We start from the raw sequence: 576716 nt of genomic DNA on the forward strand, positions 1-576716 counted from the left end.
ACTACCACAACAACTATTCTATGGAATCGGCCTTGTAACAGTCATGTTTTGTGTTGGGGTCTATTCAAACATGCAGCACCATAAACCTCTCAAAATAAATACTTTAGATAATACTTTCTCTTTTGTTGCCCCACATTATTTTTGTACAGTGAAGATACATTTATTAGTTTAAAATTAAGGTAATTTAAAAGTTTTTTATTATGTAAAGTACACACAGCCTAAAATGTACAACTTTAACAATTTTTAAGTGTTTGCTTCAGTAGTAATTAGGAACACTCACATTGTTATGTAAGCCAATCTCCAGAATTCTTTCTTTTTTTTTAACTTTTATTTTATGTTCAGGCATACACATGTAGGTCTGTTATTTAGTTGATATGGCTTGAATCTGTGTCCCAACCCAAATCTCATCTCCAACTGTAATCACCAGTTGTGCAGGGAGAGACATGGTGGGAGGTGGTTGGATCTTGAGGGTAGTTTCCCCCATGCTGTTCTTGTGATAGTGAGGAAGTTCTCCCAAGATCTGATGGTTCAAATGTGACAGTTCCCCTGCTCTCCCTCTCCTTCCTGCCACCTTGTAAAGAAAGCTCCTACTTCCCCTTCACGTTTCATCATGATTGTAAGTTTCCTGAGGCTTTCTCAGCCATGTGGAATTGAGAGTCAATTAAACCTCTTTCCTTTATAAACTACCCAGTCTCAGGGTGTTCCTTACAGCATGCTAAAAACAAGCTGATAAAACAGAGAAACATAATTCCAAAATTTACTACAGTGGAGGCCCCAATAGACTTAATCCAAGTCATGGGATTTAGTCCAGAAAGACTTTCTGCCACCTGATCTAATGCCTCAACTCCAGGCACAATGAATAAATGAGCCTGAGAGGCTTCAAAAATTTGTTTCTTTAATTTAGTTATGTCCAAGGATAAATTATCTTCCCTACCCAGAAGGTGTCCTTTGTCCATTTCCCATGAATGATCAGTCTCATTGTAGGAATGTGGTGTGATACAGAAATCAGAAGTATTCCAATCGCACTGCATTTGCACGCGATGTTTGAGACTTACTACCCGATCTCCAAGCCAAATAACAGATTGTCTTAGATCATTAATTTGATTAGCTAATTTTTGATCGAAGCCTTGTTGAGACTCCACATTTGGTTGGAATTGGCTTGCCAATCATTAACAAAATGAGCCGTTTGAATAGATCGGTGTAATGCCAACCCAGCAGTGGTGGCCAGTGCAGTGACTGTAATTAGGTCCATGATCACAGCGATTAAAGTGAAAACAAATCTCTTAGATCTTTTAAAAATTCGTTGTAACACTTCATTAATTAAATGTACTGAGGGGGAAGATTCCCAAGGTCTGGGTAAAGTTACTGGTATCTAGATTTCTTTTTGAGCTTGAACCAATATTACACTTTTCCAGGAGTCAAAACAGAAGTTAACACAGGTGTGTAAATGACAATTAATGCATGGGACAGTTTGATTGTTCATTCAAATTTTGATATTTCCCACTAACAGCATGTAAGGAGGCTTAACACAACTCTGTATAGGAATATACAGGTTGGAGGTAAACAAAGCAGAATGTCTGAATCTACATTGATACTGAGGGAGAAGAGTGGCAGTGGCCATGCCCGATGTCCTCTGCTGTAAAGAAGCAATCTGAAGTGCCTGGGGATGCCAAAGAAGCAGAAGGGCATACCTAGGTTGAGAAGAATTATCATAAGGCCAATTGGAGTCCCATAAAGGAGGATTGGCATCACAAAGAGGAAGAGGATTCAAAGGGGATTTATCATGGTGTTCAGAATCACAGATGTGAGGGGCGGTAGTGGGGACAACACACAGAAAAGTTTCCCCTTTCTATACTCGCAGTCCAGACATGGCAATCACCATTTTCCAAAATTCTTGGTGTTCTGGGCTCAGAATGGGGAATATCATATGAGGCCTTGTGGGGGGTAATGCCCTTATGTTTCCATTTTAAGTGAAAGAATGAGCTGAACCTCCTATGCAAAGTAGGATGATGATCCTCATCCTCCCAATAAGAAATAAAATAAGTAGTCTCCAGGCATTCCCTTCCATCAGAGAGGCAATTGTTTTTTAAATAGCCCTTTGGTACCGAGTCTATTACTAAACCATATGAGTCATTTTTTAATACTATTGCATCTGAGTTAACACAGTCTTCCCAAATTAAAGTTTTAGATGGGCCCTCAAAATTTTTAGGACATGTTTTTCCTACAGGTTTATATTGAAAGTATGGGGTATCTCCTATTACTCCCCCTTTCATTTGTCTTAAGGGAGACAGGGAGAGGCCAGTGACCAAATGTCTGAATTATCTTGTAGCTCATATCTTTGGAAGATAAGCAGCCTCCACTTGAGTTTCTGGATAGACACAACCAGGTGCATGTCTGAGGCAAAGAGGAGGGTATTTATAACCCATAGTAACATTAAATGCAGTGTCTTATTCTCCTGGTTGAGTGAGGCAATGGTCATCTGTGGCTCCAGGCATCCACACACTATAGTTAGTATGGATTTCTGCAGGAGCATCCATCCAGGTGAGAGGTCGAATGAGTGGAGGAAAAGGCACATAAGCCCAGTAAGAACAATTTTATGCAGCAGGTAAATCAGTTTTAGGGGACACTAGTGAGACATAAATTACAAGGAGGAAAATTATTAAATAAAACCTATTGTAAGTGAGACCCAGTGCTGAAGGAGGAAGAGAAGAATGGAGGGATGTTATTTTCAAGCTAATAGAAATGGTGAGATTTTTAAGTTTGTAAGGAGAAAAAGAAAGGTAATTAGGAGAAGTGGGATGAGTTAGAGGGGTCTCTGTTGCTATTACGGAGGATTGAATCAGACCCATTTTGATTTGGCTTGTCAGTTTCTGAGGAGTTGGCCCAGATCTCACTAGGTATGAGGGCAGTCTCTGATGAGGATGTCTTTTTCCTGGGGTTTTCATTGTCAGTATTCACATGAAGTTTAAGTCTTCTAGTGGCACCCAGACAGGGCATTGATGATCTCCTGGTGAAACACAAGCATACCTTCTTCCCCACTTTATAATTGTTCCAGCTTCCCAGATATTGGTTTGGGAGTTTTTCCATAACACTGGCTTGCCTTCATTTAGGGAGAATTTTTTGCCTATATAATGGCATTCAGCTGCAGTCAGAGTATTGTCTTTAGCAACATTTAGAAAATTTAAAGTAAATAATGCTGAATGTAATTGGGAGTGGGGAGTGGTTAAATTATGTTTTCATTTTTCAGACATTTTGGAAATTGAGTTTTTAAAGTGTGATTGGCTCATTCCACCACAGCCTGTCCCTGAGGATTGTAAGGGATTCCAGTATTATGGGAAATTACACATTATTGCATAAATAAATCAAAAGCCTTACTAATATATCCAGGGGTGTTGCCTGTTTTTATTTGATATGGAAGACCCATAACTGCAAAGCAAGAATACTTATGTCTTTTAACATGGGCCATGATATAAGGCTGAATTGTACCCTTTTGACCATCAGGGCCAGTGTAAGGCAAGATAAATGTGCTCTGGTGAACTTCATTAGCTTTTCCAGCACCTACTAGTCTCATGTTGGAGGGATGTTTAAGCCAGGAGAAAGGCCATAAATTAGAAGAAATAATAGAAACATTATCCCTGGTATATACTAGGCCCTCAAACTTTTTTCCTCAAATGTGTATGGTGCAGGTAGGATGTTGCTCAGAAATTACATTAATCCAATAAGTGGCTTTTTCACCACTGGAGCCCATCCCAGGGCCCCATATATTATCTCCTTTGTTTAAAATGATATTAGGTAATAAAAGTAATTGAGCAATTGACTCACTGGCCAGAATGGAAACAGGAACCTTGGCAGACACTGTAAGTTTAATCTCATCAGAGGAATCAGTATTAATGAGACCAGTATGAACTGTGATACCTTTAGCAGAGGTGGATGCCCTAGCTAACACCACCCTCACCAAAACTTGAGGTAAAGGGCCAGTGACCACCATGGGGACAATTAAAGGCAAAGAATTAGGTAGTAAATTTAGAGGAATGGTACTACAGGGATCGACCGCCCCACCCCCTACTGTGGAGGTAGACGAGCATTGTACTGAGACAGAAGAAGAGGCCGGGACCCATCTGGGTTGGCCGTAGGTCAATTTGTTTGTGCTGGGGAATGAACTGGGGCCTCTTGAAGTGGAAATGCAACATTGGTCTGAGTCTGAGGTGTCCCATTTGATACTGGGGCCTGGGACTGGCCCCACTTCCTGTTTCCCTGGTTCTGTGGCAGGGGGTTTCCATCTATATCAGACTTAGAGTGACAACTACTTGCCCTGTGTTTACCTTTATGACAACGTGGGCAAACAGTAGCAGGAGCATTTGGCCATGTTTTTTGAGCTGGCTTGGCTGCTTTTAAGTTTTTAACAGTGCACTTTTTTTGAGTATAACCAAGTTGAGCACAATTATAGCAGGCTCCAAGAAACGAATCAGTTGAGCCAGTTTGATTGCTATCCTTCATGGCCCATGCCCACAGAATAGCTTTGTGGGTCTCCAATCCAATGCCTTCACAAGCTTTAATATATGCAGGCAACACCTCATGATCAGGTAAACTTCATCGTTTTGACGGAACGCATGGCCATTTTACACTCATGGTTCACATTCTCAAAAGTTGACATACGAACGACAATATCTTGAGTGCGCTCATCAGAGACAGAATTTGGAACTGCATTGTGTAATTTGGCCAAAAAATCAGGATAGAATTTATTGTGTCCCTGTTTAACAGTAGTAAAAGAAACAGGAGCTTGGCCTGGGGCGTGTAATTTATCCCAAACTCTCATACACAGCTTTGTTACTTGTTCCGTGGTGAGAGCATCAAAGCCTAATTGGGCAGTAGTGTCAGAGTAATTATTGGAGTCTGTGAACTGAGATGGAGCAATTAGAATGCCACCAGCCCAATTTAGCTGAGTCTGCAGATGAGCCTCTTCTGACCACCAGGTATGGAACTGTAAATGCTGAGATGGAGTTAGAACAGCTTTTGCCAAAAGGCCCCAGTCTAAAGGAAGCAAAATGATCTCAGTAGAAATAGTCTGTAATACCATTTTAACACATGGAGAAGTAGAATCAAACTGAGTACAAACATCCTTGAATTCTCTTAAAAAGGTAAGATTAAGCAGTGTATATGGATGCACTTGTATACCTTGAGCATTGGGAGGTTCCAGGGTGACCAGATAAGCCCACGCCTCTAATGCAGTTGTTTCTTTGTTGTGTCATAATAAGCATTGCATGGAAGTTTCAAGAACAGGCACATGAGACGGAGTCAGCATAGAAGTGACATGAAAAGTATATGTAGATAAGGGAAACTGAGGTTAAGGAGGTCAGACTGGTATGAGAGTGTGAGAAAGGGGCATTGGGGGAGCAGAAGAGGCAGGTGCATACTGGTGATTATTGTCCCAATTCTGTGCAACCAGAGTGGCAGGGGTATCCTTGTGCAAAGAAGGATACAGAGAAGCAGGTTGAGTGGATGGCAAAGTGACCAGTTGAGGCATCAAAATGACAGGAGGGTGAGGGGCTGTGGTGGACAGAAGAGGGCCTGTAGAATTGCAGGTAAATTGCAGTTTGGTCCCAGAGTCATTAGGTGGCTCTGGAGACAAATCCTGCAAAGGTTTGAAGAGGGAAGAGTTAGCATAGATATGGTCCCAGACTGTTCAAGTCAGGGCTGCAGGAGCTACAAGTATCAGCTCTTTGTGCAAAGAAATAAGATCATCAGAGTGTGATGTTAAGCCAAAGTCACCGGAGTTAGATATTGAATTCTCAATATCATCAGGTGGGGGAGGAGTAGGTAAAGGGAGAGGCTGAGCAGATAACGAAGGCCAAGTGGGAGAGAAAAGCTGAGGAAGAGGTAGAGGGTCACCAGATTCAGGAAACTGTGGTAACTGCAGGGTGTCACAGGATTAATATGTCACTAGGATGTCACGTACCAAGTCCCAATCACCCCAAACAGTGATGGGAACATAGTTTCCTGTCGGGACCAGTTCCCCAGAATTTTGCACCAACATGATCCCATAGTTCCACATCTAACATTGCCTTTTCAGGAAACAAGGACAGTGTTCTTCCACTGCCCTGAATAGAGTGACCATATTTTTCATGGGAACCTGAACTCCACCTGATTTTAACAGAAGTTTAATATACCAGAGATAAGCATAATGTTTAGATTCTGCATGACCCATAGTTACCCCAGACAATACACAGACAACTCACCAATTTTCAGGGAGCAAACAAGCATTTCTGTGGACCAGACTGATGAACGTTTCACCACACCTACCAAAGGGAATCAGGTTCCCACATGCACTTAGGAAAAAGAAAACCACATTGGTGTGCCAAATATCAGGGAATCCCACCTCCAATATTTCAATGTAGGTTCTTTCTATTTTCCATAATCAGACTGTGATGTCCACCTGAGCCACAAATCCATCAAGCTTTTATTAAGGATCTCAAAAGGGGAAGGAGTGTACAAACAGGGAGTAGGTCACATGTTTCAGGGGGCAAAAACCACAGCAAAGATCACATGCTTCTGAGGAAACAGGACAAAGGGAAAAAGGCAGAAACTCCTGATAAGGGTCTATGTTCAGCAGTGCATGTATTGTCTTGATAGACATCTTAACAGAAAGTAGAGTTTGACAGCAGAGAACTGGTGTGACCAAAAATTTACCAGGATGGAGTTTCCCAATCCTAGTAAGCCTGAGGGTACTGCAGGAGACCAAGGTGTATCTCAGTCCTTATCTCAACCACATAGGACACACATTCCCAGAGCAGCTGTTTATAGAACTTGCCCCAGGAATGCATTTCTTTCCCAGGGTCTTAATATTAATATTATTTGCTAGGAAAGGAATTTAGTGATATCTTCCCTACTTGCATGTAGGGATTGCATTTATAGGCTCTCTGCAAGAAGAAAAATATGGCTCTGTTTTGCCCAATCCCACAGGCAGTCAGGCCTTATGGTTGTCTTCCCTTGTTCTCTGAAAATCACTGTTATTCTGTTCTTTTTCAAGGTGCACTGATTTCATATTGTTCAAACACACATGTTTTACAATCAATTTGTACAGTTAACACAATTATCATAGTGGCCGTGAGGTGACATACATCCTCAGCTTACGAAGATAACAGGAGTAAGAGAATAAAATAAGACAGGTGTAAGAAATTATGAAAAAATTATTTGGGAACTGGTAAATGTCCATGAAATCTTTACAATTTACGTTTCTCTGCTACAGCTCCAGCAGGTCCCTCTGTTAGGGGTCCCTGACTTCCTGCAACAACATGGATCAAGATTTTTAGTTTATATGATCCCCATGTTTCTTGAAGCTACAACATGCAAGTAAAAAATGAACTGATCCTGAGGGAGTGTCAAAACTAGAGCTCATGGAAAAAACACATTTAAAAACCTCCTACAAAGGAATACCCTCATTACAAACTGCACACAATTCCCACTGATAAAACCCTCCTGAAGATAAGTTCACAATCAAAAATCACAATATATGTGAAGTCACAACCCAATGCTCATGAAGGCCAAAATGAAGATCAAAAGGCACAACAAAATTCCCACTGATAAAACCCTCCTGAAGATGAGTTCACAAAAATCACAATACATGTGAAGTTCCAAACCAATGCTCAGGATTGTCAAAAGGCACAAACAGCAATATAATCACAATAACATAATACATAATTAGGTTTGGATTATGAAAAGCATTTAGAATAGAAGGAGCACAAGAGATAAGAGGAAGATACTGTAAATAAACAACAGATGGATTTGAAATAAATATGAGAACTTATAGAAGTAAAAACCAAGCCATAGAACCTAAACCTCAATAGGTAAATTAAAGACCAGATTACACGTGACTAAACTGAGAAAGAAATGAATGGGGAGATGTGAAAAATCACTTAGAATGCAGCACATAAATATCAACAGATAGATTGTATCAAAGTGTGTTTGAGAGAGAAGGAGGGTACATGGAAGAGATTCAGGATACAATGACTAAAATGTGTTGGAGAATAACAGCATTCTGAGGATAAGGAATAAACAATATTCCAAAAGATAATGATGGCAATATTCCAGAATCATATGAAACAGGAATATATGAGTCATGAAAAAAGTGAACTCCAAGTAGGAGAAATAAAGGCAAGTCCACACCCCAGCATATCAAACTGAAATTCAAGAAAGGGCAAGTGAAAACCTACCAAAGCAACTAGAATAAACAAAATATGGTATACAACCAGATAATAATAGGAGCAGTACAGCTTAGAGTAGGAATATATATATATATATATATATGTATGTATATTCTCTCTCTATATATATATATGTAGATATAGATATATATATATATATAGAGAGAGAGAGAGAGAGAGATAGCAAATGTATATAGTTCTATTTATGAATACACACACATACTTCAACAAAACAATCAGTAAAAGGAAAAAATCTCCATAGAACACATTAAATGAAAAGAATAGTATTTCAATAAAGAAAAACACCTGAATGACCAATTACACATGAAAAGGCATCTTTTTTTCCTGGTCAGGGAAATTCAATTTAAAACAGCTATGAGACTCCACTAAAATTGACAAAAAGAAAAGTTACAATATCAAGAAGAGAGGAAGACAAGAAGCCAAAGGTGATCCCTTGCTCTGTTGGAGGGAGTGTGAATTGGTGAAACAACTTTGAGACACTGTCTTGAAACCTCAGGATAATTGAACATGTGTTCAGACTACCAGTCAGCTTTCTACTTGAGGGAAGCTCGAGTTATGTGTGCAGTGTCATTGACAAGAATGCCTAGAGTAACTTGCGTGGAATAATGAAAAGTTAGAAACTGCCAACATTGTAATAATCAATAAGATGAATAAACTACAGTTGTAGTTATCAGTTCACTTAATCTCAAAGTTAACTATAAATGAAGAATGACCTTCAGAATGAAACATTTACTTAAATTTGACAAATGAACCTCTATCTTTATATCTATTATCTGTCTTTATGTCTATCTATATATCTATTATCTATCTATTTATATATCTACCTGTCTACTTGTATACCTACCTATTATCTATGTATCCAATATTCCATCTATTCTATCATCTATTATTTATGTCATTTGTTGACCTATCATCTATCTACTCTATCATCTATCATGTTGCCCAAATACAGAATGAAATATTTACTTAAATTTGACAAATGAACCTCTATCTTTATATCTATTATCTATCTTTATATCTATCTATATATCCATCTATTATCTATTTATCTATCTACCTGTCTACTTGTATACCTACCTATTATCTATGTATCCAATATTCCATCTATTCTATCATCTATTATTTATGTCATTTATTGACCTATCATCTATCTACTCTATCATCTATTCTATGATCTATCATCTACCTATCTTTTCATCTATCATCTACCTGTTTATCTGTCTGTCTTCTATTTTGTATCTACCATCTATCTATATCTACTTATAAATATAGGTAAACACATAGGCATTGTAATGATAAGACAATCCAGAGCAATTACAAAACTAAATTAACTAGAGTCCACTGGGAAGGAAGGGGTGGAAAATAAAAGGGGTGTACATAGGGGATTTGAAAATATTTCTTTAGCATATAATTGTATTCTGAAAACCAACATAAAGAAGACATGAGGGGAATATGGTAATGCTATTCACATTACTCCTCCCTCCATCTCCTCCTCACACCCGCAAAGTCCCTACGCCTTATCCCAGTTGCATGGCTGCATTCCACAACATCCAAATCCTGACACTGTCTCCCTCAAAAAAATACTATTGGGACATGGAAACAACTACAGATATAATTTTCCTACTGTGAAAAGTTCTTCCTAAGTTTCAAGAATAAAAAGAAATATCCAATTCACAATTGGTTTGTTTTCCTTTCATTCATTTCACTTTTTTTTTCCTAAATGGGATATGTTTAAATACACATAAAAAAAACAAATAGGAGAGGCCATCCTATTTGAAACTATTATTTATTCATTTACTGTATTTTAGAAATAAGGCCCCCAGGAATCTTGGGCATATGTGAAAACACATATGCTTACAAACTTAGATAATGAGATTCAGTCATGGCAATTAGGTTGCATTTAAAATTCCTAGCGTCAAGTGTAAGAGTCTAAGTACTCACTTTTTGAAAGTAACACACTTTTATCTCTGTGCATTGTCTCTAGTATTCCTAAGTCAGTCTCTTTCTTTGCCATGGTTTAACTTTGTAGTCTGGTCTTTCCATTCTTTCCCCAGAGTAGGGTAATCTTAAGAGTTGGGGTGATTAACATCTCTAATAATTTGTATAGCATAATGTAGTTAAACATTTTTCTTAGGATAGTGAATGTGCAAAGAAAATGGAAGATCAACAGAGGAGAGAAACGTTGCTAGCTGTCATGGTTTCCCTTTCAGGCATTAATCATTATTGCTTGAGAAGAAAGTTAGACTTTTATTGCCAAAATATTTAACTAAATGTCACATATGTGTGTGTGCATGCGTGTGTGTGTGTAGTGTATGTGTATGTATACACACAAAACACCCACATACCCATAAGTATATATAGATATGCATACACACCTATATATATGCACACATAAATATGTATACACCTATATATGCATATAGTTCTCTCTCAGAGATATAGATAGACAGACAGATACATAGATGGATAGATAGATAGATAGACAGACAGATATAGATGTGGATAGAATAGATGGTAGATAAATAGGATAGATGGAATAGAAGATTGAGATAGATATGGATGGAATAGATACCTCGATAACATGAGATAGATAGAATAGATAGATACATATAGATCAGATAGAGAGATTAAATAGAGATAGATGTGACACACATACATGCATATATACAGATCTTTAGAGTTCATGTCAGGCAGCTTTCTGAAGATAATCTATGTATTAACTTCACAATTAAATCTTCACAACAGCCATGAGTTAGAAGATACCATTATAACAACATTGCACAAAGGACTGTTGCCCAAAGAGGCAAGTTACCCGACTTCCCCCAGCTAGCAAAAAGTGCAGGAGTGATGTGAACCCAGCCTGTGTGGTCTGTAGCTCCTTCTTCTGAACCACTATGTGCTATTGGAAGTTGCCATTTCTTTAGTTTTCCTGAAGTGCAAGGTGGCACTACAAGTGGATACCAATGTGCATAGAAATATTCACAGCAATCCTTCCTACTGAATTTATTATTCCACTCCCAAAGCCAATCATCAATATAGAAATTTAACATTCATCCCTGCCATTCTATGTATTTAACCAAATCTCTTCCATATGACAGTTGCATTTTTACTTCCAAGCCGCTGGAGGAGATGAAGGATCCTCTGTAGTTTCTCTTGCTGGCAATAAGAGTTGCAAAAGCAAACTTTTGAATGCATCTAAGTTAATCACCAAAGAGTGGCATTAGTAGTCCTGGTTCCATTTAAGTAGGTCCTGTATAGGATGTTCTTTATGTAATGAATATTTTAAGTCCTATCATTACTATTCTCATGTACATTCATCATTATCCACAAGTAATGGAAAAGCTTTTTCTGGCTCCCCAAGTACTGTGTGCTCATTTCAGAATATCTAATGCTCCTAATGCATTCCTTAATGATGACTCCAGTGTGTGATGAGGAACAGGGGTTTTGGAACTCAGAAAGCCAGCATGTCATTGCACACTCATCTTTAGTGGAGGCCCCTTGCCTAGTTTGAAATGCAATCCTGATACATACAGCTCAAAATACCTAGCCTTTCTGCTTCAGGTTATTCAAACCCAATGAAATTCTGATATCGTTTTAAAGATAACTGTTGCACATAAAAAGTCACTTCTGATTTTTGTATGAGGAAGATAATGATTGCACATAATAAACCACCTATGACTTTTTTTATTATTATACTTTAAGTTTTAGGGTACATGTGCACAATGTGCAGGTCAGTTACATATGTATACATGTTCCATGCTGGTGTGCTGCACCCATTAACACGTCATTTAGCATTAGGTATATCTACTGAGAATGATGATTTCAAATTTCATCCATGTCCCTACAAAGGACATGAACTCATCATTTTTTATGGCTGCATAGTATTCCATGGTGTATATGTGCCACATTTTCTTAATCCAGTCTATCATTGTTGGACATTTGGGTTGGTACCAAGTCTTTGCTATTGTGAGTAGTGCCGCAATAAACATACGTGTGCATGTGTCTTTATAGCAGCATGATTTATAGTCCTTTGGGTATATACCCAGTAATGAGATGCTGGGTCAAATGGTGTTTCTAGTTCTAGATCCCTGAGTAATCGCCACACTGACTTCCACAATGGTTGAACTAGTTTACAGTCCCACCAACAGTGTAAAAGTGTTCCTATTTCTCCAAATCCTCTCCAGCACCTGTTCTTTCCTGACTTTTTAATGATTTTTATTCTAACTGGTGTGAGATGGTATCTCATTGTGGTTTTGATTTGCATTTCTCTGATGGCCAGTGATGGTGTGCATTTTTTCATGTGTCTTTTGGCTGCATAAATGTCTTATTTTGAGAAGTGTCTGTTCATATCCTTTGCCTGTTTTTCGATGGGGTTGTTTGTTTTTTTCTTGTCAATTTGTTTGAGTTCATTGTAGATTCTGGATATTAGCCCTTTGTCAGATGAGTAGGTTGCAAAAATTTTCTCCCATTTTGTAGGTTGCCTGTTCACTCTGACGGTAGTTTCTTTTGCTGTGCAGAAGCTCTTTAGTTTAATTAGATCCCATTTGTCAATTTTGGCTTTTGTTGCCATTGCTTTTGGTGTTTTAGACATGAAGTCCTTGCCCATACCTATGTCCTGAATGGTAATGCCTAGGTTTTCTTCTATGGTTTTTATAGTTTTAGGTCTAACGTTTAAGTATTTGATCCATCTTGAATTAATTTTTGTATAAGGTGTAAGGAAGGGATCCAGTTTCAACTTTCTACATATGGCTAGCCAGTTTTCCCAGCACCATTTATTAAATAGGGAATCCTTTCCCCATTGCTTGTTTTTCTCAGGTTTGTCAAAGATCAGATAGTTGTAGATATGCGGCATTATTTCTGAGGGCTCTGTTGTGTTCCATTGATCTATAACTCTGTTTTGGTATCAGTACCATGCTGTTTTGGTTACTGTAGCCTTGTAGTATAATTTGAAGTCAAGTAGAGTGACGCCTCCAGCTTTGTTCTTTTGGCTTAGGATTGACTTGGTGATGCCAGCCCTTTTTTGGTTCCATATGAACTTTAAAGTATTTTTTTCCAATTCTGTGAAGAAAGTCATTGGTAGCTTGATGGGGATGGCATTGAATCTGTAAATTACCTTTGGCAGTATGATCATTTTCATGATATTGATTCTTCCTACCCATGAGCATGGAATGTTCTTCCATTTCTTTGTATCCTCTTTTATTTCATTGAGCAGTGGTGTGTAGTTCTCCTTGAAGAGGTCCTTCATGTCACTTGTGAGTTGGATTCCTAAGTATTTTATTGTCTTTGAAGCAATTGTGAATGGGAGTTCACTCATGATTTCGCTCTCTGTTTGTCTGTTATTGGTATATAAGAATGTTTGTGATTCTTGTACATTGATTTTGTATCCTGAGACTTTGCTGAAGTTGCTTATCAGCTTAAGGATATTTTGGGCTGAGACGATGGGGTTCTCTAGATATGCAATCATGTCATCTGAAAACAGGGACAATCTGACTTCCCCTTTTCCTAATTGAATACGTTTGATTTCCTTCTCCTGCCTAACTGCCCTGGCCAGAACTTCCAACACTATGTCAAACAGGAGTGGTGAGAGAGGGCATCCCTCTATTGTGCCAGTTTTCAAAGGAACTGCTTCCAGTTTTTGCCCATTCAGTATGCTATTGGCTGTGTGTTTGTCATAGATAGCTCTTAATATTTTGAGATATGTCCCATCAATACCTAATTTATTGAGAGTTTTTAGCATGAAGTGTTGTTGAATTTTGTCAAAGGCCTTTTCTGCATCTATTGAGATAATCACGTGGTTTTTGTCTTTGGTTCTGTTTATATGCTGGATTACATTTATTGATTTGTGTATATTGAACCAGCCTTGCATCCCAGGGATGGAGCCCACTTGATCATGGTGGATAAGCTTTTTGATGTGCTGCTGGATTCAGTTTGCCAGTATTTTGTTGAGGACTTTTGCATCAAGTTCATCAAGGATATTGGTCTAAAATTCCCTTTTTTTGTGGTGTCTCTGCCAGGCTTTGGTATCAGGATGATGCTGGCCTCATAAAATGAGTTAAGGAGGATTCCCTCTTTTTCTATTGATTGCAATAGTTTCAGATGGAATGGTACCAGTTGGTAGAATTGTACCTCTGGTAGAATTCGGCTGTGAATCCATCTTGTCCTGGACTCTTTTTTGTTGGTAAGCTATTGATTATTGCCACAATTTCAGAGCCTGTTATTGGTCTATTCAGAGATTCAACTTCTTCCTGGTTTAGTCTTGGGAGGGTGTATGTGTCAAGGAATTTATCCATTTCTTCTAGATTTTCTAGTTTACTTGCATAGAGGTGTTTGTAGTGTTCTCTGATGGTAGTTTGTATTTCTGTGGGATTGGTGGTGATATCCCCTTTATCATTCTTTATTGCATCTATTTGATTCTTCTCTTTTCTTCTTTATTAGTCTTGCTAGCAGTCTATCAATTTTGTTGATCGTTTCAAAAAACCAGCTCCCGGATTCATTAATTTTTTGAAGGGTTTTTTGTGTCTCTATTTCCTTCAGTTCTGCTCTGATTTTAGTTATTTCTTGCCTTCTGCTAACTTTTGAATATGTTTGCTCTTGCTTTTCTAGTTCTTTTACTTGTGATGTTAGGGTGTCAATTTTGGATCTTTCCTGCTTTCTCTTGTAGGCATTTAGTGCTATAAATTTCCCTCTATGCACTGCTTTGAATATGACCCAGAGATTCTGATATGTTGTGTCTTTGTTCTCATTGGTTTCAAAGAACATCTTTATTTCTGCCTTCATTTCATTATGTACCCAGTAGTCATTCAGGAGCAGGTTGTTCAGTTTCCATGTAGTTGAGCGGTTTTGAGTGAGTTTCTTAATCCTGAGTTGTAGTTTGATTGTACTGCAGTCTGAGAGACAGTTTGTTGTAATTTCTGTTCTTTTATTTGTGAGGAGAGCTTTACTTCCAACTACGTGGTCAATTTTGGAATAGGTGTGGTGTGGTGCTGAAAAAAATGTATATTCTGTTGATTTGGGGTGGAGAGTTCTGTAGATGTCTATTAGGTCTGCTTGGTGCAGAGGTGAGTTCAATTCCTGTGTATCTTTGTTAACTTTCTGCCTCGTTGTCTAGTGTTGACCGTGGGGTGTTAAAGTCTCCCAATATTATTGTGTGGGAGTCTAAGTCTCTTTGTAGGTCACTCAGGACTTGTTTTATGAATCTGGGTGCTCCTGTATTGGGTGCATATATATTTAGGATAGTTAGCTCTTCTTGTTGAATTGATCCCTTTACATTATGTAAAGGCCTTCTTTGTCTCTTTTGATCTTTGTTGGTTTAAAGTCTGTTTTATCAGAGACTAGGATTGCCACCCCTGCCTTTTTTTGTTTTCCATTGGCTTGGCAGATCTTCCTCCATCCCTTTATTTTGAGCCAATGTGTGTCTCTGCAAGTGAGATGGGTCTCCTGAATACAGCACACTGATGGGTCTTGAGTCTTTATCCAATTTGCCAGTCTGTGTCGTTTAATTGGAGCATGTAGTCCATTTACATTTAAAGTTAATATTTTTATGTGTGAATTTGATCCTGTCATTATGATGCTAGCTGGTTATTTTTCTCATTAGTTGATGCAGTTTCTTCCTAGTCTCAATGGTCTTTACATTTTGGCATGATTTTGCAGCTGCTGGTACCATTTGTTCCTTTCCATGTTTAGTGCTTCTTTCAGGAGCTCTTTTAGGGCAGGCCTGGTGGTGACAAAATCACTCAGCATTTGCTTGTCTGTAAAGTATTTTATTTCTCCTTCACTTATGAAGCTTAGTTTGGCTGGATATGAAATTCTGGGTTGAAAATTCTTTTCTTTAAGAATGTTGAATGTTGGCCCCCACTCTCTTCTGGCTTGTAGAGTTTCTGCCGAGAGATCCGCTGTTAGTCTGATGGGCTTCCCTTTGTGGGTAAACCAACCTTTCTCTCTGGCTGCCCTTAACATTTTTTCCTTCATTTCAACTTTGGTGAGTCTGACAATTATGTGTCTTGGAGTTGCTCTTCTCAAAGAGTATCTTTGTGGTGTTGTCTGTATTTCCCGAATCTGAATGTTAGCCTGCCTTGCTAGATTGGGGAAGTTCTCCTGGATAATATCCTTCAGAGTGTTTTCCAACTTGGTTCCATTCTCCCCATCACTTTCAGGTACACCAATAAGATGTAGATTTGGTATCTTCACATGGTCCCATATTTCTTGGAGGCTTTGTTCGTTTCTTTTTATTCTTTTTTCTCTAAACTTCCCTTCTCACTTCATTTCATTCAGTTCATCTTCCAGCACTGATACCCTTTCTTCCAGTTGACTGCATTGGCTCCTGAGGCTTCTGCATTCTTCACGTAGTTCTTGAGCCTTGGCTTTCAGCTCCATCAGCTCCTTTAAGCACTTCTCTGTATTGGTTATTCTAGTTTTACAATTGTCTAAATTTTTTTCAAAGTTTTTAACTTCTTTGCCTTTGGTTTGAATTTCCTCCTGTAGCTTGGAGTAGTTTGATAGTCTGAAGTCTTCCTGTCTCAACTCGTTAAAGTCATTCTCCATCCAGCTTTGTTCCATTGCTGGTGAGGAACTGCGTTCCTTTGGAGGAGGAGAGGCGCTCTGCTTTTTAGAGTTTCCAGTTTTTCTGCTCTGTTTTTTCCCCATCTTTGTGGTTTTATCTACTTTTGGTCATTAATGATGCAGATGTACAGATGGTTTTTGGTGTGGATGTCCTTTCTGTTTGTTAGTTTTCCTTCTAACAGACAGGACCCTCAGGTGCAGGTCTGTTGGAGTTTGCTAGAGGTCCACTCTAGACCCTGTTTGCCTGGGTATCAGCAGTGGTGGCTGCAGAACAGTGGATTTTCATGAACCGTGAATGCTGCTGTCTGATCGTTCCTCTGCGTGTTTTGTCTCAGAAGAGTACCTGGCTGTGTGAGGTGTCAGTCTGCCCCTACTGGGTGGTGCCTTCCAGTTAGGATGCTCAGGGGTCAGGAGACAGGGACCCACTTGAGGAGGCAGTCTGCCCATTCTCAGATCTCCAGCTGCATGCTGGGAGAACCACTGCTCTCTTCAAAGCTGTCAGCCATGGACATTTAAGTCTGCAGAGGTTACTGCTGTCTTTTTATTTGTCTGTGCCCTGCCCCCAGAGGTGGATCCTACAGAGGCAGGTAGGCCTCCTTGAGCTGTGGTGGTCTCCATGCTGTTCCAGCTTCCTGGCTGTTTTGTTTACCTAAGCAAGACTGGGCAATGGTGGGCACCCCTCCCCCAGCCTTGCTGCCACCTTGCAGTTTGATCTCAGACTGCTGTGCTAGCAATTAGTGAGACTCTGTGGGGATAGGACCCTCTGTGCCAGCTGCAGGATATAATCTCCTGGTGCACCATTTTTTAAGCCCATCAGAAAAGCACAGTATTAGGGTGGGAGTGACCCGATTTTCCAGGTGCCATCTGTCACCCCTTTCTTTGACTAGGAAAGGGAACTCCCTGACCCCTTGCACTTCCTGAGTGGGGTAATGCCTCACTCTGCTTCGGCTCATGCACAGTGCACTGCACCCACTGTCCCGCACCCACTGTCTGCCACTCCCTAGTGAGATGAACCCGGTACCTCAGATGAAAATGCGGAAATCACCCGTCTTCTGCGTCACTCGTGCTGGGAGCTGTAACTGGAGCTCTTCCTATTCGGCCATCTTGGCTGACCCACCTCTGATTTTTGTATGAGCAAACACAAGATCGAAAAATGAGAAGCCACTTTCAAATCATTCAGACCTTGACATATCTGAGGAGATTTAATATAAAAATAATTAGTTGCAAGTTGAAGTGAGGTCCTGCTTGTCTAAATGGGGAGTGGTAATGCAAATGAGTCTGATTTTTTTCCCAACGTGTGTGTAAAGCATTGTTAGACACAGTAAAAGCCTTGGGTTTTTACTGGGTTGGATTTCTTAGAAGTAAACCTTTACACAAGGATTTGGGTGCAAGTAATTCACTGATTAAAAAACCAGTTGCTCCCATGTCAGGTGGTCTCTGGCTTTGGGATCCTTTTGGTAGAGAGATAAGAGATAAATTTTTAGAAGAAGCAACTCATTGTCAACCAAGGATCAATTTCCAGAGCAATGGAGTGGCTGTGAACTGTTCTCCAGAGCAATGAAGCAGCTGTTAACTGTGAGTAGTCCCACTTCCAACAGTCAATGCGAATTGACCCTTTAAAGAGTATTCTCAGGGAACAGAAACAGCATCTCCATCCCTACTAATTCTTGAAAATAGACATCTCTTTAACCATCTATTTAAAATAATATCCCTCTTTATTCTGTGATGCCTAATAAAACCCACTTGGAAACTTTAGTATGTTAAAATCAGATTAGGTAATGGTTTACTATGCAAACTGTAACTGTACTTACTAAAGGTCATAGTTGCTAAATCTTTCACCTATATCCTAAGTATCAGGTAAGGGTTTGTAAATACAGTGATTTTTTTCCCTTAAGATTTATTGGTATGATTTCCAAATCTGTGGTAGAATTTGCACATGTGTTTCCTTTGCTTACAAATCCTCACACTTAGCAGGAGCTGATGCTTAGAAAAATGATTTCTCAATAAGCAGTTGAGCTGGATTTATTAGCAGGTTTTATAAATCAAGTGCATAATATATAGTTTAAACTTCAGAAACCACAGATTTATGTATCCTTGCAGTAAATCATGAGAATAAGTATCCACTAAGTCCTTATTTTAAGCTAATCTGGTCAATTGCTGGGTAAATACTTCACATCTTTTAATCCTTTTCATATCAATAACTAGAACTCATTATTTCAGTAAATATTTGTTGATTTATTTTTACCCTAAATACCCTAAAAACATTGCACAAAGGACTTTTGCCCAAATGTCTGCATTTGGAGAAGTTTGGAAACTTGGCTGTATATTAACAGTTACAAAAGATAGCTAATGCTATCAACATAAGAATGAATGAAAAATGTACAATAATAATATTGAATCCCATACTTAACGGATAAGACAGAGTTTAAATGAACTCAGCTTCCATTCTCAAAAAGGCATTATTTAATAATAATTATATGGTAATAAGTCATCATTTATAATTGTGTGGTGTTTATAATTGACTTAGCACCTTATGTGTGCTTCTTAATTTTGTTCTGATGGTAGGAAGTAGGTTGCATATACGTTAAAAAAATATTAATGAGACCAAGCCTCAGACATTCAATGAGGCTTGAATTCAACATTCAATGAGGTTGTCATTCAAAGCCAACATCACTGAGATAGCCTGTCGGTAGTCTCTTTTCTCCAGGTTTTGGCATCCAGCCCTCCTGTGACAACGATCTTAACATGTGTTAGCATGGATGTGAATGTTAATTGCATGAGGCAAATGTTCTCTATGGCCACTTTGATTTCTCTGTTCAAAGTCTGTGTGTACACAAATAATCATACTAAAGATTCAAACTGAAATTCTATTTGTTTATACCTTCCTCCATAATCATGGAAGGGGACAACGTTAAAACAAGCCCCACCTCTAGTTGACACAAACCACTTTTACAGGTTTTAATGCCACTTTTCTTTTAGTATTATGTAAATTCCCAATTGTCAGAGAATGTTGGCCAAGTTTCATTTATTCTAGAAGACACAGGCTAATGCCTATTTGCTTTACAATGGTGGAGCTTGTTCAATTGCTGTCATACAGTCATTAAAAAAAAAAAAGACATGTCAACACATCGACTTCATATTCTTTTCTTTTCTTTCTTCTTCTTTCTTTTTCTTTTTTTTTTTTTTTTTTTTTTTTTTTTTTTGAGGCAGGGTCTAACTCTGTCACCTAGGCTGTAGTGCAGTTGTGCGATCTTGGCTCACTGCAACTTTCACCTCCCAGGTTCAAGTGATTCTCCTGCCTTACCCTCCTGAATAGCTGGGATTACAGGTGTGCACCACCATGCTCAGCTAATTTTTGTATTTTTAATAGAGATAGGGTTACACGTTCTTGGCCAGACTGGTCTCAAACTCCTCACCTCTGGTGACTGACCTGCCTTGGCCTCCCAAAGTGTTGGGATTATAGGCGTGAGCCAGGGTGCCCATCTTTGATTTCATTTTCTATAATGGATTAAACACTTTGTTAATATTATTGAACACAAAAGTAACATTTTATAATTTTGATCATTGATTAATAACAATATGGAAAAGCCCCATGCAAGAGAATCATCAAAGAAAAGGTTTCTATTAGATCCTATAAATAACAAACTAGCCATTTAAAAAGAAGAAACTGGCCAGACATGGTGTATTATACCTGTAATCCCAGCACTCTGGGAAGCTGAGGTGATGGGATCATAAGATCAGGAGATCAAGAACATCCTGGCTAACATGGTGAAACCCTGTCTTTACTAAAAATACAAAAAATTAGCTGGGCGTGCTGGTAGGCACCTGTAGTCCCAGCTACTCTGGAGGCTGAGGCAGGAGAATCGCTTGAACTCAGGAGGCGGAGGCTGCAGTGAGCTGAGATCGCACCACTGTACTACAGCCTGGGTGACAGAGCAAGACTCCCTCTCAAAAAAAAAAAAAAAAAAATTCTACATACACGTACATCACTTTAAAAAATACTTCTTGGATTCCAGCTTGTGATAAAATGCTGTATTCATTGGCTTGAGCTGCCATTAAAAAAAAATCACAGACTGGACAGCTTAAACAACATAAATTTATTTTCTCATATTTCTGGGAGCTGGAAGTTAAACATCAAGGTGTAGGCAGGGCTGATTCCTCCTGAGGCCTCCCTCCGTTGCTTGTAGATGCCATCTTTTCCTTGTGTCCTCAAAGGGTCCTTCCTCTGTGTAGGTCTGTGTCCTCATGTTCTCTTCTTATAAGGGCACCATTCCTGTTGGATTAGGGCCCACTCTAGTGACCTCATGTTACCTTAATCACGTACTTAAAAACCCTATTGCCAAACACAGTCACATTCTAAAGTCCTAGGGGTTAGGGATTCAATATATAAATTGTTCAAGAAAACAATTCAGCTCACAGCTGCGCATGTACAAGTTTTCCTGATCCACCCACTGAATGAAGCTATGGAATCAGGACAGGAGTTATGGGATGGCTATTTGAGGACTCTAAAAATGAAATGGCTACTACCTACTTATGAGAATGGCCCAAATTTACAACCCTGATCAAACCAAATGTTGCTGAGGACACAGAGCAACAAGAACTCTCATTCATTGCTGGTGGGAATGCCAAACATTACAGCCACTTTGGAAGACAATTTGCACATGTCTTACAAAGCCAATCATAGTCTTATGATAATATCTAGGAATTGTGCTCCTAGGTATTTACCAAAATGAATTAAAGACTTATGTTCAAACAAAACTGCACATTAATATTTATAGCAGCTTTATACATAATTGCCAGATCTTGGAAACAACCAAGATGCCCTTCAGTAGATGAACAGAGAAGTAAACTGTGTTAAGTGCAGACAATGCAATATCACTCCTCCCTAAAAAGAAATGAGCTATCAAACCAGTAGAGATGTGGAGGAATCTTGAGTATGACTCAGTGGAACAAGACAATGTGGAAAGTCTACAGACTGACAGTCTAACTATAGGACACTCTGGAAAAGGCAGGAATTATGGGATCAGTAAACAGATCAGTGCTTGACAGGATTTTGAGGGATGGAGGGAATAGGCAGAACACAGAGGATTTTTAAGGCAGTGAAAATGCATGAGACTGTAATGGTGGATCCATGTCATTATACATTTGTCAAAACCCACACGCTGCACAACACTAATGAACCCTAATGTAAACTAATGTGAATCCTAATGTAAACTGTGAACTTTGGATGACAGTGATGTGTCCATGTAGGTTGATAAATTGTAATGTACCATCTGTTGCATGATGTTAATTGAAGGGGAAGCTATTCATACATGGGGCAGTGGGAAGATTTCCCACTTAACTTTGCAATGAAACTAAAATAACTATAAAACAGAATGCCTAGGCAGGGCACAGTGACACATGCCTGTAATCCTAGACTGTGCAAGCCCAAGGCGGACAGATCACAAGGTCAAGAGATCGAGACCATCCTAGCCAACATGGTGAAACTGCGTATCTGCTAAAACTACAAAAATTAGCTAGCTGTGGTGGTACACACCTGTAGTTCCAGCTATTCAGAGCCTGAAGCAGGAGAATTGCTTGCACTCAGGAGGTGGAGGTTGCAGTGGGCCAAGATTGTCCCACCTGCACTCCAGCCTGGCGACACAGGAAGGTTCCATCTCAAATAGTAATAATAATAATAATAATAATAATGCCTATTTGCTGAACACAGTGCCTCATGCTCATAATCCTAGCACTTTGGGATGCAGAATCATATGGATCACTTGAGGCCGGGAATCCAAGACCATGCTGGCCAACATGGTGAAACCCCGTCTCTACTAAAAACACAAAAATTAACTAGGCATGGTGGAACATGCCTGTAATCCCAGCTACTGGGGAGGCTGAGGCATAGGAATCACTTGAATCTGGGAGGCAGAGGCTGCAGTGAGCCAAGATCACATCACTGCACTCCAGACTGGGCAACAGAGGACATTCCACCTAAAAAAAAATACAATAAATTTTAAAAACCCTATTAATTATAAAACAACAACAGCAACAAAAATTAAATGCATCCCATTCAGAAATTGTAATGTGTTAAAATCAGATTAGGTAATAGCTTTTTGTAGCTAATTGTAATTGAACTTACTTAAGATTACAGTTGCTATGACACAGGAGACAGATTGAAGAAGATGACCAGAGTTCCAATTCACACCAAGTCAGCAATGAGCTCGTTATTGTTTTTCTTTTGTGATCTGAAACAGTTTGGCTCTATGTCCCCACCAAATATCATATCAAATTGAAAGCCCGGTGTTGGAGGTGGGGCCCAGTGGTAGGTGACTGGATCTCATAGGGGTGATTTCTCAAGAATGGTTTAGTATCATCCTCTCTGTGCCATTCTTATGGTACTATCTCAGTTTTCATGAGATCTGCTTGCTTAAAAGTGTGCAGCACTTTTCCGATTGCCTTGGTCCTGCTCCTGCTGTGTTAAGTCACCTGCTTCTACTTTGCCTTCTGCCATGAGTAAAAGCTCCCTGAAGCCTCCCAAGAAGCAGATGCTGCCATGCTTCCCATACAGCCTGTAGAACCATGAGCCAATTAAACCTCTTTTCTTTATAAATTACCCAGTCTCAGGTATTTATTTATAGCAGCATGAGGAAGGACTAATGCAGGGTCCCTCATCCTGAATTCAATGCACCAACAAACCAGGAACTGAGCCCATTGGCACAGGCAGAGAGGATGACAGAAGCACTTGTACTGGCTTGGGGATCAGGAAAGAGGTGTTGTACCATTCAGACAGGGTGCAGAAACTCTGATTCTTCTCTTTTACTTTTGATCTTTTCCTCTGTTTTCATCTTTGCTTTCTTTTGTACCAGCCTTTGCTTGATCCTGTAACAGGAAAGGAGTGAGAAAGAGCCCACAGGTACCTCAGTAGTTGACTACAAGCAAGGTTAGTTCCTTTCTGTTCAAAAGAGGTGTACTATTTCAACAGACAATGTAGTCATTTCTTAAAGGTTATCTGCAATGTGGAATCTAAAATCACAGCCACAAACTTTTTGTGTGTTCTTAAGGAAAATGCATTGCTCTATGTGACACTCACAATGTTTAGTTTTGTTTACTTACTTGACTTTTTTAGCATCATGCATTTGGAAAACATCAGTTGATTAATTTATGCAGATTTTTGATATGTGGAAATATTTCATTATACAGGGCCCAAAAGTCATATTTGTTAATGACATCAGCAATTTGATTTGAAAATATTTTGCTACAGGGAGTTCTCAGTAGTCAATGAAAGTTTTCCAAAAATCTGATTTTTCCTTGAAGTGAAGGGCTCACTTTATTCAATTCTGAATTACCATGGTGAGTCCATCGACATTCCTTCAAATGTTTTCACTCTTCCATGAAAACAGCAGCCACTTCAGCATGCAACTGAAGCAACGTCACACTTGCTTTTCTGAAAAACAGCCATCACACTTCAGTATGCAGCAGAAGTGCTCACAAGCAGTTTCCATTTCACCGTAGAGATTATTAACAAGACATACATAGAAGAGCTGTGTAAAATTTTACTGTTTCCTCCAAACCACTCTTAAGCGAATCATCCATTTCTCTTCGTTTCTGAGACAGCAAGATGGCTGCTCATACCTTTTGGTGTCACTGTTTTGATTTGTTTTAAGGCACCAGTAGCTTTACTCATCACTGTTTTGTCACTGAAGTGGATATGTCAGCATTCAGGAAAAGGCACATGACATGAATATGTTATGAAAATTGTTTTGACCTCTGGGTTTTGAATCCCCTCATAGGATCTTGGGGACTCCAAGGTTCTGAAAACCACACTTTGATAATTACTACTCTAGCCTACTATAAATGTTTATAATTGTGGACAATTACAGATTTGATTTTGATATGTTCTGTTAGTGCAGCTTATCCTGTTGCAACTATGAATGATTTGTGAACCACAACTACTCCCAAGTATGTTTGACCCATTGATTTCTTACTTTACTAAGAACTTTGTTTCCACCAAGGTGTGTGTTTTATAAGACAGCAAAGCAAATAATTCCATTTTCACATTAGATCAGCATTCACAACAAGCATAGAGTTGCAAGTATAATTTAAAAACTTGCAAAGCTCTAATTTTATTCCATAAACTAGCTATTTAAAAAACTTCACCATTATTAGAAGTACCTCCATTGAAATTCTATATCTGTCCTTTGATGTTATAAACAGAAAACTGATGACATTCATGTGCTTGTGAAGGTGAAGCTCTTTTGCTAGCGGAGCCAACATGCTAACAGCCATCACTTCACTTTCCGTATATGAACAAGAACATTTGGAAATAAAAAGCAGGGAAATTAGGCAGGCTATGGTGGCTCATGTCTCTAATCCCAGCACTTTGGGAGGCTGAGGCAGTCAGATCACTTGAGGTCAGGAGTTGGAGGCCAGCCTGGCTAATATGGTGTAACTCCGTCTCTAATAAAAATACAAAAATTATCCAAGCATGGTTGTACATGCCTGTAGTCCTACCTACTCAGGAGGCTGAGGCAGGAGAATGGCTTGAACCTGAGAGATGGAGATTGCAGTGAGTGGAGATCATACTACTGCACTCCAGTCTGTGTGACACAGCAAGACTGTTTTAGGAAAAAAAAATTTAAAAGAGGGAAATTAATATCTGATAGTCATTCTATCTAAATTAAAAGGAAATAACAACATGAATTACAAAGCAGCTAGGATAAGAGCATTTAGATATGTGCATTAACTGGAACATTGTTTTTCAGCATATATTTCCTGTATACCTAACCTATAATGTCCTACTGCCATGCTGAAGTTTAACCTGATGGCTTTAAATACATTTCTTGGGCAGTGGTACCAGCCATGGGTCAACTAACAAATATACCAGATGGCCAGAAGTACTGAACCTCATTGTGAACAAACAGAAGCCAACAGCACCTAGGTTTTTCTGTCCTTGCACAATTGGCTGTATCAATGAGGCCCCTACACACTGTCTTTATATAGCAGCGTTAATCACTTTGCACCAGGAAAAGTTTAGGACAAGAGGTTATTTGCTAGTATTTCAGAGGTAACCAGGGGAAGTGAGAACTCGGAAAACCATGTCTGCATTCTATATACTACTAGAGAACACCAAGCAAGCCGACTCTGCAACTTCACAGAAGAGCTCTACCTGACCTCTCTCAGCTTTCCAAAGTGCAACTATGAATAATAACATCGTTAACTATAATGCAATCCATAACCAAGGCTAAACTGAAGAGGCTTCTGAGACAACCAGCAAACACATGCACATTTTGAATGTGCAAGAAACATGTCCCTAAAACCAAGAAGTATGACTACCAAATGAAGTAAAAGGATTGCAAGAAGTCTACAATGTCATGGAATTCTCTAAATTAATGGTTAATAACATTTGGGGGAAAGGATGATAATCAGCATTTGAGTGTCTTCTTTTCTTTTCTTTCCTTTTTTTGAGACAGAATCTAGCTCTGTCACCCAGGCTGGGGTGAAGTAGTGCAATCTCATCTCACTGCAACCTCTGCCTCCTAGGTTCAAACAATTATTGTGCCTCAGCCTCCACAGTATCTGGGATTACAGGCACCCACTACCACACCCAGCTAATTTTCTTTGTATTTTTTTTAGAGATGGAGTTTTGACATGTTGGCCAGATTGGTCCCGAACTCCCGACCTCAAGTGATCTGCCTGCCTTGGCCTCCCAAAGTGCTGGGATAACAGGCATAAGCACCCAGGAGAATTTGAGAACTTGAGAATTTGCTACCATTTGAGAATTTTCTGAGTGTTATGAACAGCCTCCCTGGAAGAATGCAGCTCTCTATAAATACTATCCACCAAAATTCAGAGTCCAAAGAGATCCTGAAGTCTATAATCTCCCAATCTCTACTGTTTGGATCTCCCAAAAAAGTAATTCTTCAATGGTGGTTCTATTTCTTCTTGGGATCACTGTGGAATTTTGTGAGTTATTTTTGTGTGTGTTGTTATTATTGTTATACTAATTTATTTTTGCTATTTACATTTAGTGGACAAATGCCTGGAATGAGAAAATGTTTAAGAACATACATACATGAAACAAAACAACAAAAGAATTGTATCATTTCCCATACAATTTTGAAATATCCTTCTGGGTATTTATGTATATATAAAACCTGTCAATGATGACCTGAATCTAAATCTAGCATCTAACTCCATTTTATATGTAAACCCAAGCACTTTTTTGCACATTTGAACTTTCCAAGAAACAGCTGCCAAGTAATTAAAGGAAAAATTATAGTTTATTTATTTGGAAACTTACCAAGAGTTGTTAATAGTTTCAGAAAATTTCAACACTGCTTGTGGTATTTGAGTCCCTGGCACAAAGAATTCACCATCCCCACCCCATACTCCTAAGATTTGTCCAGGGTGCTTACAACTATCAAAAACAGCTGATTTGATGTGTACATATAAATATCTGAGCAGTTTCTTGTGTCATGCAGTGAAAATACATACATTATATTATTGCAAATTACTTTCCACTTATTTCTTCTTTGAATTGCAATTAGGAAACTTCATAGAGCTTTGGAGAATAATTATATATTATGCATGTAAACTATTTGTGCCTGATACTTAGTAAACACTACGCTCTATAAAATTAGCTGTCATTAACATCATTATTATTATGAATATAAATGTGTGAGAACAAGTGGTGTATTTTAAGTATTTGTTATATAAGTGGGAAATTTGTGTCTCTGAAAGTTTGGAAGAATTGTTCTAGGAAAAATCCAGTTTGAGAAGTTTAAGGAAAATTGTCTTTAACTGAGATGCATGGTGTTAAGATCTACCTTTAAAAGATAGGCTTGTTTTACTTCTATTGCCTTAAATGTGCCATGTTTTTGACATCATTGAAATGCTTCCTCAACCTAGAAAAGTAGTCCTAACTGTGCTTGTAATTTTAGATGATTTTAAACTTTTTCCCTTGTTCCATTCAGTACATACAGTCCATCTCCTCCATATTTACTGAGTGTTGACAGAATGGACAACCGTTTACAGAGAAGTCTTTTGCCTCCAACATTAAATGACATGTTTGCTCAAACAAAAGCAAATTCACAGAGCCTCACTGCAAACAGGCCATGGCCATGTCCCTCATGTGGTTGCTCATGAAGTCTTTGTTTACCATGTCTGCCTGTCTCACATCCCTCTGTGATTACAGACACACCTATCACCGTCTGTATTTCTGTATTTATGATCAATCATTTTTCTCTCTGTGATCTCCTAGGGACTCCAATGCAATCAACCCCACCAAAAGGGTGACATTCCAGCATTTTAGTTTTGCTGAGACTGCCTTGCTGAGAAGCAAATAAGATTTTTGATTTCTGCTGGTAAAATAAAATTGGCAACCATGAGACCTAAGAGATTCTGAGAAATGGCATGGACTTTATAATTTCTTGCAATAAAAGTCAAATCATGCATTACTTTCTTGGCTATGTTTCAGGGAGTAAGACCAGGGAATCTTGCTAAATGTGTGTGTGTGTGTGTGTGTGTGTGTGTGTGTGTGTAGCTATCTATCTATATTTATACACACGGACACACATATCTTTGAGATATTTATGTATCTTCAGGAAATAGTGACTTTCCTGAAGATATGTAAATTGCTTATATATATTTTTTACCCTTTGATAAATGCCTATTGCTCCTTCTTTCACTCTTCAAATAAATCTCCTTTAAATTTCATAATTTGCAATGTAAGATGTGCATAATACTATCTGTTTTGTAATCCTTAAAGTGCATAAATCCACTTTCTGTCAATATCAGTAATGAGTCAGCAATAAGTGCTTATCAGAAAAAGCAATTCCACACTACATCCTACCTAAGTTCTCATCTATCCCAGTCAGAAGTATTATCTTAATGAAGAGTAATTGAAGGAGAATTAGCTTACCTACCTTCTAGATTTCTAAAATATCAGGAAATTGCATAGTCTGTGTATTTGCACAATGGTTTCTATTTGTTTGATTTTGCTAGCTCCACATGAAACTCAAATTTTTCATGGTCACTAAAAGTAAAAATTAAAAGTAATGGCAAAAACCACAATTACTTTTTCACCAGCCTAATATATCATCATCACAAGTTGAAGAGTACAGCACACACGTCCTTAAAACTAGCCCTTTCATAGATTGTAAGGATATGTTATCATATGTACTATAACAAGTATATGACATTTCCCTGTTCCCTAACATTATGGCCCCAGCCTGCTTTCCCTTCAATCTTCTCTGTCACATTTTTTTCTCAAACTTGGTGTGCATCCCCTGAACTTGGGAATATCTGACTCTCTCCTGAGAATAGGAAACTGCTTTGTGGTGCAGAGAACAGGGCTGTGCCTGAAAATATACTTCCTCCTATCATCAGGGCGATGGCATGTGGATTGTAATAAGAGGAGCAGGGTGAACCCCATACATCTGCGTTGTCTTGAGAACATCTTAAAGTGATGAGTTCCCACCTGTGCAGCCTGCAAATGCAGCTTCCCCTCTCTGCTCTTGCCCTCCAAGAGCAGAAGTGGAGGTTTCAGAGTTCCCGTCCTGAAGAGCAACACATACTGCCTTTGTCCATGAGTGACAGGAAATAGCAAAGAGCCCACAAATGGGTCCAATAGAAAATGTTTCAGTCTTGACCATAAGTTAATTCCAGAAAGCAAAGAAAGAGTCATCAATTACAGTGGCATGATATCTGCTGAGGAAGACCCTACTGAGGCTCTTACCTCTCCTTCCTCATTGTAGATCCTGATATTAAAAAATAAATAAATAAGCCACCAAGCAGAGAAGAAGGAGAGAGAAAAAAAAAGAGACATCATTCCCTTCCCATATACTTAAACTGACCATTCTTCATCAAGCTATGTGCACTTGGGGAAAAGGAGAAGCTGTAAATTTATTTTGTGTTTTATTGTTGTGGTTTTGGGTTTTTTGTTGTGGTGGTTGAGATAGGGTCTTGCTGGGTCACTCAAGCCAGAGTGCAGTGGCATGATCACAGCTCAATTTCTTGGGCTCAAGCAATCCTCCCACCTCAGCCTCCCTATTAGCTGGGACTTCAGGCATGTGCCACCATGCCTGGCTATTTTTTTTTTATTTTCATTATTTATCTATTTATTTATTTATTTATTTATTTATTTATTTATTTATTTATTTTGTAGACATGTGCTATAGCTAGGTTTTCCAGGCTGATCTGTCAACTCCTGGGCTCAAGCAATCCTCTCATCTTGGTGTCTCTTACAATTTCAGCTGTGAATTTAAATCAAGATGATTTTTCTTGGCTGGGTGCATTGATTGACACCTGTAATCCCACTGCTTTGGGAGGCTGTCTCAGGGAGGATTTCTTGAGCCCAGGAGTTTGAGACCAACCTGAGAAACATAGAGAGATCCCAGCTCTGGAAAAAAAAAAAATAGCTGGGCATGGTGGTGGTGCACTTAAAGTCTCATCTACCTCGGGGGCTGACTTGAGCCCAGGAAGTCAAGGCTGCAGTGAGCTATGATCATGCCACTGCAATACAACCTGGGTGACAGAGCGAGAACCTAACTCTGAAAAAAATATATAGAAATTACATCGTGCTGTGCCTGTACTCCCAGCTATTCAGAAGGCTAATGTAGAAGGATTGCTTGAGTCAGGAAGTCGAGGCTGTAGTAAGCTATAATTGTGCCACTGCACCCCAGCCTGGGTGACAGAGTAAGACCTTATCTCTAAAAATATAAGCTAAAATAGGATGCTTTTTCTTTAACTTTTTTTTTGTCTGTAACTGGACATCTCTTATAAGTGAATGATGAACTGTATGATCAAAGCCTACAGAAAAAGCAAGATTCCTCTCATGGGGGGAGTTTCCATTAACAGTAAAAGGCAACATGAGAATGTGCTCTGATTGTATTTCAGGAAGGAAAGAACTAGCCATATGCTTGATGAATATTTATCAGGTTCTGACTAAAACCCCAGACTGTGCTAAGTACAAGGGGAAATGAGAGAAATGAGACATGGTGTATCTGCTGGATGAGCTCATTGTCTTAGAGAAAGTACAGACAGAAATCCAGGGACAGAGAGAATGTTTTGCCCCCACCTCATGCTGCATGGTAAATGATGAATCTAGTGTGAACTGAATGGTTCCTAACCCTAGCAGGCAATATCCTAATTAATTAAAGGAACAATGCTTTATTTTTCATTCTAAGAAAAAAAATTAAAGGAAAATTAGTTTACCTTTACTTGCAATAGACCATTCTAAAAGCATGTCTTGTGCAGCTATTCTAGAAAGTAGAATGAGCATTATACTAGGTACTTTGGAATGAATGGATCGTTTTTAAAAAAAATCTTGGTTATAATTAAAAGTGATTGGGAAGACAAAGTGAATGTCCCTAAAACAATAGGTAATATTGTTGCCTATTTGAATGTATTTACCTGTGACTTCCAAGCAATTACAATAAATGCTTCACAGTTTTATGAGGGTTGGAGCCAACTTGATTGGTAAAATCTTCAAAAACAAAGTAGGATTTGCAGAATAATTAGGATTTATCTCAAAATAAGGAAGAAGATAAGTTCTATAGCAGAAGACGATAAAATGAGTCAAGGCATTAAGAGTTAGAAGGGAATATTTTTAGAGACCTTGCTTAAAGCAGACTGACAAAAAGTTGAGTTTGTACAATACAGGGAGTCAACACTCATTTGTCAAAGTAGAAAAGTGAAAATTATAAGAAATCCAGAAATCCAGAAGAAATTTATATTTATAATTGAACAATGGAAAAGTATAGTAGGGTTTGGAGCAGAAAATGTCAATAAGCATTTCAGTAAGATGAAATTTATAGAAGAAATTGCCAGTTAACAGAAATAAGAGAATGTTCAGTCAATTAGGTTCATTGAGAAGCTACTGGCTTCATTTACAGAAGAGGGTGAGTGTGAGAAGTAAAGGTGGAATTAATGGAAAGGAAGACCTGTACGATTTGCACTTCCACCAACATAGCAGACTGATTATGCCCAACCAACATTCTTGCTAAAGAGGTCATCGAAGTTCTAGAAAAAGTGGAATGTTCTTTAGAAGACATATCTGATTCTAAGAAAGCAGAAGTCATTAATTGCTAGGAGGTAGAAACACAATAGGTCAGGAAACCTGGGTGTTTAGAAGATTTTAAATGTCTTTGAGGGCCTCAGTCATTATCAGGATAGAGAATAAAGAAGATACTGATCTTGTACTGAGGATGGGGTTGGAATTGAAAGCATTTTGTTCAGAAACTCAAAAGAGTATTCTGCCAGTCTGGTATTGGACTAGAAAAGATATCTGACAGCTAATACAAGAAAAAAATAGAAAAACGTACCCTTTAGACCAAAATCCAGGCTGGAAAAATGTCTCCTCTAATGAATTTGTACTTTCAGAATTGTCCCTACAAAGATTTGGGCGTTAGACCTTGCCTTAGCTGCACAATTTAAGAAGATCCAAGACAATAACTGGACTTCCGATGGTGCCACGTTGTTAACGCTCAGGACGCTTACATCTGGGAAGGTGGTTCCCCCCCTGGAAAACTGGCCATAAGGATTCTTATAGATGCACAGGTTAACAATCATGCAAACTCAAATTAAAAACCACACAAGGAAACAAGCCACCAAGAACAAGAGTTAGCTGTAGAAGCAAACAACATGTTAGACCTTCAAGGAATTTGAACTTTTGGATGCTCAATCATAGAATGTAACACCTCACATATGTAGAATTTTGGATGTAACTCAAATACATTTAGGATGTTTACAGCAACAAGCAGGAAACAGACTGAATGAACAGGACATCAAGGTAAAAAAAAAAAAAAGACAAGCAATCGTCCCTAAGACAGCGTCCCAAAGCAGTGGGATTACAGGTATCAATTGCTGCACCCAGCCAAGAAAAATCATCTTGATTTAAGTTCACAGCTGAAATTGTTGTAAAGAGACCCAAGATGGGAGGATTGCTTGAGCCCAGGAGTTGGGATACCAGCCTGGAAAACCTAGCTAGATACCATGTCTACAAATGAACAAAAAAATGCTACAAACAAAGAACAAATGAACAAATAAATGACACAAACAACTGAGCAAACAAATGAACAAACATAAGACACAACACATAGGCATTTGTGACTATGTATTAAAATTAAAACAGTGCAGATTAAATAGAAGGTAAGATGGAGCTGAAGAAAATTATTAGTGTATTATAAATTATATCTTAAATATAATACAAAAATGCAACAGAAAGAGACAAAGAATGGAACATAAGGGTGAGAAGACAATGAGAACGAAAACATGAGTTTTAGGCCAGGTGTGGTGCCTCATGGATGAAATGCTAGCACTTTGGGAGGTCAAGGAATGCTGATCGCTTGAGCCCAAGAGTTCAAGACAAGCCTGGTCAACATGGTGAGACCCTGTCTGTACAAAAAATACAAAAATTAGTTTGTCATGATGACATGTAGCTGTGGTCTCAGCTACTGGTGAGCTGAGATCATGCCACTATACTCCAGCCTGGGTGACAAAGCAGGACTCCATTTCAAAAAAAAAAAAAAAGGAAAAATATATCTGATATACATCAGATACAAATCTTAAAACCCAGAAAAGCAAGAGTGAGCTGGGAAGCATAGCTGGAAAGAGCTAATAGTTATGAAAGCTGTGACTCTCCAGATTCAGAAAGCTCATAAAATACATTCACAAAGTACATAAATTAAGAAGAAATTTATATTTAGCTGGAATGTAGGGAGCTGGCAAATTATGCAAGTCATAGAGGTGATATTCAAAACAGCCAGGGGTGGGAAAGGAGCCATTCCTTACAAAAGTCAACCATTAAGCAGGCTTCTCAACAGCAATGATTGGAAGCCAGGAAGCAGTGAATAAAGTGTCTTCAATACCCTGCAAAGGAATTATCATCAACCTAGAGTATTTACCTACAGCAAAAACAGTACATAAAGTTGTCAAGAAAAACATCCAAGACAAAGTCAATTATACACAAAGAAAAGCATTTACCTCAGAAACAAGGAAAACAACTCAGAGTGAGACTAGTGAGTGAGGAAATTGATAAATGCTATTTAATTTCCACAAATATTAAGTATAGTAAGCAAAAATAATAATGTCTAATTTGGAGAATAATCAAAAAATATAGGAGAGAAGGGGTAGGAAGAACTTAGAAGATGCAAAGGAGGTGTTTGGAATTTAATTATTCTCAATTTTATGTGATATTTCATAGGATGGCAGAAATACAGATTGCATTTAAACTCTCTGAGTATTCAAAAACTTAAGGGTAACTGATAATAGGATAAAAACAAAGTATAAGCTTTCAAACAAAGAGAGAGGCAGATGAAGTTACATAGAGCAAATTGTTTGACAATAAAAATAAATCTACAGGACAAATAGCACCGATTACAATGGGAGAAATTAAACTTTAGAATAAATGTAAATGGACTCAATACAACTGTTAAAGGTGAGAACTTGACATTTGATTTTTAAACATCTCATTATGTTTAGCTGTAAAAAGCCATCTGTTAAACATTCAGGACACATAAAATTTTGAAAGTAACAAGTGAGAAAGAGAAATGCCAGGAAAATAGTAACCAAAACCCTGTTATTCTACCAGTATTAATATTATAAGATCTCCAGGTAAAAATCTTTAGTAAAGAGGTAGCATATCAGAACATCAAAATAAAAGTTAAACTCACCAGGAAATACTTAAAAACAATCCTAGTTTATATATGGCAAATACACACCAAGGAGCAGAAATGTTCCCCAGTGAACTTTGAAAAAGAAATACAAAAGTAAGACTGTTGTACAAAGGAAAAAGGAGAAAGATCAAAAAGAGGGATATATCATTGAAGATATTGGGAACAGAGGATGTATGTCATTACAAAAGAAAAAATGGGTGTCATCACCTCAAATTGGACTATTTAAGAAAGAGGTGGCCGGGCACAGTGGCTCACGCCTGTAATCCTAGCACTTTGGGAGGCTAAGACGGGCAGATCACGAAGTCAGGAGATCAAGACCATCCTGGCCAACATGATGAAACCCTGTCTTTACTAAAAACACAAAAAATTAGCCAGGCATGTTGGCAGGTGCCTGTAGTCCCAACTACTCGGGAGGCTGAGGCCAGAGAATGGCATGAATCTGGGAGGCGGAGCTTGCAGTGAGTGGAGATAGCACCACTACACTCCAGTCTGGGTGACAGAGTGAGACTCCATCTCAAAAAAAAAAAAAAAATGCAGATTACATGATTCATTTGTGATTTTTAGTATATTCAAGATATAATTATGATCAACAAGAAAGTATTAATTAAGGCTAATATTTTGGGGGTGGCCATGATTCAAACTATCTTTGAGGAGTTCCTCATAGGCATAGAAGGTGGAATTTTGAATGTGCCCACTTGAGATATATAAATATAGGTAGGTATAGATACATTGCATTGCTTCAGATTCTCCATGAAAAAATTACTTAAGCACAGTAGGCATTTTCAAAAAAGAAATTTTGTAAGAAAAATCACAACAAGTCTAAGGATCAGGGAGCTCTCTTATTCAATAATTTTCAAATAATATATCCAGATTATCTAAAAAGTCCTAAAGCGAAACTACATAAGAGAGGCCCAGAATATAACGGTTGGGTCAAGAAAGTACCGATCCTTAATAAGCTGCCACATAAAAATGCTAAAATTACAACAGAAAAATATTTATAATTTTACATTTGCTACAGAAGACACCACCTGTTGCTTGCTGTAGAAGGTACACTTTTCACTGTCGACAAAGAGACAAAGTTCAGTTTCTCCTCTGCTTTACCTTGGTGCTAGGCTGGACAGAATAGAACGAGCATGGTTAGGAAGGAGTGGGAGTTTTTGGCACTTTGCAAGTTACCTGCCTAATGTTCATTGTGCTTTCCTTCAGCCTGAGTAGTCCTCTTGCTTTGCTATGCATTGCAATATAACTGGTTAGAATAGGACTTCATGGTCTGTCCTGCCATAAAGCTGGTTGATACTCTTTGCAACATCAGTCTAGCCAATGGGCTTTAAATGGAAACCATTGCCTTGGCTTAGACAAGTGTGTCTTGCTATGATATGAACTTGTCTGGCTTATTCCTTGTATACTCCCATTTTTCCTCCTCCCATTGTGGAATGGAGACAAAATCATTGGAGCAACAGCTGACATGTTATGACCATCATGGAGGGAGAGACAAAAGAGAGTGTCACCAAATGTGTCCCTCTTATTTCTGAATTCCTAAGCAAAAAATAGGCTCATGTCTCCTTTCAGAACTTTTATTAAATGAGAACAGGAACAGAAATTGTTTGATAATCATACTAACAATAGATAACATTTCATCAGCATAAACTGTGTCAGCTCTTTCTGGCAACATCTTCTCTTATAGCAAATTTTATGCTCACCACTTTCGGGGGAACTGCCCCCATAATCACGTAGGTTCTTTTCTATTTTCCTAAGCATCAGCTGGCTTGAGAAATAAAGGGACAGAGTACAAAAGAGTACAAAAGAGAGAAATTTTAAAGCTGGGCATCCGGGGGGAGACATCTCACGTTGGTAGGATCTGTGATGCCCCACAAGCCACAAAAACCAGCAAGTTTTTATTAGGGATTTTCAAAAGGGGAGGGAGTGTACAAATAGGTGTGGGTGACAGACATCAAGTACTTAACAGGGTAATAGGATATCACAAGGCAAGTGGAGGCTGGGCGAGATCACAGGGCCTCAGGACTGAGGCGAAATTAAAATTGCTAATGAAGATTCAGGCACCATTGCCACTGATAACATCTTATAAGGCGACAGGGTTTTGAGATTAACCGGTCTGACCAAAATTTATTAGGCGGGAATTTCCTCTTCCTAATAAGCCTGGGAGCACTATGTGAGACTGGAGTCTATCTCACCTCTGCAATCTGGACCAGAAGAGACAGGTACACCCCAGGGGGCCAGTTCAGAGACCTACCCCTTGGTGCACATTCTCTTTCTCAGGGGTTCCATGCTGAGAAAAAGAATTCAGCGATATTTCTCCCATTTGCTTTTGAAAGAGAAATATGCCTTTGTTCTGCCCGGCTCACCGGAGGTCAGAGTTTAAGGTTATCTCTCTTATTCCCTGAACAATTGCTGTTATCCTGTTCTTTTTTCAAGGTGCCCACATTTCATATTGCTCAAACACACATGCTGTACAATTTGTGCAGTTAATGCAATTATCACATAGTCCTGAGGCAACATACATCCTCTTCAGCTGACAGGATTAAGAGATTAAGGTAAAGACAAGCACAGGAAATCACAAAGGTATTGATTGGGGAAGTGATAAGTGTCCATGAAATCGTTAAAATTTATGTTTAGAGATTGCAATAAAGACAGGCATAAGAAATTACAAAAGTATTAATTTGGAGAACTAATAAATGTCTATAAAATCTTCATAATCCACCTTCTTGCTTCTGCCATGGCTTCAGCCAGTCCCTCCATTTGGGGTCCCTGACTTTCTGTAACACACCACACCCCTATGAAGTATATGTTACAATTTTTCCCATCTTACAGAGAAGGAAAAGCAGCAGCTCCTACATTAACACAGGTTGTAAGAGGCAGAGTGAGAATCTGAAGGCAAGTCTGTCTTTAAAGGCTATAGACTTATGCACTAGGCTATACTGGGCTTCAAAGCCCAGCTTCCTCTAAAGCACCTGCCCATGCTGGTGCTCTGAGAGTCACAGCAGGATGCAATTCTAAAAATTTTAATCATCTACTAGGAGTACAATCCTGGTAAAAGAACACTTAAAGCATTTTGAATCTGCTTAAAACACTGGCCTCAACAATTACCACCTGAGACATTGAGAGAATGTGTTGATGACATCAAAGAATATTGCCATCTTTGAAGAACCTTTATCAATGGGAAGGTTGAGAATATATAAGAATGGGAATACCATAAAAACTTCTTTTATGGCTTTGACCTAAAAAAAATTAAACGTAATTATCGACTCGTGAATAATCTCATGATTAGTCCTATTTATTTGTTACTGTGTTCATAATAATATAATAGACACCCACACAAAAATACACTTTTAAAAATAACTGATTTTTGATATTTGGTTCCTCTATTCTATCTCCCTGTATTCCTCTCTCCAGAGAAGCTGTTTTCCTAAATCCCGTATTTATCACTTTCTTGCTTTGTTTTGTACTAAGTCTTAACTGAAGAACTATGTATTTCTAATACATACACATTCATATAATATTTATGTTTACTGCTTAATTTCTATTTAGTTTTTTTAAACTTTATTATACCATGTTGAGTGCTTAAGCTTTTGAAGAATATGAGCATTTTTCAATAATTTCTCTCATGACCATTTATTAGATCCCACTGGACTCTACGAAACCAAGTTAGGAAACTAAAGCCAGTCCTCCACTTGTTTTTCTAAAGATAGCTATTGTAAACCCATTTGCTTACATATTGACAAGGGCTGGGTTTTTGAAAACAGCACAGCTGGGTAGCTGTAGCAAAAATCTTATGGCCTACAAAGCCAAAAATGTTTATCGTCTGCTGGTACAGAAGAAAGGCACTGACCCCTGCTCCACCATATTTTTACAAAGATAAACAATGGAGAGTCTCTGACAACAAGGAGCCCTCAACCCAGAATGATACAGATCTAAGAGTAGCATGAAATGGAAATGGAATGCAGTGGACACCATTTGCATAGCAAGGACAGAGCATGTGGACAAAAAGGAGGATGTGTCTTGCCATTCCCAGAGGAAGTTAAGAAAGTTTCAATCAAAAGATGACGCTGACTGCGGCAGGAGATAGAGAGGCCATTGGAAAGAGGTGGGAAAGTAGGGAAAGAAACAACAAAGAAGGTAAGAAGGATGTGGATATAGGAAAGGAATTGCTTTATCTTGAAAACCAGAATATCATTTGTCCTATAGGAAATACAGAAACAAATACAGAAGGACTACCATTCTTCTCTCTGCTTCTAAGAGTTTGATATTTTTAGATTCCACAGGTAAGTGAGATCAGGCACTGAGGAGTTGTTGGTGAGAGAATACAAAATTTCAGTTAGACAGAAGTAATAAATTCAAGAAACACACAGTTAATGTATGCTTGAAAACTGCCAAGAATGTAGATTCTTAAATGTTCACCCTGTTAAAGCAAACTAAATATGGCCTGAGAAGGACTCCGTACTTCTATATTTGAGACCTTGTGGATGAACTGTAACCTAGCTTAATAGCCAGAAAAAATTGAAAACCTAACTTAATAGTAAGCACCTGTAACAACAGCTGAGTGTAGCCAATCCCAGTGGCCATACTTCAACCACTTGTAAACAGCTGAATATTCAAACTGCATTCAAATCAGGCAAATGCTGAGTTGTAACTAATTTTGCAGTTTCTGTACCTCACTTCTGATTCTTCTATGTCATTTTACCTATTTGTCTGTATATTTGTTCTGACCATGAGGCACTGCTGGAGTCTCTGTGACTCTACTGTGATTCTCGGGGCTGTCTGATTGGCAAATTGTTCATTGCTCAATTAAAGTTCTTTAAATTTAATTTGGCTGAAGTTTTTCTTTTGTTAGCCCTGCCAAATAAATAAGTAGATAAATTCATTGATATGTTACTTTGATTTAACTGCTTCTCAATGTACACATATATCAAAACATCACAATGTATACTGTAAATACATATTATATATAATTTTATTTTTCAATTAGTCGTTGAATAGAAGGACCCTCTATTTACTGGCAACACCCCTTATACTGATGACATCAGTTTCCTCTACAAGGGAGTTCTAGTGGCCCACAACCTCCCATCCTGAGCAAAGAGAATCACTGAATTAAATTGTCTAGTTTACTAGATTATTATGCTGGGTACTTTGGAAATATTACTATTTGCAGAGAAGTAAATTCCTCCCTATGTTTTGAACAATAGGCTTTGCATTACTTCAAATCATTGATTCACATGGCAATTCCATTTTTCTCCCAAAAATATTTATTGATATCTCCCCCCTACCAAAACAACAACAACTGTGGTTCTATAGCATAACTTGGCATGGCCAATTAATCCAAGGAGGGTTGAGAAGTATAAAGTGATCTCAAGTTTAACAAACCTTAGTTTGCTTATACTAAGAAAATATCTGATGTGTCATACAGGAATTATTTTGGTAAAATAGATGTACTTGAAGGAGGTTGGTATGGAAGAATAAATTCTCCAGCCTCTGTCCGGGAGAGATATCTCAGAAAAGAATAATTTCTAAAAACACTGAAAAGTTACAAGGAGCTTTTATATAAACTGCCTCTTGCAAAACAGGGTAGTTGCAGCTACAAGTAAATGGTGGTGGTTTCTGTACCATCTGCATCTGTCGTATTTATTTCCCTAAAAACCCTGAGTACTTTTTTGAGGAAGCTGATGGATACATCCATGGGTACACAACTGTGAATCTGACTATCTTACACAAAGCAGGAATTCCCACACAAAATTGAACCTGAGAGATTGGTTAGGGATTTGTCCATTCAACTGTGTTTTGTAGTTGATGATTTCTACATAAAATTAAGAAAGAGATGTATTAATAAACAGGTCTTTTTTTCTTGAATACTAAATACTTGTTATTTGTCAAGGTAACAGAATCGCTGTGGTGTGTATGATATTTATTATGAATGTGCACGTATTTAAGGGTTATTGATTTTATTATAGAATACACAGGTTAGAGGCCAGGCATGGTGGGGCACACCTATAATCCCAGCACTTTGAGAGGCCATGCTGGCAGATCACTTGAGACCAGGAGTTTGAGACCAGGCTGGCCAACACGGTAAAAACTGAATCTCTAATAAAAACACAAAAATTAGCTGGGAATGGTGTTGTGCACCTGTAGTCCAACCTACTTGGTTGTCTGAGGCAGGAGAATCACTTAAACCCAGGAAGCAGTGTTGCATCGAACCAAGATTGTACCACTGCACTCCAGCAGGGGTCAAGATTTTGCCTCATAAATAAATAAATAAATAAATAAATAAATAAATAAATAAATAAATAAGAATCCCCAGGGTACAGACTATGAATATGCCTCAGAATTCAGATGTATCTAAATCCTGGTTGAGGGAGGAAAGAAGATGAGAGTAGAAAGCATCGTGAAGCTTTAGAAGTGGCAGGACCACACATTTGTGTATTTATTCATGTGCTGAGCCAGGGCCATACAGGCAGAGAACTGCATTGGCTAAAGCAGATGTTGTGAAGACAAGTACGCTCTGCAGCAGAGCTGTGCTTTTCTTATCTCATGTTATATATAGCAAACTATAAGGCTGATGAACACTTGGCAGTCTGTTCAGAAAACACCAAAACTTACTTCTAATTTGTGAAAAAATAAATATAAAATTTCAGCGATGTATTATGACAACTCTTATTCTAGTTTTACAGACAGCGGCCATTCTTGGTAGTTGTCAAAATATTGGAATGTCAAAATATTTTTAGAGTATTTCACTTGAAAAATATATATTCTGCACTTCTCATACTATGAAGTTTATGATATAATTCACTGTCATCACTATGGAGTTAGTTCTTTCTTTGATGCCACTTCAACTTCACTTACTTTTAAGTGATTCTTTCTTTCACACTTTTTCTAAAGAGTGGGTGATTATAAATCGTTCTGATTTTATTCCTTAATATATTGCTCCACATTCCTAGCTAAATCATGCGACTGTGTGCTAAGAACTTCATGCTCATCCAATTCATTCATTCTTTTACTTGAGTTTTGAATCAAAAATAGAATTTTATTAATCCAAACATTGTAATCTACCAGGTTCAGTTTTTACTAAAATGAAAGACTTTTATTGTTGATTTTTAAAGGAAAATTTTATTTATTATTTATAATTTGTTATATTTTTATATCAAAGTTTTACAACTTTGATTTCAAAGAGAGAAATCTCTTTCTTTCCTGTCTCTCTTCCCTCCTTCCCTTCTTCCCTCCCTTCCTCTCTCTCTCTTTTTTTCTCTCTCTCTCTCCCTCCCTCCCACCCTCGCTCCTTCCCTCACTCCATTCCAGATTTAGAGAGGCTTGCTCGTTTGGGGTTGCCCACTGATACTCCAAACCATCTGCCATGCCACTACAGGTCTAACAAGCTTTGAGGTTGCTGAGTATCTGGGTAATGAGGACTAACTACATAATATTTTATTAAGTGAGGATGGTTATCAAGATGAAGACTCATGAGGGAAACCTCATCACACTGGATATTAAAATATGAAACAAATTTGCTATCAAAACTGGCGTGTTGGTTCACACTTGTAATGCCAGCACTTTGGGAGACCAAGGCAGGTGGATCACTTGAGTTCAGGAGGTTGAGAGCAGCCAGGTCAACATGATGAAATCCCATCTCTACTAAATATACACAAATTAGCCAGGCATGGTGGTGCAAGCCTATAGTCCCAGCTACTAGGGAGGCTGAGGCAGGAGAACTGCTTGAACCCAGGAGCGGAGATTGTAGTGAGCCAAGATAGCCTCACTGCACTCCAGCCTGGATGACAGGGGGAGACTCTGTCTCAAAAAAGAAAAAAAAAGATAAAAAGACTATCAAATTGGCATAAGAATAAAGAAAGTAGTGAAACAATAGAAAGTAGAGAAATAGAGCCAAGGATATATAGAAATGTAGTAAAGGATGAAGTCAGACTTAATATCATTTAGGCAATAGTGGACTTAAAAAAAAATGGTATTATGACAAATATGTCCAGCCATTTAAGAAAAGATACATTTAGACCCAACCATCTTACCATACTCAAGACAGAATCCCCAATGGAACATAGATCTAAATTTTTTTAAAATAAATGAACTGCAAAAGAACTAGCAGGAAAGCTGAAATTTTTTTTCTATGACCTGATAGTAGGGAAATGGCTTTTTGTAACACAAAACTCATATCAATAAAAAAGACTGATAAATTTAAGTACATTTTAAAAAATTCTACATTGCATAAAATCCCATAAGTTAAGAAAAAAGCCAGTGACAACATGAAAATATTTGCAGGATTTATAAGTGGCTAATAGTCCCAATATATAGAAACTTGTAAAAAAGGGGGAAAGAGATTTTTTAAGAATAGGTGAAAAGCACAAACAAATAACTAGCAAAAAAAGATATTCTAATAAAACAAACACGCAACAGAAAACCAAATATGGCATGTTTTCACTTATAAGTGGGAGCTGAATGATAAGAACACATGGACACATAGAGGGGAACAACACACACTGGGGCCTTTCAGAAGGTGAGGATGGGAGGAGGGAGAGGATCAGGAAAAATAGCTAATGGGACTAGGCTAAATACTTGGGTGATCAAATAATCTGTACCAAAAACCTCCAGGACACAAGTTTACCCAACAACAATTCTGCCCTTGTACCGCTGAATATAAAACAAAAGTTAAAAGCCATCAAATTAGAAAAAAAATTGACGTTAAGCATATGAAAAAATGTTGAACTTTACTCGCAGTGTAAGGAATGCAGATGTGTACAGGGGAGGCTTCTCACGAATTTTCATTACAAAAGGTTGCTTTTTTGATAAAAAGAATCAGAAATGGTGGGAGCAGTCAGGGTCAATACTGCAGTTGACTTGTGGGTATTCCTTTGTCTTTTGGAGATTTCAGCTAATCCAAGCAGTCTTGAAACCACTGATATTCTCTTGAATTTAACTTTTATACACTTGGAAATACACAGGCCAACACACTCAATATTTGCATTGCAAAAATGCAAAAAGCTACCTTGATTTTTCATTACTGATAACATGAGTTGTTAAATTATCTCCTCTATAACTGAACATTATGAGTATTAGGTTTTTAGAGTGAAATGCTTTATCATTGTTTTTATAAACAAATGAAAACCTGATGGAGAATTCTTTGGCTTGCTGATAATATATTTCACTTTCAAGTAAAGGTAATTTAATTTTCAGTTAATCTCAGGAAAGGGACCGGCTGTCTCACATAAGTCCCTGTTGCCAATTTATATGTACTGTTGTTTCAAGTAATAATCTGACCCGAACTGCCATTAAAAAAGCACGTCTTTTACCAAATATTCTGTCTCCAAGTAACCCTTATGTCTAGCCTGATAGTTAACAAGAATTTTTGAATGCGTAAGAGCTGTCTGAAGTCTGTTTCCGTAAGAGTTAAAGAAAGAGGGAACATATATGAAAAGCAGCTCAACAGTGAAACACAGGTTTATTTTGGAGAACAAATATGAGAAGGGCTTCTGGCCGATTTCAGCCAGGAGCACTCTCTCTTACAGACTAAGAGTATTTAAAGGTTCAGGGCTAGACAGTTTATGAGAGGCTTGGAATGCTTTTGTGTATGGAGCAGAAGTTTATGGCAGAGTTGGAATATATCTGGGCAGTGGGGAGGTTATCTTGGGGCTGACATCTCTCCAGCCAGAGGGGAGGTTATCTTGGGGCTGGCATGTCTCTTGCTGGGGAGGGGTTTATCTTAGGGTTGGAACATTTCTGGTTGAAGATGTCATTTGTAGTTTACGGTCATGCTGACATTAGCCATTAGGCTGATGCCCTTTGAGTTGGATTTAGATGGTTTTGGATCAAGGGGAACTTTAAAATGGTGGTGCTTATGCAAAATGGCAATGCTCCTGCTCTGTCAGTTTCTTGCTGTAAAATATACTGTTAAAACCAACTATGAGTGTATTATCATGGGTATAATTGATAATGGATTGTTAGTAAATCATTTTTTAAATTTCCTTGCAATGAAAGTGCTTTCTTACTTTTAATTGTTCCAATCAATGCAACATAAAAAGCTTTCTGATAAATTTTCTGTTGACAATGGTTAGAGATGGATAAGTACAGTAAAATCTTCACTGGGCAAAACCTCCATGTTTTTATTTATCAAGATTCATGAGGAGGGGGCAAATATTTAGGATTTTAAACCATCAGACCCTAAAAAAGTTACAATGTAACCCTGCCTTATTTTATTATGAAAGTATTATAAATTTATATAAATTGTTAATTAATTATGAGTCCATATAGGAGTGTCCTAACATAACTTTACTGTATAAATATATCTTAATTTCTTTTAAAAATGAGTTTAAGGCTGGGCACAGTGATTTATGCCTATAATCCCAGCACTTTGGGAGGTTGAGTTGGGAGGATCACTTGAGGTCAGGAGTTCAAGACCAGCCTGGCCAACATAGTGAAACTCTGTCCCTACTAAAAATAGAGAAATCAGCCATGCATGGTGGTGTGTGTCTGTAGTCCCGGCTACTCAGAAGGTTGAGGCATGATAATTGCTTGAACCCGGGAGGCAGAGGTTGCAGTGAGCCAAGATCATGCCACTGCACTTCAGCCTGGGCAACAAAGCAAGACTCTACCTCAAAAAAAAAAAAAAAAAAAAAAAAGTAAGCATATTTACCAAGATTCATCATTTTAAAATATTCTCTGCTAAAATACAATTTCTTGCTTAACTCTTGTTCAATATATTAGATCATAACTATCAAACTATCATAAGTTAAAAAAATCTTGAAAGTGGATCGAATCAAAGTATTCTATGGTACAAGTCTAATTTTAGGCAATTTAGCTTTTTATTTTTACCTGCATCATGCTCTGCACCCATCCGCCATACACTTATATACCCATTGAGTCTATCTTGTGGCCTGTCATGTAGAGGACTCTGGATTGAAAGTAAGCTATTGGTTTCTTGTCCTGAATATTTTTCTAAGTACTCTCAACTACCTGTACCTCAACTTTAACACCTGTAAGATGAGATATGAGTTAGTCAACATCAGAGATGCCAAGTTGGATTCATCCAGTGTCAATCTACGATCAGCTACAATTGTCTACATTATATGCTTTGTTGAGAAGAAATACAGGCTTTGCTGGAAACAATACTGATTGTTTCATCTGCACAGAAGCCCCCAAAATAGGCTTGTAGTATATATTCCAAATACCTGCTCCCTGGGTCCTTCAAATGTCTAGTTAACTTTCTGTGTGTGGTATGTGTGTTTAAGTGTAGAAGCGAAGTTTTTGTGTATTTTTAGGTCTATTTCACAAGTCTCTATTATGTTTCCTTGACCTGTTTGTCTATCTTCATGGCAATATTGTGATGTCTTTAATACTATAGCTTATATATATCTTAAAATTAAGTAGTATTACACCTTCAAATTTGTTCTTCTTTTTTATTTTTTTGTAGCTATTCCAGGCTATTACAATTTACGTACAAATTATAGAATAAATTTGTCAATTTTGAGAAATAAAATTAACTGGGATTTTGACTGGGATTGTGTTGAATCTACCAATTCATGTGGGCAGAACAAATATCTTGAACACACTGGGTCTTCCTAACTGCGAGCAAAGTATATCTCCCCATTGATTAAGGTTTTCTTTAACTTCTCTCAGTAACGTTTTGTAGTTTTCAGTGTACAAGGCTTTCTTGCATGTCTTCTGTAGGAATTATCCTAAGAATTTCATATTGTTGATATGTTTGTTGTTAACATTGTTTTCTTAATTTCTATTTTCAAATGTTCATTGCTAGCATATTTATTTTTTGTCTGTTGATCTTTATCTTGAAATCTTCCTAAAGCATTTAATAATTCTAGTAGCTCTTTGATATATTCCATCAGATCTTCTGCGTGGATGAGCACGTCATCTGCAAATAAGACAGTTTTGACTCTTCCTTTCCAATATGGAGAATTTTTATTTTCCTTATTTTACCAGCTGCAATCTCTAGTAGAATGGTGAACAAGTTGTGAGAGCAGATGGACTTGTCTTGTTTCCAAATAGCAGTAGAGGGAAAGAATAATTCACCATTATGTTATTAGTTGCAGGTTTTATGTAGATGCCCTTTATCAAGTTGAGAACATTTATTCATTTTCCAATTCAGATAACAATATTAAAAATCAGGAATGTACACTGAATTTCAGCAATTATTTTTATTCAAATGTTAAGGTGATCTTGTTTAATGTTAGTATGGCATTGATTGGTTTTAATGTTAAAACCACCTTATATTTTTAGAATGATCCTTTCTGATCATGATTTAATTAACTTTTTATGTAGTTTTGCTACAATTTGCTAAAAATACACTGAGAAATGATTTCTCTATGATTATAAGGAAGATTGACCTGTTGTTTTATTTCTTTATGCTGTCTTTTGTGCAATTTTATATGACAGCACACATTCACTTTTCTTTCCCAGAATGTGCTATCATTGTAATTAATTTTAGTTTTAAATATCTTATAAACCTCATAATACATTCTTATTATTTTGTTTAGTCAATCATCTGTATAAAACACTTAAAGATAAAAATCTTATAATTTTATCAATTATCTAGCATTTATGGTGCTCTTCCTGCTTTTGCATACAATCCAGATTTCCACCTAATATCAGTCCCTCTTCCTAAAGGAATTCTTTCAACATGCATTGTACTGCATGTCTGCTGATCATGAATTCTTTCTGGTTTTAAACATTGGGAAATGTCTTTTCATCACCTTTGTTTGATTAAAGATATTTTTGCTGGGTTGTATATTATGTATACATATATGTATATTATGTATACATATATGTATATTATGTATACATATATGTATATTATGTATACATATATGTATATTATGTATACATATATGTATATTATGTATACATATATGTATATTATGTATACATATATGTATATTATGTATACATATATATTATGTATAATATATGTATATTATCAATACATATATATGTATATTATGTATACATATATATGTATATTATGTATACATATATATGTATATTATGTATACATATATATGTATATTATGTATACATATATATGTATATTATGTATACATATATATGTATATTATGTATACATATATATGTATATTATGTATACATATATATGTATATTATGTATACATATATATGTATATTATGTATACATATATATGTATATTATGTATACATATATATGTATATTATGTATACATATATATGTATATTATGTATACATATATATGTATATTATGTATACATATATATGTATATTATGTATACATATATATGTATATTATGTATACATATATATGTATATTATGTATACATATATATGTATATTATGTATACATATATATGTATATTATGTATACATATATGTATAGACTTCTATACCCAGCAAAAATATAGATAATTATTATAAGTACCTTAAGTATGTTTCTTCTCTGTCTTTTTGCTTACGTTGTTGGTGACAAGAAACCAAAGTTATTCTTATCTTTGTTCTCCTATATATAATGTGTTTTTCCCTCTGGCTGATATTTAGAGTTCGTCATTATCACTAGTTTTGAGCAATTTGATTATGATGTGTCTTGGCAAAGGTTTTGTCAGCTTTCTTGTGCTTAGAGTTGGATGAGATTCCTTAATCCATAGGCTGATAGATTTGTAAAGTTTTTCAAAAATTTCTGGCCACTATGTCAAGTATTTCTCTGCATGTGTGTCCTCTCCCCTTTCCTTTCCTTTGAGTATCCCAGTTACTCACATATTAGGATACTTGAAGTTGTCCCACAATTCACTGATGCTCTTTTCATTTTTTTTTCTTCTGTGTGTCTCATTTTAGATAGTTTCCCTTGCTACTCATTCAAATGCTATAAACTTTTGTGTGGGCATCTCTGTTTGTGAGATGGAGTCTACCTCTGTCACCCAGTGTGGAGTGCAGTAGCATAATCTCAGCTCACTGCAACTTCTTCCTCCTGGGTTCAATTGATTCTCCTCCCTCAGCCTCCCGAGTAGTTGGGACTACCTGCCTCCACACCCGGCTAAATTTTGTATTTTTAGTAGAGATGGGGTTTGACCATGTTGGCCAGGCTGGTCTCAAACTCCTGACATCAAGTAGTCTGCTTGCCTAACCTCCCAAAGTACTGAGATTACAGGCAGCTGCCACAGTGACCATCCCAAATGCTATAAGCTTTGAATTGCCAGATGTGAATTTTACTACTTTGGGGGTTGGGTTTTTTATTTCTATAAAAGTTCTTAAGTTTTATTTTGGGCTTCAGTTATGTAATTTTGAATGAGATTGATCTTGAGTCTTGCTTTTCAGGTTTGTTAGGCAGCACTTGATTAGAGTTCAGGCTGTTGCTAATCATTTTTTCCTTATTAAAGTAAGACCAACCTCAAAAGTTTATGCAATGTTTCATGTATTTAGGGATTTTTTTTTCCTTCTGGCTGGTGAAAAAGGGCATCATTTACATCCTTCTGTGAACCTTAAGCAGTGTTCTGGTTCTTTTGGATATTTACATCTTCATCCTTGCATACGTTTTTCATATCCATCCTGCTGTTGGTGAAATACTCAGCAGGCACACTCTGTAGGCCTTTTTTTTTTTTTTTTTTTTTTTTTTTTTTTTTTTGAGGGTGAGGTTCTCTGTATATCTGTCTTCTCTCCTGTAACCCTGACCTTTAAATTCTAGCTGCCTTGCTCTCTCTAAACTCTTAGGTTGATTGCTTCAAGTCATTACTTCTGTGTAAGTTCCCCTCCTCGTACCATTGCCTGGAATCTCTCTCAATGTGGAAGCTATGCAATCACCTAATCAGCTAATAAACTCACCTCATTTATTAGCTCTCTTCTGGAATCACTTATCTATTGATTGATATCAATCAACAATGGTCTTAAAAACCATTGTTTCACATATTGTCTTTGTTTCTTTCTGATGGGAAGATAATTACCTGTTTACCCCCTCTTAACCAAAAATGCTAGTTTTATATTAACTTTCTACATCTAAACTTATATAAATCCCAATGAAGAAGACATTTTTACAGTGTTTGATTTGAATATGAGAAATATGAATTTTGTATATTTGAGTTTTTTTATACCAATAATCTTGCCACCCAGCTACTTTCTCAAATGCAAAAGCACATTAACTACTGCCATCAATCCAAGTTCTCACTGGTTTATCTATAATGCAGAAACAATACGGAGCCATGGTCACGCAGCCAGACTCTTGTTTGTATCATGGTTCCAAAACTCATCTGTTGTCTTCAATTGCGCAAGTTACCAATGCTTGTCATGCTGCCATTTTCTTATGCATAATGTAGGGCTGACAATAGTACTGCATTATTGAGTCATTTTGAGGAATAAATGAGTTGGTATTTGTAAGAACCTTAAAACACTTCCTGGCATATAATAAGTATCACATGTGTTTGAAAAAAAATGACAAATCTAAAAACGAATTATAAATGATGGAGTGGAAAATGTGCAAGTATTATCTGTGATTTCAGGAACCATTATGTAGACAAATAGCTCTCTCATTCCAGTTGTAATGGTTTTATCAATAAGTTTTGCTTAAATCTTTAATAGCATTATATCACATCAGTATTTTTAAATGCATCATCCTGACAAGATTGAAATTAAATCATTACTCTCATTTTTAATTCAGAATTCTAATGATACTTGCTACTAAATACATACAGAGTATTTATCATCCCTCCAGCTACTTACTAACAAAAGAAAAGAGCTTTTTTTTCCCAGAGGAAAAACATAAACATGTACTTAAAGGGAAAATGTTAAATGGTCTGATAGAGGAATAAGGTCAGTGTCCAGAAATGAATACATCTAGTGAATTTAGGGGAAGGCATTTCTTAACATCCCCTCTTTGAAACTGGATGTGTATCAGATATTTCCCTGGAGGGTAGGACAAAGATGTGAGAATTTTCGAATGCACCAAATGAAGAACTAGGAGTAGAATTCTGATTATACAATCACTTTCTGCCTTGAAACCTTTTGCATATAAATGTTCATGTTGCCACTTTCACCATACTATAATTCCAATTTAAAAGTTACAACCTAAAATCATCCAGATGTAGCTATCTTACGGATTTAAAAGAGACATGAGTTTTAGTAAACTCTCTCTGAGGATCAGAAGTGGACACATGAGTTGGAAAAACATGGTCCTATCACAGGACATTTATTTGGTCATTTTTGTATTGTTCAGGTTCTGAAAGGTCACCTGACTCAGAGCAAGAAAATATGGGTTCAATTCAGTTTCAATTCACCCATATCAAATGGTGAGATCCTGGTCATGACAGGGGTCAAATCATAGCTCACTGATGCCTCCAAGTCCTGGGCTCAGGAGATCTTCCCACCTTAGCTTCCCAGATAGCTGGGACTATAGGTGCACAACCATGCCCAGCTAACTTCTAAAAAGTTTTGTAGAGTTGCAGTCACCCTGTGCTGCCCAGGCTGGTCTCAAACTCTTGGCCTTCAGTAACCCTCCTGCCTCAGCTAAAAATGTGCCTTTTTAACAAATACCTGGGACATCATTATCTATCTATTTGGGGACTAGAGGGCTTAGAAACTACTCTTTTCTGTTATTGTGTCCAGTTGGTTACTCACAGTCTTCTTTTTTTCTTTTTCTTTTTCTATTGTGCAAAAATTAATTAACAATTAGATATTCTCAGATCTTCCTCTTGATACAAATTACCAGTATGTACTTATGTACATTGTAGGAGGAAAAAAAGGCAAAGAGAAAAGAAATTACTTCAGTCTACAGATAAACCTTCCTTTGCTTTAGAAATACATAACTTTGTAGCTGAGCTTATGTGTGAAAGAACATCTAAGAAAATTTTAACAGAATTTGTAGCCATTTAACAAAAAACATGCTCCAGATTTGATTACATATTAATGCTAATCAATGTCATCAGCTTCAACATACTATTTTAGTGTTAAAATGTCTCATCTTTAATTAAGAAATTTAGTGTGACATAAGGTACCATGAAGGACAGTAAATTCCTGTACCTGCTGACTCCAGGGAATTCTGAACAGGGCATGGGGCCAGGATATTGCCCTGGTGATCTGTCCTGGCCAGGGCCTACCCGAATCCATTCAGCTGGATAAGTACAAACAGCCAGTCCTCATCGAAACTGATTGTCTAGAGTTTTGTTCCTTTACAGAAACAGGAGTTTTCACATAAGGGGACAGAAACCACTCATCAGATATCTAAACTCTATTAGTTTTTTACTGCCTCTGTAAAAAAGCACCATCCATTTATTTGCCAGCTTAAAACAACACAAATTTATTATCTTACAGCCTTCAGGTCAAAATTCTGACATGGTATCACTGAGTTAAAATGAAGATGTTTGTGGGATATCTTTCATTTTGAAGTCTCTGGGGAAAATTTATTCTTTGGTTTGTCCCAATATCTAGAGGGTACCCTCATTCCTTGGCTCATAGCCTCCTATCTACATTTCCATACAATGCTTCATTCTCTCTTCCTCTCCTTCCCCTTCCTTTCTCCTTTTTTTCTTCTTTTCTCTCTTCTGTTCCTTCAAGGTAACTTCAACTCCAAACACAGATAATATGCTCAACCCATTTTTATTGGATGAATAAATCAGTCAGGACTACCCAGCAAAATCCAATATGTTTCACATTTTTGGATCCAGTCATGTCTCCCAAAAGCATGCCCTTACATGGCAAATAATAAGCACATAATTCAAATCCTATGATAATGCCATGATGCATTCTTTGGGGTTTATGATTATTTAACTCCCTCTTTGGTCACGCAGAACCAACTCTGGCATCATTGTGAATTTTGTGATAGAATCATAGGCATAAAATTTCAGAACCAGAGGCAACTTTGGAGTCAGCCGGTAGAGATTTCAATCTTTGTAAAAAGAAAACACAAGGCCTCACAGTAACTGGCCTGAATGAAGATACCGCCATGGTGCAGAGAGCCCAAGGACTAAAGTTCATTCACCTGAAATGTACTCCAATATTTTTTCCATTACCTGACAGCTATTTGCCCTCTCCCCAAACTTCTACTTCTCCTATATATTCCTAAGTGCAATTTAAGAAAAAATGCTCTTACCTCTAGTGTTGATTGGAGTGGAAACTGTCACAACTTCTTGGGAAAGCATTTAGGCCTGTGCTTCAGCAACTGTGAAAATCTTCATAGCCAAAATTCTACATGCATTAAGGGGTCCATTTTCATAATTTCAAACATCACAGATTGATATGGTTTGGCTGTGTTCCCACCCAAATCTCATCCTACATTGTAGCTCCCATAATTCCTACGTGTTGTGGGAGGGACTTGGTGGGACATAACTGAATCATGGGGGAAGTTTCTCCCATATAGTTCTGTGGTAGTGGATAAGTCTCACAATATCTGATTATTTGATAAGAGAAACCCCTTCCACTTGGCTCTCATTCTCTCTTCTTGCCTGCCAATATGTAAGACATCCCTTGCTCGTCTACCATGATTGTGAGGCCTCCCCAACCATGCGGAACTGTGAGTCAATTAAACCTTTCCTTTATAAATTACCCAGTCTTGGCTATGTCTTTATTAACAGTGTAAGAACAGACTAATACAGTTCATCTGCTAATACAGTTCATTTAGGAGATGAACTGTCTGTTCATCTCCTAAACACACCTGATATCATAGACATGCATAACCAGGGCACTGTGACATCATCGTGGCCTGGGGCTTGTACCAGTTGGGAGGTCAGAGATGCATCCAAGCCTTGGCCCATCCCCAGCCCAGAGGAAAGTTAAGGAAGGACAGATGCCAGCTCACCTTACCTGTGATATGTTAGAGGAAATTATAATTAAGATACAAGAAGTATCTCCCACCCCATTCCTACAACTGCTAGTTGATGTTGGAGCTCAAATGGGGGCACAGGAATGGAGAGATATTACTACAGACAGCTATTTATGGGTGAGGATGGGAAACAGAACTTGAAACAGACAGTTTGACTCAACTCCTGGGTCAATTTTGATCTCAAATGAGGCCACCCCCTTGTGCATCTTTGTGGGCAGTGGGGAAAGAGCAGGGAGATGGAATGAAGGGGCTGAAACTGGAAAGCTCTTTAACTCTAGAAAACAGACTCATTATGGTGACGTTCCTTCTCCTCACAAAGTTCATCTCTGCATAAGTGTTTCATACATTTGTCATAATTAATTAACACAAACTGTTACACTATCATTAACCAATGTCTGTATATTATTTAGAGTTCCTTCCTTTATGCATAACATTCTTTTTCTGTTCCAGGGTCTCTTTCAGGGTACCCTACATCTTTAATCATCTTGTCATCTTAGGTTACTTTCAACTGTGGCAGTGAGAGGTGACAGCGTGCTGGCAGTCCTCAGAGCCCTCGCTTGCTCTCGGCACCTCCCCTGCCTGGGCTCCCACTTTGGTGGCATTTGAGGAGCCCTTCAGTCCCCCACTGCACTGTGGGAGCCCCTTTCTGGGCTGGCCAAGGCCGGAGCCCACTCCCTCAGCTTGCAGGGAGGTGTGGAGGGAGAGACAGGAGCGGGAACCGGGGCTGCGTGCGGCGCTTGTGAGCCAGCTGGAGTTCCGGGTGGGCGTGGGCTTGGTGGGCCCTGCACTCGGAGCAGCCAGCCAGCCCTGCTGGCCCCGGGCAATGGGGGACTTAGCACCGAGGCCAGTGGCTGCGGAGGGTGTACTGGGTCCCCCAGAAGTGCCGGCCCACCTGCGCTGAGCTAGATTTCTCGCCGGGCCTTGGCTGCCTTCCCACTGGGCAGGTCTCGGGACCTGCAGCCCGCCATGCCTGAGCCTCCCACCCCCTCCGTGGACTCCTGTGCGGCCGGAGCATCCCCGACGAGCGCCACCCCCTGCTCCACGGTGCCCACTCCCATCGACCACCCAAGGGCTGAGCAATGCGAGCGCACGGCGCAGGACTGGCAGGCAGCTCCACCTGCAGCCCCGGTGCGGGATCCACTAGGTGAAGCTAGCTGGGCTCCTGAGTCTGATGGGGATGTGGAGAGCCTTTATATCTAGCTCAGGGATTGTAAATACACCAATCAGCACCCTGTGTTTAGCTCAAGGTTTGTGAGTGCACCAATCGACACTCTGTATCTAGCTGCTCTGGTGAGGACGTGGAGAACCTTTATGTCTAGCTCAAGGGTTGTAAATACACCAATCGGCACTCTGTATCTAGCTCAAGGTTTGTAAACACACCAATCAGCACCCTGTGTTTAGCTCAAGGTTTGTGAGTGCACCAATTGACACTCTGTATCTAGCTGCTCTGGTGGGGCCTTGGAGAACCTGTGTGTGGAAACTCTGTATCTAACTAATCTGATGGGGACGTGGAGAACCTTTGTATCTCGCTCAGGGATTGTAAACACGCCAATCAGCACCCTGACAAAACAGGCCACTGGGCTCTACCAATCAGCAGGATGTGGATGGGGCCAGATAAGAGAATAAAAGCAGGCTGCCCGAGCCAGCATTGGCAACTCGCTCCGGTCCTCTTCCACACTGTGGAAGCTTAGTTTTTTCGCTCTTTGCAATAAATCTTGCTACTGCTCACTCTTTGGGTCCACGCTGCTTTTGTGAGCTGTAACACTCACCGTGAAGAAGATCTGCAGCTTCACTCCTGAGCCCAGCGAGACCACGAGCCCACCGGGAGAAACGAACAACTCCAGACGCACTGCCTTAAGAGCTGTAACACTCACCGCCAAGGTCTGCAGCTTCACTCCTGAGCCAGCGAGACCACGAAGCGCCACTAGAAGGAAGAAACTCCAAACACATCTGAACATCAAAAGGGACAGACTCCAGACGCGCCACCTTAAGAGCTGTAACATTCACCGCGAGGGTCCACGGCTTCATTCTTGAAGTCAGTGAGACCAAGAACCCACCAATTCCGGACACAGCAGTTTCTCAGACTTTCCTTGTTTTAGACGATGTTTATGGCTTTGAAGAGTAAAGCCTAAGGTGTTTTTTTTTTTTGTAGAATGACAGTTAATTGCAATTTTTCTGATGGATTTCTCATGTTTAGTCTAGGGTTATAGGTTTTTGAAAGAAAGACTGAGGTAAAGTACCGTATTAATCACATCCTAGCAAGGGAGCATCCCACCAACATCACATGTTTCTGTTGATCTTGACGGTGATCACCCAGTGGAGGGAGTATTTGTCAGGTTTCTCCACTACAGTTACCACTTGTTGTCATGTAAAAATATATTTAATACATACAGACATGTGCAAAGAAAGAATTAAATTGCCTGTAATTGCACCACTGTAATCTATTGGGCATACATCTTTATAGATATATTTGTACCTGTATCTATATCCGTATCTGTGTATCTAGAGACAGGTTTACATATACAAAGTCATTTTGACTTGTTGTATTAATTCATGTATTACACCAGTGGCCTCGTCTGTCATTAGTTATCCTGGAACAATATCATGAAATAGCTGCATTGAGTTTCAACTCCTTTTAGTTTTACCCCAATTCTCCATTTGGGGCATTCATTTTCTGTCCATCTCTTCACTGTGAATAAACAAACTTGGAAAAACATACAATTATATCATTCCACACATAGGTTAGTGACTGTATAACTTATATTTCTGGGAATGGAATTGCCAAGTCAAAGGGTATTCATTGACCATTATTACAAGGTGAAAAAATAACGTGTTGGTAACACTATGGAGAAGAAGGAACGCCTATACACGTTGTTGGGAATGTAAATTAGTTTAGCTACTGTGGAAAGCAGTTTAGAGATTTCTCCAATAACTTAAATAGAATGACCATTCATCGCAGCAATCCCATTACTGGGTATATACCCAAAGGAAAGCAAATAATTCTGTCAAAAAGACACATAAACTGTTATGTTCATCATATCAGAATTCACAATAGCAATGACATGAAATCAACCTAAAAACCCATCAGTGGTGGACTGGATAAAGAAAAGGTGGTACATATGCACCTTATGTATACTACACAGACACAAAAATAATAAAATCATGTTACTTGCAGCAACACGGATTCAGCCTACGTGAATCACATGGATTCAATCCTGAGTGAGTTAATGCAGAAACAGACAACCAAATACCCAAATACTTCATGTTCTCACTTATAAGTGGCAGCTAAACATCAGTACTCATGGACTTAAAAATGGAAACAGTAGACACTGGAGACTAGTAGAATGGGGAGAAAGAGAGGGTGGCAAAGTTTAGAAAAGTACCTGTTGGGTGCTATGCTCACTACTTGGTTGACGGGATCACCTGTGCCACAAACCCCAGTGTCGCACAATATACTCAGGTAAAAACCTGCACACCTACTCCCTGAATCTAAATTTTAAAAAACTAAAATTAAAATTAAAAACCAAAGTCTATTTGTATGTGTAAAGCCTTTCCTGTATGTTGCTGTATTTTTTTCAGAAACTTATAGCATTTTATCTCCCACCAGAAAACATGGATTGTCATTTACTTCCCTCGAATATCACTAATATTTAACATTTTCCATTGGAGTTGGAAAACATTTTCACTTTTATTAAGAGCACAATGACGAGGCCAACAGGGTTACTGATGTCCAGTTCCTAAGTTTACTCTCTGCTCTGCATCTCTCCTGTACCTTTCTTTAATAGCTTCTCTATCAATACCATGAGCTCCAGTCCCTGCAGAATGCAGTGGTCTCTTGAATGAATGCTTCATGACCTTTTGTTCTTCCCAGCATTTGCAAGTACTGTGCCCTTGGTCTGGCATGTTCTTATCCAACCTTTGCTACTTACCCTTTTCTTACTCCAGTTTCTTGATGCAGTTTGGATTTTGCTTTCTTGTCTTGGCTGTTTCATCTTATGCATCAACATTCCTAGGATTACGGTGCCTTCCTGTTTTGTCAAAGACCAGTTTTGCGATGATGCTGTGAAGGTATTATGTAGGTATGATTAACATGTACAATTAATATGTTTTGAAAAAGCAGAATGCCCTCTGTGATGTATGAGTGTCTTAGTCCACTTGAACTGCTATTACACAAAATACCATAGACTAGGAGATTTATACCATAGACTAGGAAATTTTACTCATAGTTCTAGAGGCTGGGAGCCCAAGATCAAGGTGTGGCAGATTCCGTGTCTGGCGAGGGCTCTCCTTGGTTCATGGATGGGAACTTCTTGCTGTGTCCATACATGGTGAAAGGAGTGAGGAAGCTCTTTGTGGTTTCTTTCATAAAAGCACTAATCCCATTCCTGTGGGCTCTACCCTCATCACTTCATCACCTCCAAAGACCTCAACTCCTAACATCATCACCTGGGGAATTAAAATTTAGAAGTATGGATTTTGTAGGGAACATGCATGTTAATTCTTAAACAGAGGACTTAATGCAACATTAAGGGCTTTAAAAGTAAAAACTGAGGATACACCAAGAAGGACTTCTGCCTCCAGCCTGCAACATAGAAGTCCTACCTACATTTCAAGCTTTCAGACTTAAGACTGCAATACCATCACTTACCTGAAACTCCAATCTGTAATCCTACAGATGTCCAAAGTGCTAATCCCCATAATGACATCAGCCTATTCCTAAAACCAATCTCTCTCCTTCAGTGAATGTGAATGTGTGTGTGTATATATATATGTTCTGTTTCTCTGATTAGCCCTGATTAACATGACTAATATACCTTATAAACTGTAAACTTTCTGTAATATCACCCTAGCATTTGATTTAGGCACAGCAAAAAAGCAAAGAATAAAAAGAATTGCCAACTTCACCATTTTTCTTGACCGGCTCAACCTGCAGATCAGAATGACAGAGGGCAATTCTGGGGTCACTCATCATGTATTTTAATGATTTTTTCAAAGAAAATTTGTTCTTAGGGCAGGTTTAGTGGCTCATACCTGTAATCCGAGTACTTTAGGAGGCCAAGATGGGAGAATAACTTGAGGCCAGGGGTTTGAGACTAGCCTGAGCAGCACAGTGAAACCCCATCTCTTCAAAACATGCAAAAAGTGAGCAGGGCATGGTGGTACATGCCTGTAGTCTCAGCTACTCAATAGGCTGTGGTGGGAGGATCACTTGAACATGGGAAGTTGAAGCTGCAGTGATTTGAGATTGTGTCACTTCACTCCAGCCTAAGCAACAAAGTGAGATTCTGTCGCAGGAAGGGAGGAAGGAAGGAAAGGAGGGAGGGAGGGAGGGAAGGAGGGAGGGGAAGGGAGGGAGGGGAAGGAAGGAAGGAGGGAAGGAAGGAAAGAAGGAAGGAAGGGAGGGAGGGAGGAAGGAAAGAAGGAAGGAAGGAAGGAGGAAATCACCCCCTGTAAGCAAGTGGGATTTGCACTGGGAGATTATAAAATATGTAATAACAAATATTTAGAGTGCACAATGTGCCTACGATTTCACTGGAAACAATCAGCTTATTAGCTGTCTTGAGTGCTTCTTTAAATTGTACTACTGGCTCCCCAAGTGCTGCCTAAATTATCCAGTTATTTCAATTGTGCCTGAAAAGAATTTGCCCTGTGTTCATGGACAAGGAGCAGAAGCTCTTCTATTGGTATCACAGGAGATACATGGGCCAATGTGTTTGACAGCTTGCTGCAAATCATACTTATAGAATTGTCAGTATGCTTGCAGAGCAATTACCTATCTTCCCATAAAACAAACCTATGTCATTATATTCATGATACACGTACTGGTGCCACAAAAAAATATTTCCTAGGCCTAACTGTGAAAAATCCCAGCTGGCTTCAGTGTTTCACCCTGTCATTTCAGAAGTTTGTGAAGCCAAGGCAGGAAAATCACTGTAGTCTGGGAATTTAAGGCCAGCCTGTGCAACATAGTGTGACCCTCATCTCTGCAAAAAATGTAAAAAAAAAAAATAGCTGGGCATGGTCTCCTTGCCTATTGTTCTAGCTACAGGCTGAGTCAGGAGGATTGCTTGAAGCTGTGAGGTCAAGGCTGCAGTGAGCCCTGACTACATTACAGCCTGGGCAAAAGAGCAAGACCCCGTCACCAAAAAAAAAAAAAAAAAAAAAAAAGGAAGAAGAAGAAAAAGGAAAAGAAAAAGAAGAAGGAGAAGGAGAGGAGAAAAGAAAGAGAAATATCCCTTAACATAGATGAATAGCAACTGGTCTTTTAAACTCTTTTCCTTGACTAGACCATTTTTACTTTGCAGGTCCTGTTAACTCATAAAATCTCATCTTTACAAGGAAAAGTCTCCCTTGGGTATTTTTTTTTTTTTTTATGTTTTAGAATTCTTTCATATGGTGTTGACATCTTAAAACTCAATGCACAAGACGATGTGTTGAATTGTCACCAATGTAGAAATAATGGTTAGCTCTTTAAATATTTTGAAATTAATTGAATTATGGAATGTTAGAGATTGCATTGACCGTTGACAAGACAGCATCCCATCCTGAAGACTGACATATCTTTGCCTTAAATATATATTTAGAAAAGTTTTGAATTGTTGTCTACACATCAATTAACTCACCGCTACTTAAGCACCCACTGGAAAAAATAAATGAACATGAGTTAGTGCCAACAGCCCATAATCATGTTTTAAATATAGCTTTTATTTTGCATCCTAATTTCTTGTGATAGTTGAATGTTCTTTTAATTACCTGTGATTTAATTTTTTTAATGATTTAACCTTGCCCATTTGTACTCCCTGTGCTGAAAAGTATACGTGGCATGAGATTGACAGACCATTCTGCAAACATTACATCAAGTAGAGAGAGTTTTGAGTGAACAGCAGGAATCTGAGAACCGAATGAGGCAGGTCAATTTTTAGCACAAGCTTTGCAAGCAAACAGCTATGTTCCTATCCATACATTATGTCTCTGAAACTCAGTCTCCTCATTCCCCAATGCATAGGCATTTTACCTGTCTCAAAATTGATTTAAATGAGTCAATGATTATTAGAGTGTCTCAAAAATGGAAAAGTGCTTTGCAGTTGTAAGGTAGCATGACTCTTTTTAAAAGGAAACTGATAAGTTAAGCTATTCAAGGTAATTTTTAATTACTATTTTCTTAATATATTTTCAATAAATTCTAATATTAGCATTCATTTGGTTCATAGCACTGTAACTAAAATTTGTATTTTAATATCATAGAGTAAACCTAATGTCCGTTTCTAATTTTTTGGTTGTTGTTTGTTTTGGGAAAAGCATTAACATTGAATTTGAATTTTGGTAAATGTTAAATTCTATGAATGTTATTTAGAAATACATAATAATCAACATAAGTTTAAGATTATTTATTGAATAGTAGCACACTACAGTTGAATGGAAATATACTTGTCAAATTTTGAGCACACACCATGAAATAGATTTTATTTCTCTTTCCACATGTACAAGAAACCAACAAAATTCTCTGCAGGACAAATATAGAGAAAACAAGAGCTAGCATTATACATAATGGTGAAAGGCTGGATGCTTTTCCCCTAATATCAGAAAAGGTGAGAAGATTTCTGCTCTCACCACTTCTATTAAACATTATACTGGAGGTTCTAGCCAAGGTAATTATGTCAGACAAAAAAAGGAATAAAATAAAAGGCATGTATACTGGCAAGGAAGAAATAAGACAATATCTATTTGCAGACGTCATGATCTCATAAAAATAAAACTCTAAAGATACAAGATCAATATTTAGAAAGTCAATTGAATTTCTATATGCTTCCAATGGAGAATCCAAACAAAAAATTACGAAAAATAATTCAATGTACAAAGCAGCAAAAAATAAAATACTTAGGAGTAAATTACAGAAAGTAGTATAGTGTAATACTTAGACACTGAAAACTACAAAACTTTGCTCGAAGTAGTTAAAGAAAACCTACATAAGTGGAAAGGCATCTTGTGTTCTAGGTTTGGAAGACCTGATATTGCTAAGAAGATGGGACCTGACAAGGTGGTCTCTTGAGTCACCACAATCCCCAGAAAAATCCCAATGGACTATTTCAGAGGTAGAAAAGTTGATCTGAAAATTCGCAATGGAATCGCAATGCATTCTGAATAGCCAAATCATTCTTGAAAAAGAAGACCAAAGTTGAAGAACTGACATGTTCATTAATTGCCAGGTGGATAAACAAAATGTGATACAGCCAGGCAATGGAATAGCTAACCATAGAAAGGAATGAAGTACTCGTACATGCTGCAACATCGATGTGCCTTGAAAACATTATGCTAAGTGAAATAAGCCAGAAACAATACCAGTCTTGTTTGATTCTATTTATGTAAATGTCCAGAACAGGCAAATCTATAGAGATCATAAATATATTAGTGTTTGCCTGAGGCTGGGGTTGTAGTGGGATAGGGCGTTAGAATGCAGAATAACAGCCGACAAATACAGCATTTATTTTGGGGATGATGGAAATATTCTAAAATAGTTTGTGATTATGGTTATTATTTTACAATGCCAAAACCCATTGAATTTTACACCTTATATGGGTAAATCATATCTGAATAAAACTGTTAGCAAAAGAAAAATACAAACCAAAAAAAAAAATCTGTAAGTGAGAGAGTTCTGTAGCTTGAACTACTTTTTATAATTGAGTCAGCTCTTTTCACAATGTTGATTTTTCTCCCTTGATATCCCACAGTTTATTTTCTATTAAAGGAAGGATGAGTTCTGGGACTTTTGGTGAGTCTTACTTCGCTAGGATACAGGCATCAATTCCTCTGTCCTGCATGTGGGGAAAAAATCTGGGTTTGAAAGTATGGAATTCTGATTAACATAATCGATTGACAACCTGATGTTTCTGCTATTGGAAAGGAGTCCCGATCCAGACCCCAAGAGCGGGTTTGTGGCTCTTATGAAAAAGAGAGCTCAGGGCGAGTCCACAGTGCAAAGCAAAAGCAAGTTTCTTAAGAAAATAAAGTGGTAAAAGGATAGCTACTCCTCAGACAGTCTGGTGTTCCCGGAATGCACCCATCCTAGGTACAACTCTTGTTTATATATAGGTTAAAAAAAAAAAAAAATCATAGGAAGATGTGCTCCACTACAAAGATTTGTGATAAAGGATGAATTTTCCTTATTATATTTTGTAAGAATTGATATTATTATCTTTAAAGCAAAATTAGGAATACTTTTCTTCTCAAGATAATGGGATATCCAGGATATTCCTGAATCTGGGTCCATTTAGAAAACGTTGTTAATCTATTTTTCACTTAACCTTAAACATCTAGAGGCTAGGAATACCTAACCTTCTTGGAATGCAGTGCAGCAAGTTCCAGCTTCATTTTTACTAGCCATCTCTCAACATGGAGCTGCTCTGGTATGTGTGTCTCTAATATTTCTAGAGTAATTACCTAGAACAGAACATACAATGTCCAGGACTTTTGTTGATACTATGTATATGTAACTAAATTTGATAATATATGTAGTAACTATAGTATTTCCTAACAGATTATTACTTAGATGTGGGGAATATATTGAATGTGTGTGTTAAATTCATAACCAACAATGTTACTTTACTGACTTAACATCTCCATTCTTCCTTTCTGGTTGATTCTTTTAAGCTTTATTTACAAAATTATCCCTTCCTCCAATATAATAACTCTACTTTCTCCTTTATATTGGCACAGTATATTCCATTCCTTTCTCCCTCATATTGAATTTGATAGTAATTCTAAACTAACACTAGTGATTAATGTTGTAGGTCCTCATGAAAGCAACTAAAGAAAATGTGGTCTCTTAAAGTCTCTAAGAAGAAAAGAAAACAAAGAGATTTAACTGAAACTGCCATTGCCAAATAATAGCTGAGACAGTGAATGAGGTCTGACCTAACAAACTCCATGTTACTTCTAACCTCCAAGCTGTCCTTATCCACTTCTGGGCAGAGGCTGAACTAACTTTGGTAGGAACTTATTTTATTGGTTATAGTTTGAAGCAAAGACAGTAACAGCCCTTTCCCAAAACAAACCCCCTTCTTGCCTAAGCACTAGACTGCCTCTGTGGGACTAACAAATTAGTCAAAATATTAAAAATCATGGTTTAGGAGTCACATGCAGGTAGAGGCTGCAAGATTCACAACCTCCCCAAATTCCTTCTAGGGTTAACATGACTTATAAAACCTAAGATTGGAGCTTGAGAGAGCTTGAGATATTTCACAGTCCCTGCACCCAGTGGATCAGCTGGCACCACCTAGATCCATAAACTGGCTCATTCAATCTTGTGGCCCCCACCCAGGAACTGACTCAGCAGAAAAGAACAGTTTTTACTTCCTATTGAGAGAGGAGAAAGGAAAGAACCTGGTCAGGTAGGCAGTTAGGGTGGGTCCTCAGTTGAATTCTTTTAAACAAAAGAACAGCCTGCAGCCACAGATAAGGGAACTTGCAAGATGGTAGTGGGGCATGCCTAAGACATGCCTATAGCTTCACAGATAAGAAGGCCTACCCAGGTAATTTGCCAACACATGCCTGCAATGGAAAATTCCATCCACTAACAGATGCACAGTATGGGGAACAAAGCAATAAGGGCCCACGTGCAAATTAGGAGGATGGGCGGAGCTACCAGAAGTTTGCACATTTAAGCCCCACATTTTGAGGGAGTCTGATTTAAGTAATATATAATAATAAAACTCTGGTCTACTGCACAGCCAGCTCTCCATGAGTTACTCATTCTCTGTTGCAATTCCCGTGTTTTGATAAATCCCCTCTGCCTAGGCAGCAGGCAAGAACCCATTGAATGATTACAAAACAACAAGCAAACTGGTAAAAACTACTGAAAGAAATGAAAGAATGGAGACTGGTAGTTCTGTCCAAGAAAGAATTTTGACACTGCAGTGCTCTTCAAGGATGTTACAAGTGGACCACCAGTGTGAGATGAGCAAACTCAAGCTTTTCACGTCCCTGATTGCCGTTCAGGGAATTCCACCTGCAGCTGGTGAACAGCAGTAGGGCAGCATTTTCTAGGTTCACCCAGCACCTAGATAGCCTATGTGGTGGTGTTTTCTGAACCCAGAACAAAAGTGCACAACAATGATGTTCACCTTGATTACTCAGTGAAGGTGGTGTTTGTCATACCTATCCAAAGCAAAATTACGCATTTGCCTTTAGTCAGGGTTCTCCAGAGGAACAGAACTAACAAGATAAATGTGTATATAAGGGGGAGTTTATTAAGGAGTATTGACTCACATGACAGAAGGTGAGGTCACACAATAGACTGTCTGTAAGCTAATGCACAAGGAAGCCAGCCTGAATCCCAAAATCTCAAAAGTAGAGAAGCTGAGAGTGTAGTCTTCAGTCTGTGGTTGAAGGTCTGAGTCCAAAAGCTGAAGAACGTGGAATCTGATGTTTGAGGGCAGGAAGCATACAGCACAGGATAAAGATGTAGACTGGAAGTCTAAGCCAGGCTAGTCCTTCCATGTTTTTATTAGGGTTCTCTAGAGGGACAGAACAAATGGAATATATGTATATATAAGGGGGAGTTTATTAAGTATTTATATTAATATATAATTAATATAGTTATATATTAATAGCATATATTAATTAATAATATATATAAATGGGAATTTATGAAGTATTAACTCACAGGATCACAAGGTCCCACAACAGCCCATCTGCAGGTTGACAGCCTGCAGGCAAGGAGAACCAGTCTGAGTTCCAAAACTGAAGAACGTGGAATTCGATGTTCAAGGATAGGAAGCATCCAGCACTGGAGGAAGATGTAGGCTGGGAGGCTAGGCCAGTATCCGTTTTTCACATTTGTCTGTCTGTTTATATTCTAGCCATGCTGGTAGCTGATTAGATTGTGCCCACCCAGATTAAGTGTTCATCTGCCTTTCCCAGCCCACTGACTCAAATATTAATCTCCTTTGTCAACACTCTTACAGACACTCACGAACAATACTTTGTATCCCTCTATCCAATCAAGTTGCCACTTCAATATGAGCTTGTTGTTTCTCATTTCACTTAATGATTTATAATCCATTAGTATCATTGGTCATTTTGATACTCAAGCTGTCTCCAAAATGGCCAGTGGTAGCTTCTCCAAATTGGCTTCTGTGTCTTTTTCTATAATTTCATGACTCTTTGAATATTTTTTATACGTTATATTCCTGATTAGTATCTTACACTGCTCCTGACTCAGCCTGGGATTCTGCAATTTTTCCAAGGAGCCCTGGAATCTATAAATGAAGAATGATGTATAGAAGCCAAACTCTGGATCCACAACATGCTCATTAACATTGGAGTGTCCTCATGCCCAGAGCCTCTCAGTGAACAAAATAGGCACACATATACATGGTGGGGGCTATGGCTTTTCATCCCCAAAATATTTGCTGAAAATCACTGACATGAGGCAGATTGATTAAGAGGAGAAAAGGCATACCAATTTATTTAATGCATATACACTGGAGCCTTCAGATTAAAGACCCAAATTCTCAATCAGATCGAAAAGCTTATATGCCACCCTGGGTTAGAGAAAGGATCAGGACTTGGATCCTGGTAAAGCAGGTGATGGGATGGGGAGAAGAATAATTCTATTGAGGGAGAATAATTTCTATTCTAGGGAGAAAATAATTTCTAGGGAGAATGACAGAAGGGGATCAGAGATTAACTTCTGAAGAGTTCTCTTTGGAGTTAAAATGATCCTAGGAAGACACTCATTATAGTCGTAAAAAGGTCTGCTCAGTTGTGGGGTCACATTTTGGTCTTTTCTGAAGCAGACAATGAGATAGCAGAGGGAGGAAGAAAAAACAGTGGTTCTCCTTTAGGGGCCTGGATATTTGGCAGATAAGGAAACTTTGGCTTCTCTGGGTGAGAAGTTCAGGGGAGGATATCAGAGATACCTTGAGGCTTCTTTAGTTAGCACATCAAAATGCAGTATTTGGGAGTATTGGGTTCTGAACCCCAGCAACATGTACCTATATTTGTTTTCTTTATCTCTCAAAAAGTCTGTTTTAAAGACTATTACTTGGTGCTGATACCTCCAATTCTATATCCATACCCACTGTGTTTGTTTCACCTTTCTATGTTCTTAATTGTAATTTGCCTATCTAGCAGAAATTTGACTCCCATTATTCTTAACATTTGTGCTTATTTTTATTTGCCCTTCCCCTCTATATGTATCCAATCCTCCAAATCAGCTGTCATGTCTTTCTCCCGAGACAGATGTTCACTCCTGTATGTATGTATTTATTTTTATTTTTGAGAAAGAGTCTTGGTTTGTCACCCAGGCTGGAGTGCAGTGGCATGACGTCAACTCACTGCAACCTCTGTCTCCTAGGTTCAAGGAATATTCATTCCTCAGCATCAACAGTAGCTGGAATTACAGGCAGGCACCACCACACCTGGCTAATTTTTTCCTACTTTTAGTAGAGATCAGGTTTTGCCATGTTGGCCAGGCTGGTCTTGAACTTTTAACCTCAAGTGGTCCTTCCACCTTGGCCTCTCAAAGTGCTGGAATTACAGGCATCAGTCACCATGCCCTGCCCGCTTCCCCATATTTAAACATCACCACCTCACACCACACAGTCTTCCTGTGTGGTCACCGTCCTCACACTGACTCTGACCTCTTTCTCTGGACTACTGGGGCTCTTTCCCCTCTCCAGTGTTGACACCTGTCTTTCTCAACCCCATGCTGTAGATTCAGGACTAAATTTGTCAGAGGCATTTGAACAAGCTTGACCCCATCTTGACCACAGGCTCCTACCTCCATGCCCTGGGCATTTTTTTTCTTAAGAGATGGGATTTCACTATGTTCCCAAAGTTCATCTGCAACTCCTGGCTTTGAGTGATCCTTCTGCCTCAACCTCCCAAAACACTGGGGTTACAGGTGTAAGCCATCGCACCTGGTTCCAATTTTCTATTATGGCCATGGTTTGAAAGTGTTCCTAAAATCCATGTATTGGAAACCTATTCTCCAATGCAATCATGTTGAGAGGTGGGGCTTAGGAGAATTGCCTAAGGGTCCTGAGGCCTCCAACCTCATGAATGGATCAATGCTACTTATAAAAGGGCTTGCAGACAGGAGTTCAATCTCTTCTCTCTGACATTCTTTCCTTCCATCACAAGATGATGCATCATGAAGACCCTCAATAGATGAGGGTCTCTCAATCTTTGACTTCCCAGCCTCCAAGACTGTAAGAAAGAAATCTCTATTCTTGATAAATTACCTCATCTGTGGTACACTGTTACAGCGCCACATAACAAATTAAGGCAATGAATGAGAATGGAAATGTTTTTCATCCCCAGCCACAGTTTTCAATATTTCACTTGTTTATGGTTTAATTAAAGAAAGGAATGCAGAATAAGCAAGTCTTTATTCAAACTTCATTGGTCAGAAATGACAAATAAATGCTATTTGGATAATGTAAAAATAAGTGGTACATATACACCATGGAATACTATCCAGCCATTAAAAGAAGTGAGATGACGTCCTTTGCAGGGACATGAATGGAACTGGAAGCTATTATCCTCAGCACGCTAACACAGGAAGAGATAACCAAACACAGCCATGTTCTCACTCGTAAGTAGGAGCTGAACAATGAGAACACAAGGACACAGGGAGAAGAACATCACACACTGGGGCCTGTTGGTTGGACCTGGGGAGGAAGACCATAAGGATAAATAGCTTATGCATGTGGGGCTGCATACCCAGGTGATTGGATAATAGATGCAGCAAACCAAAATGGCATGCATTTAACCTATGTAACTAACCTGAACATTCTGCACATGTATCGTGGAACTTAAAATAAAAGTAAATTAAATTTTTTAAATGTACAAAAAAATTTATTTTGAATACAACCAAGCACCCACTAAAAATGGCACCAAAAGAAGGACAGGTTCTCAGCACAAGCCATGATGCTAGTTGCTAACACCCACTCCTCTACTGGGAAAAAAAAAACACAGATTTCAGTGATAAGAAAGATAACTCAAATGACCTTGTCCATTTCATTGCCAATGCAGTTTCCAATGAATGTTCCTTGAAATCAGCATCATCTAGATAGTGTCAAATATGTACACATACAAAATAAAAAGAATGTAAATCATGACAGTGATCATATTTACTGGATACTCCAAAACATGCTGGGAGCTACTCTCTACAAGTGGAAAAGATGAATGGACATTGTGCTCCAACATTGATTTACATAGATCCTTTGGTATCTTTCAATAAATATTTCCTTTTCCACACAATAAAGGGATCACATGTAACCAGTCAATTTTATCTGTAAATCTTTCTAGGGATCAGAGAAAACCATAAAGTACTAAAATTTTCAGTGCTTTCTAAAGTAAATTTGAGATTCTGAGATAACAGACATTGCCAGTAAGTAAGTCAATACTGCTTAAAACATAGCAGGGAAACTGCCTTTGCAAAATTATGACTGAGACACTAAAACAGATGTAATTTAACTGACTCCATCTTGCTTCTAACTCCCATGCTGTTCTTGTTCATTCCTGGGTATAGGCTGAACTAACTTTGGGAGAAATTATTTTATAGTTTCTTATTTAAGACAAAGACAATAACAGCCTTTTCCCAGAGCAGACCTTCTTCTTGCCTGGGAACTAGATTGCCTTTGTAGGACTAACATTAGCCACAAGATTAGAAATTATGGTTTAGGACTCATACAGTTAGAGGCTACAATATTCTGACCCTCTCAAACTGCTCTTAAGAACAGTGCTTGAAATATTTTGCAGAACCTGGATTTGATGGATAAGCTGGCACTACACAGATCAATAACTGGCCCAACTGACCTTGTGGACCCTGAACAGGAACTGACTCAGCACAAGAAGACAGCTTCAACTCCCTATGATTTAATTCCTGACCAATCCCTTCCCCACTCACTGGCGTCCCCCCACTCACCAACTTGTCCTTAAAAACTCTGCTGCCTGAATTATTGGGGAGACTGATTGAGTAATGATAAAACTCCAGCCTCCCACATAGCTGGCTCTGTGTGAATTACTCTTTCTCTATTTCAATTCCCCTGTCTTGATAAATTGGCTCTGTCTATGCAGAGGGCAAGGTGAACCCATTGGGTGGTTACAAGACCTGGTAAAAAGTCAAGAATAAAATGAAGAAAGATGACGTCAAGTACTAAAAGTTTGTGTCTTCCGTACTGCCCCAAATTTATATGGTGAAGCCTTAATTGCTATTACAATGGTATCAGAGAAGGAGCCTTTGAGGGGTAAGTAAGCCATGAGTACAGAGTTTTCATCATGGGATTAGTGGCCTTATAAGAAGCAAGAAGAGAGAGATGATGAATCTCAGTCCACCATGTAAGGATACAGCAAGAAGACACCTGTCTGCAGGCTAGGAAGAGAGCCTTCACCACCCAGTGGATTTGCTGGTGCCCTGACCTTAGACTTCCCAGCCTCCAAGCAGTGTGAGAAATGAATTTCTGCTGTTTAAGCCACCCAGTACTCTGCTGTATCAGGCCGATCTAAGTCAAATGAAAAACAGGGGAGAAAAAGACACAGACCACACAGACCAGACCTGGGCTGACACCACAGGGACAGCATTTCTACCGTGAGACATTAGGAATCCTCAGATTCACTTCCATGGCTGTTGACAGTTTTGTCTCCCGTCTAGTTGACCATGGGTGCAATGCTGTGGGTTTCTATTCTAGTTGTTTGTGGCATAAAAGTCATTTACTAGAAAGTTTATCATCTACTTCATGGGAATTTAGCTAAAAGTTTCATGGCAGAGTAGAATACTAGAATGTGTCTCACTTTGCACAGCATAGTTCTCAGACATGGTGCAACTGTTGGAAGGAACGTGGGCAGTGTGGCACACAGAACAGCAAGCTGTTGGAAGGAATATTATCCTCTCTAATTAAAGAAGTAAGGGAGAGGAGAATTTCATCTACCTTACAAGAGCCTTGCCTTCCATTTGCATGATATGTTGTCGAAATTGAGTATAAGCCCTCAGACCAGTAGCAATTTGCAGGTACATAGAGCTTGGAAAAGGAAAAGAAAGAAGCCCATTTCTCAAAATCAAGGGAGATTCTTAAGGGCTCTCAAAAGAGGGCAGCTCCATCTCTCAATATAGGGGGAAATTCTGAGGTTCCAAACTTAGTAAACACATTTTAGGCATATTTCAAAGAAATCAGAATCCAGGTACAACTTCCCAGGAGCTGGGTGACTTCTCTGTTGTTTTTTTATTTGCAATGTAGGTGTACTTATATCTATTTTACAAGGTACTTGTGAGGATTGCAATAGAGCGTACATGAAAAACTTCTGATACATTTTAGTGGCTCAGAAAGTAGTCATGCTTCTTCCTCTGGCATGCTGAAACTTGGTTCAGAAACGTTGATTTGTTTCAACACTATTCTTAGAAGTGGCATAACATAATTTTGAAATACTAAGTGGATTTTGAAACAAAACATTCCAGTGACACGGCCATAACTTTGTAGATATTCGGCAAACATCAGGCTTTATAGATCTTACCTCATTCCACATTTTACCTCACTCAAAGAGGTTCTTATTCAATAGTTAATGGATTGAAGAGATATGTTGAATCATTATTCTTTAAAATGCACTGAGATAATGTTCTGGGCACTGAAAGAAGGCTGGTGAACAAGATGTAGTTTTCTACCTTAACATAGCTTAAAATAGACTAGAGAATTACGTTATGTGAAGAGTAATCAGAAATACTTAGGGGAACACCTAACATGGTGGTCTGGGAACAACCCTTAGAACAATAGGGATGGTCTTCTGAGAGATACGTATACATAGAAAAGGAATAGATGAGGATGGACATGGGGGATCTGGGGAGAGGGAAGCATAACCCAGGAAGCCAATATCCCATTGCCACAGGCTGAGAAAAAAAGGATCCTAATGTACTTTTAGAACTAGGTGGTTAATCCCTGCTAAAAACCCAAGTAAAAAGCAAATAGCCACAAGAGGTGAAGCTAGAGAGATAAGTAGTAGAATGAGTTAGGGTTGGGGTAGTAGAACAGCAAAGATTTAGACACAAATCCAAAACATTAGACAAAGGTTGCAATTCCTACAGACCCACAGGGAAGCATTCTTCATGGATTCATTTCAGTGACACAAAGAAAAACCCTTTGAAAATTATTGCTTTCTTATTAAATATAGAATTTATTGGCCTCTGTTGGAAAAAAATAGGCATGGAAGGAATTGGCTGAGATGAGTAAGTAACAGGCTCGAGTAGAGAAAGCATTTGGATTTTCGAACTGTTATCACAAGAAAAAAGAAGACCTGATTTGAACTCTTCGTAAGGAAAAGTAAAACCTGGAGAGATCAATGCAGCAATATGCAAGACGATTGAAGACTGCAGATACCAAGGCGAAGAAAATGCATGGAGCTGTTTTTTAAAGATAAGATAATGTATTACATTTCTTGATGCTACAGTTCCCCTGGAGAATATCACTGTAAGCTACAAAGTGTAGCTGTGGACCAAGGAAATGAAGACCAGTGAAGGAGGGAAGTAAATATTGAGGACATCAGAGAAAAAATTTTCCTAAGCTGAGAAAATAATTGAGTTTGGTGACTAAGAGTGCTTGCCAAGAATGTCGTAGAAACAGGAAACAATCATATACATGCATTAAAGCAGGAAATATAAGTGACCTAAAAAATGGAAGGAAAAAAATAGCTTATCCTTGGGGGTTTTCCACTAAAAAAATGCCATAAGATGATTTAAAAATTATACAGAGCTTTTAAGGAAAATGGTTGTGGGGCATCATTTGTAGGCATAGTTCATTTCGTCTCTGAAGGAAATGCAAAGTCAATCATAGAGGGAAAGGGTCAATAATTTAAATGTGTATTGTGGGTACATGTTTGAATATGTCACATTACATCAACTGAATGGATTCTTTATATATATATATATATATATAAATTGTGCAAACATGTAGAAATTTAGGAAATACAATGTACCATATTAAGTATTAACCAGTAAAATATAATTTGATATGAATATGATAGCAATGCACAAAATATACCTGAAAAAATTAGGTTGAAATATAGCCACATGTTACTAGTAACTGTCTCTGGGGAAACTTACTATGATGCTTTTATTTTTTCCCCTCTTCAGTATGTGAAATGTAAACTTTTGGCCAGTTGTGGTGGCTGTCCCATATAATCACAACAGTTTGAGGCCAGGGTGGGTAGAAGGCTTGAGCTCAGGAGTTTGAGACTAGGTAGGGTAACAGTTGGAGATTTCTTTCTGGAAAAAAAAAAAAAATTAGCCAGGTGTGGTAGTGTGCACCTGTAGTCCCAGCTACTTGGGAGGCTGAGGTAGGAGGATCACTTGGCCCCAGGAGGCAGAGGTTGCAGTAAGCTGAGATTGAGCCACTGTACTCCAACCTGGAGAACAGAGCCAGACCCAGTCTCAAAGAAAAAGTGACGTTTTCTAGAGTTAACCTGCATTAATTTTGTAAAGAAAAACAAAACTTTAAAAAATAAAATCATGTATTTTCAAGGTATTCATGAGCTAGCATGAAATCTGGACGTGATCACCAGGCTGGCACCGTCACAACCCCACAGGAGCTGATCCCTTTGTTTGCGTTTCTACTTTCCAGCCTCTACATGTGTCTTAACCTTTCTGCGTGGCATCACAGTCTTCCATTTTTCCCCCTATCTCTTCCCTTTCTATTTACCTCATAGCTTCTGCTGCTACCTCTGAAATTTGGGCTTCCTTAGTGTGTTGAATAGCATGACCTCTAAGGTTTCTGATTTTTCTTCCTCATTCTGTTTCCACATTTGAACTCAGTTCTCATTTTTCAACACCTCACTTTCTCAGTGTGTTTTCTAGTTGATATTTCTAGAAGGAGCCTACCCCTAGTCTGTGTCATCTCTTCATACTAGACCACACCTTATGTGTCTGGCCTCATTCTTCCTCTTAGGTCAGATTTCCCTCCCCTTGGTCCCATACACAGCATTCAGGGAATAAAAACAAGAACTATCCATAGTAGATCCTTCAACATGGGGTGTGGCCAGGGCAAGGAGTATGGCATGGCAGTCCTCCTCATGATTGAAAATCCATACATAAAACCATTGGCCCTGCTAATAACAGACATTTAGCTAATTGCTGTTACTCAACGCAAATCGTGGTTTCACTGTTTAAGCCATTGATCTGTAGAGGATGAAAATGAATCTTTGCCTCTATTGACATCTAATTCTCATCTCCCTTCTTGTTTTCCCTTGAAATAATGGGATGGCTTTAAGAAACCTATGTTCATTAGATACATAGGTTACTGGAAATGTTTATAATGGTACTCTTGATTGAGTAATGTACCATGTACCTGACACCCATTTAGTTATAGGAACAACCTTAGGAGGCTAGTATTATTATTACTGTGTTATATATAATGGAAGCTGAGCTTAGAAAAGTGACATGACTTACCCAGGGCCATATGGCTTACAAGTGGCTGTGTCATGGCTGGAACTCAGGCTTGGTGGCTTGTAAAGCATGACCTGCCCCTGCCTGCACCATCAGAATACACTATGGGACTGGAACAGTGTCTCATCCCTGTAATCCCAGAGCTTTGAAAGGCCAAGGTGGGAAAATTGCATAAGGCCAGGAGTTACAGAACAGCTTGGGAAATGTAGTGAGATCTCCATCTCTATAAAACATAAAAATAAAAAATTAGCTAGTCATGGTGGCAGGTACCTGTCTGTAGTTCTAGCTACTATGAAGGATGAGGTGGGAGGATCATTTGAGCCCAGGAGTTGGAGGTTGTGGTGAGCTATGATCACAGCACTGCACTCCAACCTGGGGAAAGGATAAGACTCTGTCTCAAAAAATAAATAATAACACAAAAGAATGCATTGTAGAGCATATATGCATATAGATGAACATATATGCATTGATGTGAGAGATAAACACAAATTAGACACTTCTAATTTTTCTGGGGAGTTCTGATCACAAAAAATGAATTTGCTAATGCCTTTCCTAGAGAAAAAAGATGTATAATTTGAATCTAGCACACAGATAAAGAGACAATAGAGCCTTATCATGAGTTTCAAGTATGGGATGAGTGGTAGTTGTCAACTGGCATTTGTATAGGTACAGATTCCTTTCCATCTCTTTGCACACTTTGTCTGTGCTCATAAAAGTGGAGTTCGTATTATAAGTACATGTCTCTGGCTTTTCATCTTCATTTCATCTTCACTCCTCCAAATGCCCTACATATCTACACATGCCTTATTATGCCAATGATGAAACAAAACCAAGATGTAACTGGAAGCCATGATCACTTGAAAAACAAGTACTTCAGCTTCAGTCATTGAAGACAATGTTCATCAACAACTTGACAGGGCACATATGGGTGGGTATAGCTATACTGAAAGCAATTGAGTTTCCCAAGTTTAAGAGGTACACCTAGGAATTTGAGATTATGCCTTATGTGCACATAAACTGCTAAGGAAAGAAATCAAAGACAATTATGCAAATAATTTGAAAGAAACATAAAAGTTTCTCCCAGAAATTGTAACTTCACTTTTTGACAGTGGCATGTTTTATCTCTAATTAAAGACAAGAAACACGGTGGCATTTTATTCTACAAGTGGCCTGGATTCATTTTAAAATGTGTTCTTTAATAGGAAGTGAAAAGTTATGTAATCTCAAAGAGCAGGAGGATGCAAAAAATTTATCTTGAGTTCTAATAACTTGTCTACCACTCACAAAGGTGCAACCCTGAAGAGGCTTAATAAGCATTAGGAGTCCTATTTTCTCTGTAATTGTAGCAGAAGAATAACATTGCTTTTGGTATTGCTAACATGCCTGCTTGCCAAAAAAAATGGATTGAAGATTGTTTATATAAATAAACCCAATATAAACGTAGCTATACTTCATAAATCGAAAGACAACTATTTCACTGTAGAAGAAGGCAGGCTGTGCTGCACATTGAAACTTTTCTAACGTTGTTTTGTTTTCTCCCACAACTAAGATATTCTTGCTGGTGCAAATCCCTGGAAAACTGTCAAGTATCTTGCAAATGTAGGCATTATTACCATTCCACTTCACTTAGATTATTTCTATTTGTTTTTTGTATTTCTTAGAGTACAACTAATTTTATATATATAAAAATATATAAATTATTTTTGTTCCTGAAAGTGTACAGTGAGAATATTCCAGTGCAATTAATGTCTGCCCCGAAGCATTAGCAATTATTAAAAAAAAATTCTGTGTCAAGAGGTTACTGCCTATTCCACTGCCTGCAGCTGTGTCCCTGTGGGATTTTTCATACTGCTCCATTCTCTCTGCACTACTTCAGTCCTTATATGATCACAGCTCACCCTCCTTTATTCCCGAAAACACCTCCACAACAAAGCTGCTATTTGGAACCAGCCTTAGCATCAAAATATGCAATAACCTCTTTCCTCCCACATCGCTTTGGGGTGTAGTAAAGTGAAGGGAATGTTACTCTCACCTTTACAGAGAGAGAGATATAGAGAGCCTACAAACTTGTGACTTGCCTTAAACCCTCTGAAAAGGACAAGGCCTTCCAAGGAGAAATGCGATATGTGACTGAGGGGAGAAGGCCAGCCTTTACAACAGCAAATTCAACAATATCAGCTAAATTATGTTAAACAATTTTTATAGGTCCAATGTTCATGACCATATCAACCTGAAATAGCTGCAAGTCCCTCTAGGGAAAATTTTTGAAAGACTTTGAAATGGAATTGATGTCCTAACCATCTCATCCATCTGGCTTATTTCTGCCTCCATTGACCTTGATCAGGCTATTTACAACACTCTAAGTTATAGAACCTTGATAGCAAAGCAAATAATTTCTGTCCAAAGTGACACAAACGACATATGATGGGATGCCACTGTTTTTCACCATGTAAATTTTGCCAGTGTGACATTTTTTGGATGTGTCAACTTGGCCACATTATGCAACAGGAAACAAATACTAGCAGCTGGTCATTTATGCAATCATTTATAGATTCATTTTAGCTTTCTTTATTGGGCCAAAAATATACAAACTAATTGCCTATTTTATCAATTCCCTCATTAACTAATAAGTGAAATAAGATATTTAGCACATACTTACTTTACACCTTCACAGGAGTCTGGAATTTGTCTTTTTAAAAATTTTAATATCCCTAGGATCCCAGACACAAAGGAAGTTTTCACCTACTCCTGGTCTCTCAACATACCTCTTTATGTTCTCATGAGAAAGCTTGGAATCAGGTCAGGAGATACTAGAGAGCTCAGCTCAATGATGCAGGCATGCCATGCATGTTTACTCACCCCTAGAATCACAAGCCCTCTGGGAGGCAGAAGTGGAAGGATCACTTCAGCCGGGAGTTCAAAACCAGCTTGAGCAGCGCAAGACCCTGTATTTCCAGCTACTTGGGAGGCTGAGGTTGGAAGATTGCTTGAACCTAGGAGTTCGAGGCTACAGTGAACTCTGATTATGCTGGTGCCCACTGCACTCCAGGCAGGCAACAGAGTGAGACTCTGTCTCTTAAAAAAAAAAAAAAAAAAGGCCAGGTACAGTGGTCTTCGGGAGGCTGTACTTCAGGAGGCTGAGGGGGGCAGATCACGAAGTCAAGAGAATGAGACCACCGTGGCCAACTGGGTGAAAACTTGTCTCTATGAAAAATACAAAAATTAGCCAGGTGTGGCAGCATGCACCTGTAGTCCCAACTCCTCAGGATGCTGAGATAGGAGAATCTTTTGAATCCAGGAGATGGAGGTTGCAGTGAGCCGAGATCATGCCACTGCACTCCAGCCTGGGTGACAGAGCTAGACAACATCAAAAAAAGAAAAAAAGAAAAGGTGCAAGCCCGAAAGTGACCCCCATTTCACTGTCAATAAAAAGTGCAGTCATTTCACTAATTAAAAAAAAACACAAAGTCCCACCAGGATAATTAATATTGAGGGTCAACTTCATTGGATTGAAGGATGTAAAGTATTGATACTGGGTGTGTCTGCGAAGGTGTCATCAAAGGAGATGAGCATTTGAGTCAGTGGACTGGGAGAGGCAGACTCAACCTCAATCTGAGTGGACACAATCTAATCAGCTGCCAGCATGACCAGAATAAAAAGCAGACAGGAGAATGGGAAAGAGTCGACTGTCTGAGTCTTCCTGCCTGTAATCTTACTCCCATGGTAGATGCTTCCTGCCCTTGAGCATCAGACTCCAAGTTTTTCAGCTTTTGGACTCTTGGACTTACTCTAGTGGTTTTCCAGGGGCTCTCCGGCCTTCAGCCACAGACTGAAGGCTGCACTGTTGGTTTCCACACTTTTGAGGTTTAGGGACTTGGCTCCTCAGCTTGCAGATGACCTATTGTCAGACCTCATCTTGTGATCGTTTGAGTCAGTTATCCTAATAAACTCCCCTTCATAAATTCATCTATCCTATTAGTTCTGTTTCTCTAGGGACCCCTGACTAATATACCCACAAATACCTGACTTCTTCAATCATTGGAAGCAAAGACTTAAATCACTGAAAAGAGATGCAGCAAATGATATCAACCCCATAGTCCAGGCAAAGACCCTTCCTTCATAGCCAGAGCAAGGATAGAAGAAAAATCCTCTAATTTTAGAAAAGGAACAGAGAACTCATCTGGCCCCAGGATCTTATCCTAATATCAAGCAGTGCTCTGCTACCACTAGGGAAAAGAGCATGAATTGCCTCCCACCATAGCCAACCATAGATTCCTCCCTGAGTTTGGCTGTTGTGGAAGGGAGAAAGTCTCATTTCCCATCCTTGAGAACAGAGGACTAGCCTCAATCAAAGGCTGGATTAGGAAAAGAGAACCTACTCTTTCATGCCATCTCCATCACCAGCGGAGCAGAAACTATGAAGCAACAGGAATGAGCTGCTAGGGAAGGTGGGAGAGCACAAAGGGATGCCTACCCTGTAAGATGCAGTGGGCAGAGAAACCAAAAGCTGAGGGGAGAACAGAAACAATGAGAAAACCATGCCTGGTTTTTAATGCTTGCCTGATGCCATCTGAAAATTAACTAATTAATTAGATATATAAAAATTTTATATAAATATATATTAGAGATAGATTAGATAGAGAGATGATAGATAGATAGATAGATAGATAGATAGATAGATAGATAGATAGACAGACAGACAGACAGAGTCTGATTCTGTTGCCTAAGCTGGAGTGCAGTTGTTGGGATCATAGATCACTATAGCCTCGAACTCCTGGGCTCAAGGAATCCTCCTACCTCAGCCTTGTGAGTAGTTAAGCTACAAGCCCAAGCCACCATGCCCAGCTAACTTTTTATTTTTACTTTTGCAGTAAAGTAAATGTGGTCTTGCTCTGTTGACCAGGCTAATACTATTTTTGAAAGAGAGGCTCAGCATTCTCATTATGTACTGAGCCAGGGGCAAGACGGAGTTGATGCTCGTTTTCTGCTACTTTGCATGTGAATGCCAACATTCAACCCATTTGAACAGAAATTCCCATAATGTGTTTTCAGAAACCCTTAGTAACCAAAAGACCCTTTCAAGGAGTCGTTAGGGTCCAAACCATTTTCTTAATACCCCCAGACAGTGTTGTTTTTTTCCAACCCCCTTCCTCATTCCCTCCTGAGTTAATAGTAAAGTTTTCCAGAGGCTACATGACATGCAGTATTACAGCAGATTGAATGCAGAAGCAGAAAAGAAAATCTGTCTGTCTTTGATTAAGCCCACTAAAAAGATTAGTGCAAAACCATATGGTCTTACTCCCTGGTTTTTAAAAATTGTTATTTTTAATAAAAATGTTTCCGTATTAACCATGCAAAGAGATTATTATATATAAATCTAATAAAATCATAATACCTCACATTTTTACATTTTTGTTTCTACTTTAATAAATATAACCTACATTACAAATGTTATTTGAGATCCTCAGTAATTTGTAAGAGGGTAACATGGCCTTAAAACCAAATATTTGGAAGAGTGCTGAGTCAAAGCAGATAGCCTGCTAAACTGCTCCTACAACATACATTTGACAAAGGTTAAAACACTTTTTCCCGGAGCTGATATGTGTTGACTTGAGAATCTATGCATGAACCTTGACTTGACCTTGAGGGAGACCTCTGCCCTTCTTTGCTGAGGATACTCCATCATTTTAAAATTTTAAAGACCTAAATGACATGTTACAGAGATTTCAGAATATTTAACTGCTTCTCTTCCATGGTGACTGAAGATGACAATAACATATTAAGAGAAGGTGGGGAAAGATGACAATAATATAAGAGAAGGTATGATTGAAAGGAAATGATATATACTAGGAAAAATGGAACACAATTTTATATGTGCATAAATGTACATGTTTTGTGGTCTAGTAAAATAATTACAGGTGTGGAATTGATAAGCTATAGGAAAATTCTGTTTTCACTGAGTTTTAGTGAGTAGGATGCATGCTAGTTTTTGTACCAAATAACTCTGCATCTCACTACAACAAATGTTTCCTTCTCTATACAGAGATGTCCCTGGTCAAATGGTCCTGGGTGGCTTTTCTCTACAGCAGGTATTTTAATGTGTACACGATTCATCAGGTGGTACAGAATCATCAGATTCTGATTCAGCAGCTCTAGGATGAGATTGGGACTCTGCATTTTAATGTTTTATTTTTTTATTTGTGCATATTTATGGGGTACCTAAGAAATTTTATTACAGGTATATAACACATAGGCATCACGTCAGATATTCAGGGTGTTCATCATTCTGCTGCACTACATTTTTGCTGAGTACAGTTACCCTACTCTGTTGCCAAGCTTCAAATTTATTCCTTCTATCTTACTGTCTATATGTTCTATTTAACCCATGTCTCTTCATCCCCTCTCCTCTCATGCATCCATCTCAGTCTCTGTATCTGCTTTTCCACTCTCTTCTACCATGGGTTCAAATTTTTTAGCTCCTGCATGTAAGTGAAAACATTCATTATTTGTCTTTTTTCGCCTGGCTTATTTCACCTAATAATGACTTCCAGGTAAACCTATGTTGCTGCCAAGAGACACAATTTCATTCTGTTTTATGGCTCAATAGTATTCCATTGTGTCTATTTTCTTTATCTATTAATCTGTTTGTGAACACTTAGGTTGATTCCATATGTTTGAGCCTCTGCTTCCCAGGCTCAAATGATTCTCCTTCTCCAGCCTCACAAATAGCTGAGACTACAGGTGCAGGCCACCTTGCCTGGATAATTTTTTGTATTTGTGATAGAGACAGTGTTTTACGAGTTGGCCAGGATGACCTTGAACTCCTGACCTCAGTGATCTGCCCACCTTGGCTTCCCAAAGTGCTGGTATCACACATATGAGCCACTGCTCCTGGTCTTTTATTTTTCATTTTTAAATGAAAGCCATTTTGACTTAGGTAAGTTTAGATGAAAAAAATGCTTAGTATCACTAATCATCATAGAGACTGCATTTTTATGAGCCCTGAGATGATGCTTCATGCTACTGGCTCCTGGACCAGGCTTTGGTGAGACTATGAGCCCAAAGGCATGGGGCTCTGGTCAAAGTGTCCTTTCCCCCTGTGTCCACAGGAAGAAGAACTGAGGTTGGTAAATACCTATCCAGTTTCTGCCATACATAAATATTTAGCTATTACTATGCATATATTTAGGATATTTTGTTTCAGTTTAGATGTGTTAGTGCATTTAGCTTTTAAATGACCTTTTTCCTAATTTGTAAATGTTTTATATTTCCCATGTTGGTAGTTCAAGGAAAATAGAGTAAAATGTTACTATGCTTATGTTACATCAGCCTGGCAGGAAGTCCCTCCAAGTCCATAAAATTTTCTAATTTTCAACTATGTAGGAAAAAATATATATGGTAGTCCATTTCTAAGAGAAAGTGCCTTGAATAGGCTTGGGCCCGCAAACTATGGAAGAACAGGATACACTACGCCCCTGCTTTAATAGCGGGCGCCTTTTGGTTGGGGATCCCCTTAGTAACCCTCACCCAAACCAAGGATTTTAGTCTAGAATGAAAGTTTACTGGCCTGCAAAATAGCTCACTTTATCTATACTTATCAGCTTGCCTGACTATCTGGGTCATAATTCAACTACGTGAGGAGCCCAGAACTGACCATGACTGCAATGCATTATGGGCTGCACCAAAATGCAGCCAAACAATGCTAAAGAAAACACACCTAAAAGCCCCAAGCCAACAACCAATAGGCAATGTCTGGGAAGTTTGTGACCCCATGGTACTCAGCCTATGAGGAACCGGAGGAGGGACTTGAGTACTAAGGGATAAATTGCTTGTTGTAAATGTACGGACTGTGGCTGCCTACCAGATACCTGATCCTGCAAGGGGGTCATTAAAAGTCTCACTTCCACTGTTCTTGTCTCTGAGTCCATTTCCTGGGTTTGGATGGGTGAGTGTATTTCTCACAACCATGGCCAGAAAAATTTTTCTAGAAAGTCCATGTTTCATCCCAGTGTGAAGAACTAGGTACTTAGGTGCATAGGATGCAAAAGAAATAAGCCCAGTGAATTTGAATGGCCACATGAAAAAAGTGTCTTAATCCATTTTGTATGACTGCCTAAACATGATTATATTTTCTAAAATGTAAAAATTAAATATGGATGGTCTCAAAAGAAAGTAGCTTACATCTAAATTTATTTAAATAAATTTTAAGGAATTTACATTGTATTTTCCTATGAAGGCAACAAAGCATTTGATTAAAATTTTGTCTATCTTGCTATCTGCTATTTTATGCAATTACTATCCCCTTGGATAGTTCCCTTTTATTATTCCTTAAAGGAAAACTGCAAAGATAATACATGGATAAAGCTGAATAACTAGGCAGTTTTACAACTCTTGCACTTTGACAAAATTTTGAGTCAGAAACAAAAGTTGAGTTTTGAGAGAAAAATGTTAAATTGTACACCCAGTGCTGATCACTACTTGGGAGGATATATAGAAAAACACATTCTTTTGGTAAATGGAAGGTTTCTGAATTGTTGACCCCATCACAGATTCCTATACTTCTTTGATACATTTATCATAATATAGAAACCACACGGTCCTCAATGGCTGACCAGAGTATACTATTTCTGCATCTACATGAGGTTATTATGGAATGTGGTCTAAATCAAATGGGAAGAGAAGTCATACCACACAGGAGAATTCAATAGCCACTAACCTTGGCATCAATCTCCATATCGCATGAAGACACTGTTTCTGGAGCAAAGACTGAATTTCTGTAGAAACTCAGCCTTGTGGGAGAAAGTGCATAGGCACTGAAAAGGCAAAATATACTTCTTATATTCTGAGATATATAGATAAATAGACACAGGAATATCATTTAAAAGTCCATAGAACTGTCCAGGCACAGTGTCTCATGCCTGTAATCCTAACACTTTGGGAGGACAAGGTGGGTGCATCACAAGGTCAGGAGTTCAAGACAAGCCTGGCCAAAATAGTGAAACCCCATCTCTACTAAACATACAGAAAATGAGCCGGGTGTGGTGGTGAGCACCTGTAATCCTAGTTATTCAGTAGCCCCAGGCAGGAGAATCACTTGAACCCAGGAGGCGGAGGTTGCAGTGTGTCGAGATCACATCATTGCACTCCAGCCTTGGCAATAGGGTGAGACTTTAACCTAAAAAAAAAAAAAAAATTCTATAGAACTATAGCAGACCCATTTTCCCTTCTTGTAGAAGTGTTCTCTTAAGGAACCTAACGATGCAATTGTGAAGGGGGCGGGTGTTTTACGGAACGTTTATGAAAAGGCAAATGTCAAACTAATTTAACAAAAAATAAACTTAAAAACCAGGCACAGTGCATACACTGGTCGTCCCAGCACTTTGGGAAGCCAAGAGAGGTAGATTGCTTGAGCCCAAGAGTTTGAGACCAGACTGGGCAACATAGCAAAACTCTTGCTCTCAAAAAAAATTTTTTTTTTAAATAAGCCAGGTATTTTGGCATGTTCCTGTGGTCCCTGTTACTCTACAAGCTGAGGCAAGAGAATCGCTTCAGCTCGGGAGGTCAAGGCTGCAATAAGCTATGATCACAGCACTGTACTCTAGCCTGGGCAACAGAGAAATACTCTGCCTCTAAAAAAGAAGAATAAATTTAAGGAGAGAGTGGACAGATTGAACTTACCTGAAGTAAGCATCTTTGACTATTCAGAAATAAAATGTTTCCAAACAAAATTGAGTTTCAAAATGTGGCTATCATGATAAAGAAAAAATAAAAATTATTTCCCTGCTACTATATATATCTTAAAGAGGAGGATTTTTATTTCTTGGTAGTACTTTTTACTGAAAAGGTGAAAATGAAGCAAATGTTGCTGGTACAAAGAATTAAAGATAGCTCATGTCATTCCATCTCCCATGAAGAAAATAAACAGGAATAATGCTAAAAATGAGAGGGAAATGCTGCTGTTTTTTAATCCACAGGAAAGTGTCTGATATGGGTTGGGTGTGTCCCCACCCAAATCTCATCTTGAACTGTAGCTCCTATAATCCCCATGTGTTGTGGGAGGGACCCAGTGACAAGTAATTGAATAATGGGGCGGGTTTTTCCTGTGCTGTTCTTGTGATAGCGAATAAGCCTCATGAGATCTGATGGTTTTATAAACGGCAGTTCCCCTGCACATGCAAACTTGCCTGCCACCATGTAAGACATATATTTTCTCCTCCTTCACCTTCCATAATGATTGTGAGGCCTCCTCAGCCACATGCAACTATGAGTCCATTAAACCTCCTTTTCTTAGTAAATTACCCAGCCTTGGGTATTTCTTCATAGCAGTATGGAAATGGATGAATACAGTGTCACATCACAGAAAATCACTTAAATTCCATTCTTTACTTGGATTTATTTCACTTTATCTTTGTACAAATAGACACAGTAAATTTTACTCTCTTCAAGCCCCAGTAATTTACAAGTAGGAGAGTACAGTATGAATAGTATGAGTGTGCTTTTAAATAAGATGGGCAGCCATTTCTCTTTTACACAATACATTCCTAAAAATCAACAATAAAGTTGAATATGAGAAAATCAAATAATAACTTACCCACTAACAAGAGTACTTTAAGTCCATAAAACAAAAATTCATACTAAACTATCCCTTTCAGAAAAAGAAATCATTGATGACACTATGGCAGCATTTCATACTTGCTGTTTAGTTTTGTTATTTTTCTTTAGAACAGCAGTGGTGGGCTTAAGCCCAATAAGGTAGAGATTCTACCTTATTTTATTATCAATAATAAATTTTATTGATAATAATATAAGGTAAATATTCTACATTTTTCATCTCACTGAAGGATTTTTCACTTTTTTTTCAATCTCATTGACTTTTTGACACATATTACATATTTCAGTTGTAGCATGCTGGGTGTTCCATTTCCTAACCCTTAAGAAATAAAATTATAGAAGAAAAATCAGTAAGATATTCAAAGAACCTTCTTAGCATCACTGTACAAAGAAGAAGAGTCAATCTAAAAGTTACCATTCACTAGCAGAGAATAGTATTCAACAGAAGCCTATGGTTCTCCATGATCAGATGTCACAGGAAAGCAGAATTTTGCACATTCACAAATAAGTATAGATATAAATATATACAACCACAATGATAGATACATGTGTGGATATCTAAATCCTTATATGTACAATACATACATGTGTGGATATCTACATAGTTATATAACCATGCTGAGAGCTTGGAAATTCAGTTGAAGGCCAGATGGTGGACGAATTGAAACTCAAGCTTGGGAGATTGTCTGTGAGAGCATTGTCTTGAGCATAGCCAGAGATTCTGGAAGATAGTGAGCCAAAGTCATGATGATATCCTGGAATCCTGCAGACTGTGGCTTGGCCACCTTTCACCTGTGTGGACTGGGAATCTTTCGATCCTCACTGGCCCTCAGTCTTATAATCTGTAAAGTGAAAATGATAGGACTGTTGTAAAAATTAAATGTGAGTTCTATGTGAGGTCTCTTTAACATGGCAGGCATCCATTAGTGTAGGCTTATCATGATTATTGCTGAGACACATTCCTTGAGAGCATCCCTCACTGGGAGATGTGTAGAACAATGAAGTAGGTAAACGTGTGGAGAATGGTAGCGGTGAGGGTATGTAGGAGTTAGATGTGCCAAGAAATCTAGAAATTAACCAGGATTGGAGATTCTGTAACACGAGTCCAAGGAAAGAGACTCAAGCCAAAACAAACCTGACAAAAAAATTTTGGTAAAGTCTCAATTACTTAATATCAATTTTTAGAAAAATATTTATATTTTAGGAGAACCACTGGACATAGTAATGGCATAATCAAAGGAATTAAATAAAATGTTTAAGGTAATAGACATTTCAGTCATTTGTATAGCTAAAACAATAACTTTATCATTACATCATCATTATTATCATCATCACATGAGGTAGGATGTATCTATCATTATGGAAAGCCTAGGAATGTTTATCTATTGATTTGGGGGGATAATTATTAATATCGTTGATGTGCTTTGGCTGTTTCCTCACCCAAATCTCATCTTGAATTGTAGCTGCCTTAATTCTCATGTGTTGTGGGAGGGACTGGTGGTAGATAATTCAATCGTGGGGGCAGTTTCCCCCATACTGTTCTTGTGGTAGTGAATAAGTTTCACCAGATCTGATGGTTTTATAAGGGGTTTCCCCTTTCACTTGGTTCTTATTCTCTGTTGCCCGCTGCCATTGAAGACATGCTTTTCACCTTCTACCATGATTGTGATGCCTCCCCAGCCATGTGGAACAGTGAGTCCATTTAATATCTTTTTCTTTATAAATTATTCAGTTTCATGCTGCTGGTCAGAAGCGTGAAAATGAACTAATACAATCTTCAATACAATTCTTAACATGGAAGAAGGAACTGCATCTTTATCAGTATCATAAAAATGAACTAATGCAATATTTAACATGGCAAAAGGAACTGGTCATCTGTTCTGTCTGTAAACAATCCTGTACCTTCATCACAGAAACTTGCAATATTTAACCACCTCTTCATTCTTCAAGAATGATATTAAATGTTCCTTCTACTGTGCAAATTTCCTATTCCTCCAATATTTTCTATTATTGTTAATTTTCTGCTGTGTATACATGTCAGATACTGATCATGGTTTGTAATGTCCTATTGTCTGATAAATTGCTGGCCAACTCTTGGGCTGGACAGACTTTAAAATTACTCCCAGTGATCTGCACTTTCTAGCGTGTACTTTCTTTTATAGGCCTCTTCCACTGAATGTACCCAGGACCATGGGATATAAACGCTACATTTACTTTATGCTGCATAAAACTCCATCTTGCTAGTCTACTCTCATTAGAGACTTTCTCTCCCAGGGACATTGAAGAAGCCAGTGTTCATGTGAGCTGAGGACAGTCCATAAGAGTGGAGGGTGTCCCTCCTAAGACTAAACCAGGAAAAAGCTGAATCCCTGAATAGACCAATAACGAGTTCTGAAATGGAGGCAGTAGTTAATAGCCTACCAACCAGAAACACAAACAAACCAACAAACAAAAAAACCCACAGGACCAGACAGACTCAGAGCTAAATTCTACCAGAGGTACAAAGAGGAGCTGGTACCATTCCTTCTGAAATGATTCCAAACAATAGAAAAACAGGGACTCCTCCATAACTCATTTTATGAGATCAGCATCATCCTGATAACAAAACCTTGCAGAAACACACACACACACACACACACACACAAATTCAGGCCAATATCCCTGATGAATATCAATGTGAAATGCTCAATAAAATACTAACAAGCCAAATCCAGCAGCACATCAAAAAGTTTATCCACCAAGATGAAGCTGGATTCATCCCTGAGATGCAAGGCTGGTTCAATATACACAGATGAATAAACATAATCCATCACATTACAGAACCAATGACAAAAGCCACATGAGTATCTCAATAGATGCAGAAAAGGCCTTCGATAGAATTCAACACACATTCATGCTAAAAATATGCAATAAACTAGGTATTGATGGAACATATCTCAAAATAATAAGAGCTATTTATGACAAACCCACAGCCAGTATCATACTAAATGGGTAAATGCTAGTAGCATTCCCTTTGAAAACTGGCACAAGACAAGGATCTCCTCTCTCAACACTCCTATTCAACATAGCATTGGAAGTTCTAGCCAGGGCAATCAGGCAAGAGCAAGAAATAAAGGGTATTCAAATAGGAAGAGAGGAAGTCAAATTGTCTCTGTTTCCAGATGACATAATTGTATGTTTAGAAAACGCCATCATCTCAGCCCTAAATTTCCTTGAGCTGATAAGCAACTTCAGCAAAGTCTCAGGGTACAAAATCAATGTGCAAAAATCACAAGCATTCCTATACACAAATAATAGACAAACAGAGGGCCAAATCATGAGCAAACTCCCATTCACAATTGCTACAAAAAAAAAATACCTAGGAATACAACTTACAAGGGATGTGAAGGACCTCTTCAAGGAGAAATACAAACCACTGCTTAAGGAAATGAAAGAGTTCACAAACAAATGGAAAAACATTCCATGCTCATGGACAGGAAGAATGAATGTCATGAAAAGGGACACACTGCCCAAATCAATTTATAGAATCAATTGTATCCCCATCAAACTACCGTTAACTTTCTTTACAGAATCAGAAAAAACTACCTTAAATTTCTTATAGAACCAAAAAAGAGACTGTATAGCAGACAATCCTAAGCAAAAAGAACAAAGCTGGAGGCATCACGATACCTGACTTCAAACTATACTACAAGCCTACAGTAACCAAATCAGCAAGGTACTGGTACCAAAACAGGTATATAGACCACTGGAACAGAACAGAGGACTAAGAAATGACGTTACATATCTACACCCACTTGATCTTTGACAAAAGTGACAAAAACCATCAATAGGGGAATGATTCCCTATTTAATAAATGGTGTTGGGAAAACTGGCTAGTCATATGCAGAAAATATAAACTGGACCCCTTCCATACACCTTATACTAAAATTAACTCAAGATGGATTAAAGACTTAAATGTAAAACCTAAAACCATAAAAACCCTAGAAGAAAACCTAGGCAATACCATCCAGGACATAGCAATGGGCAAAGTCTTCACGACTAAAACATCAAAAGCATTGGCAACAAAAGCCAAAATTGGCACATGGGATCTAATTACACTAAGGAGCTTCTGCACAGCAAAAGAAACTATCATTGGACAGAACAGGCAACCTACAGAATGGGAGAAAACTTTTGCAATCTATCCATCTGACAAATGGCTAACATCGAGAATCTACAAAGAACTTAAATGTACAAGAAAAAACAAACAATCCCATCAAGAAGTGCACAAAGGATACAAACAGAGACTTCATAAAAGAAGACACTTATGCTGCCAACAAACATATGAAGAAAAAGCTCATCATCACTGGTCATTAGAGCAATGCAAATCAAAACCATAATGAGATACCATCTCACACCAGTTAGAATAGTGATCATTAAAAAGTCAGGAAACACCAGATGCTGGAGAGGATGTGGAGAAATAGGAACACTTTTACACAGTTGGTAGAAGTGTAAATTAGTTCAACCATTGTGGAAGACAGTGTGGTGATTCCTCAACAATCTAGAACCAGAAATATCATTTGACTCAGCAATCCCATTACTTGGTATATACCCAAAGGATTATAAATCATTCTACTATAAAGACACATGAACACATATGTTTATTGCAGCACTGTTCACAATAGCAAAGACTTGGAACTAACCCAAATGCCCATCAATGATAGATTGGAGAAAGAAAATGTAGCACATATACACGATGGAATACTATGCAGCCATAAAATGAGATTCTTTGCAGGGACATGGATGAAGCTGCAAACTATCATTCTCAGCAAACTAACACAGGAACAGAAAACCAGACACCACATGTTCTTGCTCATAAGTGGGAATTGAACAATGAAAACACATGGACACAGGGAGGGGAACATCACACACTGGGGCCTGTCAGGGGGTGCTGGGCCACAGGAGGGATAGCATTAGGAGAAATACCTAATGTATATGACAGGTTGATGGGTGCAGCAAACCACCATGGTACATGTATATCTGTGTAACAAAACTGCACGTTCTACACATGTATCTCAGAACTTAAAGTATAATTTAAAAAAAAGAAAAAAAAAAGAGTGGAAGGTGTCCCCTAGCCCATAACCAGCAAGAAGCTGGGCTCTGAGTTCTGCATCCACAAGGAAACTAAATCTGACAACAGCATGCCTGAGGTTGGGAGTGAATTCTTCCCAAGTCCAACCTCCAGATGAGAACTCAGCTTAACACTTTGAAGAAAGTCTTTATAGACTCTAAGAAGAAGACTTGGCTAGGGTTTTCCTGAATTCATGACCCACAGAACCTGTGAGATCATAGATACATATTGTCCTAAGTTTGGGGTACATCACCATTTCTATCTAGGCAGAAAGAGGATGCACATTACTGACCACTTTATGTCCAGTTCAGTGTAGGACACTAAACACTAGAGATCTTAATAAAGATATCTTGGAGATAGATGACTGGATAAATGATCTTAATAAAGAAAGAAAGGAGAAAGTAATGAATTGGAAATGAATGGCATTGAGTTCTTGCAAAGATTTACTCAGTCTCATTGCTGAGTTTTTGTGATGCTGGTAGAAACTCTGCAGCTAAGACAATTGTCTGCAGCTAAGACAACTCATATTGAGTCAATAGACATAACTATATGAGTAAAACCTTCAGAGATGGATGCAAAAGGGAAAGTCCTGCTGTTTACCAACTACTGATACTGCCAAAACTTTAAACTTCCTTTTATTTTATTCTTTTTAATTTGAATGGGGAGGATAGTAAAGCCTCACATAGAATAAATTAACAAACAACTTCAATGGAAAGATAGGTCTGTAAGCTTTTAAGAATGTTCTCCATATTCCAAGCCATGATCAATATGATTTGACTTCTACTGTTTCTTTCCAGAAATATCAAGGGACATTATTACTCAGCTGCAGCAAACTCTCAATTATGACTCTCCCTAATACCACATTAATCTTGTCTATTTAATTCCATATATGTTGTTTCCCTGATTATCATTTTTATTACACTTATGGAGAGAGGCAACAAATATTAAGCTCCTTAACGCAACAGGGGTTTTGGTAAAAGGTGAGATTTCTCTGTTTCTCTATTTCTATGGCTAGCAGTCCTTCAGATTGCTAGGTACAGTGTTTTGCCCATAGGATAGATACATTCATTCAATCATTCATTCAATAAACATACAGTGAGGACAACATTTGTGCCAAGCATGTGTAATAAACTTTTTAAAAATAGAAAAAAAAAAAGAATATGACTTCAGAGACCTTTTCGTTCTTCTGAAATCCAAGATTAGGCTTTGAGATCTTTTAGTTGTATTAGTAACACAATGCTACAGCAGAACTGAAGAAGATCACAACAGGAGTGGCCAGGGTGCTGTTTTAATTGAAACACTATTTGCATTTGTAAAATGAACAATACTTCAATAGACAAAACTTTATCTTCCTATACCTGCAAGAATATTCACACAAGGATATTTTGCATATTCTCACAGATTTAGCCCTGAATCACTATGGCCAAGTTTTTCATTGATATTCAATGACTTTTCATATTAACATCACTTTGGAATATATGCTCTTAAAAATGATACCTCTAAGAGATTTTGTGTTTTCATGATTAGTACATGGCCATGATTAGTTTTTCATGATTAGTGAAAAACTAATTTCATGACTAGTTTTTTATGATTAGTGTTTTAATGATTAGTACATGGCTAATTTCATCTAACCCCTTATACTAAAATTTTGATGAATGCTGTGAAAATGGATCAATTAATTCAATTGATGTCATGCTTTGCTTAAGAAAGAGAATGAAAGTAATTCATATTTTATGAATGAAAGGGAGCAGAGTCTTGCAATCTATGAATTTACATAAGAAAACACTCTTAATACAGATGATAGTTGTTCTAAACTTGAAAACCTATGGAAAAGCCTTTGTAACTCTAAGTCATTAGAAAGACAGATTTCCAGCCTTGAACATGTTCGTATTTCTTTCCATTTTTGGTTTCTATCAACTAAATCAATTGCATTCGGTTATTTAACTTCAATAATAAGTAAATCTGAACAAATATTGCCATAATAAATCAGTCATCCAGTGTCAGGCCTCTGAGCCCAAGCTAAGCCATCACATTCCCTGTGACCTGCATCTATGCATCCAGAAGGCCTTAAGTAACTGAAGAAACACAAGATAAATGAAAATGGCCTGTTCCTGCCTTAACTGCTGACACTACTTTGTGAAATTCCTTTTCCTGGCTCATCCTGTCTCAAAAGTTCCCCTACTGAGCCCCTTGTGACCCCCGCCTCTGCCCGCCAGAGAACAACCGCCTTTGACAGTAATTTTCCACTACCCATCCAAATCTTATAAAATGACCCCACCCCTGTCTCTCTTTGCTGACTCTCTTTTCAGACTCAGCCTGCCTGCCCCCAGGTGAAATAAACAGCCTTGTTGCTCACATAAAGCCTGTTTGGTGGTCTCTTCACATGGACATGAGTGAAATCCAGTAACTGGAATCACATGTTCACTAGAGCATGTCATGTAGGGTTTAAGAGAAATTCACAATTTAATCACATTCTCTGGCATTGAAAAAAACAGAAAAGTTAAATTACCTTGTTTGGCAATTTCAAGGCACCCCTGGAAATGTCCAGTTATTGTTTTACCAGCACATTTTGCTTCTGTTGATGACATAAGTCCACAATCCAATGTACTTTTAAATATATTGGAATCACAAATCGAGATTTCAGCGTTGTAACAAAATGCCTTTGAAGACTTTTCTTTTTATGAAAAGAAAGAAAACCTTCCTGAAACAAAATGATTTAATAATGATGAGAGGAGGCTGACGTGAAATTCTGACTTCCAAGCTGCACAGTGCCCCAACATTCCTGCTGGATTTTGTAGCAATTGAAATCAGAGACTAGCATTAAAGGATGTCTGTTTACCCAAAGTTGTCCAGGACATTTTACCTCCAGGACTTTTATGCAGCTCTTTTTCTCTTATTCTTTGATGCTAGCTTCATCTATAACTACCTCAGAAAATATGATCTCACTCTCTTTTCCTCTCTCCCTCTTGTGATGTTTTACTTTCTTGGAGAATCTGGGCTGTATAAATGCCACAAAAACTTGCATCAAACTGTTAGGGCACTGGATGTTAAAACACTCATTTTACAACTTAACCCACCGCTTAAATTGCACTGCCAAGATGACAGAGATTAAATCATAACTCCCAGAAACACAGTCTAGAACTTAATGAAAAAAGTTCTACCAAGATATGTATATTTTATATTGCTTCCAGCCAACGCTGCTCATGGTGAACCCATCCAGAAGTTCATTTAGAAAGTCAAAAAAGAGAAAGAAAGCAAGAAACAGCATCCCAGCAAAGGAAGTTATATAATTCTCTGGGTTATTTTTAGAATTTTTTCCATGGTGAGACAAATAACAGATGTAAGAATTAAATTAATAAGGTGCATTTAGCTTCTTCGTAGCACAGTGAGCTTTCTGACTAGTGGGGTATGCTATCTCTGCATCTATAAGGAAAAGCCTTCCAGAAGATAAGCATTGCTTTCACATTTCATGTTGACAATGCAAAGCAAATGTCACACTGTTTTCAACTCTTTATTTTTAAGCTTAGGAAGTGCATCAGAAAGAGGGGGAACTGATTCACTTTCTCAATAATTTGCCAGAAGGCTTTCTCCCTACTGCTTGGGAGTCCTCAAAATATTTCTTTACTTCCATACTGTTGAGCAAATATTGTTCTGTTTTCAATAGTTTCCCAACTCGTGCTTCTTAAGATGATGTAAAACCTGCAAATATCAGTACAGTTACACATTTCACTCTGTTCTCAAGTGTTGCTATTTATTATTGTTTTTCCTTCAAAACCTACTTTCTGTTGAATGCAGTTTGATTTCTTTCCAAGCCAGGAGGCATGTACTCAGCATAGCTATTCCATATCCACCATTTTTTTAAGGATATCGTGGAAAAAGAAACAATGCTCTGTGTTTCATAACAATTCTACGAATATTAACTCCACAGCTGGTGATGAAAATGTGCATATTACCAAAAAAAAAGTGGGGATCTCAGTAAGGATACTAAACAGAAACAGTGAGAAGCTCCTCATTACAATTGAACAAGGCACAGTCAGGATCTTAAAAGTATTTTTTCATAGTGAGTATTTCCTTTCTCTGACTCAGCAGATGAAAGCAAAGGAGCTCAGTAGTTTTGCTGCTGGGGATGCTAGCCAAACCTTTCATTTATCTAATGCCTCTAGCTTTCGTGCAGACTTTCAGGTCTCAGGTCTCAGAAGAAGCCAGCAGTATTTGCAGAGGGGCTGAATTAATGCTGAATGGATTTGAACTCATTCTGATGCAATTCTGCAAAAAAAGTTTCATACACTCACCATGACTGCAAGTCAGAGAACTTTTGCAAGACGAGAATTTTGAGGAGCAACTTAATAGAACCTGTCTTCCATGCAGGCAGCCTAAATTTTGTCAAAAGGTACAGCATATGCCAGAAAAATTTCAGAAAGCTTCCCCAACTCCCTGAAGTGGCCAAGATGAGGAAGATTTGGTGTTTCAAACACAGTCCTCTGCCCTGTGTGCTGGTCTGCTATTTTTCCCTTTTCTAAGTGGGGCATTGATTACTGAGTTGTGAGTGGAGGTTCCTCTTCCAAAACTATGCCTTCCTAAACTACGTCTCTAAGTCTTGGATGGAAATATCTCACATCTCAAGGCCCACTCATAATTCTTCTCCTGTTTCTTCATATCACTATAATGGCTATTTTTTTGCTGTTTTTGGAGGCTCCTTTGGAATTTTTCATTTCCTCACAGGTTATTTAAATAGTGTAATCATTTCAGAGCATCAGTAACAGTTAAGAACCAGATGAACAATATGTCTGTCTGAGTCATGGCTGCATTTTTTAGGCTTTAGACTTTCACGCCCCACACTTAATGCTGTCTTTACTTTGCAAGGCCTTCCTCCTATGGGCTGTGACTGTCTTATAAGTTGTAAATTCTCAGAACCAGCATTTTGCTGCAACTGAACTTCCTCTGACAAGAGTCAGCAGGGTTCAGTGTCAAAATTCATCTAATTTGGTGGCTCATGAAGACCTGCTTGTGGTTGGTGGAATGAGAACTCACTCTGTGTGAAGGAGCTTGCAGTCTCTGGCTTGCCTTTTTCACTGAGGACAGAAAACATAGGCTGAATGTTACCCACCATGTGAGGAGCTGAGCTGCCCCCCACTGTCAGGTTGATACCTTGAAGTTCTGAGAACCTCTGAATGTGACTTAATTTGGAGATACTCTTTAAAGATGGGGTAATCAAGTTAAGATGAGGCCATTTAGGTAGGTTATAAACCAGTATGACCAGTGTCCTTATAAAAAGGGGGAGTTTGGACACGGAGACAAAACACAGGGAGAAGATGGCATCTGCAAGCCAAGGAGAGAGGGATCAGGAGAAACCCACCCTGTTGACATCTTGGTCTTATACTTCCCACCTCTAGGACCATGAGAGAATAAATGTCTGTTATATTAACCATGCAGGTTGTAGTACTTTGTTACAGCAATCTGGGAAGACTAAGACTCTCCCACCTATCCATAGCCATAGGTCACCAGAAGGCTAATACTTTAAACCTGGGCTTTCTGACATTCTGCAAGTTATCAAATGTAGTGACAGGATGACATTTGATAAACAGGGAGACACTCTTTGATCAACCATGAAACTTTCAGGAAGAGCTTTCATGTGCTGATAGCTGAGTATGGCTTCCAGGACAAATCTTGCTACACAGCAAGAAAAAGTTTGACAAAATCAGCTGCATGAAACTCAAAATTTCTAAATAACAACGATGTCCTCAACAGCATAAAGAAGACAAGGCATGATGAGGGAAAATACATGCAATAAATCTGTACCAGTCATAATTCTCCAAACAAACAGAACCAATAGGTGGGATGGGCATCTGTATCAATATATATATCTTAGTCAGGCATGGTGACATGCACCTGAAGTCCCAGTTACTTGGCAGCCTGAGGCAGGAGGATTGCTGGAGACCAGGAGGTCATGGCTGAAGTGAGCCATGATTGCACCACTGCACTCCAGCCTGGGCAACAACACAAGACCCTGTCTTAAAAAAAAAAAAAAATTATATTGCCTGGTGTATATTTACAGATTATTGTATATATTATAAACATATATAAATATTATATATTTAAATATATTATATACCATGTAGAGATACATAAATATATATAATCAATCTTATATATGTTATATGGTATATACACAATTCAGCAGGGTTCAATGTCAAAATTGTTCCAATTTGGTGACTCATGAAGACTTGCTTGTGGTTGGTAGGACCAGAGCTTACTCTTTGTGATACATATATTGTATATGTATGTACCATATATAATAACATATGGCATATATATTATTACAATGTACATATTGTAATAATATATGGTATATAAATACATATGCTATATATATTATTACCATATATTATTCTTACAATAATATATATGGTATGTATTATTATAGTATACATATTATATGTGGTATATGTATATTACATATTATATACCACATATCATATATAGCATGATGTACATTATGTTTATCAATAAGCATTTTATATATAATATATGAAGATGTATTTATTTCAAGGAATTGGCTTACTGAGTTATAGGGGCTGACATGTTGAAAATCCGTATAGCAGCAGTCTGGTGGCCTGGAAACTCACATAGGGACTGGTGTTGCAGTCAGTAGACAGAATTCCTTCTCTTCCAGAATATCTCAATTTTGGTTTTAAGATCTTACAACTGATTGCTTAAGACCCATCCCATAATGAAGGATCACCTCCTTCACTTAAAGTCTACTGTTTGTGGATGTTAACTACTCTACAAAACACCTCACAGTAACAGCTAGTATTTGATCAAACTGCTGGATCTGATTGCTTAGCCAAGTTAACACATTATGGGCTAAGTTGTGCACTCCCAAATTCATGTCTTGAAATCCCAACCCTCAGTATCCTAGAACATGACAGTATTAGGAGATATATTCAACCCATGGAATCGTTGGGGGATAGGTTCCAGAACCGCCCCCCCACCTCCGGATAACAAAATCTACGAATGCTCAAATAACCTTACGCAAAATGGTGTAGTATTCGCAATTAACCTACAGACATCTTCCTGTATACTTTAAATCTGAGGTCCTCAACTCTCAAACCATGGACTGATATCAGTCCTGTGGCCTGTTAGGAACTGAGCCACATTAGCAGGAGGTCGCGGCAGACGAGTGAGCGTTATTACCTGAGCTGCACCGCCTGTCAGATCTATTGCAGTGTTAGATTCTCACAGAAGCATGAACCCAATTATGAATTGTGCATGCAAGGGAGCTACATTGTATGCTCCTTATGAGGATGAAATGATAAATGTAATGCGCTTGAATCATCTCAAAACCATCCCCTCATCCCCCAGCCCTACATCTGTGGAAAAACTGTCTTCCACAAAACCTATCCCTGGTGCCAACAATGTTGGGGATCACTGCTTTAAATCATTCCTATATAGCTGATTTCCTCTGTTGTTTGAGAATAACAGGGAAAAAAAAGTATGTATGTGTTGAGTGCAGACACAACCATCCACTTTTTTCCTGTATATTTTCAAATAGCAGTTGGTTAAATCCATAGATGCAAAACCAACAGATATGGAGAACTGACTAGTGTGTTTAAAGAGATATTTAAGGTAAAATAAAGTCATTCGGGTGGTCCTTGATCCAACAAGGCTGATGTTCTTATAAGAAGAAAAAATTGGCAGGGCGTGGTGGCTCACGCCTGTAATCCCAGCACTATGGGAGGCCGAGGCGGAAGGATCACGAGGTCAGGAGATAGAGACCACCGTGAAACCCCGTCTCTACTAAAAACACAAAAAGTTAGCCGGGCGTAGTGGCGGGCGCCTGTAGTCCCAGCTACTCGGGAGGCTGAGGCAGGAGAATGGCGTGAACCCGGGAGGCGGAGCTTGCAGTGAGCAGAGATCGCGCCACTGCACTCCAGCCTGGGCGACAGAGCGAGACTCCATCTCAAAAAAAGAAAAAAAAAAGAAGAAAAAATTAGGACACAGGCACACACAGAGGGATGACTATGTGAGGACACAGGGAAAAGGTGCTGTTTACAAGTCAAGGAGAGAGGCCGCAGCAGGAACCAGCTCCTTCCATACCTTGTTCTAGGACTTCTAGCCTCCATGACAATGACAACATTAATTCTGTTGTTTAGGCTAGCCAGCCTAGGTACTTTGTTAAGTCGGCTCTAGCAAACTAATGGAACAAAATAAAATAGAAAAATATGAACAAAATACAACAGAAAAATATGCTCAAAATACAAAAGAATGTGGGCTGGGAAACTTAAAATATATCCAGAACATTTACCACAAAGGAATAAAGACTGCCCTGTTGAGGGTGACAGAAAAATATATACATTTAAATAAATAAAAATGCTTTTTTCCCCATAAATACCAAAATGCAAAACAAAATAACGGTGGGGCTTCCATATTTTTAAACTTCCAATTTGTAGCAATCCAAAAGATGGATAAGGAATAGGAAGCACTTTTCTTATTTATTTATTTATTTATTTATTTATTTATTTATTTATTATTATACTTCAAGTTCTGGGGTACATGTGCAGAACATGCAGGTCTGTTGCATAGGTATACACGTGCCATGATGGTTTGCTGCACCCATCAACCCGTCGTCTACATTAGGTATTTCTTCTAATGCTATCCATTCGTTACCCAGCTAGCCCCCGACAGGCCCCAGTGTGTTTTGTTCCCCTTCCTGTGTCCATGTATTCTCATTCTTTTAAATAGTGACTGAGAATCAGGCAGCCCCTTGGGAGGGAAATCTGGGAGAACAGACCCAAGGTTAAGAGACACACAGCCCCTGACCCAGCACGTACTTCCACTTCAAGGAATACATCCGGAGAGATGCATTTCCACATCACAGAGAGATATATGCTGAAAGGTGTTTTCACTGCATAATTGCTTTGAAATATCACAAAAACTAGGAAAAAAAAAAAAACCTAAAATGGCTGTTGACAGAAGTTAGCTAAATCACAGTAGTTCAGACACTGAATGGTAGGCAGCCATGAGAAAGATCGCTCACGCATATGCAAGTACGTGCATGTTTGTTGTTGGGGGAAGGTTAGTGGGTGAGTAAATGTATGTGTGAATGAGTCTATTTCCAGATGGTTACTGGAGAAAGCTGTAACAGCAACAATCTCAGACAGCAGTGCTCAGAATCTGTTCTTCAAGGACAATTGACTCTTGTTTGTACATCTTTTCATATACTTGCAATTTTTTCTCCATATGTGCTCCAATTTTTGGTTAAAATCATTGATTAAATATTCATGAATGCCTCATTTCTGTTAACATAGTGCTACATTGGGCCCTATTCTTAAAAATAATCATGTTGATACTATACACAAGTGGCTTGTAAAACATTGTAAGATAAAGATTAATAATGAATTAATTTCTAGAAAAAAACAAATATGCCAGCCTTTTCTTGAAGCTATAAAATATCTTTGAAACAGTCCCAACTCAAGATTATCAGATATAATTTCCATCTTTTACATGCATTCTGAAGGCTGGTTACGATTCACCATATCCAAGCAGACTGTTATATAAAAGTTGACTTAGTTACTGAGCACATCACATCTTACATCTGTGTTTTGTGCTTATAAATACAGAAGGAATCCTTTGCAGTAATAAAACTATGGACCATAAACTGTGCATTCAATAGCTACAAAGAAGAAAAACCTCTGACCTTAGAGTCATAGTTTTCTATCCAGGTTCTAAAAGTTTTGGAAAAGATGATGACATGCTTAAAGTATTCTCCAAATGCCAACAATGTTCATTGCTGCCTCTAAGCAGACAGACTGTCATCGTTAAGAACACTTCTGAGAAGCTCACAGAAAAGACAGTACCTGATATTTATTTAATCGTTCTACAATCAAATTAGCTGCAGTTTCTTCTGCAGAACTCAGGTCATCTGACAGCTTGATGATGCAGAAGCAGAATGCTTCTTTCAAATACTGAGCCAGCTTTTATTGTGGGATTGAGTCACTGTTTGGTCATGTTTTGAGCATCCCTAATATCCCCAATATGCCACCCCAAAAGGCACTAAACTTAGAGCTGTGAACTCTAGTGCCTATTCTATGATGAACTATGTTTCTGGGTGGAATTGTGGCCACAAAAAAAATTCATATGCTGAAGATCTGCTACTTCCTACCTTCTCAGAATGCGACTTTATTTGGAAATAGAATCGTTGTGGATGTATTTAGTTAGGTTGAGATGTGGTCATTAGGGTGGGCCTTAATCTAACATCATGGGCATCTTCATAGAAAAAACAAATTTGGAGAGAGGCATACCAATAGGGAGAATGCCACATGAAGATAAAGACAGACATTGAGGCACAGATAGTGCTTGTATAAGTCAAGGCATGCCACGGATTGACAGAAAGCTACCAGCAGTTAAAAGAGAGGGGTGAAACAGATGATTGCTCATTGAAAGGAAACAGTGCTGGCCCTACCTGGATTTCAGACTTCTACCCCCAAGAATGATAAGACAATACATTTCAGCCAAGGCTTCTATCTAACTCCTGAACTTGTACTAACTTTTTATATGGACAACAATAAGGAAGGGGACATTAGTTTACCCAGTATGGACAGAACATCTGAACTGCAGAAAGAGGTTAAAGAGGTTAAACACAAAAGATTTCAAGAGAGATATGCTAACCCTATTTCGAGGAATGAGGTTTGGTCAGAACATAAACTTGGAAGTGAAAATTGAGGTTTAAAAGTACCCTATGAACAAGACTTCTGAAGTTGGGAAATTACCGTTAACAATCTCCAGAAGAAAATTATGCTCCTCAGATAGGAATTAAAATGTGCCCTCTCAGTGGGGTTTCTTTTTTATAAACCCAATGTATCATTTGTTTAAATATTTTCTTATTGATTTATTTTTTAGTAATTTTCTTTTTTAAATAATTTCAAATTTTATTTTAGAATCAGGGGAGTATATGTGCAAGTTTGTTACCTGGTATATTGTGTGATGCTAAGGTTTGGTGTAGAAATGATCTCCTAACCCAGGTACTAAACATAGTATCCAACAGTTTTTCAGACCTTGCCCTACTCCCACCTTCCTCCCTCTAGTAGTCCCCAGTGCCGATTTTTCCCATCTTTATATCCATATCTGCAGTGCTTAGCTCCTAAAAGACACATGCAATTTGTGTGTTCATAGCAGAGCTATTCACAATAGCAAAGACATGGAGTCAACCTAGGTGCCCATCCACAGTGGCCTGCATAAAGAAAACATGGCCTATCTATGCCATGGAATAATACACAGACATAGAAAAGAAGGAAATCAAGTTTTTGCAGCAACCTGGATGCAGGGAGAGTTGATTATCCTAAGCAAGTTAACACAGGAACAGAAAACCAAGTACTGCATGTTCTTAATGAGATTTTCTTATTTCCCATAAACACAATTTTAGAATATGCATGAGGCAACATTTGTAATTCAGGTATGCTAATTTCTCCCCTTGGGAAAAAGTAGGGTATAAAACAAGATATAATCAGGAGGTCTCAGACATAAAGGTCTCCATTCCCATGCTATGTGTCATCAAATGGTCAACCATGAGCTCTAACACAGGAATCTTAGGCTATCCTGTCAGGCCAGGCATCTATTGGGCTGCTCCTGATCTAATCCTTCCTGTACCCCACCAAAGCACATTCTAATCTAAAATACTATATAACATGACTATAAACAGTTGAGAGTGACAATATGTAAAAATGTTATGCGGGTCCGTGTGAAGAGACCACCAAACAGGCTTTGTGTGAGCAATAAAGCTTTTTACTCACCTTGGTGCAGGTGGACTGAGTCTGAAAAAGGAGTCAGCAAAGGGGGATGGGGTGGGGCAGTTTTCTAGGATTTGGGTAGGTAGTGGAAAATGACAGTCAAAGCGGGTTGTCTCTTGCAGGCAGGGGTGGGGGTCACAGGTGCTCTGTGGGGAGTTCCTCAGACTCATTGTCTGGGAGAAGGAATACCACAAGTTCAATTGATCAGTTAGGGTGGGGCAGGAACAAATCACAATGGTGAAATGTCACAGTTAAGGCAGGAACTGACTATTTTCCCTTCTTTTGTGGTTCTTCAGTTGCTTCAGGCCATCTGGATGTATACATGCAGGTCACAGGGGTTATGATGGCTTAGCTTGGGCTCAGAGGCCTGACAAAAAGAGATGACTTTAAACAGGTTTCTAGGTAAGTGTGTCCTGAAATTCCATGCTCTGGGGACCTGGAGAAATTCCCTCTCTGGGACAAATTGGCCCTTTCTGTGGCTGTGAAAAATGTGCTTCTCATTTCCTTGACTCCAGGGAATGATATTTACTGAGAGCCCAAGATGCTGGGCTTTGAAATCCATCACCTAGTTAGCAACTTGCCTATTCTACCTAGAGACTTAATCCCTCCAGTGACTGAGGATGGCTGGGACACCTAGGTGAGTCCTTTACTGGAGACTCAGGACTCATGATGGCCAGTATTGGCTGGAGTTCTACCAGATCAGCATTCACAAACTTCCTGCTCCCATCCTCTTTCCTTTATGGGAATTCAGAGTAGCATTGAGCTCTCTGTTGTCATCTCCCAGGCTCTTTGGGCTGGCAGGAAATCTCATCCAGAACATGATTTCATTCTTTTTTATGGCTGTGTAGTATTCCATGATGTAGATGTAACACAATTTCTTTATGCAGGTCACTGTGGATGGGCACCTAGATTGATTTTGTATCCTGAGACTTTGCTGAAGTTGCTTATCTGCTTAAGGAGACTTTGGGCTGAGATGATTGGGTTTTCTAAATATATAGTTACGTCATCTGCAAACAGAGACAATTTGACTTCCTCTATTCCCATTTGAATAACCTTTATTTCTTTCTCTTGCTTGATTGCCCTAACCAGAATTTCCAATTCTATGTTGAACAGGAGTGGTGAGAGAGGGCATCTTTGCCTTGTGCCAGTTTTCAAAGAGAATGCTTCCAGCTCTTGCCCATTCAGTATGATATTGGTTCTGGGTTTGTCATAAATAGCTCTTACTATTTTGAGATATGTTCCATCAATACTTAGTTTATTCAGAGTATTTAGCATGAAGTGGAGTTGAATTTTGTCAAAGGATTTTTCTGTATCTATTTAGATAATTGTGGTTTTGTGATTGGTTCTGTTAATGTGATGGATTATGTTTATTGATTTTTAAAAATCCAAAAATTGAGTTTTTAAAAAAATGTTTGCAGCATTTGAATGTCCCCTTTTCTCCTTTCTAGTCATGAATCTTTAAAAAAAAAATGAGGTTTCTGTTTTGGTGAAGGTATAAGCTTCCCAAGGAATTGGTATATCTTTCTATTTGCAAAGAATGTCTGCCTGTGTCTAATGAATGTACTTGACTCTTTTAGGATATTTTTCAGGATAAAAGAAACATGAATATGTCAGAATAGCTGAATATAAATTTTTTTCAAAAAAATTATTTGAGTTGTAGAATAAATGATAGAGCTGAAGAGAAAGTAAGAGCTCAGGAGAAAACCCAGTCTGGTTTACATATTTTCCTTTTCTTTTCTTTCCCTTTTTTCAAGTTCACTCCTAAGCTGTCCCACATACATATTTTTAGGTAAAAAGCTAGAATTGGCTGGCTGCGGTGGCTCACACCTGTAATCTCAGTGCTTTGGGAAGCCAAGGCATGTGGATCACGAGGTCAGGAGTTTGAGACCAGACTGGCCAATATGGTGAAGCCCCGTCTCTACTAAAAAAAGAAAAAGAAAAAAAAATGAAAATAAAAATAGCTGGGCATCATGGCACTTCCCTGTAGTCCCAGATACTTGGGAGGCTGAGGCAGGAGAATCACTTGAACCTGAGAGCTGGAGGTTGCAGTGAGCCATGATGCTGCCACTGCACTCCAGCCTGGTCAACAGAGTAAGACTCTAATACAATACAACAGAACACAACACGACACAACACAACACAATACAATGCAATATAATATGAATATGTCACAGATATCAAAGAATCATAGTAGGTTACAGAAGAATGGCAGTATGTGACTTTCTCTGGCCTAAGGACTCAGTTTAGAAATAATACTAAGACTCAGAGGGGTCAACTGGCTTGCCAAAGATTACAAAATTAATGGGAAAACTAGGATGAAGACTCAAATCTCAGTACCAGGTTGATGACTTTTGTGTGTGTGTTTGTGTGTGTGTGTAAATTTATCAGCTATTTTATCCTTACTACTAATCTCCTACTATTATAGAGTTTCTCTTGTTTATTATTCACAGGGTCTGTGGTGGACCCAGGCTAGGGAAGTCCCCATGATTCAGTGGTTCATATACACGTCCTTCCCCTTCAACATAGGCAGGAATAGTGACTTTCATCTAGCCAAAACATGGCAAAGCTGAAGAGAGTTTTATTAGATGTAATTTATATCCTGAATCAGTTGATTTTGAGTTGTCTGCTGTGAAGATTATGATGGGTGAGTCTGATTTAATCAGGAGAAAGGCCTAAAAAAGACTGATCTCTCACTGAGGTGAGAGATGCTCTTTGAAGGCCTGATGAAATAAGAGGCCATATTGGAGAAATTCAAGTAGCAAGGAAGAGTGAGTGTCCTCTGTGGAGTATGGGTAGCTTCTATTACCCAATTGTTGCCTCTAATCAAGAGGTAGTACAACTGGGAGTCTCCAGACACATAGCTGAAAGGAAATAAATTCTATCAAATGAGTTTGAAAATAGCCCCCTCCACATATAAGCCTCCAGATGAGAACACAGCCTAGCTACCCCCTTGATGGCAGCCTATTGAGAACTTGAGCAGAGGACCCAGCTAAGCCATACCTACACGACTGACTTACAGAAACTATGAGATAATAAACATATGTTGTTTTAGTCCTCTGTGTTATTACAAAACAGTAGTAAACTAACACAATATCTGTTCCCAAATGTTCAGCAAATGTAGCAGGTTGATAATTGATCACTTATAACAGTGGAAGCATTTATTAATTTTTTAAAGACTCTCAGTCAAGCAAAGTGGTTTGGGAGAATTAATAAATCAAGCAGCATTGAGTGAAAATTTAAATAATGCTGTTATTATGCATTAGTCGTCTAACATTTGTTTGTATTTGTTAATTTTCTTGTTTGATCTATTTAGTTTGAACAAATGATTTCCTTTTAAAGAATTAACTAACATGGGCACCAATAAAAAATGTGAATGAGGCCGGGCGCGGTGGCTCACGCCTGTAATCCCAGCACTTTGGGAGGCCGAGGCGGGTGGATCATGAGGTCAGGAGATCGAGACCATCCTGGCTAACAAGGTGAAACCCCGTCTCTACTAAAAATACAAAAAATTAGCCAGGCGCGGTGGCGGGCGCCTGTAGTCCCAGCTACGCGGGAGGCTGAGGCAGGAGAATGGCGTGAACCCGGGAAGCGGGGCTTGCAGTGAGCCGAGATTGCGCCACTGCAGTCCGCAGTCCGACCTGGGCGACAGAGCGAGACTCCGCCTCAAAAAAAAAAAAAAAAATGTGAATGAATAATAAAGTGTTAATAATGTTTATAAGAACTATGAGGCATATTGGAATAGTTCTTTTTTTTTTTGAAATTGCAATGTTGAATGTTAGATAAGTGAAGGAGAGCAATCTATTTTTCTACATTTGGATTAGAAGTCAGAGCAAGAGCATACATGAGCATTTGATGACCAGCAGTTCCAAAGCTAAGGTCTTATAAAAAGTCTTCTATGCCTGGATGATATCTTAGTATCCATTCCAGCAGGGTGGATTCTGTTAGTTCATATAAAGGCCACAACATGTTTATAAAAAGCCTTTTGGCATTGTTAAATAAAAGACAGAGAGACAAAAAATCTGTGTTAACTTCAAAAATCAATAAATTGCTGAGGTTTGCAGGTGAGCGTAAACAGCACATAATTAGAAAGATCTTGGGAGATGAAGGATCTAATATTCAAACCTGTTGTGCAATCAACAGAAGGTCAAATGTTCTGAAAGCATGTATCCTTAAGGTAAATATCCTAAGTTGTGCTCCACATTTTGTCTTGGGATAGAAAAAAATAATAACTAAGAAACATGAATCTCTGAGCATGATCAGTTCTTTGAAGAAGAACAACAACAATAATTTTAGGTATTTTTTTGACATATATATTCCAATTTACTCACTCTGATTAGTCATCACATGAATAAAATGTTAATTTATTAAATCTCTTAACCCTTAATATAGAGGGCTGTTAATTGCTTTAATTAATACATGAGCATATTGAGTCAGAGATAAAGTTTATTTGGATTCAGAACCAGACCCTTTAACTCTACACCACACTGACATTATAATAGAATTAGATGTGTATTAGTAATTCTTGCTGTGTAACAAATTACCCCCAAAACATAGCACCTTATGACAACCACTACTGATTATCACAGTTTCGGCAGATCAGGGACCTCAGCATGGCTTAAGTGGGTGTAGAGCTCAGGGTCTCACAAGCATGCAGTCAAGATGTTGGCTGGTTATGTTCTTATCTGGAGATTCAAAGAAGGAAGAATCTGGTTCAGGTATAGCCAGGTTGTTGGCAGAATTAAGTTACTTGCAGCTCCAGGACTGAGAGTTCTGTCCATTTCTTGCTGCCAAAGACCAGTTCCCCATCTTAGGTCATTCTCAGCAGCTTGAGAGTTGGGCCTCTCACCCTGATGACTGACTGCTTCAAAGTCAGCAAGAGAAGGAATCTAGCAAGAGTCTGCTGGCAAGATTGAGTTTTATGTAGCAGAAGGTAAACAATACACAGAAGTCACATCCCACGATCTTGGACACAACCAAAGAGTGTATCATCATACACAAGGGTGTGAACACCAGAAGGTGAGAGGCATTGAGGGTCACTTTAAAGTCTACCCACTACAGCCAAGAGGACATGTGGGCTTCTCCAATATGGCTGCTTATGTCATTGAGCCCACAAGGAGAACCTTTCCCTCTGCTGAAGTTAGACCTGCCCAAGATAATCACCCACTGGATTTACTTAAAATCAACTAATTTGGGATCATTAATTGCATCACAATTTTTTTCACCTTCTCTATATTCTGCATAACTAGAAGTAAGGCACAAGTCCTACCAAACTCTATGGGAGGGAATGGCACACAGGTCTGGACACCTCTATGGGGACCATTGGCATCACCTTAGAAATATATTGTCTATCACAATATATTTGAAATGCTTATGCACAAGTTCTAAAAATATAGAATTCTAAACAAAATTATCATTGGCAACTATTTATAAAAGAAAGAAAGATGTTTTTCAGGCATAAGTGACCCCAAAACTGTTTCATTTAGAACTTTATACAAACAATATGAAAGGATATACTTTATCATAAATATAAATAAAATGAAATAAATAGGAAGTTCTATGTGTCAATGTGCAAGATAAATAAGGGCCACTATGAGCCATGTTGTTAAATCTATTAATTAATGTTAATTGTAACTATAATGTTAACATAATATTAAAATGTTATTCCAAAAAGTAAGCTGCAATAGAAATATTAAAATCAATAAGGGATGAGATGTAAGGAAGGGCCTTCACCAGGTTGGGTACATTAATACAATTATCTCATGCAGAAAGAGGATAAAAGCTATGAAGTTTACTAGAAAGTTAGAAAATCTGAATATTTTAAAGAGCAAGTGGAAAAAGTAAGGAAGCTAAGCCAACAATGAATAGCATCCCCAGAGGCCAGAAAATAAGAAGAAAAAAAAGAAGTCAGCTAAAGGTCAGGGTTAAAAAATGGAAAATACAATTGAGATAGTAGAAATATGCCCATTTATCTGTTATCACACTAGACATGAAAAGCTAAACTTCCCTATTAAAATGGCACAGACACTCAGGTTGAATTAAAACTAAATAAAATGATAATCCAGCTTTAAACTATTTAATAGTGATACATCTACGAAAACTTTTTGAAAATAATGGAAATGAAACTTGCATACCATAATAGCAATAACCAAAATTAAGTTGATTGCAATAGAATTGAAGACAAAAGTAAGTAACAAAAGTTTAGGAATTTAATATCATAAGAAAAACATGCCATCAGATATCCATAATAATCAAAAACTCATTACATTGTGACTAAGAAGAGAGTGGTTTTTTTTGTTTGTTTGTTTTTTGTTTTGAGACAGAGTCTGGCTCTGTCACCCAGGCTGAAGCGCAGTGGCACAATCTCAGCTCATGCAACCTCTGCTCCTTCGGTTCAAGTGATTCTCCTGCCTCAGTTTCCCAAGTAGTTGGGACTACAGGTGTGCCCATCATGTCTGGCTAATTTTTGTATTTTTAGTAGAAATGGCATTTCACCATGTTGGCCAGACTGGTCTCGAACTCCTGACATAGTGATCCACCTGCCTAGGCTTCTCAAAGTTCTGGGATTACAGCTGTGGGCAGAAGAGAATCTTTATAAATAAGTAAATAAACATATGTGTGTGCATGTGTGCATCTAAGTATTATATATAGTATGTATAGTATAGTAGTATAGTATACTATAATATGCTATAGCATAGTATAGTACAGTGTAGTATGTATAATAGTATATATGTGTGTACATATATATATATATATATATATGCACATAAAATGACAGAATCACTAAAAGATATTTTAAAACCATATCTGTAGTGGAAGACTTGAATGAACCTTTGTCAAGTGTTGATAGAGAAAGCAGAACTCTCTTCCACCAAAAAAAAGAGAGTGAAAAGGATACAACGTATAATGTAGTAATTAACAAACTTCATCTGATTGATATATCAATATGTATCACAAAAAGACATTATGTGTTATTTTTCAGGCATCTAAATTATTTTGAAATATTAACCTGTGATGCAGACAAAATCTCAAAAATTCCATAGCCAAATTCATAGAGACAACATTCTCTGGCTATTGTGCAATTATACACCAACAATAAAGGAATATAAAACTATTTGGGTGACAGCTTCAGCTGAGGCCCAAACCTCAGCATCATGCAATATAATCATGTAACAAACCTGCACGTGTACCTCCAAATCTAAAATTTACAAATATAAATAAATAAAAATTAAAACATGCAGAATGCATTGGCTAGAAGAGAAAATTGGAAGCACACCGATAAAAAAACAATAAAAATGTTTTAAAATCATTATTTGAAAACACAAGAAGATGACTTTACATCCTTGATTTAAGAAGAAGCCTGTTGCAAATTGTTAAATCCACTGATTTCTTAGCCTAATTTTGGCTACTACCAATTATTACTGTTCTTGCAGAAAAATCAGAAAAATTCTGATTTTCCAGGGTCAGATAATAATTTTTGAAATGTGACTATGTTGTATGTGGTTAGCCTCAATTCTGTTTCCCTGGCACCTGGCCATTGAAATCATACATGGATGTAGAAATACACATTTGTTATTATTTGCAATATGTATTCATTTTCTTCTGTGATGGAAGCACTTATCATTCATGGCTGTATTGCTAAAATGTTCACATTTAGAACTTTCCATTTGCAAGAGTATATTCATCTTAGAAATATCTTGGGTGCTACTCAAGCATTGCCAAATAGTATACAGCAACTATATGGTACCTGGAAATATATGGATTTATGATTTCCCTAAAGCACCCAGGAAGGAGATGAAGGATTGAAAGATGCCATACAGCAAAGTAAAAATAGGGTGCAATCACTAATTACTATTTTTATGTTGACACTGAAATTTCAGGTGCAGGTTTTTAAGAAATATTCTACGTTGAAAATGGATTTTGTAATGACTTTCCCAGAACAATGCATCTAATTAAATCTCTTGAAAGAAAAGTGCTTTTCTTTGCTTTAGTAGAACTATAGTAGATAAAATCAATATAAAGATGTGACTTATGCATAGATCTATTGTTAATGCCGTTTTAAAAAATACTTCCCAAGTGATTTGATTGATGGTTATTTAAAATAAAGTCAATTTTAGACTTTACTTTCTTATAATTATAGCTACTATAGAGCTTTTAGACAGTTATTTACAATTTACAAAGATGAATTGACTACTCACCTGTGTGAGCACAGCAACTAACACTGAAGTTATTGCTATACCTGGTGGAATTCAATAATAAGAGGGTAAAAGTCTATGAAAGTAGCCTAGATAAACATTATTGCTGCAATTCATTGATATAATTTTGTCTAACAATGTAACAATTGCATTAAAGTCAACTGCTTTACTTGTAACCTGCTCTCATAATAAGAGGAACTAGGCAAATTCAATTAGATGTAGTAAAGTACTAACTTTGGCATGTTTGGTTCTAAGTGTGGAGCAATTAAAAAGGAAACAACATTCATTTCATTATTGTATGTGAAATAGGATTATCTTCACAATCCATTTGGCACTTTTCATCAACATATTTATTTTCCATGCATCCTCCTGTATCCTAAAATAGCTTTAAATAGTGATTTAAAGAAAGATGTTCTGAATATTTAGTAGCAAAGAGAATAGATCAATTAAAATTAATCATTGGAAGGTTGCTGGTTGATAATTAGAATCATGTAATTCATGTGCCTAAATCACTCTGTCTTTTTTTTTTTTTTTTTAAGACGGAGTTTTCCTCTGTTGTCAGGCTGGAGTGCAGTGGTGCAATCTTGGCTCACTGCAACCTCTACCTCCCAGGTTCTAGTGATTCTCCTGCCTCAGCCTCCTCAGTAGTTGGGACTACAGGCACTCACCACCACATCTGGTAAAGTTTCTGTATTTTCAAAAGAGATGGTGTTTCACCGTGTTTGCCACGATGGTATCGAGCTCTTGATCTCAAGATCCACCCATCTCAGTCTCCCAAAATGCTGGGATTACAAGCCTGAGCCACTGTGCCTGGTCAGCACTCTGTCTTTATAACTATGGAAAGTAGCCCAGGTATCAGCCACAATGTGTTCCTAGATCTTCTTGTATTTTGAAGTCTCCTTTTAATAGTCACACATTGAAGGATGAAGGGCCCACCTCATATCCTGATTTGGTTTCTTATCACTATCCCTGGGGACTCCAGAGGAATCCAAGGGACATCCACCCTCTGTCCAGTCCTCATTCAGGTCTAAGGATGAACCTGCCCCATGGCTTCATCCTACTATGAATGCCAAGCACCTGTCAGGATTCCATCTGCAAACCCTACCCCAGTGATTTCAGACCTCCTACAGGGCACTCTGACAAAACAATGGAAGGTGTGGGCCATGGTGACTTCAAATTAAATATTAGAAATTCCAGTCTTAAGAATTTTATTTTCTTCTGAGAGCACAGGCTTTATCTGAGCTCTCTCTTTTCAGATCAGACCCAAAAATTTCACTCTTCACACTCAAGGGGGAAATTCAAGGCATTTCTCTCAATCAGGAGTTGGCAAGCATTTTCCATAAAGGTCTGGATAAAGAACAATTTAGACTTTGTAGGACTGACAACCATCTCTGTCTCAGCTATTCACTTCTGCCACTATAGCATGACAACAGTCACAGACACTACGTAAGAGATTTGGTGTGACTATGTTTTAATGGATATACACTGGAATGTGAAATTTTTATGACACTCATACGCCAAGAAAGACTCTTATTTGTTTTCAACATGCAAAATGAAAACTCTATTTGTGTAGTTTGCAGTCCATGTGAATACAGGTTTTGCATGGATTTGGCCCTGAGATCATAGTTTTCCATGTCCTACCATAAAAGATAAGTATCACTTTGGCTATGCTTCTTAAACACTAACCCAGTACATGGAAACTGCAACAGACAGATTTCTTTAAGTAACATAATTAAAGAGTTTTACTACACCCAAAAAGACTTATCTTGAACAGAAATTGGACTTAGTGGGGGGCAGGACTCAGGCTTATAATCCCAGCATTTTGAAAGTTTGAAGTGGGAGGATCACTTGAACTCAGGAGTTTGAGACCACCCTGGGCAACATAGAGAGACTCCATCTCTACAGAAAAATACATTTACAAAGAAAATTAGTCAGTTGTGTTTGTCCCAACACAACTACTGGGAGACTGAGGTGGGAGGATGGCTTGAGTTTAGAAAGTCAAGGCTGCAGTAAGCTATGATTGCATCACTGCACTCCAGGCTAAGTGACAGAGCAAGACCCTGTCAGAAAGAAAGAGAAAGAGAGAAAAGAGAGGAGAGAGAGACAGGAAGAAAGGAAGCAAGGCAGGAAGGGAGGAAGAAAGGAAGGAAGGGAGGAAGGAAGGAAACAAGGAAGGAATGAAGGAAACGGCAGAAAAGATCGCAAGAAAGAGAAAGAATGAATGAAAAGAAGAAAGAAAAAGAAATTAGTCCTAGAATCAGAAAACCTTGATTTCAGGCCTAACTCAGGTGCACCTGTTTTGGAACTTCTGAAAACAAGACCTGACTACTAAATTCCTAATGTAATAAAACAATAATAATTCCTATCTTGTCCAATCCTGTGGATTTCTGAGCAGTTGATATGAAGGAATGTAGAGAAAGGCTGCACTCCACATTCTTTCCTACCAATGAGGGTCATAGCAAAGAGGTTTTATGTGGCTAGGATTTGATTCTTTGGGCCTCAAAGGAGGAAACCTATTACCTGCATGCATTGCAACATACACCTCCAGAAAAGGCAGTGAAGTTTGACCAGACTTGTTCTCTCTTATTCTGCCTTTGTATAAAAAAATCAGCAGATATGACTCTGTGGCCACAGCTTAGTCATGATCATGGGATTCTCCCCAATGTGAAAATCATGCTGTAGTGCTTGGTTCAGTAGCAACTCTTCACTTCAAAGGTTGGTGATCAGTGAAGCTCTGTTCATTTGAATCAACCAGGTTTGCCTTACAAGGTTCTCCTGCAGTCTCTATCCTTAGCCTCTGAAATAATTTGTCTGCATCGTCCTGCTACAGATCACCAGGCAGAGAGTTGAGGTAAGATTCCAGTGCAACTGAAATATTTATATTCCATTTTTAAAGTTTTATGACTCCAAATCTCTTCAACAGGCAGAGAGATTAGGTGAGATTCCAGGCAATTGCTCACTTAAAAATGTTATGATTCCAGGCCAAGCATGGTGGCTCACGCTTGTAATTCCAGCACTTAGGGAGGCTTACGTGGGTGGATCACTTGAGGCCAGGAATTTGAGATGAGCCTGGGCAACATGGTGAAACTCCATCCCTATAAACAACACAAAAAAATAACTGGGCGTGGTGGCATGTATCTACGGTCGCAGCAATTTGGGAGGCTGAGGTGGGAGGATAGCTTGAGCTCAGGGAACAGAGGTTGCAGTGAGATGAGACCATCCCGTGGCACTCCAGGCTCAGTAACAGAGTGAGACCCTGCTAAAAATAAAAAATAGGAAAAAAAAAAAAAAAAAAAGACTTGACTCCGTGGCTCAAGCCTGTAATTCCAGCACTTTGGGAGGCCGAGGCGGGTGGATCACAAGGTCAGGAGTTCAAGATCAGCCTTAGAAAGACGGTGAAACCTTGACTCTACTAAAAGTACAAAAAAAATTATTAGCAGGGCATGGTGGTAGGTGCCTGTAATCCCAGCTACTCAGGAGGCTGAGGCAGAGAATTGCTTAAACCCAGGAGGCGGAGCATTCAGTGAGCCAAAATCGCTCCACTGCACTCCAGTCTGGTTGACAGAGCAAAACTCTGTCTCAACAAAAAAAAAAAAAAAAAAAAAAAAAGGATTCCAAATTTTTCTATGTTGTTTTTGTTTTAGTGCTTTAAATTTTTTAAATATTTTATGTTCACTTTTATTTATTTTTTTCCACTTAACTTTTATATTTTGTTGAAAAAAAATTTCCAACTCCCCAGTCAACTTTTAAAAATATTTTTGACACGCAATCTCTAACTCTACTACCTTGAAAAACTGTGGTGACATAGACCCTCTACTTGGAATTTATGGCACTAAGCAAACCCACCTATAAATACCACGTATGTTAATTGTGTAAAATACAATGCCTGAGGGATAATGAAGAATTTTCAGGGTGTTCAATTTCTCAGGTTGTCTATAATTTTAGTCTCAGTGCTTAATAAGCAATAAACACATAGAGGACTCCTGGCACACTTAACAAAAATAATTAGTTGAAATAAATGATCTTATTTTTTAAGGCACAGAGAACCTACAGAAAAAGTTTTGTGTACTCTCAACTTAAAATTTATTTAAGAAGGAATGCCTTCTCAGGTTGGAAGATCCCATTAGGTCCAAGTGGAGACCAGGCCCGCCTCGGCCTCCCAAAGTGTTGGGATTATAGGCATGAGCCACCGCGCCTGGCCCCCAGAATTTTTAAATTGATTCTTCATGGAATTTTTCTTGTTTCAATTTCCTAGAAAAAGTTGTGGTGTGCTTTCTTTCTTCTCTGATAGCCATGAAATCAAATTTCTAAATGATGCCAAACAGGGAGTTGGAAAATTAAAAAAAAAAGTCATTTATACTGGTTGAAGTCCAGCCCAAATTGAGACTGACTTAATGGCTAGACCAAATTGGTTGTTCAATGTCAAGGTCTATCAAAGCAAACTGAGTGTACTTCCCTTTCAGATGACTGCAGACTTATTAAGAGAGCTGATCCATTTCTAAAAAACAACAAAAACAACCCCAACTCCCCAACAACTTCGAATTTGTGTTTTGTCTGACATACCAATCTCCTGTCTTGGTTTTAGATTATGTTGGATAAATCCGCAGTATCTTTCACGATTATGTTTCTTTTGGCTCTATATAAGTTTGTTTGGAGGATTGTTGTTGAGTATTTCAACACATGGTTTAGTAAGAAAATCTTCTGGGTGTGAGAATAGAATATGACTGGTGATTTGTCCTTTTATCCCATTTTTCAGTTTATCTCAAGGGAAAGCACTCTTCCAAATAAGAATATTGCTATATATTTGCTTATCTTGGAAGAAGCCCCTCTGGAAATTAAAAGGGCAACATGGTGAACACTCATCAGTTTTGCAACCATTAAAGTGAAGTGGATTCGCTTTGGGCTATTTGTTTTTCTTGACACTTATTTTTCTTGAATTCTCTCTGAGGCCTTGATTGACACTCCCTTAAAATATGTAACACTCAGAAAGATTCAGGGCAGATAAAACCAATTCCAGCCAAATGGTAAAAACCAAAGCAGAATGGGAAAATCTGGTTAACAACTAAAACTTCCTCACATACTCAATTTCAGTCCCAATGTCAATGACAAATGCAACCTGCAAAGAAGTCAATCTTAGGACATCCACAAAGAGCTCAGTATTTCAATGTGCTTCTGGGTCTAAATGTTTTGAAAGTAGGGGAAATGTAGTTCTCCTCATGAAGTGCAATTAAATAAACTTTGTTCACACGCTGAGAAAACACAAACACTGCATGTTAACTGCCTGTTTTTATTTTTAAGAAACAGGGTCACTCTTTGTTGTCCAGGCTAGAGTACACTGGTGAGATCATGACTCACTGCAGCCTCAAAGTCTTGGGCTCAAGTGATCCTCCTGCCTCAGCCTTGAGAATAGCTAACAGTACAGGCACACAGCTGCATGCCCAGCCAATTTTTTTTCTTTATTTTGTAGAGATGAAGGCTTGCTGTATTGCCTAAGATGGTCTCAAACTCCTGGCCTGAAGTGATCCTCCGGCCTTGGCCTTCCAAAGTGCTGGGATTAGAGATGTGAGTTACCATGCCCAGCCAGCTACCCACTCTTAATGCAAGCAATTTTCCACAAAAAGTTCATTGACTTTATTATAATAAACTGATGTGGTGTTGTGGAAACCTAGCCAAAGTATTTTCCATAACATTTTTTTTCTCATCGCCTCTTCACCATAGTTCCCTGGTTTTCATCCTCAGTAAAAATTGATAGTTATGCCCCATGAATCATATTTAAATGAGAATAAATTTAAAGAAATAATAATAATCACTTTATAACCATCAAAAGGTCTTTCATATCAGTTACTTCCCTATCCAGAAATATCCCCAGCTGAAATAACAAAAGCTTTGCTCAGCCTTTTAAAAAATATAACACAATTTGGCCGGGCGCGGTGGCTCACGCCTGTAATCCCAGCACTTTGGGAGGCCGAGGCGGGCGGATCACGAGGTCAGGAGATCGAGACCATCCCGGCTAAAACGGTGAAACCCCGTCTCTACTAAAAATACAAAAAATTAGCCGGGCGTAGTGGCGGGCGCCTGTAGTCCCAGCTACTTGGGAGGCTGAGGCAGGAGAATGGCGTGAACCCGGGAGGCGGAGCTTGCAGTGAGCCGAGATCCCGCCACTGCACTCCAGCCTGGGCGACAGAGCGAGACTCCGTCTCAAAAAAAAAAAAAAAAAAAAAAAAAAAAAAATATATATATATATATATATATATATATATATATAACACAATTTTCATAAATGTTTTTAAACATCAAACTTGATCAACAGAACATTTCAACTGCCACTGTGTGAAAGTAAATATGAATGACCATGTAGGAGTAGAGCTTTTCAATTTGTTTAATAGCCTTACTATTCTTCGTGAAAGCTGCCTATGTTTTCATCTCCCGAGAAAACTGAGTACGAGAAATCAAACTTAGCACATTCCTGCAGTTAACTTCTCAAATTGTTTCCTGTCTGTCATTTTTCTCTCATAAAGTAAAATATTCATCCACTGCAAATGTTCAAATTCAATCACTATATTACTTTTGCTGAAATGTCTACTTCAGTAAGAGAAAGCAGGAGATATTTTAATAATGAAATAGTATAAAAGGTTTCACTAAAAACAACTAAAATTTTGTGTTACCACTATTAATCCCTTTAAAGTATGTGGTACATGTTTAAATTCCTCTGTCTCAACAAAACAAACTTCCATCATGTTCACAGAACAAAAAAAGTGCTTCAAATTATATCATTTAATTATAGTTTCATATGTTTGTGAACTATATGACATTGGCTTGTGAAAAAAAAAAAATTTTCCCAGTCCTTGACTTCGAATGACAGATATGGAATACTGTCTTGATGACTCAGGTTGAGTGAGAATGTCTACTGTAATTGTGTCTGATTCATTCCCAACTGTCCAGTAAGATCAATTCTAAGTCTTCCATTGGAGAGTTAGGGGAAAGGGCTGTTGCTGTCATATTTAATAACAAGAAAGTTATCACAATTACTCTGTCTAATTTGTTTATTGTGCATTTTGTTGAAATATAAAATTTCTTAGTCATGTTGTTATAAAATATTTAAATATTATTGGTAATACAAATAAGTAAAAGCCATATATTATGGGAAGATATCACCAAATTCATTGAAACTAACTTTAATACATGCCTCCTAAACATATTAGTAAAGCCCCACACCTAACAGCTCAGTTTTTCTTTTCTTTTTTTTTTTTTTTAAGACAGAGTCTCCGTGTGGGCTGGAGTGACAATGGTGTGATCTTGGCTCACCGTAAACTCTGCCTCCTGGGTTGCAGCAGTTTTCCTGCCTCAGCCTCCTGAGCAGCTGAGGTTACAGGCGCTTGCCACCATGCCCAGCTAATTTTTGTATTTTTAGTAGAGACACAGTTTCACCATGTTGGCCAGGCTGATCTTGAACTCCTGACCTCAGGCGATCCACCTACTTCGGTACCCCAAAGTGCTGGGATTACAGGCATGAGCCAAGGTGCCTGGCCACAGCTCAGTTTCTTCTAGGCCCATGTCCCCGTCACTCCCAACCCCAGATCATAAGAACTTCACTCCACCTCCTTTGGAGAAAAAGGCCTCAGCCAAGGAAAGGAATCAATCTCCAACAGCATTGTAACCAAATATGCCTATTATTTTAAATACAAAAAGCTAAATTTTAAATAATAGCCACTCTAACTTATGTGAAGTGGTATCTCATTGTGGCTTTAATTTGCGCTTCTCTGATGACTCGAGATGTGGAGTATTTTTTCGTGTTTATTGACTGCATGTATGTCTTCTTTTGAGAAATGTCTATTCATGTCCTTGGCCCACTGTTTAATGGGGTCATTTGTTTTTTCCTTGTTAAATTGCTTATGTTTCTTATGTCCTTATAGATTCCAGATATTAGAACTTTACTGTATGCATAGTTTGCAAATATTTTCTCTCTCGATAGTTTTCTTTGTTGTGCAGAAACTCTTTAGTTAAACTAAGTCTCATTTCTCAATTATTGTTCCTGTTGTGATTGTTTGTGAGGTCTTAGTCTAAATTTGTATTTTCTCATGGTAGGTTTTATGGGGTTAGGTTTTTGATAGTTATTAAGCTTACAAATATTAAAACTCAAGACTGGTTTATAACAACAGGCCATTGCCAAAAAGCATGGGTCCTTTTAAAATGTCTGGCTCCATGCTCAAAGGACAAAGTGATCAGTTAAAAAGGGTTTCACTAGACTTGTAACAATCATTTAATTATTTTACATAAAATTACAATAAAACCAATTGGGACAAGCTGCATTTGTGAAAAGCCATCAAACCCCAACATAGATGGAAATGGAAAAGCTAAACTACAGTTAACCAGCAAGTAGATATATAGATATAGACTATAATTATACACTATGTTTCACTGTTTTATTAATTGGGCATCAATTAATCAATTTTTTAACTCTTGAAAGGTATTCCATATAATGCAAGAATTATTCACATTGCATCTTCCAGTTCTCCCTAATAGCTGCGGTGGTCTCCTAGACCAATTTGCACTTGATCATGACAGTTAATCTCTCGTATTTCAGAATTTAAAAAAATGTCATTGTTAAACGCAGTGTCCATTAAAAATTTAATTTTACAATCTTAAAAATACATACATTATTTTAAAAGGTAATACATGGTCAAAAGTCATTACTAATTATTATGCTTCATTTTACTATTATCTCTACTCTTGCGGTTATTTAAACCTGTTTCATCTTCATTGTGGAAACCCTCTAAAATCCTATACTAATGCACCTCTCTTTGCATGTCCATGCTCTGGGATTTCACTTTGATATATGAAGTTGGACAGAATCCAAGTAAATACACTTTGGAATTCAGTAAATCCTACTAATCAAAATTTCCGCCTCTGACACTTGTTAATATTTACCACCATGCTTCATGTAGAATTCTTCCCCATAATATAAACAAACATTTTCTGAGGACAATGCCTAATACCTTTCGTTTTGTTTTTTGTTTTGTTTTGGAGACAATGTCTTGTTCCAGTGCCCAGGCTGGAATGCAGTGGTGCCATCACAGCTCACTGGAGACTTGAACTCCTGGGCCCAAGTGATTCTCATGCCACAGCCTCCACAGTAGCTGGTACTATAGTTGTGCACCTCCACACCCAGATAATTTTTTGTATTTTTGGTAGATACAGAGTCTCACTACCTTGCTCAGGCTTGTCTGTAATTCCTGCATTCAAGTGATACTCCTGCCTTGGCCTCCCAGATTGTTGGGTTTACAGGCATGAGCCAATGTTCCTGGTCCCATCGCCTTTCTGAACAAATTAACACACTGAGTAACGTACTGAGTATATCCACCTCAGTAAACTTTTTTTTACATACTTTTGGTGAATGTTTATTGATGCTATTTGAAGACATGGTAACATTTTATAATTTGTCCCTTAAGTCATAGATTCAGTGCCTTATAGAAATATTTATCAGCTTATTGTTCATTATCCCCACCACCACCTCCAGGAAGACAATTTAGATGTATTTTTAAAATTTGGCCCCGCCATGTGATTTTCACACTGCCAACAGATCTGTTTTTGCTTGTCTACACTATGTAAATCTTTATACATAAAAGACTAGCTTTTTGGCGCCTCAAGGACCATTTTTTACTCCCCAGAGGTTGACATTATCCTGTCAAGAAGGGAAGTCTAATAGTTTAACAACACTATTTGCTGATGTTGTTACTCATTCCTTGTTAGCTAAGCCATATCCTGTGAAACTCTTCTTCAGTATTTTGCTCATGTCTTTTGCTGTGTCTGCTTCTGGATAGAAACAAGAATTCTTGGCCAGGCACAGTGGTTCATGCCTGTAATCCCAGCAATTTGGAAGGCCAAGGTGGGAGGATCACCTGAGGCCAGGAGTTTGAGACCAGCCTGGCCAACATGGTGAAACCTCGTCTCTACCAAAAATACAAAAAATTAGCCAGGCGTGGTGGTGCACACCTGTAGTCCCAGCTACTTGGGAGGCTGAGGCAGGGGAATCACTAGAACTTGGGAGGGAGAGATTGCAGTGAGCTGAGATCGCACCATTGCACTCCAGCCTGGATGACAGGGTGAGACTTCATCTCAAAAAACAAAAAATTCTTTAAAGTCCTACCTATAGCATTGTGTCCAGAATTTATTCCTTCTGGTGGGTTCTTGGTCTTGTGACTTCAAGAATGAAGCCATGGACCGCCGCAGTGAGTGTTACAGTTCTTAAAGATGGTGTGTCCAGAGTTTGTTCCTTCACATGTTCAGATGTGTCGGGAGTTTCTTCCTTCCTGTGGGTTTGTGATCTCGCTGACTTCAGGAATGAAGGTGCAGAGCCTAGCAGTGAGTGTCACAGCTCATAAAGGCAGTGTGGACCCATAAAGTAAGCAGCAGCAAGACTTATTGTGAAGAACCGAAGAAGAAAGCCACCACACCAAGAAAGCAGATGCTAGCAAGTTGCTGCTGCAAGCTCTGGTGGCCAGCTTTTGTTCCTTTATTTGGCCCCAACCACATCCTGCTGATTGGTCCATTTTACAGAGTGCTGATTGGTCCATTTTACAGAGTGCTGATTGCTGATTGGTGCTTTTTTTACAGAGTGCTGATTGGTGTGTTTACAATCCCTTAGCAAGGCACAGAGTGCTGATTGGTGCATTTACAATCCTTTGGTCTCCACACGACCGGGAAGCTCAGCTGGCTTCACCTCTCAGCATTATTATCTACATAAGTCAAGACATGCTTAAGAGACTCTCTAAGCCTCAATTTTCTTAACTGTGTTATGGAGTGATCAAAGACCATCTTCCCCCACTTATTGAAAATATTCAGGAAGAGGTTGCATGTGGAAAACTCAACCCCATTCTCTGATTACAAGTGAATCACTCTTCCCCTTAAATATTTTTCCACATTCCAGTTTGGTCAGTTTCATTTCAGTAGATGAGAGCATCTTAAATACTATTTATAAACACAATCTTATGTAGACCAGATGAAAATATTTATCTTTGTATCAATAGTTTGCTGTCTCTCGGTGCATGTGTGTTTGTCTGTGTGTGTGTGTGTGCATATCTCTCTCTGTTTATCTGTCTCTCTCTTTTTACTCTGGCTTTTTTCTGCTTCCTCTCTCTCCTTACTTTCTTCCCTTTAGCAAAATAGTAAGTGGGCTTAAAACACCTGGACTACGGGACGGGTACGGTGGTTCACACCTGTTATCGCAACACATTCGGACGCCAAGCAGATAGATTGCTTGAGCCCGGGAGTTTGAGACCATCCTGGCCAACACCGTGTAACCCTGTCTACTAAAAATAACTAAATAATTAGCTGGCGTTGGTGGCATATGCCTAGATTCTCAGCTACTGGTGAGGTTGAGGCAGGAGAATCGCTTGAGCCCTAAGTAGGAGGAGGTTGCAGTGAGTCGAAATCAGGCTACTGCACACCAGCCTTACAGAGAGGGATACTCTATCTAAAACAAAACATCAACAAAAATACGTAGAGTACCGGGTGGGAAAAAGGCCAAAAATTGGAAGCAGAGTGAAAGGAAAGCCCTGTGGATAGCAGGCTGCTTCAAGACACGCAGAAGGAAACATTTGTTTCTCTAGGAGTCCTCTACCAGGGTAATTCAGCTTCTAAACCAATGCAGGGTGTTTGACCTCCACAATAAATGAAAAGTGCATGTCCTTAATTAAGCAAATGATGGCTTGATGGGAAGCCAGACTGTGGAGGAGTGAGCCATTGGAGGGAAGATATCTTTGCTTCTCTGACAAGGCAGGGGTGGTGCAAACTGATTGATACCCAGAAAGACCCAGTGTCTGCAGCCCAGGGAACATTGCGGTGAAGTATGTCCCCATCTAATTTGGTAATTTAAAGTGCCAACAAAGGGGAGAACAAAAGTCTTGTGAGTTGCTAGTGACTGCCTAGTTTTTGTGCTGGTTTTCTGTTCATACAGAGCAGACAAATTAACGGGGAAAATTCCTCTAGGGGGAGGCTCTCTGAAGTGTCAGAATCACTCTCCCCAAGCTCTGGGGAACTAGCCAGGTGGGGATGGCCAGAGGAAATTCAAACTCAGGACGTGTGTGTCTGTGTGTGTGTGTGTTTCAGAGGCTTCACCTATGTATAAAAATAAATGTGCCAGGTGTGGTGGCTCATGATTGTAATCTCATCACTTTGGGAGGCTGAGGTGAGAGGATCACTTGAGGTTAGGTGTTTGAGACCAGCCTGACCAACAAAGTGAAACCCTAGAAATACAAGCATAGTGGTGGTGCATGCTTGCAATACCAACTACTTGGGAGGCTGAGACAGAAGAATCGCCTGAACCCTGGAGGCGAAGGTTGCAGTGAGCCAAGATCACCCACTGCTCCTCAGCCTGGGCAACAGAGCAAGACTCTTATATCAAAAACAAACAAACAAACAAACAAATAAATAAGTGAAGATAGTTTAAAAGAGAGTTATAAAAATCATGAAATCTTTGTTTGTTTGTTCGTTTGTTTGAGAGGGAGTTTCACTCTTGTTTCCCAGGCTGTAGTGCAATGAATGGCACAATCTCAGCTCACTGCAACCTCCGCTTCCTGGGTTCAGGCGATTCCCCTGCCTCAGCCTCCTGAGTAGTCAGAATTACAGGAGCCTGCCAGCACACCAGGCTATTTTTTTTTCTCTATTTTTGGTGGAGATGGGGATTCACTGTGTTGGCCAGGCTGGTGTCGAATTGCTAACCTCATGATCCACCCACCTTGGCCTCCCAAAGTGCTGAGATTACAGGTGTGAGTCACCGTGGCCATCCAAAATCATGATATCTTTTAAATACACACAATGAAATAGTTGATACTTTCAGCACATAAAAGAAAATACAGTGATTGTCTATATCCTAAAGAATCTCATGTTGGGGCCCTGCTGTTATTGATGATGAAGCAGTTGATGTGTGAATTTCTTACCCCTGGGTCTCCTTCCTCATCCTGCCTCCTCTTCTTGAGGCTGGAAGTGTGGCCACAGGTTGATGCCTGGAAGTCGGTCAGGAGGGTGCTGTCCTGGGACAGGCAGCCTCTTGTGCAACTCTGAACACAAGGATGGTTCTCAAAGAGGCTGAGGTCTCAGGTCAAGGAAGGGCTTCTCAAAGGAAAAGTGTGAGAGAGCCTGAAGTTTATGAAGGGCAGCCTACAGGTCCCTCACAGGAAGCAGAATTCACTACATTTTACAATCCTTGCTTGTCACTGCCCAGTTCCGTCCAAGGGGGAAAAATGTGGTTGGAGGGGTGGTGGCTGTGGGATGGGTGTGTGTGTGTGTGTGTGTGTGTGTGTGTGTGACAGAGAGAGAGAGAGACAGAAGAGAGGAAGGGAGACAGAAATTACTTTTCTGAGTGTCATGAAACACATTTCCAATTTGAATAAAAATATAATGTATAAATGATTTTTATTTTCTTTAAATTGGCCAACTTGAAACAAAGATTTCTTTGTAGTCTTGTATATCCTATGTGCTAGAGACTGCGATATAGATATTTATCCCCATTCACTATTAAAGGCTGCTTTACCATCTGGGGTCTAAGAACAGAATGGCTTAATATTGCTAGTTGTTAGTGCCCGTAACTTAAGAATTATAATGATGTGCATAGAAATTGTGTTTACCTGGGACTTCCATCTGTTCCTTTTGTTAATAAAAAGCATGTTACTTCCTTTAATACCAGAAGGCCAATGACATTAAGGTTTTATTAGATCTCATGTGCAAGTGACTACACCATGGTCTACATAAGACAAGAATCTCAACACTCAAGAAAGATGCAATGTAAATGGGAAGATGTGGTAACATCCACTGCTCCAAGGAAGTTTCCATTGATTTTTGTGAGTAATAAGATCAGTGTACAAAATGAAAGTGAAGTGAAGAAACTGAAGGCAAATTTGATTGTTATGCAAAATACGTGAAGAGAAAACAAGATTATCGATGTATTACCAGTGAACTGCACACTTAACAATGGCAAAGACAGTAAATCATATATCTATATTTCACCTCAATTTAAAAAATGAATTAGCTGAGTGCAGTGATTCATGCCTGTAATTATGGCATTTTGGGAGGCCGAGGCAGGTGGATCACTTGAGTTCAGGAGTTTGAGACCAGCCGCAGCAACATGGTGAAACCTCGCCTCTACTGAAAATACAAAAATTAGCGGGGCGTGGTGGTATGTACTTGTAATCTCAGCTACTCAGAAGGCTGAGGAAGCAGAATCACTTGAGCCTGGGAGATGGCACAGGTTGCAGCGAGCAGAAATTGCACCACTCCACTGCAGCCTGGGCAACAGTGCAAGTCCCTGTCTCAAAAAATAAAACAAACAAATATTTTTAAAGAAAGGCCTTAGGGACAGACATGGAAATGGAACCCACAGTGTGATGGATGGACCCCCCCAGCAACCCACACACACATGCACACTGTGCATGTCATTACAAATAGGGCAATTAGGTGCTGTTAGAAAGTTAAGGTGTTTTTAGAGTAGGAAGGTGGGACGATGAATTTTTCGGAGGAAGGGATTTTTGGGGAAATGGGTGAGTCAAAGGAAATTGCACTGATCCCATCTTGAGGAAGATTTGGGGGACTATGCATCAGTCCATGAAGAGGAAGTCATCTCCTGTGGAAGGAACATGAAACACAGCAGTCAGCAACTAGCAGTATGTGATCAGCCAACACCTACTGGTTTAACAGTGGTTCTTGGCCAGGAAACTTAACACTCCCTTCCTCTCCTCCCCCAGGAGTATTTGCAAATATACAAAGGTTGTTTGTTTGTCAAAATGACTCAGGAGCCTAGTGCAATTATGAGAGAGGTGCCAGAAATGGTAAACATTCTGAAAGGCACTGGAGACATACATAACACAGAGATTCAAAATGACAACGGGAAGGTGGTGAGAAGAATTGCCTAGCGTGGCTTTCAACTTTGTGCAAATTGAAGAAGTGTTTCCTTGTTTTTTGTTTTGTTTTTTTTTTGGTTTTGTTTTTTTTGATGGTTTGTTTCTTTGTTGTTTTAGAACAATGATTCTCAATGATGGTGATTTTGTCCCCCAAGACACACTGAGCAATGTCTGGAGACATTTTTTATTTAAACAACTGGGTAGGGCTGGGGAAATGATACTAACATCTAGTGGGTGGATGCCAGGGATGCTGTCCAACACCCTGAAATGCACAGGATATCCCTCTGTGAAAAAGAATTTTGGAGCCACAAATATCAATTGTGCTAAGTGTGAGAAACCTTGCTACAGGCCTTTCCATATGTATGTAGTTCAGGAAATTTGAAGTCCCTGGAATGGCATATTTCTGGACTCTCACACCATGCTCAGCACAGTGCCTTCCAGATATTAGGAGGATGTGCTCATCATGTGTTGATGTGGTGAACTGTAGAAAGATCAAGACTATTGAAGACAGCAAAACAATTCTCAGACAAAGTTAAGAAAATCTATTTTGCTTGATGCAGAAACTACAGACTTGATTGTTAAATTTCTCCTCTTCCTAATTTGACACCTTTTGGCAGGTTTATGAGCAGATTATGAATGTTTTACTCTGGTTCAGTCATCTATGCTGTGTCTGAAAGAGATGTTGCAGCAATCCTGCAAACTGTGAAATAGCCAGCATATTTGTTCAACTTGCTCAATTTCTTTTTACTCTTCCTATCTGCTAAAGTTGTTTATTGTCATCTATGTCTATATCTATCCCTACATATGTGTTTGCATGCATACATAAATAATTTATTACAGCATATTGGCTCAAAAAATACAAATTTCATATGTCTTGGCTTCTGTGCATCAGTATTTGGAAAACAGTTGAATCCTCTGCATCATGTTTTTTTTAAATTTTTCATTTATTTATTTTTTTGCAAAATGCCAGCCAGGGCTCAGGTCTCATCTGAAGACTCCAGTGGGGAAGAACTCACTTTGAAGCTCACATCATTGTGGGTAGAATTTGGCTTCTCATGGGCTGCTAAACTGAGGGCTTTAGTTTCTCATTGACTGCTGGCCAAGGCCCAATATTAGTCCCTAAATATGTAGACTTTCTCAACATGAAAGTTTACCAGCACCTATTATTATCACAGGGGCACCCCAGCATGTGTGGGGCAGGCCTTAGCCATCTCATGCAGTATTTGATACTCTTGTTTAAAGCCCTATGCATTCCACATTGATTCTTTTTATGACAAAAATATTAAAATGAACAAAGACATCCTACAGTCATCATAATCACAAAATAGGTGTTTTTTTTTTCAAACATAAATCAACAAGGAAGAAGAATGGCTGGCAAGATGGAAGTCACAATCTTTATAAGCTAACCACAAAAGTGACATCCTTCAAATATTGAAGTATTGTATTGGTTAAAGGCAAGTTAATCCAGTAGAGGATAGATAAATATACAAACGTACAAAATATATGGTACACAAGCCTGGTGCGGTGGCTTATGCCTGTAATCTCAGCACGCTTTGGGAGGTTGAGATGGACAGATCCCTTGAGATTGGGAGTTCAAGACTAGCCTGGACAACGTGGTGCAACGCTATCTCTATTAAAAACACAAAAATTAGCTTGGTGTGATGGGATGCACCTGTAATCCCAGCTACTTGGGAATCTGAAGCATGAGAATCATTTGAACTCAGGAGGTAGAGGTTGCAGTAAGCTGATACCATGCCACTGCACTCCAGCTTGGGGGACAGAGTGAGACCACATTTAAAACAAAAAAAAGTATGTAATGTGTGGTACATAGTCTCTCTCTCTCTCTCTTTCACTCTTGCTCTCTCTTTTTCTCTACATGCATGTGAAAGTGTGTGTGCATTGTGTGTATTTTTAGAATACGTCTTTCTCTGTTTCCAAAGGTGGAGTGCAGTGGTAGCACAATGACAGCTGGCTACAGCCTTGAACTCCTGGACTCAGGCAATCCTCTTGCCTCAGCCTGCTGAGTATCTAGGTCTATTGGTTTGCACCGTTGCACCCATCTAATGTTTTAATATTTTTAGAGATGGGGTCTCTCAGTATTGTCCAGGCTCTTCTCAAACTCCTGGCCTCAAGTGATCCTCCTGCCTCAGCTTCCCAAAAGTGTTGGGATTACAGGCATGAGCAACTGTGCCAGGACTGTAGTCTATATTCTTTATATATATATAAAATGATCTTTTATGAATTACATGTATTATCTACATATATAATATACACTATATATGTTCGATACACACACACACACACACACAATATAATGCTTTTTTTCTTTTTTTTCTGTTTTCTTTTTTTTTTTTTTTAAGAGAAGCTCTGGTTCTGTTGCCCAGGCTAGAGGGTAGTGGTGCAATCTCAGCTCACTGCACTGCAACCTTCACCTCCTGGGTTCAAATGACTCTCCTACCTCAGCCTCTCGAGTAGCTGGGATTACACATACCTGCCACCAAGCTCAGCTAATTTTTTTTTTTTTTTTGGATTTTTTGAGTCTCCCAGGGTGCTTGGTTTACAGGCATGAGCCTCTGCACCTGAGAATGCATATTTTCAAATAGGGTTTCCTGCAGCCACCTCAAAGACCGCGAGGATAGAATGGTCCGTCATCCCCCTCTATCAGTACACACACTTCATTTACAGCATCCATGCATGGTCTGTACCATAATTCCCAGATTTGTGTTGTTGTGGAAAAATAAAGATGAATTGCATTAAAAAAAATTGTATACCCTTGCCGTCTCCAGTATTATGTCTGCAAAGTTCACTTCATCAATTATTCTACTTTTATATATTAAAAATTTAATATTTTATTATCTTAAGGGCAGCACTGGATTAACAGAAGAATTCTGAAGACAGTAAGACAGTCACATACATATTATTGAGGGTACATACTATCAACATAACATCACTATTGATGATGACCTTGCCCACGTGTTTGACGTAGTGTTTGCCAGGTGGCTCCACTGTGAAGTTACTCTATTGTCACTCTTTTCCAAACTGCAGGTAGAAAGTCACTATGTCAGCCCACACTTAAGGAATGCAGATTAATGCACCCCTCCATGAGGGTGGACAATGCTATTAGTGCATTCTTGCCTTGGTATAAAGAAATGCTTGAGACTGGATAATTTATAAAGGAAAGAGGTTTAATTGGCTCTTAGTCCTGCAGGCTGTATGGGAAGCATGGCAGCATCTGCTTGGCTTTTTAGGAGGCCTCAGAAAACTTACAATCATGGTGGCAGGCGACTGGGAAGCTAGGTGTCTCACATGGCCAGCACGGGAGGAAGAGAGAGAGAGAGAGGAGGTGCCACATGCTTTTAAAAAACCAGAGCTAGTGAGAACTCACCCACTATACAGTACTAAGAGGGGAAGGTGCTAAACTCTACATGAGAACCCTGTATCCATGATCCAATCACCTCAGGCCTCACCTCAAACCCTGAGGATTACAATTCAGCATGATATTTGGGAAGGCACACAGATCCATGCCATATCACAATATCTGAATAAATTATTTGGAATGATTTATCTATTACCCCTCATAAATTATTTATATTATCAATCATTTGTGTATATCAATATTGAACTCATAAAGCATTTTTTATTCTTTGGGTTATAATAAAATAATGCTTTATTTACTCAACTGCTCAAAGGGCTACAACTGTGGGCGTTGGGAGTTCTTTTGGTTGGCTTTTCTGTTCCTCTGTCCTTTGATATATTCTTATCGTTACATTTTGTTTGTCTTTGCTTTTTGTCTGTTTTAGCACATTTTTACTTTCTGTAAGTACATGATGCTCCAGGCTCATCTTGGATATTTCCTGCACAAGTCCTAGAATCATTGATTTCTGTATTAAATCCCTGGGTTCTTTTATTGGAGAATAGTATTAGAAATCAAAGTCAGAGCATTAGGTGTGCTTATTGGTACTTAGACTTTGTGGCTTTTAGATTCCACCAATTGTTTATAATTATCATTATCATTCCATTATCATCAAGTGCCAGGAAAAATACAGCATAATAATAGCATGACTCTGTGGTTTTGTGCATTTCATGTAGGTTTTATTCCTATAATATTATTGGCAAGCACTAACCAATAGTTAAATTTTAATCACCTATTAGCCAGTCTTTAATAATGTATGACAGGGTGTTAGATAGATTGTTTGATATGATTTGGCTGTGTCCCCACCCAAAAGTCATCTTGAATTGTAGCTCCCATAATTCCCACACATCATGGGGGGACACTGTGGGAGGTAATTGAATCATGGTAGGTCTTTCCCATGTTGTTCTTGTGACAGTGAATAAGTCTCATGAGATCTGATGATTTTATAAAGGGGAGTACCCTTGAACAAGCCCTCTTGTAAGAAGTCCCCTTTGTTCTTCCTTCATCTTCTGCCATGACTGTGAGGCCTCCCGAGCCATGTGGAACTGTGAGTCCATCAAACCTCTTTCCTTTACAAATTACTCAGTCTTGAATATGTCTTTATTAGCAGCATGAGAACAGACTAATAGACTGATTTTATAGGTACTGTATCTCCCCCAAATTATTGCAAATGATTCTGTGTCTTTTTTCCCAACAAAATGAACTAGATCTGGTTGAAGTGGATACTTGGCATTTTAGATTGATTATTTTAAAAATCCACTGTAATTAGTCTGATTAAGGATAAAGTTCTAGCACTGTTCTGCCAATGTGTATTTATGTAGTTTCACTAAAGCCCAGTGGTGCAAGCAACGGAGAGAGTGATGAGTGGGCATTCTAATTGGCTCTCATGGCAATGAGCGCAAACTCATGTCAGGGGATGACAAAATGTATGGCTAAACCTAAGGATGAGCTCCGAAATTTGAAGTTAATTCTCAGTGAGTCACTGGAATCAGCCCAGAGACAAGGTGTCTCAAAGCAAGAAAAAGTATTGCAGTGCAGAAGGTGAGAAAAGCTGCCTTGGGGAAATTTAGACTTATCCAAGAAGCTGGGCATAATGGCTGTGCTCAGAATGCCTCTCCACACAAAGTTTGTACACTGAAATAGAATTCCCCATATGATATTAAGAGGTAGGCCCTTTAGAAGGTGATAATTTATCTTATGAATGGTATTGGTGCCTGCACCAAAGAGGCTTTCAGTATCCCTTTGTCTCTTCTGCCATGTGAGTACACACAGCAGCCATCATCTTTGAAGGAGAGAACCCTCCCCATGTGCTCAATATGCTTGTGCCTTGATCTTGGACAACTAGGCTTCAATAAATTGCCGTGGTTTATAAATTACTCAGCCTAAGGCAAGCTGTAATAGGAGCCCAAATGGACTAAGAGAGTGGCTTATTGGACATATGGAAATATTTTCTCATTAACCAAGAATGGAAAGTCCACAGCAAGTTAAATACGTAAGGAAGCAGGTCGTCATTGACCTCAGCCAGATATATTTTTACTTTTATCTACAGTCAGTGAGTCAATAAATGTAGGTGACCACAGATCTATCTGCTCAAATTTGATCCTGAAGATGGATGTATGGAGTTACATTAGGTGTGGGGAAAGAAGGGTCATACTGAAAACCAGCTCCTGATACAAGGTCAATTGGAAGCAGAGTTGGTGTGAAAGATTCTGGGGTATGTGGCATAAATGGGTTTGCCAGATAAAAGTCTACAATGCCAAGTTACATTTTTTTTTTTCCTTTTAGACTGAGTCTCACTCTTCACCCAGGCTGTCATGCAATGGTGTAATCTGAGATCACTGAAACTTCCACTTCCCAAGTTCAAGTGATCCTCCCACCCCAGCCTCAGCACAAGTAGCTGAGACTACAGGAGCACATTACAACACCTAGCTAATTTTTGTATTTTTGGTAGAGACAGGGTTTTGCCATGTTGGCTTGGCTGCTCTCAACCTCCTGACTTCAAGTGATCCACCTGCCTTGGCCTCCCAAAATGCTAGGATTACAGGGGTGAGCCATTGCGTCCAACCCCTAGTTGCATTTGAATTTGAGGTAAACAAAGAAAAAATATGGCATAATTGTATCTCAAATATTGCACGAAATATAATTTCACTAAAGTTTTGTTATTATGAGTCCTGTATTTTTAGCTGTTAAATCTGGCAAACTTCGGCCCAGATGTCTGTGCTAACATCTGGTCCATCTATCACTTAGATAGATAATTGTGTGGTTATATGCTGTCTACTCATGTGGTTATAAGCTGACCACTCCACTACTCCCAGAGAGCTTCCTTACATAGGTTTCCTATGACAAAGCCCCTGTCTTAATACCGCTCATCTTCTCGAAGATGCATTTTAAAAAATACATTAAATGTGGATTAATATTAATATATTAATTTAATTATATATTATATATTAATTTAATTACATATTTTTAAATTAATTTAATTATATATTATATATTAATTTAATTATATTGATAATATCAATATATTAATATATTAATATTAATATTAATCCACCTTACATATTACTTCCTGTGCAAGTAACATAAACCCAGTTAAATAAGCTTAATCAAAAGAAAACAGAAAAGGAAATTTGTTGGAGGACACAGAATATCTCAGAGGTTCCAAGGGCAGTTTATCAAAATGAATACTGTCCACTAAAAATTCATGTCTACATAGAACCTGGGAATGTGACCTTATTTGGAAACAGGGGCTTTGCAGATGTGATTAAGGTAAGGATGAAGATGAGATCATACCAGATTAAGGTGGGTCTTCAACCTAATGAGAGTATCCTTACAAAAGACAGAAAAAGACACATGAAGACACATACAGAGGAGAAGGCAATGCGGAGATGGAGGCAGAGACTGGAATGATGCCGTCACAAGCCCAGAGGTGCCTGGGGCCACCAGGAGCTGGGACAGAGAAGAAGGATCGTCCTCTAGAGCCTCCAGAGGGAGAAGAGCCAGGCAGACACCTTGATTTCAGATATCTCGCTTGAGAACATCTTTGGTTTAAGCTGCCTAGTTTAAGGTAAAGTGTTACAGCAGGTCTAGGAAATGCATACAGGTAAGAATGTGATGGGGCTGGGTGTGGTAGTGCACTTCTGTTACTTTAGCACTTTAGGGGGGTTGAAAAGCTGGAGGTTCCTGTTAGAGGTGACGGTGTGCTGGCAGTCCTCACAGCCCTCGGTCGCTCTTGGCACCTCCTCTGCCTGGCTCCCACTTTGTTGGCACTTGAGGAGCCTTTCTGGGCTGGCCAAGGCCACAGCCCTCTCCCTTAGCTTGCAGGGATGTGTGGAGGGAGAGGTGGGAGCTGGAACAGGGGCTGTGCACCAGCTGAAGTTTCCGGTGGGCGTGGGCTTGGTGGGCCCAGCACTGGCAGTGGCCGGCTGGCCCTACCGGCCCGGGCAGTGAGGGACTTAGCACTCGGGCAAGCGGCTGTGGAGAGTGTACTGGGTTCCCCAGCAGTGCCAGCCCACCAGTGCTGTGCTCAATTTCTCACTGGGCCTTAGCTGCCTTCCCACGGGGCAGGGCTCAGGACCTGCAGCCCACCATGCCTGAGCCTCCCATCCCCTCCATGGGCTCCTGTGCAGCCCGAGCCTCCCCGACTAGTGCCACCCCCTGCTCCAGGGCACCCAGTCCCACTGACCACCCAACAGCTGCGAAGTGCAGGCGCATGGCGCGGTACTGGCAGGCAGCTCCACCTGCAGCCCTGGTGCTGGATCAACTGGGTGAAGCCAGCTGGGCTCCTGAGTCTGGTGGGGCCTTGGAGAACCTTTATGTCTAGCTCAGGGATTGTAAGTACACCAATCGGCACTCTATATCTAGCTCAAGGTTTGTAAACACACCAATCAGCACCCTGTGTCTAGCTCAGGGTTTGTGAGTGCACCAATCAACACTCTGTGTCTAACTACTCTGGTGGGGCCTTGGAGAACCTTTATGTCGACACTCTGTATCTAGCTAATCTGGTGGGGAAGTGGAGAACCTTTGTGTCTAGCTCAGGGACTGCAAACGCACCAATCAGCACCCTGTCAAAGCAGACCACTGGGCTCTACCAATCGGCAGGATGTGGGTGGGGCCAGGTAAGAGGATAAAAGCAGGCTGCCTGAGCCAGCAGTGGCAACGCAGTTGGGTCCCCTTCCACACTGTGGAAGCTTTGTTCCTTTGCTCCTTGCAATAAATCTTGCTACTGCTCACTCTTTGGGTCCACACTGCTTTTATGAGCTGTAACCCTCACTGCGAAGGTCTTTAGCTTCACTCCTGAAGCCAGCAAGAACACGAGCCCACCAGGAGGAATGAACAACTCTGGACACGCCACCTTTAAGAACTGTGACACTCACTGTGAGGGTCCACGGCTTCATTCTTGAAGTCAGTGAGACCAAGAACCCACCAATTCCGGACACATTTTGGTGACCCAGATGGGACTTTCGCCTATCGCCAAGCAGTGAGACAATCACCTATCGCCAAGCAGTGAGTACCATTGGACCCCTTTCGCTTGCTATTCTGTCCTATTTTTCCTTAGAATTTGGGGGCTAAATACCGGGCACCTGTCGGCCAGTTAAAAGCGACTAGCACGGCCGCCAGACTAAAGACACGGGTGTCAGGCTTTCTGGGAAAGGGCTCTCTAACAACCCCTGACTCTTCAGAGTTGGGACCGTTGGTTTGCCTAGAACCAGATTCCACTTTTCCTGTACTTCTGAGCTGAGCCAAGGGTCAAAAGAGAGGGAAGCCATGCAGCTCCAGGGTCCTGACAAGTTGGTTGACCCTTGGGTCATGAGAGGAACTCTCAAAGGCATGTGGCCTAAGTGAGACTTGCCCATCTATCCTATCTATCCTGACCCTTGCCCCCCGGGTCCTAATGCCTGCCAGATAAACTTACTCTCATCTCTCTTCTCTGAGGTTAGACCCACTTCTAAAAATTCCTACCTGTCTCTGGTGTTTTCTAGTTTCTCCTATAAGAATGATTTCTAGTATAAACTCCAGGACTCTGTCCCTTCTTTAGGCACCCGGGCTAACCAATCAGAAAGACAGAATTTTTGCCCAAAGCCCCATCATAGTGGGGACTACTTGGAATTTTAGGATCCCTCCTCAGACTAACAGACCTAACAAAATCTGTTCCTGAAGCTAGGATATGAGGAGCCTCAGAAATTGTATCCTTCCTATTCATATGCGTGAGGACAAAAGGAAGCACTCCTCCGACTCTGGAGATCCCTTCCCTCCCTCAGGGTATGGCCCTCCACTTCATTTTGGGGGCATAACTTCTTTATACCACAGGGGTAAAGTCCCAATACTAACAGGAGAATGTTTAGGACTCTAACAGGTTTTTGAGAATGTGTTGGTAAGGGCCACTAAATCTGATTTTTCTCGGTTGGTCCTCCTTGTGGTCTTGGAGGACAGGCAAGGGTGCACATTTTCAAGAATGCGTCAGTAAGGACCACTAAATCAGACCTTCCTCAGTCCTCCCTGTGGTCTGGGAGGAAAACTAGTGTTTCTGCTGCTGCGTCGGTGAGCACAACTATTCTGATCAGCAGGGTCCAGGGACCGTTGAGGGTTCTTGGGCAGGGGTTGTTTCTGCTGCTGCGTCAGTGAGTGCAACTGTTCTGATCAGCAGGGTCCAGGGACTGTTGCGTGTTCTTGGGCAGGGAGAGAAACAAAACAAACCAAAACCATGGGCGGTTTTGTCTTTCAGATGGGAAACACTCAGGCATCAACAGGCTCACCTTGAAATGCATCCTAAGCCATTGGGACCAATTTGACCCACAAACCCTGAAAAAGAGGTGGCTCATTTATTTCTGCACTATGGCTTGGCCCCAATATTCTCTTTCTGATGGGGAAATATGGCCACCTGAGGGAAGTACAAATTACAATATTATCCTGCAGCTTGACCTTTTCTGTAAAAGGGAAGGCAAATGGAGTGAAATACCTTATGTCCAAGCTTTCTTTTCATTGAGAGAGAATACACAACTATGCAAACCTTGCAATTTACATCCCACAGGAGGACCTCTCAGCTTACCCCCATATCATAGCCTCCCTATAGCTCCCCTTCCTATTAATGATACTCCTCCTCTAATCTCCCCTGCCCAGAAGGAAATAAGCAAAGAAATCTCTAAAGGTCCACAAACCCCCCTGGATAATTTGTTATGTCCCCTTCAAGCTGTAGGGGGAAGGGAATTTGGCCCAACCTGGGTACCTGTCCCCTTCTCCCTCTCTGACTTAAAACAGATCAAGGCAGACCTCGGGAAGTTTTCAGATGATCGTGATAGGTACATAGATGTCCTACAGGGTCTAGGGCAATCCTTTGACCTTGCTTAGAGAGTTGCGATACTACTGTTAGATCAAATCCTGGCCTTTAATGAAAAGAATGCGGCTTTAGCTGCAGCGCGAGAGTTGGGAGGTACCTGGTATCTTAGTCAAGTAAATGATAGAATGACAGCAGAAGAAAGGGACAGATTCCCTCCTGGTCAGCAAGCCATCCCCAGTATGGATCCCCACTGGGACCTTGACTCAGATCATGGGGACTGGAGTCATAAACATCTGTTGACCTGTTTTAGAAGGACTAAGAAGAATTAGAAAAAAGCCCATGAATTATTCAATGATATCCACCATAACTCAGGGAAAGGAAGAAAATCCTTCTGCCTTCCTTGAGCGGCTACGAGAGGCCTTAAGAAAATATACTCCCCTGTCACCCAAATCACTGGAGGGTCAATTGATTCTAAAAGATAAGTTTATTACCCAATCAACTGCAGATATCAGGAGAAAGCTCCAAAAGCAAGCCCTGGGCCCTGAACAAAATCTAGAGACATTATTAAACCTGGCAACCTTCGTGTTCTATAATAGGGACCAAGAGGAACAGGCCCAAAAGGAAAAGCAAGATCAGAGAAAGGCTGCAGCCTTAGTTATGGCCCTCAGACAAACAAATATTGATGGTTCAGAGAGGACAGAAACAGAGCAGGCCAATCACCTGGAAGGGCTTCTTATCAGTGTGGTTTACTAGGACACTTAAAAAAAGATTGTCCAATGAGAAACAAGCTGCCCCCTTGTCCATGTCCACTATGAAGAGGCAATCACTGGAAGGTGCACTGCCCCAGAGGACGAAGGTTCCCTGGGTCAGAAGCCCCCAACCAGATGATCCAACAACAGGACTGAGGGTGCCTGGGGCAAGTGCCAGCTCATGTCATCACCGTCACTGAGCCCCGGGTATGTTTAACTAGTGAGGGCCAGGAAATTGACTTCCTCTTGGACACTGGCGCGGCCTTCTCAGTGTTAATCTCCTGTCCTGGATGACTGTCCTCAAGGTCCATTACCATCTGAGCAATCCTGAGACAGCCTGTAACCAGGAATTTTTCCCACCTTCTCAGTTGTAATTGGGAGACTTTGCTCTTTTCGTATGCATTTCTTGTAGTGTCTGAAAGTCCCACACCCTTATTAGGGAGGGATATATTAGCCAAGGCTGAAGCTATTATCTACATGAATATGGGGAACAAGTTACCCATTTGTTGTCCTCTACTTGAGGAGGGAATCAACCCTCAAGTATGGACATTGGAAGGACAATTTGGAAGGACAAAAAATGCCCACCCAGTCCAAATCAGGTTAAAAGAGCCCACCACTTTTCCTTATCAAAGGCAAGATCCCTTAAGGCCTGAAGCTCATAACAGATTACAGAATATTGTTAAACATTTGAAAGCTCAAGGCTTAGTGAGGAAATGCAGCAGTCCCTGCAACACCCCAATTCTAGGAGTACAAAAACCGAATGGTCAGTGAAGACTAGTGCAAGTTCTTAGACTTGCCATTGAGGCAGTAATTCCACTATATCCAGTTGTACCCAACCCCTATACCCTGCTCTCTCAAATACCAGCAGAAGCAGAATGGTTCACAGTTCTGGACCTCAAGGATGCTTTCTTCTGTATTCCCCTGCACTGTGACTCCCAGTTTCTCTTTGCTTTCAAGGATCCCACAGACCACACTTCCCAACTTACATGGACGGTCTTGCCTCAGGGGTTTAGGGATAGCCCTCATCTGTTTGGTCAGGCTCTGGCCCAAGATCTAGGCCACTTCTCAAGTCCAGGCACTCTGATCCTTCAATATGTGGATGATTTACTTTTAGCTACCAGTTTGGAAGCCTTGTGCCAGAAAGCTACTCTAGATCTCTTGAACTTTCTAGCTAATCAAGGGTACAAGGTGTCTAGGTTGAAGGCCCAGCTTTGCCTACAGCAGGTCAAATATCTAGGCCTAATCTTAGCCAGAGGGACCAGAGCCCTAAGCAAGGAATGAATACAACCTATACTGGCTTATCCTTGCCCTAAGACATTAAAACAGTTGAGGGGGTTCCTTGGAATTACCGGCTTTTGCTGACTATGGATCCCTGGATATAGCGAGATAGCCAGGCCCCTCTATACTCTAATCAAGGAAACCCAGAGGGCAAATACTCATCTAGTTGTATCGGAACCAGAGGCAGTAATCCCTTCGAAACCTTAAAGCAGGCCCTAGTACACGCTCCAGCTTTAAGCCTTCCCATAGGACAGAACTTCTCTTTATACATCACAGAGAGAGCCGGGATAGCTCTTGGAGACCTTACTCAGACTTGTGGGACAACCCCACAACCAGTGGCATACTTAAGTAAGGAAATTGATGTAGTAGCAAAAGGCTGGCCTCACTGTTTAAGAGTAGTTGCAGCAGTGGCCATCTTAGTGTCAGAGGCTATCAAAATAATGCAAGGAAAGGATCTCACTGTCTGGACTACTCATGATGTAAATGGCATACTAGGTGCCAAAGGAAGTTTATGGCTATCAGACAACCACCTACTAAGATACCAGGCACTACTCCTTGAGGGACTGGTGCTTCAAATATGCACTTGCGTGGCCCTCAACACTGCCACTTTTCTCCCAGAGGATGGGGAACCAATTGAGCATGACTGCCAACAAATTATAGTCCAGACTTACGCCACCCGAGATGATCTCTTGGAAGTCCCCTTAACTAATCCTGACCTTAATCTATATACCGATGGAAGTTCAGTTGTGGAGAATGGGATACGAAGGGCAGGTTATGCAATAGTTAGTGATGTAACTATACTTGAAAGTAAGCCTCTTGTCCCAGGGACAAGTGCCCAGTTAGCAGAACTAGTGGCACTTACCCGAGCCTTAGAACTGGGAAAGGGAAAAATAATAAATGTGTATACAGATAGCAAGTATGCTTATCTAATCCTACATGCCCATGCTGCAATATGGAAAGAATGGGAGTTCTTAACCTCTGGGAACCCCCACGGATGCCACAGGGAAGTTATGGAGTTATTGCACATGGTGCAGGAAACAAAAGAGGTGGGAGTCTTACACTACCAAAGCCATCAGAATGGGAAGGAGAGGGGAGAACAGCAGCGTAAGCAGCTGGCAGAGGTAGGGAAAGACCAGCAAGAAGGAAAGAGAGAAAGAGAAAGTCAGAGAAAGAGATAGAGAGAGGAAGAGACAAAGAAGAAGTCAGAGAGAAAGAGGGACAGACACAGAAAGTTAGAGAGTTAAAAAGAGAGGAAGAGACAAAGAAGAAGTCAAAGAGAGAGACGGTATTAAAGAAAAAACAGTGTACCCTATTCCTTTAAAAGCCAGGGTAAATGTCTACCCACTCCGCCTAGGCATATTCTACTTATGTGGATCTTCAACCCATATCTGTCTCTCAGACAGTTTGCAAGAAATAATGAAATCTATTCTTACTTTACAATCCCAAATAGACTCTTTGGCAGTAGTGACTCTCCAAAACTGCCGAGGCCTAGACCTCACTGCTGAGAAAAGAGGACTCCTCACCTTTTCAGGGGAAGAGTGTTATTTTTACACTAACTAGTTGGGGATAGTATGAGATGCCACCTGGTGTTTACAGGAAAAGGCTTCTGAAATCAGACAATGCCTTTCAAATTCTTATATCAACCTCTGGAGTTGGGCAACATGGCTTCTCCCCTTTCTAGGTCCTGTGGCAGCCATCTTGCTGTTACTTGCCTTTGGGCCCTGTATTTTTAACCTTCTTGTCAAATTTGTTTCGTCTAGAATCAAGGCCGTCAAGCTACAGATGGCCTTACACATGGAACCCAAAATGAGTTCAACCAACAAGTTCTACTGAGAACCCCTGGACCGACCTGCTGGCACTTCCCCTGGCCTAGAGAGTTCCCCTGTGAGGGACACTACAACTTCAGGGCCCCTTCTTCACCCCTATCCAGCAGGAAGTAGCTAGAGCAGTCATTGGCCAAATTCCCAACAGCAGTTGGGGTGTCCTGTTTAGAGGGGGGATTGAGAGGTGTTAGCCTGCTGGCAGTCCTCACAGCCCTCACTCACTCTCGGCACCTCCTCTGCTTGGGATCCCACTTTGGTGGCACTTGAGGAGCCCTTCAGCCCACGCTGCACTGTGGGAACCCCTTTCTGGGCTGGCCAAGGCTGGAGCCCACTCCCTCAGCTTGCAGGGAGGTGTGGAGGGGGAGGCGTGAGTGGGAACTGGGGCTGCATGTGGCACTTGCAGGCCAGCTGGAATTCCAGGTGAGCGTGGGCTTGGTGGGCCCTGCACTCAGAGCAGCCGGCTGGCCCTGCCGGCCCCGGGCAATGAGGGACATAGCATCTGGGCTAGCGGCTGCGGAGGGTGTACTGGGTCCCCCAGCAGTGCCAGCCCACCGGTGCTGTGCTCGATTTCTCACCAGGCCTCAGCTGCCTTCCTCTGGGGCAGGGCTCTGGACTTGCAGCCCACCATGCCTGAGCCTCCTATCCCCTCCATGGGCTCCTGTGCGGCCCGAGCCTCCCCAACGAGTGCCAGCCCTGCTCCACGGCGCCCAGTCCCATCGACCACCCAAAGGCTGAGGAGTGCAGGTGCATGGCACGGGACTGGCAGGCAGCTCCACCTGCAGCCCCGGTGCTGGATCAACTGGGTGAAGCCATCTGGGCTCCTGAGTCTGGTGGGGCCTCGGAGAACCTTTATGTCTAGCTCAGGGATTGTAAATACACCAGTTGGCACTCTATCTGTAGCTCAAGGTTTGTAAACACACCAATCAGCGCCCTGTGTCTAGCTCAGGGTTTGTGAGTGCACCAATCGACGCTCTCTATCTAGCTACTCTGGTGGGGCCTTGGGGAACCTTTATCTCGACACTCTGTATCTGTATCTAGCTAATCTGGTGGGGACATGGAGAACCTTTGTGTCTAGCTCAGGGATTGAAAACGCACCAATCAGCGCCCTCTCAGACCACTGGGCTCTACCAATCAGCAGGATGTGGGTGGGGCCAGATAACAGAATAAAAGCAGGCTGCACGAGCCAGCAGTGGCAACCCGCTCGGGTCCCCTTCTACACTGTGGAAGCTTTGTTCTTTTGCTCCTTGCAAAAAATCTTGCTATTGCTCACTCTTTGGGTCCACACTGCTTTTATGAGCTGTAAACCTCACCGCGAAGGTCTGCAGCTTCACTCCTGAAGCCAGCGAGACCACCGGGAGGAATGAACAACTCCGGACACACCGCCTTTAAGAACTGTAACACTCACCGCGAGGGTCCACGGCTTCATTCTTGAAGTCAGGGAGACCAAGAACCCACCAATTCTGGACACACCTGTGAGGTCAGGAGTTTGGGACCAGCCTGGGCAATCTAGTGGGACCCTGTCTTAATATTACATTGTTCCTAAATAATTGTGGTTTTTGCCATTAAAAGTAATTGTGAAAACCAAAACTACTTTTGCACGAACTTAATAAAAATTATGAAATAGCTGGGCGTGGTGGCACATGCCTGTAGTCCCCAGCTACCGAGGAAGCTGAGGCAGAAGGATCACTTGAACCCAGGAATTTGAGGTTGCAGTGAGCTATAATAATGCCTCAACAGAGCAGACTGTCTCTAAAAAAAAAAAAAGAAAAGAAATGAAAACAAAACAAAACAAAACAAAATATGATGAAGATCCAGAAGGATGTGCAGCCCATCTCTTTGCCATTCATTACACTTCTGTCTTCATATCTACTTCCTCCATTTTCCACCGGACAAGGTGAAAAAGCATGACCAGTTAGGCCTCTAAATTTACCTGTTGCCCATCTACTCCTCTAGAGCCACTGTTTGCTGTGTACATGGCTGTGTCCATGGATTGCGGTGTCACAGTTGTGAGACAGATTTCCAGGGAATGCATATCCATAGTCCAGCTTAGCTTACATGCTCAATCTTGTACCAAGCAACGTGGCCAGAAGATGCAAATCTCTTTGGATAGACCCGGAAACTCCTATTTTAACTCTGAGCCTGTATGACCAGATGCCTTGAAGGCCATGCAAATCTGTCCTGCAGGCAAGAGCTTCTCCAATTTCAGCATTTGGTTCAGCATTTGGTGCAAATCACCAGAGAACATGTTTGACACAGTTGACCTGGGGTGGAGACCCAAAGTTATGCATTTTTAACAGGCTTCCAGGTATTAATAACACCCATGATATTAGATCCAGGACTATAATCTGTTTAGCAAAGTACCAAAACTTTAGATCTTTTTGTATATTTGGAGGAAAAGAACAAGTATTGCATGGGTGTTCTTTACATAATTTTAGTCATGACAATTCCAGGAGAATATTACCAGGCTCCTAATATGCCAGTGCTTTATAACAGATCGATCCTCACTCAAAACAATCCCATTTGTATTTATACATATGTTCCATCTGCTCTGTTTCCACTTGTATACATACACAGGTGTGTGTACTTGTAACATGCAATACAGTTTTTGCAATACATTCCCTCTCTTCTCAATGAATCATACCTGAAAGAAAAACAAAAGGGGTGTTTTTAAAATGATTCCAATACAGGCTTTGAGTTTGAAAGAATAAAAGAGAGCCATTGTCTTAGAAATTTTTTGTCAACCTCATTTTATTTCAACTAAAATTTGTAAACCATACTGCATTCACCAGAGAAGGTGTATATGGCTATATGCCTATGTCTGACACTGGTAATTAAAAAGAGAGAAGCCTGTTTGCTTGAGCTTTGATAAATAAAACATATTGATGCTACCTCTTATTATGTCTTCCCCCTATGTTAAATGTTTCTTTTTGAAAATATAGATTATTTGAAGTACAAAGCAAGAAAGCAGGAAGAGAGTGTATGTGCACACACAGAAGAGAGATACAATCAGGCATAAATCCACCATCCTGGGAATATAAACCCCTCTGTATCATATACATATATATATATACATATAAAAATATAGATATAGATAAATCTCTACATATCAATATATAGATATAACTATACATATAGACAGATACATCCATATCTCTATAGATATCTATAGAAGCTACAGATATACATATATATTTCTACAGATATCTACAGATACAGATATCTATAGAGATAGAGGTACAGATATGTATTGAAATACACATAGCAATCTTTATAAACACCTATTATAGAGAGGTAGATGTATGGATCTATATAGATCTATCTATCTATATACCTATTTCTAAATCTCTCTCTCTCTCTGTGTATGTATATATATATATATATATATATATGTGTATATATATATATATATATATGTATATATATGTACATCAACAATTCCAAGGTCCCAATTAACTTGGAGAAAGATTTATGTATATTTGCATACTTTTAAAGGGTAGGGCATGTGCCATTCATCAAAGAGACATATACATTGTAAAAGATTTTCATTTAAAAGTCTTAGGCAAGAACATTGGTGCAGTCACTGTATAATGTCATTTAAAAATGAACTCTATTTAGGGCCTCTTATTTGAAATTCAATATCCTTTGTTTTCTTACAAAAGCAATAGTTAATGGATTTCTCACCATCAATGAATGTTACACAATAAATGATGTGTTATGGGTTTGAAATAACAGGTTTCAGAAGACTAAATCCTTCAAGAAAACTGAAATATCTTGCCCACAAAGAAATCTTTATTCCCATTTATCAGATGCAAAACTTGAATTAAGGGCCTGTACAACCTTCTTACTGGAAAACGTGAACTTAAAGTATTTCCGTCAAGGTTTATTAATCTTATAAAATACTTTCCCTACAAAACCAAGGGGAATAAACAAGATCATCTCTTTATCTCTTCCAACTGTATTTCTGTAACTATGTTTATGTGTAAAAAAAAGTACCTCCATCAACTATTTCAAGAAAATCTCATTTAAGTGACTGAAATTAATTTTAAATTTATGATAACCCAACTTAAACTGGTCTGGAGTTTACTTGATATCATTGAAAGAAAAAGGTTTATTTAGCAACAGAATGAAATTTGCTAAACCTTAAGGGTGCAAACATTTCTAAGGTATATGTCATATTACTCTTATTGAATCCATGTTGTTAATTATCTTACTCTGTAATCTAGACTTTAAATCCTGTTTGGGAATAACACTCCTTAAATGTTTTCTAAAAAATTGAGTATGTTGTTTACCCTAGTTTATGATTTATATATAGATAATATATAACTTAACATTATATATTTTAAATATATAATATCTATATTCATATGTGGATATAGATAGATATAGGTATCAAAACAGATATTATACAAATGTTACTTTTTGTCCTATGATTTCTGATGTATATTAAAACTTATGCTCTGAACTGGCCTCATATAATTGTGAAACCTGTGGCATTTATCATCAATATGTTGCAGAGACTTTTTTCTAAACCATGCCTAAAATAGCAAATAAAAGTAAGAAACACCATAAATAAACTAACAGATACATAAAAATAAAATGAGGAAATTGTTTGGATTAGAAGGGGCATGGGGTAAAGAATTAGGTATGTGAGAGCAAAAACTATGTCTTATTTATCCATCTTTTGTATTTTGCAGAGTTTGTGGAAAAGCAACAGTTCTCACATTCATGCTTAGTGAATAAGTGAATAAAAACAACAATTAGCAAACCACTTAAAAATGACCCACTGTGAATCACAAGGTCAGGAGATCGAGACCATCCTGGCCAACATGGTGAAATCTCCCCTCTACTAAAAATTAGCTGTGTGTGGTGGCGTGCACCTGTAGTTCCAGCTACTCGGGAGGCTGACTCAGGAGAATTGCTTGAATCTGGGAGGTGGAGGTTGCAGTGACCTGAGATCCCACCACTGCACTCCAGCTTGGCAAAACTATAAGACTCCATCTCAAAAAAAAAAAAAAAAAAAGATCCACCACAAGCCTGCTATTTCTGAATTTACCTTATCTTTTTTTTTCTTTCACATTAAGACTATAATTATGATTTCAACTTCCTCATCTGATTCCCAGTCATGAATCTATCTAACATATTCAGCTGAAGGCTGTCAATGTTGTACTGATTCCAAAATGCAATGATACTCTCCCATTTTCCTTCACTCCTAAAATCTCTGAAGACTGTGACACAATTGACTCCTGCCTACTCCTTGAGAAGGTTACAATCCTTCCTTGAATTCCATGCCATGTTTTCTCTTGCCAGAGATCTTTGCAGATGGGACAATGACCCTATTTCAGGTTGCTATCAAGACCCTACCCAGTGTCACTTCCTCCAAAGATTTGCCTTTCCTTTTAAGTGAACGCTTTCTCTATTTTACACCAAAATGTTAAGTATCATATCCACAGGGTTTGTGCTCAGATCTACAGATCCTACTTTAAGATCCCTATTCAGATCAAATCTCCTCTCCCAAAGATCTCAGGTCTGTGGGTCATTGGTATTTCTATGATCCACAAGCATCTCATTTTTCTTTCCATACAAGTGACTTTGGGTGAATGCACTATCACTCATCATATCCTTCCCATAGCACCACATCAAAGCTATCTTTAGTCTTTTCTCATTTTAGGGCTCCATCCCGTTTTTACTCAACTTTTGCAACTATGCATATAGTCAAATGCCATCCATAGTGAAAAAAATTTACTACTACTCTGAAATTTCCCTATTACTGGGTATTTTCACTACTAATATCCTAATTTATGAATGCTGCAGTATCACTGTCCTCTTTTGTTCTAGAATGTCCCGGATCTTAAATTCCCTCAGAGTAAATTCTCTGAAAGGTAATCTCTGCCACCATCCCCCACTAACACCAATAAGGATTCCAGTCAATGAATATTCATAATCCTCTGTAGTCCAGCCTTCTTATTCTCCTCTTTGAATCACAAGAACCTACAAGTAGCTCACCACCATTCCTGTTCTCAGAGTTTAACTTGAGTATTATCTAATAAAACAACCTCATGTAGCAGGGTGGCCCCACATATTCAGGTTCCCAGAACTCACTCGAGACCTGTGAAGTTTGAATCCTGGTGTTTAGCTCTAGAGGCATGGATTTTGTAACCATCTTCCTGGGTCATCCTTGTTGACCTTGAAGTTCCAAAGCCTCTGCTCACTCCATATCTATTTCTCTTCTCTAGATATTATTAACTTGGAATAATTTCCCATATCTACTCTCCAATTCCCCAGAAAAAACTTGTTCTGTGAACCTTTTTCTCATCATCCCAATAGGATGCTTGTTATGCCTTCTGTATGCTTTGGAGATGGCATATATCACACATTGAGTTGCATTTTAATAATTGAAGAGTTTAATTTATTCCCTTATTAGATTTTAAGCATCTTTTATGCTATACATATTTATCTTTCCAATAATGATTAATAACATAGTATATATTATTATTGCACTAACAATTATCCTACTGAAAATATTTGTTTCAATTTGACCATTGTATTAGGAGAGTCAATAGGAATCAGTAGTGCCCTATAGTGTATCTGGCTTCACCAGTATTGTATTTCGAGTTCCACATATTGATCCCATAGGAGCATTAACATAATAGTATGTATGAATGTATGTATGTTCATAATAGTATGAACATAACAGTATGTAGAATGTAGTTGATGAAGACACTGAGATGGAAAATCAGAGAGAACAAGTAATGTGGTATAGATTATGTCTCATGTTTCATCCAGTTCTTTGTACCAAACCCAGCTTATATATCCTTCTAGGAACCCTACTGTTTTATTTCATTTTATGAATCCTCCTAGCTCCCACATCTCACCATACTCCACAATTAGATTTCAAGTGGAAACATGAAGAATGATATCCTTATCTCTTCCAGGAATTCAGAATTTAAACCTCCGAAGCTCTTCTGTCTGTATCGTAATCCTGTGGCTCAGTTGTTAAGAACTGGTGTTTTAGGTTCTATCCTGGTCACTTATGAGGGATTTTGGATTAGGGAAAATTATAAACTCATAATATCTTATATTCACTTTTTCTTATAAGCATGATTCCATTTGTCTAAGATGCTTTCTTAATTTTTTTTTTTTTTGAGGGAGGGTTTCATTCTGCAACACAGGCTGGGGTACAGTGGCATGATCATGGCTCACTGCAGCCTCAACCTCTCTGGCTCAAGTGGCCCAACCTTCAGCCTCTTGAATAGCTGGTACCACAAGCATGCACTACCACTCTTATTTTAATTTTTTGGTAGAAACAGGATCTCACTACATTGCCCAGGGTGATATCGAACTCCTGGGCTCTAGTGTTCCCCCTGCCTCAGCCTCCCAAAGTGCAGAGATTCCAGGCATGATCCACTGCTCCTGGCCTTTTTTTTTTTTTTAAGAAATTAATTAATTAATTTTAAAAAGTCTTAGTGAAGTAATTCAGACAGAAGTGACTTGTCTGCTCTCTCCCAGGTCACATGTCTCAGGGAAGAGATCTGCTACCCAACCAATGCACCCACAAACTAAGCCAAGCATTCAGATTTTGCCCAAAATCTCCCTCCCAATCTCACTTTATCATGCTGCCTTAAAGTATTTAGAGTTGATGTCTCCCCACAGCAATCTCCACTCCCTTCCCTTCCCCTCTCCCCTCCCCTCATCTCCCCTGCCCTCCACTCCCCTCCACTTCTTTTCTGTCCCTTCTTTTTCTCCTTTTCTCTTTCTCTCTCTGTCTCTCTCATTCAGGACTTGATTTGTCACAGCCATTCTTGCAACAACCTTACAAACATTTTCTTTGCTTTCCACATTGGCCCTCTTCAACTAGTTCTCCATGTTGCCATCACAGTGATTGTCCTAAAACATAAATCTGATTATTTCTTCTTCCCTCACTGCAGAAAATGTGTTATTGGCTTTCCCACTGCCTACTGGATAAATTCCACCTTTTCAGCATGACATTTAAAACTCTTCACAATTAGGTCTCTAATCCTTTCCTCACTACCTTCTTTTCAAATTCAATGTCCTGCCATGCCAAACCCTCCCTATTTCTAGATCTCCACACATACAGTATTGCTGCGATGTCTTTAGCCATGGCTTCTTTTTCAACTTCTTCAACCAATCAGTGTCGATGTACCATTCCTTCCCTACTCTGAATGTTCTTCCTTTGCAAACCCTTGGTTAATTATTTTAACCTCTATGGGTCCCTATTAATTTATATGTATTCCTTGTACACACCTTCCTGTAATCACATTTTTTTCTCATGCTTTTCATTATCTTGTCTACTATAATGTATGCTTTCTCAAAAATAAATGGATAAGTCTCACTCACAGTTACATGTCTGTGCTTAGGACTGTGTCAGTGCTAAAAAAAAAAAAACCTGAACTTATGAATAAGTCAATGAATTAATACATTCTTGGCAAAGTCCATGACTTTGTGGCCTATTATAAATTAGTGTGTTCAAGTTGAGGTTCTGGTTTAGTTTAGGACATAGATATCTATATATAGTCCATATATCTACATATATATGTCTACATCCATGTATATCACTGATTTGGGGGATAAGCTGTATTTATAAACAATACTATCATGTTAATGGGTCTTCAATATCTACACAATAATGGAAAAAAGTATATGTATATTTCTAAATATCTAATGGGAACACACACACATATATGTATGTATGTATATACATTTTTCTATTATTGGCTATAGATATCTTTTAATAGATAAGTGTATATCTATGTACCAATCTTGTTGGCAAAGGATGCTTTCATGCATATTATCTCATTTAGTCCCCACAAGGAAAAGCAACCCACAGGAAAGGTAATAATAATGTCAGCTCAACAGAGTCACAGAACATAACTGACTTTATGACAAGGCAAAATTTGTGAGGATAGAGTCTTAACATGAAACCAGGTCCCCAGATTCATGTCCATCATCTTCCCCATTATTGCTCATGTTGTCCAAAATCCTTCGCATCATCATGGAAGGCTTCATGCTTAGGTTTACTTCCTAAAGCAGAAGCAATTAGGAGAATGTCCTATGTGTTGTGGACATTATCTTTTTTCCTTCCATAAATGAATTAATGGGCAATGAAATAATTTTAAGAAAAGCTAACTTTTATAGCCAGGTAGAATAAAAGTAATCACCATGAAATATTGTGAAGATAAGCAGGCCCCACACACTAGCTCAGCTAATCAATATGACAATATTACATGGAGATTATCTGTTCCATTTTACAGATGCAGAAATGGAGGCGAATATTAAAATTCATTCCTAAGGTCACATGCAACTTAAACCCAAGCAATCTCATTTTAGAATCTGTGTTCATTGCCACAACATTCTATGATGTACTCTGATCTTTGCATTGCCAATTTAAATCCAACTTTCTTGAAGCCAACTTTAAATACTGGGAACTTTAAGCATTGTCAATTTCAAGCCAACTTTCTCCAACCCAATTTTAAATACAGGGGTCACACCCTCCTCCTCGCCCCCTGCAACTTGAAACTCCCTGGGAAAGATAACCTCCTGGACCTGGGAAATGAGGAGTATTTAGAAACAACTGCCTCTTGGTAAGCACACCTCCTATATTTTATCCAAATCATGAAATTATAACAATAGAAGTAAACAAAAAGCCTTCATTCATCCTCTTTCAACCATAACCTCGGCATAAAAAGCTCCTGTACTTTACAGAGCTGTATTCCAATTTTCGCTGCTCTTAAAATTTTTTTTAATATCATTGCTTCCCAATTGACTCACAATAACGCAGACATAGGGACTGCTGGAGACTGTGACCTTAAACAGTTAAAGATGTCTGCATATACGACATCATGTTTGGTGTGGAGAGTACCTAGAGATTCCTAAAAAAGCAAAGAGGAAGAAGGTTTGCTGTGCGCATCTGGGTACCCTGCTCTATCTCCAGGGTTCCCAGGATCTCTCTGTTACAGCTGGTTTGCACTGGGATTAGTTGCTCTTTGCATGAGGTTGTAGCTGTGGACGTGGGTTTTGTAGCGATTGGGACGACTCTGGAGATCTATTGGCTGCTGGGTTTGTAAATTTCATTCATTTTGGTCCAATGGCAGAAGGAGAGCGCCGGAAGCAGAAGGACCTCTCTCCCCTAGCTCTCTTTTTCTTGCAGAGACATCTTTCTCCCATCTCTGTCTGTTAGTACAGAGCTCTTATTCAGCCACTAGCTCGGCCTTTCCTGCTTCAATTGTAATGCTTGTTCTGCCCGGGGACACACTATTGACAGCAGAAACAATGAATTTCCTCCAAACCCGGCAATGTTGGTGGCTCTTGCATTCCTCTGGATGAGCGAATCTAGTTGGGGGGTTCCCGAAGGGGAAGGCGCCTGGGCTTTCAATACATCCTCCTGAATCATACTGCGTTTCAGGTTCCTTAGAAAAATTTGGATGTGTAAAAAGAACTCTTAACGGCGATGCAGGTCTTCCACAGCTAAGGTAGGTGCAGTTTTAAGACGTGTCTTTCGCATATTATTATCCTTATTTTAAAAAGCCGTTTAAACAATTTGACTTGCAGTGGCTCTCCAGCAAAGGAGGGAAAGCCTCACTGGCGATATTTGAGCTTCATTTCATCTAATATTTATTTATTTTTTCCTTTTATTATTATTATTATTGGACAATTTGGGCTGGACTCTCTCCCATCTGTCTCGCTCCATTTCTTTGGTGTGGATGGGAATGTGGACATCGATGTATGGCTTTTACATGCAATCTCTCCACAGGAACATTTGGTTTTATTTTCACTTAAAAATAAAAATGCAGACCACCAATGTTGTTTGGAAGCATTTTGCTGCAATCAGCTGTTTGAACAGCTCTGGGGCCATGTGCGGTGTGTTTAAAAAGTAGCGCTGCCTTCCATACAAATTAAAGGAAGACTGTGGCGGGGAAAGGAGGGGAAAAATATATATATATATACACACAGACATATATATGCGTATGTGTGAGTTTGTGAGTGTACACATACACACACACATATATATATGTACACACACACACATACATGCAGTACAGGGGAAAAGGAGGGAAAAGGCCAGGGCTGGAGATGGCGAAAGCAGGAGGACTTCTGCAAACTGTGAGCATGGAAGGCTTTTCTTCTCTTTTCTCCCCACTCCAAAGCCCTCGTCTTCTTTAAGAAAACCACCACTGCCTGGGGTGCTTCTTTTGGGAGGCTGGGGTTGGGGGTTGGTGCCATTAACCAGAGAGAAAAGGGGAAATAAAGCTTGGTTGGGGTTGCATTATGAGATTTTTTTTTCCCTTCCTTCATCTCCTGGCCTCGGATAAGATAAGGCTTGGGGGATGCACGAAATAATCCAAGTGATTGATTAGACCTGGCATGGCTTGGTTGGGCTGGAGAAAGATCGGGGCGCGCTGGAAACCCCGCGTGAAGATGAAATGACTGTAGCTCCGTGCTGCTCCTCCAAACTCGGGAGCGGTATCCATGCACCCCTTTCCCGTGTGTGTGGGTTACGACGTGGGTGGGAGTGGTGAGGCAAGCCGCAAAAGTGGGGTAGAGCTGGTGGTTTTGCTTCTTCGGAAGCCTTTGAGTGTGGCCTGGACCTTAGATGGGGGTGCAGGGCGGTTTGCCGCTGCCACCCTCGGCACCATCTCTGAACTGCCCGCTTTTCCGGAGGAGCGGAAAAGTTGGAAGCCGAAAAGACAGGCGCCCGGAGCCCTGGTCTAGGTATCAGGTGATCCGGAGCCCTAGTCGGTGCCCACTAAGAACACCCCTTCTCCCATCGGGGGTTCGGAGGAGTGTTAAGCCTGCGGGTCTGCCAGTCCCTAAGGTAGGGATGGGGGAGGGGTCTGAGGAATCCGTTCCAATAGGCACACCATCCCCACAGCCCTAGAAAAGGCAACCACCACCCGCTCCTTCCTCCCGCACCATCCCATCTCAAGGCTCTCTGCTGACCCGGGCCGATTTCATCTGGTCTCTTCTCCCCCGCTTCCCACCTCCCAATTCCCGCGCAGCTCGGCTCCGTTCCCTCCCACTCCCCTAGGCGGAACTGAAAGCGAAGATCAGCCAAGAGCACAGTCGGAGGCGGCAGAGACGGTGGCGGGTGAGCTAGGGGCTGTGAGACGAAGCAGGGAGAGAGTGAACTTCAGCCCCGTCCCCTCCCCACTGCCACGGCTGGGGCAACCCAACCCGCGCCTGAAGCGGCTTGGCTTGACCTGCGGAAGCGCGGGCCGGGATGGCGTGGGGAGAGGGAGGTAGGTGCCACTGGGCTGCAGATGACGAGTGGGTTGGGGGCTTGCTGTGGGACAAGAGGTTCAGGTTCCGGCCTGCGCCTTCCACTCCGCGGTGGCGCTCTCTGCCTGCGGTTTTCCAGGAGGCCGATCTACCCCAGGGACACTCTCATCCTTCAGGCGGTCTCCTGGACGCCCTTTCCTCCCCTTGCCTCCCAGCCTGACCTGGCTCTTTCGCCCCTCGGAGAACCGGTAGGTTGGGGTCCCTCGGCGGGGGTCTAGTGAGCCGAGTCGCGAGCTTTGCGCCCCCGGTATCTAGGCCCCGTGCCGCGCGCAAATCCGGGCCCAGGCGTACAGTTCTGGAGCCTAGTCGCCGCCAGACACAGGGCCCTTTGTACCCGGAGGAGCGGGAGCGGGAGCGGGGGCGTCAGGGCAACCCTTGCACCCCAGAGGCCTGCCTAGGACCACCCTGGGAACAAATGTCTCGCTCGGAAAACGAGGTGAACCCGGAGGATGTCCTACGCATCATACCCCTCCCCTTCTTGAGAAGGCTTTTTCTTTTTTTCTTTTTTTTTCCCGGTTTCCTTTTCTCTGGCTTCTTCCACACCTTACCGCAGGTGTGGGCCTCTTTTCATGTATGTGCGGCTGCTATCTCGGGGATGCAGGGGAAGGCGGTGTAGGAGGCAGCGTGGAAGGGTACTAGGAGGTGGCGGCGGGATTTTGGGCCTGGTGATGTGCCCGAGCTTGCAGCTAGCTGGGGCACTGGGCCCCCAAGTCACGAATTCAGCCCAGGGCTTGGGCGAGACTGCCCGGAGCAAGGACGGAGGATCCAGATTTACCATTTGGACCCAAATTAAGAAATTTGGGGTGGGGGTTGGGTAGGGGTTTTGAAACTAAGCAGGTGACGTCCTTGCGAGCTGAATCCACAAGGTGGTAGTATGGCTTATATTATTTTTATTTTATTATTTTATTTTATTTTTCTATTGTTCATTTTTTTTGTGTGTGGGGAGTGGGGGATGTTTTTTTCTCTGTGTACTCCAATCTTATGCTTTTTGAAGGCATCCATTGCCCGTAGGGTTTACATAAGACCGCGTTGCATTATATTTTCTTAAAAGTGGGGTGGTGTGCATAAGCTTCCATTTCAGAATCAGTCGCTCCTGTGATGTGAGGGAGGCAAAAGCAAAGAAAAGGAAAAATAAACAAAATAAGAAGTTTAGGGAGACTTCATTATCCCCACGAAGCCGGAATTGCCAGTTTGTGTGGTCGTTCTGCGGGCAACATAGAAGTGCGTGTTTCAGAAATCCTTGGATAGCTTCTTTCTTCTCCAACTAGAAATTAAATGGCCAGGGTGCAAACACCTGACTTTGATGAAAACAAAGTGGCAGAAACTACAAGAGACCTGATTGCTTTCAATGAACGCACTGAGCCTTTTCCTAGAGGATGGCAGAGCTGGGAGAAATCAGATCTCAAAGAAATCTACAGTTTTGTGAGGGCAGATTTGGAGAGTGGAGAATTATTTCATACCTTTAGTTGGCCCTGGTGAAGATGTTAGCAGTAATCCATCAAATCCTTAGCATAGATTTTCCTGTGGAAATGAGCAAAATGTTAAGGGGTTGGGGGATGGCTATATAGGAATTTCATGGAGACCTCTGCAAGGATGTATTTTCTCAGATTAGAAATCCGGTATTTTATTACACAATGCAATGAATGCATTCTACACACACATGCATTCCATATTTCTGTATGTGTGTCTGTGTGTGTGTGTGTGTGTGTGTGTATGTAGTCTTTTTAAAGAGTATCTTTGACATGTAAAAACATAATCAGGGCCATTGTAGGAAGTGGAAAATTACTTCATCAGTTTTAAATCAGTGGATTAAAATCGGAGGCTTGATTTTGTGTGTGTGTGTGTGTGTAACACTAGAATGATAATTGCATATTCATAATAATGTTTGTGCTTGGATACCATTTTAAAGTTGCTTTGATGTTTTCTGCTCTGGTGAAAGAATTTTTCTTTTCTTTGTGTTTTATTTAAATAAACTAATGCTTCATATACAGTAGGCCCTAAAACCAGTAACCTAGCTGATTTTTACCCAAACCTAAGAATATAACAGATACTTGGTAAGGGACTAGTGGCTGCATAAGGTAGATAATTATGTTATCTTGATGCTGTAAAATTTACAAGCAGACTTGAAGGAATTTGAAAGTTCACAGTTTTGGGCCTGGAATGTAGACTAATGGTAAGCATACAGATTTGTTTTTAATTTGTGAATTTGGCTTTTTCATTTTTGTGTGTGTAGTAATTTGTGGAAAGCTTATAGTCTCTCCACAAAGACAGGAGCTTTTGACTGACTCGCCATCAGAGAATTGCTTTCACAAGTGCAGGGGTCTCTTTAAAATCTCTTTGGAATACTGTGCTTTTATTTCTACACCACAAAAAAGGATCTCACAAAAGTAAACATTCAAGTGCATGACCGAATGACCTTTTTTAAACATTCTTTCATTTTAATTGGTACTCCACACTTCAAACCTTTCCTAAAACTTTGAATATTGTCAATAATGCAAGTTGCTGAGCGAATATTGTGAATATTGCATTCAAATGAAGTAGCAATATAAAAATATTTTAAGTCATTTAATGTCCTCCTTCTGAAGACAGGCGTATGTGGTTAAAATATACTTAAATTCCAAATATGGTGAGAGCCGGTCTTAGGATGTGAATGTCAAGTTTAAGCAACACAATTTTAGTTTGTAAACCAGAATGTATTCTTTCTATACTACTTTCTGATTTTTAACAATATGTATTCTATTCCTAAATGGGAAAAATATGTTCAGTTGAGTTCAAATCCATTGCTGTTTTTTGTTTTTGTCTGAGTACTACACTTTTTCAGAGGAGAGTCTTCATCTCCTACTTAATTATGTGAATGGATTTTCAGACAGACTGTGCCTTCTGTATAGCCACCTTTTATTTCTTAAACCCCTGAGCTACAAGTTTTAAATCAAAGATACAGCTTTTGCCCAGTCATTTAGAGAAAGTGAGAATGGAAATTGAAGCCCAGGCCATTGAGGCAATTAGGTCATCTGCTGTGCCCTCTGCTACCATTCAGTCAATGAATATTTTACAGTTTCATCATTTTAATCTAAACAACCTACATTTGGACTTTGAAAGGCTCCACTGTTTTTTGTTAAGTGAATGGCAGTGTAGGAAACCCTTCCTCATTTTTCTTGGGGCAGAGTGGCACACATGAATGAGAAAAAAAGAAGGCGATACCTCCTAGCAGTTTGTCATTGTGACATTCATAGGCTTTGAATAAATGTGTAGATGAAAAGGCCTTCTCTCTGCAGGTGATTACATGAAATAAAAAATAAGTAAATAAAAGGCTCATAAAAACACTACAGGAGTGGAAGGTTGATGGTGGAAAACAGCCTATCTACCTTGGGTTGAGATTTCAAACTTTAGACATTTTGTGTTGAGTTCACATGTCCCTGATGTATGGGGAACACCTCCATATACCACATCTTCCCAAGGCATGCTCATCTTCCCAGAAATGGTACCTGAAGGAGAGCAGGCCTAACCCCAACAATATTTTTAAAAACTCTCTCTATATATGTAACTATATATATAGAGTAAAATCTGTATCTTACTGTATATTATATATATATAGTAATATATATTTTAATAAGGTTTGTATTTATAAAGGAAAGAAGTTTAAATGACTCGCAGTTCAGCATGGCTGGAGAGGCCTCAAGAAACTTACAATTATGGGAAACGGGAAGCAAACACATCCTTCACAGGATGGCAGGAAGGAGATGAATGAGAACCAAGTGATTCATGGAAAGCCCCTTATAAAACGATCAGATCTTGTGAGAACTTACTATCATGAGAATGGCATGGAGGAAACTGCCCCTGTGATTCAATTATCTCCCACCACGTCCCTCCCATGACACATGGGGATTGTGGAGCCGCAATTCAAGATGAGGTTTGGGTGGGGACACAGTCAAATCATATCATGAGGTTTTATTATTTAAGACAGGAAAAGAGTAATCGTCCATACTTTAGACGGGAGATGAAGTACAGTGAACATTCATAGTCCCATTGGTTGAAGAATACATTTCGAAGAGAGAAATGTTAATTTCATTATATTGCTAATGAAATGATCTAGGCTTTCACTGCTCTCTGGAAATGTGGAGAAGTGGCCCAGGATCTTGTTTGGGTTGTTCTATTTAAAATGTACATTACATAAAGAAATCATGATTTGTCAAAGTAACAGAGTGGTATTTTTGGCTTACAATGGGACTTTCTTAGCTCCACCTGTTAATATCGATGATCATTTTGGTTTTAAGAGGCCAGTATCTGATTGGATGATGAAAACCTGGATCTCAAAGCCATCACCCCAGACATGTGATTTTATTAACATCTGTGGGCATGTCTCCTGGCTCCCACATCAACCCTTCATCCAGGCTCATTTTCTCTGTTTTTGTTTGGTTGTTTGTATGCTTTGGGTGGGGAAAGGGGACACATATTTTGCTAAGGGCACCTTTTTCAGTCATGAAACGTAGCCTGTCAATAAGCTGAAAAGGAACTTGAGTTGTTTCAAGTTGCATTAGGTAGTAAGTTTTTGGATCCTTTAAAAAAAAAAAGGACTGAGGTTACTAAAAGTGTTATTGGCACTGATAAAAGAGCCATGGTGACTTGTGGTTTGTTTTCACAAGGTGTGGAAAAGGCCTCCTTGGTTCTTTGATGATGGCTGTAGTGAAGTTGCATGCGGTGCCATTTTCCATGTTTAGTATTTCAACAACACCAATATGTGGCTCTGGAGTATGGGACGGGCAATTCCAAGAACTCAGTGAGGCATGCCATGTGACTCCAATGGTCAGTCAGAGCTGTTCAGCATGGAACTATGGTCCCAAAAGCATGGGGGATGGGGGCAGAAGAAACTCATTGCAACTGAGTGTCTTTAACTTGTTCCAGTCCTCACTACTCTCTGTGAATATAACTCTGTGAGTGGGTTAGGTGAGGAAACTCACAAAAGTAAATGCGTGTTTTCACAAACAAATTTTATCATTGTTAACTGTTTTCCTAAGTGAGACAATATGCCCTCATGCCCTGAAGCTACACTGTAAGAATGGCAGTATGTATGAGCAGGTGTATACACATACATGTGCACATATGCCAACACACTAACTAGGAACTAGTCCTTGCAGAAAATGTTTTTCTCAGCCATTCTAACACACTAGATAAAAGCAAGTATGTGTGTGTGTGTATATATATACACACACATATGTACATACATGTATAAACACATATATGTACATATATATATATATATATATATATCTGAAGGAAAAATATCATTTTTCATTAGTTACTTTCCTTTTTTTATTCCCATCATTCACCAAACCTATGTTATATTAAACAATCCATAACACCTGGCCTGGACAATAGAGTGAGACCCTAACTCCACAAAGAAACAAAAATTAAAAACAAAGTAGCTGGCACTAGGCAAGTACCTGTGGTTCCAACTGAGGTGGGAGGATCACTTGAACATAGGAGTTCATGGCTGCAGTGAGCTATAATTACACCACTGTACTCCAGCCTGAGAGACAGAGCAAGACCCTATCTCTAAAAAATATATATAAATAAAACATAAAAAATAAAAATAGAAAATTTACAATGAAAGGTGTAAAGTTACCTATGATGGGCCTGGGTGTAATCTTCATTTAGGAGTGAATATATTCATTAAAGTGAGACCTAAGTAGTATAAAGTATGTGTTTAGGGACAGGTGCCCATTTTCTCTAGGTCTCCTGGAATATTTTTTTTCTAAATTGAGTTCTGATTCCAAAAAAGGTGTTATTGCCTATGCTTATGGTGAAACTATATGTGTGACAAAATGCTACTCTGTCTTGTCCATCAATATTGTGCAATGTGGTATTCTTTCATGGAGCAATTGACAACTTTTACAGTGATCAAACTGGGCACTCTTTACTAAGGCTAAATTCATAACCCTTTTATCTGACTTTGTAGAAGATTCTCACCTTTATTTCTCTCGGTGCCCAAAGGCTGGCCTGAGAGACTGTTCCCATTGAAGCCTTACAGAAAGCTTGTAGAGCATTGTAACAGCCCAGCTTCAGAAACCCAGCATTGACTTTCAATAAATATGAAGGAGTTTGAAGTCACAAATGTTGAGAACCTCATTATAGTCTCTTTATGAACTTGAGTCCCTCTCTTCCTGCAGACTTCCTTTGAACTCAAATTTAATGTGCACTACTTATTCACCCTTGTACTTATGGAAAAGCATTGACAATCCCAGGTAATAACTAGAGAAGAAGTGAGTGAATGCTAGAGGGTTTCTCATTTAGGTTGTTCACTCACCACTGTGCACAGGCTCTTTAGAAATCTACTTACACATGATGAGACTGTAAGCAGACTTATGTTTCTGAAGCATCAGTATACAGGTGTGCAGAAAGAAATGGGCTAGGTCACTTAACAGCTACGAGTATAACTAAGATGGACAAAATAGTTTTATTTGCAGATTATATCTATAGAGCCTTCATCATCTATATCTATATCTATATATAAAATAGGGTGCATATAAACATACACAGATCATAGATTATTCATTTCAGTTTCTACATACAATATGTAATTTATATACAATTGCATTTATGTGCATTTATATAATAGTATTTGTATACAACTTCTATACTTGAATAAAACTGTCATCTTCAATAGCTGTTTAATATATATTTATTTCTAGATAGTTGTATTTATGTACATTTACATAATTGTATTTATATACAGTTTATATTACTGATGAAAGCCTTTATCACTTGCAAACTTACTTATACAAAATACAATTTATCTAAACATAAAATGTATTATATAAATATAAGTTATATATTAATATATAGCATATACAATAAGTCATAAATATATAATAAAAATGTGTTTTGTATACTTATTTATTATATATTGAGTATAACTCATTTAAATACAATTTTTATATTATATAATGTATTATATATTGTGTAATAAATATAATTTATATATTGCTATTATATATACCTATTGTATATAAGATATAATAAAATCCATCTAAATCTATAATAAAATATGTATATATTTATGTTCTGTATATGTATTTTTCTTGCTTTTTATGTATTAAAAATACATACAAACTATATATGTAGTATACTGCAAACTATATATATAGACATGCATTTTCCAAAAGAAACTGTGTTATAGGTGGTGAGTGAACTTCTAGGCTGATTCACAGGAGCTATGGTTACTATGCGTAGTGGTCCATGGAAACTACAACTTTACTTTCAAGTGGAGCATAAGAGCTATAAATGACTGTAATATGATAGCAAGCACATCATGGCACTCTGTGAATCCTGAGAAATCGACCTTTCGTGTGTTTTGTGAACCAGTCAGGAAAGCTCATTTGAGTGGGAGGATGTGTCAAGCCATGTGTCTCTCCCACCGAGATGGATAGACAACATCTGCTTATAGACTGAGAAACTACCTGAGGTTGTGTGGAAGTCATGACAAATTGGCAATGTCCTCAGTGTGTTCGGGGTGGGAGGTGGTGATGTCCCTGGACCTATGCTTAGCTTTTATCCCTCTGTGGGACCAATTCTGTTGGCAAAATCACTTCTGTGGTCTTGCTCCAGATGAAAAATCAACATGGAAGGCTTAGGGGTTTAGTGCTCTAGTTAATGGCAAGAAAGAAAATCAGTGACTAAGATCAATTTATCCTTTTGTGCAAAACAGCTTTTTTATTGGAGGAGCTAGGTCTTATATAGAGCTAGCTCTTATATAGAGCAGGAGCTAGCTCTTATATAGAGCCACCTAGTATGTTCTTTCATTTGTCATTTTTATTGATCATCTACTATATGCCAGATACAGGCCAGAAAGCAAATTCTGAGCTGGTAATGGAGAGGCAAAATAGGCCATCCCTGTACTCTAAAAAATCCTGCCTATGTGTGGATGTTCACAAGAACGTTGTTAAGATTTTTAGTTCAGGTATGGATTACTTTCTTTCATTTTTGTTGTATACATTACATTTTTTTTCTTTCATCCTCATACCTCTCTCCTTCCCTTCCTTCCTTCTTCCCTTACTTCCCTCCCTCCTTCCTTCTTTTTCTCTATTTTCCTTCCTTTTTTTCTCTCCCTCCTTCCCTCCCTCCATCCTTCTTTCCTTCCTTCCTTCCTTCTTTCCTTCCTTTCTTCTTCCCTCTTTCCTTTATGCTATTTGGATGAGTGATAAAATCTCAAGGGTCCTTAAAATATTAAAGGGAAAATGAAGATAATTCTATTGAAGAACAGATCAAATAGGAAAGAGTAATGAAAAGAAAGCTTCCTGGAATGAGAAATTAGCATGTTCTTTACAATTTAATAGAATTTTTCATATACTATATTTGTATAGCTGGTTAGATTTTAAAACTTTGTCAAACCCTACATTTATAAAACCTTAGTTTTCATTTTAGTAAGTTATATGGATGAATGCACACATAAAGCAGATTACCTTGATTCAACAAAAACATTCAAATATTAGTGATCCTTTTTTTTTAACATATGGTAGTGGAAACAGCTTGATTAATTTATGGCTATTTCCTACATACTTTTTAAAATCAATAAGCAACAGTCAGATATTTCAGCATTTTTAAGGCATGAACAGTACCTTGAATTGTAATATATTTTAGTCTAAAACATCTGGTAACATCACAGGTAATTGCTTCAAACTCTACTGCCGCTCATATAATTTACTTTTTTCATCAATTTAAGGTCTTTTAGAGTCATGAGAGGACCTTTAAAATAGATAACATCACTCATACTATTGAGCTAGGATTGCTTAAAGATGGAGCATAGATTACATTGTCTCAGAGGAAAATATTTTATGAAGATTCTTTTTTTTGTGTGTGTGTTCTTGGATACATGTGCAGAATGTGCAGGTTTGTGATAGAGTTATACATGTGCCATGGTGGTTTGCTGGACCTATCAACCAGCCATCTAGGTTTTAAGCCCCACATGCATTATGTATTTGTCCTAGAGCTTTGCCTCCCCCTTTCTCCCACCCTGCACCAGGCCCCAGTGTGTGAAATTCACCTCCCTGTGTCCCTGTATTCCCATTGTTCAGATTGGACTTATATGAGAACATGTGGTGCTGGTTTTCGGTTCCTCTGTTAGTTTGCTGAGAATGATGGTTTCCAGCTTCATCACGTTCATGGAAAGGACATGAACTCATTCTTTTTCATGGCTGCTTAGTATTCCATGGTGTATTTGTGCCACATTTTTTTCTATCCAGTCTATCACTGATGGTCATTTAGTTTGGTTCCAAGTCTTTGCTATTGTAAACAGTGCTGCAGTAACCATACATGTGTATGCGTCTTTATAGTAGAATGATTTATAATCCTTTAGGTATATACGCAGTAATGGGATGGCTGAGTCATATGGTATTTATGGTTCTAGATCCCTGAGGAATCTCCACACACTCTTCTGCAATGGTTGAACTGATTCATAGCCAACAAACATGTGAAAAAAAGCTCATCATCACTGGTCATTAGAGAAATGCAAATGATTCTTTAAAAAGTATAAGAACTCCCGAATCAGGTATTCTATCTTGAAGAGGCTCCCTGGTCCAATATTTCTGGAAAACCTCATGTATCATTTGCCTCTCTTGAATTTTACCCTGAAGACAGACACATTATGGCCTTAAAGCCTCCTATACTAATGGATTTAGCAGGCATACCAAATAACTTAAGGTTGGTTCTTTGTAATGAATTTTAATCAAATTAACTACCTAACAGTATTCAGAATACTTCCATTGACACAGAGCAGAAAGAAGTGCCAACAGGATATGAAGTATCTTTAAATTACCAAAATAATTTGGAGAAATGAACTTGTTGATTTTTTCTTTATTTTATTTACTTATTCAAAACTTGTTGAGTGCCAAGAAGTGGGATAAAAATACAATGAAATTGTTTATTTTTCCTATATTAACGATAGGCTAATATTATTTTGCACCTCTGGTCTTACTGGTCTTATGTTTGAGAACAAATAAGTTTTATCTGAATATTTTATCTCTCGTGTGTGTGTGTGTGTGTGTGTGTGTGTGTGTGTGTGTTTAATCTCTCATGTCCTGTCAAAAATTAAGAAAAAGAACAGTTTGATTCAGTCTTCACACATCTTTCTTAAACAGTTAAAGGCAAAATCATCAGAGCTACATGGCCCAAATATTAGCAGGTAGGTTCATGTTTGAATTCTCAGAGGGTGATTATGTAGTTCAATTTTAACTCCTTCAACAGACAGACTACTATCGTTGATGAGCAAGGAGACAAAAGTATTTGATAAACATTATGTAGTTAATATTATCCTTGAGGGAGGGGAGAAGGCTGCCTGTCTTAGGTAATGCTTTCGATGGCAGGTTTGTCCTAGGCTTGAGGTAGCAGGCTTGCTCTTTTGGCTGAAGAAGCCCTAACATGCATACCAGTATTGCAAATTTACCCACATGCCAATTGTATGCTGTGGAAAGAAATGAATAATGTAGATCCCATTACAGAGAATGATGTGGAACAGATAGACTTAATGCATCAGAACCAGTGAGCAGTAGACAAGACATTTAGAAAATAACAACAGCAGTGAAAACAAATATAAACAAACCACAAACAAAACCATTACATTTGGGTTTCTGGTTGCCTGTTACCTCAGAGGGTTCTGGTTACAAGCTAAAATGTCTTGACCATTAGGAAGGTCAAGACAAGGCCCTTAATGCTGTGTAAAACAGTAACAAACAGTAAGGGTGACCCAGGGAGAAAGGGTAACAAGTTACATTGAAGTTAAATACCAGGGAGAAAGTGTAGCAGTTACATGGAAATTAAATACCAGTTACCTGTGCAGAGACTGAAAATACAAAGCAGACACAGGAACGGTAGTAGTAGAAGGCCTAGGGCAAGGGATTGGCGGGGCGGGGGTTGGGGGGATGGGGCGGGAATCTGAATTTGATCTGAATTTGTTGCAGCTTGAAATTGCAGCTTGAAACTAGCCAGCCAACTCTAATGAGGGCATTGATATGGGAAAAACACTACCTCAGAAAAAAAATCTGACAACCTAGGTAGAGATCAAATGGTACCATATTCTGAGGATGGAATAATAATTCACACATGGCTTCACATAAAATTTGTGTGACAATGGTTATTTACTATGATTCAGTCTGCCATGACAATTTTACCAGTAAAATAACTTTCTAGGATTTATTTGATATCAGTTAATAAGCCTACCTTAAATGAATAACCAGAATATGACAATTGAAAATTAATGTAAAATTACACAAATAGTTATGTGTCTAGATATTTCACAATCAAATGTATGTGGGCATTTAATCTAGTCAGATCCAAATAATAAAAAATTCTTTCTTTCTAGACCAACATTTATCTTGATATTATACATACATATGTAAATTACAACCACATATTTGCATATGTAAATTACACAGCAATTTACACATAGATACATACATAGCTCACTTTTTGTTGGTGAACACATTTTCCTGAAGGTTTTTTTTTTTTTTTTTTTTTTTTTTTTTGAGATGGAGTCTCGCTCTTTCACCGAGGCTGGAGTGCAGTGGTGCTATCTCGGCTCACTGCAAGCTCCGCCTCCCGGGTTCATGCCATTCTCCTGCCTCAGCCTCCTGAGTAGCTGGGACTACAGGCGCCCACCACCGCGCCCGGCTAATTTTTTTGTATTTTTAGCAGAGACGGGGTTTCACCACGTTAGCCAGGATGGTCTCGATCTCCTGACCTCGTGATCCGCCTGCCTCGGCCTCCCAAAGTGCTGGGATTACAGGCGTGAGCCACCGCACCCAGCCGAAGGTTTTTAAAATAATAATTATTCTACCTGTAATGCCATAGCAGTATTGGTAAAAAGTTCAAATGTGGCTGGGTGGAGTGCCTCATTCCTGTAATTCTAGCATTTTGGAAGGCCAACACAGGAGCATTACTTGAGTCCAGCACTTTGAGAGCAGCCTGGAAAACCCTATATGTACAGAAAATAAAAAAAAAATAAAAAATAGAGTAAGCCAGGTGTGGGTGGTGCATGTCTGTATCCCTGCTACTCAGGAGGCTGAGGTATAAGGATCACTTGAGGAGTTTATCAGTAGTTTGAGGCTGCAGTAGGCTATGACCTCACCACTGCATTGCAACCTGGGCAACAGACTGACACCCTGTCTTTTAAAAAGAATTCAATTGCATCATTTATGTGGACAGATTTGACTGGTGTCATTCTGTTGCTGAATCATTCCAAGGTATGCACTTACCTTTTCTCTCTTGAAACAGCTTATGCAAAAACAAACAACTAAATAGAGAAGCAGTTTGCAAAACTATATTTAAAGGTAAACCATACTCCCTCACCCCCAACTCCACAAAAATAGTTTTATGTAGAGAAACCACAGATGGTGCAGCCCCCAAATCTGGAGCATCCTCAGGTACCTTGGGGTATTCTGGAGTGAAAGACTAAATCTCAGAGGCTTTTGGTCACACTTGGGTAGGCATCCTGATTGGCTAGTGAAGAAACAGCTGTCCCTGCTGTGGTCAGTTTCAGCCTTTCCTGGAAGGGAATTTTCCAGCATTGGGTGTTCCTGTAGATGCTTATAGCAAGTTATGTTCAATGAAGCCAACTGCATCCTGATTTATCTGTTATTCAATCTGTGCTGCATAATAAAAAAGGTCTGCTTTGAAAATGAAATCATGCACTTTGCTTTATTTTGCCCATTTGATATTTCTTCTAATGTTGTAAGCTTCTCATGAATTGGCATAAGCAGATATGTTACAAATTGATCCATCCAGGACATCCTTGCTAGTCTTAGCTCACCATAGCAAGTCAGAATGGAAGACAGTTGCTTCTCCTCCCTTCCTCTCCCCATCCCACCTCACATCTGACATCCTTCTCCTCTGAGGAAAAATAATCCTCTGTTCAAATTTAAAAGCATGGCCTGGTATGATGGCTCATGTCTGTAATCTCAGCACTTTGAGAAGCCAAGGCGAGCAGATCACTGGAGGTCAGGTATTCAGTCAGTGATACACTCTCTATACTAAAAATATGCAAATTAGCCAGGTGTGGTGTCATGCACCTGTAGTCCCATCTACTTGGGAGGCTGAGGCAGGAGACTTGCTTGCACCTGGGAGGTAGAGGTTACAGTGGGCTAATATCATGCCACTGGACTCCAGCCTAGGCAACAGAGTGAGTCTCTGAAAAAAAGAAAAAAATATAGAAAAATGTTCAAGTATTTACTGTCCACATCTTTCAGCTATTTAACACTTCACTGGGATTGTGAAGTGAAATGGAGTGCCATTATTACCTTGTTAGCCACTTTCAATTTGGAAAGGTAAAAATGTCCTTCAATGGCTATTGAACTGCCTGCACTGAATTTAAAGTACAGTTTGTTGGAATATTCGTGATGAAGTTGAAAAATAGAATTACAGATTATTAGGACTTGAATGTACTTGAGGAATCATTTGTATTCCCTCATGTACACAAGGAAATGGAGTCACAGAAAGTTTCAGGGATTTATCCCCATACTTTTAAACACTGAAATGTTCCCAAAATGAAATGAAATACTTCCAATTGTTAACATATCCGCTTATGTCAATTCATGACAAGCTTACAAAATTAGAAGAAACATCAAATGGGCAAAATAATGTGAAGTGCATGATTTCATTTTCAAAACAGACTTTTTTATTATGCAGCAGAGATCGAATAAGAGATAAATCATTTTGATGAAAGGAACAATGAGAGAAAGCAAAGAAAGACATGTCCTGCATTAAAAGCTGCATTTGATGGTAACTCATTTTGTTTTATGAGTTATGATGAATGCATCTTAGCTGTTTCTAACCTCCCTCCCATTCCCTATTTTTATTTGTCAGTTAAAGCACAGCATTTTTCCCTTTTTTTTTGAAGTGTTAATTAATTGCATTTGTTTAATGCATCTTGCTGTGTCTCAAGCATGGTTAACAAGGGATAATGCCTTTTTTCAGGGATGATTCCTTCCTTTCCTTACGGGGCTTTGTCTGTGATGGGAACTTTGTGTTTTATTTATTTATTTTCTTTTTAAGAGACAGGGTCTAATCAGGTTGCACAGGCTGGTCTCAAACTCCTGGGCTCAAGGGATCCTTCTGACTGACCTCTTGAAACATTGGGATTACAGGCGTGAGCCACCGCACTTGGCTCTATCTTTCTGCAAAAACCTAGCAATTCTAATTCTCTCTCCATCTATGTCTAGACCAGGGAGATATAATCAAGAGAAAAGAAACAACTACCTTCATTAGATTAAGAGTCAAAAGGGCCTACAGGCAAAAAGACTCCAGGACCCTCTTGAGTGAGCCTGTGCATTGAAATCTTCAGCTTCATAGAGACACAGAAGTCCAAATAGGAAGTTGGATTTGCCCTATTTTCTTAGCCTCTTCTAGTCTGTGACCGTTTCTTAGTCTTTCCTTGTTTTTCATGACCTTAATAGTTTTTTGGTATTAATATTATGGAGAATGTCCACCACCTGGGGTCTGTCTGATGTTTTAGACAGGGATATGTGTTTTGGGGAGGAAATCTGCAGAGATGAATCAATCATTTATATCACTATGGGCACATGGATGTTTTGGATATGCTTTAGGTTTTAATTCAACACTACACTACTGTGACTTGCTCTACTTTATATTCTTTGTGGCCATGATGAGACACTAAAACATCTATTCACTTGAATAGCAAGTAAATGAGAGGACTCAATGGCAAATGACTGTTATGCTTTAACATATCCAGTTCTTTGTATATTTTTTGACATTTAGGTTATTTTAATGCCTTTGCTCCTCTAAGGTATTTCCTTCTTCTTTTTTTTTTTTTTTTGCTCCACACCCCTCCCTCCTCTAACTTGTTTCCAAATTCTTCCTTGTAAATTGTGCATTCCTCATTCTAGGGGCATTACTTATTTTCTTTTGCTTGCTTCAAAAAACACTCTGCATTGGTCTGTACACATTTTCCCTCTTATATCCTTTCTGTAAGCATTTGTATTCAGTTGAAATCTTATGGAATACTTTACCACAGAAAATTTCTGGTGTATACCAAAAAAGGGAATGAAAATAGAATAATGGATCCCATTTGCCCATCATTTGCTTCAGCAATTATAAATGCATAGCATAATCTTTAGTATTTAACCTCATTTATGTTTCCATTCTTATTATGGCATGATGCAATTTATTTAAAGATAGTTTGGTGAGAACCATTCACTCCCCTGGAAAGGAGGCTGAAGCCCAAAAGTCAAAGTGGTGTGGCTCGGTGGGTCCCATCCCCACTGAGTCCGGCAAGCCAAGATCCACTGGCTTGAAATCTCGCTGCCAGCACAGCAGTCTTAGGTCAACCTGGGACACTCCAGCTTGGTGTGTGTGTGTGTGTGTGTGTGTGGTGGGGGGGCGGGGGGGGCACATCCACCATTGCCAAGGCTTGAGTTGGCAGTTTTACCCCCACAGTTGTAAAGAAAGCCGCCTGGCAGTTCAAACTGGTCAGAGCTCTCCACAGCTCATCAAGGCCACTGTGGCAAGACTGCCCCTCTAGATTCTTCTTCTCTGGTCAGGGCATCTCTAAAAAAAAGGCAGCAGCTCAGTCAGGCACATATAGTTAAAACCCCTATCTCCCTGGGACAGAGCAACTGGGGGAAAGGGCAGCTGTGGGTGCAGCTTCAGCAGACTTAAACGTCCCTCCCTGATGGCTCTGAAGAGAGCAAAGGATCTCCCAGCACAGTGTTCAAGCTCTGCTAAGGGTCAGACTGCCTCCTCAAATGGGTCTCTGAAACTTGTGTATCCTGACTGGGACACACCACCCAGCGGGGGCCAACGGACACCTCATACAGGAGAGCTCTTGCTGGCATCTGGCTGGTGCCCCTCTGGGACAAAACTTTTAGAGGAAGGAGCAGGCAGCAATCTTTGCTGCTCTGCAGCCTCCACTGGTGATACCAAGGCAAACAGGGTGTGGGATGAACCTGGAGCAATCTCCAGCAGAACTGCAGCAGAGGGGCCTGTTAGAATGAGAACTAACAAACAGAAAGGAATAGCACATCCACTCAGAGGCCCCATCTGAAGGTCACCAACATCAAAAAACAAAGGTAGATGAATCCATGAAGATGGAGAGAAACCAGTGTAAAAGGCTGAAAATTCCAAAAACCAGAATGCCTCTCCTCCTCCAAAGGATCACAACTCCTCACAAGCAAGGGAACAAAACTGGATGGAGAATGAGTTTGATGAATTGACAGAAGTGGGCTTCAGAACGTGGGTAATAGCAAATTCCTCTGAGCTAAAGAAGCATGTTCTAACCCAATGCCAGGAAGCTAAGAACCTTGAAGAAAGGTTAGATGAATTTCTAACTAGAATAACCAGATTAGAGAAGAACATAAATGACCTGATGGAGCTGAAAAACACAGCATGAGAACTTCATGAAGCTTACACAAATATCAATAGCTGAATTGATCAAGTGGAAGAAAGGATATCAGAGACTGAAGATCAACTCAATGAAATAAAGCAAGAAGATAAGATTAGAGAAAAAAGAATGAAAAGCAACGAACAAAGCCTCCAAGAAATGTGGGACTTTGTGAAAAGACCAAATTTAAGTTGAAGTGGTGTACCTGAAAGTGACGGGGAGAATGGAACCAAGTTGAAAAACACTCTTCAGGATGTTATCAAGGAGAACTTCCCCAACCTAGCAAGGCAAGCCAACATTAAAATTCAGGATATACAGACAACACCACAAAGATACTTCTCCAGAAGAGCAACACCAAGATACATAATCATCAGATTCACAAAGGTTGAAATGAAGGAAAAAATGTTATGGGCAGCCAGAGAGAAAGGTCATGTTACCCACAAAGGGAAGCCTGTAAGGCTAATAGCACATCTCTCTTCAGAAACACTGCAAGCCAGAAGAGAGTGGGGGCCAGTATTCAACATTCTTAAAGAAAAGAATTTTCAACCCAGAATTTCATATCTAGCCAAACTAAGCTTCATAAGGGAAGGAGAAATACAATCCTTTACAGACAAGCAAATGCTGAGAGATTTTGTCACTATCAGGCCTGCGTTACTGGTGCTCCTGAAGGAATCAGTAAATATGGAAAGAACAACTGGTACCAGTCACTGCAAAAACATATCAAATTGTAAAGACCATTGACACTATGAAGAAACTGCATCAAATAATGTGCAAAATAACCAGCTAGCATCATAATAACAGGATCAAATTCATACATAACAATATTAACCTTAAATGTAAATGGGCTAAAAGCTCCAATCAAAAGGCACAGACTGGCAAATAGGCTAAAGCGTTAACACTCATTGGTGAGCTCTATTCAGGAGACTCATCTCATGCAAAGACATACATAGGCCCAAAGTAAAGGGATGGAGGAATATTTACCAAGCAAATGGAAAGCAAAATAAAAAAGCAGGGGTTGCAATCCTAGTCTCTGATAAAACTCACTTTAAATCAACAAAGATCTAGAGACTAGGACATTACATAATGGTAAAGGGATCAATGCAAGAAGAAGAGCTAACTATCCTAAATACATATGCCCCTAGTACAGGAGCACACAGATTCATAAAACAAGTTCTTAGAGACCTACAATGAGACTTAGAATGCCACACAGTAATAGTGGGAGACTTTAACACCCCACTGTCAATATTAGACTGAACAATGAGACAGAAAATTAGCAAGGATATTCAGGACTTGAACTCCGCTCTGGATCAAGTTAGATCAAGTGGACCTAACAGACATCTATAGAAGTCTACATCTCAAATCAACAGAATATACATTCCTCTCAGCACTTCATCTCAATTCTTCTAAAATTGACCACATAATTGGAAGCAAAGCACTCCTCAGCAAATGCAAATGAATGGAAGTCATAACAAACAGTCTCTCAGACTGCAGTGCAATCAAATTAGAACTCAGGATTATAAATCATTCTACTATAAAGACACATGCACACATATATGTATTGCGGCACTATTCACAATAGCACAGGCTTGGAACCAACCCAAATGCCCATCAGTGATAGACTAGATAAAGAAAATGTGGCACATGTACACCATAGAATACTACACAGCCATAAAAAGGATGAGTTCATGTCCTTTGCAGGGACTTGGGTGAAGCCGGAAGCCATCATTCTTAGCAAACTAACAAAGGGACAGAAAACCAAACACCACATGTTCCCACTCATAAGTGCAAGTTGAACAATGAGAACACATGGACACAGGGAGGGGAACATCACATACCAGGGCCTGTGGTGGGGGTGGGGGGCAAGGATACTATTAAGAGAAATACCTCATCTAGATGACTAGATGACGAGCTAATGGATGCAGCAAACCACTATGTCATGTATATACCTATGTAACAAACCTGCACGTTCTGCATATGTACCCCAGAATGTAGAGTATACATAAAAAAGATCTTTCAGTACATTGCTGTAAAATATAGGAACCATTTTATTTTATTTAGCTGCAGAATCTTTTCCATGCCTAAAATTATCAACAATAATTCCTCTATGTCACCAACTATCAAATTATAAATGTCAAAATAATATTTTCATAGTTTGCTAACTCACACAAGGTCTATGCACTACAATCAGTTGATTTGTCTTTTACATTTCTTTTAACTGATATAGATTTCTTATCCTTTTATGCACATTCTTGTTGGAAAAAACTGCTCTTTTTACTCTACATGAAAATGGGTTTTAGAGTCGGAAAATTTAGCTGTCAAGTTATTTTAGAAGGAACGTGAGTATTTTCCATAATGCTCAGTCTTAGGTTACCAACTCCTTAGGAGCAAATGCTGTGTGACTTGGTAGTGATCTACCCAGAAGGAATGCTGCTGGGTAAATTTGGCCAGCTTGTGTGACAGCTCTTTGGACTCACTATGTCTCAGTTTCATCTACTTTTAACAGTGTTTTATTTTGAAGATAGTTTCTGACTCTGTCACCCATGCTGGAGTGCAGTGATGCAATCATAGCTCGATGCAGCCTTGAACTTCTGGGCTCTAGAAGTCTTCCCACATCAGCCTCATATTATCTAGTACCTGGCAGAGATACAGATCTGATGAGAAACAAAGATAAAGGGGTGTCAGAAGGTAGCTTTTGCTGCATCATCAGACACGCACACATGCGCACACACACGTGCATGCATACACACATGTGTACGCACACACAATCAACTGCAATTTTTTCCTCTTTACCAACCCACAGTTAGCTGAAATTATCATTAGGGTATTTCTAGGTTATATGTGCACACACAACCTACTTAAGTTCTGAGCTCAATATTCTGTTTTATTCTTTCCTGTTCAGAAGCCAGCATCCATAGCTCTGGGTCTCATTATTTGCTTTTTGTCGTCCAGTTGTGCTCTACTGATTTAAAAGTTATCTTTACATTTTCAGTTTCCCAGTCAATTCAAGCCAAAGCATATTTATTGGGCATCTACCATGTGCTATGGACTGTGAGAGACTTAAAGATTAATAACAACAACCATAAAAACTCATTGATATGCTGGGCATTATTTCTCTCCCCATGGCCTCCAAATGCTTGGCCCATAATTCAAAACACTACAGCAACTTGAAGGCAGCAGATTGTTTCTCATTTCAGGGATCCACAGGTTTATGCCTTCTCAAACAAAGGTCTGGTAATTCCAGGCTGCATGCAGCTATTCTTCCTTTAAAGACTGAGAAACCATGCATACAACATCTTTTCTTCCTTCTTCGTTTATACAATTGATAATTACATATTGACATCTTACTTTGAGAAAGTCGTCATACTGGATACCGTCAGTCATAGAAACAGAGATAAGATTCAACCTCTGATCCCAAGGAAGGCAGACTCTTAGTAAGGAAGTCAAAACAATAAATGAAAATGCCCATACTGCAAGGCATGCACATCATACATTCCATAAGTGGGTAAAAACATGCCTTGGCAGCACAGAATCTTGCTTTCCATTTGTGTCATTGAGGACAGTGCATTAGTTATCTATTGCTGCATAAAAAATTCCTCTAAACTTTAGGTTAAAACCGCAAACATTTTTTTTTCCTCGTGCAATTTTCTTTTTTTTTTTTTTATTATACTTTAAGTTTTAGGGTACATTTGCACATTGTGCAGGTTAGTTACATATGTATACATGTGCCATGCTGGTGCACTGCACCCACTAACTCCTCATCTAGCATTAGGTATATCTCCCGATGCTATCCCTCCCCCTTCCCCCCACCCCACAACAGTCCCCAGAGTGTGATATTCCCCTTCCTGTGTACATGTGATCTCACTGTTCAATTCCCACCTATGAGTGAGAATATGCGGTGTTTGGTTTTTTGTTCTTGCGATAGTTTACTGAGAATGATGATTTCCAATTTCATCCATGTCGCTACAAAGGACATGAACTCATCGTTTTTTATGGCTGCATAGTATTCCATGGTGTATATGTGCCACAGTTTCTTAATCCAGTCTATCATTGTTGGACATTTGGGTTGGTTCCAAGTCTTTGCTATTGTGAATAATGCCACAATAAACATACCTGTGCATGTGTCTTTATAGCAGCATGATTTATAGTCCTTTGGGTATATACCCAGTAATGAGATGGCTGGGTCGAATGGTATTTCCAGTTCTAGATCCCTGAGGAATCACCACACTGACTTCCACAATGGTTGAACTAGTTTACAGTCCCACCAACAGTGTAAAAGTGTTCCTATTTCTCCACATCCTCTCCAGCACCTGTTGTTTCCTGACTTTTTAATGATTGCCATTCTATCTGGTGTGAGATGTTATCTCATTGTGGTTTTGATTTGCATTTCTCTGATGGCCAGTGATGATGAGCATTTTTTCATGTGTTTTTTGGCTGCATAAATGTCTTCTTTTGAGAAGTGTCTGTTCGTGTCCTTCGCCCACTTTTTGATGGGGTTGTTTGTTTTTTTCTTGTCAATTTGTTTGAGTTCATTGTAGATTCGGATATTAGCCCTTTGTCAGATGAGTAGGTTGCAAAAATTTTCTCCCATTTTGTAGGTTGCCTGTTCACTCTGATGGTAGTTTCTTTGGCTGTGCAGAAGTTCTTTCGTTTAATTAGATCCCATTTGTCAATTTTGGCTTTTGTTCCCATTGTTTTCAGTGTTTTAGACATGAAGTCCTTGAGCCTATGTACTGAATGGTATGGCCTAGGATTTCTTCTAGGGTTTTTATGGTTTTAGGTCTAACATTTAGGTCTTTAATCCATCTTGAATTAATTTTTGTATAAGGTATAAGGAAGGGATCTAATTTCAGCTTTCTACATATGGCTAGCCAGTTTTCCCAGCACCATTTATTAAATAGGGAATCCTTTCCCCTTTTCTTGTGTTTGTCAGGTTTGTCAAAGATCAGATAGTTGTATATATGCGGCATTATTTCTGACGGCTCTGTTCTGTTCCATTGGTTTATATCTCTGTTTTGGTACCAGTACCATGCTGTTTTGGTTACTGTAGCCTTGTAGTATAGTTTGAAGTCAGGTAGCATGATGTCTGCAGCTTTGTTCTTTTGGCTTAGGATTGACTAGGCAATGCAGGGTCTTTTTTGGTTCCATATGAACTTTAAAGTAGTTTTTTCCAACTCTGTGAAGAAAGTCATTGGTAGCTTGATGGGGATGGCATTGAATCTATAAATTACCTTGGACAGTATGGCCATTTTCACGATATTGATTCTTCCTACCCATGAGCATGGAATGTTCTTCCATTTGTTTATATCCTCTTTTATTTCATTGAGCAGTGGTTTGTAGTTCTCCTTGAAGAGGTCATTCACATCCCTTGTAAGTTGGATTCCTAGGTATTTTATTCTCTTTGAAGCTATTGTGAATGGGAGTTCATTCATGATTTGGCTCTCTGTTTGTCTGTTATTGGTATAAGAATGCTTTTGATTTTTGCACAGTGATTTTGTATCCTGAGACATTGCTGAAGTTGCCTATGAGTTTAAGGAGATTTTGGGCTGAGGATGATGGCGTTTTCTAGATATACAATCATGTCATCTGCAAACAGGAACAATTTGACTTCCTCTTTTCCTAATCGGATACCTTTTATTTCCTTCTCCTGCCTAATTGCCCTGGCCAGGACTTCCAACACTATGTTCAGTAGGAGTGATGAGAGAGGGCATCCCAGTCTTGTGCCAGTTTCCAAAGGGAATGCTTCCAGTTTTTGCCCATTCAGTATGATATTGGCTGTGGGTTTGTCATAGATATCTCTTATTATTTTGAGATAGGTCCCATCAACACCTAATTTATTGAGAGTTTTTAGCGTGAAGAGTTGTTGAATTTTGTCAAAGGCTTTTTCTGCATCTATTGAGATAATCGTGTGGTTTTTGTCTTTGGCTTTAAAACTGCAAACATTTATTATCTCATACATTTCTGTTCTTCAGGGATTCAGGAGCAATGTAGCTGGCCAGTTCTAGCTCAGGATCTCTCATCATTTTGTAATGAAATTGTAGACAGGGCTTGCAGTTTTATGATGGTGTGAGAGAATCTCACTTATGTGTGCTGGGCAGGAGGCTTCAGTTCTTGGCCACATTGGCTTCTCCCTAGGGCTATACATGAGACCTTAACAGCTGGCTTTTCTGAAAGTGAGGAGAGAAAGAAGGAGGCTAAAAGGGAGTCTAATATGAAAGCCACACACTCTTAGAACTTGATCTTGGAGGTGACACCTTGTCGCTTTTGCACTAGATTTGGAGGTGAAACCTTGTAACCCCAGAAGGTGTTAATTGTAGGTGTCAATTGGCCATCTTGGAAGCTAGACTATCACAGAAGCTCTTCCAAAGGAGGTAGCTTAGGAGCTGCATAGAATTTTGTCATAAGGACAAAGGAGAAACTGTGAACAAACACATAGGTACAGCAAGTGTTGAGGATGGGCTGTGTTGTGTTCAGTGTTATCTTAAGGGTTGAGCTTCTGTGATGAAATTGAAATCAGATCATTTCAGGTGGTGCAACTTGCTGGTAAGCCATGGATGTTATTCTGTAGGCAATGGATGAATCATAGCAGGACTTTGCAGAATTATTAAAGAATATCAGTTTCATGATAGTAGAGGTTGGGATAGAATACAGAAGATTAGTGGTGCGAGTTGAGATCTACTTATAGATTCAACTGGGTTAGAGATTGAGGAAATGGGGAAGGAATGAGGCTCTGCAGAGGCATTGGAAGGATGATACTGATAGAAATTTGCAAACCGTTAGAGGCCAAGACAAGAAATAACCATCCAAAGTTGCAGTTATAGGTAAAACTGTCCAATTAAGAAAAGAGAAAGAGTTCAGAGGTGGGTGAAGGTCAAGATTATTAGATGCTTTGGAGATCCTTGGGACTGACGGATATGTTATTTATTATTTTCTTGGTGATTATAAGGTAATTAATAGAAATTTAGAGATTATTGTTTTTCCATATTTTCTTGTTTGGAGGCATTTTTTTTAACCTGAAATTGGCATTTCCTTTTTTACCTGAAACATATCCATTATCCAGACAGTTTCAGTGAGGCACGGTGGCCAAAGTAGGAGGATGACTTGAGTTCAGGAGTTGGAGACCAGCCTGGGCAACATGGCAAAATGCATCTCTACAAAAAATATAAAAATTACCCAGGCATGACAGTGTACACCTGTAGTTCCAGCTGTGTGGTAGGCTGAGATTGGAGGATCAGTTGAGCCTGGAATGCAGAGGCTGCAGTGATCCCAGATCATGCTATTACACTCCAGCTTGGGTGACAGAGCAAGACCCTGTGTCAAAACAGAACAAAACAAACAACACACAAAACAAAACACAAAACACAAAAACAAAAACAATAAAACTTTCTTAACCATTCTAACCTAATTATAATTCTAAGACCTATCTGTGTCCTGACCTCAAGAGCAGGTACAATTATTGAAAAACATTTCTTTAATTATTCCCAGTTCTCTTACACCTTTTTTTTTCTCACAATAGGCAGCATCCCCTCAGTTGTCCAGCTGACCACTGGAAGGGCTGATACCTCAGGAAACACATACCCTGCTAGGAGATTCTCCATAGGCCCTGACTTGTTTATTGCCCTGCTTTAGGTAGCTTTCTCCTTCCTCACATTCTGTTCTCCTAATTTTCTTCCACTGCCTAATAATTGAACTGACTTTTCTGACTGTCTGTTCCTCCTGCCTTTGCAGTTATTGTAACTCCATAAATGCCACCCTTGAGTCACTTCTCTTCCTTCCTTCCTACTGTCTCTCTTACTGGCCTATGTAGCCTTGCATCTACTCATGGTTTGATGATAATTTCCTTTGGAGAGACCCCAGGGGCCTATACGTTCTGCCCTCACTTCCCCTCCAAGTTTCTTCCTGCCCTTATAGCTCCCCTTTGAACAACATTGCCTATATGTTCTGCCCAAAACTCAATTCAGTGTTCCCAAAATTGTCTCGTCATCTTCCCAAGCTTACCCGGCTCCCTGCTCATAGCATCTCCTCTCAGTCCCTTATCTTGGGTTTGAATCCCCTCTCTTTCCCATCCCCAATGTAAATCACTTTCAGAAATAACAGTTACTTCCATTTCTTCTTCTGTGATACATCTCTAATTTCCTTGGTCATATGCTCCCTTTTTCTGTTACTATTTTAATCATATCCTGTCTATGACTTGTACACTCTCTAATCTATTTTTAAAGCTATTCTTCATCTTCCTATATAATTGATTGTGTAAGACTATCTCATTCAAAATTCATCAACAAGTGTCCACTGTGCTACACGACCTGCCCCATCTCCATCGTCACAACGACAGTCATCATTTCTTTCCTCTGGATGGTATACTTCATCTTCCATCCAACCTGAGTTTACCTAGGAATCACTGCATTTCACCCTTGGTTTCTTGCTTTTTCTCATTCTTTTCAGGCTCTCTTCAACTTGGAATACTGCTACTATTCCATCTCCACACAATTTATTCATTACTGAGGGCTAAAATGCTGTTTCTTGCACTTCTCTCCCAGTTTCCTCGTTCTGCAGAACTAATTTACTGATTCCTCTCTCATCAGGGACAGTTCCTTTCCAAAATCCTACAACGTGGGTCCATGAAATCAGCTAGAGAAAAAGAGGGACAGGATGGAGGCTAGGATTATCATGGGCACTGACATACTGGCCTCTGGGGGTAGGAAGACTAATACTCCCTAGGAAGGAAGGAAAAGAACCTTGGAGAGGACTGTTTTATCTCAGTATTTCCCAGAAGCTCCAACAGTGGAGACTTCCCTGGGACCTTCACCCCATCTGCTCCTAATGAGCTTCCTGCCTGTGGGGCTCCACTCAGAACGTTACATCCGGTGATGCATAGGACACCATTTGCAGAAATGTGTGCATGCGTCCTGGCGTGTGCGTGCTTCCTGGCGTGTGCGTGCTTCCTGGCGTGTGCGTGCTTCCTGGCATGTAAGTGCATGTGCACATGTGGCATTTACTGAGCATGCATGCATTGATGTGAGAATGTATTTTCTTCCTTTCCACGATGAACTGCCACAGAATGGTTAAAGTTTTTCAGGGCTGAAAAGGTTGTTTTAGCTTGAATATGCACAAATATGTTTTTATTGCAGCAACTATTTAAAATAGCTCTGAAAGCCATTATTTTCCCCATTCCTTCTTCCCCCCAAAATTTGACTCTTTATCCAATTTTCCATTCTGTGTCTTTTAATTGGGGCATTTAGCCTGTTTACATTTAAGGTTATTATTGTTATGTGTGATTTGATCCTGTCATTATTATGTTAGCTGGTTATTTTGCACATTAGTTGATACAGTTTCTTCATAGCAACCTTGGTCTTTACCATTTGGTATGTTTTGGCAGTGGCTGGTGCCGGTTGTTCCTTCCGTATTTAGTCCTTCCTTCAGGAGCTCCTGTAAGGCAGGCCTATGTTGACAAAATCCCTCAGCCTTTGCTTGTCCATAAAGGATTTTATTTCTCCTTTGCATATGAAGCTTAGCTTTGCTGGATATGAAATTCTGGGTTGAAAATCCTTTTCTCTAAAAATGTTGAATATTGGCCTCCACTCTCTTTTTGATTGTAGGGTTTCTGCAGAAAGATCCACTGTTAGTCTGATGGGCTTCTCTTTATGGGTAACCCGAGCTTTCTCTCTGGCTGCCCTTAACATCTTTCCTTCATTTCAACCTTTGTGAATGACTATTATGTATCTTGGGGTTGCTTTTCTCGAGGAGTATCTTTGTGGTGTTCCTTATATTTCCTGAATGTGAATGTTGACCTGTTTTGCTAGGTTGGGGGAGTTCTCCTGGATAATATCCTGAAGAGTGTTTTCCAGCTTGGTTCCATTCTTCCTATAACTTTCAGATATACCAGTCAAACATAGGTTTGCTCTTTTTACATAGTCCTGTCTCACGTGCAGAAATACACATACACTCAAAATAAAGGGATGGAGGACTATTTAGCAAGCAAATGGAAAGAAAAGAAAGGAGGGCTTTCAATCCTAGTCTCTGATAAAACAGACTTTAACCAACAAAGATCAAAGAAGACAAAGAAGGGCATTACATAATGGTAAAGGGATCAATGCAACAAGAATAGCTAACTGTCTTAAATATATATGCGCCCAACATAGGAGCATCTAGATTCATAAAGCAAGTTCTTACACCTACAAAGAGACCTAGACTCCCACACAATAATAGTGGGAGATTTTAACATCCCACTGTCAATATTAGACAGATCAATGAGACAGAAAACAAGGATATCAGGACTTGAACTCAACTCTGGATGAAGTGGACATAATAGACCTCTACAGAACTTTCCACCCTAAATCAACAAAATATACATTCTTCTCAGCACCACATCACACTTATTCTAAAATGGACCATATAATTGGAAGTAAAAAACTCCTCAGAAAATACAAAAGAATGTAAATCATAACAAACAGCCTGTCAGACACACGTGTGATCAAATTAGACTCAAGATTAAGAAACTTACTCAAAACTGCACAACTACGTGGAAACTGAACAACCTGCTCCTGATTGACTACTGGGTAAATAATGAAATGAAGTCAGAAATAAAGAAGTTCTTTGAAATCACTGAGAACAAACACACAACATATTAGATCTCTGGGACCCAGCCAAAGCAGTGTTTAGGTGGAAATTTATAACACTAAATGCCCACAGGAGAAAATGGGAGAAGATCTAAAACCGACACACTAACATCACAGTTGAAAGAACTGGAAAAACAAGAGCAAACAAATTGCAAAGCTAGCAGTAAACAAGAAACAACTAAGATTGTAGCAGAGCAGAAGGAAAGAGATACAGAAAAACCCTTCAAAAAATCAGTGAATCCAGGAGCTGGTTTTCTGAAGATTAATAAAATAGGTGGACCACTAGCAAGACTACTAAAGAAGAAATTCAGAAGAATAAAATAGACACAACAAAAAATTATACATGGCGTATCACCACTGATCCCACAGAAACACAGGTACCATCAGAGAATACTATAAACATCTCTATGGAAATAAACAAGGAAATCTAGAAGAAATGGATAAATTCCTGGACACATACATCTTCCCAGGACTAAACCAGGAAGAAGTCAAATCTCTGAATAGACCAATAACAAGTTCTGAATTTGATGCTGTAATTAATAGCCTATCAACTAAAAAAAGCACAGGACCAGAAGGATTCACAGCTGAATTCCACCAGAGGTACAAAGAATAGCTGGTACCATTCCTTTTGAAACTATTCACAACAACAGAAAAAGAGGGAACCCTCCCTAACTCATTTTATGAGGCTGGCATCATCCTGATACCACAACCTGGCAGAGACACAACAGAAAAATAAAATTTCAGACAAATATCCCTGATGAACATTGGTGTGAAATTTTTCAATAAAATACTGGCAAAGAGAATCCAGCAGCACATCAAAAAGTTTATATACCACGATTGAGTCGACTTCATCAATGGGATGGAAGTCTGAATCAATATATGAAAATCAATAAATGCTGTCCATCACATAAACAGAACCAATGACAAAACCACACATGATTATCTCAATGCAGAAAAGGCCTTTGAAAAAATTCAATACTCCTTCAAGCTAAAAATCCTCAATAAACTAGGTATTAATGGAACGTATCTCTAATAAGAGCTATTTATGACAAAGCCATAGTCAATATCATACTCAGTGGGCAAAAGCTGGAAGCATTCCCTTTGAAAACTGGCACAAGACAAGGATGCCCTCTGTCACCACTCCTATTCAACATAGTATTGGAAGTTCTGGCCAGGGCAATCAGGCAAGAGAAAGAAATAGAGTATATTGAAGTAGGAAGAGAGGAAGTCAAATTGTCTCTGTTTGCAGATGACATGAATGTATATTTAGTAAGCTCCATTGTCTCAGCCCCAAAATTCCCTTAAGCTGATAAGCAACTTTAGCAAAGTCTCAGGATTCAAAATCAAGCTAGAAAAATCACATGCATTCCTATACCCCAGTAATAGACAAACAGAGAGCCATATCATGAGTGAACTTCCATTCACAATTGCTACAAAGAGAATAAAATGCCTAGGAATACAACTTAAAAGGGATGTGAAGGACCTCTCCAAGGAGAGCTACAAACCACTGTTCAAGGAAATAAGAGAGGACACAAACAAATGGAAGAACATTCCATACTCATGGATTTGAAGAATCAATATTGTGAAAATGGCAATAATGCCCCAAGTAATTTATAGAATCAATGCTATCCCCATCAAGCTACCATGACTTTCTTCACAGAATTAGAAAAAACTACCTTAAATTTCATATGGAACCAAAAAAGAGCTTGTGTAGCCAAGACCATCCTAAGCAAAAATAACAAAGTTGGAGGCATCAAGCTACCTGACTTCAAACTATGCTACAAGGCCCCAGTAACCAAAGCATGGTACTGGTACCAAAACTGTGTGTGTGTGTGTGTGTGTGTGTGTGTGTGTGTAAAAAATATATAAATTTTCAATATGTAAATATATAAATACATAAATATATTATATTATATTAATGTGTAAATATATATTCATATATAAAAATATATAAATATATAAATTTGTAGATATATAAATTCTGACATTTAGGTTTCCTTCTTCTTAGGAATTCCACCAAAATTACACGAGTAACACTATACTAAATTTTTACCTACTATCATTAAAAAATAATGACTTACTCAAAGCTCTGACACTCATTAGAGCAGGTTGATATGGTAGAAAATTCTAGCCCTATGCAACTGGAGTGATCTTGATGCTAAGACAATATGACCCAAAACCTTGTCCTTTCCTTTTGGCTATATGAATATTTTCTAACTTTTGTGAACAAAATATGTCTCATTTTCCTCATGATGGTGTTTCAAAATGAATTGATGGGTGTTTTTCAGTTATTAGTGGATAGGAGCTCTCTTAGCTCAGCCCTTCAAAAACTTGTGTTTGATGTTGTAATTTTGTAAATTATCTCAATGTATGCCTATATGCTTACACACATAATCCCCTACCTAAAAGATCAACCTTAGCTTAGAATTTCTTCCTTTTTATTTTTTTCCTCTATTTTTTTTTTTTTTTTTTTTTTTTTGAGACAGGGTCTTGTTCTGTTGCTCAGGTTGGGGTGTAGGAGTACAATCATAGCTCACTGCAGCTTTTGAGCTCCTGGGCTCAGGCGATCTTCCCACCTCACACTTCAGCCTCCCCTGAGAGCACAGGCATGTACCACCACACCCAGTTGATTTAAAATCTATTTTTTTGTACAGATGCAGTTCCTATGTTATTCAGGCTGGTCTCGAACTTCTGGCCTCTAGTAGTCCTCCTGCTTCAACCTCCTCAGAGTACAGGCATGAACCATCATTCCTGGCCCCTTACTATTTCTATATTTTACTTTTAGTATAAGTCTGTGAAAGAAGTATATTTCTCATAGTTTGTTGAACTGCGCAGATGATGATGTTGAAGGATCTGCACGATGGTTATGATGGTTGCTGTCATTGCACTACAGTGCTTTTTAAAAAACTGAAAATATTCATTTCTCACTAGAATAGTCATACAGGCATTTATTTGTTGCTTTAGAATTTGGAAACTTCTTTTTATATTCATAGTTGTATTTCATTCTGCCAGCAGATTAGGCAGATTCATCCTCTCCCACTTTCCAGTGGTAGAAACAGGTGTCCTGAGGCAGTGAAGTAGTTGTTGGAAAATCACTGTGGTTTGCTTTCCAGGGATTTTCTTGTCCTCTGAGTGCGAAAGTATCATAATACATGGCACATTCCCACAGGAAGTTTAGGGTGTGAAAAGTCAATGTATTAATATACATATGGGATCCACTTCCACTCAAAGCAAAACACATTGAGTCAAGTATCAGAGCTCAGTGGGTGTACATGATGGCATTTAATTTTCCTAAATTACTTCATATAATTAATATACACTAAGCCTTTGTTATGATGCTACACATCATTTTTGGAGTCACAAGCTTTCAACCTTCATCTAACTAAAAGATGGATATCTTCATTTTATATTAGGTGGTCTGGAAGCCATAGTAGTGTTAAAGAGCACATAGGGAATGTTTTAGTCCATTCGGATTGCTGTAAGGAAATACAATAGACTGTGTGGCTTATAAATAACAGACATTTATTGCTGAGTTCTGGAGGCTGGGAATTCAAGATCAAGGTGTGGCAGATTCAGTGTCTGGTGAGGACACACATCTTTGTTTGTTGATAGTGCCTTTTCCTTGTATCCTCATGTGGTGGAAGGGATAAGGGAGTTCTCTGAGTTCCCTTTTGTAAGGGCACCAGTCCCATTCATAAGGCTCCAACCTCATGACTTCATCACCTCCCAAGGGCCTCACCTCCTGATACTATCATCTTGGGGGTCATGATTTCAACATAGGAATTTGGAGTGACACAACCATTCAGATCATAGCAGAGAGAGTGAGATGAGACTTGCCGAACTCCATAAAGCCATATGAATATTTTCAGTTCCAGTCCTATTTCCATTTTCAAATGTTGAGTTATGAACTTGATTGATGCCTCCTGGTATTTTTCAAAATGTTCTAGAGCTCTCATGATCAATATTAAACCTTTCCCATTCAAAGGACATGATTATTTTATGTGAGTAATGTGTTGCTATTTGACAAAGGAGTACAACTATAAATAAATCTTGACTATCTTGATGTAGGAAATAAATACACCTGTCAAGATATACTATAATGCTTTTGTAGTCAAAACAATGATGGGGCTAGCATTGTGACTCATGCTTGTAATCCCAGCACTTTGGGAGGCCGAGGGAGGTGGATGACTTGAGGTCAGGAGTTCGAGACTAGCCTGTCCTACATGGTTAAACCGCATCTCTACTAAAAATACAAAAATCAGCCAGGCATGATGGTGCATGCCTGTAATCCCTGATACTCTGGAGGCTGAGGAAAGAGAATCACTTCACTCCAGGATGCAGGGGTTACAGTGAGCCAAGACGGTGTCACTGCACTCTAGCTAGGCACCAGAGTGAGACTCGATCTCAAAAACAAACAAAGAAAAAATGGTGGATAGAATAGGATATTATTTAAATGAAAACTGTAAGGGGAGTTGTATGCTCTCAAATGTCATTATGCACAGTCTAATATGTCCCTTTCACTCTGCCACTCTACCTGCTAATTTGCTTCCTTAATTCAGACTTACCTATTAGGTTATTAGTTATAATATAGGTTGACAATTATGCAGCTTTTCTTCTTTACCAAGACCTGTTCCAAGTGCTTTTTATATTAACTCATTGGTGTCAACCACTCTACCCCATAGTAACCATTAGTATTAGTTTCCTATCTGTGCTGTGGTAACAAGTTACTACAGACCTAGTGGCTTCATACAGTTCTACCACTCAGAAGTCCAAAATGAGACTTAGGAGGCTAAAATCAAGGTATCATCAGGACTTCATTATTTTTGGAAGCTCTGCGAGAGGATACATCTCCCTACCTTTTCAAGATTCTAGAAACTTCCTACTTTCGTTGGCTCATAGGCTCCTTTCTCCACCTTCAATGCCAGTAGACTGAGTCCTTGTTCTGTCATCTTTTTGTTTGTCCCTCTTTTTCCCTTTTCTATGGGCACAGTGGATAACCTGGAATGATCTCCCAATTTCAAGGTCTGCTGACTGGGAATCTTAATTCCACCTGCCTCTTTCATTCAAATCCCTTTTCCATGTAAGACCACACAACCGCGCATATTAACACATGGGCATCTCAGGGGGACCATTATTATGCAGACCACACAGTTGTTATCTTCATTTTATAGCCAAGAAAGACAAACAGAGTTAAATCACTTACTCAGATTGTTGGTCTGCTAAATGGTAGAGCTAGTTAAAATTAGGAGCATACGCAGGGAAGCTAGGCAGTGTTGTGATCAAGGCCCTTGGCCCCCTAAAGTTTCAATGAAAAATCATGGAGATAATCAGTGACTATTACTGTCCACTCAACCGGGTTGCACAGAGGGAGAGAGAGACCAGGAGCCTGGCTGGCTGATGATAATGTCTTACCCTATTGCTAGCAGTGTTGGTTCCTGGGTTCTCTGCACTGTGGCTTTCAAAAGAACAGAGCAGCTTTGGTGACCCCACTTGTTGTGCCATAACTGTAGAGGCCAAGGCTTTTTATCCCCTAAAGTTTTACTGAAAAATTACTGACTAGGCAGACCAATTTACAGGTGAAATGACATACAAACATGCTTAATGCAGATACAAAGGAGCCTTCAGAATGAAGACGCAACCTCCCTGTGAGATCCTGAAGCTTATATACCAACCTGAGTTTACAGAAAGAGTGGGGGCTTGGATCCCAGTAATACAGATGATGGGAGGGGGAGAAGAGGAATTCTGTCGAGGAGATTACTAGAACGGAGATTAACTTGTAAATAACTCTTTTTGAAAATTAAATAATCCTTGAGGACAACCTTGGAAAACTGTCTGTTGAGGTGTGGTGTCATCTTGGTTTTTTTCTGCAGTCGATAAGGATATAACAGGAAGGGGTTAAAAACAATTATTATCCTTGTGGGAGTCTGTGTCTTAGGCAAATAAAGAAACTTCAGCTACTTTGGGAGAGGTAGTGGGAGAGGGGGAGGTTGGACTTCTTCAACTCAGCCTGTCAAAATGCCATATTTTGGGGTATTGTTTTCTGAGCCTCAGCAGGACTCATACAGTATTGTGGGATTTGGGGCTGAGCCATGGTGGGACAGATTTTCCCCTGAGATCCTTATGCATCCAAATCAGTAGGTGCCTGTTCACGTTCAACATGAAAAAACTGACACAAAGCAATGAGTAGGAAATTGGGGGGTAAATGTAATGAAACAAACGTGTGTTAAACAACATTTCTCCATAATATTAAACTAATGTGAAGAATTTAGAGTCAGGAATTTTTCTGGAAAGTGTAGGCTCCAACTTCCTCAGAGTATGATTTGTAGGATGCTCTTCCCCATTCACTACTCCACCCAACATTTCTGACAGTTATCAGAAGAAAGAGACCTGGTATAATTAATCAAACTCAAGACATTTAGGTCATTGTTTGCTTGAGATTCATCAGGAGGTCTTCTAACCATGCTGCAAACACTTTAACTCATCAGGGCTTCACAGATGAATTTACTGATTCCACAAACTTGTAAATTGTATTTCCAGAGCCAATGTGAACTCTCTCAGTTATGGTTTTTGTCTTGAAGACTGTGACTTTCATTTAAAATGTTGTTTCAATGATGCATTTTCTGAACTCAATGAAATTATGAAGGGACAGATTTTAAAGTCCATAACGATTTTGTTTTATTAAAGCTGCCAAATATTTTTAATATGGTGTGAAGAGGCACAAGAAAATGTAAACCCTAGTTACCACTGAGACGTCCCATTGTTTAGTCATTTCAGCACCACTGCATAGACTTCCGTAATATGAGAAAGAGACTTAATATCCTAGTCATGAGGAGCACAGGGTTTAGGGAAAAATACATACACAGATATATCTATATGTTGATATACACACACACATATACATGCACACACACTCACACATACACAATCAGTGACTTCTTATGATGGTTCAACTAATGATTTTCAACCTTATGATGGTGTGAAGGCAATACACATTGTAGATGTCCACAAAATATTTAAAAAGCTTTATTCTGAGCCAAATACCAGTGACCTAGGCCTGTGACACAGCCCCAAGAGATCCGGAGAACATGTGCCTAAGGGGGTTGAGCATGATTTTATACATTTTGTAGGGGAGAGAAGTTACAGGCAGATATTCATCAATTCAAGGTATACATTTGTTTCTTCCAGGAAGGTGGCACAACTTGAAGCAGAGGATTCCCGGTTATAGACAGATTCAGAGGTTTTCAAATTGGCTATTGGTTGAAGGAGTTAAGTTACCTAAAGACCTGGAATCAATAGAAAGGAGTGTCTGGGTTAAGAAAAGGTGTTGTGGAGACCAAGGTCTTATGCAGATAAAGTCTCATAGTTGGCCATCCTTAGAAGCAATAGATGACAAAAGTTTCCCATTCAGACCCTTGAAAGATGCTAGATGCTCATCTAATCACATCAAGATGAGCAAAAGACCAGTCAAGGGAAGTAAACCTGAAAAACTTGTTCACACCACTTTATCCCTCCTTGGATTAGATAGTGTTTGCCTCATGGTTAGAAGATCTCCTGATGAATCTTGAGCAAACAATGCCCTAAATGTCTTGAGTTTGATTAATTATCCCAGGTCTCTTTCTTCTGACAATTCAGGTAAAGAGTAGAATGCAGCTCTTCCTTATAAAAGGCAGCTTTGTGAGGCCATTTCAAAATATATGAAAGAAGTATATTTTGGGGTAAAATGCTTTGATTTCTTTTAGGGCCTGGTATCTATCATGTGATGTTACACCAGAGAGGTTGAAATTTGGTATCTTTTTGTTATCAAGTGTCTGTTTGGTTGGTCTTATGATTTCTGTTTTAATGTTAATTCTGGTCAGTTGTGCCCGAGTTCCAAAGAGAGAAGTGTATAGTGAGGCATGTCCAATCCCCATATCCCCTCATCGCCAGAAGAAGTTTTTCAGGATTAGTTTGGAATGCCCTTGGCAGAGAGGGTTTATATTCAGTTAACTGGGGACTTAGAATTTTAATTTTGGTTTACAGAATTCACTAGAGACTCTACATCCAGTACCCATATAATCATTCTAATTTGCACTTTTGGTACAGGATTCAATAAATTACATGAGATGCTCAACACTTTATTATAAAATAGACTTTCTGTTAGATGCTTTTACCCAACTGTAGGCTAAAGTAAGTGTACTGCACATATTTGAAATAGACTAGGCTATGTTGCATGATATATTTGGTCTATGTGATAAATTTTTGTCTTATGATATTTTGAACATATCATGGGTTTTTCAGATGTAATCGCCATTGCAGTTCCAGGAACATCTGTATGTATTTTATGTGTGTGTGTGTATGTCTGTGTGTGTTTGTGTGTGTGTATGTGTGTTCTTCAACTCCTTGGACAGATCTCAACCTTTCAGAGGCTTCGTTTTCTTCTTTGTAAAATGGGAACAGTGGTATTTCTCTTATGGAATGTCATTGTGGAGTAATTTAGAAAAGCGTAGCATTCAACCGGAAACCTTCATAGCATTTATTGCCTGGAAAATGATGTTGATTTCTAGGGGAGATAAGTACTTTCTTATTTATCACATTTCATAAAAGGAAGGAACCTACTTTTCTTGAATTCTAAAACACATATGTGCATTGGGAATGGGAATGAGAATACACTTAGCAAAATGATCCCTCTGAAGACAATGGCAATGTGTTTGCCAAGGGGATTAATTAGACGTATTTTGCAATACTGTTTATAGAATGGAAAACAAGAAATTGAGAGGAGGTAGTTGGAAGTGTGCACTTCTCTGCAGATCAGCCAACTGGCCTCAGTACTTTAGGTAAGGGATTTTAATTTGTCCTTTGGTTTACAGGACAACGCAGACTTACTGCTGTTTATATTCATCAAACACACATACCTGAGTAGCAGATCTCTACTCTCCCTTTAAATAAGGTAATTCTATGGAACATTTTTGAAAGCCTAGAAAAATGTAATACAGAGGTGATGTGAAAGAAAATTACATCTATTGTCCTGTTATCCCTTGACTTTCTCTGGATATAAATGTTTTCCACATTTTTGCAACCTTTCTCTGCCTAAGCTTTCATTTTGGGGAAAACATAACAGTGTATGATTTTCTGTGTGTTTAATTCTAAAATTGCAAAGTTAATCCCACACCATTGTGGAGATAAACTTTTGAGTTTCTGTTTGAAAATTTGGGGATATGGAAATTGTCAAATACTGCTGATATATATGTTTAAGAGACCCAGGGGCATGAAAACATCTGGATTTTTAAATATATTGTCTGGTAATCATATAATACATCGTCCTACATTGAGAGGTAACTGTTTATTAATCATAGTTTCTCTTCTATATTTTATTATTATACTTTAGGTTCTGGGTTACATGTGCAGAACGTGCACTTTGTAATAAGTATACATGTGCCCTGGTGGTTTGCTGCACCCATCAGTCCATTACCTACATTAAGTATTTCTCCTAATGTTATCCCTCCCTTAGGCCCTACCCATTGACAGGCCCCAGTATGTGATGTTCCCCTCCCTGTCTCCATGTATTCTCATTGTTCAGCTCCCACTAATGAGTAAGAACATGTGTTGTTTGGTTTTCTGTTCTTGTGATAGTTTGCTGAGAATGATGGTTTCCAGCTTCATCCATGTCCTTGCAAAGGACATAAACTCATCCTTTTTTATGTATTCCATGGTGTATATGTGCCATATTTTCTTAATTCAGTCTATCATTGATGGACATTTGGGTTGTTTCCAAGTATTTGCTATTGTGAATAGTGCCTCAATAAACATACGTATGCATGTGTCTTTATTGTAGAATGATTTATAATCTTTGGATATATGCCCAGTAATGGGATTTCTGGGTCAAATGGTATTTCCAGTTCTAGATACTTGAGGAATCACCACACCCTCTTCCGCAATGGTTGAACTAATTTATACTTCCACCAACAGTGTAAAAGTGTTCTTATTTTTCCGTAATGTCTCCGGCATCTATTGTTTCCTGACTTTTTAATGACTGCCATTCTAACTGGCGTGAGATGGTATCTTATTTTGGTTTTGATTTGCATTTCTCTAATGACCAGTGATGATGACTATTATTTCATATGTCTGTTGGCTACATAAATGTCATCCTTTGATAACTCTCTGTTCATATACTTTGACCATTTTTTTGATGGGGTTTCTTTTATTCTTATCAATTTGTTTAAGTGCTTTGTAGATTCTGGATATTAGCCCTTTGTCAGATGGATAGATTTCAAAAATTCTCTCCCATTCTCTAGGTTGGCTGTTCACTTTGATGATAGTTTCTTTTGCTGTGCAGAAGCTCTTTAGTTTATTTACATCCCATTTGTCAATTTGACTTTTGTTGCCATTGCTTGTGGGGTTTTGGACATGAAGTCTTTGCCCATGCCTATGTCCTGAATGGTATTGCCCAGGTTTTCTTTCAGGAATTTTATGGTCCTAGGTCTTACATTTAAATCTTTGATCCATTTTGATTTGATTTTTGTAAAAGATGTAAGAAAGGGGTCCAGTTTCAGTTTTCTGCATAGCTGGCCAGTTTTCCCAACACCATTTATTAAATAGGGAGTCTTTTCCCCACCACTTGTGTGTGACAGCTTTGTCAAAGATCAGATGGTTGTACCTGAGGCCTCCATTCTTTTCCATTGGTCTATATATCTGTTTTGGTACCCATACCATGCTGATTTGTTTACTGTAGCCTTGTAGTATAGTTTGAAGTCAGTTAGCATGATGCCTCTATCTTTGTTCTTCTTGCTCAGGATTGTCTGGACAATCTGGCCCCTTTTTTGGTTCCATATGAAGTTTAAAGTACCTTTTTCCAAGTCTGTGAAAAAGACAGTGGTAGCTTGATGGGGATAGCATTTAAGAAATTACTTTGGGCAGTTTGACCATTTTCAATATATTGATTCTTCCTATCCTTTAGCATGGAATGCTTTTCCATTTGTTTCTGTCCTCTCTTATTTCCTTGAACAGTGGTTTATAGTTATCTTTGAAGAGGTCCTTCACATCCCTTGGAAGTTGTATTCCTAGGTATTTTATTCTCTTTTTCACAATTGTGAATGGGAGTTCACTCATGATTTGGCTCTCTGTTTTTCTGTTATCGGTGTATAGGAATAGTTGTGATTTTTGCACAGGATTTTGTATCCTGAGACTTTGCTGAAGTTGCTTATTAGCTTAGGGAGGTTTTGAGCTGAGACGATGTGGTTTTCTAAATAAACAATCATGTCTGTGCAAACAGAGACAATCTGACTCCCTCTTTTCAAAGTTGAATACTCTTTATTTCTTTCTCTTGCCTGATTGCCCTGGCCAGAATTTCCAATACTATGTTGAACAGAAGTGGTGAGAGAGGGCATCCTTCTCTTGTGACGGTTTTCAAAGGGAATGCTTCCAGCTTTTGCCCTTCAGTATGATATTGGCTGCAGGTTTTTCATAAGTAGCTTTAATTATTTAGAGATATGTTTCATCTTTACTTAGTTTATTGAGAGTTTTTAGCATGAAGTATGTTGACTTTTTTGAAGCCTTTTTCTGCATCTATTGAGATAATCTCATGGTTTTTGTCATTGGCTCTGTTTATGTGATGGATTATGTTATTGATTTCCATATGTTGAATTAGCCTTGCATCCCAGGGATGAAACCATCTCAATCGTATTGGATAAGCTTTTTGATGTGCTGCTGGATTCTGTTTACCAGTATTTTATTGAGGAGTTTCACATTGATGTTCATCAGGGATATTGGTCTGAAAGTTTATTTGTCTGAAGTGTCTGTGCCAGGTTTTGGTATCAAGATGATGCTGGCCTCATAAAATGAGTTAGGGAGGATTCCTTCTTTTTCTGCTGTTTGGAATAGTTTCCAAAGGAATGGCACCAGCTTCTCTTTGTACCTCTGGTAGAACTGGGCTGTGAATATGCCTGGTCCTTTTTTATTTGTTGGTAGGCTATTTATTACTGCCTCAGTTTCAGAACTTGTTATTGGTCTATTCAGGGATTCAACTTCTTCCTGGCTTAGACTTTGGAGGGTATATGTGTCCAGGAATTTATTCATTTCTTATAGAATTACTAGTTTATTTGCATAGAGGTGCTTATAATATTCTCTGATGGTAGTTTGTATTTCTGTGGGATTACTGGTGATATCCCCTATGTCATATTTTATTGAGTCTGTTTGATTCTTCTCTCTTTTCTTCTTTATTAATCTGGCTATTGGTCTATCTATTTTGTTGATCTTTTCAAAAAAACCAGCTACTGGATTCATTAATCTTTTGAAGGATTTTTCATGTCTCGATCTCCTTCAGTTCTGCTCTCATAGCAGTTATTTCATGTCTTCTGCTAGCTTTGGAATTTGTTTGCTCTTGCTTCTCTAGTTGTTTTAATTTTGATGATAGGGTGTCAGTTTTATATCTTTTCTGCTTTCTCTTCTGGACATTAAGTGCTATAAATTTCCCTGTGAACACTGCTTTAAATGTACCCCAAACATTCTGGTACGTTATGTCTTGTTTCTCATTGGTTTCCAAGAACATCTTTATTTCTGCCTTCATTTCTCGAGAGGGGGGCCGAAGCCAGGGAGCTAAGTGGTCTGGATCGGTGGGTCCCAACCTGATAGAGCCCAGGAAACTAAGATTCACTAGCTTGAAATTCTTGCTGCCAGAACAGCAGCAATCTGAGATCCACCTGGGACAGTGGAGCTTAGTTGGGGAGAGGAGTCCACCATTGCTTGAGTAGGTGGTTTTATGGCCACAGTATAAACAAAGCTGCCAGGAAGTTCAAACTTGGTGGAACCCACTGCAACTCAGCAAGTTGGCTGTGCCCAGACTTCCAGATTTCTCTGCTCTGGACAGGGCATCTCTGTAAAAAGGCAGTAGCCCCAGTCAGGGGCTTATAGCCAACTTAAATGTCCCTGTCTGAAGGCTCTGAAGACAGCAGCCAACCTCCCAGCATGGTGTTCAAGCTGTGCTAGGGTCAGTCTGCTTCCTCAAGTGGGTATACTGACTGAAAGACACCTCCCAGTTGGGGCCAAGAGACACCTCATACAGGAGAGCTCTGCAGCGCATCTGGCAGGTTCCCTGCTGGGTCAAAGCTTCCAGAGGAAAGAACAAGCAGCAATCTTTGCTGCTTTGCAGGCTCTGCTGATGACACCCAGGCAATCAGGGTCAGGAGTGGACCTCCAGCAAACTCTAGCATACTGACAGCAGAGCAGCCTGACTGTTAGAAGGAAAAGAAACAAGCAGAAAGGATTAGCATATCCACTCAAAGACCCCATCCAAAGGTCACCAACGTCAAAGACCAATGGTAGATAAATCCACAAAGATGGGGAAAAACCAGCACAAAAAGGCTGAAAATTCCAAAAACCAGGATGCCTCTCCTCCTCCAGAGGATCACAACTCCTCACCAGCAAGGGAACAAAACTGGATGGATAATGAGTTTGATGAACTGACAGAAGTAGGGTTCAGAAGGCGGGTAATAACAAACAACTCTAAGCTAAAGGAGCATATTCTAGTCCAATGCCAGGAAGCTAAGAACCTTGAAAAAAGGTGAGTCTAATTGTTAACTAGAATAACCAGCTTGAGAAGAACATAAACGACATGATGGAGCTGAAAAACACAGCACGAGAATTTCGTGAAGCATACACAAATATCAATTGCTGAATTGATCAAGCAGAAGAAAGAATATCAGTGATTGAAGATCATCTTAATGAAATAAAGAGAGAAGACAAGATTAGAGAAAAAAGGATAAAAAGGAATGACCAAAGCCTTCCAGAAATATGGGACTTTGTGAAAAGACCAAATCTATGCTTGATTGGTGTACCTGATAATGACAGGGAGAATAGAACCAAGCTGGAAAACACCCTTCAAATATTATCCAGTAGAACTTCCCCAATCTAGCAAGATAGTCCAAGATTCCTATTCAGGAAATACAGAGAACACCACAAAGATACTCCTTGAGAAGAGCAACCCCAAGACACATTGTCATCAGATTCACCAAGGTTGAAATGAAGGAAAAAATGTTAAGGGCAGCCAGAGAGAAAGGTCGGGTTACTTATAAAGGGAAGCCCATCAGACTAACAGCAGATCTCTCTGCAGAAACCCTACAAGCCAGAAGAGAGTGGGGGGGTAAATATTCAACATTCTTAAAGGAAAGAATTTTCAACCCAGAATTTCATATCCAGCCAAATTAATCTTCTTAAGCAAAGGAGAAATAAAATCCTTTACAGACAAGCATAGGCTGAGGGATTTTGTGACTACCAGACCTGCCTTACAAGAGTGCCTGAAGGAAGGACAAATAAGGAAAGCAGCAACCAGTACCAGCCACTGCAAAAACATGCCAAATTCTAAAGACCATTGACACTATAAAGAAACTGCATCAATTAATGGGCATAATAACCAGCTAAAATCATAATGATAGGATCAAATTCACACATAACAATATTAACCTTAAATGTAAATGGGCTAAATGTCCTAATTAAAAGACACAGACTGGCAAATTGGATAAAGAGTCAGGACCCATCAGTGTGCTATATTCAGGAAACCCATCTCACGTGCAAAGACACACATAGGCTCAAAATAAAGGGATGGAGGAAGATCTACCAAGCAAATGGAAAACAAAAAAAGGCAGGGGTTGCTATCCTAGTCTCTGATAAAACAGACTTTAAACCAACAAAGATCAAAAGAGACAAAGAAGGGCATTACATAATGGTAAAGGGATCTATGCAGCAAGAAGCACTGACTATCCTACATAGATATGCATCCAATACAGGAGCATCCAGATTCATAAAGTAAGTTCTTAGAGACCGACAAAGAGACTTGCACTCCCACACAATAATAGTGGGAGACTTTAACAGCCCAGTGTCAATATTAGACAGATCAATGAGACAGAAAATTAACAAGGATATTCAGGACTTAACTCAGCTCTGGACCAAGTGGATCTAATAGACATCTACAGAGCTCTCCACCCCAAATCAACAGAATATACATTCTTCTCAGCACCACATCACACTTATTCTATAATGGACCACAGAACTGCAAGTAAAACACTCCTTAGCAAATGCTCTCCATCCCAAATCAACAGAATATACATTCTTCTCAGCACCACATCACACTTATTCTATAATGGACTACAGAACTGCAAGTAAAACACTCCTCAGCAAATGCAGAAGAACAGAAATTAGAGCAAACAGTCTACCAGACCACTGTGCAATCAAATTAGAACTCAGGATTAAGAAACTCACTCAAAACCACACAAATACCTGGAAACTGAACAACCCGCTCCTGAATGTCTTCTATAATTTTGAAAGCCAGCTTCATATTTCCTGCCCTAGGGGGATGAAGTAAAGTAAGCAGTAGATCTAGTTAGATATATGTGTTATTTTGTTTAGCAAGGGTTAATTTGAATTTTGCCATTTTATAACAACTGATTGTGGCTGGGAACATGCTAATGGTTATGGTGACTGTATTCACTCTTTCTTTGCTTTGAATTTTTTTTTTTTTTTTTTTTTTTTTGGGAGATGGAGTTTTGCTCTTGCTGCCCAGGCTGGAGTGCAATGGCACAATCTTGGCTTACTGCAACCACTGCCTCCGGGTTCAAGCAATTCTTCTGCCTCAGCCTCCCCAGTAGCTGGGATTATAGGCATGTACCACCACGCCTGGCAAATTTTTTGTATTTTTAGTAGAGAGAGGTTTCTCCATGTTGAGGCTGGTCTCGAACTCCTGACCTCAGGTGATCCACCCACCTTGGCCTCCCAAAGTGCTCGGATTACAAGTGTGAGCCACCACGCCCAGATTTTTTTTTTTTTTTTTTATTGTAACAGGGTCTCATTCTGTCACCCAGACTGAAGTGCAGTTGTGCCATCTCAGCTCACTGCAGCTTTGACCTTCTGTGCTCAAGCAATCCTCCCACCTCAGCCTCCTGAGTAGCTGGAACTACAGGTATACAAGTGTGTGCCACCATGCTTGGCTAATTTTTTTATTTTTTTGTAGAGATGGGGTTTTGCCATGTTACTCAGCCTAGTCTGGAAATCCTGGGCTTGAGCAATCTGCCCACCTTAGCCTTCCCAAGTGCTGGAAATACAAGTGTGAGCCACTGTGCTCAGCCTTGATTTGAATTTGAGGGATAGTATAGTTCTGTGTTACTACACCTAGTAGAATATTAGCATATTCAGTGACTTTAATTAGACCTTAGTGTAATCCCCAGTAACAATCTGTTGCCTTGGATGTTCTGTTTTCTTTCTTTTTTTTTTTAAATTATACTTTAAGTTTTAGGGTACATGTGCACTACGTGCAGGTTTGTTACATACGTATACATGTGCCATGCTGGTGTGCTACACCCGTTAACTCGTCACTTAACATTAGCTATATCTCCTAATGCTATCCCTCCCCACTCCCTCCACCCCACAACAGGTCCCAGTGAGTGATGTTCCCCTTCATGTGTCCATGTGTTCTCATTGTTCAATTCCCACCTATGAGTGAGAGGATGTTCTGTTTTCTAAAGGTATATACGAGATTCTTGTATTCTTTTCATATTAGAGACCCCTGGCCAGAGTAGGAGCTGTAGAGGCCACAGTGAGCCCTTCAGGAGAATGAGATACAGCAGAGTCACTGCTTGTGTTCTTGAGATGATTGGATGACAAAGAGGGAAATGATAATGTTAACTGAGGAAAGTCTAGAACTGCAGGTTACCATATGTATCCCATATTTTAACCCTCACCTGTTGTTCCATTGTATTTTTCTATGTAAGTTTTTACTTGCAGTCCTATTTCTTTCTTATTTAAAAATCATGTTAATCATTGGTATTAGTAGCATCTTTGCCAGATAAAAAGGAAAAACTAAAGTGAATGCTTTATGACGATATGTGGGAGGAAAGAATGTAATAGCACTTGAGGAATATTGGAACTGATTATATATTACATGGCAGTGGGTAGTGTTTAATAAAATGATTATATTTCATAGAAAGCATTACATCTTCTTTGAGTGAGAAACATAGAGATAATTTCATGCTACCCTCACCCTTTCTTTTAAACATATATATATTTTTTTTAAATTTAAGTTAGAATTTGAGTAATTGTATTACCATATATATATTTTTTAAATTTAAGTTAGAATTTGAGTAATTGTATTACATGTGGTGCTGTTTTTCTCAGAGGAAAAATCAGCAAATTATTTCAAAGATATGGAGGATATGGTGTTTCTCTATATCCAGGTGGGACTGAACAATGTATTAGCCAAGGAAAACCTTCCCTTTCACCCACTGGAGGCTCACTGAAAATCATGTCACAAAAAGCAGATTAATAGTAGAAAAGCGATACATATTTATTAAGTCATAGATCTGTGTAACACAAGAGCCTTCAGAACGAAGACGCAAAGATAAGATGGAGACCATTTTTTTTTCTTAATTTCAACTTTTATTTTAAATTCAGAGGATACAGCCTTGCTACATGAGAATATTTCATGGTGCTGATGTATAAGGTACTGTTGATCCCAATCAATAGTGGTAAGCATAGTGGCCACTAGCTAGCTTTTCAACCCATACCCTGCTTTCTCCCCAGTCTAGTAGTCCCTGTGCCTATTGTTCCCATCTTTCTTTCCAGATTTACTCAAGCTCCCACTTGTAACTGAGAACATACAGTATTTAATTTCCTGTATCCTGTGTTAATTCATTTAGTATGGTGGCCTCCAGCAGTATTCATGTTTCTGCAAAGGACCTGATTTTGTTCGTTTTCATGGTTGCATAGTATTCCACAGTGCATGTATACCACATTTTCTTTATTCCACCACTGATAAGCATCCAGGTTGACTCATGCCTGTTTTTGCTATTGTGAATATTACTGCAGTGAACATACAACTGCATGTGTCTTTTTTGTAGAAAAATTTATTTTCCTCTAGGTATACACCCAGTAATGGGATTGCTGGGCCAAATGGTAGTTTTGTTCTAAGTCCTTTGAGAAATCTCCAAACTACTCTCCATAGTAGCGTAAATATTTTACGTTCTCACCAGGAGTATATAAGCATTCCTTTTTCTCTGCAACCTCACTAGCTTTTGTTGGGTTTTTTTTGTTTTTGTTTTTGACTTTTTAATAGTAGCCATTCTGACTGGTGTGAGATGGTATCTCATTGTGGTTTTGATTTACATTTCCCTAATGAACAGTAATGTGGAGCATTTTTCATATGTTTATTGATACTTATATGTTGAGAAGTATATGTCCATGTTCTTGGCACACCTTTTAATGTGGTTATTCGGAAACTCAATTTTTATGCCAAGATTCAGGAAACTGCACAGCCAGTAGAAATAAGATTGGACAAAAAGGCCCTGATCTAAAGCTAATGGGCTGAGTGGGGAAACCCAGCCAGGCCTGTCTGCCTAGATTCTTCTTGGCCTTTCTGAACAGCACTTTCTTCCTTCTGGATGTGGGATAGGACCCTCTCTGGAATAGGGGTCTTAGGACCTACAATTCACACTGTTAGGACAGAAGATTTCTTTATGGCCAGTGTTTAAGAAAGTCAGGGGGAAAGTTAAGGTCATCTTTTATGGCTGCTTTGATAGAGAAGCGGTCTGGTTTGTATGACCTGCCTTTAGGAGGAGAGGTTCTAGTTTCTTTGGCCAGCCTCTAGGGAGAATGGAATTGAGAGACAGCAGGTCAGGAAAGGGTCAGAGATAAACCTTCTGCCTCTGAGGCTGTTGAAGTCTTCATTTTGTGGTATCATTCTCTGAACCCCAACAACACACATTGTTTTAACTTCATACAAAACACTTAGATCAGTTGGGTCCAAACATGGGTTTATACACTGTGTGGCAAAAGTATGGTCCTTCCCTCTACTCCAAAGGGAACAAATGAAATTTATTATTTATTTATTTATTTATTTATTTTTATTATACTTTAAGTTTTAGGGTACATGTGCACAACGTGCAGGTTTGGTACATATGCATACATGTGCTATGTTAGTGTACTGCACCCATTTACTCTTCATTTAACATTAGGTATATCTCCTAGTGCTATTCCTATCCCCTCCCCCCACCCCACAACAGGCCCCAGTGTGTGATGTTCCCCTTCCTGTGTCCATGTGTTCTCATTGTTCAGTTCCCACCTGTGAGTGAGAACATGTGGTGTTTGGTTTTTTGTCCTTGAGATAGTTTGCTGAGAATCTAACGGTTTCCAGCTTCATCCATGTCTCTACAAAGGACATGAACTCATCATTTTTTATGGCTGCATAGTATTCAGGGGTGTATATGCGCCACATTTTCTTAATCCAGTCTATCATTGTTGGACATTTGGGTTGGTTCCAAGTCTTTGCTATTGTGAATAGTGCAGCAATAAACACACGTGTTCATGTGTCTTTATAGCAGCATGTTTTATAATCCTCTGGGTTTATACCCAGTAATGGGATGGCTGGGTCAAATGTTATTTCTAGTTCTAGATCCCTGAGGAATCACCACACTGACTTCCACAATGGTTGAACTAGTTTATAGTACCACCAACAGTGCAAAAGTGTTCCTATTTCTGCACATCCTCTCCAGCATCTGTTGTTTCTGACTTTTTAATATTCGCCATTCTAATTGTTGTGAGATGGTATCTCATTGTGGTTTTGATTTGCATTTCTCTGATGGCCAGTGATGATGAGCATTTTTTCACGTTTCTGTTGGTGGCATAAATATCTTCTTTTGAGAAGTGTCTGTTCATATTCTTTGCCTACTTTCTGATGGGGTTGTTTGTTTTCTTCTTGTAAATTTGTTTGAGTTCATTGTAGTATCTGGATATTAGCCCTTTGTTAGATGAGTAGATTGCAAAAATTTTCTCCCATTTTGTAGGTTGCCTGTTCACTCTGATGGTAATTTCTTTGGCTGTGCAGAAGTTCTTTAGTTTAATTAGATCCCATTTGTCAATTTTGGCTATTGTTCCCATTGTTTTCAGTGTTTTAGACATGAAGTCCTTGCTCTTGCCTATGTACTGAATGGTATGGCCTAGGATTTCTTCTAGGGTTTTTATGGTTTTAGGTCTAACATTTAGGTCTTTAATCCATCTTGAATTAATTTTTGTATAAGGTATAAGGAAGGGATCTAATTTCAGCTTTCTACATATGGCTAGCCAGTTTTCCCAGCACCATTTATTAAATAGGGAATCCTTTCCCCTTTTCTTGTGTTTGTCAGGTTTGTCAAAGATCAGATAGTTGTATATATGCGACATTATTTCTGACGGCTCTGTTCTGTTCCATTGGTTTATATCTCTGTTTTGGTACCAGTACCATGCTGTTTTGGTTACTGTAGCCTTGTAGTATAGTTTGAAGTCAGGTAGCATGATGTCTGCAGCTTTGTTCTTTTGGCTTAGGATTGACTAGGCAATGCAGGGTCTTTTTTGGTTCCACATGAACTTTAAAGTAGTTTTTTCCAACTCTGTGAAGAAAGTCATTGATAGCTTGATGGGGATGGCATTGAATCTATAAATTACCCTGGACAGTATGGCCATTTTCACGATATTGATTCTTCCTGCCCATGAGCATGGAATGTTCTTCCATTTGTTTATATCCTCTTTTATTTCATTGAGCAGTGGTTTGTAGTTCTCCTTGAAGAGGTCATTCACATCCCTTGTAAGTTGGATTCCTAGGTATTTTATTCTCTTTGAAGCTATTGTGAATGGGAGTTCATTCATGATTTGGCTCTCTGTTTGTCTGTTATTGGTATAAGAATGCTTTTGATTTTTGCACAGTGATTTTGTATCCTGAGACATTGCTGAAGTTGCCTATGAGTTTAAGGAGATTTTGGGCTGAGGATGATGGCGTTTTCTAGATATACAATCATGTCATCTGCAAACAGGAACAATTTAACTTCCTCTTTTCCTAATCGAATACCCTTTATTTCCTTCTCCTGCCTGATTGCCCTGGCCAGAACTTCCAACACTATGTTGAATAGGAGTGGTGAGAGAGGGCATCTTTGTCTTGTGCCAGTTTTCAAAGGGAATGCTTCCAGTTTTTGCCCATTCAGTATGATATTGGCTGTGGGTTTGTCATAGATAGCTCTTATCATTTTGAGATATGTCCCACCAATACCGAATTTATTGAGAGTTTTTAGCATGAAAGTTGTTGAGTTTTGTCAAAGGCCTTTTCTGCATCTATTGAGATAATCATATGATTTTTGTCATTGGTTCTCTTTATATGCTGTATTAGGTTTTTTGATTTGTGCATGTTGAATCAGCCTTGCATCCCAGGGATGAAGCCCACTTGATCATGGTGGATAAATTTTTGATGTGCTGCTAGATTCAGTTTGCCAGTATTTTATTGAGGATTTTTGCCTAGGTGTTCATCAAGGATGTTGGTCTAAAATTCTCTTTTTTTGTTGTGACTCTGCCAGGCTTTGTTGTCAGGATGATGCTGGCCTCATAAAATGAGTTAGGGAGGATTTCCTCTTTTTCTATTGATTGCATTAGTTTCAGAAGCAATGGTAACAGGTCCTCCTTGTACCTGTGGTAGAATTCGGCTGTGAATCCATCTGGTCCTGGACTTTTTTTGCTTGGTAAGCTATTAATAATTGCCGCAATTGCAGAGCCTGTTATTGGTCTATTCAGAGATTCAACTTCTTTCTGGTTTAGTCTTGGGAGGTTGTATGTGTCTAGGAATTTATCCATTTCTTCTAGATTTTCTAATTTATTTGCGTAGAGTTGTTTATGGTATTCTCTGATGGTAGTTTGTATTTCTGTGGGATCGGTGGTGATATCCCCTTTATCATTTTTCATTGCAACTATTTGATTCTTCTCTCTTTTCTTCTTTATTAGTCTTGCTAACGGTCTGTCAGTTTTGTTGATCTTTTCAAAAAACGAGCTCCTGGATTCATTGATTTTTTGAAGGGTTTTTTGTGTCTCTATTTCCTTCAGTTCTGCTCTGATCTTAGTTATTTCTTGCCTTCTGCCAGCTTTTGAATGTGTTTGCTCTTGCTTTTGTAGTTCTTTTAATTGTGATGTTAGGGTGTCAATTTTAGATTTTTCCTGCTTTCTCTTGTGGGCATTTAGTGCTATAAATTTCCCTCTACACACTGCTTTGAATGTGTCCCAGAGATTCTGGTAGGTAGTGTCTTTGTTCTCATTGGTTTCAAAGAACATCTTTATTTCTGCCTTCATTTCCTTATGTACCCAGTAGCCATTCAGGGGCAGGTTGTTCAGTTTCCATGGAGTTGAGCAGCTTTGAGTGAGTTTCTTAATCCTGAGTTATATTTTGATTGCACTGTGGTCTGAGAGACAGTTTGTTATGATTTCTATTCTTTCACATTTTTTGAGGAGTGCTTTACTTCCAACTATGTGGTCAATTTTGGAATAGGTGTGGTGTGGTGCTGAAAATAATGTATATTCTGTTGATTTGGGTTGGAGAGTTCTGTAGATATCTATTAGGTCCACTTGGTACAGAGGTGTGTTCAGTTCCTGGATATCCTGTTTAGTTTCTGTGTGGCTGATCTGTGTAATGTTGACAGTGGGGTGTTAAACTCTCTCATTATTATTGTGTGGGAGTGTAAGTCTCTGTAGGTCTCTAAGGACTTGCTTTATGAATCTGGGTGCCCCTGTATTGGGTGCATATGTATTTAGGATAGTTAGCTCTTCTTGTTGAATTGACCCCTTTACCATTATGTAATGGCCTTCTTCGTCTCTTTTGATTGTGTTGGTTTAAAGTCTGTTTTATCAGAGACTAGGATTGCAACCCCTGGCTTTTTTTGTTTTCCATTTGCTTGGTAGATCTTCCTCCTTCCCTTTGTTTTGAGCCTATCTGTGTCTGTGCACATGAGCTGGGTTTCCTGAATACAGCACACTGATAGGTCTTGACTGTTTATCTAATTTGCCAGTCTGTGTCTTTTAATTGGAGCATTTGGCCCATTTACATTTAAGATTAGCCTTGTTATGTATGAATTTGATCCTGTCATTATGTTAGCTGGTTATTTTGCTCATTAGTTGATGCAGTTTCTTCGTATCCTTGACGGTCTTTACAATTTGGCATGTTTTTGCAGTGGCTGGTACCAGTTGTTCCTTTCCATGTTTAGTGCTTCCTTCAAAAGCTCTTGTAGGGCAGGCCTGGTGGTGACAAAATCTCTCAGCATTTGCTTGTCTATAAAGGTTTTATTTCCCCTTCACTTGTGAAGCTTAGTTTGGCTGGATATGAAATTCTGAGTTGAAAATTCTTTTCTTTAAGGATGTTGAATATTGGCCCCCACTCTCTTCTGGCTTGTAGGGTTTCTGTCAAGAGATCAGCTGTTAGTCTGATGGGCTTCCCTTTGTGGGTAACCCAACCTTTCTCTCTGGCTGCCCTTAACATTTTTCTTTCATTTCAACCTTGGTGAATCTGAAAATTATGTGTCTTGGAGTTGCTCTTCTTGGGGAGTATCTTTGTGGCGTTCTCTGTATTTCCTGAATTTGAATATTGGCCTGCCTTGCTAGATTGGGGAACTTCTCCTGGATAATATCCTGCAGAGTGTTTTCCCACTTGGTTCCATTCTCCCCGTCACTTTCAAGTACATCAATCAGATGTAGATTTGGTCTTTTCACATAGTTCCATATTTCTTGGAGGCTTTTCTCTTTTCTTTTTATTCTTTTTTCTCTAAACTTCTCTTCTGACTTCATTGCATTCATTTGATCTTCCATCACTGATACCCCTTCTTCCAGTTGATCACATCGGCTACTGAGGCTTATGCATTTGTCATGTAGTTCTTGTACTGTGGTTTTCAGCTCCATCAGCTCCTTTAAGGACTTCTCTGCATTGGTTATTCTTGTATCCATTCGTCTATTTTTTTTTCAAGGTTTTTAACTTCTTTGCCATGGGTTCAAACTTTCTCCTTTAGCTCAGAGTAGTTTGATTGTCTGTAGCCTTCTTCTCTCAATTTGTCAAAGTCATTCTCCATCCAGCTTTGTTCCATTGCTGGTGATGTGCTGCATTCCTTCAGAGGAGGAGAGGCACTCTGATTTTTAGAGTTTCCTGTTTTTCTGTTCGGTTTTTTTCCCCATCTTTGTGGTTTTATCTACCTTCGGTCTTTGATGATGGTGACATACAGATGGGGTTTTGGTGTGGATGTCCTTTCTGTTTGTTAGTTTTCCTTCTAACAATCAGGACCCTCAGTAGCAGGCCTGTTGGAATTTGCTGGAGGTCCACTCCAGACCCTGTTTGCCTGAGTATCAGCAGTGGAGGCTGCACAACAGTGGATATTGGTGAACAGCAAATGTTGCTGCCTGATTGTTCCCCTGGAAGTTTTGTCTCAGAAGAGTACCCAGCTATGTGAGGTGTCAGTCTGCCCCTACTAGGGGTTGCCTCCCAGATAGGCTACTCGGGGGTCAGGGACCTACTTAAGAAGGCAGTCTATCCATTCTCAGATCTCCAGCTGGGTGCTGGGAGAACCACTACTCTCTTCCAAGCTGTCAGACAGGGATATTTAAGTCTGCAGAGTTTTGTGCTGCCTTTTGTTTGGCTATGCCCTTCCCCCAGGGGTGGAGTCTGCAGAGACAGGCAGGCCTTCTTGAAGTGTGGTGGGCCCCACCCAGTTCGAGCTTTTTGGCTGCTTTGTTTACCTACTCAAGCCTGAGAAAGCGTGGGTACCCCTCCCCCAGCCTCACTGCCACCTTGTAGTTTGATCTCAGACTGCTGTGCTAGCAATGAGTGAGGACTTTGTGGGTGTAGGACCCTCCGAGCCAGGCGCAGGATATAATCTTCTGGTGTGCTGTTTGCTAAGACCATTGGAAATGCACAGTATTAGGGTGGGAGTGACCTGATTTTCCAGGTGCGGTCTGTCATCCCTTTCTTTGACTAGGAAAGGGAGTTCCCTGACCCCTTGCACTTCCCAGGTGAGGCGATGCCTCACCCTGCTTTGGCTCATGCTCGGTGTGCTGCACCCACTTTCTGACACTCCCCAGTGAGATGAACCCCGTACCTCAGTTGGAAATGCAGTAATCACCCATGTTCTGCATCGCTTATGCTGGAAGCTGTGGACTGGAGCTGTTCCTATTCGGCCATCTTGGCTCCACCCCCCATGAAGTTTATTTTGGAGAAAGTTAACTCAGAACAGAAGGACCTAGGGATATCAGAGAGTTGAGATGGGGCAAGGGCCTGGGCTCCCTGTCTGTCCTGACAAAGTTAGAACAGAAGGACCCAGAGACATCAGAGAGTGGAGTGAGGGTGAGGGCCTAGGCTCCTTGTTTGTAAGGGAATTGTCTACACTGTGCATACTAATGATCATCAGCTTTCTTGTCCTTCCTTCAAAGTTGAAAGTCACCGTACTCCTTCAAGTCCATCCTGGAGGATCCCTTTCTTCATAAACTGAACTGGCCAAGAAAAGTATTCCATAATTGGTATTTAAAGGCCATTTGGGCCTATTACTTATGTACTGTACAATATGTTCACCTGCTGAGGAGGGAACCCTGGCTATCCACACAGACCTGATTCTTAAGTGAGAAAAGACAGTCTTAAATCCTAGATATTCTTGAGAAGGCTTCAATAAGAAACTCATTTTAAAAATTGAAAAAATAATCATCTGGAGGTAGCACACACACCAACCAAGGAAACAGGGACAAAATTAATCTGTAACCTGTAGGAAATACACTGAAGTAGTGACTCATAAAAAAATGGGAATTCTATTAAAATGTAACATATTACACAAATTAAAGTATCCTATTGGAGAGAGAATGTGAGGAGATCTCCAATGGATAAAACTTCAGTTAGAGAGAGTGATAGCAAAGGGAAAGGAACAAATATGGAGACTCTAGGAATCTGACATTCAAAGAGTATTTTCAGGAAGGATGACAGAGAATACAAATAAGCAAAAGTGACTTACATTCAAATAGTGTTTAAAAAGTAATCCCAGCGTTATTGTGTAACAGTGCTGAAATAAATGTATCTGTACATGTGTCTTCATAGTTGAATGATTTATAATCCTTTTTGTATATACCCAGTAATGGGATTGCTGGATCAAATGGTATGTCTCATTCTAGGTCCTTGAGGAATCACCACGTTGTGTTCCACAACAGTTGAACTAATTTATACTCCCACCAGCAGTGTAAAAGCATTCCCATTTCTCCACATCCTCTCTAGCATCTGTTGTTTCCTGACATTTTAATGATCGCCATTCTAACTGGCATGAGATTGTATCTCATTGTGGTTTTGATTTGCATTTATCTAATACACCATGAAATATATGCAGCCATGAAAAAGGATGAGTTCGTGTCCTTTGCAGGGACATAGATGAAGCTGGAAACCATCATTCTCAGCAAACTAATACAAGAACAGAAAACCAAACACCACATGTTCTTACTCATGAGTAGGAGTTGAACAATGAGAACACATGGACACAGGGAGGGGAACATCACACACCAGGGCCTGTCATGTGGTGGGGAGTAGGGGGAGAGATAGTATTAGGAGAAATACCTAGTGTTGATGACGCGTTGATGGGTGCAGCAAGCCACCATACCATATGTATACATATGTAACAATCCTGCACATTCTGCCCATGTACCCCAGAACTTAAAATGATAATAATAATAATTGCCATCATCATCATCATCATCATCATCCCAGCATTGAGGGATCTACACTTCCAGGCTTAGGAAACAACATCAGGGTTCATCACAGTGAAAGAATTGAAACTCCAAACTCCAAAAGCACATTGTGAGATTTCAGAAGAGCAAATATGTGGGAAAGACCATAAGAGCTTGAAGGCTGTATTAGTCCATTCTTGTACTGACACAAATACCCGAGATTGGATAATTTATAAAGAAAAGAGGTTTAATTGGCTCATGGTTTTTTAAACTGCACAGGAAGCATGATAGCGTCTGTGGTGGCCTCAGGAATGTTTCAATCATGGCAGAAAGTGAAAGCAAAGCAGGTTCATCTTATGTGGCTAGAGCAAGAAGAGGAGAGAGACAGAACATGCTACAAAATTTTATACAACCAGATCTCCTGAGAATTCACTTACTATACAGTACCAAGGGGGATATACAGTATCATTCTAGAGAACTCTGCCCTCCATGATGCCATCACCTCCCGCCAGGCACCATCTCCAACACTGGGGATTAGAATTCAATATGAGATTTGGGTGAGGATACAGATGCAAACCGTCTCAAGAATTTGTAATTTCATAGAATGCTTCATGTTTTCACCAAATGTTAAAAATATAGAAACTTTCATTATTCTAAGAAAAAATAATTTTACCACATAGAACTCTTATCTTGGAGCAGCTCTTTGTGGGCAGGCAGAGTCAAAGCATTTACGCTGATGTATCATTTCAAAAAATTTACCTTTCATGCTTCCCTTCTTGGAAAGATGTGTGATCGTGTGTTCCTTCAAACAGTGGAATAAATGATGAATACAAAGATGGAGAATCTAAGAAACAGTGGCCTTCACAGAAGACAGCTGAAGTAATTAAGACATCAGATTATTGCCTGGAGCAGGCTGGGACATCTGACATCCTAGAGTTAAACTTTGAGGAGAATGAACATAAAAGAAAAGGAAGTAAGCCATTTGACCAGGTAGAAATAGTACTCGAGATGGGCTTTAGTCCAGAAAAATTGAACAATATACACACAGACAAGCATGAAATGAAAACCTGAAGCAGTTATTGTCTCCAGATAAAACAGGAGGTGATTCAATGAAGGAGATTTAATTGGGGTAGAAGGCTTAGTTCAGGAGTGATTAGTTCAGGAGTAATTGCACAGTTACAGTAAAGTTGAAGAGAGAAGGCTGGGTACAGTGGATCATACCTGTAGTCCCAGCACTTTGGGCGGCCAAGACAGGCAGATCTCTTTAGCCCAAGACTTGGAGACCAGCCCGGGCAATATGGCAAAACCCCATCTCTACAGAAAAAAAAATGAAAAAATTAGCCAGTATGGTGGCACTTGCCTGTAGTCCTAGTTATGGCAGAGTCTGAGGTGGGAGGATGTTTTGAACCTGGGAAGTCGGGGTTGCAGTGAGTTGTGATTGTACCATTGCACTGCAGCCTGGGCAACAGAGCAAGACCCTGTCTCTAAAAACAACAACAAACAAACAAACAAACACGGGGCAAATAGAGTGGGGGTTGCCCATAGGTAATTAATAGGTAATATCTAAAAACAATATATCAAGAAAAAATAGCATGAACTATTTCTTAGTAATATCAAGAAGATATTTGAAGGAGAGAAGCTAAGAAATCTGAAAGCATTTGCCTTCTAGCAAGTGTGGTCCTGGGATGTCGTATGCTGTGCAAGAAAGTGCTGTTGTGCAAATAACACCTGTAGTAGTTCGACTTTTAAAAATTCATGCATGCGGGACCATCCTGGCTAACACGGTGAAACCCATCTCTACTAAAAATACAAAAAATTAGCTGGGCATGGTGGCAGGAGTCTGTAGTCCCTGCTACTCAGGAGGCTGAGGCAGGAGAATGGCGTGAACCTGGGAGGTGGAGCTTACAGTAAGCAGAGATCGCGCCACTGCCCTCCAGCCTGGGTGACAGAGGGAGACTCCATCACAAAAAAAAACAAAAAACAAAAAACAAAAAAACAAAGAAAAAAAACCAAAAAAAAAAAAAAAAAAAAAAAAAAAACACCTCACGCATGCCTTTCTTTGTTTCCAAAGAAACAAGTAGTTTTATACTACTTACATATTATGGTAGAATGATTTATAATCTTTTGGCTATATACTCAGTAATGGGATTACTTGGTCAAATGGTATTTCTACTATTCTTTGTTTCCAAAGAAAGGCATGGTATGGAAATGGTTTCCAACAGTTGGAGAAACAAATTTTTTTTCCAAAAGAAAAATGATAAGGCCAAGATTGAATGGTATGTGAATGTGAATATGATAGTTAAAAGCATTATTTCTCAAATGTACCTTCCCATTGGAATCAGCTGGAGAATGTAATAAGTATTAATGCCTGTGCTATGGTCCTCCAGAGATACTGACTTGCTTGGTCTGCAATGCAGACCGGGCAGTGAGATTTTTTTCAGTTCTTCTTAGGGATTGTGAGATACAGCAGAGTTTAGGAAGCATGGATCTAGGTTTGCTCAGATTCTTACTTTCATTTAAAAATCTGTATCTGGGCACAATGGGTCATACCTGCAATCCCAGAACATTGTACTGGGTGGAGGTGGCAGGATCATTTGTATCCAAGAGCTCCAGACAAGCCTGGGCAACATAGTGAAACCCCATCTGTATGGAAAAAAAAAAAAAAAAAAAAAAAAAAAGAAAAAGAAAAAAATTAGCCAAGTGTAATAGTTCATGCCTATGTTCTCAGCTATTCAGGAGGCTAAGGTAGGAGGATCACTTGAGCCTTGGAGGTCATGGCTGCAGTCAGCTGAGATCACACCACCACACTCTAGCCTGTACAACAGAGTGAGACCCTGTCTCAAACAAACAAACAAAAATTACGCAGTGTACTCTTCAACAAGATAAAGTGGTTTCAGTAATAAACTACTAATAATATGATGATTTAGATTGAGCAAACTTCACTTAGTCATTTCTTTTTTATTATCTGATATGTTCTTTATAAAAAGTTTTAATTGCTTAAAAATGACCTAATGCTTCTCCCAAGCTTCCTTTTTTTTTTCTCTCTCTCTTAACTGAAGTCACAGAATGTTCTCCTTTGTGGAGTGCTAAACAACATTAAGAAATTATTAGCTTTAAGGACATTCTAAGAGTAAGGTTATAAACCTAAAACCCCTAAAAGGTAAAAGAAAATTGAAGAGGCAGTACAAAGACTGTCCTCTCTCAAAGGGTCCCTTCTCATGGAAATAGGCTGCTATTCCAGGTCAGTGGGAGGTGATCCTATGGGAAGCCCATTGTGTATGGCCCATGGCACCATTCCAGCTTAATTGTTCCAATTCCTCCTGTTTCTCTGACTGCACATGAGGTTAAATTAAATATAATTTTCTCAGTTTGCATTTCCCAGGCAGTCATCCTAAGTGGCTTCTTGAAGGCGGTCTGTGCATTCCGCTATCTAATTCTGTGATGTCCTTTAACTCGAGGGCCAGTGACATGATTATCAGCTCTAGAAGTTCATTCTGTGGTCAGAGATGCTTGTGCAGTGGCCATTTTCTTTCATTATGATCTGGCCTTTCCCAAGCTTCAGAAGTGAAGAGAATTGACTTTCCTACTAATGAGCATTGGCACTTAGGAAGTGAATACTTTATCTTTTGCAGCTAGTGTGTTCTACATTTCTTCAGTGTACCTCCTGCCTGGTAAATATCAGATTATTTGTTGACCATCTCTCAGGGTATAGTTCTTTGTGTTATTAAATGAGAACCTAGTGGCTTACAAAGCATTGGCTTTTGAGGAGCCACTTTTATCCTAGATGATAACTCAAATCCATACAGTGCTGATATTTACAGCTGGGAGATGACATTGTCTTATCTTTGGGTCTATTGCTCAAATTTCTGATTTCAGCAGGACTTACTCACTGGCTGCCTTCTGTCTTGGGGATGCCTTTGATCTGTCTTGCCTTGGGGGACCCTCCCTCTGACCTGGATTAGCAGCCTATTTCCACAAGAATGGACCCTCTGAGAGAGGACAGTCTTCGTACTGGCTCTTCCGATTTTCCTTTATCTGTTATGGGTTTTGGGTTTATAAATTTACTCTTAGAATGTCCTTAAAGCTAATAATTTTTTAACGTTCTTTAGCATATTACTAAAAGCTATTCATCTGCTTGAGAGACTGAGGAAGGAGTGTTGCTTGAGCCTGAAAGATTGAGGCTGCAGTGAGCTGTGATCCTGCCACTGCACTCCAGTCTGGGTGACAGAGAAAGACCTTGTCTCAAAAAAATAAAAAGGACAGGTACAATAGCTCATGCATGTAATCCCAGTACTTTGAGGGGCTGAGGCAGGAGGATTGCTTTAGGCCAGAGTTCTAGACCAGCCTGCAACATAGGGAGATCCATCTCTTCAAAACATAAAAAATTAATTAGACATGATGGCACATGCCTGTAGTCCCAGCTTCTTGAGGGGTTGAGACCAGCAGGAGGATTTCTAGGGCCTAGGAGTTCCAGGATGCAATGAGCAATACTTATGTGGTTAATACATATTGAAACCAGTTGTTGGAGAATTAGTATGTGTTCTCCCACAAATTCAGTATGTTTTTGTAATGGTCCAACTAATTCAAATGGTATAAACATAATATAAGCAAATTATTTTATGTTGTTTGTTTAAAAACCTTTTTGACTGAATCAGTCTATGACGCTTTAGTATTTGAAGTTGTGGGCAGAACTTAGTCTTAAGATAGCACTCACCTTGGTGATAGATTTCCATGGAGGGAATTTTTGCCAGATGTTAATTTAGCCTGAAGATGTTATAGATGTGGACAGTCACGCCCTCTAAGTCTGGGGTGGGCTAATTGAAAAGAACATGCAGGAACCAGGCTTGTTAAGGGATAAACATAGGGGAAATGGAACAATTATGGCAGAGATTGAATTGGGTTTAATTGGGTTAGGAAGAGTGAAAGAATAGATTTTAATAAGAGGTCTGGAAATAGCCAAGAAACCCACTTATTGTAGAAAATGTGTGACATCTGATTACCGTAGTGAAAGAAAGATCCCCCTTCAAAAATCCTATCTATACAGAAAGAAGTGGTAGGTAAAAGGAAATCTTCCCATGGATGTATTTAAGAAAAACAGTGGGGAGGTCTGAGATTTCAAAGGGCCATGGTTCAGATTATAATTCAAAAGAGAGGCAAGTGATAGTTCCCCTCTTCTTGGGTTTCAGGAAGGGGGAAGATTTGGCCACTTGTGAAATAATTTTGGAGCTTCTATAACCTTGAGCCTTTCTTCTTATTTTTTCCTGGACTTGAGACATAAGGGGATTGATAAGATGGGACCAGAGAAAAAGCAGGTTTTGAAATGCCTTTTTTGATTCTGTTCATTTCTGGAATTCTTCATCATGGTCCTTAAAGAGTACATATTTGTTCCTGATACACAACATGCAGTGGTCTATTAATGAAGCTTTATTTCCTCAGCTAGGTTGCCTCCTCCATTAATTTGTGGGATTTTAGATGAAAACTTACTTGAACTGTGGTTTTCTCTGTGTTTGTGAATGGAAGGACATGTTTGTCTTTGACCTTCCTTTAGTTTCACATCTTAGTCTTAATATTTAAGTAGCTTTGTTTCAGACAGAGAAGGACCATGCGTTCAGTTGCTGGGACTGCTCTCTAGGTTAGAGGCTTTCTGGTCTTGGGGAAGATTCCCCACAAACTAAGCAAGTGGCATAGATGCTTAATATTCTAAGTGAGAGAAGCACTAGAGTTTTTTATTCATTACTTGTGAGCGCAGATGTGGCCTCTGGGGAAGCTCAGCTGAGGTGGTCTCATGTTCCACCAAAGGTCACCAGAGAGAGATGGCCAGGAAGACAGGAAGACTTGTCTCACCTGGGAGGGTATGGCAACAGCTATGCAAGACCTCTTGTTGGAGATATGTGACATTCATTCATTTATTTATTTTTTGAAACATAGTTTCATTCTTTCACCCAGGCTGAAGTACAGTGGCACGATCAGGGCTCACTGCAACTTCCCTGTCTCGAGCTCAAGCCATTCTCCCACCTCAGCCTCCTGAGTAGCTAGGACAGCAGGCAGGTACCACTCTGTCCAGGTAATTTTTAAAATCTTTTTAGAAACAAGGTATTGCCATGTTGCCCAGGCTGGTCTGGAACTCCTAGGCTCCACTCCCGCATTGGCCTCCAAAAGTGCTGGTATTGCAGGGATGAGCCTTGGTGCCTGGCCCATTTATTCTTAAGTACTTATGCTCAGGGCAGGTCTTCCAAGGGAAGAAAAGAACAGCCAGATAAGACTCGTATGAGATAGCTGAGGAGGCGGCATTTCATCCTTCTATGCATATCCTCCTTATCCACAAGCAGAATGCTGTCCTACAACCATTGCTGTCCCCATTAGGTCATGATAGGTAGACATGCAGGTGATGACCACAGACTGGCAGTTAGCCAAGGATTCTCAGTGTTGCACGTTGCATGGGTGAGTGTGTGTGACGGATGCCTCTGGCAGTTTGGTGGAAAATTGGTACGTTTTGTAAAAATGATATGTTTAAGTCTTCTAATAAGGTAAATACTCATAAGAGGAAGTCAGTTTTATTGAAATAGTTAGCACATATATTAATATTAATATTTAAGGCCAGGTGCATTGACTCATTCTTGTAAATCCCAGCATTTGGGGATGCTGAGGTGAGAAGATCTCTTGAGGCCAGGAGTTCAAGTTGCCAGCCTGGACAACAAAGGGAGACTATTTCTACAAACAATAAAATAAAAAAAAATAAAAGATATATTTAAACTGGGCTGTAGTAATACATGTGTATCTTTATTGTATATTAAGTAGCTGGATCTACTTATGAGGTTCATACTAGTCACAATTTCTTAGTACAATTGAGTTTAAACAATATTTTGGGGTATTTGTCCTACCAACATTGATAATGGAAGAAAATACTAAATTTCAGTGCACGGTAATGAAACTAAACATGTAATTCCTTTTTCCCATTGCAGTTAGTAGAACCCATAGAATGTATCTAAAGACACCTAGGTGGCAAAAGGTAAATGCTTGAGGGTATGATACCCCATTCTCCATGATGTGATTGCATACCTGTATCAAAATATCTCATGTACCTCATAAATATATATACATGCTGTGTACCCACAAAAATAAATAAAGAGGAAACTTGGATGGGATTGGGATTTTTGATGTTAGGGTGGAGAACGTCTGCATTGAGGATTGTGTAGAGGGAAGAGTTTTGATTTATTATACCCGTTTCTTTAAAAAAACAAAACAAAACCAAAAAAAACCTGCATGTGATGTGAGGAATTTTGCCAGAGGTGGGGAACGTGAAACTCACTAGTTGAAAACATTCTATACTGAGGTAATTTTTTTATGTCAAAAAGAAAGTGAAGAGTGTGGCAGATTAAAATCTTCATGTTATTTGCATTTTACAAGCTTGGAAGTCTCAATATCAATTATTATTGACTGCTATTTACTGCAATTTTTGACACAAAACATACTTCATTTTAATGAACTTTGCCTTGTTTGAATGTTCGTAAGACTTTGGAGGGAGTTTTAGAAAGAGATAGTTGCCTTTGATCCCTGAAGTATATTATTTGGTCTATCCTGATTCTGTCTCTTGACTTTGCACTTGTCTTTCCTGAACTCTGTTTAAAAGAAGCTTTTTTTTATGCCTCTTTTCTTCCTTCCTATTCTAATATGAGATACAGAGGTTTTTATGGGTAACATCTTGTCTATATGCCAGATTGTGGAAGCCTTGGTTGTTACCCAGGGATGGAAGGTCTGATCTCAGTTAAGTTCTGACCCTAGGATAAGAAGCCCCTCTGGAGTAACTGACTCAGTGGGGTAGAGCCTATTTTCACAAATTAATATTCCTGTCTGGGGATGGCAGTGAAAACATTTTGGGCAGTGGGTGGAAATGATAATGTTCAAGCCTGAAGATGAAGTTTGCCTTTTCTCGGAGCTTGTACAGTGTCATACTCCGGAAATAAACTGTGTGGGAAAGGTGGTGTTTAGTAACCTAGAGCTGTACACCTTGCAAGGCCCTCATCTTGTCATTCTGCACTGTAAGAAGCACATGAAGAAAGAGTGTAGGCTGTCAGAGAGAGCGTCACACTGAAGTAGGCACTTCTTACATACAGCTGTCTGCCTAAAATAGAGTAACTTTAGCAAATAGGATCTGTGATATAGAAATTGGAAACTCTAGCCAGGGTTGTGAAAAATGGAGCTGGGGTCACAGGTGGTGGACTGGAAAACGTTCTGAAGAAACTCAGCTTTTTGGATATTGTACAGTTCATTAGGGGAGCTATGAGAAGCAGTTATGAAGCTCCTTATGAACGAAACGTAGAGGCCGGGTGCATTGGCTCACACCTGTAATCCCAGCGCTTTCGGAGGCTGAGGCGGGCAGATCATGAGGTCAGGTGATTGAGACCATCCTGGCCAACATGGTGAAGCCCCGGCTCTACTAAAAACACAAAAATTAGCTGGGAGTGGTGTTGCATGCCTGTAATCACAGCTACACAGAAGGCTGAGGCAGGAGAATCGCTTGAACCAGGGAGTTAGTAGTTGCAGTGAACCGAGATCACACCACTGCATTCCAGCCTAGCAACAGAGGAAATCTCTGTCTTAAAAAAAGAAACAAAGAAACAAAAACAAAGAAAGAGACATAGAAACATACCCATCAGTGTTACTCAGGAGGGTTCTGGTTCCTGTTTTGCACTTGGCAGTACACACTTGTTCTTGTCCACATTATCCTCCATCTGTCCACATGATCAACCATCTGCAGTCCCACCACCAGCCAAGGGTCGTGCCAGGTCAGAAGTACTACTCCAGGTCAAACTGTGTTATTTTGAAATGGAGTTATTTGTTATTGTTGTTCTTACTCAAACTAGCAGTTTTCCTTTGTAGAAGAACTCGGTTTCCACTCTGGGTTAAATATTTCGTTTATGTGATCAAGATTATCTCTGTCCATCAGATACAGCAGTGAGAAACCCTTTTATAGGAAATGGGGTTAAAAGTGACAGGATATCTATAATTGTTTATTTTGTTTGCTAAATTGCAGGTAAATATATTCGCAGAACTAGTTTTGATAACCTTTTTAAAAATAGGCTTATTTGACGTTGGCTGAAACTAAGACTCTAGAACTTTACTGCTACATCAATGAATGACAAGTCTCTCTATTCAGCATGAAATCCCTGCAGACAAAAACCACAGGGACTACATCATGAAGGCTATGAGAATTTTATGGTGGAAACCTGAGTGAAGCAGGTGGTAGAAGAATCTAATGTAGTACCATGCCCACAGGAGATGATCTAAGAATGCCCTCACACCTAACCTTGCAAGTTTTCTACCTTCTGTGTCTTGGTTTCCTCTAATTTCTTTGTCTCTTTTCTCCCTTTTAATTTAATAGGGTTTGCTGAAGACTTTCTCTCTTCCAAGGTCAAGTGTTAGTCATCTCTGGGCTTTGCCGTTAGATACTCATCATAGTCTAACAATGAATGTAAGCACTGAGGAAGTAAGTAATGGTGACAATGTGGATGTTCCTTTTGGTATCATTTTTCTCATGCTCTGTAAATCTTGGTGGTCTCATATTCATATTATTGAATACCAATGCTTAACCCCTCTCTGCCGTCTTTACAGAAGTCCCCTGGTCTACCTCTCTCTACGTGTCTAAAATTGTAGAATTGTCTTCTAGACACTCTATTGCAAATTCCCTTCTGCACAAGCCCAACATTTCACAGAAGGAGCAGGTGGGGGGCAATGAAAGAGAGCATGGCTCAATTGTAGCAATTGAAAGGCAAGCTTTGTCTCATCAGCTGCAGTGTTTACTACTTGAGGATGGGAATTTGATTGGTGTATCTTTACATTTTATCAAAGTGGGTTTCACCATGGAAGCATTCAGTGGTACCTCAGTGAATAATTATAATTAGCTAGGATTTCTTTGGAGGATATTTATTGTTCTAAATTTGTATATATTTATATGTACATACTGTATTAGTTCATTTTCATGCTGCTGATAAAGACATAACTGAGACTGGGTAATTTATAAAGTAAAAGAGGTTTAATAAACTCATAGTTCTTTGTGGTTGGGAGGCCTCACAGTCCTGGCAAAAGGCAAGGGAAGAACAAAGGCACATCTTACATGGCAACAGGCAAAAAGAGAGAGCTTGTGCAGGGGAACTCCTCTTTAAAAAACCATCAGATCTTGTGACCTCATAGTTCACATGAGAACATGACAATGAATAAGTCATGGGTGGAAACTGCCCCCATGTTTCAATTATCTCCCACTGGGTCCCTCCCCTTACATGTGGGAATTATGAGAGCTACAATTCTAGATGAGATTTGTGTGGAGACACAGCCAAACCATGTCACATACATATGCATATCTTTATGTAGGGGATCTTTATGTAAGGTATGTGAATACAGGTGTGTATATTCATATACTCTTGTACTTTCTCAAACACATACCATAGAATGTGTAATAATGTGTCTGGAATTGGTGGGTTCTTGGTCTCACTGACTTCAAGAATGAAGCTGCGGACCCTCGCGGTGAGTGTTATAGCTCTTAAGGTGGCGCGTCTGGAGTCTGTCCCTTCTGATGTTCAGATGTGTTCAGAGTTTCTTCCTTCTGGTGGGTTCGTGGTCTCGCTGGCTCAGGAGTGAAGCTGCAGACCTTCGCGGTGAGTGTTACAGCTCTTAAGATAGTGCATCTGGAGTTGTTCATTACTCCTGGTGGGCTCGTGGTCTTGCTGGGCTCAGGAGTGAAGCTGCAGATCTTCACAGTGAGTGTTACAGCTCATAAAAGCAGCGTGGACCCAAAGAGTGAGCAGTAGCAAGATTTATTGCAAAGAGCAAAAGAGCAAAGCTTCCACAGTGTGGAAGGGGACCCGAGTGGGTTGCCAATGCTGGCTCAGGCAGCCTGCTTTTATTCTCTTATCTGGCCCCACCCACATCCTGCTAATTGTAGAGCCGAGTGGCCTGTTTTGTCAGGGCGCTGATTGGTGCATTTACAGTGCCTGAGCTAGATACAAAGGTTCTCCATGTCCCCATCAGATTAGTTAGATACAGAGTTTCGACACACAGGTTCTCCAAGGCCCCACCAGAGCAGCTAGATACAGAGTGTCGATTGGTTCATTCACAAACCTTGAGCTAAACACAGGGTGCTGATTGGTGTATTTACAATCCTCGAGCTAGATACAGAGTGCCGATTGGTGTATTTACAATCCCTGAGCTAGACATAAAGGTTCTCCACGTCCTCACCAGAGCAGCTAGATACAGAGTGTCGACTGGTGCACTCACAAACCTTGAGCTAAACACAGGGTGCTGATTGGTGTATTTACAATCCCTGAGCTAGATATAAAGACTCTCCACGTCCTCACAAGAGCAGCTAGATACAGTGTCGATTGGTGCACTCACAAACCTTGAGCTAAACACAGGGTGCTGACTGATGTATTTACAATCCCTGAGCTACATATAAAGATTCTCCACGTCCCCACCAGACTCAGGAACCCAGCTGGCTTCACCTAGTGGATCCCACACCGAGGCTGCAGGTGGAGCTCCCTGCCAGTCCTGCACCATGCGCTCACATTCCTCAGCCCTTGGGTGGTCGATGGGACTAGGCGCTGTGGAGCATGGGGTGGTGCTCCTTGGGGAGGCTCGGGCCGCACAGGAGCCCATGGAGTGGGTGGGAGGCTCAGACATGGTGGGCTGCAGGTCCTGAGCCCTGCCGCATGGGAAGGCAGCTGAGGCCCAGCTAGAAATTGAGTGCAGCGCCAGTGGGCCAGCACTGCTGGGGGACTCAGTACACCCTCTGCTGCCACTGGCCCGAGTGCTAAGTCCCCCATTGCCCGGGGCCAGCAGCGCTGGCCGGCTGCTCCGAGTGCGGGGCCCGCCAAGCCCACGCCCACCCGGAACTCCAGCTGGCCCACAAGTGCTGCACGCAGCCCCAGTTCCTGCTCACTCCTCTCCCTCCACACCTCCCTGCAAGCTGAAGGAGTGGGCTCCAGCCTTGGCCAGCCCAGAAAAGGGCTCCCACAGTGCAGTGGAGGGGCTGAAGGGCCCCTCAAATGCCACCAAAGTGGGAGCCCAGGCAGGGGAGGTGACGAGAGCCAGCGAGGGCTCTGAGGACTGCCAGCATGCTGTCACCTCTCAATCCCCCCTCTAAACAGGACACCCCAACTGCTGTTGGGAATTTGGCCAATGACCGCTTTGGCTACTTCCTGCTGCATAGGGGTGAAGAAGGGGCCCTGAAGTTGTGGTATCCTTCAGAGGGGAACTCTCTAGGCCAGGGGAAGTGCCAGCAAGTCGGTCCAGGGGTCCTCGGTAGAAGTTGTTAGTTGAACTCATTTGGGGTTCCATTTGTAAGACCATCTGTAGCTTGATGGCCTCAATTCTAGAGGAAACAAACTTGACAAGAAGGTTAAAAATACAGGGCCCAAAGGCGAGTAACAGCAAGATGGCTGCCACAGGACCTAGAAAGGGGAGAAGCCATGTTGCCCAACTCCAGAGGTTGGTATAAGAATTTGAAAGGCGTTGTCTGATTTCAGAAGCCTTTTCCAGTAAACGCCGGGCAGCATCTCGTACTATCCCTGATTAGTTAGTGTAAAAACAACACTCTTCCCCTAAGAAGGTGCAGAGTCCTCCTTTCTCAGCAGTGAGGCAGTCTAGACCTCGGCGGTTTTGGAGAGTCACTGCTGCCAAAGAGTCTATTTGGGATTGTAAAGTAAGAAGATTTTGTTATTTCTTGCAAACTATCTGACAAATCGTTTGAGAGTGTGTGGTAGTAGGATAATGAAGTTGATAGACCAGCTATTCTGGTTCCTGTAGCAGTAGCCATTCCTAACACTATAAGTAGGGGTATTAGTTGTACGGCTCTGCGCTGACGGACTTGAGCTTTGAGGGGTACTGATAAGGTCTGATTTCCTGGGACAATGTTAATGTTAGGACTTAGAAAGACTAAGGTGCATGTGCCTGTCCAGTTAGTGGGGAGGCAGATATAGGTTGACATTCCACATAAGAAGAATATGCCTTGGCTGGGTAGACAGAACTGGTTATGTATGTTAAAAAAGGTGTGTGAGTTTGTTGTTTTCATTTTCCCATACTCCTAGAGTACTTGCCAAGGTACCTCCAGTGAGCAGCTGGAAAGGGGTGTTGGGAGAAAACTGAGTGGCTCCCTGTGTTCTATTTTCCCATCGGAGAAAAAAATGTTTTGTATCCACTAGGAACCATCTGATAGAGTGATTGAAAGAGGGGATGAGAAGGCATTCACTAGTGGTAGGGGCGCTGTTGCAGGGAGTCCAGGGGTGATTGGTCATGCAGGGAGTATGTTTGCCATTGCAAAACCTGGACTGTTTGTTCACCAGGGAGGAGGTGATGATTTTGGGGGGCACTGAGAAGCAGAGAAGGCATCAGAATGGAGCTGTTTGGGTGACTCAAAAGTTACTATGATCATTTGGAGCTTGAAGTTGTAAGGTGTAATTACACTGATGCGTTGGTAGGTGCCGCAGAGGCAGGCCTGATAACAGGTTGCATTGGATGCATAAAGGGGCTTGGAAAGTTAAGATAGTGTTCGTGGTTACAAGGCTTTTCATTGCTTGTGTAATAGGTGAGGTTGGAAATGTAAGAACATAAAATTTGGGTTGCACGTCCTGTTAGGGTACTTTTGGTCCCATCAGATATTGGGAAGTCAGCCAATGATTGCATATTTAGAAGTTGGAAAGGGTCTTTTCCTTCGTAACGAGGGTGGAAGGTCAAGTTGGTAAAGACCCAGTTTTTTGCAGGAATGGGAGTGGCAACGTAGGCAGAGGTTGATAGAGAGATACACAGCCAACAGTCATTTGCCAGGGAAGTATTGGACTGGTTTAACAGAGTGTGAGTTAAGTTGAGAGTCTTGTAGAGGTAATTAGGAGCTAGTGAAAGGGGAGGGGTGATTGTATGAGGTTTCCAAGGAAGCAGGAGGGATACACAGGCAAAGAGCAAATAGGAAGGTAAAGAGGGTGCTCCAGAAAATGAGATCATTTTATCTAGTCTGAGTTAGAGGTAGGAGTAAATTACTGTCAAAAGGAAGGAAGATAGAAAGGAGGTTGATGTGATTAGGATTTTCATTCTGGCAGGAGCTAGAGTATATTGTCCTATCACAAAGAGTATGGTTAGTGTGCTGTTTTCACTTATCTTTTTTAAGGAGGAAGAGGTCTTTCCTCAGGATCAGTGGTAGGAGCCTTTTTAGTCTGGGATGTTTCCTTCTGAAATAAGAGGTGCAAGTCCTCCAACGGTTCGCAGGTGTATCGAAGCTGGTCTGGCTGATCTTGGGACTCCTGAGCTGATGATCCAGCAGGTTCCTCAGGAGATGTCCAAAGTTTAACTCGGGTGTGGTGAATCCAAGTTTCCACTCCTGCCATGTTAACTGCAATGGGAGTAGAGAGGATTATAGAGTATGGTCCTTCCCACAAAGAGTCCATAGATGGGGAGGTAGAGGGAAGAGATTTGACCAACACTAGATCTCCTGGTTGAAACAACTCTGTTCCCTGTTCTCTGTGACATCCTTCAGGTAGATTTTTAAGGTTTTGTTGATATTTTGCCAAAGTTATATCTTTGACAAAGTTGGCCATTTCCTGATTGAGTAGGAGGTCATTTGTGAGAAAAGGTCGCCCATACAGCATTTCATATGGACTGAGCCCTATTTTGTGGGGAGAATTTCGAATTCTCAACAAGGCCATGGGCAAAAGAGTAGGCCATGGGAGGTGAGTTTCTTGTGTTAGTTTCCTTAAGTGCCTCTTGAGTGTTTGATTTGCCTTCTCAACCTTCCCAGAGGATTGTGGCCTCCAGGAGCAATGAAGGCGATATTGTATCCCTAGTGCCTTGGAGATTCCCTGAGTTATCGTGGCTTTAAAAGCTGGAACATTCTCACTCTGTAAGCTTTGGGGAAGCCTGAATCTAGGAATTATTAGGACTTTAATCACTTCCTGAGCCTTCTCTGTCTTGTAAGAGAAAGCTTCTATCCAATTTGTAAAGGTATCAACACAGACCAACAAGTATTGAAATCCCTTTGACTTAGGCATATGGGAGAAGTCTAACTGCCAGTCCTCTCCGGGATAGTGACCTATTCTTTGTTCCCCCACAGGGGCCTTATGATATACCAAGGGATAATTCTTTTGGCACACCTCACAGGCTTTGACTACCTGTCAGATGGTCTGGAGGAGATTTGGCCCTGTAAATAGGGATTTGGCCATTTGATTAGTGTTTTCAATACCCATATGAAAAGTTTGGTGGAGGGTCTTAAGTATTTTCCACTGGCTGCCTTCCGGTATAAGTACCTTTCCTTCTTCTGTCACCAACCACCCTGAAGGGAGAAAACTATGCCCCCATGAAAGTCCCCATTCTGTTTCAGTCCGGGAATACTGGGGCTTCATCTCCTGGAGGGGGTTGTTCCATACCAAGGGTCCTTCCATAGGCATTTCTAATGGGACATTCCTCCTGGCAGCAGCTTTGACCTCAGCATCTGCCTGATGGTTTCCTTCTGCCTTTTCTCCTTCACCTTTCTGATGGCTTTGTCAGTGTAAGATTCCCACCTCTTTGTGTTTTTTCACTGTGTGACTGGGCGGGCATTTTTTTGCCCTTTCAGATTGTCCTTCCAATGCCCAGACTTCAGGGTTGATTCCCTCCTCAAGTAGGGGACAACAAATGGGTAAATTGTTCCCCATATTCATGTAGATAATAGCTCCAGCCTTGGCTAATATATCCCTCCCTAATAAGGGTGTGGGACTTTCAGGCATAACAAGAAAGGCATGTGAAAAGAGCAGAGTCTCCCAATTACAACTGAGGAGATGGGAGAAATACCTGATTACAGGCTGCCCCAGGATTCCTCAGATGGTAACTGACCTTGAGGACAGTCGTCCAGGACAGGAGATTAACACTGAGAAGGCTGTGCCAGTATCCAGGAGGAAGTCAATTTCCTGGTCATCAATAGTTAAACATACCTGGGGCTCAGTGAGGGTGATGACATGAGCTGGTGCTAGCCCCTGGCACCCTCATTCCTTCTGTTGGATCATCTGGTTGGGGGCTTCTGACCCAGGGAAACTTCATCCTCTGGGGCAGTGCACCTTCCAGTGATTGCCTCGGCATAGTGGACACGGACGAGGGGGCAGCTTGTTTCTTATTGGACAATCTTTTTTAAAATGTCGTAGTAAACCGCACTGATAACAAGCCCTACCAGGTGATTGGCCTGCTCCATTTTCTGACCTCTCTGAACCACCAAAGTTTGTTTGTCTGAGGGCCATGACTAAGGCTGTGGCCTTTCTCTGATCTCGCTTTTCCTTTTGGGCCTGTTCTTCTTGGTCCCTATTATAGAACACTGAGGTTGCCAGGTTTAATAATGTCTCTAGATTTTGTTCAGGGCCCAGGGCTTGCTTTTGGAGCTTTCTCCTGATATCTGCAGCTGATGGATTGGGTAATAAACATATCTTTTAGAATCAATTGACCCTCAAGTGATTCAGGTGACAGGGGAGTATATTTTCTTAAGGCCTCTCGTAGCCGCTCGAGGAAGGCAGAAGGTTTTTCTTCCTTTCCCTGGGTTATGGTAGATATCATTGAATAATTCATGGGCTTTTTTCTAATTCTCCTTAGTCCTTCCAGAACACAGGTCAATAGATGTTTACAACTCCAGTCCCCATGATCTGAGTCAAGGTCCCAGTGGGGATCCGTACTGGGGATGGCTTGCTGACCAGTAGGGAATTTGTCCCTTTCTTCAGCTGTCATTCTATCATTTACTTGACTAAGACACCAGGTATCTCCAAACTCCTAGGCTGCAGCTAAAGCCGCATTCTTTTCATTAAAGGCCAGGGTTTGAACTATCAGTAGCATGACATCTCTCCAAGTGAGGTCAAAGGTTTGCCCTAGATGCTGTAGGACATCTATGTACCTATCAGGATCATCTGAAAACTTCCCCAGGTCTGCCTTGATCTGCTTTAAATCAGAGAGGGAGAAGGGGACATATACCCGGGTTGGGCCAAATTCCCCTCCTGCTACAGATTGAAGGGGACATAACCGACAGCCCGGGGGTTTTTGTGGTCCTTTGGAGATTTCTTTGCTTGTTTCCTTCCGGGCAGGGGAGATTAGAGGAGGAGTATCAATAATAGGAAGGGGAGCTATAGGGAGGCTAGGATATAGGGGTAAGCTGAGGGGTCCTCCTCTGGGATGTAAATTGCAAGCTTTGCATAGTTGTGTATTCTCCCTCAATGAAAAGAAAGCTCGGACATAAGGCATTTCACTCCATTTGCCTTCCCTCTTACAGAAAAGATCAAGCTGCAGGATAGTATTGTAATTTGTACTTCCCTCAGGTGGCCATTTTTCCCCATCAGAAAGAGAATATTGGGGCCAGGCCGCAGTGCAGAAAAAAAATGAGCTGCCTCTTTTTCAGGGTTTGTGGGTCAAATTGGTCCCAATGGCTTAGGATGCATTTCAAGGGTGAGCCTGTTGATGCCTGAGTGTTTCCCATCTGAAAGACAAAATTACCCGCAGTTTTGGTTTGTTTTGTTTCTCTCCCTGTCCAAGAACCCGCAACGGTCCCTGGACCCTGCTGATCGGAATAGTTGCACTCACTGACGCAGCAACAGAAACACTAGTTTTCCTCCCAGACCACATGGAGGACCGAGGAAGGTCGGATTTAGTGGTCCTTACTGACGCAATGTTGAAAACCTGCACCCTTGCTTGTCCTCCTAGACCACAAGGAGGACCGACTGAGAAAAATCGGATTTAGTGGCCCTTACCAACGCATCCTCAAAAACCTGTTAGAGTCCTAAGCGTTCTCCTGTTAGTATTAGGACTTTACCCCTGTCCTATAAAGATGTTATGCCCCAAAAATGAAATGGAGGGCCATACCCTGAGGGAGGGAAGGGATCTTCATGGTTGGAAGAGTGACACCTTTTGTCCTCACTTATAGGAAGGATACAATTTCTGAGGCTCCCCATATCCTAGCTTCAGGAATAACTTTTGTTAGGCCTGTTAGTCTGAGGAGGGATCCTAAAATTCCAGGTAGTCCCCACTATGATGGGGCCTTGGGCAAAAACTGTATCTTTCTGATTGGTGAGCCCGGGTGCCTAAAGAAGATAACAGAGTCCTGGAGTTTATACTAGAAGTCATTCTTATAGGAGAAACAAGAAAAGCACCAGAGGCAGGTAGCAATTTTTAGAAGCGGGTCTAGACTCAGAAGAGAGGCGAGAGGAAGTTTGTCTGGCAGGCATTGGGACCCAGAGGGCAAGGGTCAGTATAGATAGGATAGATAGGCGAGTCTCGCTTGGGCGACATGCTTGAGAGTTCCGCTCATGGCTGCAGGGTCAACCAACATGTTGTTGGGACCCCGGAGATGCATGGCTTTCCTCTCTGTCGACCCTCGGCTCAGCCCAGAAGTACAGAAAAAGCAGAAGCTGGTTCTAGGTAAAACAACGGTCCCAACTCCAAAGAGTTGGGGGTTGTTAGAGAGCCCTTTCCCAGAAAGCCTGACACCCGCGTCTTTAGTCTGGCAGCCACACTAGTTGCCTTTAACTGGCTGACAGGTGCCTGGTATTTAGCCCCCGAATTCTAAGGAAAGATAGGACAATATAGCAAGCGAAAGGGGTCCAATGGTACTCACTGCTTGGCGATAGGTGATGGTCTCACCGCTTGGCGATTGTCTCACCGCTTGGCAATAGGCGATGGTCTCACTGCTTGGCGATAGGCAAAAGTCCCTTCGTGGTCACCAAAATGTGTCTGGAATTGCTGGGTTCTTGGTCTCACTGACTTCAAGAATGAAGCTGCGGACCCTCATGGTGAGTGTTACAGCTCTTAAGGTGGCACGTCTGGAGTCTGTCCCTTCTGATGTTCAGATGTGTTCAGAGTTTCTTCCTTCTGGTGGGTTCGTGGTCTCGCTGGCTCAGGAGTGAAGCTGCAGACCTTCGCAGTGAATGTTACAGCTCTTAAGGTAGCGCGTCTGGAGTTGTTCGTTTCTCCCGGTGGGCTCGTGGTCTCGCTGGGCTCAGGAGTGAAGCTGCAGATCTTCTTCACGGTGAGTGTTACAGCTCACAAAAGCAGCGTGGACCCAAAGAGTGAGCAGTAGCAAGATTTATTGCAAAGAGCGAAAAAACTAACCTTCCACAGTGTGGAAGAGGACCGGAGCGAGTTGCCAATGCTGGCTCGGGCAGCCTGCTTTTATTCTCTTATCTGGCCCCATCCACATCCTGCTGATTGGTAGAGCCGAGTGGCCTGTTTTGTCAGGGTGCTGCTTGGCGCGTTTACAATCCCTGAGCTAGATACAAATGTTCTCCACGTCCCCATCAGATTAGTTAGATACAGAGTTTCGACACACATGTTCTCCAAGGCCCCACCAGAGCAGCTAGATACAGAGTGTCGATTGCTTCATTCACAAACCTTGAGCTAAACAGAGGGTGCTGATTGGTGTATTTACAATCCTTGAGCTAGATAGAGAGTGCCGATTGGTGTATTTACAATCCCTGAGCTAGATACAGAGTGCCGATTGGTGTATTTACAATCCCTGAGCTAGACATAAAGGTTCTCCACGTCCTCACCAGAGCAGCTAGATACAGAGTGTTGATTGGTGAACTCACAAACCTTGAGCTAAACACAGGGTGCTGATTGGTGTATTTACAATCCCTGAGCTAGATATAAAGACTCTCCACGTCCTCACCGGAGCAGCTAGATACAGAGTTTCGATTGGTGCACTCAAATCTTGAGCTAAACACAGGGTGCTGACTGGTGTATTTACAATCCCTGAGCTAGATATAAAGACTCTCCACGTCCTCACAAGAGCAGCTAGATACAGTGTCGATTGGTGCACTCACAAACCTTGAGCTAAACACAGGGTGCTGACTGATGTATTTACAATCCCTGATCTAGATATACAGATTCTCCACGTCCCCACCAGACTCAGGAGCCCAGCTGGCTTCACCTAGTGGATCCCGCACTGGGGCTACACGTGGAGCTGACTGCCAGTCCTGCGCCATGCGCTGGCATTCCTCAGCCCTTGGGTGGTCAATGGGACTGGGTGCCGTGGAGCAGGGTTGGTGCTCGTCGGGGAGGCTCGGGCCACACAGGAGCCCATGGAGTGGGTGGGAGGCTCAGACATGGCGGGCTGCAGGTCCCGAGCCCTGCCCCGTGGGAAGGCAGCTGAGGCCTGGCTAGAAATCCAGCGCAGCGCCGGTGGGCCAGCGCTGCTGGGGTACTCAGTATACCCTCCACAGCCACTGGCCCAGATGCTAAGTCCCCCATTGCCTGGGGCCAGCAGGGCTGGCCGGCTGCTCCGAGTGCGGGGCCAGCCAAGCCCACGCCCACCCAGAACTCCAGCTGGCCTGCAAGCACAGCAGGCAGCCCCGGTTCCCGCTCACGCCTCTCCCTCCACACCTCCCTACAAGCTGAAGGAGTGGGCTCCAGCCTTGTCCAGCCCAGAAAAGGGCTCCCACAGTGCAGTGGGGGTACTGAAGGGCTCCTCAAATGCCACCAAAGTGGGAGCCCAGGCAGGGGAGGTGCCAAGAGCAAGCAACGGCTCTAAGGACTGCCAGCAATGCTGTCACCTCTCAATAATATCCCTGAATTACATCTGCTACTCCGCTGCTCTACCCATCTAACAAGTAAGTGATGGAGACATTGATGGTTCTATTAGTCAGGGTTCTCTGGAGGGACAGAACTAATAGGAGATGTATATATATATATATATATATATATATATCGCTAACCCTTACCATAACATATATATGTGTGTGTGTGTGTCTGTGTGTGTAAAGGATATACAAATATACATACAACTAATAGGATATATGTATGTGTGTTTATATAGATAATATCTATGTTTTTATATAAATATATATAAATTATGTATATGAATATAACAAAATATATATTTATATATAGTATATATAAACACACACACAGATATATATCCTATTAGTGATAAGTGATAAAGAGTAGTGTTTATATATATACATATATAATAAATTCTTCTTTATATATATATACACATCTATATTTGTGTGTGTGTGTGTCCATATATATATATAAGTTTATTAAGCAGTATGAACTCACGGGATCTCAAGGTCCCACACAGTAGACGATCTGCAAGCTGAGGAGCGAGGAAGCCAGTTAGAGTTCCAAAGCTGAAGAATTTGGAGTCTGATGTTCCAGGGCAGGAAGAATCAAGCACAGGACAGATGTAGACTTGGAGGGTAAGGCAGTCTTGTCTTTTCACGTTTTTCTGCCTGCTTTATAATTTCTGGCAGCTGATGAGATGGTGCCTACCCGCTTGAGTGTGGGTCTGCCTTCCCCAGCCCACTGACTCAAATGTTAATTTCCTTTGACAACACCCTCACAGAGACACCTGGGATCAGTACTGTGCATCCATCAATCCAATCAAGTTGACACTCAGCATTAACCATCACAATGGTGTACAACTGACTGGAGTTAAAGTGAGAGTCAGGCTTTGAATCATAGTCGTAAAACTGCACAAATTCTCTGCCCCATACTACCTCCCAGACACATAATACATGCAGGAGTAGGTGTTTTTGTGCCTGTTATAGTGCATTTGAGCCTGTTGTTCTTTACTTTGCTCTTGTGTCAGACCATCTCTCCAAAAACAGATGATCAGCATCATACACAACTGGTAGTATTGATTATCTGCAGCATAAAGCATGGAACATGGGATTTTCAGGGAATGGAGTAGGAAAAATTCCTGAACCTAAGCAGCTTAATACCTTAATATTTCACTTGGTTAGTTTGAATACATATACTTCTACACACACACACATGAAATTACATGGATAATATAAGCTTTAATGTATTGTATATATAATATAAATCTCTCTAACCTCCAAAAATGTATATATCCAAACTATTTGTCAATTTCTCTCTCTCTTTCCCCCCTCTTGCTCTTTCCACATATTTATGTATAAAACAGTTTTTCAAACTAACCAACTGAAATATTAAGCTCCTATGTTATATATATAATATATATTTCTGCAAATAACCAAAATATCAAAGCAATTAAGCTCCTGTTTCATGTATCTATTGTATATAGATATATGTGTGTGTGTGTACATGTATACAGTATTTCTCCAAACTAAGCAACTGAAAAATATTAAGCTCCTATGTCTTACATATATAAAATATTTATTCAAATAAGCAAGCAAAATATTAGGCTATTAAGCTCCTATGAATAATGTTTTATTTTATTCTATATAAATAGAATAATATGAATATGTTTCATATTATTCTGTATATTATATATATATACACAGCAGGTTAGTTTGAAGACATGTATGCATATATTAAAATCTACTTTATAATTTGATATATAATAAGTTAAGTACAAACTTTCATGAAATATGTATGAGAAGAAGGAAGACTATTTTTATAGTACGATTAGTACAGTGAATTCTGGGGAAAAAGTAAATACTCATTTCAAATCCTCATGTACAATTCAAATAAACAAAAATCTGGTGGCATGTTTACAGCCTGCTAATATAGATTATGTGGTGTTGGAAAACATTTTATTTTTACAAGTACCTAGTAGGTGTATATATTTGTGGGTTATATGAGCTATTTCAATATAGGCATACAATGATAAAAATCACATTAAAATAAATGGGGTACACATCACCTCAAGCATTTATCGTTTATTTGTTTTACAGGCTTTCATTTATACTTTTAGTTATTTAAAAATATGCAGTAAATTAGTGTTGACTGCAGATACCCTATTGTGCTATGAAATACTAGATCTTCTTCATTCTGTCTCACTATATTTTTGTGCCTATTAACCATCCCCACTTCTCTATCCCTCCCATTACTCTCCCCAGCCTATGGTAACCATCATTCTATTCTCTGTCTCCCTGAAGGCAACTGGAAGGCTATTTTTCTTTTTTTCTTTTTCTTTTTTTTTTTGAGACAGAGTCTCCCTCTGTCACCCAGAATGATGTCGCCCAGTGATGCAGTCTAGGTTCCCTGCAACCTGCCCCTTGTGGGTTCAAGTGTTTTTCCAGTCTCAGCCTCCCAAGCAGCTGGGATTACAGGTGCACACCACCTCGCCCACCTAATTTTTGGTGGTTTTTTTTTGTAGACACAGGGTTTCACCATGTTGGCCAGGCTGGTCTCGAACTCCTTACCTCGTGATCCACCCACCTAGGCCTCCCAAAGTGCTGGAATTACAGGCGTGAGCCACCACACCTGGCCTGAAAGACATATTTTTAAAGGATAGGCTGGAAGGTTGCATTGACTTTCGCTGTTTCTGGCTCACTAAATCCTGCTATTTTCTGCAGTAGGGATTGCTACACTTACGTTATGCTTTCCTACTGCAGAGAAGGACATTCTGTTCCCACTGGGCTCCTATACTGCCTCTACAGTCGGCTTTGGAGATAACAGCCTGAGGCGTCAGAGCGTCTTGGTGGTGAAAGCATCTTAAGATGTCACTGGCACGGCTGGGTGCTGTGGCTCACGCCTGTAATGCTAGCATTTTGGAAGGCTGAGGCGGGCGGATCACGAAGTCAAGAGATTGAGACCATCCTGGCCAACATGGTGAAACCCCATCTCTACCAAAAATACAAAAATTAGCTCGGCAGTGCCTGTAGTCCCAGCTACTCGGGAGGCTGAGGCAGGAGAATTGCTTTAACCTGGGAGCAGAGGTTGCAGTAAGCCGAGATCGAGCAACTGCACTTCAGTCTGGCGACTGAGCTAGACTCGGTCTCAAATAAGGGGGTTAAAAAAAAAAGAGGTCACTGGTACAAGCCCTTGTTTTGCAGTGGAAGGAGATGAAGTCCAGGCCACTATATGATGGGCCAGAGAGCACGTGGCTTATTAGTGACCACGGCTATAGTGGCTCAAGTTCCCTGGCTGCTGGCCATGGCTGGCAGGATCCCGGGGCTTTTCTGCCTAATACGTGGGTCTGTTGCCTTGGGTGTGTTGCATTGGGCTTGTCGCATAATCATGGAGAAATAGATTTTCTCTTCAATTTTTAAATCCAAGATATTTTGGCAGCACATGGGAAAATAAAGTCATTGAGTAAGAAAACCTATACAGATGAGCATCTTTTGATTAAATTTTCATTATAAAATAATCACAGTCACAAAACCTGAATCAAAACGTATACACAGATAATCATCTTAAAGAGTAAAAAATAATCAGGTACATAGTATTGTACTCACTGACAGACCAGGAAAGAGCATTCCCACTGTTTTTGTATATCAGTGTGAGTTTGCTTCCTGTCTCCTACCTCGCAGAGAAATGTACTTCCTCAGGATTCGGTTTTCAGAATGCCCTTGCTATGTTATTTCAGGACAAACATAGTTCTGAGCAATATATTGTTTAGTTTTACCCTTATGTAAATGAAAATCACACTATTTGTAGTGTTTTATGGCTTGGCTTTTATGTTTGAGGTTTTCCCATTTTGGTCCATATATCTGTATTTTATTCATTTTTTACTGTTGTGTAAAGCTTTCTGCTTTAATATGCCAACATTTATTTATTCATTGTCCTATTTATGGATATCTGGATTGTCGTAACTTTTTTTGCAATTACAATTTGGGTTGCATTGTCCCCAGCAAACTAATGCAGGGACAGAAAACCAAACACTGCATGTTCTCACTTATAAGTGGCAGCTCAACGATGATAACATGTGAACACATGTGGGTGGAGAACAACACATAATGTGGCCTGTCTGGGGATTTGGGAGGAGGGAGAACATCAGGAAGAATAACTAATGGATGCTGGGATTAATACCTAGGTGATGGGTTGATTCGTGCAGCAAATAAACATGGCACATGTTTACCTGTGTAACAAACCTACAAATCCTGCACATTTACCATGAAAATTAAAATAAAAGTTGAAGAAAAAATATTGGGGCTGCAATGGACATTTCTGTACATATTTTCTGATGCAAATATTTTAGAAACCCTATAGAGGATGGATGTGTGTGTGTGTGTGCGTGGTGTGTGTGTGTGTGTGTGTCTACTTTCACCATAGGATTCTGTATCTTCTACTTTCTAATGTGATTTAAAATTGTTTTGCAGTGGGGTTGCACAGAGGCTCAGCATCATTGCATGGGAGTTCTAGTTGCTCCAGATCTTTCTTCAGTAGTTGATATCATTGTATCAAATTTTTATTAATACTATTCTGATTTCATCTGCATTTCACCAATAATGAATGGCATTGAGCCTCTTGTCCTATGTTGAGGCTATCTGTAGATGTGAGGACTTCTTCCTTGATACGGATTTATGGTGGAGGAATCAATCACCAAAGATGGCTCTGAGTGTAGGCTGAATGACTAAAAATATAATGATCTAGTTATCTAAATATAAAACAAAATTGTTTAAGCAATTTGGGGGATTGGAGAATGAGAGTTTTAGGAGAACCATAAGATATCTATCTGACTATATTCTTCAAGACAAGATAGTCATGGCAGTACAGGCATGGTGGCACATAACATTTTGTCACCTGGCACTACACGAGTGTGCTTCCATGACCTTGAGGATATATATGACTTTGAGTTTGGTGAGACAGATGAACACAAAGCCCAGAGAATCTGCAAATTATTTGACTTAGATTTAGATATTGTGTTTGGAAAACATTTGACACAGAAAATCAAGCATTAGCAAGCATTTATTATTTGCTTGTGTTAGCTTTAGTTATGCAGATGATGAATAATAAGAAAAAAAGCATCACAGGTAGGGATAGATACTGTCATGAAAATTTAAGCTTCTCATGGGCAGGAACTCATTCTTAACCCCACTATGTGCCCTTACTAAGCGCAGTGATCTTTATGGGATACTTCTATGATCTGAAGACTTGTGTCCTTCCAGAATCCACATGTTGACATTGTAAACCCAAAGTGATGGTGCTAGGAGGTAGGGGCTTTGGAGCTGCCGAGATGTTGAGAGTGGATGCCACGTGAATGGCATTAATGACATTTTAAAAGATACCCCAGGGACATTACTTGCTCCTCCCCTCTTTTCCAAAGTCATAAGGAAAAGTCAGCCCTCTAGGCATTGGGCCCTCACCATACACTGAATCTACCATATCTTGATTTCGGATTTCCAGTCTCCAGAACTGTGAGCAATGAATCTCTATGGTGTATAAGCCCCACCACCACCCGCCCCAACGACACTCACCCCAGGCTATGATATTTTGTTACAGCAGCCTGAATGGACTAACCCAACTTCTGTGCTTTGCTGTTGTCTTATTTCTTTGGTCAGTGTAGGATCTTGCTGTCCGCATAGTTTGCTCTAGAAAGATGGATGCTCTATTCCTAATGGTGTATTTGGCCTTCCTATCTATGGAATATTCTCCTATCCAATCAGTCTTGGTAACATATAAATGATTAACTCTACCCTTGGGTATAGTTTTGGTTCTGCTAAGTCCCCTGCTGAAAATTCTGGTTTCTACCATTATGGCTCATGCATGTTCCTGACCCATTAAACTTCAGTGGAAGAATAGAAATGGAGAGGGAGGTGATGGAGTTGATATCTTAAACTGCAATATGGTGCAAGCCCATCTTGCAGATAATATATTTGGTGTCTTCCTTATCTTTTTAAGAGCGGCCTTGCTATGTTGCCTAGCCTAAAATCAAACTCCTGGGCAAGTGATGCTTGTGGCTCAGCCTCCCAATTACCTGGCATTACAGACATGTACCACCATGCCTGGCCACGTTTTTACTCTCCAATTACTTAATATATAGTAAAGCTAATGGTTCACAGTGGTTCATTTTTTTGTGTGTATTCCAATAACATTTTATTTATTTATTACCTTGAACATATTCAATATTTATTTGACAAGTTTTTATAATTTTAACATTTTTTTTTAATTCATGTGGTATGAGTGTAAGTTTTTTTCTCTGGGTGTATTGGATGGTGCTGAGGTTTGAGGTGCAGATGATTCTGTCATACACCTATGGAGCATGGTACACAATAGGTAGTTTTCCAACTTTACCCTCTCTGTCACCCCTATTTAGTAGTCCTGAGTTTCTGTTATTGCTTTATGTTCATGAGTATCCAATGTTTAGTTCCCACTTATAAGTGAGAACATGTGGTATTTAACTTTCTGTTTCTGCATTAATTTACTTAGGATAATGGCTTCCAGCTGCATCCATGTTCCTGCAGAGGACATGATTTTGTTTGTTTTTATGGCTGAATAGTATTCCATGGTATGTATGTATCACATATTCTTTATTCAAACCACCATTGATGGGCACTTAGGTTGATTCCATGTCTGCTATTGTGAATAGTGCTGTAATTAGCATACGTGTGCATTTGTCTTTTTTGTTAGAATGATTTATTTTCATTTATATATATATATAAAACAATTAATGGGATTGCTAGGTCTGTGGTAGTTCCTCTTAAGTTCCTTGAGAAATCTCCATACTGTTTTACACAATGGCTAATTCACATTCTCACCAACAGTATATGTAGCCTTCTCTTCTCTGCAGCCTCAAAGACACCTGTTGTTTTTGATGTTTTATGAACAGCCTTTCTGACTGGTGTGAGTTTTTGATTTGCATTTCTCTGGTACAAAATGGTGGATTTTGAAATGAGATTTGATTTCTAAATTTTATAGAAACTGCATAGATGACTGCAAAGAACTCTTTAAGATATGACAAAAGACAAATTAGATTGTAATCTCCTTTATACAGGACAAGAAATAAAGAGGAGAATATTAAAATATGTACACATACAAAAGTAGATGAATTGGCGATTGTTGGTGTTGGATGCATGTTAAGCAGGGTGAAGGAGGTGTGTGTGCATGCATTCGTGGCCATGTGTTGAGAGTGGGCATCCATGTAGGTAACAGCAGAGAGCTTTGGGGTTCAGAAAAAAAGATAAGTCACATCCCACTCAGGTACCCTAAAATGTTGTCTTCTCTAGAAATGAAAGAAGAGGGAAGCCAGAGATGTCTGTAGCTTGCATAGTTTTGGGAATAGCTATTCTAGACTTTGTCAGTGAACAGCATAGAAGGATTGTTGTTCAAGCCCAGTTATTTGGGCAAGGATCAGATTCTGTTGCTTTTGTTTTCTGGATGCTCCATAATGAATGTGAGATAGAAGCAGATGTCTCAAGTGCTTCTTGTTCTCAGAAACCTCCTGACAGCAGACATCTCAGTGGGCCCAGACCTTCAGTGTGTCTGTAAGTAAAACACAGGGGAGGGTGCTCTTTCTGATTTATCTTACTATTTTAATGCAATTACAAAGCTTCCTATTTTCTAATATATTCCAAGCCTTTGAAAGACAAGGCCATAAACACCCAGGATATCTGATTTTATTCATGATAAGACCCAAATACCAAAATACCTATGATCAGGGCTCACCTTAATTAAGTATGTATCTTAAAATTAAACCAATCTCAGTTTGAGGAATTCATACTTTTGGAAGAAATTTATTACAGTTTTTGTTCTGAACATTATATTATGATAGGCTTGAATAGTGTGAGCCTTGCTATAATTACAACCTGAGTCACAATAACTTCCCTGCAGAGGATGATTTAAAATACCCAATCAATTTATGAACTGGTCAAAAATGCCATTCTGAGGTATTTTTTTTTATGCAGTCTTTGCAGAGAAGACATGCCATATAGTCCTTCTTCATTCCCAAAGCATATATATATATACGTATATACACACACACATATACATATACATATAAATATACAGTGAAGTTAGTTTTTACCTTTGTTATCAATATTTTTTATCCATCAAAAATTTTATAAATGATTTGTGGCATCCCCTTTTTATCTTAGGAAAATTAAAAATCTCTCTATCAACTTATCTATGAATAACCACATTTCATCCCTTGTGAAATCCATTTTAGTTTGTGAAACTCACATGGGAGATCTTTTATTTTTTGCCCGCAAGGATGTAGGCTGGTTAAATTTACAGAGATTCTTTAATGATGATAATGTACATTTGACTGATATCAATAAGAAATATTGATATTATTAATATCAACATTTTTTGCAATGCTAAAAATTTACAAGTTGTCGAATTATTTAATTATTTATTTTTATTATACATTAAGTTCTGGGATACATGTGCAGAATATGCAGGTTTGTTACATAGGTATACATGTACCGTGGTAGTTTACTGCACCTTTCAACCCATCATCTAGGTTTTAAGCCTTTAAAACCTTTAAGCATTTGGTACTTGTCCCAGTGCTATCTTTACCTTGCACCCCATCCCCCAAGAAGCCCCGGTGTGTGATGTTCCACTTCTCCATGTTCATGTGTTCTCATTGTTCAACTCCCATTTATGAGTGAGAACATGTGGTTTTTGCTTTTCTGATCCTCTGTTTGCTGAGAATAATCATTTCCAGCTTCATCCATGTCCCTGCAAAGGACATTAACTCATTCTTATTTATGGCTGCATAGTATTCCATGGTGTATGTGTGCCACATTTTCTGTATCCAGTCTATCATTGATGGGCATTTGGTTTGGTTCCATGACTTTGCTATTGTAAATAGGAATGCAATAAATGTGCATGTACATGTGTCTTTATAATAGAATGATCAATAATCCTTTGGGTATGTACCCAGTAATGGGATTGCTCAGTTAAATGGTATTTCCAGTTCTAGATCCTTGAGGAATCGCGACACTGTCTTCTACAACGGTTGAATTAATCGACACTACCACCAACAGTGTAAAACATTCTATTTCTCCACATCCTCTCCAACATCTGTTGTTTCCTGACTTTGAATGATTGCCATTCTAACTGGGGTGAGATGGTATCTCATTGTGGTTTTGATTTGCATTTCTCTAATGACCAGTGATGATAAGCTTTTTTTCGTATGTTTGTTGACTGCACAAATGTCCTCTTTTGAGAAGTATCTGTTCATAAACCTTACACTTTTTGATGGGGTTGTTTGTTTTCTTCTTGTAAATTTGTTAAAGTTTCTTGTAGATTCTGGATATTAGCCCTTTGTCAGATGGCTAGATTGCAAAAACTTTCTCCCATTGCCTGTTAACTCTGATGATAGTTCCTTTTGCTGTGCAGAGGCTCTTTAATTAGATCTCATTTGTCAATTTTTGCTTTGTTTCAATTGTTTTTGGTGTTTTAGTCATGAAGTCTTTGCCCATGCCTATGTCCTGAATGGTATTGCCTACATTTTCTTCTAGTTTTATGATTTTTTCTCTTATGGTTAGGTCTTTAATCCATCTTGAGTTAATTTTTGTATAAGGTGTTAAGAAAGGGTTCAGTTTTAGTTTTCTGCATATGGCTAGCCAGTTTTCCCAATACCATTTATTAAATAGGACATCCTTTCTTCATTGCTTGTTTTTTTTCAGATTTGTTGAAGTTCAGATGGTTGTAGATGTGGGTGTTATTTCTGAGGCCTCTGTTCTGTTCCATTGGTCTATATATTTGTTTTCTTACCAGTACCGTGCTGTTTTGGTTACTGTACCCTTGTAGTGCAGTTTGAAGTCAGGTAGCATGATGCCTCTAGCTTTGTTCTTTTTGCTTAGGACTTTCTTGGCCATATAAGCTCTTTTTTAGTTCCACCCGAAATTTATGGTGTTTTTCTCCTTTTTTTTTAATACTGTGAAGAAAGTCACTGTTCGCTTGATGAGAATAGCGTTGAATTTAAAAACTACTTTGGGCAGTTTGGCCATTTTCACAATATTGATTCCTCCTATCCATGAGCATGTAATGTTTTTCCATTTGTGGGTGTCCTTTCTTATTTTCTTGAGCAGTGGTTTGTAGTTCTCTTTGAAGAGGTCCTTCACTTCCCTTGTAAGTTGTTTTCCTGGGTACTTTATTCTCTTTGTAGCAACTGTGAATGGGAGTTCACTCATGATTTGTCTCTCTGATTGTCCATTATTGGTGTATAGGAATGCTTGTGATTTTTGCACATTGATTTTGTATCCTGAGATTTTGCTGAAGTTGCTTACCAGCTTAAGGGGATTTGGGGCTGAGACAATGCAATTTTCTAAATATTCAATCATGTTATCTGGAAACAGAGATAATTTGACTTCCTCTCCTGCTATTTGGATATCCTTTATTTTTTCTCTTGCCTGACTGCCCTGGCCAGAACTTTCAATACTATGTTGAATAAGAGTGGTGAGAGAGGGCATCCTTGTTTGTGCTGATTTTCCAAGGGAATGCTTCCAGCTTTTACCAATTCAGTATGATGTTGGCTATGGGTTTGTCATAAATAGCACTCATTATTTTGATATATGTTCCATCAATACCTAGTTTATTGAGTGTTTTTAGCATGACGTTGTGTTGAAATTTATTGAAGGCCTTTTCTGCATCTATTGGGATAATCACATGTTTTTTTGTCATTGTTTCTGTTTATGTGATGGATTATGTTGATTGATTTGCTTATGTTGAACCAGCCTTGTATCCCAAGGGATGAACCCGACTTGATCATGGTGGATAAACCTTTTGATGTGCTGCTGGATTTGGTTTGCCAGCATTTTATTGAGGATTTTTGCACTGATGTTCATCAGGAATATTTGCATGAAATTTCATTTTTCTGTTGTATCTTTGTCAGTTCATGGTATTAGGATGATGCTGGCCTCATAAAATGAGTTAGGGAGGAGTCCCTGTTTTTCTATTGTTTGGAATCATTTCAGAAGAAATGGTACCAGCTCCTGTTTGTATTGTTGGTAGAATTCAGCTGTGAATCTGTCTGGTCCTGGGCTTTTTCCACTTGGTAGTCTATTAATTACCGCCTTAATTTCAGAACTTGTTATTGGTCTATTCAGGGATTCAGCTTCTTCCTGGTTTATTCTTGGGAGAGTGTATGTGTCCAGGAATTTATCCATTTCTTTTGGTATTTCCGTAGAGGTGTTTATAGTATTCTGTGTTGGTAGTTTGCATTTCTGTGCGATCAGTAGTGATATCCCCTTTAATGTTTTTATTGTGTCTATTTGATACTTTTCTCTTTTATTTTTTATTAGTCTGGCTAGCAATACATCTATTTTGTTAATTTTTTCCAAAAATCAGCTTTTTGATTCACTGATTTTCTTGAAGGATTTTTTTTATGTCTTTATCTTCTTCAGTTCTGCTCCAGTCTTAGTTCTTTCTTGTCTTCCACTAGGTTTTAAATTTGTTTACTCTTGCTTGAATAGTTCTTTTAATTGCAATGTTAGGGGGTTGATTTTACATCTTTCTTGCTTTCTCTTGTGGTCATTTAGTGCTCTAAATTTCCATTTGAACACTGCTTTAAATGTGTCTTAGAGATTCTGGTACATTGTATCTTTGTTCTTATCAGTTTCAAAGAACTTATTTATTTCTGCTTTAATTTCCTTATTTACCCGGTAGTCATTCAGGAGCAAGTTGTTCAGTTTCCATGTAGTTGTGTGGGTTTGAGTAAGTATCTTAATCCTGGGTTCGAATTTGATTACACTGTTGTCTGAGAGATGGTTCGTTATGGTTTTCATTCTCTTGCATTTGCGAGGAGTGTTTTACTTCCAATTTTGTAGTCCACTTTAGAATAAGTGTGATGTGGTGCTGAGAAGAATGTATATTCTGTTGATTGGGGTGAAGAGTTACATAGGTGTCTCTTAGGTCTGCTTGGTCCGGAGCTGAGTTCAAGTCCTGAATATATTTGTTAATTTTTTGTCTCATTGATCTGTCTAATATTGACAGTGTTGTGGTAAAATCTCCCACTATTATTGTGTTGGAGTATACTTAAACACAATATTATTGTGTTTGTAGGTCTCTAAGAACTTGTTTTATGAATCTGGGTGCTCCTGTATTGGGTGCATATATATTTATGATAGTTAGCTCTTCTTGTTGCATTGATCCATTTACCATTATTTGATGCCCTTCTTTGTCTCTTTTGATCTCTGTTGTCTTAAAGTCTGTTTTATCAGAGGCTAGGATTACTACCCCTGCTTTTCTTTGCTTTCCGTTTGCTTGGTAAATATTCCTTCATTCTGTTATTCTGAGCCTATGTTTTACTTTGCCTGTCAGATTGGTCTCCTAAATACAATACACCAAAGGGTCTTGACCCATTATTCAATTTGCCAGTCTGTGTCTTTTAATTGGGGCATTTAGCCCATTTACATGTAATTTTAATCTTGTTATGTGTGAATTTGATCCTGTCATTATGATGATAGCTGATTATCTTGCATATTAGTTGATGCTGTTTCTTTATAGTGTCATTAGTCTTTACATTTTGGGAGTTTTTGCAGTGGTATTTTGGTAGTTTTTGCAGTAGCTGATATCTTTTTTTTTTTCTTTTTTTTTTTTTGCCCCATATTTAGTACATCCTTCAGGAGCTCTTAAAGGCAGTCCTGGTGGTCAGAAAATCCCTCAACATTTGCTTTTCTGTAAAGGATTTTATTTCTCCCTCAATTATGAAACTTAGTTTGTCTGGATGTGAAATTCTGTTTGTTTGTTTGTTTATTTATTTATTTATTTATTTATTTATTTATTTATTTTAAGAATGGTGAATATTGGCCTGCACTCTCTTCTGGCTTGTAGGGTTTCTGCAGTGATATCTGCTGTTAGTTTGATAGGCTCTCTTTTGTAGGTAGCCTGCTCTTTCTCTCGGGATGCTGTTAACATTTTTTCCTTTGTTTCAACCTTGGTGAATCTGACTATTATTTGTCTTGGAGTTGCTCTTCTCAAGGAGTATCTTTGTGGTGTTTTCTTTATTTCCTGAATTTCAATGTTGGACTTCTTGCTAGGCTGGACAAGTTCTCCTGGATAATATCCTGAAGTGTGTTTTCTAACTGGTTCCATTCTCCTACTCACTTTCAAGTACACCAGTCAAACATAGGTTTGATGTTTTCACATAGTCCCGTATTTCTTGGAGGCTTTGTTAATTCCTTTTCATTCATTTTTTCTGTAATCTTGTCTTCACATTTTATTTTATTAAGTTGATCATCAATCTCTGATATACTTTCTTTCCCTTGATCGATTCAGCTATTGGTACTTGTGTATGCCTCAGGAAGTTCTCGTGCTTTGTTTTTCAGCTATATCATGTCATTTATATTCTTCTCTAAACTGGTTATTCTAGCTAGAAGTTCTTGTAACCTTTTATGAAGATTCTTAGCTTCCTTACATGGGGTTAGAACATGCTCCCTTAGCTCAGAGGAGTTTGTTATTTCACACCATCTGAAGCCTACTTCAGTCAGTTTGTCAAACTCATTCTCTGTTCGGTTTTGTTCTCTTGCTGGTGAGGAGTGATGATCCTTTGGAAGAGAAGAGGGATTCTGGTTTTTGGAATTTTCAGAATTTTTGAACTGTTTTATTTTTCATCTTCATGAATTTATCTAACTTTGATCTTTGATGTTGGTGACCCTCAGATGGGATTTTTGCATGGGTGTCTTTTTTGTTGATGTTGATGTTATTGCTTTCTGTTCGTTTGTTTTCTTTCTAACAGTCAGGCCGCTCTGCTGCAGGTCAGCTGGAGTTTATTGAAGGTCCACTCCAGACCCTGTTTTCCTGGCTATCACCAGCAGAAGCTGCAGAACAGCAAAGATTGCTGTCTTCTCCTTCCTCTGGAAGCTTCTTCCCAGAGGGGTAGCCACCTGATGTCAACCAGAGCTCTCCTATATGAGGTGTCCATTGAACCCAGCTGGGAGGTGTCTCTCAGTCAGGAAGCACCTGGGTTAGGGACCCACTTGAGCAGGCAGTCTGTCCCTTAGTAGAGCACAAGTTCTGTGCTGGGAGATCTTCTGCTCTCTTTCAAGCCATAGGTAGGCACATTTAAGTTTGCTGAAGCTGCACCCATAGCCATCCCTTACTCCAGGTGCTGTGTCCCAGGGAGATGGGAATTTTATCTATAAGCCCCTAACTGGTGCTGCTGCCTTTCTTTCAGAGATGCCCTGCCCAGAGAAGAGGAGTATAGAGAGCCAGTCTGGCTACAGCAGCTTTGCTGAGCTGTGGTGGGTTCCACCCGGTTTGAACTTCTCGGAGGCTTATTTACACTATGAGGGGAATACTGCCTACTGAAGCCTCAGTGATGCCAGACACCCCTCCCTGCACCACATTCAAGTGTCCCAGGTCAACTTCAGACTGCTGTGCTAGCAGTGAGAATTTCAAGCCATTGGATCTTAGCTTACTGGGCTCCGAGAGGGTGAGATCAGCTGAGCAAGACAACTTGGCTCCCTGACCTCAGCCCCCTTTTTAGGGGAGAGAACAGTTCTGTCTCACTGCGGTTCCAGGCAGAACTGGGGCATGGAAGAAACAAAAACAAAAACAAAAACAAAAAAAACTCCTGCTGCTAGCTCAGTGTCTGCCCAAATGGCTGCCCAGTTTGTTTGTTTGTTTGTTTGTTTATTTATTTATTTATTTTACTTTAAGTTCTAGGGTACATGTGCACAACATGCAGGTTTGATACATGGGTATATATGTGCCACATTGGCTTGCTGCACCCATCAATTCATCCTTTACATTAGGTATTTCTCCTAATGCTATCCCTCCCCAAGCCCCTCAGTGCCTGACAGGCCTCCATGTGTGACGTTCCCCACCCTGTGCCCAAATGATCTCATTGTTCAGTTTCCACCTATGAATGAGAACATGTGGTGTTTGGTGTTCTGTTCTTGTGACAGTTTACTGAGGATGATGGTTTCCAGCTTCATCTACGTCCCTGCAAAGGACATGATCTCATCCTTTTTTATGGCTGCATAGTATTCCATGGTGTATAAGTCCCACATTTTCTTAATCCGTCTATCATTGATGGACATTTGGGTTGGTTCCAAGTCTTTGCTATTGTGAATTCTGCTGCAATAAACATATGTGTTCATGTGTCTTTATAGGAGCATGATTTATAATCCTTTGGGTATATACCTAGTAATGGGATTGCTGGGTCAAATGGTAAATCTAGTTCTTGATCTTTGAGGAATCATCACACTGTCTTCCACAATGGTTGAAATAATTTACGCTCCCACCAACAGTGTAAAATGTTACTATTACTCCACATCCTCTCCAGCATCTGTTGTTCACTGACGTTTTAATGACTGCCATTCTAACTGGTGTGAATGGTATCTCATTGTGGTTTTGATTTGTGTTTCTCTAATGACCAGTGAAGATGAGCATTTTTTCATGTGCCTGTTGCTATATAGATGTATTCTTTTGAGAAGTGTCTGTTCATATCCTTTGCCCACTTTTTGTTGGGGTTGTTTGCTTTTTCTTGTAAATTTGACTTTGAGTTGTTTGTAGATTCTGGATATTAACCCTTTGTCAGATGGGTAGATTGCAACAATTTTCTCCCATTCTGTAGGTTGCCTGTTCTCTGTGGTGGTAGTTTCTTTTGCCATGCAGAAGCTCTTTAGTTTAATTAGATCCCATTTGTCTATTTTGGGTTTTGTTGCCATTGCTTTTGGTATTTTAGTCGTGAAGTCCTTGCCCATGCCTTTGTCCTCAATGGCATTGTCTAGGATTCTTCTAGGATTTTTATGGTTTTAGGTTAACATTTAAGTCTTTAATCCATTTTGAATTAATTTTTGTGTAAGGTGTAAGGAAGGGATCCAGTTTCAGCTTTCTACATATGGCTAGCCAGTTTTCCTACCACTGTTTGTTAAATAGGGAATCTTTTTCCCATTTCTTGTTTTTGTCAGGTTTGTCAAACATTAGATGGTTGTAGATGTGTGTGTTATTTCTGAGGCCTCTGTTCTGTTCCATTGGTCTATATATCTGTTTTGTACCAGTACCATGCCATTTTGGTTACTGTAGGATTGTAGTATAGTTTGAAGTCAGGTAGTGTGATGCCTCCACCTTCATTCTTTTTGCTTAGGATTGTCTTGGCAATGCAGGCTCTTTTTTGGTTTCATATGTACTTTAAAGCAGTTTTTTTGTTTCCAATTCTGTGAAGAAAGTCATTGGCAGCTTGATGGGGATGGCATTGAATCTATAAATTACTTTCGGCAATATGGCCATTTTCATGATATTTATTCTTCCTATCCATGAGCATGGAATATTCTTCCATTTGTCTTTGTCCTCTTTTATTTCATTGAGCAGTGGTTTGTAGTTCTCCTTGAACAGGTCCTTCACATCCCTTTTAAGTTGTATTCCTAGGTATTTTATTCTTTTTGTGGCAATTGTGAATGGGAGTTCACGCATGATTTGGCTCTCTGTTTGTCTGTGAATGGTGTATGTAATTGATTTTGTATCCTGAGACTTTGCTGAAATTGCTTATCAGCTTAAGGAGACTTGGCTTTGAGATAATGGGGTTTTCTAAATATATGATCATGTCATCTCCAAACAGGTACAATTTGACTTCCTCATTTCCTAATTGAATATCCTTTATTTCTCTCTCTTGCCTGATTGCCCTGGCCAGAACTTCCAACACTATATTGAATAGGAGTGGTGAGAGAGGGCATCCTTGTTTGTGCTGGTTTTCAAAGGAATGCTTCCAGTTTTTGCCCATTCAGTATGATATTGATTGTGGGTTTGTAAAAAAATAGCTCTTATTATCTTGAGATATGTTTCATCAATACCTCGTTATTATTTTGAGATATGTTTCATCAATATCTAGCTTATTGAGAATTTTTAGCTTGAAGGCTGTTGAATTTTGTCAAAGGCCTTTTATGCATCTATTGAGATAATCATGTGCTTTTGACATCGGTTCTGTTTATGTGATGGATGACGTTCAATGTATATGTTGAACCAGCCTTACATCCCAGGGATGAAGCCAACTAGATTGTGGTGGATAAGCTTTTTGATGTGCTGCTGGATTCAGTTTGCCAGTATTTTACTGAGGATATTCACATTAAAGTTCATCAGGGATATTGGTCTAAAATTCTCTTTTTTGTTGTTGTGCCTCTGCCAGGCTTTGCTATCAGGAAGTTCTTGGCCTCATAAAATAAGATAGGGAGAATTCCCTCTTTTTCTATTGATTGGAATAGTTTCAGAAGGAATTGTACCAGCTTCTCTTTGTACCTCTGGTAGAATTCAGCTGTGAATCTGTCTGGTCCTGGACTTTTTTTGGTTGGTAGGCTATTAATTGTTGCCTCAATTTCAGAGCCTGTTATTGGTCTATTCAGATTCCATTTCTTCCTGGTTTAGTCTTGGGAGGGTGTATGTGTCCAGGAATTTATCTATTTCTTCTAGATTTTCTAACTTATTTGTGTGGAGGTGTTTACAGTATTCTCTGATGGTAGTTTGTATTTCTGTGGGATCAGTGGTGACGTCCTTTTTATCTTTTTTTATTGCATCTATTTGATTCTTCTCTCTTTTTTTCTTTATTAGTCTTGCTATCAGTCTATCAATTTTGTTGATCTTTTCAAAAAACCAGTTCCTGGATTCATTCATTTTTTGAAGGATTTTTTGTGTCTTTATCTCTTTCAATTCTGCTTGGATCTTAGTTATTTCTTGCCTTCTGCTAGCTTTTGAATTTGTTCTTGCTTCTCTAGTTCTTTTAATTCTGATGTTAGGGTGTCGATTTTAGATCTTTCCTGCTTTCCCTTGTGGGCATTTAGTGCTATAAATTTCCCTCTACACACCATTTTAAATGTTTCCCACAGATTCTGGTACATTGTGTCTTTGTTCTCACTAGTTTCAAATAACATCCTTATTTCTGCCTTCATTTCATTATTTACCCAGTAGTCATTCAGGAGCAAGTTGTTCAATTCCCAAATAGTTGTGCAGTTTCAAGTGAGTTTCTTAATCCTGAGTTCTAATTTGATTGCAATGTGGTATGAGAAACAGTTTATTGTGATTTCTGTTGTTCTGCATTTGCTGAGGAGTGCTGTACTTCCAATTATGTGGTGAATTTTAGAATAAGTATGATGTGGTGCTGAGAAGAATAGACATTTTGTTGATTTGGAGTGTAGAGTTCTGTAGATGTCTATTAGGTCTGGTTTTTGCAGAGCTGAGTTCGGTTCCTGGATATCCTTGTTAACCTCCTGTTTCATTGATCTGTCTAATATTGACAGTGGGGTGTTAAAGTCTCCCATTAACATTGTGTGGGAGTCTAAGTCTCTTTGTAGGTCTCTAAGGACTTGCTTTACGAATCTGGGTGCTCTTGTATTGGGTGTATATATATTTACGATAGTTAGCTCTTCTTGTTGAATTGATCCCTTTACCATTATATAATGGCCTTCTTTGTCTCTTTTGATCTTTGTTGGTTTCAAGTCTGTTTTATCATAGACTAGGATTGCAACCCCTGCTTTTTTCTTCTTCTTCTTTACGTTTTTTTTTTTTTTTTTTTTTTGCTTTCTATTTGCTTGGTAGATCTTCCTCCATCTTTTTATTTTGAGTCTATTTGAGTCTTTGCACGTGAGATGGGTCTCCTGGATCCACTCCAGACGCTGTGTGCCTGAGTATCACTAGGAGAGGCTGCAGAACAGCAAATAATTCTGCCTGATTCTTCCTCTGGAAGCTTTGTTTCAGAGGGGCACAAGCCAGATGCCAGTTGGAGCTCTTCTGTATAAAGTGTCTGTCGACCCATCCTGGGAGGTGTCTCCCAGTCAGGAGGCAAGGGGGTCAGGGACCCACTTGAGAAGGCAGTCTCTTCCTTAGCATAGCTCAAATGCTGTGCCTGGAGATCCACTGCTCTCCTCAGAGCAGTTTAATTCTGCTGAAGCTATGCCCAAAGCTGTCCCTTTCCCTAGGTGCTCTGTTTCAGAGAGATGGATGTTTTTTTCTATAAGTCCCTGACTGGTGCTGCTGCCTTTCTTTCAGAGTTGCCCTGCCAGTGAGGAACAATCTAGAGAGGCAGTCTGGCCACAGATGCTTTGCTGCACTCTGGTGGGTTCTGATGAAATTTCGGGCTGCTTTTTTTTAATCTGTGAGGGGAAAACCTCCTACTGGAGCCTCAGTAATGGCAGACAACCCTCCCCCTACCAAGCTTGAGTGTCTCAGGTGGACTTCAGAGTAGTGTGCTGCCAGGGAGAATTTCAAGACATTGGATCTTAGCTTGCTGGGCTCCATGAGGGTGGAATCTGCTGAACAAGACCACTTGGCTTCCTGGCTTCAGCCCCCATTCCAGGGGAATGAAAGGTTCTGTCTCACTGGATTATGAAAAAAAAAAAAAAAAACTCCTGCAGCTAGCTCAGTGTTGGCCCAAATGATCGCCCAGTTTCGTGCTTGAAAACAAGGGCCTTGGTGGTATAGGCACCTTAGGGAATCTCCCGGTCTACAGGTTGTAAAAACTGTGGGAAAAACATAGTATCTGGGCTATGTCACAGTCCCTCATGGTTTCCATTTGCTAGGGGAGGAAGGTACCTGTCGCCGTGCACTTCCCAGGTGAGTCAGTGCCCCATCCTACTTCTGCTCACCCTCCATGGGACACATCCACTCTCTAACCAGTTCCAATGAGATGAACTGAGTACCTCAGTTGGAAATGCAGAAATCACCTGCCTTCTGATTTGTCTCACTAGAAGCTGCAGAATAGAGCTGTTCATATGTGGCCATCCTGCCAGATCCTCCCTAATTTATATGTTAGTATATTTTCACACACACTCACACACATACACACATACATGGCAGCACTAAATTATATTCTCTAAATGTACCTACAGATACTTAATCATTTGCACAGCCACTATCATTTTATGCTTGATGGCTTAGACAAGTAACTCTCACTTGTGGGTGGTTTTGGCCACCAGGGGTCATTCAGCACTGTCTGGAGACATTTTCCACAGTTAAAACTGGGTAGGAGGTGCCACCATCATCTAGTGAGTTGAAACTGGGAATGCTGCAAAATACCATACAGTTTAGAGGCGGCATCTCTACAACAAAGAATCATATGGTTCACAAATCATTATCATTGTGCTGAGATGCGGCAATGCTGAGCTTCAGACTATAGCAATTTTTTGCAAATTTGCTAAATTTCAAAAAATGAAGGAATAAAAAAAGATAGCTCTCAACCTGTGGGTATTGTGAATGCCTAACTTAGACTTAGGAAGCGTACAGGTGCCCTTGGGCTTGTCTTCTTTGTCTGCTGCTAGTTTATAATTGTTCACTGCCCATCAGGACCTTGTGGGTTATAGATTTAGATAGAGGAAGGATTTGATCATACAGGTGGGTCAGTCATAACCAATATGTGAGTCACAGTCTCACTCACATTGAGTTTGAGAATTTAAGGCATGGGCTGGAATTCCTCATGGAACTGACATTATAAACCTGGGAAGAAATCTACCCACTGAATTCCACTTGAGCTGTCTGTTTCAGCAACTGTTCAATACTTTGAGGTTACATACTATCTCATTTAATCCCAACCTGGGATAGTGTGTAATACCAAATTCTTTACAGCTACATGGGATTAAATTAGGTAGTATGTGAAATTCCAAATAGTAAATTGGTAAAGTGATGCCTAATGAATTTGAATGAGCTGCTGCCAGCCTACTTAGTACTAACAGTGAGCTAATAGCACCTTGTGTCCCTGTACCCAGAAGTCTTTCTTGCAGGACTGTAGCGAACATGTCAGCATGTTGTCTACGTTGACTGGACATCTTCTGTTCTCTTCAGCCTTTGCCTGTGTATGCTCCTGTCCTGCTCTGCACAATTTAATGAAGCAGGTGGGACACACTAGTTTACCCTTTTAGTAGTCTGCATAGATTGACTTGCTTCCCTCAGTTCACAGAGATAGCTTCCCAGGATACAGATTTATCTGAATTACAAGTTGATGGCTTCATTGTTCACAATAGCAAAGACATGGAATCAACCTAAATGCCCATCAGCGGCAGACTGGATAAAGAAAATGTGGTTCATATGTACCATGGAATAGTATGTAGTCATAATAAAAGAATGAGATTATGTCCTTTGAAGGAATATGGATGGAACTCGAGGCTATTATCCTTAGCAAATTAATGCAGAAACAGTAAACCACATACTTCATATTCTCTCTTATAAGTTGGAGCTAGAAATGAGAACTTACGAACACAAAGAAGGAAACAATAGAAAAAGGAGCATATTGGAGGGTGGGCAGTGGTAGGAGGTAGAAGATTAGGAAAAATATTTATTGGGAATGAGGCCTTGTATCTGGGTGATGAAATAATCAGTACAACTAATGCCTGTGACATAAGTTTACCTGTATGGCAAACTTGCACACCTACCCCTGAAGCCAAAATAAAAGTTATAAAAAAGGTGATGGTCTCACCTATTCTCTTGGGGAAGGCTCCAAAAGTAACAGCTACCTCTAGTTAAAAATCTTCTGGTTAAAAAAAGAAGCAACCAAACACGACATCACTCTTTGTTTTTCTTGTCTGTCTCTTAATTATTCAGAAATGGGATTGCTGCATGGCAGACATCCGAATGTTGTCTACAGTACAATTCAGAGTTAGTAGCAAACACCTAAATCAGCCATTTGATGAGATGCTATTTGTCACTTTCAAAGTTACAATCCAGATTTTCAGTGCATTTTCATCCAACTCTGTTGAACTTTTCCCAGGATGTCATGTACTATGGAATTTCCCCCCAGTAGGTATTATTGTTCTGTGATAGATCCAGTTCCAATATGTTTTATTAAAAAGAAAAAGCCATGTGATGTATTTTGTTCAATTGATTACTTAAATGAAATGGATAACTATTTTCTGATGCAAATGCTCTGAGTAACCCACAAATTCCTCAGAAACACATTTGCATACTTTGAGATGAAGAACACTCTAAATGCACCCTCCTTGTGACACCTAGTGAAACGTTTTCTGTCCCTAGAGGATCATTTGACATACTGTCCATTGCTGCACAACATTCTTTTATTGTCACAGGAGCAGCGATTTCCCTAGGGATAGTCATATTATCCTTGTAGGGACCAATTGAGGTGGTGACCCTTTAAAAGTTGACTCCAGTCTTAATGGGAAAGTAACTCAAATGTAGCCTTAGATTTTTAAATGGGATACAGGGTGAAGAGGATACCCTCTCAGGCATGCAGCAGCTTACTGCAAAGTCAGGATAATTGCATCAACACTTTTAGTTATGAAAGAAGTCTTCAAGAGACCAGCACTGAAGCATGTACTTGAAATGCACCATCTTGTACAGTTTTTTTTTTTTTTACAAGAAACTGAGATTCAGAACAGTGAAGTATGTAGCCTAAATATATATGTGCACTTGAGTAGAACAAGGAAAATTCGTGTCCAAAGTCTACACTCTTTTCATTTGATGATTTTCCCCTTGTGGCCTGATAAATATCCACATCACAATGACAGGATGGCCTGGATGCATGCTTCTATTTTGCTCCTACTGGAAAACTTTTAGATCTGCATGCATATCCCCTTAGGAAAGAGTGAAAATTGCCTTAAACATTTGAGAAAAAGTTCTTTTGATAACCCGTCTGGTAAACAATAGTGAAATTGGTAGGTGTCATTATTATCACTTGCATAACCTGTACAATTCTTGAACGTCGGTTTGTTCATTCAACATAGATGTGATGAGTGTTTTCTAAATGTCAGGCATTGTTTCTGGTGATAGGATATACAGCCAGGATTAAGAAAAGTGATGGACACTAGGCATGGTGACTGACGCGTGTTATCCCAACACTTTGAAAGTTTGATTGAGGAGGATCTCTTTAGGCCAGCCTGGATAACATAGAGACACCTATGTCTACAAAAATTCCAATGAATTGCCCGGACATACTGGTGCATGCTTGTAGTCCCAGCTACTCGGGAGGCTGAGGTGGGAGGTTGGCTTTAGCCCAGGAGTTGGAGGCTGCAGTGAGCTGTGATAGCACCACTGCCCTGCAGCTTTGGCAATATGGCAAGACACCATCTGTAAAAAAAAATAATAATAATAAAGACAAGTTATGTTTTTGCTATTGTCGACTATGTGGAGATGGCACTATACACATTCATATACAAATGAATAGGAATTTCATAGAGAGATGTTGTGGATTTCATGGAAGAGCCAGCCAGTGTTCTAGGTGATCATTGTGTGGCTTCATTATTCTTGTCTGCTTTCTCCCTCCTTTAGGTTGCATTGGAGTTTTCGAAAGACTTATCTTTCTGCAGGCTCGCCTCTGAGCTTTGTCTCCTTGGAGCCACCTCACTTAGACAGCTTCGGATGTGGATGCAGATTTGAACCATGTTGCGTCCCCAGGGACTGCTATGGCTCCCTTTGTTGTTCACCTCTGTCTGTGTCATGTTAAACTCCAATGTTCTTCTGTGGATAACTGCTCTTGCCATCAAGTTCACCCTCATTGACAGCCAAGCACAGTATCCAGTTGTCAACACAAATTATGGTAAAATCCAGGGCCTAAGAACACCATTACCCAGTGAGATCTTGGGTCCAGTGGAGCAGTACTTAGGGGTCCCCTATGCCTCACCCCCAACTGGAGAGAGGCGGTTTCAGCCACCAGAATCCCCATCCTCCTGGACTGGCATCCGAAATGCTACTCAGTTTTCTGCTGTGTGCCCCCAGCACCTGGATGAAAGATTCTTATTGCATGACATGCTGCCCATCTGGTTTACCACCAGTTTGGATACTTTGATGACCTATGTTCAAGATCAAAATGAAGACTGCCTTTACTTAAACATCTATGTGCCCATGGAAGATGGTGAGTACCTCACTGGAACAGAAAACAATACTTCTTGTGCAGTGTGTGGAGAGATTTACCAGGAGGGTTTTATAATGTCTCTTGCATGATCTTTTCTATAACCTGTTTATTTTATTTTAATTTATTTTTCATATTCCAAATGCAATTCTTGCAGCAGCTTACCACATGTTCCACTTGTATATATTGGGACATCTACTGGATGGACAAAACTATAAATAATGACTTTATTTTCATATATTACCTAATTAATGTTTTATAATTTTATTTGCAGATGAAAATTAACATGAGCATATAGTGTTGCATGTTATACCTGAATCATCTGTAAAGGAATGAATCCATAGAAAAAATAATAGAATTAAGTACACTACCATGCTCCAGTTTACAAACTGAAAGATAGAGAAAATGGTTCTTTCTGCCATAATGACTTGAGATATTAGCACCTTTTTTGAGTTTTGAAAGAAAAACTTTATTTTTTTTAATATACAAGCATGAGGTAGTTCATACAATGATAGGATTTCATTGTTTAGAATCCATTTTCTTAATGTAAATTTGGACTTTGTTTTCTTCCAAGATCCACTACGATCAAATGACAAAATATAGTCAGATGATTCTAGCTACATTAGACGTGATGTGTTTATATTTTTAAAAATTTCCTCTTTTTTCTATAAAACACCAATGAAAGTCTGTAAACACAAAAACATTTAATATATTAACCTAATGTTAGTAAAACATGAATAGTTTTATGTCTGTATAGATTTCAAATTCAGATTTCCTCGAAGAATAACCAAAGTTATGCCACAGTGGTATCATATTTCCCGGTTAGCATTTCCATATGCCATTTTTAGATGAGGAGAAAGGACAACAGAGAACAAAATATACCTGGAAAGAAAGGAAATAATTTGTGAGAATAATAGACATATCTAATGTAGAAACTAGAGCTTGTCTTTTGCATAAAGCTCTTCGTGGAGAATGTGATAAATTTCTTTTATGGAGAATTTTTTTCTTCTCATTGTTCTTTACACTTTAATACCTGGAAAATATTTTTCAGTAAAATTTGGCTGAAAGTATTAAATAAACAATTACATTAATTCATTGATCTCCAAAATTATATTGCATCTGTCAGATTACTCTCTCTCCAGGTAATTGCTAGTTAGTCTAAGTAGAGCGTCATTAAAAACTAGACCAGGGTTGTGTGCCATTGAGATTACAAATTGCCATTGAGATTACAAGGAACAGTTCAGAGTAAAAAAGTAAAGGACCCTGCTTCATCATATTAGTGGTTTCTAGAATATTGCCCTTGTCATTAGGGTGACAGATCTCCCAATCATCTCATAAAATCCAGGTCTGAATGTGACTGAAGGAGTCAAACTGACGTTTGGATGCTGTACTTCCATGGGGTGTTCTGTGCTGTCTCTGTGCCTAATAGTCCCCTTTGTGCATGTGTGTGATGAGAAAGAGCTGTCAAAATCTATTAGGGTTCTCATTTGAGCAGCCACCTGGGTTGAGATCTTTCTCATAAAGGAACTATTCAAACCAAAAGTAAAAAGAATGGAATACAAAAATTCAGAGAAAAACCCCAAACAGGACAAAGTATTACAATTGCTTTTATAATACATTGGATATGCTAGAGTCTAGGACCTGGTGATTTTATAGAGCTAGCCTTGGCAACAATGAATGCACTTCAAATAGGATGCCTCCTCATATAGGATGTTGGATGGAATGAGACCACCCATGAAAAAAATCAATAGCTTCCATGACAGCAGAGCCCTGTAGGTACAATTGTGTGGATGGAGACCACAAACAGGGTGGACGTTTCATTGTGATTCAGTATTGAATTGTAATTTGGGGAGTATAACTCTGTGAAAAATGCTATTCAGTGAAAAAGTAATCCAAATTTCATAATAAACCCAGTTCCACTTCTATTCTTTAGTCTTTTTGAAGCAATATGCGCATACGATCTTGAAAAGGGAATCAGAAATTTAATAGTGACTGAAAAGGTAGAATAAATCTCCCCACAATGTGTAAACTTTAAAATTTTGCTTGTGAGAGTTCAAAGCTACAGCCCTGCATGTTTACACAAACCACAAGTCACAGACTATCGAGTTAGGAGGGTTTTTTGTTTGTTTCCTCGGTTGTTTTTGTATCTCTATCAACTCGATAGGCAATACAAAGACTTAGATATTTAATTATTGTTCATTCACTAAGTGAATGAACTCTGCATTCATAACAACCTACTGAAATGTTGGCATCACGCTGATTCTCTCCAAAGGCCTTCTCTTAGGCAGTATCTGAATTCATATCAGTGCTTTTGTTTAGCAGGATAGAAATATTATTATCTGGAATTCAGAATTCTACTCTGACCACTTAGAATCTCTACTTTTTTTGTTTAGCTTTGTCTTTCTGCCTTGATCATATTTGCTAAAACTTTCACATTCTTAATTTCATAAAATGTGTACATTTATTAAAAATGCAAAAACAGACTTTATTTCAGTTAAGTACTTATTCTTAAATTTAAGAAATAACTTGGATGAGAAGTGTTGGACATTTCTTTGTAGTACAATAGTTTCATGAAACATAAATTGTTTTTCGGTAGAAAGCAGTATTTTTTATAATTCCCTTCAAATAAATCACATCTTGCTGAAGTTGAGTCTTTTCGTTCAAATTGTCATCATGATCTACTAAGCTTAGTCTTGAGTCTTTATACCTAATTACAAATTTCTATATTTGTAATTAGCTATGCCATACAAATTTATTTAGATTTTATATATTATAAATTTCTTTATTGTCTAGATGACAGGTTAATTAACTTAAATTGCATATTTAACATTTTGATAGGTGCTCAAGTAAGGTCAAAATCAAAGCCAGTCAGAAGCTCTAGTAGGACACATGGGATATTGCTCACAAGGAAGAGTTGGAGACCGCATCCGCATGGTGTGTGTGTATGTGTGTGTGTGTTTGAGAGTTTGTGTCTACATGTGTCAGAGAGAAAGAGCCAGAGGAAAAGAGGGGGTAACTGAGTGACTATTTTGAAGAAGCAGTGCAGAATATGGCTTGGTAGCTTGATTAAACAAAACTGATGAAAGTCAAGCTGAGAAGTTCCAATCTCACATACTAAGTTCATGTCAGTTCATACATGAGAGCATGGCACTACAATTTGAGACTTCTCTTGGTCACCAAGGAGACTGAACACAGAAAGACAAGCTATGGAAACGCTTCAGGTTTTTAATGAGAACCCTTGGTATTGAAGTGAGGTTAAAAAGTAACGGAAAAATAAAAGACACATTTTGAAGTAGTTGCTCACACAAGATATTGTATTAAATATAAAGCTTGGAAGAGAAAAAGCCGTAAGTTGAGTCCAGGGTGTCTTGGGGAATGGACAGAGCCAAGGAACCACTTCCGGAGTGATTTACACCTGTGCTTTCTCTCTGTATCCTTGGACATACATCTTAAGGTCTTATTCTTGAATGATTTCAGGGCAAAAAGCCCTTCCATTCTTCATAAAGGTGTGTCCGGAATTGGTGGGTTCTTGGTCTCACTGACTTCACGAATGAAGCTGCCGACCCTCGCGGTGAGTGTTACAACTCTTAAAGATGGTGTGTCCAGAGTTTGTTCCTTCAGATACTCAGATGTGTCTGGAATTTCTTCCTTCTGGTGGGTTCGTGGTCTTGCTGACTTCAGGAATGAAGCTGCAGACCTTCGTGGTGAGTGTTACAGCTCTTAGAGGCAGCGCGTCTGGAGTTGTTGGTTCCTTCCGGAGTAGTTCATCCCTCCCGGTGGGTTCCTGGTCTCACTGGCTTCAGCAGTGAAGCTGCAGACCTTCCCAGTGAGTGTCACAACTCTTAAAGGCAGCGCGTCTGCAGTTCTTCATTCCTTCCTGTGAGTTCGTGGTCTCGCTGACCTCGGGAGTGAAGCTGCAGACCTTTGTGAAGGTGAGTGTTACATCTCATAAAGCTGCGGGACCCACAAAAAGTGAGCAGCAGCAAGATTTATTGCAAACAGCAAAACGACCTTCCACCGTGTGGAAAAGGACACCAGCAGATTGGCGCTGTGTGCTTTGGGCAGCCTGCTTCCATTCCCTTATCTGGCCCCACCCACATTCTGCTGATTGGTCCATTTTACAGAGAGCTGATTGGTCCATTTTGACAGAGTGGTGCATGTACAATCCCTGAGCTAGACACAGAGTGCTGATTGGTGCATTTACAATCCTCTAGCTAGGCATAAAAGTTCTCCAAGTCCCCACCAGATTAGCTAGATATAGAGTGCCGATTGCTGCACATACAATCCTCCAGCTAGACGTAAAAGTTCTCCAATTCCCAGTCAGCCTGGTGTCTCAGCCTGTGATCCCAGCACTTTGGGAAGCGAGGTGGGCGGATCACGAGGTCAGGAGAGGAGACCATCCTGGCCAACACATTGAAACCCCGTTTCTACTAAAAATACAAAAAAATTAGCCGGGTATGGTGGCACGCGCCTGTAGTCCCAGCTACTCGGGAGGCTGAGGCAGGAGAATGGTGTTAACCTAGGAGGCTGAGTTTGCAGTAAGCCGAGATCTCGCCACAGCACTCCAGCTTGGGTGATAGAGAGCAAGGCTCAATCTTAAGAAAAAAAAAAAAAAAAAGTTCTGCAATTCCCCAGCCGACTCAGGAGCCCAGCTGGCTTTACCTAGTGGATCCCGCGCTGGGGCCTGCCAGTCCCGTGCCCCGCGCCTGCACTCCTCAGCCCTTGGGCTGTCAATGGGAGTGGGCCCTGCAGAGCAGGGGGCGGTGCCCGTTGGGGAGGCTGGGGCTGCGCAGGAGCCCACCGTTGGGGGGGCTAGGGCATGGCGGGCTGCAGATCCTGAGCCCTGTCCCACAGGGAGGTGGCTGAGGCCTAGGGATAATTGGAGCTCCAAGCGGGCGGGCCGGCAGTGCTGGGGGACCCAGCGCAACCTCCGCTGCTCCTGGCCCGAGTGCTAAGCCCCTTTCTGCCCTGGCCTGCCACTCCGAGTGCTGCCCGCGGAGTGGGGGCCCGCCGAGCCCGGGCCCACCCAGAACTCGCGCTGGCCCGCAAGCGCCGCGCACAGCCCAGTTCCTGCCCACACCTCTTGACCTCTCCTTCCACGCCTCACCGCAAGCAGAGTGAGCGGGCTCCCGCCTGGGCCAGTCCAGAGAGGGGCTTTCATAGTGTGGTGTGGGCTGAAGGGCTCCTCAAGCGCAGCTGGAATGGACGCCGAGGCCTAGGAGGTGCGAGGGAGGGCTGCTAGCACGTTGTCACCTCTCAATGGGACTGAAAACCCTGGGAAATATAAAGAAAAAATATAAATGGAAGTCATTATTGCCCAGGTGCGGTGGCTCATACCTCTAATCTTTAGTAGGCGGAGGTGAGTGGATCACTTAAGGTCAGGAGTTTCTGATCAGCCTGGCCTCAGGAGGCTGAGACAGCGGAATTGCTTGAACCTGAGAGGCAGAGGGAGGTTGCAGTGACCCAAGATTACACCACTGCACTCCAGCCTTCGTGACATAGTGAGACACTGTCTCAAAAAAAGAAAACAGAAAAGAAGGAAAGTCACTATCATTGTCTTTTCATTGTAGGATAACAGCAAATGCCATTGTGATTTCTAGAGAAGTGAAATTCTGTTTTTGTTTGTTTGTTTGTTTTGCTAGCAATACAATCGAAAAAGGAAGCTATTTAAAAAAGAGCAGATAATTGAATGCAAGGTGTCCCTATCATCTTTTTTCCCCAAGATGAAACCTGCGACTTTGAATTCTATTACTTAAGTAAACATGCCACGATTAGTGATTGAAGACCTATTCGGTGAAGCTTGGAGCTTTATGATGAAATATAAACAGACGTGACATGGACATTGACCTGTAGAAATTTGGACAGTTAGTAAACGTAGAGGTAGATGATAAGCCACAGCATCCTAGTGAAGGAACAAAGAAAGTTCTGTGACAGCTCAGGGACAAGTTATGTTTTGAGGAAATCTTGATGGAATCTATAAATGGTTGAGCTGTGTCCTGAAGAATATTTGGGCTATAGAAGGGATTCATCTATTAAGCATCTGTTGACTGGAACTTTTGAACACACAAATCTATGTTAAGCAGCTTGGCGCCAATCGTTGCTGTTGTTACTACTTGGGTGTTAAGTGTGGCATGGTAACAGAAGCTCTGCTTTACCACGTGCTCTTTCTGTCAGTGCCATATAATAAAAGTTATTTTATTTTTATTCTTATTTTTTTTTATTTAGAGACAGGGTCTTGCTCTGTCACCCAGGCTGAAGTGCAGTGGTGCAATCGTAGCTCACTGCAGCCTCGACTTTCTGGGTTCAAAGAATTCTTTCATCTCAGATTTCTGAGTAGCTGGGACTACAGGTGCACTCCACCACACCTGGCTAATATTTTGATTTTTTATTTTGTATAAATAAAAAATTTATACAAATTGTTGCTCTGGCTGGTCTTGGGCTCAAGTGCTCTCCCACCTCGGCCTGCCAAAATGCTGGAACTACTGGCATAAGCCATTGGACTGGGACCATAAATGTTTTTATGTTATCCATAGCTGCTCACCATGGCACTTTGTGGGGTAGACAAGCTACCTAAGATGAAAGGGTGGCAGATGAACGACAGGGAAAGAAGCTAGAAAGTCAACTGGCTTTGCTAGTGTTTTTACAAAAAAATGCATTCGCTTCCCTTGTAGACAGCACTGGATGTAATTCAAGATATAATTTATAGCACGGTTTTCATCCTTGAATATCTCCCATCTTTTCAGGAAGTCGTACAAACTTTTCTGGCATTCTGCGTTAGTGAAAGGGTGTTGGACTATGTCCAGCTGGTAGAAAATAACCTAGCCTCAATCTGGCATTGAGGGAAAAATTGAAATTTATTAGAAGGGTGGTGAGATATCCAAATTTACTGCAAAAGTCGAGAAATCAGATTGGGAGAAGGGCAGATATGCAGCTAGACTTTAGAGGCACCTGGAAGAAATGAGTTAAAGGACATCACCAATCTTATGTCTGGTTCTTTGCTTCTTTCTGGAAATAGACTTGCTTTACGTGGTGAGTGAGAGGGTTCTCTGCAGTTTTCACTACATGCATTTTGTTTTTCTCAGTACCACCAGTGAAGGACAAAGTTCCATAATTCCATACTAAAAATCCCTGGGCAGAGTTTTAATTGGCTCAGTTGACGCAATAGTAAGAAGTGATAAAACTGGGCTGCTCCTGGGTATAACAGTTGGCAGGGGGAGAAGGACAGTTCTTACCACAAGGTGTCTGGAATGAGCAGGCACTGCTTCACTTCACTGTCCAAAATATTTTTGAGGAGCAGTTATATGCCAGGCAAGCTTTAGAGGCTGAGATTTCAAGTTTACAAGCATTTCTAATTTTGAGTGATAGGTACTTGTAGGCAGAAGAATCATGGTCCTTGAGAGATGTGCATGGCCTTCCTCCTCCCTTCACCTGTCATTGCTGGAACCTCGGAATAGGTTGCTAGGCATGGCACCTGACTTCTTCAATACTCTGCCTTAAGTATTGACTTCAAATGGCAAAGGGGAATTAAGGTTGTAGACGGAATTATGTTTGCTAACCAGCAGACCTTCCAATAGAGAGAATTATCCTCAGTTACATAACTGAGCACGGTATATTAACAGAAGCCCTCCAATGTGGATGCAGAAGGCTCAAGAGGAGATCAGAGTTGGAGTAAAGCAGCATGTAAAAGAGATACCTGGACATTGCTGGCTTTGAGTATGAGAGAGCCAGGAGAAAGGAATGTAGGCAGCAGCGTTTGGAAGCTAGAGAGGCAGGGAAACTGATTCTTCCTTAGCGCTTCCAGAAAGGAGCCCAACAGCCCTGCTGACACCTCAATTCTATCCCCATGGAAGAAACTGTCTCTTGGAAGAAACTTTACCTCTGGAAGAAACCCTAGCCCCATAGAAGAAACTCTGAAGAAACTGTAAAAGAATAAATGTTTGTTGTTCCAAGCTTACTAAATTTGTGGAGATTTGTGATAGTGGTAATAGAAAACTAAGGAAGAGTTTTATCACCCTTTAATATGATTTGAAATTCATAATGAAGTATTACTCTGAAAACGAAGTTCAGAGTCACTGAAGTCATTAGGTTTTGAGCCTTCTGACCCCAAGTCCGTTCTGGGATTCTACTTCCAATAATTTCTAGTTGAAAACACTCTTGGGCACTTGGAGCTTTCTGTCTTCCTCAAGAATGTCGAGGAGACAATACAGATGACTCTTTTAGGGCAGATATTTTTCAGATTTTTAAAAAATTTCTCTTCTAAACTTTGAGTGAGAGTTACCCTGTCCCTGAGCGGGATCTTGCACTGTTACCCAGGCTCTAGTGCAGTGGCACAGAAGCTCACTGCATCCTCAAATTCCTGGGCACAAGTGATTCTACCACCTCAGCCTCATGAGTGTCTGGGACTACAGGCTGATACTGTATTAAGCTTCAGAGAAGAAGCATGTCCAGGTTCCTGCAAATTAGAAAATGGTAGCAGATATATATATTTTTTTTTCAAGAAGGAGTTTTGCTCTTATTGCCCAGGTTGGGGTACAGTGGTGTGATCTCCACTCACAGCAACCTCTGCCTCCCAGGTTGAAGTGATTCTCCTGCCTCAGCCTCCTGAGTTGCTGGGATTACAGGCATGTGCCACCATGCCCAGCTAATTTTTGTAGAGATGAGGTTTCACCATGTTAGTCAGGCTGGTCTCAAACTGCTGACCTCAAGTGATCCACAAAGAAACAATGAAAAAAAAATCCCCTATTAGATTTACATTACAATTTTCAGCCACCATGACTGGCTAGTTTTTAAATTTTTTTAAAGAGTTGTAGCCTTCCAGGCTGGTCTGGAACTCCTAGCCTCAAGTGATCCTCCCATCTCAGGCTCCAGAATTCTGGGATTACAGACATAAGCCACCATGCTCAGGGACATTCTGCAAATTTGACATTTTGCATTAGGTTAATATAGCCCCAAGGCAAATTGTCCTAAACAGCATATTCCACAGATACACTATTTTGACACAGGAAAGTAATAAAGGGTCATTTAAATTTTTTTTCAGACAGCTATGACAGATTTCCAGAGATGATGGCTTTGAATGACTTATAACAAAATACCCAAATGGTTCTTTCATCATCTGCCTCCATAGAGTTTCACTTGTGATGGTGGCTGCACCTTTACATTTCTTATTTTCCTACTTACAAACACTGCTGACAAAATCTTCTGAGCTCTCCATTCCTTCCAGCTACAACTTAACCTGTGGTCTCTGCTGGGCAAAGTGACTCACCTTTTGAATGTACGCCTTGTTTACTCCTCCAGCCAAAACTTGTTTGCTGGAGTTGGAATGCCAGTTTATCCCCTTAGCAGATCATTATGGGCAAGTGACTCAGCTTTCATGGGACACAGTGCCCTTATGTCTAAAATAGAGGTAGCTGAGAGGTTTAAGGTTATAATCCATATAAAATGCTTAGTATCCAGCACATACAAGCACCCTGTAATCTGATGTTAGTGCAATATCAGTAATAATAGAAAACAGAACTTGACAATTTCAGCAAAATTGCATGTGCATAGTGGGTCTGGTATGTGTATTAATCCAGGCATAATAAATGCTGATCATCTGTGACATAGCTGTTTACTGTTGTAGTGGAGGGGTAAGCTGAAGAGGTAAGACCAACAGCCCATTATTTCTGGTGGTTTCTAGTATGGTTTTAACAAATGGGAATTTCAGGAAAAGTAACACTTTTTAAAAGAGCTGACTGTTATCATTCTGCTTTATTCCTGATTTTAGTCTTTTTGAGCTCCTGTTGTCAAATGGATTTTGAGCATATGTGAATTAGATAAATTATTCACCATGAAAGGATTAGAATAACATTTTGGAAAATGCCCTTAAACTATCAAGTGGCAATAACACTACTCTTTGTGTGTGATATTAAAGAGAAATTAATTCTCATTTTCTTGTTGTCTAGACACACAAAGTCCAATTGTATGCATGTAATCACAAAATCTAGGTGAAAATTGAAAACTATGTTAACAGAGTGAGACCGATGTTTTAACCAATCAACATCGACATGCAACTAGGTGACAATTATTAAATTACTCCAGTTTTCATCTGTCAGTTTGATGTTTGACATTGTGTAGACATAGCTTGCCAGTAAAGATAATTATGAAAGATTATTAAATAAAGATCTCCCTGACATGGATTAATTGAAAAGTATTTAGTATTTTTTTTAAGCACAGTTAAACTGGGGTGGATTTCTGATAGCATGTTTCTCTCCCAGCACAAAAAGCTTTCAGCAATTTGAATATTGAGTAATAATCTTATTGAGGGTTTGGAAATTATGTGTGTTTTGAATAATATTATTGGTAGTATTTGGTAGTATGAATTATGCCTGTTTGAATAATTAAGAAGTAGCTTTTCCTAATGAAGAACATTTTCCATTACATACATAATCTTCCAGTACATGAATTTTAATTCAATTTACAATTTAGATTCTTGTCATAATTTGAACAATAGATTACCTAGAATATAATAAAAATCAAATTTTCATATAGTACATATCATAATTTTTATCTTAGAAATTGTCAGAGATAGAAACTTTAGGTACATCTAGTCCATTGGAATATTTGGCCATTTAAAACAATTAGCTTTTTATTTATTTGTGGAGTCTTGCTTCCTAAGATGTTGTAGTCTAATTTTTGTCAATTAATATTGCTGATTTGAATACTGTTATTTATTTTGGATACTACTTTAGCCAAGCTATTTACTATTTATTCATTTTTTATTTTGGAGACATAGTCTTGCTCTGTTGCCCAAGTTGGAGTGCAGTGTGGTGCAGTATCCACAACCTCTGTCTCCCAGGTTCAAGAGATTCTCCTGCCTCAGCCTCCCACGTAGCTGGGACTACAGGTATCTGCCACCACGTCCAGCAAATTTTTGTATTTTTAGTAGAGATGGGTTTCACCGTGTTGGCCAGGCTTGTTTTGAACTTCTGACCTCAGGTAATCAGCCCACCTTGGCCTCCCAGAGTGCTGGGATTACAGGTATGAGCCACCATGCCTTGCCTAGCCAAGCCATTTAAACTTTTAAATATTTAGTGTCATCACTTATTAAAAATAAGACTAATATGATTATAGGTCCTCTGATTTTTTTTTAGAATTATAGTGATATGGGAGTAAATAAATATATACGAAATAATTATAAAATAGAAAAGATTAGTGCATTCTTAGAACTTTAATGTCATGTTAATTGAATGTTAATCCAATGACTTTATCTTTCATTTCAAGATTCCTTGCCTGAATGAAGTAGTGGAAGCCCTTGTTGACAATAGGTCCTATCTTCCTATTCCGCTTTTTGGTTTTCCTAAACCAGGTTGTTTACATAATGACTAAGTTTAACATTTTCTCTTTATGTTTAAGCATCTCTTTCCTTGGTGCAATCACAGCCAAACTGCAGTGAAAACAAACAGAAATTGAGAGGTTGTGAGCTCCAGATTTCAGAGCCACAGAGAGTTTGTGAGATCAAAAAATAAATTTATTGTGAGGTCAATAAATAAATTAGACCTACCTAAATCACACAGTCAGTTTAAGGCAATGGAACCAGAGGGAAAGACTCCAAAAGAGTGACCTATCTATGGAATAGCTACTGGTAAAATGAAGCAACAATGAGACAGTGTAGTCTCCACCTTATTATTTCAATCTAATGTTCTGTATTGAGGTTCAGAGAAGCAGGTCCAGGTTTCCACAAATTAAAAAGTGGAGGATTGCTCCTGTAATCCCAGTACTTTGGGAGCCTAGGTTGGGGCTTCGCTTGAGCCCAGGAGTTTAGGCCAGCCTGGGCAACATGACTAAACCCTGTCCCTACCAGAAAAATGAAAAGAGTTGGGCATGGTGGCACTGGCCTGTAGTCCTAGCTACTTACAGGGCTGAGGTGGGAGGATCACTTGAGGCTAGGAGATCAAGGCTGCAGTGAGCCAAGACCACAGCAGGGCACTCCAGCCTGGGTGACACAGTAAGACCCTGTATCTAAAAAAGAAATAAAGGAAAAATATTTCCCTGTTAGATTTTACATACCTGATGATGACTTTAATGGTGAAGGTAAGCATTGGTGTGTGTGTTTGTTTGTGTTTGTGTGTGTGTGAATGGTGTTGAAGGAAGCCCATAGGAAAAGTACCCATAATTTATTCAAGATCAAGTATGTTACAGTTTTCTTGGCAAATGCCAAGTTATAAAACACATAAACCACTCTACAACCTCTTCTTCCCTAAAACCCCAAACATCTTGAAGTCTCCTTCAAGCCAGATATCCTCTTGGTCCTCTGTGCAAGTTGTCTGCACAGTCCTCAGGTTTGTCTTTGGGTAAGTCCCTGTTGCCATCACAAAGAAAGAACACAGCAGGTATTGATTTGTCTCAGACAAAGGAGCTCTTCTGGTGGGTTTCAACAAGATATGAAAATTCTAGGTTCATGAACACTCCCTTTTTCTTCCTTAAAAATAATATTTTTAGCTACATTCTACTCCACTCTGTCTTTTATGACATAATCATTCACTCAACCAGGGAACACCCACTATTTGCCTAACATCCTATCTGCCTATCACATATGGACTTTAGCCTCCAGTTAGACCAATGATGCTATTGATCTCCTAATCCCAATGTATACTCTTTGGATATTTTCATCTCTTTTCCATTGCTTATTATCTTTAGAGACATTTTAGGTAGCTCATTTAAAAATTATTAATAAATAAATCATTATTTGCAATTAGCATAGACAAGGACTTAGGTGAGTGTTAAGTGGGTATGCAGAGAGATCTAACCCCACTGCTGGAAAAAGTGAGTGGGAAAGTCCCATTGATATGTGACCCAACTAAACCAACATTCTATAAAAAGCACAAAGCCTTCAGCGACTGCTTTAGGATTTCAGGGGAAGGAAAATGGAGGCAAATGTGAAAGTTGAGTTGATGTCTTCATTTCTTTTTCTTTTCTTTTCTTTTCTTTTTTTTTGTTTTATTTATTTATTTATTTATTTATTTATTTATTTATTTATTTTTTGAGACAGAGTCTCACTCTTGATAACCAGGCTGGAGTGCAATGGGATGATCTCAGCTCACTGAAACCTCCACCTCCTGGGTTCAAGCGATTCTGCTGCCTCAGCCTCCTGAGTAACCGGGACTACAAGCCTCTGCCACCATGCCCTGCTAATTTTTGTATTTTTAGTAGAGATGGGGTTTCACCATGTTGGCCCAGCTGGTCTCGAACTCCTGACCTCAGGCAATCCACCCACCTCAGCCTCCCAAAGTGCTGGGATTACAGGCGTGAACTACCACACCTGGCCGAAAGTGGATGTTTTCTGTGGCGGTTCCTTGATAGAAAGGTTTTCATCCAGTCTTGAGATGAATATACAGAGTGTAAACACATGGTTGTGCAGTGAGGAAATGCTGTCTATGTTTCCTAAAACTGAGGTTCTTGTTTATTGCTTCTTTAGCTGCACAAAGACATAACACATGCAAAATTGGGGAGAAAGGAGAGATAAAACTATGACAAAGCTGGAGGCAATGTGCAATGATGTTGTAATTTAACATGCAAAGTACTCACTTTAGTATTTTTTACATTGTTACACTGTGACATTGCAGGATTCATAAGTGGAATTTCATCCAAATTTATTCTAATGCATATTTTTTTCTACTTAGCAGACTATACAATATGGTTAAATCAAAGAACATGAGGTTTTGTTCTTACCAAATTCAAAAATACTTTTTATCACCTGTTGTTTAAATCATTAACACAAAAGATTTCAGTCTCCCACAAATTTCTAATGTAGTAAAATCCTTTCATAATTTTATATTCAAAATATATTAATTCAGATGACTAGTATGAAATCAATGAAATCAAGTTATAATTTGCATGTTTCTAAAATGTTTAAATTTAAAAATGGAAAAGTAAGCCCTAAAAAACTGCAGGTTTCTCAAGAATATTAAAATGTTAACAAATTATTTAATTTTGAGCTAAAATCAGATAATAATGGGAACAGATTTCACCACTGCACATTCTACAGGGATGTTTGCATTTTATACTTGTTTTGTTTTGTTTTATAGGAGGAGATTTTGGTATATTAAATATAATACTAGACATTTACCTGGACATAAATGGTAGAATCAACTTAGACTCTAATCACAGAATGATAACATCTTCCAAGTAGAAGGAGCTTTTGGGGTCATTTAACCAAAACTCTTTCACCTTACACTATTTCCATGTTCATGTTAACCTTTTGGTACTCTAAGAAGAGATGAACTATCATTTCTTAAGTTCTAGAAGTTGAATTTAATTATGATTTTACAAATCTGCCATCTCCAGTAGATGGTAAATGCTTTGAAGACCCAGAGCATTTTTGAGATAAAATAATGAGTTATATATTTTATTGCATGAAACAAATGAATGAACCTGTAATGCCTGGCCACCACCTATTTTTTTTGAACCTGAACAATGAAGATGTTTGCGGCTTTTTCTCTTCATTATGGGTTGAGAGGGTAGGGGAGGGATATAATTAGGAGAAATACCTAATGTAGGTGAAGGATTCATGGGTGCAGCAAACCACCAGGGCACATATATACCTATGCAGCAAAACTGCACGTTCTGCACATGTAACCCAGAATTAAAAGTATAATTGAAAAAAGGCATTAAAGAAAGGGAAAGGTTGGTGATGTTTACCTGAGCACTCTCACAAACAGAGATGAAGCAGTTTTGAATGTTACCTTCCTCTTCTAACATATAGTTCTGAAAGTCTTAGAAAACATGTTATTTTATTCCTTCCAGGTAGTCTTTTGCAAGCATCCTCCTCAGTGTCAAGCATTTATTCTCATGCATCCCATTATGTGTTATGAATACACCCAGAGTTTATGTGAAATTTTTTTATTTTTTATTTTTTGGCAAATGTATTAAACTCTTGGTTTGTATATTTTGAACTGGAAGCCACATTTTTGTAATACTTTAAAAGCAAAATATTTTATAATATGCTTTAGAAATTAAAAGAAAATAGGATACCTCCATTTCCTATGACAAACTCTCAGCATACAGCAAGGCAAAGCTATTTGCTGCTGAAGCTCAATTTTTCCCTGCAGATGCTGAATGTACAAGAATTAACAGCCAAGCCAGGACCCTGTTTACCTTATGTTTCCCTGAAATGCCAAGCCCATGAGGTGTTACAAGGAGGGAAGACAGCATACAAACATGATAGAATGACTAATAAGCTAATTGGTTTATAGTTTTGAGAAAGCAGTTGGTTGCCTATGTTTTTTTTTTTTTTTTGTGTGTGTGTGTGTGTGTGTGTGGTGAAGAAATATTTGTATTTCATTTAAGTGCAACTAATTTCTATTTAAATTTAAGCTGCCATATGTATCTACTGGCTATAGCATTAGAGTGTTTAGCCTTAGCAACCTCCTTATTACTATATACTTTTTCTTTTTCTTTCTAACACTTTTTAAAATATACTTTAAGTTATGGGATCCATGTACAGAACATACAGGTTTGTTACAAGGCCATAAGCCTGCCATGGTGGTTTGCTGCACCCATCAACACGTCATCTACATTAGGTATTTCTTCTGATGCTATCCCTCCCGTAGCCCCCCATACACCAACAGGCCTCAGTGTGGGATGTTCCTCTCCCTGTGTCCATGTGTTCTCATTGTTCAGTTCCTACTTATGAGTGAGAACATGCAGTGTTTGGTTTTCTGTTCTTGTGTTAGTTTGCTGAGAATGATGGTTTCCAGCTTCATCCATGTCCCTGCAAAGGACATGAAATTATCCTTTTTTATGGCTGCACAGTATTCCATGGTGTATATGTGTCACATTTTCTTTATCTAATCTATCATTGATGGACATTTGGATTGCCTATTTTTAAATGCAGTGAGCTATAATTTGATTGAATGCAGAAGGAATCATTTCCAAGAAATTAAAGTTCGAAGGTTGGAAAATAACCGAGTTCATCGTTAGGGAAAGCTTATTCTAAAACTTCGGATAAAATGAGCTTCCTCTTACATTTTATTCAACTTAAGATCTTGTAGTTACTTATAATCATCATTATCATCATCAAAAACATCATCAGAATCATCACCATCATCATTATCTAAATTTGAGTAGCCATCAGAAGATATTGTGAGTTCCTGACTTGAGAAGGATTAATTTCTTTGAGATTTTATACTGTTATTTTAAGACTGTGGAGCATGGGTTAGATCTGTGTTTTAAAAACTTTGACAGACCACATTATTGGTAATAGTTTTCTCTTAGCATGGGTTTTGAGTTGACTTGTGTTACAGTTGAATTGTGCGTCTCAAAAAAAAGTTATGTTGATATCTTAACATCTGGTTCCTAGGAAATTCACCTTATTTGGAAATATGGTTTCTGCAAATGCAGTCAAGTTCAGATGAGTTCATACTGTGTTAGGGAAGATTCTAAACCCAATATGATTAGCGTCCTTGTAAGAAGAGACAGACACAGGAAAGGCAGAGCCACGCGCGGGCCCAGCCCTGCAAATCTCTAGAAGGTGACGATATTCTTTAAAACACTTCGAAATCATTGGAAGAAAATTACAACTGGGCTCTGCCTCCTGGCCTGGGGATGTAATTAGCTGTATAGAAAACACTGTGATAACCTACTAAGGAGAGTAGCCTATCAAGAAGCTCAGGTGTTTGGCAATCAACTCATTTCTCCAAATGCACAAGTGAAGAAGGCAACTGTTTTTCTCAATCCTGCAGCTTGCAAAGGCAAAGCCAGAACTTGATTTGAAAAAAATGCTGCCCTGATTTTACATATATCCAGGATGGATATGTCTATTATTAGGGCAGGTTATGAGGGATAAGTCAAGGAACTCCTGGAACTGATGTTAAACACAGTTGTGATCATTGTTGTAAGAGGAGATGGGACACTGAAGGAGGATGTTACTGGAGTTCTTCAAAGAACAGATGAGGCTACCTTCAGTAAGATTCCCATTGGATTTATCCCACTGGGACGGACCAGTAGTTTGAGTCATACCCTCTTTGCTGAACGTGGAAACAAAGTCCAACATATAACTGATGCCACATTTGCCATTGTGAAAGGAAAGACAGTTCCACTTGATGTCTTGCAGATGCAAGGTGAAAAGGAATAGCCTGTGTTTGCAGTGACTGGCCTTCGATGGGGACCCTTCAGAGATGTTGGCATCAAAGTTAGCAAGTACTGGTATCTTGCGCCTCTAAAAATCAAAGCAGCTCACTTTTTCAGCACTCTCAAAGAGTGGCCTCAGACTCACCAAGCCTATATTTTACACACGGCACCTACAGAGAGATCTCCCAGTGAACCAGAATAGACCCCTGTGCAAAGGCCTTCTTTTTACAGAAGAATATTACAAAGTCTTACATCCTACTGGGCACAACCGGAGCATGCCCTTTCCCAAGATGTGAGCCCAGAGATCTGGAAAGATGTGCAGCTGTCCACCATTGAACTATCCATCACAACACAGAAAAATCAGCTTGACCTGCCAAGCGAAGAAGATTTTATGAACATCTGAATTGAACGAACACCATCAGCAAAGGAGACTTTATAACTACAGGAACTCGAAAGGTTTGAAACCGCAAGCTGCACATCGAAGGCACAGTGTCTCCAAGCCAGCCAGTGCACTTTGCTTGTTGCCAATGGAGCTGGGGGCTCTTTTGGCATAGACAGTGAAGAGTGTGATGTGAAGCCTGTGGAGGTGAAACTGCTCCCCAGGAAGCTGCAGCTTTTCTATGATCCCAGGAAGAGAGAATAGATGCTGGCAAGCCCCACCCAGAAAGCAGGCAGAAGACAAGTGCTCTGAGACCATACTTTAGGCCACCAGCAGGACCAAAAGGGAACAGATGCCTCAACCATCCCAACAGTGTTGTCAGAGTGTCCCAAGGGCTTTTTCATGGCAAGTAGCCTCTGGCCTTCTCCAGCAGTGCTTCCCAAAGTATACTCTGTCACCTGTTTTGCAATCAGGTTTTGTTAGGGCATATTTTATTTTGGTGTGATGGTTGACCCTCCTAAACACGGACTTTCCTCAGACTGGTTCAAGATGGAAAAGGACTTTCTTCTGTTTTCTCCCAAAGTGCAACCACAGTGCAGAGCCCACAGTGGGCTTAGGCTGCCTGGGCCTTTCCATTCTGGTTCTGTCTTTTGACCATGCTCAGAATTCTGGGGAAAATGCCTTCCTTCCCTGGTGACCTTTTCCTGTTTCTAGGCTTCTCCACAAGTGCTGCTATTTTGTGAGCTCTGGCTCCTGTTTAGCTTTTATATCAGTTCTATCCTCAGTCCAGAAATGTATATGAGGTTGTGTCCCCCTTCAGCCATGGCAACAATATTGTAAAATGCTAGTTTTTATTTTTTTAGGTAGTGCTTTCTAAATGGTTTGCATGAGAGCTACCTGGGGTACATGTTGAAAATTGATTTATTTGGAGTCCACACCAAATCTAATAACTCATTTTGGGGATAAGGCCCAGGAATCTGCATTTTTTAAAAGTTGGCCACCCTTTCCAGGTGATTCTGTAAGTTGTCCCTCAATGCACTTGGAGAAATAGTGTTTTAAAGCAGTGGTCCACAAAGTATTCTGCTTGTGTGCCCCCAGAAGTATTTTGAAAAATCATGTATTCCCTTACCCATCTAAGTTGATATCTAAGATTGTTCATGGGACATTAAATAGTTGACATAATTTGTATTTGCTGCTTTCACGTAAATATTGGTATTTTAAAATAAAAACTGTTATATCAAAAAAAAAGAAGAAGATATGCAACGACAAAGACAAAAACAAGGAGAACACCATGTGAGGATGGAAGTAAAGATTGAAGTGATTCATCCCTAAACTAGGGAGCACTGTTGAAAACTATGAGGAACTAAGAACAGAAGCATGAAGCATGAAGCACAATCCAAGACAGAAGCATGAAATGGATTTTCCTTCAGAGCCTCTGAAAGGAAGCATCTTAATTTTGGACTCTGCTCCAGAACAGTGAGAGACTATAAGTTTTTGTTGTTTCAAGTCAGCAAGTTTGTGGTAATTAGTTACAAAGTCCCAGAAATGAATGCAGTCTGGATTAGGTATATTCTGTATATATAAGCTGCCTAAGAATGCCAGAAGCCAGAAGAGGTGGTGTCTGCATTTCTGGTTCCTAAAATCCTCTCTCAGTACCCACTGTTCTGTCCGTGGCAAAGCTCTCCTGACACATTTTTAGCCTTTAGGCTATGTCCTATTTCCCCTGTCCACTAGGGAAGTAGTTCTTGAATTCCCGCCTCCCAAGGCTGGCATTTTACCAAGTGAAAGACACTGCCTTTGTGCAACTCCCTCCCCTTTGAGTGTAGGGAGGAAATAGGATTTCCTTCTGTCTCATGGAATATGATAGAGGTAATGGAACACCACTTCCATGATTACGTTATATAAGCATATAAATGTGTCTTCCTAGCATACCCTTTCTGTTGCATTCTTGGTTTCCATGCTTTGATGAAATGAGCAACCATGTTGAACAGGTGCAAATGTCAAGAAGCTGACAGCTGCCTCTGAACAACAGCCTGCAAGGAACAGAGGCATTCAGTCCAGCAGTCCACAGGACATTGAACTCTGCAAACAAGCGTGTATGTTTGGAAGTGAATCTTCCTATGTCAGCTTTAAAATGAGACCCCAGCTCAGGCCAACACCTTCATCAGTAAGAGACTTCAAAGCAGTGGGTCCAGCTGAGCTAGTGCCTAGATTCCCAATAAGCAAAAACTGTGATAAAGTAAATACATTAATTTGAAGCTGTTTAAGCCTACTGGCCCCACCCAGTCTCTTCCCAACCCTGGAGAGTACATTTCAATCTAGGTGTCTCTTTCCACTGGATATAGACATTGGTTGGCATGCAGCTAAAATCAGGCCAATATGCATAGTTGCATATTAATTAAATTTGTGGTTATTTGTTAGAAAGTAGTCAATAACTGTGGCATAATAAGCAAAAAGTGGATTTCAGCTGAGTACAGTAGCTTGCACCTGTAATCTCAGCTACTTGGGAGGCTCAGGTGGGAGAATTGCTTGAGGCCAGGAGGTTGAGGCTGCAGTGAGCTATGGTAGCGCCAATGCAATCATAGTTCACTGAAGCTATGAGCCTGGGAGACAAAGCAAGACCTTCTATTTAAAAAAATACATGGATTTCAAAAGTTGGACAGATTGTAACCCAAATTCTACATAGATACCATGTCTCCAATGGAGGGATATATATTTTTAGGTTTTGCAATCTTAGGAATAGTTGGCAAGTGAAAGAAATTCTGGTTAAATTGACTTAAGGGAAAAGAAGAGATTTTCAGCCTCCCTTTACTAGCAGTACATTTAATTTAGAAAATAGTGTCCTCAGGTTTAATCATTGCCGTTAGGAACCTGGCACTTTGGTGCCATGTTTCTTCTTTTGGCTTTCTCAGAGACGCTGTCTTTGTGTGGTGGTAGGCAGTCAACAGCATTTCCTTGTATGCCATTGTTTCCTCAGAAAGCAAATTGGCCCAGTAACTGTGCATATTGGCCTAATTTTAGTTGCATGCCAACCAATGTCTATATCCAATGGAAAGAGACACTTAGATTGAAATGGCCTCTCCAGGGTTGGGAAGAGACCGGGTGGGTCCAGTAGGCTTAAGCTGGATGCAAGTAAGATTGCTCCCCAGAGGAAAATTGAATGCTAGGTAAGCAAAACTCATTGATGTCCATTGTCATTGCTCAAACTGCAAATAGTCCCAAGGAAGAAAGAATGGCATGGGTGCTTCATGGACGAGACTAACTTGGGGGAAAAATCTTACCTAGGATGTTTCTTTTTTTTTAGCTGAAAAGAAGCACTTGGACATTCAGAAATGAGAAAACTTGTTTATTAGCTGCTGTTGTTGGTTTGTAAACAGCTGTAGCTTTTAGTGACATATAGAAATAACATGACAGGAACAGATGAGGATATTTCTATTATGATGTTATACAGGCAGTTCTATGTTGGGAGTCATCCTCCTGGGGCAATCCTGGATCTGGAAGCTGTCAGCTGGTGGCAAATTAGAGATAGCTTGAGATTTAATGCCAGATGGGAAACATGACCTCAAATGAATTAGGGTCTTTAGTCCTGGGTGTAATATGCTGTGCCTGACATCTCTTTTAAGAGTTCTAACTGAAAGTTTAGGTTTACTGTAGAATAAGCCAATTTGGGGAGCTCATCTTGTGAACATGAAAATGAATTTGGACAAATTTCAACCTAAGCCTTTAGCACAGTTAAAGTTTGGAAAGAGTTTCATTGTAGAGCGTTAGGCAATTGGCTGACAAAAGAGCATCCAGTTTTTTCTCAAGGAATTCTGCAAAAAGCAAAGGAGGTCCTACTCAGCCATCCTCCTTTTTCAGCTTAGTGGACTTGTTTGTGAGATTGTGCTGTGAATGGGTTCTCAGGCTGGTGATAAAACCTCATCTTCAATTCTTGTGCAGCTTTGTATAAGTCCAAAGAGGCACCACTATATCCTTACTACATGAAGTGTCATTGGGTTGTTTGTTAATGTTTGTTTCCATATGGGCCCCAGGCATTAGCAAACATGTAGTTTATTCATTTATTTATTCACTCAGTGAATATTTATTGAACCTAATCTAATTTTCAGGCCATTTTGCTAAATGACATCCTATCACTTTTATTGAAAGCCATAGAGGGGAAATTGCACAACTAACTGGAACCATTTAGTATAATCATTGCAATTATGCAGCAAGCTGGGGAGGTATGAGAACATCTGGGAGGAGTATGTATCCGAGACTGAGAGAGTGAAAATGCAGTAAGGAGAAATTTGACGAATGAGTCACTGACCAAATTGCTGGGAGGAAGGTCATTTCAGGCAAAGAGAAGAGTGTGTTCAAAGCTGAAGTCTAGAGCCTGACATTAATATCGATTCTCTTAGCTAAGTTGTTTATGAAACTGAAGTTTGTGAATTTGAAGCCTGAAATGTCTGAAGTGTAGTCAATGTATGGTCAGTTAATCTCAGAGCACATCCTTCAGTCATCAGTGGAACTAGAGATAATATATTGACATATGTGCTCTAATGAAAGCTGAGAAGCTCAACCGGGACAAGTGTTTATCTAAAAGGGGGTCTGACCTCCTTTTAGAAATGGGAAGCAAGTGTGGACAGCATAACCCATAGACCAAATCATTCACACTTTCTGTCGGTTTTTACCAAAGGGTTTAATGGAACACAAATACACCCATTTATTTACGTAGTGTCTGTGACTGTTTTCACACTACAAAGGCAAAGTTGAGTTGTTGCAAGAGACCATGTGGCCTGCAAAGTCTACAATACATACAATCTTACCCTTTATTTTAAAAAGTGTTCTGACACCTGATGTAAAGGACTGGCTTCATGAAGTCAAGTGGAGATCTTCTAAGTTACCATATAGACATGAAAGGAAGAGTACAGAAGTTCCATGATGTACAGCAGTGGTTTACAAATTGGCTATGAATGTTTTCCAAATGCAGATTCCTGGGCTCTATCCAGGCTTCCAGTGAATCACAAAATCTGAGGATAGGGCCCAACAATTTGCATTGTAGTGGCCTTGTAGGTGATATTGATGGCAAAAATTTGAAAATTGGACCTGAATTTTTTTTTTTTTTTTTTTTTTTTTTTGTGACGGAGTCTCACTCTGTTGTCCAGGCTGGAGGACAGTGGCGCAAATTTGGCTCAGTGCAAGCTCTGCCTCCCATGTTCACACCATTCTCCTGCTTCAGCATCCTGAGTAGCTGGGAACTACAGGCACCCACCACCCCCGGCTAATTTTTTATATTTTTTTAGTAGAGACGGGGTTTCTCCATGTTAGCCAGGATGGTCTCGATCTCCTGACCTCATGATCCACCCACCTCGGCCTCCCAAAGTGTTGGTATTACAGGTGTGAGCCACCGCACCTGGCCTGAAATATTTTTTAATCCAAATATAAACAGATACTCCTTTCTGCCATTAATAAACAATTAGGGAAAAAAAAAGATAAAAGCCTGTTTTTAAGACCATTGTCCATATGGCTTACACAAGATAACTTCCTGAAGTGACCTCTAAGACGAAATAGTTGCAAAGTATTTCTGTGTTCAATTAAATTAAAGCGTGGGCAAAAAGAAATTATTAGTTGTAGATATTTAAAATCAAATCAGTTTAAACAAAACACTGTCAACACAGCAGCCAAAGAACATAATCAATCAAAAGATGAATAAATATACACAGTTATACAGCACTACTACTACATAATGATGATTATGATGGTGATGATGAGGATGGTGATGAGGAGGATGGTGATGATGGTGATGATGATGATGGTTATGATGATGGTGATGGTGATAATATGGTTGATGAGGATGGTAAAAGTGTTGGTGATTTTGATGATGTTGGTGTAGAGGATGGTGAAGCCATGCTAATATGTTGATGCTGATGGTGATGATGGTGTTGGTGATGAGGATGCTGAAGGTTACGGTGATGATGACCAGATGACGATGGTGCTGCTGATGACAGTGATGATGGTGATGGTCATGATGATGACAGCAATGAAGATAACAAATACTGTGATGATTGTTTTGGTGATAATAGTAATAACTGTAGTGATGGCCTGTTTCTACATTGCAATCTCTATTTCTCCCCCAGTCTCCATACAAACAGAACCACCTTAGAGACATTTCAAACTTACCATATTCAAAATGCAGCTGCTGCTTTTGATACAATGAATGCCCTTCTGTCGCATTTTTACTATCTTAGGAGAATTCACACCATCTCCTCATCATTTAATGAGCCAAATGTGCTAGCTGCTGATCCATGTGTCTGAATGGCTGCCTTGAGGAATTGGGGTCCTACAGTGAGCAGCAATGCTGGACTAGGGCAAGGATGAATAAAGAAGGGATGAGTTCAAGTTGTTGGGGGAAAACAGGGCAGCCAACTCTATCTGGAGCTCTCAGATGGGCTTAGTGTTGGTGAAGATATTTCCAAAGACATTTTGAAGACTTGGAGGTATGTTATCAGGCAGAACAGAGCTTCTAACTAAGAGCAATTTTGGACCTGCTGTACAGGACAGCCTCCAACCCACACAATGATCTGGCCCCTAATGTGAACATTACTGAGGTAGAGATAACATGAGGTAGACTATAGAAGTCTATAGAAAAAGAGAATCTGAGCAAATTGTGCTAGGGGAACACTGAAGAATGTGGAGCAATTGAACAAATGCCTGTGCAGACATATTGGTACAAAATTGCAATGGAGCACCAATGGGACAGGAAAAAGGGACAAGTCCTACAATATACAGTTCTTGACCATCCCTGAAGTGCACCAAAGCTACAGAAGTTGGTGTGCGTGAATTGTCTCATTGATCCTGTTTGGTAATTACCATGTTGACTGCTGGAGTCCCATGAAGGAACATTTTTAAGCAGCAAAGTGACAAGCTCTGATTTGCATTTTGAGATTAATGACTCAGACAACCAGTTATTTGTTAACTTGCTGGATTCAGCCTAGGAAGACATCTAGAGGGTGTAATTTGATTTATTTTGCAGAGGGATGATTGGCCTCTACATTATCTTGGTACACTGCCTGAATTTCTGAACACCACAGAATTATGTATTTGGCATATGGCCATCTCATTTCTAAGACCCATCAAAGATGTGAGAATGGATTAGATGTGGAACAAGTTGAAGATTAGATTAGTTTATCAGATGATTAGCATGCCATGCTAATTTATCAAGACATGGGATATTTAAAGAAGGGGAGAGTAACATATGTATGTAACATATAGAGGGAAGATAGGAGACCTTTGTCTCAATTTCTTTTTTCATAATGAATCAGTAAACCTATTGGTAGATAAAGTTTAGTTTTAATTCTGCTTTCTAAGTTAGGCTGCAAAATATTTTTTATCAGTACTCTCTGAAACTGACTGTCATGTCAAGACTCTAAAAGAGTATCCATAGTTATATTTAAAAATAAAATATCATCTTTTCATCTTATGTAGAACAACGTCTGTTTACTACTGCTTGGAATACAAAGAGGAATTTAGCTGTGGCCATTAGAAAGTGACAAACAGTGTTTCTTCCACTATGCCATAATTATAGTGAGAGGAAAGCATCAAAAAGAAAGTTCTTTTATATACAGTTGGCACAAAAATATTCACATATGTAAATAATATAAATAATGCACCATAAAAAGAAAACCTTCCATTACTATTAACAAAATTAATCAGTTGTCATTACCATGGGATTTAGGATACATCTTACATGTTCTTGGTTAGATTCATGAGTCAAAGAATAATGCCCAATTGATGAAAGTGGGCTGTAATTTTGTGCTTTTAAAACAATGGCCTCTGGCCAAATATGGGCAAAATAAACAACATTTGATTTATTACTTTACACTGATTTCTTGCATCCTGCTGGAAAAGAGAGATGACTTACAATTATAACATATTTTTCCTGCAAGATTAACATCATTGTTGCCAGTTTTATAGAAGAAGCAGGAAAGTGGGCTTGCAATGATTTATTATGAATGCATGAAACAATTAATGCTACTAGCAACAGAGTTTTAATAGGAAAAAGTTAAAGCACACAGTATTAAAAATAAAAGGGGCTGGGTGCAGTGGCTCATGCCTGTAATCCTAGCAGTTTGGGAGGCCCAGGCGGGCAGATCAAGACCAGCGTGACTAAAATGGTTAAACCCATCTCCACTAAAAATACAAAAATTAGCTGGGCATGGTGGTACATGCCCGTAATCCCAGCTACTCAGGAGGCTTGAGGCAGGAAAATTGCTTGAACTTGGGAGGTAGAAGTTGCAGTAAGCCGAGATGACACCACTGCATTTTAGCCTGGGCAACAGAGCAAGACTTCATCTCAATAAATAAATAAACAAATAAACAAACAGAGCAAGACTTCATCTCAAGAAATAAAAAAATAAAATAAAAGGGAAAAGTTGGTATCAAAATTGTGTCTGATTTAGGCAAGGTTTATACCTCCATGGATGGCTTTTTCATAACAATAATTGTATTGACATTGGGGGCTTTTCCGTGTTTCAGAGATTTTCATGTGGATTTCCAATATGGTAAAATATATAATATTGTTATATGAGGGAGTGATGGAAAATCCCATCAACGTTGGCATTTTTTAGAAAGAAAAGAAGCTTAGGGAATATTTTAATGATTTGGGGCTAGGTCTGGGGGGGTTCATGCCTGTAATTCCAGTGTTTTGAGAGGCTAAGGAGGGAGAATGATTTGAGCTCTGCATGTTTGAGACATCATAGGCAACATAGCAAAGCCTCATCTCTACAAAAAACAAAAAGTGAGCTGAGTGTGATGGCAAGCATGTGCTGGCAATCTCACCTACTAGGGGAGGCTGAGGTGAGAGAATCACTTGAGCCCAGGAATGCCAGGCTTCAGTAAACTGTAATCACATCACTGCACTCTGGACTGAGCAACAGAGCAAGAACCTGTCTCAAAAAAAAAAAAAAAATTGATATTTTCTTTCCCCCACAGTTGTCATATACAATGAAAACTGTATATTTAAGCCAAAATAGGTTTTGTAAACATTTAACTATTAAAAAAGAGTCAGGCTTGCACATAGATACATGATATTGCTTTGATTTCTTCAGTTTTCACCTGCCCTGGTATGAGACCCATGAAGTAAGCATTCTTCTGGGCACAGAAATTATACTCCTAAACGTATTATTTATTAATATATAATGGAAAGAGAAACATTTCAAAAATAAAGACAAATTAAGCTTTAATGAAAAGCAATCATACACTGATGAATTTAAAGTTTTGGAGCAAATACTATTGTGTTTGATATCTATTAGTCTATTTAACTAGTGAAATATGAGCAACGCAAAATCAAACATCAATAGAAGGTTCCAACTAAGCTTGTTTCTCATATGGTTTCTCTGCCAGTTCAGACCTCAAGAGTACCTCCTGTCTACAAAGTAGACTCTCTGCCCCACACACTGATTTCCAGCCTTTTCTGTTTCATGGGGTGACTTGCTGACCTTCTATGCATGGGTAATAGTACTCTGTTGACAGGCAAGAGTTGTGTCTTCCACTTGGGTCTTCTAATCTGCTAAAGAAAGCAACACACAAAATATAGCTTACAATAATTATCTGTCAAATTTACGTCAATCACAATGTGGATGGTAGATCAGTGGTTTCTCTTATGTCTTGAAAGGAAGACTTCAATTTTCTCTGCAGCCGTGGTACTTTATAAATTATTTCCTCTTCCGTCTTTTAAAAGTCACTCTTATTTACCACCCCATTAGCCACGGATTCAGTGAAATGCCCACGCATGCAGTGTTGGAGTCACACATTATTTCAGAAGACCACACAGCAGTAGGTAGTATTAAATAAATGTCTGAAATGTGAGCCAGGAATGTGTTTTTACTGGACTGTCATTTTCTTGCAGGCTCATTTGTATAATTCACTCCAGTGCATCTCAGTTTTATTTCCTATTATGCAAAATAGAAGATAATGATAGGTTAGCACATTCTCTGCTGATACTATTTACATTCGTGTAAATAGATATTGCTAGGGGTGTGTGCCTCAGACTATCCCATCCTTCATAGGGCCCCATGTTTCAATTTTCTAATAACCCATCTAAGACACCTAGGCACACAGGGGAGAATACTCTGATTTAAACAGTCCACCATAAGCCATACACAGTGGTGCACCATGTGGTCCCAGCTACTCAAGAGGCTGAGGCCAAGATCAGATGAGCTCAGGAGTTCAACACCAGCCTGGGCAGTATAGCAAAAGCCTATCTCTAAAAAATAAAAATAAACTCACCACTCTGAGTTTTACATGTTGTAAAAATCTCCCACTGGCTCCCGTCTATTATGCCTGGTTTAGTTTGAAACAAAATCATTAGTTTTAATGTAGCAAAATTCCATCGACATATTTTTCTTTATAAGAGCTTCTCCTAAGTAGCACCTGTTAGAGAAATCCTGTTCTACCCCAACATCTAAAAAACATTTTCCTGCACATTTTTCTATAAGCATCAGAATTTCATTGTTCATGCAGACATTTTTAATCTATGCAGAGCATATTTTTATATATGGAGTTAGGTAGGGATCTCATTTTTTTTTCCTGCAGTAAGGAAGCATTGCTTTTGACACATGAAAGAAACAAGGTATTTTTTCCCAGTATTTGTTGTGTCAGCCAGGGTCCTGATAGGAAAAGATGGAATGCAACTTGAGAAATATAATAAAGATGGGGACAGTATATAGGGCACCGACACAGGGTAGTGGAGCCCTTATGTGAAGTTGCTGATACCCACTGAGGTTGAACTGGACCTACCTACGAGGGAGGGAACTGGATTTCATATACATAGGCCTTACTCGCCTTCTGTCCTCCAGATTACCTACTAGTATCTTCCTTGGCTGAAACCAAGGGACAGCCAGAAGGCAAGAGTGAACTCACTTATTTACCTTCCACAGTACAGAATAGTGGAGATGAGAAAGAGTAAATCTGGAAGGGGCCAGATCCCGCCCCACCCCCCACAAAAATACAAGTTTTAAAATTAATCATATATACATCAGCCAATCCTAGGGCTTTATATTTGGCCCTGTTCATTTGCTGATCTGTTTCTGCAAGATGAAGAATGACTCAAATATTACAAATGACATATGTTTTCCATCTTCAACATTCCCCTTGCTTTTGGTAGAATTTATTCTTTCATGTACATTATGGAATCGATGTGTCAAAGTGTGCAACATTCTTCTGTCTTTGCTGGGAATTGTATTTATTTAAAAGTTGGTTTGAGGAAAAATAAACATCTTCTAAGCTTATGTTATCTCACTTGTAAACTGGCATAGTTTATTACTTGTTGAGATCTGATCATAGCTTTATTAAATACTTTAAGCATTATGTATTAATTAATTATTATTAGTAGTATTTTGCAATTGATACCTTCAATTACATTTTGTACTCCTGGTATAAAATAATGTTGTTTTTTTACATTGATGAAATGTTCAACCATCCTTTTGGATTTTCTATTATTTGTAGCAGCTTTTCTGTTAAATTACATAATTTCCACAAAAATGGTGACATTATCTGCAAATAATGACCATTTTCTCTCTTTCCTTTTAATACTTGTAAATTTTAAATCCTTTCTAACTTCTACCATTGTATGACCCATTGACATCTGGTGTGAGGATGAATGCTATTGGTACAAAATTTTATTCCCATTCATGATTTTACAGGAAATGGGTCTAACATCTTTTTTGTAAATACAATGTCAAGGAGAGATTTTTGACATACAGTCATTTTCAAATAATATGAATTTCTTGTAATTACCATTTATTTTCTAAGTTTTTAAAATGCTTTCTTTTGATCATACATATTGATTATTGCCAAATAAGCAGTTGGCATTTCTACAGCCGCTTATACAGCTGCTTATATCATAAAAGAATTATAATTATTCTTCATAATTAGTGTGCTTTTATAATTAATAGATTTATAAGGTATCTATTCAATTTAGAAAAAACAAATTTTTCATCATAATAGGAACAAAATGGCCTCTCGTGTTATAGTGGAATATATTGTATATTCTAAAAATAGCCACTATTCTACTAAGTTTAGTTTGTAAATATTCACTTAGGATGTCTACATCTACATTCATAAGTGAATTTGATTTATAATTTTATGATGTTAAACACTCTATACTTTTGATATGAATGTTAAACTATCCATACAAAAGGATTTTGATAGCTTTATTTAATTTTATATTTTCTGCAGAAAACTTCAATACATAGGATTATTAAAAATTTTCTGAAAATTATCTTGGGTGACAAGTTTTTGTGTGGGAGATTTTTAGTTACCCTTTCAATACTACTAATAGTTTTTAGTTTAAGTTTATTTCTTCGTGTAATGTTGCTTTTTTCTTGACGATTTCAATTTAGCTTTTTAATATCAGGTTTTATACTGTTAAAATATTATTTTGTATTTTTTATATTTTGATTTACTTGGTGTTTTAAAAGTGATTTTCCTCTTTTCCTTTAAAGACTATTTGTTTTCTTAATTTGTCTCCCTTCCTTGGTCAGTCTTGGCAGAAGTTTGTTTATATTATAAAGCTTTTCAATAAACTAGTTTTCATTTTGGTAATTATATCAACTCTTTTTTCTCTATTTCACTAATTTCTGCTCCTATCTTGATTATATCCTATTTTCAGATTTATTTGTATTTATTCTGTTTTCTCTTCTTCCTGCCCTCTTCTTGACTTGTCTCCATGGCTTCTTTATTTCCAATTATTCTTGTTGCCTTGTAAAGGTATTTGAAGTTTTAATTGTCCCTTTAAGCACATCTTCAATCTCATCTGACAAATTTTCACATGTGACATTTGAATGATCCTTGGTTTCCAACTATTTTTGTTTATATTGTATCATAAAAGCATGTGCACACACCCACACACAAACAAATACATATATGCAAACTAATGACAGAATACTAAACATATATATGTTTATATGTGTGTAAACATAGATATGTGTATATATATATATGTTTAGTGTTCTGTGTCCATAGCTTTCAAGCACACACCAAATGTTTACAAAATCTACCTTTCAAAAAGATACAGCAGCATACAGCATTGTATTCTATGACCATAATTCAATAGAATTAGAAATCAATAGTAAAAAGCGTTCAAAATAATGATAGAACACTAAACATATATGTACATTTACATGTACATACATGTTTACGTGTGTGTGTGTGTATATATATATATCTGTGTTCTGTGTGTGTGTGAGAGTGTGTGATTTGAGGTGCATATATTTCCATAGATAGCCACCGGATCACACATGTCAGTTATTTCAGTCTTCTATATCTTATTTATTTTTGGGGTGGCAGGTGGGGGACTCTGTCTCACTCTCTCGCTGGAATGCAGTCACTCAGTCTCGGCTAACTGCAATCTCTGCCTCCTGGGTTCAAGTTATTCTCATGCCTCAGCCTTCCAAGTAGCTAGGATTACAGGTGCACACCACCATACCTGGCTAAACTTTTTTTATTATTATTTTTGAGACAGAGTCTTGCTCTGTTGCCCAGGCTGGAGTGCAATGGCGCGATCTCAGATCACTACAACCTCTACCTTCCGGATTCAAGTCATTATCCTTCCTCAGCCTCCCAGATAGCTAGGACAACAGGCGCCCGCCACCGTGCCTGGCTAATTTTTGTATTTTTAGTAGAGGTGGGGTTTCACCACGTTGGCCAGCCTGGTCTTGAACTCCTTACCTCAGGTGATCTTCCCATCTCATCCTCCCAAAGTGCTGGGATTACAGGCATGAGCCACTGTGCCCAGCCAACTTTTGTATTTTTAGTAGAGACGGTTTCACTGTGTTGGCCAGGCTGGCCTGAACTCCTGACCTCAAGGGATCCACCTGCCTTGTCCTCCCAAAGTGCTGGAATTATAGGTATGAGTCACGATTTGTGGCCTGTATCTTCAATTAGATTTTGTCTTATAAGTTCATCACACCAAGAATGTTGAGTTTTATTCTCTTGTAACATTTCATCTTATCGTTCCTTTGTCTGGTATATTTAATGCATATGGATATACTATGTTATATATATAGTATGTATGTATAAACATGTACTTACCTTTTACATGTTTTCAAGCTTATTAGGAAGTTATATGAAAGTGTCAGTTGTACCTTTTTAATCTTCCATTCCTTTTCTACTATTTATTATCTATTATTGATATTTATGATTTTGGTTTGATACTAAATTTGCTTACTATGATTTTTTCTTTACATATTTCTTACATTTAAAATTTTTAGTCTCTTCCTGTTCGTGTATCTGTTTGTTTTAAATATATCTGTTTTCAACAATATGTTGCTAAATGTATTTTAATCACATTTTATCTGTTTATCCTAATTATATTTCTGCAGTTATCATTATTATAGATTTCATTTCTGCCACTTTGTTTTATATTTTATATGTATCAATCATGCTTTTTAAACTTTAACTTTTTTTTTTTCCTGACTTCCAGTGTATAATTTTAAAAGTTTCTCTTACTGACCTCATTATTATACTCCTTTTTTGCTGACCTCATTATTATACTCTTTTTTTATGATTTTTTTTCCTCCTTATAGTTTGGATTCATCAAATTTCCTGTTTTATGTTGCACTTATATTCTAATGAAGATACATCGATTCTTCTTATTGGCTATCAAACTTTTCAGTATCCACAATTTTCCTCAGAATAAGCTATAGATTTAAGATTTTCTCAACTCTTTGGCATCTCTCTCTCTCAATCACCCCACACTGTGTTAGATTCTAAGGGAATTTGGGCTGTAGATCATGTTAAAATTTGATTTTAGAATATTGTGTCTTTGGAGTAATGTCTTGTCATTACTTGTATTATACTGCTGTATTCTGGGTTTATTTCTCTCCTTCCTTGCAGAAATACGTTGTTTCAAGATTTCTAAGAATTAAATAGATTTGGATTTAAGCTATCATTTAAATAATAGTTTGGCTGGACATAAAACCTAGGCAGATCTTTTTTCCCCTGCACTTGCTGGGGATGAGAAGCCACTGCTTTTTGTATCCTACACTGCTTTGTTGTTACCCCGATTTTCAATCCATTGCACATCACCTGCTTTTTCTCATTGGAAGAATTAGACTTACTTTGTTTATATTTGAGATACTCAAAAATCAGAATTTAGTTTTGCTTTTTTCTGTTTTAAATCAACCTGTTCCTTACTTTATGAGAACTTTCCATTTTAAGCCTTTTTTTTTTTTTTTTTCCCTCTCATCCTGGGAACTTCTCAGCCTTTCTGCCTAATGTAGTTCTTGCTAACCTTTTTCTCTTTGTTCTCTTTCTGGGTCTTTTTTTTATAGGACTGGCAACACTTCTACTTCCATCTTCCATACTTCAGCATTTGGAGGATGTTTTTCCTCCATTTTTCATCCCGGATCCATTTTGGGAAAGTGTCTCTCTGTCTTTTGCCACCAATATGCATTGTTTGTAGGTATCTTTCCATTTCAGCCTGTTCTTTGTGCTCTCCACTTCAACAATTTCATTTCTCCTCCCCAGTTTCTCATGTGACTTCCTTTGACACCCTTTGTTCCAACTTTATATCTCTATAATTGTCTCTCTGTCCATTGGACGGATATTTAATCTACTTATTTTGAGTCCCATGTTGTTTGCTTGGGTCATTTGATAGTTGTTGTTATTTCATATATGATGTTACATTTGTTTAAGTGTTTTGCTTTTTGACTGGCTCTGAAGTATTTCTTGGGAGTTTTTTGTTGTCGTTGAGGACAGTAGATATCTTGGAAGATAATGAGTATCCAATGGCCAGTCAAAAGCCCACCCTCAGCTGGGCATGGTGGCTCATGCCTGTAATCCTGGTACTTTGGGAGGCTGAGGCGGGCAGATCACCCGAGGTCAAGAGTTTGAGGCCAGCCTGATCAACATATCATTAAATTAGAGCTTTAAGTTATATCACTGATTTCATATGCCAGGGAAAATTGTAGGATGTGGCTTACAAGGCAATCTCACAAGAAGTATGACTTTTGTCTTATAAACAACAACCCAACCTTGGAGTTTGTTCCAGTAAATTTCATAAATATAAAATAAACTATATAAATAAAGTAACTAATATCCTACTAAGTCTTTTCCCTCACACATGCTTTTTTTGCCTAAAGCCATTTAAAGTCTCTGAGGATTTAAATCTATAATTCTGTCATGGAGTGGTAGAAACCCAGAGAATATACAAACGTTGAAAAACTTTAAGAGTCACTGGTTTAACAGAAGTTGGCTGGGCTTACTGGCTCACGCTTCTAAACCCAGCACTTTGAGATGCGTAGCTGGGCAGATTACTTGAGGGCAAGAGTTTGATACCAGCCTGGCCAACATGATGAAACCTGTCTCTACTAAAAATACAAAAATTAGCTCGGTGTGGGGGTGCAGGCCTGTAGTCCTAGCTACTTTGGAGGTTGAGGCAGGAGAATTGCTTGAATCTAGGGGTCTGAGTTTGCAGTGCCCCGAGATCACAGCAATGCACTTCCAGCCTGGTGCAACAGAGTGAGACTCCATCACAAAAAAAACAAAAAACAAAATGACAACAACAACAAAAAAAAAAAAAACAGTAAAACAGAAATAGATCTAATTTTTCAGACTAGAGTCACTCAGATATGGATGGATAAGTCCATCCACTATTTGTGTATTAAGCTTTTTTTTTTTTTTTTTGAAACAAGTGTATTCACACTTGGATTGACTGTTAATATTCACTCCAAACTAGGACATTGCAAAGAACCCTTAGGATGTTATAATTCTAGGCATTTTTATAGTCTCAGAATTTCAGATGTATTGCAATGTTGTAATTTTTTATAGTTTCTTGTCTTTCTGTAACACCTAGTAAGTTCAAAAACTCGAACTATAGGTTTTCTTGATAAATACCAGCGTCACTGCTTTCTATGTTTATATTTTTCTTTTAATACATGAACTGAGTTAAAAATTAAATATACATATGTAAATTATTCTTTTGAAAAAATATTACTTATAATAGTTTTTAAAATACATGTTTATTTAATTTTAGATTTCTGCTAAATTTGTGAAGATTGTGGAAAGGATTTTCCTTATACCCCACCCTTGAATTTCCCTTCTATAAATATCTTAAACATCATTATTATACATTTGACACTATTAATGAGCCAATATGTACAATTTTTTTTTGACTAAAGCCCACTCATTCTTCAGATTTCTTTGGTATTTTCATTCTGTCTTTTTCCTTTCCTCAAACCCCACCCCAGATCCCACATTACATTTAGCGGTCATGTCTCCTTGGGCTCCTCTTGATTGTGATGATTTCTCCTTCTCATTTTGTCTTTCATGGCCTTAAGAGCTTAAGGAGGACTAATCAGGGGATTGGTAGACTGTCCTTTTGTTTGGGTTTGTCTGATGTTCTTCTCATGGTTATTCTGGGGCTATGGATTGTGCAGAGGAAGACCAGAGGTGAAGTGCCACTTTCCTTACTTTGTATCAAGGGCACATACTAGCACCATGACATTGCAGTTGATACTGACCTTGATCCCATGGATGAGGTGATGTTGGCCAGATTTCCCTACTATCAAGTTACTCCTCTTGCACACACACTTTCCATATTGTACTCTGTGAAAAGATGTCACTTTGTGCAGCCCACGCTTAAGAAATGGGGACCTGCTATTCCCCCCGGAGGGCAGAGTATCTACAGAAATTACTTGAAATTATTTTACATAAGAGATGTCTCTATTCTGAGCCACTCATTTACTCCCTCATTTACATATATCAGTATGGTCTTATGGATATTTATTTTATACTTCAGGTTGAAATCTAATATGATGTTGTTTATCTGCATAGATTTTGTGTTTGTTTTTAGTAGATATGAGGTCTCACTGCTTTGCCCAGGGTGTTCTTGAACTCCTGGCCTTAAACTTTAAAACTTTAAAAAAGAGGGATAGCTTTTTAAAAATCCTCATTTTTACTTTAGATCCAAGTGTTAAATATGCAGATATGTTACAAGGGTATATTGTGTAATGCTGAGGTTTGGGCTTCTGTTAGGTTATTCTGTGTCCAAATAATAAGCACAGGAAGTTTTTTAGTCCTTGTCCCCCCTCAGTAACAGCTTGTAGGAAATAATTTGAGACTGATCATTTTTAATTTTTAAGCGCTGAACATGCAGTTATTTTATCTGGAAGGTAGACTAGAAAAACAAAATTATATTTGACATTTTAGGACATAAGTGTTTTCTCATTAATCTTGATGTACACAAAGCCAGATTATCAATGTATTTGTTCATAACTCTAGCTTGTTTCATTAAAATTATTTTCCTGCAAAGAAAACGCCTTTTTGCTACCCTGAATATTTAACAATTTTTAGAATATTTTATCTTTAAGAGCTATAAACATGTTTTAATATCCCAAGGTAAGATATGGAGATTTTTGTAGTCTGTCCAGCCTGCTGTAGCAGAATACCTTAGACTGGGTAATTTATAAACAATAGACATTTATTATTATTATTTTCATTGAGACAGGGTCTCTCTCTGTTGCCCAGACTAGAGTGCAGTGGCTTGATCATGGCTCACTGCAGTCTTGACTTTGTGGGCTCAAGTGATCCTCCCACCTTAGCTTCCCAAGTAGCTGGGACCATAAGTGTGTGCCAGCACACATGGCTAAATTTTATTTTTATTTAACTTTTAGTAAATATGAGGTCTCACTACTTTGCCCAGGGTGTTCTTGAACTCCTGGCCTTAAACAGTTCTCCTGCCATGACCTCCCAAAATGTTGGGATTACAGGTATGAGCCACTTAACCCAGTTAAAAACCGACATTTATTTCACACAGTCCTAGGAAGTCCAAAGATCAAGGTGTTAGCTGATTCTTTGTCTGGCGAGGGCCCATTACCCCACATGGCACCTTCTTGGTTTGTCCTCAAATGATGGAAGGGAAAAAGCAGCTTCCTGCAATCTCTTTTATATGGACACTAATCCTATTCATGAGAGTGGACTTATCACAATGTATATTGGATTTCAGCATATGAATTTTGGGAGGTTACCACCGTTCAGACAATAGCAAGATACATTAGGTGTGGGGTGTTCTGGACTTGAGTGAATCTGTGTAAGTCCTTCACATGTGCTTTGCTTTACTGCTTGGGGTAGCTATTTCTGCCTCAAACCACCTCAGAGGGCTTCAGATTTCAGTGACACACCTGTCACTTTTAACGCACATCCTTGAACCTCCGTCTGTGTGCAGATTAAGCAACAGGTGATTTTAAGGTTCAGGCCTAAGGTTTTTTTATTATTGCCTTTCATTTCCATTTCTAGTTCTTCCAAAATCCTTCAAAATGACACCTGAGAGGAGACACTCATAAACTTGTTAGCCAGGATTCCAAGGTACATAGAAGCTGTTTCTCCTGGGTGAATATTACAAATGCCTCCAAGGGCAATTGAATTTCTTTCTGTCTTTCATGGATTTTTACTTATTGTCCAGATATGCTCCTCCTAGTGAGAGGGTCACTTCTGATTTTTCCTGCCTCCACAGAACAAGGGCTTCAGAGAGGAGACACTCTACAGCTCCTTTGTTATTAAATTATTAAATGCATTTCTAGTATGAAGGCAGCCTATTAGAAAAATCCAGTCTGCTGCATATCTGTTTATAGGGTTTGAGCCCAGTCAAGTGAGGATGCACAGAATTCCACCATTCTGACAGCCCAGCCCCCTTGCAATTGGAAGGGTCTCCAAATTCCTTCCTTGCAGCTAGGGTTACTGGCTATGAGTGACAGCCTCTTGTGCATAGGGAGTGAGGGCGGAGAGGGACCAGCAGAGCCCTGGAATGTCCTTTCCACTGGACATTGAGCATCTAGACAGCTCAGACTCTGGAATAGCTTGTACTATAGGTGCATGCTACCATGTATGGCTAATTTTTATTTTGATTTTTGTAGACATAGGGTGTCAGTATTTTGCCCAGATTGGTCTCAAAAATCCTAACGTCAAGCGATCTTCCTGCCTTGGCCTTCCAAAGCACTGGGATTACAAGTGTGAACCACTGTGCTTGGCCATAACCTATAGTTTTTGTTAGAGATTATTAAATAAGGATGAGATTAAAATGAGGTTAGTCTCATGCTGCTTAAAACAGTGATATGCTTAGGAGCAGCTGCAGGAACATCTGATCCAATCTTGGAGGCAGCCTGAAGGGCTTCCCAGGGAAAGCACAATTTAAGCCAAAACCTGAGAGATGAGCAGGGATTGACCAACTAATGAGCAGACCCACACACCAAATTCTGCAGTCAGTTCCTTGCATGACATGGAAAATTGATTTCTACAACTATGCATTACTTTTCTCCCACCAATCCCCCGCCCTGCTTTATTTTTTATCTTTATTTCTACTGGGTCTCTGTCACTCAGGCTGTAGTGCAGTAGAGTGATCTTGGCTCACTGCAGCCTCGATCTCCTTGGCTCAAGTAATCCTTCCACCTAAGCCTCCCTAGTTAGAATAGCTGAGACTGCCTACGCACAACACCATGTCGGTCCATTTTTTTTTTTTTTTTTCTTTTTGTAGAGATGGGATTTTGCCATGTTGGCCAGGCTGGTCTTGAAATCCTTGGCTCAAGTGATCAGCCCACCTTGGGGTTACAGGCAGGAGACACCATTTTTATTTTGCATGTGTGCGGTCAGTCATTCTACAACTAATAATATTTAATAATAATTGAAAATATCCTGTAAATTCCAAAAAGGTAAGCTTAAGTTCTCTTGAAAAATGAATTTCTGTGAGAAGGCTTTGGTGGTTTGACTTGAAGCTGATAACAACATTAGTGTTGGGCATTTGGCTACACACCTGTCACATTCAAAATCCAATCTATTTTCAATCTTTATTTCGGTGGCAGTAAGTGCTGAAGATTTTAATCCACTATGTATTTTCCTAACCCAGATTCTACTCAAAGCAGAGGTTTAGAGAAATCCCTTGTTTATTGCAAATATCATGCCAAGAATAAGGATGAGGAACCAGCACAGTGATGAAGGGAGAAATGTAATCACTATTTACAATAGCCAAGTTGTGGAGTCAACCTATGTATCCATCAACCATGCATTGGATAAAGAAAATGTGGTACATATACACCAAAGAATACTAGGCAGCCATAAAAAAGAATGGAATCATGTCCTTTGCAGCAACGTGCATGTGGCTGGAGGCCATTATCCTAAGTGAAATAACTGAGAAACATAAAATCAAATATCACATGTTCTCACTTATAACTAGGAGCTAAACAATGGGTACGCGTGGTTGTAAAGATGGAAACAACCAACAATGGAGACTCAAACAGGGGAAAGGATGGGAGGGGGTGAGGTTTGAAAAATCACCTATGGGTACAGTGTTTACTCTTGTGTGATTGGTACCCTAGAAGCCCATATGTAACCAGTGTACAATATACCCGTGTAAGAAACCTGTACATGCACCCCTGAACCTAAACTAAAATTAAAAAACAAACAAAAACCACACAAAAAAATTGTATTGGCCACAGAGGAGAGATGCCTGCTTGACCCAGTGAGGTTGTGTGAAAACCCTTATGATATATGTCCCCATACCACTTTCCCAGGTGAAAATGGAGGACCCACATTCTCCTCATCTTTCACCCTTAATAATGTACTGGTGTTGACATCTCCAGGCTACTTGGGGAGTGCTAAGTAGGTTTTAGTGTGCATCCCCTGTAAGGCATTGAAGAAAATTCAGGAAATCAAGAAAAAGTCAAGTTTCCAGGTATGAAGAGAGGCTGCACCTTCATGAAGCTGGTTGAAGTCTGGACAGAGCAGATCACCACAAGAGTGACTGGAATAAGCCATGTGGCCAAGAGGCATCCAGTGCAGCCATCAAGTGAAACAGAGCTCTTCCAGCCGTGGTAGAACTAGGGTCAAACTATGTGAAAGTGTTCAAAGATTCTTTGCATTGAATTCAAGCTCATCATTCACTTGCGCTCAAATCTGTGAGACCATGTTTATATTGTAAAGAAAGGATAAAACATAAATTCATATTTCAATTTTTAGGTTATCTGAATGAATGGATTTCAAGAGTGCTTAAGTTTTTTCCTAGATGTTCACAGCTTTTCAAATCATCTTCCTCAGAACACTGAATCCTGCTAATTGAGTGATTTTCTGATTGTCATGTACTCACACAATTGACTAAATGTCTTACTATGCTTTCTTGATAAGTAGTGTCTACATGTGAAGAACCTATCTATTTAATCTATCTACCTGCCTATATATCTCTATTTCTCCATCTAGTCTATCAATCTATCTTATCTATATAATCTCTATGTATCATCTATCTGTTATCTATCTATCTATCTATCTATGTCTATCTTCTCTCTTTCTCTCTCCTCTCTCTGAGTTGAGCAAATTACTTACAAGTTTTTGTCATGTAAGTGAGCAAGACTATATACACACACATATAAGAAGGCTTGAACTACAACATTAAAGTGGCTGCAGATTCAGTGTCTGGTGGGGACCCACTTCGTTGTCCATAGACAGGGCCTTCTCACTGTGTCCTCACATGGTAGAAGGGGCAAAGGAGGGGGCTCTCTGGGGTCCCTTTTATAAAAGCACTCATCTCATTCATGAAGCTCCATAGTTATGATCTTATCACCTCCAAAAGTGCTCGCCTCCTAATAGTGTCCCCTCGGGGATTAAGATTTATATCTTTTGTTTTAAATTTTTAATTTCTATATGAGTACATAGTAGGTGTATATATTTATGGGGTACCTGAGATATTCTGGTGCAGACATGCAATGCGTAATGATCGTATCACAGCAAATGGGGTTGTCTATCTCCTCAAGGACTTGTCTTTTTTGTTACAAAAAATCCAATTGTATTATTTCAGTTAAAATGTACAATCAGTTTACTATTGACTAAAGTCACCCTGTCATGCCAGCAAATACTAGGTCTTATTTATTCTTTCTGACTATAATTTTTGTACCCATTAACCATCCCTACTTTCCCCATCCTACTCCCACTATCGTTTCCAATGTCTGATAACCATCTTTTGATTCTCTATATTTATGAATTCAATTGTTTCAATTTTTAGCTCCCACAAATAAGTGAGAACATGGTATAACGGTCTTTCTGTGCCTCGCTTATTTCTCTTAACATAATAACCACCAGTTTTATCCATGTTGTTGTAAATGACAGGATCTAATTCTTTGCTATGGCTTAATAGTACTCTATTGTGTATGTGTAGCCCATTTTCTTTATCCATTCACCCGTTGATGGATGGTTAGGTTACATCCAAATCTTGGCTATTGTGAACAGAATTGCAACAAACATGGGGGTGCAGATATCTCTTTGATATACTGATTTCCTTTCTTTGGGGGTTTGGATGTAAACATATGAGTTTTGAGAGGACAACATTCAGACTGTAGCTTACTGTACTATCTATCCATTCATCCACCTGTTTATCTATTCCATTTCTAAATATTGCATGGCATATTTTCTTAATTCTTTCCAATGTCTTATTGAGTTTTAATATAAGTTTACGTTTCTGATAGGCCACATATGGGGGCATCCTGAAAAGTACATCTGAGGCAGGTCAGGAGTTTGAGACGAGCTTGACTAACATGGTGAAACCTCGTCTCCACTAAAAATACAAAAATTAGCCAGGTGTAGTGGGGGTTGCCTGTAATCCCAGCTACTCAAGAAGCTGAAGCAGGAGAATCACTTGAACCCGGGAGGCAGAGGTTGCAATGAGCTGTGATTGTGTCATTGTACTCCAGCCTAGGGTGCAGAGTGAGACTATGTCTCAAAAAAAAAGTACATTATCTTTATATTTTAAATGTTTTGGGGTTTTTTCTTTATTTTTTTCATATTTAATTACATTTCTTTCAAATGACTTCTTTGGGAGACATGATTTTTGTACCTCCTGGGACTGCCACAATTCTCCTGCCTCCTGGGATGTGATCGATCTCTAGTCTGCCTCAAGTATAAAGATGATATTCATGTTGATGACATTGAGAAGGATGAGGAGAAAGGAGTTGATCAGAGATCTATATTCATGGTATACTTGTTTGCCATGTCTGCTTTTCCTCTTCAGAATGTAAACTCCAAGACTGTGGGTCTTTGTTTTCTTCGGTACTACCTTGCAGAGTCTAGGTCCTATTCAAAGCTTAATATTTGTGAAGTGCATGAATGAATAAGTGGATTATAATATTATCACCACCATTGGTATGGCTTTTGTTTCTCTATCTGTATTGTCCTCTCTACTTTTCCTTAATTGTTTAATTCCCACACAGATTGCCGAAGATTGCTTTGCCAACTGTCCCTGGGTAGAGATAAATTTCCCTCCATGGTGCTTTCACTGGACTCTACCTGCAGCTATATATTATCTTGCATTTTCTAACACCCAGCCCCACCACATAATAAGACTTGATTGATTGAAGACCCTGAGTTAGCTTTGCATAAAACCAAGGTGCTTTCCACACAGACATTCACAGACATTTTCACATTTCATACAGCAACTGATGAACTAGGCTGGAAATACACTTTTTACTGGCTTAACAGAGAAGAAAACAAAGCTTAGGGAGACTGATTATGCAGGATTTAATTTGTAACAAGCAAAGAGAACACTATTGACTTCAAGTGGACATCAACACATTATCATCTGATAATTTTTCCAGCATCCTTTGCCTCATCTGTTAAATTATAAACTAATGCTGATGTGTACAATTCAGTTCAGCTTCACAAATATTTAATGAACACTCGCTCTATAACAGGTATTATTATATAAATAGTTCTTTATGATGTAAGAATGTTTAATAGATACTTTTTATCCATTCAACTTTGAAAGGCTAATGCCTATTCATAGATACCAGGAAACACTTGAATGAATGAAGACATGTTTTCTGCTGTCAAAGAGAGATCAGACACCAACAAGTGGCCAAGAAAGAACAAAGTAATTTTGATCAACAAAACTTATAGAAGAAAATAAGCATTCTTTGTTGTTACATATACTTCAGAGCCATTTTAGTGCTCAAAGTTTGATAGAAATTGATACACAGGACTTGCGCCTCTGAATTGGCTATCCCGGAATATTCTATGAGCTACAACCAGATTTAACATTAACCTGTAGTTACTTGTGGTTTATTCATCTATCCACCTAAACACTATGAGCAACTTCAATGTGCTCTTCATGGTACTCGACTTTAGGCATTGTATATGGAGCAAAATAGACATATTTTCTTATTTATTGTGGCTTATACTCAGATGCAGCATTTCTTCACCAGTGGTAATTTTGCTCCTGGGGACATTTGGCAATGTGTGGAGACAGTGAAGGTTGTCATGACTGGGTCTTGCTTCTGGTGTCTAATGGGTAGAGGCCAGAACTCCTTCACAATAAAGAACTATCTGACCAAAGAATATCAGCAGTGCCAAGGTTGAGAAACTCTTCTAACGGTTGGAGAAAAATGATCAATGGATCACCTACAATTATAATTACAAACTGAGCTATGTGTTAGATGCTAGTAGAGCTGATTTCCAAGGTTACTGATCTAGTCATGAGGATACATATTGATACTAAGGACATGTGGTTGAAGGGGCAGGAGTGATTTATTAGGGTAAGAAGTTCATGGTGAGCAGAGGGACTGTCATGCAAAGACTCTAGGGCTTGAAGGAGCCCAGTGCAATCAGGATCTGAAGTGACAGGTGTGGCTTGAGAACAGAGGCAACAGGGAGTTAGGCAGAAGGGGAAGCTGGAAATGCAGGCAGGGGTAGAAAATAAAAATATGCCAGCCATTTATATTACACAATTCTGTAGACTTCTTTCTTCTTTCATTCTTGATACTTTTCTATAATAACATTCAAGCATTGGATCAGCACCCTTTGTTGTCTTCTGTAGCCCAAAGGTTGACCTTGGAGACACAAAGGCAACTATGACAATGGTTTCTGCAATAGGGAGATCACATTCTCACTCAGAAGACATTTGCAGGGTGTGATTAGTGATTCTCACATACATGTCAATTTCTTCCTAAGACCTTGTGCTTTTTTAGTTTTTATTTTAATATTATTATTGTTATTTATATAGTTTATTTGAGAGAATTTTGCTCTGTCACACAGACTGGAGACCAGTGTTGTGATCATAGCTCATTGCAGCCTCCAACTCCTTGTGTCAAGCAATCCTCTTGCCTCAGCCTCCCAAATAGCTGGGACTACAAGCATCCACCACCACATCCAGCTTATTGTTTTATTTTTTGTAGAGAAGGCCACCTCTACAACTTATGTTGCCCAGACTGGTGTCAAATGCCTGGGCTCAAGCATTCCTTCTGCCTGAGTCTACCAAAGTGCTGGGATTCTAGATGTGAGCCATGAAACCCTACCTTCTGGTTTTTAATTGGCTTATTTTCTTCGCACATTTCAGTGAAGCATTATTCATTTATCGTTACTGAGGTTTTACTTTTTTTTTTCTTTCCCAGAGTTAGATTTCAGACAACTCACCTTTGTTACCAATTTGAAATGCTAGGTGTCAATTCTTAATATAGTTGTAAAGGGCCATGACTTGAGGATATGTTATTTTTTTGGGCTTGAGTTTGGATTGGTTTGAGTTGAATGCAATTGCTAAGCCATTGAATAAGGGAACATTGCTGAACTAGAGTGACATGGATTATTTCTTATAGGTGAGAGTGCATTTGTGATAAAGTCATTGTTTTAGGATACATAAGGGTCATGGTGTATTTTCTTGGCTAGTGCTATGAATTCATTTGTGCTATTTCTTTTGAATTTTTGTATTTCTCTACTCTCCATCTTATTAAACCAGGTGTTTCAGGTTTGAGGTTCTGCACATTTTTCTCTGGGGTTACACAGAGGGACTAAATAGGTGGAGTTTAGGGTAAGGGGATATTCACAGTCCTGCCCTCCTGCAACCACAGCAACACCCCAAAGTCTCTCATAAGACTGTATTTGTTCTCCTACTTACATTCTTTGACCACTATTATGAACGTTTTCAATAGTCTATCCAATGAAAACAATGTTGTCAATGACTGTCTTTAGTAAGTCTGTAGTCAGATTCATATCTTTAAAATATGTACACTGTGTGAATATTTCAAAGTATATATCATGAAAATAAATAAGAAAAAAAAAACAAGAAAGCTGAGATAGCTCTATTAATATTAGACAAAGATACCTTCAAGAAAAGGAGTATTTCCATAATAAAAGAGAGATAGTCATAATGATACAAGGAAGAATCCACCTGACATAACTAATAATTTTAATTTGTGTACACCTAATAAGAGAGCTGTAAATTACACAATTAGACAGCAATAAATGCAAAGAAAGACCCATCAATAATGATAGTTGGAGATGTTAAGATGTTACCAAAATAGATGAAAGATGAAGTTGGAAAACACACACACACACACACCCCCACACACACAGATACATACACACATAAATACAGGGAGGATACACACACACACATACATGCAGGGAGGATATGAAAATTTTCAACAACACTTTCAATGCCCTTGGCAAGTTTGTACTTTGAGTCCAACCTCCCTTCACAATTCAACAAAGAGACAAACAACCCACAATTTTACTGCATTTCATGCTTAGGTTCCCGGTGTCTCAAGGCCTCTGGCCAGCCATGTGTGTACAGGAACACACACACATCAAATAAACAGAAAAATGAATGTATAATCGCAGACTGTGATTAACACCATAGATGAAAATCAGAGAGGGTGTGCAGTCATTAACAGGCAAGCTGACCTCACCTTTGATACAAAGACACAATGGTGTTCAGGCGAAAAGCAATGAATAGGTGTTACCCAGTTGGGGAGATAAGAATGGTGTTGTAAGAGTAAGGTAAATTTGTGCATAGGATTCCAGTTGGCACAGATTTTTTAGTGCAGAAACAGGAAGTGGAAGAGGGACAGGGTTGAGGATGTATAATTCAACAGATCATTCAGGTCCCTGTTGGAGAACTTTAAGCAGGGCTCTGTCAAAGTCAGTTTGGTCATTTTGATAGATGACTCTGGGTGGGGAGTGATGGCAGAATGAGATGGACACATATTAGGCAGTCACTTTCATCTAGCAGAGACACTGACAGCCTGGACCATAATGACGAAGATGGAGAAAAGTTATATGAACCTATTTGAGAGATATTTCAGAAGGAAACCAAAGATGTGATACTGAGTTACCTGGAATGTGGGAAAGGAATGGAAAGTTGGATGACCTTTCCATCTAGTTTCTGTGTAGATTCTGTGCATGATCCCTTGGCTTAAGACATAAGCACTGTGAGATTACAGATAATCTATGTATAGGTTCATGTAAAGAGTTTTCCCTTTTCTTAGATTTCCATCTAAATTGAGATTATTGTCTTTCACTGCATGTAATCTCATTACTACCTGATTTGGAATGCTATTTCCTTATACAAGCATGTTGTGAGAATAATGCTTGGTGCCAAATGTTACGCAAATAGTATTGATTTAAATGTGGTAACATAGATAACTGTTAACATATGTACAATAGATAACACAAGTATATAACATATAAATATCATATAATAAATGCTAATTAATATAAATGAAATATACTGGGGAGGAAAATCTGAAAGGTGTTAATGACTTAGGGACCTTATCAATATATATCAATCATTCTCACACTGTTATGAAGAACTACCTAAGCCTGGGTAATTTATGAAGAAAAGAGGCTTAATTGACATGCAGTTCTTCATGCTGTATAGGAAGCATGGCTGGGAGGCCTCAGGAAACTTACAGTAATGATTAAAGGTGAAGGGGTAATAAGCACATCTTACCATGGCAGAGCAGGAGAGAGACCGAGCCAAGGGGGAAGTGCTACACACTTTTAAACAACCAGATTTTGTAAGAACTCATGACCACCGGAACAGCCAAGAGGAAATCCACCCCTATTATCCGGACACCTGCCACCAGGTCATTCCCCCAACATTGGGAGCTACAATTCGATATGAGATTTGTGTGGTGATATACAGCCAAATGACAACATAACCTCTCATAATGCTATTTCCTTCATGATAAATATCCTTTGAGGACAAAATGTCATTCAAAATGTGATAATAATGTTGATAATAATTAATGCAAGCCTAATAAACATTCTCTGTATACATTTTGTAATACATTATAATATGAATTATATTCAGTAATAATTTCACTTAAAGAATAATTTAAAATATAACAGGCAGATAACTATAGGTAATAGTTTAAAACATAACACTAAAACTTGCATGGTTTTGGTATTTCAAATTTTACGTGGATTCTACTATATTTTCAAGGACACAACGAACATAACTGAAGGCAAACCTTGAAATTTTACTTTCTTAAATCTGATTACTTTCTTAAATTTTACTTTCTTAAATGTGATGAGTTGTGTTAATTTATTTGGAATAATTAAACTCGGCATTATATATTCTTTTTTATGATGTCATTAATAATGTTTAAAAGTCAATAACACATCTATTGCTACTTTGGTTAAAAGCTACATAGATAGTAGTAGCTATGGTACTTGGATGAAGAAAGCTGAAGTTTATTATTTTTTCTTTCTAATTTTAATCCCTAAGGGTCTTTGATAAAAGACTTACACAAACCCCCCTTTAGTAACCTAATCTTGTAAAATAATCCTGTTCTTAAAATGGTGATAGAGATTTGCTTGGTTTATGCTACGTAACACCATAATAACACATTAAGACTTGATTCTCTTTATATCATGGAGCAACTCAGGTAGTGTTACAAAGTGCTGTTACTCAATAAATGTGGTGAAGAGCAAGCTCTCCAGAGCAGTGCCATGCCTGTGTCTGATGCTTTCCAGTATGGAAAACTGCTCAGATACTAATGGTTTGTTTCAGGCGCATTGACAGCCTGATCATAGGCTCTAGCCATGTACCATGAAAAATGGCTTCTCCAGGGGCTTAAGAAAGACGATGAAGAGCTTTGCATTTTCTCTTGGCATTTCCTGCTATTGTTAAAAAGGTCACATATGCAATTTAAAAATGTTCCATGCATGGAGCATGACAAATGCCATGTAGAAGATAAAACTGCTTTCATTGACATTTTTGGCCAATTTCCAAACGGTACCATTTTCCACATTTTCCCCTTTGTGGATTTGCAAAATTTGGCTTGTGCAAAATGCCTGCCCACAATACAGTCTAAGTTGAGAAATGCTACATGTTAAAAAGCAAACTGTGTATAGATGAAAATGGCACATTCAGAATAAAAGTAAGAAATTAAATGCCACCAAAAAATAGGGAAAAACTTGTAAATGAGTCTATCAAAACTATTAAGGAATCTCAAAATGAAAGAAAGGCTTAGAACTCATCAATAACAATGTCCAATTGCATTCATATGTAAAGAAAGTAAAATCAACTTTATGTTATTTTAGTTCACTTTATTTTATTCTTATTATCCTTTTACCTAGTTGAATGGCAAAACTAAATTTAGTTATCTTTGGGCATTGAAAAATGAGTACTCTCACAGTTTGATAGATGGAGGAAGAATTAAGGTAGAGTTTTAGAATTTGAGTATTATACAATAAAATTTAAAAAGAGACCCACTTTACTCCTCTGGAAGCACTTTTGCTTCCAGGAACCTATCCCACAGATATATGCAGAAAGATGTATGTACATAGATGATCATTGCAACTGAAATTTATCTCATCAGGAAAACGTGTAAATGAATTTTTTTGAGCACTTAGAATACTAAAACTATCTTTCCCTTGAAATTGTAGAGGCAAAGCAAAATGGGAAGGCAGAGAATAATACATAAATTTATGTAAGCATGTATACATACTGGTATATACACATAGATATGAATGCACAATTGTATGCATAGACATATGTATACATACATGTGTGTGTAGGTGTATGCTTTTGTGTAGATTTGTATACAAATATGTATATTTTACTGCACAGAAAAATGTCAAGAAATAAATTATTAGCAATGTTTAGAATGGGACTATGTTACTGTGCCCTTACAGAGAGGCCTTGATTGGCAGAGAAAATGAAAACTATAACTGCTCCTATACTTAAGAATTTTTAAAATCCTTTGTAATGAGTTTGAATAATTTATTTATATTACAATTATGCAAATCTTCTATGTGTGTATAAGAAGCCATTAGAAAAAGATGGTTTCATGTGATAGAGGAAACTAGCATAAGTTAGAATTTTGACTCAGCTGATGAGAAAGTATTTGCCCAAAGCAATCTAATCAAAGCTCTGTTGCATGAGCCTGGTGTGGTGAGTCACACCTGTGACTGCTTTGTTTGGGAGACCAAGGAGTGAGGATCACGTGAGACCAAGAGTTCAAGACCAGGCTGGTCAACATAGTGAGATCCTTTCTCTACAAAAAGTTTAAAAAATTAGCTGGCCATGGTAGCTCATGCCTTGGGTCTCAGCTATGCAGAACGCTGAGGTGGGAGTATTGCTTGAGTCCAGGAGTTTGAGGGTGCAGTGAGCTATGATCAAACCACTGCACTCCAGCCTGGGCAACAGAACAAGACCCCATCCTTTAAAAAAAAAAAAAGAAAAAGAAGAAAGAAAAACGCTGGGCATGGTGGGTCACACCTATAATCCCAGCACATTGAGAGGCCAAGGTGCGTGGATCACTTGAGGTTGGGAGTTTGAGACCAATCTGACCAACATGGAGAAACCCCATCTCTACTAAAAATACAAAATTAGCCAGGTATGGTGGCCGGTGCCTGTAATCCCGGCTACACAGGAGGCTGAGGCAGGAGAATCTCTTGAACCCAGAAGGTGGAGGTTGCAGTGAGCCAAGATTGTGCCATTGCACTCCAGCCTGGGTAACAACAGTGAAACTCCATCTCAAAAAAAAATAAAAATAAAAATAAAATAAAAATTAAACACTTTGTTGTGTGGAAAAAAGACATATAGTTAAACAAATATAACCAGCCCCTTATTTCTGAGGAGAAAGACTGATGCATTGTAGAAAGGATAATACAATTTTGAGATTTAGGTAAGGACTATCAGAATTTCCAGGAAGCTCTGCTGTGGTTCATTGTTACAGGGAAATTACTCAAGGGAATATATGACTTGGAATCATTTTGCTTTTTTGTTACATTTCCTATTATTCATTGCTTCTTTGGACTGGTGAGAAGCCTCTCAGAGAAATAAGGAATACTGCACATCCTCCATATTTTCTCAGCTTTTGAAAATTAAGTTTTATACACTTAAGGGCAGCCACAACACATGAAAACATTTTATGCTGGGCGCGGTGGCTCATGCCTGTAATCCCAGCACTTTGGGAGGCCGAGGTGGGAGGATTACGAGATCAGGAGATAAAGACCATTCTGGCTAACATGGAGAAACCCTGTCTCTACTAAAAATACAAAAAAATTAGCCAGGCGTGGTGGCGGGCACCTGTAGTCCCAGCTACTCTGGAGGCTGATGCAGGAGAATGGCATGAACCCAGGAGGGGGAGCTTGAAGTGAGCAGAGATTGTGCCACTGCACGCCAGCCTGGGTGACAGAGCGAGACACAGTCTCAAAAAAAAAAAAAAAAAAGAAAAGAAAAAAAAAAGCTCATGGGTAGGAAGAATCAATAACATGAAAATGGCCATACTGCCCAAGGTAATTTACAGATTCAATGCCATCCCCATAAAGCTACCAATGACTTTCTTCACAGAATTGGAAAAAGCTACTTTAAAGTTCATATGGAACCAAAAAAGAGCCCGCATCGCCAAGGCAATCCTAAGACAAAAGAACAAAGCTGGAGGCATCACACTACCTGACTTCAAACTATACTACAAGGCTACAGTAACCAAAACAGAATGGTACTGGTACCAAAACAGAGATATAGATCAATGGAACAACAGAGCCCTTAGAAATAATGCCGCATATCTACAACTATCTGATCTTTGACAAACCTGAGAAAAATAAGCAATGGGGAAAGGATTCCCTATTTAATAAATGGTGCTGGGAAAACTGGCTAGCCATATGTAGAAAGCTGAAACTGGATCCCTTCCTTACACCTTATACAAAAATCAATTCAAGATGGATTAAAGACTTAAACGTTAGACCTAAAACCATAAAAACCCTAGAAGAAAACCTAGGCATTACCATTCAGGACATAGGCGTGGGCAAGGACTTCCTGTCCAAAACACCAAAAGCAATGGCAACAAAAGCCAAAATTGACAAATGGGATCTAATTAAACTAAAGAGCTTCTGCACAGCAAAAGAAACTACCATCAGAGTGAACAGGCAACCTACAAAATGGGAGAAAATTTTTGCAACCTACTCATCTGACAAAGGGCTAATATCCAGAATCTACAATGAACTCAAACAAATTTACAAGAAAAAAACAAACAAACCCATCAAAAAGTGGGTGAAGGACATGAACAGACACTTCTCCAAAGAAGATATTTATGCAGCCAAAAAACACATGAAAAAATGCTCATCATCACTGGCCATCAGAGAAATGCAAATCAAAACCACAATGAGATACCATCTCACACCAGTTAGAATGGCAGTCATTAAAACGTCAGGAAATAACAGGTGCTGGAGAGGATGTGGAGAAATAGGAACACTTTTACACTGCTGGTGGGACTGTAAACTAGTTCAACCATTGTGGAAGTCAGTGTGGCTATTCCTCAGGGATCTAGAACTAGAAATACCATTTGACCCAGCCATCCCATTACTGGGTATATACTCAAAGGATTATAAATCATGCTGCTATAAAGACACATGCACACGTATGTTTATTGCGGCATTATTCACAATAGCAAAGACTTGGAACCAACCCAGATGTCCAACAATGGTAGACTGGATTAAGAAAATGTGTCACATATACACCATGGAATACTATGCAGCCATAAAAAATGATGAGTTCATGTCCTTTGTAGGGACATGGATGAAATTGGAAATCATCATTCTCAGTAAACTATCACAAGAACAAAAAACCAAACACCGCATATGCATATTCTCACTCATAGGTGGGAATTGAACAATGAGATCACATGGACACAGGAAGGGGAATATCACACTCTGGGGACTGTGGTGGGGTGGGGGGAGAGGGGAGGGATAGCATTGGGAGATATACCTAATGCTAGATGAGGAGTTAGTGGGTGCAGCGCACCAGCATGGCACATGAATACATATGTAACTAACCTGCACAATGTGCACATGTACCCTAAAACTTAAACTATAATAAAAAAAAATGGCATAAACCTTTAAAGCCACAAAATAAAATAAAATAAAATAAAATAATAAATTCCCTCAAAAAAAAAAAAAGAAAAGTTTATTTCTTCCTCAAACCTTCTTTACCTAGCCTCACTCAAACCAACTCTTAATTTTTCCTTTTTTTTTTTTTTTTTTTTTTCCCCAAAGCTATGCAGCTGACACGCATCTGCTCACTTGGCATAATTCAGTTGGCATCCAGTAAGTTTAAGAAATTCTATCTGGGATTCATGCAATCACAACCCACATCCAAAAAATAATAGCAGCACTTATAATAAATAATAATAGTGTTTTTTGTTTGTTTGTTTTTTTAGTATTCACATAGGTTTTCTCCCTGGATTTTCACAACATTGAAACAAAATAGACAAAATAAATGGGCTTCTCTTCAGCCCTGAGTTTTGCCTACTCTTAACCCTTTGGAGAAAAAATGGCACTGAGCTGTCAGTCAGTCGCCCTGTGGGAGAAGACACCAGTGTAGATGGCTTTCTGAATATATTGACTTGATTTCTATCACCAACAATGGCATATTCAGGCTGTGCTCCATGCCAGGTGCCATGTGGTCATGGAGTCTACCACACCAGAGGTATTCTCAGAAGTAGTATTGAAAACACATAGGCAAGCATTGCTTAAGACTGTATAAACATAAGCTCTGTCCAGACATGGAATACAGTCGGAGTTTGCTAGGATAATCCCAAATACCAATACATACCAGAAAACTTACTATAGCATGAGTATTGAAGGCAAAGATGCTTTTGGTATGTAACTAAAATAATAGCATGAACCCATCTTTTAGTGTGAATATTGAATAATTAATGTTACATACATGAAGCTAGCATGTACTGGAAGGACTCAAAGTAACTGAAAACTATACATTTCTTCACGCCATTTATTTAAGACTTCAGCTCCTTTACACAACCATACTCAGTTACCTTTTGCCTGTTCCTGACTTACTAAGGGAAGATGGTGTGGAGCTACAATTTATAATCCAGATAATGATTACTAGAGTCCATACTCTACCCTGAATACTGAAAACTGCAATAATGTCCCTAACTTAAACTTCCTCTTCTGTTTATCACTTCTTCCTTCCCTCTTTGATTGTTCTTCCATGAATCCTTGCAAGTCTCCAAGCACTGAGTATCCTTCCATCCACCAAATGTCTGATATAGATGGCTGGGTGTAACTTTAAGTCTCTCACTAAGATGATCGATTTTCTCCTCTGCTTGTGCTGGGCTCACCCTCTCATTTCTCAGCCAAGATATCGATTTATTGTGTCCCATAGCACTGCTAGCATTAATGGAATTATTGCATGGTTTGGCCTCATTTTTAGTGTGTGGTTTTTAGAAATATCTGAGATCTTAGTGTTGGTTTGCAATCTGTCTTAGTCCCTTCTGTGCTGCTATGAAAGAATACCTGAAACTGGTTTATAAAACAGAAATTTATTTCTCATAGTTCCAGAGGCTGGCAAGTCCAAGATCAAGGCACCATCATCTGGCAAGACCTTCTTGCACATCATCAAATGGCACAGGGGTAAAGAGCTGAAGAGAGAGAACCCACTCCTGCAAGCCCTTTTTGATAATGATATTCATCTATTCATGAATTTAATTAAATTCAAACTATTCATGTTCATTACCTAAACATCTCCCATTACCCACTAACCCACAAAACACTGTCTTATTAGGGGTTAATAATATTCATGACAATGCATGAATTCTAGGGACACATTCACACCATAGCAAAATCCATTTACACTCTCTCCTCATCAAGGTTTATGTGTTTTCCAAAGTGAGTCAGTTCAAGTTTTTTTGACCTTTCCTCTTTTGTTTTCATTAGATCTCATTTTTAGACTAACAGATTACTTTGTTCCTATAACTCATGTGTCTTTCAGAATCTGGGCCAGTTTCCACTACCCAAGTGGGATCTAGGAGTTAACCCCACCGTCAACCCAAGTACTCCTCCTGTGTCCAATGGCCAGTCAGCCTCAATCCTGTCTTCTCTTGAGTTATGACATATTTTTCACCTTCCATTAATAGTGAGTCTGTTGAAATAGGAATTTATACTTCCTTCTTTGTCCTCCATTTCCCCAAAATCCGTTCTCTATCCTTACAATTTTATGCTAATAAATCTCATTAAGGTATGACCAGTGATTTCTACATTGCCAAACCCAGTGGCGTCTTTTTAGTGATGATCCTATATCAATATGATAGGCACTTATCACTTGCAGAATTCTTATTCCTTTTCATTGTATCACTATGCTCTGGTTTTATTCTACAACTCTGAGAAGTTCTTTTGTATTTTCTTCTCTTACTATTCTTAAATGTTGACTTTTCTCAAGGTTTGTTCTTGACTTCATTCTGTATATTGTATGTCTGGGTAATTCATTGCATCTTCTTATCTTCCAACTATCTGCCTCTATGTGGATGATTCTTGAGTCTTTATTTTCAGCCCAGGCCACTAGCTTCATTCAGTTACAGTGTTTGTAATTTTAGCTCCTGTTAGAAATCTCTAGTTGAGTGTCACATATACACTTCAAACACAACACATTCAAATACTGAGAAATACTCTTCCTCTAAAACCTATTCCTCACTTTGCACCCTCCTGTTGGCTAAAGGTGCCCCACATCCCAGAGTGTCCAAGATAAAAACTGATTTTACTTCTCTTTTCTCACCACTTATGTAAATAGATATCTGCCTCTCATCATTTCTGCCCTGCAAAACATCCCTAGCTATGTGCTTTCTGCCTGTGGCCCACTGTGACAGCTTCCTTCTCTCAGTTTAGATTGTTATGCAGTCCATTACTCTTCTGCCTCCTACCATCAGGCTACTATTGGAGTCATCTTCCTGATTCTTACATTCGATGACTTCAATGGTTAAGTGATGCATTGCAATCTTTCTTATATGATTTTCTGCTGCTACAACAGAATACCTGAAACTGTTATAAAAAATAGAAATGTATTTCTAATAGTTCCAGAGGCTGACAAGTCCAACATCAAAGCACCATCATCTGGCTAGTCCTTCTTGCACCATCATCTGGCAAGACCTTCTTGCACAAAGGCAAACAACTCAAGAGAGTGAACCCACTCCTGCAAGGTCTTAAAAATGTATCATGGCAAAATTTCTTGAGTGGCCCCCTTTTTACCACCTGAGAAAACCTAAAACCCTTGGGACAGCATAGAAGACTCCTTAATCTGCTCATGTCTCCCTTTTCCAGTGTTAGCTCCTTTTGCTTTCTTTTGTATACCTTGTGCCCTTGCCCATTGAAACAAACAGCTCACAGTTCCCCGAGCATACCTGCCTTTCTACCTGCCTGGGAGCTGCCTTCTAATAGGCTGTATATAGGCTGTATCTTGATGACTTCCTCTCAACTCTCCCTCTGGAAAGGTCCCAGTCATTCATTTGTTAAGGCCCAGTGAAAATTTATTTCCCTTCACAAAATATTTTTAGGTATACATATATATGCATATGTATGCTATCTGTCTATTAGATATATCTTCTTTTTGGCCTTTATTTTTTTATTTTTTTTATTTTTTTGCAATAGAGTTTCAGTCTGACACCCAGGCTGGAGTGCAGTGTCATGATCACTGCAATCATGCAGCCTTGACTTCCTGGGCTCAAGCAATCCTCCCACCTTAGCCTTCCGAGTATCTGGGAATACAGGTGCATACCACCATGCCCAGCTAATTTTTATATTTTTTTGTGGAGACAGAGTCCCATTGTATTACACAGTATGGTATCAAATTTCTGGGCTCAAGCAATCCTCCTGCATCATCCTCCTAAAGTGCTGGGATTACATGCCTGTGGCCACTGTGTCTGGCATTATCCTTGTTAATTTAATGCCTACCTCACTTGTCTTTTTCAAATAATACTTAATGAATGATTTCTGGATTGATACATCCATGAATGAAATGATAGTTTGCCAAAATACAGAATATTAGAGCCTTGGTGTCACCTTGAGATTATTTAGATCAGAAAAGGGGATTTTTTTATATTAGAAGGTTATTCACTGTATTATTTTTAAAAAGTTTATTTATCTCAGGTGTGTTAATTGTTGAGAATGTAACAGAAAATAAGATATGAATGGTCTAAGTGTTTAGGCATTATAATAAAGTTGAAGAAATGAGAAGAAATCCCATGGTGTTTCTTCTCATGCATTGATAATAAAACTTCTTTATTGATTGCAACTGTACATTGGCAGCACCGCCCCAAAACTGGAAAATAAGATCAAATTCTCCTTTGTTCTTCTTTCATCACCTTGCATTTTTATTTTCTTGGGCTTATTGTTATGAGTTTGGTTTCTAGCTTTTACAGCATAAGAAAGAAGTGGAAATCAAGACGGAAAGAAGTTACTATAGTGAGAAGGTGTCATGTCCTGCAGGCCAGTCATCTCAGAGTCTGACTGCAACACCCATGACATAGGCCATTCTTTTTCTTGCCCACGACCCTTTCCAAACTAATATCACCAGACTTATATTCCTGTCCTCTTTATAAATGGGGGCTGTTGTCTAGCAGGCTAGCTTACCGGAAAAAGGACTTTCTCAGACGTGCTTTCTCATCCTGATGGTTTCCTTTACCAGAAGTGAGGCTGCAAGCTTCAGCATGCGTTTATAACAAAAAAGAGAGATTGACTTTTTTCATTTAAATTCCATGTTTCTGCTTGGCATAGTGGCTTATGCCTGTAATCCCAGCACTTTGGGAAGCTGGGGTGGGAGAATCGCTTGAGAACAGGAGGAGTTCATGACCAGCCTGGGCAACATAATGAAACTACTGTCTCTACAATATAGTTTTTTTCTGAGACAAGATCTCACTCTGTTGCCCAGTATGGAGTCCAGTGGCACAATCTCAGCTCACTTCAGCCTTAGCCTCCCAGGTTCCAGTGATCCTCTTGCCTCAGCCTCTGGAGTATCTGAGACCACAGGTGTGCACCACCATGCCCAGATATATATTTTTTTATTTTGGTAGAGATAATTTTTTTATCTTTTTGTAATTGTTGCATTTTTGCCATGTTGGCCAGGCTGGTCTTGAACTCCAGACCTCAGGTTGTCTACCTGTCTTGGCCTCTCAAAATGCTGATATTACAGTGTAAACCACTGCGTCTGGCCTCTGAAATTTTTTTTCCAATTAGTGTGCTTGTAGTCTCAGCTACTTAGGATGGTGAGTCAGAAGGATTGCTTGAGCCTAGGAGTTTGAGGATACAGTGAGCTGTAATCACCCCACCCTGGGTGACATAATGAGATGCTGTCTCTATAAAAAAATAAACAAGTTATAAATTTTCACATAATCATAAACATGTGATGATGTGGATACTTCATTTTCACATTTAGGTCTTTAATACAGTGATACCTTCTCTTTGGGCAACAGTCATCTTCACTCTCTACTGTGTTGATAAAGTTTCCACTTTGCCCTTGAAGATTTTGTGGCTTAGGAGGAAACAATTAAAGGGATGTCCTTCAGCAGAACAGCCACCCTGTTTAGGAAGAAACTAATTATTGTGTGAAAGGGACAGGGTGATGTTATTGGGTAATGATAGTAAGAGATAAAACCAGTTCTCTTGAGCTGTTACTTAGATTCCATAACTGAGGCTGATTTTGCATCCTTGGCACTAGATGTTATTCAGCTGACAGCCATGGATTCCCAGGGGTTCCAAGAAACCCCCAAACTATCTGTCACCTTTATGAGTAGGTAAGAATGTATTTTTCTTGGAGAGGAGTATCTCCTCAAAGAAGTCTGTGATGTAGAAGAAAAGATGAAAAATCTCTGCTTTGGATTCGGAATGTCAGGACTACTCACTTTGAACTTAAGGAGAATTTCTTCTTAGTATGTACGAGATTAAACCATATGGGGTTGCCATTTTCTTAGACCCATATAGTCATTTTCATATGGCTTTTATTTGGACAATAAGATCATTGTGTAGTCCTTTTTTCCTTTTTTCATCTCTCAAACTTTTTCTCCTCTTGGGCATATTGTTCCAGGTTTCCTTTGTGGTTTCTAGATCATAAGCATTCATGCAGTCACATTACATTCCCTCCTAAATTGTAAGCTCTCCAAAGAGAGGGGATATAGCTGCTTTATGTTCTCACCCAACTTTGAGTAGGGACAATAGCAGGAAACAGAAAGCATTTTCACAGAAAGGATGGAGTCCATTTGTGTCATATGGATCTTGTTTGAAACTTTACCTGTGTGGCCTGGGGTGAATTAATACAGCTGTCTTTAAAATCTAGAACTGAAACCTCAGCGGATTGCCATAAGGATTCCCAGAAGTTAGGAGCTCCTCAGTAAATATAAGTATCCTATTCTCTTGTGTAATGAAGCTGACCCACAGGATGATGCCAATTATATCCTTGGTATTATAAGCATATGAACAACAGTTCATATTTATTGAGGCCTCACTATGTGTAAGACACAATTGTGTGCTTTGGGATATTTGCTCATACATGAAACAAATGTTTAAATAAAACAGCGTGCCCCACACTGGAGATGCAGCTGTCATTAGCATTGACACCTTCCCAGTATCATGGTGCCCATGTCTCCATGTGGGTTAATCTAAAGATAGGCTCAGGCATATTAAATTGGGAAGGTTGTCTTAGGATAATTCAAGCAGGATTAAGTCAATAGTGAATGAAGAGCTAGATTAAATGGGGAGTTTGGGACATGCATCTCTGCTAGATGAATTTGAGCAGGAAACATAGGCAAGACTTATCTGCTTTAGTTTTCACAGTAGGACCATGAGATTACACTACTGTTTATTAACTCTATTACAGAGATGTGGAAACTGAGATTAGGATGATTGAATAACTCAGCCAGATTAGGAATAGGGCTGGTAGTCTTTAATGCAAGTCTCATGGGCTATGCTGCACATACTCTTAACAACTTGCTACCTTCATGGTAAAAGCGAAGAACCAACCCAATTCCCTTTGCCATTCCATTCTTGCTATATTAGCCTATTTTCACACTTTTATAAAGAAATACCTAAGACTGGGTAATTTACAAAGGAAGAAGGTTTAACTGATTTACAGTTCCGCATGGCTTGGGAGGCCTCAGGAAACTTACAATCATGGCAGAAGGTGAAAGGGAAGAAAGGCACCTTCTTCACAAGGCAGCAGGAAGGAGAGAAGTGCTGAGGAAAGGAGGAAGAACCCCGTATACAACCATCAGCTCTCATGAGAACTCACTCACTATCATGAGAACATTAGGGGGGAACTGCCCCCATGATCTAAACACCCCCCACAGGGACCCTCCCCCAACACATGGGGATTACAATTTGGATTACAATTCTAGATGACATTTGGGACAGGACATAGAGCCAGACCACATCACCTACCATTTAATTAGCTTACTCAACTATCCTGCAAACATTCCTTAGGGAGCAAAAGGGACACACTCATAAATGGTTTTAACGTATTTTAAAAGTTATCAATATTGTAGTTTAATCATAATTTTTAAAATGGTGCATCTCATGTCATTGGCTAGGATCAGCAGATTACATGCTGTATCTTGGGGTCAATAATTGCTGCAAGCACTTTATTGGAGTTGCTGTTAGTAGTCATGCTGTCTACTTTGTCCTTTCTTCTCCCATTTCAACCAACCTGGCAGGGATTGACCTCAGTAGTGAGTTGCTAGACATCAGGAGAAGTCAGAAGTAAGTGGAAGAGGGCCTGCTGTCTAGAAGAACCTCCCCCCACCCGCCTGGCCCATTGCAGTGACAACACAGATGCATGGGAGTAGGTTAAATAATTCTTCTCTCATTGATCCATTCATTCATCTTTCATCCATGAATTAACTATTCATGACTGATTGTTGTTGACTCTGAGCATACCACAACAAAGAGGATGCACAAACTGTCCTGCTGTTACTTTAGTTATGGGGACAGAAGATAAAGCAGTGATCAAATGCATGAAGGACAGAATTTCTGATTGTGATCATAGTTTTGAGGGAAATGAAGCAGTGATAACATCTAACGTGGGTTATGAGGATCTCTGAGATGGAGTGTCCAGGGCATGTCTTTTTGAGGGTGAGGAATTTAAGCATCCCAGACACAAGTTCTGACCCAAACATTAGCCTTTTCATTGTGAGAAAGGGCCTCAGGAAATTTAATAAATGTAATGGTAGGAATTCACGATAACACTACAAGAAACCAAGCTTTGTTTGTGAATGGTGGGGTTAGAAGGGGTTTGTTGCTAGAAATCCCATTTGCAGGTTCTCAGGCTGGGGTTGAAGTAGAAGCAACAATCTCTTGTCTTTTGCCAAGCAAAGAACAGTCCCTGGTATCTGGCAAAAGAGAAGTATCTTCCTCTGAATCCTGGTGTTGGCCATAAGCCAAAGTTCTATATTAATTTTCCTTTTTGGTTGAGTTGGGAAGCAGTTGGATGATTAGCTAATTTTTGCTGAAATAGAAGGAAGGCAGATTAAAAATATAGAAAATAACTCCTATTTAATGATTAAAAAATGAGATTAATCAGACAAAGTTGTAATGAAAGGTGAAATAATTTTGTTTTATAAAACTGTAAAATTTTAGGCTGGGCATGGTGGCTGACACCTGTAATCACTTTGGGAAGCTGAGGTGGGAGGATTGCTTTAGCCCAGGAGTTCAAGGCCAGCCTGGTCAATATAGGGAAACTACATCTCTACAAAAATTATAGAAATTAGCCAAGCATCATGGTATGTGCCTATGGTCCCAGCTACTAGTTAGTCTGTGGCAAGTAGAATTGCTTGACCCTGAGAGATCAAGGGTACAGTGTACTCTGTCCTGGTTGATAGAGTGAGACCCTGTCACACATACACAAAAAAACTATAAAATTTTCATATGTAATAATATTGAAGCTAAAGTGGAAAATGTCATAAAATATATTTTAATCCTATGGTATAAATTTCTCTCTGTTCATTAGTTACAAAAATTTGAGCATAAACACTTTCAAATACAAACCTGTGCAAATGTCATAGATGGCAGGTGGTATATCACTTTATATATTTAAGCTGTATGTGGGAATAAAAGGATAAAAATAAAAGTTAAATTTAAAATTCTAATGAAGGAACATATTAGAACTACATTATGGAGGACTTTGTTCATTTATGGTCTGAGCACAGATGATGCTAAACATGGGTTGTCAACTTCAGTTGGCATCCATTTAAAATGAACACACTAAACACCTTGAGAAGAAACTGCATGAAAAGTAAAGAGCATTATCCAAGTGAACTTCATATCTCATCATTTGCCTGTGTTTATATATTAATAAATACCTACGTAATTGGTTTAATTAATCAGTATTTTATTTTGGTGTTGAAATAATGAGTGGCTGAGCATGCCAGATGTATTCATCTGATACATTCTTCCAGTCACAGGGTAGGCTGCATTAGGTGGTAATGCTTTACCCTGAATTCATCTGTAAGTTATGAAGGGAAGTCCATAACTCTGATCTCAGAGCATTTATTCCATTGTTGATAAGCCAAGCTGTTGCTCTCACTTAGTTGTTAAGGAACAAGGCTAACTGGACCTTGATATGTAAAGTATGTAAAATGTGTCCTTTCACGAAACTCTGAAACAAACAATGAGAACAACCAGAAAAAAATGCTAGAGTCATACAAAAGCTGTCTCTATTTTTTAGTGATCATTCCTCAAGCTCTTGTCAGCCACTGAGTGACCATAGATGGATTTGCAGTTGTTGCCAGTGTGGCTGATTTTGATAGGACTAACATAGGACCAGTGTAGGGAGCTATTTATTAAGATGTTTTTGTTAGTCAGTGTTTACATTTTGGGTGTTCTCTGATAACATACATTAATTCCTATTGCAGTATTTAATAAAGTGTAACTGTGCCTGTTCCACATGTCTAAACATATTCAAATATGGAGACTTTGTTTTGGTCTCTATTGCAGATACTAAATATCATATTGTAATTAGAGCTATACAGAGATTTAGCATGTAAGACTGGCAAGTCTTAGAGGCTAGCTTTTGTGATTCAGTAAGAAGGTGGTGATTGGAGTGAACAAATCACGTGGGGCACAATTTTGTGTTTCTGGCTTGAGTGACCAGTACTTTCCTCTTCCCTGCCTCAGTGCAATTTCACATTGTCTTCATTTTGTGAGATCACCCTGTGTCTTAGCCCATTTAGTTTTGCAATTAAGGAATCTCTGAGACTGGGCAACATACAGAGAAAAGAGGTTTATTTGGCTTATGGTTCTGCAGGCTGTACATCAATCATGGCATCAGGATCTGCTTCAAGGGTACAGATCCTAGTGAGGGCATCAGAAAGCTTGCACTCACGGTGGAAGGTGAAGAGGAGCTGGTGTATGCAGAGATTACATGTCAAGAGAAGAAGCAAGAGAATGGGGGGAAGTATGTGCTAGGCTCTTTTAAACAATCAGCTTTGGGGGGAATGAAAAGAGCAATAATTCAGGTAATTCAGCAATTACCTCAAGGAGAGCATCAAGGTGCTCATGAGGCATCCACCTCTGTGACCCAAACACCTACCAACCAGGCTTCACCTACAACATTAGGAATCAAATGTCAACCTGACACTTGGAGAGGACAAACATCCAAACTCTAGCACTCTGTCTCCTTAGGTACATCTTTAATCTTCAGTGACTTACCTTCAGTGACTAAGTTCTCTTTGGAAAATGCAAATGTAGTCATGTTTCTTTTTTGCTTGTAATGTCTTACTGATTTCCTGTTCTTTATAGCTTCATGTTGCATCTTCATCAGTTGGTGAACCAGTTGATGAAGACAAGATCAGCATCCTGAAGTATCTTCTACACTTTACTTCAAGATTCTCAGAATGCATGTTAACTTTACTGCACAGTGCTGTTTGCCCTGGTCTGGTGTATCTCTGTTAACCCCAGTGCACTTTTCTCTGATCTTCCTAAGGCTCTTACCTTCTTAGTTCCTACGGCAGTATTTAATAAAGTGTAACTAGTGCCTGTTCCACCTTGTCATTAGTCGTTTCTGGGACTATCTTGCCTATATGAGTATGGGCTACTGTGGGCAAGTACAATGCCTGGCATGCAGCAAGCTCTCTATTAATGATTGTTTGGCTGCTAGAGTTCTCTTTGCTGTTTTCACATCCATTCTTTTGTCATCCTCTTTTCCCTAGTCGTCTTTCCCTGTACCTTTGCCCTTGTTTCTCCATGAATCAATATAAATAGTATAAGCTTTGTGCAAAACAGACCTTCACGCTTGTCTTATGTCTTCATTGCTTTCTTCTGCATACTAAAAGGCCATTACCTTCCTCTCTCTGACTCTCAATTTCCTAATCTGTATAATTTTGATAGTTATCTCCCCTGTCTGCTATTTCTGACGTTGGCGTGAACACGAATATGCGAAGTACCAGACTTTCACTCCTGTCTCATGATTGCATTGCCTTCTTCTGCATACTAAAAGGCCATTACCTTCCCTCTATGAGTCTCAATTTCCTCATCTGTATACTTTTGATAGTTGTTTCTACTGTCTGCCATTGCTGTGACAATGGCACAACTCAGATATGCAAAGTACCTTTGGGCTAAATGTGAACAAAACCTTCAACCTGCTGCATGATAATCTCACCTTTGCTTGACTGGCTAGCTCTGTTTTCTTGGTAGTTGGATGAAGAACATGCCAACAATGTTATGGACAATATTGCTTACAATATAGATGATCCCCTATTGGTAAATAGCATCATGGCCAGGAAAAACCATAAAGACTTGAAAGAACCTAGTGGGAATACCACCCCACCTCAGGCTTCCTGGAGGGCAAGTTTTGGAGTCACTTTGCAGCTGCTATGTTCACTCTAGGGACAATGGAAACTCTGCTCATGGAGTATTTACAGGGAATATTGGCTGCTGTGAAGGCTGGGACTTCAATGCCAAGGAATACCCAACTCCTGTGGATATGGACCTTATAGAGATCTTTGCATCTCAGCTAACCTTTGTGGAGTAGATGGTTCCCACATGCCAGCTGCAGCCTTCCTGATGAGCTGAGGGTCTTGTCTATATTGTTTTGAGTTGGTTGGCACCATGTTGACTTTGAGGAGTCTTGTTATTCTGCATGTTTAGTGTAACCTAAGAAGATCCTTACTGAATATTAAAGAGCAAAGACAAGTGTCCCTCTAACAGAATACTGGCTAAACAATTGGTATTCTCTCTGATGCTTCTTACCTGCTTGAAAGCTCTTTTCTTTCATCCTTCATAGTCACTTCTTACATCTGACACAACCTTCAGCTTTGCATTATTCCTTCATTATCTTTGTTTGCCCCACATTTCTTAAAAACATAGTTTTTAAATTGTGACCAAATGTACATGACATAAAATGTACCATTTTTATATGTACAGTTGAGGGGTATTAAGTGCATTCACATGGTTTTGCAAATGTACCTTTTTTTGGTCATCCTGTGTCCTTATTGTACTCTTTCCTGGTTTATGATGCAGTGTCTTATATATGATGTAATAAATGTCCCCTGGGTATCTCAGCCTTGTATACTCTGGTCTTCTGTTATATCATGTACACCTTGAGGGTAGAGATTGTGCCCTACTAATCTTCCTCCTTCATCACATGAAATATTGTCTCTGCACAGTAAATATTCTTCAGTCTCCTTTCTGTCATGTTTTTCTGTATACCATGACACTTATTTGCCAAGGATCACTTTGACCCTCTAGGCAAAATTTCACCATTGGTAACAATGCTAAAGTTCACATAAATCTTAAGTTGAATCTGAATTTTAAATATTTGAATATGTTTTGAGTCCCAAATTTGTCCAAAGCATAGCCACAGTGCCCAGCTATTTATTTTCTGAATTTTTTTTTGGTAGAGATTGGGTCTTGCTATGTTCCCAAGGCTGGTCTGGAACTCCTAGGTTCAAGCAACCCTCCCTCCTTGACCTCTCAAAGTATTAGGATCACAGATATGAGCCACCATACATGGCCAAAGTTTCATATTATTTTAGAAGGTGATGAGTGTTCTGAAGTGAACTAGAGAAGGATACGTGTTATCAGAGTTGCTGAGGAAGTTGCAGTACTTTAAGTAGGGTGATCAGTGACAACATCAATGAAAACAGAATGTGGCAGTCGAGAATTTAAAGAGTTAAGGGAAGAAGCCACGATGATATATGAGAAGGATGTTCCAGGCAGAGGGAAGAGCCAGTGCCAAGGCCCTGGGGTGGGAACATCCCTGTTCTCTTTAGCACAGAGCAGTGTAATTGTCTGCTCTCATGCTGCCAGTAAAGGTATACCCAAGACTGTGTCACTTATAAAGGAGAGGTTTAATAGTCTCACTGCTCTACATGGCTAGGGAAGCCTCACAATCATAGTGGAAGGCAAGGAGAAGCAAAGTCATGTCTTACATGGATGGCGGCAGGCAAGAGAGAGCATGTGCAGGGGAACTTTCCTCTATAAAACCATCAGATCTTATGAGACTTACTCACTGTCATGAGAACAGTATAGGAAATATCCATCCCCATGATTCTGTTACCTCCCATTACTTCCTTCCCACAATTATGGGAGCTACAATTCAATATGAGATTTGGGTGGGGACACAGCCAAACCATATCAAGCAGTAAGATACCTGTTGCCAGAAAAGAGTGAATAGTAGGTATCAGAGTAGAGCAACACTATTGAGATATTTGTAATTCTGAGAACCAGGAAGAACAAATGGAAAGATTTCACCTGATAAATCATGTGTCAGAGTGTGTTTTAAAGCAGGACTTTGCTTAGCTGAGGCTTACCTGTCAGGGCAAGGATGGGATGAGGGAAACCAGTTAGAATACTGATGCAAGAGTCAAGATGAAAACCTACAACTGGAAACTGAGGAGAAGTGGCTCGGTTTTTTAACACATTTGAAATAAAATTTGCTCATGATTTGGATGTGGAGTGTGGGAGATGGAAGGAAGTCCAGAGTTTTTGGCCTAAACACTGGAGAAGGTAGAGGTGATCACAGGTGACATTGGAGGATGAGCTGGCAGAGATATTCTTCAGACATTATTAGATTTGAATGTTTGAGTTTGAAAAGTCTATGAGACATCAAACATAATATATCGCATAAGGACATGTATGACAAAGTCTGAAGTTCAAGAGAGAAATCTGTGCTGAAGAGAAAAAATATCAGCCTAGATAGTGTCGATGGTATCTAAAGTTATGAGGCTGAATGAAATTATCAAGAGAGTTCTGTGGACAGAGAAGGCAAAGGGCAAAAGACCAAGGCTGGAGTGACTGGTAGTCATAGGAGGACCTGGAATGGAAATGAAAATAATTGTATACAGTGTAAAAGAATATCTGGTAACATTGAAGTCAATGGTTGAAAAAGGCATTTCAGTGAGACAGAGGTAGTCAACTAGGTGTAATTCAAATAAGTCTCAAATGAGCATCTATTGCTAAGATTTCCACTACAGAGGCAACCAAAAAGTGTCATCATGCTTTTGTCTGTCTGATTGTGGCAGCTGAGATTGAATAGAGGTAGGAAGAGGTGAAAAAAGAATGAGGAAAATAGAAGACATAGCAATGCAAATGTCATTGTTGACCTTTACTGGAAAAGTAATAATTTTAGTGGAGTTTGGGGGTAAAAGCACAATTGGAGCAGCTTTCAGAGAGAATAAGGTCAATAAAATTGGGATCAATATGGATAAATATTTTCAAGGATATTTTCAGAAAAGGAGGCATATATATTAAATATAATATTATATCATATATAATATATATGATAGGAGGTAACTGAATCATGGGGATGGAGTTTTCCCATGCTGTTCTTGTGATAGTAAGTCTCATAAGATATTGTATTATATATTATATATTAATATCAATTAGTTAATATTAACATTAATATTATATTATATATAATTATATATAATGTTTGTGTATTTCAGATGAGAAAATTGTTTTATCGCTTTTAAGGTGGGGAATCTAACCACATGTCTGTGTGCTGTAGGGTTGTAAAGTTTATTTCTCACTCATGTTCAAGGTTCACTAAGGGTTGACTGTGGCTGTTTCTGTGTCTTCTTAATTCTGGGACTCAGGCTGATATAGAAGACTCATTTCTTATTATTATTTTGGCAAAGGGCAAAAATGTGCATAACCGCATTTTTATCTCTTAAGGTCCTCACTTGCAAGTAGCCCTTTTAATTTCTGTTCATCTTTCACTAGCCAAAGCAAGTCAAATAGCTATAACTGAAGTTCTAAACTGAGTTAGTGTAATTCTTTCCAGTTAGGGGCAGGGCAATATTGAAAGAGTGTATTTGTCCCTGTGAGAGGGGAGGAAATTTCTTTATACAATAATACAACATACAAGAGGAAAGCAATTCTGATGATGTAGCAAGAGAGGAGTATTTTGTTGTTGGATTGTGGGGAGTCGATAGAATTTGAAGAGTAAGAGTCAGCTTTAGATATGATTTATTTCATTCCTCTCTTATGAAAAGAGGGGGCACAGAAGATGGGAATGTTATTGTCACATGGGTAAATGGGTTGGTGGTGGTTTGTGTATGTTTTCTTCAGATTGTTAGAATTTTTTCGGTGTAGTAAGAAGCCAGGTCATACGCTAACAGGGAAGACGGAGCAGGAAGGATTGGGGATTAGACGAGGGAGAAGAAGGTGCCAACTATTTAGCAGAGCCTTTGAGAGAATTCATCAGAGAAGTTTATTATTCCAGGCATCTCCATGAGCCTACTGGAGGTTTGTGGTCCTGAGTTTAACATGAGACAAGTCAGCATGATTGAATATCTTTTTTCACCTGGCTAATTGGCAAAGGCGTAGCCACTGCATGCTGGGTGGAGAGGTAGATTTCACCAGGTTTGGTGTTGTGCCAAGGAAGAGTCAAAAATTAAGACTGGATTAGAACTGAAGGTGTCTGAAGGATGGTGGATCTGATATGACTCCACAACTCTAAGAAATGAAGATCCAGTGCCACCATCCCCATCATGGAAATGACAAATGAATCAAACAAAATCATTTATCACTTTGTACAAGATTCGGAGGGCTTGTGTGTCTATGATCTCAGGCCTCAGAAAGAGTAAATTGGTTATTTTTTTCTCACATAACTCTGTGTGTGTGCATTAGTACAATTTTTTATTTTTGCCCTAGAATGTAAACATAAATTTGTCAAATTAAAGCAGTAAATTGGAAAAAAAATATACAGTTTTGTATTATCTGTAGAAAAAATGTTACCACAGCTATGTAGACTATGAAAATGGAAAAATTTATTATGTATTTAATTTTTACCCAAGAGCAGTAAAATGAAGACACCTATATAATTAGGCAGGTGACTGTTAAAATATTTGATTTTTTGTTGAAATTCCTTGGCTCAGAAAACAGGTTTCATGCCATGCTGAAAAATTACTTAGTTTGATGAAAAAGTGAACAAGACATGACAGTGAAATCATATAATGTTCAGACAGGAAATAGCAAAAGTCTATTTTTTCAATAACTGGCTGGAGTAAGTTGTCCTCATTTTGGGTCAAGATCTTATTTTGGTGTCTCAGCTGAAGATACCCTCTTCACAACCTATTAGGTATTGTGACATTGATTAAGTATTATCAAGCAGAAAGTATTTGTAGGAAATTCTTTGTACTGGGTAGGTAAGGCAATCGCTACCACAGGGGCATAGATTTTGAAACATTTCAGGAGGATCCAAAGTCTTACTGAGAAACCTAAGGCAGTCAGCAATTAGAGGATAAGATAATGGATGATTAACTACTACTGTGTGTGGGGTAGACAATTAGAGAACAATGCAACACACATGTTTTAAGGTGCTGATCATGAGTTTGAACAATGGTGAAAAATGGAAGAAAACATCACTGGCATGGGCTGACGCTGTCAGGGGTGGTGTGTTTTCTCATGTGCTGTTATCCTCTCATCAGTGTTGAGTTGGATAGTATTCCCAGGAATGGCTGCTTGGCTTCACTTCTCTTAACAGAGAATTGCTCTACCCCATAAATCTGCAGACACACCTGGATCTTGAATTTCCATTTTACTCTGGAAGATGTACAGCTGCAAACAAAATCAAATCACATTTAGCGCCTTTCTGGAACTTCCCCAAGTACTCAGTAGTCATTCTAGCTCACATCTTAAGTCCCCTAGGGTTCAATAAGTATACTAAATGCATATTTGAACCATTTCCAAAATCTAATTCACTTTGATCAACAGTTGTTTCCTATGAATTTGCTGTGTTTTCTTCAATATAGAATACTTTCTGTGATTAATCTTTCAGTAGACCAAAGGTGAGGTAGATTACATTAAATTCTAAATCATGAATGATTCATTCTTTTACTGAAAGTAAACACATCTATCATATTGACTCCATATCATATTCTGTTGTATATCCTCACTTAGATGTCTTTATTATTTTTTAGACAGCTTATATGATTGTTTAGAGCTTCAGGCAGTTTACATAGACAAAATATCTGAATAAAAGTACAATGATCATATTTTATTTTGTCAGTTTAAAATGATGTTTAATGATTTTAATGCCAGAGAAAACGTGTGTGTGTGCATGTATGTGCAAACATATTTTAAAGTAATGGTTTACTGAGAGGATTTTTTTTCTCTTTGTATGACTAAGATATCTGAAATTCTGCCAAAAGTTGTTGAAATACGCCCTTCTTAAAATGTCAATATGTCTATAACATATTTTTATGATATTTCAGTATTAGATATGTTCATTACCCCATGTACTAATTAGGTCTTATCTTGTGATGATGAGTCATTAGACCTATTATATTGAAAATATTTTTAGGTAGAAATTTATATAGTCTCTGAGTAAAATCTTATGTTGAGTATGTGGGTAAGTTGCCTTGGGATCACCTGATTGTATTTTTATTGTTGCTGACTTTTCATCATTTTATTAATTTGGGAATAAGGACTTCTTTTTTATGGTGTAGTTCTGTATCACCTTCCCTTAGATTATATTGTACAATGAACAGGCAGAAGATACTAAGATCTTATTAAAACTAGAACTTTGAACCTAAATGGGGATTTATGAAGCTAAATTAGCCTAATTGCATATTACAATGACCACAGCATATTAATCAAACATGTGACCCTTACATTTGCAATTTAATGATCTTTAATATGAAAAGCATTTTGTAATATAATCTGCTTGATGAACATTTGCTATTTTTACTAATTTTTACTTATCTAATTGTTAATTCATGCAATTTATCTAATTCTTAGTAATCTATATGATTCAAGCCTCTTATAGATTTTTATCTCTACCCAGTTTTTCATCCAGCTGTCTTTCTGGTTATCTCTGCCTTGGTGTGCTTGAGTATTATTTCTGATTCTGTGACTCCAATGTACTTTGAAGTGTCTGAACTTGAGGTGGCAGAATCAAGGTACTTCTATAGAGGCCACTGAATTCCTTTTCTCATGATGAGGTACAGGAACCATTTCTCAAAGCTGCCAAAACACTGCCCCTTAGTCTATGCAAATCAGCCAGTACAAATGCATGTGACTCAATCAACATCATGAAACCACTTTTTGGAATGCCTGATGTTGACAAAATGTGATCTTGTGACAATGTGATACATTTATTTAAGCCACCTTGTGGTATCAAATTGGCACCATTGACAACATACTTCTTAGACGCTAAGTGCAATAATTTGTTGCCTCTCATTTTCCTACACTGCTTTACTTCATTAAATCTGCATCATTAAAAATATTTATAGCATTGCTGAAGTCACTTCCCAGGAGCTAAGGAATGTCTCCATCTGTATGCTGATCCAGTTCCTGCTGGCATTTGCTTGGATGCAGAGGCCATCCATCTCTTGCCATTGATATTTGTCAATTGATGCTTTTTTTCCTTCTTTCCTGGTGACTTAGGAAAGGTTCTGATGCTATATCTGCTACAGATGCCACCATGGCCAGCTAATTTTTTAATTTTTGTTTTTGTAGAGACGGAGTATTGCTGTGTTGCCCAGGATAGTCATCCACTCCTGGCCTCAAGTGATCCTCCTGGCTAGTCCTCCCAAAGTGCCAGGATTGGAAGTGTGAGACACCTCTCCCAGCCCCAGTGCTTGATATTTAAGAGCTTCAGGCATGGAAAGATTTTGTCTGCCTGCCACAGCCTTCCATCATTTTGGGATGTATTTGCTTGAGACAGCTGAATATGTGACAACCTGAACTGTGGTTGCTGGCAATTGGAAAATAGTAGATTGTTCTGTTGATCTGCTGGGAGAAGTACAGCAGCCTGCAGAGGAATAGAAGCCCAGGGGTTTTATCTGGCACAGAATTACTCTAGAGAGCCATGTAAAAAATTTAATTTCTGTTTTTATAATTTATTGTTATTATTTTTAGAGACAGGGTCTTGCTCTGTCTCTCAGATTGGAGTAGGATAATCATAGCTCACTGCAACCTTGAAATCCTCAGGTTGAGTGATCCTCCCACCTCATCTTCTCAAGTAGTTGGGATGACAGGCGTGCACCACTATACCTAGCTAATTTCTCTATTTTTATTTTTGTAGAAACAGTATCTCTCTCTGCTGCCCAGTCTGTTCTTGAACTCTTGGCCTCACGTAATCCTCCCATCTAGTTCTCCTGAAGTCCTGGGGTTATGGGTGTGATCGTGCCTATCCATTTGGTTGCTGTTTTTAAATTTGTACCTTTATTGTCATGCTAAATAGGAATTCTGATGGTACTGTTGGCTGAATAGGGTCAACTGGAACACACATTTTTGTTTTACAGGTAAATACGATGAAACTTAAAATGTAGCTAATGTTATTCCTGAAACGAATATGTGAAGTTCTAATTTAGGGACAAAAATTAAAAAAAAAAAAAACATGTTGCATGTATTAAACACCTTGTTGGCTATGTTTCATCTGTAATTTCATTTGGAGGTAGCCATTGCTTCTTAACTCATGCTAACCGTGCTTTAGAGCTATTGATTTTTAGCAGCTACTATGCTTTCATGCTTGCAGATCATTTATCTCTTTGGAAACTCTATTTGATGACAAAGCTGGCTCTGTTACAGAGTAATGGTAAAAGAAATGACTTACCAGAATTTCAAGTGAAATGTGCAACATACATGATGATGCATGGTGACTGCTATAACTATTTCCTAATGTTGTTATTTAACAGCCATGAAAGCATCCAACTGAAATAGGATTGAATGGCTTAGTTAGCTCAATGTTTTTGAAAGCTTTCTCAGTAAAGCATGGTGCCAGGCACCAAGTGGTTCCTTATAGAGGAGCCAGAGTTAATTTTGATGATGTTTTAAAAACGCTGCTAGAAATTGGGTGGTGTTTTCCAAATGATCTTCCTAGTAATTATTTATGCTATGAATCAGAAAGGTTACCATCTCTCTGGATGGAAATGGATAGTCATATGTGCACAAATTCAGGGATTTGGCCTCCTATGATAAAGCCCTGTCTTCCCCCTCATTTATGTGATGATTGTGCACTATCTGAATGATGAGAAACCCATTGGCCAGTTTTCACTTGTGCATGGCTGGAGGTGCTTGCTGCAGCTCTGTGATGTCCTGAGCCAGCATGCTTGTGGAGTTCCAGTCTGCTGCATGAACAATTGAAGAAACATGATCTTCCTAAATTTTTCACAAGCTGCTAAATGAGTGATTTGTGTTTCTTTTGAATTCATGCTGCAACTGGAAATGCTTGCTCCTTCCCAGGTTATTGCTCAATCTACATGCCATTTGAGGATGCAGATAATTACTGAATCTTTATGGAAGCATCCCATCTTAGTCCAGATTTCCCTTTTCACAGACCAAAAGGTCAAAGTCAGACTTGGCAGACAACACAGCTTCAGTCTCATGGGGGGATTTCTTTGTCTTATCAACCTCAGTCATGGGCTTTCCAGCCATTATAATTTCACATGTAATATGGAGGGTATTGTTCCAAGAAAGTGTGGTGCCTCAGTAGGGTTGGAGGAGGCACATGCAGCTGATATAGCTAAAGAAGAGTGTGTTAAAAGTGGAAGGAGGCAAATTAAAAGCACTAAGGAAAGTTTCTTTTACACACCACAGAAAGGTTTACAAAACATCGAGGAAGCTTCAGACCCAATCCAGGTACTGCTTTTACTTCTGAACTATGTCATAATTTGTGATATCAGAATATTCTATGGAATCTATGGATACCTGCAGAAATAGTTTGCTGTTGTTCCCATTCTGCATTATACATTTATAAGCAGTTGCTGTATCATGGGATACATAATGTTCTTTAATCCTAATAGGGGCATCAGTTCTAAATATAACCAAAACAATTGTGAAAGGCACACATGCACAGGTTGGCATATAGAGATGGAGATGGCCGATACGTTGTGTTTTGTACAGATGGGAATGCTTTCTGTGTCCTGCCCCCACACTGCAGGACAGCTGACAGGTAGTCCAAATGCCCATGTAGACAGCTGGACTCCAGACAGCTTGCTGGTACTGTCTGGCACGCCTTCAAGTCCTGACTTTCTTGGGTCCCTAATGGAATTTACATTACCTGAAATTTCCGGGAGTTTGTGAGGCTGGCTAAACAGATTCCCTAAATAACTGGAGATGTGCAGTCAGAGAGCGAATAGACAAAGAAGGATGCGGTGGCTGTCAGTGTATTCATTTTCTTTTGCTGCATATTTGATTACTGCAAATTTAGTGGCTTAAAATGACACACTTTTGTCATCTCACAATTCTTGTGGGTCAGGTTTCTGGGCATGTCTGAACTGGATTTAGTGCTCAGTGCCACACGGGGATGAAATCAAGGTGTCGGCTGGGTAGCATGATTCTCTGAAGGTTCATAGTCCTCTTCCAAGCTCACTCAGGAATTGGCAGAATTAGTTTATTTCTGTTGTAGGATCGAAGTCCCCTTTCCTTTCTCTCTGTCAGCAGGAGCTGATTTCAGCTCATAGAGGTCCCCCAAGCAGCTTGTTGCCATGCAGCCTTCTCAGGGACCATCTTCCAATATGTTCATGCATGCATGCCTGCATCTTCATGTCCAGCAGGGGAATCTCTTGCTCCAGTCTGCTAAGAAAAGGAAAAATCTTAGATAACATAACCAAGGCAATAGCATCGCATTCCATTTCCTAGGTAACATAACATACTCACAGGATGACTTCTAACAACTTCATAAGTCCAGCTCATATTCACCTTCCTGGGATTAAAGGAGGGCATGGCTTATCGGGTCCTTCCAACTTATAAATACTCCAATATATAAATTTCCCAGGGCTTCTATAACATATTACCACAAACAGGGTAGCTTAAAACAACAGAAATGTATTCCCTCCAGTTCTGGAGGCCAGAAAACCAAAATCCAGGTGTTGTCAGGGTTGGTTTCTTCTGCACCTTCTGAGGGAGAATCTGTTCCTGCCTCTCCTACTTTATGGGGGCTGCCAGTAATTTTTGGCTTTTCTTGGCAGTGTCACTTCAATACTGTCTTCATCTTTCCAAGGCCTTCTTCTCTGCATATGTTTCTGGATGCTCTCTTCTTCTAAAGACACAGTCATTGGATCGAGGGACCATTGCAAATACATGATCATTTTATCTCTAAGGAGATTACATAGTCACATCTGCAAAGACCCTGCAGTAGTACCTCCTTATCCATTGTTTTGTTCTCCGTGGTTTCAGTTCCCGGTGATCATTTAATCTCTTGGCTTAATCAGTTAACTCTTGAGAGATTAAGAGTTAATCTCTTACTGAGCATAATTTATAAATTAAACTTTATTATGGGCATGTATACATAGGAGAAAACATAGTATCTATAGAATTTGGTACTAGCTGCAGCTTCACATCTTGGAGCCTATCCTCACGCATAACAATCTGGGGTGTTATGTATTTCCAAATAGGGTCACATTCTGAGAATCTGGTAGATGTGGGTTTCTGCAACATTATTCAACACAATACACCCTGTCATGCTTTGCCTGTGACCTGACACTGCCCAATTCTCTGGTATAATCTTGCAGCAGACTCTCCTTTACCTTTTCTGGAATATTTCCTTACAACTCTCTTTCTGACTCCTTGACTCCCAATTCAGATCATCTAAAACTAAGAGTAATATTTAGGGATTATCTTGCTGACCATTAGAGAAGATGGGGTCACTAACAGATAGATAGATAGGTAGGTAGGCAGATAGATAGATAGATAGATAGATAGATAGATAGATAGATAGATTGATAGATAATAGATGTGAATCGATAGATGGAAATGGATGGATAGTAAGATGATAGCTAGGTGATATATGTATATATAGACAGATAGATAGAAAGATAGATAGATAGATAGATAGATGATAGAGATGGATAGATATAGATACATAGATAAATGATAGCTCATAATGGATAGATATAGGTAGATAGAGGTGGAGAGATAAAAGACAGAAAGTAAGACATATAGATATAGATAAGCAGATAGGTGATAGATAGATAGATAGATAGATAGATAGATAGATAGATAGATAGAAGGTAGAGATAGAAACAGGTAGACAGGTATATAGATGATGGGTATATAGATGAGAGAGATAGATAGATAGATAGATAGATAGATAGATAGATAGATAGGCAGGCAGGCAGACAGAGAGACAGATACATAGGCAGGTAGGTAGGTAGAGGACAGAGGGATAGATAGGTAGACAGAGAAATAGATTGTAGATTGGAGAGACGGATAGATAGACATCTTAATTCCTGTGCGCCAATCCTTCTCTCTATAGCTAATTATAATCATACATGTATATGGTTACATTTCTATTAGTAGCATTTCACAGTGGGAATTCAGTGATTTAGTGATTACTGAATTAATTGTTGTATGAGGCTCCCTGACAGCAAACACTGAGTCTTTTTGTTCACTATCCTCAGTGCTATCATTTTACAGTAAATGGTGGAGGAAACGTAACTTCCTACCAAAAGCATTTTGTGGCGCTGAAATAGGAGAAAGTGAGATTCTTTACTCCATTTCCAAAATCATGGATACTGGCTCCAACATCAGAATTTACATGGTGCCTAAAGAATTCATCCTATTGCATTGAATACATTCATGCACATGAGTATTTTCTGAGCAATTTTGGTTTCCAATGAGATACTCATCTCCAGACAGCACTGGACCTTACTAAGATGACTAATTATTAGTTGACATGTGAATACTATGTGCTAGGTGAATGTGTGAAAAATGTCATTGGCTGGAAGGGCTTTTCTCAAATTGTCCAACTTTGCAGCCGTGGACTAATAACCATTTTTCATGAACCAACTCTGTCTCTTACATATTTGTTTAGGTTGGGTTAAAGTTTATTTCAATTGAACGTGTACATAGAGTTGTTGTATTTAGGAGACTTTCTGAAATAATTCTCAGGCAATCCCTTGAGGTAGAAAAACATCTCCTTGCTTTACTGTAAATCCATTTCCATGCTTTTTTCTATTCATAGAGGCCACCTGTATTCCTTGGCTTATGACTTTAGAGACTGACACTTGTTGCCTACAAGTGGCTAAATGCAGGAAGGACAGTACCCCTTTGAACTTAATTTGTTTCCCATTGGATCTATGGAACCATTCCCTATGTGCTAAGGCCATAAAATAATCCCTGAGGAGATGGATTACTGTTCAGCTTATTGAAAGAGTTAGCATAAATCTACCCAGATCTCTCCTTAGATTTTTGGCTGTTCTGGGTTGGCAATCATGTTCACATCTTTTCCTTTCTTTTTTTTTCATTATTTTTAAATTTAAGCATATTTATGCAGTAGTTAGCAATGTTTTGATACATATAAGGCATGCTGATCAGATCAAGGTATTCGGCATATCCATCATCTCAAACATTGATCATTTATTTGTATAGAAACTTCCAATAGCCTCTTTCTAGCCATTGGATACGATACATCCTTGTTAACTACAGGGTTATAGAATACTAGAACTTATTCTTGATATCTGGCTGGAATTTTGTATTCTTTCACAAATCTTTCTCTATCCCTTTCCTTTCCTTCTTTCCTTCCCAGCCCCTAATATCCTACGTTCTATTCTTTCCTCCTATGAGATTAACGTTTTAGATGAGAAATTCATAACAGGGGATACTACCTAAATACTATGTTGGGAAGTTACCTGTTAGAGGACTGGGTCCTCTCTTAAGAAGTGACTTCCCAGTATAGTATCTAGGTAGCATCCCTCAGCCTGCAGACTCCATGAGGCCAAGAATGCTTTTAGTGTGGCCCAACACAAATTTGCAACCTTTCTTAAAACATTGTGAGTTTTTTTGTGTGATTTTTAAAAATTAGCTCATCAGCAATTGTTGGTGTATTTTACGTGTGGCCCAAGACAATTCTTCTTCTTCCAGTATGACCTAAAGAAGCCAAAAGATTGGACACCCCGGCAGAGGGAGGAGGTTTTATCTAAATCATGAAAACTGGTTGGAATATTGGCCAGCAGATGCCGCCATGGCAGGGAATTGGGATTTCTTGTTAAAGGTGTTACCATTTGAGCATATTGTAACATTATTTATTACTTTCTTATTTACTCTTTTTCATGCTGTTAAGTATTTTGGGGTGAATTCAGTAATTTCCCATCCCTTCAATTGAATGTAGTAGTAATAGTAATAACAATAACAATTCTAAACCTGGAGAGATTTTATAAATACCTAAAATTGCATGTAATTATGAAAGAAATGAAATCATTAAGCTAGGAATCACTCTTTTAGTGAATCTCAAAATAACATGCTTTTTTTAATGAAAAAAAAGCTAATTATTTAAGGTAAATCTGTAAACACCTAGAGGTACATTAAGCTTACATGTTGGCCCAAAGTGATGGTTTATGAATTTGTGAAAGAGTGAAAGGATTGGCTTAGAGTCATTACTGTATGGGATTAAATACTTGCGTTCAACAAAAATCTCATCATATAATCACCACACAGTATTATTTTCTGAAGAAACATAATGCTAATGCAAACATAAATGGATATTAAAATGGAGACAAATTAGAAATCATCAGGATGTGTTTTTAAAAGCTAGGTAGTATTTTTTGATTATAGAATTAGGTAAAGGCTCTGAATCCTTGAGAGCAACAACTTGGAATACTTAAAATTATCTGTATTATTAACAATGGAGGACTGTGTTCAAAACACAAGATATCTTAAGAAGAATTTGCATCAAGTTTGGCATCAGAATCTTGCCAGGTGAATTGGCTGTATTTTTAAAGTAATATTGTGATGTTTATGGGACCCACCTGCAGTGAAATAGGTCTCTTTCATTCCACACCTGGATACAGCAATCTCTTTGCATTGCTCTTCTTCTTCTCTTCTGAAATGCCATCCTTCTTTGTGAACTACAATTTCTAACACTTAGTCCGTGCCTTCTAAACAAAAGTGTCAGTTCTCTGAATGCCATTTATTCTTCGTCGAATAACATGTTTAGTTATAATTCTTATTTTCTTTACTGCATCAAAGATCTTAAGACATAATCAATGATGTATTCCTCTCTCTGTTTTATATTTCATTTTGTGTGAGTAAAACAAAACTTCCTTGCCAGAGATTAACTTAAGACCGTGTTCTGACTATTTGTTTAAAAGATGATGTTATGCCATGAAGTGTTTGACTTCTAGGTTTGAACCCCAAAACCCCAATAGCTTGATCTCATTGACTAAGTTATTTAAGGATTCTGTGCTGCAGTTGCCTCATCTATAAAGTTAGGACAAAAATACTACCTTACCACTTTTAAGAAGGCTACAAAGTATTTGGAATAGTGCCTTGAATGCATTAATCAAATACTGCAGTTCAATACTTAATATTGTCATTATTAAATATCTGTTGCCATAGGAAGACCACTGGAATAGGAGTAAAAAGGGAAGGTGCAAATTTTCACTCCAGCACCAGTAGCATGTATTATAAACACAATGATACAGCATAGTCCTTACTATATAAAAACCAGGTGGGTCACTAACTAGTGCTAGAATGTTCTAGGGAAGTCATTCTTATTTTCTCTTCTTCAGGCTCTTAACCTATAAAATGCAGATACCAAGTAAAAGGAACTAGGGCTTCTTGGAGAAATGGCTGATTTGAGAACTGGGGCAGGAAATATAAAAGGTAAGCTTGTAGTGTGTGTTGTAGTGCCAGAAAGGAGGACAATGCTAAGCCCGCATGCACACGCACACACACACACACACACACACACACACACGCACAATGACATGGTCATGACACTGCATACAAGGGCCAACTTAGAGAGCATTCCATGGCCCTCTTTGGGACAACTGGAGTAACAAAATAAATAACGTAGTTTTGAGTTATAACTCAAAGTGTAGAATACATATCCACAATCCAATATTTGATGTAGATGACTGAATAAATTAGCATGATATAGTAATTTCCTAATGCTACTATAGAAAATTACATTATTTTTGGCATAAAACAGCACAAAGGTATCTCACCATTTTGTTTTGTTAGACATCTTCATTTTAAAGGTTAGAAGTCCCACATGGGTCTCCCTAGGCTGAAATCAAACTGTCCATAGAATTGATTGCTTTTGAGACCTGTTGGGGGAAATTCATTTCCTTGTTTTCCATTCATAGAAGGCACCTGCATTTCTTGGCTCATTCTTTTTGCTTGATGTGCAAAGCCAGCAGTGCAGTGTCTTCAGTTGCTTCTCTGACTGCACTCCTGCTTCCTTCTTGTTCTTGAAGGAACTGTTATGATTATATTGGGGCCACCTGGATAATTCACAATAATCTTATTTTAAAATCAGGCAATGCACAACTTTAATTCCATCTGCGAACTCATAACATATTGGCAGATTGAGGAAATTAGGATGTCGATATCCTGGGGGAAGTATCATTATTTTCCTTACCACTGGAGAGATGAGAAGAATTTCTCATGAAGAGGCATTTAAAATAATTTATATAGGTATTTATCCCTTAAGAAGTTGGAGTATAAATTTTTATTTATTTATTTATTTATTTATTTTTTACTCTTTGAATTCATTTTTACATTTTGGAGATGAAGTCACTCAATATTGCCCAGACTGTTCTCAAACTCCTGGCCTCTGGCAATCCTTCTGCTTCAGCCTCCCAGTGTTTTGGGATTATAGGTATAAGGCACTGCACCTGGCCATAAATCTCCTTTTTTTATTATTATACTTTAAGTTTTAGGGTACATGTGCACAACGTGCAGGTTAGTTACATATGTATACATGTGCCATGTTGGTGTGCTGCACCCATTAACTCTTCATTTAATGTTAGGTATATCTCCTAATGCTATTCCTACCCCCTACCCCCACCCCACAACAGGCCCCAGTGTGTGATGTTCCCCTTCCTGTGTCCATGTGTTCTCATTGTTCAGTTCCCACCTGTGAGTGAGAACATGTGGTGTTTGGTTTTTTGTCCTTGCGATAGTTTGCTGAGAATGATGGTTTCCAGCTTCATCCATGTCCCTACAAAGGACATGAACTCATCATTTTTATGGCTGCATAGTATTCCATGGTGTATATGTGCCACATTTTCTTAATCCAGGCTATCATTGTTGGACATTTGGGTTGGTTCCAAGTCTTTGCTATTGTGAATAATGCCGCAATAAACGTACGTGTGCACGTGTCTTTATAGCAGCATGATTTATAATCCTTTGGGTATATACCCAGTAATGGGATTGCTGGGTCAATTGGTATTTCTAGTTCTAGATCCCTGAGAAATCGCCACACTGACTTCCACAATGGTTGAACTAGTCTACAATCCCACCAACACTGTAAAAGTGTTCCTATTTCTCCACATCCTCTCCAGCACCTGTTGTTTCCTGACTTTTTAATGATCACCATTCTAACTGGTGTGAGATGGTATCTCATTGTGGTTTTGATTTGCATTGCTCTGATGGCTATTGATGATGAGCATTTTTTCATGTGTCTGTTGGCTGCATAAATGTCTTCTTTTGAGAAGTGTCTGTCCATATCCTTCGCCCACTTTTTGATGGGTTTTTTTGTTTTTCTCTTGTAAACTTGTTTAAGTTACTTGTAGATTCGGATATCAGCCCTTTGTCAGATGGGTCGATTGCAAAAATTTTCTCCCATTCTGTAGGTTGCCTGTTCACTCTGATGGTAGTTTGTTTTGCTGTGCAGAAGCTCTTTAGTTTAATTAGATCCCATTTGTCAATTTTGGCTTTTGTTGCCATTGCTCTTGGTGTTTTAGACATGAAGTCCTTGCCCATGCCTATGTCCTGAATGATATTGCCTAGGTTTTCTTCTAGGGTTTTTATGGTTTTAGGTCTAACATTTAAGTCTTTAATCCATCTTGAATTAATTTTTGTATAAGGTGTAAGGAAGGGATCCAGTTTCAGCTTTCACATACGGCTAACCAGTTTTCCCAGCATCATTTATTAAATAGGGAATCCTTTCCCCATTGCTGGTTTTTCTCAGGTTTGACAAAGATCAGATGGTTGTAGATATGCGGCATTATTTCTGAGGGCTCTGTTCTGTTCCATTAATCTATATCTCTGTTTTGGTACCAGTACCGTACTGTTTTGGTTACTGTAGCCTTGTAGTATAGTTTGAAGTCAGGTAGCGTGATGCCTCCAGCTTTGTTCTTTTGGCTTAGGATTGTTTTGGCAATGCAGGCTCTTTTTTGGTTCCATATGAACTTTAAAGTAGTTTTTTTTCCAATTCTGTGAAGAAAGTCATTGGTAGCTTGATGGGGATGGCACTGAATCTATAAATTACCTTGGGCAGTATGGCCATTTTCACAATATTGATTCTTCCTACCCATGAGCATGGAATGTTCTTCCATTTGTTTGTATCCTCTTTTATTTCATTGAGGAGTGGTCTGTAGTTCTCCTTGAAGAGGTCCTTCACATCCCTTGTAAGTTGGATTCCTAGGTATTTTATTCTCTTTGAAGCAATTGTGAATGGGAGTTCACTCATGATTTGGCTCTCTGTCTCTTATTGGTATATAAGAATGCTTGTGACTTTTGCACATTGATTTTGTATCCTGAGACTTTGCTGAAGTTGCCTATCAGCTTAAAGAGATTTTCAGCTGAGACAATGGGTTTTTCTAAAGATACAATCATGTCATCTGCAAACAAGGACAATTTGACTTCCTCTTTTCCTAATTGAATACCATTTATTTCCTTCTTCTGCCTGATTGCCCTGGCCAGAACTTCCAACACTGTGTTGAATTGGAGTGGTGAGAGAGGGCAACCCTGTCTTGTGCCAGTTTTCAAAGGGAATGCTTCCAGTTTTTGCCCATTCTGTATGATATTGGCTGTAGGTTTGTCATAGATAGCTCTTATTATTTTGATATACATCCCATCAATACCTGATTTATTGAGAGTTTTTAGCATTAAAGGTTGTTGAAGTTTGTCAAAGGCCTTTTCTGCATTTATTGAGATAATCATATGGTTTTTATTGTTGGTTCTGTTTATATGCTGGATTACATTTATTGATTTGCATATATAGAACCAGGCTTGCATCCCAGGGATGAAGCCCACTTAATCATGGTGGATAAGCTTTTTGATGTGCTGCTGGGTTTGGTTTGCCAGTATTTTATTGAGGATGTTTGCATCGATGTTCCTCAGGGATATTGGTCTAAAATTCTCTTTTTTTTGTTGTGTCTCTGCCAGGCTTTGGTAGCAGGATGATGCTGGCCTCATAAAACGAGTTAGGGAGGATTCCCTCTTTTTCTATTGATTGGAATAGTTTCAGAAGGAATGGTACCAGCTCCTCCTTGTACCTCTGGTAGAATTCGGCTGTGAATCCATCAGGTCCTGGACTTTTTTTGGTTGGTAAGCTATTAATTATTGCCTGAATTTCAGAGCCTGTTATTGGTCTGTTCAGAGATTCAACTTCTTCATGGTTTAGACTTGGGCGGGTGTATGTGTCGAGGAATTTATCCATTTCTTGTAGATTTTCTAGTTTGTTTGTGTAGAGGTGTTTATAGTATTCTCTGATGGCAGTTTGTATTTCTTTGGGATCGGTGGTGATATCCCCTTTATCATTTTTTATTGCGTTTATTTGTTTCTTCTCTCTTTTTTTAGGTTTAACTGTGCATGATATCTTCCTTCCAAAGAGTGTACAGTATTGAAAGGGTAGACAAACGGTATCTTTATAGTGGAGGAACCTGACAAACAATAACTCAGACAGATCAGACTCAATATCCACAGCGATAAACTATTTTTACTGTATGCATTCTTGATAGGCTGTGAGAAGAAAGGCATTTTCTTTCTCCCTTCCCAAAAATTCATAATTAGATCTCAGCTTAATCACGGTAGACATGAAAGACATCCCAGTTGTGCAATACTCTATAAAATGCCTGACAAAAATTCCTCAAAACCATCAAGGTTATCAGAAGCAAGGAAAACATGAGAAACAGTTATAGCCAAGAGGCACCTAAGAAGACAAGATGACTAAAATGTCACATGGGATTCTAGATTGAATCCTGGTACAGAAAAAGGACATGAGCTACAAACTATGAGAATCTGAACAAAATGCAGGCTTTACTGAATTATAGTGTTTCCATCTTGGTTCATTAATTATAAGAAATATGTCACACTGATGTCAATGTTATTAATAGGGGAAACTGACTGTCAGGCATATGGCAGTTCTCTTTACTGTCTTCACAATTTTCTGCAAATCTAAAACTTTCCAAAATTACAAGTTAATTTAAAACAAATGGACAAATGGAAATGAAGGTATTATACCTTTTTTTCTCTAATTCTTGGAGAGGCTTTGCAGATGCTACTGTGTAATATCCATAAAGTTGCCTTGAAAATTTCTTAAATTTTAAGTTTAAATGAGATTTTGCTTAAAAATAAAACACGCACAATGTCTAGTCATTTTTGTTTAATAATAATGCAAGTGATTACCTTGGTGTCTTCCTGGGTAAGATCTTTCTGTGATAAGTGGTTGGAGTCATAGAGTAAATAGTCAACACACTCTTGTTTTCTTGAGTAGCATGATTATATGGCCAAATAATTGACATGCAAATCATAGTGTCATCAGGGATACGTACAAATGTTCATGCAACACAGACTTCTTCTAATGAGTACGGTATTAAACAGTTCAGTATAGCATTGAGCTGAGGAACATGTCATAGAGATTCTGGCACTTGTACTTGGTGCTCAAAGGTTTTACAAAGTTAGAGAGGAAATTTCTGGAGGGGAAGCTTAGAGACATCACATTCTCTGAATCAAGGAAGAGAATACTTCATGAGAAAAATCTGAGTGGAAGAAAAATGTTTGAGAAATCATGAAAAATACCACTGCCAGCTATGATATGAGCTAACATTTATGGATCACCAGTTGTATGCAAGAAAACATTTACATGTTACCAGGGAATCAGAAGGATTGAAAGAGAGTAATAAGCAATATTTATGTATATGTTATTTTTGTTTGTTTGCTTGTTTGTTTTGAGATGGAATCTTGTTCTGTCACCCAGGCTAGACTGCAGTGATGTAATCTTGGCTCACTGCAATTTCTGCCTCCCTGGTTCAAGCAGTTCTTCTGCCTTGGCCTCCTATGTCTTGGGATTACAGGCATGTGGCATCACACCTAGCAAATTTTCCTGTTTTTAGTAGAGATAGGGTTTCACCAATATGATTCTTTCAAAGTGCTCATTACATCAGAAAGTCCCTCGTGGAAATAGTTCCTCATAGAAAGGAAACAGTCTCGTGTTTCTTGGCCTTAGTTCTTTTAGGATGTAATGAGGATAATATTTTGCTTACCCTAACTACATAGGTATTTCACAATCTAGGTTGATAATCTCATTTAAAAAAAAATATATATATATATATATATATATGTATGATTGTGTGTAGTGTGTATATATATACACTTATATTGATTGCGTGTGATGTGTATATATATACATATGTGTATGTGTATATATACACAATCAGATATATGTGTATATGTATGCACATATATATACATACACACATATGTGTATATATATACACACATATATACATATACACATATGTGTATATATATATACCTGTTCAAAGTTATTCGGTTTTGAATACAACATTTTGAGAGGTATCTTAGGGCAATTAAAAGTCAATTTTATGTGTATATATATATATATATATATATATATATATATATATATATATCTGTAGCGGTCTATATATGCGTGTGTGTGTAGAAGTTATTAGGTTTTTGTTTGTTTGTTTCATTGTTGTTTTTTGAGATGGAGTCTCGCTCTGTAATCCAGGCTATAGTATAGTGTCATAACCTTGCCTCTCTGCAATATCCGCCACCTAGGTGCTAGGGATTCTTGAGCCTAGTCTCCCAATTAGCTGTGATTACAGGCATATGCCACCATGCCTGTATAATTTTTGTATTTTTAGTAGAGATAGGGTTTCACCGTGTTGGCCAGGCAGGCCAACAGATAGATGTGTGTGTGTGCGCGTGTGAGTAATACATATAAACATCTTTGGGTGTATTAGATTTTTAATACAACATTTCAAGAAACATCTTAGGGCAAATAAATGTCAATTTTCTTTTCAAAATGACTTTTCTTAATAAAATGTATTTAAAATACCTAGCAAAATATAATATTAAGTTAGTTCTCATTTTTAAATACACTGTGATTTAATCACAAGCTCACAGATCCTTAGAGATGATATTGTCTATCAGCTGAAAATTCAAAAAAAATGGGAGATGCTCATGTAAATATACTAAGATTTGTATTTCATTCCTGAAAACAGAAACACTTCAGTGGTAAAATTTGCAACAAAAAAAAATGCTTATGGAAGCTTAGACAATGCTCTAGGACTCTAATAGTAAGCACAGGAATATGTCAGGAAGCCATACAGTCTTTAGATTCATTTTGATTCCTACCTGAAAAAGTGTCAATTCTTGCTAAATGTAGCAAAGCAACAAAGAAAAATTATTATTCACCTGTTTCTCTCAGTGTTTTTCCTAACCTTAACCCTATTTCCTAACCCTATTTTAAGTTATTTCCTAACCCTTTCCTATTTCCATTATTATAATAAAGCATTTTTGATCTGGTAGAAAATTAGAATTAGACCTTGCTTTTACTGTCATCACAATAGCATTTTATCAAGTTTTTTTAAAAAAATAGCAAATGGCAGAATTATTATATATTGTATGTTAATCGAAATTATTTTTTACCATGTTATGAATTATAATTTATATCTATTCTCAAAACTAAAGAAGATGCAACATTGCATTTGCACACTTGAGAGGAGAATTAGTTCCACATGCTACATAGAGAGCTGTATTTATCATTGTTTTTCACAGCTGGTATGACTGTGACTATTATAATAGAGGTGAGCTTGCAAGCCAAAAATATGTGATTCATCCAACAGTTATTTACCATGTAACTTATATGTTCTGGATGTTTAGGTAGTTATTACAAATTAGGAAATATGGTGTTGAAAATCACAGGAAACACCTTTGTTTTCTTTTTCCTAGCCATTTAGCAAAGAGACCTAATTCAACAAGGTATCATGTTAAATATTATAATTCATTTGGTGATGAAAAATGCCAACTACAGTGAATAATTGAGGAACTCAAGTTTATTTAGGAATATAATGCTGGGATGAACAGGGAATGCCTTTCTTAGGAAATATAATTTAGGCTGACCAATAAAAATTTGTCTTACAGGAGAAAATGTGCCTTGCAAGTAGGGGGAACAGCAGAATTCCCAAAAGTCCTAAAGGCAACCTGATGATGAAATGAGTTAAGCCATGTTCACAGTGGTGTATTAGTTGACTTTTGCTACATAAGGAACCATCTCAAAGCTAAGCATCTCAAACAACTTTTATTTAGCAAAGCATCTCAAACAACCTCTATGTAGGTTATGATTCTTGGTTGGGAATCTGGGCTGTGCTCATCTGGGAGGCTCTTCAGCCTAGAGTCAACATCCAGGTCAGTTGGGTGCTCACTGGCCAAGCACTATCTCAACATGGTGCTTGTCAGTGCTCATGTGGAATATCATCCTCTAACAGGCTAGTGAGGACTCTTCATGGAAACTTGTCAGAGTTGCATGTAGATATGTTCAAGTTCTCTTACAGTGAAAGCTACATAGTGTCAGTGTCACCTCCCTGATCCAGAATGTCCAAATAAGTAAATCCAGAAAGATACAAATGAATGGGCAGTTTCCAGGGGCTGGGGGAAAGAGGAAATGGAGAGTGACCACTAACTGGTACAGTATATTTGGGGGCATGGGGAATCATGAAAACGTTCTGCCATTCGATATTGTTTATTATTGCACAGATCCATGAATACATTAAAAACCACTGGATTGCATACTTTGACATAGTGATATGTATGATACAGTAATTATATCTCAGTTAAGCTATTTATCAACCTATCTCTATCTAATCAATCTATCAACCAAATAAATTAAGACAGCCTATGTATAGAGACAAATAGACCAGGAGCCAGTCACTGTGGCTCACACCTGTAAACCTAGCACTTTGGGAGGCCAAGGTGGGTGTATCACCTTAGGTCCTGAGTTTGAGAACAGCCTGGCCAATGCGGTGAAACCTCACCTCTATTAAAAATACAAAAATTAGCCGGGAATGGTGGCGCAGGCCTGTAATCCCAGATATTTGGGGAAGCTGAGGCAGCAGAATCACTTGAATCAGAAGGCAGAGCTTTCAGTGAGCCAAAACTGCACCATTTCACTCCAGCCTGGGTGACAGAGCAAGACTCCATCTTAAAAAAAAAAAAGACAGAACAGAACAGAGGAAGGTAGGCAGAAACAGACTCTGGTAGATGTAAAACTTGGCATGTAAGTGAAGAGCCATAATACCTATGTAGCTGAAAATGGGAGTGTTATCTAAGGAAATAATTCAAATAACCTGTATACTATACCACCCAGATAAATAAATTCCAAATGATTTATGATCCACATGACAAATAAAACTTTTGAACTGTTAGAAGAAGAGTAATCAAATAAAATGTCTTTATGTTTTTGGATTACATAAATAATCCTTTTTTAAAAAAGCAGACATTATGGAGAAAATAGTGATAAATTATAATAAATATGCATCTTAATGAATTACTTTATATAATTAAAAATCAATAAAATAGTTAAAGGCAACAGAACAGATATCTCCAGTGCTCAACTGTGTAAGCTTGGGCAAATTATTTAATCTCCACATATCTAATTTTCCTCACTGTGAGATGATATTAGTTACACATCTCAGAAGGTAGTTATGAAAAATATATATTCAGAGCTGGGCATAGTGGCTTTCACCTGTAATGCAGCACCTTGGGAGGCCGAGGTGGCAGAATCACTTGAGGCCAAGAGTTCAAGACTAGCCTGAGAAAAATAGTGAGATCCTCTCTCCACAAGAAATTAAAAACAAAAATTAACTGGGTGCAGTGGCACACACCTGTAGGGGTCCCAGCTACTCGGGAGGCTGAGGTTGGAAGGATCACTGGAGCCCAGGAGCTGGAAGCTGCAGTGAGCTAAAAATGCTCTTCACCCTGTGTGACAGAGTAAGAGTTCATCTCTAAAAAACAAACAAATGAAATGCAAATTCATTATGCATAAAGCCCTTAGAACAGTATGCAGCACTGATTTGCACTGTTAAATGTTTGCCTTTACATCCTCAAAAAGAGACCATCATCCATGAATGTAAAGATTTCCTGCAAACCAATAACAGATGTTCAGCCAATCAAAAATTGGCTTGCTATTCAAGAAGGGAATTTAGAATGATCAAGACAACAAATACAGAAATGCACATCTGCACTATTTTCAAGGAACTTGCAAATTGAAATATAAACTGTCAATATATTATACTCATCAAAGTGACAAATATATTGTCTGATAATAACAAGTGTTGGGAATAGGATAAGGGGTGCAGAATTTTCTTACCTGCTAGTGAGTGTATAGCATAATACAACTTGTTTGGAAAGAAATACACCAGGATATACTGAAGATAAAATTAGTACTACCCTATGTATCAGTTAGCTACTGCTGCATAACAAAGCACTCTAAAATTCATTCCCTTAAAACAATAAGCACTTACTACTGCTTATCAGCCTATGAATGTTGTTAATTGTAAATTTATTTTGGTCTTGGCTGTGCTCATTGATGTGTATTTATTGTTGTTTTGGGGTGAACTCTCTCAGGTAGTTGGGGATTTGCGGGAGGTAATTTTGCCTAGGTTGGGGCCAATGGGTTCTTCTTTATGGCATCTATTGTATTCCAATCCACTAGTCTGCATTTTTCAGAGAGCAGTGGTAGAGTTTCAAGAGATTAAGAATATGTACAGGGGATTTCAGTTCTAGTCTTGGAAATAGCATATCATTATATTTTTTTTTCTTTTGAAAAAACACAATCATAAACCAGTCAAGATTCAAGGGGTGAAAATACAGACTTTATCTCTATGTATGAGGAATAGCAAATTCATGGGACAGATTGTAGAACTGGGGACCCCTTTTGCCTGTCAATCGACTACACCCTGTAATTCAACATTATCTATCTAGTAGTTATGTGCCCTAGAGCTGAGGTCTTCAACCTGGCAGAGGCCTTTTTAAAACTTTTTCAAAGTATGACTCAGCTGATTATTTTAAAGAAACCAACTTTCAGGTACTCAACCTCCATATGTTGTCTTTTCTAAGCCTTCCTGGTCACCAAAATCTCTTCCCATATCACAAAAGGATGACCTTCAGTACACAAGATGCGTTGGTACTGACCTGCCAGGGCTTGTAATAAAAGAAGTAACCATCTGAATGCTGCTTTCTGGGAAGCTACTTTACTGAAAGCTCCATAAATTAAGCCTCCCAGGGAGGTGTGGTGGCTCATGCCTGTAATCCAAGCACTCTGGGAGGCTGCCAGAGGTGGATCGCCTGAGGTTTGGAGTTTAGAGACCAGCCTGGCCAACATGGCGAGACCCCTTCTCTACTATAAATACAAAAATTAATTTGGCATGCTGGTGCATTCCTGGAATCCCAGCTACTCGGGAAGCTGAGGCAGGAGAATCACTTGGACCCAGGAAGTGGAGCTTGCAGTGAGCCGAAATCACTCACTGCACTCTAGCCTGGGTGACAAGAGCCGAACTCCATCTAAAAAAAAAAAAAAAAAGCCTGCCATCTTATACGTATTTCTATTGGTCCTGTACCAATGTTCTTATTTCAGAACATGAAAAAAGAAAAGAAGCCATAAGTTATCTAAGGCAATTCTTCCAAATCCAGAAATCGAACTTTCCTGTCAAAAACCAGTTTTTCAAAGTGCACATACATTGGGTGAAGCCCATCGGTAAATGATCCAATCTGAAAATCTTCTGAAAGTCATCTTTCAATTTCTTGGTGGTAGTACTATTCAAGTGGAGGTTCAGATAGATTTCAAAATGTCTGCATGGAATATTTTCCCCAGCTAGAGTCTTTTCTCTCAGTGTATGGAGGAAAGAGGAAGTATCCAGATTGAGTACCTGCTCTTCTCATCTTTCTTGGGCTACTCTTGTCCCTTCTGTGCCCTCCCCTTCCAACCTATGCTTTCCCTCAGAGCAGCCTGTTTTCTTTGCTCCCATAAATGTATTACTGGTCCTTGCTCTTCTGTGCATATTTAGCAGCCCTAACCCTCTTCCTCACCAGCCACCCTTCTATCCCCAGACTGGCCTACCAGAAACAGCAGAGTATCCTCAATTCGTGCATGCATTTTCCTGCCACGTTGGAATGATCTGTATGCATGTCTGTCTCTGATGTTCATTTCCTTTTTCAGCGTGGCTATGTATTTACCTCTTTTAGCCAGGACTGCATGGCATTACCTCTCTAAGCCAGTCAAAAGGTTCAATACATACTTATAGAAGGAATGGGCTTATGAGCAAATAAACTCATGTGTCATGGTCAGTCTGTGAAGACAGATCAGTCACCTCCTAGCTGCAGAGAACTGGGGATTGTAAATTCTCCCCCAGTTGCCTTTCTGCGTTGGATTACAAGATTAAGCCTGTATTCCTCTGTGGCCAAGTGATAAAATAATCAATCACACCCACATCTATCATGGCCAAGAAAACATTTATTTCCTCACCTCCTCCCATAGGCAAATTGCCCCGGGAGGAGCAATATGGAAAATAATGTAGTTCACTAAAAAAGCCTCTTTCTCTACTTAAGATAACAGTATCAAGTTGAAAATTAACCTTGACCTCTTAAAAGAAAGGAATATACAGTAAAATATGAACTACTAAATACATTTTAATATAATATCTCATGAAGAGCAATAATGCTAAGGTTCTTTTTGGCTATTTCCTTATATTCTTGCTTAGATAACAAGATCACATTTGTATCTGATGACTTTCTCTGATGATTTAGATATGTAAGTGGCAATAAAATTAATATATATTATAAACAGATTTAAATTATTTCCTGATGCATAATGTTAACAGCAGTAGATGTGACTGTGAGGTTTTTCCTTTGATGTTAATTTTGCTTTTACAATAGTCCTCATTTTCCACATTTTTAAATTTTCTTTTTGTTATAAGGTCTAGCTGTGTCACCCAGGCTGGAGTGTAATCACACAATCTCAGTTCACTGCAATGAGGTTCAAATGATTCTCCCATCTCAATCTCTTGAATAGCTGGGACTACAGGATGTACCACCATGTCTGGCTAATTTTTTGTGAATTTTGTAGAGACGAGCTTTCCCCATGTTGGCCAGTCTTGTCTGGAATTACTGAGCTCCACCTACCTCAACTTCCCAAAGTGTTGGGATTAAGGCATGAGCCACCATGTGCATATCATTTTCCAAATTATTTACAAAGTGTTTCTCTTACATTAATAACATAAAGTACTATTTTAGAAAGACTGACTTTGAAAATAACATAGATAAAGCACTAAATGTGAACATCAGAAGAACAGGTTAAAAAATGCTGGAATATTCTTCAGGATTAGGGAAATTGAGATTTTTTTAATAAAATGATATTTAAATCTTAATAATAGAATGGCTGTACTTTTGTTTGGAGTATTTAAATCTTCTCATTTAAAACCAGTTCTGCACAGAAGTTTTACAGAGATGCTAATTGTTGTATGAAATGGAATATTATTCTGGCATTTTGAGGAAGGGTAGACATAGAGAAGAGAAAGGAAACTCGCAGTCCACCTAGGTTTTATTTGGGCTTCTTTGTGTGTGTGTGTGTCCAAGCCACAAGCTGGGTTTATTCTTGAATAAACATTAGCCAAATTGTTTTTCCTGAACCGTCTATTACCTGCATGTACATAGACCATGGTTGTGTTCAAACTAGATAATCAAGATGACTTGTTTTGTTTTAGAGACATTTAGTTAGTTGTAATTACATGGACAAATAAAGCAGCAGTTTATCAAAAAAGAAAGAAAGGATTAAAAAATTATGCATAGGAAAGGCAGTATGTAATTTCTGCCTTTCTGTTTCTGGGGTGAGGCTGTGCTAAATAAGATTAATTTAAAATTGGGATTTGGCAAGTAATTTCTATCAAAATCTCAGCAGGAGGTTTTGTTGCAACTAACAAGCTGATGTGGAAATTTGCATGGAAAGTCAAAGGACCTAGAACAAGCAAAAAGACCTTGGAATAGGGGAAGAAAGTTGGAGGGCTTTCATTTACCATATGCAGAAACCTGAAACCGGACCCTTTCCTTACACCTTACACAAAAATTAACTCAAGATGGATTAAACACTTAAGACCTAAAACCATAAAAACCCTAGAAGAAAACCTAAGCAATACCATTTAGGACATAGGCATGGGCAAACGCTTCATGACTAGAACACCAAAAGCATTGGCAACAAAAGCCAAAACAGACAAATGGGATCCTATTAAACTAAAGATCTTCTGCACAGCAAAAGAAACTAGCATCAGAGTGAACAGGCAATCTACAGAATGGAAGAAAAAGTTTGCAACTTATCTAACTGACAAAGGACTAATAACCAGAATCTACAAAGAACTTAAACAGATTTACAAGAAAAAAACAAGCTCATCAAAAAGTGGGTGAAGTATATGAACAGACACTTCTCAAAAGAAGACATTTATGCAGCCAACAAGCATATGAAATAAAGCTCATCATCAGTGGTCATTACAGAAATGCAAATCAAAACCATAATGAGATACCATCTTATGCCCCGTTAGAATGACAATCATTAAAAACTCAGAAAACAACAGATGCTGGAGAGGATGTGGAGAAATAGGAATGCTTTTACACTGTTGGTGGGAGTGTAAATTAGTTCTACCATTGTGGAAGACAGTGTGGCAATTCCTCAAGGATCTGGAACTAGAAATACCATTTGACCTAGAAATCCCATTGGGTATTTACCCAAGTCTCTTTGGGTATATACTCAAATGATTATAAATTATTGTACTATAAAGACATGACTATGTATGTTTATTGTAGCACTATTCACAATAGCAACAACTCGTAAGCAACCCAAATGCCCATCAATGATAAACTGGATAACAAAATGTGGTACATATCTACCGCGGAATACTATGCAGCCATAAAAAAGGACGTCCTTTGCAGGCACATGGATGAAGTTGGAAACCATCATTCTCAGCAAACTAACACAAGAACAGAAAACCAAACACCACATGTTTTCACTCATAAGTGGGAGTTGAACAGGAGAAAACATGGACACAGGGAGGGGAAAGTCACACACCCGGGCCTGTCATGGAGTGGAAGGGTAGGAGACGGATGGCATTAGGAGAAATTCCTAATGTAGATGCCGGGCTGATGAGTGCAGGAAACCACAATGGCACATGTATACCTATGTAACAAACCTGCACGTTCTGCACATGCACCTCAGAACTGAAAGTATAATTTTTTTTTAAATAAAGGTACTATAAAGCTATAGTAATTGAGATAGTAGGCAACTCATTTGGGTATAAGTTTGGATTAATGATATATAATTAATTACAGTTGGCCCTTGAACAACACAAGGTTTAGAACCCCTGCACAGTCGAATATTCACTTTTAACTTTTTACTCCCTCAATACTTAACAACTAATAGCCTACTGTTGACTGGAATACTTACCAATAACATAAACAGCTAATTAACACATCTTTTGTATGTTATATATACAATATGCTGTATTCTCCAAATAAACTAAGTTAGAGAAAAGAAAATGATATTAAGAAAATCATAAATAAGAGAAAATGCATTTACCACTCATTAAATAGAAGTGGATCTTTTTGAAAGTCCTCATCCTCATCTTCATATTTAGTAAGCTAAGGAGGAGGAAGGAGAGAAGAGGTTGGTCTTTCTGTTTCAGGGATGGGTGGTAGAGATGGAAGAAAAAGGTAGATCTGCACAGCACAGTTCAGACCTATGTAGTTCAACAGTCAATTATAAACAGTTTAGAAATCAATCCTTCAATTTATAGTCAACAAGTTTTTTTAAATGCTGCGAAAACAATTAAAGGAGGCAAGGATAGTCTTCTCAATAAATGGCACTGAGACAATTGGTTATTCATATGTAAAAAGATGGATTTCAACCCTTAACACTTATTATACCCAAAAATTTACTCAAAATGAATGACAGATGAAAATGTAAGAATTAAAATTCTTAAACTTTTAGGAAACATCAACAACACAGGACAATGTCTTCAGGGCCATGGATTGGGAAAGATTTCATAAATGTGACTTCAAAAATACAGTAGTTAAAAGAATTGATCAGTTGAACCTCAAAAGGACAATCCTTTAATGAAAAGTATTGATCAGTTTAAAGTCATCAAAATGAAAAACTTTTGCATTTTGAAAGTTATCACTGAGAAAACCAAAAGACAAGCCATAAACTGGGAGAGGAGATTGGCTAACTATATTCCTGATAAAAGATTTTTATCTCCAAAATGTGTAAAACAAAACAAAACACTATTCAGTAATAAGACACAAATTATTTTTTAATTGGCAAAAATATATTATTAGACGTTTCACCAAAGAGAGTATACATGAGAAGATACTTAATATCATTAGTTATTAGACATTAGCTACATTAAAACTACAATGAGGTCAGGTGTGGTGGCTTATGCCTGTAATTCCAGCACATTGGGACGCCAAAATGAGTGGATTGTTTGAGGCCAGGAGTTTCACACCATCCCGGACAATAGGGAAAGATCCCATGTCTACCAAAATACAAAAATTAACCAGGGGCGGCCGGGCGCTGTGGCTCACGCCTGTAATCCCAGCACTTTGGGAGGCCGAGGCGGGCGGATCACGAGGTCAGGAGATAGAGACCATCCTGGCTAATACGGTGAAACCCCGTCTCTACTAAAAATACAAAAAAATTAGCCGGTCATGGTGGAGGGCACCTGTAGTCCCAGCTACTCTGGAGGCTGAGGCAGGAGAATGGCGTGAACTCAGGAGGCGGAGCTGGCAGTGAGTAGAGATCTCGCCACTGCACTCCAGACTGGGCGACAGAGCGAGACTCCCTATGGAAAAAAAAAATTAGCCAGAAGTAGTGGTGAAGGCCTGGAGTCCCAGCTACTTGAGAGGCTGAGGCACGAGAATTGCTTAAACCCATGAGGTGGATGGAGGTTGTAGTGAGCCGAGATCACACCACTGCCCACCAGTCTGGCTAACAAAGTGAGACTCTATCTCAAAAAATAAAAACAAACAAACAAAAAAACCCTACAGTGAGACACAATTTTACACCCATTAGTATGGCTATAACAACAACAACAAAAAAGATATTAGCAAGTGTTGTCTAGGTAATAGAAAAAATAGAGACCCTTTATATCACCATTGGTGAGAATGCCAACTATTACAGCTAATTTGGAAAATAATCGGCCAATTTCTTAAAACAAAAACATTAAACATAAATTTGCCTTATGAAACAGCAATTTCAGCCCTAGATATGTATGCAAAGAGATGAAAATATATGTCCATGCAAAAAATGGTACACAGGTACACAAATAATTGTTCATAGCAGCATTATTAATAATAATCAACAAGTAGAAATAGACCAAATGTCACTAAAAAATAAATGGATTTAAAAGATGTGGTATACCCATACAATGGAAAATAATTTAGCCCTAAAAAAGTATTGATGCATGGTACAATATGGACGGACATTGAAAATATTATGTAAAGTAAAAGAAGCCAGACACAAAAGACTACATATTATATGAGTTCATTTATATGAAATGCCTAGAAAAAGACAAATCTTACAAAGACAGAAAGTGGATCAGCAAGGCTGTCACTCCCACGCACTCAGCCAGGTCTGATTTTAAAGGATATTAAGCCCCATTAAATGGAAATTAAGTTTTGTTTGATGTATGGAAACAGCAATATCAAGTCTTGGTTTCAAAATATGTTTAACCTCTTTTGAGTTATGTAGAACTGGAAAATGTTTTTCACTCGCAAGTATTGGACATAACAGTATTTCCCCTCTGCCTTAATCCACTTATCCTAGAACCCTATAGGAAGGCAAAGACTGTTTTAATTGAGCGACACAGTTAAAGTTATTGATAGTGGGGTATGCACACATGGGCTACATCTGTCTATGAAAAGGAAACAATGGAGCCAATTTTTTAAGTAATTCAAGCAAAATTAAATGTTCACACCTTTTAAATCTGGAAGCTATAAAAAGCAAAATGGTGCTCTGTACACAAAGAGCATAGCCTAGTTTTTGCTATCCTTAAGCCTCTTCCTGCATTTTGCCTATATTAAATTTCCTATGCAGATATTATTGAGGTGATCAGGTAGGTGACTTCAATTTTTATTTTCTATAACAAATTCAAATTCAATAACTTTCAAGTAATATTTAATAACTATTTTAAACACAGAAGACATAGTCTATAATATTTTGTCCTGACTTAAATACTTATTGCAAGTAGTAGATGTTAATACAAGAAAACAATACTGAATAATGGGTAGTTGTTCTTTAAACATGGAGTAGAGGTAAATCTTAGTGATTTAGGGACATTTCTAATTTTTAGAGATTGTGCAATTTTAAGTTTCTAATGCATGCAATTAATGTCAATTTTCTGATATTTTGATTAAAGTCCTCCCATGTTTGCTGTATGTGCTTTTGCTTGCCTTATGAAAATTTCTAACCATAGTGTATCAGTAACATTTCAAAAATGTATTTAAATTATAATATGTTCAAATCAAAGTACTGTCAAATATGCCATATGCATTTCTTTTAAGAATGTGGGAAATACCTTTAATAATTTTATTTTCTCTTTTTTTAAAACTCACATTAGCATTTTTTTGCAGTAGCATCATTTTAACCCCCAACTGCATATCCACAGTATAGCTAATATTTTTTACAAGTAACATTTTGAATTTGTTCTTCTTGACATCTTTATGTTTATATGCATTTTGCATTTCCCTATCTCATTTTTTTGAAACCAAATGTAACCAATTTCAAGTTTTTGTGTTACATTCATTTTTTTTCTTTTACTAGGTAGCATCTTTCTCTTTTCTGAATTTTTTGCAAACATATTGTTTCTGAATTCTCTTTCATCCCTTTATTTTCCTTTTCAATATCACCCCAGGAACCAACATAAAGAGAAATGCAGACGATATAACCAGTAATGACCATGGTGAAGATAAAGGTATTTTTTGTTTTTTCAAAGCTCAACCCTGATGCATGATTTTATGTCTATCTATCTCTCTCTTTTTTTTATTTCAACCTGTTTTTCCTCCCCTTATTTAACTCTTGTACACTTTTGTGTGCTTCTTTATTTTCTTCTTGTATAGAAACCACTGTTATTTTTAACCCCAGTTACCATGTACTGGAAACAAATCACTGTGTGAAGTATAAACATTGTTTCTGTACATGAAAATAGTAATGAAATACTACTTACAGAGAAGCCCACCTTTTTTTTTTTTCTTTTTTTGGCTTTGTCACAAGAAGAAAAAATAGAATTTTAAAGAATGCATGTATAGTCTCTTTTATCCCTTCCAAATGTTATTTTGTAAGTTAATATACTACTTTGCAGCTTCAGTCTTCCTAATTAGTTTTGCAAACTGCAAAACTTTGCAGCACCTTAGAATAATTTTTTCATAGGACTGAAGTTTCAATTTTGTTTCTTTGGTTTGGCATTCTTTACAAACATATTGATTCCAACATAGTCATCCAATAATCTGCTTACAGTGAAGTACATCAAAAAGCATTTTAACAAGATGCTGTTGTTAACAAGCCCTGATTCTTTCAGTACTGCCTTTTACAACATTTAAAGAAAAAAATAAGAAGTAGCTCAGAACTGAAAAAGGACAAAAAGCTAGCTATGTGCATCTTTGTTTTCACACCACCGTTCTTTGAAAATATGTTTCTCCTTTAAATGTTTTATTGCTGTGAAGTTTCTTTTTAAGGTGACAAAATTGCTCAATAGATTATCTACCAGTAGTGGAAATATTTTTCATAAAGGTGGAAGGTCTGAGCAGTCATGCAGAAAACATAGACACTATTTTTATCCCCTTTGTGTAGAAGAAATTTGTTTTTGTTTTTGTTCTTGTTTTTTTAAAAGAGGAGAAACAACAAGAAAGTACTCAAGCCATTCCTCATTGGTAAGGCTCTATATGATTAGCTAACTGCACATTTTTTCCCATCTGGGTAGCAAAATGTATGGAATTCTATTTATTTTTCATAAACAATAAGGCCCTGGCTGGACCTTTGGGTCTCTGTCTGAAAGGCCAAGCCCAAAAGTGAGTGTTGCATTATCCTTGCTGGTCAAGCCCCATTTTCTTGAAAGTGTCTTTTGACCAGTTCTTGTAGTTGCTCCCCTCCTTGCTTATCTTCATAAATCAACTGTTCTCCAAGAAAAGAAGTCTTGCCAACACTCTTTTCATGCCTGGTCTTCCCTTAACATTTTGATTATTACTGAGCACATAGGGTTGTCACTGCCTCAAGTAGCTCTCTAAGAGGTCTTGATTCTGATGGTGGTAGAAGTTCAGGTACCTCTTCTTTGATAAGGGCTTCTAAATGCCTCACATTTTGTCAGTATTGAGCAAATACATAAAAATGAAATAAACTTTTGTTCTCTCATACCTTATACTGCTCTAATTTGTATCCTCTTTGGTGTCCTCTCACATACTTCCTTTTGATAATTAAGATCTGTTTTCACATTATTCCCAGTGAATGTTTATTACCATGAAAATGCCATCTAATTTTCTCTTAATATTAATAAGCTGTGATTTTTTGAATTTGCTTTAATGTAACAACTGGTATCACTCCACAAGTTCAAGAGAATCTTGTTGTATGTTTTATGAAAGGTAAGAAATGTTAATTTCCCATATTTTCAAAGGGAGCACTTTAAAGCAGCCCTTCAAAATCTCTACTTACTCTTTTTACCACAATTTACTAGCCAACAGCTGGTAGTGGTAAAAGAAATGAAGCCAAAAACAGGAAATTAGGAACCGGGAAGAAGAAGTGGAACATGAGAAAAGCCATTTCTTATTCATATAGCAGAGGACATTTCCCATAGAGTATGATGAATAAGTGATGAATGAAGATTTTTACTTTATATTTGAATTTTATATGAGAAAATAAAAGACACTTTTCTGCCGTGGATTAAATATCTGCAAATAAATACTCGGGTAACTTGACATTCTTTTGTGTGCTTTACTGTGACCATTGGGTATGTCATGTCATCTGTATGCACCCTGTAAAATTGTGATCATAATTCATTCAAATTGGAGCCACCATCCAAACGATGGTAATTCATATCCTCAGAATTCCTTTCTCATATTTCAAGTGTCCCTGTGAATTATGAGGGGAAAAAAATCTTTATTAAAGAAAAAAGTGAAAATAAATATGCATGGATACTTGGATTTTTCTTTTAGTAACAAAGATATTTAAATTATTTGTATACACACACACACACACACACACACACACACACACGTATCTGTACCTAGAAATGTTTATAGGGGAGGTCAGTTTTCTGAAGATTAAATGCAGCCCTAATGTCAGATTAATGTTATAAACACATCGTTTAATCACAAGTTTTCAGAGAGCAGGCTCCACAGATAGTCTCTAACTTTCTATCATTACAAATCGCTATTTTTATATCATTGCTAATTTAAATAATAAAGTAAATTATGAAGAGGAATCATTGGTTGCAAGTCACCATGGGAGTTTAGTCCCTGTGAAAATATAAAGCATTTAAATAATTTGTATTCTTTTACCATTTTTTATTACATCTCTTTAATTTTTGTCACTTGAATATATTAGGATGATGATGATACTATAATCACTGGAACAAAGACATTTGCTTGGACATCTTTTCTTTTTTCCCCCATTTTTGTTCTGTTAATAATTTTTAACTATAGCTTTTCCTTTCTTGTCCTTATCTGTCCCTTATCGATCATAGATAGTTTCACTACTATTTTTAAGTTTTTATTGTTAAATTGAAGATGAATCTGTACAGTTACTTGTGAATTAAGATGCAGCTAAGTTAAAATCAAGTATAATTTTGAAGCTGATTTTACATTTAACTAGATGATTAAATATATTTTTTCAGGTGCTTCTTCAATTTAAATCAAGTTTTATGGTTTCAGCAAAATTTAGAAAATATGTACTTTACCTAAAAACTTTTCTTTTAGTGCTTTGGATATATACAGAAGCTTAAATGAGTAGAGTATCCCAAACATCCAGATGCTTCTCAAAATAGCATTTCCGGCCGGGCGCGGTGGCTCACGCCTGTAATCCCAGCACTTTGGGAGGCCGAGGCGGGCGGATCACGAGGTCAGGAGATCGAGACCATCCCGGCTAAAACGGTGAAACCCCGTCTCTACTAAAAATACAAAAAATTAGCCGGGCGTAGTGGCGGGCGCCTGTAGTCCCAGCTACTTGGGAGGCTGAGGCAGGAGAATAGCGTGAACCCGGGAGGCGGAGCTTGCAGTGAGCCGAGATCCCGCCACTGCACTCCAGCCTGGGCGACAGAGCGAGACTCCGTCTCAAAAAAAAAAAAAAAAAAAAAAAAAAAAAAAAAAAAAAAAAAAAATAGCATTTCCAGAAACAGAAAATGTAATAGCATTAGTCAAGTTACTTAGAAACTCTTATCAAGTGTCATATCATCCATAAAAATTAATTTGCTTACTTCAAGTCAAAATAAGGAAATCAGGGAATCTCCTTTGTTCTTAATTTAGCATCAGTGAGTGAGCCAGTAAGATTCTTTACTGCGTTTCCTTACTTGGCTTTTTTTCCAGATATTCATGAACAGAACAGTAAGAAGCCTGTTATGGTCTATATCCATGGGGGATCTTACATGGAGGGAACCGGTAACATGATTGATGGCAGCATTTTGGCCAGCTATGGGAACGTCATCGTTATCACCATTAACTACCGTCTGGGAATACTAGGTAAGTGATTTCATCATGTGAATGACTAAGCAAGAGGAAACATGAAAGTTCCACTTCTTATTTTGATGGGACTCATGGATTTGAATCCCGTTATTACAGTTCCTGGTTAATTCCACTTTACGGTATTTACTTTATGTTATCAGGTATGTTTTTTCCTTTTATTACCTTCATGCAACATGACCATCTTATTGTTTTATTATCATTCTTTTCCTTTCGCTTCTGATCCAAAAATTTTTTTCTTGTGGAAGTTGAATCCCTTCTCAAACAAATGGCCACTTCAAGTTCATCAGGATTAAATGAAATTTTATTTAAAGCATGTTTCTTCATTGGAATTAAATGAATGTGTATTTATCTACATAAGTGTGTATAATGAGCACATATTTGGTGATATGATAATTAGTAATGGCCATAGATCTTAGCTTTCTAGTCTGATTGTGTTACTATATGAATTAGTATATTGTATGGAGGAAAAGATTTTATCCAGTTCCCTAACTGATTATGTTGAGGCTTTGGAAGATCTGCTGTTTAGGTTCTGTTAGTTGACTTTTTTTTTTCATTTGATAATCTACAATTAAAGGCCAAGTACATGGAAATTCAAGTTTAGCTCCTCCTTGTTTAGATGTTTCATTCATTGTCTTCTAATTGTGGGTTGGAAAATTAAGTTACAACTTCAGGGTAAAGGTTTTAATACCTTCTTAGATGACCTTTCCTGCTTTTGGTTAGTTCGTGAATAATATTCCTAGATCTCTGTAAAAACATTTGTTTTTTTGGGTAAAAATCCATTAAAATGATGTAGAAAATAAAATTTTAACAAATTATTCAATTCACTACATGTAGGTTAGCTTGAATGAAGTTATATTTGTTGCATGCATTTGATCTTGAATTGAAACCTACAGTTTAAGAAAATCTGCATGTCTTTATATTTTTAACAGACTGTCAGAGTTATAAAAGCAAAACATTAGAGCTTTACAGTATAATATTTTTTCTTTAGATCTTTCATGGGCATTTAAAATCACTCATTATGAAGAGACCATAAACCATGGGTTTCTAAGAGGTGTGCTGAATTTTGCAACTGGCTGGTGTGTTTTCTAAATAATCCTGTAATCTTCATGTATTAGTTTTTTTTTTTCATAACAAATCATGACAAATGTTCTCTTTAAACAAGAGGAATTTACTTTCTCATAATTTGGGAAACCAGATGTTCAAAACAAAGGTGTTGGCAGGGCTGTCTTTCCCTAGGTAGCTCCAGAACAAGATTCTTTCTTGCCTTTTCAGCTTCTGGTGGCCCTGGTGTTTGTTTCTATCTTCACAACACTGTCTTCCCTGTATTTTATGTGTCATCTCCTTTTCTTTTCCTTTCTTTTCTTTTCTCTTTTTTTTGGGGGAGGTAGGGGGACAGAATCTCTGTCACCCAGGCTGGAGTGCAGTGACATGATCTTGGCTCACTGCAACCTCTGCCTCCCAGGTTCAAGCAATTCTCTGGCCTCAGCCTTCTAAGTAGCTGGGATTACAGGCACCCACGACCATGCCCAGCTAACTTTTATATTTTTTTAGTAGTCATGGGGTTTCACCATGGTGGCCAGGCTGGTTTCGAATTCCTGACCTCAGGTAATCCACCCCTGTCGGCCACCCAAAGTACTAGGATTACAGGTGTTGGCGACCTTGCCAGGCCTCCTTTCCTTGTAAGGATACCAGTCATTGGATTTAGGGTTTATCCTAAATTCAGGATAATTATATCTGAAGACCCTTAACTAATTACATCTGCAAAGACCCTGTCTTCAAATAGATCACATTCATAGTTTCCAGGTAGAAATATATTTTTGGAGGATATTGCTCAACCCACTCCACCCAATCGATGATTATTGCAATATGTATGTGTGAATATAGGTGCTTTCAGATGCTTCCATTCCATATGTGTGCACAACCACTGTGTTCAGAATTCCACCTTGCTTTCTACTTACTAGGCCACACTCTGGTAAGATGATCTGAGGACAGTCTGGAATTCTTCTTCCCTTTGTATTCAAATAATATAGTCATGCAGTATCTAAAAGTTTATTCCCTGAGCCTTTAAAACTTCTCCATCAGTTTGACAAGGAGTAAAAGTGTTTTTCCCCATTTGTCACAAAACTTGTGCAAAAAGCACCTTTCCCATGGGCCAATACACAGAGCTATATTTCACATTTTCTTCTTAAATTACAGGGTTATAAATATAAAACAAAACCTTTACCTTGCTGTATTATTTCCAACTTTTCCCTCTATTATTAATTCCGATTACAAATGCTCATTAATGTTCTACCTTGGAATTGCAATTTGGGCATGTGCCATCTGAAAATGGAGGTTCCTAAAAATTAATATCAAAGATTAATGCAAGTTTTAAAAAAGGGACTTATTCAAACATAACTCCCATTTTAACGTGACTCGTGGACTTTTAATGAAATGAATGGCCTTGTAATGCCTAATTTTTTTTCTTAAAATCAACTGTGTCATAGCCTTCTCTTTAGAACATATCTGATTTGCCAGAACCCAAGATTTGTGAGATGGTGTTATTTTTTATTTTTACTCTTTCCCCACCCCATAGTACCATGAAGAGATTATGTAACATCCTTTTCTGGTTTTAAAGACAGGTGAATAATGATTATGTAACATGCAAACAAGTTGGGTGTTTTAGAGAAGGTGGTGTTAATGGTGTCTGATTCACAGATGCTGGCTTGAACCTTACTGGTGTTAGGACCTATATTCTGGTAAGATCCAACTTTAGGCCATGGATTACAGGACCTAGGTGTATAAAAACGATACCTAAAACCCATAAGATCTTAGTTCACTGATCAGCAGGAGAGATAGTTTTCTTTCAAATGATACCATCAGATGCATCTCCAGCAGACTGTTAAGTCAGTGAAAAGAAAAATGCCATCATAGAGAAGTTCTTCAGACTTTTAAAAATTTCCTAGGATTATGCCAGTGATTCCTACTACAGAGACAAAGATATATGTATTTCTGAATTTGAGATGTTGGATATTGGTAGAGATTCATCTTTTGAATGCAAATAAATATGCTTTACTTTTAGCCAGCATGAATGCTCTCATTTGCCACAGGTTGGCCAGCTTAAGTATGAAGGGTGTTGTGGGTAACCTTAACAGAAGGTTTTTATAGTACCAAAATTTCTTTCTTTTTTTATTATCCTATTTCAGAAAGTTTCTTAACTCTGAGATACTTTATATTGGGGATAATAGTTCTGGTGCAAGTATAGATTAATAGATTATTAAACACTTCAACATATAGATGGAAGAGTACAAATAGTATATTATTACTGATTCCCATTTACTCTTTCTTTAATTTACACTGGAATTTTTGTTTATGCTAACTTTTGAAGATACCAATGATAGGAAGTTAATAGTGCTTGCCTTTTATAATTTTTCCAGAGCTTATTCATTTGAAGTTCAAATTTGGAAACTTTCCTTTTGTTCTTTGGGAAACAGATATTATTGCTATTCAAAATGGGTAATCTCTAAATTGATATAGAAAAAGATATTTGAGGCTGGATGCAGTGGCTCATATCTGTTATCTTAGCACATTGGAAAGCTAAGGCAGGAGGACAACTTGAAGCCAGGAGTTTGAGACCAGCCTAGACAATATGACAAAACTCCATCTCTGCTAAGAATACAAAAATTAGCTGGGCATGGTGTCACACACCTGTAATCCCAGCTACCTGGGAGGCTGAGATGCACGAATCAGTGGAGCCTGGGAGTTGGAGTGTGCAGTGACCACCTCACTCCACCCTGGGCTACAGAGCAAGACTGTGTTTCCAAAAAAAGAAAAGAAAGAAAGAAAGAAAGAAAAAGAAATTTGAGATATTAGTATTGTCCAAAAAGTATAATTCAAATACTTAATGCAGAAGGTAGTAGCATCATTAACTTACTGACCCATTCATCAATTATAACAGAGGGAAGGTTCTATGTTAGTGTCTTGGAGGCTGATTGAGCTAGGGGATACAATTTTAAGTATGAGTTTCATAGAACAGATTCAGGAGGTCTAAATAGAGGGGTCTACAATTAGGAAGCACCCTTAATCCCACCCCTGAATTACTGACAGCAACACTAACTAGGCAGCAGAGAGATATTTCCTGATCTCAGCAGTCAAGACAATGGTACTAAAGGTTGCTAGATAAATGTGATTTTTGTAGTCACTCACCTGCAAGTTATAGGCAAGATAATATTTACCTGCACTCCCACCAGAAATTAGACCTAATTGACTGCTCTTAATCAGAACAAGACATTCCAACCTCTTATTCATGGTTAGCAATATATCCCACTTGCTTCACTTTGTGATTCATCATTGCATGGGTATAACTGGACATGGAATGCATTTGAAACTGAGCCTCAAGTTCAAATCACCATAGAACCTAAAAAGAAAATGTAGGAGAGACAAAACAGAAGAAAAATGCCAAACAGAGAGTTATTATTTAGATGTGTTCATTCTGTGAACAGAGAGCAGTTTCTATTGGATCTGGCTGAAATAGGGGCCCCTGGTGTCGTGAAAGTGGTGTATGTCTTCATACATGTTCCCATGGGCCTATACAACCAATCTCATTTGACAAATGAAGAAATGAAGGCTTGTGGTCAGGGTCACAAAACTTGACAGTGGCAGAAGTGGATCCAATTTCCAGTCAAATCTATGACTCAATCCATCTTCGCCACAATCATAGTGCAAATCAGTTGCTCTGTTTCCGATCAGTACCCACACACCAGAAGGTCAGCTCTTTAAGGGCATGAATTGTTGTTGTTTGGTTCATTGTTGAGTGTTTGGAGCTTGGACCAGTACATCGAAAGTCTTAATTGTTGACATTCTCAGTAATGCAAAATAAATTGTATTCTTGGATCATTGGCATCATATCCATTAGGATGGCTGTTAATAAAGTAAATGTAAAATAAGAAGTTGTGATGGAGATGTGGAGGAACTGGAACTCTTTCACATTGCTGGTGGGAATGTAAAATGGTACAGTCATTGTGGAAAACTCTTTGTCTGTTCCTCAAAAAAGTAAACATGGAACTACCATATGTGATCCAACAATTCTACCTCCGGGTATATACTCAAAAGAGTTGAAAGCAGGTATTCCAAGAGATATTTGTATGCCCAAATTCTTAGCCATGTTTTCTCAATAGCTAACAGGTGAACTTTTGAAATAGCCACTGCCCAGTGATGGATGAATGGATAAAAATTGATGTATATGTATATATGTATGTGTGTGTGCACAAATACAAACACATACACTACTGAAATGGAATGTTATTCATCTGTAAAAAGGAAGGAAATTCTGATACATGCTACAATATAAATAAACCTTGAATACATCATTCTAAGAGAAATAAGCTATAAGCTAGTCACAAAAGGACAAATGCTGTATTATTTTACCAATATGGGGTTCCACCTAGAGTTGTCAAATTCATAGAGACAAAAAGTTGTATGGTGTTTGTGTGGGGCTGGGAGACAAAATGGAAAATTATTTTCTAATGGATAGAATTTCAATTTTGAAAGGTATAAAATCATTTGGAGATGGATGGTGGGGACAGTTGGACAATAATGTGACTATTCTTAAGGCCACTCAATTATACACCAAAAAATAGCTAAAATGATAAAATTTCATATTATCTATATTGTATCACAACAAAAGAAATCATTATGATATCTGTGATTTAATTGACTCATTGTAATCATTACCATGTTAGGTCATGTTCAGTATCTCATATCCAGCAATATTGCAATGGACATGGTAATTTTTGAGTGGTAGAAACTCACGTAACTTTTAAAAACACATCTGTGTGTATTCACATATTCTTATATTTCTTGGAATTGAAATCATACTCTCTATATCTCATTTATTTCTCGTAGCAAAATGTTTACAAGGTTTTCAAGATTCATCCACATTGTAGCATGTATCAGTCAGTACCGCATACTGGTTTATGGCTGGATACTGTTCCATTTTATGATAGACCACATTCTATTATATATCTGTTTTTCATTTGATGGACATTTGGGTTCAATTCATACAGAAAGAAAGTAGACTAGTGGTTACTGGTTCTGGGATGAGAACCATAGGGAATTAGCATGTCATGGTTACAGAGTTTCCATTTGTGAAGAAGAAAGAGTTCTAGAGATAGATTCATAAAAATGTGAATTACTGAATGGCGTCAAACAGAACAGTACACTTTAAAATGGTTCACATTATGTTATGTGAATTTCATCTTAAATAGAAGAAGAATACAGTCTGAAGTTGTCATGTACTTCACTAGGATGATCTCTTTAAAAGGGTAGGAAAGAAATTAGTGTTCATCCATGTCCTCAAAAGAGCATATAAACAAACTAAACAACCATCAAATAAAACATGTCAATGTACCTCACAGCATCCCAAAAGGGAAGACTAAACTAAACTGTTCTCAGGGCTCCTTCTTCCTTATGTGTTACTTTCAGAGGCACTTTAGCTTAGGACTTAATTTGACTATTCACAACCCCAGGGTGTCCATTTGATCTCACAGCAAACTTGAGTTGACTTTGACCAGGGAAACACTTTACTTTAAGAAACTGTAGAAAGGAGAAAATTTTATACGTATCCAGTTTCTATCCATTTCATTGCACATATGGTGAGAACTTAAGTGTTGTAAGCATGCCACTTGCAGGGCCCTGGGCTCACAGCTACAAGCTATATTTTGTATTTGCATCCACTGTTTTGTTAGCAGATGTATATACTTGCTGACAAAATACATGTTTTAAGAAATAAAATTATTTTAAGAACAAAATAATAATATGTTTTAAGAAAACATGCTTGTATTTACCTTTTATTTTTCATAAAAAAAAATGTTTATGGGCAGGGCACGGTGGCTTATGCCTGTAATCCCAGCACTTTGGAAGCCCTAGGCAGGTGGATCAGGATGTCAAGAGTTTGAGACCAGCCTGGCCAATATGGTAAAACCCCATGTCTACTAAAATTACAAAAATTAGCCAAGCATGGTGGCGCACACCTGTAGTCCCAGATACTTGGGAGGCTGAGGCAGGAGAATCACTTGAAGCCAGAAGGCAAAGGTTGCAGTGAGCCAAGATCACGCTACTACACTCTGACCTAGGTGTCAGAATAAGACTCCATCTAAAAAAAAAGTTTATGAATTTATGGATGTTAGAAACTCAGTTTTGTTACATGGGTTTATTCATAGTGGTGATCTCTGGGCTTATATTGCACCCGTCACCTGAATAGTGGAACCTGTATCCAGTAGGTATTATTTCATCATTCATTCTCCTTCCATGTCCTCATATTTTGTAGCCTCCAGTGTCTATTCCACTCTGTATTCCACTATTCCACTCTGTATGTTAATGTGTACCTGTTGTTTAGCTCCCACTTATAAGTGAGAATATGCAGTATTGAACTTTCTGAGTTATTTCACTCATGATACTGAGTTCCACCCAGTTTCACCCATGTCCCTGCAAAACACATAATTTCATTCTTTTTTATGACTGACTACTGAGTTGTATTCCATGGATATATAAACTACGGTATATATAATTTATGTATCCAGTTATCTAGTCATTTGTTATGGACACTTAAGTTGATTTCATGACTTTACTATTGTGAATAGTGCAGTGATAAACATATCAGTACAGGTCTCTTTTTAATAGAACAATTTCTTTTCCTTTGGGCAGAAACCCACTACTGGGATTGCTGAACCAAATTATGTGTGTGTGTGTGTGTGTGTGTGTGTGTGTGTGTGTGTGTGTGTATAGTTCTTGTTTGTTTTTTTGAGACAGAGTCTGACTCTGTCACCAGGCTGGAGTGCAGTGGCATGATATTGACTCAGTATAAATTTCATCTCCCAGGTTCAAGTGATTCTTCTGCCTCAGCCTCCTGAGTAGCTGGGATTACAGACCTGCACCACCACCCCCAGATAATTTTTGTATTTTTAGTAGGAACAGGGTTTCACCATGTTGGCCAGGATTGTCTCGATCTCTTGACCTTGTGATCTGCTTGCCTTGGCCTCCCAAAGTGCTGGGATTACAGGCGTGAGCCACTACGCCTGGCCCCAAATGGTAGTTCTATCTTAAGTTATTTGGAAAATCTCCATACTGCATTCCATAGAGGTTGTATTAATTTACCTTCTCACCAACAGTGTATAACTGTACCCTTTTCTCACCATTCTTGCCAACGTATGTTGCTTTTTGACGTTTTTCAAAATGTCATTCATTTCCACATTTTATTATAATTCCTTAAAATTATGACTTTTAACAAAGAGAAGGGAAACATACAGTTGGTAATTTTTTTAAGTGCTGTATAATTTCTAGTTAGAAAGCCACAGATAAGCCCCGTGCTGAAGCGAGGTGGTAAAATAGCACAAGTTTGAAATAAAGTAAATTTGGGAAGATAAAGTTGTTTTTAGGATGATAAAGATGTTAGATGTTTAAACTTGGTCCAATTTTTCTAACTTTTACTGTATTCTTCACACTTACCCAAACCACAAACAACAAAAGTGAGATAAGGCAGTGATTGGGGATCCTGTTCCAATGCAGATACCAGAGATTCTCTTACTGGAATGATGAATGGTTAACAGCTATGCTGCATGTGGAAGTAAAATGCTTTCCCCCCCAAAAAAAATGGACCAATAAACACATAGCTTGGGCCTTTAAGGTCATATCAACCAATGGTTGACCCAAAGTCTGTCCAGGTGTGTTGACAGACTTCAGTCTTTCTTCCTGTGATATGAGTTCAGGTAGTAGAAACTCAGGGAAGGGCCCTTTGCTTTCTTTTTTGATGGGTCCAGACTTTAGCAGATAAGCAACATTAGAGAAAAACTTCCTCCTGTGCTTTGGGGTCACAGAGGGTTGAAAGACAAGAGGGAGTGAGAGAAGATGAGAGACATTGAGGCTTCTTCTTCAGTTCAACACATCAAAGCACCATATGTTGGAGCATGGATTTCTGAGTCCCAACAACTGGGTAGTGAAGACCACCCAGGGCTGTGTGTTGAGGATTCTGATGCAGACAGTCAAGGCTCACTTCTCTGAGAGGAAGCTAAATGCGACTCAGGAACACATCCCCATCTCAAATGTGTTTGTTATATTGATGACAGTTGGCACTCAGATAGCATGCATCCCTTGTGGTTTCAACGGTTGGTTGACATGACCTTAAAGGCCAAAGCTATGTATTCATTGGTCCATTTTTTTGAGGAATGCATTTTATTTCCACAATGCAGCAAAGCTGCTAACCATTCATCATGCCAGTAAGAGAATCCCCGGGATCTGCACTGGAACAGGATCCCCAATCACTGCTTTATCTCACTTTTGTTGTTTGTTTTGTTTTAATTTGTTTTATGTTTTACAAATAATCTGAAGTTAAAATATAATTGATAAAAGCAGTTATCTTGTGATGTCAGGATAAGTAAACTAGTGCACTTCAAGCAACATCTAACCAAGTGTCATTTTCTTGCTGGATTGCAATATTGATAGGCACATGGGATAATATATCACGTAGATCCTGATTGTAGATCAATGCATCTTGATCCTGCATCTTGACCCTCTTCTCAGTGGGCTACATTTATGCCTAAAGAAAAATATTCTCTCAATCCTCAAGAACATGAAACATTACAATCTGCAGAGCAAATTGCCAGCAGGAGAAAATGTTACCAAATATTCAAAAGCATGCTTTTTGTGTAAATGATCTTGAAACTCCAGGTAATGGGGGAAACAGGGTGAGGAGTGCATAAGCCAAGAACCTTATTTGACCCAGCAGCTTCCGGTTTCTAAAACCCTACTCATGCAGTGCCAGGAGGAAAATAACCAATTGGCATCACTTAATGTTTAGTGATAGAAAAAGAAAAGCATGCCTTTGTTCATTTTCTACTCTTCTCATTTCCTGCCTCACCATTCATCAAATGAAACAGTACATTTTCATTTTCTCTATATGACTTGTAGCATTTTTGGGAATAGATGATGCGCTTAACATATTGCTGTTCATTTATGTGAAAAGATATTTCTGCTATTGTCCAAAGAGAGTGTCCATTTGCAAAATATCTAGTGTATGAAGACAAGTTTTATTTTCATTTTTCCCTTGTCTTTATATTTTAAATGTAGTTATAAAATGAGAGAACATGGGTTCACAAAGAAACATGAAATTCATAATTAATAAATGTGATTTTCTATTTGTTTTAGGTATGCAAGAGGCACGTTTGTGTGGGAGCTCAAAAATGTTTAATTATTTTAAATCTCCTTTCACTAATTTAATAAATTTTTTTTGAGTTCAGATGCAATCTATTACACATGTTTCTTGATTTTAGGGCGATTCTACCCCAACATGCAAAATAAACAAGAGATCCTTCTAGTTCTTTACAAGTTTCTTAGTGAAACACGGCACTTCCCTGATGCTTTCATGGGTGGGAACTGGAGTGCACAGGTGCTGGAACTTGCTGGCCACTTCGGGGCAGGCAGTGGCAATCTCCATTGACTCACTGCTCCACCCCTCACAGGAGGAGAAGCACATGTGAGAGGGTGCAGGAGCCAAGATGAGCAATTTTGGATGCCAGCAATTTTAGGTGTAAGGAAGAAGGAACTCCATATCACCCCCACAGCAGCATCTCATAGAGGGTGTTTGCTACCCTGGAAGCCCCAGAGGAAGTACTACAGTGTCCCTTTATCTTTGCCATCTGCAGACAGCATGTTAACAGCTCAGTGGTGGGTGGGTGTGACAGCCTTTTACACCCACACTCATGGCACCTAAGTTCTTGTCCAGCCTCCAGGAACAATGAAGTCACACAAACAAATTGAAATGGTAAATGTGGGGGATTTTATTGCCAGTAGAATTGCTCTCAGGGGGAAGGGAAGCTGGGATAGAGCAGAAAGTTAACCTTCCCTAGAAATCCAGTCATTCATGGTCAAAATCCTCTCCAAAGCTGCACCATCACGATGTACTTCTGAAGTCAAGCCACTTCTCTCTGATGTCCAACCATTGTCTCTAATGTCCAGTTGGTATTTCCCTCTGCTGTTTATGCCTAGAGTTTTTATGGGCACCAAATGAGGGGCAGGGAGGGCCATGGGTGGTTTTGGAAAAGGCAACATTCAAGTAAGAAGACAGGAATGTAAGTTCTCACTTTGGGCTGTGGTTGCATGCTTTTTGGCTTGAGGGTGGAGCCCTCTCCAGGTACCCACTCTCTTCTGCCCATAATTTCCCTGCCTCTGTCCCTATCAATTTTATATTTATTTTAGGTATGCAAGAGGCACATTTTTGTGGAAGTTTGAAAATGTTTAATTATTTTAAATCTCCTTTTGTTCATTTAAGGAATGTCTTTGGAGCTCAGATGTCATTACACATGTTTCCTGACTTTGGGGAGCTTCCTTGCTAACATGGGAAATAAACAGAGTCCCTAGTAATTATTTCCAAGTTTCTTAGGTAACCAATTATATGTATTCTACACCCCTTAGCAGTGAGTGTTCATGTTGTCAAATTTCCACTTGTTCTTAAATGAGATTAAAACACAACAACAACGATGTTTAAAAGTTTCAACTATAAGAATATAAAATCAATGTATACTCCTTTGGGTTTTTCTCTAATTTTTTCACAGAATTCTGGTTTGCAAAAAGCCAGTAGCTGATTTATCTTCTGAAGATCTCTGTCTAAAATTAATAGGTATACTTTCATAAGCACACTTCATTTTGCAGGTGAAAAATTTTCTCCCAACAATTGTATATGATAGTGATTTACAAGTCAGTATTTTTGCTGTAAAGAGCGTGCCTCTAAGTATCATGTGAAGTAATTTAAATTATGCCATTTTTTAGTAAGCATGTTGACTGAATCTCATGTATTTCCACTGATTCCACACTAAACAAACTATGTTTTATTTTTACTGCATTTGACTTGGTTTATATAGTTTACATAGACACTTTTGTATGTCTAAGCATGCCTGAGCATTATACTACATGGCATGGTAATGTGGTTTGGCTGTGTCGCTACTCAGATCTCATCTTGAATTGCACTTCCCATAATCCCCACATGTCATGGGACAGACACAATGGGAGGTAATCGAGTCTTGTGGGTGGCTATCTTCATGCTGCTCTCAAAATAGTGAGTTCTTATGATATCTGATAGTTGTATAAGGGGCTTTTTCCCCTTTTGCTCAACATTTTTGTTGCTACCACCATTTGAAAAACACGTTTGCTTCCCCTTCTTCCATGATTGCAAGTTCCCTGAGGACTCCCCAGCCATGCTGAACTGTGAGTCAATTAAACCTTTTTACTTCATAAATTACCCAGTCTTGAGTATGTCTTTATTAGCAGTGTGAGAACGGACTAAATACAGTAAATTAGTTCTGAGAGTGGGGTGCTGCTGTAAAGATACCTGAAAATGTGGAAGTGACTTTGGAACTGGGTTAAACAGGCAGAGGTTGTAACAGTTTGGAAGGCTCAGAAAGGAAGATATGGGAAAGTTTGGAACTTCCTAGACACTTGTTGAATGACGTTGACCAAAATGCTAATAGTGATACGGACCATGAAGTCCAAGCTAAGGTGGTCTCTGATGGAGAAGAGAAGCTTGTTGGGAACTGGAATAAAAGTGACTCTTGCTATGTTTAAGGAAAGAGACTGGCAGCATTTTGCCCCTGCCCTAGAAATCTGTGGAATTTTGAACTTGAGAGAGATGATTTATAGTATCTGGTGGAAGGGGAATTTGGGGTTAGAACCCACATACAGAGTCTCCACTGGGACACTGCCTAGTGGAGCTGTGAAAAGAGGGGCATACTCCAGACACCAGAGTGGAAGATTGCACCAAGCACCTGGAAAAGCCACAGAGGGTCAATGCCAGCTATTGAAAGCAGCTGGTGTTGAAGGGTGTATGCAGCAAAGCCACAGGTGTGGAGCTTCCTAAAGCCATGGGAGCCCAACTTTTGCATTATTGTAACTTGGATGTGAGACATGGAGTCAAAGAAGATTATTTTAGAGCTTTACAATTTGGCTGCCCCACAGGATTTTAGACCTGGATGGGACCTGTAGCCCCTTCATTTTTGTGAATTTCTCACATTTGGAACAAGTGTTTTTTAGCCAATGCCTCTACTCCCATTGTGTTTGGAAGTAACTAACTTGCTTTTGATTTTACAGGCTCATAGGCAGAAAGCACTTGTCTTGCCACAGGTGAGACTTTGGACTTGGACTTTTGAGTTAATGCTGAATGAGTTAAGACTTTGGGGGACTGTTGGTATGATATGATTTGTGTTTTGAAGTGTGAGGACATGAGATTTGGGAGGGTCTAGGGACCGAAAGATATGGTTTGGCTGTGTCTGCATCCAAATCTCATCTTGAATTATAGTTTCCCTAATCTCCTTATGTTGCGGGAGGGACCCAGTGGGAGGTAATTGGATCTTGGGGGCAGATACCCTCATTCTGTTCTCATCATAGTGAGTTTTCATGAGATCTGATGGTTTCAGAAGGGGCTTTTCTCCCATTTGCTCTGCCCTTCTCCACGCTGCTGCCATGTGAAGAAGGACATTTTTGCTTCACCTTCTGCCACAATTAAGTTTCCAGAGGCCTCTCCAGCCCTGTGGAACTGTGGGTTAATTAAATGTTTTTTCTCTATAAATTACCCAGTCTTGGGTATGTCTTTATTAGCAACATGAGAATGGACTAATATCCATGGCACACAGAAATCTTTCTGGGGAGAAAATCATGGTCTACAATATTTTCTTACTCAGAAATAAGGGGATTCTTTGGGAAATCATCTTCCAGATAAAATCATAGCAAGCTGTGGCAGGAGATTTCTGAAGATCAAACATCCTTGTATGTGTCTATAAATATTATCTGAGTCAGCACTCACAATCTGATAAATGCCCTATGTGTTCCAGTTTTCAAATGGTAGGTTTTGAGACAGAATTCACATGTCAGATGAGTCACATAAATTTGCAGAATGTCTGTGAAGGGGCATGGATATCTTTGGTTAGTAACTACCCAACCATTTTCCAAAGTGGACTTGATCTTTGGTATTAGAATTGAGAAGTCCACCTGACCTAAAGAGAATAAGGTATCATCAGGAAGAAACAATATAAAACAAATTTTTTTACTGTTCCATTAGCCAAAGGCAGATGATGTCTTAGAGATGTTTGGTTACATAGAGGAGAATCAAATTAAAACACACAAAACAAAGCTATCCTCCTATTAATATGATTTACTGTATAGGACACACTAATTTACTTGGTGAGAAAAGAAAATGGTTTAGGGGTACAAAATGCAGTTAGATAGAAGGAATAAATTATATGATTGGATAATGTGGTAGGAAAATGTATATTTCAAAATAGCTGGAAGAGAAGAATTGGAATATTCCTAACCCAAAGAAAAAATAAATATTTGAGATGATGAATATCCCAGTTACTCTGATTGGATCATTACACATTGTTTACAGGGGTGAACATATTACATTTGCCTCTAAAATATGTTCAAATGTATTATATTGATAATAAATAAGTAAATAAATGGCAAAAAACAGCATTTCCAAAAGAGTATATTTCTATTAATAACTTTTTAAAGGGAAAGAGTCCGATGAATTGCAATAAGGTTAAAAGACAGAAAGATCCTGTCTCTAAAAAAAAATAATAAAAATAAAAATACATAAATACATTGCCAAAAGGTTAAAGAAGTAAAAACCTTCTACACATCCATAACTATAGCACCATTCTTGCTGTGGTAACTATGGTTTTCTCTAGGCTTAAATATTTTAATTATATTTTATATTGATACTTGCTAATAATATAATATGTATTGTATAGATGACAGACTGGCCTTTTTGTGATGGCTTTTGCTTGCTTGGCGTATGGTAAAATTATTTATGAAACTTTAGGAAAAAGGTTTTTATATTTTCTTTTTTCTTTAGTATTGTGGAGTACAGTTCAAACTAACTAGGAAAATTAAAGACCTAAGATATTTTATAATTATATTAATATCATGAGTAATTACAAAAATAACAATAATGACTTTCACTCTGTTTTCCAGTCCTGTTCAAGATATTTACATGCAATGTCCAATTCAATTCACAAAAGCAATAAAAAGAGACGCTATTTTTTTTTCCATTTGTCAAACAGTAAAGCTAAGGTTACAGTCTTTCTTATTGATAACCTGGTGGTGATCTTTTGGGATATCATTGGAATCCCATTGGTTTTTCTCCAGAGGTACCTGCCATTAAGACTTGTTGCCTCAGTGGTTGATATTGGCCAAGACTTCTTAAGTAAAAAATTATTTAATGTTAGGACTTCTGCCTCACTTTTCTAATTAGTGGAGCATTTTGCCTCTCTACAGAAGAGAATCCCGGAAAATGCAAGAGCTGTCTGGTGTTGCTTAGTGTTCCTGATAATCTAGTATTTTCAGTAACGTTAACTCATATCCGCAGGGCTATGGAGGGGGTCACATATTTTTATTCAATTAAATGTCAACACTTGAGAAAAACTTTGACTGTCAGAAAAAAACTGAGTGAGATACTCAGCAAATTGTTTAACAGTTGGGGAGTTTGCAATAGTCTATGAAAACTGTTTTACTTTATAGAGCCAGAGAAATTTTTCATTGACCCTAGCACAGTGTTGGTTTCACTCAGGGATGCTAACTTTGCTAATATATTTATCCATATACTGATATAATAATTATAATATCATGCTTGTCACTCACTTTGTAACAACCAACCACATTGTCAGAAATAACATTTGTTATCCCATCTCCCTCCTACAAAAATCCTATGAGATCCTAATATTATCTTGATTTTCTTTAAACAAATACCACCAGAGGCCCCCTCTTCTTGAATTAAGTTGGGTTTATTGACTCTTATGTATTTCTATTAGTATTATTATTATTCATTACAGATAGGATCTTGCTGCGTTGCCCACTCTGGTGTGCAGCTGTGTGATCATAACTCATTACAGCCTCCAACTCCTGGGCTCAAACAATCCTCCCACCTCAGCCTCTTGAATAGCTGGGACTACAGTTGCCTGCCACCACGTTTGGCTAATTTTTATTTATTTTTTTTTACAGGTGTGATCTCATTATGTTGTCCAGGCTGGTCTTGAATTCATGACCCCAGATGTTCTTCCCACTTCTATTGACTCTTTACAACAAGAAAGAATATGTACATAGGGGATGTCTCAGTACAAGGGTAGGAAAGAGTTAGAGAATTGGGGCTTGTTTTAAATGATTTACAGAGGGTTCTGGAAAACTGTGCTTGAATTTGGAATTGATACTTTCAGGACGTGTTGGCAGTTCTATGACTGGTTATCTTAATCTTATGTAAGAGGAGGAAAAATGAAGCATAGGTTAAAGCAATGGTTGACAAAGAAACAACAGTCACTGATGATACCAAGGACAGGTGGACACTTGATCATGTTTGAGTGTTTGAATAACCACTTTTTTGTGTAAGTGTCCAGACATGATTACAATGTGGTCTTCATTTTGTCTTGTTCTTTCATGATCACACAGTGGTTTTTCCTTCTGTCACTGTTCCATTATTATTATTATTATTACTATTATTTATATTCAATAGAACAATGGCACAACCTAGCTGCAAGGGACAGGAAAACACCCAGGATTGCCAGGGTTTAGGTGACATTGCCAGGTCAGCTGCTGATCACCAGGGATTGCTTTTCTCTTTTGTGAGTAACTGAATATTAAATAAACCGAGTAACATATCCCAAATCCTACCGAGAGTTGGAGGTAATACTGGAGTCTCAACAAAGACTATAGAGGAGAGTCTAGCCCATTCATCTCCAGGCTTTTCTCTAGGAAACCAAAGACCAATATTATATTTGTTGCAGAAAAGAGACACCCTATAGTCAACATAATGTCCAGTGAGAGTTAATTTTAATGAGGTTCTTTTTCAGAATTCAAGAAAGCTGGAGAAAAGAGGCGTTGTGTAACTCACATACCAGGAGGCATCTTCTGTAGCTAGTCAGCAGATGCCTCTTCCACTGGAGGGATGCGATCTTAAGGATAGGAGAATTCCATTTATAACCAAGACCGCTTCATTCATGGGCCTGGATTGGATAGGGATGGCCCATACCAAGGTCTTTGATTCTCGCTTTTATTGTTACATTCTGTATGACTGATTCAGATTTGTCCGCACTAATATATTTTCTCTGGTTCTGATCATTGTGGCCATGTCTTCCTAGAACAAAGGCCTTGGGTTAATTTTTGCAGAGTAATGACGTTCTCAGCAGCAGCTGAACTCTGTAGATCAATATTCCTCTTTCTTGTTTTCTTCCAATGGCAACTAAACATGCAAGACACATCAGGAGAAGGGTATGAGATTCCCCAATAGCTAACCAGCAATAATAATGCAACATGTAAGGCTAATGCATGCCCTTGAAATGCCAAGGGATAAATTCATATGCATTTTTTCATTTGGGGTTTGAAGAGCCAGATGACATGCAAAAGAAAAATATTGACAAAAGATATCTTATCATTTATTTTCAATTATTAAGCTTGATTTTCATACATTCAAACTTAGTTTTTTAACAGGTACATGACTCTAGTTTTTGAAAGCCAGAAGAATGCACATATAAAATCTTTTTTGTCTAACAAATTAATCCCATGTTTCTTGGTTCTGATGCTTGCATACTGCTTATGTTAAAACAATTGTGAGCAAGCCCAAACTATACTTTTTTTTTTGAGATGGAGTCTCACTGTGTTGTCCAGGCTGGAGTGCAGTGGCGCGATCTCAGCTCATTGCAAGCTCTGCCTCCCAGTCTCACACTATTCTCCTACCTCAGCCTCTGGAGTAGCTATATTATACTTATTTTTAAAATGACAGTACGGCTGAGGTATTCAAAATATGTTTAAAGGTTCTAACAGAAACATGTTAGAAAAAAAGAAGCTTGACAGCTTTTAAGTTTATTAGATACAGAAATTTATACTTAGATTTATTTAGATTGAAAATTAATCCTAAGGCATTTAACCAGCTGGGAGAGCTTATGCATGCATACGAGTTTCAAGCTGCAACTAAGGCAGTTGGGCAGCAGTAGAAACAAAAAGTTGATATTTATTTTCTTTCAGAACCAACTGTGACTGATTAACCACAAAAGATCAGCAGGGGTATTTGGGCCTAGGTCATGTTGATGGCCTTTTGGGTTTTAGTTTGCTTTAGGGTTCATTGCTGCAAAAGGAAGCCTCCTCTACAAATGAGATGAGACTGCATGAGTACAAAGCAGAGAGATGCAGTGCTTTCTACAGCACTGAGTAGGCAAATTGTGCAGATTTTTCAGTAGAATCTACTTAACACCAATCCATGCATTTGCATTTTATTAAAATGAAACTATGATAATTTAAACTGCACATTGCAGATATGACCTATAAAATGTTTGATGTCCTATTTTTAACAAAAGTTTTGAAAATTTGCACTCCATATCAATTTCTCTACTTATGTGTTTTAGTTATTTTTTGTAAAGAATGCCAGATTTTCAAAGCAAGTAGGCCAAGAGGATGATCTTTTTTTCCTCCTTTTTTTTCCCCCGATGTTTAAAATGCAACTGCCATGGGGCTGTGCCCTTTTAGCTGTTGGAAAAAATAATCTACTATGCCTTGGTTGTATGTGTGAGTCACCAGACCTTCTGGGAATGATTCTTTGGCACATTCTACCAACAATTTAACATGATACAAAATCATTTTCATATCTTGTGATAGTGTCAGCCAAGTGTTTCATACACATGGAGATAAGTGCTGAAAAAGGTGTTTGAATAAAATTGTTTTCTTAAAGCAACTATAGAGGATGAGATAAAAGGATGCACAATTACATTTCATAAATTGAGAGAGTTTCCTAAACAAGAGAGCATTCCTGGAAATGCAGAGAAAAATAAAAAGATCTTAAAGATGTTGTATTAAGATAAGTTAGACTAAGGCAGCTTGGACATGTGTCTCCTTTACTTCATGTTTATATATAAGTAAACATTAAAAGTAGAGGAATTTCAGTTTCCACATAACTTATATAGGAGCAACAAATGGGGCTTTCAACTACTGACCACATTGGCATATCACCCAATGTTTTCTTTCAGACTTCTCTACCTACGACAAAACCATTGTGGTATTAGAGCTTCATGAACTGTGTATCTTTGATTAGTTGATTTAACCTGTCTGGCCCTCATTTTTCTCATCTGTAAAATAATTGAGTCTTATGTGATTTGAAGATCAAAAGAATTACTACACAAACAGTGCTAGTAAGAGTCCCTGCCACATAGAAAGGCTAGTACACACACACACATACATATATACACACACCCCCTCATACTTTTATATATTAAAGGTGTATGATTTATGAATTATTGCATTAGAAATGTAAATCTGTTATATATATCATATATATGATAAGTGAAATACAGATTATGTAATTTACACCACCTATTTTATTTTGTAACTTCGTAAACAGATTTTGAAAATTTTATTTTGTGTGTATGTCTTCCAAGTCATTCCCTAAACTTCATTAAAATCCCTTTGATTTATGGGAAAATATCTGTATATATCAGGTATTCATATATATAACACATATAACTCTTCTGAGGTTATAAACACACATATATTTATAACATAGAAAATTACTAACTCATATATGTGCCTATCTATATATAATTTTCATATATAACATTGTATATTACATATAAATATTTATATTACATACGAATAATCATCACGTTCTGACAGAATTTGTTAATCTAACCTCCCTCAACCCCACCCCAAAAAAAGTAGAAACTAAAAATAGAGGAATTTTAAGTTCCACATGATTTATGTATAAGCAAAAAATGGGACTACTGACTACAGATCACGTTAGCTAATTGTACAGTTTTCTCTTCTGTGCTTTGTTGTAAATATGATTTTTATTTAAGAGGATATTATTAATTATCTATACAAGAATTGGCTATCTTCTCCAAACTTCTACTTCGGTTTCATGTTTTTAAAAGGGGTGAGGATAGGCTGAGCACAGTGACTCACACCTGTAATCTCAGCACTTCAGGAGGCCAAGGCAGGTGGATCACTTGAGGGAAAGAGTTTGAGTGGCCTCGCCAATGTAGCAAAGTCTGATCTCTGCTAAAAATACAAAAATTAGCCAGGAATTGTGGTGCATGCCTGCAGTCCCAGCTACCTGCGAGGCTGACACAGGAGAATCACTTGAACCCACTAGGTGGAGGTTTTAGTGAGATGAGATCATCCCACTGCATTCCAGCCTGGGTCACAGAGCAAGATACTGTCTTTAAAAAAAAAAAAAAAAAGTGAAAAGGGTGAGGATTGTTATTTCTATGGGCAGGCCCACACAGCATTGGATTCCTCAGAAACTGCACAGTAAACGGGAGTCTCTTAGCACATCTGACAGAACTTCAAGGGGCTGACTGTTCATTATCCCACAGCCCACTCTGCTCTGTGTAAGTGGAGACTCCATGTCTTTGTTGTCTTGCAGTCCCTAGATGATAAGGGCACAGAGAAAAATCACAGAAATCAAACATGGTAGCACAGAAAAACACCCCAAAGTCAAGGATAAGATGAAAGTTGTGATCGTACACATCAAAGTCGGACTCTTATCTAGATGGGCACACCTAAGCCACAGGCTGACAGGCTGAGATTCTACAAAGGCTCTGGACCCCAGATAAGTTTAAGTGATTGCATCGTGATCTCTTCTTTTCATTGGTGGAGGCAGTGCTTTGAATGACTAAGCTGGATATCACTTTCCAGGGAATCCTTTTAGGGAATGTGACCATCCAGCTATCTCTGGATGTCTTTGGTGCCATAAATACTTTTCACTTGGTTGAGGATACTTTTAGTTTTATATTCATGCGTCAACTTGTACAGAAATGTGTGTTTTGGGCTTGTAAAAAAGTTTAATCATAAGACAAAGGGCTACAGGTTTCATGTTTATTCACAGTTTGATGAACGGCACTTATGGACACATATGTGTATACGGTAAGTGCTCACTGAATTCCTCTTGAGTGATAAGCTAGGATACAAAATGTCAGAAGATAAAGAGTGAGGATGGGCACTGGATCCAAATGTCAGTGAACTCTGAGGGTCTCTTGCTGGTTGAAACAACAGAGTACTTTTATTTTCATTCTAAACCCTCCATGACCCATGTCCTTATACCAATGAATCACCTCCTCAATAACCCCTCAAACATGGCATCTTTGAAGTAGAGCCTCATTGACAAGCACTAATTAAATGTCTGTCATGGATACTAAAATGTATATACGGCCTTTGTGCCTGGACAACAGTACATGTGTCAGCTGTTTCTTAAGCCTACATCCAACCATTAAGTAAAGCCCAGTGCGCTCTTAGTTCCTCAAATCTGTTCAAGTCTTGATGTTTGTTCAACATTTTGCCTGGCTCCAGTCATATGTCTCCAGCTATCTGTAATGGACTCAATATCCTGCTTATAAAATGCTTTAGTCATGTGGGTTCATTTTTGGTTTAGCTGTATAGGTCAGGAATAAGTTAGAAATAACCAAAATACTCCAAATCAAGTTCTAGCTGTTTTGATACAAACATTTTCCATCAACCTTACTTCTCCCTAACTCATCTGTCTGTTTCTGTGCCCTTTCCCATGGGGTAAAACCTTTTATAGTATCCAGATGCCTTCTACACACAGAAGCAATTTTGTGCAAAAGGCTCCCCAGGGGAAGAAGAGGACAATGCCTTCATGGGAAGCTCCTTTCTGTTAAATCGGATTTGCATACCTAACCAAAGCATTTGCTTCAGTTAACCAAGTGAGGGTGGAGAAAGTCTTGCAAAACTATAGCTACATTGAGAGGGATTATTAAAATTATTCAGTCATTCATTAGAGGAGCTTTGACAAAGATTGCAGAAACAGATATAAAACAGGAAATATTAACAAAAACATTCTCAAAAATATTTTATAATGTCCAGAACAACTGGCATGACTAACATCAAAGAAGGGATATGTTTTGACATTGATTTACTAACCACTTATCATTGATACTAAATCCTCCTTTGAATACTTATTTACGATTAAGACAGTCAAGTTATATGAGTATGTTCAACCAACAAAGGTTGCAAAACATAGTGAATTTAATATTCCTCTGCCATATGGCCATCCTACACTTCTGCATCACAGTCATGGCTCTGCAAATAGATCAGACTTTTTGGCCAGTCCCTTGGGGGTCACTGCATTCTAAGGTGCTTGACCAGGAAGTAAGATGCTCTTCTCACTAAGTGATATACGTGTGGTCCTTGTGGATCTGCTAAGAATCTCAGAAAAGGAATAAAAGATACATGAAATTGTTTGCATGCTACTAGCTCTAGTGGGTAGATTGGTGGCATATTTCTTCTTGGCAAAAGACAGAAAGTATCCAAAAGTTCACCATTTTTCTCCTGGTTGGGGAATGGTGTCTTTTAGACCATTTTGTTCAAAAGAAAGGTAAAAATAGCATGAAAAGAGAACCCCTAAATTGCCTTACTCAAGCCTTCTACTCTAAGTGACTTGTATAAAATGTCTTGTTCAGTAGTTACCCAACTCCAATCTACCCCTAAGAGGTTCTAGTAAAGTACAGATTAGCTGGATTTAATAAAGCACAAATAGGTAGCAGATGCATTCTTACATCTCAATCTAATCGGTAACCTTCTTTATCCTCACCCATGGCTGACTACTATGCATAAAGAATAGGAATTCTGACCACTCAAGAATCTTAACCATACATTCAGTCTGTTGCAGTTTCTCCTCCATTACACATTTTTTTTTTTCGCTTTTCTATCCTTGGACAGCCACAGACAGGACAACTAGTCAATAAGAAATGAGTGTGAAGGTGACAACTTTCCTCACTAAGAGGATAGGGGCCATGAGAGGAAAAGGGTACTTCTTGTGTGGCTGGTAATGGAGTTAAAATTTGATGCTACAGTCTTCTGGGAGCAGCAGCTGTATGTGCTTGAACTTTACTTTGGAGGCATCCTCTAATTCCAGGGGTTCTGTGGCCAGTACCATCCACTGCAGTTCACTTAACTTGGGCTGAGTCTGTTTCTTCCCTCCATCACTTCAGCTGGACCTATTCTTTGACCCTCACATGGTTTCCAGTGGTGAAACCAGGGAAGAGTCTCTTTGTAGAGGACCAAGGAGCACTTTTTTCTATGTAGTGCACATTTGGCTCCATCACCATCATAGCTAACATGTCCAACCCTCCAGCATCTTCAACCTTCGCCACTGTCTTTGCACTGCCCCATAAGGCCTGAATAAGGCTGATGGGTCATGTATGGCAGGGCCACCCCAACAGTCTAGTAATAGGTCTTGCATTGTTGGACACACTTCTTGATTTAGAACTATGGCTTTCAGTCATGGTTAGGTGTGCCCCAGTTGGCAAGGTAAGGAGACATTTCCAGTTGTTACAGTGAGTTTGAAGGGTGTTAATGCATTTAGTTCATGGAGACCAGGGTTGCTGTTCAATATCCTACAATGCACAGGACACTTGCCCATAGCAATGATCTGATTCCAAATGTCAACGGTGCTGACATCAGTAAACCCTGCTCTAAGTCAATGCTTTTTTTGTATGCATATTTTAAAAGTCTCCTCCAGCTAAACCATTAGCTTTTAATGGGGTATACATTTTTCTTTCCAAGGGATGTTTGGTTATGCCTGGAGACACTTTCAGTTTTTGCAGCCAGAGTTTGGTGATGTTTCTGGTATCTAATTGATACTAATCCTAGATGCTGCTCAACATACTACTATGCAGAGTATGGCTCACCAGAACAAAGAATTATCCCATTCATAATGCCTCTAGAATTAAGATTGAGAAACCTTGGTTTAGAATACAGGGAGAGCTAGTGGTATCCTCTAAGATGCTGTCTGGAAGCAGCTTTGAAGACAAGCAGAGACCAGAGACTTTGAAGCCATACTCACAGGGTTTGATATAGTTTGGATATTGGTCTTCTCCAAATCTTGTGTTGAAATTTGATCCCCACTCTTAGAGGTGGGACTTGGTGGGAGGCATTTCTGTCTTGGGCCAGATCTCTCTCATGAATGACTTGATGCAGTCCTCCAGATGATGCATGAGTTCTTGCTCTGTTATTTCCCGGGAGATCTGGTTGTTATAAATAACCTGGCACCTTCCTCTCCTCTCTCTCTTGTTTCCTCTCTCGCCATGTGATCTGTGCACACAGCAGCTCTCCTTCCCCTTCCACCATGAATGGAAGTTCCCTTAGTCCCTCATCAGAAGCAGATGCTAGTACCATGCTTCTTGTACACCCTGCAGAACTGTGAGCCAAATAAACTTCTTTTCTTTTCTTTTTATTCTTCTAATTAGAGACAGGATCTTGCCTTGTTAGAAAGGAGTACAGTGGTGCAATCATTGCTCACTGGAGCATCAAACTCCTAGGCTCAAGCCATCCTCTGACTTCAACTTCCTGAGTAGCTAGAACTACATATGGCATGCCTCCATGTCCAGTTAATGTTTATTAAAAATAGTTGTAGGGACAGAGTCTTGCTGTGTTGCCTAAGTTGTTCTCAAACTCCTGACCTCAAAGGATCATCCTCCTTCATCCTACTAAAGTGCTAAGATTACAGATGTGAGCTGCCATGCCTCGACTGTCTTCTCTTTATAAATTACTCAGCCACAGGTATTCTTTTATAGCAATGCAAATGGAGTAAGACATTGTACAAATCCCACATTAGGCACTTATAGATCTGTCTGTGATTCTGGACAAGTTATTTAACCACTCTTTGTGTCTAAACCTGTTGTTTGTTTCTTTCTTTATTCCTTATCAGGTCCAGCTCCAATGATGATAAAAATATAGATGTAAATGGAGCTAAGAGGGGTGCCTGACCAAGAGTAAACAGTCCAGAAGTGTTATTCTGTCAATATGACTTGGATTTTTGCTTCGAAACTTCAGCTGAAACTGACATGACAGGAAAAGGCCCAAATTAGAATTCTTCTTATGCAAAATTCCTTCTGTGAGGAGGTAGCCCATCTGTTGTCAAATAATCCGAGTTGTAGAAATTTATTAAATTTCTCCTTTCTTGCCCCTTGCCTCCTTCATTAAATGAAATCAGATGGTGACAGTATAAGGAAGTTAAAGTGAAGGTAAAATAAAACAGACAGGAAGAAGTCTGTCTTCAGATTAGACATGCAATTATTCCTGTCTTTGCTGCTGATTTCAATTATAACTCATTGGAATTATCAGTCCACAATAGATGTTCCCTGCCTATGTGGTGTTTTTAATTAAACGTTGACATCATTCTCACATGTTCACTGTTATTAGCACTGATGGATGTAATCTTCATGTTTTCCTCTGAACACTGCATGCCAAGAAAGGGGCCCTCTATCCTCACGGATTTTCTAGGCAAGAGAATATCAGGCCCTCATCTGTCATATTTCCATCTCATTCAGCACAAAACACCCTGGCTCATGGAAACTGCAAGCATCGTTGTCAGCTGCACCTGCAGGCACCACGGGATTGCAAGTCAGCATACCCTTTCAGAAATGAGGATGAAATTAGAGGTAGAGAGAAAATTCTCCACTGTCCTCTCACTTGTCTCTGTTATGGTTTCTGCTATGTTTTCATTGATTATGCTATAGGGAGAAAGGAGGAAAAGAATCCCCTAAGAAGAACAGTGTCTCACTGGACATTGTTTCTTTGCAAAAAAAAAAAAAAAAAAAAAAAAGAAAAAAAAAGAAAGAAAGAAAGAAAGAAAGAAAGAAAGAAAGAAAAAAAGAAAAAGAAAAGAAACATTTTTGGTATTTTTCACTTTTTCCACCCTAGAATCTAGATACCACCTTTAAACAGATTTGAATCCCACAGGGAGAATGTGGTCATATATTTCACTACAAATGCTAGACCATGTCTTCTGGCGTCAGAAATGCTGTATTGTGCATGTGTTCTTGCTGCAAGCCATCTTCAACTTGGTTTTTCAGGGATAGGCAAAACATTAGGCAATCTGAATAAAATTGCATTTCTTGCAACTGAAAATTTTTGCATGCACCCACATACGTGTATTGGTATTACTGTACAGCTTGCATGGTGCAAAGCTGAAGGCTAAGGGATTAAAGGAGGCTGAAATTTAGCCCTGGACACACTGTGCAGCCTGGGTACCTGTAGGGCTGCAATTCCTGGCTAGAGGTGTGTCTATTTCTCATGCATCCAGTAGAAGGCACCCTTTTGAAGGTCTCTCAACCCTCTCCTCATTCCCCTCCACCTATCATATTTAGCATATTGTGTATTTGTCCTTAGTCTGTTTAATCCAACTTGATCACTTTGTAGCCTTTCTTTATTCCCAGTGTGTAAATCAGTATTTTGAATGCATTGAGCTAAGTTTCAGACATATGCCTTTCCAAATAGACTATCATGAAGGATGCTATTCTGGCGCAGCTATGCATTCTCTTCTGTGTAAGAATGCTCATTGTGTAGTCTCTCCTTTTAAAGTCTGTTTAGTGTAATGTTCGCTGACTTTTCCATGCACCTCTTATGTAATCTTTTGCCAGTTCTACCATTTCCAATAACCAATGAAGATACTTGCTTCATGTTAAATTCTAAGTAATCTACTTTCTATTGAACTAAATCATTTCTCCACAAAATGTCTTTGAATAATTAAAGATCTTATAATGTGGTTTCCATAGACTGAACTGAATATTTCATGTGGCTAGATAAGTAGGTAAAGTACAGTATAGTAGCAATTGGTGTACACACTTAGAATGTCCTAATAAATTATTGCAGATACTGATATGCAATGAGAAAGAATAACTGTAGTGTTAAGCCCCAGATGGTATTATAGACCTGAGGGTGGGTGAAGATGGGCCTGGGATTAATGGATTGATAGCTCAGTTCATATTGGAGTTTCATATCTGAGATTCAGTGAATTCGAGGCTATTCTTCACCTGCTGCAATTCTAGGGAAGTGTGTCCATTGAGGAGTCGCTGAAGGGGCTGGGAGTTTGGATGGGGTTCTTTCAATACCCACCTTTTAAAAAAAAATAGTGTGGCTCTGTCATGCAGGTTGGAGTGCAGTGGTATAATCATGGCTCACTGCAGCCTCAAACTCCTGGGCTCAAACGATCCTCCTGTCTCAACCTCCCAAGTAGCTAGGACTACAGCTGGGCACCACCATAACTAGGCAATTGTTTTAAAAACTTTGCAGAGACAGTCTTGCTATGTTAGTTAGGGTGGTCTCAAACTCCTGGCCTGAAGCAGACCACCAATGTTAGCCTTCCAGGGTGCTGGGAGTAAGACATGAGCCACCGTGCTGAACTGCAATATCTTTTTAATTAGCGGGAAGTAGAAAACAGAAATTCTGCAGCATGTTTTTCTTGTTAACATGAATCAGTCTTGGGTGAAGTGTCCATAGTTTTTAATGATATTTTCAAAATGAACAATTTAGAGACAGGCATCAGAAACCACAAATAATAAGGCCATGTGAAGGAACACAATAGATGCATAAGGTTAATTGGTCAGCATTTATGCTGCACTTAGTTTCCCGTTGATTTTTTTTTAATGAGTTTGAAGTATAACACACAGAAACCAAAGTTCTGTGTTTTGTATTATGTTATATTATCAATGTTCAGTGCAATTTGAAAGCCTAAAGCAAGTATTTCTGTAACAAACACACATTTCAAGAAATATAATGTTCCTATCTTCAAAGCAATTCATGCTCTTTCCCATTTTGTCTCCTTATCCTCCTCAGTGATAAGCATTTTTCTCTTATGCTTTTCTTTATATTTTCCATGCTTTTCTTTATATTTTCCCAAAAAGAAAGGCATCCCTGCATCGCATAAATTTTGCTTGTTTGGAGATACTAAATGAATGCAACTTCATATTACTTTCCGATGTGTTCTTTTCAGGCATAATTCTGTTTTATAAAATTCTTACATGCTGCTATGTATACATTCATTCCACTACTTTTAATTGTTGTATAGTGTTCTAAAATCTGAATATATCACACTCCATATTTCCATTTTATTCCTAATTGATACAGATACTTTTTCCAGTTTGAGGTTATTATGGACTCGTGTTATGAACGTTGTTTTTCACGCATCCTCATTTCTCACAAGCATTGATTTTCTGAGATATATACCACTATGTAATTGCTGGTTCAAATCTTCAACTATATACTCTTTTGCAGTACACAAATGCCTGTTTTCACCAGCAGTATGCATCGTTCAACATGTAGCAGTATAAGAATTCTGTTTTCTTCTTCTGATCTAATGGGTGTATGTGGAAACTCACTGTGTGTTTATTGTGTTTTCCCTGGGATTGAGATGTTTCCATGTATTTATTGGCCGTTTGTTTTTCCTGATTAGTGGAAGCATCTGTTTGTTTTTGATTAGTTTTTCTATTAGATTGTGTGTCTTCTTATTGTTTTATTTTGATTAGAGTACTTCATTGATTATGTATGTCACAAATTTCTTCTTATGTTTTTTGTTTTTAATTATTTCTTATCTATTTTTTTTTTTTTTGAGATGGAGTGTTGCTCTGTCACCCAGGCTGAAGTGCAGTGGCATGATCTTGGCTCACTGCAACCTCTGCTTCCCAGGTTCAAGCAATTCTTCTGCCTCAGCATCCTGAGTAGCTGAAATTACAGGTTTGTGCCACCATGCCTGGCTAATTTTTGAATTTTTAGTAAAAACGGGGTTTCACCATTTTGGTCAGACTGGTCTTGAACTCCTGACCTTGTGATCCACCTGCCTCGGCCTCCCAAAGTGCTGGGATTACAGGTGTAAGCCACCTAATGATTTCTTTAAAGTTCTTACTCTTAGTTTACACACTTTACCATAATTTTTTTCAGATTAGCACTTTGGGATTTTTGTTAATGGTATCTTTTCCTACTCCTAGATATGAAGATTTCCTTTTACTTTATCTGCAAAAAGGCTTATGATTTTATCTTTGATATTGAAAATACACATTGATTTATTTATTGCATTCTGTAAGAGGTGTAGTTTATTTTCCCTTAGAATGTCACAATACCATTTATTTTAAACAATTTAACCCATATCACTAAAGTTCAACTGGTCTCTGTCTACCACTGTGCCAGTAATCACATTTTTTATCATCATGATTTTATAATAATACAAAATATCTAGTATAGCAAATATTCTTTCCTTGTTCTTTTGCAAGAGAGTCTTGGCTATCTTTGGTGTGTTGACTTTTGTATGAATTTTGGCATACCCACCTTGAAAAATAAATAAGCATCTGATTTTCAATTAATAATGAATTGAATTAATTAATTACTTAATCTCAAGGCTAGTTTGGGCTGATTGGACATCTTTAAACATTGAACAGACATATTCATGGAATTGTACATCCTTATACACATTTATGTATTTTAGATTTTTTTCTATTTCATATTCTGTACTATTTTGAATAGCAGTCTTTTATACATTTTGGTTAATTGATTTGTAAGAAAAGATGTTTTCAAAAGTATGGTAATGTTTGTTTTAAAATGTTCATTCTCTGTTATTGCTAAAATGGAAAATGCCATTACTTACTTGTTGAACATTAATTTTGCAACTTGTGAAACTCTTGTATTCTTTGGGATTTCCTAGAACACACTCCTATCAACTGTGAGTAAAAACAATTTTGCTATTCCTTTTTAATTTTTAGATGTGTTTATTTTTCTCTCCTTAACAGCTCATTCGTGTAACCCTTCAAGTACAATGCCAAATAGAACAAAGACTTGAGCATCTCTTTATGACTTTTGACTTTAAAGACAAGGTTTCCAACACCCTAACCCATTAAAATGAGGTCTTCAATTCTACTGACTTTTAGTTGTGAATTTTTATTAGATTAGGAAAATTCCCTTTTATTTTTTGTTTGCTAAAATATTTTTGAAGCTGTGAATGAATGGGTGTTGCATTTTGTTATTCTTTACTGAATGTAGTGTGGTTTTTTGGTTTCTTTTTTCTTTTCTTTTCTATTTTATTTTATTTTATTTTTTTGAGACAGAGTCTTGCTCTGTCACCCAGGCTGGAGTGCAATGGCGTGATCTCAGCTCACTGCAACCTCTGCCTCCTGGGTTCAAGCAATTCTCCTGTCTCAGCCTCCCCAGTAGCTGGGACTACAGGTGTGCACCACCACGCTCAACTAATTTTTTGTATTTCCATAGAGATGGGGTTTTACTGTGTTGCCCAGGCTGGTCTCAAACTCCTGAGCTCAGGCAATCCACCCACCTCGGCCTCCCAAAGTGCTGGGATTACAGGCATGAGACACCGCACCTGGCCAATTTTTTTTTCTCTTCAATGTCACTGTAATGATTTTATTATATATATATTACATTTTTGTAACATAATTATAATATATAATATATTTTATATATATAAAAGATGACTTTATATAAGATATATAAAAGATGATTTTATATATACATAAAAGATATGACTTTCTTTTATATGTGTTTATATATATACATAAAAGATATTTATAGATTTTAATATTAATTCCACTTTGTGTGTTGGGATGAACCTAATTTGAGAATTATATATTCATATGCTTTTCACGCATTGCCGAAAATAGTCCCTGGGTGATGTTGTTGGCAACTTTCTTAATCCTATTCTTTGAATTTTGGATAGAAGTTACACTATCATACAATAAAATTGAAATATATGTCTTTTTTTTAATACTTGAAGAGATTAAGATTGGGGATATATCTTCATTAATATGTTCCTGAACTAAGAAATACCACCGTCTCCGCATAGTTTTCCTTGTGGCTTGAGTTTTGGCAGCAAATTTGATGTCTTCCTTTCTTTTGTTTCTTTGTTTTGAGACAGGGTCTCATTCTGTCATCCACACTGGAGTGCAGTAGTACAATCATAGCTTACTGCAGCCTCAACTTCCTGGGCTCAAGCAACTAATTTGGTATCATAAATGATGGGGGGACTGGGTGTGGTGTCTCACACCTGTAATCCTAGCACTTGGGAGGCTGAGACAGGTAGATCACCTGAGGTCGGGAGTTCAAGATCAGCCTAGCCAACATGGTGAAACTCCGTTTCTACTACAAATACAAAAATTAACCAGGCTCTGTGGTGTGTGCCTGTAATCAGCTCCTGAGTAGGAGGTTTAGGCAGGAGAATCACTTGAACTCAGGAGGCAGAGGTTGCTGTGAGCCAAGATCACGCTGCTGCACTCCAGCCTGGGTGACAGAGCAAGAATCCATCTCAAATAAATAAATAAACAAACAAACAAACAAATAAATGATAGAAGGCTTATTCAGATGTGTACTTTTGAATCACTTTTGTTCTACTATACTTTTTCAAAGAAGTCTTTTTACTTCTTTTAAATTTTCAAATTTTTGAAAATGCCAAGGAACTAATTTTTGGTTTTCCTCTTCATTCTATTTTATGTTGTTTTTCCATTAATCACTACTGCTATCTTAATTATTTACTTCTGATAAATCTTGCTGTTGTTTTACTGTCTTCTTGAAATGCTGATTTTATTAACTTTAAGATATGCTTCTTTTCTCATATGTTAATATATACCTGGAAATTTTGCTCAAGTACTGAATTAGCTACATTCCACAAATCAGATAAATGATACTTTTGCTTTTGTTCAGATAAACTATTTTGTAATTTCTATTATTAATTTTTTAGTCATGAATTATTTCACAGATTATTCTTTAGTTTCCAAATAGACTTGTTTTTTTTCTGGTTGTTTATATTTTTATACTTCATTTATTTCTCACCAGTGTGCTTTGCATACTTGAGAAAAGTATATATTTTGCAATGGTTGGTGCAATATGTTATATGTCTAATATCTCAGACTGTTGAAGTATGTTGCTCACATACTCTATGTAGTTTTATAGGTAGTTTACATGTTCTTTCAGTAACTAAAATAGGTATATGAAATTTCCCCTTGATGTTTATGGATGTTTAAAACCTTTCCTATATTTTTTCAAACTTTAGTTTTTTGTGTTTGACGTGCTTATCAATTTTAGTGGATATGGTCTAGAATTGTTATTGAATTGTGGCAAATTGAGGTTGTTCTCATTATAAAATGATCCTCTTTAAGTTTTGTGGTGCTTCATGCCTTAATGTCTGTTTAGTCTGACATTAACATTACCTTATGTTTTAATGTTAATGTTATCTTATGTTTTGTTAATAATCGAATTGTGTATTGTTTCTATGTGTTTACTTCAGGCCTTTCTGCTGGCTCAGGCTTTGAGTGTTTTCTATGTAGCATCTATTTGGGTCTCATTATATTTGACTTTTAACTGCAGATTCACTGATATTTACTTTCATGTTTTATGTATTTGTGTTCAAGTCCTCTATCCTAAATTGTGCTTTTAATATCTCACTTCTATATCTTGCTTGAATTGCTTTTTAAAAAATCATTCCAGGCCAGGAACAGAGTCTCACACCTGTAATCCCAGCACTTTGGGAGGCCAAGACAGGAAAATCACTTGAGGATCCTCCAGGAGTTCAAGACCAGCCTGAGCAACATAGAAAGATCTCATCCCTTTGAAAAATAAAAATAAAAATTAGCCAGGTGTGGTGGTGTGCACTTGTAGTCCTAGGTACTCCAGAGGTTGAGTAAGCAGGAGAGTTTGAGCCCATGAGATTGAGGTTGTAGTGACCTGTGATGACACCACTGCACTGCAACCTGGGCAAGAGCCAAGCCTGGAACAAGATCCTGTCTCAAAAAATAAACAAATAAATAAAATTATTCCATTTTCTTTACTCCCACTTCTCCCACTACACTAGCTGTTAAAAGACTGTACTACTTTTAGTAAATAATCCTAGAAATTACAACATGGGTCCTTAACATAATCACTAAATTTAATTAATACATTTCCTCTTCTCTGAAAATAGTTAGTAATCAGTGTGTTTTAACTCCATGTTTATGACCTAACTTACTTGCTGTTAGTACCTTTCGATGTTTTGTGTTTTTTAGGAATCTTTTTCAGATATGATTGCTTATTTTGTTATTTCAATATTCATTTTGATTTTTTGACAATTACACTCCTTCATTTGTGTTTCATTTCTCTTTGTACCTCCTACTTTATCTGTGATTATTCTCTTACAAAATCTATTGGTGATTTAAAATATATTTTCAGAGCTAGTGAGCTGTTGGAAGCTCTCAGTTTGCATGGCTAAGTATGTCTTTATCCACTTCTTGAACAATTTTCTCGTTGAATTTTAATTTTACTTCTTTCAGCTATTCAAGAAATCATTCTCCTATTCTCTGGATTCCACTGTTCCTATGGAGAATTTAGCTGTCAGTTTAAAAGTTACATACTTAAAAATAATATATTTGGGTGGCTACGGTGGCTCAAGCCTATAATCCCAGCACTTTGGGAGGCTGAGGCAGGTGGATAACCTGAGTTCAGGAGTTCGACACCAGCCTGGCCAACATGATGAAACCCCATCTCTACTAAAAATACAAAAATTAGCCAGGTGTGATGGTGGGTGCCTGTAATCTCAGCTACTGGGGAGGCTGAGACAGAATTTCTGGAACCCGGGAAGTAGAGGTTTCAGTGAGCCGAGATCACACCATTGCACTCCATCCCAGGTGACAACAGCAAGACTCTGTCTCTCTCTGTATATATATATATTAAATATATATTAAATTAATTAAATATTATATATTATACATTTAATATATATATACTATATACACATATACACACATATATGTGTGTATACATATTTTATACATATATATATATATATATATATATATATATATATATATATATATTTGGTAAAGTTAGTTTGTATCCCCTTGATACCTTTAAGATAGTTTTGCTTTCAGTTTCTGCCATTTCAGTGTGATACTGTTTGGGGTTTATTAATCTGATTAGAATTCCTTGATCACCTTGAAATCTGCCATGGGCTTTTCTTCTGTTCTGAAAATAGTCACACCTCTTCAAATATTGCTACTGTTTCTTCTGTTTTCAGTGTGTTTGTACATAATTTAGATTTTCTCCCTCTGGCTCCTTTTTTAGTTTTTGTGTGTGTGTGTGTTTGCTTTTTTAAAAATCTTCATTTTCAAGCTTCATTCTGGATTAATTTTCCTATAACCTACTTCACTAATTCTCTCGTTTAATCTATCTAATCCATGGCTAAACCAATGTGTCCAATCCTTAAATTTGATATGTATTTTCATTACATTTCAAGGTTGAATTTTTGTTTCTTCTCAGTTTCCACATTTTTAAAGTTCTCAATTTTGTATTTTCAGGAATGCTTTCTTCCTGGTTATTTTAAAGTCTGCATCTGTTTTTCTTCCTTTTTTACCCCCCTATCACTCTTATGTTTCTTCCTCTTTGTTTGTTTTTTGGTATCACTGACTAATATCTTCATGGACTAAGTATTAGAATTATGCATATATTCAGCATTCTCATTTTGTTTTTCTTATTTCTAGCTCTCTATTTTATATTCTTTGTATATTACATCTCATGTTGTTGCCCAGGCTGGAGAGCAGTGGCACAATCATAGCTTACTGTAGCTTTGATCTTATGGGCTCATGTGAATCTCTTGCCTCAGCCTTCTGGGTAAGTGGGACTACAGGTGCACACCATCATGTCTGGCTAATATTTTATATTTTAATTTTTTTTAGTGACTAGATCTTGCTCTGTTACGCAGACTGGTCTAACTCCTGGCTTCAAGCAATCCTTTCTCCTCAGTCTTGCATAGTTGGGATTACAGGCCTAGGCCACTGCACCCAGTTTCCCAACGTTTTTCTTCTTTGCATGATACTCTCTGGATCATTTCTTCTCATCTCTTCCCAAGGGTATACGATATCCTTTTTAACTTTTCTGCCCTTAGGCAGATGCATTCATTTTCTCATTTTGTTTATTTCTCTGATCTAGAAATTTGATTTGATCTTTATTTTTTCATTCTTAATACTTTCTTATTCCTGGCAGATGCTTTCCAACTTGTTGTTTTCAAGGTCTTTGAACGCCCTTCAGAAAATTGGTTATCATATATATATCTGGTGACTGCACTATCATAATTCTTTTGGCATTTCCACCAGCTTTTGCTGGTGACTTTTTGTTTCTTTCTTCATGGGTTTGGTAATCTTTGTGAATTGGCTGCTGTATTTGCAAATGGATTAAGGGCATCTTCTGAACCTGTGGACACTGGAATTCAAGGTTCTTTCATTCACTGAGCCATGCTGTTCCCTGAATTTCTTAGATGCTATGAAGGTAGATTACAAGTCCTTGCAAGACCGAATTTACTTTTGTTTAATGCTTGCCTTCAGGGGGAAACCTACAAGGTAGGAAAATGTTAGAGGTGAGTATATTAGATTGTATACCTTCAGGAGTGACTACGGTTTGAGAATTGTCCCATTATCTGCTGATGCTGCAAGAACCCTAACTATTTCTTCAAGATTGGAACAGTGCACTAAGGCAAAGGCTGCACTGTGTGCCAGGCGTCTAGATAGACCATCATTTGGTCATCAGTGTTTTTTGTTTATTTGGTTGGTTGATTGGTTGTTTTGAGGCAGGGTCTCTCTGTCACCATGCTGGAATGTAGTAGCATGATCATGGTTCATTGTTGCCTCAAACTCCCAGGCTGAAGACTTACTCCCACCACAGCCTCCCCAGTAGCTTAGACCACAGATGTTTGCCACCAGGACTGGCTAATTTTTAAAAACTTTTTGTAGACACAAGGTTTCACCATGTTGCCCAGGCTGTGATCATCAGTTTTGAAGCTATAATCTTAAATATAATTTTAGCACTGAAATGCTTTTAAGAGACTTTTCAAAAATCACACATATTACAACCCACTTTCAATTAGAAGGTTGGTCTGAATGATCTTCTCTGTTACTGCTAGATGTAGACTTCTGATTTCCGCTGATATCCACAGAAATGACTAGGTAGAACATGAATTTATAGAGATAATTCAAATATCTTATTAGCACTCCATTATCTCAAGAGCAGTTCTGAGTTCAGAGAATCATGACTTTCTTTTACAGGCATTAAAATAAGTTAAATCAGCAATATTATTTCTAACAACTAACACTTCAAAGAAATGTCAGACAGTTAATCATCACCTGACACCATAGCTCATGCAAATCGTGTTTTATTTAGGATTTATGTTACTGCTAGCATTTTGGATGAAAAGATACTGTTTTTTTTTGTTTTGTTTTGTTTTTTTGTTTTTGAGACAGAGTCTAGCTCTGTCGCCCAGGCTGGAGTGCAGTGGCGAGATCTCAGCTCACTGCCAGCTCCTCCTCCCAAGTTCACGCCATTCTGCTGCCTCAGCCTCCCGAGTAGCTGGGACTACAGGCGCCCGCCACCACGCCGGGCTAATTTTTTGTATTTTTAGTAGAGATGGGGTTTCACCATGTTAGCCAGGTTGGTCTCAATCTCCTGATCTCCTGACCTCGCGATCCGCCCGCCTCGGCCTCCCAAAGTGCTGGGATTACAGGCGTGAGCCGCCGTGCACAGCCAAAAAGATATTAACATTTTTCTCTGAAGCACTGAGTCATACTTTTGTTTTTTCACAAGATTTTTTACACTTTTCAATTAGTATGTGAGTGTTCCTCAGGAAATGCATGTTTGGCTATTTTGCTGTTTTAGAGTGTTTCATCTTTGAAATGCATGATTAAAAGCCATTTTAGAAATTAACACGAGTGTGTTTAAATACAAATTATGAAGCCAGTGTTTTGTTTCAAACTTAGGGATATAATCTTTTTTTTCCAAGAAAATGCTCTCATTTATATATACATGAGGTTATGTAAGACTTTTAAAGATTGATGATGGATTTAGTGCCAGCTGTTGATTAGTATGTCTGCAATGGATCTACAATATGGCAATAACACTAGGTACTATGCAGAGTTACTGTGAATAATAAATAAGACACGATGTATATAATTCACCTAGCAGACTTATTTGTATACTATAATTATTCAATAAATAATGGCCCTTGTGGTTATTTATCTATTGATAGATATTTATGTTGATTTATCTACTGATCAGTCCTATAGCAGTAAATTTATCTTTAAAATCTAGACACATTAGGAAAGAACAATGTTAGATTTTATGTCAAAAATAAAATTTCTTAGTGTACTAAAATAATATATTTTTTCTATTAATGCAAGTTAGGCTTTTATATTGATTATTTTGAATATTTTACTATGCTTGGTATGTTTTAAAAATTTAGTAGTTCTTAATGCAATTCTACTTTTAAAAACTTTTTCATTATCTAGTAAGATTTACTAGTGATTAATTTTAATTTGGTAGACATGAAAAATACACACCAGTTTTTCACACACAATCATAAATCCTGTACATCATATTGGTGAAGCGGGAACTAAACTGCATCAAATTTCCACTAAATAATAGAAGAGCAATCTATGATGTAATTGAAATGTTAATAAATATTGTAGAAATGGGAAATTTTCAGAATGTTCAGATTTGTCAAGAGAATCTCAAAGCGTGACACTTTTCTGTAATCTGTCATAGATAAATCAGGTCTTTTGTTATGTTGTTTTTCTCTTTTTATTTCCAATTCATCACAAAAATATACTTTGGTTTATGAATATGTAAACTATAGAGTAGTAAATTTGACAAAGTCTACGTGTTGAAAACTACATTCGACCACTGAGGGACACTGATGAAGGCTTAAACAAATGGAGAAAAGACTGTATTCACAAACACGACACCCTCCTAAGAAGATACAATATTGTTAATATATTTATTTTGTACAAATTAATCTACAGACTCATTGCAATCCCAAATGAAATAATGGTAGACTTTTAGAAAATACATAAATTAACAAGATGAATTTAAAATTTAAATCAAAATACAAAGGATGTGCAGTAGCCAAACATCTTTGTAGGAGTAGAACATATTGGGAGGACTCCTGCTACTTGACCTCAAGACTTAGTGTGGAGCTATACTGATTGAAACAGGGTATTATTCATATAAAGATAGACAAACAGATCACTATCACAGACTGGAGACTCCACATGGAACTACACATATATGGACAATGAATTTTCCAAAGAAATACAAAGGCTTATCTTTTCAAATCCAACTGGAAGCAAGCAGCTTTAGTTATATTATAAAATTTCCACTAACTAGAATATTCTTGGGTAAAAATGAAGTGTCACCTAAATGGAATTTTCAAACTTGCACCCTATGTCTGAACACGATTCTTTTTCAGTCAGGCATGTAGTTATTGAGGACACATTTCTCAGCTGTGCATACATCCCATCCAGTCCCATCCATAGATGTATTGAAAGCATGTGCTTACTGCAAGAGCAATGCACTAGCCTTTTTCCTAGAGTTGGGTCTCCAAAGAAAGGGCCTTTACTCAGAGTATCTGCCCAGGGTACAAGATTGACTTAAAACCAGTGTTAACAACACACATGGTACTCTGAACCATCTGCTGGAGGACCTCCCTGTGTCTGACACAGTCTATCTATTGAATGTCATGGAAAAGATTGATGGTTGAAGCAAATCACTTTATGCAGTTAGAAAAAGACCATGCTGATCTTTCAGTTTTTGAGCCACATCTACCTAATCCACAGTCAGATTTGTCAGCCTCAGCACTACTGATATTTGGGACTTCATAATTCTTTGCTTTGTTAGGCTTGTCCTGCGCATTGTAAATGTTCACAGTCCAGATACCAGTACATAAATAGATACAGTTTTTACCAATTAAAATAAATAATTAAAAAATCATCTTTACAGGTAAAAATAATAAGCAGCCAGACACAGTGGCTTATGCCTGTAATCCCAACATTTTGGGAAGCCAAGGCTGGAGGATCTTATTAGCCTGGGATTTTGATACCAGCCTGTGTCATATAGTTAGATTTGCCTCTAAAAAAACATAAAAAATTAGCTGCTGGGCATGGTGGTACATGCCTATAGTCCCAGCTACACAGGAGACAGAGGTGATAGGATCACTTGAGCTCAGGAGTTCAAGGCTACAGTGAGCTATTGATGATTCCACCACAGTCCGCTGTAGGTGACAGAGCAAGACCCTGTCTCCAAAAATAAAAAATAAGTAAGCTAAATACTTTTGAATTGAAAAAAATGTATTCTGTAAGAGATATCTGATAATCACCTACTATGACCATGTTTTCATCCTTCAAGGATTTCAAACTATTATAAAAATCTTCTAAACCTCTATCTCTTTAGTTTAAATTACTTACATGAATTTAATGCTCCAGTATGTGACAACAATTATTGATTTTAAAAAATAATAGATCTGTTTTGATATTCCTTTACCAATATTCCTCATGTTTGTGAGAAAATATGAGGCAGTGCAGTTGACTGCATTTGTATGTATTTAATATCATGAGCAAGTGGGAAAAATTCAGAAGTGGCACCGAGTTGATCATCTCTGTTATCATCATGAGAAGGATGCACAATGTGAACATTCTGCCATAGGGCTTGTCTCTGTAAAGTGCAGGTCGAGGGGCATGAAGAGCTTCTACTATTTTTAAAAACATCTTTCTGAACAGATAATGGAGGCTTAACTGTAGTGTAAACACGCTAATGCACAAATCTTGAAAAATGTAAAATAAACTGTGTTGAGATTAGAGGTGATCTATTCACATTTGAAGGATAGAAAATATGCCTACCAGCCATAAAAGGGGTGCATTTACTTTTATTTTTGAGAACAGCATGAGAGCAGAAAGACACATTAACAAAAGGGTAAGAGTCTTCAGAGCAGATTACTCCCACTTGAAAAAAATGAGTTAAGTGATTTTACAGCAGGAAAGATATTTGCAGCAAGAAGTTTCATTAGTCACCAAATGAGGTTTCTCTGACATATATTTTCACAGAATGTGAAGCATGAGGAACAATAAAATTTCTATATTTTTCTTGTGTTTATTCATTTGGCTGGAAGATTCCCTTCCCTAGCCTTCTGGAAGTTTCAGTCTTCTAATCTGATTTAGTGACCTTTGTTCACTAGGAAGAACATAGTCCATTTACGTTTGCCAAAGAGTATTTACATGTATTTGCAGTTTAAACAGGAAACATTCTAAAAAATAGAGGGTGTGTTTGTTGAAAACATTATGACTATTAAAGTCAGAGAAGTTACCTAAAACAGAAGATGCTCAGAGTTTGAAACTGGATGGTTATTAATAGATGCTTCTTTGTGTTGACTGGAGTTTAACTGCCAGTCCTTTCTTAAGCCAAGAGATTTTCCCAAAAGAAACACTTCAGTTGTAGGCCCAGTAAAGAAACTGGAATCTGCTTTATGAATTGGCAATAAAAAGAAAAGGTGGGGAGGATAGGTGAAGAAAAGAGAGAGGGAGTCTTCAGATAGGAAACCCCCCTTGCTTCCCTTGGAGTCTCATCTTAAGATTTAAATTAAATTGAAGACCATATTAAGGAATAGAAAATATCAGGATTTTTCTTTGTGACACATAATCAACTTTATCTCTCAAACAATTTACATGATGACTTACAGAACGACTGCATGATGTTGATTCTACAAAAGATGACTGAATTCATTAGGACTACTCATTTGTCTTCAGTTATACTTTCTGCAGTTTCAATTATCTATGGTCATCCATGGTCAGCAGAAAATTCCAGAAATAAACAGTGCATCAGTTTTACATTGCCCTTGGTTCTGAATAGCATGATGAAATCCCCAGCAGTCCTGCTCCCTCCCAATCCATCCTGTCCAGCCAGTGAATCCTCCCTTTGTTTGGCATCTCCATGCTGGTAAGGCTGCCTGATCTTTAGTCATTTAGTAGTCTTCTCAGTGACCAGATCTGTCATGTTACTGCTGTGTTTGTGCTCAAGTAACCCTTATTTCACTTAACAATGGTCCCAAAGTGCAAGAGTAGTGATGCTGGCATATTTTTACAATTATCCTACTGTATTGTTAGCTATTATTATTAATCTCCTACTGTGCCTAATTGATAAATTAAGCCTTTTCATAGGCATATATGTATAAGAAAATGCATAGTACATACAGGGTTCAGTACTATCTGTGTTTTCAGGTATCCACTGTGGGTCTTGGTACATACATAACAGAAGACTACTGCTGTCCACATTTGTAGCAATGATCACCTTTCTTTCATTGTGCAATGGCATATTTCTCATTTGCCTCTGATGGCTCATATAAATGGAGTTTTCTGTCCATATTTCTAGTGTCATTCTGTTCAAAGTTGCATAGGTCTTCCTTACGATGATTAAGGTTTTCTCTGCAGCCCTTATCTTTTTCCTGAGCTCTCATTAGAATCACCTTCGACGTTCTACTCATGGCTTCATAGGCTCTGTCGACCATACACTTCAAAACTCTTTCAGATTCTACTTATTACCCAATTCCAGAGCTGCTTCTGAATTTGTAGGTGTCTGTTATCTCAATACCACACTCTCAGGACCAATTTCTGTCTTAGGTCATTCAGGCTGCTATGATGAAATAACATAATCTGGGATGGGGTGGGAGGTGGGTTGTAAAAAACTGACATTTATTTCTCACAGTTCTGGAGGCTAGTAATCCAAGATGAAGGTACTGGAAGTTTCAGTCTCTTGACAGCCCACTTCCTAGTCCACAGACAGCAACTTCTCCCTGTGTCCCCACATGGGAAAAGGGTGAGGGGCTCTTTGAGATCTCTTCTTTAAGGGCACTAAGCTCATTCATGAGCACTCCATACTCAGGATCTAATGACCTCTCAAATACACATCCTCCTAATACCATCTCCTGGGAAAGGGAGTTTAGGATTTTAAGGTTGAATTTGAGGAGAATGCTAACATTTAGTCTATAAAAGAAGACAGTACAGGAAAACTACAGAAATCAATAAACTCAGCTATTGTTTTGATTAAAATAGAGCCAAGTGCATTTTTGTTTTACATGTTTTACTTTATATTTGTTATTATTCTTCTAACAAACAAATACACATAGTGATAGTTAATTCTTCCATGATGTTTTTGAAAATGTGTTGTTCTGCATTGGCTATAAGTCTCCTCTCTGACTTTGAAGACCTTGGAAAGCTGCCAAATATCTCAGAACTTGTTATCTTGAGTCTTAAAGTGAATAAAATGACCTCAGTACTACCTGCCTTATAAAATGCTCTGCCAATTAATGCATACAGTATGCATATACTTTGAACCAAGTATGTTTTGAGACTGCAGGTTTGGATGTTATTGGAATACACTTGACTCTATATTTCTTTTTATGGAAACAGATATACACACTTAATGTCAAATAGTTTGGATCTTTTTATGAGCTAATATGATTAGCTAATGTGATTAGTAGAATAAGCAGTCTCTTTCCATCTTAGTTTGTGTATCTGCCTTCTCCTAGAACTCAACACAAAATGAGCTTCATGATTCACATTTATGCTAACATGGAGACAGAACCACCTTGTGCAAAACAGGTAAAAGCAGGTATAAGATGCCATAAAGGGAAATGAGACTGAATGTGTTCAATTTCGCTTTGTTTGGCTTATCATGTATCATAGAAATGTGCTCCTACATGCAGTAGAAACAAAAACATCCCTTAACACTCTGTTTGAGCAGTTCAAAATCATATTTTTTATGTTGTGCGAGTTTCAGGTGATAAATCCTCTTCAAGATACATCAGGGGTTCACAAAAATGTAAAAAATATGTTCAAAGTTTGAACTGACTCATATTTTTAGCATTCATGGCAAAGAACTGCTTTTCTAGCCTTAATAGGTTTTCAAATGGACTTTGATGTGTTAGTAAATCAGAATTAGCTTTTTCTTTTTAAGCTCCTGTGTCTTATGTAAATGGCTGTGTTGACTTTTAAGGAATTGAATATTCCAGAAAATGTCATGGAACCTAAAACAACGTAACATTCTGATTTTTAGATCTTAAAGGGATATGGTGTTAAATATAGCTTTTGATACCCATCCAACCTGTGCAAAGTTTTCTCTGTACATGTGACTTTCAAATTTGAGAATTTAGTATGTCAGTGAAGGGAAATCTGTATACCTGCTGAAAACAAAATAGAAATAGAAATTCTGAAGGAATTATTGTAATTTACTTAAATAAGAACTGTAAGTAGTCAAAGACTATTAGTGGAATGACAATAGATTTCTTTTGAGACCTTCAAAACCTTTTTACTACCAAAACAGCTGTTATATTCTGAAAGGCAGTCTCTCTTTACAAAAAGCATTATCCAGAACTTTAACTTATTTTCACAAAGAACATTCTACAAAATTAGTGTACCTTTGTTTAAAAATAAGATTCTCCTACCTGAGGTCTGAAATTTATTATTAATGTGAATATTTTAAGCATTTTTAGAAGAAAATAATTTTGTAAAAGATGTAAGTTATGAAAAATACCACAGTGAAGTACAACATTCACAAACTTACTGGAACCTTGTCCTAAAAATGAACTAATTATTGGATCATATGGCAAACTGGTTAAGAAGGATAAGAAATTACTTTATATCATTAAAAACCATATGACTATCCACCTGCGCTTCTAAAACTTTTTCCTGTTACGTTCTGCTATTTTACTTAGAATTTTTGTCCATTACACTATTATTTTAGGTTAAGGAACAATGTGTTTAGACAGTTGCTCATTAAAGTACTAAACAGAAAAGGTAGTAGATTAAGCTTTTCACCCACAATTTATATATTATCTTATAATGTGTGAGAGACAACAGCATAATAAAGATAAATTCTTCATCAGTCTTAGTAACAATAGGGCACTTTTTGCTTTTATGCCTCTCATTTTATTTAAATTCCTTTGTGAAATTATGTAAGTTCTTTGAAATATTGCTTTAAAATATATTTAGTTTTTAACATATTTTAAAAATATGGAAATGTATAACATGTGAAATTTCCCTATCAGCGTTTCCTGTATATTTTCTCCAGCTTTGTCTTGAATTACAGACAGATATTGTACAACTATACCACCCACCCACACAAATTTATTCATTTACACATATTTCTTTTTAGTGCTGTTTTGCAAAATTGGGATATTAATTATACTTCTCTGCAACTTGCTTTACTTACTATTTTTATTTTTTTCTATCTTTTTGCAGCTTTGTGATAATCCCAAGCATTAAGACACATTATAATGTCAGTGGAATAAATTAGACAATACAGTGCCAATTAACTAAGGTTTCCAGAGGCAACTCTTTTTGTTATTGATACAATGCAAATACAAGTTTTTCATGCAGGGCTGCCAGGGCCCTGGAGTAGAAATCTAAATCATAACCAAAACAAACATTATCACCACATAGAAAGTAACAAAAAACATTTCATGTGGGTTTGGAGTATTTGAATAATATTTTAATAATTAGGTTTTAAAGCAGAAACTGACAGCTTTGTCTACTTCACCCATCCTGTGGTGTCAGATGCAGGTTATGGATCTGGCTGACAGGGAAATTGAGGTAGGAAAATAAAATAAACAAAATGATATTATGTACCTGTGCTTTGGTTTAAGGATGATAAAATTATTTAACCTTATGTCCACATTCCTGGAGTGGTTCCTTACCCCTACCTAAGAAAATCCACCTCTTACTTCTTCAACTGTTCAGATCTCAATCAACACAGCTTTTTGTCATTAGCATGCTGGAAATGCATTGTTTTCATGAAATGAATTACTAGTTACATCAAAATGAATATTAGCATGAACTCTCATTGGCCCATAATGTTAAAATATTCAAAATATATGAATTGGCTAAAATAATTTACAGAAAATCCCTACAGTGGCATTATCAAGGTACAAAAATCCAGAGGTGTCTTTGCCTTTGACCTGGTCCAATGCCCATGGCTTGAAGTCTCTTTAGCCCTACATTCAGATGTTGACACAGGAGAATTTCTCATTACCTGATGCTGACTGAAAAAGATAAAAGAACATCACTTATTTTGTCCTTAGAGGACTGAAAGGCAGAGAAGCTACAAATAGAAGTTGTACCTCAAAATTTTTGAAACAATACATATGAACTGTTTTGCATCTGCTGTGGGGGTCTGATGAATGACAATGTATGTAACACATTTGGCTCTGAGACACACAGGATGAAATATAGGTGGAGAGAAGGAATTAATAACCATCACTCATCTCCTTTTTCTGAGGTTACTTTTACCTACCAAAATGAACCTAAAAATTTTACCTGAACAAATTGGCTCAGATAGATTGCAACATTGACTTTATTGTTTGTCCTAGGGCTGCCCCTGGGCTGAACCTAATGAAACTCAGGCGGGTTATATGAAAACTGCAATAGCCTGTATCTCTACACTTTCTGCAACCTGGTTTCTGCACAGAGAAATGCTGCATGTGTTTGCTGTAGGCAAATCTTAAATAAACCATGACCCCACAAGAAGAAGAGAATGATGTGCAGAAATACTTTAGGGAAGGGATAAGATGGCAATTTTGAATGGGAGCCCACAGGGTACAAGTACTCATATTCCATTACCAACTTCAGAAGCTTAATTACTTTGGAAAACCATTTTTCACCTTATTTTAGTAATATGTCAAGCATTTCAGGTGGTCTGCAAAAGCCGTATAGCCCATGGTCTTAGCCTACCTCGTCAAACATCAGGCAGAAACACTTTCTAAACCCATTAAAAAGAGTCAAGCAGGAAATTGTGAGTATATAGTATTAAGGAGATGGACTTGCTATTCTTAAATTTATAGAAAAAAAAATTCTGTATTTTCTTCGTCAATCTCCACTTAATGACAGATTTGTTTTTTATAAAAAGATGCATGACAGATAATACTTATTTAAACTTACAGCGGTAAACACGATGAAATATTCTTGTTTTTATCCAGACATCTGTAAGAATTTCAGAATTATTACCCTTGACAAATTCATGTATGACTTTTTTTGTGGAAATCTTCAACTTTTGTTCTCACTGCTCCCTGTCTTCCCCCACCAACAAACCCTGAATACGTGGGAATTTCTCACAAGCTATTATTTAACTGCATTCCACATGTCCATCAGATGTCCTACACAAGATGGGTTAAATCAAAGCTTTTTCTTTGTGGGAGAAGATAACAACTGTTTTATATTAAATGCATAAAAATTTTTCTCAATACTACAGGGTGATAAAGACAAGAAAAGGCCACTTTAAAAGGGAGCCATTTGAAAAAATAAAATAAGGCAGAAATGCTTCACTTTCCTACCCAATATGGAAATAATTTTGCAAAAACTAAACTCTAATGATGGAATTAAATTTATTTTATATTGAGTAAAAGTTACGTTATGCATGAAGCAACATAAAAATTTTTGGACAACAAAGAGTGATTCAGGACAACATAGTCACTACTGCTCTTGGTGTGGTTTTTAGGGGGTTGCATAATTGGTGAGTTCCTTACCATCACCTCACCTGGGAAGAGAAAGGGGTCAGGGAACTCCATCCCCTACCCAAGGGAAGCCCTGAGGAGTGTGCTGTGAGGAACACTGCACTCCAGCCCAGATACTAAGCTTTTCCTATGGTCTTTGCAAGCCCCATACCTTAGGAGATTCCCTAAGTTCCCACCAGGGCCCTAGGTTTCAAGCAAAAAACTGGGCAGCCATTTGGGCAGACACCAAGCTAGCAGCAGGATTTTTTTTTTCATACCCAGGTGGCACCTAGGACCCCATTGAGACAGAACCATTTACTCTCCTGGAAAGAGGGCTGAAGCCAGGGAGCCAAGTAGTGTAGCTCAGCAGATCACACCCACACAGAGCCCAGCAAGCTAAGATCCACTGACTTGAAATTCTCACTACCAGCACAGAAGCCTGAAGCCAACCTGGGATGCTGTGGCTTGGTGTGGGGAGGGGCGCCTGCCATTACTGAGGCTTGAGTAGGCGGTTTTCCCCTCACAGTGTAAACAAAGCCTCTGGACAGTTAGAACTCATCGGAGTCCACCCACAGCTGGGCAAAACCACTGTAGCCAGACTGCCTCTCTATATTCCTCCTCTCTGGGCAGGGCAACTGTGAAAAGAAGGCAGCAACCCCAGTCAGGGGACTATAGATAAAACTGCCATCTCCCTGGGATAGAGCACCTAGGGAAAGGGACAGCAGTGGGCACAGCTTTAGCAGACTTGAACATTCCTGCCTGCTGGCTCTGAAGAGAGCAGTGGATCTGCCAGCACAGCGTTCAAGCTCTGCTAAGCAACAGACTACCTCCTCAAGTGGGTCCCTGACCCCCAGGCCTCTTGACTGGGAGACACCTCCAAGTACAGTTTGACAAACACCTCACACAGGAGAGATCTAACTGGCATCTGGTGGTTGCCCCTCTGTGACAAAGCTCCCAGAGGAAGGAAGAGGCAACAATCTTTGCTGTGCTGCAGCCTCCACCAGTGATACCCACGCAAACAGGGACTGGAGTGGACCTCCAGCACGCCCCAGCAGACCTGCAACAGAGGGACATGACTGGTAGAAGAAAACCTAACAAACAGAAAGGAATACCATCACCACCAACAAAAAGGACACCCACACAAAAACCTCATCCAAAAGTCACCAACATCAAAAACCAAAGGTAGATAAATTCCTGAATTTGAGGAAAAACCAGCGCAAAAAGCCTGAAAATTCCAAAACCAGAATGCCTCTTCTTCTCCAAAGGATCACAACTTCTCACCAGCAAGAGAACAAAACCGGATGGAGAATGAGTTTGATGAACTGACCAAAGTAGGCTTCAGGAGCTAGGTAATAATAAACTCTTCTGAGCTAAAGGAGCATGTTCTAATCCAATGCAAAGAAGCTGAGGACATTGAAAAAAGGTTAGAGGAATTGCTAACTAGAATAACCAGTATAGAGAAGACCATAAAAGACCTGATGGAGCTGAAAAACACAGCATGAGAACTTCGTGAAGCATACACAAGTGTCAATAGCCAAATTGATCATACAAAGGAAAGGATATCAGAGATTGAAGATCAACTTAATGAAATAAAGCATAAAGACAAGATTAGAGGAAAAAAGAAGGAAAATGAATGAGCAAATCCCCCAAGAAACATAAGACCATGTGAGAAGGCCAAACCTACATTTGCTTGGTGTACCTGAAAGTGACAGCGAGAATGGAACCAAGTGGGAAACACTCTTCAGGGTATTATCTAGGAGAACTTCAGCAACCTAGCAAGACAGGCCAACATTCAAATTCAGGAAATATAGAGATCAAAGATACTCCTTGAAAAAAGGAACTCCAAGACATATAATCATCAGATTCACCAAGGTTGAAATGAAGGAAGTAATGTTAAGGGCAGCCAGAGAGAAAGTCTGGGTTACTCAAAAAGGGAAGCCCATCAGACAAACAGTGGATCTCTATGCAGAAACCCTACAAGCCAGAACTGGCTTGTAGGGTTTATTCAACATTCTTAAAGAAAAGAATTTTCAACCCAGAATTTCTTATCCAACCAAAGTAATCTACATAAGTGAATGAGAAATAAAATTCCTTACAGACAAGCAAATGCTGAGCGATTTTGTCACCACCAGGTCTGCCTTACAAGAGCACCTGAAGGAAGCACTAAATAAGGAGAGGAAAAACCAGTACTAGCCACTGCAGAAACATACCAAAATATAAAGTCCTGAGACACTGTGAAGAAACAGCATGAACTAGCAAAATAAGCAGCTAGCATCATAAGGACAGGATCAGATTCACAGATAACTATATTAACCTTAAATGTAAACAGGCTAAATGCCCCAACTAAGATACACAGACTGGCAAATTGGATAAAAAATCAAGACCTATCCGGTGTGCTATATTCAGGAGACCCATCTCATGAGCAAAGATAACATATAGGCTCACAATAAAGGGATGGAGGAAACCAATGAGAATGCTGACACAATGTACCAGAATCTCTGATCTCTGGGACACAACTAAAGCATTGTATAGAGGGAAATTTATACCACTAAATACCCGCAGTAGAAAGTGGGAAAGGTCTAAAGTCAACAACCTAACATCACAATTGAAAGAACTAAAGAAACAAGAGCAAGCAAATTCAAAAGCTAGCAGAAGACAAGAAATAGCTAAGATCACGGCAGAACTAAAGGAGATAGAGACATGAAAAACCCTTCAAAATATCAATGAATCCAGGAGCTGATATTTGACAAGATTATCAAAATAGATAGACTGCTAGCTAGACTAATGAAGAAGAAAATAGAGAAGAATTAAATAGACACAGTAAAAGTAATAAAAGGGACATCACCACTGATCCCAAAGAAATACCAACTACCATCTGAGAATACTATAAACAGCTCTACACAAATGAACTAAAACATCTACAAGAAATTGATAAATTCCTGGACACACACATCCTCCTGAGACTAAACCAGGAAGAAGTTGAATCCCTGAATAGACCAATAAAAAGTTCTGAAGTTGAGGCAGTAATTACTAGCCTACCAACCAAAAACGGCACAGAATCAGGCAGATTCACAGTCGAATTCTACCAGAGGTACAAAGGGTAGCTGGTACCACTACTTCTAAAACTATTACAAACAATAGAAAAAGAGGGATTCATCCCTAACTCATTATATGAGGCCAGCATCATCCTGATATTAAATCCTGACAGAGACACAACAAAAAAATAAAAATAGAATTTCAGGCCAATATCCCTGATGAACATCGATGCAAAAATCATTAATTAAAATACTGGCAAACCGAATCCAGCAGCCCTTTACAAAGCTTATCCATGATGATCAAGTCTGGTTCATCCCTGAGATGCAAGGCTGATTTAACAAGGGCAAATCAATAACATAATCCATTGCATAAACAGAACCAAAGACAAAAACCACATGATATCTCTATAGATGCAGAAAAGGCCTTCGGTAAAAATTCAACATCCTTTTATGCTAAAAATTCTCAAAAAATTAGGTATTGATGGAATATATCTCAAAATATTAAGAGATATTTATGACAAACCCACACCCAATATCATACTGAATGGGCAAAAGATGGAAGCATTTCATTTGATAACTGGCACAAGACAAAGATGCCCTCTCTCAAAACTCCTATTCAACATAATATTGGAAGTTCTGGCCATGGCAATCAAGCAAGAGAAAGAAATAAAGGATATTCAAATAGGAAGAGAGGAAGTCAAATTGTCTCTGTTTGCAGATGACATGATTGTATATTTAGAAAAACCCATCATCTGAGCCCCAAATCTCCTTAAGCCAATAAGTAACTTCAGCAAAGTCTGAGGATACAAAATCAATGTGCAAAAAATCACAAACATTCCTGCACACCAATTGTAGACAAACAGAGAGCCAAATCATGAGTGAACTCCCATTCACAATTGCTGCAAAGGGAATAAAATACCTGGGAATAAAACTTAAAAGGGATGTGAAGGACCTCTTCAAGGAGAACTGCAAACCACTGCTCAAGGGAACAAGAGAGGACACAAACAAATGGAAAAACATCCCATGCTCATGGATAGGAAGAATCAATATTGTGGAATTGGCCATACTGCACAAAGTAATTCCTAGATTCAGTCCTCTCCCCGTCAAGCTACCACTGACTTTCTTCACAGAATTAGAAAAAAAAAACTACCTTAAATTTCATAAGGAAACAAAAATGAGCCCATATATACAATCCTAAGCAGAAAAAAAATAGCTGCAGGCATCACCTTACCTGACTTCAAACTATAGTACAAGGCCATAGTAACCAAAACAGCATGGTTCTCATACCAAAACAGATGTATCGATTAGTGGAACAGAACAGAGGCCTCAGAAATAATGCCACACATCTACAACCATCTGATCTTTGACAAACCTGACAAAAACAAGCAATGGGGAAAGGATTTCCTAATTAATAAATGGTGTTGGGAAAACTGGCAAGCCATATGCGGAAAACAGAAACTGGACCCCTTCTTTACACCTTTTACAAAAATTAACTCAAGATGGAGTAAAGACTTAAACATGAGACTTAAAACCTCTTTTAAGGACCCACAGCATTTCTGAGCATCAACACATTCATCATCAACCCAAAACCATGGAGGCAGAAGGAGGGAAAGCATTTGAAAAACTAGAAGAAAATCTAGGCAGTACCATTTAGGACATAGACATGGACAAAGAAAATACTTCATGACTAAAACACCAAAAGCAATGGCAACAGAAGCCAAAATTGACAACTGGGATCTGATTAAACTAAAAAGCTTCTGCACAGCAAAAGGAACTATTACCAGAGTGAACAGGCAACCTACAGAACGGGAGAACAAATTTGCAATCTATCCATTTCACCAAGGGCTAATATCCAGAATCTAAAAGGAACTTAAACAAATGTACACACACAAAAAATCAAACAACCCATCAAAAATTGGGAGAAGGACATGAACAGACACTTCTCAAAAGAAGACGTAAGTGCAGCCAACAAGCATATGAAAAAAAGCTAATCATCACTTGTCATTAGAGAAATGCAAACCAAAACCACAATGAGATACCATCTCATGCCAGTTAGAATGGCAATCATTAAAAAGTCAGGAAACAACAAGTTCTGGAGAGGATGTGGAGAAGTAGGAATGCTTTTACACTGTTTGTGGGAGTGTAAATTAGTTCATCCATTGTGGAAGACAATGTGGTGATTCCTCAAGGATCTGGAACAAAAAATACCATTTGACCCAGCAATTCCATTACTGGGTATATACCTAAAGGATTATAAATCATTCTACCTTAAAGAACATGCACATGTATGTTTATTGTGGCCCTGTTCACAATAGCAAACACTTGAACCAACCCACATGTCCATCAATGATAGACTACTTAAAGAAATGTGGCACATATACACCAGGGACTACTATGCAGCCATAAAAAAGATGAGTTCATGTCTTTTGCAGGGACATGGATGAAGCTGCAAACTATGTTCTCAGCAAACTAACACAGGAGCAGAAACCAAACACTCTTATGTTCTCAGTCATAAGTGGGAGTTGAACAAGGAGAACACATGGACACAGGAAGGGGAACATCACGCACCCGGGCTTGTCAGGGCTTAGGGGTTAGGGGAGGAATAGCGTCAGGAGAAATACCTATGTAGATGATAGCTTGATGGGTGCAAGAAACCACCATGGCACGGTATATATACCTCTGTAACAAGCCTGCATATTCTGCACATGTATCCCAGAACTTAAAGTATAAGAAAAAAATATGTAAACAAATTATAATAGGAAAATGTCATATTCATATTATGAATATGTACTTCAAATTAGCTGTTGAATAAAATTAATGAAGTCACTTAAAAAATAAAATGCAGGTTATTCTGGAGGGTATTAAATATTTATCAGTAACTATCATTTGTTAAAAACCAGGTATCCCCAATATGTTACTGGATGTGTGAGAAAGAGTTTCTGGAGACGTATTTTGGGGAGTCCACTACAACTGATGAATTTCATCTCTTCTTTGTCTCTCTGTCTCTGACTCTGACACTCTCTGCCTCTCACTGATTGCTTCTCTCTGTCTTTACATACACACACACACACACACCATACACAGAATATTTCAGAAATTCTCAACACACACCACCAGTAAGTAATGCCAACAATTAGATTATAAAACTGGCAGTAATTTTCTTTCAATGCGGCTTTCTATTTCATTATGTCACAAATACCAAAGTAACAGGTGGACAATCAGGATACATTCTGTCATGTTTACATTATGTAATAACTAATCTAAAACAAATGCCCAGTGGAGGGTTTCTTAGCTTTCTGTCAGTTTTTCAAATGTTTTCCCTCTTCCTGCCTCCCTGGTCTCAGGTTGGCGATGCATGTGCTGGTGCTCAGAGATGCTATGGGTCCTTAGAAGGGGTTTTGAGCTGGGGCATAGATGATTATTTCCAAAGCAGTCTGCCAAACCCTCAGTTCCTGTAATTCTACACATTTTCAGGCAATCGAAACACAATGAGAAAGATAGTTTGGGTGGTTCTCGGATTGCAAACTTAGGCAGCCACAGTCTCAACTAGCAATACTAATTTTTCTCATCCTTTCCATTTCTACCCAGTGTATAATTTATATAAATTTCCTCTGCAAACCAAAAAAATGAACTATTCCTTATTTTATGATGTTATGAATGTGTCTGTGTCTTAGACTATAACTGTTGGCATAGAAACCAGCTTATGCTTCTATAACTTTTGTTGTATGATCTTTAAAATTTTGACTTGCTGGTAAATATAAATATAAATATAGAAATAAATATAAATATAAATATATTTGCCTGAGTGTCAAAATTATATATATAAAATGTATGACTGTGTGTATATATACACAAATATTTTATGTAGATTATATATATAATGTAATGTAAAACATATATTACATCATATATTACAGATTAGCTATATATAACATATTTGTTTTATATTTATATTTATATATTATGTAATGTATAATATATATTTTATATAATTATATATATATAATTTCATTAGTTGTATCATTTTCTCCAGTTTGATTTCCAGTGGTGCAGAACATTTTATTCATATTCCTGATACCAGGAAAGGGTGCATATTGACAGTGCAACTCAAGTAAAATATTTAGAAGACACATGGCTATAATTAGTTACTTGCATTTTTCCTGAAAGCTTTTCATGGTATTGCCTATTTAAGAATATCTTGCTTTGCTTTCTGAGCAAATAAACTACACTAGCAGCATTTCTTGAATCTCTTTGATCTGTGTGGTGTGTTGGTGTGGTTTTACACAGGATTTTGCCTATTTTTTTTTAAGTGTGGATATTCCTCCTTTTATCTTTTAACAAATATTGAAATATTTTAAAATTTTTAATACTAGTCTCATTAGGAATGAGAGTTTCCTATAATTTTCCTGGGGTAATGTTATACAATTCATTTCTTAAAAAAATACTTCTTAAATTTTGTTAATGTTCTGATTATTTTTCTGTCATTATTTTGGCACTTTGTATTGTTACATTATGATTCCATATCCTCCTTTGATTCCAGCACTGAGAATTGGTTTTCATTTCTATGAACTCATTACTGAGGTCCTTGTTTCTTTTGAGATATTAAACTTGACCCTGATTTTTTTTCTTCCCTGTGAGAGTGGAAATTATCATTCTTTTCTACTGGTTCAGCAAAAAAGAAATGCTACTTCCTAAAGAATATATTTTTTCTATGATTAAATATGTTTTAGATAAAACAAAAGCTTTTTACATCTGTCCATAAAGTGTAGGTTTTGAAATTCTCATTGGTGATAGCTATGTTTATTTTCTTACCTGACACATCAGCTACCACAGTTAAATTCGGTGAACTATTTCTGTATCACTTACTGATGAAGAAATAAATGGCTGTCTCATGTTGGTAAGTGTATTGCTGTTCCACAATCTGAATATATTTTGCTTAAACCTTGAGGTGTTACCACATGGTAAGGATTTTAAAATCACACTCAGATCATAATAGTAGTTATCTACTTTCAATGTTGTAAAGTCAGATATACCATTGCAAGTTTAAAAACAGAGAGTACTTTGTAGTTTAAGTATCTGATTTACCTTGATAAACACTTTCATCAATTTTGAGAGCATATACAAGCTATATTCTGCTCTTAAATTTTCAAGGTTTGGGGGTGTGGGGGAGAGTGGGAAGGGGAAGGAGGAGAGGGTGAGTGTGAGGGGGGAAGAGGGAGGGAGGAAGAGAGGAAGAGAGAGAGAGATAGACAGAGAGAGACAGAGAGAGAAATTGCCGTGGTTCATGGAGCCATCTAGCTACAAATGTCAGTTTATGAGACCAGACACAATGGCTCATGCCTGTAATCCCAGCACTTTGGGATGTTGAGGCAGGAGGAATACTTGAGCCCAGGAGTTTGAGATCAGATTGGGCAACATAGTGAGACCCCATCTTTTCAAAAAATAAAAAATATAAAAAATTATTCAGGTGTGGTGGTGCCTGCCTGTAGTCCCAACTACTTGAGAGGCTAAGCCTGGAGGATCATTGAGCCCTGGAGTTGGAGGTTGCAGTGAGCTATGATTGCACCACTGCATTCCAGCCTGGGTGACAGCACAAAACCCTGTCTCTGTATAAATAAATAAATAAATAAATAAATAAATAAATAAATAAATAACTATGTATGTTCTTTCCAGCTTTTCATAGTCCCCCAAAGCCTTGCAGCCTTCCAAAACTTGATTTTCTTCTAAATTTCTCAGAAAATTGAGGGGAAAATAGCACTTAGAATTTGACGACAGCTGTCTACATCACCTGGAATCTCTGGCAGAACACCAATTCAGTCTCTTCTTTGAGCTTCACAACGCAGGCATATATTACAATTTTATTAGGTTGAGCACATATGGCCTTTACCCTCAGGAGTTCCTCCATAGTTCCTCCATGCTAATCTCCGTAGAGAGAGGCATTTCTCCACTTTTATTCAAATTAACAGCCCATAAAAGAAAAGACATCTTAAAGGCTGCAGCCTCTCTGGGACTTGCATGGGGCGTCTCCTATTATTGTGCATAATGCTGTGCTGAAATACAGGTCAAATACTCTAACATCCTTTTGCTCATTATATGAACATTATGCATATTGCAGTTTGAAACTAGGAAGAGAGAAGAGCAATATTACAGGCGAACATGAATGCATCAGAATATGATAACTTTAAATTAGAAGAGAAGGCTCTCAATTTTGAATTCTCAGTGTTTCTCTTCTAATACACACAATGATGTCTTTCACATGATTTTAATTTTGATTATTATGGATAAATAATAGATGTATATATGTATGCAGTGTTTTCCCACAGGTGTGAAATGTGTAATAATCAAGTCACAGTAGTTGCAGCATTTATTACGGCAGGTATTTATTCCTTCTCTGTGTTAAGAGCATTCCAGCTCTACTCTTTAGTTATTTTAAAATACACAACAAATTATTTTTATTGAATCACTCTGCTATGCTACCAAATAGTAGATTTTTTTCTTTTTTGAGACAGAGTCTGGCTTTGTCGCCCAGGCTGGAGTGCAGTTTTGTGATCTTAGCTCACTGCCACCTCGATCTCCTGGGCTCAAGCAATCCTTCCACCTTAGCCTCCTGAGTAGCTGAGGTGACAGGCCCATGACACCATGCCCAGCTAATTAGTATCATTTTTAATTTTGTACAGATGAGGTCTCACTGTGTTGCCCAGGCTGGTCTCAAATTCCTGAGCTCAAATGATCCTCCTGCCTTGATCTCCCAATATGCTCATATTTCAGATGTGAAACTCTGCCCAGCTGATAGGAATCTTTCATAGAGTTTCCCAATAACTGAGCTTTCAAAGATTTTGGATAGCGACTGAGATAGTGCAAAGATCTCTCTAAATAACAAGTCTGACCAGGGACCTTGTGTTACTTATATGAATACACTGAGGTTGCTGTCTGTCTCTTTGTTAATGTATAAGCAGAGAATGGTATATTGATGCTTATCAGATTTTCAGTTTAATATTGAAGCATTACAAATTAAAATATAAGGTGTGGGATACATGCAATTTTACTTTAGGGGTATGCAAAACCTGAGGGCCCCCAAAGCAGAAGAAGGCATTCAGCCCCTACTCTGCATTTCCTCCCTCCTGAGTTGCCAGCCAGCCAGCCAGCCTGTCTTACAGATTCCAGACTTGCCAGTTCCCAGATTGCGTGAGTCAATTCCTTAAAATAGATCGATCTAATAAATTTATCCTATATTGGTGAACAAATTTAGCACAGAACTTTGATATATATTAGTACCACTTATTATTTTTAGAAAAGTTGGAATTTGAATAACTTATACCAAAGTTTAATTCGTCATCTGGTGTGTATGTTATAAATGCACACCCACTCACAGAGACCTATTCATGGCCTCACATAAAAATAGGCAATAGATACAGGAAAAGACAGGCAGCCATAGAAGGTCTTAGATAAGAAACCCCATCCTTCGCACACTCACTCAAGAACGTTGTTCCCAACTTCTACATCTTTTGTAGTTTATATCCACTGGGCACCCCTAACATCCATCCACATTCTTTCATTTATCCCATTTGGAAATAAGCATCTGACCTGCACTTTCTCTGCCTGATGTGGCTGTATGTCTTTGTTTCTCTAGCAACCATCTGCTCGTCTTCCAAGAGTCCTCACTGATCACATCTCAACTCCTCTTCACCTATCCTTTCTTAAATCCACTCCACTTCACCAAACTCCTCTTGCCAATTATACAATTGGATCTTAGGCCCCACAAAAGTGGAGCTACTATTCCTAATGTTCCTAAAAAATGACCATTCTGCATTTTCCCTCCAATCTCCACTGCCTCTATTTTTGGAAAAAAATTTCATCTTTGAAAAAGCATTTAAGACCAACTTTTTTTCCCACTCTGGTGGGAAAAGAAATATTGCTGAATGCAGAGGACAACTACATGAATTCATACTACTTGCTCTGGCAATATTCCCAGATCCTTATCCTGGAGCATTTGTGGTAGTTGGGAGGATGGATTTTCTAGCAGTATATAGACTGAATGTGTATGTCCCCCAAAAATTCATATGTTGAAACCTAGTCCTCAACTGTGTAGGTATTTGGAAGTGGGGCTTTGGGAGGTAATAAGGCCATGAGAGTGGAGCCCCATGAGTGGAATTCCTACCATTACAAAAGGGTCCCCAGAATTCCTACCATTACAAAAGGCGCCATTGCAAAAGACACCCTCATCCCTTTTACCATGTGAGGACACAGCGAGAAGGTGCTGTCTATGACCCAGAAAGTGAGTCCTCACCAGCCACTGAATCTGCCTTGATCTTGGACTTCTGGTGTCCAGAACTGTGATCAGTTTTTGTTTTTTACAAACCATGGGTACAGTCTTTTGTTTTAGCAGCCAAAGCAGGTAAGATAGGTGATGCTGGAAAGTAATGGAGATGTCCACAAACACCCTGAATCATGTACTGCTTCCCAACCCCCTGTCCTCCTAGCAGAGACAGCAGGAAAAAGAAGGCTTACTTCCTCCAGATTTGATGCTCTTCTACCCACAGTAATGACAGACAGGTTGCCTTATATTTTTATTGTGTTTGGTTCATCTGATCAATTCACAAATTGCTCAAATGTCAGAAAAATGGGTCAAAGGGCCAGTTTGGATTTCTGTGGTAGAAAAAGAAAATGCAAAAGACTAGATCCTGGTGTATTCCTAGACTGTAAGAAAGTTCTTATTTTACAAAGCCATAAATAAATATGACATTTCTGGTGCCTGAGAATTTGAGGCAGGTAGTACTCCCGTGAAGTAAGATAATGTCTTATGTAAAATAATAAATTCATTCAAAACCATGGGAATCATTGTAACTTTCATTGTCAAGAAAGAAACACATAATTTTGGATGTAGGTGAACACTAATTATTAAAGATGATTGTTCTCAGAACAAGTTTATTCCGATTTGTAGCTACAGCAATCTAAGAGAAAAGCAATACAGCAACCACAACCAATATGAGGCTTCTTATAATCATGTTGGGGTGGGGATGCTTCTTCTCTGTCCTACATCCTGAGAATGACTGAAGGTTTCCTCCTGTCATGCGATCTTCCCTTCATTTGCTATATTCTAGATTTGCTAGTCTAGTGCACTCACTCCAGGAACTCTGTACTTGTACTCAGCATTTACTGGGTGGTGTATATCTGTCACAGGTTATAAGTTTCATGAAAAGCATGTATCATGCCTCCCTTTTTCCTCATGCACGCATGCAGCAAGCCAATTAAGGGCATAAAACACAGCACATAAAGCCCTCCATTGATTGACTTAAATTAATTTATGAACAGTTGCAAGGGTAACTGAGGGCCCACATGGTTTTCATGTATCATTTAAAAAAATTTTAAATAATGTGATTTGATTTTTTATCTATATTCTTATTCTATAGAAATTAATCTATCATATTTCAATAGTAACATGGTTGACATTGAGGTTTAATATAATATGTTGGAACACACATGATACCTTGATTCTGAATCAACACTGTATGTGCAATTTGATGTCTGATGTATGATTTGGGGCAGTTTGAAGACCAGACATTTCTTTGTACTGAGCCTCTCCCATTCCCTGTGTGTGAAGGGAACCGTGGGAATAAATCAGTCTTCAATGGATAGGACAGTTGCCTTTGTCCCTGGAAGGTTTCATCAACTGATCACAGCAGTCTGTTTTTCTGAGTCAAGATGCAACTTCCCCTTGATGTAGGACACTACATATAGTGTAGTGTGCTATTCCATATCTATTGGAATCATCACACATGATCAGTCAGGTTTAATGTCAAGTCAGGTTTAATGTCAAGGGTGTGATAGATAGAAATGGATGCAGATAGTCTTGCAAATTTAGTTGAACCCTCTCCCAGCATCTTCTGCTGGCCTCAGTGACTATCTTCTTGAATAGAATGTTCTGGGAGTAATGATTTGGGACTTCCAAGGATGGATTATAAGGAACTATTAAGCTTCCATTTAGGACATTTGGAGTGCTGATTCTTGTGACATTTCCTTTTGGAACCCATACCTCATGCTGCAAGTGTTCAAGCCCCATGGAGAAGCTATGCATGGTGCTCCAATCAGTAGCTTTTGCTTCATTTCCAGTTGACAACCAGCAGTGCCACCATGTGAGTGACCCATTAAGGACATCCCATCTGATTGAGAACTCCTATCCCTTAGCTAACTCAGGAACTCTCAAGAGAGAACTTCTCAGCTAATCCCAGTCAACTCACAGAATTATGGGAGATCCTCATAAAAGAGTGTTTGAAGCCATACATTATGGGCATGTTTGTTACACAGCAATAGCTAACCATTGTTACACAGCAATAGCTAACCAGAGCAGGCATTGAAACCAGAAGTGAGGATCTCTTTCAACAGAAACCTAAAGTAAGTGGTGTTGGATTTGAGGCCAAATGGTATATGGAAGCTAGAACCTCCATGGGGCGAGACAAAGGGCTTAAAGAACAAGGAAAGAAAATTGGAGGCTGGGGCATTGGAACTGATGAAGAGAACTCTTTGAATGACTGACTCACAACAGTGAGCACTTTTCTCACTATTGGTGAGAGAAGTAACCTTTTGCATTGTGCAACTGCATGCAAACTGGATTTTGTCTTTTGAAATAGAAAGATGGCATCTCAACACATTTGTCATGTGTAGTTCCTAATAAGCTTAATACTTAACATAAAGTTCACAGGCCTGTGTTATTTATAATCTTAGTATAGTATAGTTTACACTGGATGGCAAAAGGTCACATATACAATGACAATAATAGATTCTTTTAAAATTTATTTTGGTTACACTTAAATGTAAATTGTGAACATCATTTCTATTTTCTATTATACCCCATGGCTTTTCTATTGTTTGAGTCATACTAAGTCTATTTTTATTGCATAAATTTTGCAACATATATTCTAACAGGAAAAATAAAATTATAAAACATATGTTTTATATATGTCTTTCCTTTAAACGTGAGATTTTAACTAGGTTTTCTTCTTCTCTGTTACTATGCATATGTCTTTTTATTCTTTGGATCAATATATTCCCACATCCCCTGGAACATTTTTTGGAAAGTTGGCAGTGCTCCTATAAATTCTTTTTAGTCTCTATCTGCCTGACATATATTTAGGTTCCATATATATTTATCATTTTCTACTTAAATATACATATTTCCATTTTTATGCTCATGCTATTCTGCAAATGTCTGATTTTTAAGGATGAGACATGCATTTAAAAAGGACATCTGTATCTTCTTTCAGAATATTTTTTCCTTAATATGTGTTACTTTCATATTTGAAATTTCATACCCACAAACATACACATACAAACATGTGTGCATAATATACATCTCACAGAAATATCCACCACTTTGGGAAAATGTCATTTCTGTTGAAAATGTCTTTACAGCCACAAAATATATATTATTTCTTGGCCTAAGCCACAGATCCTCTGTCACCACTATCAATTCATCCCCAGGGTCTAATCACTTGAAATTAATATTGTTTCTTTGAAGAATTTCAGAATTAATTTTTTTCCTCAAAATTTCATGAACTTGCATGCATTTTTTACCTCAGACCTTGAACACTCTGGACAAATTCCTTTATCCCTGTAAATTTTTTAACTAATTCTAAACAAAATACCTTTGTTCACTTTTCCCCTAAATTTGCTAACTTTCATGCATTTTGTTTTGTGACTTGAAAATGCTCTGGAAACACTTCTTTATGCCCATGATTCTTTAATTCTAAACAAGCTACTTTTATCAATGCTGACAAGGTTGTAGAGAATAGGAAATCCTTATACCATATTGGTGGGAGTGTAAATTCTTTCAACTATTGTGGAATGCCGTGTGATAATTCCTTAAAGAGCTAAAAGCAGAAATACCATTTAACCCAGCAATCCCATAACTGTGTATATACCCAAACAATTAGAAATTGTATCAAAAAGACACATGCGGCCGGGCGCGGTGGCTCACGCCTGTAATCCCAGCACTTTGGGAGGCCGAGGCGGGCGGATCACGAGGTCAGGAGATCGAGACCATCTTGGCTAACACGGTGAAACCCCGTCTCTACTAAAAATACAAAAAATTAGCCGGGCGTGTTGGCGGGCGCCTGTAGTCCCAGCTACTTGGGAGGCTGAGGCAGGAGAATGGCGTGAACCCGGGAGGCGGAGCTTGCAGTGAGCCGAGATTGCGCCACCGCACTCCAACCTGGGAGACACAGCGAGAATCCGTCTCAAAAAAAAAAAAAAAAAGACACATGCATGCATATGTTTATTGTAGCACTATTCACAATAGCTAAGACATGGAATCAACATAAATGTCCCTCAGTGTAGACTGAAGAAAATATGGTACATATACATAATGGAATAATATGCAGCCATAAAAAAGAACAAGATCATGTCCTTTGCAGGAACATGGATGAAGCTGCAGGCCATTATCCTTAGCCAACAAATGCAGGAACAGAGAACCAAATACTGCTTTTTCTCACTTGCAAGTGGGAGCTAAAGATGAAAACACATGGGCACAGAGCAGAGCATAATAGACATTGTGACCTATAACAGGGCAGAGGGTGGGGAGAGGGAGAGGATAAGGAAAAATAAGTATCAGTGTACTAGTCTTAGTACCTGTGCCATGAAATAATCTGTTTAACAAACCCCTATGACAGTAGTTTACCTATATAACAAACCTGCACACATATCCTTGCACCTAAAATAAAAGTTTAAAAAAATACCAGCATCCACTACATGTATGGACAGTTTTCTTGGGTTTCACCTCAGAAAACACTGCTAAAATTCAAGATAAAATTACTTTGATTACATGGGTTAATAATAGCTCTCTGTGTGTGTCTTAGTCCCCTCTCTGTTTCCTATGTGTATTACTTGATTTCTAAATAAACTGTAGAAGCTCCAAGTACTTATTTGAATCTCTACATACAATGGTGCCATGTTATCTAATTTTTCCTTTAGGATGTGTACAAAGACTGTACAAAATATTTGAATTGTGTAATGGTATCCAGTATGGATAATAAAGGATAAGTAAATTTTTGAGAAGTCAGTTAAGTCCGGGCGCGGTGGCTCACGCCTGTAATCCCAGCAGTTTGGGAGGCCAAGCGAGCGAATCACGAGGTCAGGAGATCGAGACCATTCTGGCTAACACGGTGAAACCCCGTCTCTACTAAAAATACAAAACATTAGCCGGGCGCTGTGGCGGCTGCCTGTAGTCCCAGCTACTCAGGAGGCTGAAGCAGGAGAATGGCGTGAACCTGGGAGGCGGAGCTTGTAGTGAGCTGAGATCGCACCGCTGCTCTCCAGCCTGGGCGACAGAGCGAGACTCCGTCTCAAAAAAAAAAAAAAAAAAAAAAAGTCAAAAAATAACAGATGCTGGTGAGGTTGCAAAGAAAAGAGAACACTTACACAATATCGGAGAGAGTGTAAATTAAATCAATCATTGTGGAAAGCAGTATAGTGACTCCTCAAAGAGCTAAAAACGGAACCAAAAAGAAAAAAAGAAAAAAAAGAAAAGTCAGTTGAAATGTAATAGATACATAGATGTCTAATTTTTCAGTTCTGAACTATGGACATTTTTGCAAAGATACATGCTTTTCACTTCAGGAGGTATTTGTCAAGGTCTGGAAAAAATTTTGGCTGCCACAGCTAGATTATGGGAGTGAGTACCACTCGCATTTCAAGGCCAGAGGCCAGAGATACTGTTAAGCCACCCACAAGGCATAGGATAGCCCAGCACATTAAATAATCTTCCATCTACACATGTCAATATTCCTGAGGTTGAGAAACCCAGATCTAGAGTAATATTGATGAGCAGTAAGTATAGGCCGAAGCCTCGTTTTCCATATGGCTGTGATAGATTTTTTAAAATAGTCATTGGAAGAAATAAACCCTCGGTTCTATGGAAGTCATAAGGAATATTCTGCCTGTGTGCTTGTACAACCTTGGCTTGGAGCAGCGGTGGATATAATGCAAGTGGCTTTGCAGAATCACGGGGTTTTCTACAGGTCATTTCATCACCCAGGTATTAAGCTGAGTACTCATTAGTTATTTTTCCTGATACTCTCCCTGCTCCCACCTTCCACCCTCAAGGAGGTCTCAGTGTGTGTTACTCTCCTCTATGTGTCGTTGTGTTCTCGTCCTTTAGCTCCCACTTATAAGTAAAGACATTCAGTATTTGCTCCAGATAGTTGCTGGAGGCTATTATCCTTACAATCTTCTATATTAATTACAATGGGGCATCTCCTGAATTTCAGAGGAATACTTGTTTCCTGATTCCTGATGTATATACTATCAGCATATACATAAATACATAAATACATGGCTGTGAAATCACATAAAGCCTTTACTTCCATACTTGACTTCCTGCAGAACCTCCACATTTCTTATGAGCTTCCATTTTTCTTTCTTCTTGGCATTTATCATTACTTAATGAGAGGTTTCCAAAGTTTAGAGTAGTACATTAATTACCATTTCTCCTCTTCCTCCTCCTGCTCCTCCTCCTCTTCCTCCTCCTCTTCCCTTTCCCCTTACTCTCTTTCTCCCCCACCTTCTCCTCTTTCTTCCTCTTCTTCCTTCATTATTTATTTATTTATTTATTTATTTCTGAGACAGCATTTTGCTCTTTCACCCAGGCTAGAATGCAGTGACACCATCATAGCACAGTGCAGCCTCAACCTCCTAGGCTCAAGCAATCCTCCTGTCTTGGCCCCCCAAAGTGCTGGGAATACAGGCATGTGCCACATGCCAGACTACTTTTTATTTTTATTATCTTTTTTTTAAGAGACAGTCGTGCTCTCTTGACCACGCTGGTTTTGAACTCCTGGGCTCGACCAGTCCTCCTTCCTTGACCTCCCAAAATGCTGAGATTACAAGCATGAGTCACCATGCCTGGCCTTAAATTGTGTATCTTCTAATTGATGTAGACTTTTATGCCCTATTTATTTGTGCTTTGAAGTGAACTGATTCTGAATGTCAGTGCTAGAGCACTGCTTAGTGTTTGGGGGTGGTTAGGCAGATATGCAAGTTCTTAGAGCATAAAGCTGCTCACTGCTCCCAGTAGAGGGGCTGCAACTGTTTGGAGGGTTTTAGAATACTACCATTTGTGAGTTATGTATGAAGTTAGGGAAGCCTGCTACTCCTGATTAGACTGGCAACAACTTTTTGCATTATAAGACAACTGAAATTTCATGTCCAAGCCAGGTGATCTGAGCTACCCCTGTTCATTCCAGATCCAGGGCTGGTGAGGCAAAATGGTATCCCCAAAACAGATGGGTCTCTTTACTGAACTTCTGGGTTATCTCCACCATGTAGAGAAGATATAGAATCATGCATTTATAAACTGTATGGTTGAAGATGGCACCCACAGTTACATTTTTCTCCCAAACTTCCCCGGCCTATCTCAGTTCTTAGATATATTGTCTGAGGATTCCTGATTAGGCATAGAGTAATGAGGAAATTTTCTCCTTAGATGATTATGGCAAGCTGCTATAGGCCTGTTATTTATCCTCAGTTAATATGGATATTCTAGTAGGAGGGCACAGTAAGGTAGGAAGAAATGGTCACTCTGAATTCAAAGTATCTCTTAATTTAGAAGGCAAGTTTACCACTCTGAAAGTACTGAGAGTCTCAAATTTCACGTAAGCATATTTTTGAGCATTTTCTACAAATCCTCATTTCTTCAAATCCCATCCTTTGCAACCTCAAGTTTATCCGGAGGATTCACACTGCCTGCAAGTCCTTCTTGTATGCATTTCTTGTTGTTTCTGTAACAAATTATCTCACCTGTAGTGGCTTAAAACACACACATTTATTATATCGCCATTGTGAAGTTCTGTAGTCTGAGTAGCTTGGATGGTTTCTCTTCATTGTCGACCAAGGCTGAATTCAGTGTGTTGGCAGCAGGGTAGTGTTTCTTCCTCCATATTCCAGGGATGCGTTCACTTCCAGAAACATCTGGGTTGTTGGCTACATTCAGTTCCATCAGGTTGCGGGTCCTGCTTCCTTGCAGGCTATTGATTGGCTGAGGGCAAATTTTGGCTTCTTGAGGATCGAAGCATTCCATGACTCCTGGCCTCCTTCCTCATTCTTCAAAGCACAGCTTTTAATGTTCTGAATCTCTCCAACTACCTTTTCTACCTCTTCTGTCCTTTCCCTTGTCATATGGCTTGTCTGACCTGATTGTTCTGTCACTGTTTTCTTGGTTTTCAGTATCATACAATTGTATTGGACACATTTGGTTATTCTAGGATAATCAGCTTATCTTAACATCAGCTGACTAGTAACCTTAATTGTATCTGCAAAGACCATTCATAACAGTACCTAGATACATGTTTAACTTAATAGCGAGGGGAATAAGAATCTTGAGTGGTGTCTTTATAATTCTGTTTACCACACACCCATCCGGGTGGACAGACTCCTTACAACTGGGTTTGAGTACTCAGAACAATGGCCTTCCATCTTTACTCACCCAGGGAGCTCCTCCAGGGAAAGCTCATCTAAGTAAGATCTCACCATCATTTTCATGCCCTTTCTTTTTTTTTTTTTCTTTGTTGTTTTGAGACAGAGCCTTGTTGTCTCTCCCAGACTGGAGTGAAGTGACATGATCTCGGCCCAGTGCTACCTCCACCTCCCAGGTTCAAGCAGTTCTGCTGTTTCAGCCTCCTGAGTAGCTGGGACTACAGGAGTGTGCCACCACACCTAGCTAATTTTTGTACTTTTAGGAGAGATGAGGTTTCGCCATGTTGGTCAGGCTGATCTCAAACTCCTAACCTCAGGTGATCCACCTGCCTCAGACTACCAAAGTTCTGAAATTATAGTCATGAGCCACTGTGCCCAGCCTCTCCTGATCTTTTGAAGTCCAAGTAATAATCCTCAGGTGGCAGTGCACATAACTGTGGAGAATTAACCACTCCTCTCTGATGTTGCTTGTACCCACCGCAAATAATTTGTCTATTTATTTTTACTTTTATTTTCATTTTTTGAGACAGGGTCTCACTCTGTCACCCAGGCTTGAGTGCTGTGGTGCAATTAGAGCTCACTGCAGCCTCGACCTTCTTGGCTCATGTGATCCTCCCACCTCGGCTTCCCAAGTAGCTGGGACTAAAGGTGCATGCCACCACCCATGGTTAATTTTAATTTTTTTTCATTGATACAGAATCTTGTTCAGGCTTGTCTTAGAACTTTTAGGCTCAAGCAGTTCTTCCATCTCAGACTCCCAAAGTGAGCCACTATGCCTGGCCTATTTGTCCTTTTTAATTTAAAAGACTCAACATGTAGAAATAATTTTATCCCTTCACCTTGTGCATTAAGAGCTTCCTTTTTCTTGCAGATGGCTGAACTGAAGCACCATAAGTGATGAGATGACATTTTGTATTTTTACACACATTCCTGCCCTTTCTCAGATGAGTCTAGGCTTTCATCAGTATTTAAATGCTAACTTACTCTGGCAAGACATTTAGGTCCAGAAAATAGTTTAAAAAAATAACATCTTCACAGAAAGAACCTCCAGATAGTTAAAAATAGGGGAACTTGTGGATACACCATATTCTGAACAATTAGTGTTGCTAAATAAACCACATTATTTTAGGTTTTTCTTCCTGATTTTTTTTTTCTTCCTTGTGTTACTTTAATTCTGGAACATAACTGGGCACTGATAATACTACAGCAGACCCTTATCTCTTTTCTTTATTATGACTGGAAATCGTAATTAGAAAGATGGATAAAAATGGAAAAGCTTAATGACGTATGCATATTTTTATAAGACAGAAATATGGAAAGATACGAGCAATAAAATAATTCAGTTTAGAATAGGAAGGGTTATAAAACACTTTTTAAGCAGAAAAGGAATCAGAGAATGGCACTTTATAATATAGTAATTAAGCCTATTTATTTGATAAAATTCAAATGTCATGTCCTCTTTGTACCTATGAGTGCACATTAACAGTAACCATAAAAAAGAATACTTGGAGCTACAGATATGTGTGTGTGTGTGTGCATCTGCACCTGTGTCTTTGGGTGTGTTCCATCTGATTTGATTTTTCACCATATCTCTATTTTTGCACTCCCAAATGTAAGTATTTAAGTGTTTATTATATAAAATATTTTTGCATTCTTCCTCCCTTCACATGCAGTGATTTACAAATTTCCTATCTGACTATTTCCATCCTGCAAACCCCCAGAATACTGTGGCTGAGGTACTCCTCTTTCTGTTCCCTTCTCTATATAGGTGGAACATCTTCTGGGAACCATCTTCCATCTATAAGTTTCCCATTCACAGAGGTGGCTAAATCTGTAGCATGCATCCATCCATATCCAATAGTGTCTTTACATGGGTGGGTTGGATAATGCAAAACCAAGCTTCAACGTCAATGGTGTGAGAAGTACACAAACACACACACACAAATAAAAACATGCATAATCTCTGTAGATCAGAAGGGGATTGTCCAGAGTTAATATTAATGTACACTCTTAACTACAAAGAGGTCATAACATCCAAATTCCGTTAAGTACATTGACTAAATTACTATATTATAAAGCTCCCATTCTCTAATATCTTTTGTGCTAAAAATATTCCCAAGCCATGTTGAAGATATCTTTCAACAGTTATGTTTCCTAAAAATATGCCTAGATTGTTAAATGTTCACTTCTTCATGTGTTTTTCTGGTTACGATTTTCAGTCATAAAGATGAAAGTGACAAGGGTCTCAGCAGTGTTTTACCTCTAAACCTAATACTGACCCTAACAGAAATTGAAACCTTAAAACTAACCTGTGGCCTTTGACCATTGCTTCTTGATCATTGAGCTGACCCATGACCCTGAACAGAGAATGAGAACTTGAACCCAAATTTTAATCTGGACCCTAACTAATGACTGGATATGAAACCTAATTCTACCCAACCTTGAAAATGAATCTAAATTTAGACTCAAAACCAAACCCAACCCAACACCTACTTTAACTTCAATGTAAAATTTTGAACTCACCCTTGACTTTTGCCAGTAACCCTTGACTCTTGACCCCTGATTTGAACACTGAAGGCATCTACCAAATTCTCTAACCCACAGACTTTTGATCCTAATCCTGACCTTTGACCATTGTCCCTAATAACGAATATAATCCCTTGATCATAATATTGACTTGTGCTCCTACCCTGACATTCAATTAGTGATCTAACCATACCCCAAATTGAACTTGAAGCCAAATCCTAACATGAACCTTTATCAATACCTGAAACCCGTCCTAACCCTTGATCTTTGATCTTTAACCCTCTGTGTTTTGCTCCTTGACTCCTGACTGTGAGATCCCAGCCTGGACTAAAATCCAAACACACACTCAACATCATTCTTGACCAGAATTGTTACCCAAACCTGAACAGGAACCCAAACCCTTACCCTACCCACTTACAAATCTGAACACAAAACCTCTACCTATTCTGAACTTGGGGATTTGAGTGTCTCGGTCCTGTTTGGTAGATGCGGAGTTTGCAGGCCTTCAGTCATGGTGGACACCACAGACTTGAAGAAACTCTCCAATATATTTTTTGGGAAAAAAAGATGCAACCATTTGAGAGCAAGATGTTAAAACATTCATCCTCAATCTCTGTTTGTACAGACTTCAAGGTGAAATACATGTGGTTGGACTTGTGATATTTCCAGCCACAAAATTGTATCATGTAGAGATAATGTAGGTTTCCCTGTCTCTGAAAATGCATTTATTCAACCAGTACTTACTTGCTCCAGAAGTGCACCAGGGACCATTTTAGGCCCCTGGAGGCAGCCATAAGCAAAACTTCCCAGATCCCTACCTATGGAATCTCTGCCTATGGAATGGACATTGTCATAATGGATGTAGATAAGAAATATCCTGGACTCAAATCTGAACTTCAGTCACGCTGGAAGTCCAAACTCCTGCCCAGACATGTTTTCCTATTACTCACAGAGGATAGGTGAGGACTCAGGTTAATTAAGGTGGTTATTTTTGTTGCCAGTTTTATCTAATGTCCTTTGTGGATGATGTGTTTTTCACTTGGAATACCAACATGAGAGACTGGGCCACTTCTCAATTCAGAAATCCACTCAAGGCCAGGCATGGTGGCTCACACTTGTAATCCCAGCACTTTGGGAGCCAAGGTGAGAGGATCGCTTGAGCCAAAGAGTTCGAGCCCATCCTGGGCAACCTGACTAAAGCCTGTCTCTACAAAAAGAAAAAAAAATTAGCTCAGTCTGGTAGCACATGCCTGTAGTCCCAGCTACTCAGGAGGCTTGAGGTGGGAGGATCCCTAATCCCAGGATGTCAAGGCTGCTGTGAGCTATGATTGCACCATTGCACTCCAGCCCAGGAAATTGATCCTGTCTCCAAAAAAAAAAAAAAAAAAAAAAAAAAAAAAAAAAAAAAAATTCAACTACATGTAGAAGAGAGAGAGAGTGTGTGTGTGTGTGTGTGTGTGTGTGTGTGTGTGTGTGTTCATTAGATTTAACTGAGGATTTAAGGAGAAATTTGGAGGCATATTCTCATATGGGAAAAATAGGAAAATAAACCTTCTAAAATCAACATCTAGCCCTTTTGCTGATGACCTTTTGGCTATCCTAACATAAACTTTTCTTCTGAATGCTTCAAATCTCAACTCAGCAAATCCACAATGAGCTATAGGAAATTCACGATCTCTTCTTTTCTTTGGATTTCACCCGCCGCCATTCATGATTTAACAAATAATTCTTTGAAAGGCAGTTCTCTTTCAAAGATGAGTTTTGCTTCTCTGTGTTAAAATAATAAATATGTGTCGCTGTTAAAATAGTTTTGCATACATGAGGGAACTCCTTTAGAAGCTTTATTGGGTTTCTTAGCTGTGCATGCAATTTGAATAATTACTACATAGCAATTCCAGTAACATAGCCAATACATCAGAACCCTCAGGGGAGGCAGCCAGGAACTTTCTTGCAAAATATCCCCCACATCTTCATCCCTCTCTGGAGACCACTGGTAAAATTTACAATCGGTAATAATTTCTACAGACATGGCAACTGAGAATGGTAGAACATTAGTTTTAAAAATCATTTTAATAAAATGGCTTTATAAATATTGAGACTTAATTATTTAATTTGTTCCAGTTAATGAAAGATTTCATTTGGCACAAGACTAGGACAAATTAGAATACGTATAATTTTCTTCATTCCAGACAAACAATTATTTTAATGTCTACTGGTACTTAGACCACAAACTTAATTCATTGATTTCATAGTATTAGAAAATATAGAGTGAGAAAATTGTTAGCAGGGCACAGTGGCTCACGCCGGTAATCCCAGCAGTTTGGGAGGCCGAGACGGGCAGATCACAAGGTCAGGAAATCGAGACCACCCTGGCTAACACGGTGAAACCTCGACTCTACTAAAAAAACAAACAGAGAAAAAAAATATATAGCCGGGGGTGGTGGTGCACTCCTGTAATCCCAGTTGCTCAGGAGGCTGAGTCAGAAGAATGGCCTGAACCCGGGAGGTGGACCTTGCAGTGAGCAGAGATCATGCTGCTTCCCCGCAGTCTGGGTGACAGAGCGAGACCCCATCTCAAAAAAAAAAAAAAAAAAAAAAAAAGTTAGAAGTTGTTGAACAGCTGGATTTGACCTAAAATTACTCCAAGAATGTATCATTTTTTATGCCTCAAGCTGTTTTGTGCAGTTCTATTTTCAACTTCCATAGACAATTGTAATCTTTTATTTTTGTTTTCTTATTAGAGAATGTTTCATGATATGGATGTGAATAATTAAATGAACATCTTTCTATGTACAGCTTGAATTTAAATTAGAACATGATGGAGATTTTTGGATTCCCTTTAATTCCTGTTATAAATTGTATTTCTTTAAACCTGCCCAAAGGGTAACCATCTTTCTGAAACCAATTCATTATTTCCTTCTTTTACTAAATTTTATTTCTACAAAATTAGCACTACCAGCTTAACCTAAAGAATATATTGTCATCTGCTTTTGTTCTTTTATAAATGTCATTCTGTGTTTTTCTTGACCTAGCACTTCCTTTTTCATTGAATGGTATGTTTTTGATATTCAACCATGAAAATTCTTGGAGCTGTAGTTCATTTATGTTCACTGATATGAGAAACCACACCCTATGGTTATTCCACAAGATATTTAACTCTTTCAGAAGCTGGGTATTTGAATTGGCCTTATGTAAACAGTTCAACTGTTAGTATTCTGTGTATATCTTGTTGAAAAAAAATGAAGTTTCTCTACCTAGAAATAGATTTACTGGACTATATTTTATATCCATATTTAGATATGCATCCTGATGTCAAGAACTGTTTAAGTGGTTGAACAGTTTTATTTACCCAAGAACCATATGAAAGTTTCTTGTTCTTACGTTCACTATACTGAGTCCAAAGTTGAATAGAAATGAAATTAGCTATCTTTGATTTGTTCTGTCTTTAGACAAAAGGAGTTTTAAAAAAAATTTTATTTTGAGACAGTCTTACTCTGTTGCCCTGGCTAGAGTGCAGCGGCATGATCTTGTCTCACTGCAACCTCTGCTTCCGGGGTTCAAGCGATTCTCATGCCTCAGCCCCCTGAGTAGCTGCCACTACAGGCGTTCACTACCATGCCTGGCAAATTTTTGTATTTTCAGTAGAGATGGGCTTTCACCATGTTGGCCAGGCTGGTCTCGATTTCCTGACCTGAGGTGATCTGCCTACTTCAGCCTCCAAAAGTTCTGGGATCACAGGTATGAGCCACTGCATCCAGCCAGACAGAAGTCTTCTAATGTTTTATCATTATGTATAATATTTGGAGTAGGATATAAATGAACTATCTTTTTCACATAAATAAATGTTTATCTCCTTAATTTGATAACATGAAACCATAAATTCATTAGAGGTAATTTTTTTTTCATCTTTTAATATTTTCCTTGCTTTGTGTTTAATTTGTTCATGTAGTAAATTAAATAAGTTAACTTTCTAATATCAAGCTTAGTTTGATATTCAGTATACTCTTTAATATCATTTTTGTATTTGTTATATATTAATCATTTTTGTATCTCTGTACTAAATTGGATAGGCTGTAATTTTCCTTATGTTAGGCTTCTCTGGTTTTAGCCTCAACTTAATAGTAGCTGTGTAGAAATAGTAAGAAAACATTTCTGCTCTCTGGGAGAGTTCATATAAAAAATTCCTTAATTAATAGGTGGTAGACTTGCTATTCAGTCCACCCTGGACAGATGATGTCTTTGATGTAGTTAAAAACATCTTTTATTTCCTGCTTGATTTGTGGGCTTTATTACGTATTGATTTCTTATATATATTAATAACAACATGTTTGCCTGTATCTGTCTGTTAACACTTTATTATGTTCTCTTTTTTCATTTGTCTGTTGTCTGTATACATTTTGTTAAACTATTGTAACAAATTATGAGAAATGTAGTAATGTAAAAGAGCAACCATGTAGTATGTCATGGTTCTAAAGGTCAGAATTCTTGGTGCAGTGGAGCCTAGCTTGGTCCTCTTCTTAAGGTCTTCCATGGGTGAAATCAAGAGACTGGCAGGGCTGTATTCCTCTCTGGGGGCTGGAGGGATGAATCTGTTACAACATGTAGATTTTTAAAATCTAAGTATTTGCACTAACTTCTGATTTTACCATATTAGATCCATAGGGTGAATTCCTATTTCTTGATCATTTGAGTCTTAGAGAAGCTTGATTTCCGTCCTACAACATCGTTAGATTATTACAGATTTCTTATCTGCTTTAAACAAGGGGTTTTTCTCTGTTTTTTGTCAAGATTAACATAATATTTTCAACATGTATTATACTTGAGTTGTATATTGTGAGTATATAAGTACACACAATGAACGACTCTTCAGCCTTAAAAAAGGAGTAAATAAGAAATAGGCCGGACGCGGTGGCTCACGCCTGTAATCCCAGCACTTTGGGAGGCCGAGGCGGGCGGATCACGAGGTCAGGAGATCGAGACCATCCTGGCTAACACAGTGAAACCCCGTGTCTACTAAAAATACAAAAAAATTAGCCGGGTGAGGTGGCGGGCGCCTGTAGTCCCAGGTACGCGGGAGGCTGAGGCAGGAGAATGGCGTGAACCCCAGAGGGCGGAGCTTGCAGCGAGCCGTGATGGCGCCACTGCGAGGCTCCATCTAAAAAAAAAAAAAAAAAAAAAGAAAGAAATCATGTAATTGGTGACAACACAGATGTACCTGAAGGACATTATGTGAAGTGAAATGAGCCAGGCACATAAAAACAAACACTGCATGATGAAATGTGAAATCTAAAGAAGTCAAACTCACAGAAACAGAGAGTAGACTTGTAGTTGCTATAGGCTGGAAGTTGTGCACATGGCGAATTTTGGTCAAAGAGCATAAACAGTTTTTTCCTTCCTATAATATTATTTTCTTAGGTTCTAATTTTTGAGCTATTGGGATTTTCACATCATAATTTTTTGGTCTTACTTATGCTTGCATATCTTTTACTACTCTTGAATAATTTTAGTCTTTCTATATCTTTTGGCTTAAAATTTGTCTCAAATTGGTTGCATTTTTCATCTTTGGTTTTGTTACAAACGTGTGATTGTCTGGAATTTTTAATTTATGAGTTCAAAACATTTATGTTTGTTGAATATTAATTTTACTAAGGCTTAGTTTGCCATCTTGTTTGACATGTTCAATTTAGTTACTTCAGAATAAGCATAATATAACTGTATATTTTGTCTTTGAAAACATCAGTTTCCACCTGTCATTTAATAGATATACTTCTACTGGATTTAAAACTATATTCTGTTTTTTGTTCTTACACTGTTGTTGATCATAACTGAGCACAGATACTGCTACTTATTTTCCCAGTTTTTTTTGTTTTTGTTTTTTCTTTTCTTTTTTTTTTTTTTTTAAGGCGGAGTCTTTCTCTGTCCCCCAGGCTGGAGTGCGGTGGCGCGATCTCAGCTCACTGCAAGCTCTATCTCCCGGGTCCACGCTATACTCCTGCCTCAGCCTCCCGAGTACCTGGGACTACAGGTGCCTGCCACCATGCCCGGCTAATTTTTAGCATTTTTAGTAGAGACGGAGTTTCACCATGTTAGCCAGGATGGTCTCGATCTCCTGACCTCGTGATCTGCCGGCCTAGGCCTCCCATACTGCTGGGATTGCAGGCCTGAGCCACTGCACCTGGCCCTTCCCAGTTGTTTTTATAAATTTAGCAACATACTATTGGTTTATACCAATTGTGTCCCATTTCTATATGAAAATCAAAAATATATAGAATACATCAAGGGATTTGTTGACAGATCTGATAATTTCTGTAGCAGTCCTCTAACAAGACAAACATTTTTCAAACATGCATCTCCTTTTAGTCCCACCACTGAATGCCATTTAAGTAGATAGTTCCTAGAATTTAAGTTCTGGGCTGTTATCTATGTATAATTGTTGCATTCTTTTTTACCCATTTTAGCCAAATATAAATTATAAATTATTGATTGTCCCTGCATTTCATATATTTTCCACAATTCTTATCAAAATACTCATATTCTTTCATAGGTGTTTTCTCAAAAATATTTTTGAGTCATTGAAATTTTGTTTAGCAAAATGTTTGAGTCCCTTTTTGATCAATTTTTTGTTTTTACTTTGCCTATACTATTTGTTTCTAAACAAAAAATTTAAATTCACAGTTATTTTTCTTCCAACTTTCAAATATCACTACTGTATCTGCAGATGTTCTGTGCTATCACTGGAAAGTTTAATGTCAGTCTGATTCTTACTCATTCATGACTCAGCTATTTTTTTCTCCGAAGGCTATTATAATTTTGTATTTGTCTTTGACGTCCTTGAATTTCATAGCAATATATCAACTCAGGGCACTCTATGAGCTCATTCAAAATAAAGTTTTTGTTCTGTTTGTCTGTTTTAAGCATATTTTCATTCATTCATCAACTTAGTTCTTTCTGTTTTTTTCTCTCTTACCTATTATTGATATATCTACCAAAACTGCCTTTCTCTCCTTTATTCTTTCCTGGTGTTTCCTATGAATGTTCTTCCATCTGATCTTCCAATTCAGTAATTTGTTCTTCAATTCTCTCTGTTCTAAGATTTATCTTAACTATTATGTTCTTGTTCATCTTTACTATTACTTATTCCATACTTACTATATTTACCAAGTTATCTTTTAATTCTTATTATAATCTACTATTTGAAATATATTACCTTAGGTGATCAAGTGTATTATTTTGTCTTTTGTAATTTCTTCATTGATCTGTTCCAATAATTATATCTTATGTAGAAGAGTTTTCATCTGTTGAGAGAGATAGAGTTTGGTAACTTTTTTAAATATTCAGGTATATAACTTTTTAAAAAAACATTTAGCCTATATCCTCCTTAGGTGGGTGAAAACTCAACCATCAGCCTGTTTGTAATTGTGGATTTGATATGACTTAAGGCCATGCCCAAGTCTATGTTTATTTTACAAGATTAACATTCAAAAATCACTTTTAGGTTACTCTGGTGCACTGAAAACCTGCAAGGAAGGCTTCTTATTTGAAATGTGCCTTTAAACTCTAAATGAACTGGCATTACAAAGAGGCAGCCTCTTTAACATCCTTTCTGGGGGCATGGAGGGGAAGGGGCTGAAGCAGGAAAAGCCCATTGTGGCCATGAGTGACTGGTGGCCCTGTAGGTTTTTAGCCGACTCCTCAATGCATCTGAGTTTCCCCTAGGCTTACCGAAATCCTACTACCTGATGGCTGCTGTAGGGTTCTATGTTGTATGGAGAAGAGAAGATGGAAGGGAGATTAGATAATGATTAACTCAAGACATTTTTGCTAAGAGACAAGAGTGAACCTAAGACTTTTCTTTCAAACTGGCATCGTTGTGTTACCACTTCCACCCTCTGCCAGAAGGTTTAGCCACCCCCATCCGCCATATATACATGGTTCTTCAGGTTGTACTCTCTGCAGAATGGCTTATAGTTTACTGCTTTTATGTTCTGTTATTGCTCTTTCAGTAGATCGATGCCTTCATTTTCTTAGCCTCTGTAGTTTCTCAAATGTAGATTTTTGTGGAGGAAGCAGCATTCTGTTCTATTCACCATCTCAAAAGAAGCATAAATCTTTTTCTTGATTTATTAGTATTTTTCCCAACCCATCAAATAAATCTGTACTTCTACCACCCCCCAGACTTTGCACTGAAGAGGATTGAGAAATGGTGAAACACTTAGCTATTGGATAGCTTTTTTCATTCCCACAGACCTCATCAGTTATTGTTAGCTAATATACCCATTAAGAAAATTACCGAGGAAACACCACATACATCCTTATTAATTCATCACTTGTCAAAATCCTTCTAAGCACCTTTCATCTATTTCTAAAAACATTCCAAATATTTCAGGGACAATTTCCTAATATTTTGGTTTTGAATGTCACATAGTTCATCTATCATCATATATGATAGCTATAACTACAGAAACCAAAATATTAACTAATTCTTAATGACAATTAGGATAATGAAGGATCTATTAGAATTGCTCTGGGTGTCTTTGATTGTCATATGAATTTTTAACCAAAGGCTTGTATGAGTTCCAGAGAGCAAACCCACTACATTTTCCCTGCCCTGACTTCCAGCCCATCACTATGTAGATCCATTGTGGAGCTTTGTTACTCCTTTGTAGTGTATTAAATTCGAGGATATAATATCATCTGATTATGGATGAAAGTAATGGGACACTTACTGCCATGAGAGCCCCTCGTGACAGGTGATAGTTGAACCAGAAGTTTAAAGACCTGTGGCAGACAGGAGGGGGTAAAACAATAGGACGCAGGACCCAGGAATACATTAGGGAAGGCAACAACAGTGAAGGAAGAGCTAGAGTAATTGAAAGGCTGATAAACATATTTGGAGCCAGTTCTTTTTATGCTATCATTAAGATAAAATCAGTAAATCAGTAATCCTTGCCTGGTGGATATTTCTTCTTTGCAAGAAAAATGTTTTAACTAAAGGAAGTCATTTTTGATAATTTGATTTATATACATACATATATCCTCTGTACAAATTGCCTCCAAGCACTTTGGGGACAGGAGAAGAGGGGAAACCTGTGAGATTGATAGATGCTAGATAGATAGATAGATAGGTAGATAGATAGTTAGGTTAGAGATATAAAGATATATTCTCTCTATATATATATTTTTTCTTTGTCTCTCTAAAGACATGATTAGGAAACATTCTCTTGCTATATATAAGTATATATATTATATACATACTTACATATTATATATAATTTATATATAAATGTAATATATATTATTTGTATCATAAATATAAATATATTTTTATATACACATTCTCTCTACAAATAGAACATATCTATCGAGAGAGACATATGCAGTATATGTATATGTGTATGTGTATGTATATCTAAAACAAAGAAACAATATAAACACAAAATCCAAATGTCAAGTGGAAGAAAACTCTAATCAGCTACAAGGGACAATTAGAACATCTGTAAGAATAATATGTGTACTGGATTTAAAATGATAAAGACATTAAAATGCATATATTCATCATGATACCCAGAATAAAACTCACTGTTAATATTACTAGGCAATGATCACATTCTCCTGGATCTTGATCAATAAAAATTATGATTTTTCCTACATTTGGAATAAATACTGAATTTCACAATAACTAAAAAATTGATGATTACAAGTAAAATTCCAGATAATATATGCAGGAAAAACAATAGTATAAGAAAATCATTATTTTGTGAAACCCCAAATTAAGCTAAGTGTGTGAGTCTGTTCTCACACTGCCAAAAGAACTGCCCGAGACTGGCTAATTTATAAAAGAAAGAGGTTTAATTGACTCACAGTTCTGCAAGGCTGGGAAGGCTTCCAGAAACTTTCAATCAAGGCAGAAAGGGAAGCAAACATGTCCTTCTTCACATGGTGCCAGGAGAGAGAAATCAGGTATACATTATAATTTATTCCTCCTGTTTTTTTTTTGTTTGTTTTTTGTTTGTTTATATTTTCCAAAAATAAGAGGCCATATCCAACACAGTGAAGCAAAATGAACAAAGACGTTCAAATACTGAAGTTGAGCATAAATTTGACTTCACAATTTCTGTCAGATGAACCAAAAAAAAAAAAAAAAAAAAAGAGAGAGAGAGAGAAACATTTGATTCTGGGATTTTTATTTCCAGAAAGAGAAAGTTTTTCTCTTTTTCTTCTGATTATTGATTAAGAGTAGTTATGAAGTTGGAGATAAAAGGAGAAGATGGCAATGATTGTTCCTTGTTCTTTCTTTCTGCAGTGGCTGTCAGCTTCACTGATGATATTAAGAATAACACAGCAAAGCCTGACTGCCTCCCTAAAGACAGATACTTCCATTACGTGTGGCGGTACCCTTCACTCCTGAATCTAGAAAATACTACTTGGGCCATGTTAAGTTTATTCTTAAAAGCCTAACATTGTGTAGCTACAGCTGCCCAACAAATCTGCCCAAAGCACTGTTCCCCCAATTGTGAATATGCATACAAATAACTTTTCAGTTTTCATGCCTACTCCTGGATCATACCACCAGACATTCTGATTTGGAGGTCGACTGTGGAGCCTATGCAATTTAAAATTTTACAGACTACCCAAGGTTATGTGAATATATCCCGAGATAGCACAGCCTTCCCAGGCTGTTGGTGCCATAAGGACTTGGAGAGATCACCCTCGCTTACCCACAAACAACTTGCAGGACTAAGAAGAGTGCTTAATGAATATGTGTTCAAAAAATAAAGGAATGCACCTGTGCTTGGAGATACCTGGAGAGCTCTCTCTCTCTCTCTCTTCATCTCCCCTCTGTATCTCTCACTCTTTCTCTGGCTCTCGTTCACTCTTTCTCTCTCTCTCTGATTCATTTGCTATGCCGCTGAGTCATACAGTGAGAAGCAGCTTAAGGTCATTAAAAGGTTGAAGCATCATGGGAAAAAGTGAACATGTTTTCATTTGAATCTCTATTTTTAACTCTTTCTGAACTTGAGACTGTTGCAGTGATAATGAAATAAGCCTATGGTGGTTCTTGGAAATCATTTTAGACACACAAATTTCTAACATATATAGAGATAATATGTAAGATCACATTATATATAAAGTCACATAGAGTAAGTATAATATATAATCATATATAATTATAAAAAATTACATATAAAAGTATATTATATATCATACTTATATATTCATATTATATAAATATATAATATATATTAATTATCTATAATTTTAAATATATTTAAATTTAAATAAATTTAAATTAAAATATAATTTAAATATAAATTATATATGTAATTATATATTATACATTATATTATATATAAAATATATTTCATATTATGGAAATATATTTTATATATTACATATTATATATAATATATAAAATTGTATATTATATAAAAATATATATCATATATAAAATATAATGTATAATTATATATACTTCATTATATAATATGAAATTATTATATGTAATACACACTATATATGGTATATAATATATAACATAATTTAAATATAAATTTTATATAATATATAATTTTATAGAATACATTATATACTATAAGTATATAATTATTTTACATATAATATATTATATATAAAATATAATATAATATGTATTGTATATATTTATATAATATTTTATATATAGAACATAATATAAATTTGTATATGATGTATATCATATAGTATATGTAATTATTATATCTAGTTTATGCTATATTGTATGTAATTATATATAAAATATAATTTTAAATATAAACTCTATATGATATAATTTATATATTATAATATATGATTAGATAATATATAATAAGTATATATACTTAATATATGTGATCTTGTTAAGTATAATACATATATTATATATAATATATATTATATGTATATAAAATATATTAAACTTACCATATATGATCTTGTTTGACATGTCTTTTTGTATAGAAAAGCACTTAAATTACCCCTACTTCAGCAATGAGGATGTTGTGTTTAGGCCAAAAGGCAATATAAACACAACTTGCTATTAAAGTTTTTTCTTAATCATCACTACCACTGAACCATTAATAAGTATTTTCCTGCACAAGATAATAATAGCATCTCACATTTCCATGGTACTTTATAATGCCTGAAGCTCTTCCACATTCATAATTTTGTTCATGTCATAGAAAGAATGAGCTTTAGTAACCTCTTCCATTTAAGGGGATCACAGAATGAGTAAAAGCCTAGGGTGCAGTTAGAAAAGAACTAGGTTTCAGTCATCTAGACATGGTTCTAGGACTCTTGAATGCATGTGTAACTCAGGCTGAAAATCCCGGAAGATACATCCCCATCCCAAGAGCACCTACACAATTTCAATAACCTGGTTACAACTGATGCACTTTGGATATTGCACTCTTCACAAACATCTATCCAAATCTAACATGAACTCACATCAGAACAACTATCGAATCCCCACTCCTACCAAATATTCACGTCTGGTATTACCACCAAAGCCTGAAGCACCCTGACAACATGTGTCCAGATGTTGTTGAATTTTTTCCATCCTGACTGCCTCTCACCGAAAGCCAGAACCAACTTGCTCCTGGATGACTGCAGTGGACTTCTTCCAAAGGCAGCCTCCTGCAGTCACATCCATCAGTGCCTCTTATGGACTTCACAAAACCATAAATTCTATCACATACTGCTATCTTCCCATTCTTATGTCTTGTCATTGTTTTATAATAAATTCCAACATTTTAGTCACTTTTCCAAGTGTGAAGTCATTTATGCCTACCACTGTAATACCATTCTTTCACATTTCCTTAGTCATGATGAGTCAGTTACACTGGGAATCCTTCTGTTCTCCTCACCCTTTAAAGTTCCTTTTGGAACTTTGAAACTTATAATTCTTTTCAGGAATGTTTCCCTCTTAACATCTTGTGGCTGCTTCCCTGTCATCATTTCCTTCCATTTCTACCTTTTCAGAGAGGCTTTGTTTAGAAGAAAATATAGGAGCAAATCTTTGCCAGCTAGGCTTATGAAAAGTTTTCTTACATAGAACACAAAATACAAGAACTGTAAGAGAATGTATTGATTATGAGGACTTCAAGGCACCACGAAGAACTCAGACAAAAAGCTTCAGATTCAGACAAAACATTTGTAACTAATAGAGCAGAGAATTGACTTGCATCTTGAATATATATAAATATCTCCCAACTCAATTGTTAGGCAAGCGCCCTATAGAGCAGCACTCCTGAACATTTTTGACATCAGGGACTGGTTTCACATAAGTCAATTTTCCCATGTCGGTGGATGGTTTCTGGGTGAAAATGTTCCACCTCAAATCACTAGGAATTACATTCTCATCAATAAGCACACAACCTACATCCCTCGCATGTGCCGTCTCAATAGGATTTCCGCTCCTATGAGAATATAATGTCACCACTTAACTAACAGGAGATGGAGCTCAGGCAGTCATTTGGGTGATGAGGATTGGCTGTAAATACAGAGGAAGCTTTGCTAGGTTGCCTGCAACTCCCCTCCTGCTGACCCAGTTCCTAAAAGGCCATGGACCAGGCTTTGGTGGTAATACAAGATGTGAATGTGTGGTAGGAGTGGGGATTCAATGGTTGTTCTGACGTGTGTTCATGTTAGACTTGGATACATGTTTGTGAAGAGTGCAATATCCAACGTGTGTTGGTTGTATCTGGTCCAGTACTGGACCATAGCCTGGGGATTGGGGATCCCTGCTGTAGAGGACAGAATAACAAACCCCTATGTATGTTCACATCCTACGTTTTGTGGCAAGAAGGTCTTAAGTGATGTGATAAAAGACTTTAAGATGGGGACAGCATCCTCAAGTATCTAGGTGAGCTCAATGTAATAGAAATATCCTTATAAAACAGAAACTGAAACTTTGAAACAATAGAAAATCTGAAGGTGAAACAGAGGTCAAATAGAGATTAAGGTGCTGTGCTACTGGCTATTAACGTGGAAGAGGGGTCCATGTGTTGGAAGCCTCTAAAAGGTGGGAGAAACAAGGAAATAGTTCCACAATTGTACGCTGCAGAAGGTACCAGCACTGAAGAAGCATTTTAGACCTCTGATTTCCAAAACTATCAGATACTAAGTATGTGTTGGGTTAAGCCACCAAGTTTGTGTATGTTATGGCAACAACTAAGAAACACATACATCACATTATTTAACCTTTGCTTGTAAACAATTTGTCTCTCCATGCTGGAGGGTGAATCTCCTGATATCAAAGATCCTGTTTGTATTGTTCATTGTCTGTGTCTTCAACACTAAGGACAAAACATGACTAGCATATTTTGAGCATTCATGTAGACCTGTTAAATGAACACATGGAATAATCTCAAATGCCTGCTAAGTATTTTATCTCAATTTCATCTTGTTATATTAAAACCTGTGGTCAGCTGTGGTGGCTCACGCCTGTAATCCCAGCTATCTGGGAGGCCAAGGCGAGAGGATCAAGAGGTTAGGAGATTGAGACTATCCTGACTAACACGGTGAAACCCCGTCTTTACTAAAAATACACACACAAAAAAATTTAGCTGGGCATGGTGGCAGGCGCCTGTAGTGCCAGCTACTCAGGAGACTGAGGCCGGAGAATGACATGAACCCGGGAGGTAGAGGTGCAGTGAGCTGAGCTCATGCCACTGCACTGCAGCCTGGGCAACCATGCGAGACTCTGCCTCAAAAACAAAAACAAAAACAAAAAACAAACAGAAATATTAACAAAAACAAACAACAACAAATAAAAACCTGTGCTTTTTTCCCAACAATTAACTTCAACTCTTAATCATCATTCTTTTGCCTTGGGGGATAATATAAGGTTAATTATATTTTGTAAAACACAAGAGTCATGAACAAAATCTAATGGACCATACATAGCCTCCATGTGCTGTCTACTCATGATGCAGTGTTTCAAATATAAAACATATATATAGTATATATGTATACATACATATATACATTCAACAAGCAAACAATATATATATTACCCTGGAGAACTGCTTTGTTGAAGCCTATAAAAGTTTGTGTGTGGAGCTTATAAAATTGAGTGTGATAAAAGTTGGAAAATTGAGATAAAGTGGAGAATTGTTACTGTGATAGTTGCTTAAAATCTAGTTTTTAGAACAACACTAAGTTTGACCATAGCTGCTCTGGTATGTGATCCATTTAATGTTTTTGCTTTTGTACATTAATTATCAGAGAGATATCTTAGCCTGAGATATTTAAATCTGTTAGTGAATAAAGACTTCCATGCAACACCGAGACAGAGTTATCAAAAATGACAAATCCTTGACAATTATAGTAACAAACTTTAGTACAGTAAGAGATATAATAGGACACTGTAACTGCTCTCAGATCAAACATCCCTCCTGCTTAGAGAAAAAAAAAAATTGCACTTAGTGCAAATAGAATTGCACCAATTTCTCTGATACAGCCTGAAAATTAAGCCAACATTTCAGGTCTTGTAAGAAAAGTTGCTGTCTTCTGGCTTAGAAAAGGCATCCCAGGTAGTGGCTGACCATTAAAAGGAAGATGAGCGTTATGAGGTAGCCATCTTCAAAAAGAAAAATGGCAAAGACTTTACAAAACCTTAATGTTACAATGTATAAAAATAGTATAAATAAGTAAGAACTTAAAGAGACAGAGAGTGCGGTTAAAGCAGCAAGCCAGTAGGACAATTTTAGTGTATAGCTTAAGGTACAATATATGCATAATTTGCCCTTCCTTAATTCTAGAAAATATTGTCTGTCTTCTTCAATAACCTTTCTATTAATGAAACTAAACATTCCACTGGGATTTTAGCTCTTTTTTATGCTGTCATATTTACTTTGCTACTGTATGTGATTACAACTAACTTCTAATTTGTCTAATATATGTGATATTTTATCTAGTATTTCATTCATTTAATATGAATTTTAATTAATCTAATATAATATTGTAAAAGTCTTTTTCTTATATGTATTTTATAGTGCCTTTTATATGTGTTTTATCTCCATACTTTGATGGTGAAAACTTACTTTCAATTCAAGTGTTTTAAAATACTCTCATTAAAAACAAATGGAAATATAAATGAAAAAAAAACATTTCTGTAACTTTTCAAAGTATATATGGAAATGCACTCAACTGTGGCAACATTTTCCCCCAGGTTTAGCATATTGCTTGGATGATTATGGCTACTTCATACATGTTTGTTGAATGAGAATTTTTCATAAATTTTATAGTGTATGTAAAAGCTATGGTATGTTTTTTGTCTTGTCTTTCTCTTTTGGCTTTAAACACATAGTGGCTAAACACAGAGCAGGCTGAATAAATACATCCCCCCTTTATGCAAAATTATTCACTAATAAATGGTATCTAGTTCATTCTTTAAAATACCATAAGAGAACACATAATATCTCTTTACCATTTGCAAAATTTTGAAGTCAGAGTCTAATTTGACCAGCAGTCGATTTTACCCTTTGGACTCGTTTAATTTATTTGAAGAACATTTATTTGTTCCTCATGTGTGCAGGTGAAGCAAAACTAAAGAGCATGGCTTCTGATCTTCATGGAAGCAGGCTAGTAGGCAGCTATTTTTTGTTTGCTTTTTGAGATGGAGTTTTTTTTTCTTGTCACTCAGGCTGGAATGCAATGGCATGATCTCCGCACACTACAATTTCTCCTCCCAGGTCCAAGTGATTCTCATGCATCAGATCCCCGAGTAGCTGGGGTTACAGGCATGCACCACCACACCCAGCTAATTTTTGCCTTTTTAGTAGAGATTGGGTTTCACCATGTTGGCCAGGCAGACCTTGACCTCCTGACCTCAGGTGAACTGCCTGCCTTGGCAACCATTTTTGAACATATTCCACATGAGGCACCATGCTGTTTCTTGTACATTGTCCAGTTGAGTTCCTCAGCTTTCTATGTGAGGACTACTATTCTCCTCCCTTTTTCACATGTAAAGAAAGCTGGGCTTTGAAATCTTAAATAACATGTTTGAGGCCTTACAATAGATTACACCCCAAAGGTGTCAGACTGAATCCATTGAATCAATAACTCTGACAGCAATTACAAAGCAAATGACCTTTGTGTAACATGGTATATTCTATAACAGAAATTCATTGAATGCCATTTAGTGTGCTGAGACAATACAGATAATCACACAGGACACTTCTGGAAAGAGGTCTACATTGGTAGAAAGACTTGGCCAGGTCCTACCTGATTATGTAGGTGACTCCTGCAGAAGATGCAGAGCCTGCCCTTCAGGTCACACTGACCTTTCAAGTGGTGCTGTGTCCATGAGCTAGCCATGCAGCTTTTTTATATGGCCATAGCCACAGGAAGGGATGCTCAGGCAAGGTGTTCAAGGCAATTAAAGGCTGCAGAGGCCACCTTAGATCTTGAGGACTTCATATAAAAAAGCAAGCATTTCAAAATCCAAGGCATATTCTGGAAGTAGTTAGCAAGTATAGTGGTGGATTTGCAAGCTCAAGAACATAAGTAGGGCATCCCTTGAGAAGGTCACATGGGCCCACACAGGATGACCCTTGGATTCCCAGTAATGAATTTGTGTGTCCAGTACACTCATTATATTGTGTGTGAATGTGATTGCTAAAAAAGAAGATATAAATTGTGAACAAAATATAAACAGTTATTAGCAATAAAACATGAACATTTCCTATAACCACCTCCTTTGAGATAATCACTCTCCACTGTTTGAATTCCTTCCACATTTTATTTTTTAATAAAATAAATGGGCCACGCAAAGTGGCTCATGCTGGTAATCCCAGCACTTCAGGAGACAGAGGCAGGTGGATCACTTGAGGTCGGAAGTTTGAGACCAGCCTGGACAACATGGCAACGTCTCTGCAAAAAATACAAAAATTAGCCCACACGTGGTGGCACATGCCTGTAATCCCACCTATTTGGGGGACTGAGGCAGGAGAATTGCTTGAATCCAGGAGGTGGTGGTTGTAGTGACCCAAGATTGTGCCACTGCACTTCAGCCTGGTCGAGGCTCTGTGGCAAAAAAACAAAAAACAAAAAACAAAACAAAACAAAACCCTAAAAAATATAATAAAATACAATAAAAAGTATTTAGCAGCCCACTATTTTTTTTTTTTTTCAGATGGAGTCTCACTCCGTCACCGAGGCTGGAGTGCAGTCACATGATCTTTTCTCACGGCAACCTCTGCCACCCAGGTTCAAGCAATTATCCTGCCTCAGCCTCCCAAGTAGCTGGGATTACAGGCAGCCCACTATTTTTATTGAGACACCATAGATGTGTTCCTGTCTCCATGCATGTAAATACTCCTTAACACTTCATGCAAACAAACAGCATCCCATAATATGGATGCAGGCAAGAGAATCCACTCAAGTCACTGATTTGTGAACACTGAGCTTGCTGCTATTGTTTGTTTTTAAAATTACAATCCATGTGAATTGCAGAGCCTTGGGTGGTTATTTTTATGCATCAGAATAAAGATTTTCATAGAAAAACCATTCAAAGCATTAGGACTCCTAGGTCAGAAGTCTCCAATTTTAATTTTCCTGGGTTTTACTCATCCTCTTACATTGGACAGCATCATGATTATTTTGATAGTGCAGAAATTCAGAGAAAGCTGAAAGGACATAAAACCCAAGTGGGTAGGTCCTGGAGGACTGTGGTTCTCATCTCAGGCACTAGGATGCAGACCCAGGGAGGAACAAGATGTACAAGCTTTTTGAAAAATAAAACCAAAAGGATGTGACAGCCAATTGAATGAGAGTCATAGCAAATCTGGAGATATATTTAAGGAGAAACTGCTCAGTTAAAAAGATTCAAAGTTGTCTGGGTGTGATGGCTCATGCCTGTAATCCCAGCAGATCACTTGAGCTCAGGAGTTTGAGACCAACCTGGCCAACATGGCAAAACCAGATCTCTACTGAAAATATAAAAATTAGTCAGGCATGGTGGTGTGCGCCTATAATCCCAGCTGCTCGGGAGGCTGAGGCAAGATAATCACTTGAATTTGGGACATAGAGGTTACAGTGGGCCGAAATCATGGCACTGCACTCCATCCTGGGCAACAGAGTGAGAGAGTCTATCTAAAAAAAAAAAAGACTCAAAGTTGACTCAAAGAGAATTGTTTCCAGGCAGGCCATTCTCAAATTTTCATTTCCATGAAACTCATATATCAATTATCTTCAAGTTTTGATATATTATTGTTTATTAAGCAAACTGTATTTATTATTTTATATTTTGCTCAGAAAATATCCATCTTGGTTTTTTTTATTTTATGTAATTGAAACTAAAGCACTTAAAAAAGCTTATGCAGCTTCATTATAGATACATGTAGGTGGACATTACCTACTTTATGAAAATGATGCAAGGAATCTGAATAAGAGTTTGTGGGCCCCAGAGTTTGGAAATCTGTGGTATAAATACCATGTGTCTGTTATAATTGTCTTAGATTTTCTCTATGGACTTTGGAAACTAAATTTTGGCTCTGTGAAATAATGATATGATAACATGATACAATAGGAAAATAGTCTGCTAGTACTCATTCCATTTTTAAGTAAAGTAAAAACTAAAAATCAAAGGCACTGAATTTCAACCAGCCTTACCTATCAAGCTACAGAATTTGAGTGCAGGACGTCACGTTCCCTCCCATCCAGCACACTCTGTATATGTATGTGCTCCTGTGTTGAATCCTACACAATTTAAAACAGAAAACTGAAGCCTCACCTTTTAATAAATTGACTATGAATGATTTCCTATAACCATCAAAGATTAGTTTTTAATCTATTTGACTGATTTTTATTTTTTATACCTCTGCCTTCATTCTCACCAGATTTCTCTTTGACCACAGTTGTGTGACCTAAAACAAATTCTGTTTGTTCTCACTGAATAATTTTTATTTAAACTTTTCCTGTTTGGTGTCACTTCTTTAGTTTAAAGGTGCACATATGTGTGTCTGTGTACATATACATTCATACCCATACATTCATATATATGGTTATATATGCATATTGTATGTATGCGCCAGCTACAGGTAAATGACACACACGGAAATGGTCAAAGATATTTAACTTCTCTATTCACATAATTATCTTCTGGTTACTTGTCTCCAAAAAATGCCTAGTGTGTTTATACGAGGAATGATCTCATAAAAGAAAGTGGATTATGGCTTTAATGTCATATAACAATGTCTTTTGTTAATTAAAAGGCCAACAATATCTGACCCCATTTGGTTCCTTACCATTGACTTGGAGGGCATGCAGAAACAAAAGACCTGCAATTATTCTCCTAAGCCTTGTGATATAATTCAAAAGGAGAGGAAACATCTACATTATTATTTATAATAAAAAGTGGAAACTTTTCTATTCTACCAACAATATTAAGCCCAACTAGAAATCCTCATGTTTATATGATACTCATTTTAGTCAACATGCAGAAGGAAAAACTGATTCCTGTTTTACGGCACCTTTACCATGAAACATGTTTTTAAATAACCACACTAACTGAATGTATTAGTCTGTTCTCATGATGTTAATAAAGATATTCCTGAGACTGGGTAATTTATAAAGAAAACAGATTTAATGGATTCACAGTTTCACATCGATGGGGAGGCCTAACAATCATGGCAGAAAGTAAAAGAGGAGCAAAGTCATGTCTTACGTGGTGGCAGGCAAGAGAGCATGTGCAGGGGAACTGTCCTTCATAAAATCATCAAATCTTGACTATGAAAATAGCATGGGAAAAATTCACGCCCAAGATTAAGTTACCTCCTGGTGGGTCCCTACCACTATGGGATCTACAATTCAAGATGAGATTTGCCTGGGGACACAGCAAAATCATATCACTGAAAATATTGATTGATATTTCTTGTGTGTATATTTTTGTTGTCGATGTTCCTTCCAGAGCCCTGGATGAAACTTGGCATCAATGTAGCCATTAACATGCATTAATTCTACATGATCTCTTTTGCATCTTTCTTTTGTTGTTCAGTTGGTAGAGGAGAGGTTGCTGATTTACAAGCTTCATTTTAGGGAGAGTAAAACTTAAAAGCCAAAATTTCATCAGCTAACAGGCTTAGAGTATGGAGCCTAAAGGACCTGTCGATGAAGGAGGTTATTCGTTGCATATCTGTGGTTTTAGACAATCAAGGGGGTTGTTTTTTTCATTCACCTGGAATGTGTATTTAAAGTTAAGTGATCTACCTGAGAGCTGAGTTCTCAAGAAGAGCACTCATCTTTGATATTATGCATGGCTCTCTCCAAGTTGATGAGGTACCATCATTTTGCTCTCTACAATCAGGAGGCAAAACCCAGTGATTTAGGTGTGCAGGATTCCTAAAATATTAATTTTAACTTGCTACAAAAAATAGCAGGGTTTCTGGTGTCTGAAAACTTTTGAGAAATCACACCATTAGAATATTGTTAAGATCACTCTTTATTTGCACTTAAGAAGATAACTTTGTCAGGAAAATTTTCTTTCTTCCTATCTTCCTTCCTTCCTTCCCTCCTTCCTTCCTTCCTTCCTTCCTCCCTCCTTCCCTCCTTCCCTTCCCTCCCACCTTCCCTCTCCCTGCTCCATCACATAATATAGCTATAATGTGCTGCCTTTTCCTCTCCTCCAGTGTTATTGATAGGAAAAACTGGCCAGGTACTGATGAATAAAGAAAAAGACAAATTTATAGTGAGATCTGATTGTCACAGATCAGGTGCCTTATGAAAACAGGTCATTTTCTTCTTCAAACAATAACTTTCTGAGCTCAGAATTTCATGACAATAAGCCCACATGCTTCTTAAGTCTCATTTATATAAAATGTGATTTAGACCTCAGAACACTGTAACTGCCCAACAGACTCATCTTTACTACACAGATAGAGCTGATTAGTCAAGATAGAAGAATTGCAATAAACAGTTTAATTCCTACAGAGCTGGCTAAATAAGTGATTGGAGTTTTATTATTACCTAAATCAGCCTTCCCCAAAATTCGAAGGCTTGAGTTTTTCAAGGATAGTTTGGCATTTAGGGGCTAGGGAATGAGTGCTGCTGGATTGGTTGGGATGCAATTATAGTGTTTTGGAAAACAACCCTGGTGCACTAAGTCACCCTCTACATGGGGATACAGAGATGTTAATGGTCCCAGTGGGACCAATCAATTGTCGCAAATAAAAGCCTGAAAAGGCATCTCAAAAGGCCAATCTGTACTATTCTTATCACCTGAGTAACAACAATTCAAGATGAGATTTGGGTGGGGACACAGCCAAATCATATCACCGAAAATATCTATTGATATTTCTTGTGTGTATATTTTTGTGGTTGTTGTTCCTTCCAGAGCCCTGGATGAAATTTGGCAACAATGTATCCATTAACATGCATTAATTCTACATGATCTCTTTTGCATCTTTCTTTTGTTATTCAATTGAAAGAGGAGAGGTTGCTGATTTACAAGCTTCATTTCAGGGAGAGTAAAACTTAAAAGCCAAAATTTCATCAGCTAACATGCTTAGAGTATGGAGCCTAAAGGACCTGTCAGTGAAAGGTCCTGTCACATGAAATTTACCTACATAATAAACCTATAGTTGTACCCCCAAACCTAAAATAAAAGGTTTTTAAAGGCCAATTTTAGTTTCTAGTGATTGGGGAAGTTGCAGATCTTGTCACCTATGGAATTGTGTCTGGAGTTTGTTCCTTCTGGTGGGTTCATGGTCTCACTGACTTCAGGAACCAAGTTTCCACTCGACCCAGGAAGTCCACCTGGCTTCACATACCAATAGAAGGTGTCTCCTCTAAACTGGACACCCCAAATGCTATTGGGAATTGGGTGATGACCGCTCTACCTACTTCCTGATGGATAGGGGCAAAGAAGTGGCCCTGCAGTTGTAATGTCCTTCAGAGGGGAACTCTCTAGCCCAGTCTTGGAGCCACAAGGTCGATTCAGGGGTCCTCAGTAGAAGTTGTGAGTTGAGCTCATTTGGGGTTCCATTTGTAAGACCATCTGTAGCTTGATGGCCTCGATCCTGGAGGAAACAAATTTGACAAGGAGATTAAAAATACAGGGCCCAAATGCAAGTAATAGCAAGATGGCTGTCACAGGACCTAGAAAGGGGAGAAGCCATGTCACTCAACTTCAGATGTTGGTATAAGAGTTTGAGAGGCATTGTCTGATTTCACAAGTCTTTTCCTGTAAACACTGGATGGCATCTCATATTATCCCTGACTGGTTAATATAAAAACAACACTCTTCCCCTAAGAAGGTGCAGAGTCCTCCTTTCTCAGCAGTGAGGAGGTCTAGGCCTCAGTAGTTTTGGAGAGTCACTGCTGCCAAAGAGTCTACTTGGGATTGCAGTGTAAGGAAAGATTTTGTTATTTCTTGAAAACTGTCTGAGAAATACTTTTAGAGTGTGTGATAGGTAGTAGGATAATGGAGTAGATAAACTGGCTATTCTGTTTCCTGTATCAGTGGCCATTCCTAAAACTATAAGTAGGGTTATTAGTTGCATGGCCCTGCACTGACGAACTTGAACTTTAAGGGGCACTGATAGGGTCTGATTTCCTGGGGAAATGTCAGTGTTGGGACTTAGGAAGACTAAGTTCCAGGTGCCTGTCCAGGTGGGGAGGCAGACGTAGGTTCAAGTTCCACATAAGAAGAACATGCCTTGGCTGAGTAGACAGAACTGGTTGTATATGTTAAAAAGGCTTGTGATAATAATAATAACTCATATTATTTTCATTTTCCCATACTCCTAGAGTACTTGCCAAGGTACCTCCAGAGAATAGCTGAAAAGGAGTGTTGGGAGAAAACTGAGTGGCTCCCTGTGTTCTATTTTCCCATTGGAGAAAAAACCGTTTTGTATCTACTAGGAACCATTCAAGACAGTGATAGAAAGAGGGAATGAGAAGGCTTTCATTAGTGGTGGGGATGCTGCTGCAAGGGGTCCAGGGATGAATGGTCATGCAGGGAGAATGTTTGCCATTACAACACCCAGACTGTTAAGCAGGTAGGAGGTGATAATTTTTGGAGGCCCTGAGAAGCAGACAAGCCATCTGAATGGAGCTGTATGGGTGACTCACAAGTTGCTATGATCTGTTGGTGGTTGAAGTTGTAGAGTATTATTACACTGATGGCATTGTAGGTTTCCAGGGGCAGGCCTGATAACAGATTGCACTGGATGCATAAAGAGGCTTGAAAAGTTAAGATGGTATTCGTGGTTACAGGGCCATATATGGGCTTTTCATTGCTAGTGTAATAGGTGAAAGTGGAAATGTAAGAGTGTAAAAGCTGGATTCCATGTCCTGTTAGGGTATTCTTGGTAAGCTTTGTGATAACCCAAATCTAGGAATTATTTCATGAATTAGGACTTTAACCACTTCCTGAGCATTCTCTGTCTTGCAGGGGAAGGCTTCTATCAAATTTCTAAAGATATCAGCACAGACCAACAAGTATTGAAATCCCTTTAACTTAGGCATAGGCATGAACTCTAAATACCAGTCCTGCCCAGGATAGTGCCCTATTCTTTCTTCTCCCAGAGGGGCCTTATGATAGACCATGGGGTTTTTTCTTTGGCACACATCACAGGCTTTGACTACTTGTCAGATGATCTAGAGGAGACATGTCCTTGTAAATAGGGATTTGGCTATTTGATGAGTGTTCTCAATACACATATGGAGAGTTTGGTGGAGGCTTTTAAGTATTTTCCACTGGCTGGCTTCAGGTATGAGTACCTTTCCCTTTTCTGTCATTAACCACCCCTAGCATAGAAAACTATACCCCCGTGAAATTTTCCATTCTGTTTCATTTGGGGAATACTGGGGCTTAATCTCTTGGAGAGGGTTGTTCCATACCAAGGGTCCTTCCACAGGTACTTCTAATGGGAGGTTCCGCCTGGTAGCAATTTTGGCCTCAGAGTCTGCCTGACAGTTTCTACCTTTTCTCCTTCATCTTTTTAATGGCTTTGGCAGCACAAGACTGCCACCCCCTTGGTTTTTGCACTGTGTGCAATAACTCCATGATTTCCTTGTGGCATTTAATGGGGGTTCCCCCAGAAGTTAGGAACTCCCTTTTTCTTCATATTGTAGCATTGGCTTGTAGGGTTAGATAAGCATAGTTTCTACCTATATACACATTTATTATTTTTGCTTTTCCCATTTCTAAGGCTCGGGTAAGCACCAGTAGTTCTGCTAACTGGGTGCTGATCCCTGGGTGAAGAGGGTTACTTTTCAAATACTGTTACATCACTATGGCATAACCTGCCCCTTCATCTCCCATTCTCCACAAACGAACTTCCATCGTTCTATAGGTTAAGGTCAGGATTAGCTAAGGGGACTTCTTAGAGATCCTCTTGGGTGACACAGTCTGGGCTACAATTTGTTGGCAGTCATGCTAGATCGGTCCCATGCTATGGGAGAAAAGTCGCAGGGTTGAGGGCTGCACATGTGCATACTTGAAGCAAAGTCTCAAGGAGTAGCACCTGGTATCTAAGCAGGTGGTTATCTGATAGCCATAAACTTCCTTTGGCACCTAGTGTGCCATTTACATCATGAGTAGTCCAGACAGTGAGATCCTTTCCTTGTATTATTTTGATAGCCTCTGACACTAAGATGGCCACCACTGCAACTACCCGTTAACAGTGAGGCCAGCCTTTTGCTACTACATAAATTTCCTTACTTAGGTATGCTGCTGGTTGTGGGGACACTTAGTGCGTCTGAATAAGGACTCCAAGAGCTATTTCCACTCTTTCTGTGATGTATAAAAATAATTTTTTTCATGTACGAAGGCTTAAGGCTACAGCTTGTACTAGGGCCTGCTTTAAGGTTTTGAAAACTGTTTCTGCCTCTGGTTTCCATTCCACTAGATGAGTATTTGCCCTCTGGGTGTCCTTGATTAAAGTATAGAGTGGCCTGGCCATCTCGCCGTATCCAGGGATCCATAGTTGGCAAAACTGGTGATCCCAAGGAACGTCTGCAACTGTTTAAATTTCTTAGGGCAAAGGATAAGCCAGTATGGGCTGCATTTATTCTTTGCTGAGGGTTCCTCTGGTTAAAATTAGGCCTGGATATTTGAATTGTTGTAGGCAGAGCTGGCCTTCAATTAGATGCCTTTTACCATTGATTAGCTAGAAACTTCAAGAGATCTATAGTAGACTGCTGGCATGTGGCTTCCAAACTGGTAGCGAAAAGTAAATCATCCACATTCTCAAGGACCAGTGTACCTGGACTTGAGAAGTGACCTAGATCTGGGATAGCACCTGACCAAACAGATGAGGGCTATCCCTAAATGCTTGAGGTAAGACCGTCCATGTAAGTTGGGATGTGTGGTCTGTGGGATCCTCAAAGGTAAAGAGAAACTAGGAGTTAGAGTGCAGGGGAATGGAGAAGAAGGCATCCTTGAGGTCCAGAACAGTGAACAATTCTTTTTCCTCTGTTGAGAGTGTAGAGGTATAGGTCTTGGGTGCACCTGGATATAGATGAATTTCTGCCTCATTGATGAATCTAAGATCTTGCACTAGTCTCCACTAACAATTCGGTTTTTGTACTCCTAGAATTGGAGTGTTGTAGAGACTGCTGCATTTTCTTGCTAAGCCTTGAGATTTTAGATGTCTAACAATATCCTATAATTGTTTATGAGCTTCAGACCTTAAGGGATATTGCCTTTGATAAGGAAAATTGGTGGGGTCTTTCAGCCTGATTTGGACAGGGCCAACATTTTTTGCCCTTCCGAACTGTCCTTACAATGCCCAGACTCCAGGGTTGATTCCCTCCTCAAGCAGTGGACAACAGATAAGTGACTTGTTCCCCATATTCATATGGATAATAGCTCCAGCTTTGGCTAATATGTCCCTTCCTAATAAGGGTGTGGGACTTTGAGGCATAACAAGAAAGGCATGTGAAAAGAGCAAAGTCTCCCAATTACAACTGAGGAGCTGGGAGAAATGCCTGGTTACAGGCTGCCCCAGGATTCCTCAGATGGTAATGGACCTTCAGAGCAGCCATCTGTGGCAGGATATTAACACTGAGAAGGCCACATCCATGTCCAGAAGGAAGTCAATGTCCTGGTCCTCAATGGTTAAATGTACCTGGGGCTCAGTGAGGGGGACAAAATGAGCTGGTGCTTTCCACAGGCACCCTCAGTCCTGCTGTTGGATCACCTGGTTGGGGACTGCTGGTCCTGAGAACCTTTGTCCTCTGGGGCAGTGTGCTTTCCAGTGATGACCTTGGCATAGTGGACATGGCCAAGGGGGTGACTTGTTTCTCACTGGACAATCTTTTCTAAGGTGTCCTTGAAAACCACACTAATAACAACCCCTACCAGGTAATTGGTCTGATCCATTTTCTGTCCTCTCTGAAGCACCAAGGTTTGTTTGACTGAGGGCCATGACTGTGGCCTTTCACTGATCTCCCTTTTCCTTTTGGGCCTGTTCCTCTTGGTCTCTATTATAGAACACCAAATTTGCCAGGTTTAATAATGCCTCCAGATTTTGTTCGGGGCCAGGGCTCACTTTTGGAGCTTTATCCTGATATCTGCAGCTGATTGGATATGTGTTAGGATCAATTGACCCTCGAGGGAGTTGGTTGACAGGGGAATATATTTTCTTAAGGCCTCTTGTAGCTGCTCAAGGAAGGCAGTAGGATTATTTTCCTTTCCCTGAGTTATGGTGGACATCATTGATTAATTCATGGGCTTTTTCCTATTCTCCTTAGTCCTTCTAGAACACAGGTCAACAGATGTTTGTGACTCCAGTCCCCACGATCTGAGTCTAGATCCCAGTGGGGATCCATATGGGTTACAGCTTGCTGACCAGTAGGGAATTTGTCCCTTTCTTCGGCTGTTATTCTATCATTTACTTAACTAAAATACCAGATCTCCAAACACTCAGGCTGTAGCTAAAGCCACTTTATTTTCACTAAAGGCCAGGGTTTGATCTAACAATAGCATGATATCTTTCCAAGTGAAGTCAAATATTTGCCCTGGACCCTGTAGGACATCTATATACCTATTCAGGACTATCTGAAAACATCCCCAGGTCTACCTTATCTGCTTTAAATTGGAGAGGGAGAAGGGGACATGTACCTAGGTTCAGTCAAATTCCCCTCCCCTGACAGCTTGAAGGGGACATAAGCCATAGCCTGGGGGTGTTTGTGGTCCCTTGGATATTTCTTTGCTTGTTCCCCTTCTGGGTGGGGGAGACTAGAGGAGGCTTATTACTGATAGGAAAGGGAGCTGTATAGATGGTAGGATATGAAGCTAAACTGAGAGGTCCTCCTGTGGAATGTAAATTTCAAGCTTTGCCTTGTTGTGGATTATCCTTCAATGAAAAGAAAGCTTAGACATAAGATATTTCACTCAATTTGCCTTCTCTCTTACAGGTCAAAGGACAGTATGGCATTCTAATTTATACTTCCCTCAGGTGGTCATTTTTCCCATCAGAGAGAGAATATTGAGGCCAGGCCATAGTGCAGAAAAAAAAATAAGCCACTTCTATTTCAGTGTTTGCAGATCAAATTGTTCCCAATGGCTTAGGATGCATTTCAAGGGTGAGCTTGTTGATGCCTGAGTGATTCCCATCTAAAAGAAAAAAACAAATGTGGTTTTGGTTTGCCTTTTTTCCTTGCCCAAGATCCTGCAACAGTCCCTGGACCCTGATGTTCCGAATAGTTGTGCTCGCCAAAGCAGCAGCAGAAACACTAGTTTTCCTCCTAGATCATAAGGAGGACCAATAAATGTCGGATTTAGTAGCCCTTACCAACACATTCTTGAAAATCAACACCCTTGCCTTTCCTCTTAGACCACAAAGAGGACTGAGAAAAATCAGATTTAGTGGCCCTTAGTGATGCATCCTTAAAAATCTGTAAGAGTCCTAAGCATTCTCCTCTTAGTATTGGGACCTTATCCTTGTCCTATAAAGATGATATGCATCAAAATGGAGTGGAGGGCCATACCCTTAGGGAGGGAAGGGATCTCCAGGGTTGGAAGAGTGACACCTTTTGTCCTCACTTCTCATCAATGAAAAGGAAGGATATAATTTCTGAGGCTCCCCTTATCCTAGCTTCAGGAATAGCCTTTGTTAGGCCTGCTAGTCTGAGGAGGGTTGATAAATTCCAGATCATCCCCCTCCCAACAAAGCTTCAGGTGAAAACTATGTTTTTCTGATAGGGGAGCCTGGGTACCTAAAGAAGGAACAGAGTCCCACAGTTTATACCATAAATCATTTATAGGAGAAACTAGAAGATCACCAGGGACAGGGAGTTGTTTTTAGACACAGGGCTACCTTCAGAGAAGAGAGGCAGTAGGAAAGGTTGTCTTACAGGCGTTAGGACCCAGAAGGCAAGGGTCACGATAGATAGGATAGATGGGCGAGTCTCGCTTGTGCAACATAACTTTGAAAGTTATGCTCATGGCTGCAGGGTCAACCAACTTTTTGTTGGGACCCTGGAGCTGAATGACTTTCCTCTCTGTCAACCCTTGGCTCAGCCAAGAAATGCAGGAAAAATGGAAGCTGGTTCCAGGCAAATCAATGCTCCCAACTCCAAAGATTCAGTGGTTGTTAGAGAGCCCTTTCCCAGAAAGCCTGACACCTGAGTCTTTAGTCCAGCAGCCACGCTAGTTGCTTTTAACTGGTCAACAGGTGCCTGGTATTTAGTCCCCGAATTCTAAAGAAAAATAGGACAGAATAGCAAGTGAAAAGGGTCCAGCGGTACTCACCACATGGCAATATCCTGGATGAGCCACTAGATGTGTCCAGAGTTGGTTCCTGCCAGTGGGTTCGTGGTCTTGCTGACTTCATGAATGAAGCTGCTGACCTTCACTGTGAGTGTTACAGATCTTAAAGGTGGCATGGACTCAAAGAGTGAGCAGCAGCAAGATTTACTGTGAAGAGTGAAAGAACAAAGCTTCCACAGAATGGAAGAGGACCCTAGTGGGTTGCCACTGCTGGCTGAGTTGGCCAACTTTTATTTTCTTATTTGTCCCATCCCATGTTGTCTGTCTGTCCTATCAGAATGCCCTTTTTACAATCCTCCTTGTGATTAACTACTTTTAGGTTATTATAGAGTGCAGATTTGTGCATTTTACAGAGTGCTGATTGGTGCATTTTACAATCCTCTTGCTAGCTACAGAGTGCTGATTGGTGTTTTTACAGAGCACTGATTGTTGCATTTTACAATCCCCTTACTAACTACAGAGCGCTGATTGGTGCATTTTACAATCCTCGCTAAAGAGTGCTTATTGGTGTGCTTTACAATTCTCTTGTAAGACTGAAAAGTTCTCCAAGTCCCCACTCGACCCAGGATGTCCACCTAGGTTCACCTTTCAGATAATGTTTGGTAATTATTTAACTAAGCCAACATCTTAGCAGAATTCAGGCATCTGTCATTTTTCTAACCTGCTGGTCTTTCATTAGTTTTACAAAGGTTGTTTAGTTTTAAGAAGGGCTATTATCATTTAAACTATAAGTTCAATTTCTCCCAAAGTTAGCTTGGCCTATGCTCAGCAATGATCATTGTAGTATGGTGGTGAAAGACAAGATGGTGTTGGTTAGGTCAGATCTCTTTCACTGTCATAATTTTCTCACAGTTACAAGTTTTGCAAAGGTGGTTTCAAGATGAAAGGAGTATACTCTTGTAAAGAGCGTAAAATTATTTCAGTCATTCTGTACCTGAAACAGGCACTCCCCCTTTTTGATAGTTTAAATTTAAAAAGAAAATTAATAATCCCTGGATGTTGCAGTAAATGAAAATTCCAATGCAGAAACTGTGAAAACACATGCTTCAAAACACCACATTCTTTTGTTAAACTTCAGAGATGCAAGCATTGCCATTTCCCTTGGCAAGCTTACAGAATATTTGGAGGAAATTCTGAACCTCAAAGATCAATCCATCCAGTAGGATGCTGTTTGAATAACTAAGATTTTTGAACACAAGGGACATTCATTAGCCTGCTATTGGAAAGGTTACAAAAACCCTTGTTTTGTAAGGGAGGAAGGGATTGTGGTGGAAGAAAGGCCAGTGATTCACAGCATGTTGAAAATCTTCACGATCCTCTGCAGAAACAAAATAAGCCAACAGATCATTCTGCAGAATTGTGAAAGAGAGAACAGTGAGTTAAGAAAAGATGTGCTGAAGACAGAATCATTCTGTTAGAAAATTACTCGTGCCTTAAAAATTAATTACCTCTCTCTTTAATAGGGGACGAAAGCATTGCCCTGTGGTATTAGAGGGCACCCACACTGACATTATTCATCATTGTCATATGTACCCTGAATGAAAGGATTTCTTCTCCCAGGCAAAGCCTGATGCTCTTTATGAACAAACCGTGTCAAAGATTTAGTGATGGAGACTGGTGTTGCAGAACATTTTTGGCATAAAGCACTAATTAGTAATCACTAATTAAATGGTGGGGGGCTTGCGTAATGTCTGAACATACCCACTAATCACAGCTAATCTCACATCAAGTTTCTCTGAACTTTAAAGAAATCACATTGGTAGGATGTGTCTTAAGTAAGACCAACCTCACAGTTGCAATACTGCCTCTCCTTGAAGCTGCAGGCAATGGTGACTCCTGATTTAGGCTTGGAATTTATTGTCATTGTAGGAAAAAAAAAATCTTATGACTTTCTTTGAAGCCTGGCCATTTCCTCCTTTCCAGCTCAGAGCATTTTTCCAATTGTTCACGAAACCTAATGGAAGAAAATCTGGTTAACTCTACTGGTATGCAGCCTCATCCTCTACTCTTTTTGTTTTAAAAGTAGAAGCCAACACTCAGTCTCTCATTGGAATGCTGTCAACTTTGGTTAGGAATATGCTTTGAAGTAGTTGGTTTGGATTTATGTTATTTTAGGGCTTAAAGCAGTCTGTCATCATACAAACAAGCCCCTCCCTTATGTGACACTGTTGTTCATAAAAGGCATCAGACTTTGCTCGGGAGAAATGCTCAACTAAGGACAGGAAAATGGTAAAAAACAACAACGCAAGAAACCTTCCCCAAATACTCAACTATAATATTTGTTCCTTACATACAATTTCTTTTTTTGAAGATCTACGTCATTAACTCATTTGAAGGGACATTTAGTACGTAATTTATCATAGGAGTCTGTTGTGTTTAAAGAAAAATGTGCACACAAATGGTACCTTGAACCTCGTAAAATTTACAATGACTTCTGGGATTGCTTCATGTTATTAATATTTTAGATTCATTTTGTCTTCTATTAGCCACATATATACCCAAAGATGACAAGGTATCATAATGTCAACTTAACAATAATCATTGTTTATGTAATTATTTCTGCCACAAAAATTTTTCTCTAGTTTTTTCTTTAATTTCCTGTAATTTCCACTAACACTGTAGATGCATTTTTCCTTCTACATTAGCCACATATATACCCAAAGATGACATGGTATCATAAGGTGAATGTAAACAATAATCATTATTTGTATAATTATTTCTGCCACAAAAATTGTTCTCCAGGTTTTTCTCTAATTTCCTATAATTTCCACTAACATTTTAGATTTATTTTGCCTTCTACATTAGCCATATATACCTAAAGATGACATGGTATCATAATGTCAACCTAAACAATAACTATTATCTATGTAATTATTTCTGCCACAAAAAATTTTCTACAGTTTTTCCTCTAATTTGTGGGGGACAGGGTTGTGGAGAGAGAGAATGAAGAAGGCAAGCTATGAGATAACTTTTCAAATGGTGGGGATGTGTACACAATTTTTTTGACCAACAAAAATGTCCTGTGTTCTTCTGTAGGGTTTTTAAGTACCGGTGACCAGGCAGCAAAAGGCAACTATGGGCTCCTGGATCAGATTCAAGCACTGAGGTGGATTGAGGAGAATGTCGGAGCCTTTGGCGGGGACCCCAAGAGAGTGACTATCTTTGGCTCGGGGGCTGGGGCCTCCTGTGTCAGCCTGTTGACCCTGTCCCACTACTCAGAAGGTAATAATGGTGTCCCCGGGGTGGGTGGGCAAATGCCCTGAACCAAGAAATGAATAGTCAGAGTTCATAGCTGAGATTCATGTCCAGGTTGCCAGAAGTCACTGTGGAAATTGCAACAGAAAATGCCCAAAAGACAAAATGAACCCATCTTCATATATTTTAACTCAGCTTTTTTTCCATTTGCTCTGTCACTCAGGCTGGAGTGCAGAGGCATGATCATAGCTCATTGCAGCCTCCAACTCCTGAGCTTAAGCCTTCTCCAATCTCAACCTGCTGAATACCTGGGACTAATGGTTAAATTTTAATTTTTATTTTTATAGAGAAGTGGTCTTGCTATGTTTGCTCAGGGTGGTCTCAAACTCCTAGCCTCAAGTGATCCTCCTCCCTTGGCCTCTCAAACTGCTGAGGTGACAGAATTGAGCCACCATGCTTGGTTAGCAATATCTCCTCATTTAAGTGTGTGACAATTAGGTGTCGGTTACAATGATAGGAAAAAAATAACTGCTTTAGAAGGGCGGACACTATTGTTTCTTTTGACAGTCTCACTGTATTTGAACATTTGAAATTTTATTAACTTCTAGCTACAATTTGGTAAGAGTAATATGGAAGAGAGACAGTACGTCAATAAGGAAGAGAAATAGTATGTCAATATTGCAGATTTATAGATTTTTAATCAACTGGGCTTTTAACCACGTGTTTTTTTAAAAGACACTTCTCTAATTCACATTAATTCTTTAAATCTTCTGGAAACATTAGGAACATGGCTGGTGCATTCATAGAGAAGTAGATTCTACCCATAGGAATAGTGTCTCTCTCCCTGACTCTGTCTCCCTCCCTCTCTCTCTTCCCCTTTCACTCTCCTCTTTCCCTCTCTCTTCCTGTCTCTCCCTCTCTATGTCCTCTCACTTTCTCTCTGTCTCTCTCTCTGTTTTCCTCTGTCTCTCGCCCTTCCTCTCTCCCCTCCTTCCACTGTCTCTCCTCGATCTCCCTCTCCCTCACACTATCCTCTCACCTCTTTCTCCTTTTCTCCCCTTCTCTCTTTGTCTCTCTTCCTCTCTCTCCCTCTCCAGTTCCCCAGTTTCTTCCTCACTGTCTCTCTTCCTCTCTCACTTCCCCCCCTTCACACTCTGTCTCTCTCCCTTTATTTCTTTCTCTCTGTCTCCCTTTTTCTCCCTCTGTCTCTTTCCCTTTCTTCCTCTCCTGCAAACATGACTTTCAGCAAAGGACCACCTTACTGGTCAGTTCAGCATGAGGCACTTGGAAGTGTCCACAGTTTCCTTTATCTCTCTCTCTCTAACACACTTTTAGGAAGAACCTCCCTGCTGGGCCAGTCAGCATGACATCCTCTACTTGTCCCCGTGGGAGCTCCAAACCCTCCCTGGGGCCCTGCTAATAACCTGGAAAAAGCTGCTGTTGGCAAAATAGGGGAAGGGGAAACCGCAGAAACACACTCACATCATGTTACCTCAATCAGACATGCACTTGTATGTGGTAGTTAGCATAGGCAACCACACCCAACCAGATGTGCACTTGGGCCTCTAAGTAGTAATTGCTCATGCTGCCTAAGTGGTGGTCAGCATAGACAGCCACACCCCTGAGCCCTGCCAGAGCACCTGAGGCTCACTCAATGCAATTCCCTGATGCTAATGCAAGAGGGAGGCTCTCTGCAGTATCAGATGAAACTTCAAAGAGAAGTCCACAGGAATTTGTGGCAATTGGTTCTGGAAGCTGGATCACCAATTCTTGGCTGTGGCCTAAAAGGAGAAAGCAGGAAAATCTGCAGAACAGATCCAGCCCTCTGTTACCTGGCCAGGTACAAATGAATATTCATAATAGCCATCTCAGTCATCAACACAGCATTGTGATATGTTCTGTGTCATTGGTAGGCTTCAGAATGGCACCACACTGACTGGACCATTTACATCTGAAGTACTCAAAATCTTAATGGAATTTTTCTTTCTTTTCTTTTTTTTTTTTTTTTTTTGAGACGGAGTCTCACTCTGTCACTCAGGCAGGAGTGCAGCATCATGATCTTCACTCATGTCAACCTCTGTCTCCCAGTTTTAAAATGATTGTCCTGCGTCAGCTTCCCAAGTAGCTGGGCTTACAGGTGACCATCACCATGCCCAGCTAATTTTTCTATTTTTAGTAGAGATGGTTTTTTACCATATTGGCCAAGCTGGTCTCAAACTTCTTGACCTGATGTGATCCGCCTGCCTCAGCCTCTGGAATTGTTATTTATTAAAGTTATCAGCTGGGTAAGGTGGCTCATGCCTGTTATCCCAGCAGTTTGGGAAGCTGAGTGGGGAGTATGGCTTGAGCCCAGGAGTTTGAGCCCAGCCTGTGCAACTTAGTGAGACCACATTTATACAAAAATAAATAAATAAAAACAAGCCAGGGCTGGTGGTGGACGCCTGTGGTCTCAGTTGCTTGGGAGGCTGAGGAGGGAGGATCACTTGAGCCAGGGAGGTCAAGTCTTCAGTGAGCTCTGAAGGTGTCACTGCACTTCACCCTGGGTGGCAGAGAGAGACCCTGTCTAAACATAAAGAAATAAAATTAAAAAAATACCTTTCTTTAAAGTAACTGCAGGACTTTCTTCACTTCCTGCACCATCTGAACAAGTTTCTAGATCACTATGCTCCTCAGTGTCTTCTTTAGCAAGATAGGACAGATGAGGATTTCCTAAAATCCTCCAAACTCTGAATTCCTTGAGTTCGTAGTTCATAATGTTTTGCCCAGGAGACCAAATGACTTTTGACCTCAAACTAGTGCTAATAACAGGGAAGAGGAAAGGCTCATATTTGTAGTAACTTTATTTTAAAAACAGGAACAATGAATAATCTGATGAACCATTTGGCATAGAGATTTCTATGGCATTTTTGAAAATACATAGATATTCACATTTCTCAGTTGATATGACAGTTGTAGATTTAGAAAGCAGTCAGAACCAACTTCAGGAGTAATGAAACACATGTAAGCCACACTAATTAGAGGAAAGTGTTAATTATTTAAGTCAGCAGGTTGGAAGTTATTATTTGCTGCAAAAATACCTTTTTGTTGGTCATTTATGCAAGGCAGTGCTTCTAAACAGCCCATCAGTATTATCAAGAATTTTGAAAAATATGAGCCCGGCACTGTGGCTCCTGCCTATCCTCCCAGTACTTTGGGAGGCTGAGGTGTGAGGATTGCTTGAGTCCAGGAATTCAAGAACAACCTGGGCAACAAAGCAAAACCTTATCTCTGCAAAACATTACAAAAATTAGCCAGGTGTGGTGGTGCACACCTGTAGTCCCAGCTACTTGGGATGTTGAAGTGGGAGGATCAGTTGGGCCTGGATGGCAGAGGCTGCAGCAAGCCAAGATCATGCCACTGCACTCCAGCCTGGGTAGCAGAGAGACACTCTGTCTGAAATAAAGATAAAGATAAAAATACCCAAATTGTTGGCCTTAGGAATTCTAGTCTAATGAAGGCAAAGTACCTGTGGAAAGAGACAGTTTTATGAAGATATTCACCCCAGTATTATTATCATAGCAAAGAATGAAATGGAAAAGCTACAAGATCAAAAGGAGATGAAAGTTATTAGAAACCATATGCAATAACTCAAAAGAATAATAATTTACCTAAGATATTCAACAGCTGGAAAAATGCAGTGTAGACAACTATATAAATATTGGGCTCAGCTATTCAAAACAATGTTTGAATGGAAGAGAAAGATGTAAGAAAGAATTATGTTAATTCCCAACATACTCATTTTGCTAAGGTGAGTTTTGCTTTAATGTTTGACTTATGGGTGATTTTTTTTCATTATCCAAGTTTTTTAGTGTCATCAGGAGTTATATTACTTTCCTAACATACAAATAACTGTTTTATATATGTTACTTATATATATGTGTGTGTGTATATATATATGTGTGTGTGTATATATATGTGTGTGTGTATATATATGTGTGTGTATATATATGTGAGTATATATATATATACACACAAAAATATGCTGCTACCTAGATTATTGCCAGTAGTTATAAGAAGGGTAGGAAAGGAACATCTCAGAGCATTTTTATCTAATTCTGAATGTTTTAACTAATGAAAGTATCCAACAGATTACATATTGACATTTTTTTCTTTTGGACATTTTAAAATAATCTTCAGAGCCAAGTACTCAAGTCAATACTTGTACATTTCTGACAGAAATGTTTCCAAGATGGCTTTGCTGACATAATGGTTAAAGCCATATTGGTTTCAAGTTGCAGTCCTGTGTGTCATCTTTGGGCAATCCTTTAGTCTTTAAAAATCATATCTTCCTGATGACAATCACATTTTCCTCATATTTGATTGCTTCCATGACATGAAAAATCAACACGGCATCTGGACTTACAGCTGAATGCTTTATTCTTTAGTGCCTGACTCAGTCTGGGATTTACAGAAACGTCAGGAAGTGATCGTAAATGGAATGCTGTGATTTTTACGGCCTGCCGTCTCTTGTCCTGTTATGATTAAAAATACAGATTTTATACTTCTGGACATTCATGTAGTAGACTGAGCTGATGGAGAATTTTAAGCTATACAGAATTTTACTCCTAAAATTGCCCATGCTTTTTCAAGTTTCTCACCAAGTGGAGAATTTTTCCTATGTGGCAAAAAAATAAAAAAAAAAACAAAAACAAAAACAAAACAAAACAAAAAAATCTCTGAGTTACCAGTGGATATAGTTTTGAAGAAAATGACAAAAAATACTTGTTAGTTGGGTACCTGGTTGAGGATTAGGCATAGCTAAGCTAATGCATTTACATTAATTCCCAAACCGTAATATCTTCATTAGACGCAGGGTAGAAATGCATTTCTAAATTAGCACTCTGAAATTCATTCAACTGGATTTATTTTTTCCCATAATGAAGAGACACCTGGATTTGTTTGTGAGACAAGATAGCCTTTGATCTTTTACTAGTTTAAGGCCTGTTTTTTTGTTTGTTTATTTTCCCCTTTGGAAATGGGAATGTAGTTGCTGTTGCATTTTTATGTATGGCATCTGAAGGTAAGGAAGCAAAAATGACACTAAATTGTGGAAGAAAAAAAGAAATCACATGTATTTTACCAGTGCACGAAAAGCCTCAATGTGGTTTCATTTCCTTAAACTCGTGTGTGTGTGTGTGTGTGTGTAGAATAACATTCCCTAAAATGAATGTTCAGGGGGAGGGAATCAAAATGAAAATGGGTAAAAGAGCCCTCTGACAGAGCTGAATGCTACTACATCCAGAAATTCACATGCTTGCGAAACAATCACAGCCTTCATTGCTCAGTAAAAGCTGTTTCTGTCCTGCAGGTTTTCATTTGCATGTCCGCAATTTTGCACCTGCAGGTCTCTTCCAGAAGGCCATCATTCAGAGCGGCACTGCCCTGTCCAGCTGGGCAGTGAACTACCAGCCGGCCAAGTACACTCGGATATTGGCAGACAAGGTCGGCTGCAACATGCTGGACACCACGGACATGGTAGAATGTCTGAAGAACAAGAACTACAAGGAGCTCATCCAGCAGACCATCACCCCGGCCACCTACCACATAGCCTTTGGGCCGGTGATCGACGGCGACGTCATCCCAGACGACCCCCAGATCCTGATGGAGCAAGGCGAGTTCCTCAACTACGACATCATGCTGGGCGTCAACCAAGGGGAAGGCCTGAAGTTCGTGGACGGCATCGTGGATAACGAGGACGGTGTGACGCCCAACGACTTTGACTTCTCCGTGTCCAACTTCGTGGACAACCTTTACGGCTACCCTGAAGGGAAAGACACTTTGCGGGAGACTATCAAGTTCATGTACACAGACTGGGCCGATAAGGAAAACCCGGAGACGCGGCGGAAAACCCTGGTGGCTCTCTTTACTGACCATCAGTGGGTGGCCCCCGCCGTGGCCACCGCCGACCTGCACGCGCAGTACGGCTCCCCCACCTACTTCTATGCCTTCTATCATCACTGCCAAAGCGAAATGAAGCCCAGCTGGGCAGATTCGGCCCATGGCGATGAAGTCCCCTATGTCTTCGGCATCCCCATGATCGGTCCCACAGAGCTCTTCAGTTGTAATTTCTCCAAGAACGACGTCATGCTCAGTGCCGTGGTGATGACCTACTGGACGAACTTCGCCAAAACTGGGTACGTTCTTCTTCATGTTGGGGTATCACTGTCCTCTTCGCTTGTTTGGTTCCTCAGTATAAGTGTTGCTTCTACCGGCATGTGCAGGAGCACACATGCATGCACACATATACACATACAGACACAAGCTTACACACACAGCAATAACAGGCAGCTTCTCCCCCATCATCTGTGAGAACTCAAATTTTCTTTATTACCAAAGTGTTTTACTCCTAAAACACTTTAGTGTCAAACCAGATTTTTACTAGATTTCTAATTGCCCATTAGAAATTCTAGAATTCCTACTTGCAGGTGCAGGACTTACACATATATAATGGTTTTGTTAACAGCTGATCACTTTTGTTTTTGTTCTTACTGTTGTTGAAGAGACACAGTCTCACTCTGCTGTCCAGGCTGGTGTGCAGTGATACAACATAGCACACTACAGCCTTGAACTCCTAGGCTCAAGCCATTCTCCTGCCTCAGCCTCCTGAGTAGCTTGGATTACAGGTGACTGCCATGGCTGGCTAATGTTTATTTTTTTTATTTTTTTGTAGAGACAAGTTCTCACTCTGTTGTCTAGGCTGGAGTGCAATGGTGCAAGCATAGCTCACGGTGGCCTAGAAATCATGGATTTATTTGATCCTCACATCTCAGCATCTCAAGCAGCTGGGACTACAGACATGCACCACCATGCCCTTGCATGGATTTTTGTAGAGACAGGGTTTCCTATGTTGCCCAAGCTGTTCTGAAACTCCTGGTCTCAACGGATCCTCCCTCCTCACCCTTCTGAATAGCTGGGACTACAGGTGAATGCCACCATACCCAGCTAATTTTAAAATTTATTTTGTTAGAAACAGGATTTTGCTATGTCACCTGAGCTACCACTTGGGGAATTGTTTAGATTGCCTGACCATATGAATACAAACAATTGTCACAATATTTATAGAGAAATATAAATAAATATTCCTATATATATTTAACATATATAGAGAGAAAAGAACTATTCCCATATGTATAATATATATATTATATATATATTTGCATTTGTATATATATACACATAAATACCAGTATATTTCTGTGTATATACATATACAAATAGTAATATATATATACTATATATGCATATACAATATATAATATAGAAATACAAACAACTACAAATATATACATACTATATATACAAGTACAAATTTATGTACATATACATATATATTTGTATTTCCTTTGCTGTATAAATAGATAGAGAGCAAAGAAAAATATATGATATTTATATTATATTGTTATATGTCATGCATATATAAACACATACACACACATATGTCACAGGAAAGCTCATTTATTGACCTAAATATAGTAGAAAATATACAAAAAACACACATACAACAGAGACTGCCAATATTCTACTGAGTGGATTCTCTTCAAACCATGGGAGAAAAGAAACAAAAGCATCCTAAATAGGTCCAAATATTGTGGCATCTTTTAATTTTCTCCTGTCTAATAATGTAACTATGGAAATCAATGGAGTATCATTCTGTTCTACCTGTGTGTGCCACCATCATCCACCCTGAGTTTCTTTAAACTGAATAGAAGAGCAACATGTGCATGTCACCCAGGGAGGGTCAATCTTCCCATGTGGAATGAGGCTCTCAGACTGCAGTGGCCCTGCCACGCATGAGCTGTACACAGTAATTCTGATAAGATCAGAGGACACGATTTTTGTTTGTTTGTTTGGTTGGTTGGTTTTTTTGGCAAACATATAGCATGTTAGCATGTTTTTGAAGTGGAAAATGTATCATCTGGATATCAACTTTCCAAAATCAGACTGTGTAGATTTGGTCTGAGAATGGCTACCAGGAGGAGAACAGAGGAGGGACCAACAGTTGTTGGAGATGCTCGTCTATCACTGAAAGGTTCTTTCCTGCATGAAGAAATGATTTAAATCAAATTCATATTTTTTTTCTAAGTAAACCTTGTTTATTAGTTAGCTTGGGCTGCTGTTACCAGAGTGCCAAAATCTGTATGGCTGTGCCGGGCAGAGTGGCTTATGCCTGTAACCCCAGCACTTTGGGAGGCCAAGGCCGGAGGACTGCCTAAGGAGGTCAAGAGTTTAAGACAACCCTGGGCAACATAGTGAGAGTCTGTCTCTACAAAACAAATGATGCCCCACAAGCCGCAAAAACCAGCAAGTTTTTATTAGGGATTTTCAAAAGGGGAGGGAGTGTGCAAATAGGTGTGGGTCACAGACATCAAGTACTTTACAAGGTAATGGAATATCACAAGGCAAATGGAGGCAGGGTGAGATCACAGGACCACGGCAGCGGGGCGAAATTAAAATTGCTAATGAAGTTTCGAGCACCATTGTCATTGACAACATCTTATCAGGAGACAGGGTTTTGAGAGCAACTGGTCTGACCAAATATTTATTAGGCAGGAATTTCCTCTTCCTAATAAGCCTGGGAGCGCTATGGGAGACTGGGGTCTATTTCACCCCTACGGCCTCAACCATAAGAGATGGGCTCACCTAGGGGGGCTGTTTATAGGCCTATACTTCCAGGCGAGTATTCTCTTTCCCAGGGATGTTCCTTGCTGAGAAAAAGAATTCAGCAATATTTTTCCCATTTGCTTTTGAAAGAAGAGAAATATGGCTCTGTTCCGTCTGGCTCACTGGCAGTCAGAGTTTAAGGTTATCTCTCTTATTCCCTGAACAATTGCTGTTATCCTGTTCTTTTTTCAAGGTGCCCAGATTTCATATTGTTTAAACGCACATGTTCTACAATTTGTGCAGTTAATGCAATTATTACATGGTCTTGAGGCAACATACATCCTCATCAGCTGACAGGATTAAGAAATTAAAGTAAAGACAACATAGGAAATCACAAGCGTATTGATTGGGGAAGTGATAAGTGCCCATGAAATCTTTACAATTTATGTTTAGAGATTGCAGTAAAGGCAGGCATAAGAAATTATAAAAATATTAATTTGGGGAACAAATAAATGTCCATGAAATCTTCAGAATCCATGTTCTTCTGCCATGGCTTCAGCCAGTCCCTCCGTTTGGTGTCCCTGACTTCCCACAACACTCAGTATTAGGGTGGGAGTGATCCAATGTCCCAGGTGCCATCTGTTACCCCTTTCTTTGACTAGGAAAGGGAATTCCCTGACCCCTTGCACTTCCCAGGTGAGGCGATGCCTCGCCCTGCTTCAGCTCACACTTGGTGCGCTGCACCCACTGTCCTGTGACCACTGTCCGACACTCCCCAGTGAGATGAACCCGGTACCTCAGTTGGAAATGCAGAAATCACCCGTCTTCTACATCGCTCATGCTGGGAGCTGTAGACTGGAGCTGTTCCTATGCAGCCATCTTGGCTCCACCTACCAGTCTTCATATATTTTATAGAACCATTAAAACAATAGTGAAATCTAAATAATGCTGTTAAATTCTCATTAACTCCTCCTGACTCCCAAAGGCTATGATACTGAGGCTGGCTATGTCACTATTAAAAAAAAAAAAAAAGAAAAAAAAAGATACGAAAAGATAAAGGAAGTTAAATCATTTTATGAGGTGACTATTATCATGACTGGCATCAAATGGATGCTTTTACCAAGATATCATGAAAGTCTGAAAGAGCCGTGAGAATACCAGTGATCTCTCTGTTACTGAGTGCTTTTTAATGCCATGAATCTATTTCTTAAAGTCACCTGGTTTAGAGCCTGTGATTTCCACCCTGCATTTAGGGAGTACATTCACATTGCCATTTATGGTCTGTGTTGAGGGTGCTTCTAGCTTTTGTGAAGGCCCTGACATCACCGGAAGAGAGGAGGAAGGAAAAACCACTAGAACCACCAGAGCAGAGATTCTCTGATGCTACTCAAATTAAAAACTTCAGATAGAGAGTTCACTGAGGTAATGAGAGCCTGAATGTCAGTCTGTCTGAAGTCTCTATTTTTGTTTCTTCCATCCATAGGAAACATCCCTGAAATAACAGAGTGTATTAATGCAGTGAGTTCTTTTGTTTCATTAGAAATGTATTAGAATGACTCAAATGATTCATCAAGGAAGTTACTCAGAACTTACATGTCATGTGAAATGCATGATGTGGATTCAAATATAAATGTTTTAAGTGATCACACTTGTTTGGCAGCCCTATAAGAGAAAGAAATGAGGAATTTCACTGTTGCTAGTTATTTGCTTATTGTAAACTGGATGGTGGCCTGATCCCTCCAGGGCAGAGAAAGATTCCCTGGTCGTCAGGTGCAGAGAACAAATGAAACTGATACCTGTAAGGAGAAAACATGGGATGTATCTCATCTGCTGTCATGGTGTGACCTGGCAAGTTTAACACCATTCTACAGAGCACACACTCAGACAATGACTCACAGAAAAGGAGAGGGTATTTCTGCATATCCTCACTGTTCCCTTCCAGCACTGGAGGTGACAAGAGGAAACAAGAATAGCTCCCAGCGTGTCTGTCAGTACACAGTGCTGTGGAGAGAGGATCACATTGTGCCAAGACATACTTCCCCACTCTCAGTGGTCATCATGTCATGTGTTTTAAACCTGCAGGCATAGCACAGTCTCCTGATGACAAATGTTTGTGGAGATGAAGTGGATGGTGCCTGGATGCTTCTTTACAGACATCTCAAAGCAGATGGTTCTGATTCTTACTATGAGTTTAAAAGTACATATACCTGGTATGCATATACCTTTGGAATTTGGATGATCACAGAAAAATGATGTTGGAATGTGCATGTCAGGAAAAATTAGGAAGGGAGGATGAAGGGACTGAAGGAAGGAGAGTTGTGATGAAGGAAAGAAGGGAAGGAGGGAGGAAGGAGGGAGGAGGGGTGGGAGGGAAAGAAGAGAGAGAGAGGAAGGGAGGGAAAGAAGGAAGGAAGAAGGAAGGGAGGGAATCAAGAAAGGAGTAAAGGAAGGGAGGAAGTAAGGAAAGAAAGAGGGAAGAGGGAGAAGAGAAATGAAAGATGTAAGAAGGGAAGGAAGGTGAAAGGAAGGAAGGGAGGAAGGAAGGGAGGAAGGAAGGAAGAAAAGAAGGAAGCAAAGAAAAGAAAGTGAGAGAAAAGAAAGAGAGGAAGGGAGGAGGAAGAAAGAAGAGAGGAAGGAAGGAAAGAGAGATTAGGGAGAGAGGCAAGGATAAAAATGGATGGAGACAAAAAAGAAGGAAGGGAGAGAGGAAGGAAGGAAGAGAGGGAGAAAAAAGAGGGAATGGAGGAGGAGAGGAAGAAAGGATTGAGGGAAGGGAGGGATGGGTAAGGGAAAGAAGAAAAACAGGGAAAGGGAGGGTGAGAGATAAAAGAGGGAAGGGAGTAGGGGAGGAAGGAAAGAAGGAGGGAGGGAGGGACAATTGGATCCTTGCTTACAAATCATGTCACCTGTATATTTTCATGTTAATATTAGGTAAGAGGGCCCTCCCATCTTAGAAAGGCAGATTCAGCAAGCACACACAGTAGAAATGAGAAGAAAGTTGCTGCAGAAGCTCTAAACCATGAAAGCCTTGATCAAGACAGGATGTTGAAATCAGTGAATGTCAGGGCCTCAAATAATCCTTGCTATTTTTTAATTATTATTTTGAATAGGGAAGCAAGTGCCCAGGCCTGTGCCTGAGGGGGATTCTCCCCTGTAGCAAGGAGGTGTTTCAATGTTAGTCCAGGTCACGGGACTAAAATCATGCTTGAAGAGAACTGAGTAAGCCCAAACATGCAAAGCCATTGTAGAAATAAGGTAGATTAAAACCATTTTTGTAAATGAGAAGCACCATCAAGCAAAAGTGAAAACTAACTCTGAGGTTTGAAAGGGGCTCTAGAGAATTAAACTTATTTTCCTCTAAAATTATTTGGGAAATAGGAGAAAAGGGGTTTGTCTAAGCTGATCAATAAAATGCAGGTGCCCATTGATCCAGGATTCTCTCATTTTGAGCTCTATGTGGAAAGAGATCGGCAAAAAGGAGTGGGGGAACCTTGGTCTTTTTTTTTTTTTTCTTCCGAGACAGAGTCTTTCTGTGTCACACAGGCTGGAGTGTGGTGGTGCGATCTCATGTGATATCAGCTCACTGCAACCTCCGCCTCTGGGTTCAAGCAATTATCCTGTCTCAGCATCCCAAGTAGCTGGGATTACAAGCTCCCATCAGTGTACCCAGCTAATTTTATTTTTAGTAGAAACAGGGTTTCACCATGTTGTCCTGGTCTCAAACTTCTGACCTCATGATCTGTGCACCCCAGCCTCTCTAAGTGCTGGGATTATAGGCTTGAGCCACTGCGCCCAGCCAAATCTTGGTCTTTTTATAAGATATGACAAAGAGCAGTGCTTTAAAGTAATCAAACAATACATTATAATATGTAATAGAAGAAGTTGTGTGCTATTGGAAGTCAGAAATGGGAAAAGAGTTTTGTAATGGAAAATCAGATCAACATGTATTTTCATTTTTTATGTTGTTGCACTGAGTCTGAGGCTTGTACATCAGATTGATTTCTATCTTTTTTGCATCAGACACCATCACTGCTGTTGAATGTTCTCTATTCTATCGATAATTTATATTCAACCATTGCTAAATCTGTTGAGGAAAAAAGAAGTCCCAATGAAGTGTTTAGCAGGGATTGGTTACAGAGAGTTGCAGCATAATTCTAGTTGTAAAGGTGACCTTTAGTACCAAAAAGGGATTTTAAGCTGAATGAATGAACATCCTCCCCTGGTGTGGTGGAGGAGTCACTGAATGTATAATAAACTAGTTTGCTAACAATGTTTTGGATATAAGGAAAACCTGTACTACTTAAAGGAACAGCTGAGAGTGTTCATGGATATTTTTAGAGAGATCATAGTACTATATCCATCTCTAGCTAAAGAAATGAACAAGACCTTAGAAATGCACTTGAGTCTCTCCTGCCAAGATTACATCTCAAATAGAACAGGTGGAAATGGCTGTGTTAGGTGCTAGGGGATAAGGAGGAAGACAGGCATTGAGTCTTTTACTAGAGACACCAACTAGTGTTTCTATCCTCAGTCATTACAATCTTTAATTTTACTCACAGGAATTTAAACATTTCTTATGCTGAATAAAAACTAAAAAAATAAAACACTGATATCACACATCTAGACCTCACTGTCTGCAGGGTTTGGTAAGGGAGAATGACGTGGGCTGTCATAATCTCCACAAGCTTATCAGTGCTTAAGAATTCTGGCTATGCATCCCTGAGATCTTTAATAGACAGATTACATCGGGCAGCAGCTCACTTATCTGGATTTCCCAAATCCTCTCCTTTATTCTTCAAGAATACATGTTTTTTATTTATTTTTTAAAGAACAGAATAAATGTTTTTTCTTTACCTTTCGAATATACCCTGAATCCTTCAAAAATTGCCTAATAGTCAACATGAACAGAATACTCCTTTTCCTAGATTCTCACTGCTTAGTAGATGAGATAGCCACACATCTAATAGACCCAATTTAGAAAAATTGGATCCATGAAAAAAACGAGGAATCTTCACTTCCATTTGTTTCTTTAGAACACTAAAAATTAATAACAAATATTAGTACGAAGTTTTTCCTAAAATATTTATTCATTTATTTTTCTTTCAACACACATTAAGTAAAAATTTTATAATTATTTCAGAAGGCTTAAAGAAGCAAAAGAAACATGAGATGATAAAATGAATCCAGTGTTTTTTCAAAGCCGTATCAAAATGTATGCATAACAAATAAAAAGCAGTAGACTTTTCAAATATATTTTTTATGAATAAATATGAGATCTCATGGTATTCAAACTTATGTGATTTTATATATATATTTGTTTTCACCCTCTTAGTAACGTGAAAGCACGGCAGTTAGTGTGCATTCAAGTAAAAGGTAGAGGTCAACATTCTTTTTCTTCTCTATTACATTATACATCTTATATCTGTATCTATAGATAGATATACATGTACACATATGTACATATGTTATACATACATATATATACTGCATATAGTATATGGTTAGTATACAGTATAAACTCTGGTACACAGTATACTTATATATAGTATGTAATATACAGTATACCATTATATACTCTATAATGTACATAATATAGAATTATAGTATGTACTATGATACACAGTATATCACTCCATCACTCCCTAGTTCCCCCTCCCTTGCAATATTGTAGGTGTTCTAATTTTTATATTGGAAGAGAAGGGATAATATTTCCTGAATTCTTACCATATGTCAGACATTTTGTCATTATCTTTCAACCTTCATCACGTGTCTCCAAGCCTGATATTCTTATTCTCTATGTAGATGGGTAAGTTAAGGCCAACAGTGGCTGGAAAATTTGCTCAATATTTCACAGCTGTTAATGAGCCAGAGCTTCAGAAATTTGAATACAGGGACATTATTTCCTTTACGACCACCACAGACTCAGATTGAGGGGAGAAAATCTTCCTTTATCACATGTGGCATCTCTGAGTCAAGTATATTGTTCAAATCCTGCACAATATCTGACAATGACTAGACATATGCTCTTCCTTGGTCCTGTAGCCTTCTGCCATACAGGTCAATATGCAATGGTTGGAGGCAACTTCACAAAAGTCCCCCTAAGGAGGAGTTACCTGGAGGATGGACTTTAGATTACACCTGGAACCATTGATCAGGATGTTGCAACTCCCTGCCTGCCTGGGTCTGCACATTACATCTCAATGCTGAGTACTAACCATTAGATGACATTTTACCATGCACAATCTCAATTTTTTGTAACAATTAAACCTTAAGATGTAATTGGTTTTATAGCTTACTTTATCAACCATAAGGAAAGGTAGAAATGAGAATTTGGTATATTTGTTTTTTGAAGGGGAAGTGTTATCTTAAAAGGGTTAGTTGCAAAGATGTTTAAAGGCTCTATGCTTTATGAATTATCTCCAAATTTTTATGATTCTCCTTCTACCTCTGCCCACTTGTGCAAATAATAATAAGATAATTCTTCAGTGTATAGCTTCCAAGCACAATTTAGCATCTGCAGCAGCCCTCAGCTTGTTTCTGGGTGTCTTATTTATACTAAATATGTTAACCTTGGCGTAAATATATGTACCATTTTAACAAACTTCTTACAGCTGCTGTAATGTGCTTTCATCTTTTCTGGACTCTGTCTTCAAAAATTGTCCACGTGTGTATGTATTTCACTTTCAAATAGAGAGCAAACAAATGATGCATGTGTTGACTTGCAGCTTTTAATTATAAATCCTATTTTATTTTGAGTGTTAATATCAATTTTCATTGCTGTAACTGCAATATCTGTTCATTTACTTCAAATGCAATTATTGAGTAAGAAAGAGAATGCCCACTTGTTGAAAAATTCTTAATCAGAATTTCTCAGCCTGAGTACTGTTAACATTTGGGTCCAGATAACTTCTTTGCTGTGGGGGTCTCTCCAGTGCACCAGAGGGTGTTTAGTAGCATCCCTAACCTCCACCCTTCATAGGAACTGCCCTCTGTCTACAAAAACCAAAAATGTCTCCAGACCTTCCCAAATACCCCTCTGGGGCAAATCACTCCTGGATGAGTTTTGCAGTTCAGAAACAGTGAAACTTGAAATACTGAAATTTTTCCCAGAGACACTTAGTTTTCCTTTATTTTTGAAGATCATTTGATGCATTAAAAAATAGTAAACATGTTATAAAAATTGAATAATGATGCTGTCAGGATTTATATTTAAAAGAAAAATAAGAGCAATTTTTAAAGGAAAAGACAACATGATAGACATGCCTAGGATGAAAGCAGAATGTACCTTTGCTGCTTGGGTATTTTGTGCTCATTGATAAATATATATGAAGAGCAGATTGTAACTTCCTGATTTATTGGTTTAAGATAATTTCATATCACATGTGGAAGAATATGACCTTTCTTTTTTTCTTCCTTCTATCCCCAGTGATCCAAACCAACCAGTTCCTCAGGATACCAAGTTCATTCATACAAAACCCAATCGCTTTGAAGAAGTGGCCTGGTCCAAGTATAATCCCAAAGACCAGCTCTATCTGCATATTGGCTTGAAACCCAGAGTGAGAGATCACTACCGGGCAACGAAAGTGGCTTTCTGGTTGGAATTGGTTCCTCATTTGCACAACTTGAACGAGATATTCCAGTATGTTTCAACAACCACAAAGGTTCCTCCACCAGACATGACATCATTTCCCTATGGCACCCGGCGATCTCCCGCCAAGATATGGCCAACCACCAAACGCCCAGCAATCACTCCTGCCAACAATCCCAAACACTCTAAGGACCCTCACAAAACAGGGCCCGAGGACACAACTGTCCTCATTGAAACCAAACGAGATTATTCCACCGAATTAAGTGTCACCATTGCCGTCGGGGCGTCGCTCCTCTTCCTCAACATCTTAGCCTTTGCGGCGCTGTACTACAAAAAGGACAAGAGGCGCCATGAGACTCACAGGCACCCCAGTCCCCAGAGAAACACCACAAATGATATCACTCACATCCAGAACGAAGAGATCATGTCTCTGCAGATGAAGCAGCTGGAACACGATCACGAGTGTGAGTCGCTGCAGGCACACGACACGCTGAGGCTCACCTGCCCTCCAGACTACACCCTCACGCTGCGCCGGTCGCCGGATGACATCCCATTTATGACGCCAAACACCATCACCATGATTCCAAACACATTGATGGGGATGCAGCCTTTACACACTTTTAAAACCTTCAGTGGAGGACAAAACAGTACAAATTTACCCCACGGACATTCCACCACTAGAGTATAGCTTTTCCCTATTTCCCCTCCTATCCCTCTGCCCCTACTGCTCAGCAATGTAAAAGAGACAAATAAGGAGAAAGAAAATCTCCAAACCAGGAATGTTTTTGTGCCACTGACTTTAGATAAAAATGCAAAAGGGCAGTCATCCTGTCCCAGCAGACCCTTCTCATTGGCATTTTCCAGTATTGTGAGATCAATTTCTGACCATATGAAATGTGAAAAGTATATGTTTCTGTTACAATACTGCTTTAAGATCTAAACCATGCCAACAGATGTTTCGTGTGACTAGGACATCACCATTTCAAGGAACTGTGTGTTTCCAACATCATGGTAGCAGCACACACTTCCAAAGCTCAGCCAGGGACACTTAATATTTTTTAATTACAATGGAAATTTAAACATTTTTATGTGGGCTACACAATGGATGGCTCTTCTTAAGTGAAGAAAGACTCTATAGGCTTTTACACAGCACATGAAGCAGTAATCCAGAAAGAAGGAAATGCAGAATTTTATTATCAAAGTAAGCGAATTGACTGTGCAGAAAAATTGTAGGGTTCTGTGGAAGGAGGTATTCTGCCAGCCTGAACTATATTTAAGAAACTTTGTAAAAAATAAAAATGTATATAGCTGTGAGCTCAAACAAAAACTGCAGACAAACAAAAAAGAGAAAAGCTTTTATTTGTGTTTTCAGTTTGAAAGAACTTTTAGCAAGGTTGTGCTTTCAAACACATATTAGTCCTACCACCTTAGTTCCTCTACAGCAAAAGAGGCTTTTCTTCTTAATTACATGTAAACAAAGACATGGGATTTTCTGACGTAAGATTTTCATTTGTAGGAATATGTGATGTCAAATGGAAGACTCAGAAGTTTTGTGTGGCCTATTTCTCCCTGTCAGGTTGCACAGATGCATGTAGAGCATTCTTAGGAGACCATTGTTTTAGAAAACTTTGATTTGTACATGTTAGTTTTCATGAAATTGCAACACAGAGATAGGTCCTAAAAGTGGAATGTATTTAAAACTTGTTGAATTAGACACACACACACAGACACACACAAAGAATCAGCAGAGAAAACAAAATACAAGTCCTGTTCTGTAGTTCTTGCCCTTTGAATATATTTGGGAAGAGTTGCTTCCTATTTCAGGACCCTGCCAAAAAAGAAGAAAGCTTGCCTTTGGTGGGGCTATGCCCCTTGGAGTAAATACAGCTCTGTGTTCCCTAGCAGCTGCCGGAGGATTTGGCTGATGAAGTACCTGCTCAGCTTAGCTAATCAGATTAAAGGAAGACATGTATGTCTTTTGTTTAAGCACCTAGTCCCTTATGTATCAGTAAACAGGTTTTTAAAAATCTTTTATGTCATTTATAGGATAAAACATATGCTTGTCTGAAAATATCACCTTTTGTGGATTTATCTGATCACCAAATAATAAATATTAAGAAGAATGGGGGAAAAAGGATAGAATATTAAAACTGCTTTGCATAGGTTTTTGGGGAAATTAGGATATCTTCACTGACAAGACACTGAATGGAATTTATTCACCCATTTTAAATTGGTTACTTGGGGATCAGAGATTTGTCTCTCCAACAGCTTGTGGTTTTCTTATTACTCATTTTCAGGAAAGTTTGTAGTATTACAAGGCAGAAGGAAACACAGTAGCAATGGTTGCTCTATATTTTGTCTTTCAAAGATTACTGCATTACCAAGAAACAGTAGCCAAAGATGTTTGAAGATCATGTCCCTTAGCTGCATTGTGGGTTATTCTAGAAATCCAATGTTAAATGCCTCTACTAAAGTGGGGATTCCCCATAAAAATTGTCCAGCTACCTGACTCTTTTGCAATAACAACTTTGATTACTGAATCCATACACTCAAACTATAGTGATATATCAGTGTTTGGGAGTGACCTCTAGAAAAAAGAAAACTGTTTTTAGAAATACATAAAATCACTTCCAAATCCTGTTGCTTATGTTGGGTTAAATTTGAAAGCAATTCTCTATATATAAATATGTGAAATATTATGATCTGAACTTAGCACACATGAAGCAACATTTCTTTGCTACACAGAGGTGTCTTGGAAAGATTTCATTCCCAATTCATTTTTCATAGATCTATAATCAGGCAATTTCTGCAAGCAATGTATGACCCCACCTGAGCAACCACAAATAGGCTCTCCATGAAACTGCAAAGGAACTGATGTGTGGCATCCATGCTGGTTTTGTCTGTCTATAATATGAATTCAAGTATCTGTTCATATTTCCAATTGTCTCCTGCTAGCAATATGTGCCACAACATGACAGTCTTGTGACATCTTAAGGAAAAGAAGAGTTCCTGTTAAATGAATAGCTTTAGCTTTTACAGGGGATTATGATTAAAAGTGATTTAGTACATCTTACATGATATCTCATTTCTACGTGAAAAGAAGTTATAGAATCTTCATAGAGTTCCATGAGAAAAATATACTTGCTATTTATAGAAAACGAGAAAAAAGAAAAAAATGAGAAACAAGTAAGAAAAAATCCTTTCCTAGGCTTTTCCTTGATCTTCAGAGGCACACAGGGTTTAATGGTTCCTTAGGTTATTATTTTGAGGTTTTGTTCTTTCTTTTGCCTTAAGTAATGACAGAAGATATATATGGCCAGACACATATGTATAAACTTTTCAGCAGCATTTTAATAATAAAATATCACACTATTTTCTAATGCTTTGTACAAACAATTATGCATCTGTTCTTTCTTGGTAGGTGGAATATTTTATTTACTTTTGCCATTCTTTGAATGCCTTTTTCTTTGTAAATGCTACATGGTAGCTCTCACATAGGCTACAAATGGATAAATACATTTGGTAATGGGATGGTTTCTTTAGCTTTGGCCAGCTGCACAGTTGAGGAGGCTCTGCTGGCCTGATTTTGGAAAACCAAGCCCTGTTTGGTGAAGCTCCTGAGATGACACTGCCTGAAAATGAGTATTTGGTTGTGTTATTTCTACCACTGTTCATTCTTGTGTCTCTGTGTTTTGATTTGTGTTCAACAAACTGATGCCTTAATGGTTTCAAATAGAAAGCCTTAGGTGAGTAAACCTTCTAGTGACAGTAAGAAATTCTACTGAATGAAACTCCAGAGGCAGAAAATCATTGTCATTCCAATGGGAGCTCAATTGTCAATTCCTTCCTGTGCATTCAGCCATCACGAACTTATTTCACATTCACAGTAGCTCTAAGGGGCAGGCACCTGCATTACTCCCCTTTCATAATGGAAGATGTTCTGACTTTGAAACATGCCCCCTTGGACAGGAAAATTTGATGGATAACAGGATAGCATATCCTCATATCCCAATCTTTCACCAAGAAGTTATACAGCAAACACTTGTAAGTCAAGGTCTTGCATGATAATCTTTGCTAAGTAGCAAGTAAAGAAATATAGCAAGGACCCAGACTCTTTGGAATATGTGAACTAAATCCTTCAGATGTTGTTGGCCTCAATCATGTTGTGAAGGCACACAGGAGAATACATACACACACATATGCATATATGTATATATGTACATGTATGTGTACATTATATATGAGTATACATGTACCTATCCTATATATGTATGTATGTATAGAGTCACAGACTGCATAATGTTTTGGACAAATATAGATCACATATATGATGATAGTGTCTTGAGATTAAAATACCATGTTTTTATTGTACCTTTTCAGTGTTCAGATATGTTTAGACAAACAAATGCTTATCATTGTGTTACAGTTGCCTAAGGTCTTCTCTCCAGTCACATGCTGTACAGGTTTGTAGACTGGAAGAACTAGGCTATACCATAGAGCCTAGGTGTGCTATAGGCTACACATCGGTTTTGTGTAAGTATACTACATGATGTTTGCACAATGATGAAATTGCCTAACGAAACTTTTCTCAGAAACCTATTGATACATGACTGTGTATGTTTACATTATATATACTGTATATGCACACATGCATATATGCATATATATGTTATACATTTACATATGTACATGGATATCACATACTTTAAATTCCTGAAGATGTCATTTTCATTAAATACATATGCACACACACTCATAAACACACACAGACTCATATATACACACAAATCTATAACACATTTGTGCTCACATATACATTCCTCTGTGTGTGTGTGTGTATTACATTACTGCTTTTTATCTGTGAAATCACATTCTGCAGTTTCATTTACTGTGATCAACTATGATCTAAAAATATATGAGTACTTCAATAAGATATTTTGAAAGAAACCACATTCACATAACATTTATGACATTATAATTGTTCTATTTTATTAGCTATTGTTCATCTCTTACTCCATCTACTTTATAAATTAAGCTTCATAATAAGTGTGTATATTTAATAAAATATATAGTATATAAAGGGTTTGGTACTATCTGTGGTTTCAGGTATCCACTGGGAGTCTTGGAATGCATTCTTTTTGGAAAAGGAGCGTTACACTATATACTTACATATAGACACAGATGCATATATACACATACATAATTTACATATATAGACATATTCGCAGATATGAATGTACTTAAATCTCTAAGAATGGCACTTTTATTAAATGTACACAAATAAACATGTATACACATACATATATATATATATATATATACACACACACACACATTTAACTGAATGTCATCTTCAGGCATTCAAAGCCTAATTTTTAGCAAATTTCAGCTGGAGGGAGAATCACTCTTGTTTTGACTATTTTATGCATTCTTGTTCATTTTGAATAACTCAAGGAATGCTAAAAATTATATGCATCCATTCAGTGAAACTTTACTGAATATCTTCACTGCCTCAGGCCCTGTGCTGGGCTGGTGTTAAAATTGAAGAACAAACTTCTCACACCACAAAACTTGAGGGGAAGGCAGAGAAACACAGAAGCAAGGAGAGGCAAGGGGTGCTGGAGATGGCACCCATGTTAATAAGGGGTGCTAATAAATGTCTGGACACTGCCCTTAACCTAGTCTGGGAAGATCAGGAATACATTCTGTCTGAAGAAACCCCTAAGCCAGGTCTTTCCAACTCTGTAGAAAAAATACTAGTGGGTGGTGTGTTGTGGGGAGGATAGAATTACACATCTTTGAAGTAAGAAGACAGACGAAGACATAGGAAGACATGGCTCCTGCATCATGGGTGAAAAATATAAGGTGTTTTTTAGAAAGGTGTGAAAAATGAGACAGAAAGAAATTGGCTGATAAAAAACCTCCAACAAATGAGACAGAAAGGAACTGGCTGATAAAAAAACCTCCAACTGCAAGACAGGGAGTTTGGGCTTTGTCCTGAAGTCAATTGAGAGACACCAAATGATTGCACCAAAGTGGATTATGAGTGTATTTAGTTGAGACATTTAGCAGTAATTCTCAAAAGTTCACATGCTTAGGAATACACGGGATGTCAACTTAAAGTACAGATCCTTACTGAATTGTGGTTTGGTGAACCTGTGTCTGAATTTCCAAGACGATCTCTAAGTGATGCACTTGTTGCTCATTCTCAATTAACCCCAACTTATTTAGGTTGCAAAGGATGGAGAACTGTTCACTTTAGAAGTAACCATGAGGATAATCTGCATTGGAATGAGAGGGTTCTGGATGCAAGGACAACATTAAAGAGCCAGAGCAATCAGAAATTAATTACTGTCCTCTTTTTAAGGGTGATGGAGACCGTAATAAGACAAGAAGTAAAAAAGAAAAAAAAAACGATAAGAAATGCATCTTATAGCTGCATGTACCAGAACTGATAAAGCGTAGTCATCAAAAACCACCTGGAACCACATTTGTCCTTAAGCTTTTGTTTAGGAACTTGTTTCAACAGAGAGAGGAGAATGATGAGATACCTTGGAGAGAGTTTCAGACAGGCTGGTCAAGGGTTTGGGCTTAGACTGGGTTGTTTTATAAGTGCTAAGAGGGCCAAAAACTTGTTCCTGCATTGGTTACTGTCATGATAATGGGGATGTCAATATCCTTTAGCAAGAAAGTGACAGGACCAGAGAATGACTAGCATTGTCTTCAGTAAAAATAAGCAGTGGAAGAGAAGGGGATTTGGGGTCATTTTCAGTGTTTCCAGACTGTTCATGTTTCTGGCTTGTCCCATGCTGGCCGTGGGCTGCCTTCATCTAATGAGGAAGTTCGTTCAATTATTTTTATGTGCAGCCAGATGCACCTTGACTTAGCAATTAATTATCAGGCTAATTCTAGCAGCCAGATATAAGGGCTGTTTTTTGTTGTTTCTCAGAACTTCCAGGAAATATATGCATATGTCACATCTCCTAGGCCACCTGGTTCAAAAAAAAAAAAAGTTATGCTAAGGAAGTAAAAGTGATACTTTCTCTGCAAAATCTTATTAATATATTGAAAGAAATTGAGATATAAAAAAGGTCCACTGTACCTCTACCTTTCTCTAAAATGATCATACATGTAAATTCTTAGAACACCCACAAATAATCTGGTTTCCTCTACTGGCAAAAGAATTAGAAAAAAAAAAATGAGAAAAATTAGCCAGGAGAAAACCCTGCCTGAAATTAACAGGTGACATTCATTAAAGTGGAATGTTCCAACTAGTTCTCAAAGTCACTGATTCCTAAAAGGGCCGGAGAGGGAGTCCTTGGAGACTAAGACAAATTGCCAACAGCCATAGCTGGAAGGTTACAAAAAAGAAAAATCTTTCTCACCCCCGGGCCCTAAACACAAGAACTTGGACTCAGCAGAAAGGAAGTGGGAAGATGCATTTCTGGCACACCAAAATATAAACCTAACAACTCCTGTAAAAACTGAGAAATCAGATGGTGCCCAATTTATAATATTAGAGCCACTATTACGCTTCAGTGGTACAATTGGTCAAACTGGTTTCTTGTGGGCTCAGATGTTAGCTTCATTTTTATGCAACACCTGTTTCTACAAGTATATACGTTATGATCACAGCTTTCAAACTAACATGCTTGGCCTGCCTGGGTTATTGGATGTTATTTCTAGTATTTAAAGAGCAATTACAGTTTTTAGATTATAATAATAGAAAAGCACATAACAATTTATAAGTATATGCATTACCTACAGACAAACTTTTCAAATAAATGTTTAAGAGATTTTGTAAAAGCATTGATTCAACCATTTACAGAGCAATCACTTGTTTCAAGTTTTAAAACTTTCAGATAATCATCAAAATGTATTGTTCTGCGTAAGTTATATGCATTAAGTCATTTAATCCTTTTACTAGTTCCAGGGTGCAGACTCTCATTTTACAGATGAGGAAACTGGGGTACAGAAAATTAAATAAATTGCTCAAGGTTGCAGACTTAGAACATAAAATTTATAGCGTTCACAATCATATTGTTTTGTTTTTAAGAGCATGTGCTTGTCAACTATTCTCTAAAAAACCTGGTTATTGCAGAAATATATGCCTCCCTGTAGACATTTTGGGGAAGAAAAAAATCACTATAATCTGTTTGTAGAGAACATTGATAGCTTTATATCTTAAAAACTTGTCATGTACACACACACAAACACACACACACACATAAACACAGAGAAGGTTGAGAGTGCTTATAGAATCTTGTAGAGTGCCCATTTAAAACAGTTTCTCAGTTTTGCCTATGATTTTATTTTACTTGTGCTTATTTTGCTTTGTGCTCATTTTTTGGCTGAAATGGCACTTTAAAACCCTGGTTTTGCTTGCATCTCACCTGAATGCACATGGACTGCATGGAACTTGAAAAATTAAGGTTAGAGAATACAAAGAAGATACAGGCGCATGGAAACATTGTGAATAATGCTTAGCATAGAAGAAGGCAGGCTTGGATTGCTACAGAATGTACACCAAAATGCATTAACTAGGACTGGCTTTCAAAAGCAGCACTCTTTGCTGAAACCCCAGGACACCTGCTCCTAGCCAATGATGTCCATGATCTGCTTAACTTGTGTGACTAGTGCACACACTTTGTGAAATATGTGGCTATTTTTATCATCCCACTATCCCCAATGAATTTTGTCATCCCCGTCACACCACAGGAAAAACCCCTTTTCTCCAGACTTGGGCAATTGGAGAATCTGTTATCTCCCTATCTGACTGCTTCAGAATCTCCTTCCTCTGTCCTCAAATACCATTAGAAGAACATTCAGCAGCGGACCCAGGACAGATCCCCACCTCTAAACCCAACTACTTTGGTTTAATGTTGTCATTTAGGAAGAGTGATTCCACCTTAAAGATGTATCAAATATTTAAGTAAGAATACATTTAAGTGTGAATATTTCATATTCTTAAGTTTTAAATGTGCAGTATTTTTCATCCTGTCCCTCCCTGCCTCTGAAATCTAAATTTCTATATGCTGGCTTGCTCCTGAAAGAAAAAGAAATTTAGCAGGATACACCGTCACTGTTTATACCATTTAGTCACAGTTTTCTTATAAACCTAAGTGGGACCCATTATATAACACGTTTTAACTTTGTTCTTCCAACCCAGGGAATTGTTTTTCAAACCCAATTAAGTGTGTCTTCTGCACTAGCAGAAACAAAGTACAAACTAATGTTTTAAGATGTGTCTCTCTTAATTTAGGGGTATATATAAAATACTTTGTAATATGGAGAGCTAACATTTTGCAATCTCTATTAACTATTAGAGTAACCTAGGAAAATAAGAATTTACAACATGTTAGCACACAAGTATTTCAAATTATGTTTGTCTTTTATGAACCATGTATGCTGGAGAAAAAAAATACTAACATTTCCTTTTGTAAAAATAAGAGTAAGCTGACAGTTATTTAAATGGTCCCTGGAAATACTATTCCAATGTCAGGCCTATAGGAGGAATGCATGGTTTTGTCTTCTCACATTTTGAAGCAATGGGCTGCAACTTCAAAATTATGCTATTAATATAGGTGTTTACTATACAAAAAAACAGAGAAAATATGGCATTCACTTGTGAGACATGTAAATTAAATCTCACAGTTACCTCTGTCCTCTGCAGTTTTGACCCCTTGGAATTTCACGAAAAGTAATTTAATTGAACAAGCATTCACATTGCTGCCAGAACTTATAGAGCCTATGGATTATCATCTTGGTTTCTAGTCCAAGATGCTATACAAAGCCTTTTATTTAATTATCTCATTTACCATGACATATTTTATCACCTATTTAAATTGACAAAAATATCAGAACCACATAATGCAATATTTCTATTAAAAAGCAGCATCAATTTGACTTTTATTATATCAATCCACCATATAATTACTATAAGCAGATACCACAACAAGTCCTTTAACAAATAAATAGTGTACAATTTGAGTCTATCCTGGTTTTATTCTTCATAGATGGGCAACTATTCATACAATTGTACCCTGTAGCAGTTGTCCTGAATTAATCGGACTTGGGACAATAGCTCAATTTCCTACCCTTTTTAAGTTATTGATCTTATTTCCTATCTTAATGGAGAGGCAGATCATGTATTTTTTGCATTTTTTTATTTTTTTGTTTCCTTTTTTAGGGTTAGAAGCTATGTATGATATTAAACCTTTTTTTCTCATTTCCTTCCTTCCTTCCTTCCTTGCTTCCTTCCTTTTCTTTCTTTCTTTTTTTTGTGAGAAAAATTCTCTCTCTGTTGGGCAGGCTGAAGTGCAGTTGTGCAATCATGGGGGAGGGCAGTGTTGCAATCTTGGAGGAGTGTGGTGTTGCAATCTTGGCTTACTGCAACTTCCACCTCCCAGGTTCAAGGGATTTTCCCACCTTAGCCTCCCGAGTAGCTGGGATTACAGGCACATGCCATCAGGCATGGCAATTTTTTGTATTTTTTTGTAGAGATGGGTTTTCACCATGTTGGCCAGGCTGGTCTTGAACTCCTAACCTCAAGTGATTTTCCACCTTCTACCTCCCAAAGTGCTGGGATTGCAGGTGTGAACCATAGTGCTTGGCCTTTTTCTTATTTTCTTCTGCATTGATATAGTCTGTGGCTACTCAGTAAGAAAAACTCAGTTTTCCTTACAAAAGAATAATAATAGTAGAAGTGATGATGGTGATGATGATGATGGTGGTGATGATGAGGATGAGGATGAAGATGAGGATATAGATCAATGACAGCCCCTGACAATAAAAATAAAAATGGAAATCAGAATGAACATGTTTAAAGTATAGATGAAGGTGGAGACACTTGACAATGTGAAATTGGGAAGCACTGAGGAAGTTGGATCAAGTGAAAGGCAAGACAACATGATCTGGAAGAAACTATATAACCCAGAGAGGAAGAGGAAGGGAAAGGCAGAAAAAGGGAAGGGAGCATTCTTGGCAGTCTGATCATGAAGGATTCCTGGTTGTCCTAAAATTCCCCATTACAGGGCACATTGTCTACATAGCAACCCTTGTCTGATGAGTCTCTTTTCCTTGCAATCAAAAATCCAAGATAAGCCATCAGTATTGACAAAAAACTTATTGATGACTCGAGAGCTGGTTTGGATGTTGGTAGATTTTACAACTCTTCCTTCCCTTAGATTTTATCCCTCTTTCTGCAAGGTGTTTAGGCACTTTATCAAGAATATTGTTAGCTCTGGTAAAAGGCATGTGAGAGAAGAGATTAAAAATATGTGAAATAATAGGAGTATTCCATCTCTTCAGTAGACATAGCACATCTTTTTTTGAACAAATCTCCTTTAAACAAGTCTTCCTCTAAACAACTCTCACTGGCTGTTCTAATTCCATGATCTTCCCACCTATGTCTATCTCCACTGGGCTTCAGAACATTTTCTTCATTCTATCACATATCACATTTGTGATGAGAATCCTTATGTTTATTTCTGAGTTGCAATAACAAAATCACTGGAGACAGTGGGGGCGGTGGCTCATGCTTATAATCCTACCACTTTGGGAGGCTGAGGCAGGTGAATCCCTTGAGGTCAGGAGTTCGAGAGAAGCCTGGCCAACATGGTGAAACCGCATCTCTACTAAATATACAAAAATTAGCCAGACTTGGTGGTCCACGACTATAATTCCAATTACTCAGGAGAGCGAGGCAGGAGGATCCCTTGAACCTGGAAGGCAGAGGTTGCAGTGAGCTGAGATCACACCACTTCACTCCAGCTTGGGGAACGGAGCAAGACTGCCATCTCAGGGGAAAAAAAAAAAAAAACAAAAAAGCCTGAGATGTTAGTTGCGTGTGGGGATGTGGGGTGCACCTGTTACACTTCATTACTAATCAAAATCTGCATTTTTAGTGATTAGTCCCCAAGACAAATGGATTGTTAAAATGACATGAAGACAAGGAAGTTCTTTCTTCTTTTCTTGTAATAGCAAATCCAGTTAGAAACAATAGGTAGGGCTGGGCGTGGTGGCTCAATCCTGTAATCCCAGCACTTTGGGAGGCCAAGGTGGGTGGATCACAAGGTCAGCAGTTTGAGACCAGTCTGGTCAACATGGTGAAACTCCATCTGTACTAAAAATACAAAAATCAGCTGGGCACAGTGGCAGGCACCTGTAGTCCCACCTACTCAGGAGCCTGAGGAAGGAGAATTGCTTGAACCCAGAAGGTGGAGGTTGCAGTGAGCTGAGATCACCCCACTGCACTCCAGGCTGGGCAACAGACCGAGACTCCATCTAAAAAATTAAAGCAACAACAGCAACAACACCATAAGGTAGCTTCTTCCACCCAAGTGATTTGGATTGGACCATACTGTTAATTTATTGGAATGTCAGCGACGTATCAGCAGCACTCTGAAAAGACAAGCACCCAACAGAAAGCCTAATGCACCTTGAGTTCTGAATAAACACCTCTTAAGTGCAAATGAAAAAGATGTGTATTTATTGCTCACCCACTGCAAAGATAGCAATATAAAAAGATCAATTGAAATTATAGTTTTAAAATGGGAAATATTTACGCAGAATGCCTATTTGTAGTATGCATTATCTGAATCTAAAACCAGCTGCTAGCCTCCCTACTTTGTAGAGTCTACAAACACCATGAGATCTGTAGTGTGCCCAGCTGGGTAAGGGTTAAAAATGCATCTCATAGCACCTGCTCAATGATCCTTTATTTAGAACTGAGCTAATGTGGGAAACTACTTTCCAGCCTAAAACATGAAATATAAATGCAGTGTTTCTTGGTGGAATGGATGATGATATTAACAGCTGGTCTTTCCTAAGATGTGCCTCCTGAGGACTAAATGATAAGTCATTTTCTGGAAGAACTGTAAATAAAGGCAGCATATTTGAGGTTATATATTTTTATTATGTAATTATATGTTGATAATAAAAATAAATAAGTAAAAGGAAAGTCTTTCTTTCTCAACATTGGGAATAAATCCATGCTCAACCTAGGAAGGGAAAGACTTGGAGTACTATGCCAAAGGGCTTTGTTACATTCACCAGTAAAGTGTGCATCTAAATAATAGCAAAACACCAAGAATCAGTTGGCTTGCGTTATTCTCCACTAGCAGTGGAAGCTCAAGTTACCCTACAGTAAGCCCCTAATCTCTACATGCTTATCTGCTCACCAGGGAGAGTGTTTGGCCAGCTTGCACCACGGGGTCCAGTTAAACAGCCTCACCCTATACTTTGTGATATTTCTTTTGTGCCTTTTCTTTTTAATGAGAAATGGAGGCTCTCCCTGGAGACAAGGTAACGGATCACCGAAATCCACTTTCCTGGTCGATATCCAAGTTACTATCAAGGCCATATTGTGATGTGGATAGACAAAAATATTTCCATGAATTTTGTGAATTGTATTTTTTACTAGTTTGGTATGTAGAGAAAGATATCCTTCCATCTTTATTCTTTCTTTCTCCCTTCACACTTACTTCTTTACTATTTGTTCCTCTTCCTCATAAACATCCTAACAATCTCCCTGTGAAGATGAAGAGATAACATTGGGGAATATATCATTATGCCAATTTTCTAAGTGTTTTATGAAACACAAAGTTACTGGAATTTTTTCAAGATTTTATCAGTAAGAAGTCTTAATATATATTCATGTATAATAGTAAGTAAAATAGAAGGACATACAGTATTCTAGTCTTGTACTGACCACTATATGCATGTGTGTGTGTGTGCACATGCATATGTGTGTGAAAAAACTCATATACATGATACACAGATACATATTATATGCATGCATATCCAGGGTAGCTGTGTTTATACACTTACGTACACTCAAAAATAATTGTAAATAAAGCTCTTTAGAGCATACAGACTTTTCTTTTGAAACAACAATTGCATATTTATTCTGACTGATGCTTGCAAATGCTACAAACAATATTTCAAAATGAACCTTTACTTTCCTTGGGATTTTTGGGATGATTTTTGATAAGCACAATCTTTTTCCTTTTTTAACTTTGAAAAATTAAACTTCTTATTTTATAATCCTTTAGGTTGACAGAAAAGTTGCAAAGGTAGTACAGGTTTTTCCCATATATGTTGCATCCAGATTCTCCTATATTGTAATTATATATTGACAAATAATACTCTATATATTTATGGAGTACTACTTGATGTGATATATGCTTTCAGTATGGACCCATTGAACAAAGCTAATTAACATATCCCTCACCCAAAAACGTATTATTTATCACTCCTGTTTAGCCAAAATTTTGTATCCTTGGATTATTACCACCCCATTCCTCTTATCCATGCCCCTGGAAAGCACCAATTTACTCTCTGTTTCTCTGAGCTGGGCTTTTTCATAGACGCTATATATGAGTGAGATCATGCAGTGTCCATCTTTCTGTGTCTGGCTTATCTCATTTAGCATAACATCCTGCATGTTGTCGCAAATGGCAGGATTTCCTTCTTTTTAAAGTTGGGATAGTATTCCATTATGTAGCTATACCATATTTCCTTTAGCCGTTCATCTGTTGATATTGTTCATTTCAAAGTAAAGTAAGCCTACACTAATTAGGAAAAACGACACTTGGGATGTGTGATGAATCTTTTAATATTAGCATCTTATTGACATATCTATTGACATGAATGATGGCATTCTGCTTCTATCGAAGACATTAGTTCACACCTATGTAGCAAACCCTACATGTTCATGTTATTCTCCAATCCTCATAAGAGCCATTACTTCTGAATGTAAAAAATATATAAAAAATATATATACTATATGTATACATAGTAAGAGTATATATAATATACAAATATATATACTATATAAATATATGTGCCATGTAAGTATATATGTGTATTTTATAGCATTATATAAACATATATACTATATAGTATCTAAATATATTATATATACTATATACAGTATCTAAATATACTATATATAATCTGTACATAGTGCTTAAATACTGTGTATGTGTGTGCATATAGTATATTATCTATATATTGTATAGTATATATATATAATATGTATATATAAAATTATGGTCAATTTGCCACAATCCAGTTACACTTACATCTATACTGTCTCTTGAAAGATAAACCAATGGACAACTTCCACTTTCTACTTTAGATACTGTTTTTATTGCCTAAGATTTTACACACACATGCACACTCTCAGGAATACATTATGTATGGCTAAGGATGTGTGTAAAACAAATGATATAAATGTATAGTATGTGGTTCACACACACAAACGCAATACATGCATCCTTGTATGTGTGTATCTATACATAACCATAATCTTGCAAATGACATAAACTGAATATGCTGCTAAGATTAATTGTGCTAAAATCTGCCTCTATAATAGAAAATTTTTCTGCCATAAAGAAAACAAAACAATGTTTTAATGAGTGGTCCCTGAGGTATACACAATAGGTAACAGAGCATACAGTTTCTAAGAGTTTTATGAAACACAGTTACTGGATTTTTTCCCAATTTTCTTGATCAGTAGGAAGCATTTAGATATATTCACTAAGCTAGGTGCGGTGGCTCACACATGCCTGCAGTCCAAGCTACTCGAGAGGCTGAGGCAGGAGAATCGCTTGAACCCAGAAGGCAGAGGTTGCCGTGAGCTGAGATTGCACCACCGCACTCCAGCCTGGTGACAGAGTGAGACTCCATCTCAAAAAAAAAAAAAAAAAAAAAAAAAAGATATACTCATTTTATTATATGTTTGTTTTCCTAAGCCATTAAAGATGCTTTAAATGAAGTGTATAAGTAGCCTTTGAAAAATGTGTCAATATAAGCAAAGTACACAATGAGTCCCTCATCCATTCACTTCTTTTATTGGGAGACAACATTTTGTGATAGGTGAGAAAAGTTCACATCTGAAGCCAGCCTGATATAAATTCCAAGCTCCCCCTTACCAGCTGTTTAAACATTAATAAATGATTTACTTTCTTCCTCTTTTCCCTCACAGGGCTTTAGGATTAGAATATCACTAATACATGAATCTCAGGACTTAAAACTAAACATTTAAAAAGAATATCATTAATATCATACACCTGATATGAATACTATAAATAGATTTTGGTATCCCTATTTATCTACCACATATCTATTCATATCATCGGAAAGAAGTATTGCAGGAGATTAAAAAAACAAATCAAATAACAGAAAAAAATAACAAATAAAATAACGCAACCATGTTCCATGAAGCAACGTGAGTGTCCAAGTAGATAGAGCTATCCACTCTGCATCAAGAGAGGCAGCAAGAATTTCAGGTGGAAATGGGGAAGGCTGAATGAATAGTGGAGGGTGTGAGTAGGGAGTGTGTTGAAATAAGAAATGACAACCCAAGTGTCAAGACTTCTCATTCACCTTCTGAAAGCCCAGTTAAGGCTCTTCTCACTGTCATGCATAAGTGAGTTGAGCTGCATGGCAGATGAACTTACTTTCAAGACAAAGAGTCTATAGTTTTGAAAAATTCCTTCCAGGTCCATGAATGTTTCTTTCCCATTCCATTTCCTAGAGGAAACAGAGGCACCAACCCAACCAGGATTTTACCATCAATCAGCAGGGAAATAGAATATTTGACACCAGTATATGAATACAAATTTTGTTAATATCCTTGGATTCATAGAAGGTCCTCTGGGAGGAAGGGAGATGAGAAATTCCAAAATATTTCATTGGAAATTTTCAGCATCTCAAACTAGCAATTTCTACTGTGTTGTACATACATTAGAGAATGATTATATTTAGTGCTCATAAAACTGATCCTAGGAAAACATGATAATCATTTCAAAATGATGGGAAGAGGCATACACAAATATATTAGTTTCAACTTCAGCTCTTTATATTGCATGGGAGACCTCGAATTGGAACATGTTTGGGTTTTTTGCTTGTTTGTTTTTCTTTTTTTCTTCTTCTTTTTCTTTTTTTTTTTCAAAGAATGTGTTTTATTTTATTTTTAAAATTTCAATAGATTCAAAGAAAGAAAACAATTTGTGTTTTCTTTCAAGATTTGTGTCCCTGTCCAAATCTTGTATCCAGTTGGAGGAGAGGCCTAGTGGAAGATGATTGGATTGTGGGTAGATTTCACTCTTGTTGCTCTCATGATAGTGAGTGAGTTCTTATGGGATCCAATGGTTCAAAAGGGTGTGGCACTTCAAAATTCACTCTCTCTTTCCTGCCACTGTAGGAAGAAGATGCTTGCTCCCCCTTCACCTCCTGGCGTGATTGTAAGTTTCCTGAGTCCTCCTAGACATGATTCCTGTTATGCCTGAAGAACTCTGAGTCAATTAAACCTCTTTTTTTAATACATTACTCAGTCTCAGGTAGTTCTTAAAGCAGTGTGAAAATAACTAATACAGAAAACCACTCAATTCCCCTTCAGGCTAGGACTTTAAGCTTGTCTCTTGTCTCTGGAGCAAGAACTGCCCCTGAAATTCCAACTCTGTGATTCCGATCATTGTAGATAATCCCATTCCTGTCCCAACAATTATTGAATGTAGTAACTCCTAATTCTTTTTGAGAATCATGGACTTGGTCATTGCTGCATTCCATATATTTCTTTACTTTATCTCCCTTTTAGAAGTAAAGATGTTACAGTGGTGATGGTGGAGATAGTGGTGGTGGTAATAGTGAAAAGAAGAGATAATGGAAACAGAAAATTGCCATGGCTGGGCATGGAGGCTCACACCAGTAATCCCAACAGTTTGGTAGGCCAAAACAGGATGATCACTTGAGCCCAGGAGTTCAAGAACTTCCTGGGCAATATAGCAAGACCTTATCTCTACAAACAATTTTTAAAAGTAGCCAAGGATGGCTACGCACACCTGTAGCCCAGCCACTTGGGAGGCTGAGACAGAAAGATTTCTTGAGCCCAGGACTTGGAGGCTACAGTGAGCTATGATCATCCTACTCTACTCCAGCCTGGCTGACAGAGCAAGAAGGTTTCAATAACAACAATGAAAATAGAAAAGTAAAGAGAAAAATCACCATAAAAACCCTACTCTATTAACTACAGTCACCATCTATTGGTGGTTGACAAAATTATTGGGTGAAACTTGGAGAAAAAATATTAATAAAATACTGATTACTTAAAAAATATATATCTGAAGAGAGCTTTTAGTTACAAAAGTGGGCTTAGATTTCAAAAATGACTTTCACAAAATATACTTTAAGTCATGGATATCTAAAAATCACAAATAGTCAAGAAAATTTTCTAAGAACTTTACTGACTTTGAAAGTGGTTATTGGAAGTCATAGCTTTGCAATGTGGAGATTCAATGGCACGATTGTGAGAACTTCAAAACCAATAATATGCTTTGCAAGTATTTGTACTGAATCAAAGATTCAAGGGCAATTTCAAATGATATATTTGTCACAAACCAGACATACAGGGTAGAAATTGTTTCAAAATACGTAATAGCTTGTTAAAGGTACTATTACTGATACCAAGGAAAATGAAGTTTTCTACTTTTTAAACAGAGATTGGAAATATAGAAAATAATGCAAAGTAAAGCAGACAAAAAATATTCACACTTCCTTATAAGTGAATGATAAATCATATGTACCAATTGCCCACTTTTTGGTCTGGCTTGGCGGGGCCTCATCCCCTTGGAGCCCAGCAAGCAAATATCCACTGGCTTTAAATACTTGTTGCCAGCACACCAGCCTGAACTCAACCTGAGACTCATGAGCTTGGTTGGGGGAGAGGCATCAGCCATTGGTGAGGCTTGAGTAGGCAGTTTTACCCTCACAGTGTAAACAAAGCCTCAGGGAAGTTCAAACTGTGGGGAGCCCATCACAGCTAAGTGAAGCCACTGCAGTGAGACTGCTTCTCTAGATTTCTGCTCTCTGGGCAGGGCATCTCAGAAAATATGGCTGCAGCCCCATTCTGGAACTTATAGATAAAACCCCCATCTCCCTGGAACCGAACACCTGGGAGAAGGGGTGGTTGTGGATGCAGCTTCAGCAAACTTAAAATGTCCCTGCCTGACAGCCCTGAAGAGAGCACTGGATCTCCCTGCACAGTGCTCAAGCTCTGCTAAGGGACAGACTGCCTCCTCAACTGGATCCCTGACCCTCGTGTATAGAGACTGGGAGACACCTCCCAGTAGGGGCTGACAGACACCTCACACAGCAGAGATCTGGCTAGCATCTGGTGAGTGCCTTGCGGGGACAAAACTTCCAGAGGAAGGAACAAGCAGCAATCTTTGCTGTTCTGTAGCCTCCACAAGTGATACCCAGGAAAAGAGGGTCTGGAGTAAACCTCCAGCAAATGCCAGCAGACCTGCAGCAGACAGGCCAGACTGGTAGAAGGAAAACAAACAAACAGAAAATAATATCATCAATATCAACAAAAAGGATGCTCACACAAAAACCCCATCTGAAAGTCACCAACATCAAAAACCAAAGGTAGAAAAATTCATGCAGATGATGAAAAATCAGTGCAAAAAGCCGGAAAATTCCAAAACAAGAATGCCTCTTCTCCTCCAAAGGATCACAAAAAGCTAGAAGATACTGGTGGCCAATATTCATCATTCTTAAATAAAATAATTTTTGACTCAGAATTTCATATCCAGCCAAACTAAGCTTCATAAGCAAAGGAGAAATAAAATCTTTTACAGAAAAGCAAATGCTGAGAGATTTTGTCACCCCAGACCTGCCTTACAAGAGCTCCTGAAGGAAACACTAAATATGGAAAGTAACAACTAGTATCAGCCACTGCAAAACTTACCAAATTGTAAAGATCATCCACACTATGAAGACACTGCAATGGGCAAAATAAGCAGCTAGTATCATAATGACAGGATCAAAATCACACATAACAATATGAACCTTAAATGTAAACAGGCTAAATGCCCCAGTTAGAAGACACAGGATGACAAATTCAAAAGTGTCAAGACCATCAGTGTGCTGTATTTAGGAGACCCATCTCATGAGTAAAGACACATAAAAAGGCTAAAAATAAAGGGATGGAGGAATATTTACCAAGCAAATAGAAAGCAAAAAAAACAGGAGTTGCAAACCTAGTCCCTGATAAAACAGACTTTAAACCAACAAAGTTCAAATGAGACAAATAGGGGCATTACATAACAGTAAAGGGACCAATGCAACAAGAAGAGCTAACTATCCAAAATATATATGAACCCAATTACAGGAGCACCCAGATTTGCAAAGCAAGTTCTTAGAGACCTTAAAAGTGACTTAGACTCCTACACAATAATAGTGGGAGACTTTAATATCCCACTGTCAATATTAGAGAGATCAATAAGAGAGAAGATTAACAAGGATATCCAGAACTGGAACTCAGCTCTGGGTCAAGCGGACCTAGTAGACATCTATAGAACTCTCCACCTGAAATCAACAGAATATACATTCTTCTCAGAACCACATTGAACTTATTCTAAAATGGACCACATATTTAGAAGTAAAAGACTTCTTAGCAAATGCAAAGGCAGCAGAAAACATAACAAGCAGTTTCCCAGACCACGGTGCAATCAAATTAGAACTCAGAATTAAGAAACTCAAAACCGGGAGGGCAGCCAAGATGGCGAAATAGGAACAGCGTGAGCGACGCAGAAGACAGGTGATTTCTGCATTTCCATCTGAGGTATTGGGTTCATCTCACTAGGGAGTGCCAGACTGTGGGTGCAGCACACCATGCAGAAGCAGAAGCAGGGCCAGGCATTGCCTCACTCAGGAAGTGCAAGGGGTCAGGGAGTGTCCTTTCCTAGTCAAAGAAAGGGGTGACAGACGGCACCTGGAAAATCGGGTCACTCCCAACCTAATACTGTGTTTTCCAATGGGCTTAAAAACCTGGCACCAGGAGACTATATCCTGCAACAGGCTGGTAGGGTCCTCCGCCCACGGAGTCTCGCTGATTGCTAGCACACTAGCCTGAGATCAAACTGCAAGGTGGCAGCGAGGCTGGGGGAGGGGCACCAGCCATTGCCCAGGCTTGCTTAGGTAAACAAAGCAGCCGGGAAGCTCGAACTTGGTGGAGCCCACCACAGCTCAAGGAGGCCTGCCTGCCTCTGTAGGCTCCACCTCTGGGGGCAGGGCACAGAAAAACAAAAAGACAGCAGTAACCTCTGCAGACTTAAATGTCCCCGGCTGACAGCTTTGAAAAGAGCAGTGGTTCTCCCAGCATGCATCTGGAGATCTGAGAATGGGCAGACTTCCTCCTCAAGTGGGTCCTTGACCCATGACCCCTGAGCAGCCTAACTGGAAGGCACCCCCCAGTAAGGGCAGACTGACACCTCACACAGCCGGGTACTCCTCTGAGACAAAACTTCCAGAGGAACAATCAGACAGCAGCATTCACGGTTCATGAAAATCCGCTGATCTGAAGCCACCGCTGCTGATAATCAGGCAAACAGGCTCTGGAGTGGACCTCTAGCAAACTCCAACAGAGCTGCAGCTGAGGCTCCTGTCTGTTAGAAGGAAAACTAACAAACAGAAGAAAGGATATCCACACCAAAAAACCCATCTGTACATCACCATCATTAAAGATCAAAAGTAGATAAAACCACAAAGATGGGGAAAAAACAGAGCAGAAAAACTGGAAACTCCAAAAAGCAGAACACCTCTCCTCCTCCAAAGGAATACAGTTCCTCACCAGCAATGGAACAAAGCTGGACGGAGAAAGACTCTGGTGAGATGAGAGAAGAAGGCTTCAGATGATCAAACTACTCTGAGCTACAGGACAAAATTCAAACCAAAGGAAAGAAGTTAAAAACTTTGAAAAAAATGTAGATGAATGTATAACTAGAATAACCAATATAGAGAAGCGCTTAAAGGAGCTGATGGAGCTGAAAGCCAAGGCTTGAGAACTACAGGAAGAATGCAGAAGCCTCAGGAGCCAATGTGATAAACTGGAAGAAAAGGTATCAGTGATGGATGACGAAATGAATGAAATGAAGGGAGAAGGGAAGTTTAGAGAAAAAAGAATAAAAAGAAATGAACAAAGCCTCCAAGAAATATGGGACTATGTGAAAAGACCAAATCTACGTCTGATTGGTGTATCTGAAAGTGACGGGAGAATGGAACCAAGTTGGAAAACACTCTGAAGGATATTATCCAGGAGAACTTCCCCAATCTAGCAAGGCAGGCCAACATTCAGATTCAGGAAATACAGAGAATGCCATAAACATACTCCTTGAGAAGAGCAACTCCAAGACGCATAATTGTCAGATTCACCAAAGTTGAAATGAAGGAAAAAATGTTAAGGGCAGCCACAGAGAAAGGTCGGGTTACCCACAAAGGGAAGCCCATCAGACTAACAGCTGATCTCTCAGCAGAAACTCTACAAGCCAGAAGAGAGTGGGGGCCAACATTCAACATTCTTAAAGAAAAGAAGTTTCAACCCAGAATTTCACATCCAGCCAAATTAAGCTTCATAAGTGAAGGAGAAATAAAATACTTTACAGACAAGCAAATGCTAAGAGATTTTGTCACCACCAGGCCTGCCCTAAAAGAGCTCCTGAAGGAAGCACTAAACATGGAAAGGAACAACTGGTACCAGCCACTGCAAACTCATGCCAAAATGTAAAGACCATCAAGACTAGGAGGAAACTGCATCAACTAATGAACAAAATAACCAGCTAACATCATAATGACAGGATCAAATTCACACATAACAATATTAAATTTAAATGTAAATGGACTAAATGCTCCAATTAAAAGACACAGACTGGCAAATTGGATGAAGAGTCCAGACCCATTAGTGTGCTGTATTCAGGAATCACATCTCACTTGCAGAGACACACAAGGGCTCAAACTTAAAGGACGTAGGAACATCTACCAAGCAAATGGAAGATAAAAAACGGCAAGGGTTGCAATCCTAGTCTCTGATAAAACAGACTTTAAACCAACAAAGATTAGAAGAGACAAAGAAGGCCATTACATAATGGTAAAGGGATCAATTCAACAAGAAGAGCCATCTATCCTAAATATAGATGAACCCAATACAGGAGCACCCAGATTCATAAAGCAAGTCCTGAGTGACCTACAAACAGACTTAGACTCCCACACAATAATAATGGGAGACTTTAACACCCCAATGTCAACATCAGACAGATCAAGGAGACAGAAATTTAACAAGGATACCCAGGAATTGAACTCAGCTCTGCACCAAGGGGACCTAATAGATGTCTACAGAACTCTCCATCCCAAATCAACAGACTATACATTTTTTTTCAGCACCACACCTATTCCAAAATTGACCACATAGTTGGAAGTAAAGCTCTCCTCAGCAAATGTAAAAGAACAGAAATTATAACAAACTGTCTCTCTGACCACGGTGCAATCAAACTAGCACTCAGGATTAAGAAACTCACTCAAAACCACTCAGCTACATGGAAACTGAACAATCTGCTCCTCATTGACTACTGGGTACATAATGAAATGAAAGCAGAAATAAAGATGTTCTTTGCAACCAGCGAGAACAAAGACACAATATACCAGAATCTCTGGGACACATTCAAAGCTGTGTGTAGAGGGAAAATTATAGCATTAAATGCCCACAACAGAAAGCAGGAAAGATCCAAAATTGACACCCTAACATCACAATTAAAAGAACTAGAAAAGCAAGAACAAACATTCAAAAGCTAGCAGAAGGCAAGAAATAACTAAAATCAGAGCATAACTGAAAGAAATAGGACAAAAAAAAACTCTTCAAAAAATTAATGAATCCAGGAGCTGGTTTTTTGAAAGGATCAACAAAATTAATAGACCACTAGCCAGACTAAAAAAGAAAAAAAGAGAGAAGAATCAAATAGATGCAATAAAAAATGATAAAAGGGATATCACTATCAATCCCATAGAAATACAAACTACCATCAGGTAATACTATGAACACCTCTATACAAATAAACTAGAAAATCTAGAAGAAATGGATAAATTCCTCAAAAAATACAACTTCCCAATACTAAACCAGGAAGAAGTTGAATCTCTGAATAGACCAATAACAGGCTCTGAAATTGTGGCAATAATCAGTAGCTTACCAACCAAAAAGAGTCCAGGACCACATAGATTCACAGCCGAGTTCTATGAGAGGTACAAGGAGGAACTGGTAACATTCCTTCTGAAACTATTCCAATCAATAGAAGCGGAGGGAATCCTCCCTAACTCATTTCATGAGGCCAGCGTCATCCTGATAACAAAGCTGGGCAAAGAAAATTTTATATCAATATCCTTGATGAACATTGATGCAAAAATCCTCAATAAAATACTGGCAAACTGAATCCAGCAGCACATCAAAAAGCTTACCCATCATGATCAAGTCAGCTTCATCCCTGGGATGCAAGGCTGGTTCAATATACACAAATCAATAAATGTAATCAAGCATATAAACAGAACCAAAGACAAAAACCACATTATTATCTCAATAGATGCAGAAAAGGCCTTTGACAAAATTCAAAAACTCTTCATGCTAAAAACTCTGAATAAATTAGGTATTGATGGGACGTATCTCAAAATAATAACAGCTATCTATGACAAACCCACAGCCAATACCATACTGAATGGGCAAAAACTGGAAGCATTCCCTCTGAAAACTGGCACAAGACAGGGATGCCCTCTCTCACCACTCCTATTCAACATAGTGTTGGAACTTCTTGCCAGGGCAATTAGGCAGAAGAAGAAAATAAAGGGTATTCAATTAGGAAAAGAGGAAGACAAATTGTCCCTGTTTGCAGATGACATGATGGCATATCTAGAAAACCCCATTGTCTCAGCCCCAAATCTCCTTAAGCTGATAAGCAACTTCAGCAAAGTCTCAGGATACAAAATCAATGTGCAAAAGTCACAAGCATTTTTATACACCAATAACAGACAAACAGGAGCCAAATCATGAGTGAACTCCCATTCATAATTGCTTGAAAGAGAATAAAATATCTAGGAATCCAACTTACAAGGGATGTGAAGGACCACTTCAAGGAGAACTACAAACCACTGCTCAATGAAATAAAAGAGGATACAAACAAATGGAAGAACATTCCATGCTCATGGGTAGGAAGAATCAATATCGTGAAAATGACCATACTGCCCAAGGGAATTTATAGACTCAATGCCATCCCCATCAAGCTACCAATGACTTTCTTCACAGAATTGGAAAAATCTATTTTAAAGTTCATATGGAACCAAAAAAGAGCCCACATCACCAAGTCAATCCTAAGCCAAAAGAACAAAGCTGGAGGCATCACGCTACCTGACTTTAAACTATACTACAAGGCTACAGTAACCAAAACAGCACATGGTACTGGTACCAAAACAGAGATATAGATCAATGGAACAGAAAAGAGCCCTCAGAAATAATGCCACATATCTACAACTATCTGATCTTTGACAAAACTGAGAAAAACAAGCAATGGGGAAAGGATTCCCTATTTAATAAATGTGTGGGGAAAACTGGTTAGCCATATATAGAAAGCTGAAACTGGATCACTTCCTTACACCTTATACAAAAATTAATTCAAGATGGATTAAAGATTGAAACATTAGACCTAAAACCATAAAAACCCTAGAAGAAAACCTAGGCATTACAATTCAGGACATAGTCATGGGCAAGGACTTCATGTCTAAAACACAAAAAGTAATGGCAACAGAAGCCAAAATTGACAAATGGGATCTAATTAAGCTAAAGAGCTTCTGCACAGCACAAGAAACTACCGTCAGAGTGAACAGGCACCTATAAAATGGGAGAAAATTTTCGCAACCTACTCATCTGACAAAGGGCTAATATCCAGAATGTACAATGAACTCAAACAAATTTACAAGAAAAAAACAAGACAACCCTATCAAAAAGTAGGCAAAGGACATGAACAGACACTTCTCAAAAGAAGCCATTTATGCAGCCAAAAAACACATGAAAAAAAATGCTCACCATCACTGACCATCAGAGAAATGCAAATCAAAACCTCAATGAGATACCATCTCACACCAGTTAGAATGGCAATCAATAAAAAATCAGGAAACAACAGGTACTGGAGAGGTTGTGGAGAAATAGGAACACTTTTACACTGTTGGTGGGACTGTAAACTAGTTCAACCATTGTGGAAGTCAGTGTGGCTATTCTTCAGGGATCTAGAACTAGAAATACCATTTGGCCCAGACACCCCGTTACTGGGTATATACCCAAAGGACTATAAATCATGCTGCTATAAAGACACATGCCCATGTATGTTTATTGCAGCACTATTAACAATAGCAAAGACTTGGAACCAACCCAAATGTCTAACAATGATAGACTGGATTAAGAAAATGTGGCACATATACACCATGGTATACCATGCAACCATAAAAAATGATGAGTTCATGTCCTTTGTAGGGACATGGATGAAATTGGAAATCATTATTCTCAGTAATCTATCGCAAGGACAAAAAACCAAACACCGCATGTTCTCACTCATAGGTGGGAATTCAACAATGAGAACACATGGACACAGGAAGGGGAACATCACACACCGCGTCCTGGAGACAAATAACAAGTTCTGAAATTGAGGCAGTAATTAATAGCCTACAGAAAAAAAAAAAAAATCTAGGACTGGATGGATTCACTTTAGAATTCTACCAGAGGTACAAATAGTAGTTGGTACCATTCTTTCTGAAACTATTCCAAACAATAGAAAAAGAGGGACCCTACCTAACTCATTTTATGAGTCCAGCATCATCCTGATACTAAAAACTGGAAAAGACAAAACAAAAAAAGAAAATTTCAGGCCAATATCACTGGTGAACATTGACGTGAAAATCATCAATAAAATACTGGCAAACCAAATCCAGTAGCTTGTCAAAAAGATTATCCAACACTGTCAGTTCAGCTTCATCTCAGGAATGCAAGGCTGGTTCAATATACACAAATCAATAAACATAATCCACCACATAAACAGAACCAATGACAAAAAACACATAATTATCTCAACAGATGCAGAAAAGGCCTTTGACAAAGTTCAACATCCCTTCATGCTAAAAACTCTCAATAAACTAGGTTTTTATGGTATGTATCTGAAAATAATAAGAGCCATTTATGACAAACCCATAGCAAATATCATACTTAATTGGCAAAAACTGGAAACAATTACTTTGAAAAACAGCACAAGAAAAGAAAGCCCTCTCTCACCACTGCTATTCAACGTAGTATAGGAATTTCTGGCCAGGACAACGAGGTAAGAGAGAGAAATGAAGAGTATTCAATTAAGAAAATAAAAAGTCAAATTGTCTCTGTTTGCAGATGACATGATTGTATATGTAGAAATCCTCATTATCTCAGCCCAAAGTCTCCTTAAGCTGACAAGCAAGTCTCAGGATACAAAATCAATGTGAAAAAATCACAAGCATTCCTATACACTAATAACAGATAATCAGAAAGCCAAATCATGAGTCAGCTCCCATTCACTATTGCTATAAAGGAATAAAATATCTAGGAATACAACTCACAAGGGATGTGAAGGACTTCTTCAAGGAGAACTACAAACCACTGCTCAAGGAATTAAGAGAGGACAAAAACAAATGGAAAAACATTACATGCTCATGGATAGGAAGAATCAAATCATGAAAATGGCCATACTGCCCAAAGTAATTTATAGATCCAATGCTATCACCATCAAGCAACCATGACTTTCTTCACAGAATTAGAAAAAACTATTGTAAACTTCACAGGGAACCAAAAAAGAGCCCACCTAGCCAAGAATACCCTAAGCAAAAAGAACAAAGCTGGAGGTATCAAGCTACCTGACTTCAAACTATACTACAAAGCTACAGTAACGAAAACAGCAAGGTACTTGTACCAAAACAGATATATAGACCAAAGGAACAGAACAGAGTTCTCAGAAATAATACCACACATCTACAGCCATCTGATCTTTGACAAACTTGACAAAAATAAGGAATGGAGAAAGGATTCCTTATTTAATAAATGGTGTTGAATGCCAAGTTTGTACTGCAGATTCTGGCCAAGAAACAGATGAAAGAAGTAAGCAGATTCAGGTATTTTGCCTGACAGAGCAGCTAAGGGACTGCATGGCTTAGCACAGCTGATGAGAGTGCAGCTGCAGCAGCCTCAGTAAGCCAAAGATGCTCACATTTATTTTTGTGTAGATCTGGGGACAAAGGCCTGGAGCCAATGCAATTTGTAATTAACATGGTTGACCCCCCAAGTAGAGGGCAGTCCTGTGCACGAATGATCAAAGGTTGGTTTCTGGAGACATAAGTAAATCAATTTATCTGATAAGTTCCTTTACATTCCCTTGTTAACTACCCTTTACCCTAAAGAGAATTTAGCTGTCATCAGCTAAATTTAACTCCAGAATTTAGCTTCTGTCATCAGCTAAATTCTCTTCTGAGGTTTTTCAAAACCTCCTGGCCTTCCAAGAAGGTTTGTGTCTTTCCCTATTAACGTTTATAAATTTTCCAACCACTCTGATCAATCTACATCTCCCCTTTTTTTGTGTTTTTTTTTTGCATCAGATTTTGTTGTTTGGAGAGTACAGATGTGTGCAGCAACAGGTTTGTCAGGTGCAGCAGTTATAATTCATATTCTGGCTTTGAATCCTGGAATTAGTAAATAACATAAGGAAAACATGAGTATAATCAGTAATATTCTTTTCTAATCAAAGAGTGACCCCCCAGGAGTGGCGTTCTATCCAGAAGAGATGTTCTTGCACATCCTTCCATATGGCTGTTTGTTGGGTGTATAGATGTACAGCATTTAGAGACTCTAGAATTTTAGTTTTAAGTTTCTTTACATCTGTGGTTAAATTATAATGTAGGGCTCCCCAGAGGTGTTGTTTTACCTCATCCTAACTATGTATTGATTGATTCTAAGATAGAGAGGTGACACAGATATGTTTATGACACCTGTCACAGTTTAATTGCTGTTGGAATGTCAGTGCATCTTTCCAATCCTCTACATATTCCAAGGCAGCCTCAAGGGCTTGCAGTCATGCAAGCATCTTTTGATCTATATCCTGCTGTAAGAGAAGCTCATTAGACATATTTATGTCTAAGTTATATATAAAGGTAGCTGTTTGTACTGATTCAGTAATAGAGGTCACAGCAACACTAGCAGTTGCCAAGAGACTATGGCTGAGACTCTAAAGACTATAAGTGTGCCTATGAATCTTTTGGGTTTTGCTTGGAACAGGGCACGTTCTCAGGTGGCAAGGGCAGAGGGACCTTACTAATCATGTGTCAAATTGACTGATAGAAATGCCTCAGCTTGCCTCCTTAATACCATGACACTAGTAATATTTAAATTAGATATATTATAATTAGTGATACCTGAGGTGAACCAAGCCTGTCCTTGCATTTGGGTCACAAACGTGTAGTTTTGGGGTGTAATGGATATATTTTTCTCATAAAGAAAATATATGGATAGGTAGTGTAAATCAGGCACTGATCTTGTGATTATGAATAAAGGTCATAGTATAATTGTTACTGAAATTACAATATATCCTATGTCAGGTGTTAAGGGAGATGCTAAGATGTCCCAGGCACTGTAGGGTATCTTGGGATATCACATCCCTGCATTGGCCCAAATCATAGGGGAATAGGACATGGCTAAAAAACTGTGATTGATGCCATCAGGGATTTGGACATCAGTATGGTCGCCCTGCAAATGGCCTTGGGGGCTCCAGTCTAAGACATTATAATTGTCTAACTGGAGGCTACAAGCTAGTCCCCCATGACAGACCTCCAAGCCAAAGTGGAATCCATTACTTTGTTCTTTAGTACAGGAGGAAATGTTGGGGAAAGTGGCATTAGTTGTATATCCAGTTTGAGGCTACCTGCAACCAAGAATGTTAAGGCATTTCCTTTGCCATAACGTAGCTGTAATTGTGTTTGGGCAGGTACTCAGTAAGGGTTAGAACTTTTATAACTTATACTTAGTGGGAGGATGGTGGAGTGATAGGTAGTGTTACCTGGCACCTTAGTCCAAATTGTGTCATTAATGAGGGACCCCACTGGGAGTAAGCCAATCCAATCCCTCCTAGGCAAGCAGTTACATTATTAGAGGATGAGAGGGTGTGTCTGCTCAAGTAATAGGGAAGATGAAAGGCGGATCTAAGAGCTAAGCCCAATACAGTGTAGCAGTTACGGGTTGCAGACAAAGTGAGAGCATAAAAAAGGATAAAAACCCTACACGAGTTGCAATGTACAATAGAAAGCATAGAAAGGAATAAATTACATGAAGTGAATGTTGTCTGTATCCAGAGCAGGATTCGCTCAGTCTTCTGAGTTGTCTTTTCAGCATCCCCCAGTTAATGTCTGGGGCTTGTGTCATCTGAGGAAACCACGTCGTCCAGGGCTGCAGGTCCTGCAGGGTCATTTTCTTCCTTTCTGTTACTGAGCTGGGTTATAGCCACTCCATGGTATGCTTTGATGCATTGTGCTGGAATCCAAAAAGGACCTGAGGGGGTGTGAACATAAGCTTATCCTCTTCTCAAAGTTAGTAAATCATTTAGACCACACCATGCATTACTATTTACATCTTTCCATAAAACTGCATGTTTTAGGTCTTGAGAGGTTTTAACAAAGTGTTTTTCTATAGTTGACTGAAATTTATTATTTAAATTTAAGAAACCAAGGGTAAATAATGCTTATGCTAATAGTGTTGCAGGGTCCTTACTCATATTCTCTCATTTTTGTTTTTGAGCATATTTTTAAGAGAGGAATGGACATGTTCTACTATAGGCTGTCCTTGGGGGTTATAAAGGATGCCTGTGGAATATTGGGTGTGTCACATGAGAAAAATTGTTGAAATTGTGAGCAGGCATAAGCTGGATGCTTAGCAGTTTTAATTTTTGTGGGCCACCCCATAAATGCCAAAGTTAAAAGAAGATGTTTAATGACATTGGTTGCAATCTCCTGGAATAACATGTGCGCTAATTAGGTTGATAATTGATATCAATGAATACATATACATATCTAAGTTTTCTAAATTCAGGGACATGAGTAACATCTGTTTGCCATAACTGATTAGGTTCTAGTCCCATAGGGTTAACACCTGTTGAAAGAGAGGATGTGCCTGTGATCTAGCAATCTGGGCATTGCAGGATAATTTGTTTAAATAGTCTTTGGGTGTGTTGAAATTGTTTAGATAAGTATCTCCAATTTGGTGGAAAAAAATGATGTGATTGGGAGGTTTGGTCAAGCAGTGATGCCATAAATTGCAGGTCTGCTTGATCATTGCCATAAGCCAGTGGTCCAAGCAATGAGATGAGGACTCAAATATATGTGATAAAAACATGATGTGTACCTTGGTCCAGCAACTGGTGACGTCGAAGAAAAAGTCCAAATATGGTGGGCTCAAGAGTGGACTTAATGAGGGATATCTTAAGGTTTTGTAATAAGCATTGTGAGCAGAGACACTAACAATATTGATAGGCTGAGCAGAAAATGCTTCTAAGGCCAATATTAGGGCTCCAACCACAGCTTTCTGAGTGCTAGTAAATCCAGATTGAGTGAGGGAGTTATGCAATTCCCACCCAATAGCTGCTTTTTCACTTTTGCCAGAGCCATCTGTAAAAAGTGTTAAAACGTTATGTATGGGGGAGTGAATTACTTTGGTAGGCATAACCACAGGATTATGAGATAAGAATTGAAGTAGTATGTTAGCAGGAAGGGAATGTTCTATATGGCTTGTGTAATCCGTGTGCTAGTTGCAGGTCTAGAGATAAAGGCAAGACTTCCTGGAGTTGCATTTTACTCAAGGAAATTCTTATGACATCAGGGTCATAACCTAGCAACTGATTGTATGATCTGTGGCCTGAATAGATGACTTTGCTAACTAGCTGGATATAGGGAGATAATGTTTTAGTCCTGGTATACGAGCAAAAAAACCCATTCTAGTAAGTGCAGCTCTGGGGCCATTTGTCATGTTGATATTTTTGGGGAATGCTTAGTAGGAAAAACAATTGGATTGAATATTATGGGTCCATGCGATCTAGTTGCCTCTGAGAAATGGCTTGCTTTGCTTCCTCAATTTCTCTTTTTGCTTCAGGAATTAAATACCTGGGAGAGGTCAGGGCTGTATTGCCCTTAAGCATAGAAAATAGGTTTTGTAACTTATCAGTAGTTATGCCTAACATGACACGAAGCCAATTAATATCACCCAGTAATTTTTGGTAATCATTTAAGGCATATAAATTGCTAGTATTTAATTTAACATTTTGAGGTCTTACTGACCAGAAAGCTATTATGTATCCAAAATATCTCCAAGGAGAGGACATGTATACTTTTTTCAGATGCTATGATTAAACTTATTAACTGTGTATTCTTTTGAACAGAGGCATATAAACTTAAAAGTACTGGATCTGTTAGTGGCTCCTGGTAAAATATAATCCATAAAATTAATAATCTGGCAATTAGAAAAATCTATTTTACTGGGGAGCAAAGTGTGATTTACATGATACTGACACATGGTAGGACTGTTCAGCAACCCTTGAGGTGTGCTTTCCAAGAAATCAGTGAACTGGCCTTCATTATTGATAGCTGGTATTGTAAATGCCAATTTTTCTCTTTCTTTTTCTGCAAGGGGAATGGTATAAAATAATCTTTTAAGTAAATAATGACTATAGACTAATTTTGAGGAATCACCACAGGGGAAGGGAGCTCCTGTTGAAGGGGCCCCATAGGTTACAGATTAGCATTAGTAGTCCATAGGTCATGTAAAAGTCTCAATTTGCCAGATCTTTTGTGTATGATGAAAATGGGCAAATTCTAAGTGCTGTTTGATGGTCCTATATGGCTGGCTTTTCATTTCTCCTCAACTAATGTATGGGCTTATTTTAATTTCTCTCCCTTTAAAGGCCACTGCTCTACCTAAATTAGATTTTGAGAGAGCCATGTTAGGGGTAGGGGAGGAACAACAACAGTGGTCATAATTAGAAAAGGGTTTGCTGTTCACATTATTCATTAAGTTCTGTCCTCTAGAGGAGGAATTACTTGGCATCTAAAGTTGTTTTAGCTAGCACGGACCAGTTCCATGGGGTCATATGGAAGTTGTCTGCTAGGGCTTCAATTAATCCTTTTGTAAATGGGCTAACAGCCTCGTTGTCTCTAATGCTTTTCCTTATCTCTTTGTAAGCGTCAAAAGAAATATGTTCATATATCTGATTGCCTTGTTGATCTTGCATTACTAAACAGGCTAAGAGCTTGCTTTTAATGCTGTATGCCTAAGACAGGGTCCAATACCTGTAGTGCATCCCTTGTCTTTTTTCCAGTATATTGTGGGACGGAGCTCAGGCAAAACCTCTATTTCCTCTTTGGTATTTTTGCCTGGTAATGGTGAGGCTGAGGAATAAGGAGGAGGCAGTAATGTGGGTGACAGTTCCTCCTCCCTTCCCTTTTTAGGCTCTTCTGTGTAGAGTGAGATGAAAGCAGCCCTAACTAAGGCCCATAACCTTAGAGATTTTACTGGAATTCATTGCCCTTGTGCATGATGTTGTCTAAAATTTTTCCTCACTTGTTCCCAGAGCTATAGATCTAGTTCTATAGAAATATAGAACCCCTCTTCTGGAACTTGGAGAGTTCAAGTAGTATGTTACTTCAGAACCCCTAGTTCTATAGAACGCCTCTTCTGGAAACCATGGGTTATGGGAAACAACAGTTTGCATTAGGTGCCTTAATTGAGCCTGCAAAACTGAGACTCTGCTAGCTTTAAACAGCTGTTTCAATAGTTTTATATACTGCTGCCATTGAGCTGATGACTGTTTTCTCATGATGAAACCCTTGCCTGAACCATTCCTTCAAACTTGGAAATCCTGAGCAGGCACCAATGACTTAATGATTGCACAGTCTCTTACCTTTTTCAAGGGATCCATTGTGATCCTTTGCAGTGTTCCTCACATGGGGCACCATCTGCCAAGTCTTCCCTACAGACTCTGGTTGAGCTATGCATGAAAGAAGTACACAGACAGGGATTATGCCTGACAGCGCGGCTAAGGGACAGCACAACCAAGCACTGCCAATGAGAATGCAGCTGCAGCAGCCTCAATAAGCCAGAGACGCTCACATTTATTTAGTACAGATTTAATGACAAAGTCCTGGAGCAAACACAATTTATGGGTAATTAACATGTCGACCCACCAAGTAGAGAGCACTCCTGCATTTCAATGATCAAATGTTGGCTTCTGGAGACAAAGTAAACCAATTTATCTAGATAACCTCCTTTACATTCCCTTTCTATCTACTTACCCTTTGCCCTAAAGATAATTTTGCTGCCCTAAAAAGAATTTAGCTGAAGGCAGCTAAATTCTCTTCTGAAGCTTTTGCAAAATCTCTCTGCCTTCCAAGAAGGTTTGTGTCTTTCCCTAAAACTTTTATAACTTTTTCCACCACCCTGAATGATCTTCTACAGTTGAGAAAGCTGGCTAGCCATATGCAGAAAGCTGAAACTAGATCCCTTTCTTACACCTTATTCAAAAATTAACTCAAGGTATGTTAAAGACTTAAATGTAAGAACTGAAACAATAAAAAACTTAGAAGAAAACCATTTAGGATATAGGCATGGGCAAAGACTTCATGACTAAAAAACAAAAAGCAACGGCAACAAAAGCCAAAATTGACAAATGGGATCTAATTAAACTAAAGAGCTTCTGTACAGCAAAAGAAACTATCATTAGAGTGAAAAGGCAACCTACAGAATGGGAGAAAATTTTTGTAATCCACTCATCTGACAAAGGGCTAAAATCCAGAATCTAAAAGGAAGTTAAACAAACATACAAAAAAAAAAAGCAACCCCATCAAAAAGTGGATGAAGGATACAAACAGATGCTTCCCAAAAAAAGACATTTATGCAGCCAATAAACATATGAAAAAAAGCTTATCACCACTGGTTATTAGATAAACACAAATCAAATTCACAATGAGATACCATCTCATGCTAGTTAGAATGGCAACTATTAAAAAGTCAGGAAAAAACAGATGTTGGAGAGGATGTGGAGAAATAGGAATGCTTTTACAATGTTGGGAGTGTAAATTAGTTCAACCATTGTGGAAGGCAGTATGGCAATTCCTCAAGGTTGTAGAACCAAAAATACCATTTGACCCAGCAATCTGATTATTATGTATATAGCCAACTTATTATAAATCATTCTACTAAAAAGACACATGCACACTTATGTTTTTGGGACACTGTTCACAATAGCAAAAACCTGGAACCAACCCAAATGTCCAGCAATGATAGACTGGATAAAGTAAATGTGGCACATATACACCATGGAGTACTATGCAGCCATAAAAAATGATGAATTCATAGCCTTTGCAGGGACCATGGATGAAGCTGGAAACCATCATTCTCAGCAAACTAACACAGGAACAGAAACCAAACACCACATGTTCTTACTTGTAAGTGGGATTTGAACAATGAGAACACATGGACACAGGGAGGGGAACATCACACACTGGGACCTGTCAGTGGGTGGGGGACTAGGGAAGGGATAGCATTAGGAGAAATACCTAATATAGATGATGGGTTGATGCGTGCAGGAAACCACCAGGGCAAGTTTATACCTATGTAACAAAGCTGTATGTTCTGCAGTACTTAAAGTATAATTAAAAAAAATAGAAAAAAAAAAGGAAATTAAATAGGAGAAAGAAGTTGTGTGCTTGACATTTTTCCCAAGGATGGAGCTGGGTTCCACAGTGCATTAGTCACAATGAAATCTAAGCTGGTTGCTCAGAAAGAGACAGAGAAGAGGACATAGGCACCAGAATGGCCCTACCAGAAGTAGTTTGTAATTTCAGATGCTTTATTCTTTACCCTACTCTTTGGTTAGAAATGAGACTTGGCTCCTCAAAATTAAATGTTGTATGCAGATTTTTAAGCATATGAGATTCTTTAGACGTACTTGAATGATTACCATTTGTTCTAGTTAATTCAATCTCATTTTATTTTCTTTCTGATTGGGGTTTAAGTGACCAAGGAATCAGGTTTTATGCCTGTTTTCGGATGCTTTTTATTCCTCCCAAGAAATAAAAAAAAAATAAATATTAAAATTATACTCATTTTTTACCTAAGATTGAATTTACTTAATGACTTACTATATTTCCATGATAAAAAAAAGTGTGTGTGTATGCATATATATGTGTATGTGTGTGTGTTTGTGTCCTGTAAGTGACTCAACATATGTAAGGGTTGATAAATTTATCAGGGGCAACAAGAGCAAATTGCTAGTATATATATTAATATAAAATTATTTATGCATGTTTGATGTGTGTAAAATAAATCATTAACATTTACATATTTAATTTCAGCTTCAAATGATGCACTTATTCAAATAAGACTTGTAATCCCAAATGTTAATGCTTATTATTTTTGCAAAAACCCCATTGAAATTTAACCATCTTCTTCCTAAATCTGTGGACTGACAGAAAAAAAACCCTGCTCTTTTTATAAAAGTAAACAAGACATTAATTTAATATTAACTTTTAAGTATGAAATTATAACATTAAAAAATGATTCTATGCCCTCTTAAAATCAGTTTCTGAATATAACTTTTTACTTTGTCCCAATATACAAATAGTTGTGAGTATGTAACCATTGTGCTGTGTACATCTTTTTCATGATTGGATGGTCTAAAACCCTAAGTGTTCAGGCTGGGTTTGGTGGTTCATGCCTGTAATGCCAGAAATTTGGGAGGCTGAGTCAGGTGGATCACTTGAGACCAGGAGTTCAAGACCAGCATGGCTAAAATGGTGAAACCCCATCTCTAATAAAACAAAAAATTTCACCCTGCATGATGGCACATGACTGTAATCCCAGATACTCAGGAGGTTGAGGGAGGAGAATCACTTGAACCCAGGGGGTGCAGGTTGCAGTGAGCTGACATCACACCCCTGCACTCCAGCTTGGGCAACAGAGTGAGGCTCCATCTCAAAATAAACAAATAAAAACCATAAATGTTCAATTGTATACATTCTGTAATTGGGCAAAATTTTTGTCTTATTTAAAATTTATAGTTACTTTTTGAGCAGTCTGACCCTTTGGTAGGATTTATCAGAAGAAGATAGTTTGAATTTTACAGAAATGTTTGCTGATGTCTGAAAACCGATTTCACTTGGCTTTATTTTAAGAGCTGACAGATGGGTTTCCTGTATCACAAGATTTTTTTCTGACATTTCTCAAAAATATCAGCAAGAGGAAGCAAGATATTTAAATAGCAATTTTTAACATCCTTTGAGTCACAAACACCTTGAGTAACTGATCAAAATTACTGGCCTCAATCAGAATAATGAACACATGCATGTTTTCAGAATTTGAGAGGATTTTCCTTGCATACATGGATCACTGGCTAAGAATGTTTCCTTCAGAAAGTAAATTGTTGGAAAGTCAAGCTCTCTTTTTTAATTTGAGAGGAAAAGTAATTTAAAGAGATAACTATCAGCAAATATTCACAATGAAAGTGGTATGTTAGGCCAGGCGCAGTGGCTCACGCCTGTAATCCCAGCAGTTTGGGAGGCTGAGGCTGGCGGATCACGAGGTCAGGAAATCGAGACCACCCTGGCTAACAAGGTGAAACCCCGTCTCTACTAAAACTACAAAAAAAAATAATAATAAATAAAATAATAATAATAAATAAATAAAAATTTAAAAAAGTAGCTGGGAGTGGTGGTGCACGCCTGTAATCCCAGCTATTCTGGAGACTGAGGCAGGAAAATAACATGAACCTGGGAGGCGGAGCTTGCAGTGAGCCGAGAACGCGCCACTGCACTCCAGCCTGGGAGACAGAGTAAGACTCTGTCTCAAAAAAAAAAAAAAAAAAAAAAAAGAAAAAGAAAAAGAAAAAAAGAAAAAGAAAACGAAAAAAGAAAATGATATGTTACCAGTATGTCCTGAACTTCCATGCATAAAAAGAAATGATTTTCAAAAATAAGAATCTGTCATGTCCTTAGTGTTCATGCAGATGTTATAAGAATAGTAAGCATTTTCAAATATTGAACTTAATATTTTAAAGGTTATTGTTTCCCAGGTACAAACGGGTACACTGACAACAAAAATTGATTGTTTAATCAGTTTTCCTTGTGAGTAACAGAGTAGCGATTTATCTTCTGTTGCTGTTGTTAGATTTTAGACTCTCCACCAGGTTCTATTTAAAAGTGTTCAATCACTGGATAAAATACATATTTTAAGTAATATTGGGGGATTCAATGTTACTTTTGACAATTTTAATTTAATATCCAGTTCCTTGAGTTACTATTTACAATAATTTCTTACAATAATAAAAGTATATACAGCTAGATGATACAGTTTCAATTGGATAGATCAACATGATGCTAAAAAAGAGTAAGATTGGCTTGGCTCAGTGGCTCATGAGTGTAATCCCAGCACTTTGGGAAGCTAGGTGGCAGATCACTTGAGGTCAGGAGTTTGAGGTCAGCCTGGCTAACACAGTGAAACCCCATCTCTACTAAAAAAAAAAATACAAAAATTAGCTGGATGTGGTGGTGGACACCTGTAATCCCAACTATTTGGGAGGCTGAGGCAGAAGAATTGCTTGAAACTAGGAGGCAGATGTTGCAGTGAGCAAAAGATGGAGCCACTGCACTGAGATGTTTTATATGTTGTTCTTTGTGATGCTTACTTGGTTACATCAGTTTTTTTTTTTTTACCAAAGTGCATTAAGCTGCATAATTATGGGGTATACAGTCTTTCCTGTATACATTTTAACTTAGTCACTATTTGTAAAGACAATAAGCTAAGTTTCACCACTGATAACATATATCTCTAAAAGGAACAATTTTACAGGATTTTCATAGGGCTTATGCAATACATTTTATGTATCAAATAATATTCTGTGGGATTAGTGTGCCTGACAACACAATCTATGAAACTGTCATTTACATGGTATTTAGTATTTAAAGACAACATCAAATTATAACCCATTTGTTAAAATGAATGTTTCCCTTTGAAATGATTAGACTTTGAAAAACTGCCTTAGGTGGCATATCTCACTGTTAAGTGATTCCAAATGACACATTACTACAGAAAGTTAAAGTGGATATTTTGAATTTCACTGTTAGAAACATAAAACTAATTCTCAAGAGTAAATATCAGTGAATGGAACTAATTAAAAGATACTATAACATTTGTTTATTTTCTTCATATATATTTTTAACAGGCATACATAATAAACTGAAATTTTTTTCTAAATCCAGTTTCTTATGTTCTAAATGATGCTAAGAAAATACTTTTTAAGTTTATTTTTCTGTCTTAAAATTTATTAGAACCATCACACACTCCAGCACACTAGTGAACACTAGAGAACCTACTAATTTTTCAGATAAACTCTCATAAGTGCACACATAGAAATGAGTGATACAATAGCTGTGAAAAATAATATTGCTAAGCTAATCTAATTATCTTACCTATAAAACAATGATAGGCTAGGGAAGAAAGTCACTTACTATTTGTTAGATATCTTCAATAATGTCAATTATTTGGGGGAACAGAATATAAAACTTTCAACTCATTAGAAAAAACATAACCTTGAGGATTTCCTGAGTGTATTTTAAAAATGAGAATTCATGCTCTTATGGGGTGAATTGATAGTGATTCATTTTTAAGCACATTCATTTCATGCAAATTTATGAGGGTGCATTTTTCCTCCTTATACTCTTGGTAGGTACTAAATCTGCAAACTTCAACACTTCTAAAGGAGAATGAATTGTTTTGCTACACATTCTAAGCAAAGGAATGTTGAATAAGATTTTGACAGATCCTTTTAACGAAGTGATTTTAATTTCTATATTAATACAATAAAATATAGAAAGCTAACATAACTTGAATAAAAATGGTTAACAACTTAAGGGAATTTGAAGCTACAATTGAACTTGTTTCCATGAATTGCCATTAATCAATTTGCTCTATCCCTTGCCTATGAGCTAAAACAATAAACCATAGTTGTTATTTCTGTTTTTGTTCCTCACTACTAAAACTAACAGAAGAGCAAGCCAATAGATAAAATAATATATATTATAAATCACTTGGAGAAAAATATAACCCATTGGAGAATGGAAACGTCCTTCAAATATTCATAAGGTTCAAATGGATTTTTTGCCTGTTTGCATGCTAACTCTCATCTGAACATCTCAAGTGCATTGTCAACTTTCATTTTAAATAGAATTTGTGCATGATATTAAACCAGTTACTTCTCTGTTTTACTGTTTTTTCTTTCATTGCTTTGCGTTTGAGAGTGGAAATTTTTTTCCAGGTTTTATACAAAGATCTGAGATGTTGGATCAATATATATGTATTTTTTGAGACGTAACTTACATACAAAAAATGCATAAATTCAAAGGACTGTTTTTGATGATTTTCATCTATTGTATACATCCATATGACAATGAACCAATTTAGGATACAGAACTTTTTCATTACTTTAGAAAATCACCCCATCTAACCATTCTCCACCAACTAACTCTTCAACAGAGGGATGTTTTCCTAACTTCTATTGCCCTGAAAATGTTTTTTCCTGTTCTTGTGTTCCTTAATAATAAGAAAATATGACATGTATCTCTGTAGATTTTTAACTCAATAAAACACTTTTGAGATTCATCATGATGTTGTCTTTGTCAGTAACGTATTCATTTTTATTGCAGTTCTGTATTCCCTTGAACAAATACATCACAGTTTCTCTTTTTTTTCCAGATGTTGGGCATTTGGGTTTTTTCCAGGTTTTGACTCTTCTATAAAGATTTGTATATCTTTGTAGAACATATTTCACATAGGTAATCTTCTGTAATTCCTTTTGTGATTTTTTTTCCTATGACCACACACTTAATATATACATATACTTTAAGTTGTGGGATACATGTGCAGAACGTGCAGGTTTGTTACATAGGTATACACGGGCCATGGTGGTTTGCTGCACGTATCAACCTGTCATCTACATCAGGTATTTCTCCTAATGCTATCCCTCTTCTAACCCCGCAGCCCTCAACATGCCACTGTGTGTGATGTTCCCCTCCCTGTGCCCATATGTTCTCATTGTTCATGTCCCACTTATGAGTGAGAATATGTGGTGTTTGGTTTTCTGTTCCTGTGTTAGTTGGCTGAGAATGATGGTTTCCAGCTTCAGCCATGTCCCTGCAAAAGACATAACTCATCCTTTTTTATGGCTACAGAGTATTTCATAGTGTGTATGTGCCACACTTTCTTTATCGAGTCTATCACTGAGGGCAATTGGATTGGTTACAAGTCTATGCTATTGTGAATAGTATGGCAGGAAACATACATGTACATGTGTCTTTATAGTAGCATAATTTATAATCCTTTGGGTATATACCCAGTAATGTGATTGCTGGGTCAAATGATATTTCCGGCTCTTGATCCTTGAGGCATCACCACACTGTTTTTCCACAATGGTTGAACTAACTTACACTCCCACCAACAGTATAAAAGCATTCATATTTCTCCACATGCTCTCCAGCATCTGTTGTTTCCTGACATTTTATTGATTGTCATTCTAACTGGTAGGAGATTGTAACTCATTGTGATTTTGATTTTTGTTTCTCTAATGATCAGTAATGATGAGCTATTTTTCATAGGTTTGTAAGCCACATAAATGTCTTTCTTTGAGAAGTGTCTGTTGCTATCCTTTGTCCACTTTTTGATTTTTTTAAGGTTACTTTTTTTTATTATACTTTAAGTTTTAAGGTACATGTGCACAATGTGAAGGTTAGCTACATATGTATACATGTGCCATGTTGCTGTGCTGCACCCATTAACTCGTCATTTAACATTAGGTATATCTCCTAATGCTATCCCTCCACCCTGCCCCGACCCCACGACAGGACACAGTGTGTGATGTTCCCCTTCCTGTGTCCATGTGTTCTCATTGTTCAATTCCCACCTATGAGTGAGAACATGCGGTGTTTGGTTTTTTGTCCTTGCAATAGTTTGCTGAGAATGATGGTTTCCAACTTCATCCATGTCCCTACAAAGGATATGAATTCATCATTTTTTATGGCTGCATGGTATTCCATGGTGTATATGTGCCACATTTTCTTAATCCAATCTATCATTGTTGGACATTTGACTTGGTTCTAAGTCTTTGCTATTGTGAATAGTGCTGCAATAAACATACGTATGCATGGGTCTTTATAGCAGCATAATTTATAATCCCTTGGGTATATACCCAGTAATGGGATAGCTGGGTCAAATGGTATTTCTAGTTCTAGATCCTTGAGGAATCGCCACACTGACTTCCACAATGGTTGAACTAGTTTACAATCCCACCAACAATGTAAAATTGTTCCTATTTCTCCACATCCACTCCAGCATCTGCTGTTTCCTGACTTTTTAATGATTGCCATTCTAACTGGTGTGAGATGGTATCTCATTGTGGATTTGATTTGCATTTCTCTGATGGCCAGTGATGATGTGCATTTTTTCATGTGTCTTTTGGCTGCATAAATGTCTTCTTTTGAGAAGTGTCTGTTCATACACTTCTCCCATTTTTGATGGGGTTGTTTGTTTTTTTCTTGTAAATTTGTTTGTGTTCATTGTAGTTTCTGGATATTAGCCCTTTTCAGATGAGTAGATTGCAAAAATTTTCTCCCATTCTGTAGGTTGCCTGTTCACTCTGATGGTGGTTTCTTTTGCTGTGCAGAAGCTCTTTAGTTTAATTAGATCCCATTTGTCAATTTTGGCTTTTGTTGCCATTGCTTTTGGTGTTTTAGGCATGAAGTCCTTGCCCATGCCTTCTGTCCCGAATGGTATTGCCTAGGTTTTCCTCTAGGGTTTTATAGTTTTAAGTCTAACATTAAGTCTTTAATCCATCTTCAATTAATTTTTGTAGAAGGTGTAAGGAAGGGATCCAGTTTCAGCTTTCTACATATGGCTAGCCAGTTTTCCCAGCAGCATTTATTAAATAGGGAATCATTTCCCCATTTCTTGTTTTTGTCAGCTTCGTCAAAGATCAGATGGATGTAGATATGCAGCATTATTTCTGAGGGCTCTGTTCTGTTCCATTGGTCTATATCTCTATTTTGGTACCCAGTGCCATGCTGTTTTGGTTACTGTAGCCTTGTAGTATAGTTTGAAGTCAGGTAGCATGATGCCTCCAGCTTTGTTTTTTTGGCTTATAATTGACTTGGCAATGCAGGCTGTTTTTTGGTTCCATATGAAATTTAAAGTAGTTTTTTCCAATTCTGTGAAGAAAGTCATTGGTAGCTTGATGGGGATGGTATTGAATCTATAAATTACCTTGGGCAGTATGGCCATTTTCACGATATTGATTCTTCCTACCCATGAGCATAGAATGTTCTTCCATTTGTTTGTATCATTTTTCATTTCATTGAGCAGTGGTTTGTAGTTCTCCTTCAAGAGGTCCTTCATGTCCCTTGTAAGTTGGATTCCTAGGTGCTTTATTCTATTTGAAGTAATTGTGAATGGGAGTTCTTTCACGATTTGGCTCTCATTTGTCTGTTTTTGGTGTATAAGAATGCTTGTGATTTTTGTACATTGATTTTGTATCCTGAGACTTTGCTGAAGTTGCTTATCAGCTTAAGGAGATTTTGGGCTGAGACAATGGGGTTTTCTTGATATACAATCATGTCATCTGCAAACAGGGACAATTTGACTTCCTCTTTTCCTAATTGAATAAGCTTTATTTCCTTCTGCTGCCTGATTGCCCTGGTCAGAACTTCCAACACTATGTTGAATAGGAGTGGTGAGAGAGGGCATCCCTGTCTTGTGCCAATTTTCAAAGGAAATGCTTCCAGTTTTTGCTGATTCAGTATGCTATTGGCTGTGGGTTTGTCATAGATAGCTCTTATGATTTTGAGATACATCCGAGCAATACCTAATTTATTGAGAGTTTTTAGCATGAAGTTGTTGAATTTTGTCAAAGGCCTTTTCTGCATCTATTGAGATAATCATGTGGTTTTTCTCATTGGTTCTGTTTATATGCTGGATTATGTTTATTGATTTGCATATGATGAACCAGCCTTGCATCCCAGGGATGAAGCCCACTTGATCATGGTGGATAAGCTTTTTGATATGCTGGTGGATTCAGTTTGCCAGTATTTTATTGAGGATTTTTGAATCAATGTTCATCAGGGATATTTGTCTAAAATTCTCCTTTTTTTTGTGGTGTCTCTGCCAGTATTTGGTATGAGAATGATGCTGGCCTCATGAAATGAGTTAGGGAGTATTCCCTCTTTTTCTTTTTTCTTTTTTTTTTTTTTTGAGATGGAGTCTTGCTCTGTCGCCCAGGCTGGAGTGCAGTGGCGGGATCTCGGCTCACTGCAAGCTCCGCCTCCTGGGTTCACGCCATTCTCCTGCCTCAGCCTCCCAAGTAGCTGGGACTACAGGCGCCCGCCACTACGCCCGGCTAATTTTTTGTATTTTTAGTAGAGACGGGGTTTCACCGTTTTAGCCGGGATGGTCTCGATCTCCTGACCTCGTGATCCGCCCGCCTCGGCCTCCCAAAGTGCTGGGATTACAGGCGTGAGCCACCACGCCCGGCCTATTCCCTCTTTTTCTATTGATTACAATAGTTTCAGAAGCAATGGTAGCAGCTCCTCTTTGTACCTCTGGTAGAATTTGGCTGTGAATCCATCTGCTCCTGGACTTTTTTTAGTTGGTAAGCTATTAACTATTGCCTCAATTTCAGAACCTGTTATTGGTCTATTCAGAGATTCAACTTCTTCCTGGTTTAGTCTTGGGAGGATGTATGTGTTGAGGAATTTATCCATTTCTTCTAGATTTTCTCATTTATTTGCGTAGAGGTGTTTATAGTATTCTCTGATGGTAGTTTGTATTTCTGTGGGATTGGTGGTGATATCCCCTTTATGATTTTATCTATCTATTTTATTCTTCTCTCTTTTCTTCTTTATTAGTCTTGCTAGTGGTTTATCAATTTTGTTGATCTTTTCAAAAAATCAGCTCCTGGATTCATTGATTTTTTAAAGTTTTTTTTGTGTCTCTATTTCCTTCATTTCTGCTCTGATCTTAGATATTTCTTGCTTTCTGCTAGCTTTTGAATATGTTGCCCTTGCTTTTGTAGTTCTTTTAACTGTGATGTTAGGGTGTCAATTTTAAATCTTTCCTGCTTTCTCTTGTGGGAATTTAGTGCTATAAATTTCCCTCTACACACTGCTTTGAATGTGTCCCAGAGATTCCGTAATGTTGTGTCTTTGTTCTTGTTGGTTTCGAAGAACATCTTTATTTCTGCTTTCATTTCGTTGTGTACCCAGTAGTCATTCAGGAGCAGGTTGTTCAGTTTCCATATAGTTGAGAGGTTTTGAGTGAGTTTTTAATCCTGAGTTCTAGTTTGATTGCACTGTAGTCTGAGAGACTTTTTGTTATAATTTCTGTTCCTTTACATTTACTGAGTAGTGCTTTACTTCCAACTATGTGGTCAATTTTGGAATAAGTGTGGTGTGGTGCTGCAAAGTGTGTATATTCTCTTGATTTGTGTTGGAGAGTTTTGTAGATGTCTATTAGGTCTGCTTGGTGCAGAGCTGAGTTCAATTCCTGGATATCCTCGTTAACTTCCTGTCACATTGATCTGTCTAATGTTGACTGTGGCGTGTTAAAGTCTCCTATTATTATTGTGTGGGAGAATAAGTCTCTTTGTAGGCCTCTAAGGACTTGCTTTATGAATCTGGGTGCTCTTGTATTGGGTGCATATATATTAAGGATAGTTAGCTCTTCTTGTTGAATTGATCCCTTTACTATTATGTAATGGCCTTCTTTGTCTCTTTTGATCTTTGCTGGTTTAAAGTCTGTTTTACCAGAGACTAGGATTGCAACTCCTGCCTTTTTTTGTTTTCCTTTGCTTGGTAGATCTTCCTCCATCCCTGTATTTTGAGCCTATGTGTGTATCTGCATGTGAGATGGGTTCCCTGAATACAGCACACTGATGGGTCTTGACTCTTTATCCAATTTGCCAGTCTGGGTCTCTTAATTGGAGCATTTTGCCCATTTACATTTAAGGTTAATATTGTTATGTGTGAATTTGATCCTGTCATTATGATATTAGCTGGTTATTTTGCTGATTAGTTGATGCAGTTGCTTCTAACCTTGATGATCTTTACAATTTGGCATGTTTTTGCAATGGCTGTGCAGGTTGTTCCTTTCCATGTTTAGTGCTTCCTTCAGGAGCTTTTCAGAGCAGGCCTGGTGGTGACAAAATCTCTCAGCATTTGCTTGTCTGTAAAGTATTTTATTTCTCCTTCACTTATGAAGCTTAATTTGGCTGGATGTGAAATTCTGGGTTGAAAACTCCTTTCTTTAAAAATGTTGAATATTGGCCCTCACTCTCTTCTGGTTTGTAGAGTTTCTGCTGAGAGATCAGCTGTTAGTCTGATGGGCTTCCCTTTGTGGGTAACCCGACCTTTCTCTGTGGCTGCCCTTAACATTTTTTCCTTCATTTCAACTTTGGTGAATCTGACAATTATGTGTCTTGGAGTTGCTTTTCTCGAGGAGTATCTTTGTGGTGTTCTCTGTATTTTCTGAATTTGAATGTTGGCCTGCCTTGCTAGATTCGGGAAGTTCTCCTGCATAACTTCCTGCGGAGTGTTTTACAACTTGGTTCCATTCTCCCCATCACTTTCAGGTACATCTATCAGATGTAGATTTGTCTTTTCACATAGTCCCATATTTCTTGGAGGTTTTGTTCATTTCTTTTTATTCTTTTTTCTCTAAACTTCTCTTCTTTCTTCATTTCATTCATTTGATCCTCCATCACTGATACCCTTTCTTCCAGTTGATCGAATCAGCTACTGAGGGTTGTGCATTCATCACGTAGTTCTCGTGCCTTGGTTTTCAGCTCCATCATGTCTTTTAAGGACTTCTCTGTATTGATTATTCTAGTTAGCCATTCATCTAATTTGTTTTCAAGGTTTTTAACTTCTTTGCCATGGGTTCGAACTTCCTCTTTTACCTTGGAGTAGTTTGATCGTCTGAAGTCTTCTTCTCTCAACTCGTCAAAGTCATTCTCCGTCCAGATTTGTTCCATTGCTGGTGAGGAGCTGCACTCCTTTGGAGGAGGAGAGGAGCTCTGATTTTTAGAGTTTCAAGTTTTCTGCTCTGTTTTTTCCCATCTTTGTGGTTTTATCTACCTTTGGTCTTTGATGATGGGGACATACAGGTGGGGTTTTGGTGTGGATGTCCTTTCTATTTGTTAGTTTTCCTTCTAACAGTGAGGACGCTCAGCTGCATGTCTGTTGGAGTTTGCTGTAGGTCCACTCCAGACCCTGTTTTCCTGGATATCAGCTGCAAAGGCTGCAGAACAGTGGGTATTGGTTAGCAGCAAATGCTGCTGCCTGATCGTTTCTCTGGAAGTTTTGTCTCAGAGGAGTACCCAGCCATGTGAGGTGTCAGTCTGCCCCTACTTGGGGGTGCCTCCCAGTTAGGCTACTCAGGGGTCAGGGACCCCTTTGGGAGGCAGTCTGTCTGTTCTCAGATCTCCAGCTGCATTCTGGGAGAACCAGTACTCTCTTCAAATCTGTCACTCAGAGACATTTAAGTCTGCAGAGGATTCTGCTGCTTTTTGTTTGGTTGTGCCCTGTCCCCAGAGGTGGAGTCTACAGAGGCAGGCAGGCAGGCCTCCTTGAGCTGTGGTGGGATACACCCAGTTCAAGCTTCCCAGCTGCTTTTTTTACCTACTCAAGCCTCAGCAGTGGTGGGCGCCCCTCCCACAGCGTCGCTGCCACCTTGCAGTTTGATCTCAGACTGCTGTGCTAGCAATGAGTGAGGCTCCGTGGGCATAGGACCCTCTGAGGCAGGCATGAGATATAATCTCCTGGTGTGCCATTTGTTAAGACCATTGGAAAAGCGCAGTATTAAGGTGTGAGTGACCCAATTTTCCAGGTGCCGTCTGTCCCCTTTTTCTTTGAGTAGGAAAGGGAATTCTCTGACCCCTGGGGATTCTCGGGTGAGGCGATGCATCGCCCTGCTTTGACTTATGCTCGGTTCACTGCATTCACTGTCCTGAACCTGCTTTCTGACACTCCCCAGTGAGATGAACCCGATATGTCAGTTTGAAACGCAGAAATCACCCATCTTCTGCCTGGCTCATGCTGGGAGCTGTAGACTGGAGCTGTTCCTATTCGGCCATATTGGCTCCACCCGTAGGTTACAAAAAGATGTCTTTTTTTCTTGTACATTTGTTTCAGTCCTTGTAGATTCTGGATATTAGCCCTTCACCAGATAGATTGCAAAAATTTTCTCCCATTCTCTAGATTGCCTGTTGACTCTGATGATAGTTTCTTTTGCAGTGCAGAAGCTCTTTAGTTTAATTAGATACGATTTGTCAATTTTGGCTTTTGTTACCATTTCTTTTGGTGTTTTAGTCATCAAATCTGTGCCCATGACTATATACTCAATAGTATTGCCTAGGGTTTCTTCTAGGTTTTTTATGGTTTTCAGTCTTATGTTTTAGTCTTTATCCATCTTGAATTAACTTTTGTATAAGGTGTAAAGAAGGGGTCCGGTTTCAGTTTTCTGAATATGGCTAGCCAGTTTTCCAAGCACCATTTATTAAATAGGAGTCCTTTTTTCATTGCTTGTGTTTGTCAGGTTTGTCAAAGATTGATGGTCTTCGTTGTGTGGTGTTATGTCTGAGGCCTCTGTTCTGTTCCATTGTTCTATATATCTGTTTGATGTCACTACCATGCTGTTTTCATTACTATAGACTTGTAGTGTAGTATGAAGTTAGGTAGTGTGATACCTCCAGTTTTTTACATTTCCTTAGGATTGTCTTGACTACACCCATCTTTTTTGGTTCCATAAGAAATTTAAGATAGTTTTTTTCAAATTCTGTGAATTGGTGTATAGGAATGCTTGTGATTTTTGCATATTGATTTTGTACCCTGAGAGTTTGCTGAAGTTGCTTATCAGCTAAAGGGGATTTTGGACTGAGAAGATGGAGTTTTCTAAATACACAATCATGTCATCTGCAAACAGGAAAAATTTGACTTCCTCTCTTCTTAGTTGAATATCCTTTATTTATTTCTCTTGCTTGATTGCTCTAGCCAGAACTCCCAATTCTGTGAATAGCTGTGGTTAGAGAGGGCATCTTTGTCTTGTGCCAGTTTTCAAAGGGAATGCAGTATTTTCCCATTCAGTATGATATTTTCCCACTCAGTATGGTATGTGGTTTTTGTCATAAATCTTTCTCATTATTTTGAGATATGTTCTGTCAATATGTAGTTTATTGAGAGTTTTTAGTATGAATTGGTGTTGGATTTTATAGAAGGCCTCTTCTGCATTCATTGAGATAATTGTGTCTTCTTTTGTCATTGGTTCTGATTATTTGATGGATTACATTTATTGATATGCATATGCTGAACCAGCCTTGCATCCCAGAGATGAAGCTGACTTGATCATGATGGATAAACTTTTTGATGTGCTACTGGATTCGGTTTGCCAGTATTTTATTGAGGATTTTCACCTCAATGTTTATTAATGATAATGGCCTGAAATATTGTCTTTTTGTTGTGTCTCTGCCAGGTTTTGGTATTAGGATGATGTGGGCCTCATAAAATCAGTTAGGGAGGAGTCCCTATTTTATATTGTCTGGAATAGTTTCAGAAATAATGGCACCAGCCCCTCTTTGTACCTCTGGTAGAATTCAGCTATGAATCCCTCTGGTTGTTGGGCTATTAATAACTGCCTCAATTTCAAAACTTGTTATTGCTCATTCAGGGATTTGATTTCTTCCTAATTTAGTCTTGGGAGTATGTGTATGTGTCCAGAAATTTATCCATTTCTTGTAGATTTTCTAGTTTATTTGCATAGAGGTGTTTATAGTATTTTCTGATGGTAGTTTGTATTTCTGTGGGATCATTGGTGATATCTCCTTGATCATTTTTATTGTGTCTATTTGAATCTTCTTGCTTTTCTTCTTTATTAATCTGGCTAGTCATCAATTTTGTTAATCTTTTAAAAAAACTGGCTTCTGGATTCATTGATATTTTAAGGGGTTTCTCGTGTCTCTCTCTCCTTCAGTTCTGCTCTAATATTACTTATTTCTTGTCTTCTGCTAGCTTTTGAGTGTGTTTGCTCTTGCTTCTCTAGTTCTTTTAATTGTGATGTCAGGGTGTCAATTTTAGATATTTCTTGCTTTCTCCTGTGGGCATTTTGTGGTATAAATTTGCCTCTAAACACTGCTTTAGTTGTGTCCCAGAGATTCTGGTATGTTCTCTTTATTCTCAATGGTTTCAAATAACATCTTTATTCCTGCCTTCATTTTGTTATATACCCAGCAGTCATTCAGGAGTAGGTTGTTCAGCTTCCATTTATTTGTGTGGTTTTGAGTGAGTTTCTTAATCCTGAGTTCTAATTTGATTGCACTTTTGTCTGAGAGACTGCTTTTTATGATTTCTATTGTTTTGCATTTGCTGAGGATTGTTTTACTTCTAATTATGCTGTCAATTTTAGAATAAGTTTGATGTGGTGCTGAGAAGAATGTATATTGTGTTGATTTGGGGTGTAGAGTTCTGTATATGTCTATTAGATGTGCTGGGTCCAGAGCACCTTGAAATCCTTGTTAATTTTCTGTTTCATTGATCTGTCTAATATTGACAGTGCGGTGTTAAAGTCTCCCAGTATTATCGTGTGGGAGTCTAACTAACCACTGAGGTTTTAAAAATTATCTTAACTTTAAAAATATGTAGGGCTTGCAGAGTATCCTGGCTCATGCCTGTAATCTCAGCACTTTGGAGTGTTGAGGCAGGCAGGTCACTCGAGGTCAGGAATTCAAGACCAGCCTCACCAACATAAAGTAACCCAATCTTTACTAATACTACAAAATTAGCCAGGCATGGTGTCCCATGTCTGTAATCCCAGCTATCTGGGAGGCTGACTCATGAGAATCACTTGATCTGGGAGGTGGAGGTTGCAGTTGTGCTGAGCTGTGGTCGCACCATTGCTCTCTAGCCTGGGCAACAAGAGTGAAACTTGGTCTCAAATATATATGTGTATATATATATATACATATATGGCTTTCTCTGTCTCTATGTCTGTCTTTCTGTTGTTTGTTTCTGTGTGTTTCTCCTAATCCTTCTCCTTTCTCTCTTTCTATCTCACACATATCTCTTGCTTTGTTTTATGCCATGGGGTTTTTCTACATATTTGATTGTCATTGATTTATAATTTAACATCCTTTTAGCTAGGGGATATATTTGGTATGACTCCAGTCCTTTGATAAGTTTTTAGACATATTTTAAGGCACAGTGTGTAATCTATTCTAATGAATGTGCACTTGCAAATCAGCGTAACTTCTGAAGTGGCTGGATATACTGTTCAGTAAATGCCAATTAAATAAATTTGGTTGATAAGGTAGTTGAACTCTTTCATATTTTTACTGAATTTTTGTCCGTTGTTTCTGTCAGTGAGAGTGAGTGGATTTTTTCCTATTTCCCACATTACATCTATTTTTGTTTTCTACATTTTAAAGTTCCATTCTCAATATTTATTGCAGTGCAAACCTGCAAAAGAGAAATTCCTTCAACAATTTACAGTTTTCATTCCATGGTCTTCTACACACCCATGTTTAAAGGAAACTGCAACATTTTATTTTTTGCATTTTGATAACTGCAAGGTGTGTTCTTATTATCTCAGACTGTAGGTTTTTTGTATAATTTCAGTTTTCATCAGATTGACTATGGAGTGCCCAGGTGCAGCTTTCTTTGTGTGCATCCTGCTTGAGGGTCTCACATTATTGTGGTGACATATTTTATCAATTTCAGGAAGGTATTGACCATTTTGTTTTTCAATATTATTTGGCTCTTTTCTCAATTTTATGTCTTTTTGAAGCTCCAATTACACACACAACTTTTGATACTGTCTATCAGCTGACACCTGCTCCTTTTTGTTTATCTACTTTTTTACTTAAAAAAAAGTGTCTGCGCCGGGCGCCGTGGCTCACGCCTGTAATTCCAGCACTTTGGGAGGCCAAGACAGGAGGATCATGAGGTCTGGCGATCGAGACCATCCTGGCTAACATGACGAAGCCCCGTCTCTACTAAAAATACAAAAAATTAGTCGGACGTGGTGGCGGGCGCCTGTAGCCCCAGCTACTCCGGAGCTGAGGCAGGAGAAGGGCGTGAACCCGGGAGGTGGGGCTTGCCATGAGCCGAGATCGCGCCACTGCATTCCATCCCGGCGAAAGAGTGAGACTCCATCTCAAAAAAAAAAAAAAGAAAAAAAAATCTGTCTGTTTGGATATTTTTTATAGACCTATGCCAAAGGGCACACAGAGGCACTCAATTTGCTTTTCAAGTTTCCTGTTGAGTAACTCTAATAAATATGTCATTTCTAACAACTTTTAAAAATCTCTAGCTTAAAAATACTGATACCAGAAATAATTAAATATTTTATAAATAATATATAAATTTGTAATCATACCTAATAAAAACTTTTGGTGTCACTTTACATTTTTACCTTTTTACTAAAATATACACTCTTATTTTCCTTCTTCTACATGAGTTCCTGTAACATAAATACCTTCTCTCATAGTGAAAAGTATTCTCTGATAATCCTACTATTTCTAGATCTGCTTTTATTCACTATTTCCTCTATTGTTCATTGGTTACACATTTATAATTATTTGGAAGTCTCATTATGTTTGATTTGTAAGTCAGACATTTTGCATAAAAGCCTAGTAGCATGTGAAATATGTAATTTTTTGCTCCAGGAGAAAACCGGTCATTTTTTTTCTCTTTCAAGCCCCTAAAGTGTGGATTTGTGCCAATTTGACCTCTAGTTGAACTGCATCTATGCATTCCACCTCTTTAGTTTAATTTTCTAGTGACTTCAAACTTTCCATAGACATGCCTGGGCTTTTTTTTCAGCATCCCTTGCAATCTTGAGCACTTGTATGATTTCATTTACTGGGTGGCCTCCCTTGTTTACTACCCAGCATCCATCTTGTAGGAGTTCCTTTTCCAGTTCTGCTTCTATAGTTTTTGTTTTGAGAAGACCTTTTTCTCCACTGATGTCTTCCCCTAGGTTTTAGACGGCAACTGCCTTGCAATCTGTGAAGGTCAAAAATGCTTTGGAGAATCTCTCTCACCATTTTTCCTCTCCTGCCTTCAGAGCGTGGCTTCATAGTACTAGGGGTGGGCCTGAGGACCTCACAGGGATACAGCTCAACTCCTGTATCCTGTGCCCAGGCAGGTATGAACTGCTCACACATTCTGGGAAGACCAAAATATATAGGGCGGGGCGGGGGGGGGGATCCGCAGTACCCGTGGCGCACACCATCCTGGAATTCTAATCTGTCTCAGCAGCCCATCGGTTATGGAAAGTTTGTTATAATTTTGGATTTTAAAATAAACTGCCACCCCTTTTCCTTCTTGTACTCTTGCTGTAATCTATCAGGGAGGTGAAAAACCATGGCCCACGTCTCCCTCGCAGGGAGATCATCACTTTTCTATTGATTGCAGATTTCTTTGCTTCCTGTGTTTATAATAAATTTAATTTGTGTAATTTCCAGTGTGTTCAGGTTGACAGGATGAACATGATATTCTCTCACTACTTTCTATATTCTAATTGGAAGAAGAAGCACAAATATAAAATTTAAATTGAATGCCTACTAAAAAAGAACTGAAGGCAAGTGTTCACTTAACTAATAATTCTGACATATGAAAATATATTCTGTATACGTATAAATATGTAAATATACAAATATAGAAGTATATACAAACATAAAAAGTATATACATATTCAAATAGTACATTTTATAAATACAAATATGTACATTTTATATGCTTATATACACATATATATTTATGTGGTAAATATAGTACAGTATACATATAGTTGTTTCTTTTTTTTTTTTTTTTTGAGAGAGGTTCTCACTCCATCACCCAGGCTGGAGCGCAATGGCAGAAGCTCAGCAAACTGCAACCTCCACCTCCCAGGTTCAAGCGATTCTCATGCCTCAGCCTCCTGAGTAGCTGGAATTACAGGTGTATGCCACCATATCCGCTAATTTTTGTGTGTGTATATATATGTATATATATATATTTATGTATATTATATATATATTATACATGTGGTTTTTTTTTTGCTTTTTTTTTTTTTCAGTAGAGACAGGGTTTCACCATGTTGACTAGGCAGGTCTCAAACTCGTGGCTTCAAGTGAACAACTTAAGGAGTTATATGTTAAATTATATATTATTAAATATAAACATGCATATTTATATATTTGCACTATATATTTATACATAGTGCATACGTATACACCAAATATAGTATAGACTGTGTACTTAAATATGTATATAGTATATACTATATAAATATGTATATGTGTATATATATTTTATATAATATATACATATATAAGTATAATTGTCCCTCACTTTCTCCAAAGTACTAGTTCCAGGACATTAGCAGATAGCAAAATCCAAGGATGCTCAAGTCCCTCTAATAAAAAGGCATAATATTTTCATATAACCTATCCACATCCTTCTGTAGACATTAAATAATCTCCAGGTTGCTTATATTATCCATATAATGTAGATGCTATGTAAATACTTGTTGTACTGTTTTGTTTAAAAGTATGTACATATTCTGTACAGTTGCAATTATTTATCTTTATTTCCCAATAGTTTTGATCCTAAGTTAATTTAACCCCTGGAATATGGAGGGCCAACTCTATATATATATATAGATGCACACACACACACAGACACACACACAAGCCAATAATTATCTACTTTTATATGCAGATTTAGCTTTGTATTCTATACTTATGTAATTATACATACATATGCAAGCACAGGCACATAAAATTTTATACCTATAAATCTTCTGAACCCTTTTGTATTAATGATATTAAGTAAGTTTCAACCATGGTGAATCAAAGTGGGAACTTTTTTATTTGAAGTCAGTATTATATGACTTAATGACAGAGAAGAAAAAAGCCATAGCTACATACGGTTTCCCACAATAGACATCTTAATTTCACAGCCCATTTTGTAATCCCTGCATATTCAGGCCTCCATAGAGTTATTTGAATGGGTTTTGTTGAAAATTCCTATATTAGGAACATACTCAGTCCTTTGTAATATCCAATATTAAAAAGTTCAGATATTTATATTTTTACAATGATGGCATACAGTACCTTACACTCCATAAATTGGAGAATGTGCATGTAGAATTAAGATAAAAGGTATTAGGGATATCCTACTGAAGAAGAATCTCCTGGGAATGATAGTGCCCAAGTCTGTCTGTGTTTAGGAGTAGTTAGAAACCATACAACCCAGGCTCAGAAATGAAGGAGAAAAAGACATTTTCCCCAGAAACAGAGGTCGAACTGACTTCTCTGCCATGTTGTAGCCTCTTTTCTCACTTTCCTAATTGACCTTTGCATGTCCTTCATTTCTATTATAACACAAACATTCTCTAATATCATTCCTTTTGTTTGACTCAAATTGCCTAGCCAAACCTCAGTCTGTGTTGTAACTCTCACATCTGTTGCTGTTTAAAAAGCAACTATTATTTAGTTTGACCTTTTTGGAGACATCAGTGTAGACTGGGTTTAGCTGTCTGGTTCTGCTAGTTGAGGTCAGGCTTCCCCAAAATTTTCAGCAGGACAAGTCAACCACATGGTTCTCTCCCTTCTTGGCTGCAGTTGGCAGGTGACTAGGGGCTTGTTGGTCTGAGATGAACCCAGATGTGACTTCTCTTGGGTGACACACAGGGGCAGATTGAAGGTATGGAGCAGTAGTCTTCACATTGCTAGAGAAGGAATTTATATTGTGTGGACATGAATACAGAGAAGGAGGAAGAACCTGGTCTCTACTGTCATCAACATCTGTATGATCTTTAAGGTCAGATGATACTCTTGAATAAGTCAAAGCTTCTATTTTGCTACTCCCTGCCTAGCTTCTGTGTTCCAGCTGATCCCAGCTTTACCTATTTATTCAAACCTCTCTCCAGTATAAAATATATATTCCTATCAATCATCCCCCAAATAGGATATTATTATGGTTTTCAAACCTGAATTTCAAGGAAAATCCTATAATCTGTAATTACGTACTTATAGTTAAAATATGACTTAGAATAAGGTTATCAGGTACATAATACTGGCTTGATGAAGGACACACAAATATACTTAATAGTAAGAATTGGGTGGGGGCAAAGAGCACTGACAAAATGAGAGATATGTAATGCATGGAATTATTCCTTAACTTTATGTAAAATCATAGCTAATCCTCAAGATACAACAAAAAACACTATTAATGTCAAATTTTTATTAAAAAAAAACAGGCCCACATATTGTATGTGGATATATATATGTGCATCTTTTTGTGTGTGTCTAAACATATACATATGTATGTATAAAACTTTATTGCAATGCCTCCAGTATGTGACTATATATTTTGATAGTAAATCTACTTAAATTAAATACAAATTAAAAATCATCTTCTTCATTTATACTGGCGACACTCAAGTTCTCAGTGGGTACACATGGTTTATGCCTACCATACTGGGCAAGATAGAGGTAGAACATTTTTTTTCTTTATAGAAAATTTCACTTGTTCCTTGAAAGCCATTAAATTCACATGCACATTAATTATTCATAAGAGGATCATGTCTCTTCCTGGGGATTTAAATGGCCAATATCTCCATGTTTATCAATCTGCCCTATGTTGAATTTTCTTTCAAAAAGCAAATAGTAACAGCAGAGGATATTCCCATTGCAGATAATTTCCAAAGAAGACATTACATTGAATAATTGAGAAGTGCAGCTTGTGTTGTTCTTTAGGTGAAAGTCAATAGGACTGGGACTTGTCACTGGAAAATGACAATAGGAAAAATAGGCTCTGCCAATCAGTTCTAATATGCTCTGCCTTTAAACAGAACTGAAAAGAGATAATGACACTTTCTCAGTTGGACAGCCCAAATTGTTGATTATTCCATGAGTCACAGTTCAAAACTATGAGTCTTAATTTTTAATTCTGTCCAGGGGGTGATGGGTTTGTTCTATGTACTGCTATGAAAAGTATTCCATTTCTGGTGGATCATGCATATCAAAGAGTATTTACTAAGGCAGAAATTTTGCATAAACAACTGAAGCTGGGTGGCATGCAGTGGCTCATGCCTGTAACCCCAACACTTTGGAAGGCCAAAGCAGAAAAATCCCCTTAGCACTCTTGAACCCAGGAGTTTGAGATTAGCGTGGACAACACAGCAAGACCCCATGTCTACAAAACAAATTTTTAAAAATTAGCCGGGTAAGGTAGTGCTTGCCTGTGTTCCTAGCTACTCAGGAGGCTGAGGCAGGAGGAGTGTTTGATCCCAGAAACTCAAGGCTACATAGGACTCTAGCTGGGCAACAGAGCTAAATCCTATCCCCAAAACACACACACACACACACTCTGAAGCCCACCATATAAAACCATATAGCTTTTATAGCTTCACTGGCCTGCTCTTTTTGGCTTAGTTTACATCTATTTGGGTACTGACAGATGCTTTTCAAAATAACTTGTCCCCCATACGTGGTCTGCCCTGCCATCTGTCCCAATCATTTATTCAATTGTTATCAAGTGACAAGTAAGCATTGCAGATGAGTTTCCAATTGGCTCTGGCTGTGTCCTGGTAGAAGGAAAATGCAGCCAGATATGAGTGCTAATTTTGATCTTTTACAGAAGCTACTAGCTGAAGCTTTGTATGCCCATGAAGATCATCAAATCAAGATTATACTTCAGTGAGCTCTTATTTTTCCCAGGTTAAATGCCTTCTTCCAATCTCAGGAGAATAGTTATTGAAGTTGTGATACACTTATCCAAACTTCCTTAAGATGCAGTTAATTAAATCATTCTCTTGTAGGTTTTCCAATATACCTTCTTATTTTCTCTTAAAATCACAATAGCTCACGCTATTCTAAAATGCATGGTTTTGTTGATTCAAGTGTGCATTGATTTAGAGACTCCTCTTAATTATTTAAAGTAACTTTGGTTTGATATGTAATATTGACATAATTTTCCTTCCAAAGTAAAGTTAAAGAATTGAGTCAAAGACTGGAAAACTCTGTAGATTAAAAATAGACTTGCATAGAGGAGAGAGTCCAGGAAGAAGCTGGCATCTTTCTTACCAAAAGATATTTGTATTCAACCAGGGAAATGAAGAAAGAGGCTATGGTAGTCTAGAACTTGTTTTCTCAGATACTATTTCAGCCTAGGTCTTATATAAATGTTGTCCTTTTTAAGAACCTTAAAAACAACAGCTTTGAAGCAATAGAGGAAGAAGTGATGACATCAATATGATGATAGCTGACCATAACAGTCATGAAATCGTGAAAATATTCCATTTAGATGAGCTACTTATCTATTTAACAGCATTAGAATGAATGCATAGGGCTTTTCTTCTTTCTTATGCCTGATATTGATAAAAACAGAAGTTATAATGGTCAACACATATTTAAGAGCTAAAGAGATGTCAAATGGATTACACATATATTAATTTAGCTCATAATATATCTTGGCAACACCGTGATGAATTCTGGTTTCACCATTGTTTTTTCCTGCTTTGAGGTGGCTAATTATTTGGGCAAAGGGAAGTTTGATATCTCGGTACAAAGTATTCAGAAGAGAAAACGTCATGCCTTGAAAACGTGTATCATTAGTGACTGCTCTATTTGCCACCTTAGCAACTTTCCTGCCATGTGACTTCAGTTATGAGTTTTAAATAGGATAGTATAAAGGGGCTAGTCTGGGCCACTGTACTCCCTCCTGTAGTTGGGGTCAAAGCTACAGTTTGTGTCAAGCATGTTTCATCTGTATTTCTTCTGCAGCTCAGATAACAGGGGCCATGGCATGTCACTGGAGGTGAAGGTAAACCTACCAGTGCAGGCACCTGTTAATCCACCACTCACATCAGATGGACTCATCTTCTATTGCCCAAACAGAATCATATGTTCAAAATCAAGAGGAAAGAAATGCTTAGCAATGAGTGCATATATTATTATTTCCAGAAAAGTGAAAAATTAGGACAAATCATTGAATCTTTCACATGCATCTTCTTGTGTGAGTTGAAAGATAAAGTGTTTGCTGTTAGACAAGGATAAAACATTACACTTAAGTACTGAGAGATGGATGGATAAAGAGTGATCACAGCCGCATGGGCTTCACCATTGAGTCAACAGTTCTGAGTCAGATATGGGAGACAGAAATGACCAAGACAGTGGCACTGGCTTAAACGAGTAGAGTTCCATGCATTTGAACATGATATCATGATGTAAGGTAACTAGAAAGTGGATATCTATAGGAGAAGGGCATCAATTTGCACACAAGTATGGAAAACTGGAAGTAGATTGAGGTTTGGGAAGAGTGTAGAACTCAAGTCACAAGACCAGCCTTGGAATATGAAGTTTACTTTTATCAAATAACACTTCTGAGACTCAGGGTCTTCCACCCAAATGTCCAAGGAAACAGTACAATCTAAGTTACATGACTTAAGATTCCCCTGATATAAGGCAGGATTAAGTTTGATGAAGGAATTTGCAAATAACAGCGATGATACTGAGAACTCTACAGCTTAATGAATTTGTCAAAGTTACGCAGAGTCAACAGAAGATCTCAAATGTGAAACTGATGCTTCTTGTTGTCTTTAAACTTGATTAAGGATCAAATTAGGAACTCTTGATAATTCTAGAAAATTCCATGTCTTCTATACTCTTCCATTCCTACAGTTCCTCCAAACTGGAACTTGAATGTACAATTTTTATCAGATCCAAGTCCTGATGTTTAGCAGTAGAACTGCTTCATAATTGGTGTTTAGTTCTTTCATCAGGAGCTACATAATGCCTGTTTGTCCCTCTTTGGGGGAAGCTAAAACATTAATGGTCATTGATGAAATCTGTCTTCATAAGGAGTTGCAAAATGATGACAGTGTAATTGTATACATCTTTCTACTCTTAGTTGGAATTCTTCTTTAAAAGGAAAATTTCCTTCATAAACTGCATGGTTTCTAAGAATTCAAGACTATCCAAAAGTACAGGATGTTGTTTACAGGACATAACAGCTGACTTGAATGGACTCCCACTGGCTAAAGATCAAATACTTTGATCATCAGTAAGAGTGATAACTTAATGCATTTCAACACACTAAATTTGATAAAAGAAGTGAGTTCCCAATGATGTTTATGATAGGCACATTGATCACCTTTAGAAAATACTTGCAAACTGAAAAATAAAACAAAAAGAAATCATGTGTCCTAGTTTTCCTTAAAAAACTCTTGAATAGATTAATCAGTAACATTTAAAATATACATTTTTATGGAATCACCTATGAGATATGTGTCATACAAACACAGATCTTCAGTTTCCTGTATAAATCTTTAAGCCATATATATATATATATATATATATAAAACGTTACTATATAATACTTTCACAATAAGACAAAAAATGAGGAAAGAGACCATGTTGCATTTTGACCTTGGCACATAAACCATTGGGCTGTTTCTTGACATGCAACTACAACGGCTGGTCAATGTTGTTTTGTGTGCTGGGAGGAAAATGTATTCCCCACTTTATTGACTGGTGATGCATAGTACACATCTTTGAGTATAACTTTAGGAGAAACAAAAGATAATTTATCAAAGGATATTAACTTCTCAATACCTGTTGTGTGAGTTATCTCCTAATGATTCTAATACTTCTAGTATATGAGATCAATTCAACAAAATTGAGGTGAAATGAAAGAATTCGAAGAATTGTGATAAAGTTAGGCAAATATGAAATAAATTATAATAACCATCTTAAAATACAAACAGAATGATTTCGGCTCTCATGATTTTAATTTACAACTTTATTTTTTATGTAGTGCAATAGTTCCTAATTTAATTAGACATAAAATTTTGTCTCAGACACAAAATGAGCCACAATGGTAATTTTTGCTTAGGACATCAATTAAAGAAATCTTTCTTTAACACTAACATATATTTTACATCAAAAGGAAAAGAATACAATGTTGGAAGCTTGGGAATATCACTGGAACACAAGTGCTCTGAAAGTCCAGAGCCCTGCAGGTTGCAAATCACTGAACAGAACATGGATAATTTAATACAATTGCAGGCAGCATTCCCAGGGTTCATCATTTCTCTGCTCTCCACTGAAAACACAGTGAGAGGGGAAAAAATTAGGTGGCATCAGTACAAAATATTATGCAAACACTAACAGGTATATTTAATATACCTGTTGGATACATACATTATTGTGATGTGAGGCATTGCTGTTTGGTGGTGGGAGAACAGATTTGGACTTTAAACACTTATACACTTAAAGAACCATTTTTTTTTTTTTTATCATACAAAGAATTACCCATATGAATAAGGTCACCAAAATGTTGGTCAAAGAAGGAAAACCTGATGAAAGAAGACAAAAAAGCCCACTGATTCTGAAGAGTAGGCTCACTACTTCCTCATATTTATTTAGACATGTCAATTTGGATATATAAGAATATATTTTTAAATGTATTATTTCTGTCTTCTAAAGAACTGTGTCCGGAGTTTTTTCCTTTGGGTGGGTTCTTAGTCTTGCTGACATCAAGAATGAAGCCGGGACCTTCGCGGTGAATGTTACAGCTCTTAAAGATGGTGTGTCTGGAGTTTGTTCCTTCAGATGTCTCTGGAGTTGGTTCCTTCAAGTGGGTTCGTGATCTGGCTGACTCAAGAATGAAGCCGAGCATGTCCGCAGCAAGTGTTACAGCTCTTAAAGGTGGTGCTGACCCAAAGAGTGAGCAGCAGCAAGATGTATTGTGAAGAGCAAAAGAACAAAGCTTCCACAGTGTGGAAGAGGACCCTAGCGGGTTGTGATGCTGGCTGGGGTGGCCCCCTTTTACTCCCTTATTTGTCCTGGCTCACTTCCTGCTGATTGGTCCATTTTAGAGTGCTGATTGGTGTGATTACAAACCTTTATCTAGACACAGAGTGCTGATTCGCGCATTTACAATCCTCTTGTAAGACAGAAAAGTTTTCCAAGTCCCCATGTGACACAGAAGTCCAGCTAGCTTCACCTCTCGGAACCAATATATAAATTACAATCCTTCAGGGTTAATATTTGAATGGTCTTGGGTTCAAATCCCAATCTTGGCTGGACACGAGTCTCACACCTGTAATCCCAGCACTTTGGGGGTCCGAGGCAGGCAGGTCACATGAGGTGAAAAGTTTGACACCAACCTGGTCAACATGGTGAAACCCTGTGTCTACTAAAAATACAAAAATTAACAAATGTGGTGGTGTGTGCTTCTAGTCCCAACTACTAGGGAGGATGAGGCAGGAGAATCTCTTCTTTGGAGAGTTGGAGGTTGCAGTGAGCCAAGGTTGCACCACTGCACTCCACCTTGGGTGTCAGAATGAGACTACATCTAAATAAATAAATAAATAAATAAATAATAAAAAATACCAATCTGGGCACTTACAAGCTGTGCATTCTTGGTCAAGTTACTAAATTCTTTTTATTTGGGGGGACCATTCTGAGAATTCGAGTTAACGAAGCTAACATTTTTGGCACAAAGGTGAGTATTTAATAAACAATAGCTCTTATACTGAGATTAAGTCATGGGGCCAGCAAAGGTTTCAAAATTCATCCCCAAACATAGCTTTTATGGTGCCCTCCACTGCCATGTATTAGTTTATCCATGCATTTATTTATTCACATATTTATAAAATAAGTTTAAACACTACCCTCTATTTAGCTTATAGATTATTAACAAATAGATGTATTTTAGGAGAGCACATTCTATTGGGACAGAAAGATGAAACATCTAACAGTGAATTAGAGGACCTAGGGACTAGACTGGAGTGGAAGTGAGGATTCAAAATGATGCATGTCAATGGTAAATGTCTGCTAACAACCCAGGCAAGGTTCAGTGGTGTGATACTCAATTTTAAAAATGGGTATTAATCCCAGGTGTATGGGAGTCCAAAGCAGGAGGATCACTTGAGGCCAGGAGTTTGAGACCTGACTCGAGAACATAGCAAGACCCTGTCTCCACACAAATTTTAACAAAAATTAGCTGGGCATAGTAGTGCTTGCCTGTAATCCCAGCTACTTGAGAGGCTGAGGTGGAAGGATATCTTGATCCCAAGAGGCCAAAGTTGCAGTAAGCTATGACTGTTCCATTGCACTCCAGCCTGGACAACACAGTAAGACCCTGGCTCAAAAAATAGTAAAAACAAATGGGAAGTTTTGTCTTACCTAGTATCAGAAGTGGCATCCCAACACTTTTCCCATATCCTATCTTTTAGAAGCACAACACTAAAGCCATACCAAGACAGGGGGTCTCTTGTGCCTCCTCATTCTATTTCCAAGAAGTTGCCTGTTGCCTCACTCAAGGATCAGCAAAATAAATATGTGTTGGTTGACTAAATGTATGTAAATCTGGAATTAAGGCAGGATGCAAGTGCTGGTATCTATGGGATAATAATAATGATGATGAAAATGGTAATGATAACAATTATATAACACTTACTAGGAGCCAGTCATTGTTCTAAACATTTTATATCTTTACTCTTCTAATCCCCACAAGAGTCCTGTGAGGGAGTTAGTACATTATTCAGATTTTGCAGATGAGAACAATGAGAAACAACAAGGTTGAGTCACAGGCTTAAAGTCACCCTACTAGATGCCTTGAATTTGTGATGTGAACTCCCAGAGGTTTTCACTCAATATCTGTAAACTTAACCAATACCAACTCTCATGAATAGAGCAAGATTCTAAGATATTTTAATAGTAAATAAACAACTCAAAAATATAAATGTTCTTAGCTGCCCTAATATAAATACAACATTTAAATAAATACTGTTTCACTTTAAAGAATTTCCCCTTTAGAAAATTTAAAAGAAAACAAAAACAATCAAAGTCACACATACAAGGAACTCTATGAAACTTTCCCTTCACACCTCCAAATGAGGCAAGTCCACTGAGATCCTGTGATATGTGTTTCTCATGTCCTTTGCTTCCCTTTTCTAACTATAGCAATTTGTCCCATCTTAGTATCTCTCAGAAGTTAATCTATAACTCTTTTTGTCCTTTATATGGGAGACAGAGAATTTTGTTAAGAAAGTACCAGAGTATCTAGTCAATCTTGGGGAAAGTAGGGCAGATTGGCTTAAAGTTCAACATTGAGAATCTGTGGTCTGTGGTCTATCTCCTGGAACAAACATTTTATTACTTTTAAAACATTAGCTAGTGAGTTAATCTGCTGAAGCTTCAGTTTCCTCCATCTGAATGTTGCTGTGACATTTAGTTCTCAAAATGCACCTATAAACCCCCCAGCAACTAAACATAGAGTGACTAAATGACATAGAAATACCACTCCAGAGTTATATACCCCAAAAGATTTAAAGACAGAAACTCAGATACTTGTAAGCCAATGCCCTTTGCAGCAGCATTCACAATGACCAGAAGGTAGACAAAACCCTCATATCTATAGACAGACAAATGGATAAACAAATTGTGTTGTTTATGCAGTGGAATATTATTCAGCCATAAAAAGGAAGGGAGCTCAGATATCTTTTACAACATAGATGAGCCTTGATGACATGCTAAATGAAATAAGTCAACCACAAAAGGACACATATTGTCCAGTTCCACTTATATGAGGTACCTGGAGTAGTCAAATTTATAGAGACAGAAAGTACAATAATGGGTGCCAGGTGCTGGGGGAGGGGAAAAATGAACAGTTACTGTGTTATGGGTACAGAATGATAAAACTATTTTTCAAAATAGAGAGTGGTGTTGGCTGCATCACAGTGTAAACATAATTAATGTCACCGAATTGCACTCTTAAAAGTGGTAGAAAATGCTATATATAAAATTAGCAATTTCAAACCCTTATATGTATATATTTATTTTATATTATTTATTATATAGTGTTATATAAAATATGATTGTATATATAATTTAAATAAAACTAGATCCACCTAAGCATGTCATCAATTGCAGTTGTTAACATTCCTAAATGTAGGTGGACAATCCATATGATACTAAAAAACGAGGGTGAAAAATGGCTAAGAAGAGCAATGAATTATTTAAATGAATGTTAATTAAACATCTGGGTTAGAGATGTCACCCAATAATGGCTCATTTTGCTGTGGTCTTACACAGTAAAGAAAAGCATGGTTCTTAAGTCATAAAATGCACTTGTTCTCCTGGCCCACCTAAGCCCCTGGTTTTATGACAGCAAGAGAAGTACAGCCAGCCAGGTGTGCTGGAAAGACATTGCATGAATAAATTACAGTGTGTTGCTTATTGGGACTTTTGTCAGAAGGAAGACCAAACATGAAGGAGGGAAGTGAATTTAAAAGGTTCCAACTGTGTTGTTGGTCTTTTCCATGAACTTAAAAGTGGCTTAACTGGAGTCATGTTCGTTGCTTCCTAAGTGGGCCAGGGATGTTAGCACCTCTCTTTCTCCACTTTGGCTGCATGATTGAATCATCTAGAAAGATTTTGCAAAGCCTCATGTCTAAGCTCATCCAGGACCAGTTAAGCCACAGTCATAGGGATTAAAAGCCCGTCCTTAGTATTTTTAATGCTTTACAAATGATGCTGGCCAGGCGTGGTGGTTCATGCCTGTAATTCCAGCACTTTGGGAGGCCCAGGAAGGTGAATCACTTGAGCCCAGTTGTTCTAGACAAGCCTGGGCAACATAGTGTGAAACCCTGTCTCTATTAAAAAAAATAAAAATAGTTTTATATTTTATCTAAAAAAAATGCAGGATTTGAGGTGGTGACAGAGGCCCATACTACCTGGGAGGTCCCAGCTACCTGGGAGGCTGAGGCCCACACTACCTGTGGTCCAAGCTACCTGGGAGGCTGAGGTGGGAAAATCATCTGAAACCAGGAGGTCAAGGCTGCAGTATGCTATTATCATACCACTGCACTCCAGCCTGAGTGATGGGAGAGAGACCCTGTATCAAAACAACAACAGCAAACAAATGATGCTATATGCAGCCATCATTGAGAATTGCCATAGTCGATGCCAATAATGTCAAGTTGCTGGGTGATAAACTCAAAATCTACTTAAATATTTTAATTGTAAAAATAATCTCAAAATCTGTTATGTGACATTAAATCCAGTTACATTTAAGTCACCTACCAAAGAAAAAATAAAATAAAAGTCCTTTTCCAATGCTAGCTTTAATATTGTTTTGTTTTGGGAGCTGGAGATTAGAACCTGTTTAATTTGAAAATAGTGTAAGTTATATTTTCTTGTAAGTATATGTCACACAATTCAGGGTTCAGATCTTAAATTTTTGTAACTCTTCAGACTTTTATAAAAATCCAGGAATTTATTTCATTATAAAAAAATTGTTCAGTCTTGATTGATTCTTTTTTTATGTCCAATTTATCAGCATGTTTCCTTAAGTGTTGTTGCATCCAACCAAATCACTCTTCACAGAGTCCCTTTACTTTTTATTGCTACATCCTGCCTATGGGATACTTAAGCATCACTCCAAGGCCCTGTGGTCTGTAGAGATCCAAAGGGTAGGCCTACTGTTGATTTATATAGCAGTACTTGAAATGATAAACTTCCTGCCATAACTAAATTGGGCACTAGTTATTTTGTATCCAATTATGCCCTTACTTGAAACCAATGGATTTTCTAGATAGAGGAACTTTGGCAAATCATGTTATATTATGAATCTCTTGTTCCAGTGTCTGACATATATGAGAATTTGATGTGGGAGTAGAAAAGAAAAATCTACAATGTATGATTTCTCTGCTCTCTGGAAGTAAAAGTCCAATGTATAAAGTTAGACAAATTGCACATTTATGAGTGGAGGGACTTTGTCCTCTGAGATAGAGGGCTGAATAGAAAAAGAAGAAAGATTGACAGAGATAGAAGAAAGAGGAAAGAGACAGCAAGAGAAAAAGGAGGAGGAGGAAGAGGAGTGGAGACAAAGAGAACAGGTGATCCAGTGGAATTCTTACACTTAGTACACAGTGTAAATAACCACATGCTGAAGGAAAGTGAACAGATAAAAGAGAGAAGCAACTCTAATTCAAAAACAACATTGAACTTAGGAAGCACAGTTAATTGAGTAAGTTATAAAGTTTATCAGAAATATATGAATGATCCTCAAATGTTTGATGTGATGTTACCTTCCTTAAATAAATAGTATTTTAAAAATAATCTAAAGATTTAAAAATTTGTCCTGAGTCAAGAAAACAAAACAAAACAAAACAAAACAAAACAAGAAAAAAGAGTAAAATGGAGTGTAAGTTTTTGCTGAAAAACATTCTCAGAATTCAGCCCAGAAGGCATGAATTTGAAAAATACAAGTAATAATAAGGAGATATATATTAAATCCACAGTTTGCAAAATATCTTTTCACCATCGTGTGTCTGTTAGTGATGATGTTGGCATGGATGCAGATTCAGCCAGCCAAAGACTTGTGATCTCTGCTCCAGACAGTCAAGTGAGATTTTCAAATATCAGCACTAATGATGTAGCAAAGACTCCTGAGATGCATGGTACTGAAATGGCAAATTCATCTCAATATCTGCATTAATAGTCCTAGAAGGAGAAACTAGAATGTACAGTGGGGGTTAATTATTAGAGAATCAAATAATATGCACTTCTGTAAAAATAAAGAAAAACATAAGGAATGGACTTAGTGTCTAGCATGATAAATATCTAAACAAATAAGCAAATCATATTGTTGTAGAATTTCATAAATAGTGGAAAAACAGGTCCTCATATTGGAAAATTATCTACAAAACCACAAAATCAAATTGTCATTATATTTATTTTCTATGACACTACTAGCATCTACGATGATGGAAAAATATGTTTAAAAAATTAAGGCAAAATAAAATATGGCAATGATAGTCCTTATTTTTTTCAAATTATTGATAACATTAAATAGTTTAATAATTTAAGGTATTTTAGTTTCCTACTACAGAATAAATCAAAGTAAATTCTCTGTCTCTCTCTCTCTCAAACACATACACAAACACTTTATTATTTTAGATCTATTAAATAACTCAATATGAAAACATTGAATATATAAAAATAATGAAAAAAGATGATATGTTATAATCTTTAAGATAGAGGAACTCCTCTTTTAAAACGCTTCAATAAAAAAACTACTCACTAAAATATTGAATCATTTGGTTACCTCAACATTAAAAATTCACAATAAACTACAGTTATATGTTGCTTAACATCAGAGCTCTCTTCTGATAAATGTGACATTAGGCAATTTCATCATGTTTGTGTGAACATGACAGAGTGTACTTACACAAATCTAGGTGGTATAGCCTACTACACACCTTGCCTATATGGTACAGCCTATTGCCCGGAGGCTACAAACCTATGCAAAATGTTACTATACTGAATATTGTAGGCAACCATAACACAGTGATAAATATTTGTGTATCTAAACACAAAAAAGTTACAGTAGAAACATGGTTTCATAATCTCATGGGAAGAGTGTGGAATTGTGGCTATTCAATGACTAAAATATTGTTATGCAGTACATGACTGTATATCCAGAATTTGTGTTTAAAAACCTCCTCACAACACAAAGGAAACCACTAATGAAAAAAATTATCAAAAGATTTGATCAATTTATTCAGGATTGCAAAAATACAAATTAAATACTAAATACTAATTAACCTTATTACTAATAAGGGAAGCACAATTTTCTCTCATCATATTAGCAAACACTTCAAAAGTTTGATAAAAATCAGGCCTGGAGTAGGGAGTTTAGTGCTCAGTATGAATGTAAATTTCCTGAATTTTTTTAGGTTAATTTGGCAGAAGCTATTACAATAAAAAAAAATCAGTCTGTGATTTAGCAATTCTACTTCTCATGGCTCATTTTAGAAAAACATGCATCAAGAAGCATGTGCAAGGATGTGTTCCGTGGCTTTTCTTCTAACAGTACAGAGCTTGGAAGGACATAGACACCCACAGGAAGCACAGTGATAATATATGCAGTTAGACAGATGGATAAATGAATAGATAATGGATAGAGTTAGTGTAGATGAATAAATGGATATATATATAGTTAGATGTTAAAGAGATGGGTGGAAGGATGTATAGACAGATAAAAGATACATATAGAGATATACATTAGATAGATCAATAGAAATTTATAACTACATAAATGCTGCTCCAGCATGAGACATATCAAATTGATAGTGGCGTTTACTTTTAGAGAGGGAATTATAGTTGGACATGATTATTCAGTGTATCTTAGTATTATCTGTATTTTGGAAACTTTCAAAAACAGAATCGATCCATGTATTACTTGCTAAATTAAAAGTTTACTTTGATAAAGATCATACTTGATCAAGTCCACCATGAAAAAAAAAAAAAACTTACATCAAATCTATGAGGATTTATGTGCTGCATAAGCAAAACTTAGGAACTCTGCAATGGAGAGAGACTCAATCTGTTAGACTGGGATCTGCAGAGAAACAGAACCAAAGAAGTTTCTTGGGAGGCATGGGTTCATGTGACTGTAGCGGCTGGCACACCCAAAAGCTATAGGGCAAGGCTTCTGGCTGGGGATTCAGGAATGAAGTGATGCTGCAGTCTTGAGGCGGAATTTCTTATTGTTCACAAAACCTGTTTTTGCTCTTAAGGACTTTCAACTATTGTTGATGAGACTCACTCCCATTATCCTCTTAAAGTCAACCGATTGTGGTTGTTAATGACATCTACAAAATACTTTCACAGCCAAAGCTATGCTAATGTTTGATTAAGGAGCTAAGTGCTATGGCCATGTCGAACTGATACATAAAACTAATGTCTCATGCAGCGTACTCCTGCTCCAGTAAAGCACTGATGATTCCAGATTGGGGCATAACGAATTAGAATCTCCATAGCACCAAGATGATCTGATTCCCATTGTTTCCGTTTTATTCTCTTTGAACACAGCTGCGATTACAGCATCAACACTCCAATTATTTTGAATATGTGTAAAGTTCACGGAAGGACATTTTGTTGGGTATGCACCTCTCCTCCACGTTTAATTTCTGTGTGAGTTCTCTCTTCCCTTCCACTCACGGTGGCATCTGAGGAAGTGCAGGGTTAAGAACAAAGTCAGTTTTTTAGACTTGCAACCTGGAAGTCAGAACCAGGACCCTGGAGACATCATTAAGATATTATCATTTTTATGTGGATCCTTGGATGCCAATCATGCTTCAATTACAACATGCTTCAAGAAACTCACTTATATCACCACTTGAGACATGGAGGCAGATTATGTCCTCCTACTAAGTAGTTAAATCTTACTTGTTAACATGGAAATGTTAATATTCCCAGAAAAAAAACTTATTTGATACTTGAGAAATTAATTCCTTAAATTTTTCTCTTTTTTTTTTGTTTCAACATTTAACCATTCATGTCTGATCCTTCTTATCTCAGTTTTGAATGATTTAGTCTGCAACCCCATGACACCACTTTTTGTGAATTCGTGCTACTTTGAAATTTCTCTACAGTACGCAAATGACACACCACAATTCAACATTTTATCACTAGATTTCTGAGAAGAGCCACGTCATTGACAGATAGACCCTACCACCTGATTTTTATATATTTTTTAAAATTGGTGAAATTTGAATTATTTTTATTTTTTCTTAGTTTGCATTGATACTTTTATAATAAGAGTATTCTCCTCTTAGACATACTACCTGATATTGACATAGGTTAATGTCATACTACCTGATGTTGATATAGGTTTATGTTTCAACCTTGAACAAGAGTCAAGAGTAAATTTTCAAATTTTGATTATTTCATAAAACAGATATATTAGTGCAATAATATTTCCTTTTCAAATGGCAGGGAACAAATCATTTTTCTTTTTTTTCTTTTTATTATACTTTAAGTTTTAGGGTACATGTGCACATTGTGCAGGTTAGTTATATAGGTATACTTGTCCCATACTGGTGCATTGCACCCACTAACTCATCATCTAGCATTAGGTATATCTCCCAATGCTATCCCTCGCCCCTCCCCTCAACCCACAACAGTCCCCAGTGTGATATTCCCCTTCCTGTGTCCATGTGATCTCATTGTTCAATTCCCACCTATGAGTGAGAATATGCGGTGTTTGGTTTTTTGTTCTTGCGATAGTTTACTGAGAATGATGTTTTCCAATTTCATCCATGTCTCTACAAAGGACATGAACTCATCATTTTTTATGGCTGCATAGTATTCCATGGCGTATATGTGCCACGTTTTCTTAATCCAGTCTATCATTGTTGGACATTTGGGTTGGTTCCAAGTCTTTGCTATTGTGAATAATGCCGCAATAAACATACGTGTGCATGTGTCTTTATAGCAGCATGATTTATAGTCCTTTGGGTATATACCCAGTAATGGGATGTCTGGGTCAAATGGTATTTCTAGTTCTAGATCCCTGAGGAATCGCCACACTGACTTCCACAATGGTTGAACTAGTTTACAGTCCCACCAACAGTGTAAAAGTGTTCCTATTTCTCCATATCCTCTGCAGCACCTGTTGTTTCCTGACTTTTTAATGATTGCCATTCTAACTGGTGTGAGATGGTATCTCAGTGTGGTTTTGATTTGCATTTCTCTGATGGCCAGTGATGATGAGCATCTTTTCATGTGTTTTTTGGCTGCATAAATGTGTTCTTTTGAGAAGTGTCTGTTCATGTCCTTTGCCCACTTTTTGATGGGGTTGTTTGTTTTTTTCTTGTAAATTTGTTTGAGTTCATTGTAGATTCTGGATATTAGCCCTTTGTCAGATGAGTAGGTTGCAAAAATTTTCTCCCATTTTGTAGGTTGCCTGTTCACTCTGATGGTAATTTCTTTTCCTGTACAGAAGCTCTTTAGTTTAATTAATCCCATTTGTCAATTTTGGCTTTTGTTGCCATTGCTTTTGGTGTTTTAGACATGAAGTCCTTGCCCGTGCCTATGTCCTGAATGGTAATGCCTAGGTTTTCTTCTACGGTTTTTATGGTTTTAGTTCTAACGTTTAAGTCTTTAATCCATCTTGAATTGATTTTTGTATAAGGTGTAAGGAAGGGATCCAGTTTCAGCTTTCTACATATGGCTAGCCAGTTTTCCCAGCACCATTTATTAAATAGGGAATTCTTTTCCCATTGCTTGTTTTTCTCAGGTTTGTCAAAGATCAGATAGTTGTAGATATGCGGCATTATTTCTGAGGGCTCTGTTCTGTTCCACTGATCTATATCTCTGTTTTGGTACCAGTTCCATGCTGTTTTGGTTACTGTAGCCTTGTAGTATAGTTTGAAGTCAGGTAGTGTGATGCGTCCAGCTTTGTTCTTTTGGCTTAGGATTGACTTCGTGATGCAGGCTCTTTTTTGGTTCCATATGAACTTTAAAGTAGTTTTTTCCAATTCTGTGAAGAAAGTCATTGGTAGCTTTATGGGGATGGCATTGAATCTGTAAATTACCTTGGGCAGTATGGCCATTTTCATGACATTGATTCTTCCTACCCATGAGCATGGAATGTTCTTCCATTTGTTTGTATCCTCTTTTATTTCCTTGAGCAGTGGTTTGTAGTTCTCCTTGAAGAGGTCCTTCCCATCCCTTGTAAGTTGGATTCCTAGATATTCTATTCTCTTTGAAGCAATTGTAAATGGGAGTTCACTCATGATTTGGCTCTCTGTTTGTCTGTTATTGGTGTATAAGAATGCTTGTGATTTTTGTACATTGATTTTGTATCCTGAGAGTTTGCTGAAGTTGCTTATCAGCTTAAGGAGATTTTGGGCTGAGACAATGCGGTTTTCTAGATATACAATCATGTCATCTGCAAACAGGGACAATTTGACTTCCTCTTTTCCTAATTGAATACCCTTGATTTCCTTCTCCTGCCTAATTGCCCTGGCCAGAAATTCCAACACTATGTTGAATAGGAGTGGTGAGAGAGGGCATCCCTGTCTTTTGCCAGTTTTCAAAGGGAATGCTTCTAGTTTTTGCCCATTCAGTATGCTATTGGCTGTGGGTTTGTCATAGATAGCTCTTATTATTTTGAAATATGTCCCATCAATACCTAATTTATGGAGAGTTTTTAGCATGAAAGGCTGTTGAATTTTGTCAAAGGCTTTTTCTGCATCAATTGAGATAATCATGTGGTTTTTGTCTTTGGTTCTGTTTATATGCTGGATTACATTTATTTATTTGCATATATTGAACCTGCCTTGCATCCCAGGGATGAAGCCCAATTGATCATGGTGGATAAGCTTTTTGACGTGCTGCTGGATTCGTTTTGCCAGTATTTTATTGAGGATTTTTGCATCAATGTTCCTCAAGGATATTGGTCTAAAATTCTCTTTTTTTGTTGTGTCTCTGCCTGGCTTTGGTATCAGAATGATGCTGGTCTCATAAAATGAGTTAGGGAGGATTCCCTCTTTCTCTATTGATTGGAATAGTTTCAGAAGGAATAGTACCAGTTCCTCCTTGTACCTCTGGTAGAATTCAGCTGTGAATCCATCTGGTCCTAGACTCTTTTTGGTTGGTAAGCTATGGATTATTGCGACAATTTCAGATCCTGTTATTGGTCTATTCAGAGATTCAACTTCTTCCTGGTTTAGTCTTGGGAGAGTGTATGTGTCGAGGAATTTATCCACTTCTTCTAGATTTTCTAGTTTATTTGCATAGAGGTGTTTGTAGTATTCTCTGATGGTAGTTTGTATTTCTGTGGGATCGGTGGTGATATCCCCTTTATCATTTTTTATTGCACCTGTTAGATTCTTCTCTCTTTTTGTCTCTATTAGTCTTGCTAGGGGTCTATCAATTTTGTTGATCATTTCAAATAACCAACTCCTGGATTCATTGATTTCTTTAAGGGTTTTATGTGTCTCTATTTCCTTCAGTTCTGCTCTGAACTTAGTTATTTCTTGCCTTCTGCTAGCTTTTGAATGTGTTTGTTCTTGCTTCTCTAGTTCTTTTAATTAGGGTGTCAATTTTAGATCTTTCCTGCTTTCTTTTGGGGGCATTTAGTCCTATAAATTTTCCCTCTACACACTGCTTTGAATGTGTCCCAGAGATTCTGGTATGTTGTGTCTTTGTTCTCGTTGGTTTCAAATAACATCTTTGTTTCTGCCTTCATTTGGTTATGTACCCAGTAGTCAATGAGGTGCAGATTGTTCTGTTTCCATGTAGTTGAGTGGTTTTGAGTGAGTTTCTTAATCCTGAGTTCTAGTTTGATTGCACTGTGGTCTGAGAGACAGTTTGTTAAAATTTCTGTTCTTTTACATTTGCTGAGGAGTGCTTTCCTTCCAAGTATGTGGTCAGTATTGGAATAGGTGTGGTGTGGTGCTGAAAAAAATGTATATTCTGTTGATTTTGGGTGGAGAGTTCTGTAGATGTCTATTAGGTCCCCTTGGTGCAGAGCTGAGTTCAGTTCCTGGATATCCTTGTTAACTTTCTGTCTCATTGATCTGTCTAATGTTGACACTGGGTTGTTAAAGCCTCCCATTATCATTGTGTGGGGGTCTAAGTCTCTTCGTGGGTCTCTAAGTACTTGCTTTATGAATCTGGGTGCTCTTGTATTGGGTGCATATATATTTAGGATAGTTAGCTCTTCTTGTTGAATTGATCCCTTTACCATTATGTAATGGACTTTTTTGTCTCTTTTGATCTTTTTTGCTTTAAAGTCTGTTTTATCAGAGACTAGGATTGCAACCCTTGCCTTTTGTTTTTTCCATTTGCTTGGTAGATCTTCCTCCATCTTTTTGTTTTGAGCCTATGGGTGTCTCTGCACGTGAGTTGGGTGTCCTGAATACAGCACACTGATGGGTCTTGACTCTATTCAATTTGCCAGTTTGTGTCTTTTAATTGGAACATTTAGTCCATTTACATTTAAGGTTAATATTGTTATGTGTGAATTTGATCCAGTCATTACGACGTTAGCTGGTTATTTTGCTCATTAATTGATTCAGTTTCTTCCTAGCCTCAATCATCTTTACAATTTGGCATGTTTTTGCAGTGGCTCATACCAGTTGTTCCTTTTCATGTTTAGTGCTTCCTTCAGGAGCTCTTTTAGGGCAGGCCTGGTGGTGACAAAATCTCCCAGCATTTGCTTGTCTATAAAGGATTTTATTTCTCCTTCACTCATGAAGCTTAGTTTGGCTGGATATGAAATTCTGGGTTGAAACTTCTTTTCTTTAAGAATGTTGAATGTTGGACCCCACTCTCCTCTGGCTTGTAGAGTTTCTGCTGAGAGATCAGCTGTTAGTCTGATGGGATTCCCTTTGTGGGTAACCTGACCTTTCTCTCTGGCTGCCCTTAACATTTTTTCCTTCATTTCAACTTTGGTGAATCTGAGAATTATGTGTCTTGGAGTTGCTCTTCTCAAGGAGTATATTTATGGTGTTCTCTGTATTTCCTGAATTTGAATATTGACCTGCCTTGCTAGATTGGGGAAGTTCTCCTGGATAATATGCTTCAGAGTGTTTTCCAACTTGGTTCCCATTTATGATTTCTTGATATAAGCAGAAAATAATTGCAGCGTTCTGAAACAAATAATTGCAGAGTTCTGAAAACTTAGTCTTTAAGGTTTTTGGGGGACGTATTGAAGGTAAGCTCCTTGGAGCCCAAGAAGAGTCAGCTGCCTAATATCTGGAAGCTTGGCCTTATCTCGAAAGGAATGCCAGACAGGCTAATTACTCCCCTGTAAGAAAGTGAAATTGTTCAATTCCCAAGAGGCTGCTATGCTATTTGTATCAGTGAGCTATTTGAGAGTGCCATTAGTATTGGGAAGGCACTTTTGATTTTTACCAGCCCCATACATTCCTCTCTTATCAGCTTCATAATCCAGTCCTTATCTCTGATCAGTGGACAGAGAATAACAAAGTCCCAGAGAACAGCCAGCAATGAAAACAATTTATATTCTTCAAAGAAAGTAAAAGTATGTGATTCTATCTGTACCCTCAGATAGAAGCTTAAATATAAAATTTGTGAAATTGTATAAATCTCCCTTAAATGGCACTGTATTTATCAATTTAGATTGTTTTTAAAAATGGCCTCTTCAATTAAGGATTTTTTAGGCAGATAATGACCTTCCTATTGCTATTTAGTGGAATTGTAGACTATGACTCAACTATATATACTAAACATAAGACCTTAAAAGCCCCAAGCATACATTTGAATGGGTTTTTCCCTAAAATATTATAGATTAAACAACAAAAACCAAATAACAACTAATCATCTTTGCCATAGGTATTCCTGTGGCAGGTATTCCTGCTATATTCAAAGTCAATTTGCTGCCCTTGTAATTCATGGATTTCTCAAAAAGAATAAAATCATATAATATATAATATATATTTTCCATTATATCTGTTAAATAAATATTAAATGTTATATGTTACATATGTGTATATATATATTTACACTTAAATATGTTTACCCTAAGGCACTTTTACGGTAGGAAGTTTCAAATAGAAGAGGTCCTATTTGAAATTAATCATAGATATTTACTTTTATTTTGTCTTCCAAAGCACTATAGACTATTTGATTCTTTCTGAAGTCATCAATATTATTTTTGTCTAAAGACTTCAGAAAGCCAGATTGTCTCTCAAAAACAATTTATTTCTCGTTTGCTTGCCTGGATATTTTCTAATTCCATCCTTAACCTTTTATATCAGTTAAAGTTGATTTTTTTACTTGCTTTTTTGTCTTTCAGATACTAAATTGTACTCACAAAAGAACAGCAGATAATATATGGAAAGCACAAAGAAAAAACATGTTGAATAGTTTTATGATTACTTTCAGCAATACAAATGGCTGTGGAAAGTATTTTAAGGCTGGGCATAGTGGCTCAGTCTTGTAATCCCAGGACTTTGGGAAGCTGAGCCTGGTGGATAATTTGAGGTCGGGAGTTGGAGACCAGCCTGGCCAACATGGCGAAACCCTGTCACTATAAAAATACAAAAAATTACCCTGGTGTGGTGGCACACATCTGTAATCTTAGGTAGTCAGAACGCTGATGTAGAAGAATCCAGGAGGCAGAGGTTGCAGTCAGGTGGAATTGTGCCATTTCACTCCACTCCAGAGCGAGACTCTGCCTTAAGAAAAAAAAAAAAAAAGAATAAGATTTAGGCTCCAAAGAGCATTCTTGAAATTTTGAATTAGTAGTTCAGCTTTTTCTTTTAATTGAATTAAAATGGATTAAGATAACTAGATAATACTAAATTTCCAGTCTACTTTGTGTTGTGTAATTGTTCTGAGACCTTTGTTTCTTGAAGTGTGAAAATAAATTAGTGACAATTGGACTGTGCATAGGCAAATAGCCAAATAAATGTGAAAATATAAATATATATGATGTGGTTAAGCTCCAGGAGATCAGATTGGTATTGCCACTGATGATTCTCTGAGATGAAAAAGCACAATGAAATTCATGTCATACACAAATTTATACAATAAATATTTATGACATGGATGAGTAAGTGAATAAACAAAGACATGACTATTAAGACAAGAATCTTTTCTGGGCCAAAGAGTAATAATGTTCATTGTAAATTAAATGAAGAGACAAAACTACACACACAAAGGATATATAAATTAAACACACTTTACATCAGTTTTTCAATACAACATTGATGAGGTCCTACATGTGCTTCTTGAACTATTTGAAAAAAACTAAACAACCAAGATGCAGTATATCATTGCATCTTATATTGTCCAAAATATCAATGACCTGATACCACTAGGCTAACTTAAATAGAGATTCTATTCATACTCTAATGTGGTTAGATTTTCCTTCAATTACTATTTGAAATGTAATTTATTGCTTCATTTTATTTCCTAGTAAATCTTAATCTAGGATGTAAGTTTTGATTTTAACTTGGCATGGCCAATATATTGCTAATTACAGAGATATGTGGATAGGATTTTGTCTTTAAAAATCTATAAGGTATATTAATATTCTGTGAATGATATTTTAAAACATTACTAAACATAAATGGATTATTAAGTTATATATTGATATAATGCGGTTGGGAAATTTTATTAGATCAATATATGTTCAAAATACATATGAGTAAAGCTACAATCAAACTAAACAATATGAAGAATTGCATATTGGAAGTATCATTTGGCTTCTCCCCAGAAATAACACAATGTAATTACTTTGTTAAGAAATGTTTTAGATAATAATATATTTTCTTTTTTCTTTTCTTATTTTTCTTATTTTTCTTTTTTTTTTTTTTTTGAGAAAGAGCCTCACTCTGTTTCCAGGCTGGAGTGCAGCGGCATCATCTTGGCTCACTACAACCTCTGCCTCGCAAGTTCAAGCAAGCAATTCTCCTGCCTCAGGCTCCTGAGTAGCTGGGACTATAGGTGCATGCTTCCACATCCAGCTAAATTTTTTTTTTTTTTTTTTTTTTTTGTATTTTAGTAGAGATGGGGTTTCACCATGTTGCCCAGGGTGGTCTTGATCTCCTGAGCTCAGGCAATCCTCCCACCTCAGCCTCCAAAAGTGCTAGGATTACAGGCATGAGCCACTGCACCTGGCCAATAGCTTATTTTCAAAGGAGATATTTTCTACTAATTTAAAAAGTGGAATGTCAAAGAGGTACTAGACAAAGCAAGCTCTCTGCAAAAAAAAAAAAAAAAAAAGTAGTTTAGGAGAGATAATTACTTGAATGATAATCATTATAAAAATAACCACAAATCGTCCAGTACTAGACACTTGGTGATTTCTCAAATATTTGATAGTGAAAACAAAGCCATTAGATCAGTAAATTCAGTGTTATTAGAATTATTCTTCTCTTAGTACTCAGGAACTGGAAACACTGAATCAAAGATGACTGTGTAAGTTGGAAGCAAAAAAGAAAGGAAGGAAGGAAGGAGAGAAGGAACAAGGGAAGGTAGGAAGGAGGGAGGCAGGGAGGGAGGAAGGGGGGAAGGAAGGAAGGAGGGAAGGGAGGGAGAAACAGGAGAGAGGGAGGGGGAGAGGGAAAAAGGAAGCGATGGGGTAGGAAGGAGGCAAGGGGTGAAAAACAGAGAAAGGAAGGAGGAAGGACCAGGGCAGGGAAGGAAGGATGAGGAAGAAAACATGAGCAATAGATGTCAAGAAACAAATTTCTTTTGCATCTTGTTACACCCTGTGATATGTTTTGGATGTGTCTCCACCCAAACCTCATCTTGATTTGTATTTCCCATAATCCTCACATGTTGTGGGAGGATCCCAGTGGAAGGTAATTTAACCATGGGTGTCGTTAACCAAATGCTGCTGTTCTTTTGATAGTGAGTTCTCATGAGATCTGCTGGTTTTATAAGAGGCTTTTCTCCCTTTTGCTCAGGATTCTCCTTCTTGCCGCCATGTGAGGGATATGTTGCTTTTCCTTCTACCATAATTGTAAGTTTCCTGAGTCCTCTCCAGCCATGGGGAGCTGTGAGTGAATTAAACTTCTTTCCTAAATGAATTACCCAGTCTCGGATATGTCTGTATTAGCAGCTTAAAAATGGACTAACGTACCCTGTCTATCATCATTCTTGACTAATGCAATGCACAAGTATTGGATAACTTGAAATGACTTCAAGGTGTTCAGTATATGAGAAAAATCTGGATTTTCTCACAAGGACTTTCCTTTGCTAGCTGTGTGACACGGTAATTTCCAGGCACCTTTGTCTCTATTTGTTCATCAGTAAGTGGAGGGAAATGATTCCTTCCTGTCCTAATTGATGTGTAGTATAAGTGGCATATTTGCATGGTGCCCAGAACAGGTGCTGCCTTTTAATTAGTCCCTTATTTTAGTCCCTTGTATTTTTGGTACTTTTTCTTACATTTTAGAAATTGTCTTTGATTGAACTTGAATAATACCCACTTTACAGACTCCTTTTCCCTTCTCAAAGGGCATATTTCTTCTTCTGCCACAGTGGGATATTTATCTCTAAATAAAACTGCCCTTGTTTTAAACCCCATTGTTGGCAATCAGGTCAGATAATGCAAAAAGGGAGTAACGTGTCAAAAAACAAAAAAACAAACAAACTCAATATTATTGTGGTTTTGTTAGTTTATTTCTTTAAATGAATTTATTCCATTTCATGAAATAATATTTATCAGTTATAATGTCTGTTACCCACAATTGGTAGCCACAATTGGTACCACAATTTTTTTGCATGTAATATTAGAGGAAAGAATAGCTCCATCTCTGCCACATAAATATTTCAAATATTTCAAAATAAACAATTAAGTCATTGTTTGTTTGTTTGAAATGGAGTCTTGCTCTGTCAGCAGGCTGGAATACAGTGGCACGATCTCTGCTTACTGCAACCTCCTACTCCCTGGTTCAAGCGGTTCTCCTTCCTCAGCTCCCACGTAGCTGGGATTTCAGGCAAACACCACCATGTCCAGCTAAGTTTTGTATTTTTAATAGAAATAGGGTTTCGCCATGTTGTCCAGGATGGTGTCAATCTCCTGACCTTGTGATACGCCCACATCAGCGTCCCAAAGTGCTGAGATTACAGGCATGAGAAATCATGTATTTTAATTATGTATTCCTGCAAGGAAATATTCAGATTTGCCTAAAAACTAATAGTCCTCTTTTTCTTTTATTTTCCTATTCCAGCCCAAAATGTTGAAATTATCTATGAATAAACTTAGACCTAAGCAGTCTCCAAAAGAATTTATATTGTTTACAATTCAATTCAGCTAATGTTTGAGTAACTATGTTCAAAGCGCTGTGCTATGAGATATGTGGAGAAGAAGCCTACATAGTTCCTGTCCTTCATAGATTTATTTATAGTGAAGGCAGCATACAAGTGATTAATTAAAATTCATTGCAAAAATAGTACTTCTATGCCAGAGATGGTAAAGGCAAAGAAGTGATTCATTAAACCTTAGAGGACGTGGTTACACATTTTTAGGGATGAGGCGTTTTGTTTCAAAGTTAAAGGCTAATGAAAATTTTAACAGGCTCAAAACATGGGAAAGAGATTCTAATCTAAAACAATAGCATGAGGCAAGACATAAAACACCAAAATTAAAAACTCATATACCCAACATGCAATTATGTTTTTTATGTGAGGAGGTGCAGAAGCAGAATTGTCAGCATTTGATGGACAGAACAGAGGAAGAACTCTGGCTAGAAAGTTGAGTCTCATTCTTAAAATACCTTCATTGGCATAAGAAAGTAGCCTTGATTTGCAATAGAGAATACTAACCACTATAATTACAATGACTAGTCACTAACATAATTTGTTTTGGAAAAGAGAAAAGAGGTATAAAGAGAAAGTAAAGCTAAAGAAGAGATGATAAATATAGAAATAAATTACACATTTTATAAAGAAAAAGCATAGATTTTGTTTTTAAAAACTATACCTTGATAATTATAATTAAAAATAGTTTAAAAATTCAAAGGAAGAACAGTAAATTGGAATGATGTAGTAAAAAAAGGGAAAATGCATTATAAAGGAATTCACAAAAAAATGGAGGACAGAGAAAAAGTAGGCACACTGTCAAGCAGAAGTTTAGATAAATATTAACAAATACGTTATGGGATATATCTGTTTGTGTTTGAAAAGATAGAGTGGTAACATATGAAGAATTAAAGGAAAATATGACTTCTCTGTGCAAAAATATACACCAAACAATCAGATTCAAATATTTAAAAGGCAATACAATAAAAAAATAGCTAAAATAAAGGAAAGTAAAGCCAGCTACCGAACAACAGCAACAAAATAACTAATCATAAAGAAATGGCAAGAAGACTGACAGATTCTTATCAGCATCAGTAGAACCCATATAAAATAGACTCATATTAAAATGTGTTCTAAAAGGAAACTTTCAACCTGTAAGTGTATGCTCACTTAAACTGTCTTTCAATAATGGTAAAATAAATAATTTGTGGACATACATAATTGAAATATTCACAAAAGAAACTCAATTTTTCATAAAACCTACCAAAATATATACCTTATATAAAAACAACAAAACACAGTAATAGGGAAAAGACCCCAAAATTTGTCAAAATATTTTTTTAAGATGCAAGCCACCGAAACATTTCACTCAAAAACTTCACCAAAGTTTTTCAGGTAATTTAAAGGACACTAAATGATTCTTGGCAGCAGTGGTGTTAGGGTGATTCTGAGGCTGCCATTTTGTGAGGAAGCCCAAGCCACATGTAAAGCCTGTCTGCACGTGATACTTCCATTGATAGCCCGCTTGAGCCTAGTGTTCGATGTGTTTCGGTCCATATGCATGTCATGTAAATGTCTTGATATTATTATTATCATGACATTGATTTACATGATATGTAAATAAAGAAGCCTCCCCCAGATTCTGGCTCCCAGCCATCTGAATTACACATAGCTCTTTGAAACTTATCAGCTAAACATCCAGACTCCATGGAACAGAGACAAGCTATTCATATACCTTGACTGAATTATAAAAGCCTGGCAAGGGTTAGCATAATAAAGCGGTTATTGTTCTGTGCCATGCAGTTCTGGAGTAGTTTGTTATGTGGTGATGGAGATCTCAAACCCTACAAGCCAGAAGAGAGTGGGGGCAAATATTCAACCTTCTTAAAGAAAAGAATTTTCAACCCAGAATTTCATATCCAGCCAAACTAAGCTTCATAAGTGAAGGAGAAATAAAATACTTTACAGACAAGCAAATGCTGAGAGATATTGTCACCAGCAGGCCTGCCCTAAAAGAGCTCCTGAAGGAAGCACTAAACATGGAAAGGAACATCTGGTACCAGCCGCTGCAAAATCATGCCAAAATGTAAAGACCATCGAGACTAGGAGGAAACTGCATCAACTAACGAGCAAAATAACCAGCTAACATCATCATGACAGGATCAAATTCACACACAACAATATTAACTTTAAATTTAAATGGACTAAATTCTCCAATTAAAAGACACAGACTGGCAAATTGGATAGAGTCAAGACCCATCAGTGTGCTGTATTCAGGAAACCCATCTCACGTGCAGAGACACACATAGGCTCAAAATAAAAGGATGGAGGAAGATCTACCAAGCAAATGGAAAACAAAAAAAGGCAGGGGTTGCAATCCTAGTCTCTGATAAAACAGATTTTATACCAACAAAGATCGAAAGAGACAAAGAAGGCCATTACATAATAGTAAAGGGATCAATTCAACAAGAAGAGCTAACTATCCTAAATATATATGCACTCAATACAGGAGCACCAAGATTCATAAAGCAAGTCCTGAGTGACCTACAAAGAGACTTAGAATCCCACACATTAATAATGGGAGACTTTAACACCCCACTGTCAACATTAGACAGATCAATGAGACAGAAGTCAACAAGGATACCCAGGAATTGAACTCAGCTCTGCACCAAGCAGACCTAATAGACATCTACAGAACTCTCCACCCCAAATCAACAGAATATACATTTTTTTCAGCACCACACCACACCTATTCCAAAATTGACCACATACTTGGAAGTAAAGCTCTCCTCAGCAAATGTAAAAGAACAGAAATTATAACAAACTATCTCTCAGACCACAGTGCAATCAAACTAGAACTCAGGATTAAGAATCTCACTCAAAACCGCTCAACTACATGGAAACTGAACAACCTGCTCCTGAATGACTACTGGCTACATAACGAAATGAAGGCAGAAATAAAGATGTTCTTTGAAACCAACGAGAACAAAGACACAACATACCAGAATCTCTGGGACGCATTCAAAGCAGTGTGTAGAGGGAAATTTATAGCACTAAATGCCCACAAGAGAAAGCAGGAAAGATCCAAAATTGACACCCTAACATCACAATTAAAAGAACTAGAAAAGCAAGAGCAAACACATTCAAAAGCTAGCAGAAGGCAAGAAATAACGAAGATCAGAGCAGAACTGAAGGAAATAGAGACACAAAAAACCCTTCAAAAAATTAATGAATCCAGGAGCTGCTCTTTTGAAAGTATCAACAAAATTGATAGACCGCTAGCAAGACTAATGAGGAAAAAAAGAGAGAAGAATCAAAGAGACACAATAAAAAATGATAAAGGGGATATCACCACCAATCCCACAGAAATACAAACTACCATCAGAGAATACTACAAACACCTCTATGCAAATAAACTAGAAAATCTAGAAGTGGATAAATTCCTTGATACATACACACTCCCAAGACTAAACCCGGAAGAAGTTGAATCTCTGAATAGACCAATAACAGGAGCTGAAATTGTGGCAATAATCAATAGCTTACCAACCAAAAAGAGTCCAGGACCAGATGGATTCACAGCCGAATTCTATCAGAGGTACAAGGAGGAACTGGTACCATTCCTTCTGAAAATATTCCAATCAATAGAAAAAGAGGGAATCCTCCCTAACTCATTTTATGAGGCCAGCATCATTCTGATACCAAAGCTGGGCAGAGACAGAACCAAAAAAGAGAATTTTAGACCAATATCCTTGATGAACATTGATGCAAAAATCCTCAATAAAATACTGGCAAAACGAATCCAGCAGCACATCAAAAAGCTTATCCACCATGATCAAGTGGGCTTCATCCCTGGGATGCAAGGCTGGTTCAATATATGCAAATCAGTTGTTTAATAGTCAATATCTGCCATTATAGAGAAGTATGCATATTCATGCCATGAGAGTGCAGGTGATGTCAGTGGAAAATGGAATATTTTATACCGGTTAGTAAAAGGCTTAAATCCCACTAGATTTAACTTTTTTTAAGTTTACATATAAGCCTTATATAAGAACAGATCTCCTTCTGTAACCAAACCATATATGCTGTTGCTGCCTTACTCATGGGTTGTGTGATCTCTGTCTTTAAGCCACTGCATCTCATCATGCTTTTTGCCATAAAGTCATCTTCCATGAAGCTAATAGATGGCATAGATTTTGTTTGTTTGCTTGTTTGTTTGAGATGGAGTCTCACTCTGTCACCCAGGCTGGAGTGCAGTGGCAGTATCTCGGCTCACTGCAAGCTCTGCCTCCCAGGTACACGCCATTCTCCTGCCTCAGCCTCCCAAGTAGCTGGGACTACAGGTGCATGCCACCACACCTGGATATTTTTTTCTTTTTTCTTAGTAGAGATGGGGTTTCACCATGTTAGCCATTATGGTCTCGATCTCCTGACCCCGTGATCCACCCACCTCAGCCTCCCAACACATAGATTTTTCACCTAAAACATAACCTGCTAAAATAATTTATGCATCAGAGTTCTCCAGAGAATCAGAACCAATAGGTTAAATAAAAATATTTTTAATCAAGCATTGACTCGTGGAATTACAGAGGGCAAGAAATCCTATGATCTGCTGCTGTCTGCAAGCTGGAGACTCAGGAATGCCAGAGGCATAGTTTGAAGCCTCAGAGTCAGAGATAATGCTGTAGATTCCAGTCAGAGTCTGATGATCTTTGAACCAGGAGCTTGAAGGCCAGGAGAAGATCTATTTCCTGGATCAAGCTCCCAGGCAGAGGGAGAGCAAACCTAATCTTCCTCTGTGGTTGTTGTTTTATTCAGGCTTCCAGTGGATTGCATGATGCACCCTCACCTTGGATCAGGCTATCTGCCTTACCTGAATCCAAATGCTCTTCTTGAAACCATTTCTTGAATGCTTGAAACTCTTCTTGAAACATCCTCCAAGGCATATTGAGACATGTTTAATCAAATATAAGGCCATCCCACTAACCAATCAATTTAATATGCAAAATTAACCATCACAGATGATTCCATTACCAAGCAGTGCTTTAAGAGGTTTCTATTAGTCCTAAATACTGGTTCTGTACAAAAATAAAATTAAAAAAATTAAATAGCAAAAAGGCACTGTTAACACTGGCATGAATAAACGAAGAGAAAAAGGTGAAACAGAATAGATTATATCAAAGACATTTTTGAAACTGCCATGAAGCATTTTTTTTTTTTTAAATCAAGCATTGCTTAAAACATTCAAGACATGAGAAATGCATACTGGTGGAAGATAGTTGTTTCTTTTTTTTTTTTTCTTTTTCTTGCAATGGAGTCTGTGGCAGAGCAGGAGGGCTGTCATCTTGTACAAACACCACCACTTTAAGTTCCAGCTTCCTTTTTAGACTCATGCATTTCAAGGAAATCATTTCTCTTCTAACTACAAGCAGGCAGAAAGAGCAGACAGTAAAACATAGATACGACAGCTCAGGCATAGAGGGAGGTGGGGTAAAAGTCTCTTAAGTAACTGCCAAACTTCACCCTCATACAATGGGCCCCAGTAAAACAGTAGGCCTTAATAAGCACATTCCCTTACCTTGAGCTGCACTAAGATAGGGAAGCTAAAAGCACACTCGTGGGGTATGCTTGCAGCTGCAGGAAGATCTGTGGGAAGAGACACACAGCTCTCCCTCCCAGATAAGAACAACAAAGAGACAGAGAAGCAGTCCAAGCCTCTGATAAATGCTCCCATCTGGAATTCTTAAAAGCTCTAAGTCTCTAAGAGAGTGTGCCTCTGACCTAACTTGGCGAGAAGGCTCCTCTCAAGTTTGTTTTCTCTAAAATAAACCTGTCTTCACTGGTGAGCCACCTTGCATGTTTCTTTCCTCTTTCTTTAATTCTTTTTTATTTGTTATTATACTATAAGTTTTAGGGTACATGTGCACAATGTGCAGTTTAGTTACATATGTATAGATGTGCCATGTTGGTGTGCTGTACCAATTAACTTGTCATTTAATATTAGGTATATCTCCTAATGCTATCCCTCCCTGCTCCCCCGACCCCATAACAGGCCCCAGTGTGTGATGTTCCCCTTCCTGTGTCCATGTGTTCCACCCAGGCTGGAGTGCAGTGGCATGATTTTGGCTCACCACAACCTTTTCCTCCTGGGTTCAAGGGATTCTCCTGCTTCAGCCTCTGGAGGAGCTGGGAGTACAGGTGCACAATAACACATCTGGCTAATTTTTGTATTCTTAGTAAAGACAAGGTTTCACTATATTGCTCAGGCTGGTCTTGAATGCCTAGCCTCAAATGATCAGCCTGCCTTGGTCTCTGAAAGTGTTGGGTTTACAGGTGTGAGACACCACACCTGGCCTGCTAGTTATTTCTTAATACTCCCTTTGCAGAATGCGTCTTTCATGGGGTTATCCGTATTCTGTTTACTATTACATTTCATTTTATTTCTTTTGTTTGTTTTGCCTTTAAAAACTTAGAATCTCCAAGATGGTAATGTGACCCCTGTTTACAAATTCACATGTGAAGTTTACAACTTCACATTAAATTTGTGTTCTGACTTGGGATAACGTCTTAATTACCAAATATCTGTGACTCTAAGCAGCTCATTTTTCTTCACATGTTAATCTGATAATGCATTTTCTAAAAAGTTAATTGTGTTAGTTTTTTTTACATTTGTGCAATGATTTGTCACAAACTTAACAGCTACAGCACCATGTAATGATTTATCAAAAACTTAACAGCTTGCAACAGCACACATTGATCATCTCACAATTTCTGTTGTTCAGTCATCTTACCAAACTCACTTGTATCCTCTGCTCTGAGTCAAAAAAAGCAGAAATCAAGGAGTCAATCAAGGCTATGGTCTCCTTGAGGTTAGGGAGTCCTCTTTCAAATTTATTTATTGAAAGAATATATTATATTTTCTTGCAGCTATGTAACTCACACTGTCCTGATTGTTTAAAATCAGCAATTGACAGCCATTCTTCAGGAGGGATTCTTCTTTTAAGAGATGTTACCTGATTGAATCAGATTTCATTTATCTACCAAATGGATATTAGAAGAATAACAGCCATTAAATGAACTAAACCTAAACTGATTTGCAAATTAGCTCGCCCCCTTTGAGATATTCTATTAGTGAGGAGTTGGTCACAGGTTCTGCTTGCACTAGGTGGAGAGAATTATACAAAAAAGTAACCCTTTTGGGGTTCTGTCAGGGTGTGCCCATCAATATGCATTGTCTTCTTCATAATCTTTTAAAAAAACATTCCGAGAAAGAAAAATCTTTCAATCTTCAGTAGGCAGAGAATGGCACTTTCTATTACAGACTCTTGGATTCAGCCCATTCTTTATCACTTGTGGAAGACAACTTTCCATGGAGATTTTCTCCCTCTGTTTCGAATTTATTGTTTAAACGGACAATAAATTTTTTTATGGTTTGATTACCAATTTTGTATCTTATCATTCATTTATAAAAAATAAGATTCCCAGTAATAATTTAATAGCTTTGATTTTGGAAGTACTTTTTACTTGTGTGTGCTAGTGGGGGTGTTAGATTGTGTCACGGAGGAAGACTTTTGAACTTACTAAGGCTTTAATCTTTCTAAATCTCATTTTTCTCAGTCATAACAGTGGAATAATGCTCACGAGTACAGTGTGAGTGCATATAAGCTAGTCTTATGTAAACATTTTTGTAACAATTAAATAATTTTGTAACAATTAAATAATTTTATAACAATCATAAAAAATGTGTAACACATCATGAAAACATTTTTGTATAGTTAAGTATACCATAATATTGATGTTACTACTAAGGATAACAGAAATAGTGAGATCATCAAATCAAAGTAACAAAACTCTAGAACTTACCCAGTTTTATTAGTAATTTAAAGTACACAGATAATTATGAAGTACAGTTAAAATTGGAGATGGTATGGGACATTCATCACTGGTCCCAAAGTAATTCTTTGTCACACCAACATATGTACATATGCTGGATATATGTACATCCCAGTACATATCCACTGACTGGATATATTTCTGTCTTTAGTGCATAAAGTTACATTATTAATATGGAAGGGAGCAACTTTGGGTGTAAAATTTTTCTAATGTCTACTCATCTAATTACATAAAAGTTTTCACGGTGCCATTTTCTATAATTTCATAAAGTCCAGGTCTGCTTATCAGAAGTGATTCTAGCCAGGCTTCTTACATCCAACCAAGAGCATTCCACATTTAATGACTCTTCCTCTGGCAAAAAAATAGTAAGTGTCCAGGAGGTTTCTCCCTGACATGTTTTCAAGGGGATTTGACCAGTTTACTTCTCTTCTTCCTTTACCAGGGGCTTCTATCTTCCCCATAAAAGGGAAGTATGAATTGCAGAGCTGTTATTTCACACCTTTCTTCCCTCTGTTGATAATGAGCAGTCAGACACAGTGGTTTTCACTTGGTGTTTCCCAAAGCCTTGGATGATAGTACATAGAAGTTTCTTCAGCAGCAAATGTTGAGAAAATCCACCTGTGTAGAGACAATGTTGGCTTCCCTAACCTTTTCCTCAACTAAGTCATTTTTTTCTATATTCTGTACAAATTAGACTCCTGCCCATGATTCTACCAGAACCAAGGATTTTGTAGCTCAAAAAGTTATGTTTGTACCAATGTTAAAAGAACATAATAATTGATATGGTTTGGCTGTGTCCCAACCTAAATCATAATTTGAATTGTAGCTTCCATAATCGCCATGTGTCATGGGCGGGACCTGGTGGAAGGTAATTAAATCATGGGGGTGGGTTTTTCCCATGCTGCTTTCATGATAGTGAATAAATCTCATGAGATCTGATGGTTTTATAAAGGCAGTTCCCCTGCACACACTCTCTTTCCTGCCACCATGTAACATGTGTCTTTGCTTCTCCTTCACCTTACACCATGATTGTGAGCCGTCCCCCACCATGTGGAAGAGTGAAAAGAAAAACTTCTTTTTCTTTATAAATTACCCGGTCTCAGGTATGTCCTTATCCCAGCGTGAGAATGCACTAGAGAATAATTTTTTTTATCCTGTAACAAAGAAAATGTAGGCATAAAAGGCAGTCATGGATTAAGGATAATTTTTGAGGATTATAGAAAGGAGAAACATTGTTCTCAACTGGGAGGCTTTCCTTTTTCACATTTCTCTGCTCTTCTACTGAATTCTATAAATATTAAATTTATTTCAATGCTCAGCTTAGCATGTTTTCCCACTGAGTCATAATAGGCACTGATATAGTGCTTTCTCTCTCCTCTGAACAAAAAGACATACTGTTTTTTCTACTATTTTGGTAGTTATTTTCCTACTATATCATGAGAACTTTTTTCTCATACTGATATTTTCGTTCACCTTTTCCTGTTTCCTCTCAGGAAAGTAGCATAGAAAGCATACATTTCTCTCAAAAGTAGTAATTCCCATGAGGGCAGAGATTACATTTTAGCATGCATCATTTATTTCCAAAGTAGTTCATTAAGGACATATTAGACTCATAAAGGGTGACTTTAATAGTTTCATATGTTGCTATGCTATTTTGAATGAATGTGCCCCTACTTGGCTACATAGCTTTCTTATTGGCATATACTATTTGTACATATTTATGGGGCACAAGTGGTATTTTGTTCCATGCATAGAATGTGTAATGATCAAATCAGGGTATATGGGGTATCCATAACCTTAAACGTTTATTATTTCTTTGCGTTGGGAATATTTCAAATCTCTTCTAGTTATTTGAAATATGGACTAGAATTGTTGCTAACTATAGTCACCCTGCTGTGCTAAAGAACATTAGCACATATTCCTTCTATCTAACTGTGCGTTTGTGCCCATTCACCAGTCTCTCTTCATCCCTCACCATTCCCAGCCTCTGGTAATCTTCATTCTACTCTCTACTTCCATGAGGTCAACTTTCCTCAGCTCCCACATATGAATGAGAATATGCAATATTTGTCTTTCTGTGCCTGGCTTATTTTCTTTAACATAATGGATGTTCCATCCATCATTCTGCAAATGACAATATTTCTTTCTTTTAAAAAGCTGAGTAGCATTCTGTTGAGAATATATACCACATTTTCCTTATCCATTTATCTGTTGGTGGACTCTTATGCTGATTCGATAACTTTATTATTGTGAATAGTGCTGCCATAAACATGCGAGTGCAGGTATCCCTTGATATACTGACTTCTTTTTCTTTGAATAAATACCCAGTAGTGGATTTGCTGGACTATATGGTAGTTCTATTTTCAGTTTTTTGAGAAAACTCCATGATGCTTTCCTTAATGGCTGTAGTATCTGCTAGTACATTGATAAAGAGCATATAATTTGTGGCAAGAATTTGCTTATTTTAGCATCAATTTCTATCATAAATTGTTTAGGCCAAAACAGAAATGATGTAAAAAATACATATATCTTGTTTCCATTCTCCCACAAATGGTGAAAACATATTTATTTCAGGAGAATGAAACAAATAGAAACAAAACCACTACATATTTATTCATAGACAGTCCACAGTATATTACTTTGTCCATAGTTATGAAAAACATTGGAATGGTCAGTGAGATGCAACTTAGCCAGCAAGCATTTGAAACACAGTAAAACATTTGAAAATGTGTCTAATGTATATCCCAGGAGCATTTTACCAATGCATATAAATGAATTTAGATACCAGACTCCGCTTACATTCCTTTTTTTTATGATTACCCTCCTCAGTTCTGGTTAACATTGAACTAACTTACCTGAAAGGTAAAGATCTTACCTGGAATAGTTGTTGAAGATGCTGCAGTGTTAACCCTGGTTTTCAGCAACAGGTGACGCTCTCTTTCATCAACTTCATTCCCTGATGGCATGAATTCTGCTGCCTTTTTCTTCTTGACAGGCTGTGTTAAAATATTTTTAAGATTTATTTCATTTTAGTATTATTTATTTACTTATTTCAATAGCCTTTGGGGTACACATGGTTTTTGGTTAGATGGATGAAGTATATAGCGGTGAAGTCTGAGATTTTAGTGTACCTGTCACCTAAATAGTGTACATTGTACCTGGTATGTACTTTTTTATCCTTCACTCCCCTCTCTTTTTTTAATTATGGTCTTTATTTTGTCAATTGAGCCTGGAAACTGATTTCGTGTCACACACACCTTCATTTGAACTTCTAAACTCTCTCATCTCCTAGGCACTGAAGTAATTCATAATGTTGATGGAAAAGGATGATGATGTTTAATTATTATCCACAGGAATAACTTAACTGAACTCACAATCTCCAATAGAGTTTCTACTTTGTTATTTTTTCAGGGGTGGAGTGATATTTTTCTTTCTATCTGTTTATTTTCTTCCAACTTTTATTTTAGATTTAGGGTTACGTGTGCAGTTTTGTTATATGGGTAAACTGGGTGTCAGAGGAATTTGGTGTACAAATTATTTCTCCAGGCAGGTAATTAGCATAGTATTCAATGAGTGGTTCTTCAACCTTCTCCCTTGTCCCACCTCCCACTCTCAAGTAGGCTCCAGAACCTATTGTTTTCTTTTTTTTGTTTCCATGTGTGCGCAATGTTTAGCCCTCACTTATAAGTAAAAATGTGGCATTTCATTTTCTGTTTCTGTGTTAGTTTGCTTAGGATAATGGTCTCCAGTTGCATCTGTGTTGCTGCAAAGAAAATGGTTTCATTCTTTTTTTATGGTTGCATAGTATTCTATGATGCATATGTACCACATTTTCTTTATCCAGGCTTCCATTGATGGGCATCTAAGTTGATTCAATGTCCTTTCTATGGTGAGTTGTGCTGCAATGAATGAACATACTCGTATGTCTTTTTCATACAATGATTTATGTTACTTTGGGTATATACCCAGTAATGGGATTGCTGGGTCAAACGATAATTCTTTTTTAAGTCCTTTGAGAAATCCCCAAACTGCTTTCCACAGTGGCTGCTGGTGGGAATGTAAACTACTTCAGCTATTACATTCTTTATAAATTTTTATATTTTGTCTGCAAATAACTCATAAATCTTTAAATAAATTGTTCATTGTTTCCCTTTCCAACTCATCTGTAATTTTCATGAAACGGAAAAAAATAAGTTTCTTCATTATTTCACTGCTTTAAATTAGACTAATTCTGCCTCTGCTTCTGAGAGCAGGATTCAGGCCAAAATCAGCTTGGTTGAGCACCTCAGAACATCTACGTGTCTCTGGGCAAATACTGTGGCTAACTACACCTGGAATAGACCCAGCTGTACCCTGGAAAGGGCAGTAATATGAGAACAGAAGACAGAGACAACTAATTTATGTCCTTCAAAATGTCATAATCAGTAATCAATTAGTTATTCACAAAGGTCAATAAAATTGATAAGCTACTAGTGAGACAAGCCAAAAAAATTGAAAGCATACACTATTAATCAGAAGAAAGAGGAAGAAAGGAAAGAGGTGCCACCACTACTGATCTCATGGACATTAAATGAAAATAAGAAAAAGATTATATTATGAACAATTCTATGCCCACATATTTCATGATTTAGATCAGGAGTCTCTATCCCTGGGGCCATGGACTAGTACAGGTCGGTGGCTTGCTAGAAGCTAGGCAGAAGGAGGTGAATGGCAGGCAAATGAGGAGGTAAATGGCAGGCAAATGATCAGAGCTTCCTCTGTATTTATAGCCACTCCCTATCACTGGCATTGCTGCCTGAACTCCATCTTCTTTCAGATCATCAGCAGCATTAGATTCTCATAGGAGAACAAACCCAATTGTGAACTGTGCATGGGAGGGTTCTAGGTTGCACTCTCCTTGTATGAATCTAATGCCTGATGATCTGCCACTGTCTCCCATCACACATCACCACACTCATATGTTTTATATATATATATAAAATATGTAAACTCCATATATATGGGGTTATATATATAAGTGTATATACATATATAAAACTGGTATGGGAGTGTATATATATGAGTATGTGTATATGGTGTATATAATTTCCGAATTCTTATTGGTGAATTGTCATGGGCCATATATAGAGAGAGAGACAGATGATAGATATCATATCTGTATCACATATATACATATGTCAAAATTTTCATATAGATATAAATCTTCATATATATGCTTTTATATATCTTACTGGTTCTATGATACAGGTTTAGACATATATCATATAAGGGAGTTGTATCATATATCATATAAAGGGAATTGTACCTTGGTATCTGTGGGAGATTGGTTTGAGGATATTTCAAGGATATTAAAATCAATGTCTACAAAAATCCGTCCTATAAAATGGTGTCATATTTGCATGTAACCTACACACATTCTCCTACATACTTTAAATCATCTCTATATTACTTGTAATACTCAATACAATGCAAATGCTGTGCAAGCAAGCATTGTACTACAATTTTAAAATGTATTATTGTTTTAATAGTTGTACCGCAATTATTTATTTTTGAAAATAGTTTTAAAATATGGTTGATTGAACCCATGCATGTGGAACCCACAGATATAGAGGTCCTACTGTATTTGTTTTGTTTGTTTTTTGTAACAGAACCTCACTCTGTTGCCCAGGCTGGATGCAGTGCCATGATCTCAGCTTATGGAAACCTCTACCCCCAAGGTGCAAGTGATTCTCATGCCTCAGCCTCCTGAGTAGCTGGGATTATAGACACACACCACTATGCCCAGCTAGTTTTTTTTTTTTTTTTTTTTTTTTTAAGTAGAGATGAGGTTTCACCATGATGGCCAGGCTAGTCTCAAACTTCTGGTCTTAATTGATATACTCCTGTCTCGGCCTCCCAAAATGTTGGGATTACAGATATGAGCCACTGCACCAGGCCAATGTCCAACTATTTTTGATATACAAGTAGATTATATCTCTATCTACTTATCTATCTATCATCTATCTATCTATCCATAGATTTATTATGAGAAATTGGGTCACAAAATTATGAGCTGAGAAGTCCCATGATCTACCTTCCACAAGCTAGACATTCAAGAAAAGTCTCTTGTATAATCTGATCCAAGACTAAAGATGAGAACATCTATGAGAATCAAGTGAAATCCTAGGCCAAGGGCAGAAGCAGCCTCATGTCCCAGCTCAGGCAGGTAGTCAGGAAGCAAAAAGAGAAAACTCTTCTTTCCCTCTGCCTTTTTGTTTTACTGCGAACCTCAACAGACTTGCTGTTACCCACCCACACTGGGGAAGGTCATCTACATTATCAGTTCCACTGAGGCAAATGCCAATCTCATCCAGAAACACCCTCACTGACACACCCACAATCATGGGCAAGATGTCCCTTGGTTTGTGGCCAAGTCTTCCCTGTCTCTCCTTCCTTCTCCATGTAGCCTTTCCTGTGTCAGCGTCTCCTCTTTTGTATCATCTTTTGACACCTGTCCTTGGATTTAGAGCCCACCTACATAATCCAGGTTAATCTCATCTTCAGATCTTCACCATAATGGCATCTTCAAAGGTGTGTTTCTCAAATAAGCTCACATTCACAGGCTCCTGAGATTATGATAGGGACACACATTTTGGGAGACATCAGTCAGTCTACTGCAGCCTTCAACAATGCTACCTTTTTTTAAAATATGTTCTTATTTTCTGTGTGTGCTCCATCCACTGAACTGATGATACAAATATTATGAACAGCTTTTGGCCACTCAAATAAAGTAGCTTTATGTACTGTTATGCCTAGTGGTACCCTAGAATCTGTTATCTAATTTATATCTTTACTGTTAGTATCTGCATATGATGTATTGCATTAGATTGCTGCAGAGACATTTACTTTCCCCTGCAAATAAAAATCTTCCTGCATCTCTCTATATTGGCTTAGAAATGCAGATCATTATCACCATTTTTTTTTTTTTTTTGAGATGGAGTCTTGCTCTGTCACCCAGGCTGGGGTGCAGTGGTATGCTCTTGGCTCACTGCAACCTCTGCCTGCCACGTTCAAGCAATTCTGCTGCCTCATACTCCAAAGTAGCTGGGACTACAGGAGGCCCCCATCACACCCAGTTGATTTTTTTGTATTTGTAGTAGAGACAGGTTTCAGCATGTTGGGCAGTCTGATCTGGAACTCCTGAATTCAAGCCACTCCACTACATCAGCCTCCCAAAGTGCTGGAATTACTGGCATGAGCCACCACTCCTGGACTTTTTTATTTCCTTTCTTTTTAGAGACAGGATTTCCCTTCATCATTCAGGTTGGAGTGCAGTGGTGTGATCATAGCTTACTGCAGCCTTGACAGCCTGGGCTCAAGGGATCCTGCTATGTTACCCAGGCTGTTCTCCACCCCTAAGCTCAAGGGATCCTGCCACTTCAGCCTCCCAGGTAGCTGGGATTACAGGTGCACACACATACACTTGCCCAGCTATTTTGTTGTTGTTGTTGTGTTTTGTTTTTTGTTTTACAGATAGGGTCTCACCAGGCTGCCCAAGCTGGTTGTGAACTCCTGGCCTCAATCAATCCTTCTGCCTTGGCTTCCCAAAGTGTGCTGGGATTACAGGTGTGAACCACTGCACCTGGCCAATTATCACTTCTTAACCTGTTTCCTTTCTTTACTAGATTGTGAGTCCCCCAAGGGCTAGTGGGCAACTTGTTTGCCATAGTGACTGCCCTCTCACTCATGAACAGCTTTATTGCAAAATAGTGCCATATATGCTACGAAAGAGCTATTGAATAAGCTAACACATGTCCTATTTTATTCTTTACACTTCCAATTTAATATAGAGGTATAAAATACTGTTTCTAAGCAGTTTTTTTTTTCTTGTGACATGTTAGGCTATTTCAGAGGTGTTTGCATACCCTGGATAAAGTGTCCATTCATTTGTTCTGCATTTAAAAAAAAAAAAAACTCTGCTCTTCCTCATCTTGAACAAGGAGATGCTTCTCACCACGCCAGTGGAAGGAAGTTCCCAAAACCTCAATGCTTGACAACTGCTGCAACATGGGCTGCAGGGCAGCTTGCCCTGACAGCTTTGGGCCCTTTCTGTTCCAAGCAGCAGTTGCCTCATAGTTTTAGCTGTGTTAGTTTCCTCCTACATTGAAAGTCTATTTTCCTACTTTTCTGAGCAGATCTGAAATAAATTTAAAAACAAGTTGCTCTCAGATGCATTGCTACCAGGGCTCATTTTCTTAGCCCCCACCTAGAGCGTTACAGTTAGGGTCAAATTGTCTCTCAGGATACACAGCACTGCTGGAAGCTTAGCAACAGATCCTGGAACCTGCACCTTCTCCCTGGATATAGAAAAACCGAACCAAGTGTGCAGAAATAGGTAAGGGATGCTTTGGGCTGAGGACAGACCAGTATAATGCTCTGGAGAGTAGCAGAATTTCTGTACATTTTATTGATTTTGGGGTTTATGTGTTGATCTTTGTGTTTAACTTAGGAATTGGCACTGTGTAAATGGTGAGGAGAATGTATTTGCTCTCTTTAGGTGGAATTCTAAGGTAGAGTGTTGACACACTACAGTCTGCCATCAGTCTGCCATAGGCCCTCTGGTCTGTTTTTTTAAGTCAAATTTTATGAGCACACAGTCAGGAACATGCAATTGCATGTTGTCTGTAGATGCTTTTGCTTTACAATGTCAGAGTGGACTACCTGGCTCACAAAGCTGAAAATATTGACTCTCTGTCCCTTATAGTAAATTGTGTTCATCTTTGTTCTATGTCATCAAATGAAGGCGGAGTTGGTTATGATAAAAGACCTGTGTAGGTTTTTATGTTTCTGTGTCTCCTTCTTTGTTTTTGTTTTGTTTTTTTGTTTGTTTTTTTGTTTTTGTCTGGAAAATAATTGGCTTCAGTCTCTGAAATCCTCCCAGATGCTGGCATTAACATCTCCATCATATTTTTAACTGTTATTGACACTTTGCTCTCTCTTGTCTTTACACTATAAAAGTGGAAAACATGGTTTATTAGGCTTATACTAAGATCTGTATATTCAATATGTGGTATATGTGTTAGAAACATTTCTTTCTAAATTAAGACTTATGGTTTCTGGGTAAGAGGGTTTCTGCTCTATGATACATATTCCCAGACTTATTCTAGAAAAAATAGGTCTTTTTTTTTTTTTTCTTTTTTTTTTTTTTTGCAAAAGAAAGCATTTTGCCAAATTTGATGATGCAAATAATGAGACAACCAGGTGGGAAGTGTTCCCTGGCAGAACCTCCAACCAACCTGTACACTGGGAGGAGAACAGTGTGGGGTGGAGACACAAACGTTTGTACCATTTGCAGTGAGGAGCAGCTAGGTCCCTCCTCTTTCTGGGTGGTACATGGAATTCAAGCTGTGAGGCAAGAAGCACACTGGAGGACCTCTGTCTTGCAGAGTTCCTGTTTTCCATTTTTTTTTCCTTTTTATTCAATGAAGCTCTGCTTTACTCACCCTTCAAATCATCTGCAAGTCTAAATTTTTATGGCTGTGTGACAAGGACCCTGTTTTTAGATGAACTAAGGAAAAGTCACACAACAGTAATATGGAAGAGTTATGTAAAAAAAATGCAGGGATGGTAAGATATATATAAAATGAGGGTGTATTGATTGATACAGATATCTAAAGTTAACTCAAAAATTGCCATGGATGGTTTATGAAGGTTCCAGTTAAGTTTGTTTGGAAGCTATGGAAAATATGTCAATTCCAAATGACCCCAAGAATGATATAAATCATGTGTCTACCAGAAAAAGTCAAAGAAGTGATGGTAAGGGCAATAACAGATCTTTTATTTTATACTAGCATGTAATTTAAATGTAGAATACTTTTAAAATTCATAAAAATAAACAAAAAATCAGCATTATCTTAATACTCTATAGAGAACTAATATTAATTATTATGCAATTTAACAATTTGATGCCTGGTCTCTTTTCCTATTGCTAAATGTTTGATATTTTAAGTGGTGTAATTGAGTGACTAAAAGGAATGCAGTAATTTAAGGAATTTCAAAGCCAATCATAAAAACTATATTAGAAACTAAAGGCCAATATAGTGTGAAAATTAACTTAATGTCCATTGTGTGTGTGTGTTGTGTGTGTATGTGTGGAAATCAGAATAACATTACAGTAAAATAGTGTAATATGATTTGCATGAGAAATTCAAAAATAATTTGAAGAAGAAATAAAATAGGACTTCACCTTTCCTTTGCAAACATGTTTTGATGACAATTTATGAATAATTTGGTCCTACCAGTGCCCTTCAGGGAAATTCTGTTTGCTTTACAAGGTATTGAACATGATTCAATTTAATCACATTCTGAAAAGGACAATTGCTTATAAAATGATTATTTTGAAATAATCTTTATTTAGAGACTGATTTTTTAAATAATATTTTGTTTCCCTGTAAGCATATTGTCACATTGGTATTTATATTTTTTATATATAATTAAGTAATCTTTTCTTGTCTAATGATTTTCTCCCTTGAGAGAACTATACTCCTAAAAAATAAATATAATGACAAAATTTGTTTTCGTTTTTTGATGATAACAGGAATTAAAATTGAATTCCCCTAATATAACAATGGATAAGGTGTTTATTTGGTATGTCTGATATTCTTTCTCTTTTTTGTGTTTAAAGGGCTCAAAGATATACTGGAGAAATTTGCTCTCAATCCAACCTTTCATTGTACCTGATAATACTGACAAGTATAGAAGCTATCCCTATGAGAATGTCCTCTGTAAAACTAGTAAATAAGATATATGTGCACTTAAAATGTGTCAGGCATGATTGTAAGCATTTAACAGATATTATTATGCCATGTATTAGCAACACAATGAGAATAAATACAATTATTTTCCCTGTTTTATAGCTGAGGAAACTGAGACATAGCAAAATTAAGCTGGGTGTCCATTCACATGGGTAGTAAATGGCTGAGTAGAGGTGCAAACCCAGTTTCTTTGCTCTTAAATTCCTATATTTAGACCCCAACATAATCCTCAGCACTGTGCATAAGATAGTGCATGTGATAGGCATGTATTACCTTTGATATAGATATGCTTGTACAAGATGCAGATGCAGGAAGTCAAAATCACTCTATAATCTGTCTTCAAGCCAAGAGGCCATGCCTGCACATGAATGTAATTGCCTTTGGAAGTCATGGTCTTTCCTTGATGCCACATTTTCTCCCTATGAATGGATATGTACACTACACAGAATTTTTAACAAGCGTCTGCAGACATTGACACAAAATACCTCACAATAGTGGTAATGGGTTTTCAGGCACTAAGCTACTAATTTGCTTTTGCACAATTCCCTTTATAAGCAAGAACATTAATTTGCAAAACTCATCTCTGGAGCAAAAATAATGCACACATAGCTGAAACGGATGTCTTCTTTGACTCATTCTCAAGCTAAATCTACTCAACCTTGCAGATCTGAGCACATAGTACTATACAGCGCTATGGAATGTTTGGGGTTGCCTATCTCTTTTCCTTTCACCTTTTCATGGGCCTGTTAGTCTTTCATATGGCCTTAACAATGGTTAGTTTTTTCTGTTATGAGGGAGAAAAGTACGATTTTGAAAGACTGCATTTTCTTTTTTTTTTCATGATCTATATGGTTTTCTTTTTAATTATCTTTAGTTTTGTGATCACACATAATTTTAAAATTTGTGTATATCTCCATTACTTTAATCCTTTTAAGGTGGCAAAAGCACCATTCCCAATCACAAATACACAGTTCTACAGTTTTATGTTTCTGAATGGCTGTTTAAAGACAATCCTAAATTATAACTTAGTTTGACTTCGACTGTAAAGAATACAAGAGTGAAGTTTAACTTGCTACTATTTTAAAAGCATGTGATCTTATAGATCTATAAGATGTGAGAGGTGTTGAATAATCTTTAATATTACACATAAACCACACTAAAATGACTTTCAATAAGTAAAAGGAACCATTTTAAATACAGGGAATTATAATTAGATTGGCATAGTTAAGGCCAAAACTATAGACATTGCTACCTTATTTATCTTCAACCCTTGCCTTTAAGAGGGAAATGAACACAAAACACAGGTGAATCTTGCTTGGTTCTAAGACAGTGAAAGAATTTCCCCAGTATTTACATATATTCACATAACCAGTTATATAAATCTAAATATAAAACCAATCTCCAGTAAGTTTTAAGATGGCACTCACCATCTTTGTGAAAAGTTGAACATTACTAACGAAGTCTAATCATATCTTTAGAAGGGGTAAACAGTGATAGCGTTTACGGAATTGGAGTTACTATTAAAATTCAAAAACTGAACATATTTATTTAACCACAAGCCAGTATTAGTTTTAAATCAGGACTGCCCAACAAAATATTCTGTCAGTCATTCATGATCTGAATTCTGGTGTATGAGATATATTAAATGATGGTACACATCAAAAAAGTTAGGAGACATTTCTGTTTTGTAATAAATAAGGCAGTAGCTTACTCATTAGTAGCTTTTTTGAGATAAGCTATCAAGTCTGCCCTTTCTTCCTTTTTCTTAATGCTGACAAAGATCATTTTTGTTCCAGCGATGTACTTCTTGGGATTCTCCAAATACTCCATCAGTGTATCCTCTCCGCAAATGATGCCTTTGTTCTTATTGGTGGCTGTGTAAGAATATGCAGGGGCCTGACCTGTCTTCTGTTCCCAGTGCCACACCGTTGAAAAGGGAGGCAAGCATAAGACTGGGCCAAATCTCCATGGTCTCTTTGGGTGAAAGACTACATTTTCTAACATAATACCAGCCAAAAAATTGAGTAGCACTTTAAAACAAGACAGAGAGACTCACTTTGCTGTGTTTAGAATTGATTTTCTCCTGGAAAATGTAGACTGGTGTTACATGCCATATTTAGAAGTTAGCCACTTATGCTCTCATAATTTTATTAATAATATAACAAAAGAAATGGGATTTATTGGTAGTGGGAATCTAACATACCACAAGAAGGTACAGAAAGACATTGTCTAACATTTACTCTGTATGTTTAATTCTAACTCTACACAAGACAGTCAATTTATGAGGTGGAATACAAGGGCAGTGTGCATCTAACTTCTAGAACAACAAAGTAGTTACTGTGGTTAAAAAAAATTTAAACTGAATATATGTAGCTAGATAGAGGGATCAAACATATGCAAATAAAATATTTCGTATATAATAAGATTTTGTTGTATTAAGTCTCATCTCAAGCATCTATGTTGATCAGCAGAATTACAGAAGGTCAACAGACCTGGTTGTAAAATAATAAAAATTCAAGTAAGTGATTTGGTCACAAAGCTTTTCCATGATCTGCACTTAGAGAAAGAATACTAGCAACACTGTGTTGAATAGGAGTGTTGAGAGAGGGCATCCTTGTCTTGTGCCAGTCTTGTGCCCATTCAGTATGATATTGGCTGTGACAAAGAATACTAGCACACTGAAGAAGAGAAGAAAAAAAAATTATGTAACTAAAAGGTTAAAGTAAAGAAGATGTAATCAATTTCTGTGTCTTCTTTCTACAACTACCATTGGGGTTTATGTCTATGGAGAAGAATATCAGAAGAATAACAGATTTATGGAAAGGGCAATGATACACTCAGAGAAGCTTTACAGAGTGCTAGGAAATATATCCTCCCTTCAAAAGGAAACCAACCATAGCTATTTATCAATACCCAGACCCAGTATGCACAGAACACACTGACAGGTGCACATAGGCACAAGCTTCTGGCTAATTTTTTCATAAAGCTATACCTTAAGCCTATGAGGATATGTTTTTCCTAAAATGTTTACCTCTATAAAATAAGTCCTCATGCATTATTTTCAAACTTGTCTAAAATTATGCAAATGTTCTATTATATATTCATACTGAAGGTCATTTGATTGGAATGAACGGTCCTCTTCACCAAATATATATATATATATATATATATATACATACATATATATATATGTGTGTATATATATATATATATATAAAAATAAAATATCCATTCTGAAGCTATGAAAATGGCCTCATTTGGAAATAGGCTTTTTGCAGATATAATTAAGTTAATATGCGATCATCCTGGATTACGGTGTCTATAAATACAATGACCAGAGTGCTTCGAAGAGATAGAAGAGGAGACAAAGATACAGAGGAGAACTCCATGTGAGAGGCAGGAAGGAACTTTCCCTAGATCCTCCTAAGGCAGTGCAGCCATGAGACACCTGATTTCTGACTTCTGGTCTCCAGAATGTTTTGAACATCTCTTTTTTAATTTCATTTTTTAAACCCATTCAATTAGTGGTACGTTGTTATTGCAGCCCTGGGAAACAAAGACAGCCCTGGGAAACAAAGAACACTAGTCCTATATAACAATGAGTAATTTTGAGTAGGAAATATAAGTTCTTCAGCATGTACAAATTGATATAGGATTTAAATTGCTAATTTTCCTGCCTTTGTGTTCCCTTTAAAAATGTATTCAGGCAAAGCAGTGATGCATTTCTAATAACTGATCTTTCCTGTGGGGATGTTGTGAGCACTCAAATTCACATGTCATTAGTCCCTCTATGAAAAACATAGGAAGCAATTAGCCAAGAGAGCTGGGAATAACATTGCAAAATCATCACTGAATCTCTAAAGTCCCCCTAGAACATAAAACTGAAGTGTCCTTGAAATAGACTTAATTGGGAAAGCAGCAATTCTCAGATTATTGGTTGCTTAAGCATCACTTGTATGATGTGATCATGAAAAGCAGAATATCTATGTGTCAGTGTACTTTATTCATCCGTCATTGGGTCAGGGTCTGCAGGACAGACCTCTGCAGTTTGGTTCTGTGGTCCCATCCAAATCTCATCTTGTAGCTCCCATAATTCCCATGTGTTGTGGGAGGGACCTGATGGGAGATAACTGAAGCGCAAAAATTATGTCTTTCTGATTGGTGAGCCTGTGTGCCTAAAGAAGGGAACAGAGTCCTGAAGTTTGTACTAGAAGTCATTCTTGTAGGAGAAACTAGAAAAGCACCATGGACAGGGAGTGGTTTTTAGAAGTGGGAATAACCTCTAAGAAGAGAGGTGGGAGGAAGTTTCTCTGACAGTCGTTAGGACCCAGGAGGCAAGGGTCAGGAGAGATAGGACACATCCCATCTGCAAAAAAGTGCAGATTCTGAAACTGCATGGTGATTCTCATTCTGTAGGTCTGCAGTGGTTCCCAACACCTGCATATGTATGAGGACTAAGGTGGTCCCAAAGAAGGCGGTCCAATGGGATACTGTTCTAGAGATAGTTCATGATTATATTCCCATCCTGACACTTCATTACAGTTCCTAGGAAAGTTAGTCAGACTCCCTGGGCCCCAATTTCCTCATTTGTAAAATGAGAAAATAATTAATACTGACACCATGCATTGATATTAAGAAAATATGAAATTTAAAAACATACATACATATCCATCTATATACAATATAAAATTATATCAACCTTATAATATAAATATCAAATGTAATTAACATTAATATAATATTCATGTTAAATGTAGATATGCAAGTATATATTACAAATATATAAACAAATGTGTAATTTCCAATAAAGTTTTATAAACATATATGATGGATACTATATATATATTTCTGAGTACAGTATTCTGTCCTATTGAATTTGGCATAAACAGCACCTTTTAATTTTAATTTTAATACTATTACTTAAAGAGAACACTCAAACATCACAGAGAGTTTGCAAGGACAAAAAAACCAAACACCGCATGTTCTCACTCATAGGTGGGAATTGAACAATGGAGAACACATGGACATAGGAAGGGGAACATCACACTCCGGGGACTGTTGTGGGGTTGGGGGAATGGGGAGGGATAACATTAGGAGATATATCTAATGCTAAATGACGAGTTAATGGGTGCAGCATACCAGCATGACACATGTATACATATGTAACTAACCTGCACATTGTGCACATGTACCCTAAAACTTAAAGTATAATAATAATAATAATAATAATAATAATAATAATAAAAAGAAATAGGTATCTGCATTGAATTTTCTCCTAAGATAATACTAACATATATAATAATGTTTATTCTTTCTTTTTGCATTGTACCTTACATATGGATTTTGTTTGTTCTTTTCATGCTTTAAAAATATTGGTATCACCTTTAGTCCTTAGAAGCAACTGCAGAGATTTTTAGGACAAATTTCATGAAAATTGAGGTATGTGTATTTTCTTATACCAGAAATATTTATGGCTATCATCAGTGACTACAACGTAGGATAAAATATAGAAATTCACAGAGAAGATATAATAATTCAACTCGTTATTGAATTTGGAATTATTTGTTAATTTAAACAAAAATTAAGAGACAAGGTGTATTACCCAGGCTGGAGTGCGGTGGTGTGACCATAGCTCACTGCAGCCTGAAACTCTTGGGATCAAGGAATTCTCCTGCCTCAGCTTCCCAAGGATTTGGGACTATAGGTACACACCACCATGCACTGGTAATTTTAAAAATTTTTACAGAGACAGGGTCTTTTTCTGTGTTGCCCAGGCTGCTTTTGAACTTCTGGCTGCAAGCAATGTTCCTGCTTCATCCTCTCAAAATGCTGGGATAAGAGGTATGAGCCACTGTATTCTTAACTTTGATAAGTAAAAGGAATTATAGGGAAAATCATATGGAAATCACAATGATAGTTACAATTTCTCCTGTATCAGTGGCTGGACAAGGTCAATGACCTTAGTGGATGCTTTTCAAATAATAGTTCTAATTCCCACAACAATCATGGATAAATTAAGAGCAATCTCTTTGTCCTTAATTCAATAAAAGGAATAGAATATGATTTGTAAAATCCCCATAATTTTACACATGTCCGAATTATGATAAGCTAGGTAATTTGCACAATTCAATTCAGTGTATGTGTGATGAATCCAGTCACTGAATCAACTTCATTTTGATCCAAAACCCACTTTATCCTGGAATATGACTCATAAAAGACAAGAAAATAAAAGTGTCAAAAAATAGACTTTTGACATCCGATCACTGGGAAGTCTTGAGAAAGATGTGGGGAAAATGTAATATACATCCCATGTATATAAAGCACAAACAGTATTCCATATTTTATAAATGATACCAGCTGGGCTCCAGTTCTTGGGTAGAATTGTATTTTTATTTTCTATTTTGGAGACAGGATTTCACTCTGTTATGCAGGCTGAATGCCCTGGTGCAAACACAGCTCACTGCTGCCTTGACCTTCTGGGCTGAAATAATTCTCTCACCTCAGCCTCCGGAGTAGTTAGCACTACAGGCAAGAACAACTGCACCCATCCCACCACTTTTTCTTAAAACATACTACCTATGAAGAGGCACAGGACATCACACCCAGCTATATATTTTGTTGTTGTTTGTGATGGGGGTCTCACTATGTTTCCCAGTCTGGTTTTGAACTCAAGCAATCCTCCCACCTCAGCCTCCCAAAGTGCCGGGATTTTAGGCATAAGCCACAATGCCCAAACAGTATTCTAGATAATATACAAGAAAGCATTTACAAGAGTATGTGATAATATATGAAAATAGTTTTCAAAATGATTCTCCACAAGTATTTTAAAATAAGATAAATTTGTATTAGTCTGAGAGAGATTGTATTTTGGATAATCTGTCTGTCATTCTTTTTTTTTATTATACTTTAAGTTTTAGGGTACACGTGCACAATCCGCCGGTTAGTTACATATGTATACATATGCCATGCTGGTGCGCTGAACCCACTAACTCGTCCTCTAGCATTAGGTATATCTCCCAATGATATCCTTCCACCATCCCCCCACCCCACAACAGTCCCCAGAGTGTGATGTTCCCCTTTCTGTGACCATGTGTTCTCATTGTTCAATTCCCACCTATGAGTAAGAATATGCGATGTTTGGTTTTTTGTTCTTAACGATAGTTTACTGAGAATGATGATTTCCAATTTCATCCATGTCCCTACAAAGGACATGAACTCATCATTTTTATGGCTGCATAGTATTCCATGGTGTATATATGCCACATTTTCTTAATCCAGTCTATCATTGTTGGACATTTTGGTTGGTTCCAAGTCTTTGCTATTGTGAATAGTGCCACAATAAACATACATGTGCATGTGTCTTTATAGCAGCATGATTTATAGTCCTTTGGGTATATACCCAGTAATGGGATGGCTGGGTCAAATGGTATTTCTAGTTCTAGATCCCTGAGGAATCGCCACACTGACTTCCACAATGGTTGAACTAGTTTACAGTCCCACCAACAGTGTAAAAGTGTTCCTATTTCTCCACATCCTCTCCAGCACCTGTTGTTTCCTGACGTTTTAATGATTGCCATTCTAACTGGTGTGAGATGATATCTCATTGTGGTTTTGATTTGCATTTCTCTGATGGCCAGTGATGTTGAGCATTTTTTCATGTGTTTTTTGGCTGCATAAATGTGTTCTTTTGAGAAGTGTCTGTTCATGTCCTTCACCCACTTTTTGATGGGGTTGTTTGTTTTTTTCTTGTAAATTTGTTTGAGTTCATTGTAGATTCTGGATATTAGCCCTTTGTCAGATGAGTAGGTTGCGAAAATGTTCTCCCATTTTCTGGGTTTCCTGTTCACTCTGATGGTAGTTCCTTTTGCTGTGCAGAAGCTCTTTAGTTTAATTAGATCCCATTTGTCAATTTTGGCTTTTGTTGCCATTGCTTTTTGTGTTTTAGACATGAAGTCCTTGCCCATGCCTATGTCCTGAATGGTAATGCTTCGGTTTTCTTCTAGAGTTTTTATGGTTTTAGGTCTAACGTTTAAGTCTTTAATCCATCTTGAATTGATTTTTGTATAAGGTGTAAGGAAGAGATCTAGTTTCAGCTTTCTACTATGGCTAGCCAGTTTTCCCAACATCATTTATTGAATAGGGAATCCTTTCCCCATCCCTTGTTTTTCTCAGGTTAGTCAAAGTTCAGATAGTTGTAGATATGCAGCATTATTTCTGAGGGCTCTGTTCTGTTCCATTGATCTATATCTCTGTTTTGGTACCAGTACCATTCTGTTTTGGTTACTGTAGCTTTGTAGTATAGTTTGAAGTCAGGTAGCGTGATGCCTCCAGCTTTGTTCTTTTGGCTTAGGATTGACTTGGTGATGTGGGCTCTTTTTTGGTTCCATATGAACTTTAAAGTAGATTTTTCCAATTCTTTGAAGAAAGTCATTGGTAGCTTTGTGGGGATGACATTGAATCTATAAATTCCTTTGGGCAGTATGGCCATTTTCACAATATTGATTCTTCCTACCCCTGAGCATGGAATGTTCTTCCATTTGTTTGTATCCTCTTAAATTTCATTGAGCAGCGGTTTGTAGTTCTCCTTGAAGAGGTCCTTCACATCCCTTGTAAGGTGGATTCCTAGGTATTTTTTTTTCTCTTTGAGGCAATTGTGAATGGGAGTTCACTCATGATTTGGCTCTCTGTTTGTGTGTTCTTGTTGTATAAGAATGCTTGTAATTTTTGTATATTGATTTTGTACCCTGAGACTTTGCTGAAGTTGCTTATCAGGTTAAGGAGATTTTGGACTGAGAAAATGGGGCTTTCTAGATATACAATCATGTCGTTTGCAAACAGGGACAATTTGACTTCCTGTTCACGTAATTGAATACCCTTTATTTCCTTCTCCTGCCTAATTGCCCTGGCCAGAACTTCCAACATTATGTTGAATAGGAGTGGTGAGAGAGGGCATCCCTGTCTTTTACCAGTTTTCAAAGGGAATGCTTCCAGTTTTTGCCCATGCAGTATGATATTGGCTGTGGGTTTGTCATAGAGAGCTCTTATTATTTTGAGATACGTCCCATCAACACCTAATTTATTGAGAATTTTTAGCATGAAACGTTGTTGAATTTTATCAAAGGCCTTTTCTGCATCAATTGAGATAATCATGTGGCTTTTGTCTTTGGTTCTGTTTATATGCTGGATTACATTTATTGATTTGCATATACTGAACCAGCCTTGCATCCCAGAGATGAAGCCCACTTGTTCATGGTGGATAAGCTTTTTGATGTGCTGCTGGATTCAGTTTGCCAGTATTTTACTGAGGATTTTTGAGGCACTCCCCATTAGGGGCAGACTGACACCACACACAGCCGGGTACTCCTCTGAGACAAAACTTCCAGAGGAATGATCAGACAGCAGCATTTGCGGTTCATGGAAAAGCGCTGTTCCACAGACACCGCTGCTGATACCCAGGCAAACAGTGTGTGGAGTGGACCTCTAGCAAACTCCAACAGACCTGCAGCTGAGGGTCCTGTCAGTTAGAAGGAAAACTAACAAACAGAAAGGACATTCACACCAAAAACCCATCTGTACATCACCATCATCAAAGATCAAAAGTAGATAAAACCACAAAGATCAGGAAAAAACAGAGCAGAAAAACTGGAAACTCTAAAACACAGAGCACCTCTCCTCCTACAAAGGATTGCAGTTCCTCACCAGCAATGGAACAAAGCTGGACAGAGAATGGCTTTGATGAGTTGAAAGAAGAAGGCATCAAAAGATCAAACTATCAGCTACAGGAGGAAATTCAAACCAAAGGCAAAGAAGTTAAAAACTTTGAAAAAAATTTAGACGAATGTATAACTAGAATAACCAACACAGAGAAGTTCTTTAAGGAGCTGATGGAGCTGAAGGCCAAGGCACAAGAACAATGTGAAAAATGCAGAAGCCTCAGGACCTGATGCGATCAACTGGAAGAAAAGGTATCAGCGATGGAAGATGAAATGAATGAAATGAAGTGAGAAGGGAAGATTAGAGAAAAAAGAATAAAAAGAAAAAAACACAGCCTCCAAGAAACATGAGACTATGTGAAAAGACCAAATCTACATCTAATTGTTGTACCTGAAAGTGACGGGGAGAATGGAACCAAGTTGGAAAACACTCTGCAGGAAGTTATGCAGGAGAACTTCCCAAATCTAGCAAGGCAGGCCAACATTCAGATTCAGAAAATACATAGAACACCACAAAGATACTCCTTGAGAAGAGCAATTCCAAGACAACTAATTGTCAGATTCACCAAAGTTGAAATGAAGGAAAAAATGTTAAGGGCAGCCAGAGAGAAAGGTTGGGTTACCCACAAAGGGAAGCCCATCAGACTAACAGCTGATCTCTCGGCAGAAACTCTACAAGCCAGAAGACAGTGGGGGCCAATATTCAACATGCTTAAAGAACAGAAGTTTCAAACCAGAATTTCATATCCAGCCAAACTAAGCTTCATAAGTGAAGGAGAAATAAAATATTTTACAGATAAGCAAATGCTGAGAGATTTTGTCACCACCAGGCCTGCCCTAAAAGAGCTCCTGAAGGAAGCACTAAACATGGAAAGGAACAACTGGTACCAGCCACTGCAAACTCATGCCAAAATGTAAAGACCATCGAGACTAGGAGGAAATTGCATCAACTAATGAGCAAAATAACCAGCTAACATCATAATGACAGGATCAAATTCACACATAACAATATTAAGTTTAAATGTAAATGGACTAAATGCTCCAATTAAAAGACACAGACTGGCAAGTTGGATAAAGAGTCAAGATCGATGGAGGAAGATCTACCAAGCAAATAGAAAACAAAAAAAGGCAGGGGTTGCAATCCTAGTCTCTGATAAAATAGACTTTAAACCAACAAAGATCAAAAAAGACAAAGAAGGGCATTACATAATGGTAAAGGGATCAATTCAACAAGAAGAGCTAACTATCCTAAATATACATGCACTCAATACAGGAGCACCCAGATTCATAAAGCAAGTCCTGAGTGACCTACAAAGAGA

At 38.5% G+C, this 576716-nt stretch overlaps 1 protein-coding gene, 1 long non-coding RNA gene and 3 pseudogenes across 27 annotated transcripts; 3 read left to right on the plus strand and 2 right to left on the minus strand.

Annotated features, from left to right (window-relative positions):
* Window positions 148461–471499, plus strand: NLGN4Y (neuroligin 4 Y-linked). 26 transcript variants are annotated; one of them, XM_011531428.2, is made up of 8 exons: window positions 150374–150781; window positions 186437–186516; window positions 247854–248436; window positions 345304–345363; window positions 348962–349114; window positions 450033–450218; window positions 455575–456364; window positions 466258–471499. In XM_011531428.2, exons 3-8 carry the CDS (start codon window positions 247965–247967, stop codon window positions 467105–467107), a joined length of 2511 nt encoding a protein of 836 aa, XP_011529730.1. In that variant the 5' UTR covers window positions 150374–150781; window positions 186437–186516; window positions 247854–247964; the 3' UTR covers window positions 467108–471499. The 26 variants fall into 26 exon arrangements, with proteins under 26 accessions (NP_001381759.1, NP_001352515.1, NP_001352520.1 ...); NM_001365590.1 differs by lacking the exons at window positions 186437–186516; window positions 345304–345363 and adding exons at window positions 210018–210119; window positions 213454–213558; NM_001394830.1 differs by lacking the exons at window positions 150374–150781; window positions 186437–186516 and adding an exon at window positions 148461–149417.
* AGKP1 (AGK pseudogene 1) lies at window positions 264902–265994 on the plus strand (annotated as a pseudogene).
* Window positions 419487–429878, minus strand: NLGN4Y-AS1 (NLGN4Y antisense RNA 1). Its single transcript, NR_046504.1, has 4 exons — window positions 429850–429878; window positions 427121–427189; window positions 424467–424554; window positions 419487–419832 (listed from the first exon to the last, which is right to left on the minus strand). It is a non-coding gene; the product is annotated as an NLGN4Y antisense RNA 1 (long non-coding RNA).
* Window positions 533741–533913, plus strand: MED13P1 (mediator complex subunit 13 pseudogene 1; annotated as a pseudogene).
* Window positions 566534–567594, minus strand: CYCSP46 (CYCS pseudogene 46; annotated as a pseudogene).

Source organism: Homo sapiens, chromosome Y, assembly GCF_000001405.40.
Source record: "Homo sapiens chromosome Y, GRCh38.p14 Primary Assembly".
NCBI classification, from domain to species: domain Eukaryota; kingdom Metazoa; phylum Chordata; class Mammalia; order Primates; family Hominidae; genus Homo; species Homo sapiens.

Bases quoted from the DNA above. Each gene is read 5' to 3' on its own strand.
- NLGN4Y (NM_001394830.1), top strand. From the start codon at position 247,965: ATGTTGCGTCCCCAGGGACTGCTATGGCTCCCTTTGTTGTTCACCTCT. The intron at 345,364-348,961 runs GTATTTTTTGTT...CTTTTTTTCCAG, and splicing joins TGACCATGGTGAAGATAAAG to ATATTCATGAACAGAACAGT. The intron at 450,219-455,574 runs GTAATAATGGTG...TTGCACCTGCAG, and splicing joins CCTGTCCCACTACTCAGAAG to GTCTCTTCCAGAAGGCCATC.